The sequence below is a fragment of the Rhopalosiphum padi genome, chromosome 2 (assembly GCF_020882245.1).
Source record: "Rhopalosiphum padi isolate XX-2018 chromosome 2, ASM2088224v1, whole genome shotgun sequence".
Classification (NCBI taxonomy): Eukaryota; Metazoa; Arthropoda; class Insecta; order Hemiptera; family Aphididae; genus Rhopalosiphum; species Rhopalosiphum padi.
Window position 1 is genome coordinate 70939427 of NC_083598.1, and position 576716 is coordinate 71516142.

The 576716-nt window shown below is 27.2% G+C and overlaps 22 protein-coding genes and 2 long non-coding RNA genes across 38 annotated transcripts; 13 read left to right on the forward strand and 11 right to left on the reverse strand.

Annotated features, from left to right (window-relative positions):
- Positions 1-1940: 1940 nt before the first annotated feature.
- On the forward strand, positions 1941-8826 carry LOC132921788 (uncharacterized). Of its 2 annotated transcripts, none has more exons than XR_009660952.1 (3): positions 1941-1993; positions 2358-2410; positions 8147-8826. It is a non-coding gene; the product is annotated as an uncharacterized LOC132921788 (long non-coding RNA). The 2 variants fall into 2 exon arrangements; XR_009660951.1 differs by lacking the exon at positions 1941-1993 and adding an exon at positions 2000-2202.
- Positions 8827-8893: 67 nt separating this feature from the next.
- On the reverse strand, positions 8894-14678 carry LOC132921787 (farnesol dehydrogenase-like). Of its 2 annotated transcripts, none has more exons than XM_060984991.1 (6): positions 14104-14678; positions 12752-12959; positions 11522-11648; positions 10962-11091; positions 9321-9486; positions 8894-9233 (listed from the first exon to the last, which is right to left on the reverse strand). In XM_060984991.1, exons 1-6 carry the CDS (start codon positions 14233-14235, stop codon positions 9157-9159), a joined length of 840 nt encoding a protein of 279 aa, XP_060840974.1. In that variant the 5' UTR covers positions 14236-14678; the 3' UTR covers positions 8894-9156. The 2 variants fall into 2 exon arrangements, with proteins under 2 accessions (XP_060840974.1, XP_060840975.1); XM_060984992.1 differs by having other exon boundaries at positions 9334-9486; positions 14104-14675.
- A 2062-nt stretch (positions 14679-16740) lies between these two features.
- On the forward strand, positions 16741-17481 carry LOC132922099 (uncharacterized). Its single transcript, XR_009660984.1, has 3 exons — positions 16741-16996; positions 17073-17215; positions 17330-17481. It is a non-coding gene; the product is annotated as an uncharacterized LOC132922099 (long non-coding RNA).
- LOC132922098 (protein ABHD13) lies at positions 17441-19819 on the reverse strand. The gene is made up of 6 exons (XM_060985434.1): positions 19371-19819; positions 18956-19172; positions 18648-18879; positions 18393-18586; positions 18163-18323; positions 17441-18099 (listed from the first exon to the last, which is right to left on the reverse strand). The coding sequence occupies exons 2-6, from the start codon at positions 19143-19145 to the stop codon at positions 17830-17832; spliced, it is 1047 nt and encodes a 348-aa protein (XP_060841417.1). The 5' UTR covers positions 19146-19172; positions 19371-19819; the 3' UTR covers positions 17441-17829.
- A 9543-nt stretch (positions 19820-29362) lies between these two features.
- Positions 29363-35890, reverse strand: LOC132920010 (tetraspanin-33-like). Of its 3 annotated transcripts, XM_060982003.1 has the most exons (8): positions 35442-35791; positions 35102-35279; positions 34794-34997; positions 31936-32109; positions 31733-31864; positions 31621-31668; positions 31425-31541; positions 29363-31360 (listed from the first exon to the last, which is right to left on the reverse strand). In XM_060982003.1, exons 2-8 carry the CDS (start codon positions 35195-35197, stop codon positions 31289-31291), a joined length of 843 nt encoding a protein of 280 aa, XP_060837986.1. In that variant the 5' UTR covers positions 35198-35279; positions 35442-35791; the 3' UTR covers positions 29363-31288. The 3 variants fall into 3 exon arrangements, with proteins under 3 accessions (XP_060837986.1, XP_060837985.1, XP_060837984.1); XM_060982002.1 differs by lacking the exons at positions 29363-31360; positions 31425-31541; positions 31621-31668; positions 31733-31864; positions 31936-32109 and adding an exon at positions 32992-34080 and having other exon boundaries at positions 35744-35890; XM_060982001.1 differs by lacking the exons at positions 29363-31360; positions 31425-31541; positions 31621-31668; positions 31733-31864; positions 31936-32109 and adding an exon at positions 32992-34080 and having other exon boundaries at positions 35442-35869.
- Positions 35891-36114: 224 nt separating this feature from the next.
- LOC132920011 (synaptosomal-associated protein 29) lies at positions 36115-39692 on the forward strand. The gene is made up of 5 exons (XM_060982004.1): positions 36115-36831; positions 36897-36998; positions 38459-38636; positions 38703-38813; positions 38936-39692. The coding sequence occupies exons 1-5, from the start codon at positions 36550-36552 to the stop codon at positions 39067-39069; spliced, it is 807 nt and encodes a 268-aa protein (XP_060837987.1). The 5' UTR covers positions 36115-36549; the 3' UTR covers positions 39070-39692.
- An 8324-nt stretch (positions 39693-48016) lies between these two features.
- Positions 48017-52084, forward strand: LOC132921514 (inositol oxygenase). Its single transcript, XM_060984576.1, has 7 exons — positions 48017-48153; positions 48344-48524; positions 50086-50294; positions 50603-50739; positions 50807-50941; positions 51059-51154; positions 51849-52084. Exons 1-7 carry the CDS (start codon positions 48151-48153, stop codon positions 51955-51957), a joined length of 870 nt encoding a protein of 289 aa, XP_060840559.1. The 5' UTR covers positions 48017-48150; the 3' UTR covers positions 51958-52084.
- LOC132921515 (vacuolar protein sorting-associated protein 37B) lies at positions 51995-55970 on the reverse strand. Its single transcript, XM_060984577.1, has 4 exons — positions 55645-55970; positions 55396-55567; positions 52490-52572; positions 51995-52422 (listed from the first exon to the last, which is right to left on the reverse strand). Exons 1-4 carry the CDS (start codon positions 55768-55770, stop codon positions 52123-52125), a joined length of 681 nt encoding a protein of 226 aa, XP_060840560.1. The 5' UTR covers positions 55771-55970; the 3' UTR covers positions 51995-52122.
- A 3172-nt stretch (positions 55971-59142) lies between these two features.
- Positions 59143-61011, forward strand: LOC132922581 (NAD-dependent protein deacylase Sirt4). Of its 3 annotated transcripts, XM_060986162.1 has the most exons (4): positions 59143-59180; positions 59635-59738; positions 59798-60243; positions 60625-61011. In XM_060986162.1, exons 1-4 carry the CDS (start codon positions 59158-59160, stop codon positions 60940-60942), a joined length of 891 nt encoding a protein of 296 aa, XP_060842145.1. In that variant the 5' UTR covers positions 59143-59157; the 3' UTR covers positions 60943-61011. The 3 variants fall into 3 exon arrangements, with proteins under 3 accessions (XP_060842145.1, XP_060842144.1, XP_060842146.1); XM_060986161.1 differs by lacking the exon at positions 59143-59180 and having other exon boundaries at positions 59228-59738; XM_060986163.1 differs by lacking the exon at positions 59143-59180 and adding an exon at positions 59230-59553 and having other exon boundaries at positions 59635-60243.
- Positions 61012-64606: 3595 nt separating this feature from the next.
- LOC132920102 (coronin-1C) lies at positions 64607-82368 on the forward strand. 2 transcript variants are annotated; one of them, XM_060982183.1, is made up of 9 exons: positions 64607-65130; positions 67344-67538; positions 78064-78218; positions 78296-78393; positions 78469-78647; positions 78708-78929; positions 79002-79208; positions 79275-79559; positions 79771-82368. In XM_060982183.1, the coding sequence occupies exons 2-9, from the start codon at positions 67344-67346 to the stop codon at positions 79993-79995; spliced, it is 1566 nt and encodes a 521-aa protein (XP_060838166.1). In that variant the 5' UTR covers positions 64607-65130; the 3' UTR covers positions 79996-82368. The 2 variants fall into 2 exon arrangements, with proteins under 2 accessions (XP_060838166.1, XP_060838167.1); XM_060982184.1 differs by lacking the exon at positions 64607-65130 and adding an exon at positions 66530-66552.
- A 14125-nt stretch (positions 82369-96493) lies between these two features.
- On the forward strand, positions 96494-115736 carry LOC132920038 (alpha-tocopherol transfer protein-like). Its single transcript, XM_060982071.1, has 7 exons — positions 96494-96653; positions 97789-97932; positions 101383-101539; positions 106716-106968; positions 109800-109910; positions 111831-111939; positions 115216-115736. Exons 1-7 carry the CDS (start codon positions 96614-96616, stop codon positions 115350-115352), a joined length of 951 nt encoding a protein of 316 aa, XP_060838054.1. The 5' UTR covers positions 96494-96613; the 3' UTR covers positions 115353-115736.
- Positions 115737-120036: 4300 nt separating this feature from the next.
- Positions 120037-124484, reverse strand: LOC132920039 (ubiquitin-conjugating enzyme E2 G1). 2 transcript variants are annotated; one of them, XR_009660687.1, is made up of 5 exons: positions 124192-124484; positions 123749-123851; positions 123117-123214; positions 120942-121262; positions 120037-120140 (listed from the first exon to the last, which is right to left on the reverse strand). XR_009660687.1 is itself a non-coding variant. In XM_060982072.1 (4 exons), exons 1-4 carry the CDS (start codon positions 124235-124237, stop codon positions 121006-121008), a joined length of 504 nt encoding a protein of 167 aa, XP_060838055.1. In that variant the 5' UTR covers positions 124238-124484; the 3' UTR covers positions 120579-121005. The 2 variants fall into 2 exon arrangements, 1 of the variants encoding a protein (XP_060838055.1); XM_060982072.1 differs by lacking the exon at positions 120037-120140 and having other exon boundaries at positions 120579-121262.
- Positions 124485-126267: 1783 nt separating this feature from the next.
- LOC132922906 (RNA polymerase II subunit A C-terminal domain phosphatase SSU72) lies at positions 126268-128953 on the forward strand. Of its 2 annotated transcripts, none has more exons than XM_060986651.1 (6): positions 126268-126490; positions 126602-126695; positions 127086-127229; positions 128284-128423; positions 128492-128610; positions 128668-128953. In XM_060986651.1, exons 2-6 carry the CDS (start codon positions 126616-126618, stop codon positions 128767-128769), a joined length of 585 nt encoding a protein of 194 aa, XP_060842634.1. In that variant the 5' UTR covers positions 126268-126490; positions 126602-126615; the 3' UTR covers positions 128770-128953. The 2 variants fall into 2 exon arrangements, with proteins under 2 accessions (XP_060842634.1, XP_060842633.1); XM_060986650.1 differs by having other exon boundaries at positions 126268-126431.
- Positions 128954-132771: 3818 nt separating this feature from the next.
- LOC132919057 (uncharacterized) lies at positions 132772-134420 on the forward strand. Its single transcript, XM_060980409.1, has 3 exons — positions 132772-132777; positions 132832-133410; positions 134271-134420. Exons 1-3 carry the CDS (start codon positions 132772-132774, stop codon positions 134418-134420), a joined length of 735 nt encoding a protein of 244 aa, XP_060836392.1.
- A 3936-nt stretch (positions 134421-138356) lies between these two features.
- On the reverse strand, positions 138357-313642 carry LOC132920134 (agrin-like). The gene is made up of 26 exons (XM_060982243.1): positions 313541-313642; positions 300530-300967; positions 240050-240088; positions 149956-150204; positions 149107-149322; positions 148293-148514; positions 146811-147023; positions 146584-146678; positions 143733-143847; positions 143475-143666; positions 143093-143362; positions 142857-143018; positions 142645-142767; positions 142435-142566; positions 142232-142378; positions 141752-141885; positions 141584-141692; positions 141168-141497; positions 140931-141108; positions 140610-140837; positions 140337-140509; positions 140064-140195; positions 139723-139972; positions 139298-139465; positions 138899-139140; positions 138357-138839 (listed from the first exon to the last, which is right to left on the reverse strand). Exons 2-26 carry the CDS (start codon positions 300939-300941, stop codon positions 138826-138828), a joined length of 4545 nt encoding a protein of 1514 aa, XP_060838226.1. The 5' UTR covers positions 300942-300967; positions 313541-313642; the 3' UTR covers positions 138357-138825.
- Positions 151173-152651, reverse strand: LOC132922392 (uncharacterized). Its single transcript, XM_060985882.1, has one exon. The coding sequence runs from the start codon at positions 152462-152464 to the stop codon at positions 151400-151402; it is 1065 nt and encodes a 354-aa protein (XP_060841865.1). The 5' UTR covers positions 152465-152651; the 3' UTR covers positions 151173-151399.
- A 15511-nt stretch (positions 313643-329153) lies between the features above and the next one.
- LOC132920631 (uncharacterized) lies at positions 329154-331596 on the reverse strand. Its single transcript, XM_060983148.1, has 2 exons — positions 331217-331596; positions 329154-330802 (listed from the first exon to the last, which is right to left on the reverse strand). The coding sequence occupies exons 1-2, from the start codon at positions 331271-331273 to the stop codon at positions 329519-329521; spliced, it is 1341 nt and encodes a 446-aa protein (XP_060839131.1). The 5' UTR covers positions 331274-331596; the 3' UTR covers positions 329154-329518.
- Positions 331597-341700: 10104 nt separating this feature from the next.
- Positions 341701-345367, forward strand: LOC132922586 (GTP-binding protein 10 homolog). Of its 2 annotated transcripts, XM_060986168.1 has the most exons (8): positions 341701-341852; positions 341942-342014; positions 342092-342236; positions 342598-342762; positions 343299-343517; positions 343574-343812; positions 343879-344002; positions 345006-345367. In XM_060986168.1, exons 2-8 carry the CDS (start codon positions 341943-341945, stop codon positions 345227-345229), a joined length of 1188 nt encoding a protein of 395 aa, XP_060842151.1. In that variant the 5' UTR covers positions 341701-341852; position 341942; the 3' UTR covers positions 345230-345367. The 2 variants fall into 2 exon arrangements, with proteins under 2 accessions (XP_060842151.1, XP_060842150.1); XM_060986167.1 differs by having other exon boundaries at positions 341701-342014.
- A 4759-nt stretch (positions 345368-350126) lies between these two features.
- Positions 350127-407019, forward strand: LOC132919572 (solute carrier family 2, facilitated glucose transporter member 1-like). 2 transcript variants are annotated; one of them, XM_060981277.1, is made up of 10 exons: positions 350127-350317; positions 354333-354576; positions 394593-394691; positions 397977-398196; positions 402554-402687; positions 402818-403031; positions 403813-404000; positions 404498-404710; positions 405344-405547; positions 406211-407019. In XM_060981277.1, exons 2-10 carry the CDS (start codon positions 354334-354336, stop codon positions 406352-406354), a joined length of 1659 nt encoding a protein of 552 aa, XP_060837260.1. In that variant the 5' UTR covers positions 350127-350317; position 354333; the 3' UTR covers positions 406355-407019. The 2 variants fall into 2 exon arrangements, with proteins under 2 accessions (XP_060837260.1, XP_060837261.1); XM_060981278.1 differs by lacking the exons at positions 350127-350317; positions 354333-354576 and adding an exon at positions 372124-372570.
- Positions 407020-414496: 7477 nt separating this feature from the next.
- Positions 414497-453962, reverse strand: LOC132920228 (neuropeptide SIFamide receptor-like). The gene is made up of 4 exons (XM_060982456.1): positions 453581-453962; positions 452537-453231; positions 427726-427825; positions 414497-416127 (listed from the first exon to the last, which is right to left on the reverse strand). Exons 2-4 carry the CDS (start codon positions 452997-452999, stop codon positions 415365-415367), a joined length of 1326 nt encoding a protein of 441 aa, XP_060838439.1. The 5' UTR covers positions 453000-453231; positions 453581-453962; the 3' UTR covers positions 414497-415364.
- On the forward strand, positions 421392-425385 carry LOC132920230 (uncharacterized). Its single transcript, XM_060982457.1, has 2 exons — positions 421392-421664; positions 424938-425385. The coding sequence occupies exons 1-2, from the start codon at positions 421407-421409 to the stop codon at positions 425199-425201; spliced, it is 522 nt and encodes a 173-aa protein (XP_060838440.1). The 5' UTR covers positions 421392-421406; the 3' UTR covers positions 425202-425385.
- Positions 453963-482469: 28507 nt separating the features above from the next.
- LOC132921047 (acyl-CoA Delta-9 desaturase-like) lies at positions 482470-505336 on the forward strand. 2 transcript variants are annotated; one of them, XM_060983866.1, is made up of 5 exons: positions 482470-482603; positions 495467-495794; positions 497013-497349; positions 501444-501629; positions 504611-505336. In XM_060983866.1, the coding sequence occupies exons 2-5, from the start codon at positions 495521-495523 to the stop codon at positions 504972-504974; spliced, it is 1161 nt and encodes a 386-aa protein (XP_060839849.1). In that variant the 5' UTR covers positions 482470-482603; positions 495467-495520; the 3' UTR covers positions 504975-505336. The 2 variants fall into 2 exon arrangements, with proteins under 2 accessions (XP_060839849.1, XP_060839850.1); XM_060983867.1 differs by lacking the exon at positions 482470-482603 and adding an exon at positions 485267-485498.
- A 4263-nt stretch (positions 505337-509599) lies between these two features.
- LOC132920882 (acyl-CoA Delta-9 desaturase-like) lies at positions 509600-520575 on the reverse strand. Of its 2 annotated transcripts, none has more exons than XM_060983605.1 (6): positions 520419-520575; positions 516837-517095; positions 513110-513240; positions 512252-512457; positions 510616-510801; positions 509600-510112 (listed from the first exon to the last, which is right to left on the reverse strand). In XM_060983605.1, exons 1-6 carry the CDS (start codon positions 520527-520529, stop codon positions 509827-509829), a joined length of 1179 nt encoding a protein of 392 aa, XP_060839588.1. In that variant the 5' UTR covers positions 520530-520575; the 3' UTR covers positions 509600-509826. The 2 variants fall into 2 exon arrangements, with proteins under 2 accessions (XP_060839588.1, XP_060839589.1); XM_060983606.1 differs by having other exon boundaries at positions 516837-517100; positions 520419-520558.
- A 36360-nt stretch (positions 520576-556935) lies between these two features.
- Positions 556936-573099, reverse strand: LOC132919751 (acyl-CoA Delta(11) desaturase-like). 2 transcript variants are annotated; one of them, XM_060981567.1, is made up of 6 exons: positions 572948-573099; positions 558316-558562; positions 557904-558034; positions 557601-557806; positions 557338-557523; positions 556936-557261 (listed from the first exon to the last, which is right to left on the reverse strand). In XM_060981567.1, exons 2-6 carry the CDS (start codon positions 558530-558532, stop codon positions 556997-556999), a joined length of 1005 nt encoding a protein of 334 aa, XP_060837550.1. In that variant the 5' UTR covers positions 558533-558562; positions 572948-573099; the 3' UTR covers positions 556936-556996. The 2 variants fall into 2 exon arrangements, with proteins under 2 accessions (XP_060837550.1, XP_060837549.1); XM_060981566.1 differs by having other exon boundaries at positions 572826-573046.
- Between the last annotated feature and the right edge of the window lie 3617 nt (positions 573100-576716).

A 576716-nucleotide genomic window follows, 5' to 3' on the forward strand; every position in this document is an offset into this window, starting at 1 on the left:
TACATTTTTATATTGTAGTTACTGAATAGGGGAGACGTGAAGTTTTGTAGGTAACTATTAATACAATATTCTTTGATTCGCCAATTGGATCTCAAAAAACTCCGACATTCATATTATATTATTATAGTTACCTACTTGGCTACTAAGCTACTTAAATAAATTAATATTTTTATATTTAAGTACGTAACTTATTAATTGTATGATTTATTTTTTTAAATACAATATACCTATACAACAAAAAGAACATTATTATTAATTGAAAAAAAAATATCTCTATTTTTAATAGATTATTATATTTTGACAACTACCTATATGTAGATAAGTATCTAATTATCTTTATTCGAGAGACAAAGTTTTAGTTTTCTCTGACTAGACGCCATTAATAAAATTTATTGCACTTTTATTGTAATTTAAATAGAGAATAGGTATCAATCAAATTTTAAGGGATATATTTACCAAGAAAAACTGCAATGTATACTAGTGTCTAGATTCCATGCTTTTAAAAAGTCGACTGCATCGCAGTCCACCATTATAATTAATACATATTATTAATTTTAGAAAAATATAATAATATTAATATATAGTTAATTTATAATAATTAATAGTATTATGGACTATATAATCTAATGATTTGATATTATGTAATATTATGTTTTACCTGTATTCTGTTGTTGGGCGATAAAACGCACGGACAGCTGACGAACCTCCGTCCATCATAACGAGCGACTTAGTTGTAAAGTTCAGTGGCGTGTCCAGAACTTTTTTTGTGTTAAGTTAAGTTCAGAATGGTTTTACCTCCCATATTATAATTTGATCTATTTAAGTTTTAGTATTTTTATTCTAAATGACTAATTTTTATATTTTTATAATAAATGGTAGCTTACTTTTTATTAAAACATAAACTCTTTAAATATTCAAATCTTACATTTTTATTGAAATACCTACTAGATACTAGAAAATTGTTCAGTGTTATCTTGTTACTTGATGGTAAACGTTAAAATGCCCACTCTAAAAATAGATTTTTATCTAACAAACATAGATTACAAAAAATTGTGTTCCATCTAATAAAAATTTTGTTATAAAAATTTTGTTTTTTTTTAATCATTAAGATTATTATGCATTTTTAAAAACATAAACAGCAATATTTTTAACTATACCGATATTAATGGAATTATATTTTCAATTCTAAGTCTGATAAATAGGAAAAAAATATCCTTCCACGTAATTAATGTAAGTATATTTAAAAATATTTAGGCTACAATTTACGTGAAAAATAATACGCAATTTACAGTGTCTTGAATCGATCTACTGTGGTTTCGATAGCTTTGTATAGTAACTTTGATAGTGTTTTGAATTCGACATAAACGCATTAGAAACTGGTTTAATAATCTGTGTTTCTACTTAAATAGTTAAATATATATATGGTCATATGGAACAAAAAAAAAACGAAACTGAAATAAAAATCTGGGCGAAATACACCGCTCAACGCGTTTAACAACACCTAGTAAACTCCATTATTGCATTTATTTCATCTGCAAATATATATACTATATTATAATTTTTAGTATCTATATTATATAGACAAAAACCGGTCAGTTCTTAACTAAAGTATATTATAAACAGCAATATCACAAGTATACTAGAAAATTAAAAAAAAAAATAATACTTACTGCTATACCTTGTTTATAACAAACTGTCAAACTACCTACCTACTATTTTTAAGTAACTTATATAATGCAATTTAATGTACAAATACAATTATTGTTTAGAGGAAAAAATATCGCATATATAAATATATTTTATGTATCACATTCTGTTTTCATGTCCTAAATATAATTTCAGAGGGAGAAATTATTTATGATAATGTATTTATGTTCATATACATTATATTGTAATATAATATCATATTTAGCATGTTTTGATTTAGTTCTCATATAACCCGCCAGTTGACTGCCAGATATCTGAAATGTTGTGGAACCAACTTAAAGTTTAAGTAATAACGAGAATATATATATAATATATTAAAATAATATAATAATATAATAATATAATTATTTATTATAATAATATTTTTTATTCATTAATTTATAAGTATTATTCTTATATTACTACAATATTGTGTATAATATTTATAATTAATGATTATAATAATTAAAAATATTCATTAACGTATTAATGATAAATGTAGTATTCTAGATAAAGGTAAGTGATATACACAATGTACATATATAGGCACACAAATATATAGTAAGATAATTCTAATAATTATAAATATTTTGCTACGACCCTGAATAAAATTAAACCTGTCTAAAATGAAAAAATGCCGATAATTTTCATATTGTATACTGGTTTTACAGGTTGTACTAGATATTTCTATGGACGTCTGCAGACAATGCCGTATTTAAAGCAGGTATGCCAAGATTTTTTTAAATGTATCTATTACTTGTGTAATGGCTTACATTTTAATATCACTAGAGTTTAAGATATCGTGAATTAACATTATCATTCAGTATCTATGCATTGTAGAAACAATCTTGTATATACATTTAGTAATTTACAAATAAATTAATATATTTGACTACACTAGAAAACATTGAAAAAATAATCATGATTATCGATCAAATATGTTGAAGTCTACACAAACTTCCATTTCTATTCAATTTTATATTTACGAATTTGTATACATAATTTCTTCTCTTTACGTCAATTGGCTGATTACGTTTTCTTGGACGTTCAGGTTCAGCATTACTGGTATTAATACAAATAAGTATAATAAACTATAGCGCCACAATAGGATTCCTTCTTTTTTCTAAGCCAGGATGCACTGCTTGACTACTTTATTCTCCTTACTTTCCTTACTGTCATTGCTCTATAAATTATAGTATAACTCCAAACAACTATAGTCTATAATACGATACTTCCTTAAGTTTAACAGTAGCTATCACAGTATCACCATCACAGTTATAATTATTTTAAAATTGTATATTTCTTATAAAAACTGTATAATTTCAAAAGATGATTTGTATTGAAACAATAAAAAATAATAAATAAAAAAAAACCAATATAGTTCACAATATATATTGATATAGTTTTAGATAATGAACACGGAGCGACAAATGTATTGGTTTAACAATGAATTTGCTTTTATGTCTATCATCTTTCATCACCTTTTGGAGCAGTAATAATACTAAAATCATAAACATTAAAGGTGGTTTCTGGAAGAAAATATGGATTTTGTTATTTTTTTAGGAAGGCAAAGGAAAATTTTTTCCATTTTTCTATTATTTTTAACATATCCTCTTCATTACAAAGCCCTAAATATATACATTATTATATATTATATGACTGGTATGGGCGTCATATATATAATAATGTACTTGCTATTAATTATTATACATACCTAATTAGCCAACTTGTTAAACCGTGTGGATAAAATGTCGATGGCGATGTTTCCCAATACATTATTTATAACTTTATAAGTAACGATTAAGAATATAAGTATCGTATAATTACATATCTTATACTATTGTATAAATCATTCAACAATATATTTTTTTAATATTTCCTTTAATTTTGTACACAATATTGCCGAGTATTTGTTTCAGTTATGATTGCAAAAAACGAGCATAACCGGAGCTCCAATATACGTACATATTTTCAGATAAAAAAATATTGCATAATAATGTTTATCTTTCACTATTTATTTTTAAATATTTTACCACAAAAGGCGTAAATAATTAAATAATTAAGGAATTAACGTATTAATGGCTTGTCATCAATAACGATATTTCTGATAAAATTAGACAGTGTTAGACATTAGAGCATTAGACTGTATACAATATTGACTAGAAAATAACGTTAATGTTGTTAACACTCATTATTTTCAGACAAGTAATAATGTTCACACTGGCATACTTCAGCCATAATTGAAAACATGTCATCGAATTTTCTTGTTGAATAAAAATCGTTTTTAGAAATTATCATTATTATTTTTTTTTTTTTAAGTAATAAGTTATACAATTTAATTAGTCAAATTAAAACATTAAAAGATCTCCTCTATTTTTGACAGAACATCTTGAGATTATTTTGCAAAACAATTATGTTTCTACGATCAACGAGGTCTAAGTAATATTAAAAGTATAAAAGTATATTTTTAGTTAAAAAGTTACAATTTTTAGATTATGCGAATTTGCTCATAGTTATCAAGCAGACAGCCAACGGCTGCTTTTATCTGTATGTTCTTTATGGTTTAACCTAACCTAACCTTTTATCTAGTCGTCATAAAATAGACAATAGCAGTTGTTCATAACATCACCATCCCACGCACAAAGTGGCCGTGCTTCACACCAGTACCGGTTTTCGTATCGCGGTTCTACGCAGTTTATATACCGAAATGTGTAATGCAATACAAATTTTTATTTTTATGTAATATTTATTTTGTTTTACATTTAGGATTATCTTAGTTTATATCACCATTAAATCATATTATACAAACAACGCTGAATCGAATCATGGAAATAAAAACATGAAAATAAAAAACCAATTTGTTTATTTCGTTACTGTGTAAAATATTATTAAATATTAATTATTCTAATTTACCAATTATAAATTTATATCAATAATCCAACTAATAATTATGTATGCTCATACTTGTATCACGAAATTAATAAATTAATTAAGTATAGAGCATAAAAATCAAAACAATTGTATAAAAGTATAAACAAATTATTTAATTGATTTTTTTAGTATATTCCGTATTTTTAATACTATAGTTTAGTATTCATTTAATTAAGACACCGCATCAGCATATATTATCTGAGAAAAATTAGCTCCAGAACACTTTGTGGTCTGCAGTTTAACTTTATTTATTGATTTCGTATTTTGAATTTTTGTTTTTTCAGTTCGATGCTTATGTGTAACTTTGAGTGTTGGGTTAGATTGTAGTATGGATCTGGATAGTGAAAAGAATTCTTTTTATTGAAATTCCCATGAATCCTAGGAAAAACTCTGATTGTTTCAAAAATATACATACACAACCATTACATGTTCATTTTTATTTGCCTTTATTTGATGTAATTATTTCCATAATTTATCACAAACGCTTTGAAAAATTAGAACTTAAAACTAAACTGAACTTAAGTAAACTAGTACAGTAACAGCACACTATAAAACAATTAAATTATGTATATCTATGTTTAATATATTATTATATTATTAATTATTCTAATACAAAATAAAACATTAGATAAATATAATTTTTATTACGATCATTATCAACCTAAATTTATAATTATAATTTAATAAAATGTACAAATTTTGTTTCTTATGGTTGTTTTTTGTCTATTCACTAGATCTGCTGATTGGGGTTTTGTTTTCCTGTGATCTAAAGTTTTAATTTATCTATTCTGTGTCTCATTTTTGATCCTCCGAAACATGGAAACAAGCCCGGGCACTGACCTGAAGATATACGTTTATTTAACAGAGTTAGCTAATTTTTTTTTTACATAGTTTCGCAAACATTTACTGTCATAGTGTTGAAGGTTACAATCACTTAGTTAAAAAAAAAACCATAGCCAAACTACACAGTGCTACACAATGTCATAGACCATAATATTATGTATTTTCGTATAGTTACCTATTAGCAATTGTAGTTTGTATAACATGTAAATTACGTGTATTAAAATTGGTACAAACCGGATAAAAATTATAATACTTGAATTATTTAAAATAATAATTATATTATTATTATATTTAATAGTTTTATTATTTTTTATTTATAAAGCATTATACATGTATAAATGTATAATACAACGAATTGTTTAAACTTTGTGCCAAACTTATGTATTTTTTTTATAAATATTAATTATCACATAGGTAATATTATAATAATTTTAGTAGCAATACACTTACATTCCTGTTTAATAGTTAATAATTATTAAAACAAATAAAATATTTTTTTATTTTAAAATCACGCAATTTATACAATGGTGATACAATAAATATGAATGGTAAACGAATAATAAAAGGACATGTACATTTGTTGAATAAACCATCCAGCGATAGCATTTCGGCTATTATAAGTTATAATATACTATAATGTTATTGTACTATATTAATGTACTATAATTGTTTGAAAATTCAGGACCAAATAATAGGTTCTTTACCATAATAATTTTACACTATAGGCTAACTTAACTTGATGAAGGCATTTGGACTTTAGAACTGCAGTAAATTGTAATATTTTTATGACCATTATGTGTAGTGTGCAGGAGTGTTAACTTAACATTTTGCGAGATATCCCTGTTCCATCGCAATTCGTCACACTACACCATTCATCTAAACTTTATATACTTATAAGTTAGGTTAGGTTATAACATATAACTTATAAGTATAAGTATAAGTATTAGTTAATTAATTAACTACTCGATTCTAATTCAATTTTTATAAACAGCAGTACTTCGTGAAATAATATTCTACTAATCTACTTCAAAATATCAGATTAAAATGCTTACTATATGTTGCTATTAAAAAAAAGTGAATAATTTAAAAAACAATAAAAAATAGTAAAAGCATAATTATAATAAAACATAAAATACTTATCATATTGAATAACAAATGTAAGCAATACAGTCATTTAAATAAAACATGATCAAGTGTAATAAAATATTATAATACTAGTTCCACAGATGAAGCCAGTAAGCCACCTTACCTAACTTTTCAATATATTTTTAAGCCTTTATGGATTTCTAAAAATTCATTCATTGCATGCCTATTGTGTATACACTATACATTATATAAAATACCTTTGTGCACAATTTCAAATTTCTAGACTCGTTGGTTTGGACTGTCGCCGAAGAAGTCAGTCTATATTATATTGTTGAGTAAATACTATTGTCTATAACTGTGAGTTAACAACTAGGTTTCTTAGTTTATCTGGGTTTAAAATAAATGAAACTTCGTATAATACTCTTTTATTATTTTATATAAGTACTCCCTCCCTAAAAATAAAATATAAGTGGAAAATTTTTTTTTTATTTGAAATCTGAACAAATAAAAAAAAATTAAATAATAATTAAAATTATAATATTATAAAAAATAATATTTAAAAATGTATTTTTCTAATTTCAATATTATTTGCTGTACTAGCTAAATCATATTTCGCTAGGACTTTATTAAAAACCCCTTGATAGTTGATACTACTATTTTTTTTCATGTGAATGTATTTTAAAACGTCTTTTTATTTTATTCAACTAACTACAGTTCAGGATCTACTTTAAGAATTTATTAGTTATCATTATCATCAAAGACGTATACTATACTTCACGTACCTACAATATTACAACAATTACAGTATCATAACCCTTATGGTATTAATTAAAAATATAAAACATACGATTTAAATCCATACCTATGAATATGTAAGTTAACACGGGCTAGAAAATTAATAAAAATTAAAAATATTTTAGTATATTTAGAATGTATTTTTTATTTTTTACTAAGTATGTACATTTCCAAATATTATTTCTCCTATTTTAACCGTAGTTTGACCATGAATAATGTAATTTTGAAACAAATTAAACTATTGAAAATAACGTCGTTTCAAACATACCGTTTTAATTTTTTTTTTTTTTATTTAATAAAAACACTAAACACATAAAAAATTATTCTTTAATTAACAAAATTGATAAACCATGGGATACCAAGGTCGTAAGCTTATATATACAAATTGGATATTGAGTTTTATAGCCAGAGGACATATTTACGTTATACATTTTAATATTTTATACACATTTAAATCCCAACAAGTATAACAATTTACTAAGAATAATTTATAAACACATCTATACAACTTAACCCAAACATTTATTATGTAATATATTAAACGAGGTACCTACTACCGTTGATTATATAATCAATGCTACTACCTACAATTTTTTTCATGTTTGAAACCGACGGCGTTGTGGGAACTGCTTTCGCATTACTTCCATCACGGCGCCGAATTCTACTACCAACTAACTTCCCGTTTATAATACACTTATTATTATTAATTATATATTAACAATCGATTTCTTTACTATTCTTTTATAGTTACTTTATCGACAATATTTGAAAAATATTAATATATTTATAAAATGATACTTTCTAGCGAGCGTCATGCGAGACCTCCGCGGTGGCTTGTCGAGCGTCCGGTCGCTTCATCCAATAGTGACAACTTAAATAGGGCAAGTGTCAAATATTGACACTTTTACAGTAATGGCGACTCTTTACACTTTACAGTGATGAAAACTGCGCAAAAGGTGAGTGATAGAGTTATCGATACGAATGTCAGAAGCGCCAGGATTGAAGATTACTCAGTTTCTGCAGGTGATATGCGACCACAAAGCCTTTGAGGCTATAAAACAATTATAGAGACACCAAGATGAAGGTGTGTTGCGGCGTGAACCGCTGACTTTTTTTTCATATCACAACAATCCCACATGGGCCGCATGCTGAGCTACGCCATCGGTTGCCGCATTTTCCTCAATACCTACCACCACCTGAGTTATCGTTATGGTCAATTTATAATTGACTATAAAGGGCAAATCCCACACTCACGTTTTTTGTGGTTTACTAAAATGTATGTGATAATAAGGAAAATAATAACAAAGCTTAGGCCCTGCTAAATTGTTTACGTTTAGTAAAAACAAATATTGGTTTTAACATAGATATCTGATATTTATAAAATGAACGTCCTATGGACGCATGTGTGATATTTTGGTGTTGTGTGTATAGAAATTAAAAAGTGTTATAACTTATAAGTAACTTTTAAGATTCATGACTTTCAGACATAGGTGGATAACTCTATATGGAACTCGAATATTTGAGTATCTGGTGTTATTATGTATATCAAACATTTTAAGTTAAATTTTTAATTTTAAAACTTGTTATACAATATTATTATTAACTAACAATTGTTATTATTTCTAGTTATTTCATATTTATAATATTACGTACAATATATTATATAAACATATTTATTATTCAGTGTGCACTCTTCGAGTAAGAAATACACATCTTTCATTTTGAGTGGAATCTAATATAAACTAAGTTGACATGAATTAACCCCTATATGGCTGTATAGATTGGCTAGGTTGACTTTAGAGTTGTAATTATTTATCAGATAAATTTACTGGGCGAGGATTTCCGTGAGATTGTATGGTTGAACCGGTAGGAATGACTATCAGTTCTGCTATCTGCAAAAAATTTACAAACATATATAATACAGGCTCACTAACATTTCGAGTATTGAATATTCATATGACATAATTGTAACTTATAACTTATAAGACAAACTTCAACACGAGGAGGCGTCTCCAACGTAGTAATCACCATGGCTGCTACATCTTCCGGTGTCAAAGCTGGTCTTGAACTTACAACCTGAGAAGAAGGTTTGAATTTAGCGGTGTTGAAAATTTCCGTATTATCCACGCTTCCTGGGCTGATGCTCTAAAACACGATTTTTCAAACCATCTATACTATTTATACATATGTATTTACATACCCTGTCTAACGTACAAAATATTATACAAGTATACTCGTATTGTATAATATCATATAAAATATATATGTAGTTAGTGATCAAGAATTCCGAGAAATAAAATTATTATTAATATTGTTATAAAACTGGAGTAATATAGTACCACTCGAACTAGTTGAACCTAATATAACAAGATAGGTATCATAGTTAGGTTAGGTTATAAATATATATAGGTAGTAATGAATAACTTGAATGAGATTGATGGTTAGTAAGGAAGTGAAAATGAAGAATCGTTATTTGACTAAGAGAAAAGTATAAGGAAGGGACCGGAGAACGTGTAAGGTGGGAATAGGAACATTACAATTGAGATTGTTTGATATTTTAGGACAATAGAATAATTATTTTAAAACAAAGTTGTGTTTTCTACTGTAATTTAATTTTTCGGCTATTCTTAAAAATCTAAAACGTTACTGACGAGGTAGATAACAAGTATTAGGTACTATATTTATTTAACTTTTCCACACAGTTTTCGTAAACAATTTATGCCATTTGTCTATTAGTGTAAATGATATAATTCCAGTATAAAGTGATGTAAGATGCCAATTTCTTTGAGATAAAATGTAACTGAAAATTAGCTAGCGGGTGGTTTTTATTTTAGTTATAGCTATTCTTATATGGGCTAATCAAACTTTTACTCAAAAATTGAAATGTGTCACTAAGGTGTACTAAAAAACGAATAGAAAATTCAAATTAATAAAGTTAATTAGAAAAAAAGTTGAAATTTTCTAATTGAACGGCATCAAGACGTATGTTCCTATTTATAACCAAAAAGGTTAATGTTAAAAAACATAATGGGTAATTATGGGTAATAATTATCTTACAAAAATTTATTTTAATTTGTCTACAATAATAATAATAACTTTACTATTATTGTTCTGTGTTATAGACATTTATTGTCCGATTATTTTAAAATATTGGTTTGCTTGTCAGTTGTCTGGTATTTCAAATATGTATACAATAATTGTATTTAATTAATAAATACATTGAAATAACCGTAAGAAAATCAATTTTATCTAATAAATTAAATAATTTGTGTTTTATTATTTTAGTGCGAAAATATAATAGATTTACAAGAAATTGTATACACAACTATTTTATAGACACTGTCTAGAGCTATAATTAAAGCTTTATATATTTTTACGCTCAGCTCAAAAGTTTTTGAATTAAATTGGAAATACCTTAGAAATAACCCTCTTTAACCAATTTCCATCCCTCTTGTGGCATGGGAAAGAAGTAAGTCATCAGAACAAAATTCACCACAAACTACTTTCTCATAACACTTAAAAAATGGGGGGGGTCCTGTATCAAAAATTTTCAACTTAAAAAATTAGGACCGCCCTAGTGTACATAGCTGAAGTCTGCTGTAAATAACTGAAGAACTCACCGATACTTTAATCTTTGAATTGACGAGACTTAGTTCGTGCCGAAGACCTTCGCACAGCACCGTGATGGCCGTTTTAGAAGCATTGTACATTTTATGAGCGTAATACGGTGTGATGGAATGACCGCCAATACTATGAATTTAATATATATATATATATATATTGATATATTATTGTATAACGTATAAGTATAATTAAACCTATATAAACATAATAATTCGCTTTATAGTTTATTGTTGTATATACGATATATCATACCTATATCATATTATACATAGTGATAATGCGAACAAACTCGCATACATTATTAATTGTTCAATAGTTATTAGTATGCTTGTACTGTAGTTAGTTAGTTAGTAATTTGGTATAGCTATTTTATAAGCTGTTACGATCATAATATTATTATGATTATAATGAATTATATAATAATTATTACTTCTATACAAGAATAATGCCACATATCATATTATGGGAGTACCCACGTAATAATATTTATATATTATACTCACGATTCACCACGTGATTACTGTTTAATGATTATATAATAATATTTATTATTTACCTGTTAATTTGAATGATGTGCCCATTAATATTGTTCTTAGACATCGATCGGTACGCTTCTCTCGAACATACGCATTGCGCCAATACGTTGATATTCATGAAAAACTTCCAGTCTTTCAACGTACCGTCTGTAGAGTCCGGTATATATTATAGCAAAAACATAAAATTATTTTAAATACAATTTAAGATCATACGTAATGTAATATAGCTGTGTTTATAAATATTAGTATAATTAGTAGTTATCTACTATACCTAACTGTTGTCTGTTATAATGGCGAAAGTACGCAACTAACATCAGTAGATGATATATATTCGACATCCGTGAAGGCATGAAGTTGACCCCCCCCATCACTTTAACATACATACCCCAGATTTTTGCATGATTTTGATATATTTTGATATGTAATTTTATATATTTATAGTTATAGATTTTTCACAATATTTAAGAATAGTATCATGTGGCGGCTCACGATACCAACTTTAGTTTTTCAAATGAGAACATATATGTTGTAAGCAAAATGTGAATAGGGTAATTTTTCTGAAAATGTATTGTAATTTTTAATCGAAATTTTGAGCGAAAACTTTCGGAATTATTCTACTTTAAATATTAAGGAATACATCACTGTATATTATGTATTAACCTAACCTAACCTATCGTATGTAGGTATCTGAAACCTGGAGTATGTAGAATACAGATAAAGTATATACATTATAATATGTATACTTAAATACTTAACATGGTTATATTATTATTATATTTTATGGACTAATATAGTGTAAACTGCTAATGCGTTATATATACCTGGATTTATTTGGTTATTAGCTAACCTAAAGTAAGTAAGTTTGAGGGAAAAATACTAAATTTTTTATTTTCTTAGGTTATTTATTTTCTAAATTTATCTGTCTTCTTATCCTTAAGACATTTATTTAGTTAATTAGTTTTGAAGATCATTTAGTTAATTTAGAGAAATATTTTAAATATATACAATTGTTTGAAAATCTATTTTTTTCCACAGAAATAATGTTAAACGCATTAAATACATCGTTATTCTACATTTTAATATATTATAATATTCTATAATCTATTTTGTTTCATCAGTTTTATCTTTTATAAATATCATACCAATAACAACAACATTAAGTTGATTTAAATTCGATAGTTTGGCCAATGACCGCCGACCGGGTACATAAACACGCTACACGCCTATATATATTATAATATGGTACTCGCCCAACAGACTGCTCCGCATTATGATACCAGCGTTGTTGACCAACACGCTGACACCACCGAGCTCAGCGTTCACCCAGTCAAACACATCCTGTACTGCTTGTTCGTCGGTAATGTCACAGGTCTTAGGATAGAAAATCCCTCGCTGACTGCTGCCTTCTGGAGTCGACGTAGCATTTTTCGTGTTATCTTTTAACGAATTTGCTAGTTCCTATGTGGATATAACCAATATAATGTATATTATATTAAATATTAATATTATTTACTAGCTAATTATACATAAAAATATTGCTATAATATTATAATAACTAATTAATTAATAAGTCCATATAAATATTTATATAAATGAACCTTGTGGTTATTTATTTATTTATTATATGATTACATTTATTAAAAATTTATCGGATTTTCCGATTTCGGGATTTATCTTTCAATGAATCATCTGTGCAGACAGCAGACTTGAAAGTTGAAGGTGTGACTAACCTAGTCTAACACTATATCGGGGGTGGCAAACCTTTTGAACACTACTTTTTTTTCGAGCGTGCCACGAAAAATATTATGTATATATTATTATTCAATATTGTAAAAAAAAATATTGTAATTTTATTGTATGATTAATGTATTAATATAAAAAAGTTCAGTTTAGATACATACTATTATAATAATAATTAATATATTACTTTATTAATCATTTATTTTATTTCTTGATGTGATTTAAAATAACAATAGCCTATTTATAAAGTAAAAATATTTTAATTTTTCGCGTGTCATAGATTTACCATCCCTGCACTATATCATGAGCTATTTAGATATTTACCTAAATAATTATTATATAGGTAAATATATATTAATATCTAAATTAATATAGCTCAACGATTACAACTATATGTACCTATAAAAAAATAAAAACAAGAATGGTTGTTAAAAATAATATAGCATAAAAAGATACAACTGAAAACGTAATTAGGTACATTAAGATCAAATTAAGAATCTGGCAAATTCGAAATACATTAATAACAATATAGGTCTAGATGAGTGAGGATGTGGATTCATGAACATGGATTGGAGCGATTGGCAAGTTTATAAACCCTTGTTTTTTATTTATTGAAAATAAATAAAAATAGAGAATTTACTCGTTGGTGTTTATCTATACTCTTGAGTCTTGTTCCTCTTATCGGTATTATAACCACAACACTTTTTTTAAATATACCTATCAATAATATTATAGTACCTAATATAATATATAAATACGCCACTATTCCTTAAAATGTTTATATGGCTACAGCCTACAACACAAAAAAAATTTAACGTTGACTATATTGTGTACAGTATACAAGATTACTGATACAACCTACCTCGAGCTTTGCCGACTGAACGTCCAATCCAATTACATTTACGCCGTGTCGGAGCAACTCAACTGTCGTGGCAGCTCCTATGCCCGAACCCGCGCCTGTGACGATCGCGTTTCCACGTTTCCACTGGTCCATTATGTAAATATTTTGCAGTAGATACGGGTGGTCGTAATATTAGTCGTATATTGGGTAGGTACAGGATGAGTTAGAGCGGTATTGTAAGCGACCAAACTTTTTATAAGATGAGTAACGAGTTTTTTATTTTTTTGCTTGATTCGCGTAACGACTGTACTTACGTCAATTTAAACGCGAGAAGCGATAATAATATTATTGGAGGTGGTCGATAAATAAATACTTACGGTGTCTTATCGACAAACTGGTAGATAGGTAATATTATGACAAAAACGGCAAATTTTTAATTAATTATAAGCTATTTTATTTGATCGAAAATCGTCCCTCTAATTTATATAGAAGCTCAGAACGGTAATAATAAATTGTGTAAATTTGTGGTTTCGACATTATTTCATACTTCAGTGTTTAAGTAGTTTACGCATTACGCTAAACAACGATAAAGCTTTAACTATTCATACAATAATATGTAGTAATACTAAAGAATAGATTAAATTTAATCTATTCTGTGGTATTACATATTATCATAATTCATAAGCATATGCCTATACACAGTGATTTTTAAAAATCATATATTGCAGGATGCCAGGATGTAGTGAGTTTGACATTACGGTTAAGATAGATCGAAAATCATTTTGATTTCATAGTTAATACTTATTATTATATTTGGTAATAATATTTCATTTCAATATCTAGATACTAAACATCACCATAACTCTGTAAGTAACTATTTAATCGTTTACTGCCCTCTTGTGCGAGCAATCTACTTTTAGAATATTCAATGTTTCAATTATTTGTATATAAGTACCTATTCAAAATGTAGTTACTTTTTCGACTAGATATGGTTTATGTAACAATTTCTATTATTTTTTTTTATATATATAATGCAATTTAAACTCCATAATTTACCTATCCATGAACACAATTTGACTCTTAGCCCGCAGTTTTAGGTAATGTCGGTAATGAGTAGTCCGAGTAAATAATAACGGTGCTTATCGGTTAAAATAACTAATCAATAATCAAAATTGTGAGTAATAACAAATGAATCGCTCTGTGATTTACATGGCTTTTAACTAGCGGCTTCAAAGTCAAACCAATTGCCAAGAAGATTAAAGAGATAAGCTAATCTAGCCCCCACCACCACAATTATTGAAAAACGTCCAGAGACTTTCTTCTAGAGACCTACTTCAGTCATAGCGTGCCAACGTGATATTGTGATAAGTAGGTAAGTATATAATTTAGCCAGTTGGTACCGTGTATCATAAATTCTGAACTCATAACAATTTAGGAACTATAGTCTATACTTTATTATCTTGAGTTTTTGGAAAAAATTTTAATAGTGAGTTATGACTTTATGAGTTTATGATATATGCTGTCATTCATTCTTTGTTATGCACAGAACTCTGAAGTTGTTATAGTATTAAAAAAAGTACATATTTTGCGCTTTAATATATACTCAGAAAAACGAAAAATAAACGTAAAAATAGCACTAAAAACTGATATATAACCAAAATAAAATTGTCAACAAAAACTTTTTTTTATATAAAGAAATTTTTAGATTTTTTTAATAATTGGTACAAAGTTTATAATTTTTTTTAGTTTATGGTATTAGGTAGGTATTTAGGAATTATTGTTCAGCTCGCTGGAACGTAAATAACGACATACCCTATAGGCTATAATTGCAGTACAATGTATCTGACATATATTTTAAAAATAACCAAACTATCGAAAATGAATAAAATAAATTGACCAATGTTATCGGTTAACTACCTATAACGTTCCTACTATTTAAAAATCAAAATACATATTTTCGTTCACGTATTTGTATATTTAAGTAGGTACTTACTTTACTGGAATTAAATTGTTTATATTTTTTACTATTTAAAAATATGCCTAAAAATAGCACTAGAAATCGTAAATATGTATAAATTACTAAAAAAAATCTTATATACATCAGTAAGTGTGAAACAAATTTATAACTTACTCTCGATATTCTATGACTTACTAAAAATAATATGTATTTGTTGCTTTGTTAGAATTTCTTAGCCCCAGTTATGAATATCCTATTGCTATAAAATATAAATGAACTTAATTGAATAATTTATTATAATTTTACTAACATCACATTTATTACTGAACTTCCTAATCCTTACCTATCTATAGGAAGTTTAAAGTTGTAGTGAATTTTGCATTGTTTGTATCAAGTGTACAAACTAACATAATATGTAAAATTCTGTTGGAAATATCTTTTTTGTGCGAGACTAAAACAAATATAATTACCTGAGTTATGACTTATTGTTGTTTAAATGCTTATAACTCGCTTTAAAATTAAAATATTGAAAGGGTGACCTAGGGTGGGGGACCTTTTTAGATCATGTGCAAAATGTTAAAAATGTTGTAATCAGTCTTGAAAAAATTCAAGTGCCAATAATTTATGTTCCTACATACAATATAAAATATTAAAAAAATATTATTTATATTATTAACAATATAAAATTTTTTCTCAGGATTTGGGGTCTTAAAAATGTTTAGCAAACTTATTTCAAAATTAGATGTGTATTTAATTAGTCTTGGATATTTTTATGAAAAACAAGTAGCGTTAGTTTCGTTCAATAATGTATTATTCCTCTGTTTTAATTTGAAATAGTTCATTTTGAAAAATAAACTTTCACATAATATTATATATACTGATGCAAAAATTGAGTTTATTTGGAATGAACCTATTTTTTCAAAGTAAACAATATCATACCTGGAAACAGTGGAAATAGTAAGTTTCAAATTATTTTAATTGATTATATTTTTTTAGAAATAATAAATAATTTTGTTCACTTTTGTTTCATAAGTGCAAGTAGTGCAACATTAAATAATGAAAAAAAAATATTTTTGTATATCATGGGAATATGGCCAATATGCACACGTACCATAGATTCACCATCCCTGAGCCCTGATCTAGACACTACTAGTAGGCAGTAGTAATTTAACTAAGGTAAATTTTTTGGAGCAATGTGTTTTGTAAAGTGTAAACTGATTAAATTGGAAAAACCAATTAATATAATTTAATTTAATTATATATAAAATTACATAAATTAATTTTATTTAGAATATAAAAATATAAGAAGAAACTCTGCCCATAACAGTTATAACAAATGGCATAACTAAAATTATTATTGTTCAGCTGATGTAATACAAGACAATCAAGTAAGTTACTATATTATACTGAAAGTAAAAAATGATTCAATTTTATTAAATACAAATTCCAGCATTGATAATACATAATATAAAAGCATTAAAAGTTATTTTTTGGTGTAATGTAAAACAGTAAACTAATACTTAAATAAATATTAAATTTAAAAATAATAAATATATTAAGTATGACAAATAAGTAGAGAAACTTCAATAAATATATTTATAAGTGTTTTTAAAAAAATTTCAGGCGTTTAGTAATAATATACAATTACAAATGTTTTTAAAAATTATGTGCATTTATGTAAAAATTAATATTGAAAAAATTATTTGATACTATTTTTTTTCAATAATCTACTCTTCTGTATAAACTATACCATTGTTTTTAATCATGTTTAGGAACTAATACAATTAATGTCAAACAATTTTGATGACACAATGGAGATCTTCAGCAGAAGGCCTGTGTTTTGCTGTGATTTTTAAAAATTTTCTAATTTTCCTGTAATAACCAGGACAGTTCCATGTGGTATTATGTGAACCTCTTCTAAACCTGACAATCTGTTTTAAAGGTCCACAATAAGCATCAAATAAATTGGTCATCATTGATGGAGGAACTAATGTATCTTCTTCGCCGGAAACAAATAATATTGGTACTTGCAGTTTGCCCATTTTCCAATTGGACATATACTAAGATGAAGAGAAAAAAAACATTAAAAATTAGATAATTGTTTTACATTTTATTAAAATTACCTTATTTTTGTACAAAAATAAAGGGATGTATTTCAAAAGTTCAGAAGACATAAGTTCTATTGCCATATCTGGTATACATGTAAATGTATTCTCAACAATCACACACCAGATTTTTTGGGCATATTCTAATCGAGCAGCTAAATCAATGGCAACTGCACCACCTATAAAACAATATACTTGATTAAATATTTGACAATAATTGAAAAAATACTCATAGAAAAATGTATTACCTAACGAACGTCCAAATACTATGATTCGACCAAGATTTAGATCATTACGAGTTAAAATAAAATCTATTGCTGCACTTGCATCCATGTAGAAACCTCTTTCTGAAGGTGAACCTTGTGACAACCCATACCCACGATATTCTAGCATTACAATGTTGCATCTCAGTTCATTATAGAAGCCCACTACATTGGTTAATCTACAAAGATATTTTTAAATATTTTTAAAACCAAAATACTACAGTAAAATATTTCTCATACCTATGACCCATGTTTCCTGCATTTCCATGCAAGAATAAAATGGTTGGTACCATCTTAGAAAAATCTCCTGGTTGTTTTATCAAAAATAAGTGTAATCGTGTGCCATCTAAACTTTTGATGAATAAGTTTTCATATGGCAAACCATACATTGATGGCTGTGGTACAAAAATACGAGAGTGATCAGGCAGGTCTGGATAATATAATAAGTAGTCTTCCGAGTGGTAAATAAACCCTAATGATAAAATAAAATATTTAATTAGAACCAATAATGTTGCACGATAGAACCATAGGATGAATAATTTACTTACCGACAATACTCATGAGCAGAAAAGATAGTGCTAATAATCCACCACAGAACCAGTATATCAAAAAAAATGAGATGACTGTGGCTCCAGCACTGAGGGCACTGAACGCCATGTAACATTTTGTTGACATAGTCCGCCAAAGGGGCAGACACAGTTTGTCTTCGCGGACAAACCATGTTTGCAATCGTTCCATCACGGGACAAGTTCAACTATTGAAATGCTACAACGAAACAGACCATAGAATATTAAAGCAAATGAAGAAGAATACTGTTACCAAGCCCGTATTCTTTGAGACCGTACAAGGGGTTACAAAACCCAAACATATTTGACCTATGTACGGATGGAAGATTATGGGTCTTTCGCTCATAAATGGTTAATTTTTATTGTTATTTATTTACCATTGTAATCAAGGTCTTACCTGTGAATTAAACGTCGTTTTTTTTCCTTTTCGTTTTCTGTCCGCGTACCATTTTACATTGACCAATGACACCACGAAGGGTGCGATTCAGGAAGATCGAAACACTATAGTCCAAAAATATAATCAGAAAGTAAAACAAATATTAAATAATACTTCAGTTCGTGAGCCCAACTAAAAAAATAAATTTAGTGAAAAAAACGATCTTCGGCCACAATAATCGCTATCAGAATGATATATTAATATCACGATGCATATTCATAATTGTTATCTGCATTTTAAAAATGAAAATCAAGATAATAATTCGAACTGAAACGATCAAAACGAATTTCGGTACAGTACAACAGTAAAATACAGCCGTTGTTGACGGTTTGTCGTTGCTCTATTAATTATTAATATGATTTTAACTAAAATATAACATTATAACAACAAAGTACCCAACAATCAACATATTATATTAAATGTACTGTTATCAGGTCGAGATATCAGTGAGTTTATCGTTCGTGCAAACATGCTATAGCCTACAGATATAATACCCCGACAACCACCCAAGGTTCATTGATAATACTAATAATAGTACCTATCAGTCCTTATTTTTGTGTGCAGTAGCAAATGACAAGTAGACGAAAAAAAGTTTTTGTTTACTAGTTACAACCCTTGAAAGATGTTTGTCTAGATATGCTAAAAAAAAAAAAATGGCTAAATGTGTTGTAGCAAAGTTTACAAAAATAGGGACTGGTATTTACTATTTAATATTATAACCATATAATGATATAAACTATTTAGACTACCACGGCTTAAAATATTTTAGATCGAGCTGATCTAGGCGGTAACTGAAAAAAAATTCGGGCGTCCAACATTTTTTTTAAATATAGATACTGAAATTGTATAGTCAATAAATTATATTTACCACTAAAATATTTCTACTTTTATAAATTTTGGGGAATCCGGACCCCTAGAGACCTGGACCGAGTGGGGCAGTGGACCCTCCCCCCTAGTTACGGTCTTGGAGCTGACCATAGATATCAGATAATAGAGAGCTACAAAAGCTATAAACGCTACACACTATAAATCCTTGGTACTAGGGGCTGGTGTAACTCAATCCTGATGAAAATTATTTTACCGGAAATACGTTATAATTGCCATGTTTGAGAGTTTATCAATCAGTTATCATCCGATGTAAAAGTTTGTCCAACGCTTGTCTGGTGCTTTTTTGTAAATGAAAAAATAAATGCATACCGAAAAAATGGCAATTGCGAATATCTATAGCAACGGCGGATTGTCATACCTCCTGGCTCCTTCCGTTGAAAATCTGATGCTGTATTGTAGGAGAATAAGTTAAAGTCGAATATCGTTACCGTGTATAATGTATATCAATCACACCATGCTACAGATACCCCGACTACCACCAAAGTGTCCAAAGTTTATGGATAATAGCATCTATTAATTATTTTATATTATATTATCCATGACGTATAAACCTTGGAATACCAATGCGGCACAGCTTAAAATATTTTGACCAGATAGATGTGAGATGTCAGATATTTATAATACATAAGTATTTAAAGTATTATATTATATTTGTGACCTTGACGAAATAAACTATATTTGGCTCAAAAATGTTTTTTTATAAGCAAATTTAAACTTAAATTGTTATAAAGTTTACCAAAATCACAACAATGATAAACTAGTATTTTGTAGAAAAAATTTATAAAATCTTCAATTTTTAAAGCTTAGGTTTAAAAATGAAGTGTTATATTCCTCTTAAGTAGTTCCAACTGGAAACTAAATAATTTAAAAATATATAAAAAAAATATTTTTTATAGACATTTAAGGATCAAAGTTGAAGGAAATTGCATATTTTAACGATGTTCATTGTTTTGTTTTAATTTAAAAATATTATTCGGGGGGACTTAAAAACATTTAAAACATTAGCCATAAAGTTTACATTTTCAAAAATATTAGCATTGATTATAAATACTACTACTTATAATCAATATCGATATTAGTAAGATATTTTCAAAATACGTAGGTAAGGCTGCATGCTAACTCTAACGGCGGCCACTGGATGGAGACGCGGCCGATGAGATGTAAGAGGAAATCCACGGAGATTTTTCATACTATACTGCAATCCCGCCGGCCCAGTATCGCCACCGATCACCGCAGCATCGACATTCGACACTATTCACTCGTTCCGTGTTTCGGTTGCCGACGTCAGTCGCTAGAATCGTCATCTACAATTAATTACAATGTCATCGTTGCGCTTGACATCACGCACTAGCTCCATCGCCGTAAACCGTTCTTTCCGCGGCCGAAGCATTTTGAGCTTCGCCTCCCGTAGTGGTCAATGCATCAAATTCCCGGCCAAACGCGCCCACAACACTTATCGTTTACCCGCAGGACCGGTTGCGAGAATGTTGCAAAGGTGTACAGTGGCCTACAACTTGCGATATCTTGCACCAACTAAACATTCTCGTATCCTTCCTTTCTTACTTTTTTCTTATTTATACATGAACATGATTTTTTGTTTTTTGTTATTTTTAAAATAAGCCACTTGCTTATAACTTTTTTCTAAACACATTATGTTTTTTTTTATGCTGAATTTTGTACCACTTTTTGAGCCACTTGATTTTTTCATTCATATGATTATTCTGAAATTTAAAATGTATTTTTCTGTTCGTCACTAAGCTAGGGTTTTTTTTATTTGTTAAAAATGTCAATAAAATTTTTTTGTGTATAAAAAAATTATTATTATTTTTTTTGGGAGGGGGGGGTTGTTGATGAATAATGATAATCGAAAATTATATTGAAATAACTTTATCTAATTAACGAAATAATGAATAATAAAATCGTTAATATATAATATAATAATATTTATCATTTATGTACTAGGTATGTATAGACTTCGTTTGTACATCATGAACTCGTGCGTGAACATGTTCATCGTCGATGCATCGACCTGAATGGGATATAAATACTAAATGTCTAAATAGGTACATATTATAAAATGTTATAAGAAATAATTAAAACATCGTAGGCATGTATATTAAACTAATAAACGCTGTGAATTGTAAATACAACACCGACAGGTACCATAAGGAATCTTGAGAAGGATATAGGTATATAAATTATAAACTAGGTATAAGGATTCCAAATATATGTATGTCATATGTGGGACATGAATGCCATTAATCAAATATTACACGTTACAGAATATAATTAATTAACAAATTCAAAATTATATTTTACATATACAGTTAATATAACTTATAACAATACAATTATAATAACCTGGCTGTAAAGCAGACGATTAGATTATATCAGAATAAATAAGATCATTACGATTGTATATTATATATTTTTCTCCAAATTTCACAAAATTGAATACAATTATATTAAATATATTTAAAATTTAATATTATATAATAAATTAAAATAAAATATTGATAATAATAAATTTATAATATAACAATATAAATATTGTGATATATGGTTTAGGTATTATTAAAACCAATAACAGTATAATATTAATAATATTATAATTATATAATTATAATATTATATTTTGTTTCACCAAGTGGATGGTCATTTGATGAAAAATTTACACGATATGAAATTTTTAATTATTTTACTGAGTGGGAAAAAACGGTTTCCATTTCATGAAAAGTTATCCAGTTCACGAAATGGAAATCGTTTTCCATTTGATTCCATCAATAGCATGCGATATCTATATATATATATATAATTTATTATACATACTAAACCGTATAAAACCATTTTTATTTCATACTAGCTGTAGCATTAGCCAATTAGGTGCTAAGTGTTGTCCGGAGATAATTGAAATCAAGATAGATAATCCATCTACGGTAGAATTTTTGGCCGAATACGTGGGCGCAGTGCAGACTCGTGGTCCGGAACGCGCAGCAATAGTACGGCAGGTAGAACACGGACAGCGTGCCAACAATTTGGAACATTGCGAAGAAAGTATTGTTCCGCTGCACAGCTTGTAGGCCATCGTCGTGGACAGCAAAAACCGGAGTCACTTCGAATACCACCGACGCTATGCGCTGCGTCGGTGACTGTGTAGGTACCTACTGATGAGCGTTCATGAACGATGTGAACACCTGCCAACTGTAATGCCGACGTTTTATTACGCAGTTATATTATAATTTATAATTTTAATTTTGTCTAAGACATTTTTGATTTATAAATTGATGAATCAATGAACAATGAATCAATCAATAAAAATACATTAAACAATGTTATATTTTATAATAATGTATATATACGTTTTCGTTTTGTAAAAAATACTAAAATAGTTATTAATAATCGTTTAAAAAATCTCTGATCAATCAAAAATATTAGAATTCATAGTACAAACTACAAAGTCTATGGATTTATCGTATTTTTCTGTCCCCGAAGAAAGCTGTTTCTATACGGCGGTGAATGGCGATGACTGATGATGTACTGCACTAATACATCTGGACTCATAATATATTATACTAGTTGCCCGAACTTCCTCAGGAAAAAATTATTTTTTATAATTTAATTTAAAAACATATGACTATTTTTTGGTTATACAAATAATATAATATAATTACATAGGTACCTATATTGTAGTTTTTTATTAGTTGTTATTGCTAATTTCTGAAAATTATATATCCTACATTTTGAATTCAAAATTTTATTCTTTTTATTATAGAATAGAGATAAAGTAGAAAAAATGTAACAATAAATTATTTGTTTAATGAATAATATATATTTTGAATGGAAAAATGCAAGTACAAACAAATAAATAATTAATAATAATAATAATAAAAATAATAAATAAACAAACAAATAAAATATTTAGTTTGAATTTCAATAAATTACACAAGATAATATAGACAATAATAAAATTAATAAATAATAATCAATGTCTTATTGTCTTCTACTAATAATTCTATTTTTTACTGCTTGACATTTGAGATTTCTGATTTCTGATTTCTCACTCTTTTTGAAATATTTCAATAAAATATTGAAAAATATTTTTCTTCTTTTAAACATGATCGGTTATAGTTGATTAGAAATAATATATTGATTAAACACAGAAAATATTCATAGAAAATATGCAAAATATGCACTATAAATTTTTGATATTTTTTTAATTTATCACTTGTATTATTAATTGGATCCTTATTCGTTATTAATTATTATTATTATCATTATTTATTATACATAATTTCTTTGTTTCACACAATAAACCAACTTTTGAAAATTTTCACTTGCAAGTTGACGTGATTATAAACTTTAAGATATAATAATTTATATTTTATTTTTCATTGCAATGAAATATTTCATGAAAATTTCATGAAATTTTAAAACCCTAATATATATATAATAATTATTATTATTATGAGAGGAAGCGATAAGGTCAGAGACGTTCAAAACCGGTTTCCTTCGTCTCCAAAATCAAGTTAGATTCTTATTTATATATATATGTTTACGTAAATATGTTTTCAGGCACGGCGCCAAGGGGAGGGGGGTGGCAAGGTGGGGATCTAGCCCCCCAAAAAACAATTCAGCCCCCCACTGAAAGATATGTACGATTTATAATAAAATCATAAAACATTATAAATTTCGAAATGAATTGAATTTATTATAAATTATTATAATAATTGAATTAATGAAGTTTTAATAAATAACATCTTTGGTTTTTTTTATTATAGATTAACCTACTAGTATTGTCTAATAAGGAAAAAATCTTTTATTTTTTTATTATTACCTTTATTGAGTACTAATTACTGGATGAAAATAAACAAACAAATGTATCCCAAATCATTGCATTAAAGTTGAGTCAAACAAATTCATCTGTTCATTACTAAACACAATTACTTTAATTTATATTTATGAAATGTAAGTAAAAAAAGATAATCATGCATTCACAAAGGTATGTAATATTAAAGTAATAAAGAAATTATCATTTTTGTACATCATTGTTAACATAGATTATAGTTGTTGAAGGTATGTGATTAAAAATTTTCTTACATAAGGTACATAAAAAATATTTGACATTATTCTTAAAACATTTTTAACTATTCAATAGTTTATACTATGTATTATACAGCTAATAGCTATATTATGTTATGTTATATGATATGAAAATATTTATATTTTATTTCAAACCTTAGCCCATGTAAAAAAAATATTGCCTCACTCTGCCCCCCCCCTGAAAAATAATTCTAGTGCCGTACTGCCGTGCTTGTTTGTTTTTCTATTAATTTTGGCCTTAAATTTACATTCTAGACTTTAAATAATTATTAATTTCCCATAAAAATCTGCTATAATAGCGTATAAGTATAGCTATGATACACAAATTATCCTGTACCTATGTCCTATATATAAGATACTTGATGTACTTGATATTGTTTTTGTATTTGCACATATTACAAAAACTTCCCACATGCCAAATTGACAAATAATTTAATCATTTTTCATTCAATCGACGTTGAGCATTCATATTTTATTATTTAATATATTATATAGACGCACAATGCTCAATTATATTAATATATTATGATATATAATATAAACGTATATGGTATACAATAACAATAACGTATACAATACAGTGAATATCATTCGTGAGAAAATTTTTATAAATAACAAATAAGAACAGTAATCAAAGGAATATAAATATTATTTATGACTGAAAATGTTTGGAAAAATGTTTTTTGGATGAAAATAAAAAAATAAAAACAAGGATTATAAATAAAGAAATAAACAGTTTAATAGGTATATATAGTATAGTTTATTAGTTTCTTATATTATAATTAATTATAACTAAAAGAAAATTAATAAAAAACAATATTTATTTTAGTCAGCATATTATTTTATTAGTATTTATTATAAATTATAATATAAAAAATTGATATTGTATAGCAACTATCTATCTGTATTTAAAGCTAAATTAATGATCAAATAAATCTAAGTATAATAATAATAATAATACATTATGACGCGTATGTTCGCATTAGTCGGCTTATCCGGCGCATTGTACAGACAATTTGACTACATCTATGCGTAGAGCGACATATTAATAATAATAATGTTCTTTTTTGTTTTAAGATTATAATCGTTTAAAAATTTTTGAAAATATTAATGATATACATAATTAAAAATTAGTAAGTGTTGACTGAGTTACGAGTGTATAAGGTTAAAACCATGTATCGTTTTGGTACGTAAAATGTATAACCACCCGACGATTCACCATCATTCGTTTTGGTATGTAATTTGCATTACCCATCACACTTGTATACCGTTCGTTTGTGCGTCGACCTCGTGTATTATCGGTGGCACATCAGTTTCGTAGTGAATACCTACGCCTCGTTTAATTCACTATTATTCCGGACGACGCGTCACACAGAAATCGCGCGTTCACGTCGACCGGTCCCGTTGTAAATATTATTAATTATTATTGTTATCAATGACATATTAATAATATCATAATCGTATATTATATGTATAGTATTGTCAATCGGTGGCCGGTATATATTAATATTGTTATGACTCGTCTTTGGTATCGGTGCAGGCCATATTGATAGCGTATAGATAGGGACGCCATTTGGGGGTATCGCAGGGTATACATTGGTGGCCCTATTTTTTCCTATAACATATTGGCCTGCCTTAATTTTATACTGCGCCGGTACAGCTAAAATGTAATAAATAAACTATTATAATAATTTTTGAAAAATATTTTATATAAATAATATAATAATATATTTTATAAATTATTAAAAATTTGTAAAAATCAATCTTACGTTATTCATTTTGCTAATTATTTATAAGCTCTTAATTTCAAACTTCAAATAATTTAATGATTCAAATAACTGCATATTAATATCTTACATTGATTTTTTTTATAATATATTGCTTACAGCTTTATTTGTATAATCAAAAATTTTATTTGAATGATAATACTATAATAGTCATAATTATTCATTATAAATTGAGGTGCTTAAGTTAAATGTATGAATTATATTTATAGATAATGTCAGTATAATCAAGATTCAAAATGAGAGTGTGTAGGCTGGTTCTAAGACTTTTACAAATAGGCTAAAATGTATGCATAATGTCGCGCGCCCTATCTTTTAAGACAGTAATAAATTTCAAAATGTTTACTATGCTCTGATATGGTGGACAAATTTGGCCTGCTTAATAATTTGGCAGCCCTATTTTAAAACTGAATTGGCGCCCATGTGTATAGATATAATATATACACAGCATTCCGAACAGCCGATGATGTCGATGCAAATTAATGTGCTTCGTTTGGTCCATGACACGATGTCACGATGTCATTGATGTCACCACAGTATTTTGATATATAATAAATATATACACACACACATATATATATATATATATATATATATATATCGTCACCACAGCCACAGCTGTCAGGATATATAACAATATAATATATACATAATATATGGATGTCGTTCAGTACCGTCGTACTATATAGACATTGTCACTGCATTCAAACACATCATGTTGACCATTAGTATTGTGTGTTCCCGTAATCCCATATCAAACGATATTTGTTTTTTTTTTTTATTTTATATTTGTTTTTACTTTTACAATATCTTGTTGAGACGTCCCCGACACCGACATTGTAGCTTTGCACGATCGCAAAATAGTAAATACCATTTGCGCGATTTGGATCGGCAGCTTTATCGGTGGCCGTATTATTTTTATGCGTCCCCGATTCCGTTCGTCAGCCTCCGCCCGTGTTGCGCGTGCTTAAACGTGGTACATCGAGACGTTTTTACTTCAACGTGATGCGTCCGAGTGTGCCACATGCCCACATTAGACGCTTTAGTACGTTTTTAATGTATTTATCATTGTTGCCCGGCTGTTCCATCGCTGCCCGCCAACTTTTCTACCCACCTTTGTCGTTACTTTTGTACGTACAATGCAGTACAGAGTACAGACCACAGTGTCGCTCTAACTTTACCGTTATCGGCGTTATCTATGACGTTTCGTGGTCATCAAGCCTATGCGGTCGCATTGTTACGTAACGATTAATTGCCGAGCTCTCGTAAATTATAGTAACGATTGCCATAACTGCTATTGGTGCCGTTAAGACAACGTCGTTGTCCACTCCGGTGTCATCGAGTCACCGTCGGCGCCGGGTCGCGCGATTGTAAAAATCTGGTGCCGTTTGACTGGCAGAGGAGGTCTAACGCGTCTATATAACCGCGAACTCATCAGTCATCACACCACGGGGTGTCGGAGAACGTGCGTTGGTGACGTAGGTATCGTCCGACTCCGCGCATCCTCTTACTCGTACCCCCGATCCCGCGTCGCTGTCGTCCTATATCCATCGGCTTCGGCTAAAAACCACAATCTTACGTACGTCGTCGGTTCGTCAACTATACTGCATCTTCAATCCACGAAATCATCATATTATCGATAATGATAATATTATTAACGATGACATAATTAATAATATAACAGCGAGACAATGAATTCGTTTTCATTGATATTGGCTAATTCGTATAGTCTGCAGACATAATATTATAATAAATTATTCTTGTATATTGTTTGCATTACAAACGAACTAAATTCGAGTTTCGTCCAATGCTGCTGTGCCACCCAGATGACGAGTACAACGTTGTTTATTACTACAGCTAGGTACGTTCATCAATCTTATCGTCCAGCGTTAGATTGTAGTGATTGTACGCAAGACATGTAATAAAAATGTATAAGTAAATGTACATTCTTCCACAAGCGATCCAGTGAACAAAATGTACACAAAATTGTACAGCCAAAACTTCATTCATTAATAAAATTAAAATAAATATAAATTAAATACTAGGTCCGTGTAGTCGTTAGTAATGCCAAATTGTGATTTATAACAATAACTAATTATATAATTTTATAATTGTTCTGACATTGGGGTAGGACATATGAGAAAAAAAAATTTTGTTTTTAAATAATTAACGCCCAACAGGTAGTGTTAAAAATATATTTTTAATTGTTTATATATTATCTTTGGTAATCTAAACAGTAAAAAAAATTAATAAAAATGTATCACACTTAATTAGTAGGTATTATTAACTTTACTATAATACACACATACTATGTATAAACACTTATTACAATATTATATAAAAATACATTAGATTATATTTTTAAATTACTTTTTAAAGGAGCATGCTATACAAAAAAATTAGTTTTTTTTTGTTTAAAAGTGTATTCAATTATAAGAAAAATGGAATAGGTTTCACATTTTTACTCAAATTATTCAATACGTTATGAATTGCGAGGAATTTATAAAAGCCACATGATGTCATGGACCGGGTTTGACGTAATTATCTATTTAACACATACAATTTATTTACTTCACACAATAAATTAAGTATATCTTAAAACTATATTCTTGAATTTTTATTTCAAGTATTATGTGTTTAGACAATGGCAATTGAATCAACATTTTTATTAAGTAGTATTTTTTAAATATTTAAAATCCTAAGAGTAATTTTTGTTAAACACATACACTTGTTACAACAGCAACATTCATTCATTGTGACACTACAAAGAAACACCGGCTTATACCTACCTTAAATATTTTAAATGTTTAAAGAATACTAAACACTGTATTGAAATTTTAATTCTTTTGTTTGTCTTTGACATACAAATCATACATTCAGAAATCAAACATCCAAAATATAACTTTTGAGTATGTAAATTAATATAACAACATGTGAAGCAAGCAACTTTTATATGTGTAAGATGGGCAATTACCGAGCTTACTTAAGATGACATCAGGCAGATAATCTAAATATCTTAATATTTTTAAAATAAAATTATTTTTTAGAATGTATTTTTACCAAACTGTTTTTAATAGATAGAACACTACAAATTAACATATATAATAATTTGAAGAGAAAATTGTTTTGTATTGTATGCTCCTTTAAGTATTTAAAAATAATTATAAAAATAATTTTGTAAAATAATAAACAAATCATAAATTAATTATCATGTAATTAACAATAAAAATAAATAAAATAATAAAGTGTGATGTTGGTATAAAATATGCAGGGGATTTGAAATTCGCTTTACAAAAATAGTAGGTATTTTATATAATAATCATGAAAGTACCCACTATTTTAGTTACATAATATTCTAAATATGCAATGCATAATTATATTTTTCATTTGTTTTTAATATGTATTAATGATAATATGTTTAAATCAATATAACATAGTGAATTATGATTCAATTTAAATAATAAATTACAAAATAATATAGGAATTACATAGTATTCATTAACAAACTAACAATGAATGAGCAACAAATAAATTGTAAAATACTAAATGTGAAGTAAGAGATTATAATTGGCATTTTAAATAAAAGTATAAACTATAGATAAACTTATTTTATATTAAGCAACTTAATCAATATAATTGTTATAAAATAATGGACATTTTAGAACAGACTAAAAGACAAAATATTATATAATTTTTATTACATTTCTCAGATAGTTGAGCCCATTATCACAGGGCGATTTCAAACTTAATTAATATATTATTTACAACCTTAATTTTGAATTGACTAAGTTAAAAAAATTGAAATATATTTAAGTGATGAAAAAAAAAAATTGTCAGAATTAAAAATTATAAACATATAAATTGTATATATATATATATAAAAAAAAAACAAGTAAAAAATAGTTTAAATGGTATTAATTACAAATTGATAAAATATAAACAAAATTTAAATAATTAAAATATAGTTTTTTTTTTTTTATAAAACACCACTTATGTAATAATTTAGATTTTTAAAAAATTGTTGTAGTAACTAAATACAATATTATTTTTATACTATAAAATAATATTATGAAAACATTATCTTGTTTCCCAAACCTTAATTATTTTTCAAGAAGCCCATCTGGATTTTTGTAAGTCAATTTGCCCTTCTAAGGTTTTGGCTAAGTTGATAATAAGGAGCTACAACACAAAAAATTTACAATAAATTGTTAATTTAATTAAATATAATTGTAGTTATAGTTACCTGCGATAAAGCAACACCTAATGCTACTCCTGCAATTGTATATAAATTTCTTTCAGCCCATATACGGATAACTTCAATACACCCACTAGTCCAAACTCTTTTACTAGCTTCAGCAACCTGATATATATGTATATATTATAAAATATGAGTCTTATAAATGCATATGACACATTATATTTATGTATTGAATACTTACAGAACTATCTTGAGCACCATAACCACACATGACATTTACTAGTCCTTTCTACAAAATAATAGATTTCCATAAATATTAAGAATATAGTATTACAATAAAAAGTTATACATACTGAAATATCTGTTGCATTGATACAACATGAATAAGGCACCCCACACTTCTCAACACTTGGCGATGTGCAGTTAAAATATTCATTTTTGGACCAATCAATATATCCTTCTGAACTAAGTCCACAACATTGAAACTATAATATAATATAAAAATAAAATAAAATTTTTAAAATTAGGCTATTATTTCTATCCAAGATATTTTTACTTCTTTCTGAGCAAAATCTATGAGGTTTTGTAAATCTGGATCATCACGGTAAGTATGAATAATTTTATCAGTGAATGACTCTTCCAGAGTAGCTTGCATATTGTGTGGAAATACAAATCCAATAATTGCAATTCCCATTTCAAGTAGAAAGAATATTAAAAGACACAATGAGTACTGAAAAAAAAATGTATTTTATTAAATTATCTAATTATATTATATTTACTCATGCAGTTATATACTTAAAATTTAACTTCAAAAATAAATATATTTTGATAAGTGAGAATCGAGGCACATCTTATACTTCTTATAATGTATGATTGTTCACTTTGAAATTTGACTATCATATTCACAAAAAACTAATTAAAACCAAGGTAGTTGTTAATATTTGTTTAGATCTATCTTTATTAATTTAATGTTAACATATAACAGCAATAAAAATTATTATAAGATTTCCAAACAGTATTTAAAACTATATTGGAGTTAATTCCAAAATAATAAATATATAAACAAATCAAAAAAATTGTTTGGTTTTCAAAGATTGGATGACTGTTAAAAATACAAGTTCAATGACTAAGTAAGTAGCTGTCTATCAAATTTATATGCTTATAAATAAAGTAAGTTTTAAATTTATCAACAAGGTGTACATTTTATAATGTTATATCAACATTCAAATTTACTAACAACTGCAACATTATTATTAAAAGTATTGTAGCATATTAAAGAATTAGTCATTGTATATTAAATCCAGAAGTTAGTATGAAGAAAGTCATGCTCTCCATCAATAAGTTATTTTATAAGTAAACCCGTTTACGCCCCAAATACACTTTCTACAGTTCAGTTATTACATTTCATTTTGAGATGAAAATTATAACTAACAAAGAATGAGAATCTCCCAATTAAAAATAATCACTGGATGTTAAGATATTACAATTTTTTTCCTGCACATATTAGAAAATACAAAAATCTAGATAAATTAGCCTATTTATAACTAATAGCAATAAAACACTAAAATTTAAGGTGTAATAAATCATAAGATAAAGTTTAAGAAAAAAAATATTTAAATTGCAAATAAAAAATTATTCAGTATAATATATTTGTAAAATTAAATTGAAAATCCTTAAAATATTTTATTTATATAATAAAACATTTACATTGTCACATAAAACATCTTGTATTTGCTAAAAAGTTAAAAAAATAAGTTAAAAATTAAGAATTAACTTTTGTTATTTCAGGAAGGTAGTAATTAAAATAAAAAAATTCCATTTTCCTGACTAATTTTTCAAGAAATAGATTGTCTCTCTTAATAGTAACAGTTATGCAATCAGCTTTTGTGCAAACAAATAAATCACATTCCTCCATCCCAGTACAGTACATTTGAATTTGACACTGTGTAAAATAGTTGTGATTTTGTTTTAAATCAATAGTATTTTTTTCTTTGTTGTATTTCAAGTATGGAACTCTAAGGTTTCCATTTTCTTCATCAATCAATAAGGTATCTTTGCAAGTGTAAGGACACTTTATTTCCAACAACTTAATTAATTTATTGTTATGAATAACTAAACCATCTGGACTTGCGCAAATCCAAGGTTGTTTTTGATGTATTACTAGGCCACACTTTATAACATGCACATTATGCACAAGTGAATACTTTTTAAAAGCAAAATCTTCCATTCTAGTTCCATATTCCACATATTTTAAACCTTTTCCAACAATTTTTTTATCTTTTACAAAACGTTCAGCTAAGTCCTCGTTTCTATTACGTCTTGTATGTATCTGGTGAGCTTTAGAACTTGCCGAGAGTCTTGTTTGCCTATATAATCTCCAAGCACTATTGTTTGCTTGTTCTATAGTACTATACATTAGATTAAATATTTGATTTCTATCAATAAAAACATATTTTTCATAAAAATTCAGTTGGCTGTCATTCATTGGTTTTAAACTATTAGTGTATGTTGGATATTTGTTTTGGATATTAAGTAATTCGTCATAACAATCAAGTTGTTTAAAAATAACTTCATCATTATTCTTGGGCTTTGACTTCTTTGATTTATCAGTATATTTTTTACTATAATTTGGTGTCTGTACAACTTTTAGATTACTGACAAATAAATTTTTAATCTGAGCAGCAATATTTTTGAAAGGTAACTGAAATTAAAGGGAATAGTATTAAAGTTTAAGTCCGATATATTTTAAACAAACCTAATTTTAATTAAAAATTAACAAAAAAATAAAATTAACTTACTATCTTTAAAGTTTTAAAAATCATTTTTAAAATATTACTTTTTTTTTTATTAACACTAATTAAATTCATAAAACAAAATAATAAAAACTATGTAAGTACTAGCCTACCTGATTATCAATGAAAAAACACGAGTTTTTAATTAAAATAATTCACATTTTTCCATTACTTAACATTTATTAAGTAAATAATTATAATCAGAATTCCGTGGAAACAGATTTTCAAAAAAGTTTGTATTTGTAGTTGGCCAAATTTTAAACAAATACATGAAATCTCTTTATACATTGTACAGGATACTTTTAATCCCTAAAATTTTGTAGTGTGTTCTCAAACTTCAACTACTAATTGTACATGTCTGTTTGGGATTAATTTATACAATAATTAGTAATGTGATAATAACTTTTAGTTAAATAATAAAATGGCTTTTCTTAAGAGCATTTCATTATTTGATTGTCCATGAACTATCAATTTCATATTTATTTATCTATACAAATAGGAAACAGTATTATATATTTGAACACATACAAATATAATTTTCTTTTGATAATACGCCAGTGGCAATAGATAATTTATAATTTAAATATTATAAAACATAAATACTGAATAAGTATATACTCACAAATTTAAGAAGTGTTGTATTTTCACGTAGAGCACCAATACATCCGGCAAAACTAACAATGAATATGATCTGTCCAGCTATAATCAGAACTAGTGATATATTAAGTATGACGTCTGAGAATGTGTTCAACTTGATGGAACCCATAGTATTCCATTTTTCGTAAAACGCAAATGTACCGGCTGCCACCAACAAACCGCCAAACAACTAAATTAACAATTATAGGGATAAATTGTAAAGATTGGATTAAAAAAATAGCTAATGCTAATACAATTACAAACAAACAGAGCATATAAATGACAAACACATACCCAAAACAGAAAGTTCAGCAAAAATATCATATACTTGACGCATGGACTGACGTATGTGAAATTGCTCACACGTCTCCGATTCATTGCCACAGGCATGTTTACGTTCGATCTACACTAATCAAGTAACAGTGACTGCTGTATTACATACCAGAAGCAATCAAACGACGTGTGAGACTTGCTGTAAAAAAAAATATTTTTACTATCAACAAACACAATTAAAAACAATATTCAGAAACAATAATAATGGCACGACGGAATCAATACGTTAATGATCTCGACATCACACGAGACAACGATCTGATGTATGAAACATTGAAACAAACATTATTGTTATTATTACCGTTTCTTTTGTTTACAGTTGTGAAATTAAATTTATGCTTTGTGTACGGCCGTGGACAATATAATGGCACACGCCCAGAGTGTCTGGAGATTATTAGTGACGTTCTCGGAACGTAATAATATCACAGAACCCGACTCGGACATGATAATATTTAATCGTCAAAAAAGTGTTGTCCACAATAAATTATTGTGGGACGTGGTTGAGATCCACTGAGATCAGTAGCAGTGTCACGGTAATATAGTACCCACCACTGGCCAGTGGTAACTATAACTAAAAAGTAATAACTATAACTCACTACTCACCACTCGATAGTAGCGGTAGTAGTCGTCGAACAAAGAGAGCAACGAGTACGGTTGTAGTTGTATTTGAGTAAACATAAAATTGATGTGTGAGTGCGACTTATAGGATATGGACTACAACGACCTCACTCGTCATTCGCCAACTATATAAAAACATTAAAAACAATAAAAACTTTACGGGTAATCACAACTCAACTATTGTTAGGATTCAGTGATAACAACACGCAAAGAAGTTCGAAACTCAATATTCATATCACAAAGTAATTGGTAATTAAAAAAAAAAAATACTAAAAATACTATAAATAAATTTTATTTATTTTGTGATACTATCATCTATAAACATTTGTTTCGCATAGACAATTTGTCACCTTAAAAATGTATACATTGTAATCGCTCTGAACTTCGGCCACCGTTGTAAGCGGAGAGGGGATATTAGAACATCAGTAAGTCGTGGCATTCGCCATTCAGTTTTCAATTTTTTCCATAGTAGACGTGCATTTTCTCGTTGAGCAAAGTATAGGTACCACAGGTACTATTGATTTGCTACTAAGATAAGCGAATCCTACGTCATCATACATCTTTAAAAAATAATATTTTTTAAATCTAGGTATGGTATTATGCAATATTGCAATTAGTATTTGGTAATATTTACAATAAATTACAAATTATATTTTTCATTACGTACTTGCCTCGAGACGTCGTATTGTTTTTCAAGTGATTTTCAAATTTTTTTATTTTAATACAAATTATTAATACTAGGTATCTAGGTATTTTTTTTTTTTTTGCATTTTTTTATTGTATTTTGCAAAATGTCGAATAACCGATACGTAAGCAATTCATCGCGAGGAATATTTGATGACGATGACGATGTAGATGACAATGAATTTTTGTCCCGTGTTCGACCCAACGTTGACTATAGAAATGACCGTATGGGCAACAATTTTGGCAATCAAGAATTAGAAAATGCTCATAGACAAAAACAACAAGTTATTGAAACAACAAGAGATGTAGAACAAAGAACTTTACAGTCTACAGAAAGAACATTACGTTTACTCAGAGAGTCTGAAAATATTGGTACTGCTACCGCTGAAGTAAATAATTTTAAGTAAATATATTTAAACAAATGATAATAATATTTTTTATTTGACTATTTTAGGAATTGGTCAGACAAAGAGAACAGCTACAAAATACTGATAAACGGCTTGATGAAATTAATTCTAATTTACGTGTCAGCCAAAAGCATATACAAGGAATTAAAGTAAATGAATAATAAATAATTTATATGAAAAATTGTGTATACATCTACACCATAAGTGAATAATAATAACATCAATAACCTATGAAGACATCATATCCGCAAAAATTGTCTCCATCTTACTAAAGCATACCATACCAAAGTTCAGCAGTTCCAATTTTGTGTGTTTTTCTTAAGTATCATCAAACTTATAGGTAAAAAAATGATCTATGTTTTTTATGGTATTTTAATTTCAAAGCGAGTTACAAGTATATAAAATAATAATATTTAAAAATGCTTGTCAATCACAATAAAATTATAATATCATAAAAAATTTACAAGAGAATTTAGTTAATGTTCATATCTTTAAGTTGATATTACAACTCATTTTACACTAATATTTAAATTAAACAGACACAATTGGAATTGCTGATTGTATATTTAGGTATGGTATGCGTTAGTAAGACTGAGACAACACATGCTGTTAAAACATCCTTTTAATTATAAATTGTCAGTGTATTATTGACTTTCTCTCTCAAACTAGAAAAACCTTAGATAACCTAACCTTGGCACAACATTCAAATTTGTGTTAACCAATCTTGTGTTATTTAATTTAATATTAAAGTGAATTGATCTCGTAATAAACCTCAAGCAAAAAACATAACCTATGTTTAATGTTAGCTTATTTTTAATAACATTTCTATTTTTCGACAAAATATAAGCATTTTTAATTATTTAAAAAACCACATTTTATCATAAATTACGTTCCTAATTTTGATAATAGGTGGGTCAATACACTTTTTTGATATTAGCTTACATCACAATATTGAATATACTGAACACAAGTTTGCTAAGTTGAATGTTGGTAGAAAATAAAAAATAAATAGTCTACTGACATCTTCTTAATGGTTATTGGTAAAATTTTCAATTGTCTTAGCCTGTACTATACATTGGTTCATCTTCATCTAATATTATTTAAACGAATACTACACCAATATTTGTTTTTTTCTATCCTACATAATAAAGGAACAAAGATATTCCATATTTCCATAATTACGATTCTCTGGTTCAGTGTAATGCAAAGGCACCTATTATATATTTTGTAAAAAAGAATATTTCCTGTGTATTAACCAGATAGCTATTTAATATTTACATTTTTTATAAATATAAACATGTTATAATTTAAAATAATTTTGATTATTTTTAACCATTAATAACTTATTCAATATAATAAATCTATCTGGTCAAAGGAAATATTCTTCTTTATAAAATATATAATAGGTGCCTTTGCCCTAAACTGAACCAGAAATTCATAATCGTGGTAATGCGGAATATCTTTGTTCCTATATTATGTGAGAGATAGACAGAGAAAACAAATTTATGTGTAGCGGATCCTTAACTTTTTAAATTAGGTAATATAATTAATAAAACATTCTTAAATATAAATATTATTTTTACTTTTTTGAACCAATTGTATTTTGTAGAGTATTTTTGGAAGTTTTAAAAATATGCTCAGTGGTAAATCAAACTTACCACCACGTAGTGCATCAACTGAAGTCGAGCCAACAGGGTCTCCATTAACAAATGAAGTGCGTAGAAGTACATTAAGTGAAACCTTAACGCAAGCAAATTCTAATATTAGCTCTATGGATCAACATCCTGGTAATATAATCTTAATTTTTTTTTCATAAGTTATGTAGATAATATAATATTGAAATTTATAACTAGGTTTAAGAATCAGAGGATTGGTAGATAACGAACCAACTACACCAACTGATGTACAATCTAGTTTAGATAACAATTTGGATGAAATTCTTGGATCAGTAACGCGATTAAAAGGTTTATAAATAAATATAAATAATTTAAACTAATTTATACTCAAATAAAATTCAAAATTTTTTTAACAAAAATAGAATTATAATTATATATTGACTTTTTAATATTTATTACTGTATTTATAGGTTTAGCATTGGGACTTGGTGGAGAAATTGATTCTCAAAACGATTTAGTTGAAAACATCCTTGGTAAAGCAGACAAAGCTGACATAAATATGGAACGTCAAAACAAAGAGATAAATCGTATTTTAAAAAAATAATCTATTATATCGAGCAACATTCCTATCACATTAGTTATAATTTTAGAATAAGACTCCTATTATAATTAATGATAATATTTATACATTTATTATGGATCTTCTCTATTATGCTTATATATTACCAATTTTTCATGTTAGCTATGAAGTATTAGAATCATTGAAGTATCATAATATGTGTCAATTACATTAATGAAGTAAAAATTTTGTATCAATTATATTATATACTCATTAGTCATTTGTATACTAATTAATAATGTATTTGCACAATAATTATGTGGTGTTTATATCTTTCATATCTATAATTATAATTTGTATTATATACAATTTTAAAAGTATATGTTCTAAATTATATGATTTATAAGTTTATAACTACTATACAAATTAAAAATACATGTTATTTACTCTTAGGTCTTGAAATAATTAAACTAATTAAATAATTACAAGTATCGCAACATACATAATAATAAAAAATTATCTTAAACCTGGTTGTATTAATAGTTACTAATCATTTAATAAATCAATAGTGAGTTAATGATCCTCTTAAACATGATTTAGTGACAATGATTGGTCTATTCAACTTAAATTAACAATTAAAGTAATATATGCAACCTTTTATAAACACATTTTTTTATTTATTTTTTAACAAAAATGGGATGCAAGGATATTCAGTTACATTCCATAGATGTTCTTATTATATTTTAAAAATTTGTTATTGAAATTTATAAATGCTTTTTTAACTTCATTTATCACATTTTGATAGTTTTCTATTAATATATAGATACATTTATTGAAGATTTAAATAGGTATTTAAATAATAATTATCTTTTGAATTTTTTTATTCTTAAACAATTTAAATAAAAATAAATATTAATAATTTTAACATTACATATTATGTACCTACTTGTTTTAATTTGTATCAAAGAAAAGTGTTTCATTATTTATATTTCAAAATATTAATTAAATTTTAAAGCTTTAGGTTCCTATTTTAAGAATGGGTCTAATTATAATTTATAGTTAGATATTTATAAATTTGTGTTCTATGAAAGATTCTGAAATAATTAATATTTTAATGTTTTAATGAATAAAAAAAATTAAACAAACAATTACATAACTAAAGGAAAAATAAAATCTTAATGCTATAACTAGTTACAATTTTCATGTCATAAGCTTTTCATTATATATTACTAATATTCTAGTTATAAAAAACCATTATTTATAGCACCTATATAGGCTAAATATGAATACACATTTAAATCGTTTATGAATTACCTATGACCTACCATATAAAAGTAGTCACTTTAAAATTAGATTTCTCAATTTCTGATTTGTATACCTATTGACTGATTAATTTAAACAGTAACTCATATTCTGCGAAGGTGTACTTAGATGATTAATTGTACCACAATTATATTAATATAATTATTTGATAAAATGTCAACAGTCAACATGTTTAAATTTTGTTAAATGGAAGGTTTTTTTTACAAAATATAGGTATTTTACACATTTTTGAACTTTTCAATGATGCATTCTAATTTCTAGGTTGATACCGAGTTGCGGTCATAATTAAAACATTCAAAACAAGTAAAAAACAAAATCTGAGTTAGGTACGGTGAAGCCCGGATTAAGGATCAATTGGGCCACATGACACCATAAACTTAGTGGGCTCCCTTAAAACTTAAATACCTACTTAAACTTCAAAAAAATTGTAACACTAAATTTGAATGACTATATTATTGTATAATTGTTTATACAATACAAAAAATATATATCATATATAGCTACCTAGGTATATAATTATTTATTATACCCATTATGTATACTGTGTGCTCAATTTTAATGATAACGGGAAATATTTCGAACGCATGACTTGTTTGAGTTTTTGATAAATACTAGTTTTTATCTATTTTTATTTATGCATGCCCACTAAAATAAAAACTTCTTAAATAGGAACCACTATTTTTGATACTGGATTTAGATTGATTTGTTTTTTTTTCAGAGCAACTTTGAATTTTGATCTTTACAGTTTTTTGATATCTTCAAAATTGACATTTTTAGGACAGTCGAAAGTTTTAAATTAGGTAATTTGTAATTATCGTATTTTTCAATGCTTTATTTAATCACACATTTATATGTAGATACCTATAATTTATCGATCCAATGACATTTTTTTAAAAATTCGATGTCATAAATAATAATAAATACACCTTGTAGTTTTATTCAAAATAAATTATTATAATAAACACCTATAATTAAATTTCCGATCAAGTGTAGCTTATTTTATAAGAGATATTAGTAGGTATCTACGTCTATTTATCATTAATATTTTATATTTTTATTATAATTTATAGATTATAGATATACAATATTCAAATAATATTGATATACGATGTACGCTTGCCGCTTATATAAAAACATTTTTCATTGTGAAACCAATCTATTGGTTTCCTCTCGAAGTCTCGACTCTCAGAATCTCAAAACGACAATATATAACTGAATAACTGATACCTGACGTCATGTAATACATTTATATTACATCCTATTGACGTCAATATAAAATTCCATAAACATCATGCAATAGCTGCATTATAAACCATAGCCCATAGTGGTATGGTTATAAATATTTTAATCTACTCATAATAAACATTTTAAATAACAATAATTAATTCAAAAGTAAAAAATAATATAATACATTTATATATATATTTCAAAATGTCAACCCTTTCGGTACGCTTAAGCGCAGTATATAACTTCCTTTTATTTTTAAATAGAAACACATAATGAAACACGGACACCATTTATTCTATATAAATTTGCGTAGAGTATTATTTTTAAAACAATTTTTATATAAAAGTTTTTTTCTAATTAACAAAATTGGCTAGGTAATGAAATTTAATATTTACGAGCAATCAATTTTGATCAAATACCTATATCTACCTATATATTCAACTTATACTAAAAACCGAAATAATATTTGGATATTGTTAAATATTTGTCTGTAGACAGATAATACAAAAATAAACACTTATGATTTGTTTTCGTAATTTTGAGTAAATTAATTTAAATATTAATAAGAAATAATTAACTAAAAATTACAGTATTTAGCATTATTTACACTAATACGTCACACACCACGAATTCAAAATTAAGATTTATTTCTAACTTCGAATTCAGTTAGGTTAGATCATCTGGTCTTGTAACTATACTCAAAATATATAAATGATCTAGATAATGTCCATTATATGTATTTGAAAAGGATTTATTACCACTGATTATGTATCTAATATACATTTATCACTACTCATCAGTCACGTATCCAGGATGGGTTGAAGGGTCTGGATATCCACCCCTAAATTTGTCGTACCAGCATAGTATAATTTTTATTAATTTATTATTATAGGTTCTTCATAATATATAAGTTTATAATATAGATAGCAGGTACATACCTCTATCTACATACTTGTACGTGTCTATGTTAGTTGATAGTATAATATATTTTTTGTTTTTAATTTTTTTTTTTTAATATACAATTTTTTAGAAATACAGGTCTGTGTAGGGGGCGCGGGCCCCTGATTCACAGTTTAGTCACTTTGTGGAGAAAATATACATTCTCATTTTGATCGTCATCGATTTGCAGAACCTCTACCACCAGTACCACCGGTTCAGAGAAACTTAAGTTTTTGGTTTTTATACATTAAATTTTTGTCTTGAAGAAAAAAACGAAGAAGATAGATTCTGTTGTCCCAAAAGGCCATAAATAGTGTTTAACTATGTCCTCTCGGAAGACTTCCGGTATCTACGAACCGAACGCATTGTAAGGCAAATTGGAAAGTTATTGTAGGTAACTCTAGTTTGTGGTAATAGTTTGTATTTTATTTTTTATAAATAGTTAATAACCGATTTATAATATTATATTTTATTATTTTATGGTTTAAAGGCATGCTTTTATAGCTTTTGGATACATTAGTGTAGATTTTTTAGTGTTTCTAAGGCTATAAACAGCCTAACTCTAGTAAAAAAAAAAAAACTGCTCTAAATATTTGTATATTTTACAATAATTACTGATTTCTCAAACAATATTAATTTTAATTATTTAATAATAGATTATATTAATAAAAACTTTTTTTCTTCGGTTAACAAGTTTGAAAATTTAATAAATATAATAAGTACTATAACATCGTCTATTTATGTACTTACGTTAAACATTTATTTTTATCGTATCATTCGTACCTATAGGGCTATGTGGCTGTATTGTTTTAGAATCTTAACGGAGCAATGAATGTAGGTACCTATTGATTTTATAATGATTTGTTTTTTTTGGTGATGTATGTAATTGTATGTAATAAAATGCTTTAATTATTTACAAAAATGAAAATGATTTTAGATATCATATAAGATTTATCTTGTACTTTAGAGAGGTCATATTAAAAAAATGTCAGTACTTATTTTTGTAATCAGAAAAAACAAACAAAAATTAAGGAAAAACAATAATGTATACTCAAATCAAGTTTTCTACAATTTCGATGTGATTGTTTTTACTCGAAAACCGTAAACACTTGAAATTTTCATCAAATGTTTATATTATCAGTTTTTGTTTACAATAAAATTTTCAAAATATTTTAGCTATTTATATAGTCATAAGACATCAGTTTTTTTTTAACGTTGATAAAAATTATTGGCTTTATAGAAATTCTTGAAAATGTTGTACAAAGCTATATTATAAGTTGTTAATATCTCAATTAAAATATATCAAAAATGTTTAGTTACAATATTTGTTTAAAACATTTAAAGTTAGAATTTTGACAATTTTTAATTTTTATACCCAATATTTAAAAAATGAATAGAAGATCCTTTATAAGTTTTTCATGTATGCTGATTAAAAATTATTCACCTAGTAAAAATTCTTCTAATACGTGATTTCACAAAAGTCAATCTTATAAGTGTATAAAAAAATTTAAAAATATATAGACAACAATTACTACTAGGTATATAATATAATAAATGTAATATTTTCGGAAAAAATTATATCAACCTACTATAATACTAAAATTAAAATTATTGACTTTTTTTTTATTGTTATATGCACCATCTGTACCTCATAGGTACAATAAGAGTATTAGCTAAAATATAAAAAACTAAATATATGAATAATCTTGATAAAAGTAACCACCCAATGATGACACTTTTAAACGAATAAAATAAATTACTTTAAATATTGTAATAGTTATATTAAAAAAACATAGTTATCACCTGGTGATATAGGCTGATAGATGATAGATCGTTTCTGCTCAGGATTATTTTTTGTATACAAATATACAATGATATAGTATATTAATATGATATATTGATATATCATTGAATTAAAATTTAAGACTCCTATAAATTATAATGGTGACCTACTGGCTACTGGATACCAAATGTAGTAAAAGTAATGTATTATAGCAAGTAAGCGGTTTTCATTTACCTACCTACCTTTTGTTTTAATGATTATTTTGAAATAGGTACCTACTTGAAAATAGTTATAACTTATAAATAAGGTTTTGTTGTACACATAGGTACCTATATATTATTTTTTTTAATAAGCTATATGTTAAACCATAAAGTACTATAGGTTTATTAATTAGGTACTAAGAATTATATTATATGGATTTTTAACTTGATGTGATAACTTCAAAGTTCAAATGACCTTTTTGTGTTGATATTCTGTGTATTAGTGTGTAATACTCTGTGGTGTGTTCGTAACATTTGAACCTTATAGTAATTTATAATGTATAGTGGCCGTATAAGCATTGTATTATAGGTAATTAGCTATTGTATATTTTAATTAATATAACCACAATACCTCAGAAAATAGGTAATAAGAATAGTATTTTCAACCTTTTGACATTTATCCATGATACACGTTTATATATATATAAAGATACTTACACAATTACACTTATTATATAAATAAAATAATTACATCGCATGTACAAAATAATTAGTGATGACTTGGTATAATTTATAAATTATAATATACATATAACATTAAAATATAGTAATAATATGTATATTTAGCAAGTTAAAACTTTAATAATAAATATGCGAATTATGAGAATGTAGAAATGCTTTGTTGCTAACACCTAATCGGTTTATTTTTTTTATCTAGACAACTAGTGAATTATATTAATAAGTTTTTAAAAATTCATTGCACTAAGTAAAATGTATTATTTTGTATTGGGTTGATAAAGGTATGCTTAAGTATATATAGCCATATAGGATAAAGTGTTTATATTACCAATTTAATAATTGGTTAATTTGTTATTTGTCCATAATTTTATACTCGCACATTTATTCTTATTAGCTAAATTAAATAGAAACTTATAAGTATATATAATAATAATAATAATAATACATTAACCAGAAATAAATAATATCATTCCTGTGTATAATATTTACATAATATTTACATTTCAAATTTAAGAAAAAAACAAATTGCCTTTAAAACGAAAGTTAGGTATTATAGTTTGATCATTTATAAAATAAAGAAAATAATAATTAATTGATAGCCCTTTTGTTTACTGAGCTTATGAGCTCACGTTGGCCTACAATACCATATATAGTACCTATTTCTATAAAAATTGATAGTATATCTATATATATATTGTTACAATATTATAGACGATTATGGGGGCACCACGAGCAGAATGCTTGGAGTATAGGTACATGCAGAGGCTCGTTGAAATTTATTTGTAATTTTTGAAATTTTATATTAAACTTTTTTTATGATAATTTACATAAATACAGAGTGACTATTGTATCATTGAACACTCATTATTTCAAAATCTATTAATGTTTTTGAAAATATATATCTTACATAATTTCCAGCCGAAATGAAATACAATTTTTTTAAATATTTTATCGCTATATTTTTTTTAAGCTTTTTTAGTGATTATATACATTTTTAATTTTATATTCTGAAACAGAATATTTTTCGGAATATAACGACACATAAAAAAAGAATTTCAGATAAGTTGTTTTTAAGTTATAACTTGCACAAAAAACTGGAGGAACCGGAAAAATGTGCTTGCTGTGGTGAAAACCACACTGCCAATTATAAAGGATGCCAAACCTTTAAAAAAAATATTAAGCCGCATTAAATCCAAAACCGGAACAACAAAAAGAGGAAATCAGCACATTCAAACTTATGCCATGACATTCTGCACCTCGCAGGAGTGACCATGACGCGCTAAGATCAAATCCAAAAGAAAAATCCTCGTATGCCGAAGCTACAGCGAACACACCACCATCCAATCAACGTCTGATACTTATCACCAATTTCCTTACAGAGTTAAAATTAATCCTTAACCTCCTCCTAGCTGCTCTAACATCCCTAATAACAAAATCACTCCCCATCACTCTCACTCCTTAATAAATTAACACACGCATCACGTATCTTCTGATTATCCATACCATAAATAATATATATTATACATAAATAAATTCTTAATTGTAATAACATGTAATATGTTGACACATTTAAAATATAATAAATGGAAAAAAAAAGTTATACCTAACTTATTAGTATTTAAAAATGTATAAGTGAACGGAATAATAGACTAACATTTTATGGAGTATTCCCGTACTACTTCACTTCTCCAGCCAAACTTTAAATACTTTTAACTTATAAACTTTAAGACTTTATTAGCTTTTAAACTACTTGTCTGAATTTCACTTTTTATGTATCAAAATACTCAAAAACACTTTCTATGTTAGGATATAACGTATTTAAAAATGTATGGTTGTAATTCCAAAAAATAAAATACTTGAAAAATCATAAAGATAACAATATAATTTTTAAATAAAATGGTGTTCAATTTTAACTGTATATACTATATTATATCAACAAAATATTTTCAAAAATGTTGATAGATTTTGTACATGTTTTGTACCTATACAATATTATTATATGTCTTATAATTTTATTACCTGGGCATTGAGCCAAAAAAATATATATAAATATATAACATTTTTAAAAGGTACCAGTATATGGGCCACAGATTTACTGCGTAATATTATTCATAACAAGATTGAGTCATCATCGACTGACTTGCTGGCGTCATATCGGCAGACCGATAATCGTACCTTAAGGATGTATAAAATTTAAAAATTTAAATAATAAATAATAATAATATAGGTATAGTTATGTACTACTAATTGCTATATTCAGTATTATATATTTATAAATACTAGCAGCTATGCAATTATAATTATTAACTAAAATCAACATTTTACATACAAAAAAATTAAGTCCCATAAAACATTATTCCCTAAGTAATTTTTATGAATAATTATACAGATCAATAACAATTGTTTTACATTTATGATTATTTTCCATACGCATACCTATACAAATGGATAAAACAAATGAAAATGTTGATGTGTATATATTATGTAATATATTATAGATTTATGATATTACTATATCATTTGCCAAACAGTTAAATAATAGATAGATTAGAAAAAATGTGTAAATGCCTATATGGCCTACGCCATATTAACGTAATATTAATTATTGGTCACTAGACATAATATTATTATAAACTACCTATATAAATGTATAACAAACAATGAATCGCTTAATCAATTAATTATATTATATAGGTACAGATAGGTATATTATGCTAAATGGTGTTCAACCTATCGAGTACGTACCTATATAGTTCATTAATGAATAATAATTTACTTATTGATGTAGGTACAATTAAATATATATTATTATAATATCGATATAAATTGTAAATCAGTTGTTTCTCCAATAAAATATTACCTATTTAATATTTTTATTTTATTTATAATTACTATCTATAGGTGGCTAGATATGCAGTTCCTATCTTACGATCGCTTATGCTAATGACGTGATTACTGATTAGTACCAAAGTACAAATAATAAAGGTGTTAAAATAATAATTATTGGGAAGTATATAAGTTAAAAACTCGGTACTTATTTAGCCATTCGCATTAGCTGTAACGCGCAAAACATTTATTAATCGGTGGCCACCTTATTGGCTATATTGTCAAAATTTGTATATCAACTAAAATATAATGGTATAATTTTTTTCTTTCTTTTACTACACGACTACATTTTTATTATGTACCTTTGAATTTTATGTTTATAATTTGTTATATTTTCTACATATACATATATATTAAATCATAACATATTATTCATATTAATAAAATATACTTAGCAGGTATTTACTATTATAATTAAATATCAATAAAAATTCAATTTTAGGTTAAAAGTAGAATCGCTATGCTTGATGTATCGGAACTAATGAGACCAGAGCCGACATTTGCTTCCAAACCTATTGGACGATACAGGGATTATAACATAGACCACGAAGATCCTATTAAAGAAAGAGTGAGGATCACATATACAGAGATGCATACGAATCAAACAATAGATTATGTAAAAAGTAAGTAAACAAATTATTGGTCTAACGTCACCTTTTAGATAACCGAGTAAAAAAATTCAATCTCAAATATATAATATATAAGTTTTTTTTTTATATTAAATTCTATTTAATCAGTAAAAAATTCCAATAGCTTTCAAAACTATGGAATTATAACGGGAATATTTACTCAATAATTTCAACAATTAAAGTTTGAACTTTTAGTTTAAAAGTGTGAGGAACATGTATACCCTTAAGCCATAAGTTATTTTTACAAAGATTTAAACATATATTTTTCTATAGACATTTTAGTTCAAATTTTGATGAAATTTGATACATGTAATTTCGTTGAAATATAATAATTTATTATTTGATAATTTATAATTCAAAAAATATTAATCTTAGGGATTTACAACTTGTCGACATTACTATATATATTATTATTTACTGTACGTCTATACTACGTCTATTATATTTTTATTATAGCTAGGTACGTCACATCATCAATTGTCATTTTTAAATTATTGGAACTAATTTTAAGCAATCTAAGTAGGTACTTACTATACCGTCTATAGGTACCATAATATTATTCATCAAATTATACATCAACCCATCAACGTATCTACTTATTCGTCAGTATTGATTATTGAATATTAATAAATATTAAATAACAATTAACAATAATACATAATAATAATATAATTATCGTTGTAAAAGTATAATAGTATATCGTATATGCGATGTATTTGATAAAAATGTATACCCCTGCATTCTAATTTCTAATAGTATTATTAAAAATAGAAGCAAACCATTAAACCATCGTTTCAACTCAGGATTTTTTTTTGTATAAATTACTATTTATCACTGAATTCAAAATTTAATACACCCATTATAGTGACCTACTCAATGGTGAGGTCGTACACTCAATACCTACAGCTAGGTAAAGACGCACAGCGATTTCTCTGGTTTTTTAATTTAAAAACGTGAATATTCTGCTTGAATATTTTATTTTTCTAATTTTCTGACTATAAAAAGGCTTAGTGATTTGAATAATTTAATGTGTAGTACTGTAGTTCAATAAAATGTTTAATATAATAATTGTCATGACTGTTTACACTTGTCATTTTTAAAGTATAATAATTTATTGTCAACTGCATAAGTACCTATGTCCTATAATATATTTATTGATATCAAATATGTATCATAACTTATGTAATATTTCCATTGAACCTAATATATAGAATGTAATACAGGGCATGCGAACGTTTATTAATTTGTTGTATTTAAAACTTATCTAATTATTATAATAATTATTATAAATACGCATAGGCGTATCATCTACGCATAACTGCGTAAATGTACAATTTTTACAAAATATTACCTATATTGGTAAAATGAACCTTGTTTGTCAAATTTATAAAGTGGATATATTGTATATAGGAAATAATATAATATAACGATTGCATTTATGATTTATATACAATAATAGATTACCTATTGGAATAGTTGAATAATATACTGTAGTCAATACTCGGCTCAATAAAAATTAATAATTGTTTTATTTTCCGACACATTTGTAACGAAGAAAAGATGGCTGAATGGTTGTCTTTCGATAAATTTGAGGCTACTATTATGGAAACATTGGAATCCCTCAACGATTTAGTGGATGAAAGCGATCCTGACGTAGATATTCCTAATATTGTTCACGCATTTCAAACTGCTGAACGAATACGCGCCATTCACCCAAACCATGATTGGTTTCATTTGGTTGGTTTGATACACGATTTAGGAAAAGTGAGTATATCTACATAGCAACTATATAGGTGCCTTTAAACAATTATAACGCATTTTGACGTGTATTTAAATAATAAATTATTTTATCATCGATAAAATAAAATAAAATCCATAGTAAATAATATGTGAATATTCAAAATGATAAAATAGAGGACTAATAAAGTAATAATACATATTTTATAATAGGTACCTAGCTAAAAATGCAAATAACGCTACCCATTTTAGATACCCTACATTAATTCTTATTTGGATAATTTTTTATTGCTCACAATTCACAAACATATATTTTTGGTTTCCCTTGTACCTAGGTGATGGCTTTCAAAGGTGAACCTCAATGGAGTGTGGTTGGTGATACATTTCCTGTTGGATGTGCATGGGCAAATTCTATAGTTTACAGAGACACCACATTTAACAGGAACCCTGACACCTATGACCCGAGATACAAGTATTTTAATATTTAATTTATTAAAATGAATGGAGTACCAAATTAATATATACTATTATATTTTCAGTACAACATTAGGTATTTATTCGAAAAATTGTGGACTAGACAATATTTTGATGTCTTGGGGACATGATGAATATTTGTACAGAGTCTTAGTACATAACAAAACAACAATACCTAAAGAAGGACTTAATATGATTAGGTAATTAAGTTGATTAATTATTTTCGGTACTTATGTATCTATTACATATCTTACTTATTCTAGGAATAGGTATTAATTTTTTTTTTATAATTAATAATAATATTCAATGGGTTATAGATTCCATTCATTTTACCCATGGCACTCAGGTGGTGACTATGATTTTTTATGTTCTGAAGACGATTTGGAAATGAAAAAATGGGTTTTAGAATTTAAGTAAGTATATATTTAGATGAGACTTAAATATTTTATTAATAAGATTTTCATCAATTATCAAAAATTTTAATTTTTTTTATTTTAATACATGTTAAATACATTGAATAAGTATTTAATATCTAATATTTATTCTATGCTAAAGATAATAATAAATTACTATAATCATTATTTTGAACATTTGTTTAAAAAAATAGGTACTTTATATTTATTAATTCTAACTAACTTGATTTACTAAAAGTAAATATGACTCCAAAACATGGGTATGAACTGGGGAAAATTCCCCATAACTATTTATGTGTGGGTGGGTGATAATAAAAAAATAGTTTGTTATGTAGTATTTTGTATATAGTTAGAAATAAATAAAGTACTATTCGAACATAACTAACTACACATTTTTTCCCCATAACATGAAATATAGATCGGCGCCATTGCATGTGTAGGTACATAAGTACATTAACACATAAAATATAGTACACCTATTACCTACTAATATTTTTGAACCAGTAAAATGTTAGTATGAAAAAAAAATATATTTAAAGGAAAATAAGTATTTTTTTTTATTATGTAATGGTCATATTGTGATCATTTTGAAAAAATTAATTTATAGCTTTTAGTTTCAAATTATTTGCTATTCTGAATTTATAAAAAAAATGAATAAATTTATATATTATGTTTATTATTTTATTTTTTTTAGTAAGTTTGATTTGTATACTAAAGGAGGTGTTATACCAGATATAAAAGAATTGAAGCCATATTATCAATCATTGATTGATAAATACATTCCAGGATTAATTAAGTGGTAAAGGTAAAAAAAGGTGTATAAAAGTTTATGAATAATAATAACATTCTAATAATTGTATTTTGTTCTATATACATAATTCAAATTTATAAATGTATATTTTAATAATAAAAATAATAAATGTAACATTATTGTTTTGTATATAATTATTTATTTAATATATAGTGTTTTAAAATTGTCTGTTTATAAATTGATTGCCTGGCATAGGCATATTGATGGGTACATTTGGATATGGCATTGAAGTAGGTTGAAAATAAAATGAATTGGGGTATCCAGGTTGTGGATATCCTGCTGTTGTTTGTTGAATGTTATTTATTGGTGATCTGTAGGAATTATTACGTCTACTAAGCAATTCAGCCATTTTATCTGTTTTAGCTTTACGCATATGCATATCCTTACGTCGCTTCAGGAACTCTTCTAAAAAGCCTTCTAAGTCAATATTACCACTTAAAAATTGTTCAGCCAATTTCTGAAATCATAAAAAAAAGATGTTTTTAAGTATTTTTTTATTATTATTCAGTGTAATTAATACTTACATCTGATTCTTCTTCAGTTTCACATGATTTAGTTTGCAACAATGCTAATATAGTCTCTGAACTCATACTACCTTTGTGTTGTTCTAAAAAAATATTTTTAATATCTTATTATAGGATATTCAGCAAAAATAATTATATAAATAGTTTAATATTTAATTATTTAAGTAGAAATAGATTTCAATTTCAAAAGAAGATAAATAGGTACTTAAAAAAAGATGCATTTATTTATTAATTTATTTTTAGCTCTTAAATATACTGAATATTTTAAGATTTTAACTTAAGGTTACTATTATTTTGTTAGACTGGATAAAAATATGTATATTTAAATTTGCAATATTCAGTATTTAATAAACTAAATAGATAACTTATTAATTGGTTAATAATATAAGTAATTAGGTTTGTATACACTTCTTTTTCAATTATTTCCACGTTTAAGAGGACACCATACCCGCAGCATGTGTTGTCTCTGTCTTACAAACGTACATCATGACAAATTTGCGTTCAGCAGAACACATTTTGTGATGTTAGCTTTAATATTAGAGTAAATTTACCTATTATCAAAATTTAAAAATAAGAATATTATCTAGGCAATGACATGTTATGTTTTTATTGATATTATCATTTTAAAGTGAGTTATGAACATTTTAAAGTTGTAATATTTTACATAGCTATAACTCACTTTCAATTTGATAATAGGTAAATTTACTCTAATATTAAAGCTAATATCACAAAATTGTTATAATGTACGTTGGTAAGACATACAGCACATGGGGGTATGGCGTCCTCTTAAGGTATGGGGGAGGGGGACTATAAACTACAAAAAAAAATAGTATATAATAACATATAATTTAGCATTACAATTTTTTTTTCTAAATGCAATTAAAAATATGGATTTTTTAATACTTATGAATGTTGAGCAATAAAAATTACAGTATTTTCTTCATTTATTGACTAGTACCTACTATAATAAGATTTTTAACCCTGCATAAGTCACGAACCTTAATAGAACGCCGGTAGTCGCATGGATTACAATTGTAATATATATATAATACAAATTAATCTAAACATTATATTTTGTAGTAGAATATTATATCGAGTAATACTTGTGTTTATGTTATTATTTATAGTTTATTATACTGGAAGTAAAATTAAATTTAAGTTACTTATTCTATAAATTTAAATATTTTTTTTATAAATTATAGTGTTTTTAAAGTTTAAAGAACCTTAAATTAAGTTTTGTGGTTTTATGCTATATAACATATATTTGAATCGCTCTTTTTTATAGAAGTCTTACTTACATATTATATAAGTTAATTAACACTACAAGATAAAAAAAAATATAAAGGTAACACTCTAAATTAACATTTTATTTGGATAAATTGTACTTAATTAAAATTAATTTAATTGGAATTTTTAATTACCTATATATTATTTTCTTTAAAGTAAAAGTATCAGAGATTAACCTAATAATCTATTGCAACAAGAAGTTATGTCCTATGTGTTACATTATTGTAATTATAATTTATAGGTATATTAAACATGTTTGGTACGTTTTGTATATGATATACTTTGGAATTTAAAATGTTTACTTAAAACTTTAAAAATCAAAATTATAAGTAATTTGATAAGTTTTTTAAGTTTATCATAAAAGAGTATCTTTCTTTATACCTTTTTGTATTTATAAAGTAAAATTAAACATTTGTTTTACGTTTACAGTAAAGACAGTGATACAACTGTTACTCATAATTCATAACCTTGCATTATTGCATATATGTACAAATTTATCCTAGATTATCTATTATAAAAATCAACTAAATTGAAACAAAAAAATATAGTAAAAAAATTAAATATTTAATAAATTACTTAACAAATTGTGTATCAAATTGTAAATAACAGAAATTGGTATATTGCCGTACTACAAAACGAAATAACACCTAGGTTACCTATAAGTTTGTTACTGAGATTATATTAATAATTAATGGTTAACTATTGAGATTATTCATTGCAATTAAAAACAAACAATTGACATTTTATCCAGGAAAAAAAATATAAACTTCATAAATCAATTCATTATTCATTCATTATATCTTAAGCAAGTTAGGGAATTATTGTTTTCTATTCTCTATCTTTTTTTTTTTTATTAATATTTTTTTATACAACTCGTTGTTAATCTTGTTTGCCATTTGGTATTTAATGTAATAATATACAATACTTGAAATTAAAGTGCTCAACTAATCACATAACAACTTTGCATCAAATTTTGTTATTATTTAGTGCATTTTGAAAAAATTGTATGTTTGAATTTTAATAAAATAAATACACCTAACAAAAAAAATGTTTGTAAATAATATAAAATGTTATGCAGAATAGAATTAAAATAATAAAACAATTAACAATGGAAATTACATTTCACTTTATTAAAAAAAAAAACTTGTTTAAATCAAACTTGATTCAGAAATAATACATTACTATTGAACTGAAATTTAATGTTATTTTCTAATTATTTAAATTTGATTGTTATGTAGAAATCAAGAAAAATAATCATTTAAAATACTGAGGGGTTAGGCATGGCTAATATGAATAACTCTAGAAAGAATGAAAAGTCCTATCTAATATTTACTAGGGACTAAATGTTCATCATATTTTAACGAGACTACCTAGATTTTATATTAATACATAATAATAAAATATTTAAAAACACAAAATAAAATTTATCCCTAGTAGAAATATATATGAAATTCACAAAATTAATTTTATAGTTAAATGGGAAATAACTATGTATTACTGTGCGGTATGGTTAATTTTCCCTAATTTTGTTTAAAAAAAAATGTAAGAATTGTATGTTAGTTGTTGTGTTATACTTATATTTATTATGTTTATCTTAGTGTTAAGATAATTATACTTACTTAAAGTATTTACTTTTTCTGTAACACTTTTATATAGTTTTTCCGCTTCTTCATACATTTCACATAATCTTTCTTTGCCACTAACTAAATCTGGTTCTTTAGTAAGATTAAATTCAGCCAAAGATTGATTACTTACTATTAACATTTCTTTTTCAGTATCTTTTTCATTGTTCTAAAAATTTATGATTTTTTAAATATTAATCAACTTTAAATTACTGTAGGTAATTAATCTCAATTATAATTACTTACCGGTTTTAGTTCTTTAGCGTAAATTTCAAATTTACTATCATCATTTAGTATTTCTTTGAGATCAGAAGCAGTCAAATGTGACATTAGCCCCATTACTGAACTTACAGCTGTTGAACTATTATACATGATTTACTGAGACATTCAAGTATAAAATATAAATATTAATAGATTTTAAATAATGTAAACAAATGTGTAAGAATGAAAATAAGACAAGAATAATCCTAGGAATGAATAAAACTGTTTTTAATAATAAATTATAAAAGTAAATCTAAAATCATTTAAAAATGATTTCAATGAACAAAAAAGTATTGAAGACTGAAGTAGTGAACTAGTGAATTTGATAACATGATAACAAACTACAGTAGTACAGTCAACAAAGTAAAAAAAAAAAATAACATCTATATCACTATATTCAGTTGAAGCCAATTAGATACGTCATGTACATTATCTATGCGATTAGACGATTACAGTATTATAAAAAAAAGTGTTTTTATCAAGGATTAGTAAAACTCAAAATGTGCGTAGTATGTAGTTTTATTATTTTAGCCAATAAAAATAGATTTGTTTAACTACAAAAAAAAATTCTACCTTTGGACTGTGAGACATAAAATAGAAATCATAGTTCATACTTCATTTCATAGGTTCTAAATTAATAACAAATTAACGGTGTTAATGTGTTATAATTGGTTTTTGTAATGGGTTTGTGACTCATTAACAGATACCTTTATTATCTATCAAAGATTACCTTAGGGCTTAGATTATAAATATTATAATATTCAGTGGCGTGCCCAGGCTTTTCCGATAGGGAGGGAAAGATATATGTTATAAGAAAAGACCGAATTTAATTGCATTAAAAACACACAAGAATTGTGTATTAAAATTGTATAATACACTAAAAATACATAAAAATTATTGCATAATAAATTGCACTGTAAAAATGAAAATGTCATATGAAAAACTTTAAATTTTAAATTAATAAAAAAATTGATGAATACGGGGTGATTCGTTATAAATGCAGTTTAGTTCCCACTCGATTTTTTCGATTTTTTTTCTTTCCAAAATGTGTGTTTTAAAGCACTGAATACAAAAGTCTAATTCAAAAATGCTTGCAAATCATTAATTTGGAAGTTCTTTCTTTCCAAAGTTTACGATTTTACGCATTTATACGCATCGTGCATGTGCGCGAAACGCTGTATACTTTGCTCTCCTACGTTTTCGTAATATCTTATTAATATTAATGATTATTAATACATATTTTAGTTTTTACCTTGTGACCTACATGAGGTGGTTATGCATAACAAGTCGAGGGATATTTTCGATTTCCGGAGCGTAGCGACGAGTGCCGATACGGCGATACACGCGTAGTTACTGCATGCCTAGGGATATTACAGTGGCGTACCTAGGATTTTTTTCGGGGAGGACTGATCAACTTTTGTAAGTACAATCTAAGATTTTTGTAGCAATTATTTTCATAGACCATTACAAATTAAAATAATTTTTAAATTTTCTTGATATTTCGGAGGGGGAGCTGCAGTCTCCTCAGTACTCCCACTAGCTACGGCGCTACGCCACTGGGATATTGTGATATCGAGTTGTGATATTGTGTTAATTTGTTTTATTATTATAAAAAATATTTAAAAATATAATTTTTTTTAAAAAAAACGTTGATTTTTTAACAACTTGAAACAATGTAAAAAAATATTTTCAAAAACTTGAATACTTTTTGAAATAATGAGTGGTTTCATGGGCGTCGGGTTTTATAATTTTCATGGGGTGCCATAAATCACAAAATTATTTAACTTATAAGCAAAATGAAAAAAAAATTCAACAAAGCATGCATTACATTAAAATAATAATTTATATTTATATTTATATATTCTTTACATGTATATAATATTAACGTATTGAATATGTGTATGTTTTATTTATTTCATATAATGGGGATGCTCAAGCACCGCAGCATCGGTTACCGTACCCCGTAACCGTCATACAACGGTATGAGCGTCGGTGCCCATGAGTGGTTCATGATAAAAGAATACTCTGTATACCTACTACTTTTTTTAATTAAAATTGATAATTAAATATATTATGTAATTATGTTCAATGTTCATTAAAATTAAATCTTTTATCACTTAAACTACGTTTGTACATAGAAAAAATACGTTCTACTTCTACACTAGTTTTTGCAGGTGCATGTTTAAAAAAATGAAATAAGTTAGGCATCATTATATTGTCTATATAGTATATAAACATCTGTTTTACCTGACTCCTGCATGACTTCATAGTAAGACAATAGTATTTTTTCAATTATATAGTAATTATACATATATATACATTTATTTTTAGTTTTTTTTCCATTTGGACCAGAAGTATTTGTTAAAATATCTTCAATTTTTCTAAACATTTTCATTCTTTTAAGTATAGCCACTATTCTATTCTTCCAAGTTTGTAAGATTAATGGTTAACTCAGATAAGTGTAATTTTATGAATGCTGTATAAAACACATTTGACTGCATTGTTTTGTACAAGCTGTTTCAGCTTATCCACACTGATAGGGATTAACATCGTTTTTTAAATTTTTAATCACAATTAAAAAATTTTCAAAATTATTTGCATAGAAAAGTGCAGCATTTAACTATGTTCCCCACCTTGTAATAATTGGTTTGGGAGGTAAAGACTAAAGATATACCCGGTATTTCTTTTCTGTATTTATTTATTCTCGATGGTACTTTTAGAAAAGTTTTTTTCCTAAAATTAACGAAATATAAGTTACCAATATATATACCAATATATATGTATTTAGATTTTATTTATTAAATTAATTATAATTGTTAAAAAATCTATTTATTTATAATAATAAATTTAGTTTAGTTAAGTAGGTAGTTGGTTCATTAAAACACACATCATTTAAAAGAAACGTGGAAAATTGCAAAAAATTGCATTTTAAAATTAAATAGGCATAGAATAAGAGAACATATAAAGTATATATAGACTATATATTTTATCAGATTTAATTTTTCTTAACTGCAAAACATTTGCATTAGCAATTAAATTCAATAAATCCGTTTTTAGTTATAACTTATAAGTTATAAGGTATTTAAATTAATTTATTATATGGTGATCCAAAGATACAAATAGGGAGCTTTATGGCTTATGGCAGGCACGTAAACAAAATAAAATTTCTGGGGGGGGGCTTACAAAATTTAGCAATACAAATTGAGTCGAAATATAATAAAACAATTTTTTCCTCGTTACTCGAAAATATTTCGGGTGGGGGAGGGTTTACCTGTATACGTGCCTGGCTTATGGGTCTATAAATTATAAGCACTAACTTAATCAAAAGTAATGACTTTATAAAAATTCTAATATCTAAATTCTAAATATTTGTTTTCTGAAAGTCATAAAAAAAAGGCAATGGGGGAATATAACCACGCCCACCTGGTCAGGCCACTGATAATATTATTAAACGTCATGAAGATTAGAGATAATCTTTAAAGATAATCTCTAATCTTCATGTTAAACGTAGATGATCTAAGGTATTCATAGACATATTCATGAACATTGTTGATGTTGCATATGTTCATGGGACATATTATAATATGTTTATGAACGAATTACATAATAGATAACCAAGGTTTATAGATTATAATATAATCTATAAAGCTTGATAGATAACCTATTTTGTGATATTAATTCTACTGATCTTTATTTATATAAATAGTAAATAAGTACTATATTTACTACAGTAGTAAAGTAAAATTAAATATTATTAATTTTTAAAGTTTGAACTTAGTATTTTTATTTTGTTGGCTAATTAATAATCTGAAATTTAAAATATTTCATTCGAAAATCAAGTGATAACTCAAAATCTATTAAAATATATATCTATACCATATTGTTACTTATACTGTAAAATTTTAATTTTAATAAAATGATTTTTAAAACATGTAGTGAAGTGATTTTAAATTCAAGTAAAAATTTAATTTTTAGATTCAACTCTAATTTTGTACCAAAACATAAGCCTGTGCAATCATCAGATGCAAATACTCTTAATCGGTTTATTAAAGAACACAAAAAAATTCTTGTATTAACTGGTAGAGTGTATCATAAATGGATGATTTAGTTATTGTAATATTATATTTGTTTAACACAGGTGCAGGAATATCAACTGAAAGTGGTATACCTGATTATCGTTCTGCTGATGTTGGATTGTATGCGACAAGTAAAAATCGCCCAGTAATATATCAACAATTTGTTAAAGATCCAAAAGTTCGTATACGTTATTGGGCTAGAAATTACGTGGGATGGCCTAGATTTTCATCAATGTCACCTAATTATGCACATAAGTTTTTAAAGAAATTGGAAGATAAAAATAAAATTGTTCATATTATTACTCAAAATGTTGATAACTTGCATACAAAAGCAGGAAGTAAGAATGTTCTTGAATTGCATGGTACTGCTTATGTTGTACATTGTTTAAAATGTGGTTATAAAATTGATAGACATCGATTTCAAGATGTTTTGTCAAGTTTAAATCCCCAAGTTTCCATTAAAGAATTGTACAGTATCAGGCCTGATGGTGATGTTGAACTCACTCCAGTAAGGAAATTTTTTTTTAAATATTCTATATTTGTATTTTTACTTTCTAATTACATGCATTACACTATTTTTTCTTTTAGAACATAATAAAATGTCATATTGTACTCATATTTAACAATTTGATTATTTTAAACTATATGATTAACTTGTGATATAGGAATGTTCAATTACATTGCATTTAGATTTTCTAAATAGTTGATAATTTTTATAGAAAATAATGAATACAAAAATTAAATTTATAACAATTTAAAATAAATTTCTTTACTGTACAGTATAAAAATATCCCCTATTACTATTATAATTTAAAAGGTATATTAAAAAATGGATTATAGATTATAACCTCTGTTATAATACATATTTTTATTATTTATGATTCAATAGGAAGAAATTAGCGGATTCAAGGTTCCAGAATGTCCAAAATGTGAAGGAAATTTATTAATTCCACGCATTGTTTTTTTTGGAGACAATATTCCAAAAAAACGCGTGCAGAGGGTGAATGATTTTGTGGAAGAATGTGATTCACTCTTAGTTATGGGTTCATCTCTATTTGTATATTCCGGCTATAGAATAGTTTTGGAAACAAAATCTGCTAATAAACCTGTTGCTGTAGTAAATATAGGACAAACTAGAGCTGATGACTGTGTAAATTTTAAAATTGAAGCTAAATTTGGTGAAATATTACCATTATTAAATTTTTGATCTACCTTTAAGATTTTATTATTGTTTTATTTTATATTTTAAATTAAAAAAAAATGTTTTGTTTTTTTACTTTTGTCTACCATTCTTTACCACTAATTTGAAGAAAAGTGGATCCAAAATATAAATATGTGTGTGAGTTAGGTATAATTTGGATTCAAATATCATTTTGAGTACTCAACTTAATTTTTCACTTATAAACATTATTTAAATAGGTACTTAATAAATTAAAAAAATAATTAATGCACTTTATTATTTAATCATTTCTCTTTTTAATTGTAACTTGAGTATTGAAGTGTTAAAAAAATGACATTTTTAGGTCAACTTACAATCAACAAATATAAATTAAAAAACAAATTTATATTTTATAAAATTATTCATAATATTATAGGCATAAAATGTATGACTTTAGTAAGGGTACCTATGCAGTATGTCAGTATGCCTATGAATAAACAGTTTTTCACATTTTTTCTTTATATGTTTCTAAATTTATTTTGTCTGATATTTAAATTTATACTTAGTACCTCTTTAATTAATGGCACTTTCCGTTTGTTTTGAAATCCACATTTATAAATTTTATTTTTAGACTGAATTCTATTTTAAATCTATTTACCTACCCAAATTCATTTTCAAAAATAATTTGCTCTCTCCACTTCCAAAAAATATTCTTATCCCTCTGCAACATGGTTTTTGCAGTAAAAAATTTATCTTCGCTAATTTAATATTTTATAAATAGTGCATTTTAAAATTTTAAATGCTTTCACAAAAAATCAACAGAGTACAGACAGAGCAGGGCAATATTTTATATTGACTTTTGAAAAAGCTTTCGATATAATTGATTATATATATATAAGAGGACGTTTTGTCAGCATGTGTTGTTTCCGTTGTACGAACGCTAAACAGCAAATTTGCGTTCAACGGAAATTGCGGAATCAATTTTTTACTGTTAGCTTTAATATTAAAGTCAATTTAGTTATTATAAAACTTAAAGGTAATAATAATACCTAGGGCATCTAATAGACTTTCAATTTTCATTGTTTTATTGATATTTTAATTTTAAAGTGAGTTACGAGCATTTTAAAAATTTAATATTTTACATAACTATAACTCACTTAAAAATTAAAATCCAAGTTATAACCCAATAACCCTTATTTTTTGATTTTATAAATGCAGATTAAACATATTCTATACTTTATGCGGTCTTCAATAGTCTTCATGATTTTTGGTAAAACTGCAATAGTAGGATTGTAGTATTGTACTATTGTAAACTTTAAGGACTAGGGATAACAATACACTTTGATATGAATATATATATAAATACCTAACCTAACCTATAGTATGATGGAAAAACAGTGGTAGTTGGGACTTGGGGGCTAATTCTTCTATGAACAATAAACAATAAACATTAAACATATCACTGATTTAAGATGACACGACGCCATACCCGCATGCGTTGTCTCTGTCTTACTAACGTATTACATCATCGAGGTTTATAGATTATAGATTTATAATCTATAAAATTTGTATTCAACCAGCTAAACTTTGATATTGGTTAGAAAAAGCAATAGCCAATAGGCCACTAGGTATTTAGATATAATGTTTTTATTGGCAAAATATTAGTCACACGTTTATAAACGGTATTAGACTTATTGTCATGTAATGCCTATTAAATAATTATTAATTCAGTAGTAATATCAAATATGTAAGTATATTGATATCTTTTTTTTTTTATTAGGTAGGTACTTACTTTAATAGTTCAGGGGATTATCGATTAAGTCTTAAGAGGTACCTATATATTAGTTTATTATTTTTGGGAAAACCGTTAACTTTTCTTTTCTTTTTCTACATATATAAAAATGTTGTAATAACGTTGTATATAAAACTTCATTTTTGAAAAGGTTGAAGGTTCCGAGGCGTTTTGTGGGGGAGGGTTGTAACCACGTTAGCCACCCTCATAAATACACCCCTGATTTATTCCATTTTCGACGGGTTACCAGTTGTGTAATACTGTTTTTAACTATGCATTTATTTCCGACTGAATATTGTCATATTAATTTTAGATAGATCAACAGAATATCTAATAGGCATTATTGTAAATTAAAAATGTATGAATCGCTTAACACATTTGATTTTGTACAAATATTTTAATTCAGTGTTACCTATTGGCTATTATAAATCATCATAATACGATGTCACCACAAAATATAAAAAAATAATAAAATACAATTTTAAAATACTGTTTAGTGATGACATCATACATGAAGTCACGAAGATGTACAATTTGTATACAGTGTTGTCATGTTAATAAATAACTATAATGTGGTATAATATAATATAAATATAAATGTACAATAACGCTCATTGTATATAATTATCGTGTATTTAATTCAAAACTTAAAACAAATTATGAAATATTTATTTTTAAAACTATGAATAAATTCTTTTTGTATTTTTGTAATATACAATCTATACCCTTGGGTCTTGGGGCACAATAAGTATATGATAAATTAAATTTAATAATGTTTTAAGAAAATAATACGTTTTTTATTTTGACAATTGATTAATAACAATTATTAGCAGGTACCTACTTTAAATAAGCATTTATTAATTGGGTGCCTTTGAATATGTTTGAGGGACTGCTCCCTCAACCGACAACTATTACCTATTTATTATATATATAAATATATAATGTATTATTAATATGAGATATAATTATGAGGTTGTGACCTTGTGGGGTCAGAGCTCTAGTGGATCTTATTTGGTTAATATTATGGATGTTTAGTGGGGTTCAAGCACTTTTCCTCAAAGGATTATACTTTATAAGCATTAGGCTAACTGTGGCACTGAAGACGAAGCGAGGAACTTTTATTTGTCTGTAAAGAATTAAACCGTATTGACTGTATTTAATAATTATTGCAACAAATAACAATTATAAAATGTCTCGGTGCTGCTGTACTATAAAATGTAATTTTTTGACAAGAATTCATATAGCAACATATTATAATAATAATAGTAGGTGCTTATGTCATAACTCATAACTTAAACTCGTGATAGCCATAATAACACTATACGTCTATAAATTCATCATCGAACTACGAGTATTAATAAATAAATAATAATATCGTTTGACTTTCGACGCTGTATAATATTGTAATACGTCGTATCTTGTTGATGATAAAATAATGTGTAATAATAATATTATTGCACTAATGCGTGTGCGGTGTGCAAGATTTCACGACACGACATGAATAAGAAATGCGTGTCAGCGAATGGTAGAATTAATAATAAATAATTATATAATTTTTTTTTGTCAAGTCTAGCGTTGTTCAATAGTCGCGTATTTACGAGTGGCAAGCATCGATACGTCTGAACTCTGAATGGCGAGTCGTGCGATATACCGTATAAATACATTTTACGTGTCCGACGTGTATAGCGGCGACGATGAGCGACACTATTTACACTAATATAAATATATAATACTATGTAGTCTGTGGTACAAGTCTGGTACTAAATACTAATAGTACTATACATAAAGGATACAATAAATACAACGGCGTCGACTGCCGCGGCACCGCTCGCGTGGGGGTTCCGTGACGTTGGCAGCACTGCGACTATGGTGCTCGGTGTCGCACTGCCCCGTGCGTCGTTGATTGTAAATAAACCGGCGGACCGCGGACGACCCCCGGCCATCCATCCATCGCACCGATTCAGTAGCCAGCCGTCGCGTTTCCATTCGCAAACGCCAAATATGGTAGAGTGATTCAGTGATATTAGACGGCGACCTTTTTTTCCCTCCGATTCACGGCCAGTTCGCCGCGCCGTTCAGCCGTTGTCCGCGTTTAATATCGCCTTCTCCCCCCGCGCCACGCCGTCGAACGACGTTCCGGTTATCTTGTCCGTCTATTTATTTACTTCATTTTTTTTTCGTCAATATACTCAATACATTATTGTAATAATTGTGTGATTCGGCTGATCGACGAAATCGCGAACTTTGGAATACTATTCGAATTCTCATCCGCTTTACACTTACGTCGCCGTCGCACGCACACACTCACGGTTACCGCAATATATATATATATATATATTTGGCTGGACCGCCGTTGCTCCGTTAGCTGTATCCGAGATAACGTCGGAAAAAATCAAATATACAGATTATACTCAAGAGAAATTCCCGTTGCATGAGTCACCGAGGTGAGCACACGTTAAGCAATTTATTTATTTTATAATATATTAGTACATCGAATTGAATTCTTAATTCGACTCGATAGGTAACATCTAAACTTTTGCCTCGGGGCATAAGTTTTATTTTACTATTACCCAAGTTTTTATAAGCTCCTCTGTAAGATGTTTTTATTTTTTTTCATTTAAATTATTCATGTAGGTACTTGAATGATAATCACCAAATTTTTGTTTGTTGGTTTCTCTGTTATACGCCCATTTTTTTTTGAATCTGACAATCTTGATGAATGTTAGTCAATGACAAAATTGTAGAGGACATTTGTCTATTAGATATATTAAATTTTTTTGGCATAAGGACTGAAACTTTTGTTTTAATTAGGACATTAATCAATTTGGATTTGAAGATGTTAGGAATTAAGTTAATTAATATTGATTTTATTTTTTGAACATTTGAAGAATGTTTTAATTTTAAACATATTTATTAGTTTATTACTTATTTCTTTATTGTTATTTATATTTCTTATTTTTACTGATCTTGTGAGGATAAATATAATTCATAGGCATCTAAAGTACTTACCTAAGTATATATGACCTTATTTATTGATAAAGTTCTAATGTATGACAAAAACAGAATAATATGTACCTATCTTAAATTTTAATTTTATTCATATTGCTATGAAAAAATATTAAATTTATAAGTTCCTTAGTTTTAATTATATATTTACATTTTTCACTGTATGTATTTGATTTATTTAAACAAATTTCTGAAAATCAAATATTATCTGATCACATTTTATTTATTTTTTTTTTAAACCAACTGCATGTTGTTGATTATTATTATGCTAGTCTTTTTTATTAACTAGCTAGAAAAATAGCTCCCACCTGTATTAGAATTTAAAAATGTTCACTAGAAAATCAAAACTTCTCTAGAAATACAATGTAAAATTGTGATACATAGGTAGGTAGATTAAACTTGGATATTTCCATAACAGTATTATTCTAAGTTAATTCTAAATATTTTTATAATAAGATTTTAAATTTGAATCTAGTTTTATTTAAGATTTTGTTAATAAAGTAGAAAACATAATATTGATTTAAAGAAAAATAAATTCAGTGTTAACAAATTATTCACATGTATTTATTCAAAAATAAATACAATTGTATAAAAAAAAAATAATGATACCAATGCATTATCCATGTAATGAAGAATTTTATTAAAACTACCTATTTTTTTTTTTTTATCAAATTGAAGTTGTTTGATGTTACTTGAATATTTTACATATATGAGTAAGTTTTCACCTTCATATTTGTTTTAGGTAATAGTAATTGTGTGCTTCTATTTTTTTGGGGGAATTTACCTATAGTAACCATGGATTAATGTCCAAGGATGGTATTCAACTTTCTTGAATATGCCTTTCAGAGGAGAACTGGGAGGTAAGCGGATCTATCCAAGCTACAAAAGTGTTTCAAGTACTCAGTGTTCTAACCACAAAATTTTTTGGTGCATTTTTTCATTTTAGTGGATTTTATACTTTTTGGGGCATTCTTTGATGTTTTTAATACATTTTTCAATTTTTGACCTATTTCTTGTATTATGACTAAACAAATTGACTTCATTGAAATATAAGTACTACATAGTACTAGGTAATATAAATTATTTTCATTTTGAACTCAACATCAACTAATTCAGTTTTCAATTAGATAATGCTGAAATTGTAAATTGCTCTTATTGTAGTTTAATGCAGATGTTATTTAATTGTTTACTCGTTTTTTTTTTGTATACATTTTTTTTTATAATAATTTGAATTTATTTAATAAATCATGCATTTTTGGTATTTTTAAGGGCATATCCAAGTCCTACTTATAACTAATGAGTAATATTGTTAAATGTTCAGCAGCCCTTTATATTATAGTCTCTCTTTGACAATTTTAATTGTCCTACTGTGCTGCAGCACTCAAGTACGCCTTAGCCAATCTGCCCCTAATACCTTTCTTTAATATACATAGGTATATTACTATAAAATAGGCACATAATACATATTCTTGTTTTGTACAATTTATTAGACCAATATTGAATATTTAGTACATTTATTTAGTATATTTGAGGAAATAATAGATATTTATTAACTGTATTGCATATAAAATAATTTATATAAATATGTTGGCTTATCCCTGTGCAACTAACTTTGTATAATTAAATTTTTAATAATTTTATTTATTTATAGATGTCTTTTAAAGTAAGAAGTAGTAAGTTTCGTCATGTTTATGGTACAGCTTTAAAACGTGAATATTGCTATGACAATATTCGAGTATCCAAATCTTCGTGGGATTCCACTTTTTGTGCGGTGAATCCAAAATTTGTGGCCTGCATTGTTGAATCAGCTGGTGGAGGCGCTTTTATTGTTCTACCTCTTTCAAAGGTAAGTTATTTAAAATTATTTTTTTTTGTAAATAATATATTATATTAAATAATAACTTATTAAACATAAGTATGATATATTTTTGTTAATTAAATATATTTAACTGAATTGCTTTTGAGGAAATCTATATGTTGTGTCATGTTAAATTGTTTAAAATTAAAATTTGGTTTCTCATTGCTATAGAACCAATAAATAATATTTTTCTTATAGAGTTATTTATTTATACATTTTTTTCATAAGTTATTAAAAATCTAATATTTCCATTATAATAATATTAAATAATATTTATCAACAATTTTACTAATTTTACTAGGTATTTATAGGAAAAGTAAAGACAATTATAAGTTTTCCATTAAAATAAATTGGCATAGGTACTAATATACCTTATATATATTGTAGTTTGGATATGACAGTTATTGATATATTTTTTTTAACCACAAATAAGAAATAAAGGATTAAATATAAACTTATCTTTTTAGTAACAAGATAGTTTACACTATAGATATCATGTCATCATTAAATTAGGTACTGTTACATTAAGTATTGAAATTTAAGTAGTAGATTGAATAATGTTTAGCTATTCCTATGTGAACACTATCATTGACATCAAATATGTAATGTAATGTGATGATTTGTATAACTATTGTAATTAAATATGATGTAGTATAGTAGCTAAATAAGTAACAAGTTCATAAGAAATTAATAATATTATCAATAAATGTATTAATATCATTTTTTATTGTTAGAATATATTGTATTCGAGATTATTTTATAATCATTTTTAGATATGCTTTATCTATTTTTAGAAACAAATAAAAAATATATACTTAAATACATATATGATATATATATAGATATAGTTTTTTCCTGCTAACAACTTTTATTCTAATTTATTCATTTGTTTTTTTTTTTAATTTTTCCATACTATACTATACTAAACTATATTAGAAAACTTAAAATATTAATACATTAATACTAAAAATGTTTTGGTATTTTAAATAAAAACAATTATTTTCATATTTTAAAAATATTTAAAAATATAGTTTGGGTTTAAATATGAAACTAAGTATAGGTTAGGTTAGATATAACTAAGTATAACTTATACTTAAGCCGTGGAATTAATCTGAAAGCGGTTTCCATGATGTTGTTGGTTATAAATTTAAAAAAAGTATAATTTATACTTATATTTTGTTTTAAAAATTTGAAAATTCCATGTATAATTAACATAAAATTGTTTTATTATAATTATATTATGTGATTTAGCAATCTTATTATTATTATTTATTTAATTCAATTCATCGAAAATTATGGTTTTTGTTAGGCGAGCTCATAAAAAATTATTAAAAATGAATACATTAATTGTGGACTGTAGTTATTGATTTACAACTAGATAAAAAAAAAAATGAACCACAAATCGATACAGTAGCTCATGATTGCACCATTTTTATTTATTATTACAAATAATTGATATACAACAAACAATGGTAGTAATTGTATATACAATATACTATATTATGTATATTAATTTTTAAAACTAAGTTCCTAGCCATATTTTTCAAGAATAGAACAACAATAAATATTGTAATTAAGAGATCTGTATGGTGCTGTGTTTTTATTTTGTTTCGTCTATTTTCTGTGGTCAGCAACACGACATAATCAGGGCAACCCCACTTAGTGACGTACGCCTAAAATAATTTATATATAATAACTGTTCATCGTGATTTCTATATTTAAAGTTCTCCCAGGAGATTAAAATCATCAAAAATACATTTGAACAGTTGCCGTGTGCAAAATGCCAATTTTTCCTCGCCAGCGCAATTTGTTATACATTTCAATATCGATATTTTTAGTTAAGATAATTGTATTAATTTGAGATATTAATATAACATTCTTTTAAAGATTTAAGAGGCCGTCCCAGTAGAAAAAAATCGACCGAAAAACATGCTTTCGTACTTCCAATAGTACTCAGGCCTCGTTGATCGTAGAAACATGATTTTGGTATCAAAATAATCACGAGAAGTTGTACTAAATATTCTTGGAACAGAATTTTAAAATTTTTTTTCGTTCCAATTTTATATGTGTTTGAAATTTGTAAAATTTTTCTTTTTTTTAAAAAATCATATAAAATCGGCAAATTTAGATATCAAAAATCTGTTCCAAGAATATTTAGTACAACTTCTCGTGATTATTTTGATACCAAAATCATGTTTCTACGATCAACGAGGCCTGAGTACTATTGGAAGTACGAAAGCATGTTTTTGGCAAAAAAATTACGAATTTGCCGTCGTCATGTGCTGCTAAAGCGATTACAGCGGCAGCGTTCTGAAATAGTACTTCTTCCACCACCCCGCTTGCATATGCAGCCGTACCGCACCATAGGTCAAAACTGGTTATTTATCGCAGCCGCGCACTGGTTATAAATAGCCAAGTACGTCAATACAAAAATAATAATTTTATCAATAAATAATATTATTTTATTTTTCGATGTTATAATTCGTAATTTTATTTACTATCGTATTTTACGCAAAATGGAACTACGACATAATACTATATCGTAAAATTTTCACAAATCGGCTAGAAAACGTACGATTTAAACAATTTTTTTTTCAATTATAGACAATTGTTCTATAAAATTAGCGTATTGACATTCAAGACGAAATTTTTTAAATTTAAATTAGTATAACTGTATAAGTAAAAAAAAGTAGGCAAGTGGGTGGCGATCTGCTTTACAGTAGGTTACAAGTGAGTCACTATATACTTACTGGATTATTGTGTTAAATTTGAATTCAATGATATAATATCATTGTATAAGAAAAAGGAATCTTATCGAAGACGGAGAGTCAGCTTTGATATATTATAATATATATTTTTAACTACAAAATAATTTAAAATTTGACAAATTTTTTCAAAATTCAAACTTAAAATGCTTATAAAAAAAATTGTACCCATTTATTTTTAATATTTTTCAAATGCTATTGTAACGTTTTATCTACATGAGCCTTGTATTAAATTTTCACGCTTCTTGACCCAACAAATTTAATAACTAATTTATTAATAACTATGGAATAAAAAATTGAAAAAATTGAAAATGTCCGTAAAGAGTGAAAATGTTTTGAAAATTTTATCAAGTATAGCAATTGATAAAATAGACATATAGTGTAAATTATTTAAAATATCTAGATACAGTTATTTGTTTTTTTAATTACAACAAAATAAGAAAATCGCTAGGTACATGATAAATCGAGTGAATACCAATGTTGTAAAAATTTGAACTTTTCAAACACTCATAAAAATTCTAATTTAGTTTCTGGTAGAAATAATTTTTTTTTTAAATTAGACAAACTTACGAGGAATCTTGTATTAAATTTTTAAATTTTAGATTTAAAAAGAAAAATTTTTATGAATTTTTAACAAAATAATTTGCACATTTTCTTCATTTGTTTGTATTTTATATTTTGTCAAAATTCGAACTTTAAATGCTTATAAAAAAAAATGTGATTACTGACTATGTATAAAATGTATTATTAATATTTTTCAATTATTATAATTTATATAAGACGCCTCGTCCTTAATTTTTAAGTTTTTATTACCCAACAAATAACATTTGATTAACATTCATAGAAAAAAAACTAAAAAAATTGGAAACTTAAAAAGTAAATAGTTAAAAATAATTTAAGTATTTTAATTCCAGTCAAGTGCCACTAGTGGGTGACTTTTTACTCACGTACTCATGTATTATTGTAACCCTTATCAAATATGCTAATTGTGCAAAATTGTACATATTGGAAAAAAAAAATAATTTTAAAAATGTTATCGTGCTTAGAAAATTCTATAATATAAACAATTAAACAAACAGTTAAAATGTCTTGTATCTACGGTAATTTGTTTTAGAGTTACACCAAAAACCAAAATTGATTTTGTGATTTTGTCAAAAACCGATTTTGCGTGAAAATGTCTGTTTTTCCCTGCTCTTTAGAAAATTACTAGGAATTTTTAATATATACCTTCCCAAATGCACCAACTTGTTTTCGTGTATGTCATCACGTTTTGAAGGAGTAGAAATAATGCTTTAATTTTTAACTTCAGCCCCTCTTTGAAATGGAAAATGAATCTAAATGATACTTTGGTGAGTTAAAATTTCCAGTAGTTTCAAAAACGTCAAATAAAAACCTAAAAAAGGAACGGAAAAACGGGCATTTTTAAGCATAATCAATTTTTGAAAATATCGATTTTTTTATTTTGCTGTAACACAAAAAATCATTTTAAATACTTGAAATTTTCACCAAGTCTAAATATTTTGACTTTTTAAAGCTATTTATTGACAATTGAAAATTTCGATGTATCTATATCTAAGTTTTTTTGTTTGAAATACCAATAAAAAAAATTTTTAAAATAGATATAATACTGCAAGGTTTATAATAAGTTGCACTTAGCGTAGTAAAAAAAAATTCAAAAATTGTTAGTCATAATTGTTGTTTATAAGCTAAGCATGTAAAGTTCAAATGTTTACTAAATATGTCAAAATCGCGAAAATTTGCAAGGAATTTTTAAGTTGAAAATTCATAATGTTTTAGTGATTTATATCTAAAACCCAATACAGGGTTCTCTATAACATTTTCTTCAAATCATCACTGTAAAAAAAAAACTCCAGCGACAATGTAGAAAAAAATGTACGAGCGTATGAAATTAAATATTTTACGAAATTGCGTAAAATAATAACGATATGTCAATATATTACAATTTAAATATAGGTAGCTAATAATATAATATAATCCTAGACTGACAAATTATCTCCATCATCATTCAGAATTGATTTCGTATACAATAATGATACCTGTCATTGCATTCAAATTTAACACATCCATTATAGTGACCTACTCTCCATCACTACTATACAGCAGAGCGATACTCGCTTTTCCACCCTTTTTAAATTTAAATACGGAAATTGTCTTACAAAGTTACAAATTTTAATTATTTAAAATAGTAAATATGTTAACGGCAAATCAACGTTAATATATTTTCAATATTTTTGTTTTGTTGTTGTTTTTGATTTTCAATAACTCAAGTTAAAATTATTTAGCCCCCCCCCCCACCATAAAAAACCCCTGGCTACGCCTCTACATTAAAATTTTGATAACTCGAAATATTTGAAGTTAGTTGAATTATTTTTTTCCCCGTGAACTTTGAGTTACCGAGAGTACACTGTAATATTGTATTATCATTTTCTATACACGATAAAATTTTCAAAATATTTTAATTTGTTTTGAACTGTTTACAGATATATAGGTACTCTGCAGTTTCCAACTTTTTAGGTTTTTTTTCTATAAATGTCAATAAAATGTTATTTGTTGATTTGTTGTGTATAAAAGCTTAAAAATTTAATAGAAGGCTCCTAACAGTAGTTGAAAAATATTAATAATACATAGTCACATTTTTTTTTATAAGCATTTAAATTCTAATTTACAAAATATAAAATACATAAAATTGAAAAAAATGAGCAAATTATTTTATATTAAAAATTCTTAAAAAATTTTCTTTTTAAATCTATGATTTGAAAATTTAATCAAGATTCCTCGTAAGTTCGTCTAATTTTTTATAAAAAAAAATCTCTATTCGAAATTCAAATTGAATTTTTATGAGCGTTCGAAATCAAATTTTTACGACATTGGATATTCACTCATCATTTCTCATGTAACGATTTTCTTATTTTATTGAAATTCAAAAACGAATAACTGAAAATACTTGAAAATTTAACTAAATGTTTATATTCTTATTTTCTATACACAATAATATTCTTAAAATATTTTGACTCGTTTTGAGCTATTTACGGACAATTTCAAATTTCAATTTTTTTAGTTTTTTTGTTTATAAATGTCAATAAAATTGTATTCGTTGGGTCGAAAATCTTGCAAATGTAATACAAGGCTCCTTATATATATTGTTAGAATATCAGTTAAAAAATATTAAAAATACAGTGTCTATTTTTTTATTAGCATTTAGAGTTCTATTTTTTACAAAAGACGTAAAAATAACGAAAATGTGAAAATTATTTCGAATTAGAAATTCATGAAAATTTAATAAAAGATTCCTCATATAAGTTTGTTTATTTTTATCAAAAACAAAAATCTCTACCGGAAAGTCAAATTAAATTTTTATGAGCGTTTGAAGTTGAAATTTTTACGACATTAGATATATTCACTTGATTTAAAAAACGAATAACCTTAGACACTTGGAATGTTTATCATATGTATATTTATCAATTACTATACTTGATAAAATTTCCAAAATATTTTGACTTGTTTCTAGTTGATTACGAACATTTAAAATTTTTAGATTCTGAGCGAAGCAAGAATTAATGTATTGGTTTTACAATGATGTGTTTTTTTTATATACCTATATTTTTTTTTTTTGGGAGGTCAAAATTTTAATTTCCCAATAGTTTTTAAAAGCGCCCAAAAAAACAAAATAAAAATTAAGAAAAACAAGAATTTTTACGCAAAATCGGTTTTTGACAAAATCGATTTTGGTTTTTGGTGTAACTCTAAAACAAATGATCGTAAACATATGAAATTTTCACTAAATGTTTATGTTTATACTAGCCTTTTCTATACATGAAAAAATTTTCAAAATATTTTGATCTGTTATAGTATAAAAATCCAGTCACTTTTTTTTTTTATAAGCATTTAAAGTTAAAAATTAAAATATTAACAAAATACGTAAAAATGAAAATAATTTACAAATTATTTTGAGTTATAAATTCATAAAAATATTTCTTTTTAAATCGGAGATTTAAAAATGTAATACAAGATTCCTTATCAGTTTGTCTACCTTTATCAAAAAAAAAAAAATGTTTACAAAAAAGTCACATTAAGTTTTTATTCGGCCTCTCATGTAGCGATTTTCTTATTTTGTTGCAATTCAAAAACGAATAACTGTAAATACAAGACATTTTCACTGAATGTTTATATTAGAATTTTCTATACATGAAAAAAATTTCAAAAAATTTTGATTTGTTTTGAGTTGTGTACGGATATACTCAGTTACAAACTTTTTAGGTTATTTTCTATAAATGTCAATAAAATTTTTGAAATTAATTTTTTTATGATTTTTAAAACAATAAATTCACAGCCCTGATTATAACATTTTTTATACTTATTTTATGTAGGTATTATATGTTTAAAATTAAAATAAGTAAATACACCAATATTTATTAATCAAAACTATTTAAAATTTTGTTAATATTTATTTAGGAGATTAAATTATCGTACAAAAATTGCTTCATGTCACTTATAAGTTACAACGTAAAATACGCAATACTTTTACCAAAAAATCTATTTAATCGTAATGAAATTATTATTTTACATGTATTTTAAAAAGTAATTGGGTTAGAAATATAAATCGAGTTCTGGTGTATAATAATTTGTATGCTTAATTTATTGGTTAATGTTTTTAAGCAAACAGGAGCTTTAATTAAAAAATAGGTTTGCGAATTGCGAGCTAGTAGCGAGCCAGCGCACCGTATAGAATTCACGGGCGACAATTTACGTAACGGCCTGTAATGACGTTTGATGCGAAACGTTCAGCACGACCGTCCGTGAAATAATAATGTACCTCTCCCGCGATTACAACACGCGGACCCCGTCGCGTACACGATGGGCGTGGTTACGGCCTACCGCGACGGCGGCGAGATGGAATTCAACGCCATCTCTTGAGCGTTGTATACGTAACACTTTTACCACGACGGCCTCTTAATAGTTGATATTTAGTTGATTAAAATATTTAGTTTTCTTAATTAGAAAGTAAATTAATACAAATTAAAGACTTGAAAAATATGTTTAAAAATATTTCATATAGGTATTTACATTATATTATATACTATAGTATTATTATAATTTATAAATTATATATTTATAATAATATTAAATATATTAATAAACACGTATAAAATAACAGTATGTTATAACTTATAACAATATTTGTATTCTTCATAACAAAATTACGCTATACAAGTCATTTAATTTCATTCAGTCCATGTTCAATGTATTTATCTTAGCGGAATGACGTCATAATTAATATTCATGGTCCATACAAACATATTGCCAAGAAATAAGAAGGTATGCGGATAGAATAAAAATGATGGACCCCCTACTTAGATAATTTGAACAATGCTAGCCTATGTTTTGTTATTTAAACTATTCGTTTATATTTCATTCAATGATTTTAATGACATTCTACAAAATAATTATAGTATAATATCTTATCTTTTATTTATTTTTTTTTATTTAAAAAAAATTGTATTCGTGCAATAGAATATTAGTTTTTAAAATTTAATTTATTTTTATTCTTTTTAACGTTATATCGAGGAATAATGTTATATATTTATATGAGTCATAACTCATAGGTACTATGTGTCTATATTACATTTTTCACAAATATAATAATTATGTATTAAGAACAAAACAAAATCATTATTATCGTACGAGGTACGAAAGTATTTATTTTATTTATATACAATTGTCTATGGTACATTTATACTAACTATTTAGTAAGTAGTGACTCACATTACTTAGATATGTATGTGTGTACAACGTAAAAAGAACTAAGTTCTAAACAATAGTTTACAGTTTATAGTTTTCCTTATTGTTTTTTTTCGTATCATTAGTTATTTTGTAATAGGTGGTTGGATACTTTATAAATCATAGTACCATAACGTCCATAACAGGTGTGTTTTCTTTGTTCGAATTGCGCGAGTTAATGTACATTTATTTATAAACTCGAAGTACTTTATACATTTTTGATTCTGAGTGTAGCAAAGTATCATTTGTTTTTAATTGACTTTTTTATTTGGAAATAAACTACTTTCTTTTATTAATATACATAAATAAATTTTGATGTATGTAGTTTGAAAAAAAAATTACGAATGCAGAAAATGTTTGCAAATCATGTATATCTATATACATAAAGACAATTTTTTTACATTTAATAGACTGTTAAATAGTTATATTAGTTATATTTGAATTTAGAGAACTGAATACAAGATTAACTTTGTTTTAGTTCAGGTAGCCAAAAATAACTCATTAATATTTTAACTACATAGTTATGTATATTATACAGTGAAACCTTTAAATACCGGACACCCTCGGTCGCTGAAATTTTGTCTGCTATTTGAAGGTGTCCGATATTTAGAGGGAGAAATATAATAGGGAAATAAAAAATTGATATTATAATAAAAAAATTTATTTATTATTTATACATATACACATAGGTACATAATAAATTTAATTTATTTTAATGTATTTTTAAAAATTCTAAGGTAAAAAGATAAAAAATTGATAATATAAAAATTTAAATTAACATATATTAAAAAAAAGCCGTTACTTTAAGGGACGTGTACACGAGGTTAACCTAACGATTGTTTCGTATTTTGACGCGAAGTAATTTCGTATGTTAATGCATTTTCTATTTCAATTAAGTTACGATAGAAATGATAAAAATCAAAAGTTAAAATACCATAAAAGTGTCCGTTATTTAGAGTGTTCGGTATTTAGAGGTGTCTGTTAAGGAGGTTTCACTGTATATAAATAATCTTGAGAAATTATTATTTTTTGAGATTTATTTTTATTAAATTCTTGATTTTAGATAAAATAATTTTAATTCAAGGTTATTTTTATGTACATATTATATTCATTTTTTATTTATCATATTATTGTATATATATATATATATACATATTAACATATTCAGAAATATTTAAAAATTGTAATTATTAATTATCTTTTTTAGAAACTTCTTATTAAGTAAAAACAGATTTTAAAACTTAATAGAATAGGCATTTTAGAAAAATGATCTTCCAGTATCATGATTTCGAATGCAATAATTTATTGCAACATGATATTTTTATTATTAAATTGTTTAAGATTTTCACGGAAAATATTTTTATTGAAACTATCAATATGACAGCGATCAGTGGTTTTTATTTTTATAGTTATTAAATATTTTGTAGATAATTCTATTTTATATTTGAATTAATTTTGGAAAAATAAAAATGATTTATTTTTAACTTCAATGATATTGTATCTGAAAATTAGTTTTAAGTTTATAGTGGATTTTAGACTAATTATTTATAGAAATCGCGTGTAGGATTTTTTTTTCAATGTACCAATACAATGTTACCGTAAAATTTGGCTGGATCTATAAAACAATTTAAAGAAGATTACTCATTCCTTAAAAAGCTTATTTTTTATTCAAAATTAAACTTAATTTATAAATAAACTCGGGGATAAACTCCTTACTTAAATACTTGTTTTCTCTAGAAGACCGAGAATGGATATCCCCACCTATGGCTATATATATATATATTATATATATACAATCAATAAATTTTTACCTAAATCTGAGCTATTTTTAATCACGCATTTGTTAATTAGAAATAAAACTAAAAATAGATAAAAAAAAATCAATATTAATTTTAATAATTGTTTGTGATTTTGGGATAATATTAACTTTGTGATAAATGCTTTTTTAGACTGGTCGATTACCTGCTGATCAACCTGTAGTTGGAGGTCATAAGGGTCCAGTATTGGATATTGCATGGTGTCCGCATAATGATAATGTAATTGCTAGCGGTTCTGAAGATTGTGTGGTAAAAGTTTGGCAAATTCCCGATGGTGGTATTTCACGGTATGTGTGTACATTAATTTTTTTTTATTTGAACTAATTTTATTTTATGTTTTAAATCAAATTTGTTTTTTTTTTAGAACATTAACTGAGTCAGTAGTAGATTTAATTTATCACCAAAGGAGAGTTGGTCTGGTATTATGGCATCCAACCGCTCGAAATATTTTGTTATCTGCCGGTAATTTTTATTTGTACTTTAACGTTTTAGTTAATTATTTTAATATGTAATATGTAATATTTGTTTTATTTATAGGATCTGATAATCAAGTAGTAATCTGGAATGTTGGTGTTGGTGAACCACTTATCCATATAGATTGTCATCCAGATATCGTGTTTAGTGCTTCATGGAATTTTGATGGATCACAATTATTGACAACGTGTAAAGATAAAAAGCTGAGGCTAATTAATCCTAGAAGTGGAGAAATTGAGCAGGTATGTATTTTAGGTAATTAATTAATTTGTAATATTTATATTTATTCATTATTATTGCAGGAAGTAATATGTCATGAAGGAAGCAAAGCATCCCGAGGTATATTTTTAAAAGGAGGCCTTATATTTACAACTGGTTTTAGTAAACTTTCTGAAAGACAGTATTCTTTGAGATCTCCCGAAAAACTAGATGATCCCATTGTTATGGTTGAATTAGATACAAGCAATGGCGTTATGTTTCCTCTGTATGATCCTGATACTAGTATGATTTACCTGTGTGGAAAGGTAATATATTGTTTTTAATGATGTTCTATCATTTTATTAATATGCATATAATTAAACATTATGTACTTTTAGGGGGATAGTGTAATTCGATATTTTGAAATTACCGCGGAACATCCATTTGTTCATTACATCAATACGTTCCAAACACCAGACCCTCAACGAGGAATTGGCATGATGCCGAAACGTGGTTGTGATGTATCTATTTGTGAAATATCAAAGTTTTATCGCTTGAATAATTCTGGACTCTGTCAAGCAATTAGCATGACGGTTCCAAGAAAGGTAACTTATTTTCAAAAAAAATTTTAATTATAAATTAAAAAATTTTAATTATTTTTATATTTTTAGTCAGAGTTATTTCAAGAAGATTTATATCCGGATACTATTGGAGATATTCCTGCAATAGATGCCGAAGATTGGTTTAATGGTCAAGATGCTGAACCTATCCTGATATCATTAAAAGATTATCATCAGCCAACACGATTGCCTACGGCTTCTGAAATGAAGGTGGCTAAAAAGCCAAATATACTGGATAAACCATCAGCAAATAAAACAGTCAAGTCCAGCCCAAACAATACAACCGCACCTCCTGTAGCTAAACCACAATTTACTCAGCCACAGCAGTCAATTCCAGTTAGTAAAAACAAAACATTTATGCTCGGTTGCATAAAAAATTGATAAACTTAATAGTTAACTTAAATTGAATGTCTCATCATGAGCCACTAACTCATGGCTTAAGTACTATTAGCTCACCATTAAATCATTAAATGCAACCTAGCATAGCAAAATATCTTTTATGTATATTTTAAACAGAGTTTGTAAACTAAATCTTATTTATTTTTAGGATGATATCATCAAAGAATTTAAAGAGGAAATTCGAAAGTTGAAAGCCATGATCGTAAAACATGAAAATCGTATTAGAGCCTTAGAAGCTCGAGCAGCTGAGGATACTACTGATACAGCCAAAGATAGTGGTGATTCTCTTGTTCTTAAGAATAGTGACCAGAATGATGTGGAAACCAAAGACAATGATACAGAACATGTGGATACTAATGACGACGATGACTAAATTCTATGGTACAATAATTTTTTTTAAACAATTTTTAAGAACTTTGAGATAAACTTGGTAATTCTGGTTTTATTTGCTATATTTATGACAACACATTATTTAATTACAAAATAACATGCTCAAAGTGGTTACAATTCTACTTTTCTCTAGTCTTCAGTGTGTGTTTTTAAAATTTTTATTATCGATAATATATTAAGTCATGTTCCTCTTTTTCCCTCGATTTGTAATTGTCCTTTAATTTATAATGAGTTATATTATTATTTGTATTCTTTCAGCACTTTTTATTAACACACAGAGTTACTTTGTTAAATTCATATTCAATAGATTGAATAATTATACCAAACTAAAAATAATATTTTATTTACTATTTGTTTGGTTGAATTGGTCAGTTATAAGTAATATCAATCACAATATAGAATCTTTTAATTAAAAATGTGCTTCCAAACAAATTTAACTACTCCATGAATCTCTAGTCCTTTATTGAGCATTACAATAAATATTTGAAACAATATTTTATTGCATATAAATAAATGCTGGTATGAATACAAAGTGTTTCATGAAACTAACAATGTTTTGTGCTGATAGAATTTAAAATGATCTATGTAACTTTGATAATAGAGACAATTTTGACTGTAAATTATAAACATTGATTAATTAAAAAAAAAAAAATTATTTATAAGATAATGTAACTAAGTGCTTGTGTTGAAAACAAATTCTCAAAAACTTGCATTCAATATTAAATATGATAAACTTATTAATTGTTTTTAATTAGCATTTTTGATTACATTAATATATATATTTTACATTTAACAACGAACTTTAGTTATTTTGCTATAGCTCATAGTAAATTTGTTAATTATAAGATAGTAACCCAATTATTATTTTAGTTTTAATTCTGTCAGTAATATAATATCAAATACAATAATTTAAAAATTATTGATATGGATGTTCCAATTATAAATTCTTTAAATATAATTTATTTATTAAAATATCTAACATAACTCATTTCTATGATTCATTGCAGTTAAAAACTGTAGTCAATGTAACCTATTAAAATGTTTTCATTTTATTTTGTAAAAAATAACAAAAGAAACATTATCATAAAGTTAAAACAATATATTGTAATAATCTTGTATTGATTTACATTTTTTATCGTCCTATTATGCATTTAATATTTTTAATTTTATAAATTGCATTATTAATAAGTATCTAACAACAATAAGACAATATGGACATGTGGTACAATTGTAATTTGTTGCATACTATTATCATGGGAAGTTTTAACAAAATTTCACTTGTTATTTAAAGCATTAAAACAATTCTGTGTTGTGTTCTTTTTTTATATATATAATAGAGTGTAATAATTGCCAAATCATTTATTAATATTCCTTCAACAAAAAGCTATTTAAATGTATTAAAAAAAAAAAACAGTACAATTTTTTTTATAATGAACAGGGTGCTTATGCGAATTTTAATATAAATAAAATTATAAACTATTTATAAAAAAAATACTCAAGTGCCAATATCATAATAACTTAATCTTCACTTTGTCATATTTTATGATAACCAGTTGTTTAATACAAATGCTCAAAATTTTATGATTCCCAAAAATACCATGAAAATGCAATTGATACTTAGTAACTTTATCCCATTATATCTTCTATGACCATACATGAGCATCACATTATTGTGTTAAGATAAATTCAGAGTTAATGCATTAGAAATTAAACTGTAGCTACTGTCATTTATAATTTTTTTAATTCATATGTAAATATATTATACTTTTTAATACATTTGTTATCTATTTTTATACATTTCTGTAATACGTTTGTCATATGAATGTATTATTATTATTATTATTATTATTATTATTATTAAAACTATTAGTTAATGGCTATTTAAACATGCAACATTATATACGAGTACATCCAAACGAGGATATTACGCTTTTTTTAATCCAAATATTTTAACCATTATTTCTTCCCTTACGTCTTACCTATTGTCAACTGATTGAATTTAAAATACTTTAAAGATAGTCGAAAAAATTGTATTTTGTTATGATAATAATATGCATTGTATTTTGTACTCTTTTCTTATGTATAACATATATATGTAATATGTATTATATATTATACACACGTCTGTATAATATTAGATTAAATAATTGTGTGTATGTGTGTATGTGTGTGATCAGATATCGAACAGAGTGTATTAAACTTTTTGAAAACAAATTGTAAAACGGTTTGAATTTTTATCATTTATTTATTTGTATGTATTGTTTTGTTGAATATATAAATATGTTCAGTGATGTGCCATTTACACACAGTAGTTGTGTATTCGCTAGATAAATAACAAATGATAATTTGTAATTAACCTATATTTATTTTATTATTTTTCACCCATAAATTTTATTTATTTTTGGTATAGACCAGCGTTTCCCAAATAGTGGGTCCCGACCCACTACCGGGTCACAGAATTTAATAAAATTCTCATATTAAATTTTATTATTTATTATTTCGTTTGATAATATGATATAATTAGTAACTATATTTTAATTATTACATTTTTGTTACAAATTATCGCTTCAATTTTATTATAAAATTCTTTGTGAACATTCAAATGTGTTTTATTTTGCCTTTTTTTTACACAATGATAAATGTAAAATATTTTGGTGGGTCACAAAGGGAAAAAATACTTTTTTAAGCCAGTTCAAATAAAAATTAGGGAAATGCTGGTGTTGTAGACATTTGATGGCCATACAAAAAATTTTTCTCACTTAACAAGTATACCTACTGTATTCTCTTGGTAAATCTTATGAAATATTTTCTATTCTCATATTTTTTTAACTGTGCATTAAACAAGAACTTTGATAGTTTAGTGTTTTAGTGATTATGATAATAAAACTTGATACGTGACTTGGCCACATTTGTCTAAGGTTATCAACTGAATTTAGTTATCAATACCTAGTGTCCTAGTTATATTAAATTGAGACGTAATAATATGTTATTATATTATTATCAACATCAAATTTGACCATTTATTGAACAAGTGTTCATTAGATACTGGATTAGTTTGAATAAAATCATTAAACACAATAAAGATTATTCATAATAAATAAATTATACCCAAGAGACTATTTGAAGAATAGTACAATTTATGGTGTTTGTTTATGTTGATACATGACTTATTAATTAAAATATGAAATCACCCAAATTAAACTCTATTTAATTAAGGCCTGTAGTATGATACCATAAGTATATCTAATTAATTTGTTAATGTTGAAACTTGAAAGTATTAATATAGTTTACCAAAACCTTAACTTATAGTAAGTTAAATCAATTACTATAGGTTTATAAAAAAAAATTGTATCCTGTGTAAGTATTTGAAATATGTAAATTTTTATTTGCACAAATGAATGCTACTTGTCATTTGTTCCTTAAAATCATTGTAATAAACAATAACCACCACCAGTGAATTATTAAATAATATTTTATGAAAATATGAAAAAATAACTAATTATTTTGTACCATAATTATAATATTTATATATTTTATTATTTTCAATTTAAATTATTATAATAACTTAATCAAATAAATAAAACAACACTAGATATATAGTCTGTAAAGTATAAATTAATACCTATTGAAATGGTAAATATCTAGGTATAAATTAAATAACACCAAATTGTTGATTGATCAATGGTATGGGCGTATGATTCAAGAGGTTTCAACCTTCTATAGCTAGTGGCTAATTTACACATTTATAGAAATAATTATGGCTGTTAAAAGAAAAAAAATATTTTTTATAACAAGTGTAACATAATATTATTTTGTGTTTTAATGTATAAGTTATTACATTAAATACTAATATATAATGATGATGATTATGTCACTTATAATTATTGAATATTGAATAATTGTTTATATTATATCTTCAATAAGGAAAGAGAGTCTTCATCCCTGACTGACCCACCTTGGTTCGGTAACGCGTTTTTTATCTGCACAGTTAACAATTAATAGTAGATAGATGGTTCTTGGAAGGTACCGTGTACCGTGTACAGTAAGTTGACGATGGAAATGGTTGAGATACAAAAGTTAAAATATGGATAAGGTAATAATTTAAAGAAGGACTCCAATAATCAATGACCATTCAGACTTATAGCCAATGTCTCTTTTATATTCACATATCATATGTATTGTAAGAAATTGTCGTTTGCAAAATAAAAAAAAAAAATAAATATGGTTCAGTGAATTTACATTAAATTTGCATATAACCCAGTGGAGGGGTGGCAAACTATTTTAACACTACGTGCCAAAAATTATCTTTTTTTTTTCGAGTGTGCTATGAAAATATTATATTCAATATTGTGAAAAAAAAATTCTCGTAATTTTATTGTATAATTAATGTATTAATATAAAAGATTAGTTTAGGCACATATTATAATAACATTACTTTGTTAATTATTTTCTTAGTGTGATTTTTTTTGTTTAATACTTGATGCCATTATTTAGTTTATATAAATATTTTAATTTTTCGCGTGCTACACCTCGGGCACGCGTGTTTGGGCTTTGCCATCCCTGACCTAGTGCATTAAGTTTTCCATCCTTTTACGGTTATGAGTATGCTCAGTTTTCCAATTTGAAATGTTACGTATATTTATTTGTATTATTTGCGTATTGTCTGAATCCCATATAATTATAGATGATTGTATCGCCTTTTAATATATATAATATATATAAAAATTAGTATAGGTAAAAAAGTTTAGCAGAAATGTATCGATTGTATCGTATAACAACTATTTATTGTATCATACAAATAGTTATTTTCTACATAGGTACTCTATAAGCCTGTATCTGAATGTGGATTGTTGCCTGTTGGATACTAGTCATAATTCATCACCCTATTTTTCATAAAAATTCGTTCTACATATTTTTAACGTATCTACATTGATATGATACAGAGCTGTGTGAGAAAAAGCTTCCCATTTACATCACTTCCACATGAATATTAAATATCAATATACATAGTATTAGTATAGTATTCCTTCTTTCTTAATTTTACAACGGAATATCTGGAATTTAGAGTTTTTTAATCGAGCGTTTGATTTAACATCACTATTAATTTATGATAATTGTTTCACAGCTATAATTTCTGAAAACTATATGGCCTTCGCCCGAAAAAATAAAGATCTCTTCCATGCTTTCACGTTTTTCGGCCTGGTAGGCCAAACGGTTTTAGTGGTATCTACCTTAATTGCTATTTGCTACCCATCACTTCATTCTGGTTAGATCTATTGCTATTAATGATTAGCTGATGATTCCACCTTCGCAATATTCGATCGATTTAGTTGGTTTCAAAATATCGTTGTCGTTTCACCTAAGCTTACTTAATAGCAGATCTTTCACTAGATGATGAAATTGTCCTCTTTTCTACTACACGAAAATGAATCTAGCTTTTATGTGCTCCCTTAAATTTTTTGATCTATGGTAGTGGGGGATGCAAGGGGGTCCCTCTTGACAGTTTTATTTAACGTCAAATCCTAAGTATTGTGTTTTAAAAATGTGTGGGCAACTTAATGCTATTAGAGGGTCAACTTATGAATGTGAAAATCTTGTGGGCTAGTAAAAACAAATAAAACGTCAATAAAATTTACAATCGACATTTAAAATTCAATGTTCGATAAGAATTCATATCTACGTTTTACTTTTAACATTATATCGATTTTATAAATAAAATAAGAAAAATCCTAACATTTTATATTTTTATAAAGTAATTTGAAATGTTCACGGACCAGTTAAAAATGGTACGCGGGCCGTTAGTTACCCATCCTTGATATATAATATGAACAATTTTGGGCCCTCATTAATTGAAAATTGACGTAAATCCAATATTGTTATGGTTAATTTTTCGTCTTTATGTGTTGGTTCATGAAATATATGTTTAGAATTAAGAAAGCCAATCATAATTGATAATCTTAAAAGTAGGAAGATACCCCCCCCCCACCAATCATTGTAATATTGTGTTCATATTTCAATATTTGTTTTTTTTAAATATATTATTTTTATAAAAATTATTGTATGTATGCCATATTTCCACTTATTATGTAATAGTATTATAATATACAACCAATAGCAATACCATTTAATTAAATAAAACAATATTCGATTTTCGTAACTAAATTCACGTGAGACGCCCCATAGTAACCTATATAGAGTATAGAGGTTAAAAAAATAAGTTATAATTACCGGCTTAGTCTCAATGATCAACATTGGGTTTATAGTAGACAGAGAAAGAAATTTTAATTTGTATATTATTTAAATATATGTGTAGATTACTTGAATTATATTATATATTCTTGTACATCATCGTAAAATTTTATAACGACGTTAATAATAAATATAAATAATAACATTCAAGTTTAATTTTTTAAGACAACTGAATGAAAAAAAATAAATATTGTTAATTCCATAGACCATTATCTAAAGGTATACAAATAGTACCTACATTAATATTATCAACTATGATATAAGGTTTACACTGTTTACAGTTTATTTTAATTTGGTTTGTTTTGTATCAACAGAGTTCGAATTGACATAAAATAGTTATTATTTCAACTATTAAAAATAAAAAATAAAAAACGGACGCTGATGTTATAATATTTTTCACTATTATTCACAAGTTGACAAAAAAATTAAAATGTCTTCATGTATATTATAATGCACGTCTTTTTTCTCAAAAACAACCTCGAACGCCTTTCACTTTCAACCACAACTCTTTCTCGCCATCATAGTTATAAGCATAATATCATACATTCGCACTTTTATCTCCGAAAAATGTACAGATCAAGGACTACATTATGCTGAATGATCAGGTATGTACGCGACGTAAATATCTTTAGCAAAAAGTTGGTAATAGATTACATATTATGATGATATCAGATGACAGATATATATATTTAATACCCGATATCCTTCTTATACCTACACAATATCTAAATATAGTTTAAAATCCGCTATAACATATTGATATTATATATATTGTTTACGAAAAAAAAAGTTATTACAAAATTTAAAAATTAATATAATAATTAGGTACCTACACCAATAATGTACCGGCGTGGATTATTATTGAAAATACCGAAAAATGGCTAGAAAATAAAGCTATACCTTCCATTTCCTTTGGAATCTAACACAACGGCTTGTGGGATATTGAATACCTAACTATATAATATAGTGAAACAAAAGGTAAGTAATATAAACCTAAATACTATCTAGTAAACATTATTTTTAAATTTTATTTTATCGCATATTCTTATACATTTATATAATAATTAATAACCGTTGATTATAGATAGTATCTATATTGACTATATCTAATCAAATCCGATGTGCAATTTAAAATAATTTAAAAATATACCTAGAATTTAGAAATATTGGCACATCGTAGATACGCGCGTGGCGTGTGAAAATTGCCTATACATAATTATATGTACTTACTATGGAGTATGGGTCCATAGGTATAATATTATTTAAAAAGCCCAAAAACGCTTGCCTTGGGCATTCACCGTATTCGCAATTGATAAGGTAGTTCCTACACAGCTATAATTATTATGATACTCTAAAATCCCACATATTTCTGAATTATATGAATACCTACTGCAGAGGCCAAGTAGGTAGAGAAATTAAATAATATAATTTAATATCTTTGTAATTAACGCTTAAAGATATAATTTTGTATATTAGTTCGTTAAGAAAATCATGTAACTGTTTTGTTTATAATATGTAAATACTAAATGTAGACAATATAGTTCATAATAAGTACCTTCCATCTAAAAAGAAATTAAAATATAAATAGTGTGATTATGATTTAAGGTAAGTATATAACATTAAATATTTTGACTAGGTATTCGACAAATTTGATTCAGATTTTTTTATTTCAAAGGACGTCATACCTATAATATTACAGTTAATAGTTATTTTTGAAAAATTCAAGTTTTTTAACCTTTTAAATTTTAATGATATCCAACCAACTACCTAACACCTTAATTATTGCTAGTTCTAATCTTGAACGACTTGATCACACTGTATGTATTTAGCTATAAACCTATATTAATTAGTGAATAGTAATACACCTACTAATTTAATATTTATTATTATTGCTGACATGCTATGATATCTGATAAATAATATAATATATATTAGGTAGTTCATTTCAATTTATATTAAAATATATAGGTATATCTATATATTTTAATATTGCAGGTTTTACTAGTTTTACTCATCTCGTGTTTTTTTTGTTTTGGGGCAGTAAAAATGCTTCAATCTTTAAGTTCGAGGGTGGTTCTAGGTAGCAAATTGGGGGGCTAAATACAAATACAGCGGGACTAAGCCCCTTAGACCCTCCCTAGTTACGCCGATGGGTATAGGTAATTATATATTTATCGTATAGTTACAATTTTGTAAATTGTAATAGGTAGGTACGTGTAAATCGTATAATATCATGTTCGCACGAGTATATATTATACTATATAGGTACTTATTTGATAAGATAATTTATTATTCAATAAATAGGTACTTTTACCAAGTTGAGTAGAGTATAATGTATAGTCAATGTTGAATGTAGGTTACCTATGATAATCAATACCTAATCATTTGTTAGTTGTTAGTAATTAGTAAATACTAAATTGTATAATCAATGATAGTTAACATTGCAGACAAGATTTTTATTATTACATCTTCTGAAATATACTTTGAACTGAATTTATCTTGGTAAGGTAGTGCAATAATGTATAAGTATATTATATAAGCTTGACGTGAAAATTGTTTGCTTATTGATTTTAACAATATTTTTATGAAGAGTACATTAAACCCGCAAGCGTTGACTCCGTGTCACTAACATAACACCTGCGTAACAAGGAAAATTTTATGTTGAAAAATCTATTTTACTCAATGTTTTTTTGAAAATTAGAGTAAAAAAATGGCCTACTGTAAAATCTAAAACTAAAATTATTATTTTACATAAGTTTTTTTGACATTTTAATTTTGAAACAATTTATGGTCATTTTAAAATTGTATATGCGCGATACGCTCTTAAATAATACAATTATAGAGAAAATTGATTTATTATAAAACTTAAATGTAAGAAAATTATCTTTAAGTAATTATTCAACGCTGTTTCGTATGAAAATTAATTTTTTTAATTAGTTATAACTTTATCAGTATGTAAAATAATACAATTTAAAGATACTTATAACTTAATTAAAAATTGAAATATAGTAATAATTCTACATATAAACACAGATAGTGATATTCTTACCTTTTAGTTTTATAATAATTACTAAGTTAATTTATTCTAATAGTAAAACTAACAACACAAAATTGGTTTTGCTAAAAGCAAATTTGCTATATGTTGCACGTTTATGACATGTAGACATCACTGTGCCTATAATATGCATATGACGTGACCTACTAATTGCTATACTCTTAAGGTTTTGAGATATAATTTAAAATCAAGCTAAAAGAATTAAAAATTAACATAATTTTTAACATTTTATAAATACTTTGATTGAGTTACATCTTAATAACAATTTTGCCAATAAGAATTTTTAAAATTACAAAATGTTCACAGTGCGTGTTTTGTGTAATGATTGTCGCTATTAATTTTTGCGTACTTAATAATTAATAATTTAGCCATCTAGATACAAATGGATACTACTTCTTATATAGAAATAAAGTTGTAAAACTATATAATCGTATTTAAATATTTTATTTACCTTCGTGTTAGTTATCAATTCATATAATATTTTTATTATTTTTATATGAAAAAAAAAAATATTAGTAATTTAAAGTATAAAAATAAAAAAATACATTGCTGCAGCAATACAGCATTATAATAATAATTATAACTTTCCTTTAAATTGTAGGAAAACATACTTATCTTTGTATAGACAAGTACCTATTATAATAGCTTAAGTCATAAAAAAATTACAGTAGTAAGTTTAAAAACAAAAATTGGATATAGTATTATACCTAATGAGTAATGACGAATTAATGATTTACATAGCGGCTTATGATTACATGACTTTGTAATTTATGTTGCGTACTTTTTATTTAATTTTATTATACAACATTTATTATTTGCGGCAATTTTATTATAATTATTATTCATTTATTCAGAAAGTAATTTATAAAATACTGGATTTTAATTAACTAACCTATATATTATAATTTTTAATTTTTTATATTAGGTATATTATATCAGTGGCATACCCTGAAATTTGTTATGTGTGGGACGCGATGAGAGATGGGATTCATTAAATACTCAAAAATTATTTAGCCTCTTTTGTATTTGATCTTTACGCATACGTTAATATTGTTTCCATTTCACCCGTTTTGATGGTACTTAAATAATAATTTTTAAAAGTAAATTATAACACTACAGTTTTTTTTATAATATATATATGCTACGCTCTATTATAAATAAATATTATGACTATTAACTATATTAATTTGTTTGAAGCAGCTCGTAAATCGTAATACCCCGTATGTGTTGTTTCTGTCTTATGTATAGGGACTATAATACATTTTGGTTTTACTGGTTTTAGAATAATCTATTTTACATAGTTATTTTAAAGAATCATATTTTTTGTTAATATTAGAGACCTAAAATAGTAAATGTGCATTATAATATATAAATTATTAGTTATTAATTTTAAATAATATTATTTAATGTAGGTTAGTATATTTACATAGTGTTTTTATTAGACTAAATTTGAATGATATGAAAACATTTTTAAATGTTGACATTTTATTGGGAGTATAGGAATCCCGAACCGACATTTAGAAGTATTCACAATTAATAATAATAATTCAACATTTCAACTACTAAATTACAAAAATATAATAGTTGGTATTATATTTTAGTATAGTTAATAACACCAGAACAATTTTTTAAATGAGCCCTTGACATTGAATCTGCATTGTACGAGTTGATAATGATCGCATAAAAATATGTGTAATAATAAACTTGTTAGTTATTACCTACTCGAGAGGGTAAAGCAGGTTAGTAACGTATAGGTATTATAGCCGAGTATATAGTTAGTTTTGTAACGGTTATATTGTAATTTCAAGGATATAATATACAAATTTACAAGATAGTCGTTTTAAGTGTGGATAAACTCATAATTTTAAAATGTTGTAATCTTTTTTGAAAATATTATTTTTATATAATCGAATGTAATTACAAAACAAAATGTTTGAAAAAAATATATTTTAAATTTATATTCCTATTCCACAGAATATTTTTTTAGAGTATTTTGATACATAAAGATCGATTTTTTAACGTGTGAATAATAAAGTAGTTATAACTTATAAGCAGTGGTGTCGTCGTGTCGAATTCTATGTTTGGCTATATAGATCATAGAAGAATTATTAAAATTAATAGGAATAGCATTACAAATTATTTATTAATATTGCTCATTGAGAATTTGGTTCGAAAAAATAGTGAAATCAAATCAAAAATAAAACAATAAAATAAAAACAGGTGGCAAATTGTTTATGATATAGGTTTCAAATTTGATTAGTGGGTTGGGTTATGGTGGAAGTTTATAGGTGGTTGTTGAAGATCCATATTGCCATACATTTCATTTTGTACTTCCGGTGCCACTGCTTACAACATTACAAGTATTTAAAGTTTGGATGAATGGAGTAGAGTTGTAAAAGATTAACTACAATGTTAATCCACTTACTCACCGATAATCTATACTGTAAATACTTATAGAAAGTCTGAAAATTATTTTACTTTAAATTATGAAATTAAAAATGTATGATATAATCATTAAAAAAATTTAAAAAAAAACAATACAAATTGTAGAAATAACATTTTTTTTTTAAATAAATATTTTTTATAGTGATACAATATAATATAAAAAAAATAATTTCAAAAACAGTTACATTTCAAAATAATGATTATAACTACACATTTAAAATATAGATCCCTTCGTATATTATACTCGTACTGCAGACTTTCGTACATACTTTCGTATATATTATATACTATATAGTAAAGCTGTTTAGGTCATGACTGAAGTACCTACCTATAATATAGTGTTTATTATACTATTATAGTAGACACATTTTTGTTCAAATAATAAATGCGAGACGATGAGTTCATGAAAGTATGAAACCTACAGGTGTTAATTAAGTAAGTATTTAAATTAACCATTTTTATTTGTATACTCGCGTTCGAAGATAACCTTTTTTTATACGTTTTACTCTATTGTAGTCATTGTACACAAACAAAAGTAATAAAAACGAATGTTTCAAACTTAGGTTTATGCTTTCTACATAAATATTTCAATTTACTTGTTGACTTAGGCGTTTTTATCTCTGTCAAAATGAAGTTATGATTAGTTTTTCTCTCTTGTATGTAACAGAGAAAGCATTCATATTATAATAATATAAATTTAAGTAGATATATATTGTATTGTCGTGTACTACAGACATTTTTAAATGTTTTATAAAATATAAATATTTTTTATAGGTACTAATTCCGGATCTTATAAATAATCATTTAACATTTAATAAATTAATAGTGGGCTAATCAACTGACGGTCCCTTTAACTTAATTTATTGACCAATGATTAGTACATTAGCCATTACTCATTAGGTATACATTTTATTATTTTATCGAACACCATTAAACTTAAAATGAACTAATAGTTTATACAATCCGTTATAAGTATTACATTTTAGCAATTTAGCTAAAAAATGGCCAAGTATATCAAGCATATCAATGAAGCGATTGTACTGCAATTATAAGATTATAATATGCAGACCATTATGGTAATAAAATGCTTTACTGGTAGACATGTTTGTGACATGTGTGGATAATAGTGATGATTGGAACATAGACCAGAGTATTTTTACTGTATTTGTTTTATTTCAAAAAAAGGTTTTCGTGTTTATTTACCGTTTATTTAGTTTAATTTAATACCTTACTATACTAACCTAACCTGGAAAAGATAAACCAATGGTCGTGTTGAGGTTTGAAGGAAATAGTGAAGTAATTTAGTCATATCTTAAAAACTTAACTTAGACTAGTAACTTTATAATTTTTAGATTTTCATGTGTGGGTAGGAGTATATCATAGAAAAGCGCATGCACATTAGTAGGTACAACTGTACAAGGAGAAGGTACAGTGTCTGAAAATATATTCAGTTCACTGATGTTACATAGTTATATATATAGATATATCTCAAATGTTTATAAATTTCACATTGAAATAATTTCAAAAATGTCATATTTGTATATCAAAATAAATTTCAACTAAATTAAATTGTATTACTCTTTTCCTTGTATTATTATTTTTTTGCAATGTTAAATTTGATAAATACTTATAAATAGTTATGTGTAGGTAAGATATTTACTTGGGTTGTACATTTATGGAAAATAAATTATTTTTATCTTATTGTAAATATTTATAGCTTCATTAATACAAAGTTGGAATTTTTTCTATTAAAATCCAAATTTAAAACTTATATTTTGCAATGGTTTACATTTTGTGACATTTTATTATTATTTTTTTTTTATGTTTTTAATAATTTTCTTCAATTAAAACGTTTGTACATATTTTATGAATTATTTTATTTATTCTTGCCTTATATAAATATTTTAAAAGTTGTGTATTTACGTCGTATTTAATTAATATAATAGCTTTAATTTAAAATATTTTACATTTGATAGATATTTATATTTTTTAAATTATGATACTTAAAGTATAACTTACAATACAATGTATACTATATTTAAAAAAAACAAAGTGCATTTTTAAGGTTTTTACATTAAATTCAGAATATCCTAAAAATTACATTATGTGCATAGGTACATTGACATTGTACAATATACCTATTATTAGGTATAATTTAATACAGCTTTATAATAATTATATATGAGTACTAAGCATACTAAAATATTTTCTGGTTTTGATATTTTTTGCTTACATAAATTAATTTAAATTCTTAAGAGTTATGCATGAAAATTTAAAGATTTTTAGTAAAAATGTGTTTTTAATTTTATGTTTTCATTATAGATATAGTTACCTAGTAGTAGTATACTCATGTAGGTAGTACAATAGCACTTACTTATAGACTACCTAAAGTAATCAGTTAAATGTTTGTACACATTCTCATAGATTGTATTATCGTCTAACATTTTAGTTTTACTCTATTTTTGTTTAAAATACCAATTATTTTTATTAAACTAGGTAACTAGGTGAAAACTGAAAAGTTAATTTGGGTTTTACCAAAGGTAAATAAAATAATGGTTGTAAAAAGTAAAAACGAATTTTTACAAAAACTGAGATGGTTTATTATTATAGGCTCTAGTTAGATTTAAATTTCGGATAGTAAATTATATAGTTCTATAGTTTATTTTTGTTAGTATTGCAATATCCAAATATTATATATTATATCGTGTAATTATTACTTCTAAATAGCTAATATGTTATTATGTACCATCTCATTAACCAAATAGAAAATGTATAGACTAGACTCTATATTATTAATATAATATACATCATAGGTAGAATCTTTACGTAAATAATATATTATTTATTATAATAAATAGTTAGTACTTATAGTTAAATCTACAAACATTCAAAGAAATAATAAAATATTATAGTTAATACCGTTTAAAATTTTAATTATATTTTTACTTGCTAATAAATAATAATTAACTTATAATACAGAATTAACTAGAGAAACTGTCTAACTATAATTATACCTACTGCTGTTGCCACTGATCAGCATTGATGCAAAGTCAAAACCAGTCAGGTAGTATTGCAGTTTTCAACGGTAAGGTCAGTAGCAATGATGTAACAATTACTAAGTACATTTTGAATTAAATACTGAAGAATTTTTATTACATATTTAGTTATCTAAATAATATACCTATATTATTTATAACTCAATTAAGCATCAAATATTTTGTTAAGTGACTTACGTCTATTAGAAAATAAAAATATATTCTTTGCTATTTGGCGAATGAAATTATATATGATGATATATGAATTAAACATATTTACGTATTATAAACATACTCAAATGTTTAAGACATAACAAGTAAACAGTAAACCAATTTCGCATTTTAAAAACTTAGATTTCTTAGTTTAAGTTTTATAGTCTTTACAATATTTACAATAAATAACATAATATATGTATTCATATAATTTTACTCTATTCGTTTATAATTTAATGAAATTGATAAACCAGCTTTTAAGTAGAAACATAAGATTCATATTATTATTTTATAACAACTTGCAATGTGAATCATAATTTTTGAAACATATTACATATATAATATATTTTCCCATATAATTATTATTTAATGGAAAATATAGTATAGCATTAGTATTGAAGTGATAACTTCAAGGTACCTATATAGTTTTTGATGTTATATTTTTCTAGCTTTTTACGTCTAAATTTATACAAATTAAATATAATTTAACACTGAAGGTTAAAATTTAATTGTGAGTATTTCAAGTTAACAAATAAGTTAAAAAATTATTTTTTTGTACACATAGGTATTATACATTAACATAATGTATGATACAAGGTATAGTTTATTCTATTTATCAAGCAAGTTATGCTGGATGTTCAGTGAATTTATTACTTAAATATTATATACACTATGCTATTGCCTGAAGTACATTACATTATTTTAATTTTTAAATATTTTATAATGTCGACTGTAAATGTATAAAATTTTGTATACAATATATTATGTCACATTTTTCTATGGTTAAGTCCATAAGGACCAATGGGAGATAGGAAAAGGTGTATTATTAGAAACAAATCGTACAAAACCATTATTGCTAATTGATTGCAAAATACGGTTTATATCTTATTTATTTAAGCTTTTTTTATATGATTTTTAAACTGTTAATAAATCATAAAAATATTATATTGCTTATTTATTTTTTTAATTAGGTAAGTAAAAAAGTATGACAAGTCAATAAATAGTTTTAAGATTTTTATTATGCATATTATTCAACACTTATACTTAGTTAGATTTCAAACGATTATGCAGACGATGTAGAGTGCGTAGACACAAATAATATTCAAGTCCTCGTAGTTTTAAAACAAATACGAAACATATGTCGTATTTTATAATAACAATGGTTAAATGCAACTGCTATAGTTTATTATTATTATTATTTTTTGTTTTTCTAGAATTTTATTATAGTTCCTTCCGTATACAAACAGTGTAAACTATAAGAGACGTTTTGGGAATAGTTCTGGGATTAACAATAATAGGAAAACAAATTGTTTTCTTCACATTATTCGCCATAAGATGTACATACGCGTACGCGAATCGTAACATTAAACTGGTATGCCTAAATACTCGACGACCTTGCCACCACTTTTCGCTATGTTTATTTAAAATAGATGTTTATCCGTTCCCCTCCATATCTAATAAATTATTGTTACGGGAGCAAATGAAGGAAACGTGCATCTCGTATTCGAATAAACATAACGATTTGATCGCCGACGGTCAATGAGTCTATACCTATTGTGCTCGAATAGAAAACTAACGGTCTCGTTTTTCAAAAATATTTAATCATGCCTTTAATAGACGATGAATCTGGAATCGTTCTCAAGGGTAAGCTTATACGCATTACGTTTTATATAATAATAAAAAAAAAACGATATGAAATTTTTTGAGTTTCTCTCAAGGACCAGCCTTTCATAAATAAAACCTAACCTATACTGGCTTTCTCATCGGTTACAGAGTCATTATGCACCCTCAATAACTTATTTTTAGTTTCTCACCTTATATATTTTAAATAATGCTTTTTTACACTACGTAACTACCTTTGATTCGTGCGATTTTTGATCTCTTGTTTCCTTGGTTGGCCAATCACTCTTTTAATTCCACTTATTTTTAAGCATATATAATAATATCCCTAACTTTTATATTAAATACTCAAACCGATCTATAACTTTCAAATATTTAATCTTGATTTGCATTTTCTTACTCCACTGGAAATTATTTCATTTTTCAAGCGTCATTTAGGCCATTTCAATATTAAAGTTTCTCTCAATGTTATAGATTCCAAATCATAATTGTTTATATAAAATTAAAAGTCCTATATCTGACATCTGATTTTTTTATTATTATTTGTTCTTCCAAATTTTGAATTACCTAGATTAGTTAAAAAAAACATGACAATAATGACGATTCACATAAATAAATAATGCGAGCTATAAGTTAATTGACGATTGGCGAAAATAAGAAAAGAGGATTCGGTAAAAATTACAGATAAACTAGTTGATGTTGGAGACTAATTAATATATTTTTTTATTAGATTAAGGTTTAAAATACAGTGTTTATCAACTTATTAAAATCATCGTTTTTGTTAATTGACTTTATATGGCATGTTAAAAATTATATAAAACCATCTTAAGGATATCGCTGATTTATGATAATTGATATAAAATAATATATTTTGATTTCTGATGTTCCTTGTGTTCTTTGGTTGATTTATTTATTTTCCAAATATTATTATTTTAGAGTATCCTTTGGCCTTTTTCTAAAAAAATTAAAGTGGTATTCATGGTTTGCAAAAAGCTAATTATTTTAAATTAAACTTTTAAAATATTTTTTATTCAAATTATCTTTTTAAATGATTATTATTGACTTTGTTTTATACTTAAAATAATTTGATCTATGAAAAATTATCGATAGGATATTTTTACAATTAAATTAATCTTGACGGTGTATTTGTATTTTTTAGAATCCATAAAAATTAAAGAAAAATCAATTGTGCCGATAACAGCAGACGAAGAATATGCAAAAAATCCAGAAATATCCAAAGAAAATATAGAAGATTTAAGAAAATGGATTGCAACACAACCACATTTACCACAAAATATTCCAGGTAAGTCGTTTTTTAGAAATAAAACACTATCAATATTTTAGATATATAGTTTATATAATTGATGTACCTTAATTTGTTAATATGTGAAAAGTGTAGGCAAGTATTATATTATTATTTATATAATTTATTTTATTTATATATTATATCTATCGCACGTACAAACAATTATAAAATTATAATAGAATTCGTGTTTTAAAAAGATGATTGCCATGAACTCAACTTTTTAATTAATTTAATATGGATTGGTATGTTTAAAATTATGATTTTTAAATGTATATTAAATACAATTTAACTGAATAATCTATAAATATTCAATGTGGATATCTTAGGTACCAATCTATTTCATAAAGTTAAATGTCTATGCATTTGAAAACACATAAAGTTTATGTAAATGTTTTTATTTCTTAACTTGGATTTATTGATGCAATTTTAAAGTAACCTAGATTATTTTATAAACAATAGACATAGGTAATAATTTTAGTTATAAGGTTTAGCCGGTTTAGGTATTAATATGAAGGTGTTACAATGATAGCATATTTACAATACGTAGCTACATAGGCATATATTATAAACTATAATATAGCAATAAATATTACTATATTAGGTCCTTATATTTATGCGCGTTGATATTTTATAAATTATGTATTATATTACTGTACCTTTTTTTTTTTTTGAATGAAATATGTAGTATAATTCTCGAGAAAGTATTTTCTAGTATTTATAACTAATATTGGTCTGTGTTTAATTAATACTTAGATTTTCTTCAGATTATTTTAAGATACTAAAGTATTATTATATTATATAGGTAATGATAATATAGTCTTTGTTAACTTTTTACGATATTATAACTATCTTTAATATATTTAAATGTCATTATAATTTAATTCCTCCACAGACTATTAATTATTATAATTATGCTGTTAATAAACATTCATTTGAATTATGATAATACATTTGTGATTTTATTTATTAAATAGTTACCTAATACTGTCAACAAGCAATAAAATTAATTATAATGTCGTATACGCCGATAACATAAAATATAACTTACAATTTTAAGTAACTAAATAATATTTATTTTTATTAAATACATTTTAAACACAAACATGATAAAGATATATTTATTAATTGTTAAACATTAAAAAATTGGATAGGTAATTTATAAATTAATACTTATAATATTCATGAGTCACGAGTCACTCTTAATAACTAATTAGCTCTATGTTTTTAAATGTAATCGTTGATTGTTTTAGCTTATGGTTACCTGTTTATAGTTATTTAAAATTTGTGTTAAATAATATATTAAGTAGAATAATTGTTGTTAAAATCGTTAGTTTTATTATCTTAGTTCCCATTAATACTAGTAATTAATAGTAGTTAATATTTTATAATTTTTACATAATAGTTATAATTTGATTTAAACTTTAACTGACATTAAAATGAAAGCAATATAATATATATAATATATAATACAGCTAATTATATATTTGTAAACAATTTTTGAGTTCAATAAGTTAAATATATTTTCAAATTTTTAATTCTAACCATATAGGTAATATTTATACTTAAATTAATTATTGTTCATGTAATAAAATAAATATTAGATTTAGCATATTTAAATTAACATAGTTTGTATTATGTCGTTTACCTTCAAGTTTTCGTTAAAACAAATACATTTATGTTACATCAAGGTTTTTTTTTTAAGATTTTGCTGAATTAATGATCTTATTTTATTACGATTTACAGAATTTTTTATATACATATACATGAACAAGTAGATTATAGAGATACATTTTTAATTAGTAAGCATTTTTATATTTATTGTATTATGTCTTGTGTATTTTATTTATAAGTAAAAATTGCTAACCATTTAATTTATGTTGAAATATGTTACGAGAAGTCTAATGAAAACAAATTTGTAACTAACAATATGATATAATAAGTTAAATATTATTGTATGGTATATTAATTGTAAATTTTTAATAATTTCAAGTTACATAAATATAGGTCTAGGGTAGATATAGAGTTGTCTCAATACTCTCATTCCAATGAAAATAAAAGCCTGTATATAATACGAACAAGTTAGCATCAAAAAGTATAAAAATATTTTTTAATAATGATAATTAATATATTGATGTGATTTGGAGCAGTTAGGGTTGACACTTATTTCAAGTTAATACCTATTTGGTGTTATTTCGTACATTAAAGTAGCTTACAACAACCTAGGTATATAACTAATATATACCTTGTATATAATTGATTGCAATCTCAAAGTAAATATGTGGTGAAGTTGAACAATTGTTATTACATCATATAAGTTTGTAAACTACAGATAATTAAATATATTTAAATATTTGATATTGAGAAGTGTATAAATAAACTAAAGTTAATTTAATTATGATGTGAGTATAAAGATGGGATAATTAGATAATACTTAATGTCAAAGTAGATGTATTTTGGTGGTATTAATTTAAGTCTAAAAGCTCAGTATGATGCAAACAATTATGTGGAAATGAATATAGGTATATTCAAGATGAGTTGATCCTTATTAGCGAGGTAAGGGTGCCAAACGACAACTCGTCGTATTCAATAATGGATTGAACAAAAGCAAAGTATAAAGATCAAAAACAGTAACCCGAAGTGAAGAGTTTGGTATTCTGTTTAATAAAATCTATAAAAGAGCTCTACCGGTTAATATTTAAATACATTTTTACTACAGATAATATTGCGGTACGCCTGTTTTAAAGTATTGAACACCTATTAGACTACAACTTGGCTAATTCTTGGATAAATATATTATTATTCATCAGTATAGTATTAGATAACTTATTTTATACAATCATAATTCAATAATTGGTCATGAAAATAGAAAATACTTGTACCTATCACCTATGTATATAAGTTATCATTTGTTTATTAGGTTTATTAACCTTTTAATATTTATCAACAAAGTAAAACAAACATTTTTCAAAGCATAAATATATTGTGACATTGTCATTGTGTATAACAAGCATATTCCAAAGCAAATAATACGGAAATATGCAATTATTTTGTTTATTTTTTTATTTCTATAATTCATAAACAGAATTATTGAAGTATTAATTACCTACATTTATAGTTTCTACTTTTTTTAGCAAATTAAATACTTTGAAATATTAATTGTACAGGCATAGATAATAATTGTGGGTTATAGGAAAAAAATATACACCAATTTTACTTTAAAAATAGCTTCCTATTAGAACTATCAAATTAGAAATTTAAATAATATATTAGTTTAAATTTAAGCAGTGAACATAAACTTACCTATCTAATATATAGAGGATTATAAATATTAGTATAATATATGCTTTTATAAGACGTATTTATGTATAGGTATAATTGCTTGTATAATATATAAATGTTATAAATAGTATAATAAATATTTGAATTAATCACTGCTTTATTTTTCAGAGGAAATGCTGATACTTTTTTACCACAGTTGCTTTTTTGATATGGAACAAACCAGAAATTGCATAGAAATTTACTATACACTTAAAACAGAAACTCCAGAATTTTTTGCAAATCGTGATATTTCCAGGCCAGAACTCGTCAATGCCTTGAACATTTTGTAAGTAAACTTATTCCATTTTCTTCTTTTGTGGTTATTATTACTACGATTATCCAATATATCTAAACTTTTGAAGGATATTTAATGTTGGGTTACTAAGTTGTTCCTTGTAAAACTTGTTGTAAGAACATGTATAATAAAGAGTTTCATTAGTAAGTACCTATATAGTATATATTGAGTCTTAATAACTAGGTACCTACAAAGGTATATTATTTTATTTAGTGTACTAAAAAACCGGTTTATTCGAATTTATCATACATAAACCGTGAACCGTGACTTATTGATTTATAATTTTTAAATATGTATGTTCTAATTTTTGTTTTTAACTTTAATTTGAGTTTACCTTGCTTGTAATAAATAATTTAACATTTAACAACCGAAATAAAAAATATGTAGTATTCTGTATTCTCTTTGTCTATATAGTTCAGTAATAACTTATTACTTCAAACATTACACTAAAGTCTACATGTTAAGGAAGGTGGGCGTTTCATTGCAGTCGGTAGGTATGTAAATATGTTCTCATTGTAATAATGCTCTAATATACCTGTAATATGTTTTACACAATAATAAATTGTTAATTAAGTGGTCCAAGTTGCAGGACACTTTGAATATTGACAAGGCTTGGTATTACATATTAATAAATAGGAAGTGTCTGAATTAATGTTTAAAAAAACAGTTTACACATACAACATACGTATACCTATATAATACATAAATTTAAATCTCCTAAAGGAATATTATAAATGTACATGTAACTTTAGTACGTCATATTGACTGCTAAATAAAATTATTAATTGCAATAATATTTAGCTTTTGTTTGTTAAATATTTTTGATCTTAACCTGATTCAAATTTTATTTTATTTATATTTATTTAGGTACAATATATAAAAGTGTATTAAATGTGTGTATATTATAAACACAATATACCTATTCGTTAGTAAAAATAAAAATATACCATGTGTAAATGTATATAATATAGGATTTATATATGTTATTAAAGGTTATGAATAATTAATTTTAATAATTGAATCACAATATTTGAAGTATTCAAGTACAGATTGTTAACTGGTTTTATGCAATATTTCGAATTTTGAAACTTTATATTATAAATAAAACAATAATGGAAAATGTAAATTATTGTTGATTAAATTTTTCTTAAACTTTATACTGATTACTAGATAATCCTTTTTTCTGAAATCAATAAATAGAAATAGAAAGATAAATAAATCTTTATATCAAAAACTATTTACGTTTTTGAAAAAATATTTTTTTTATATAACTTTATTAATTTAAATTGAACCTTGAATGAGTAGTTTATTAATAAAATATGTAATGTTTTGATGGGAAGAGTAGAGTGACAAACAAAATCGTGTAGCGGAATAGGAAATCAAAAATACATGGAGTCATTCAAAAAATTAAAAACTTAATAAATAATAACGATAAGTAAAGAGTACTTTTGTAATAATTTCATATAATTTAAAACAAATATTTGCAAAGACATTTATAGTTTATGTCGTTTATGATGTAATCACCCTGTATAGGTGATTATAAAATAAAGTTCTCGACAGGAAACCACTGAACTATAGGTTATTTTTTTCGTCATACAAATGTAAATTACAGGTCTAATTTCACGAGAGGTCAAAATCCATCATATATTTTTATTGTCTACTGTAAAAACAGAAATATTATAACAACAGCAGAGTCACAAATGACAATAAAAACTGATAGCTCAACCTTCAAGTATTTCGATATAGTTTAGTATATAAAATAATTACATGTTAGAACATTTTGGCTAAGGTTAATATAATAATCAATAATCTCGTAGGTATATAACACAAAATATGATTGGATTATTATGAAATTAATGTAATATTTTCTCCTGATATGTGTAAATCTGTAAATGATTTTAGTATGGTTTTCAAATAATGAACAAATTAATTAAATCCTTGGAAATAGGTAGCTAAAAACTAATAAGTTGAAAAAATGGTGATATAATATATATTATATTTTTTATCGTTACTCATAGAAATATTTTTAATCGTAATAACTTATTTATACATATAAGTATAAAACATTTAATTATTAATTTAATTACCTAGTATACTTGTATAGTTAATTCACTAATTACACTACTATAGATTCAATCCAATGATTTTGTTATTTAAATGTCTTGTCTTATTTTAAATATACCTATTTGGAAAATTACCATTATAAAACCTATAATTATGTTAACCAGGAAATAGTAAGTAACAAAAATAACAATTAAAAACATTTACACTATTTATGTTGAAATATTTATCATTATAATAAATTAACTTTAATACAGGTTTAAGGAAATATAAAAGAATACTTAACTACTTATCAGATATCAAAAATCTCATAAATAATAAGTAATAACTAATGTGCAGTAATAATAATATAATAATTAAAAAATAGTTAAATAATTTATCAATATATAGTTTATTTTCTGAGTGATATTTTGGTTAGGGTTTCGACGCCAACGGTTCCTGAATTAAAAAGATACTTCATCTACACATGACACTTCGTCTTACAAACGTACGACATATTAATTTTGAGTTCAGCGGTTCCAATTTTGTATGATAATCTTTAATAATATTCTTAGTAAAGATAATTGACTTATTATCAACATTTAAAATTTAAAAGTAAAAACATTATTTGTATTATTTTTTTGTGTGTTTTACGATATTTCAATGTTTAAGCAAGCTATAATTAGGTAGGTATTTAAATATTACAATTTAAAAACTCATGTATTTCATAATTAGCCTAAAAATTAAAATATCGTAAAAGACCTAAGAGAAAATACAGATAATCTTATCTTTAAATTATATAATAGATAAATCCACTCATTGTTAAAATTTACTACACAAAATTGAAGCTACTAAACACAAATTTGTCCTTTTAACTTACATTGATAAAAACAAATTTAAAAATAGTTTAAAAGCATAATTAACCTGGGAATATTATTGTATTTTATTCGTATTAGAGAGATAAAAAAAAAATATAGTACTTAACAAAACTAAAAAATTGAAATACATTGTAAACATTTTTTTAAATTTTAAATTATTGTACATACAGTGTTATAACTATTTACTACTCAAACACATTCCCAGTTTACAAAATAAACGCTTACACGTCATTTTTTTTTGCATTATCCGCGTTTTTTCCATTTTTCTGTAAAATTCTTTAGTAAGTATTTACAACGTTAAAATACGAATTTATATTAGACCAGAATTATAGAGGTAGTTAAATATTAACGGATCTCTTAATCGATAACAATATTTTCTTTTATTGTGAAATAATAACACATAATAATTTCAAATACGTAAGATGATAATATTATTTTAACATCTTATAAAATGTATACCTACAATTTACATCATTAAACGTTTTACAAAATCATTATTTCGTACTTTCGTAGTGTCTAGTAAATGATTACGTTTAATATTAATTTATAATAGAATATTGTAATAAATATTCAGTACGCTATGTAATTGTATAATATACATCATGCAATATTTATATGTATAGGTACCTGATTATTGAAGGTCGCTTTAATTTGTATTATTGGTAACGAGTAATAACATTTTAATACGTGTAAAATTGAAAATACGATTTAAAACATTGTTTTAATCGCTTCTAGCTAGGATAAGTTTGCATATAAATTTTTGAATTTTGACACACACACACACACACACCACACAGTGTTTACTATTAAACTTAGATAATGCTTAAGTATCCTGGTAATCGGTATGCACAAATGTCTAATAGAATTTAAATATGACTTTAACTAAGTGCCATATTTTTTGTCAACAAATTAAGAAAAATGTATAAAAGAATTACCTAAATGATGTTTTGTAATTTACTGTATTGTAGGTAGGTATGTTAAATTCTTAAAACATAATACTATCTTATGTGTAGGTTTGGACGATGAAGATGTTTTCATTTAAGATTTAATATTAAACATGGAAACAACTATATAGATGTTTGTATAACTAATAATGTTTGAATCAATATATATATATAATAATAATATACTTATCCTAAAGTCGACATGTTAGTTGTTACCTAGATAACTATATATTTTTATTTTATTTTATCTTTCACACTTTTTCGATAGATAAAAATAATCTGAATAATTTAAATTTAAAATATTTTGAAAAACAATGATCGTTTTTCATAGAAATAAGGATGTATAAAGTCAAATATTAGATATAATTATTTGTTTAATGTGTGTAATATACTAATATATACTACTTAGTTATAAACTTTTTAAAGCTGATTTCGTTTAATTTGGATTTTTGGTGATCCGGAAGGGTTCCAACAAGTCCGGATTAATGAGACTCTACTATACATTCTTATTCATAGATATTATTATGTACCCATATATATATATAAGTAGGTACGTAGAATGTAAAAGTACTTACTGGTATACTGCACAGTCATTAAACTAATTAAACTAAACAAATTTATCAACACTATATTTTTTTTGTAACTTAATGAAAAATATCCAAATAAAAACATTTGTATGGTGTTATAATTATTTGATAATATTTTATCATTATCATACAATTTAGTATACAAAAATTATTTAAAGTGAAAAGTTGTCATCCTTCATACAATCATCCTTGAGTAGATTATTTACTGTTTTGTGATATTTAAGTATTGAATTTAAAAGTGTTCACTAATTTAGAGTGGAACTCTATTTACTATATTATTATTATCTATGCTTTTGATTAATGTATTCAGCTTATATTAAAAATGCTTGTCAAATAAACGCAGTTCTATATTTTTGAAATATACTTTGAATGAATAATAATAAATTATAATTGTAAGATGGTTTTAAGTCTTTATAAATGTAAAATTAAAATTTTTATGAAATTAAATATACTAAAAACTAAAAAACAAATATGAAATGAAACTATTTTGGTGCTTATTTGTAAGTACTATAACTTATATTAGCTATAGTTACATACCACCCTCAAAAACTGAATTATTGTAAAATCAAAAACATAAATTTTCCAGATCCACTTATAGAATCTAAACCATTATAAGATATTTGTATAATTATCTATGGCCAATAGCGTTACAACAAAATTTTTATTTTTTAAATAAAATGATTTAATTACACTGCTTAATCCCATTGTGTATTTGCAGAGATTACGGATGTTTGCCGATTCGCAGCCCAAATGACTACCAAATCATCTACCACAAACTACGAATTTTCGAGGCCAATAAATATGTGTTCAACGATGGTGTAAAGTTGTTGATTATGGCAATGGATGCGTGTTTCAAGGTGGACGGTACTTGTCCCGGGTATATATTCTTATTTGACATGCGCGGTGTCCGATTGGGTCATCTCACCAGACTGAGCATATCTTCACTCAGAAAATTCTTCACTTTTATACAAGTATTTACACAATAAAGCATTTTATTATAGGCACTTATATAATTTATAATATGTAAAAGTGGATTTTTTCACTATAGATTGTAGGTGTTGAATAAAAACAATAAATGTTTTTTCATATTAAATAAGTACCTACTTTTTATTACTATAATTGATTTACTGGCAAGGTTAGGCCAGTAGGCTGCATCAAAGGTGGTTTGTAGTTTAATCAGAAAGTCATCATGTTCGAGAAAAATGTAATAGTTGGATCAAAAATATATATCGCCTATATTTTTTTATTGGGATAATCACGTAATATACATAGGTACGGACTTTTGTACAATTATTTCAGCACAAAAACAATTAAACAAAATAAAACTAGGTAATTGTTTTACCAATTACCGGTATACTTAACTATTTAAGTATTTTAATAACATATTTTCAATAAATGCACTACTCACTATTATTGGCCACATTTCAGTTGTTTACTTTTTTTCTGGTTTTGCGAATGGGTCAAATAATTAGATCAAGGTTGACAAGAATATACAAACGTGATGTACCTACTCACCTAGTATTGGATACATTATAAACGTACCTCTTTTATTTTAATTAAGTAATGTTGACATGTTGTACCTTAATGTTTAACTGTTTGAAGTGCATACGCAATTGTGAATATTGTAATAAATTTAAAATTAAATAAACTAATAATTTATGTCGAATCGCAGCTTACGGTGAACTATATTTTTTCTCTGACTTAAGCACAACAGCAAACTTGCTTTCAACAGAATCAATTTCGTGTTATTATAGCTTTAATATTAGAGTTAATTAGCCTAATATATAACTTAAAGTTGATATAATCATAATTTTATCTTTTTTTTTCTTTACCAAAAACAAGGAACGGGTGGCAACTGTTTACCACATTACTAAATAATAATTTTGTAATTTTAATTTTCAATTAATCCATAAAAACTTTCATATTTAGTCATAAATCGATTTAAAATTAAAATATCAATAATAAAAATTAATAATAAAGAGCAATAAGATAATATTTTCATTTTTAAGTTTTATAGTGCGTCAATTCACTATTTAAGTAATATTTAATTAAAGCTAACACCACAAAATTGGTTCTTCTTAGTGCAAATTTGTTTAGTAACGCGTGAGCTAGAGTTAAACAACAATTAACATATACCTAACTTGCTTTTAAGAAAATTTAGATACTAAAATTAAGACTAGAATAAGTTTAATAAAATTAGTTTCGTATCGCCGCAGCTTTTTAATTCGCGGAAAAGCGGAATTCTAAACTTACAATTTAGTAATCAAAACATTTTTTTTTTAATATTGTATACAGGGACTTATTACTTATTTGAATGATTTATATTTCGATGATAATATTATTTATAATAATATTGTTTAACCGCATCTATTATACCATTACAACTAATAACTAACATTGTTCATTTTATAAAAATACGAATATTTGATATTTTTTTAATGCGATAAAAAGATCACTCGCCATTGTTGAGTAGTACCTAATTATTGACATTAACATAAATAATCAACTAAATCTTTTATTATTATATCAATGCATTTTTTCCTTTTTAATTTATTTCGCATTGAAGCCAAAATAATAACGTGTTGTTTAAAACTTATATATAAGTACGTGTTTACTGGGCGTTATAGACATGCCAATTTGTATAATATATTAATATATGATTAGGTATTGAATTTAATTAAAAATTAATTATTGGTTATATTTATCAAATAAGAAGTTAAATGACATGCTGGTAAAATATGATTTTTCTTACTTGAAAGACCGATGTATATAGCTTATAACTACTATTATAACTGAAATCAAAATATTCACAATAAAATACAATGGTAAAGAAAGTTAAATATTACTCATGTGAAGTAAAATATTTCATTAATACTTAGCCAATAAGTGTATCTTTTATGTATTTTATCTTTTAATTAAAATACAAATTCACATTTATTTTTTGTATCGTAAAATGATAATTGTTCATTTGATATAACCTGCAATAGCCCATATATGAAAATGCACTTGCAGCTAATTAGTAATAATTACTATGCATACTACAAAAAAAAAAAAAAAAATCAAATGTGTAGAATTCGATATTTTCATATTTTTTCATATTTTGCATTGGAAAAGGGAACAGAGTGTCTATAATTTGTGTGTTCGTTATTTTTTGTCATCTGCTTTTTCAGTCCAATACAGTATATAGAATACATTTCAGATTAAAAACTAATAAATTTATTGTTTTGTTAGTTTGCGTAACCATAAAGTGCAAGAATGGTATTTCGCATATTTAGAAAATATCCTCATATACTCAACTAATATTATAGGAAAAATTTAACTTTTACTATTGATAATATATCTACTAATAGTTCTATTGCTAATATGTAAAAGTTTGTTGCACGACCTTGGCCTATAGACCATAGTAGTTTTGTTAAATATCGTAGTGTAATGAACTATGTGATATATTAAGTATTAATACTAGGCAAGATACCTATTATTATATAACGATGCGCTTATTCTAATAAATTAATAAAAATATTTGGTAATAAGTAATAACTTGTTTTTACGATGAACACTTAATTATTGTATGCTTATTTTTGTAAAATACCAATACATTATTTATTATAACTCTTTGTTTCAACATAGATAAAAACTTGAATCCCATTAAATATATTAAAATAAAATAAAATCCAGGAGTAGGTAAGATTAGGTATTAATTTTTTAATTAATTAGTTGTTTAAATATTACATTCATTTACATATTTAAAATATGGTTTTTAAAGTAAAAATTAATTTTGTTTGTTATTACATTATGACTTTAGGAAGGTTTACCTGTTCGTCTAAAGGGTATACACGTCCTGAACACGCAGTCAATTGTTGACAAAATTATGATGCTGTTAAAACCTTTCATGAAAAAGGAGCTGTTGAGTATGGTAAATATAAATTATAATTAATTATTTTTAGTTATCGCTTTTTTAGTGTCTGCTGATATTATGTAAACTAAAATAAAATATATTAATTGATTTTTTTGGACCTTTGTGTCAGTATAAAACAAAAAATTTCTTTCAAATTACATGACGAAAATACGAATGTATCGAAATACGAGTATATCTAGGTGTATTTCTGAACATACCGCTAGCTTCTAGCTTTAACTATAGCCCGTGGTCCACATATAGTCATATAGAGACATATACCATATAGTGTTTACTGTCTACTATACACTTTATATATACTATACAATCAGAATGACTACCTATTTTTTTTTCTTATATAGTTTTACTTGTTTAATCTGTTATGGGTTTAAAATGTTATTGATATTGTTTTATTTACTATTTATTTTAAATAGCACACATATACATTTAACAATTATTTTTTGTATACCTATTACTTATACACTCCCTCAAAATTTCACCTGACACATAACGTAACTTTGAGTCAAACTTTCCATTACTATAAATCACTACAGTAAACATTGTGCTATAAATATATATACTGCTAGAGTCTAACTCGCCGAATATAACCATTCAATTAACCATTTAATACCTATAGTAATACCTACTGTTGAGAAAACTAATACACTACGGTCTCAGTTGTTTTGAATTAAATCTCAAGTCTCAACCATTTATACAGTACCCACCGTGCAAAGAACTGTTACAAATGTTCCAGGAATATAAACTTTTAAGTTCCCTGGTAACATAACAATGTAATATTCTAAAACTATTACAGGAAGGTTTTCGCGAAACATATATTTTTAAAAATTGTTTGTATTTCGAAATACAATTATAAAAGGAAAAACTTCCATGTAACGGTCACCGAATAAGGGACCAGAAATAATGACCGTTATTTAGAGTTCCCGCTATATAGATGACAGATGTATTAATGTATTTTCGCATAACACTTTACGGGATCAAAAAAATGACCGTTATATAGAGGTGACCGTTAACTGAAGTTTTACTCTAGGTATTTATTTAATAAATTTATAGCTATGATACATTATATTAGCATATTGGAGTATTATTTAACAATATCTAGTGTAGCGATAACTGCAGATTAGCTCCTAAATTTTTCATATTTATTACCGAAGTCACCAGTTTCATAGGATAACACTACTTGCCTTCATTTCAGCCACGGCTGAGCTACGCATGCCACATCTCGTTTACATTATAGTGTTGTTAGGCGGTGACAAGATAATATATCCAAACCAATTTGTCATTTATCAGACTATATAGACGCTTTTTATAAAATGCCAAAAATAATATCTAATGATGTATAATATGTTATACAACGTAAAAGACTAAACTAAGCGATTAATGCGCGAGTAAGTGAAATACCTACGACGACATCTCACTGATTGATGGGCGTACGCCGTCGCTCCAGGCAAAATACTAAAGTCCTAATATCCAAATGAGTAAACCATTTAACATTATTATGACGTAGGTAATCATATGGATTGTATAATACGCTTGTGCGTGTATAATTAATATATAAATATGAACATGATGTGTCGTTATTAAAATGCAGCTATACGCATATTATGTTACTTTATTAAATTAAAAAAACTGATTTAATTCGTAAAATAATAAAAATAATAATTTTTGTAAGATATACTTAAGTATATAGCAATATAGGTTATTATATATTATTATAATAATATGGTGTGTGACGAGTTATCGATCTAAGTTCTAAGTATATCATGACGACATCATGTGAAGCTACCTTATAATAGTATGCAAAACGAAATCGTTATGTATACGAATCGCTATAGATCTACCATCTGTAATCTGCATATTTATATAATATTTTTTAACGACGAAATTCGATTTAATCGTTGTCGTCGGGCGGCTTTGTTACAGGTGCATTTCTACACGGAAAGGGACGTGGAGAAAATTTACGGAGCGGTGCCGAAACAGTGTCTGCCCGAAGACTACGGTGGTCTGGCGCAATCCAGCGAGAAAACGCACGGTACGCATAATAATATATACAACTGTTACAACTTTATATATTCTTATACAATATAACATGTAATATGTAAGTCCCGTGTACATTATAAGTCACAATATTATAATATTATGCAGCCGCGCGTATCCATCACACACGCATGCGTGCAAACAATATATTCGTCCTCATCCAAAGTATATAGCTATATAGGTAACGATTAACGATCAAATAGGCATACAAGAATGTGTGTCGTGCACGACCTATGTGTACGGTTGTGCATACTAGCTATTATACAGAGCGATTTCAATTTTCTTTTTCTACCGTCGCGACAATGCGAAAGCCCGTGGTATCTGATATAAATATGTATAATAATATCATAAGTATACGGTTTTTATTTAATTCCATACAATTATAACGGGAAAAGTGTATTATACGCCATATTATGTGCGCTGTATAATATAAAAATAAAATAAAATATATTCATGTTTATAATATTAGTCTATATATTATAATATGTGTCTCGTATCGATCGGTACCTTAATAGAGTAAGGTCGCCGAGTTATATAGGTAGATAGGTACAGATGACTTCTTAAATAGACTGTGTATATGATGTACAGTATATAAATAGGGCCTATATTGCAATAATATTATGTGTAGGGTTAACTAGTTACGTGCACGACTCGCACGACAAAAAGCACGCGCACACAAATGTAGCAGGCGTATAGTAATATTGTTTATGCAAAATTGCAAAAATATTTATTATTTTTTATGCAGTCGTCCGGACGCACTATCCTAATTATGATGATTACTACTACGAACGCAACTGATATATATATATATATAATATATAGGTTAGGCTATACATACATATTACGTTTATATAGGTAAGTAGGTTCTCAAGGTCCGCCACGGTTGCATAATAATATAATATTGGTGTGTACGGAAATTTTGTGGTGGGGGTGATGCGAGAGTATTGTGTCTTCGTACAGGTATATATGAAATATAATGGAATATTAAAATATATTCATACGAATGCATAATGTTATTATCACATATACATGTGATATTAGGTCGGTGTTATCGTGATTGCAATTTATCATATCATTTACGGGTATACCGCAGGGGTTAAATCGCGCGTTTTGACCCGACCAGCGGATGCGTGCGATTTTAATTTAAGCCCCTCTTTGATCTTTCCATTATCGTTGCTACTTTTTAAACATGTGAGATTTTTATTTTTATTATTTATACATATTAAATTGCCTATCGCTATACGTGTCACGAGTATTGTACCTATACACATTGATAATTAGGTCGTCGTCACGTTAACGACAGTAACGCGTAAACGTGTTTTTTACTTATTCACATATTATGAATTAAAATAATTTATGAATGGAAGACACTCGTAACTTTTGTGTTTTTGGACGATTTTTTCTGGCTGTCCACCATGTCCATCCTTTCTCGCTATACACATTCTGATATCCACCAATCCATGTATACTCTGCTATTTGAATAGTTTGTAATAGAAATTATTATAATAATGTAATTGATAGGATATTAACATATACACGCGATATTACCTTACCTGATACTTACCTCAATACATTGGAAACCTCAGAAGGGAACATCATATTAGTTATATGTATTTTTAATTTAAGTTTATGCATGAACTATGAAGTAGTAATTCACCAAAATCTTATTTAAAAATTATTGATTGGAAATTGCACGCCGAGATACCTTGATTATAGTGTATAATGACATTTTGTAGGTATACCAAATAAGTATCAATTATAAATCTGCTATTACCTATATTAATCAATATCACTAATCTATTCAGAATTTCAGCACATTATATACCTACACGGGTTGTTGTAACTTCTTACATTGCAATTTTCTTTAAATCTTAAAATTTTGTCTTTATAGAAATTTAAAACTATTAAATAGGTTTCTGCATTTGTTAATTGAAAGTTTATACCTATATTGTTATTTGTTTTCGTAAAACGAGATAAAATCATTAAATACACGAAATTGGTTAAAATGTAATTAATAATTTAAAAAGAAAAACTAGATTAGTACTAATTTATTATGAATGTTTGCTGGGATAAGAAGGTTTAAAAAGTATGGCTCACCACGGTGAGTGCAAGAAGAAAATCACACTCCATATAGCAGTGCAACACGATTGCGCACCTTTTACCTTTTTTCTTTGAGTAAATACAAATATTTAAATAAATATTAATTCAAAAATTTACCAACATTAATAATAACGTAGAACGTAGTCAAAAAAAGTAAAAATAAAAATAATAAGTACATCACAGTAATTTATTATTACACATAAAAAAAAAATATTACAAAAATCAAGTTCTTATAACTTTTTAACACAAATATGTGGTCCTATAATATCAGAAAATAATTTTTTTAAGATATCTCATCATTTTTATATTTTTTTTCCAAGTATATTTACTAGGAATGCAATATTTTCTTCTTGCTCTTTACGAGGCTTTTTAATATTTTGTTGTTTTGTACTATATATATTTTTTTAATAAGATTTACTTTGAATAAAATAAAATATGTATAACTTGGTAAATAGATGGATGAAATGTATAGAACTAAGCGTTATTGTGGCTATGGAAAGATTCTGGCCTATTGGTTGTTCATGCTTCTGTTGAAGGTTTAGTTTCCCATAAAATCGATGGAAAAGCGGTATCAGATGATGTATAATTGTAATCTAACCTAAGACTACGTTTTTGTGCTTAAAAGTTAAAAGAACTTGATTTTTTTTTTTTGACTTGTAATAATACATTACTGTGATGTATTATTTTTAATTATTGATTGATTACACCGTATTACGTTATTAATTATTATTATTATCGTCTTTACACGAGTACATCTTGATTCTTTATTTTTATAAACGAACATCGGTATATTATTCCTTTTTTTGACACATCATTACTGTGATGTATTATACGATTTTTTTTACTGTACGTATTACGTTATTATTAATGTTGGTAATTTGAATTGTTTTGACTTAGTATTTATTTAAATATTTGCGTTTGCTCAAAGAAAAAAGGTAAAAGATGCGCAATCGTGTTGTATTTTCTCAAATATAAAAAGATAAAAAGTGCGCATTGCGCAATCGTGTTATGCCCCCATATAATAGGTACCTATATTATTATAATTGTACCTAAGCAATAATAATATGTATACGAATAATTCGGATAGTTTTTCTTTTTGATTTAGTCAGTTTAGATAAAAGAAAAAGGAATAATAAAAACACCAATTGGTAATTGCATTTTGATTTTACAGCTCAATTTATCGAATGGATGAAATTAATGAAGCCTTTATTAGAAAACGACTATCAATACAAAGTCGATGAATCAAAGAGGCCAAAAAAGAGTAAGAAGTCCGTATCAACTGCATTTAAATCGTTGGAAATCGACTGATGTTACAAACACTATTACAAATTACAATGTTTTAATGTTGCTCACATATATACATATATTTATATCAATTATCGAAAGATGAAAAGAACCGTAATTTATAACGACATATTCATGGATCGGGTAAAAATAAGGTTATTTATAAATATTTATTTAACTTATTTTGTTAAAAAAAATACTTAACTCTGATATTTTGGTAAATGTAATTTTTTTTTTATTATTATAATCATAGGAAATTACGTTAACTATATTATGTTCATGAAACTGTACACAAACTGCACAAGTATATATAGATATAAGTATTTAGGTATTAAGCTATAATATTACATTATGGCTTTATGTGTATATAATATATATATAAATAAATAGTTTATTATAAAACAATAATACATTTTTGGTAATTACTTGACAATCTCCGTTGTTTGCGCCAATTCAATCGTTATCCGTCGGTCAATCGGTTTGTTTGTCCATTGTATTTACTACATAGATAATATCCATCTTCGTATACAGGTTAGTATTATTGCTCTATCATAGGTATATACTTCATCCGTTACAACTTTACAAGTAACGTCATTATAATAAATTACATTTATGTACCCGAATTTGCTAATGTTACTATTGTTACTGTAACTTAAATCTTAATAATACGTCCTGCGTAAATAGTATAATATACTTATATACCTATATATAATATATATAGTAGGCAGTTATAAAGTTTTTAAATATACAATATAAAAACTATTAGTTTTTTTAGGTAGATAGAAAAAATTAAGTTAGTAAATTGAATTAGTTTTTTAAATTATATTTACTATTTATTAGTTATTTATTTTCAAGAACAGCCAAAAATGTTTTTATAATTTTATCCGTTAATTTACAAAAAAATAGCTAGTTATGAGATAAGGTCAGTTGTATATAAACATCACGTAATTTGTTTTTAAATAGCAATGTTTGTTCTACAAAGGGACATTGGTTCTTAATTTTTTTTTACAATTTTAAACTACTAACTTGTTTGTGTGGGGGGGGGGGGGTACAATAAAACTAGATGGTGTTGAGCATCTCTAGGACCTGTGCCCGAGTAGCGCTAATGTTGGATTTATTTTTATCACTATTGAATATTTAAAAACACTTTTTTAAACATTATTTTTGATTTAATATTTTGCGTGAAAAAAATTCACATCTGACAAGAAATAGTAGAACATTTGAAAATAATATAATAAATTATTTTTTTGAAAATTCTATTCTAAAATCCAGTTAATTTAATTTTAGCATAGGTAATTACCTAAATTAAATTATATTGGCCAGAATCATATAGTAAGTTATTATCTTTTATTCTTGGCATTATAATTTTAATTATTAAATTATTTGTAATCATTATTTTTAAAGTGAAAATCTAGTGGGCAAGGGATGAAGAGAACATAGAAAGCAAAAACAAAAAAAGGTCAATTTAATTTACAATTGACATTTATAGTTCAATACTAGATAAGAATTTATGTTTACGTTTTATAAATATAATAAAATAAAATACAAAAAATCATAATATTTTATATTTATATAAAGCAATTATTTGAAATTTAGCACGGGCCACTGCAAGGCTAGTTGCCTATCCCTGCTATAAATATACATTCCACTTTTAAGGTGTTTGATATAGGCAATTTGTATTACATTTTTCAATAAATTGAAATGTTTGCTCTAACGAGTCTTACAGTTCTCACTAACTCGTGCAATGGTGCAATAGATAATTTGACCACCCATAATGTGCAATCAAATAATAATAGTTTCTCAAATCTTAAATTGTAAATCTTTTTAGCCATTTTTAAAACTCAAGACCACATAATTGACCCATCAAACACTCGCAACATTACTGAATTCAGTTACGATTACGAGTAATAATATACAAATAATCCTTTATTTTATTGTTGGCTAAGTACGAGATTATGTATAAAAACTATTACGCATGAAAAAACGCGTAGTAGTCATAGATGTCCGCATATGTCTTGATTCTCTCATCGTCGAAAAACTTCTTTATGCTGATCATGCCTAACTCATTGGTATAACCACCAACAAGCATTTAATAACCTATGTATTTCATTTTCTTAAATAACTTTTGCTACATTGTTTATTTGTACATTATAAAAATAAAATGATCGTTTAAAAAAAATCATAATTGCTGTTAAACCTTTTATTAGTATATATATCACTTGGTTATCTATCACTGTAAAATACAAAACTAGCTTTTTTTAAATCGTAGCATTATTACCCATGAAACTAGTCGTAGGAGTAATAACCTTATTAGTTAATGTATCTATTAGGTAAAAAAATATTTAAATTTGAAGTCGTAATTTCAGATTTTATATTAGTTATATAGTATATTATACTAAAACTTTTATCTAAACGTAAACATTTAATTATATTGAGGGTACATGATTGCAAGTGTATTTATTGAAAGTACCTATGTTTACAGTTGATAAAATGTTATTAAGAAATTATTATTTAATTGTTATATAATATGGTTGTTGACTTATTTCTTACTACCTGAGGATGGTGCAAATTACACATGTTGTATATATTTTGGGGCAAATTGAGTACAGCCGTTGACTATACGTGGATGCATGTTTTTCCTAGTAACACTCAAGTATCGCCGATTGATTTTATTTAGGCATAGATAATTGGTCACGGGGCAAAAAAGGATCGATTCATATTACACGGTTATATGGGTACAGACTATACCTAGGCAGCACGCCTATGTATTTAATGTGTTTAATACAAAAATTAATAAAAATATTTTAACCATATTAAGTGTTCAAAATCAACCAGGGCCTATCCAATGGACACGCTTTTAGTGGTATTTTAGGGGCACAATTTTTTTTGTTAATATAATTATAATAAAATAGTATTTTTTTGTTTTAGTGATTGAAATATAAAAAAAAATGATAGAAAAATGAAGGAGCGATTAATAGACAATGACACAAATCATAGCAGTATAACACCATAACCACATGTAATCCAGAGATACTTAAATGTGTAAATAAGCACTTTTTATTTGTTACTTCATAAAAATAAGACTTTTTTCTTTCAATCAGTCTTTATATTTGTATGTTAAATTGGAACATAAATAGATAAAAAATTTAGTTAAGAGTACGCTTCACCCGCCTGTGTTTTCTTTGTTTTACTTATGTACATGGTAAATTTTCGCTCAGTAGAACCTATTTTGTGTGTTTTGCTTAAATAAGTGAATAAATGTTCTATTATCACACCTAAGGTTAGAAAATTATCTATTTCTTTTGTCGGGTATTCACGGTATTTTAATTTTTAAACGAGTTATGAGTATGTAAACTATTAATATTTGAAAATATTCGTAATTTATGTAAAAATTAAAGATCCGTAAAAAACCGAGGAAATACAGATAATGTTCTTATCTGTAAGTGATATTAGGTCATTTTTTTTTAATATTTAAGTTTAACACATAAAATTGGTTCTACTGAAGAAGAATTTGCCATGTTGCACTTTTGTAAGACGGAGATAACACGCGCAGGTGTGATGTCTTATAGAATTATTCTGAAATAATATTGTGCAGAATAAGTTTACACCAGCAATAAAGCTTTGATTCAATTACATTAAAAGAATCTGAGATTAGTGGATGTAATACTCAAAAGTTCTTGTGCAAGTTATTTCAATTCTATTTAATTATGATTATTCTAACTAGTTTTTAATTATCTACCCACATCATTAAACTAAATAAATTATTTATATTAAATTTGATGTAGAACTAAAATGGAATATTAGATGTTATCATCATAATAGGTATACTATTTTTTTTTTTTATTATAAATGATGAAAAATCTAAAATATGTGTACAATAATGAGTAACTGTTATCATACAGATAATTATTATTTTAAGGAATAAAACAATAAAGACGGAATAATATTTTGTAAAATTAGTAAAAATAATTGATCTATAATATCCTAAAATGTAGTTATTACAAATAATAATATTAATAAAAATAAAAATAAAAATTTGTTAAAAAATTGTCCAAGAGGACCCTACATCTAAAAAAAAAAAAAAACATGAAATTCGTATGCATAAATTCTTATAACAGATGAACATTGGAACATAGGTTAGTACTATACACATAATACAAATTTAAAAAATGGCGGTTTAACTTTGGATAATAATATAATAAGTGCCATAATATGACATGATTACTATTATGTATTTCAGTATATAACTGTACATTTAGGTATTTAATTGTTTTTAAAAAATATATCTAGACACATATTAACTTTTATTTTATAAAATATCATTAAAATTAAGTTTTTATTTACATTAAACAAGTATGACCCAACATAGTAATTGAGAACAATCATTAGGTTAGGCAATACTTAAACCGTCGATGAATGCAACTATATTACAATTATTACATTGTAATGAAATTAATTTAAGCTAAAATTGTTTGAAGTTTGAAAGAATACACTTTAAGAATGAAAAGTAAACACAAATTTGTAGAAAATAAAAGCATACTTTTTTTGTTAAAGTATATTATTTATTTTTTATTATTTAATTTTAAACACGTGATTAAATTCAAGGATTTCACAAAGTATTTTCTATTTATTTTGTTCAAGATAACATCCTAATATAATATTTTATTGTACTAAGTACGGTTTTCAGGATATTTTTAAGATAAAAATATTTAAAAGATAGTATATCATATTTTATTAATGTTTTGAAAAAAAAAACTTACATTTACAAATCACATTATATAAAATGTTGTCGATTGCTCTACATTTTGATACCTGAAACATAGATTAATTATTATTAAACTCAATATTATTTGTGTTATAGAATCATGATTAAATGTTAAGACCTTAAGTCATTAATAAATTATGTTCAGTAAATTTTATTTTTTATTTTAAATAACAATACTTACTCAGTGTTTAAATTTTAGTAACAATTATAATAGTTCTTACTATTGCAAACAAATTGACAAGCTAATTTTTATGTTTAGTTCTTGGTGATCATGTAATGAGCACGCATTAGTAAATAATAATGACCAAATAATTTAAATAATTAAACCGTTGAATTTGATTTTTCAACTAACTCTGCAATAATTATAAGTAGTGCATAATTAATTGCTTTCAACTAAAATGTGTATAGGTGCATTAAATTAATTAAAACCATAACTACCTATATTATGAACTTTAATTAATATTCATAAAATAACAATTATAAGCTAAGGTCAAATTGACTTTTATTAGAAAAATAATGTATAAATTTGTGTTTAAAAAACAATTTATTACCTACATAGTATATATAGTTTAGTTAAATACAGAAAATGAAGTTAGTAATTTAAAAACATAGTAATAAAAAGATTGTAAATTTGTACGAATAATTGGATGTTTGATTTCACTTTATCCATGAATATAGGAAATACAAATGATGTTCTTTTACTATTGTCTAATAACATAACTGTGAATAAGTAAGTCTTTAATGTTTTTTTTAAGTTCAAATGATTTTAATATATTGATGACAAACACAATGTAGATAAATATAAATAAATATACACATTATAAGGTAAAATGAACTATATTGTTTACCCTGGCATCAATAATTGATTTATACGTTGGTAACATGTGTATAGAGCAACTGGCAAATTTGTTATTAGATATCCTCTTGACTCTTACGCACGCAACGCGCGACCTTGCGTTTAAATTCTGGATAATTGTCACGCCAATCTTTAGCTGCATCTACATTAGCTGGACTTTCATCATTTGGATCAGCTAACATTGAAATTACTGATATCAATATAGTTTCAACAGTATGCACTGGTAGCCAACGTTCACTTGCTTTTTCATAACCCCACTTATCATCACCGGGTTCATGAAGTATTGATATACAAACATCACCACTTTTATCAACTAAAAATGAAAAATAAGCATGAATACATTTTATAAATACAAAAGATTTTTTGAATAAAATAATTCAGAAAATTTTTTCTTTGAGTTAAACAGTAAGCTCAGATAACAAATTTTAATATAAGATCTAAGGGACAAAGTTAATAAACATATCAAAATAAGAAAAGAGAGATTGTAACAGCTTTTTACAAGGTTATTTGGCATTAGTAATTTTCAGAACTTTTTCAACCTTAGATTTAGTAAAAAATACAAATACCAAAACATCAACAATAAGAAGACAAACACAATAATTCATGAATTATTAATGTAGTATATAATAAATAATATTTAAATAAATACAGATTATAAATAACAGTTAGAAAGTTATAAAAAACAATTCTATTTTTACTTAATTTAATTTGCATTTTCTTAATCTAAAACCTGGAATAAAATATAGTCTTAGAGGGTTAAAAATATACAAATTTACATTTTAGTGATTATAAGTTTAAATAATCTTTAAGCCACCAACAACTAAAAACAATTTAATTTATAACTTTTTTTGAATAAAAAAATAAATGTACAGAATTATTGTTTATTTATTAATATAATCTAAGGCCTAAACACTATATATTTATTTGGATTGAATTTATAGTAGATGAATAGATAATTTTGTTCTTAGCCCAGGATTGAATTTTTTTTAATACTTCAAATCCATACATTATCGTTATTTATGAAATTATAGTTTTTGTTGTAGATTCTGAGTAAACTAAGAAATATACTGGAGATAGTACACATTTTAGTGTAGTAATGTTTCTGTTTCAATTAGATATTATAATGTTACATTAACAATTTACCAATATTGAAATAGAATCAGGTAGGCATAGGCTTACCTAACTAGCTTTTCAAATAAAAGAATAAAATTTAAAAATATTCAGTGGTATCACTATCATCTATTGAAAATATTTTATTATACATTATTTGTATACAATTTATCACCCTATCACTATTCTTTAATTTAAGATTTCAATATTGATGATTAGTATTTCTATTATGTCTTACATGTAGGTTAGTTAAGTATATGATTTATTCACAGAAAAAGAATGAATACTTCTTATAATATTTGTTTATATTAAAATTATATTAGTAGGTTGTTAGCTTGTAGCTATATTGTAAATGTAATTTAAAGTGCATACTTGTACCTTACAAACATCATTAGTTTATTTTAAAATATTGTTAAAAATTAATTTAAACAAGTTATATACTTATAACTTCAATATTTATTATAATTTATAATACATATTTCAAATAAATAAAATGTATGCCATTTAAGGATCATTAGAAAAACAGCTAATTTTTATCATGTGTAATATTAAAATTATTAATTAAGCCAATATAAATTGTAGAAATTTTATTACTATTATTTCCTTGTATTTTAAATTTGTTTAATAATAAACAAAAAATATAGAAAAAAAAATTGTCAACCAGAAACATAATGATGTATATTTTTATATTGTGCAGTGTCTGTATACCAATAAGTACTTTTGATTATTAATATTTTCAAAAGGTAATCCTAATAATTATTTAAATGCATTATATCTAAATGAAAAAAGGTTCATTGCGATCAAATTTAAGGTCTAAGAGTCTAAGAGCTAGTGTAAGATAATTAAGAAGCAGTTTGGAAATTTTCTCTTTTGAGAAAATGAAATTTTAGGTAAGATACACTACTAATCAGCGTAAAAGATGAATATAAGGAGCTTTTTTTTTTTAAAACTATTAGTTATAATTTAAGATCTATATATATTTAGTTCTTTTGTTTTCATCAGTAGAATACAATAATAATAAAAAAAAAATACAGTGCTTAAAGTTTAAAATACTTACTATTAGGATGCCAAATTTCAGTTACAAATTTCATTTTTGGTGGCCTTAATGGATACTCTTTTGGAAAATTAAGATGAGCCTTGAAAAATCCTCCTTCACTGTAACATATTTAAGCTGGATTATTCTTTAATATCTATAATTAATAATTAATCCTTAGAAAGGCCAAGATTAAATGATTTGTAAATCCATTACCATTTATTTAAAAAAAAAAAAATTAATTAACCAAAATATTATATGGAAAAAAGACATTTCTTGAATAAATCCTACAAGAGTATAAAAGATATTATGCTTACCCATGATTAGCTAAACCACCAAGACCTAATTCTAAAATTAAAAATTAGATAATTTACCTATCTTATCATTTAAAAGTAATAACAACTAATATTAGTCATTAATCAATTGGAAATTTACCTAATAGTCAAAAAATAAAGCACACTAATTAATAAAATACTCAATAATTTGGTGAAAAATGTAACAATTAGGCCAGATATATTGTAATAGACAAAGTTGATCAATGACCACTGATCGAAACTACTAGGTAGTATAGAACTTGTTTTCTAATAAATTAAGTAAAATACATAATATAGATAAATAATACATAGGATGGATGATGCTATTCAATAGGTACTTACTACAAGGTGTCTGGAGGTCCAATGATGAGCACTTCCCATTTGTAAATATCATTATCATCTATGAGACCAGCAGAGAACCCTTCAACTGGGTTCTTGTGCAATTCTAAATAAATAAAATATCATCAATGTATACAGTCAACTAATTGATATTATCTCAAAATATCGGTTAATTTTCAAGTAATAAGTTGTGGTTGTTGTAGAACTTTCTCTCACTCCGCGAAAAATGACCATCGTATAGAGTAAATTTTAAAACATTAAACGAGGAAAAACGGAAATTAAGTAATAATTAGGACACATGTTGGGCCAGACGGAATCAAGACACGTGAAAGTATTTCGGGTGTCCGTCGGGATCAGATACGTATTACGACGGCCATGAACATCAAAAAGTTTCGATCATGATATCGGTGAACAAAAACGGACGGATCGGTGCGATAGATACTTACCAGTCAGTTGTTTTTTTAATAATAGCGCCGACTGTAGTTCTGACATTAAAATTGATTTCGTCACCCAAAAGTGGTGTAGATTAAAAAAATGTTATACTATTGGGGGACAGATGCCGAGTGCTGGAGTACTGGAGAGCTTGAGTGCTAAGCGTTAAGTAATTGTGCGGGATACCCGTGTTCCAGCGAATAGAAAATAAAGGAACACAGAAGAAAGAATAATAATAATAATAAAAACTGTAATATGTATCAAACAGCAGCACGGGCGCACGGCAGTGCGGCTTATTGGAAATAAATTATCGGAACGGGTCGACGGTCGTCGTGCGTCTGCGCCACTGTCGGCGTGACAGTATGACCGCGAATGCGATACTAAGCGGACGTGTTCTCTCGATCGTTGCACTGTAGCCATAACTGGTCAGCCAGCCGCGGGAACCAAACGCCACTACGGCAGACAGGCAGACGGCACGGATCATGACAAAATATTTATAATAATTAATAATTATTAATTATAATATTTTGTCATGGTACGGATTATGTCCTACGTCAGACGACACCAGTCACCAATTATTATTCATTGATGATTTTTCCGTAAGCCGTAAGGGCTGATAAGACTTTCCGGCTCTCGTGTTAATATAACAGATTTATATTGTAAGTTTAATTTTAACGTTTTTGATCACGATCACGAAATGAGATGTTCGTGAAACTATGAGTTGCGAGTTGTGACCACCATAAGTTAAAATTTAGAGACTACCTATGGAATTAGACGAATTAGTCATGAAATCCACGGGCGTAACTAGGATTTAATAGTTATAGTAGTTACAGAGGCTAGTCCTAGAAAACCAAAGTTTAAAATAATTCGTGGGGGGTAAAGCCCCCCACCCCTCTGTAAGCATCACTAGCATTTAGTAATCAAAATTAAAAATAAACCATAGAATCAAATTATAACCTAGTCAATAAAAACAAATTTACATTATAATTTATAACTGTATACGCCTATATTTTGATGAAAATACTTTTAAAATATCATCATCGTTTATCAGTGAATAAAATTTCGTGTATGACATCAGAGAAGTGTGAAATATATTTGTATCTTACTTTGGAGGTTCTAGGACGAACCAAGAAAAATATGCATTTGATAGAACTTCCGAGCCCTGGTCATTAGTATTGATTGACTCAATACAATAAAATTTCTTCCGCGATAACTATAACCAATTACTTATAAATTTGTTTTTGGTACATCCACAATAAAACAATATCAATTATATATATATAAAATATTTATTAATTATGAGTTATTTTAAACATTCTTATTCTTATTTTTTGGATTTGGGTTTTAGCTACAGGCTCGAGTTGAGACCTGAGGCTAAAATGTACAACCTTATAGGGGGCTAAGCCCCCCTAGTTACGCCGATGATGAAGTCTTGAAGTTAGGGATGAGGCCCAGGATCCCCTTAGAACAGTCGTTCTGGACACTGGACAGTGAGTCTCTGTCTCTCGGACTTAATGCCTTACAGCGTTATAGCTTGACGTCGTCACTTTATTATTATATTTATTTATTTGATCTCTTTTTCGAAAGTAAATAATTGTTAATCGTGCTGGAAGATTTTATTATGTGCTGTTTTTGTAGAAATGACAATATCCATATTTTTGTCAAAATATAATAGGTATAGTGAACAAAAATTATATTTAATTTGAATTTTTGAATTGAAAGTATCTACTTAATAAAGAATGTTTTCATATAGCATTATGTTTGATTTTATACATTAATCAATACTAAATCCTTTAAACCGATGAATAAAATTTAATTATAAATTATAATATACTAGTTCTTATCCAATTTAACCAATATATTGTTATAAACTTAAAAACTAGTTATACTAATAATTTGCAGACTATATAACAAAGGTTCAGTTGAGCATTTATGTATATTTTATTACAATAACTGGTCGAAAAAGCGGTTGCAGACGCAGAGCTACTTTCATAACAACTTTGTTATTTTAGTCCACGGATCTTATCTAATTATTATTTAATATTTACCTACTACATGAGCTCTTATCATTTTGGTTATTTTATCACGAATTTTCAAAATACAATTTTTTATAATATGTTTTTATAATAATTGTTCTAGTTTGAATTTTTTACTTTTATTATTTAATTTCTTCTTTTGTTTTTACTCATATCCGGTTAAATATCTCACTTGTGCATTTTATATTTTATGTATATATGAAGGAATATATTGAAAAGTATGTGCCATTTAATAATTTTCTATATTATTTAAAAATATTCAGTGTATAATTAAAAGGTACTCATAATACCTAATACTTTTGCCATTTTATAACTATATAGCTGTTTATATAAAATAAAAATAAAATTATTTTTTGATAACATAAACCATTTTTGTATTCGTTGAAAGTTGAAACTGAAACTATGGCAATCAGTGATTTTACAATAGCTGTGGTTTGTTCAAGTAACATGAATCGAAGTATGGAAGCACATGCGTTTTTAAGGTAGACAATGCAAAGTTTTATGAATACTCTATTTATTATTTGTCACTATTACAATTTGTAAATATTGTCTTAAAAATATTTTTATTTTTTATTCTCATTAGATGGTAATTCCAACACAAATATTTTTAGAAATGTTATTGCCAATTAAAATAACATTTTTGAATGAAACATTTTTTTTTAAAATCTATTTAACTATAAAATTAGGATCTTGACATTTTGACTTTTTAATATACTTAACTCATAAGCTTAAAATATAAGAAATTGTATTTGACTGGTTTAGCACTACCATATTTAAAATCTGAATGTGCTAATAATATTATAAAAACTTACTTTGTATATACCTTATCATGGTATGAAATGTTTTTAATTAATTTATGTTTATGATTATAGTAAAAAAGGTTTTAATGTTCGATCATTTGGAACTGGAGACAAGGTGAAGTTACCCGGAACAGCACCAGACAAGCCAAATATTTATGATTTTGGATGTTCTTATGATGAAATTTATAGAGATCTATACAATAAAGATAAAACATTGTATCCTTTTAATATAAAATAAATTTAATAGTTTTATAATTCTTTGCATTTTATAAAATTAGTATTTATTAAGCTATTATTTAAAGTAATGCAGACATTAATCTTTTTTGTTTTATGTATTTTTAATTATTATTTAGTGATTAACAATGATTTAGAATACGTAATTGAATTGATTTCAATTGATAATTTTAAGTACCTACATAATTAAATAATGTTATTTTATCATGAATAAATGTATACTAGGAATATGTTACTGAAATTTTCTGGTCAAACTTGACACTGTGATGAAGTTACACATTATTATCAAATGATCTTTTTTAAATATTATTTTAACCTTTTTAATTATAATTACAGTTAATATTTTATATTTATACTATACAATTTAAAAAGTTGATACATTTAAAAAAACATAACAAGTTGCTTAGCCTTATAGTATTTTTGTTATTTTATGTTTCCTCATTATATTTTAGTTGATTGTAAAGGATATATTAAATTAAAATTTAGTGATCAATCATTATATACAAAAAAGAGCGAGCTTGTTTTTAAAATCTAATACAAGTATTTATAACATTGAATGAAGATGTAGTTAATTGTTTATATACTATTATACTAATTATTATTTAGTTAATGTACTGAAAATATCTAACCTGGCTATGCAATAGTTATGTTACATTAATAATTTAAATAGAATCAAGTTTTAAAGTTAAATTTAAATTTTGAACCATTAGACTATTTTTCAGAACTGTACTAAATATATTTTAATAAATTATATTTTCTTCTGAAAATGTATAAGGAAAATTTCACAGGAATTTATTTAAACATTTTATAACAAATAACATTTTCAGTTGCTTTTAATTTTTGATTATTTAATGTTTTATTTATTGTAAAAATAATAATATTTTTTATAACACAATTGAAATCAATTATTAATTTAAGTACCTATATACATTTATACCTATCTTATTTTGATATTATTTATCAAAAATATTATGGATTTGTCAACAAATTCTTTACTATTTATATCAATATTTTCTTAACTTATTTTTGTATTTAGTTATACGCAAAATGGTTTGTTAAATATGTTAGATAGAAATCGGCGGATAAAGCAACATCCAGAAAGATTTCAACTAAGCAATGAACAATTTACTGTAGTCATTACGTGTGAAGAGAGAGTATATGATCAAGTACTTGAATGTAAGTTTAAATTGAAATGTCATAATTTATTATAAAAATTATAATCAAAATTATATTTATATGTTTAGATTTTGAAACTATTCAAAGTTTTGGAAATAAGCCAGTTCATGTAATCAACATTAATATTCAAGATAATCATGAAGAAGCAACGCTTGGAGCATTTCTAATTTGTGAATTTGTGAATTTGGTAAGATTATTTTATTAATATCTGTTAAATATTAACGTAAATTTATTTCTATTTTAGTTGTCCAGAACTGAAGATCTTGACAATGATATCGATCAACTAGTTGTTAAATATGAAGAAAAATGTCAAAGACCACTACTCAATTGTGTACTTTTCTATTAAGTATTAAGTGATTAAATAAAAAATTGTGAATATTATTAATTCTTTAACTAAGTGATGGCATTATTTGAATCAATAGTTTGTTATGTCATATTTTGCAAATACAATTTGTATCATAAATTATTATTTATAATGTATACTACTTTATTTTATTGATAAAGCAATAAATGAGCTTAGTTGATGTTTATTAATATTAGTTTTGATGCAGAGTGATGGAAAGATGTATTAGACATATAAAGATGTGTGTTTTTATACATTTTAACAGCATTAAGCTTAGTTTTAAGCATTTATGCTTAAATTTTCAATAATGAGGATGGTTTCTGATAGCAAATTTGATCTAATTGGTACTTAGGGGGTGGGGGTCAAAAGTAAAAAATTCCATAATTTTTTCATAATGGGGAATGACAAAAATAAAAAAATTTATAAAAGTAAAATGGTAATTTTTATGAAAATCCAATTTTTGAGAATTGATTTTGATTTTTTGGTTAACTTCAAAACATACAGGGTGTATTACGAAATTTTAAATCTTAAAAATTTGATCATAAATAGAAAATAATAATATAAATTATTGGTGAAAATTTAAAGTATCTAAGATTATACAGCGTATAACTAAGTTCTGACAAATTAAATATCTTGTTCTAATCAATATTTTAAAAAAAAATTTTTATATAACTTATAGACACTTGTACTACACATACATTATAAACTTATTTATTTTTATTTTTTTTTTACAGAAAATAAAAATTAAAGTTTGATTCAATTTTTTTGGAAAAAAATCAAAATAGCGAATTTATAAACATATTATATGGTTTTATAATGTAAGATTCCAAAAATAGTTTTAACGTTTACAGTACCTATTTAATTTGAGTAATTCCATTTACGTGTTTTGAAAGTTTAAATAGTTGTTCAACTTTCTGCTGTTGGATATTTAATAAAAACCAAAAGTAAAAAGAGTAGTAGTCAAATCGAAATTGTTTTATGGAGTTCACGATAACCATATCCAAAGATTGATAATAATAGGTACAATTTAGATAGAGTCGTGGTGGTAAAAGGACAGAAAGGTCATGGATATTAAAGAATTTAGATATCGTACCTATTTGTTTGGACTACTGGTTTTTACTTTTAGTTTTGATTAAATACCCAGTACTTATAGCAGAAAGTTGAACGAATATTTTTAAACGTTTATAAGTACACAAATTAAATACAATATCTAATCAACATTTTTTGTATTGACAATTTTGATAATGTCTATTAAATTTATATTTATAAAAAAAAATTAAAAAGTATTGATTAGAACACAAGTTTATTAATTTGTCAGAATTTTCTGATGTACTGTATAATCGTAGATACCTACTTAAAATTTAAAATGTTCGCTAATTTTTTAGTTTATTTTCTATTTTTATAAATGTTGATTGAAAATTATTCGATGGTTATAAATGCTTAGAAATTTAATTCAAAACTTTTGATTCATTTTTAATGTCAATTCAAAATTATTAAAAAAAACTTCATTAGCGTTTATTTATTGTTATTAAAATTCCAACTAAGTTTGCAAGATCTCAAAAATATACGAATTATTTTGTAGTTAGAAATTAATAAAAAATTTTATTTTTAAACATTATGTTTGAAAATTGAATACAATGGGTTCTTTATTAGTTTTTCAACTTTTATATAATTAAAGAAAATTCTACTGGAAAACTGAATTAATTTTTTGTAAGCATTTGAAGTTTAAATATTTATGACGTTTGATATTCACCCGTAAAATAATTATTTCACATTTAACAATTTTTGACATTTTGTTGCATTTCCAAAAAATAATAATAGATATTTTAAATTTTCACCAAATGTATCATTTTCATTAAGTATATGATAAAAATTTTAAAAGCTTATACATTTTTTTAAACTATTATTAGGCTTGATTTATTTTCAATTACTTTTAGTAATTAATGTCTTTCATAATAGTCAACAAAAGTTGTTTTTATGTCTGTATACAAATATTAAAAATACACATGCATAATTTTATTTTATATATTATATATTTAAAGTTAGAATATTGTCAATTTTTTTTTATATTTAAATTTATAAAAACTTGGTTAATACTTCGTTTTATATCTAAATTAAGAAAATTTAATACAAGAATTTTCATAAATAATTCATGCTAAAATTATAAAATATAAAAATATAGTAAGAATTTTTTCATAGACATTTTAAGTTGAAATTTGGACGAAATTATTTATTTATAAGATAAAAGAAAGATTTTGTTATATTTTAAAATTATTTTTTTTTAAAACTTTATAAACTTTATATTATATTTTTTATTATTCTGAATTTTACTATATGCAATGACATTTTTAATTTATTTTAAAATGTTATTAAATATAATTATATAAGTTGATATAGGTAATAAAAGGTAATTAAATGTTTAATCTAATATTAACAATTTAATAAATGTAATATAATCGGGAAAAATTATATCAACCCATCGTTATAATAGGTAGGTACTCTAAAAATGAAATAAATGATTTTGATCAACTGTATTAACAAAAACATATTAAGAAATATATTTGATGATGTAGACTTAAAGACCATTTCACAATCGTTTTTCGTATATAACGAAACGTATTCTAACTATAAAACGTTGAATTCAAATGTAACATTTCCATATCAGTGATCCACTTGACACCAAGTACAGCATAGTGGTATACGGTATACCCTTGCCTACTTTTTTAATTTTTTTTATTTATGCATGTTATTAGAAATGTTTGATAATTTAATACAACGTTTATCGTAGTTTGTTCATAACATCGTAATTAAAAAAAATATAGAATATACATGGTTACAACTTTTTAATTAAATGTTTAGATTTTTAAGACATAGAAACTTAAAAGTAAAAATAAACTGAAAGCTAATTATTATCATTCATCAATATATATAGAATAATAAACTTTCATAAATACATCTAACAACATGTTTTGCACTAAAATTAGAGATAGCTGATAGTCTAGAAATATGGCTTACATTATTATTTGATAAACAAATATTTTTTTTTTATAATGCAAACTTTTTTCCTCACTACTTATTTTTAGTTGGATATTTTAAATTAATTTTCTTGAAAATGTTGAAAAAATTACTTAAGCTTCGCGGAACCCTGGGGTTCCGCGGAACACAGTTTAAGAAACGCTGGTTTAGGTAACCGGTAACCGTCTTCTATTATATATAATTATATAAAGTAGGATTTTTGTACATTGCCGTCAGTACGTCACGTATAAAACATCGAAGATTTTGAAGAAGAGTTAATACAATTTAAAAGCACTGTAAAAAATGTTTCATCAGAAGGAAAATTACCATTTCCTTCATTGTATAAATTAATTATTACATCGTCGTTAGCAACATCGTTTCCAAATATAGAATTATTTGTTCTCTCCCTTCTTCACTTGCATTTGCAAGTGGTAAAAGATCGTTTTCTGTATTAAAACGTGTAAAAAATTATTTTTATCATCTTAAATCCATGAAGAAATGTCAAATTTGTCAATATTATGTATTGAATCTGAATATGTGATATGGTTGAAGATATGAAGTGGGAAGAATTAATACATACATTATCTACAACAAAATCCAGAAAAAAAGATATTTAAATATCTAAGAAATAATTTTTTTTCAATTATTATAAATCATAAGACAATATTATAAACGATTTTGACTATATTTTAAATCTACATTATTTTAACACGTTGAGCGCCAAAGGTGCTTCTACCAAGTTACTCAATTTGGCCATGAGACACATAATTGGGTCTCAATAAAGTACAATAAAACATCTTGTGAGACCCATATATGGGTCTCATTATATCATTGTATTTATTAAGCGATTACCAGAAATAGGTCTCATTTATCGGAATTATTTCATTGGATTTTAATTCTACAGTGTTGCCACATCATTTTGGTGTTTGTAGCAACGGGATATCTTGTTTTTTTTTTTTTTTATGAATTGTTTTCTATTCTGTAACATCGATGTCTGTAATGCATAATATTCCGCGGTAACCATGTTATTGCATCAATATCAATGATAAGAACTGGTATTCAAGTGTAGAACTGGCAGAATTACTACAATCAAAAAATACATATTTAGTTGGAACATTAAGGTGCAATAGAAAGTCTAATCCGAAAGAAGTAACTAAAAAAAAATTGAAAAGAGGGGAAATTGTGTCTCAGAGAAGCTCATCTAATGTGTTGGTGCTGAAGTGGAGGGACAAACGGGATTTAGTTATGGTTTCTTCTAAACATGATAGTGCTCTTACAAATTTGAAAATAAGAGGAAAAATAGTACAAAAACCAACAGTAGTTGTTGATTATAATATTGGAAAAACTTCAATTGACCTCTCAGATCAGATGACTTCCTACTCCAACCCTCTTCGTCGCAGTCAAAAGTGGTACAGAAAAGTTGCTCTAGATGCATTATTAAACATAAGTGTTGTTAATGCTCTAGTTTTATTCCAGAAAGTTACATCTTCAAAAATGTCTATTACAGTATTCAGATCTACACTTGTAGAACAGTTAATAAATAAAGAAACTATCACAGAAATTATATCACAAAAACATGTTTTAGAAAAAGCAAACAGAAGTAGATGTGTTGGCTGTTACTCTAAGGCAGTAAAAAAAAAAGGCAGAAAATATGCACAATGCAATACAAAAAAAATTAATACTAAATGTTTTTTATGTGATAAACATTTTTGTCTTGATTGTTTTTTTGAGGAACATAAAATTGTAAAGAAGTAAAGTTTTTATTGATTTGTTATGTTTTATAATTTATAAAATAAAGTTGTTATTTTTATTTAACTAGATTGAAAAAAAATATGTTTCAAGTTTTTATTGATTTGTTTTGTTTTATAATTTTTAAAATAAAGTTACAATTACCATTATGTATTACTATTGTTATTCAATGAAGTAGACTGAAATTTTTTTAAGTTTTTTGTTTTTCTATAAGAATATTGAACATAAGCAATGTTATTTTTTATATGTTAATAAAATTAATTACATACAATTGACTGCATGTTATTATTGGTTTACTCTACATTTACCAATAACATTTATAATTGGTTATGTCAATCTATGATTACCTATTTTATAAAATAGTTGAGGGTCAAATATGAGTCTCAAAATATCATTTAAATAATATATTTTTGATGGGTGACTCCGTTTGGCCATGAGACCTATTTTAGGGTCTCGCTCCAAATCAGTTAAAAAATATTATTAATCCCTTATGTTAGCCATAATAATAGTATGTGTAAAATTTCAAACCATTTGGGCAATTTTTTTTTCAATTTTTTTTTTGAGTAAACCATACCAAAAATTATGTGGCGGTTTGATCGAAGATAAGTGAGACCCAAATTTGTGTCTCATGGCGCTCAACGTGTTAATTATTTAACTTATTAACGTTTAGTTGTATTATATTTTCAATTAGAGTCAAATCTCTTTTTAAAAATTGTTTGTATTTGTGTATTTATGGATAGGTAAAATATACTACCAAACATTTTTTTCTGGATATGAAAAGAGGGGAAAAAGTGGCAAAAATTGTTTGCTCCATGGTGGTATTGGACATTAACCTGGCTCTGCGGCTGAACCCCTACATTTTTTATCTGCAACGAGACATGAGCCTATAATGATCAGTGATAATCTTTGATAAAGAGCCTTTATAACTTTATAAGAAAGGTTTATATAAAGGGCTCACTAGTCTGTGCTGTCGACGACGATTTATGATTTTCTGTCAACTGTCTATGAGAAAGATAATGATAGCGCCATATTATACAGTATTTCAAAGTATTTCGAGCAATAAAAAAGAATATATAAAAATAATTACTGTCATAAAACTATCACCAATAAGAGTTAAATAGTCTTACACAATGTAACTTAATTATTACCTATGTGAAGTTCACATTATGAACTGTGAACGCAATTACTTTAGGTTTTATAGGCTAAACTGCTAAAGCATATAATAGGTATAGCTGATTAAACAAATTTACACGTCAATATAATTGGCGCTAAATAACAATTTCAAAAACTGATGTACTTACCAATTAGATAATATATTTATAATCCGTTTTTAGTCAATAAGAGGAGCTTTTAGAGATGGAAAAGTTAATAATTGTATATCTTTGATTTATTTTAAAATTATGTAAATATGTTGCTTCCTTTAAAAAAACACATTAATTAACTGCCTTAACACGCTGTTTTAACTGTTATAACTTATAAGTAACTATAGGTGTAAGTAAGTAGTACCTAATACCAGCTATTGTGGATTGCCTATACTTACTTAAATTTTCAATTAAGCAAAACAATATCAGATCGGTGGTAAGTAAATCACATACCTAGTTACATCATTAGTCATATACTTTTTTATATCGTTGTTTTGAGGTATTTATTGTCGAATTATACTTTCACTCATTAAGTTTGTTGAAATTGATGATTACAGCATTAGCCCATCTGCACTGACTTGGCTCAAGTGTTGAAGGTGGGTGGGTAAAGTATGTGAAAAGAACCACATGCGCTGTACAGTTTGGTAGCGTACTCATGATTTCTATTACGTGTGTAAGTACAGTCGTTTTTTTTTAAAGTATAGGTACCCACGTCGTAAAAGTACTATCATCCATATAACATTTTCCTGATTAACAATATATTTAAATGCGGTTTTTTACTGTACTTAAAATTCTAATTGAATGGCAAATCTCAACAGTTTTGAAAATTTTAAGAATAATTTTTATGTAATTTAGTTTTGAAAATTTTCAAGATGGTATTTGGTTATAATTTTTAAGACAGTTAAAAAAATATTAAAACTAAAAGAAAATAGATTACTGTAAATCATGTAGATATTAGTTAGCGTGTGATTTTAAAAACAACGAGTTCAGTGGTGGCGCTACAATTTTAATACCAGGTGGGCCAGGCTGAGGCCCAAATTGTTGACTTGATATATTTATATATATAAAAACAATAGTGATGACAGGCATTTGCGCAGAGGGGGGGGGGGTCAACTTCAAATTTTCAATTTCAAAGCTTCAATTTTTTTTACACTTCATTGTGTAAACTTACTAAAACAATGATTTGTAAACATGTATAAATAAAAAAAAAAATATTATATTAAAAATATAATAGTTAATAATATATTTTGTTAGGAAATAATATATTATATTCATGTAAACACTTTTTAATTTTTATACTCCCTAACCCAAAATTACACCATCAGCTATCAATTGTAGTACAATTGAGTTCCTATAACTATAAAAACATAACTACGAATATTTTAAACTGACAATAAACATACATTATATTATATTGTAAATTCAAATAAACATTTCAATGAACATATTTTATTATAAAATAAAAACAATATAAATATAATTATATCATAATTGGTTAATAATCTAAACTCGTAGTTCATGGGAGTTTCAACAAAATTATTAATAACATTGATTAATATTTAATAATAACTAATAAGTATAACTTATTATTTTCATATTCAGCCGCTGGAAAATACACGTTATGAGGCTTGAAAGCATAAAGTGCATAATTTCAACCCATTCAAAATGTTGTTCACGCCATCTATTATGACTTAATATTTTCATATTTTAATAAATCATGATTTATTCATGAGATATTTTTTCAGTATTCTTATATGATTAAATTTAATTTTTGGGGTGGGCCACAGGGGGGCCCGGGCCCACCCTGGCCCACCCCTGGCGCCGCAACTGAATGAGTTATTTCTTTGATTTACAATTAATATTGCCGTCAAATTTCACAGTTTGTCTTTTTCATTGCTTTAACAAATTTGTTGTCTGTCCAATTTCTAATAGGTTGAATATTTGAATATACCTATATTATACCAACACAAAATATTTGAAGCAATCGGTTTTTTCCTTTAATATAATATACGGTTTCTCTCGGAAAACAATTTTTTAGGCAATACAATTATATAGATATTAAGTAGTATATACGTATACTGTATAAATTACTAGTAAGTATTATTAAATTGATCGGAAATTAGAAATGAACCTGTATAAATGCCTTAACAATGGAGAAACCGTTTCCTAGGAAATTTAGGAGAGCTTCACCATTTTTTTTTATTAAATATTATTTAATGAGTTAGTAATTAAATTATGTGTAAAAACATGAAAAATCCAGAATTGATGTACCTACGAGTACAAACGAGTGACAAATATACCGCGACCATAAATTGGAAATAAAAATACATCACTATATCCTGAGCCAACTCGAGCGAAGCGAAGCATCACTGAACAGTTTTATACTGCTAATGAAGTGAGAAATGTATCATCTTATATAATATTGGATTTACAATATTAATATTATTATAGATTTATAGGTATAGGTGGGTATTGTTTTTCTTTCAAAATGTTTTTCTAAACATGCTAAATATCGTTGCATGTAATACATTTAAATAGGGAGTCGGAGTCTGTACAAAAACTTTAAATATTTTCTAATTGTTAAATTCATAAATGTATTAAAATAAAAGTTAATAACAATTTGTTTGTTACCACGCGAGCGAAAAATACTATACTAATAATAATTATAGTACGGCACGTAAAGTATTACCTATAGGATGTATATACATTTAGAATTAAGAGTGGTAATAAATCAAATCTGAGAATAACCCTCGGGAACAATATAAAAGCCTATATTATATACTTAGTTGGAGATTGTGTGAGCATAGTTTTCGAAAAGCTCTTATAGTTGTTTATATTATTAAAGTGAGTATACGAGTATACTGTATAGGTATATTATATACGTATATAATATAAATAAATAAATATACAGCCACATGAATGTTTCTGTTTTCGTGGTAATTATGAACGGTTTTCTTTATTAGTTTTGGGTTTCCATTATTACCACAGCCGCAGGAGATTGCTTTATTAAAATATAATTTTACCTCTAAATTGTTAATTTCTAGGTTGTTAAGTACATATATATCCGGGCTGCAACAGTGATATATACCAAAAATCGAGTAAAAGTAAAACGTAATATATTATTATATTTATTGTACCGCATTTGAATGTTTAAACACGTGATTTTTCAATGGTGTAAGACTGTAAGTTATTGTGCTGGTCATGTACGATGATTCGTAAACAATGGATATTAGTGCGGTGCTATAGGTAATTTGAGATAAGTAACTAAGACGAATGATTGCAAATAAAATACAATATTACATAGTACTGTTGTTGTATACCATAATCATTTGTTACGAGTACATAACGAAGTTTGATTAATATGTTTATATTATAAAGCTGTTGCTATTATCATTAGACTTCATACACTCACACTCTGAATGGATGATCGCAAATAATATAACAATTTTTTTTTTTTTAAATAAAATGTAGATATTGAATGATTTGCAGGTAAAGTTTATAACAGTCTTTTTTTTTACTGAAGTCAATAAATGTTGTACTTATCTAACAAAGCAGCAGGTAATAAATTATTTAATGATTTTGAATAAACATATAGCGTTATATATGTTTCGTATACACAATTACGGTTCTTATTTTATTTTTCATGACTACATTATGTTAATTAATAATCAATAATAATAATAATAACAATAGGTAGTAATCATTTATTTTATACATAACATTCATTATTATTAACACAAATTATTATGTTGGTTTTCCATAAGCCACGGATAACAATAGGTTTGATATAGGCTTAGTCATGATTTTATACACAAATTAAAAGTATTTATTTATTTGTTTTACAAGTATAAACGATTACATAAAATAGTCTCAATACTAAAATTAATTGTTCAATTAATGTACACATTATCTATATATGTCTTAAACTTATGGTTGAGTATAAAAAAAAACATTTCTAGGAACTTAATTGCATAGAAATTAATAACGGTTCTAAAATAAATTCTAAAGAAAATACAAACTTGAATCGAAGAGGTTCTTTGAGCTCCAACGAATAGTCTTTTCTCTTTATGTACAATATTTATTTACCAGGAATCGATTATATTGAGCTCAGCGGGTAGCTTCGTAGAAAAAAAGCTTCTTTCCGGAATGGCGATTATGATTTATATGCTACGGAATTAATTGTTATTGCAAATTGTTATAATAAAAAAGAATTAAAATATACTTACTGTGTTCGCACAACGGACCGAAGTGTTGTGGACCACAATGGCATAAAAATCTAGAAAGAACCGGAAAACAAGTGCCGCCGTTCAGACACGGCGCGTAACCACAAGGTGCACCGTGATAGGGCACCACCTCCTGGTTAAGACCAGAAGATAGGTTACACGCTTTTTCGTTGAGTATTACCCTCTGAATGATGCCGTTGAATGGTTTGTCGGCAATCGAATCTTGATTCAGCAGAACGGTTAGACTGAAAAATACACAATACACCATAATTAGTTGCATATCCTACCGTATTAAAATTGTGCCTCTTTCCATGTAATATAGTATATACTATATTTTATAATATATACTATATAGTGTAGATATTATTGAAAAATAATAGTTATAGTGTTTGTCAGACTTACGGTACACCACCAATGTACAACGGTAGTTCTAAGTTCAACTCGACAAGTGGGGAACTGGAGCTGATAGTGGTAACATTGCCGTTGTTAAGCTGAATGGAAGCTTGGTTGTCGAATCTTTTGATTTTTAGTAAATTCCATTGAGGTAGAAAAACAATCTTCTCATCGGTACTAGAATTTAACGTTGTCGTTATATAATAATTGTAGGTGATATAATAGTGAAGCCCAGATAATATTATTTATTCAATGGACGCAAAAATGATCCCTTATTGAGTTATTATATGCGTATATGCTTATTAATAAACTTTATATTTTTATGTGGAAAAATCTTAGTAGGTGAATTAGGCATTAGCATACACTACCCAATCCTTTAATAATATGAACAGTACAGGTTTCATTATCGTAATATTGTCGGCACTAAGTCTTACGTGATATTCGTCTTTCCGTTGCCCAAATCGTAAACGAGTTTCACCCGGCCGTCAGACAAGTAAACAGAAATGAAATCCCCTTGTCCTGTGTACGATTGACCACTATACAATAATAAGCCACTGTCGGATTTCGTTCCAAACCACAGCTCTAGGCGAGTGGTCCTACGAAGGTCTTCGGTCAGCGGTATGGTAAGAAATGAGTTCTTACCGTTGAATTCCGGTGAAAAGTATTTGGTCAGACCGTACTCGACTGCAAATCAAACGATTATTGTATCAAACATCAATGGAAATAATGATTTTTGATATACGTTCAGTGAAATCTATACAATAAGAATGTTTACATTTATCACAGTTTGCGCCAGTCAATCCTGGTAGACAAAAACATGCGTATCGACCTCCCGGCAAGGACTCGCAAGTAGATCCGAAGCTACAGGGCTCTGATGAACAGGCCATGTCGTCGTAGCACGAATTACCTTAACATTGTTATAATAATAATAATAATAATAATAATAATAATAATAATTCAAGCAAAATAGTTTTTTTTTAGAAATGGTTTTAATGTTTTTTTAAACATTTTTTTAATCAATTATTTTCCACGGATATGTGATTTTTACCTGTGCAAGCGCAGGTGCCATTTGAACAACTCTTTTGACATTCCGTTACGCCTTCAGAATTCGTTACCAAATCACTATCTTCGAATCCCAGCAAGTTCACCGAGTAACGTCCTATTTTTATACTATGAATGCATCCGATCAGTCCTGACTTTACACCAATGTTTTCGAATATCCTGTGGGAAATACAATACTCGATTATTTTTGTGTTGGTTTTTTTTTGTCGTTTCCCGCGGGTGCTGACGAGTCGCCCTATGTAGGTATAATGTATATTACTTTTGGTGCACAATCGGTACGTATCCGATGTACGCATTGTCGTTCAAGTCCAGTGACCTCAGCGAACCCATGGACACTGATCGAACCGGCTCGAAGTTTTCGAATTGCAACAGGCCGTCTTTTTGATATCTTTTGGCTATGATCTTGTGCCGAGTGCCAATTGTAATTGGATGTACAGACGTCAAGACTACGGCTCCGTTGCCCAGATTATATTTGAATTCGACAAACCTGAAAATAAATAAAAAGATATAATAAATAAATATAACTATTGTAATTTTCCGGTGACATATTATATATTAGTTACGGAAATGTAAGAATTACTTATTGACTATTGCTATCGATATGAAATCTCCAGACCCGTCTGGTTGTTGTTGGTCGTATAACAGAATTCCATCGTCCGAAAAGCTTTTAAATTCCATTTCTAAACTAAACCTGTGGTATGCTTTTAATTTTTTTAACTGAACGTATGAATGTCCGTTGAATGCAGCTGATTTGTGTTCTGAAAATATTAGTACGTCGAGAAAACTATCGTTCAAACTTTTGTGTGTTGCGGTTTACCTTTAACCTCCTCAGGATTGGAACAAACGGTGCCACTGTACGATGTAGGGCAATGGCACTGGAAACCACCGGAATCTAGTCCCTCGCATTCTCCGCCGTTTTGGCATGGATTCGGATTACAGAGTGATATTTCCCGATCGGTAGATTCCGATGTCGTTCTTCCGGTTAGGTCTTGGACTTCAGGTATGATATCAACTTCGTAGCCACCAGACGTGTTGTAAGTGAAATTTGGCAGTTCAGAAAATAATAAATGTCGCGTTGACTTTGATATGATTATGTCCTGGGGCTCAGTGAATTTTGGTCCTTCCGTTCCAGGTATGAGATTTTCGTCTACGCAACCAATAAAATCATTAATGAAAAAACCGATTCGTTGAACTTTTTGAAGTACTGTACAGCTGGTTTTAGTGGTTACTAACCTTTACATGATGTATGTGACTTGACAACAATGTCTTTTTGATAGCGACACGCATATAATTTTAGTTGACACTCGGAACTATACGTTTGCCCATCACTACCACACACCAACTAAATATTGGATTTAGATGAAAATGTATTCTATTGTAATATATTTATAATATACTTACAGTAGTACGTATTGCGTCTTCAGCACACGTTGCCCGACATACGCATGACGGTTTTTCGTTGTTCATCTCACACACACCACCATAATAACAAACAAGTTGACTACAAGACGTTAAATTTTGCATTGCCATGTCAGCTAGAAATTGAAATGTTTATCGATAGAATAACAATAGATATAATCAAACAATCGTTTTAATAATAAAATAGCACGCATTTTACAATACCATAAAATACGTTTTAATATAACTACCTAGATATATTAATATGAGGTATTAAACATATACATTTATATATACGTTAAATTCATATATAATAAAATACAAATTATTGCATAATGTATTAACGCATAATTTATGGGTACATTTTTTATTCGAAATTATTTTTTTTTAATTATGTTTTACTTAAATATTGTATTTAATTAGTAACTCGTCAAGCTTAAAATATATTTGGCATTTGATTAGAATTAACAGTGGCATACATACGTGAAACACATCCAGCAGGATTTAAAATTTTAGAACTATCTTCACATTTATTGCACTTTGGTCCTATAGCTCCTGGCTTACAAACACAACGCCCGGTCATTTGTTCACAGTCGTCTCGAACTGAACCCAGTAGAGAACAACCACAAGCTGAAATAATTTTATATTCATTAAACATTCCATTATCCTATTTAAAAACTACTTACGCATGCACCCTTGATGATTTGATGATATCTTTGGTAATCCCCAATACCCGGGTTCACACCGATCGCACTTCTCTCCGCCAACTCCTGATTTGCACAAGCATTTTTTATCGACACATTCTTCTGATATCGACCCTAAAATAAATATTAACATTATTTAGGTTCTATAATTATATAAATATATTATTATAATTTTTAAATTGTAATGTTTACCTAATTTATTGCAATTGCATGACAAAGGACAACCTAGGTTTTTTGGTCCTTTCGCCGGAGTTTTTTTATCAGGACAACAGCCGTAAGACGAATTTTGACAATTATCGGAAACTATTGTTGTATCTAAATAATTATTGAACAGTCCGAATAATATATTTATTCATTACATTACGATAAACTTCTATAATATAAATAGAATTTTGATGTATTACCACGATCAGATTTATTACAGCATTTAGCAAACCTAGAGGTTTGATGACAATAACTACCCGATGGGCAATCTTGCCTGTCAGGACCGTGGCCGCAGTCTAATTCTCTCCCATTTACATGGTTCATCAAGGGTTTCTTACCGTTACAAGGTTTTACTTCCATACCTTTAAGACGGTTACGTAAATACTAGATTTATACAAATATATGATAATATAGTTGTGTTAACGACATAATATACCTTGGCACAATTCCATGGGCCTTAATCGGAGTTCTTGTTGTCTTTGACACCCTTCCATTTTCATTAGACATAGTGAATTGTAAGTACGAACATCAGAGGCACAGACAGGTGAAGCTTCATTCGAACAGTTAAATATGCACGAACATCTAGGAAATCCGTCGGGTCCGACTTCGCACGTGGCATCATAGTCACATTTAATATCTTTACATACGTCGTTGTTGTTACTGTAAACGCTATTTTCTACTGATCCGTGAGGTTTTAAAATTTTACCTGAAAATATAAAATTTCATAAAACGTTAGTATTATATTATGACACATTCACACACACATATTATCAGTACGCGTGAACTCGTGGCCACAGTCGGTGGATATTATCGATTACCTATGGATGAAGATTCTTTACAATCCCCGTAGAACAAAATCGTTAAATTTTGTGTCCCGTTTTTTACGCACGACTGTTGAAGAAGCTCGCATTCGCTGTTGTAAGTGATCAAGTCGGATCCGCAAACGGGTTCTTTTGATTTTGTGTCCACACATGTTTCGGGACAGTTACATTTCTGATCGTGACACGACCCTAAAATCATTTAATGCATGTGATTTTGAGGTAAACATTTGAAAACCAGTGAATTAATCACCATACCGCATTCACCCGCGTAGGCAGCGAATATTTTCTTCCTTGTTGCACAACTAGCGTTTTGTAGATGACAAAGGTCTGTGTACGTAATACCGTCGGTACCGCAAACTTTACCGCTTGCCTGAGTACATAAATTAGAGTTCGTCCTAATTAACTGGCGGAGGTTTCAAATGGTTTTAGAAAATAAATTCGAAAACCATTGTTACTTTATATACTGGTTTAATGCTTTTTGGTAGTATGTAACTCTAGGTCTAGTCACCCTACTTTTAACAATCAATTATTTCCACAATCTCACCATTTATCAACTAGCTGTTTCTTATCCACACACATACGTACATGTCTGGTTACACTCGATGAGATTAATTTATTTTCAAAAACATTTTATTAAACATCGCGATTTTTGTAATAATAATATTTGATAAAACATTACGGTATGTAAAAAATAAATGCAGAACTATTTTTTTTCAAATAACGGAGTAATGCAACCAGCAAAGTATAATTGAAATACTATGTAATAATTTATTATTTGTTTTAGATTTGTAACTACCAACTTCTATAATAGAAATATTAAAATGTATTATACATAATATTATAAAGGCCAAAGAGACTATAATATATAGAATGCATACATATGGCCAATTGGACATGCATGTTTAAAATTGTAATATCTTTCATAATAAAAGGATATTATATTTAATTGAAAATAAATGTGATAAAAGTTTTAACAATTACTTTAATAAATTCAATAATAATAAATTGTATAACATATTAAAATATTAAAATATGATAAGTAATGTAAATGGTAAAATAAAGTAATAATGATTCATGTTTATGAAATAAAAATAACACACTTAGTAAATTAACTATAGAAAAAATAAAAAATTAAAAGTATAGTGCGATATTAAGCATTAGATAAATACGCACTTAAAGAAAGTTTTAAAAATGATTTATATTAATCTAAAAACTTATATATTAATTTTTTTCCCATAGAAATGTGACCAATTATTAAGGATATATAATGTAAGGTTTGTCATTTTTACTACATTATTATCAGTGGGGGATCTAGGATTTTTTTTATGGGAGGGGGAAACATTTTGTAAATTATTATATTCATATCATATATAATTTTGTAAACACAATATTTAGGATTTGATTTCAGGCCTTATACATAATTTAATTGTCAAGAGGTGGCTCTTATATTATGATTATGTTCTTTATGGGCCCCCCACCCCCTTTGAATCTGCCACTGCACACAACGATATTGGAGGGCAGTAGTTAATAAGTTATCAGTGAAAGTTGTAAGTACAATAGATAAAGTCTTATAGCACAAGGGTTAAGAAATCTAACGTTCACATGTTTATTTAGAAATATTGAATGAAAATTAATGTAACTCGGGCAAAATCATACATGGATAGACGATTGTATCACAGTTTATTTAGACGTGGTCCTTGATTTTAGTGCGGGCTGAGCCACTGAACGTTTGGTCACATTGACCCAAAAGCCAACACGTTTAGGTACAAATAGACACAACGTTTGGGCATATAAAATAAAATAAAATTTTCGTTTTTACCTGGTAAATTAGAGAAAGTTTGGGTACACACAGTGGCGTAGCTAGGAATTTTAGTTAGGGGGGGGGGGCAAAATTTCAAAATTGTTCATAATCAGGGCTCGGGACTTGTAGCACTTAAAATCATTAAAATAAGCGCTTAAAACATCATTATAAGCACTCAAATAAGCATTTACAAAACTTAAATTTGAGCAAAAATATTTAATCAAAAAACATAATTTGTAATAGTGCTAAAAATAATATAATTAAGTATTACAAAAATTATTGAAACAAAATGATTAGAAAAAGTTTCTAACTAAAAAATTAAAAAAAAAATCTTTATATTATAAAAAATCAAACTTCACTTTCGAGATATTTTGACTTATTGCCTATAGATTTTTTGAGGGATCTTCTGAAAAAACTACAAAAAATAGAAAAACTGGTCAAAAAAGCAAAAATAATCAAAAAAACTGGAAATAAGCATCTTTTTAAAAAATCGTTGAAAAAAGCAAAAAAAAAAACACTTTCAAATTGTATAATTGAACGTGTTGCAACATGACATACACTTCATAGTACTCTGCTACATTTGAAGTCAATCCATAGAAATAAGCAAATGCTTTAAGTCCCGAGCCTTGTTCATAATAATCATGGATTATATAAAGTCAAATACACAATTATATAGGTAGTAATTAGTAATTCAATTTCAGTAAATGAAAATAATAAAATAAATGATAGAATATAGAACTTAATACTATAGAACTTCTTACATATTTTATTTAAAAAAAAAGTATTATTTTTATATAAACACTAAAATGTACTGTGGTAAATTGTTTTACAAACTTACAAAATTACTCTTAACAATAATAATTATATATATGTATTTATTTATCAATTCAACAACATTATCAATCATTTTAGTTCACAGACAGAGATAATTTGAAGGTATTTTTTTTCAAAAGATTCAGTTAAAAATTATACTTGTAAAATTCTTCTGTTGACAGGAAATAAAACAAAAAATAAGATATTCGATCACAGATATAATACAATATGTAATTATTATGTATGTTACGTTACCCTACACATTTAACACGTGAAGCAAAATAATTGTAAAAATAATACCCAGGTAATCAGCTAATCTAGCTGGTACTTGTGTTTGTGAAACACTGCCCAATGCCTATGGAGTATTTTTTTGATATATTAAATATATTGATATTTATAATTTGATACTATACTTAGCATTAAGTATGTATATGTATATTAAAACTATTACTAATATTTAAATAAATATATATTATATAGTTGAATTCTTACGTTTGCACATTTGAACGTTGGACAGACACATTTTGCTTCTCTTCCATTGCTTTCGCAAACCGAGTGAAATTGACAATTCATTTTTGTACAATCGTCTGAAAAGTATAACATTGTTAGAATTATATATATATCAACGAGCGGTGGGTGGGTACTGTGATATACAATAAATTAATGTGTATGTGAATGATATTATATGTATTGGTTTAATAATATATCAACTAGCTTACTACATGCTCCGACGTGGGACACTTCGATTATTTGCTTCTGCTGACAGCTGTGATACTTCAATTTGCACTCGTTACTATACGTGTTGCCGTCAGAGCCGCACACGGGCTCGTGGTGTTCGGAACACAAAGGGCATTCGCAGACTGCTTTTCCGTCTCTCACTTTACAAGTTGCTCCAGAGTTGCACAAGTACCCGTTGCACGGATTCGCATCCCCTGTTAGAAATATAAGAAATATCGGTATATACGTATATATGAGACTGAAATTGAAATAATGTGGGTGATAGAGATAACGAAAAGTGAAGCAGCGCCCTTAAAATTAATCTATATCAACCCTACACAACGAGTAATCTTTTTATGTTGTCATAATATAGTTATGTTAGGATACGTTAGGTTAGGGTGACTCAGATAATACTAAACAACATTGGCGTAGGTAGGAAATATTTTCGGAGGAGGTTTTTGTCCAAATCTATATTAATGTTATAGAATTATGAATAATTTATTTGTATGTATTAAATAATACAATTGTTTTATTTAATCTCGGGGGGGTGTTTGAACACCCCCCCTTACCCACGCACATGTTAAAGAACTATATAAATTACAGTTTATTTATTATTGTGTTTAAGATTAGAATGCACAATAGATTTTATTTTGGGTGATCACTACGGAACAATATTTTAAAACTGATTAATATGATTCAATGTATGAATGAAAGAATTTCATCATAGATAGCTGCATTTCATTGGTTTTCGACAAAACATTAACAATTACAAATATTTTTTTTAGTTATCTAAGCCTCATATCCGTGTTAATTGTCTACATTTTAATAGTTATAGGCGTATAACCTGTAGGCCATTATCTATTGTAAATCGTAATGTGTAGTTTTTATTGTATACATTTTATCAATTACTTGTAGTGGATAGAGAATTATGTAATCTACACTGATTTCCTTTTTCAATGTTTGTGATTTTGAAAAAAATGTACTTTTTAATTATTTTACTTTTTTTTAAATGGTCACGCATTATTAATTATATGATGTATATTATATTCTATAGTATACAACTTTTTAAATATAATATTGATGTATAAACAATAAATTAATATAGAATATCGATGAATATTTAAAATTGTTTTGTTATTAATAAGCGATGAAAGTTTATACGAGTAAAGTAATTATTAATGTATCATACAATTTTGTAAGTTAAACCACCATTTTTTTCTTTTATTTAAACATTAAATGTTTGTAAATGGAAAACTATTGTTTTGATGTTAAATATTTTACGTCTTTATTTTCGTTAACATATTCTGTTTCAGAATACATAACAAATAATAATTTCCCATAATATATTAAAAAGTCTAATAAATCACCACAATAAAGAATTAAAAAAATCAATTTTTTTATTGCTAATATTTATTGTTACAAGTGATATTTCAAACAAATCGACCTGAAAATGTTTACAGAAACGACCACATGCGTATTCTTACCACAATGTCCGTCGTATGCCACAGTGACGCCAGACCTCTTGCTACAACTCATCCGTTCCAAAAAGCATTTGGACTCGTAAGTATAACCGTCTGTGCCGCAAACCGGTCGCACTGATGTTTCGCACAGTGTGGGTTCCTGACAATGGCACTCAGCAATGCCCAGACGGTCGATAGCGCAACGTGATCCTTCCCAACACGTGAAGTTTAGACAGGGATTTACACCTGGAACAAAGGACATCATGTGTTATTATTGTTTATTTTATTATTTTAATGAAAAAATTTCATTATATGCATCTCTGGCAGGGAAACGTGGTTTTCTAAATCTTCTTGAAAATAATATTAGTAGGAAAGGGGGTTAGAGTGGAAGGTTTTGAACGTAATACACGTAGATATAAGATTATTATATATAATGTTATTGTGCCGTAGTCAAAGTATTTCGTTACAAAATCGATTGTCACATATTTCGTGACATAATTGCATTCACGGTTTTGAAATATTATTGTATACGTACCGAGAATTATGTTTTTTAATACCCTGAACCGATAATCATAGTATGGACTTGTTTTATAGTGTTTTTTTTTTTTTTTTTTTTGAACCATGATATAAATTATAAAACTTTAGTATAGCGCGTGTCCTTAAAAGTAAAAATGTAAATTATTGTGTGAATGAAGAAATTGCCGTTCTTGCAATATGTAAAAACATACAAGCGATATGAAATCAAAGGTTCAGGGATCTGTCGGACAAGGATACATTGCATGATATACGATGTTAACTACAGGCATTAGTTTTTACTGTTTATAGTTGTTTTATTCACCCTGGTCGCATTGGCCTTGGAAAACGATTCTTAGGCTTGGCATCATTCGACACGCCTGTCGCCGTAGAAAGCATTCGTTTGTGTACGTTCGACCGTCGGATCCACACACTGGAAGGAAGTCTTCGCCACAAAATTCTGAGCAAATGCATCTGGCACGTCTCTCGTAGTCCAAACGACATACTTGGGGTTCTTCACACGATATATAGTCACACGGATCTGTAGAATGATATAGACGGTGACGGTTTATTCCGTATGAGATAAGAAAAAAAAAAAAGAAAAACTACACAATACAGTATAGGAATTTAAAATATTATTTGAACATTAGCTACACATTTAATATATATTTTATGAAGAAAAGAATTTGTAGTTTGTTTAACTATACGTGTATTTCAGGAGCTTTAGACTAAATGAAGCTGTGAGTATTTATAGAGTTCGACTATTCTCTATAGCCCTATAGGTGTATAATATAAAATTGTACGCAATTTCACCAGTAGCTCGTCTCGGCATGGGCCACCGACATGTAAACACAATACAACACTCTAAACGACTCGCATGTCTGCACCCGTCGTTACACTGGTGCAGTGTCGAGACTGTTAAAAGCGATTGCCTTTGTACTATTTTTCGATTGTCTACATTCTTAATACCATTAATTATTATTATCCTTCCTTTTAGTGATGCAGTTGACATAACGTGTAAAGCATAAATCTTTCGTGTACAATAGGGATAACTATAAGTATTGTGCAATATTTATCGTTGATGATTTTTTTAAATAGCTTGAACCCAATTGGCAAACGTTCGTAGTATGCAAAATAAATAATTCTAATATCATATTATCGTCATTTTACGTACCACACAGCCCTCTGTATTTAACCGCTATGTTTAGGCCCGATGCACACGATGCTTTTCTGACGTGACACGCGCTCGGGTAGTCCTTCCAGTCGTTGCCGCACACCGGTCCACCGGCACCGTCACCGCTATCGTCACCTTGGCATGTTGTGTCCTCGGTACACACACAGTGCGCTTGCGCACTCACTTTGTCCACGATGCACCGCTGACCATGCAAACATTTCACCAACCGACAAGGGTCAGACCTTCCCACTATAATAAACAAAAACAAAATAGTTGAATATTATATAATTGAAGGTATACAATATTATGTAGGATGTATTTGGAGAATTTGATCATTTTACACTAAAATGTAAGACTTGTTATATATTTCAAAAATATTACGTGTCTGTAAATTGTAGCTGCTTGTTGCAGCGCGCTCAATATGATTATTACAATATAGTTATATAATAGGAATATAGGATAAATCTTGGAAAATATACGAGAAATGCAAAAAAATAAATGAAATAAAAAACGATATTTATAATATAAACATTAAACGAGTATATACGAAGGAAATGATAAATATACACGCAATTTATGAAAACACTATAAAATATAATGTACAAGGAAAGAATTGCAGAAATCGCTTCTAATATTTATGAGAATTTGAGTACCTACAACATTGATATAGTAACTAAACTTTATTTTTCAATTTCAATTGACAACAGTGGAGGATTTGTGTGAACATTACCACCTCAAAGTGACTAAATTTAGAAGGCTTATAAGTCACTATTCGATTGATATTTTTTGACCCCAAAAGTATGAACTAGATATTAAATTTGCTATCAGAACTCACTCTCAAAGTTGAATATTTAAGTAAATTATCTACTCCAAAATTTAATGATAGAAAAAAAACAAATTTTTTATTTCAAATATATATTATTAGGTGTTAAACAATATTTTTTATTTATTTTATTTAATAAATCTATCATAATAGTTATCTAAACATAAGTTTATTGAAAAATGTGAATATATACTGCAAAGTAGGCAAAACAATGGTGGATAAATCTAAATAAAGTTTTAGTTTTTGGATAGGTAGAAAAATTTATGGGAATAAATTGAGTTAATAGTTAGGAAAAATTGTAGTTAAATTAGTTAGGAATTCGACAAACGCATAACCTTTTTAAATTTCTAAATGGCTAATTTTAAAGCGAAAGAATGAAATAATTAAAATAGAGTTAAAATTGTATTTATAATTTTATTAAATTGGAATATATTTAGTTATAAACATTATGAGAAGAATATAATTATATTGTATTACGTTAACTAATTATATACGAGTTTAAGTGTTTATAAATAACTGTCAAGTAATTTAAACTACAAAATCTTAAAAATAATAGTAAATAATATTATATAATATTAAATATTAAAAAGAAAATATAGTCGTAATGATGATTGTCCCATTTTATGAGGACTGTGGGACCTTAGAAGAATCAGGTTTTTCATGCAGTTTTGTATATTTTTCAAGTTGGAATAGCTTAGTCCACTGCGATTCGGCCAACGTGTGTACGGGTAAGTTCAAAAACAAAAAGTTCATTTGTATATAATTTGTGGCATAAATTCTACTCAAAACTTCATTGTCCAGTGCATCGATACCATTTGCATCTATTTGCTTATCGATATTTATATTTCCTTTAATTTTGTTTATTAAATCAATGTCAATTATATCGGTTAAGTCTCTCAGGGTTTCAGTGATTAGTGAGCGGTGGGCCTTTAGATCTTCAATCCTTTTGATTTTATTTAAATCGGTGACCAACGCGCTGTAATGGCCTTCTTCTTCTACGGGCTTGACACATATATTGTTGATTTCTGTAAACATTTCCAAGCCAATATCTTTAAGGACTTGAGTACTCAGATTATCTGTCTTATTCTCTAATAACAAAATATAAAGATCAACGAGGTGCTTGCGCATATGGTTGATTAATACCAGCGAATAGTCCAGTGCCGTCAACTTGTCGATGGACACATGGATCATGTCCACCAGCCACTTAAAAAATAAAACCTTCTCCTCGGGTGGTATTGTTTGGCTATATTTTTCCATTAGTTGGTGGAGCACAAGTCCCTCCAACGAAATGTGCTTAAGCACTGAACACGCCATTGCGGTCTTCAATACGTTCATCGTAAACCGTACGTCCGTTCCGGTTAAAACATTGGACTGCAACAGAGTCGTAATGTTTTCCAACGCCAACACCTCTACATCCTCCATGTTTCCATCGGGTGCGTTTATTGCATACGGATCGAAGTACTTCACTGTTGGCCGTTTAACACGCACCTTCTCGTTGAGTATCGGCCACCAAAGGTAGTCTACCTCCATCATCGCCTGTAAGAACTTAACACTGTCATGGTGAGATTTCGTCGCCTTTTCTACTTTGGCCAGGTACTGGAGCGTTTCGTTCGGATATTGCAACTCACACGTGACCACCACGAACGCCAACGATATTAACACAACGTAGTGCGTAATGAACGACATGACAACTATCCTATTACGATATTATTTCGGTATCTTACAACGACGACACCGAACAGCGATAAAGTATTGTAAGAAATGTATGTACGTTGTATGCACGACGCCAATTATCGTTCGAAGTACTTAATCGAGTCGCTACAGGTATCTCGGCTTGAGGTGCACAACTGCCGTTGCTGTACATGTTCCATTTGTGTAAACTCATACGCGCCCGCTACTGTTGTTTTCCGACTAAAAAAAAATTACACTCCGCTATGGCGTTGTGTATATCGTTGTGCAGTTGACATATTGTTATTATTATTATTATTATGTGGCGTGAAACTTAACACTTTATGCGCCACACCACTCGCTAACTCAGTCGATTTTCGTGTTTTTGAAAAAAAAAAAGCAGTTTTTAAGTTATATTGTTTACATGTAGTTTAAATATTATTACACACCACAATACCATTTAAGTTGTTTCCGTTCGGATGTACATTCAATCACACTGATATTTAGACATTTAACCAAACGTTATTTTCTAAACAAAATATTCTTAATTTTTAATAACAAGATTGTTTATAGTTGGTTAACTTTTTTAAAATATAGTAGTTTTAAAAAAATATAAATAATCTATTTTGTTTAGAAATTAATGATCATTTAATATTTAAAAAACAAATTATGAAAAGCTAATCAAATTATTAAAGTAAAGACATAAAGAGGTTTCCAAGCACTAAGACTATATCTTACTATCAAATTTTGCTCGATATAAAATTATAGTCTTTAATATAATTTTTCAAAAATATGTAATTTTTTTTTATTCTTTATCATAGGGATTTAGTGTTTCACTATTTTAGCTCAGATATAAAAAAATTATAATATTATTTACTTGTTTTGAATTTATTTATACTTTATAGTTTCTACTAGTAATATTGATTTATAGGTTGGTATGAGAAAATCAGTTCCTATTAAAATTCATTTTTAGATTCTGAGTGGTTTTACAACAAAGCATTTACTTTCAGGTAATCTTTTTGAGACAGTTAAAAAAAGTTTTAAAAGTACCTATAATATTATCAAAATCTATTTATATACTGAACATTGTATACAAATCGCACTTTAAAAGGTACTTCTGTAAGCTAGTTGATTTACTATTACTTTTAAATATAAAGACGCACAACCTTGTGCCCAAGCCCTATATCTTATTTTAACTTTTGAACTTTACTAGTTCTTTACAGATTTTTTCTGATAATGCGTTCTATTTTAACAATGAAAATAATATTATCAGAAAATCTAGTTATCAAACTTATATTAACAGCGATTTATCTCATATCTTATATGGTCTGATAATGATATGTACTTAAATAATATTACTAATAGTATTAATACTAATACGTGGTCCATCAAATACAGAAAATTGTATTTATGTTTTTTTGAATATTATTATCATTCTATAAAACAATACATTTGATAATTTTATATAAGGTACATTAAAACTACCTTATAACATTGTGACATTAATTATACTAATGCGTTTTGAGTAAAATTGAGTTGTACTATATAAAAAATCTCGTATTATATCTTTCATCTTACCTAATTTTATAATCTTTAGGTTTCTGCAGTTATTTGTAGATTCATAGATAAAGATTATAATATTAATAATTTTGAAATTATTATTATAAAAGAATTCTACTATTTACAATATATATTTTTCTTAGTAATATCTACAAACAACATAAAAAAAGTATTCATTTGAGTTGACTAAATGTTTTTTTTCTTAGGAATTCTACATGCACGATGTACATATATGGTATATACATACATTCAAGCACCCTGGTGGTTGAAACTGTATTGTGGATTTAATTATTTCTACTTTTTTTATTTCTCAGTATAAATGTTGTTTACAACAGCATGGAAAAGAAAAAAAATTACATTTTGGTATTTCAGTTTTATGTTCAACTGAAATTTGCCGAGAACAGTAATAGAAAATGAGTATAAACTTCACTTGACCCTTCTTTGTAATGCTCCGAAAATCTTAGCTATAAACAGATTAAACATTTTATTGCTCCGTAGTATATACAAAAGGGTCAGTGATGGTTTCTATAGTTGTCTTTAAAATCAACTGTATGGTTAATGGTGAAATTGAGTTATCCGTCGGAGTGGAAGGGTACATATGTATATGCATATATGTGTGTGTGTGTGTATATATAAAAAAATCTTAAATATTGTTTTTTTTTGAAGTGTTATTAGTTCAGAACTAGACATGATCGTGACTTGTGGTTTCAAGTAGCTTGAAACAACTCTTCATTGTAGCACGGAATTTATAATTACTAGATTGTTTTTTTTAATATTTTATTTACCTATGATTTTTATAATAAATGTGTATTATACTTGTATTTGGTTGTTATTATTTTTTTTTTTTGTAGATTATATGATTAAAACGCAATGATATGTAATTTTTAACAATAGGGAATTTAGTTTGAATATTTAATAATTTATTCTGGTTTTGATTATTGTGTACACATAAAAAGAATCGTAAAACTCAAAAACCTATTTTTATTTTCTCATTTTATTAGTTTAAAAAAGCCATCTTTAAATTATCGTTCTAAATAGTTATTTTTGTATGGGGTAGAGAGAATTTATAGCCGAGTATTGGTGTTAATACATTATTTTTGTGTATTTTCATTAAGTGTAACGTTGATTGATATCTCGAAAATATAATATAATACTTTTGATTTGAGATTATTGAAAGATTATAAAAAACAAAACAAATAGGGGTTCATACGATTTTTTAAAATTTTAATTGCTAATATAATTAATGAGTAAATATTTCTAAAATTAATTATTATGAAACTGATGAACAAAACAATTTTTTGACATGTCGTACGTGTGAAATACGGAGCAACACACGCGGATACTATATCCTCTTAAAAAGATTCTAAAAATATTACCTAATCATAAAAATATATGAATTCATAACTTCAAAAAAAAATATCAAACAAAAAAAATTATAGATTAGTATAGCTATTTTTCATTATAAAATTTTTATTTTACTGGTCAAATATTAATATTATAGAATTAAGTTGTATGATAAATATTTTTCCAACTCATTATAACATTAAATAATATGATGTTTATACGCGTATCACTTTAATAACAATTATCAGGATTCAGGGCGCCGATGAACTTGTCCTGTAGAATGAATTCAGTTTATTCAAAACTTGTTTTATATTACCTATTACTAGTACATATACGGAATTTTTTTATTAAATATCCTGCACATCTAAGATAATATTAATAGTAGGTAATACATTTTATGTTTAAGTCTATAATGTTGAACCGAAACATTTAAATGATTAAACCCAAAACTTTGTTCACCGATGTTTATATTATTATTGGTTATATTACTCTGCACTGCAAGTTAGTATTATTAATTATATATTATTATTATATATTTATAGCTAATATAATATAATAAATGGTTTTACGGTATTACTATATTTTACTATTTCAAAAAATATTATGATTGAAGAATAAAAGAAGTACGCGAGTCACATAGTCGACATGACATATTATTATGTTAAAAAAAGAATATTGAAACGCGTATTATTTGATGTTCGTTATTATATACAACACACCAACAGATAGTAAATTATGTATTTTAATATTGTAATTTATAACACCGGTAACAATACTATAAACTAGTTTTTTGTTTACAAGATCGGAAAAATAAGCCAACAAAATTGGTTGTTGACACGTATCTTTAATAGCTGCTTATCCAGAGCGATCTCACTTGTACGATTGAAATATGGCATCAAACAAAAAATATTATTAATAATTACATTTTCCTAATTACAATATAGGCATCAAAAATTGCACGAAAAAAGTCTAAGTATAAATGTTATTTGTCAATCGTCAATCTACTTTTAAAGTTGAATTTATTTACATGATATAATCTGCTATTACTGATTTGGTAATCGAATAATCTCTCTGTTATATTCAACACAAAAAAAGCGTCTATACAAATATAATATAGTATCTATACATATTATACTAGCTGTATCGTCATTAACATCGTAAACGTCTCACTTATTATGCCAATATTTTGGCAAAAGTTTTAAAAGATTAGTTTTTAATGACCTTATAGATAATATTATGTTATATTATATTATATTATGCCACCATGCACAACCGCAACACTTAGTTTCACTGATACTCACCGCGACACTAATTTGACTAATTTGAGTAACAAAAAATAATAAATAAATGGGGTATCTTTCGATCGCTTTGGTACTCGCCCATTTTAATCTTTAACAGTTGAGGGATAGCTTTATAATGCGGTATACCGTAATACTTTCCGTACATGCATTGAAAATCGGGTTCAATTGCATTTTTTACATTTAAGATTGCGTTAATTTAAATGAGTTAAAGTCTAATTGTTAGACTACCAAAATTACCGTGCTTTCTTTAGTTTTTATCATTGTAATTATTTTCATTTTTTAATTTGGCACGAGTCGGCCAAATAATTTGACTGTTGATCAAATTTAAATTTCAACCGACAGCAGTCATTGCGGTAGTTTCAATATAGTTTTACGACCGCAACTCATAAAATGTTATATCATTATTTCCACTAAGGCGTTATCCGACTAATCCGTTCATACGAATACAATATTTATATTTACTTATAATATTATTAAATCGTAAATACATTTCGTACGGAAAGAGCCATAAAATGAAGGATATAATATTGTGAATGAAGAGCCATTTAAAAATTTTGTTACCGCTTTTCACGCTATTTCCACGTCCTATAAACGCGCCTGTTGGTTTTACGAGTTAATTTTTACGGTATGTCGAAAACGAAACACGAGAAACCAAAATCATCGCTGCTGGTTTTTTTTTCTGTCACTTATACAAAGCAAAACCTAACAAATATGTCTGCATTATAAAATACTGATGGTAAAAACAATAATATTAATAAAAGAACATTTTAAATAAAACGTTTAACGTTGTTGAGATTTTTACGGAGCTTGTATAACTGTGTCTAGTTAATTGAATTAATAATAGTATAGTCAAACTCTTGTTTCTGTAAATAATTAAACGGCCAAGAAATTTTGAATTTAACATTTAAAATACGAACAACTTTCACGTTAATAGAATTTAACTTTGAAACATGAAATTTGTTCTAGTAGCATGCATTTGTGTGTACTGATTTTATTTTCATTCATTTACGTGGTAATAAAATTTTATTAAAAAAATCAAAATTTATCATGTAATATTTTCGGGACAACACACAGTATATTTTCGTTAATTTACACTGTACAAAATTTAATTTTAATTTTCAAGATATATATAAGAACAATTTGATGGAATAAGAATATAAAATGTTTTGTATACAGTAAATGCGTGGTAAATTGGTTATAAAATTGCCAGACACTGATATTCATAGAATATTACTAGATAAATTTCCATTTTTTTTAGTAGGTAAGTACGTATTATCTGTTAAACGAGATGTTGTTATCGCTGGTAAATTTGAATAAATAAAGTTACCTATTTCTTAAAATAATAAAATAATCATTTTTTAGTTATTTGGATTTTGTTGCAATACAAAATAAGTATTAGGTGTTTACAAAACAACTTAAGAGGTCAATGGATCTTGAATCAAACTTTTTTCAATTCTCATATTTTTATTTTTATTCTGAACAATATTTGCTGTAAAGATCCACCTTAAAAATATTTACTGACGCTAAGTAATAGATTTCGGATGACTGTATGAGATAACTGTATTAAATAGTTCATAATACATCACTATTTTGGGACAATCTCGGAATAAGGTTCTCATGTATGCGATTCCTATTTTTGATTATAAATGGGTTCACACTCACCTAAAATATACTCCTACCTACCCCTCACACCTATACACAAATATTCGCTTATTTGAACAATATACAGATTACAAGAACTAAATATAGACCAGAGCTTTTGTTCATGTCAAAGTGAATAGATCTGATTTTTGGATAGGATATCTGAAAGAGCACAACAAAACAAACAACATGTACAGAGACTACAACCCCAACGGAATTCAAACATATTATGGATATATTTTTAAAAGTACACTCAAGTTGTATGTACAGTGTACACAGTACCTAGAGCTTATAATTTTACTACTCTACGTTCCCCACCAGACCGTGACTGAGTTGATATTCCGAAAGCGCACCACCCTTGCACAACGTATGCTTTTGTGTACTGTAGAAAGTTAATTAAACTTCGCAAAACAAGTAGAATAACAGGAGCAGAAAAGCTTCTTACAACAAATAATAAAACAAACTGGCGAGGCGGCGGTGACGACGGCGGAGGTTTGCCGTATCCGAAAATACGTTTATAATCTTCATAGTCGTTTCTCTCACGTTTCTCTTGACATCAGGGCTAGGATGGTTTTGAACGCTCTGATCTATAATAGTACTCTGACAGGATAATTTAATACTGTTGTCGACACACACGCAGAGAAATCAACATAGATTTAATAATAAAATAACTGATTGAAAACCGTCTTTGTTATTAATGTGTGTAGTATAATTGTGTTCGAATGCAAACGAATATAAATATCTATTATTATAGGTACATATTCCGTCAAATGAAGCGTTATTAACTATGCAGCGGTATTTTACATATTTTAATAATATAAATTGATTTAATCGTTTTTAATTTATCAGATGGACGAGTAATTACTAATTAAAAGTTATTTAAGGTAAACTAAAATATCAGTATTAAATTCAAATGAAAAATCCAAAAATGTACAATTAAAGTGACAGTCAGAAGATAAAAAATATGCATCGATACATTTTTGTAATCGAATAATGGTATACACAGTCAGAGAAAAACTCCTGATAGCAACGATTAATCAGCTGAATATACTACTTGAAAGCAACAGCAGATATGCACGTAGTAAAGTGCTACGATCACAAAGTGGTTTTTTCATTGGGAATATTTTACCAATGATGAAAAACCCCAAATACATGGATTATTGTATGCTACTCGGTGACGAATTTGAATTTAATAAATTTTCACGGTATCAATCAATTTTTCAACTTTAATACAAAAATTTTGATCAATACACAAGTAAATAAAACTTATGTGTTATTATGAAAATATGCTTTGTTTTTATTAATGTTATTTTCACGTAATTTATGAATTTAATGACAATGAAATTGAAAAGTGTATCTTACGATTTAGAAGGTTAATAAGCAGTGTACTATTATTATACTCGTATATTTAACTAAGAATTTGTGGTTTGTTTTATAAATTAATTACTTAAAAATAATCAAGTTTTCAATTTTTATTATTGTTTCAATTGACTATAGGTTAGATTAGGTGTAAACGTAAGTACACCTAATGTTTTTTTAAGTTATCAAGTTTTTTTTTTTTTTTAATATTATTGATTCAATAATTTATAAAAACATAATGATAAATAATTTAAGGTATCAGACAAGGTTAAATTAAAAAAAAAAAAGGATTTACGTAAATAAAATAAACTATTTATTTTTCCTTTATTATAGATCGATATATTAGTATATTATTCATATATCACACTTGTTTCTTCTATTAAAATTATTGAATAAATGGTTACATCAAATAAAGTTTTTTTTTAGTTTAATGTACTGATAAATTTTAAATATAACCCCAAAAGAGTTATTTCTGTGATGGACATTTTTTCACGTAAGTTTATAAAGCATATCTTATATTTTTATTTTTTAAATTGAACAATGTCTACGTGTAAGTGCGTTGCTTTTTTTAGTAGGATGCGAATAATTATTCCTAGCCCCCTTTACATGCAATGACCCTTAAGAAAACTATGGGCACATAATAAAACAAAACTATTGTTAGCATTTCTAACGAATGTCATTCCTAATTGAGTGCAGACTGAAAAAAGTATATATATATAATATTAGAGTTTCATATTTTGAACGTCGTACCGTTAAGATGTAGGTACTGAAAAATGTATCGTTGCTTCTTAAATTGGTACTTAAATCCAATTGTTCAAGATTAAACCTAGTTAATATATTATACCTTAAATATTAAATTATCAATATGATGCCGAAAAATTATTGTATAATATTCTAATGCAATCTTTATTGTTGTTACAGACCATAGATATTTTTGAAAATTAAATTAACAAATAATTTATCAAGAGCTTTGCAATTTTTGTTTTTTTTTTTTAATTAAAATTTTTTTATACTCTAGATATTTCTTATTAAATACATTTTTTTATGAAGTACAGAAGTGGGTTTTGTTTTACGTGATACGCGAAAGATATTAGAAAGTGACAGAAAGACGTGTAGGATTAGCGTCATCCTAATTCACAGGAAAAGTTGTATTTGTGTGTGTAGGCGAGTGTATTTTTGTTTATTTTCATTAATATTCTCGGTAATATTATGTACAGTATTTAATTGAGTGTGTTAAAATATGTATAGTAATTTAAATCTTTGATTCTTTTTTTTTTATATAAAACCGAGTTCGGTCCCGAAAGTAGCTTTACTCTGTTAACCATTTTATTGTTTCTGGTATATATGTAATATATATAATGTAGGTATATATTATATAAATATATAAAAATATATTGTATAATATATGATTGTATAGTCTATTGTTGCAATCAGATGTGGTATGATTTAGATACCCAGAGATTTACATAATATTTTACCTTTATTTTACTCGTGAGAACGAATTGTATGCTCCAGGGCAGACCGACCGAAGTGTTTATATGAGCAGAAATATTGTATTAAATTATTGCATGGCTGGATAAGGGATACACCCTATTAAATAGCACATAAAATAATATTGCGGTGGTCCAATGTTCGGTATAAATCGAATTCCAAAATATTACCACATTTCTTATATTAGCGTGGAAATTCTGCAATTAAAGCCAAATTAGTAATAACATAATATTAAAAGATAAAAAGATTATACCACTCTTTTTATTTAAACTAGATTTAATCGTTTTGTCGCTAATTATCAACGTAAGCATATTTTATTATTTATACAATATTACTTTTAAGAGACCTTTCTTGAAAGACTTATAGCTTTGTATAATCCCTACTGTTTTTATTGGCTATAAAATAAACAATTTTAATTTAGTTATTATTATTATCGTCATAAAATTGATACAACTAATTAAATAACATCAAGGTAGATTCAATCATCAAGGTAAGACTAAATATATCCATTATAGTTATATATAAATACCATTATAAATCTATAAATAATTTAAATTTATTCACAATTTAAATAAAATATGCTAATGAATAAATTATTGATCTGCATATCATTATATTAAATACCTAATATATTTTTATTTAAATTAGTTGATAAGATATCATATTTTATCTCAATGAGTCCGTTTTCTGGCATCTCATGAATCATGATCATATAATACTATCATATTATAATATATATTTTTATAAACTTCGTATTATTAAATTTATTCATAATATTATGGGTTAATTTTTCAGATATTTCATTTTATCATGACATATTTTTTAAACACGACAAAAGTAATATGATCTATTTATATTCTTCATAATGTAACTATTATAGCTAGATTTATTAGATTGTTTTGAAACATAGGATTTACAATATAATTCAGGTGTTTTACAACCAACGGAATAAAAACGAGTTAAATTGTACGTGTATTGTTTGAGTGTTTAAATAAATATGTTTTTAAAATGACGCATTTGGTTTGTTTGTATACATATGACGATGGCGGCAAATGTTTCAAGTGGCGAAAAAATGAGGCCGCAAAGTCTTTTTTTTTTAAGTTGTACCAAGAAATATATTGTAAAATGAAGAGAGGATTTCAATTTGTTTGGTCTAAAAACAGTCTAAAAGTTTTCGTGTAAAAAATGAAAAATTGCCAACTTTTAGATGAACGGTGAACAGTAATAAAATATGATTTATACACTTTGTAAAAGTTATTCTTATAAATACGACCTTCTTTGTACAATATCCGTCTTAACCATACATCATATTTACATTTTTTTTCTGTATTTTTATCTATGCTTTACTATCTGTGTTATCTACATTTGTTAATATAAATAATATGTTCTTATTTTTCAACTAAGAAAAAAAAATTCTTTCTGAAATAATATTTTACAAAATATTTATTCAACCTGTTCTGTGATACATATTAGTATGTCGATAGTAAGAATTATTATTATTTTATTGTTTTCCAAAACACAAAATATTAATTAAATACTATAAATTATAGTAAACAAATTTGTTCATACGACTTTTCACGCCTGAGCCATTCATATTTCTTTTTAGCATAAATTTTAATTCCGAGTAAATGTTTTGTACGTTAATTCATATAGTAGTTAAATTAGAATGTTCACTTGGGCGTTAGGTTAAAAGCCCAAGTGTGACTTTTAGCTTACTCCAGAGAATTTGTTCAAAAGATTTATGAGTGCACCATTATATACGACAAACCGTTAGTATAGGTATAGTATATTAGTACTATAGTAAGTGCATTAACGATTGTTGCACTAAGTTGGTTGGAAATTATTAAACAAAAATCGAATTTCTAACCGAGATAACTAGACAAATAACATAGCAACAGTGGAATACGATTATAATAATATATAAAACCTTTTAAAATAACTATCAGTTCTACAGACAAAACCTATTGTAATCAACGGGGTTTTTAAGAAAGCAGCAATATTAAGTTTAACTAATTTTGGATTTGAATCCTTTTTGGATTGCAATCTTGACACGGAGGATTAAAAATGACATCCAGTTGGTCACTTTAACCGCCCATTGAAGATTATATCCTTCAAGCAGTAAATATACGATTATTACTACAAGTTTGTAAATGTTTACGCAATCCTTGAATCCTAAGAATTTCGGAATCACGAAATCCCAGTAACTTAATTATAAAGCCTATTTGTGGGAAATAATGCAGTAAAAATACCACCCTAATATATTATAATTCCTATACAAGTATATAACTTATATATTACGTATAGTTTAAAAATATTCTTGTCTTGATTTTAAGTTAGTGAAGTATTCTACAATATTTTTGAACACATTTTCTCAGATGATTTGTACAGTTATTTTTATATTCAAATACTTATTGTTGAGCAAAAGAATTTGAAATAGAGATGATAAATAAATAGAGTCACAGTCAAACTGGAAATAAAGAACGAGCGGAATGAATATTATTTAAACTAAGAATCAACGTCGCCCAAAGAACTTTTACTCCAAAAAAATATATATATTTATAATTTATATATTCTATGAGTGGGTGATGCAGCGTATTTATATACATAATAGGTATATAATATTATATAATATAATATGTAATCGTAATATCATATATCTGTATCAAAACGAAATTTACAGTAGGAATTATGTTACTATTGGACGATTGAGCTTGTTAAAAATTTATGAACGGTGAATTATTACTTTTTTTTCTTTTCGTTTTCTAAAATTATGATTATTCTGACCGGATTATAAATAGGCATGGCAATGCGGGTGGGTGGACAAAAGAACCGCGGGAATTAAGTGTGCCGCCGGTGAAATTAATTACAACGGGTCGGGCGGCGTGTTCGGTTTTATATGAAGGTATAATATACTATATAGGAACATTTATGGGAATCCATAATAAAAGGTCGCGTTTCGTTAATTAAATATTCCCAGCGGTCCAGCGCGCGGTGGCTTGTTGGCTTCCGCGGCGTATATACGTAATATTGCGGCATCGGAGAATGAAAACTGCTCCGCCGACTAGGGCGGCCCGCAAACTAGGCATGCGCAAGCGCGCGCACACAAGCCGAATATTATAATATTGTAATATAGTGTATCGGTTATTTATGAACAATTACGGAGCAAGTCTCGTGTGTCTTGTACGTATGTCGTACACATATATGTGCATGTGTAAATATATATAGAAAAAGAAAGAGGCGAAAGAGGAGATAAGTCGAACGAGAGATAGAAAGAGAGACAGAGAGTGAGAAACAGACACACAGACACACACACACACACACACACATTCTGCGTTTCCGCGGACCGAAAATGCAATATTATTAATGTGTATAATAATAATAATAATATGGTCTCTATATTATTATATGTATGCTGTAATATAATACCTGTGGTGGAGTATTTCGCAGGACGTATCGAGTTACCGCGGTAAATCCCTAACTTCATCCCAACCACCATCATGCCACGTGACCTACAGTCGGGGGGGTTTGTTTTTCCGACGTTCTTGTCCATGTTTACTCGTGTAGGTGTATTAATACTAATATTAGTAACTATTATTAATATCAACAATATTGTAGTGGTCGTGGGGACCGTGGTGTGCGGTATGCAAGTAGTATATAATACACTATTGGTAGGTAGGTATATCGTATACAAATATATCATTACAATAGTAATATACGAGGTCTAACGGGCGTACAGCAGCATGTGATATGCACCAAATATTCAAACATGTAAAATACCAAACGAAAGTGCATCACATTAAGTTGATAATCGATATATGTATAGACGTATAGTACATATTATATGTGTAAAAAGATTCTTCTATTCCGTCTAGGTTTGCGTGGGCAACGACAAGAAACAAAGACAATATTTAATCGAAGAATTCACGATTAGGTGACGTGTTGTTTAACACCATAACATTTTCATATAGATACCAGAATTCTTTACCTATATTGAAAATACTTATGTGTCTGTATAATATATAAATATTAAAAAAAGTGTGGGCTTTTCTTAGAATACTTTTTAGAAATTCCAATGAAAATTATTAAAAGAGCATTTGTTCAATTATTTTAAAAATCATATTTCACGCAGAATTGTTTAAATTATTAAAAACCAAACTTCCTAGAACCAATTTTATCGTTAGAAGTGAAGTTCAAAAATAAATTAAATAAGCTCGCACTATAGTCAAAAGTATTGTCAAATTTAATGTCGTAAAGTTTAAGTTGATTGACTTTATTTTGTATTTGAATCTATTTGGGTACACGCTGATTTAAGTAACGTATATATTTTGTCGTGACAAAAGTCGTTATTATTGGATTATCGTACTATATCATTATGTACAAACATAACAAAATAATTTGTTAGAGACACATGTATACTATAATATAATCGTATACACACAACACAGTAGCAAAATTCGAAATTTTTAAGGATTGGGAATAGTGTTTTATTTCATAATATGCCATTGATACATGGTAATGATATTATATTATTGACATTGATTTCGTTTTTCGAACGCAACGTTTGGTTTTCAAACAATTAAGAATAATACTCAAATGATATACGTTATGCTGAATTATTATATTTTTTCATTATCCATCTTATAAAAGCTGATAAAAAGAGAATTTCATTACCTAGAGAGCAAGAGTACCAACCAACTTTTTTGTCGTTGATAATTTCGACGGGCAAATCTATTTAGTTGCAGGAATTCAACAATATACCTAATGTTTGATCCTTATACAGTAGTAAGGATAAATTAATTAGTATAGTTCAGTAACTACGATGGAATAACTTTGGAATAACTATTATCTATGATTCCGCGGACAGTTTATGTAATAATTATTATACTATCAATATTAAAGATCTTTTTGACATAAATAATGCATTTTGTCCCTAAAAATGTTTACGTTGAATTCATATGACAAATAATTATAAAATCATACATAACAAACAACTAGTAATCACGCAAAAATTATATGATCCTTCTAATTTGTCTCTAACAAGTAATTTTTAAGAATTAAGTTATCCTAAAATTTATTTAATAATCAATAATAGTACCTATGCTAGTACTTAGTAGTTATGATAAAGTTATTGACTTACAATAATAATTATAATTTTTTAACAACCAGACAACATTTTATCGAAATTTATGAAAAAAATTGTATCATATTTAAATACAAATTTGTATTAGTCTTACAGATAATATAAAATGTTAACACTACAGAAAACAAAAAATCTAAATTAAAATATTTTGAAAAATTAAAAAAAATTCCAAAATATGATATGACACTGGAAAGTAGGTAATCGTTCGATATATAGTAGATGTAGACGTAGTGTATACCTCATTGAATAAGTCACCTTTATTTATGTATTAAATATTTAAATATGAATTAAATATGATATATCATTCATATAATTACACACAAAAAACGATTTTGATGAGCAAAGTCAGTCTAGCTGCTTATATTATTTAGTATATTTTATTTTATTATATATTTATATTGCTTTTATAGTAATTTATTTTACTATTACCTAGTACTATAGTAATTTAATTGAATTAATTTTTGCGAATATGCCTTTATGAATTATTTATATTTAATTATTTTAAGAGTATCTATGTGTTTCTATCATATTATTTTTAAAATGGGGTTTGAAAAAATGTACATAAATATCATACTATTCATTTGTAGGACAGGTAATTTATTTTTTGTTCCTGATATTTCGGAGAGAGTTTAAACACCCAAAATCCCCCCCGCGTTAGCGCCTGGTCTTTGGTATAAAAAAACAATAATATACTAATATTAGTCTAAACTATTTTAAAATGGCATTATGTTTATAAATAAAATATAATAATATGCGTAAAAGTTTGAAATATCCACGATAAATATTTTGAATTATAACAAAATAAGTAAAATTGTTATTCTGTATTTAAGTATATATTTTCGTTTGAAATTAAAATTGAAATTAAAACGTCTAAAAAAAAAATTGTGTTTTTATATTATTTTGACTTTTTGATTCCAGTATAAACTCCTAACGATAAACCTTAAATTATTTATATTACATTTAAAGTTTTTTGACCAAGTGAACATTTTTGAATCGACATTACAATATTAAAAATACAAGTATTTATTGATGTTGTAATAACTTTTGACATCATTTGAAATAAAAATAGTGTTGCATAATGCAATTTTTAATTTTTAATTAAGAAAATCAATAGAGTTAATACGCAGTAGTAATACAATTATTTATATTTTACTCTGTTGAGTTTGTGTTATACTTTCTATGCTTTCAACATTTTTTCCAGCTAATTTTTTATTTAAAATAGCCAATTATTTTTACTTCAATGAACATTCTACATTAACTTTACTTTTTTTTATAAGTAATTCGACATTATATCAGACAATTTTTTAAAATTAAGATAACTTATTTTCTTTTTTATTATAATTTACTGCTGAGTTATTTTCATTTAAAATGCAGACACGGAGTATCTAGGTTATTATGTTTCTTTTTCTCAGTAAAGTATTTATTATTATTTTTGTTACATTTCGCTCGTAGTTTAATAAATAAATGTGTTAAATTTATTATTCGAGTGTAATATTTCATTTATATATGACTATATTTGTTTCTCAAGTCTTGATACTATTTTTAATTTATACAATGACTTATTGATATAATATTTACTATAGTATTGCATTATGTACCTATAATATTACTTTAATTGTTATCCTTATCAGTATTGACAAAATAATAGAATAATTATTAGTATTTTTATACTTATCACTATGTCTAACATGCATATTATAGGCTTTTAATTAGTTTCATACTTATTCCTAGAGCTGTTATTATTTTTTATTTCAATATTTAACTAAAACCAATTAATTTATTTGTTTAGTCGAAATGATTGTATTTATCATAATGGATTTTTGTACTTTTATTTTCATTGAAAGAAAACGAAAATAAAACAAACAACGTTAGCCAAATATAGTGACGACTGACGGCGTATAACAGCCGCGTGCTCAACAGGTTTTGGACACGATGTAAAAGATTTTGTAAGTATGTAATGTACGAGCTTTAAAATTAATTAATAGCCGGAAGAACAAAAAGATGGATTGCACGAATCACACCAAGTAAGTTTTCAGATCAACCATTGTTTATATTAATGGCAGAGAGCTTCAGTCGCCGATCGTACATTCGGAAGAATTCAACATAAAAAAAAATGTCAATTGGACTGGCAGGGGCAGAGGGATCGGTATCCGACGAGTGAGGAAATCCGCGCGAAATTAGCGTATAAGAATGTTGCGGGCCAGTAACTCGTAAATCCGGCAATCCGAGAAAGGCATTCGAATGCGGTGTGGTAGTGGCGCAGTGGTGGTCGACGTTTGTGTGTCATTGACAACGGATGCAGCGGTGTGTGGGGAGTATAGCGGTAGGTTTTTTGGTGGCGGGGCGGGTTGGTAGAAATTATCGTAATTCCCCGAGGGTTGAAATTACATTTTAAGTCAGGCGCGGCGCGGAATAATAGAGGCGGTGGCGGCGGTTTTAACGAGTATCGAATTAATATTATGAGAATAGCTGCGGCGGTAGACGACAAATGCAAAATCGATGTAAACCAGGCGCAAAAACCGGAACCCGTTCGCGGTGCCTATGATTTACGAATGTACAATGTACATACCATTCATTATTTCCATTATTATAACTATAACACAGTATATATAGCTGCTGCTACTATTATTATTTTTTTATTATAATTAATATTAGCGCGTGGCATAAAAACACGCCACGTCATAATATATGTTGAGTTGTTACTTTAGGCGATACATCCGAAAATGCGAAAAATAAAACTTGCGATGTTTACGCGTAAATTCATTGGGATTATACACCGTTGTTATAATATGCTAATTACGGCGACGGTGTAGCAGGCCATGTTGTCGGCATACGATGATTTGTTGTCGATAAAATGCATATTTAGGTACGTACGTCTCACTCCGTGCGGGAATAATTTATAATTATATAGGCAGTGCAGGTACTCTGCAACGACGGAAATAAATATGATTTATTCATTTTTTGTTAATTGTGTATAAAGGATAAAGCCGATTGATAGGCACGTTAATGTTTTGTCATTATATATGAACGAGTAAATCAATCGATAATTATTTATTATTATTTATATTAAACGAATATTTCGTCATTTTTTTAATTTTTTTTTTAACAGCGTATAAAATTAAAAAAAAGTTTTATCATATTTTTCCACATCATTTTTAATCAGAACTGTAATATTATGAAAAAAAGTAAAATAATAAAAATATAAAAAGTCTATGTAAACTTTTAAGACAAGAACCTAATCTGACATAATATTAGTGCTTTACTTTAAAAAAAAAAAGAACAACGGACTTGTTTTACAGTGGAAAACACAGTTTATCATGAAATAAACTTTGTGAAATATTGCACGTAGCACATCTATGAATTGTACATTGAATGTGGTTATTTAACAGTAATTTTTGTAACTTTTTGTCATTACCTATTTGTTAAAAACAGAAAAATGAAAAATATATTGTTGGACAGCTCTAGATTTTAACATAATAACATGTATATTCTATATAGCAACACCGAATTACAGTCAAAACCATAATTGAAATCCAATTATTATAATTATTGTTGTGTTCAAATTAAAAGTAAAATAATAAGCCATGATCCTTTTTTCGACGTAGTTTTTTTATTATTATTTTTTCATAACATCAGTAAATAATTATATCGTTGTTCATTATTGATATTTAATTGTACAAGAAAATAATATTTCTTTTAAAAGCCAAAATCAATAACTCATATAAAATATTTAGTTTTATATAATTAATATTATAACAATATAATAATAAAATAGTTATTTTTAGCTTTATATTGTGAAAGTATAATGAAACATGGTTTTAAATAAATAAAATGTGTGCAAACAACAAAAATTAATCCGGTACCGTTTTTTCAAATCTTAATAATTTTAAATGATAATAAATATCCACGATAGCAGTATTTTTAATTGAATAAGACGAAAGACAATATCTACAAAATATTAGATGGTTCTATTTTAAGATGTATAATATTAAATATGTTAATACAAGGATTACTATTAATTGTTTGAGATACTGCATTAGATTTTTAATTTAAAAATAATAAATATGAATACGGTTCTACTATAAATGCTTATTTTAATTCACAATACATATTCAAGGAATATTGCCAATTGGTATTTATTTGCATTTTCCATTTATTTTAGACATTCGTTCTACAATGATATTGCAGATTTTCTTGAATGTATTTTATTTTCAATTTCACTGCAGTTCAATTGTTTTATAATAATATAACCCCTCACAATACAATTTAAAATATAAAAAATGTAACTGTTGTTTAGTTAGTCACTTGAAAATTGAAATAGAATGAAGTTTAAACTATTTTTATAAAAATGTAATTTTACACAAAAAGTATTTATTTATTGTTTTATGATTATCTTTTCAAAATCTAAGCTGTATCGTAATTATTAAATTTAATTAAAAAAATGAGTGACCTTTTCTGAAAGAGAATCCTACTTTCCAAGTAAAAAAAAATATTATGCAAGTTTAAAAATGTTATTTTAAAAATAATAATAATAAACACGATAGAGGTACGTCGTGTTGAAATGTATAATTACACTAAACCGACCTAAAGTCACAAGGCTTATATAAAACTATAATTTAATATATAAAATGACGAATGACGATTATAGGGCTTTCTCGTCATAATTATTTTATCTAAGCTCTAGAGTTGCAAGTTATTGCATGAAACGTTTTAAAAATCTGAATGTAGTATATTTATTTTTATTTAATAAATAATTTTCTTAATAATATTATATTATTCGTATGTTTATAGATTTTATAGAGTGTTTTGAGTAATATTAATGTAAGTACAGAGTCAAATCCATTGGGCTGTCGTCGAAAAAACGTGATGTAGACCTGGTGGAGGCGGTGGAGGGTGAACGTAAAAAATACCCACAAAATTCAACTATGTGAGTGCACGCAAAGAGTCTTTCGCCCCACGAAACAACATTAACGTACGGCGGTGTTTTGATTGGCGGGGATGGTTGGGACTGTTGGGAGGTTGAGATTTAGCCGTGAAAAGAACTAGTACACGCACACACTTGCACGCATACCTATCATAATATAATCCATTATATACACATAGGTATTATTATATAATATAATATAAATTAAATACAAAATAGGTACATATAAATCGTTATATTGTGTGTGTTGTAGGTAGAACCACCACCGCAATCATAATCTATTCATGATGGTTATTATTAATGCGGACGTGATGGCGGCGAGACCCCCGCAGGTAGGTCCAATTAGACCGATAGCTTTCGGTGCTAATTTTCAGTCTATATATTTATAATACATGAAGCGCGTTGACTGCGGGTTTTGGATTTATTATCCATCGTGCGGGCGTGGAGGCAGGAAATCCATTGCCGACACACGTCATATTCGTTTATTCGGATGTGCGTGCTTGTGTGTCCGAGCTTTAGTATAGACACGAGGATGGTGGAGTTTTGGCTGGAAGAGAGTACGGGGTTAGTGGCTATTTATGCCTGTAGTATACATTGTATATAATACTAGTTGCTCGCTGTTGGAGCGTGTTGATTGTTCGACCCAAAAATTCTGCACGAGCAAAAACGATCGGTTATATGTACAATACCTGCCAATTATACATATATATATATATATATTGTAGGTGTCCGGGATGGCTACGACTACGATGGTCCATTTTCACAAATATTTTTTCGTTTATCGAAAATTGTATTTTATTTCCCCCCACACACATATAATGTGTACGCGTACGCAACGGCTGAAGGCCGTCTTATTCGAAGAGAAAAGTAAGATTTCCGTTTTTTTTTTGCGAAAAATGAATTGTCTATTAGATATATTTATCTATATGCGATTTAATTTTCTCAATTTATATTTATATATTATGTTTAAGATTTATATGAATAATGCATAACGACGATGATATTGCACAAAAACATCATACCTATGTCTTAGGTTTATTTTACTTAGATTTTCCAAACAAATAAAATATAGGTGCATTATACACATATATTGTATGTAAATAGAATAAATTCTAAATAAGCGTAATAGGTGAACGATGTGTATCCTACCTTAAACTTGCAATCCTCAGGAAACAGGTGGCATCGGAAATGATACGGAGGCTCGTTCTAAAGTCATTTTTCCAAAATGTTGTCACGCTGTATATATCACTATAAAAGTACTTGTAGATAATGGCGACGCGAAAACGGTTCGATCGAAAAACGGACAACTGCAACTTGAGATTTCTCATTAGTTTACGTGAATGTGCTTAAATAAGGCGAGTTTCTACTAAACACGTTCGCGCGTATGCACCAAAAAATTCTTTGCTGTGATTGGTTGGCATTCATAGTAAAGTTAGATTCACAGCTACGTGACACCTATCGTTACGTATCCAAAAGTCGAGGTCGGCCAAACTCGTTGTTGATAATGGTTAGTAAATGATATCATGATTACAGCGGTCAATCAGAATACGAACAAGGAACACGACATGACGGAAGACGTAACTATATGGACCGGGTTTAAGATTTTGGAATAGGTACCACTGTACCAGAGTAGTTATACACGATTAACCACGTTACCGTGTTGTTAAAATTGTTCGCGTTTACGGTATAAGTATTTTAAGTAGTTATAACCATAATTACCTAATTTAACCATTGTGAAACGTTTGGAGGACCGTTTATCAAAAACACGTATAACACCATGGTCGAGTGTGTATAATGAAAACCCGCTTTAATGTTAAAGACCATTTTCTGTGATTGGTTGTCATCCGTGGTATAAGAACTTAGCATACCAGTGTGTTTAAGGCGGGTTTCCGCAACATACGACGCGTACGTGCATTAAAACACTTTTCTATAATTGGTTGGTATACATGGTAAGTTTTTGATATACCAAAGAGTTTATACATTCTTACCACACGTATAACCACGATACCGTGAAGTTGGATCTAGTTCAACTATTTCCGTCCAAACGGTCTTATTTGGATAATAGCAGAAATAAATTTTTTTTTTATCTATCCGGAAGACGGGTTTGAAACGATAATATTAACTGTGCTTACTGGAGTATTTTTCAAGAAGGGCGTATGTGTACAACCGTACGAAGTACGTACGTGCGTGTACAATAAACGTGCACGTACAAGCGAACAGTCCAGTAGAAACCCACATTTATGCTTTATTATCTCACGTTAAACTACGGTGTTAATGGACAGAGATATGCGTATATCTATTATATCTTAAATACGTAAATCGTAGATCTAGCTCAACAATTTCGTGTACGTAGTCATATAAAGTTGATAGCAAAAGACGTAAGTATACTGAATAATATTGATTATAATATAGTTTATATATTTTATAATTATTATTTGTTTAATTGGGAACCCGTATTACTGGTGTGGACCAATATGAAACGTGTGCGTTTAAGGCGAACGTGCGCGATCACCATTCACGAAAAAATGAATGTATGTAGTAGAAACATATAGATCTTAATAACGAGCACAATTAGGAGATTTGATAGCGGTGAACATTTAGAACGTTTTGTAATGGATAAATTCGGTCTGCCTGTTGACTGTTTGCTAAACGGTGAAGTAAATGTTTTCAAGTATCGTAAATGCCATAATCTAGCGTTTGATCTGTTTATTTCCAATAACCAAAACTGTGGTCGATTTTTTTTATATTTTTGCTGCCATAATAATAAGTGGATTACTACCATGGAGGGCCAACATATAGAACAACTCTTTATGTCGTATACCATGGTTAGCTTATATACTGCACCTATCGCTTATGAATTTCGATTTAAGAAACGTCCAAACATCGATGTTTAATACTTAAAACGTTTACTACTATTGAATATGGTCGGCAGTCACCTCTTATGAGCTTACCACGGTTGTTGGTGTACTGTGAACCATGGGTGTATAGAATATTAATAATCTTATCAACGTGTTTGTATAGTTACCTGAGTTACCTACCGCGAAAATTTTTAATTTGTTTTGTTGCCAATGTCACATAAGTATAATTGTTGCATAAGTGTTTTTCATATAGGCGCGCACCCCATTCAAATAATTCAACGGCGAGCTGAGTAAATAGACGAGATTAATAAATAAATATCATATTTTTATACACGTACGTCTTATAATTATATTGTGATATTTTCTAATTGTATTCTAATACTTAATTGCGGGGTCGTCGTTGTTGTAATTAATTTTGTTTCATATAGTTTTAACTATTGTAACGATGTTTATAGAAATTAAGCACTTATTCAAATGTATTTATACAAAACAAAGTAAGGCATTTACTATTGAGTACTAATCAAGTATTAATTGTAAGTATTTTGCAAATTTTGTCCAAATAAATAACTAAAATAAATTTGAATTCATTCATAAAATACAAATCTGCAAATTAAAATATATTATTTGATAACTTTGTATTTATCATTTCACATATATATTCAGTTCGTATTCAGTGCTAATCGATAATGTTATTTACGCTTTTTACATTTATACTAAGTTACTAGATGTGACCGCATTGGTGGCCATAACTCAGAATATGGTTTGGTAATTTTTCAGTAAAATTTAATCTCATTTAACAAAATTATAAACATAATTTTAAACGCATTATTTTTAACGCATCGTGACTTTAGTTTTTGAATCGAAAATTAATGGCTTATTGAACAGTTTTAAAAGCATATTTACGCGTTTATTATATTAATAATAATTGTAATCAAAGTATGTAAACATAAATAAATTACGTACATTTTATTATTAGTTAGAACTAAATTAATGTTTTTTTTTATTAAAATATATTAATATATAAGATTTATTTTTATTTTATTTTGTAATGTTACTAATTTTTCTACGTTATTTTCTTATGTAAGGTTTGTATAGGATAATAATATGAATGTATAAGCATATTGTATTATTGTTTATTGAGTTTTATCATACTTTATACATTTTTGTTTAAGAAATTATTCAAAAGACTTTTTGTAGGTAAATAGTACTTAATGATTTTTGAGTGGAATAAAAAATAAATTTTATTTGATATTCACAATCATACTAACCCTTGTGAGTCGTTTCAAACTTTTAACTTCCAATAGTGGTTGTAGTTTTCTTTAACAGTTGTATTTGAGTAATAGAAGTTGAGAATAATATTATGATAACGAATGATCCGCTTTTGGATTATAACTGCACTAAAACTTTGTAAAGGCTTTATCAACTATTTGTCTTTGTTGAATATTTAGGAGTCCCAAAACGTGTCGATGAACTGTTTACCTAGAACTGTTAGACAAAAGTTTTAAATTCACATGAAGGCGATACTATAACAGACTACTATAATTATTAAAAAATGTGTTCATTAAATACACCTATTTGCTAAAAAATTGTTTTTAATAATTTTATGTTTAAATTGTTTTATTACATTAATGAAGTAGAATATACTCGTCATATCAAATTAGATAAGACTTAAGACTTTATTGTTCGTAGAACTATATTAGCAGGTTAATCAAAGTTCAATAATTTAACCAGATATCTGGATTTGACACTTTGGTTAAATAACTTAATTGAATACTGTTGTTAAACTACCTGATAACCTATACTTGTTTTATAAAAATATTATCTGTACCTATTTTATAAATTAACAAATATCAAAATAATACTTTTAAAACACTATTTTGTATTATAGTTTTAACTGTTACTATGGTGGTTTTTTTTTGTTTTTATTATCTAACTGATTTCAAATTATTTGCATACCTTGACAATATGATAGTAAATTGTTATTTAATGACTTTTAAACTGCAGCTATTCTTTTTTTCTCTGTAATGATCATTACTAAGTGACTTTATGTGACATTCAAAAATATATATAATAGAAATCTCTCTGTTCAGTATCTGATCCACATAATGATTAAATTGTATTGAAAAAGTCTTCCGATATTTTATGGGTTTTTCATGTTAAAACGACATGATTGACTGAAAAAAATGGAATGGTGATTTTTAATTTCGTTCAAAAGGTAAAGTACGCAAAAGCAAACTTTTCCACGGTTTTATCAAGGACCTTTGGTGTTACGAGTGTCTGAGGACCCGATAAATAGAAAAAAAAACTCAAGAGAATGAAATAAAAAAAAAGTTTCGTAAATTGTTATCAAAAGAATATTTACTTGAGTTTTAGTGGGATTTAATAAAATATAGCATTTATGAAGAACGAAAAGAATATTTCTGTATTATTTCATTGTTGGTGTATCACTCCAATAATATAATATTTATAACGTATAGATTTATCAACTTCGCTCGACATGTTATGAACATAAAATATGTCCACATCCTTTGTGGCGTAATAACATACGCAATGTGTGTTAACTTATTTTGTCCAATATATGTTATTAATAATTGCAGTCTCCAGTAATTGCTGCAAAATATAATTTTAATTCTTTTATAGATTATATTTAGTCTTTTATTAGAAAATTTTATTCAACCATACTTAAATATTTTAATGTACCAAATAAAACTTCCCCTTTCCTCTTTTATAACAGAAAAAATGTAAAATAAATATATTATTTTCTTTAAATAGTTTTTTCTGCTAATTTTGTCATTAATACCAGCCCAAATTAATGATAACATAGTGGCTCTTTGTGATAAGCTCTAGGCTCCTCTCTCAAATCCGAGTTTTATTAAACTTAACTAAATACTTATTGTTTACTGCTTAGGTATATTATGATATAATTTGAAAGGAGTCTGAATAAGGTTTTGATTGAAGGTATGTGTTTTACAAGAGTAAAAAATACTCTCATTTTCGATAATAAACTTTTTTTAGAAATTCCGTTTATAAATTAGATATTTCTTGAATAAATGAGTGATGTCTACTTATCAATTTGACTTAAATCGCAGCTGTAAAGATTAATTGCTGATAATAAATTAGTTTATATAAACACATTATTTTCGTTGTATCATAATTTTGAAAGCATTTATCATTTTGAATTTAGTAATTTTTGTATATAAGTATAGTGATCGTACATTATGGTATATTATATTATAACTGCAATGTGCAGTTATCATACTTGACACTTGAAATAATTTTGACTTAAGTAGTACCTACTTTATAATAGGCACTATAATATTATAGTATGATATTTGGTTATGTTTTTCTTATATAATCATCAGAAAATCAATAGATTTCTTCCAATCAACAACTGGTGCAGTATTTAAATGATTTTAAAATGGTTAATTGTGGTTTCATTCTATGCCGTGATTCAAATATTATAGACAATTAGAAACGTAGTAACCGTCATAAAACAATAATATACAAAATTAATTTTAAATTTATAACGTCGTTTTTGGTTTGAGCCTCGTTCGCTCGCTGTTTTTTCAACTATATTATGGTCGATAAAGAGAACCATACAATATACAACACAGCATCCCTAAAAATAAAATTTCATGCGTGGTCGAACAATAATCATTATACTCGACGATTAGCTACGGTATAACTACCATATAAACATATATATTCGGTGTTTCACCAAACATTTTTCTTCCTTGATTGTTTCTAATACAATGAAATAAATACATTTATTCAATTTTTAGGTTTAAATATTTGAAGACTATCTTTTAGTACTAATAGTACTAAAAAATATTTTTACAAATTATAAATATATTATTTATAGAATTATACGCATATATATACCCAAGCCCGGATTAAGGATCGATTGGGCCCCATGACACCATAAACTTAGCGGACCCCCTTCAATTTTAACTTCAAAAAAATTGTATCACTACATTTAAAAAACTATATTATATTATGATATAATTTTGTACAATACAACAAAAATATATATAAGGCTATATAAATTAATAATTATGTAATAATTTATTCTACACGTATTATATATATATTATATAACTATAGATAAAAAAAACTGTGTTTGTTACGAAAGAATACTTTTTCTTTTGAAAATTGTTATATAGTTTCATTTAAATTGAACAATTGCAAAATATCGTTTTCTAAGTATAATATCATTAATGACGTTAAATTTTTTTGAGTCTGTCTTGTTCTATATTTATTTTTTATTATTATTAACTTGGAAAATGTTCTTTCGACCGAAAAAATTGGCCCCCAGGATACTAAAATATAATCTAAGAGCAAATAAAATATTGGAGAATATTTCCTGTAATGATATTTTTTAAACCATTTTGTTATTATATAATATGTGGGTACCTTATGCGAATAGAATAGATCAAGAATACCTAATATAAATTATTATCACGCATACGCTATCAATTATTAGAGTAAAAGTTTAATATTTGTTATTATTTAGTAATTCTTCATGGTATAAAATTAAAAACATTATTATTTTATAACTATTAATTAACTACTATACCCACTAAAATAATTTTTTTTTAACTATTGTAAACGTATTAAAAAATATATTTTGGAGATAAAGGTGGGCGCACAAAATCAATGGGCCCCGCGGCCGTGCCGCCTGGTCTTCCTTTATCCGGGCTTGTATATACCTATACAAACCTAATTTAAAATTCTATACATTTGGTTTAAAATGTTTAAATAAATAAGAAGAACGGGGTTTAGTATGCGTTTTTAATTACCCGGTATAGAAATATATACAACTTACATATTTGTTTATAGTTTCCTATGGTGAGATCGTCGGATCTTGTTTTCGGTAAGCAGGTCGTGGTGTTCCGCATGACAGTGGTTGTCGACAAACCATAAGTGCGATTTCCAGGATATGAATTAATGTCTGTTCAACTATTATTATTAATTCGACTTAAAACATAAAGGCAGGTGGCTTGCCGACATTTATTAGTGTAATATCTATGATATTATTATACTCTGTGTCCGGTGAATGGTTATATTTGTCGTTCGAAAAACAACACTGGTAGCTTCTATACTATTATAAAATTTTCTTTTGACCGTTCACCGTTTTGTTGTTATAGAAATAATTATTAAATGTATGTGCCATAGCTGGATTCATATGATATACTCAGATATACTACTATGGACCCCCACACGAACATGTTCAGTGGGACCCCCATTATTTTCTTGAAGAATAAAAAAAAATACTCGGGTATATAATAATCTATAGCAACTATATTATACATTCTATATTAACACTTGTTATACTCAACTCGAAATGAATTTAATAATAATATTTTTGACGCTCAAATTCCAATAATTATGCATTTATGGTCATCTTTAGATAATACTTTCTCTTTATGCTTACAGTGTCATCAGCCAAGCCTGGTACAATTATTTTTTTGTGAAAAAAATACCTTGTATTCGCTTTTGCTATAGTAGTTTTCAAGTGTATCTTACCTGACTGAGTAGATCACTTAATTATATCTAATAAATGTATTAAATTCAATGATAAATCATTAACCATTGTACCTATAAGAAAAAACGGTTTTTAACATAGAAGATGAGTATTTATAAGTATAGCTTATATTATTGAATTAATTACCTAATAATGTTTTTTAATATGATAGGTTGAATTAATTTTAACCAAAATATTGTTTAATTTAACTTACCATGTAGAATGGTGTAAAAGGTTCATATAAGTTTAAGTCTATTCGAAATATTTTCATAGAGTATAGAAAATAATACTCGTAATATTCGTAATGATATAAAAATGTTCATTATTCTATAATTTATATTTTTTAAATTAAAGCAAAATAACTCAAATAGATTGAGGAAAAATCGTCATATTATATTAAGATATACAATTTCGTAAACATTTGAACTTCAATAAAATGTGATAAAAAAAACATATTAAAATAAAAACTATAGCCATTGTAAGACCTATACATTTTTTGCTCGGATCAGAATGATATTAAAACACACATCATGGTTTTATCATGATGTGTGTTTTAATCACATCGCTTAATATCTAAAATATTTTTGACTTTAAATCTTATATTTCTTTACTCATTTTTTTATTATTATTATTAAGGATAATTTTTAAATTAATTTAAATATTTTACATTATAAAGCAAAATATATATGTATTGCACATATTAAACAAGTATTTATGTATAAACATTAAATATTAAATTATTGATAATATATTAATATAAGAGAAGTTAGGATACTAAAAATTAATAAATTATGATAAAAATCTGAATTTTTGCAAAATGACAAAAAATGTTTAAGTAATTATATATCGTAGGTTACATAGATCATACATCATACACTCTATATAAATATAATTGCCATGCTAGTAATAAACCTCAGTATATATATAAATATAATTTACATTAAACGTAACGTAAAATATTTAACCAAACTGAACAGTTTTATGGGTGTGACACGGTTGTTTTTTCGAAGCGCATTTTTTCTCGACATGTTTGTTTTAACGTTCAAAAAACATAATTAACAATCAGGATGATTTAATGTTTTACATCTTTTTTATGCTTTTTTACGCTTCCTCGTTGAAAGCGAAGTAAATAACGTTTAACGAACGTGACGTTTCAGTTTGACGATTTAACTTTTATCTGTAGATGAACATAACCATATATTATATTTTATTTTTAATTATTCATAATTCCAGCAAAAAAAAAAGCAATATTATATATTTTGTGTAAGGAGACGAAATTATCATCTAAAATTTTCTCGGCATAAATAAGATATGGGTAGTAAGAAAATAAGAATTTTGAAGTTCTATCTGCATAATAAGTAAATGTTTTTATTTATTTACTTACGCAAACATACCGAAAAATCCAAGTTTATTATATTATTATTTAAAAGTAAATTTATAAAAAATATACAAGGTTTTATGATAAATAGCTTTTTAAATTATCAATTTTGTTATTATTTTCTTATACTTGAATTATTATGTATTACATATTTTTCTCTATGCATATTATAAAATGTAGTAATTTAGTAATTATTTTCTTTCCTTTTTGATTTATGCACATTTAAATTTTGGTGGTTAATTAACAAAATCGTCCATTAACATATTATTGTTCTGTGTTATTTTATTACACTAGTTTAAACATAATATAAAATAGTTAGAGTATAACATGATATATATACAATAGATGTTAAATATTTCAATAAAGATGTAATATACCGAGAACAATATTTAACGTCAATAGAGACCACTAGTGCAATATACGTCATAATATTATCTAGCAGCCGTACTGGACACGGTGAGGTTTGAAATTTGTTGGCGAACGATGATATCCGAGGGATATGTGCATCGGAATACTGAGATATATTCTATTTTCAATTATTTGCAGAGTCCTAAAGCTGAATGCCACGAGATCGACAAAGTTTCGAAAATGTAATTCAGTATGCTACGTTACGTTCCCCTGAATCTCTCATCCATACTTACGACTAACTCCAAGAGTCTACAACGTCAGAGTATGGATTAATTTTCTAGTTTTAATAATATACGATTGTAACGGACAAGTGTTTTGGAAAAGTTAGGAATTGTTTTGCTCGCCTTTAATCGCCAAGCACCTTTAAAAAAAAAAATGTTTATACATTTGCAAAGAAAAATCAAATATTATGAATTCATTATTTGTTTTATTGGTTTGGCAAATGGTACAGAATACACACATTGTTTGATTTTAAAAATCATTAATTTGAAACATATTCTATCAAAATATATACATGTAAATGTAAAATTTGAGTTCGTACTACTTAAAACTCATTATTAATTTGCGGAGTCAAGAAACCTGTTTTTGTGTATTTTTATTTATTATTTTTTATTTCAGTAACTATTTTTTAGACTTGAACAAGGAGAGATTATTATGCTTATATTAATATACTTATGTTTGAGATCAAGTTGAGTTTTTTAAAATTATATTTAAGTTTAAAGTAATGGATGAACACTTTTGAGTATTAGTTTTTCGAGTGGTTATGAGAGGGACTATAAGAAACTAATGGAATAATTAAAAAAAAATTGAGTCAGGTGGTTTGTAAGGTTTTTGAATTAAATTATTATAATATAGTTTTATCACACAAGAGGAGTATTGACCAAGGATAGATTGAGAATAAAGGTTGTTATGAGCGAATTTTAGATCACAAATTCAACGTAGTTAATGAAAAATTGAGAACTACCGGCATATAATAATCTAGGTATCGAGTATCGACTATATTTTTATCTCTAACACAGGCGAACGACATATTATGAGTTACAGGTACTTTTTTTAAGCGGGATCCGTTACGATATTATGTTCGAATACTTTTTGTCCAATTTTATAACACTCGTTGTTATTAACAACATCGTTAAGCCTATCTGGAGTGCTTTGTATTTCTTTTTAGTTAGATTGGTTTGGTGTTTCAGCGGTTTTATTGGTATGAAATTATTATACTTGGCCAGTATTTATAGTATATTGCCAGCCCATTCATTTCTTTGTATTGATTCTTTAGTTTATGTTATTTGTTATAATGAAAATAAATTATTGCATTAATACATTGTTATTTTATATATCACAATTTTTCAGTGAGTTAACTGAGTTAGTTAAACATTTTATATAGTATTAAATATTAATAACTGTTAGTGTAATATTTACAAAGAAGACTTTTCAAGGAACAAGGAACATCGTTATAGTATATTCTGGAATGGCACTTCCTTAAATAAATTATACATTTAGAACATATTGTTAAACATTAATCATTACTTTGATTGCTTATGAGTAGTGTATCATCAACATGCAACAGTAAATCGTTTATCTTAAAATGAATATAAATTTAGTATTTACCGAATGTAATATATTATCATGGTAATATATTAAAGTTAATATTTGTAATTATTTTGACAGACTTTTCTATACATCTCAAGTAATTAAGTAATTATCTAATATAAAGTGAATAAACGCAAAAATAACAATAAAAATAGAAAAAAATAATTTATTTAATGTTTTATTTATATAAACTTTTACAGTGACATATTAAAGTTAAAATAAAAATCATAATGTTTTCAAAAGGAATATATTATATTATTAAGGCATAAATTCACCATACATTGAATCAGAAATTGTAACCGTAGTTTTATTAATATTATTTATGAATTGTTCTCAAATAACTATATATATTTAACTAACACTTGAGGATAACATGCATGTGTGAGAACATAGATAATTATATTTAGTTGTTAAAAATTAATATAATAATAAATACCTTTAAATACAATTTAATATTTTTTTCAACGTAAATTTGAATTATAATCCCTTATTTATAAATTGTATTAATACATATTCATAAGTAGACTGCAGTTATCATAATAATTGATAATATTAGTTGATTAAATCATATCAAATAATTTTTATAATTTTTCTTAAATTAATATTTGTTTTGTTAGGCTCGGTTTTAATCATGATTTGATAATTCATTATAGATTTAAGTGAATTAAATAGAAGAAATTAATTTTATATGGGTATATTGTTTTCTTTGACGACTCAATCAGAGTCCGGTTTATGATTGGATAACGACTATTATAATTTTATTCTTATAACCGATTCTTTTTTATTATATTTTTTAGTTTTTTTCTAAGTTTTATCCCGTGTTGACTTTATTCGCTTTTTTATGACATCATTAAAGTTTACGCTGTTTGCGGCAAAAACGAATCGTGTAAAGTGGACCGACTTCTTCTCTACCTACACATACACACATACACTCAACCACATGTACATCTATACGTATTTGTTTTACCATCGTAATAAAAGATAAGCATTGCAGTGGGGTGGTCATGGAAAAAAAAACAACTTGATAGAAACTTTCACAATTATCTTGTACAGTACTTTTCCACGCTTTTCTGTAGATTTGACTGAAAACCAACGGATTTTATTCGTATATAAAAAATAAATACAAAACTTTTCACACTAATGAAAAAGTATCAGACCAATATAATAGTAAAACCTTACTAATAATATTACTTTGGTGGTACCTACTAGTATGTTATAATTTCAGCATGAGAGATAAAACTGTTTGATTTTCATATTAAATTTATTCCAATTGTGTAATACCGGTTATAGTAATATAGATATGCATACGAGTGCAACTTACAATTATACATGATCAAAAATATTTGATTTTAAAATGTTGTCGATATTTTGTTTGATATTTTTAAAATGTTGTTTTATATCCCTGAAGTGTATTTTAAGTATGTTACTTTAATTAGATTTGTATAATTAAAGTATAGATTTAAATAGGTAACTTACATAATTTATTGCCATTCTTGTTGAATTAAAAGAAAAATATTAAACAATTAAATTAATTTCTAATTATTGGTAATATTAAATTTGCCATGATAGAATAGGGTTTTATATACTCGTATTGTATGAGAAATAATACTTTGCAAAATAGAATACATGCGATCACACGTTTTTAATTATAAGTTAAGTATGTAAACATGTAATACGTCCAAAAGTTTATAACTGTTCGGGAATGTATTGTTGATTTTTAATGTTAGCTTTTGAACTAATTCGTAGTATTGAAAGTAATTGTTTATTTCGTAAGCTAATAAAATAATCATGTGTTACGTAAAATGTAAAAATAAATTAATAAAAATAAAATATCTAAACATAATTTATCATCTTATATAATATTATACATTAAAAATAATACCTATGTAGATTAATCGAGAAAATTAATATTAATTATTAGCAGATCGATCAAACGAAATGTTTTAAAATTATAGAAATGCAACGTTTTGTCCACAACCAAAAACTTTAATGTTTTATATATTATTTGTATTGAGCACACTTTGAAAATAAGGCTGCAAACGTTAATTGGCAAAAAATCTTTTATAATGAGTTTATACATATATCGGACGTCGAAAAACGACAGTTAGTTGAAATTCATTAATTTTTCGCTTTGTAATAGTTTTAAAGTGTCTAAAATGTTTTATTTATACGAAATCGAGTTAATATTATTTGACCTTATATTCTTATTCATACAGAAAATTAAAATTTATCAACTTGTTGAATGTGAATGGTGCATATTCAAAATATTCTTGTTTACTAAATACTTATAACAATTTAAAAATAGTATTATTTATAATATATTATATTAATTATACAGCGAATACGCATATTATAATATGAAGAGTATAATTTTCTTATACATTAATTGCGTTTATTTTAGTAAATTAAAAAAAAATACAATATTATTGATTGATATTAGAGATACAATTTTTTTTTTTGGAAATTAGGTATCTTGACAAGTAAATAGATCTTCATAGTTTAATATTAATTTTAAATGTTTTAATATTGTCGTGGTCTAGCTTACATTTCTGATCACGTTTGCATACGTCGAATAACTACGAACCATCATCGTGTGATAAGTACACTTGTGCCTAAGTGTCATGCGTGGTTAAAAGCCTGCGAATTGGTAGCACGTGATCAAGTCAATGTTATATAGTCTCATAATCACTTTAGACACTGATTTTAAACCATTGCTCTATCTACTGCATAAAGTACACTGAGCTGTCACGTTGTTTAATCCCATTTAGTCCGTTCTTTATTCCGTTTCAGCGGCTGAGCTTGTTTTTTTTTGTGTAATATGATTCTGTGATTTTTTTACTTCTAACATTGAAAAAATGTTATTTATATAAAAGTAAAATTATATACTTTATTATTATTATTATTATACAATAATATATAAACATGGAAGTTTGAATACATTCGTAAATATATATTATTATTATCATTATTATTAAATAATTATTTGAACAATGAAAATAATTAAAATACTATTAGATAAAAAAATGTCAAATAATACTTTCCATGCTTTTCATAAGTTAAAATGACTTGCCTGATATGTTTTCATTTTAGTAAATAATATTCAGTTATTCATAATGTTATATTATTATTATTTCTATATTTTCATGTAAAAATTTATATCGAACATTTTGATAATCATTTTGACTCTTATTAATAAATTTTAAGATTGTTTTTATTTCGGTTTGTGATGGAAATAGCGAATAAATACTAATGCACGTCGAATGGCGTGATAGATAGGCAATTTAGCTACACGAATGCGTGCAAAACCATATTATAATCGTTAGGTATATTGATCTTTTGAAGTCTTATATTTTATTGTGTATGTTAAAGGACTTTTTACCACATCGAGTCACAAATTCATAAAATAATAATTAACAAAAAAACAAAAAAACCCCGAACGAAATAAGTCACATATACAATTTATATACGAGTAGTATTATTTAAATTATTTTTATTTGTAGTAGGTATACATGTATACATTATAGTTATTATAGTAAGAACGATTTGCTGTATAATAGATTTCGAGTTCACCTCGTCATTGATTTGGTCACTATAACAGTGAAACGGATCTATTAAATTTTAATTCAAGGATAAATCATGATATACAAAAAACCATTCTGAGTAGATACCGGTTTCTATTCTTAAGGATATTATTTATTTTAAATTATACTTTTATACTATGTTGAATTCAGTTTTTTCAAAAATATTGAAAAATATTATTAATTATTATAATATTGTATTATATTTGTATTAACTTAAAGGTCAATACTAAGTACCGTAGATAATTGTTAATAGGTTCACGGTATTATAAAGGTTTAACATTTGTCTAAATAATATAATGAAAATCTCATTTTGTATAGAACATAATAATATATGTACTTAATGACAAAATATTTTAATTACAACAGAATAAACTTAATCCTTTAGTGGATAATCGTTGTTTTTCGTTTAAACTGTTAAAAAAAAAAATAAACTGTTAGGTAAATAATTATGTAACGTCGTAAAAAATTAGTTTCAAATATTTACAAAAAAATGAATGTGGCTTTAAAAAAAAAACTTTTTTTTTTATTTTAGTAAAAAAAAATATTAGACATTTTGTATTTAATTTGCAAGTTTTGGATAAAATTAAAATGTTCTAAAATCTTGACTACAAAATACTTTCATCGTTTTTATAGTTTTGACAAAAAAGTAAAAAAAAAAAATACTTGTATTATGTCTAGAAAATATAATTTTCTCCTTAAGGCGATGTCAGGAACAAAACTAAAAAAATAAAAACACATTGAAGTATCAATTAACATACATTTATTCTTCTACAAAAAAACTTAAAATTAGATAAGAAAAATGCATTTCTAATATAATTGCATAGTAATTTATAATAGGCATTGATGATCAACCCTTTTAATTAATATATAGTTTTAATTACTATAGCCTTGTAAAAATGTTATTCAGTATTTTATAATTTCATAAAGTTGAAATATACTTTGCTTTTGACGATATAGTACAATTTGTTTTATTAAAATAATTTTCGTAGATGTTAAAACAAAAATAATTATTTAATATTATTTATATAATTTTTGTCAATTATTTAGGGGAAAAAAATATAATATATAGCTCCGGTCAATTAAATTTAAATTAGATTTTTAAAATAGTTTTATTTTTTATACCAAATCATCGTTCAAGAAAAACAAAAAATGTTAAGCCATGTTTTTTTTTTTAATTACCCCTACATTAATTTAAAAACTTGTTCAGCCGTATTGATTCTACAATAAAACTTCAATAGTGTTTGGTAACAATAAGTAAAATTATAATAGAGGTTTAGTGTAAAGAACCCCATTGCCAAATATTCGGAACTGTAGCTTTGATTATTTTAATTATTATTTTTACAGTTATGGCCATTATCGTCTGGAACATTGTTCAACAATTTATATTTATGGCTTGGCAGATCGCATTTGGGTATCATTACACAATAGTAAATTCACAGCAATTATTTTGTATTGAGAACCTCCCATAATCATTTTTTTTAATACGTAAAAAAAACCAATAAACTTTAAATAAAAAAAGAAACTTACACCTTTTTTGCATATAATTATAAGAAAAAAAGATATAATCTTACCAAAACGGATACTTTATCATCAAGTCACTTCAAATTATTTTAGAGATTATAATTTACTGAAATAATTTATCAGAAATTTAAAAGTGAAGTCATGTCATTAATTATATTTTCCGTAGAGTTAAAATGTTAGCTGTACACTATTTTTATTAATTTTTATCAGTTTATTAATATAATCAAAAATTAATTTTTATTTATATATTAATGTGACACTACTATTCTAGAAACACACAACGCGCGATAACAATCATTTTTTTAACAGCTAGATTATTATACATTTCATTATGACTTTAATTAAATCATCACGTTTTAAAGGTTTAAAATATATCAACAAAATATTCTAATGGAAGTTTACCTTGTAGAACTTTAATTCAGTTTTATATTTTACTTATGAAAGTACATTAATGGTTCAATCCAATACCTAGTCCTGGTTGAAATGCATTAACCCTAACCGAAAAATAGTTTGTATTAACGTTCGGCCGACAATAAGTATTTAGATTTTGTTGGATTTACGCCAACATCCTTTTTGTCCTAAACAGTTAAAACATGTTCTACAATACCTCAGTATCAGTTTATTAGTTTAATTTATTGCATCAACAACATGAGCCAAATACGATAAAGGGAAGTAATTTATGATCTATTGATTTAATGAGGGGATACATAGGATAAATTATTTGTTTTTAATGTCTGAATATTAATTTAGCTTAATAATACTAACTATCTAGGTTATAGTGTACTATAATAATAATACTAACAACGACATTATGGAATAGAAAATTAACGAAAAATGAATTGTTTGGGTTATCCAAGTATAATGTTAAATCTCTAGTACATAATTACATTGTTAGAATTTTAAAAAGAGTATTTTTTGTATGTGCTATTAAAAAATGTTGAAAGATAAAAAGGAATTTACTGATTAAGATTTAATTGACTTTGACAATGATTTTTTATAAATTTTAACCATTCAAGTATTCTCAAAATTTACTCATACCTGAAATGCAACTTTTTTTTTTGTCATTACATTTAGTGTAATATCCTGTATACTGTAATATGATTGTTTAATTTTGTTTATGACATATATCAGGGAAAATATTGATCATTAGTCAATAGCATTGTGGACTTTTTTAAAACTTTTTTCCATATGCTGTTCTATATTTTTTCATAGTTTTATACTAACTGTATACAATTTCGATAATCAAATGACAATCTTCGATATTCCATTACATAAATAATACATTTGGTATTAACAAAATGTAGATGATTCTTTTAATTACGAGTATATTAATGGTAACCATAACTAATTATTATTTTTAAAAGTATTATAGTTTTTAAAATATTATTTTTCACATAATATCAAGCTATTACAAAATATTTTTTTATATTTAATAAGTTGGTACTTGGTAGTTTGATGGCAATTTTAACTTGAATTTCAAAAATATTGAGAACGTGATAATAATCCTCAAATTAAATTTTTTCACTGATGAAGTCATGAATTCGACCGTTACATTTATTTTATAATAATATATAATTTTGTGGTGCACAAAATTTTTTTCCTGGGTCTTTTTGATTTGCGCTGATAAATGTAACATGTAATCGTGACAAAAGAAAATTCTAATGCCTTTTCAAGTTTTTTCATTGTTATGCTATCAATTTACCATTATCTATTTTGACGGCATATTATAGGTTATGTTGTACTATACATGATAATAATAAATGTGTGTATTCAATATGGAAGATTATAAACTATAATACTACGTTAGATCCATATTGAATAATAAAACTACTGTCGATACACTAGAGTGAGAGAGGAAGCGATATTGTACGTGTTTGTTTTGATAATAAGTTTATTTTGGCATCGACTTTTTAACAAAATATATTTATTTAATGCCATTGAATTATTTTTGTTTTAAGTTTTTTTCGGGAAAATTTATTGGGGACTAAGTGAGGCAATATTTTTCAAAGTGTTTGGGTGGTTTGTGAGTGAGTTATGATTGCAAGTAAGTGACAATGTTATATGCCTGCACAGTGTTTTCAATGAGTTAATATACATATATTATCATAAGACAAAAAATCTAGTACTTATTGGATGTTTTACTCGTAGTTTTATTTTATTTTTTTTGGATCCTCGGAATTGCACGTTTTTGATATATTATGTACATAAGGGTAGTCGTATTTTTGGAATATATTATGATAATTATAATAAATATAATGTTATAATATGTTATAAAATATAGGTATATAATATATATTATATTACGTTATAGTATTATAAGAATAATACCATGTTAAATAATATTGTTTGAGGTTAAGTATATGCTTATGAGCACATTATTGCAAATTGGTAAAAAAGTGGTACTTTTAAAGAGAATTACAAATCCCATGAACTATGAAGTTTTTTTTAAATGCAATGACCTCATTCAGAGCTTTTTGTTTTACAGCTTTTCAAAAGACCACCGAGAATTCGGTTTCATTAAGCCGTTAACCCGAATTCCCGAAACAACCCTATCATAAATCATGGACTCCGTTCCATCGATTTGCCATCACCGTCAATGGCGTTGGTGGCATGGATATGATCTGAATGGAAAACTATATTTTTAATGAAGAAAGAAAAAAAGTAATATAATACAAATTAGTGAAAAACAAAACACGACGAAATGAGATGTCCAACTAGAATTGTGTAAAGCAGCATATTTTAACATTTTTTTTTATTTAATTTTAGTCGATCAAAAATGTTAGCAGACAAGGGTTCAAGAGAAATCTGTAACAGTTGGTGTTGACTAGATTCAGATTCAGATTAAAACAGAATGGTTCACGGTTAGGAGATAAATTATGTGGACAGGTTGGAAATTGAATGCTCTCGCCGGGGTCGAACCAAACGAATTGGTCAGCATCTGTTCAATTGGCGGACAGCAAGGGTGAAAAGCATAATATTATTACAGGAAGTCATTGTCACCGGAAACGGACACGTTTAATTGCGAAACGGTCACGAAAAGGGACCTTTTGATGGGACAACAATTTATCAAGTGGAAAGCGTTTAAAGGAAGTTTCTTTTTGATATTTGACTCCATTATTATAATTACTTATGTCCCTCTTTGATACTTTTATAAACTGCTCAAATTACACATTTCACGTCAATTATTAACACATTAGACGCATATTTATAACAGAACTATACTTATTGTGTAAATACTTTGATATAGTACAAAAATGTCGATGGTTTTCGCGTAGAACCCATAATACATTTGACCATAGAACATAGTATGTTATATTATAATACTTCAACTTATAATGTACAATTTAACATTACAGGTACTGCTTGTCCGTCATATCTATATATATATATAAAAAATATTTGCTCGTCTGTATATTATCTAGAATGTCATAATGTTAGCCGGTCCATGAATAACGAGCAATAGTATATAATGTAGTATGTTATAAAAAATCGAGTAACAAAAAAAAGTATCTGATTTTACTGCATACAATTAAAAGGGTTTGAGGAATTTGAGTATAATATAATATATTCAATGCATTAACGTAATAACCTATAAACATATATAGGTACACAATATTGTTATAAAAACTTAATATATTATATTATTATATTGTATGACTTAAAAGTTTTCCGTCGGACATTGAGCAAACAATTTCAAAACTCGTCGAAAGAAAAGAGAAAAAAAAGAATATAGTTTTACCTTTCTATTTATCCACCGGAATACATGTGACCTCAATTAGCTGCTTTCCGCTATATATAAATATACATGCAGGCGTACTCACACACACACATACACACATCGATAATTTAATTTTATCGGCGAAAGAAATGGAAAAAGACGAATACACACACACACACCTCCCATCATACCCGTATACGCGGATAGAAAGAGGGTCTACGGCGAAGAGATACGTACAAAGAGTCTCCGGCCACACTGTTCGATTTCAATCAAAAGTTAGACGCGGCAAACAGTGTATGTATGCACTGTGTGTATATATATATATATATACATATACGTATATCGTCGAACTTGGTCCGGCCGCAGCCCGATTTAATGGAAAGCTCACCGTGCGTTCGATTATCCCACTGCCCCGCACTTCCGACTACCGTACACTGCACGGACGTTATGGCGTTCCGTTTTAATATTATACGTATATATATATATATATATACGTATTGTACAATAGTAATGCTGTGTGAAGCTCCGCTGATTAACTGCCCGAAGTCCTGAGTCACCGCCGTTGTTTACGGGACGCGACCTTTCACCGCGATCGACTATATTATATTCGATTCGCTCGTACATCATAATAATATTATAATATATTCTCACGCGTTATACGTTTATGCGTATGTAAAAATATATGCATGACGGACAAACCACGCCGTTGGGCCGTCGGCACGCGGTATACATTGTGTACGAAAAAAAAGCGATTTATTTTTATTTATGCTCACCATCGGTTATTCCCCTCCCCCCCATAGTATTCCTCTGTACGCGTATAATACCTATGCATATAACAGTCTCTTATTGTGATCCGCTATACTCGCGAGAACAATATAATGATACAATCTGCGCCAATAAACATTATGAACACAACAACAATAATAATAGAAAACTGCAATACTATGATGGCTATTGTGTAGCCGGTTATATATATATATATATTTACACTAGTGTCATCGTAGACGAAACTTTGGTATGGGACGGGTAAGATATGGTCTAATACACATAGTTTTGATTCAAAAGTTTGAAGAAACAATAACGGTGTTAGGTTAAAAACATATAAATTCATTTTTCAACATTGACATTAAGCGTCGAAAATAATAACTGTCCAAACTTTGATCGTCAAATGCTTCCGGTCGTATAATGACGATTTAATGTTAGTTGTTGTTAGTTGTTATCATATTATTATATGAAGCAACAATTTAGCAAATCAAATGAATGTATATAAATAATTAAATAATTTGAAAATTTATTTAACTATCGGCTGTATAACGCATATACTATTTAATAATTTGTAATAGTGTATTCTTTTCTTTTGTACGCGAGTAATATATTGTAAGTGAAGAGTGTTGAGAACACAAATTCTTTTTTAATATTCTTCCGGTAACCTAATCACATCATAAAGTTTCTCCTTAAATTTTATAAATACCATGAAACGTTATTTATATTGTATATAAAAGAGCTAGGAATCACTATGATACGATATTATATGCGTGTTGCAATATTTTCTAGATAAAATTCCCATTGTATTATAGTTACACTAATCAGATTTATCTAAATTATGAGGTAGCAGTAGACCATTCTATAATAAATATATTTTTTGCGATAACATTTTAAGCAGTGGCTTTGATCTCGTGCATTTTGTTGGTATTTTTGTTTGTTTTTTTACTTAAGTATTTAAAACGTAAACTCGATTATAAAAAAAGAAAAAAATGAAAATGTTAATCAAATATGGAATATTATATTTTACTAAACTATGTCTCAGGAGAAAAATAATCAACAAACATTATTTTATATGCCCACATTGTACCTTGTTGTGCAAATTCAATTAAAAAGTGACATAAAAGTTAGAATCGAGTAGTTCAAAAATCATTAAATACTTTATGACCTGTAAATATTTAATATATAAACGTTATTCAAGTTTGGATTTCTCCCTTCGAATAAATTAACATTAGACGAAGGAATGGAGAGTTCAAATAATACAGGTGCCTATACATAATATATATTTATTTATAGATATAATAGGTACACTAAATAAATTGTCGGAAAATAAAAAATAGCGTTTAGTAACACGACTGGTGGTGGGTGTGGTGGTAGCGTTTCTTTATGTTTCATCGATTGCACACAAGCGAAACGTATATAATCGTTAATATAAACAAATATAAATAACTTATACTTTGTTCATGCCTAACGCGTAACGAGCTTATACCAACGTGATAATATATAATCCCATTACCTCCAGGACGCATTTAAGGTGACTATCATGATGGATTCGATTAAGATTTCGTAATTTAGGGGTTAGAAATTGTTATTATTAATGTAATTTATATGAATATATATTATTTTAATATTGATTTTTATATTTTTATTTCAAATTTGAACCTTTTCCTGAACCACTCAAAAAATTTAGGTGCCACTGACGGAATTTCTGTATGGTATTGTTGATTGTTGGGCTGCCGCCGTCGCTGTAATCTATATAGGAAACTTGATGTGTAAGGCGGCCGCCTCACGTGTCTGTGGCCTGTGTTTAATATCATTGCTGAACACACGTGCGTATTGTGCCCAGCATTGCTAATACAATAATAATAAAGTGGTAGGTGTTCCGGATAATTTATCGTCACCGGAGAAAAAAAGACGCGGAATATAAATTGAAACTCGGAGAAATTCAAAATGGCTCGGATGGGAGCTTAGTTACACAAAAAGAGCGTAAGAGTATGTACGGAATGAAAAAATAAGATAGGTGAAGTGTAAGAGAGATGGGAAAAAACACGTTATATTCTCTATGTCAGGTCTCGGTTCGTTTTGGGATTACTTTGTCAACCCGTCTCTTGGCGGCACCAAGGAATTTTATGGTTACCGCCGACTGGAAAATTTTTTAAATAAAATAAAAAATGAGGAGAACATATTATTATTAATATACACGTGTTTAATATATATGCACGTGTGTATGTTATAATTACGTGACTAAAACTACATTATTTTAAATGTACGTGAGTCGGTTTATAAATTTAAAAAAAAAAAATATTATGTAAATAATAAATCATTCGTCTTATTAAAATTAAATTTCCTTTTTAATAACAAGAAAAATATATTTTAGTTAAACATAATTGCCATTCAAAAAATTAATTTATTTTGTTTAATGATTAACAATATGGTTAATAGTTAAAAATAGTTAAATTACCTAGGTTAGGCCAAAAAATTATTTTAAAAGTAGATTTCATTATTATTAATATATTAAATTACATTATTTATATAGATTTCAATAAGTTTCATGTACGGCAGAACTATATAATGTGGTAAAAATAAAAATGGTTTTCAAGTGAAACGATTATGATAACTTTGTTAGGAAAATAAATTACTTTTATCAACAAAATCTTAGGTAATTTTAAATCTGGATTATGTAATTTAGTTTGTTTTAAAATATATAGTAATAATTAATAAATAAAATAGAAGTTAATTGTTAACTAAATGTTAACTAATGTTAATTATTAACAGTATTTCTATTTCAAAAGCTAATCAAGCACTTTATATTTTAACCTGTTAAGACCATTCTATTGTAGTTCAGAGAAAAATAATTGCATAAATATTATTTATATGATGAAATGATGAATATCGTCTCATTTAATTTAATAATACAATCAAAAAGTGATTAAGTCTCTTTACATATTATATTCAATAAAATTGTGATAAATTGAACAATGAATTTCATTAAAATGTATAAATAAATAATATTATTTTAGTCGATGTATGTATATAGTATAATGTATAATAATATATTAATAATTAATACTGTAAGTATTTTTTAAAAGTATAAATCCATTCATTATAATAATATTTGAGATGTCATTTTGAAATATTTTTATGGTATTTATATTTATTTATTTCCGTCTGTTATTTCTGTTTGACATTTTTTTCTTAAAAGCTATTCAGTTAAAATCCTTCTTAAATTTATCATTAGAAATTTTTACAATGCACTTGCACTTAGTTTACAAATACAGTTATTATTACCATTTTCATATTTTTTCTCTTACATAATAAAATTTCGTTTGATGATTTAAAGAAATTAAAATTAAATAAACTATATTGAAAATAGAATTGTTAAAATGTGTGTCCTATTCAAAAGTTCTGAATATATTAACTTATTAAAATGTGTATGTAAGAACAAGAGCAAATCGGGTAAAAGTTTTTCTGTTCCATAAATAATGATTATAGAATTAAATTTAACTGAATTTTGTTGAAAAGTGGTAGAACAGGTTATTTGAAGTTCTGAAAAAGTTGAAAGTGTTCAAGATCAAGTTTTTTTGTAACATAAATCAAAGATCTGTATTGGTATAATATAATATAATATATAAGCACATGTAGCTTTAAAAGAATAAATCTCTTGATTATTTCCATAATAATTTCTAAGATAATATTAAATTTGTTGTTAAGTTGATTGATGTATGTATATACATAATATTAATTAGAAATATGTGACAAAAATACAAATATTATACCAAATTGTTAAAAAGTGCTTAAAAAAATACAGTTCAATGAAAGCTATGGTATTAATATCTGGTTACATTTGTATATATATATTTATATAATATATTATATATTACTAAAATAATTTATACATTAACAAATTGTGTTAAAAAATAATAATAAACGTATTTTTATAATACTAAAAATAGCTTTCAACACAATGAAGTATTAATTTTGAAAATGCATTAAAGATACATATGTGTGTATGATAAAATACTTTTCGTAGTTTCAATAAAAAGTAATTGAACGTTAGCTCTTATTCCTAAATATCGTAGACCCCAATCCATTCATATAGCGTATGAGGTACTACCGAATAGTGAAACTTATAAATTGAATTCACCGTCAAACAACAAATAGATCCTATTACCATATAGCGATTGGGTTACACTTCTCATTACTTTTTTCTGATATCACGCACGTCCGTGAGTCGACATTGTTTGGCGTGTGTAGAAGTTTTGCAGTAAAAGAGGTCAAAAGTTTTTATTTGAAAATATCTCGGTGCGTAAAGATCACTCCGAACATTGACATGTGAATAAATATAAGGAAGAAGAGAAAGTATGGTGGGTGAATAATGAGAAAGTAAACGGACAAAAAAAAAAAGAAAAGAAAATAGTTTTAGGGGGTTTTGGAGTTTTATAATATTATGAGTCTAAAATTTTTTTTTCCGTTGTCATAAAGTTCCAGTGTATTCTTCTCCAAACTCATTATCATATTGGTATCGCATATTGAGCTGCTTTATAAAGCACCAGATGCAAAGGAGACCCGTTCGTTTCAAATTATTTCACACAATAACACTAAACAATTGGAAAACTTTCTTTTCAAAACAAAGCTTGATCTACAGAGGCACATGTTGTACAGAAATTTTTTTACACATATACTACACAAAATAATATATTACTGTATATACTTTCATATTTTTGTCTCTATTTTTATTATTTTACCACAAAAGTCGGCTTACGTATTCCAAACTCACGTTAAAAATGTATGTAAACAAAAGCATTAAAAGCTCTAGTTATGGTTAGTTTTTTTTTTTTTATTTCAAAAGCATAAAATACCATTTAAAACCACAAATATTAGGGTTTATCTATCCTGGCTTATACAATAATCTGTGGTTAAACCAGGGATAAAAGTGCACTTAGAATACTAATGGAAACAAATTGAAATTTAAAATGAAAATCGGAGATATAATATAATCGGCTATGTTATTTTTTAAATCTACGTTATTTTCGAATTTTATTACTTGTTTCTTAGTTATATACTATTTAGTAATAAAACGCACTAAACATTTGTGAAATTAGTTTTGACTTTAGTTACACGATTAAAGCTGCAAATAAATTATAATATAGTTGTTAGCTCTAGTCTCAAGGTATATTTTATCGTCAATGCACAAAGTTGTGAAGAAACTTAATAAGTTAATAAAAACAAAGTGGAGATTAAAAATGTTTTATTAAAAATAATATTTTAAGTCATTTGAAGCCTTTATAAGACTTAAAACTGTAGTAGTTGTTTCGTTGAAAAAATAATTAACAAAATAATATATGAAGTTTAGGTACGTTTATTCCATTCAGTGAAAAATTAATATGTTTGCTACATTTTTAATTATTTAATTGATTTAAATTATGGTTAAGAAATAAATAAACCAACTACTTTAAAACTAGGATTATATAAAACTTAAGTTATGGTTTTGAAGAACTTTTTTGGTGCCTCAACTTTACATTATTTGAGAATAGTTTTCTGAGTTTTACACTTCATATATATATGTATAGATTGTATTAGTATTGAATCCATGATTTTTCTAGCGCATAATTTATTAGTAACATTTTTATTATAAATGTCCTGAACACTATGAATAGGAAATATTCTATTTATTTTATTTATTTTCTTACTATTACCAACTATCGCAAGTTGTTTAAAAATTAGGTCAATCACTCATTTATTGTGGGGTCTAATAAATTACCGTCTTGCGCGAGAGACAATGGAAAATGCTTCCCAACGGATAGCCATGGGAATGTTTATTGAATGTACCTACGACAGACTCCAGAGATACAGAGAGATGAAAAAGGAAAAGCGAGAATTTACGGTAAAATATAATTTTAATAGTGGCTAATTTCTAAAAATATAATCTATTGAATCTTAAAGAATTCCATAATATTAATCATTTTACATTATAATATTATAATAATATATCCATTATAATAAACATATATTATATAGATCTTTAGAATTTTGTTCTGTTTTAATTATTTTTTTTTAATTAATATAATATCAGTATTTAATGATTTATTGACACTAAAGTACGCGTAGCACTTAGATAAAAGTTACAACAGTTGAAGTTTATATTTATGTATCATAGTTTTACAATAATTGATTGGTTATTGCCTTTACACGTGTCATGCTTTAAGAATAATTACCAATAATTATTAACAATAGCCATCATAATTTACGTGATTTCTCATGCGATATATATAGAAGTTTTTTGTTTTATTGTGTATGGTTTATGAAATATTAAGTATCTTATTTATACTTTAAATACGATATTTATTATTTATCGTGTATTCCGAGATTGATGGCACAAATCAATACCTACATGATTGTCTTTACAATTGTAAGGTTTTAAAGCGGCAATAAAACGTTACACACGCTGTATGACCTATGGGTTCATCTTTTTAAATAAATATTATTTATTATTTTTTCTCTATGAATTAAATTATAAATAATGTGGTTTAATTTTCTAAGAGTTAAAATTCACAGGTAAGAAAAAAAAGGATGAAAATGAATAAACCATGCTTTGTTTTAGCTTGCTAAAATATCACGAAACATCTTTTCACACTATCGTAACTCTAAATAAAATATATTAAATTATTACGGTTTTGAATTATTTACAGCGTATCTACTGACTTAAGCACAGGCATATAATGATTAGTTAAATAATTCCTGGAATTGGCATGTTTATTTTTTCTTAGTTTCAAATGTCGCGTAATAACGAACAAATTTGTACGACAATTTTATCATCTAATAACATTTTATTGTGGTGGTAAAAGTTTTACACCATATTGCCCAAACTAAATAAATAGTACAGTGGACATTATACGATAATTGTTCTGCTACATAGCTTTAGTCTTAGAACGAATATTATTGGCGTTGAATTAACAGACGATTTCGGTAGCACAAAGGGAAAAAGTTTCAAAATAGTCTTTGGAAAAAAAATGTATAGGTGTATAATATAACTTTAAATAAAGTCTGAAGAATCGCAAAAAAGCGGAAACTTAGGAAACTATTTCGAATGCCATGGCCTATATTATACAACACCGTTATTCCACCGGTATCGTTTTCTGGAATACATTAGTATTTGATTAAACCTCACTTTTCAAATTGAGATAGAAATTTAATAATTGAAAAAAAAAGTTCAGAAAATACGTATAATATATATATCCAGTAATTCAATTTTAATACCAATCGCAGAAGGTCAAAACGCATCTTTGAAATATTTTGATATTCACGATAAGAATACTGGTAAAATCATTTTTAACGACCGTCAATAGCAGATTGGTAAGTAGAACCATTTGTCACATCCAAATGGTAAATGAAAACTTACAATAAAATGATTAGATAACGTTTAATACATTGAATATTGTACAAAAGAATAATTTGTTTTACGGAAATGTTATGTTATTTTAATCTTATTAAGATTTTGAGCGTTTTTAATTCATTTGTTCATTTTTTTTTTGCACTGTAAATTATGTAATGTTTCGAAACGATTCTGGACCATTCAAATGCACAGCAGCGCAAACACAATATAATGTAATTCATAAATATTGCTATTTAACAATCGGCAGATTTGATTAATTGCGAAAATATTGCAGCCCTTCTCGGAACGCCATTTATTTTATTACATTTAGCGACGAATGCTCTGCAATATTTAAAACTCGTATGTATTTTATCAATTTATATAAATATGTATAAATATGTACTTAACCTAAACCATATATATATATAAATGTATACAGTATACACGTATTTATCGAATAATCTGACATTAGCATTCCTGTTCATTCATCATATTTTGGCTAATGGGTTTAAAAAAAAAAAAAAAAAAAAAAAAAAAAAAAAAATCAAGTATAAATAACGTAAATTTGGTGTATTATAGGTAATGAAATAATAACAATAGTAATTGTAATAATAACATTAGACAAATTATCAACAATATTTTTAATTGAATTCTAAATAAAACGTTGCACCTTCATCGACAAGTTTGATTAAATATTTATACTATTTATTTAGATTTCAAATAAAAATTATTAAAACTACTTTTCTGACAATTTTGTTTAAGCGCTTAATTTTGCAAACTGTTCTTGTAATGTTGCTGTAAATATTGTATGTTGCTTACAATAAAAAAAAAAAAATTAGCTAAAAACAAATTTACTAAACGCGTTATATTTATTTATTTATATTATTTGTTCTCTTCGAAAATATATAAGCCAGCCCGGTTTTTTGAAAAATAAAATATGTTTTTTATGTTGCATTAACTCCAGACGTTTTGTGAGACTATTATCGGTGTATGTAACTTTAGTTTTAGTGGTGTGGACGTGGTATATACGTATATAGTTACACACGTCGTACACACGTCGTACACACTTAACACATACATACATATATTCATACCTATATATATATATTTAATACATTACTTCCGGTTACCGACTGGATCGTTTGGGCAAACGTTTGAAATCGTTCGAATTGCATTATTTATCAGTATTTCTCTCTATCCCAGCATCGTATATACCCACAATACATATCGGCAGTTCGCAGTAAAGGTACAGTAAAAACCTTCACATATGTATAGGTATTAGGTACATATATATATATTATATATATGTATGTATAATATATACACATACCACCAGCGACATGGTGAGGTGGTCGGTTGGGTTAGGTGCGCTAAATATCGGTTATCGATCGTCGTCGTCGTTGTCGTTAAACACACGTCCACATATTATACCGGAACAGTCGAAAAGTTTCCACCTCAGACACCTTCCACCGGTCATCCAGTAACCCTCACCCCTCATCCTTCCAACTAGTAGAGGTCGTATAAGTGCACGCGCATACACCACACCAAACACACAATGACATAATTACACTGACCGTCGTAATTCAAAAATATAACCCTAACAAGTAGTGATACATCGGACGGTCGTAGGTAGCGGTGGACAGAGGGAAGGTATCTGTAGTAAAGTTAGTAACGGTTAGTCGAGAATTCTTATACCGGATGTTTGCCACCCCGATCCACGACCATCCTACAGCAAAACTGATATCCGTTTAGAACAAACGAATGGGATAAACAACAACGTACCATTTGCCGGTGGCGGCCGTCGCACGACACAGTCAACGGAATCGAAGGATTTACCGACACATTTTCAGACCTTCCGGTATACATATTGGCTATTTGTACAAACATTTTCTTGATACTATTACGATAAAGATAAAATATATATTATATCGCCATTCCCCCGCATACATATATATATAAAATGTGTGTGTGTGTAAAGGTAGTTTCGACGACAACTGTGACCACGATGGAGGAAATGCTATACGATGGTGTCTATTTTATTTTTTTCGTTTGCCTAACCCTTTTGACAATCCAAACGATTTGAATCGCGTCCCCACGAGACACACACTGGCACATCTACACACATATTCGCGTAGTGTTGGTTTGGTGGTTTTTCCCTCCCCCCCCCGTTAAACCGATTTCATAATTTTTCATTTTTTTCACCCTCTCCTGAAAGATACAAATAACACGTTGGCATTGGTTGTCGTTCATGGTTGATAGTGAGCGGGAAAACAAAATAAATGTACTCGTGTTTTATGCACATACTCACGGTTTTCTTCACTTCCAGTTTTCGAGATAAATTTTTATTATAAATAATAATAATAATAATATACATTCAGCGTTTTAAATCACACAGCAAAATATCGTGGTGTAATAGTTGTCTATAATATTTAATTGATATATAGAAAAAAAATCAACGAAATGTTTAAATTTTTTTAATATATACCATTAAACACATTGTAAGCATAATATAACGTGCGCATTCTTTACGACCAACGTAATCATTAACCGGCTTCTAACAATATTTAATTAAAAACATACACGATCATTTTATGGTTCACCTATTCGCTAGTTATCACCAATTAGTATACTATTTTGTTTTAAACTTCGACGCCGCTGAAAGTTATATACATATACCTATATTTTTTTTTCAGAGAGAGTTATTAATGTTACGCATTGTATAACGAATAAAGTTCTTGCATGTGCGATCAATCTCAGTACATATGACCTGGTTTTTATATGCTACCTACTAATCCAATAATATACATATATTTTATTATAAAGTACTTATCAAAGATACAAAAAAAAAAATCATTGATATAGTGTTTTTGCTTAATAAGTTCTGTAATAAGTAAATAATTTTGTAAAGTCATGTATTTAGTTTTATTAATATTGTGTGTTTTAGTTGGATCATGGATTACAACATATTGTTTTAGCTACAGTGGCGTTGTAGGGGATTTATAAATTACATTTTGCTCGTTTAGAATGTTATTGTAACTAAATAATGTCATTTTATGTAATAACAAAGATAAATTACATCATATAATATATTATTATTTGATAGCAAACCGTCCTTAGTAACAACAATAATACAAAAATAAAATGAAATTTCATAGCTGATCAACTAAGAATTACTGAAAAAATATATTATAGAAAAATACTTTAGTATTTGTTATTATTATTTTTTTGTTTAAATTATACATAATAAATTGTGAGAGAATTGACGTCCTAATCACATTACTTAAAAAATAAATTGTATTATAATTAATTTTGGATTTATAATTATAAAATTTAATGCAAGCAAACTGTAAAAAGGTGATTTAAGGGGTTTAAATTTTAAAATTATAACGGCTTAATGATTTCACTTACCACGGTAAATTTCCTATTATTTAATTTTTTTCCAACAACTGAATGATTATTCGAGAACAATTGGAATTACTAGTTAAGACGATGCACTAAAATGTTGTAGTCTTTTTATATTTTAATACGTGTATACTGTATATTTACCTAAGATGTTAATAAAGTTTTAGTTGATGGTATGTATAATAATAAAATATGTCTCAATAAATACAGTATAGGATAAAAAAAAAACTTCAGGTAAGAATAGATAAGTCCCGTACACTTAGATTATATTCTTATGGTTTATATTACAGATTACGATTTTAAAACAATGACTGTGTGTATTTTATATTTTTTGTTTGACACAGTAAAAATGTTTTGATTAACAATTGGTAGGGAAATAGTGGTGGTTTATGGTGGAAAATTGAATCTTATTGGTGATTAAAAATAAACATTCTTAGTACTTTTTAAAATACGAGTAACAGCCAACAGGGAACAATACAAATATAAATTTTAAAAAAAACAAGAATTTTCAAACAAAAATCGATATTTAACAAAATTGATTTTTCTTAAAATGTTTATATTATTATTTTAAATACATGATAAAATTGGAAAATTATTTTCCTTTTTTAGAGATATTTAACATTTACATTTTCAATTGTTTTTCGTATTTTTTTTTATATCAATTTCAATAGATTGTTTTTTGTTGGGTCAAAAAAAGTTTGAAAATATACTACAAGTTCCTCGTGAGTTGTTATGATTACTTTATTTAAGGTATACGTAGTTAAGATTTATATTTATAACGATTTAAAGTTCAACTTTTGGGGACAGTTTTCAAAATCACGAATATTTGTAAATAATGTTTTAAAAATTTTTTTAACTACAAAAAGAAAATATAATATCAGGTTTTTTATGAATGGTTCATCCTGTAACTAAAAATTTTTAAAATATACAATAACACTCATTTTTTTTTTCATAGACATTTTAAGTTTGTACGTAATAAAATATATAGAAAATGAATACCGATTTTAGTTATTTTGTTGTTATTTCAAAATATTGTTCGTGAGTATAAGTATTTAAAATTGTTGACATATATTAGTATATTCTCTGTATAGTAGAGTATCTACTTTTATATATTTAAATATTGATGGAAATAATAAAAAAAAAACAAAACAGAAATTGTGCGACAATATCTTAAACATATTATAATGAATGATCTGAAGTGATAATCGTTTAGTGTTATTGCTTTAGCGATCTATTATCCAGTTTTTGTTTACCAAAATAATAGATATAAAAAAATAATTCTATAGTATGAATGTCTAAAATAAATATTATGAAGTGATTAAGAGAACATAGTATAACGTATTTATGTATTTCTACGTGTTTAATGTGTAGAGATTCAAGATGGTCCGTCTTGGACATCGTAGATGAATTAATGTTTAATTTATAATGACAATCAGTTTACGTTGTGCAGCCGCCTCTTGAGAGACAATATGTACTTACATTGAACACTAGTCTCCTTTATTAATTTTAAATTCAAAGTATGGTAAAATGTATGTTTACCGTCTTGACTCGATTTATCAGCCATAGTAGATTAGCTTGGGACTACCCAGGTGAGACGTTGTTTGTTTATTAATTATTTCACTCGTTGCATGTGTAGAATGTACTGTTGTATGTCTCAGAGATGAACACGGAGCTATAGGTGGCTAAGCAAAATATATCCTAATGAACATCAGGAAATTCTTTAATAGTTGTTGAGGCTTAATATGCTTCATTAAAAAGCTTATTAAGCTTCGTTTGCTTTACGATGAGCCAAATTTTAAGTGAATTTAATGTCATACATTATAAGTGTAATTGCGTTTCTACAAAAATATTATTATATTGAATATTCTCGAATATTTTCTCTTTTTTTCTGTTTAAACAAGATAAAACATAGTATAGTATAGAGTTTAACAAAAATAATTAAAAAATCGCATTTTATAAAATTATTTTTAAGAATAAGTATACCTACAAAACATTGTTTAATATTTAATAATTATAATATATCATATTAATATTACCTTATGTATTATATAATTATACTAATTATAACATATTTATTTTGTATATTTATATAATATATATACATTATTTTCTTCACTTTTTAGTTATTTAATCGCAGCACAGTCGATAAAAATAATATAAATTTATAATACATTTAAGTACAATATATAAGTATCAAATGGAGATAAATGTTTTTAATGTTGAATTGTTATTTATACTAACATTTTTTTAGTTAGTGTACATTCAGTATCTTTTCATTTGATTTATTTAAAAATAATTATTTATCAAATTTATATTTTTTGTATTATAAAAATAAAAAATATGGTTTAAATATATTAGTATCCTACTGCAGCAAGTTGTATTACCTAATTATTGTAAATGGCATAACATTTGGTAACACGGCGATATAGATAGACAAATCATGTACACTATGGAAGAGTATTAATTTTCTGGTACCTACTTCATTACAATACATTCAAATGTATTATAATAGGTATTATTTTATTATTTATTATAACATTTCAATACATCTATTCATACACTGTATTTTATACATCAATGTACAATCCAAATTATAATTTCAATTACATTTATAGATAAATTATTAATTTTATAGCCATTTTATTTTTTTGTATTTAGTTCTATAATAAAATTGAGTTTATAATATATTAATACATATAAATTATTTAAGAATTTTATTTTTTTATACACACAATATTACGTTTGATTTTTTTTTAAACATTTAATGATTTAATAAACTTTAAAGAAATGATAATATGTAGTATATTCAATGTTTAATGGAAACACACTCCAGATTATAGACCATCCGAACGACTATTTTATGTTTTATTAGTAAATTATTCAGGGGACGCATCCAGCCTGTGTAATTTAGTTGTAGTAGTATTGAAAAATGTGTTCCGGCGTAAACTTATTCCGAACGCATTCTAGTTTTGTTTCTTTCCCAACTAGGTACTGAAATTTACGATTTTCAATCGTTAAACGTTTTTAATAATTTAATACAAGACCAAACGGCGGCAGCAGTATACTATCGGTATATCCTATCCGTTTTTTTTCTTTTCGTATTTTCTGATATATAAAACTAAGATGGGTTTTTAATAAACGGGTACAGGTCATGTGCGATGAGCACTGGTAAAAAGCATACGACCGCCAACGTCATTCGACCTAACACTAACAGGCGCATGGTGGATATACCGCATTTCCCGCTACCAAAAATGACCACGGATTGGGAATCCCGTTAAAAGGCTGGGCAGAAACTAATTGCCTGAGATGTGGGTCATACGGGCTTTAGTAAAAACCACCAAATAGAGGTCCCCAAGGCTACTCGCCGTTTCTATACTGATTCTTCGCGACCGTCACGATGGTCTTTTTTTCGTCTCTAGATTCATCCATAATGATATCGTTGCTATTCCTTGGTTTCGTCCAGATCGTTCCCGACAATGTTACACGGAATCGGTCAACAAAGTTGAATAACCACACGAGTAAAACAATTCGATAAAGTTAGAACCACAAACATAACAGACGTATATTAAATGTATCCAACAAATTTGTTGTTAACTTGTTAGACAGTGCTCTAGACTTTAGTGAATTTTATTTTTACTGAACAGCACAACTTTATGGTAGCGAAATTTTCTCCGAGTGAAAAATTTAACACCCGCTTTGCAGCACAAAAGTTAAAGAAGCGTTCCTAAAAAAGTATAATCCGAATAAAGTCTAGGAATAATTCAACACTGTTCAACAAGTTTTACCAAATTTTTTGCTGGATACGTATTTTGTTATGGATGTGTTGTTAACTTTATGAATATGAATACAGTACCAGCGTAAACGAGCTAAATTCATTATATTGTCAAAACTACAATAACACTTGTGTGACCTGTTTCTGGGGCTTGAATAAAAACCGTTATAGCTGACAACATTCGTTAGTTTATCGCCGTACTGAGATTAATTTTTTTTTTGTCACTAAATATATAGTGTTGTACACAGGCCGACATTTTTCTCATGCCTATGATGATATGAGTTCACATATCGTCGTGCGTACTCTGTTCAGTTTATAGAGCCACTACGGTATCGTTATACTATCATTGTTGTGTGTCCGTAGTGTGGCACCATAAATTATTATTATGAATATACATTGTCGCTATAAACGACTGTTTCGACGGCATACCATGTATATGAATCATTGTTGTTTTTTTACGATTTGTCAATTTATGCGTTGTTGCTTAATTTTTCCGATTATTTTCATTCCATTATAAACACTTTCAAATATGGCCAAATTATAAAAGCAATATTTTATATCCATTCCGTTAGTATTTTAATTTTTTAGTTTTAGTATGCGCTGCAAATTTCGTTCTAAATAACCGATTATTATTGGATATTAATCATATATATTATCCCTAGTGTGGTCTTCGGGTTTCACCTAGAAACCACCCAAGCAGATATTGTTGTATACAATCGTTTTGTGAAAAATCTTAAAAAGACGACACCGCCATAACCTGATTAAGGTGGTTTGTGTAGTTATTACAATAAGACGCGCGGAAGACACGGGGAAAAAAATAGTCAAGCCTCACCCCTCTTAACCAGTCATTGTCGTAAAAACTCGAGCGCTGAAATACAAACGATTCTCGACTGTTGTCATAAAATTAAATAATAACGGTTATTAAACAAAAGTTGTTGACATTCTATGTGTAATTATTATTATAGCGACGAAAATGACATAATGAGTCTCAATCGTCTTCCATTGCGAGGGTTGATTGTATAGTTTTCTAGGTAACGTAAAAGGGTGGTTGAATGACCAAATAATTCTTTTGCTTATAAACATTCAAAAATACGTAACGTAACAAAACAAATTCGATCGGTTTATCGTTACAATTGTGTAATACAATGAAAATATAATATTAACTAACTATATAGATTAATAATTTTATCATAATAATCATCATCGTAATATTTAGTTAAGCATTTTAAGGTATTTACGCTCATAAAAAGTTGGACGTAAATAGTATCCAATTGCTTGTACAGTTGTAATTTAAAATATAATAATATGGTGTTTAATGATTAAATTACTGTTTAAACTTTAAAACTACTACTCATTATAATACGGTATTGTAAACTAAATGTACTGCATATAATTGCATACACAAATAAATAGGTAATATATTTAAAATTAATTCATTTTTATCACACCTATTTTAATTAAAATAAATTAATGTTACAGAGACTTAACATTTTAATTAAATATTTAAACTTTTAAGTGTCCCTCAAAGCATATTTATCTTATGCATAATGCATACGTTTAATTGATAAATTGTACAATTAAAAAAAAAACTAATATACTAAAATACCTCGTTAAAATGTATAAGTAAATAAGACTACAAATTCACTGATATTATGTTAAAATAATTCATCAATCATTTTCACGTTAGATTTTTAATCGTGTTATAATAATATTTTATTCACGTTTTATTCGAGACAACAGGCATCATTGTGAGTTTGTTGTAATTATATTTTATGAGTAAAAAAAATGTAAAAAGATTAATCTATAAAGACGAAATTCGAAATTATACTAATTTTTTTTATACAACAGTTTTACTGTTTTATTGAACATAGTATAATTTATTATTGTAAGCTTATTTATAACATGAGAAATAATTTTAAAATTGTAATAATTTAATCATATTCTAAGTATATTTTATACCAGAATTATTTTTTTATTTAAAAAAATTACATTATAAAGGTATAACTGATTAAACAAATTGTTATTATTAAATGTTTCTCCCCAAATAAGGACGTTGTTTTTCTATATTTTATCAAGTTGACTTTAATGTTCCAATCGTATTAAGATCGTCGTAAAATCTATTTGTGCACCAGTTGGTTAATTTAGTTTTCTCGGTCATCTTGTAGTTTGTTGTTCAAAACTAATTTCCATAATGACTCGCATACGAACTTAGTTAATTAGACGTAAAATATGTTTTCCGTTGTAACTCTATTTCAGCAAACGAGTCATTCCGTTATGGTAGGTAGTATAGCTGATTGCATTTGAGCTCTTTCATTAAACTATTAGTTAATAAAGTTATAAAACATCCACATCAATGGACTTTTTTGATTCTAACCATGAATAATTTAAGTTTAATGTCTTGACTGTTATTAACAAATAACAATAAATAAAATGTATTTATTTGTATTTTTTTAATATTAAAAATTTGTTTTAGTATTTAGTATTTCATAATATATAGTTAATTCAAATATTGTGATGTCATGTATATCTATCTGTCTTTGTGACTGATGGCCGATGTATTAAAACCATAATATTATATTCAAAAGGATTCTGTCCGTTAAATTTATAAATAAGAAAAACAATGTATAAAAACAATTACCATAGAATTTACTTAGGTTGACTGGATTTATGTAGTATTTAAAACATCTCGGGTTGACGAGTTAGAAATTTATTTTCCTAGTCGATGCAGTGCATAGTAATTAGTTGGTTCATCGCACTAGTGCTGTTCAAAAAATATGCGTAATTATATATATAAAAATGTATTCTTATGAAACAAGAACATGTTACGCTACACTGGTTTATGTAACCTATAATCGTGGCAGATTTATGTTTCAGACACTCTAGACACTCTATATAAGAGAAGAACATGATACTTGCGTTAGCTGGTCATTACAAAAATAATGAATGAATAAACGTTTCCTAAAATCGTTATGAATGAACGTATTTTTTTTTGACAAAATATGGACCTTAATTTTGAACTCCATCAATATTAGGTTTTTATTATTGTTCACTTTTTGAACATAAACTATATCCAGTACGTTATTTAAAACTTATTTAATAATTTTTAACATTAATAGTGCATTTATAACGTATTCAATATTATATACAAATTGAATTTAAATAATAGATAACAATATGATAAAAGTACAACTTTTGGATTTTTATTAATTGATTAATGACCTTAATACAATGTATTTTATCTAGGTTTATTAATAGCCAATAGCAATCACTTCGTATAATGCAATGAGCATTTAGAGAATCGTAAGACCTTCACTCACCACATTTAAATGTTTATTTATAGTTACTGAGGATGACTGATGATTAATTGATTATGTTCAATTGATTAATGGCAATTTGTTCAACTGGTTTATTTGTCTGAACTCTGCATATTTAAAAACAATTTAATCTCAATAAACAATCATTTTTGTATTTCAAATTATTGTTATTTATAAATTTATAATAATGTGACTTTATTATTGGTTTTCCGTTGTAATATGTTTTCTATTAAACTTTTTCGGACGTTTTTCAATTTCAATGGTTTTCTTTATCATTTTTTTTCACATAATATGTACGGGGGTTGGTTTTTTTTTTTATCAAAGATCTTGAAGTTGTTAAATTGAATTTACCGTGACGTACTTTACTGTATGTCCGCTTTAGCCAACTATTTTCTCCATATTATCATTTATGTATTCTGTAAAATAATTTTTTAGTGACAGGTCTGCTTGTCCAATATATAATTTCTCATAATATGAATGGAATTTCATATACACTGTATGCTTGAAGTGTTCTAAAGATAGTTTCAAATCTCTTAGTTAATAAATAAAATGTTCTTTATATTATTTTGACTCACAATACAATCTAAGTGTACTGACAATCATTCTCTCAAAACATAACAATTGAGGTTTACTTCAGTAACGTTCCTCTGTCGAATTCGATAAAGAGTGGATACAGCAAGTGATTCAACCAATATTTAGTATTAATTTTAAACTTACAAACTATAATAAATGATAAAACAAATTTATAATGACTTACACTGTCACAAATTATTATGAACAATAGTTATAAATTTCTTTGTAATGACTCTTATTAGAATATACTAATTTACGTACTTTGTTTCAATTCATGGGGTGGACAAATCGAAAAAATATATATTAACAACATAAATAAAATTATCCTAACCGAAGAATAGAATTAAACAAAGCGTACAACTTTATTGTGTTGTTAAAAAAATATGAAAAGTTAAGTAAAGGTTGTGTAAAAAAAAAAAAAGCCAATAACATGAGTCGAATTATTTATACATCACGACAACATGACTTGATGTAGGTACATTAAACTGTGTAATTAAAAATAACTGTCGAAAATTCCGAAATCGTGTAGAAATTGAGGGCCACTCGGATGAACAATAATCTCTGGCACATGGTCCGATGACATTTATTTTTGTAGCATTTTAATTACAGCCCTGTTTCTAGATGTGAGTGCGTGATAATATTAAAGTAATGTTTTAAGCTGCTAAGCCCAAAAATATTATCTTATTATTTCCAGTTGGTGAATTATTTACCGGTTTATATCAAAATGCAGAGTGGACTACTTTATGCACGAGAAGATAAACAAAACGAGTTTATGATTATGTACGTCTGGTCGGATGTGTTTAAATTTTAGGATCACACTAGTTAGAATATGTGCTATAACCAAACACATGACTGGATGTAGAGCGATATGTTTAGGACATTCAATTTAAAAAACAATGTCTAGTTTGGTATGTTTTACAATATTAAATCCAGTTTATGATTGTATAATGTTTATACATAAAAATCTTGTCTAAATGTTTAAATATATTTAAATTTCAACGTATAGACTTACAAATTACAACTAAAAACATTTGAATTCTTTCACAACTGGACATTGTACATATTATAAATATATTTATAATTATATTTTCAATATACATTTTTAATATTATATTTGATTTGTTCCATTCGGAACAAAAAGACTGTTTATAAATTACAAATAAGGCATTTTAAAATGGAAATGAGCTTGGAAGAGAGAAAGATCTGATAATATTGTTGAGCTATGTAGTATTAAATGTACTTTTAAAATCATTTACTTTTATAGAAATGTATGGTATTTAATCAATGATAAGTAATACAACTAATATAAACAGAGATTTTACGAATAATATATTGTATTATTTGACTGTTGGTTAAGCTCATTATGTCTATCTATATATTTTCATAAGAAATTTAACACAGTTGAAGTTATGTATCAATGATATGATTTACGATTTACCTATAGTTTCAAGATTTATACTTATCTTTATTTTTAATGCTGTAAGCTTATTACAGAATAGGTATAATTGGTGTAGATATGCTACATAATATACTATTATAGCATATTTATCTGAAATTCAAATATACGTTATGGATATTATAAAAATGTTCTCATTATCAAGATGAAAAAATAAAAAAAATAATTTAATTTTAAATATAAATATACTTTATAACGCGTGTGCACACGGAGTAAATATGTTTGAATAGTTTAAATTATGTATACCACAAAATACAAATTATAATATTAATGATGAAATAATTCCTATAGAGTATAGACTAATAATTTAGGGAACGTGATGCATATACAAACGTAAACAAAACGTATTATTAACTCATAATAATTATAAATCATATCTACTAATTATTACTATATTATGGTTTTGAAAATGATTCGAATATAGCGTGATAAAAGTCATTGTTCATACCAACAGCACATCGATAGCTAAAGAGACGTTATACAAATGGAAACATTTTCTGGTTGTAGAATAAAATATATATCTTAACTCGGGTGTATGGTTATTATAAACTGATAATAATCAATTCGTTATTTTCATTACGATATAATGAAACGAAACATTTTCAATTTAAATTCAACATAAATAAGTATTTACTGAGTCAGACAATTTTGTTTGGTAGAAATTACATTAACCGTTTATTACCCTACAATACTATTTATATATTCATACTAATTACAAATAAAAACAATAGCTGGTTTATGAATATCTAAAAAATAAAAAAAATAAACTTTATGTAATTATCAGAATTTAAATGTATTTTAATCATCCCATTAAACAATATATTAAAGTCAAAAAGGCTTTTTTGGCTTAATTAGAAAAAAATGGTTAATCCATTACTTTACTTTGTTTAGCATAAGCAAATGAGTAATATTTTTTTTTCAGAAGCATCGTAATGCGAGTATTATAATAAACGTATAATGTATAATATGCAATAACACCATTTTTTAAAAGCAAAAAAAAATATTTTTACTTGATTAAAAATTATTCATTATTATTTTTTAATTCTTTGAAATTACAGTCCAAAAAAAATATAAACCTAAACATATTATAGATGAAAAATTATGTAATATCGTATATAATGTTAATATGTATGGCTATATGTGCATAGATAAAGTCATTCGTCAATATCTCTTTGTCGACTGTGGAAGGATATAATTCGTACGAGAACGACGGCCAGTCATAAACTATTCAAAAACCCTTCGTCCAACAACCCGAAATTCGACGCGCACACACTGAAAAATCGAGGTCGTATGTATTATTTTAGTTTTTATTTCGATTTTATTTTCATCGTATTTATTTAAATGTTTGCTCGCAGGTGGCGTGTGAACCTCCTTCAGGCGGGCACACGGGTACCTGGCCAAAACGTTTTATACGCGCCTATAGGTGAAACTTGATGTTTTGCCACATTTCCAATTTTTTTCTATATAAATCATAACCATTCGCCCACCAGTCAAGTCGACATAATATATCGGCCGATATCGATCCACTTTAACCACCACACGAGCACCGTTGTTAAATAATAAATTACCAAGTCAGTTATATAATATATTATATTATTAATTATTATACACCTAGTATCTAATAATATTATATTACTATCGAGATGGATGGAAATATCATGCATAGCAATTTCCAGTGCGATCCGAGCATAGTTTGTCGGCGGCAACAGCATTAATTTGATTTTCTCATATGAACTTACGTAATACGTATTCATTACCTACTTATAAAACTTGTGTATCGAACGTAATGGTATAATATTAACACAATTGGGTCACGAAAACCTAACCTTAATGTCTGATCAGATATCGACAAGCACAACGAATGCTCATATTATTATGTGTATATACAAGACAACATGTTATATATTTTTACGTAGCCCTGAAATACGACGAAGGAAAAAAATATTTTACAAAAATAGTTAACTATATTAATCTATAAATATTAATTCAATAGTATGTACGAGTATATTAAAATATGTTATTCTATTATTGAATCAACGGTTATGGTTATGAGTGAATATGATTTGAGATAGAAAAATATTTTTGTGTATAGTTATCAATGTTATCATTATAAAATTATTTATTTATTCGTGAGAAATGAAGAATCCATTACAGCCGATACAGAAAATGTTCCCGAAAAGTAATGATTTTGACGTATAATTTTTATTATTTCCTGTTTACCGTCAATTTGATATCATAAAATAATTTACGCCGACTCGCAGATCTACCGCCGCTAAACACACGCGAGGAAATTCATGTAAAACTCGTCATTGAGTATTTAAACATTTTACTGCGGAATCACGTCAAAACAGTGTTTTTTTATCGTTTGTGTACACGCGGGGCGCGGAAACAACGGACGAGCGCACGGACGACGATGATGGGTCCCCGAGTCTCGGGACGGGGGGTGACTGGGGTTGATTTGGGTCGGCGCATGCATACATTATTATCATTATAAATACTCGGCCATAAGTCGAAGACGTATATATGTACCTAATATCGTGTGTGTGCTCGTATATAATATGATGGCAGTATATACGGTTATAGACGGACCCGAAACCGCACGCACGTGCCCCTGGAATGATGCGATACGACTGCGGCCGAGGCAATCCATCAGCGGCCCGTAATCATTTAGCCGCAACAATCCACTGTTGTGCTCACGGGTGTATATAATAACAGACTGTGTATATACGAGTGTGTGCGTGTGTGTGTATGTGTGTGGGTGTGCGGATGAACGGGCGTGAGCGTGTCTATATAATGCCGCCGTAGGTAGGTGAGCAAACGGACGCGTTTTGCGAGCGATGAATTTATGGTAGCGAATTTATCGTCGTCCAAAAATTCTCTCTCATCGCGTCGTACGTGTTTGTGACGTTATGCGTGTATGTATAGGTGTGCGTGCGTGTGTGCAAATACAATGCGCGGCGCGTTTTTCATCATTTTTTATGCACGGCGAGAAAATCCCACCGAAAACATGAACGCAAACCGTTTCGTTCGATTAAACCGCTTCCGAGCGACCTGTTATGCGCGCGTATATGTTTTTTAATAATATCATTTATACGTATAATATACATACCCACCCAGTCCACGTGGCGGTTGAGGCGTGATGACGTTTAAGATATTGGTTTCCACACACCACCACCGTCGTTTTAATATTTTAAGGAGATGAGGCATGACCGCACACGTAGGTGGTCGGTCTTTTAAAAATTCACCTCTCCCCCTCCCCCTGTTCGCCCGTACCAAACATAATATATGTACTATCGATTATATTCATAGTCCATAGGATGTGTTTATTTTTAACGACAAACTGTTGTTGTTTTTATTTTATAATTTTTCTGCAAACTTCAAAACAATCAATAATTAAATAAAATCGTTTCATTATTTTAAATTTCGTGGTGTGGTGTGGACGTATACTACTACTCGTACGTAAAAGGTTTTGATATAATTTAATAAAAAATCACCGTTTTTCATTGTAGCGAATAACCATAACTCCATAAGAATATTTGTTTACATCTATTTCACGTATTGGTTTTTATATTAAAATATCCTTGAGGATTTGTTTACCTATAATTTCACGTACTTATTGGCTTTCATATTCCGTCCGGTTAAATTACCGTAATATTTACATTCTTTTCATTTTTTTTTTTGTTGTTGTAATTTTACAAATATATTTCTTTATGTATAAAATAAATTAATAAATCAATAATCGTTATGTTGTTGTTCGGTGAAAACAGAAATGGTGCTTTTCATTGCGAAACAAAAATATCGTGTGACTCTAAAGGGTGTTTGGTCGGTGAAATAATTGTATTCAAACATTTTTTTTTTTTTTTTGATTATGAACGTTATTATTTTACAAGAAAACACAGATATTGTAATATAATAATTGTAAACGTTGTCTGCAATTTGTTCAACGAAAAATACGCATACGAAAAAAATGTACACTACCATTGCCATTTGTTTGTAAACGAATAATTAAAACTTATTAATTATTATCATCCTACAATGTTTTCCCAGAAGTACTCAAAATAATACGTGTATATATGTATGTATAATAATGTAGTGTGGTAAATTTCAACAAGTTTTACCTAATTAATTTCATTAAAATGTTTGTACATAATTGTCTGTTGTTAGTTCACAGCTCTACAAATTACTCGAAATATTTTATAGTGGTCTGTTTTCACCCATGTGGTGTTTCTATTTTTTTTAAATCAATTTGAATTCAAGCTCAAAGTGACCCACAAGTTGATATATATATATATATATATATATTCTATATTTGTATATAATCAAGTTACATAAATATATTAATTACTATTACAAAACGATTTATGTTTCCAAGAGTTGATAAGATCAAATGATGACACTCTAAGCGAACACAAATACGTGTAAAATGGTAGGTGTGGAATATAACACCACATTATGCACGGCACATGTTCAAGTAGGTACTGACAGTATGGCTTAAGGCTTTTGAGGTTTTAAAAGAGGTTGGTATGAATAGAATAACGAAAAGAATTTTTTATTTGATAGGGATTTGTTGACGTTACAAATGTCATTCAGAGGTCAAGTACCATTTTTCATATTTAAATAGGAAACCCTTTTCAAAAATAATTTATCAAAAGCCGTGTAGAAACTTATGGTTACCTAATCTTTATCTCGTTATGTATGAATAGCTTTGATCAAGTTTGTCATAAAATATGTTTAAAAAGATGCAAAGACCTTTTACGTTTGCTTTTTTGAAATTCCAAATATTTTATCTACCTAAACATTTTGAAATATTAAACGCAATCTCTACAATAATATAAGAAGGTTGAAAATATCGTGATTATATATATATATATTTAAATATTGTGTATTACTATTACTATGTCGTCTGCACTAAAACCACCGTATTTAAAATTCAGAAATATTTGTTTTTTGAACTACGGAAACCAACAATACAGACGATTAATCTTTACACGATGACCACCTGTTGGTTCATTGCTCAGCCTTTGATGTACTTCAATAATACACGTATTGTTCAGTCGCAAGAGCTTTAATAAATTCCGGTTCGATTCTCTAGAACCTCGGTATTTGATATATCGAAGACGTACTGGGTAACTTATGACCACTGCCGACTTTTGTGCCTTTTGAATTATAAAGGAGAATTATTTTCACTCTCCATCTCTATAGCCTTCTATTTTCTTATCCTCCATTCCATTTCAATGGACCGGAAAAATGACCACAGACAGTAAAATAGACGGCCGAGAAAGGAAGTTATATCCAAGAAAAACTTCGGTAATACCATCAACTAAATAATTTCTGTGCAGTACTGGAATGGTCGGTTCGCAAAACTTACTCGTGAATGTCTATTACGATTTTTTCATTTACCCCAATAGTTTAAAACCATTACAATACTTAATATTTATTCTCTCGATATAATTTAACCGCTATGGATTTTGTTTATTTAAATTTGGTCACACGACTAGTCATCAAATAGCCCAAATTTGATATTCATTTGCCGGGAACCACTAGAATAATGGGCTAGGGTATATTATTACAATATATATATATATACAACAGATTTATATAATTCGATTCCAATCCATCGCATCATTTGTCACAAGTAACGTCTAGACATAAACAATATCAATTGATCAATAGTCTTCAAAATTTACCAGAAATCCACTAGGTGTTATGTAATATTCTAAAAACATTTTAATACAATACTATAAGCATTGATTGAGATTAATTGTATAATTATTTACTAAATTAAAAAAAGTGTATGTTGTAAGATTATATGTAAAAAAAAGGAACTTAAAAAAAAATACAAAACGGAAAATGTTGTGCAAAATTGTATTAATATTATTTAGAATTTATTATATTATGAAACATATTGGATATATAGGTATTTATGATTCAAATCATAAAAATTATACTATATAATATATATTATTATTCCTGAGGCAAACTACAACTGCACGTTTATATCAAGCAATTTATATACATTTTTTTTTTATGTTTTAGTTTATTTGGTGCCTTAGGCCACATCACGTTTTATGTGTTTTCAATAAATATTCGTATTTTAGTATTTTAGCACATAGATAAAAATGAATACAGAAGTAATAGTAATTGTATAAACAGTAATAAATCATTGTTTACTCTTTTATATATATATATATAGTTACTACATAACATTGCTTTCCGATAAATCTTTACAGGAAATCGATTTCTTGGCTCAAAATTTCAAAAAAACATCCTTGTGATTTCGCTTAAATATAAATGATTTATCCTCAAAATAGATGAAAATCATGTCATTTATGCATCTTCCCTTCACAAATAGGTAATTTCCTTATTGGATTTTTTAATTGCAAAGAACTACATCCAATATCAGACATTCTAAGCAATAGAAAATTTAGTGATCGGTTATTCCAACGTTTACTATATGTATTCTGTATATAACGTTACTTTTTTAACATTTCAATGAACAAAAACGTTTTACAAAGAATATATTTCTCTAACGTAAGTGTTGTATGTATAGATGTATATACTTTTTAAGGTTATTCGTATTATTTTATTTTCTTTTATAAATTGTGCATTCTTTCTTTTGAAAGGTCGAATTTCCGACCGATTCGCACGAATAGACATAAGTAAACTTAATATATTATATATAGTATATATTTATAAGGTATATAAATACTTTACCTATAGGCGTATATATAGGCGGATAAAAAAAAATAAATATTATGCAAAATGATTAATTTTTTTTTTAACGTTATTTCATTAAAATAATCAACACGGTTGAAATAAATATGTAGCTAATTTTAAAAATGCGATACAATATCATTATACAAATATCTATTTAATTATGCCTATTCATAAAATTAGTTTCATGAAAAACGTTGACGTTATTATTTATTTACCTAATTTTTTTTATTAGACACCCGCAGTAAATAATATCAGTATATGAGAATATGTACTGTACAATATTTTAACAGAAATAATTAAGAAAATAAAGCGATTTTCAAAATTGTTTGCTGAAATAACTACATATAAATATGTGTGAAATAAGATTTATTTATTTATTTTATTTATTCAAATAATTTTTAATTAAAAAATTTGATTAATTTTACTGGTTGGTTATTTTATCGAACAATATTCATTATTTAAAAATTTATTAACGTTTTTGAAAATATTTTTTGAATATAATTTCTAGTCGAAATAAAATAAAACATTTTTTTAAACTAATTTTTTTTTTTAATATTTTTTTGTTACCGTTATATTTTTTTAAGTTTTTACTTTGTTTAATGATTACATAAATTTTAATTTTATATTATTAAGTAGAATATTTTCAGGATTATTTTGATACATAAAAATCGAAATTCGAACGAGTATTTTATACATTGTAAGTATTTAATGTGTTTGTGAGCAGACAGGAGTGCGGTACGGGGATACCTCACAAAATGTTGGTCTACTACTCCATTAACCTAAACTTTAAATACTTATAACTTATAAGCTACTCTTCCGAATTTAGTTTTTATACATCGAAAGATTCCAAAAAAATATTCTGCTTTGAAATTTGAAATAAAAATGTATATGTTTCCATTAAAAAAAAAAAAAAAAACTATAACGATAATAATGATAATTTTTTTAAATGTATTATTTTATTTTCACTGTGGATCATGTAAAAAGATATTTTGAAAAAAATTAATATTTTTTGAAATAATGAGTGCTGTTTAATAAAATAATGGCCTTGTATAATTATTACTTTTTTGATTGAAATTGGAAGAAAAATGTAAGTTTACATCAACAATGATTTAAATTGTTGAATCGGACTATTTTGAAATGTATACATGTATAATAGAGGAAAGACCATAACAATTATAAACTGTTTCACATAATATAGTACCAAGTTCTACACATGATAAGTTTCTTTGTTAAAAGTTTCATATTATGAAAAATAAAAATACATGTGGATATATAACTTAAATGCACTTTTGCACTTGAAATATTATCACATTGTTCTTCTACGACATGTAAACATAATAGTAAATAATACTCTTGTGTATGTAAGCGTTACGCATTAAAGTGCTTTGTTCTAGTTATAATTATTATCATTTTAAAAACAAATAGTTTGTTTTTAACTCTATATATTATGTCTTATGATATAACGTGTTTCGTTAGCTGAAGTGATATCGTAATAACTATCGACAGAGAAAAATGAGTATTTCACTGCGATTTTTAGACAGACTAACGAAAACATTATTTTATTGTTTTGTATGGGAGCAAGGGACTGAATTCTAATAAATAACAACGTTTGCCAATTGCGTGGTGGAAATCGATAACATATTTTGAAATAAGTGGTCGTTTTGTATTGAAAGCGAAATGTGATAGTACATTGTATATACATTTTTAATAAAATTTCTTTCATTTATCTTTATTGGGATAATATTATTTCACTCACAAATGCTGGTAACATTGAATTTAAATTTTTATACATATATTGATATACACGCAAGTTGATTACGAATTTCTTCTCCACGACAATCTGAATTGTATAATAAATAAATTGAGTTATTACATATTTATGCGTTTCGTTATTATTATTTTCTTTTTAATATTCTGAGTGGGAACGTAAAGGACCGGTAGGTATCTATCAATTGATTTTGTCTATACAACTATGCCAATTAAATATAATATGTATTAAATATATACCATTTGAAGAATTTAAAAATTATTCATAAAAACGTCTCATTATTATGTGGTTGTTCTTTACATATCGATTTGAATATTATGCATTAAAGTTATTATTTTATAAGCAGACCGGAAAATAACAGACGTTAAGTCCCAATACCTAAAGCGTATCAAATAAGATATTTAAATATGAAATAACAAAATAAAATAAATGTTTTGAACAATTATACATTACAACTTAAGTTATACAGAACAACAACAAGTTCTAATTAAACGAAATGTCAAATGCATTCAACCTGTGTTCATTAAACAATGCGCCGGATAAATTATTTCACTTGCCATCGCAAAAACTATAATTCTTCAACGCGAATTGTTATTATTCACGTATTTCGTATACGCTCGAAAGCTGGACGGTCTGCAATATAAAAGATTTATCATCTTCATAGTACCGAAACCTTCTTAATTCTGACATCGAGCCGGTAATTTATCTTCTACTCCTGTTGTTTCACATCGATCAATTCCATCAAACTATATAATTCAAACTCGTAAAACGATAATCAGCTACGCTTATTGTTAGCTCGTTATCCGAAGTTCGCTTTACATGCACACAATAATAATAATATGATATTATAATTTATAGGTATCCGACGAATCGTTTTTATATAAGCGTCGCGTTTGAGCACGAAAATTCCATATCGTTATGACTATAATGATGACTATCGTCATCGCCATCAAGTTAGTACCTAAAATGTGTAAATAATAAGCCGTACAACGATCGTTAGTATATTATATTTTGTAATATGTATTCGATCTGAATGTCGATGATTATAGTATAGTAACTCTCACGCCACTGCTGCACTGTGAGTAATATTTATTCCTATTGCGACACGGCGTAAAGAAATATGTAATTATAATAATTGTCATGCGTTTGCGAAGAAAACCAGGTAATAAGAGCTCGTAGTTGTATGTATATAATTTATAGAACGCGTCGAGTACGTTATTTTATGCGTTGTTAACTAGTCAGCTCAGCGTAGACTGCATAGTTGTCGCCTGTCGGGCGACTGATGATGTACGTAAATTGATTTATGTTACAGAAAAATCTGGTCTATTGCGGACGAATGGGAGGTAATTATGTCATAAATATTTTATACACAACACTTTAGTGGAAGTGGCTTAATGGCCATATTGTTAACCGGCATGAAAACCAACTAACATGGAAATAAATGTCGACTGTAATATAAGAAGGAAGGGTCATATTTTTTTTTCTGTAGGATTAGTTTGAATTGTAGTTAACCCCTTGGAGATGAAATACATATTTTGATTGTCACGTTCATCCGACGCACTCAACAAAATGTGCATGTTATTTCAATAAAGATTCAAATTGGTTTGACAGAATATTTATTGTTATGCGGTTAATAAAATTTGTTTATACAGAAATAGACAATTAAATTCATGAATATTTAAAATAATTAAATGCTTTGTTGATTTTACGATATCAATAATTAATCAGTTGATCGAGACTTCATAAAATAAACTTATATTTTTTTATATGCAATTTTATATTGTTAAACCCATAATCTATAATATTAATGTAAATATATGTTAAGTCAAAAAATATTCTTGTTAAATCTAGCAAAAAAAAAAAAATATTTTTGACAATGGGATTTTGTTATTGTCGTGGATTATATTAGTTAATAATAATAATAATAATAATAAAAAAAAAATGATTTAATTAAAGAGTGGGTGTGGTGGAATATTAGTAGGTAGAAGGGTAAAACTAACTTATACGATTTAAAATCATAAATACAAATGTTTAATATAATCCCTAACAACAATAAAAAAATATGAATATAGATTATTACTCTAAACAAGTCTAATAATATTCATCATTAATAATTAATTATATTATATGAATAATGCTTAAAATTATATTTTTTATCCACTCTATCACTACGACTGCTGCATTAAATGTGCGTATGGCGTTATATAAGCTTTAACGTTACGATGTACAAGACGTGGACAAAAGAAGATGTGGTACTGTCGCATAGTTTATGGATCAGTTAATCCCAAAGGATAAGTATTCTATAGAAGAGCGTTCTTTAAATACGTTAAAGGTAATACTAAAAACATCTGCAGGGACAAACTAGGCCAGTAGGCCAGATCCGGAGAATCGCCATGGTTTCAATGACAGTTACATTTGGAGGGTATTTTCAAGGAATAATTATAAATTTCACATGAAGGAAGCAGATTATAAGGCCGGTCTTTGAAGCGACCAACGAGCAACACACGTTGTTCTCGAAGATTAAGTAAGTGATATATTATAATGTTGAATTTTGAAATGTGTTTTATTACTGTCTGTTCATCATAATTTTTTTTTACGGTCCCTTTTGGCATTTTAATATTTTGACAAAATTTTTTTGATCAACATTAATAGTGCCGAATTTAAGTTTTGAGTATATATTATTATATATTTATTATATATTGAAGGACCAAAAAAAAAAAAAACTAGAGTTGTCTAAATGGCTAAATGTAACAGATTTAGATGTTGTCACATACCTTGTCAGATAAAAAAAGTGTTGTATTTAGTATATATATATTTATTTCCATTTTGTCCGCCTAAAATTATCATATCTCCAAACTGTGTACGTCCCTCTGTTTGATCACAATTACTTGGTTATTGTTCTGGGCATTCGTGTTTATGCTTTTAGTTATATACGACGGGCGACTAAAAATTAAAAATGTTTGTAGTTGATACCTACTATATATTTATATTGAGTCTTTCACTGTGCGTGATAGTCTGTGACTACCGTCCAGAGCCAAGTTCTCAGAACCATAACCAAGTTGGACACGAACTATAAAGTTATACAATAAATATAAAAATATTTATAAATATACGAATTATATTATGAATTATGTTTTGATTTTACATAGGTTCATTTTACATTTTTAATTTATAATATTATATTTTACTGTGCGAGTCATTAAACGTACACTATTAATAAACATAATAAAATTTTTCAATAATTTACTGAAATGTAAAAATAAGTTTTCATATCTGAACCTACTATCTTCGATATAAAAATTAAACAAATACATATTTAACTTTATCGTAACGCCTGCAATTTAATGCTTTATTTTACCCATTACAATCTAAAATTAGCATTAACTAATATTTAACAATGCGAATATGCCAATATAGTCATTCTGCTGTATAATATAATATATAAAATATAATACATATATGGTATATGGCAAAAGGCACCTACCTCACCACTGTTATTAATCACATATTGAACTGCTTAATACATGACGTAACTTTGAATAGAGATTATCTATTTTATCACACGAAATATACGTATGGTTTACTGAGAATAAAAACGAAGAAAAATACAAGGAAATTAGAGAAAAGGTCTTAATAATATACTTAAGTGTATTTCATACGATTGAAGAGTGTAAAACAAACAATGTATATAATATAGTTTCAGCGTTTGACGAAGTTACGCGTTACGACGAATCTCGTGATAAAAAGGCGATAAACAACGAATTCGTTTCGCTAAACGCTGTTTTATTTGCAGAAAAGCCAATTTTCGGTGTCCATAAAATAACCGTTGGAAGGTCACTGCGAGCCGTTACCGCACATCCGGCGGGCGTAACCTTTTAAACGGGCCAAACTCGCCGCCGTGCAACCGTTTTATTAGACGCGTTGCACATAACCGCGGTCGGCGTGTTATTGTTGCCAACGGCCAAAGTGTCTCTCGAGCTAATATCGCCAAGGCGTATTTACCTACCGTTACCGTAGCGGACGATTTGAGCACATGTCTGGGGGTCGAGGGTAAGATAGAGTTAGTGGCCAGTTGTGTGTGGGCGCGCGCGTCGTTATAGGCAATATGGTATTTATACCTTAAAGGAGTTGAATGAAAGTTCAGCAAATCCCACGAGGACAAACCAGTGCACTGCGGTTAAAGTTGACCTTATGCGCGTGTGCGTGTGTGCGCGTGTGTGCTGCGTGTTTCACAGGAGAGAAATGCACTTTAAAAGTGAGGTGAGAACGTGGCAGGAAAAGTGAAACACAACGTCTGTGAGTGGAAAATAATAATAATAATAATAATAATAAAAAAGTTTCCCTCTCCGAATGCAACAATAGCGTGGCGCTTTTGAATAGAATTCTCATCTCAACGATTATTTCCGAGTGTTCGTACGGAATTGTGTGCAAGAATTTACAAAATAAATAATAATATATACTACAGCGAGAATACATTTTTTCTACCTCAATGTTTTTTATTTTTATAAAAAAAGAAAAATATATCCTCATTCGGTTAATTTGTTTGTTTGCCCTCGGTTTGGCTGAGTGTTAATACATATATTATTATTTGACAATATTTGCATAATTTATTAACACTAGAATTAATAATAATAACTTTCTTAATTGCATAGATATCAACACATAAAAATAAGTTGTATGCTTATTGTTTAGTTTGTTTACTCCCAACGTCGACAAGACGTACAATAATGTGCATTATTTTAATACATACATGATCAGATGTTTAATATTGCATAACAATTAAAAATAAATATGGAATAATTTAATTCAAGATTATTTATATATTTTTCTTAGTCGTAGAAAGATGTTTAGAAATTCGTCAATTTTTATACTTAAGCTTTCGAAAATAAAATAATAACAAAATTCAATAGTTTTATGAATTTTCAAAAAATATGCTAGTTATTTTGCCGTTATTAAAAAAAAATAAAAAAATATATTTATTTATACAATACATTTATTGTATAAAAAATATCAATAATATAATACAATATAGGGAAAATGTTTTTTTTTTAGTTCAAATATTTAATAAAATTCATTAAAAAAATAGTAAATTATTTTTATTTAAAAATGCCCAGCTTTTTAAAAACACTTAAGTCTTTACATTGAATTCTAATATTTTTTTTGTTAAAATAAATATTACATAACCTTCTACATATAATTCTAAAAATGTTGTTCAGATAATTTCATGCCATGTTTTGGATAGTTATAGAACAGTTATGTATTTTTTTTTTTTTTTTTTTTTTTTAATTGTATAACTATTACAATTATTTGTACAAATATATGGATTTTTCATCATTTTTAATATCATAAAAATATTATGTAACAGATCATGAATATTAATAGTTTCAGTATATATAACTAACAGTCTATGATACACAACAGTATGATAGTCTTATGATAGAATTAAGAATCGTTTGTTTCAACTAAAAATCATTTTAATGTTAAAAAAAAAAAAACTATTTTTATGCAGTGATTTGTATAAAAAATATAACTAAAGGTTTTATATTATGAATTATAATTATTATTATTTTGTATGTTGTTAATATAATTTTATTTTAACTTTGCCACATCAATATGTAATTTAATTAACTCATTGTTTTCGTGTTGAAAATCCATTTTTATAATGTACGAAGTTTATATAATTTTAATATTTTAGGGTTTAAGATTCTCAGGAAATGAGAATATCTAATTAAAAATGTTAATTTAGAGTTACTCAAATTGTTAAAGTTAAAAAAATGGATGCTTTGCCCCCTTTTAATCACCATTTTTTTTAATACGAATATTAAAATACTCATTTTACAGTTTTAATTAATGGTTTTGCATGTATAAAATATGATGCATCTAAAATAAAAGTCATTTCAATACAAACTTTTTATTATTTATAGAAATTAAAAATACACATTCGAATTATGTTTCCAAAACACTGTGTTGTGAATAAAATAACTGACCATTTATTGTTAAAGTTTTCCAAACTCTACAGCGAGGTGTGACTTGGGATACTGACGAAATAAAAATATGTATTCTCGCATAAAATACTTAATGGGCGAAATCCTTTGAAAACGTGACATAATTAATTAAATATGTAAATTGTTATTTAAACTTGCCAATAAGACGAGTAGTTTTTCAAGAAACCGGTATTTTGCAATTTTTTCTAAAGCATATAACAAGTTTTTAGCTGACATCTGGGGGTAAAAAATAAAATTTTTTTAAATGTCTTAACAGTCCATTACATGTTTTTTTCACTTCTGCAGATACGTAAATGCGAAGTGTACGTCTCAAGGAAATTGTATAATACGTACAAACATAATATTACTGTGTATGTATTTATATAACCGAGATACGTTTTATGAAGTGTACAAAAATATTAATAAAATCGATTTAATAATTTTGTGCGTTAAGCGCGATGTTATTTCCACTAACGGCTTTTTGTAAACGCGTTTAATACGTATTTTTATTTTTTTTTACTCAGCATTAAGCGAAACGAAATGGCTGATGTATTTATGTGTGTATGTGTCTCAGACACGTCTTACACATATATATTTAATAATAACCACGTGTTTTGTACATCTAAAGTATACCAGCACTCCGTGGTTGTCATCGGGACCCGGCGACCGCCACTCGTGAAAAATGAGTTCATTTCGGGCAGCAGTGTTCTCAATCATCGTTTTCCGGCGCGATGGTCGGAAGGCGGAAGGGCGGGTGGGCGGGCGGTCCCCAAGGCCATTTATCACCGGAGAGGCAGATTAGCGGCTGTCAACGGGCAGGAAGCTTTTGGAAGGCGAGTAGTGAAAAAAGGAAAAAAACCCGTCCTCCGTTGTCTAACAAATTGATTAAAAGCTACCCAAACCGACGCGCCGAAAACTTGACACACTCGTCTGGCTTACGGGGTGAAATTTTTCGACGAGAAAGATGCGGTGGGTGGCGGCGAAAAAAAGTAGGTAACGATAGAGGCCGAGGTGGTTTTGACGTGGGAAAAACAGAAAGTGGAGGTCTCGGCCATAACAAGCGACAATAATGGAGGTGATTAATAAAATGAGGGGCGTTGATATAAAACTTCCGAAACAATAGACCATTTCGGGCCCGGCACATAGAACCTGGGATTTTCGAAATGACCTCGTATACATATTATATATACTTTACACAGCTCGAGTAGACAACGCGGGATTTTTTTTTTTGTTTCTGTTGAAAACATTGGTTTTTGCCAGCCGTTAAGCCGTTAGAATAAAACATATATAATATAATATTATATATTATATAAAAGGCGATTATATCAAGCGGCAAAAAAAAAAAACCGTAAACCGCCGGAGTAGTTTTTCAACATAGTATAAAAATGCTAATAGTATACGTTTACAGAACGCACGGTGTATATACAGGACGATTCGCCAAACATGTCCATTCCCTTTTTTCTTGAATACCTAACCTAACATAGTTATAATCAAAATCTGATTTTTGGAATTTTTAAGTATATTTTAATATGCAGTACTTTAGAATACTTGATAATTTTTAGATCATCTAAAGAGTTCATTGAAACGATACAAACTTTTACTTTTCAAATGAGAACCTTCATTTCCATGTTAGATTAGGTATTTTTTAAATAATTTTTATGTATATAAATCAAAATTTAATCGAGTAATATCCGAGTTATTACACATGTTTTAATGATTATAGGTTTAGAAAATATGGAGACTATGATTATTGATACATATTATATTGATTTATATTGATCTATAAATATTATATAATTTGTAAAATTTAATAATACATTATACTTTTTTAAAACCGGTTTTAAGGACTATTATCCTAGGTACGAGTATACACATTTTAATTACTCAGAAATTACTCATTTTACTTTTGATTTAAATACATCAACATTTTCAAAAAACTATCTACTGAATCATTTAAAGTGGAAAAAGGTGGTCCTTATTTGAAAAAAAAAGTTACTAAAATATTGCTACAGAATATTTATAAGTGGTACATAAAAAACAGACTATTATATCATACTCAAGAACAGTCATACTGCAGTTATTACTGACGACCACCACGCATGAGATGACACAGTGCACTGAATTTTAATAATGCCGGTCGAAAGTGAAGTTTACGGGGAGCAAGTAAGTAAAATAAAATAAACTTAATAACAATAAAACTTCCTATCATTGTTTTTCACAAAAGAAAATTAAATTTGTAGCTACTATTACGTCTAAAACATCTCAAATAACAAACTACACTTTTATGTTTTTTGGTAATCGTATAAAACAAAAAATTTCTGGATTTCATTATTTGTGTAGTTATTATTAATGTGTACAGTGGTTCATGTCATATTGACTAGTGCATCTGAATTATAAAATACAAACTTAATATTATAAGCTACCAAACAAGAAAATTGTACTTACATAATAAGTTTATCTTAAAAATATTATTGAACAGTTGTCATCTATTTATAAAATAAGATTTTTTTTACGGGTAAAATACGTAAATTATTCCAAACGTGAATTGATATACATTAATTAGTTATGAATACACGTTATAAGTGGGTGAAGTGCGATGTTTTTATTTGCGAAGTTGATTATTTTATCAGTATTATTTATTTTCTTTTTTAAACTTTTAGTCAGTGACTATAATAGCTCAGGTTATCAGTGTTTTAACTTTCTATTTTATTATTTTCTACTGTTTTGTAAAACAATGTGTACACGAACAGAAAATAAAAACGGATAAACGCTGTCATATTAAATCATAATTATTTTTTCATTTTTTTAATGCCATAATTTTTATATTAAAACACACGTACGCATAAAGCTGCATTGTGATGTGCGGATTTCTTTTTATGAGACATAAACGATTTCTACTTATTTTACTTTTTTTATGGAAATTCTCTCGATTGTAAGTAACGACAAAGCTACACGTCCGCTTTATATAATAGCTTCATTCATCCAAACATTAAACCATAATATTCGGTACACTTTTTTCAAGATAACTATAAATATCTTTATCTTAGACTCTGAGCGTTTACCGTAATGTTTTTTACGCTTGAAAAACTTCAAAATTTAAAAAACATATATTATATGGTATACACTTAAGGTACTTAAAATGTATCACTTCTAACCTAAATGCTAACCTAATATTAACACTCGTCGTCGTGGTTGTATAATATATAACATAATGTTCCATTTTCTGTTGACAAAAGGGGCGTTGGAAGAAGGTAAAACCGTCTTTTGCAGTCTAAGTATTTTACGAACGCCGTTCGACCTTTAGACAATCCCAAAAGGGGCGGGTTGAATGTTCTGGATGCGCCAAACTTGTTATTTAACAATCTTGTTGCAATTGTCTCTAAATAGCTATTCCTGTGTAGTTACACTAGGATTCTTCTCTTGTTCATCAGTCTTTGTTTCTGCCGAGTAATACGAAATTGATACTTGTAATGTATCACTATTGACTTAAGTAGTTAGTCGATATGCACAGTACAATAAATTGACGATATAAAATAATTTATATAAATGTTAATTGATTGTAAGCCGTGCATGACAATTGTTTTATTGTATAATATACAATTATATAACAGGAGGGTTATAGTTAAATATTAGTTATTATACGATTGTTTGCATTCATTTTAGCCTTTTGTGTACGATTTCCGAAATAATCAACATCAAAAAAGTTAATTAAATTTAAGTAATTTGTAGTCATGTATTCATGAAGTATTATTAAATATTTCGTTAGAAATCCAAGTTACTGGAAATATTTTACATTCGTGTTTGTTCGAGTATAGATATTTACGTGTTGAATTAATTCAACCAGATATTCTAACAGAATTAATTAACGTTTGGTTTTTATTTAATGATTTATATGTTTATTTGTTACAAACATTCAACAAATATGTGATGCTTATGCCGAATATCTACTTTCATATCATAAAGCACGTAATGTTATTTAAGTTTGAAATGATAATTTATACGATATCTTAAATAAATAATATTAAGTCATGGTTATGTAAATTCAGAAAATATAAAATACTTATGTTTACCAAACTGAGTAAGTACCATAAATCATATTGCGTTTATTGAACTAATTCAGAACATAATATATAATAAGTGTTTAAATTCATATTTGGAAATAATATGTTATAATTAATTTAAGATTGTTAAATAAGATGTTATCTATTCTTCAGCGTGTAAAATTATTTTGACGGTAACATTAAATAAATTACTATTTACAATTTATTCGACTAATAGCTTGAATTCTTTTTGAACCTACAGTGTTATAAAATAACTTTTTCAATTATCATAAGCATGAATTATGTATGGTTAGTTAAATGTTGGTTAAACATTCGAAGTCCGATGGCTTTGTGGTAGCAAACGTTCATAACGACCAATAAAAAAAAACCGTTTTCATTCGACGGTAAACATCGTAAATACAATTTACTAATTTTCATTAACATTTCTTGTAAGAATTCCTTCTTTTATTTAAGTAATAAGTTTGCTCTGAAAACTCCTAATAATATACAATACTGTTTCAAAATGTGTTATAAAACTTTTGCAAGCGTAAATCATCATATTAAATTAAAATGTTAATGGTTTAAAAATCAAAATAATATGAGATATACTCTTAATTATAAAAGGTAAACATAAATATAATATTATTTCTACAAACTGTTTGCTTTGAAAAAAGTTGAACTTTCGGAGTACCTATAAAGAAAAACAATTATTTTCCTAACTCGGTAAACAGAATTTTAAACTTTTTGTTAAAACTAAATTCGTTTGGCGTTAACAGTGTATGATTATAATATTTATATATTATAATGTTATAGGTTTTTAGTCACATTTGACGCATTTTAAAAACTTAAAAATATTTCCCATTAAATTTATTTCATTTTTTATTATTTAAAATTAATAAAATTAAGGTAGGTATAAACGAAATAAAGTAAAAAAAGCTGCATCACCTAATTATTATTTTATTTGGTCATTACTTACAGAAACTTAAATTGCGTTTAACTTGTACCACACCGTAAACATTAAAATATTATGATTTATAACAAACAATTTAGTATAACAATAATAGGCAATATAAATATTGTAATGTATTATACATGTGGTTAATTAGGTATAACTTAATATCAAAAAAACATGCGTTTCTTTGTTAAATATATTTTAGGTATATGTGTATATCAAATGTTGCTTTAATTAATATAATCATAAAATAATCGACAAGTTTTTAATTGCCTTGAAACATTGATCTTGCGATAACTACAATAATTCGACGTGATCAAACAAAAGGTTTACACAGCACTGGATATATTTTTTTTATTTTTGCCAATTTACTAACGATTGAATTGTGTGAGTACTGAGTATTGAAGAAAACGACAAACGTTTATATAATAATGCTGACCAGATCCCATAGTTGTATCAGACAATGAAATTGTATTGGGTATTTTCTTATTTAGTAAACGGGCAAAATGATAAACGAACAAGTAATGAAGTTTTTTTTCCATTTCCATTCATCGAAAAATTATTTCAGAGTTATCATATTTTTCAGTAATCACATTTTTACTGACTGTGTTTTCAACGATTAATATTTTTGTTTTATTATAATAATATATTCGTAATATGTAATATTATGTTTTAGCTTAACAAACATTTAGCACTTTCAATAAATTAAAAGTAATGATATCAAGTATTAATTATAAAATATTTAAACAAGTTAAATATATAATTAAATTAGAGGAGCATAAATTTAATATTGACATTTAAAAATCAATTTATTTATAACACGGCTGATGGTTTTATAAATATGCATTAGGTATATTAAAATATTATTAAATTAATTTACATCTTATATTATATTGATAATTTGATTACTAAACAATAACACATAAATATTTTTTTAAATATTATGTTCTAAATATAAACACAGATTATTAAAATGGTTTAATAATACATATATACATATATACAATATTATATATATGTATATAACCTATATACATAGAAGTAATCAATAAAATAGTATGGTTTCCTCAACAAAAAGTGATTTTTTTTTAAATTGATTATGATCCAAGTTTTAAGATAAAATAACATGAATAAAGTTATTCTGAAATTAATAAACATTGTTTGTTTTTATTTTGATTTGAAACTAAACTACACTAAGTAAAATAATGTTCCTTAAAAGGAAAAAATAATCGTCAAACATTTTGATGAAAATTTTAACTTTAAAAAATTACAAAAACAATGCATAGTTTTATTTTAAATTATGAACAACTATTATTATAAAATAAAATATTACCACTTATGATAATTTGAATTGTATAATTTACTTGGTTCATTTTTAGAAATGTGTTATGGCTTGTTGAATTACTTTGGATGACGTCTGAAGCTTATTCTAATAATAATATTAAGAAATATTTTGTTTGTTTGACCAGATCTTATTTTCGAATACGAAATATCAACAAAAAAGTAACTCAGAAGAATTAAAGTGCTCGTACTTAAAATAGTACATGATACATTTGAAATGGTAAAAGATAAAAAAGTTCGAAAAGATATACATTTGAAGAACAATTTAAAGTCAATTATTTTAGTGAATATTATAATTATTATTGGTTTGTAAAACAATGAATAAACAAAATTATTTATGAGCTGTACTATAATTTAATCGACTCTAAAATATTAAACACTTCTTTTTTCAGTTTTGTACGTAATCAGTTATTCAACTAGAAGTGTTGCCAAAGTGTTCTTACAGAATTTTATTGATTGAAAATTTGTTACAAATGGTTTTTTAAGAAATTAATTTTTTTAGTTGATCGATAATCTTCGATAAAAAGAAAATTGCATTATCAAAGATCTTAGTATAGTTTTTTTTTATTAGAAAGTAACTTTTTGTATAATTTTTAACTTGTTTCTAACTATTATTTTCATTTTAAGCTCCTTTATATTTTAAACCTTCGAAGTTTGTTTAAGAATTATGGTACTACCTACATATTTTTTTTTAAATATTTAATATTATTTCAAAAATCTATATTCATATTATTTTTTTATTTTTTTGTGTAATGAATTTTAGAATTAAGGAGCAACATTTTAATTTTATTCAATTAATTATAATGTTATTGTTTTAAATATATTATACAAAATCTGTGATCGTGGATTATTAAATGTCATCATATTATATCCATTTGAACAATAATGTTATAATATCATAAAAATATTTACTATTCATTTTTTTCAAATTAACGTTCAAAACAATTTATAAAAACTTTTCTTTTACACCATAAAGTATATTAGGAAGTTCTACTCAAAATCGGTAGTAATAATGTAATAATTAAAAATGTAAATATACAAAATATATGTTGTATACATTTAATTATCAAGAACTCACCATCTCACTGATCTCAGTATATAAATTATAATAATTGTATAATGAAATGGATTAAATTTAAGATCTGTACTTGTTTGTTTAAATGAGAAACAAAACGTGAAATGTTTGTTTAGTTTTTCGTTTTCTTGTATATTCGATATCTTGTAAAAATACTGTTATATTATAATACCCATACAACGTCTAAAAGTATACAGCGGAGTAGCGATATTGCATATCGAACACGCCGTCAGTACCAATAATTTGCATAAATAAACATTTTTTGTATGCCAATACATTTTACAATAATGGGTATTTGGGAACAAAATTTGTCGATAAAACTCCGATTTGTATTTATTATTTATTATTTATTATTTTTTTTTTTGTGGTAGTCGATCGTAGAGAAAAAAAATATGTGCATAATAATATATATTTCTGAGTAGAAACAAAAAGTACATATTGTTGAGATTCATGTTAGATTATGAATATGAATAACAACATTACAACTAGGTCGTTGTATCAGATAATATTAAATTTTTTACAGCACTCTTTTGTTCATTACAGTTTTATATAAGTCGTTTACGTATTATAAAAAAAGATATAATAAGAAAAAGACGAAATATATAAATTTATAAATTTATCATCTTTATAAACTAAAATAATGTAAGTTACTATATGGTTATAGTTTTAAACATAACGAAGGATTTTTGTTTTTATAAAATTTTGTTGAAATCCCAATAATATATTATTATACTTTAGAGAAGTTTTTCCACTTTAAGGTATTTTCTCAGACTTTAAAATATTATTTAAAAATAACTAAATTTTGAAATTCCTAAAATATGCTTGATTGTGGTTTTTTGAAGGATTTTTAACATTTTGGTTTACGAACCAAATATCATACAATATTATATTATAACGAAAAAATTAAGCTCACCGTTTGCTCTTTATTTTATTAAATTGTTGCGAATAAAATGCAGATGTAATCATAAATGTACAATTCTTACGTCAATACCGAAAAACAGTTTGCGTTGTCAGTAAAAGTTTTCTGGATATAAAAATTTCTATTTTAGTGAGGATTATTATAGTTATATGCAGCCTGATTAAATCTCGTTAGAATTACGTAATTATGCAGATATGGATCTAGAAGTATTTAATGTAGAAAGGGCTACTACACCTCTTTATATGTAATATGACTCTTTTTAGATATGAAAAATATAATTTAAATACGTTTTAGATGATACATTTTTTATAATAAAATTAAAGGCAATTATTTAGTTTTTTTTTTTTTTTTTTGACTAATTTCTATTATGCATTTTTCATTGCTATTGTTTTGGAAATCTATCGATTTCCTTTTTGTAAGTACCCCCAAAAAGGAGGAATAAAGCCCCTTAGCTCCCCCGAGTTCACCCCTGTATATTTGTTATTGTTTACACACTAATAAACCATAATTCATCGTGAAAATATTATAAATTACATGTAATAAATTTTAACGATTAATTTAACCCTGTAAAATATAATATTAAATCTCTACATCGTAATTACATAGAGTTTATGGTATTACAAAGAAAGAAAATAGAACTGTAGGATTTAAGATAACTACGACTAGACAATAATTTTGTTATTGTGTATACAACGTGTATATTATACGTATATTTGTATTCAGTAACATAACTTAAGTAAAATACAGTTTAATAACACAAAAACAAGTATTTGGTTTTTACTCGTATGTTTAGAACAACATTCTCTTGGTTTGTTCGGACATTTTTCACTTTTTAGAACAAAAAAAAAAAATATAGAGATAAAAAGAAAAAGAGGAATGTCTTGCGGTCGACACTTTAACTGGTCCGTAACATATTTTTCGTGGGTCCGATATATTGCCCGCTTTTTATTTTATTTTTAAAGGCCGTGTGGAAAAGAAAAAAAGGAAAAATTAAATGCTATAAATCTTAGCGGGATAAAAATTTACGCCGCCTGATTCCGCGACATAACCTCGATAAGAATTTTTGCTGCCATATACACACACTCGCGGTATTTTCATATAAATAACAATAATAACAATGAAATAAAGTATATAAACGTAGAGAAAACGGTACGCAACACAGTGAAAATCTCGGATGAGGTCATAAAAGTGATAAATGTCAGTGAAACTTGTAATTTGATTTCTTGTTGTTTCCCAAAGGACCCGAAGAATTTACCGAATTGCTAAAATATAGGTCCAGAAATAATCGAGAAGCAAAAAAAAAAATACTCAACGAGGCGATCACCTGCAAAAGTCTAGAAATAAACGTACTACTTATTGCATCAGAGCCGTTGGGTTGATTATTATTGATTTGTGTGATTAGTTAATTAAATTAATATTTTTACCAAAATGTATAATATACACAATTTCAACATCATTGAAAATATTTTGAATTCTTTTTATCAAAAACAATATTTGTTATTTTTCCAATTGTTTCATAATTGACATAATTTATAAAATAATTATATAGTGTTTAATTATTTGTAGTACATTTTTTTCTCTCGTTGTTGTCGTGAAACTATAAACTACCAACAATTCCGAGATGAAATATGATTTCGTGGTAAAAAATAATAGGTAAGGATTTCTGTATTCATCTTAATTTACATTTTTATACATTTAATATCTTTCAATATGAATGGCTGAATTTCCGACATGATATGTTTACCATTACAGCTTTTCTGTTGCACGGAAATGGTATTGTGTACGGTGACTATATAACAAGGTTTGTTGTAAAAAATGAAGTTTACGAAATTACTAGACTTGACAATAATATAGCTACCCATAATATAATATATACCCATAGGTACACTATATCACGTTTAACATTTATCACTTAAGGTTTTTTGATCGGTTTCAAAATTTCAGGAATAATATTTTGCTATTATACAAGTTAAAATGTACAAGATACTAAATGCTAAGTATAAATTATTAAAATTCATCAATGAATACAGAAACTAATCTGTTGGATGTATACTTAAATAATTACTTTGTTGAAATGTAAAATTTAATACTATGTTTGTTTAATATAAAATTTGATAAGTGGTTGTATTTTAAAAATAATAACATAAAAAGATTAATGTTTTAAATAAAAATTTCAAAAAACAATGTTAATATTATTTGAAATTTTTTAAAAATCTCATCTCAATTTTTTTGTTTTGGAGTGTCATAATTTATAAAAACGTTATTTATTTATTAGTTAATGAACTTCACTTTATTTGGATGAATTTATTACCTATTCAACTTTTTTAATTTTAAAAAACTTTATAATTTTAAAACAACAAAACTTAACTAAGTTATGTATTTCAAAATGTATAAAAAGTTGCCTATGCTTCACAGATAAGTTTACAAATATTTAATGATTACAATTTTATTAAGTGTAAAACTATGAATGTGATTATCTTTCCAAGGAATAATATATTTTTTTGTTTTATCATGTAATTTAATTATATATCGTAATATGATAATAACACCAGAACTAACTTTTTTTTAAATTTACTAATACACCGAAACTTCAAAACTTGTAAAAGTGTGAATTTGGTTTCTTATTAAAATTTAATACTAAACTTCGGTTCGAATTATCCTGTAATGTTGCTTATATTTTCTAATAACAACGTATATTTTAATATATTTAATAAGATTGTAATTAATATTATATAATATCATACAAAATAACTAAATAATCAAAGTTAAATAATTTTAATTTAATCATTTCTCTGGTTCACGTCCATTTTTTTATGATTTCGTGAAGTACACGAATAAAAATATTTTAGCAAAAATATCCTAATTTAAACACGTATGTGTTAGCATATTTATTAAAACTTTAAGTTACAGTAACGTTCACTAGAAAACAGTGATGTTTAGACTTCAAATCTGTTAGATTATAAGCAACTATAACTCACTTAATCAGTTTAAAAGAAGTTTAACGAGAACTACAAGTTTTATAACAAAATTTGAACATATCTCATTCGAATTTTCCTTGTCGTCAGTATTTTGTAAATAATAAACGCATTTTGTCATTAATATATTATTTACCTTTTTTCTTCTTTACTTTTATCTGAGTGAGAAAAAAGTCTTTTACTTACTTACTGTAAGAGTTTTGGAAATAATCTGTACACTGATCATTTTTCACGGCCGTAACAAAAGTTAAAAGGGTTCTTTTGACTCTCTTTGGGTGTCAGAGTGTGAATATAATTAAAACTAGAACAATGGGCCAATCTCTTTAGTGAGAACCTCAACAAATATGAACGGGAAAAAACTGACATTAAAGTTATTCATTTTATTTTCCTTTTTTTTTGTCTTTTCACCTAGTAAATCTATAAAGTTTGTTAAGAAGAATCGCGTACAGCTTAATGGCTATATACCAGCACGTTATATTGCGGTGGTAAATTTTAAAATATGCAAAATACAATTTATGACTACTGAGCTACGCTGTGGGACCAGGAAACATGCTGTACAGACATTATCAACGACCCTTTCATGTTTACGATTTCAATAGTACTTTTTAATAAAGACTAAGTATATTATAAATACATGTCATTTTCAGATTTAAAATTTTAACATTCGTTGTATAGGTAATATAAAAATAATTAGAAACATCGCTATTAATTCATATTATATTTTAAATAAAATAAAACGAACTTCTTATAACTTCTAATAATATGTATACATTTTTTTTAAGTGCCATTAAAGGAATCATTTACATATAGAATAACTATTAATATTCCTCATTATTATTTTTAAATTCAATTTTATTTATAGATTTTTACGCAATAGAATAGTTTTTATTTTGTAATTAAACGTTTATAAAAATATAAATAAACAATTACTGAACAAATTATAGTTCCAATACTTTTAATGTGAAAAATACATTTTAAAATGTTTGTAATAATGATTGATTTGTCTTGCAGTTTATCATTCAATAATACTGTTTTTTTCATTTAAATTCCACACACTATACAGGTAGTGATATAATTAATAGTGAGTAATACAATTTACATTTTGATTTAAAAATACTTTGCTAGCAATTGACATTATGCCGAACCAATAGGCTTAGTTAAATCATTATTAATTATTCATTGCAAATTAAGATATGATTACAATTTAATAATATATGTATAGAAACAATATTGCATGACTATTTTTAATGGGATAAATACACTAAATGATAAAAATGTTAAAGTAATATTTTCACTAATTACAACTTTATATAAATACGACCCGTGACAGTTGATGAATGATCGTTTAATTAAAAAAAAAAACTGCCCACTATAAAATTTATAAAAAATGTATCGAACGCAAATTAGTTTATATCTAACTATAAATCAATATACACTGGATAGAGAAAAACTAAAATAACAGTTAATTCAAAGTTTTCAGACATTCAAACGATAACATTTTATGCCGTCACGTAAATATAATAACACTCGAACTACTAGATATTTCAAAAAGAGAAGTACAATCGATTTTATTTGACGGCAAATTGGTTTACCGATTCTTCTGAAAACCCAATACAAAGTAGGCACCTTGCCCAATATCCACAGCGGCATTTGCATAATTATATATATATATTAAGAACAAAACAAACCAATCCAATCGTATAAAAACGTATTTGACGTTAAACGCACATACATAATATATATACTCGTTTTTATTATATTAATGGCAGAACGTACAGGTTAATATCGAATTAAAAATTATTGTATATTATTAGTATTATAATGATATTAATTAAAGTCTTACCTTGTAGAGCCACAGTCTTCGGAGACCAATTTAAAACATCTGAAAAATATGAATTATGAAATCAATTTTGAATTAAGCACTTGGTAATTTATAATAAACAGATTTTTAAAAAACCATAAATAACAATATATAATAATATATATGTGTGTGTTAGTACACGTACCAATAATATTATCGATAAATTTAGATAATTGTTAAAAATAATATACTGATATTTTTTACACCACAAATTAAATAAAAGCAAAATCTTACCAATTTATTAACTTTAATACAATATTATACATCGAAATTAAAGGATATCTTCTTTTGCTTCATGTATATGGATATACATCTCGACATAGATGTCCACTATTTTATTAACGAATTAGGAGATGTCAGAACGTAAATCGCTTAACTGCAATACCCTAGAGTAGAGGTTTCCAAATTGTATGAAGCGAACAATTTTCAAAAAGTAATTTTGTTTTAAATTAAAAAATATATACAGATACAGGAACAAACATAATAACTCGTGTCGGTAACAGAAAATGCAATATTTATGAGTGAATTTTGTTAAATATTCAGTTCATAAATATATTTTTATTTATTTTTATTACACCAGCACCGAGATACAGATGTAAAATGATTCTAAGGTATAGAACCTATTTAAATAAAATTATACTTTTTTTATAAAAAATAAAAACTTATGTATAATATACACTTTACTCTTAGTTATCTAAAACCGAATTTAGTCACTTTAATTGTATAAACTTTTTTCACATCGCGTAGTATTGTATATCTTAATCACCTAAATCGCTTTTCATTGATACATAATTCTGTATAACATAATTTTTACTAGAAATTAGATCGAATGGTGTACCACCATTATATATAGTACCTATAACAGTAGAATAAATAAAAAGAAGTCGCGTTTAATGTGTTTGACGATTACACTAATGTTCTAATGTAATAACATAGAAACATAAACACCACTTTCAAACTAGATATATAACTATATTTTGAGTAAATAAAATAAAAAAAACGGTATTTTAAGATAACGTGGACTTAAAAACTTTTTGATTCTTTGCTGAGAACGTTTACATTACCAATTTTTTTTTTTTATGTTAAATTGCACGTATTTAGGGCATACCACCAATCTCAAGACTTAAAGCTAAGATATGTTATCAATTTATAATATTTTTAATTTTAATGTTTTGAGAAAAATTAAAAATTATTTATTAACAAAATAAGATATTACATTTTAATTTTTAAAATTGCTCTCCAGAAAAAAATTGTATATTTTAAAATAGCACTTTTGAACTCATGATATTGTGACGTTGGATATTATCCGTTCCTATATATTTCTAAAGACATAATTAAAACCCACGTGCTGATTAAAATGATGTCTACATTCAAAACAACAACGAAACATCTGGCAATGACGTGGGTTGAGATCAATGTTTTCAATTAAAATCCATCGAAGCTTGTTTTATATTTTGCCGCTATCAAAATGTTCAAATTTTTTTTCTTTATTTTTGTACGCGTCAGGCTTTTGGTAGAAAAGAAACATTTTTTTTTTCACTACTCAATATAATATATTTATTATTTATACAACCAACGAAATCCACGGAAGGTATGTGTTTTTGACGTGTATTTCTCGCAAAGAGAACTCAATTATAACACACGCGTATTTTTATGGCATATACGAAGCACGGACAGCGATATTCGCACAAAAATTCGTGCTTTCTCATACACCAGCCTTCCGGCAACACCATATTATGTTTGGTCGATAAAGGAAAAAAAAATCGTATCGTAAAAATACATACAATACTATTTTTGAACTATCGAATGTTAGCTATAGCAAAGGTTTGAGGCGTTTTAAAATATCATGTCGGCAAGGAAAATAAAAATAAGCAATAACACAGTCTTTTGAACGTATTTCAATTACATAAATCGTCCAATATCACTGACAGTACCCACATTACCGGCACGGCACATGCACGCGACGGAATTTTTACATGAGTGGCATTGTACCAAATAGAGTGTAAAGACAATATATTGCACAACTATAAATAATCGGCACAAGATAAAGTCCGTCTTTAAATTATTAAAATCTACTTAATGTTAAATTTGAATATCCAAATATGGCAATAGTTTTTAAACAAATTTGTAATTTTCGAATAACAGAAAATATGTATTGGTATTATTTGACAATTTCAAGTCAAGTTTAAACATGCAGTTTATTCACATGATTATGCAAATCATGTGAATAAAATACTCTGTTTAAAGTGCACCGAAAACTTTAATTTCATACAATTATACAACTATTCCGATTGACTTTTAATAGTCCCATAAAAAGTTAAACTATTATTTGGAACAAAAAATAAATAAGTATATAATAATATAATTGTTTAATTGTGCAAAATTACACATGATAATATTACGATCATCTACATTATAATTTATAATCATCTTGGAAGTTGTATTAACGAAAAACGATATAATTTTAACCTTCGGCCGCCTCTTGATAATAACACAATATTATCGTTGAAATACTTCAACGTTATTTTAATTACAAAGAAGGAACTGTGCATCTTATTGTTTTAATAAATGTATATTGAATGATATAGTTTTAAAGGAATGAAATAATTCGATAACGACATTAAACAAACTTAAAACTTTTTAACTCAAAATAATATTCGTCTTCCGGTACCTACGCAAAGATAACAATGATAATACATAATTTATTTCTTTTCTTTGTACGGGGAGTTTTAATTTTCACTTCAAAGAGTATACATTTAATATCTATTAGTTATTAGTAATAACTTATTACACTTACAAACGCGCGCGCGTGTATAATATTTGTATAAGATTTACTGCGGAAAACGAGGGGACGTTAACACCGTTATCGCTATTTTAATATCAATATGTGTGGCGGTGTACAGAAGAGATGCAAACCAGATATTATAATAATATAGAAGTATACATCGTTTACTGTGGCTGTCTGTGGGGAGGGGGAGGAGTGTGAGAAATGATTAACAAAACAAAATAAACGAATTTATTATGCACGATATACGAAAAGAGCTTTTTAAAAAGTGAAATGTTATTCAGGTGACTTAAATATATGTGTATAATATTATATGTATATACAGTGTAGTGATTTATAACATAATGGTTTTTTCGCCATTCAAATTATTCATAAAATTCATATAACTCAATACACCCCACGCAAACACTGTAGATAGGCATGTAAAATATAGGTATATGACTATACACGGTTGAATTTTTATATACCACCCGCGATTTTACAATACAATTTGTTGACATTTTCAATTACAAACGATGTTAATACAACATTTGAATGTTGACTAACAAAAACGATATATATTTTTTTTTGCATTATTATTATTGATATTTGAAACGAATCAAAAACTCACTGCTACCGTTCTAGTATGAAATGGAAATTGTTGAAAAGGCTTTTGTTACATTGATCTGATTCTCTGTTAATTGCACAATAATAATAATATTGTAGTTGTAATACAACTAGTACATTTTTTTTTCAAAAAACAATATGGATTTGTTTAAATTATAAAAAACGCAGTTTTAAAATATAGAATACATATAACTATTTATTTTACACCTCCGAAAACTAATAACCTATAGATTATTAATAACTTATATTTTAAATACAGTTAATTAAAAAATATATATACACTCGAGTTTTTAAAAATAACTATTTTATTGTTGGAAATTTGCAGTTTTAGCTTAAAAATATTGAAGACATTTAAAATACGCATAATTCGTAAAGTCAGCTCAAATAACTTAGACGGTTTTAAATTTTATTTTTAAATTGACTTAGTTATATCGCATTCGATGATAATAAGTGCATAACAATAATGCACAACTAACTTTTGGGGGGTTAACAAATCGATGTTAGTGTTGAACGCCCGCGCTATTTGTATATCATTTCCGGATTTCTTTTTGTTCGTTGTAACGCAAAAATGATTAATGAACATTTTTTTGATCTTATCAACATATTTCTAACTATAATTGTCTAATGAAAATGAATATTAGGTGATGGCTGATTTAATTCACATTAATTGTCATTTCCTAGGGAATGATATTACAAAAATCATCATGGAATCCCCAAAGATAAATACGGTACATAGTGATATGTGATTTTCAAAATAAATTTTTATAAACAACGTATTGCTGGTATGGTATGCATTTAAACATATATTATTTTATGATTGCACAAAAAAAAAATGTGACTATCCGATTTGTTTTTCGATTTTAAAGTATAATGAAAAAAACATCGACGGGTTTAAACGCCGTTCGAAATGTTTTCTTTTAAATTATCCGGTATGTGCATGTAATCCAACGCATTTGCACGACTGATAAGTATATTGACGACGAAGAAAGTATACGTATCGGAGGAAAAGCTTCGTTCAGATGGGGTTGGTGGTGATTGTGGATGGGTGAGTTTTATAAAGGACCAGCAGCCTGTAAGATTACGTATAGAGTTTCCCTGTTACGGAAGTAATACCGTTAAATAGGATATTGTGTAGGATTTACTTATCGACATGTTTAGACGATGACCGATTGACGGTGTAATTTCTCTGCAGACTCCACCGCCATTTTTCTCCATCCCGCACACTGCGCGTTGCATTCCCACTCCACCAATTTCGAAAATCCAATTATTTTTAACAGATGAACAAATAATAAACTCGCATACGCGTTTGTTACTGTACAATTTGTGTATTTGTTTTTTCGCAAAATAATACTTGCTGTGTAAACTCTATAGGTATATGTACTGGATTCATAGATAAATATATTTATTATTACACATTTAATTTGTATTATTTTTTTAAGGTCTCTAAACAAATGAAAACCCCTCGATCAAATAAAAAGGCAAATTTAATTTACACTATTACGATCGAACGTATTTAAATGATTCGTGAAACTTTCGTTATGTTACAAATTTCGAATTCATCTAACTGTAATTAACGAATAATCATGTGATTCCGTGGTATAAGTCACTTTAATAGTTGGAATCTTTGATGTGAGAATGGCAGTATAAAGACACCAAAAAAAAAATAATAATAATAATAAAAATTATTTGAAAAAAATCGGTAAACCTACACGTAATATTAATAGTTTAATAACTTGTTATTATTTTTTATATTAACAATAACGTTTATAAATACTGTTATTACAAATCAGGAAAATAGATTTCTAAGTGTATATTTCTTGTTTACAGTTTGACAAGTGTATTAGTACGAAGGTTAGATGTTTATTGAAATAACCTTGTCAGGTTAAATATTATAGTATTATTATACTCGTAGAGGGCTTTTAGTATTATACTTTATATTGTTATACGGTATTAAATTATATATTTTATTTTTATACCGATTTTATTGCCGATTTTTGAAAATGCCGTAGAATAGTGCACGCCATATTATATAAATACAGGTTGTTTTTATGATTAAAAACAATAACAAGAAGACAGCTGCAGTTCAGAGGCACAGCAACTCGGTCAAGCATAGAAAAATATAGTAAAAATAGATTTTTATGAAGTTTGTATCTTTTTTATAGGAATACTCACAGTGGTTTACCGATGGGGGGAGCGAGTGAACTCTTGCTCGTCGACCTGGAATCATGATTCGTCTAAATTATATAACCAAGAGCACATCTTGCCCATCCCTGGATTATATAAAACGCTGGAACCCTTAGGACATCAAGGTTTAGGTCTAGATTGTAATCCAACAGTGTTTTATTGTGTTTTGGTTATATGCAGTGGAAGAAGTCCGTGTCCGGCGAAAAGTCGCGCTTCGTAATTATTTATGGTACTATAAAACATTTGCTTATGAAATAAGAATATATAAACTTTATTTTCGCAGGAACTCTGTATACTCGTAAAATACACGAAAGTTCAGTTGTTTTTTTTTTTTTTTTTTTTGTTAACGTCCCGAATACCCTCAGTGACGCGTTATAAACGTAGGTTACGCCGATGAAATATAACATTGTTAACTTTGTTATTAAAAACAGCGTACCTAGGTATACAAGAAACAGTTATTCATTTGAGACTAACGTTCGTTTTTTTTTTTTTTTTTTTTATTGTATAACACGCGTATATTATTATTATTATTATTTTATGTTTATATAATAATATTAAAATATCATAGTAGCTTGCACTGTGATTGTTTTATTTTTTTTTAAATTTAATAAACTGAAATGAGGGTTTACGTTGTTCCGAAAACCTTACATAAAAAATAATTTAAAATAGTCAAATCCGGAGATTGTCCGGGATAAGTTACGCTACTGCCATATTACGCTACGCGTATATCGATTTTTGAAAATCTACTCAAACATATAATCAAATTTAATAACATTACAATATGAAAGAATTCGCGTAATAAAATACATAGTTATCGACTAACAAGAATACCTACATATTAACATTGTGAACATATCTAATATCTATACTCGAATACATACCACGGGGCGGTGGTAGTGAAGTTTCAATAGTGCGGCAGAATACCTCTCCGGTATTCACAATAAATTAAAATCGTTTAAAATGTTATTTACCGTAGTAACGTCATATACGTTCTTAAGGTGACAGCAACCTGGCCGCGTTATTTAAACGTACATCCGGACAGTACCTATAGACATTTTCCGGTCGATAGTACCTATATAATATGTTTTATCTTATCTCGTCGTGTGTATCGTGTATTAGCGTGGCATATAATAGGTAAATATCTACGACTATTATTGGTCGGATCACCGCTGGGAATATTCCGAACAGATTATCAGTTAAACTAATGCAGTGCCGAACTGATATAAATAAATATATCTAACGCAAATGTATTATACCGATACGATTTATAGGTACATTGTAGTAAACTCTACAATGCGGCATTGCTATAATAACATTTTACTCGCGATACATCGAATTGAAATTATTTTCGTTGACAAATTCAAGGCTTTGGTGTGTATTAATTTCATTCGTTTCGGTTTGTTCTAGCTATATAACACACAGATTAGTAGCAGCACACACAAATGTGTACTCGCTATGCCGATTGGATTTTATAATATTATTTTTAAATTATGAAATATTATTCGTACTGGAACAATGAAACCGTCTGTTGTGTTTTAAAAAATAATATCGTACGTTGCATGTAATCATGCAATTCCATAAACGGGTTTACTATTACATGTCAACATAAGTTGATAAAATATGAGTGTCTTCGAAAAAAAGCTGATGTCAGTTATACTTGACATGAGGACTATATTATTATCAAATATGGTTCCATGACGCTTTGTTTTTTGTAGTAACAATAAACGAATTCTATGTTGTTTTTTTTTTAAATTTTTGAATTCTATTTTATTTATTCAACAGTTTGTGTGAAAATGTATGTGTAGAAATTGTCTTCGCGTATAGTGTGTATATTATACATAGTAGGCACATGAAAATTTTGTATATACAACGTTTGTTTGATCATTCAATCACGTAACGAAAATTATGATACGTAATTAATGTACACATTAAAATCGAGCACATTTCTATGATTAGGGTTGTTATATTGGATATAATATTTAACATTCATATTATATACTATACTATAGATATACGCCGTAGACTTAAAGCGAATCGGCAAATAGCAATCTCTAATTAATACAAAATATAAACTATAGCAAAACTCCTCTTTATATTTCTAGTTTTGAATAAATGCATAAAGCTCAAACATTACTCATGTCACACAAATCACCAGTAAAATGTTAATCTGTCTCTATCCTAGACCTATTTTATAGTTCATAAGACGCCTCGCCTTGATAATTTTTGTAATATTTAAGATTATTTATCTAATTTAAACGATTTTGCTGTACATTTTGTATTTTTAAAATAGGTTTTACAATAATGATGACGAGTGTGTGTAAAATATTTTACGTTTACATCCTCTTAACTCGATTCAAACTCGTCTAGCGAAATTCTCGTGTACAATTTACGGCCTTAAACGGGTGGTCAGGTGGTTTCGCGGAGCTAACAAGACATAAGGCGGGATAAGAGGGATAATATATTATATAATATACGTCCGAGAATAGTATTTTATTATGGAAGAACTTTTATACACCAGCATACAGGCATCATTGCGAAAAATATGAACTTTTACAGACGCTGTTTTATATTACCTATTTATTTATATTATCTAGTATTTGCGGACTTAGAGTGTAAGAGACTTCGGCTTCTGAACACGGAAATCATCTTCAAGCTTCATCCCACCCCCGGACTACGTAATTTTTCAGCCAAAACTGTTCACATTTTAGCTGATAACTATAGGAAAAATGTAAGCCAACTACACCGTAATATACGGAAAGTACATATTATTATAATGATAAAATATTGTACGAGACTTAAGACATTTCAATAAGTGCAAACCTTTAGCCTAAACCAATTTTTTTGTCAGAACATTAATGATCGTATTAAAATGGGTGGTAAAAATAAAGCAATATCGATAAACACTGCAATAATACATGTTCGCGTCGTCCGAAAATTGTTCGTGCGTATCCTGCACATGACGTTGTCTCGCTCGATTACGCACATAAAATCAATTAACTCTCTACCAATATTGTATACACTATTGTCGTATACATCCTTATAAACATTTTATAAATATAACGCGTAAGTCGGACGTTAATTTTTCCTTTCAATTATGAAGTAAACTTCTTCTTTTTTTTTTTTTTTTGCTTCAACACATTACGTAAACGTACGATAATATATTTTTTCTAAATAGTATTTCGTTGTATTTCGCTTTTTGTGGTTGATCATTAAATTGACTATTAGCTACTATTTGAATTGTGAAAACTCATAAGCACATATTACTCTTTACAGGGTTTTTTTTTATTTTCGATTTAGGAAATAAAACAAAGATACGCGTCGTTTGTTTATATCGGTATAGTGTATACTAAATTAAAAGTCACACACCCATTTAGGTATGTATGCTTTATTTATAGTTTCTCAATGAACACACAATGTCAAAAAACAAATTATTTTATCGTTATCATTTTTTAAAAGCTTTTTATACTTTTAAACATTTTTAATTTAATGTTCTGAAGCGAAATAGTTTTTTAGTTCTTCGATTCACACAAATAAATTAAATTTCAAACGAGTAGTTAATTGATTATAACTAAGTATATGAAATACTAACATAATATTAAGTTTTGATTAACAGCGTGAAGTGGCAAGTACTTACCCGACTAAATATTAGGCAACTACTCCACTCATTTAAACTTTAAGTATAATTATAAACAAAATTCTGAAATATGATTTTTATATACCGAAATATTCCGATAAAAATCCTACATGATGATATAATAGAAATTAAAAACATACATTATCATTTGAAACATTAAATTATTCAAAAAATAATAACGATAAAAATACAAAATAATATTTTATAACAATGAAATAACGTAAGTAATATTTTTGATACCATAAGTTTTTTTTATTAAGATAATCACCCTGTATAATATATTATACACGTGGTTGTTTTAAGTGTTCAAATAAACGCTTTAAGTAAAATAATATTATAGTGAATGGTTTCAGACGGATTGTTGACTTACACGCTGTCGTCAATATGGCCACTGACCAGAGTTGTGACATTTGCAATCCGAATAACAGGAAACTGTTCATAAAGCAATAACCCCAAGGGATAGTTGTAGAGTCAAACCAAAAGCAAAAAAATGTCGTTATCAAAATTGAACCGAGAAAAAATACACTCACACAGGCCAGTGTTTGCACTCCACTGATCCTTTAGATAAAAGACAATTTTTCCGAGTACGTGCTTATCTTTTTCGTCCTTTTTTGGCTTTACCTCATGCACTTCATCTTCTACATAATATATATTATATTTATTTTTTTGTTCAACTAAAAATAGATATTATGTATGATAATAAAGAAAAAAAAATGGCATCGCAGAAGAATTATAATGACATTTATTCTATTACTAGATTGATACTCAAGGTAATTTTTTTCAGTTAACTATAAAAATATAATAATCTTTTTACATTAACCATAAACGAAATATTGCAAATATTGAAATATTACAGACATGTGATTGATTTCCAATAATATTTTTAAATAATATGATACATTAAGTAGTTTTGGATATGCGATTTTAATAGATGTATATTACTTTCAATTACTTATCGTTACTTAAACTGACAAAGTTAACCAATCATTGTATTTTATTTTCATCTTAATATAAAGAATTATACATTAACCCTAAAAACAATAATGGTTTGGTTACATATTTGTATGTTTAGTTTCTAATTGTGAAACAATAAATACGTCCACAATTTCCAAGTCTTAACAAATTAAATAATTCATATACCTATTATAAACAAAAAATATTTTTTTTTAATATATCATTTTCAAATAACATCAAAGAAAAAATTGGAAAAATTAATAGTTCTCTAAAACAAAGTCACAATGTATCACTACTGTAAGATATACTATGTCTTAAAATAACTTATTTTAAAATCTGATTTATAATAATAGAATAACATTTACATTTGCATATAAACTAAACACTTTATTAAGGTCTTACTGTACGGGCTTATATTCGGTGCAATTTTGCTGCTTGTCAAAAAACGTCTCTCTATTTATGGCGCTTTATTATCCTGGCTGCAGCTGTTTTAAATGTATCATGTCATTTACTAAATTTAATAATTATAATATACAACGGCAATAATTTAAACTGAAAGTCCCGTCGACTAAAATATGTGTTCTTTTGAAAAATCGATTTAACATAAATTTATTATTATTTGATTCGAATTCATTTTTTTTTCTAATTCCAAAAATGTAAATACGAGTTTTACCAATAGTATTTAAAACGGGACAAAATGCAAACAAATTATATAGAAATAAAGGTTTAATGACCAGAATTTGGATCCGGGATGTTGAGATACTCGTCTCGCTTCGTTCACTACAAATAAGAATATTAGTGTGTAGTGATGGTGCATTTGAAAGCAATAATACTCGTAAATTATCAAGTTTGGAAAACTATTTATAGGTAAGGAAGATTAAACCGAGTCTGTTGACATTATGTTGACTTTTTAGACTGCTGTTTGTAGTGTTTTTTATGCCAAAAGAAACTACGTACCTACAAAGAAGTTAAAAAAAATACTTCTTTATAGAGGTTATCATCTAGATAAGATGGTGAACTATAACGATGCTTCGTGGAGACTTTTTATTAAATAATAAAGTCTAAAAATCCCTCCACAAAAATAACAAATTTAAAAGAATAAAATTCATTGTAAAACCAATGAGTAAAGTTCCTTCGCTGACAATTTAAAAATAACCACCTTATAAGTCGTTACATTAAAATTAATTCTAGAATTAAAAATATTTTTAATACAAATATATAAGCACAGAATCATCATTTTTTTTTTTCACTAAAAATAACTAGAAATATAATATATTATTTTATAATTATTAATATTATTATGATATTATACATTATAATAAATTAAGAATTTATGTTTTTAATACTACATAATAATAATGTATAATATTATAGTGAATACTTTGTGTGTATATGATCGGTAATGTTATAATAATCTTAATTATTTCTCAAACTATTTAGTATTTTACTTTAAACAAAATCAATATTGAAAATATTCTACCAGAAACTGAAAAATAAATATTTTCTAATTCAACTTAATTAATTAATCAAAAACAATAAAAAATATATAAATCATAAATTTAATTTATTTATTTAAGTCAGTACAGCAAATAAAATTCGATTCTACACTAATGGTGATTTGTTTGATCTTCCATGCAAACAAGCAGATTGAAATGATTACATAAAATTCTTTGATTTATAAATACTTAACTATTTCAGTACTTTTATTTAAAACAAACTGGAAAATGTTTATTTTATTTTATTTTTTTGATGACTTCATTAAGAATTTAAAAATTTGTTACTTTCCATTGAACAATTGATATTATAACAAAAATGCCAATTTAAAAATGCTATTTTCATTTGAATATTAATTTATTTTACCTGTATATCCATGTTTAATGATGATATTTACTTAATTTCTATTATAACTTTAATTTGTATATTAAAGTAACCTTAAACCCAATTTCATATTATTATTAATGAATGCGTCTTCTTAAATGTATATTTACTTGTATATATTAGATAGTAATATAATATTAAAGTCATAAATATTAAATTTTTGACATACAAATTATTTTAAAATAAAATTAATCTAGTTAGATTTATTTTAAAACATCGGTATACTACAATACGAAAAATAAATACTTTTGGAATAGAAAATGTATCGAAGTCATCCTTAGTAACTGTAGTGACAAATGTTAGAAAAGTTTTCTAGAACTAAAAGTTTATAGCAAAAACGTTCATAAGTTTTAACACGTGTTTCAAAGTATTTCATTTGATTTCCAATAGACTTTTTTTTCTTTAAATACAACATTAAATTGTTAAAGTTTAATTAAAAATAAATAAAATACCTAATACAATATCTACCTCAATAATTACAAATAAAGCAGTTAAATCACCATTAAATACACGCATTAAAAGAAATATAAAATGTATACAAATATAAAATATCTTAAGAAATAATTAAAATTGTAATTTTTAATGGAAAAAGGTTTATATTTTATTTTATATGTTTATTTTTAATACTTGGAATTTACGAGTTTAATACTTGAAAATATTTTATAAATCATTCACGTATTATATGTTATAATGTGTAGGTTCCAAGCGTTAAATGTGTATATACCTATATTATATTTAATGTAATGTAGGTACTCCTTTGCTGTTTATCAATGACTAATTAACAGAACAGAATTTTAATAAATATGTTGCAGCAACAATATAAGTTTTATTATTGGATTAAATATTTTGAGTATATCAAGTGGTTATGTTCAATTGTACTCTTTCTGTGAAAACCTTTATCTATAATTCTGAAATTATAAAATTAAATTGATTTCGGTATCTTAACAATATAATATTGAAGTTTATAAAATTGAAAATGATTGAATACTTATTTAACATTTTATCTATGTGTTACAATGAAGCTAAAATACATTTTTACTTGGATAATTGTTTTTTTTTATATAAAAACTAAATAAAAATGTTTTTTAATTAAAATCAATTAATTCGAAAGTATTTATTTACAATATAAAATAAACTATTAGTATATAATATTATTTATTTGTATATTGAGTATATATAAAAAAATTACTGAAAAATACAGTTGTCAATTCTTATGGTCTTATATGCACTTAAAAATGATCATTGTTAAATGTCTACAAATTAAATGAACTTTGGATGGTTAACAAATTAATTTGTCTAAATTGTTTGTGTAATGCGTTCATTCGAGTAAAACCTCTGATACTCGTAAAAGTAAATTACAACTTACGTACATTCTAACCGATAAAAAAATTGATTGGAAAAAATATGTTTACAGAGCTACAAGAGCTTGGAAAAAAAATAATTAAATGAATCGAATTGTATTTTAATTTTAGTTTGCATTTCTTTGAAAAACTTTTTCCGGGAATGTCAAATTTGCCAGACGAACCTTATTACTTGTTACTGTCATGGACTTTGATTTTAGGTACAGTCATATTATAGTAGCCATTTATAGTCAGTATAACGACAATATAATAATAATATTCGCTCTTTGAGCTCCCTTTTAACTCTAGAACCTATTCAATCCTCCAAACGATAATGTACAGAGAATTTATAATGTTATTTTTCATGATGTCTATAAAACGATCGAATTTTTGTTTATACGCATAACTACTACACATCCATATTATGATATACTAAAAATAATATGTTTATATAATATACACTGCTGAAATAGCTTGTGAACTAATATCAATCAATAACAATAACCAAAGAAGTTAAAACAAACTATTAATAAATGGCATAATTCACCTTTTAGTTGTTATTACCATACCACACAAGTGGCACACAAAACGTCACCCGTATATAATATACCTGATACACATAATGTACAAAAACACTCTTCTGTAGTCGATGTGACGAATCGTTTATAATAAAACACATCGTCTTACGTTATCCATTATTCTCTATCTCTCAAGACACGTACTAATCAACTCGTCCGGCGGTCATCCACGGTAATACGCGATTGACATAACGCTTTTTTTTTCAAAAACATCGAAATTATTCGTTCAAAAATATAGTAATGATATATATTATACATAATATAGGTGTATGTAATTAACCGAAAAAAATGCACACCCATTATAATGCTACCAAAACTAACCAGTTAACTATATAATTAATGCTAATACAAATGTTGGTTAATGACCCAGTTGCGGGAGCCTTTATTCTTGGTAAAAAAAAAAAAAATTATAATTGTTATAATAATCCTACCTATAATTACATCGCAGTCGCGGTGGTTGGCGAAACCACACACCTACAATGGCATTTACTCGGTCGCAATACGCGTAGAGAGGCGACGTACACGAACACAGCGAACTGCAGTGTACCTACGCGTATCGTCGACGTGGTCTGACCCATCCGCCGCCGCCGCTGTGTTAATACGCGCATATTATTATGTATACGATGATAATATCGTGTACGGCTGCTGACCACCCGGAGTAATGAACCACGAACGGTCAAACGTACATAATATTAATATATACATACTGCACAAATAGTACTCTACTACATTGCATATTATACAACAATATACCGTGTATTATATATAATAATATGTGGTGATATATATTAATATTATAATACGATCACGTCATATCGTATGATAATGATATGATGTTTGTACCGATTATTCGGGCACGCCGGTGGTATGGTGCGGTTTAATTCGCCAGAACGCGGGCGAGACACTTTATAATATTATATAGAGTTGATCCTTTATGCACCGCGGCGAGTGCACCTATATAGTATCGTATCGTCGTCTCTTCGTTACCGCACAGAGCAGCAGACTTATCGAAAAGCGCCATCGACCCGTACGATATATAATAATATTCAGCGAGTAATCCGCTGTATTATACAGATCCAGAGCAGTCTAATCGTCGGTTTCGATGATGCACCACCACCTGCAGCACTACCATCATCAAAATAATCGTAACGTCTTTCCGTCATTACAATATTATTATTATTATTATTATTGTGTTAGTTTAGGCGGAGCGATAAACGATATGCGATATATGCGCACAACTGGTATCGCGGAAAGATGAATTTATACTATATAAATAATAATCGCTCGATTCGCCATAATTTCGTAATGGTATTTTATTCGGCAAATTTTCGTATAATAATTAATTCGAACACGCCCGTATCTCACTCTAAAGCAATTTTAAGCAAAGTTAACTGCTAATTATTTTAAAACACGATTGCGACGGTAAAGTTATAAGATGTGTACATTTGGCAGACCGTTCAATAAGTGTGTGACGCTCGTTTTGTTTGTCGGAGTTGAAAATCTAACCGGCCGACCAAAACAGTGACTCAAAAAGTATTTATGGCTAAAATTCGTGCTTTGGAAAATGGCCAAGTACAATTTCCCAGTTTGGTTCGCCTTCAAATAATATTGGTCCAATCAAATGATTACATACGATTTAAGCGAAAAAATAATTATTTTCGTAAATAAAACTGGTCGTTGGCAAAGTATAGACACGAATATTAGTCGTTGAAAATTTGCAATTAAAATCACTACCCAATTAATTTATGAAACATGCAATGGACGTTGTCAGCAATGCACTTAATCAAATCTCAGGTTTTGAATAAAAACAGTTTAAGACAAATAAGTACCTATTAATACTACAACTATATTCTATATATTCTATTATTTTTAGGCATATGATTTGATAAAATAAGTAAAAAATATATTACATTTGTACATCGTTCACGTAAAGTGGACAGTGAATGACTATAAAAATCAAAAATACATAAAACACATAAAACACATATATTATACACACATAAAAAACAATTATTAAGTCGTCAAATAAGGTACCTATATCTTGATTTTGCAGAATTCTCGAAATTTAAATTTTTTATCGTGGTATAAATTATTGATGCTCGTAGATGCATAGAAGATTATATTACATAAAATGTTCTAACATCGATTTGAAAAATTGAAATTTACACATTATATAAATTACAAAAATAAATAAATTATTAAATTTAACACGAGAACGAATTCCAAATTATTTTTTAAATATTAATGTCATAACGTAGATCCATACATCAGTCCTCGATGGACCGTCGCAATAGCATCTTCAGATATTATTCATGAGAGATAGGATAGTTTCAGAAAATATTCATATTATGATATTATATCAGTAATAAGTTATTATATTTATAAGGGATTTGTATTATGTATAATTCTATGCTGACAAACACGTCTGGTTTATAATAATATTGCAACTATAAAGAAATTATAAAGAAAAAAATTACGTTAAAAAAACACAACCCAAGAGAGAAGGCGATTTTCTTATCCTCCATAAGACGTTCATAGTTTACTGGCCAATTAAACCAGCATGGCCCCTCGAACAATATTTTATGATCTTAAACTGTGTATTCAATTAGAAAAATATTATTAAATTATTTCATTTCAAACACGTGTACCACACAGATTACTTTTGGATAATAGAAATAACAATAATATTTATTAATTGCGTTTTATCACTATTATTTATGAACATAATAATTATAATAAAATGTGCTTACGGTGTATAATCTCGACTTGATCTCTCCTATCGCTCAGTGCCATAGTTTTAGCCACATCGTCCTACATAGTTCGCGAAAATCCCGCAACGATCAGTTTAAATTTCTCCTTTTAACAGCCCATTTGTCAGATGTACGCGAAATACGTCTTCATCATTTCTTTATTCGTTTAAACATTAATAACAACGAACGGCTTTTTGATTTATGCTATCCAAAAGTCACATTATGTATTTCTATTCAGACATATCTTAGGCTTAATTCTTTAAATGATCATAAATCACAAATTCAAGAATAAATGCGCACCATTGTGTCGTTTTACATAAATATTTACTATATTATAATACATGAAAAAAATAATTATATTATTTTTAGTACTTGACATATTTTAATAATTATATTTATAGGTCAGATATTTTCCGTTTTAGTTAAAATACTATAAATGTTTATTTAAATATTGTAGGTACAACGGTCAAAATTGTTATTATTACTTACATAATATAAATTAAAGTTTCATTTTATGTCCATATCATTAAAATATTTTTAATAAAACTCTTGTAATATAAATATTGATTTTGTAGGCACGGAAAAAGATGTATATAGAGAGAGTTTTAATAGGTACCCATTTTAACCTACCTTTTTAATATTTTACTATTCGTACATGGAAATTTGAACAATTTATTAGAGAATACTATTCACGTTGTGAATTTTATTATAATAAAACGATCTGGATATTGTGTTTGACATTGATACTGAACGATCAAAATTCATTAGCTATATAAATAGACGAGATTTCATTTTTTTTTTTTTTACAATAATGATTCTGGGTACCTGGTAATATATGGGTAAAAAAAAATTAATATTATCGTGCAAAAGTTGTATGTTTATAGCTTTTTTAATTCCGTGCAAACAATTTCAGTATTTTATACGATACACATATCGACATAATATCACAATATTATTATACTTGTATACATTATGTCTACCTTTAACAGCCAGTGGATTTTTTTTAATTATTATTATTAATAAATTCCATTTTAATATTTGTTAGTATGAATCATATTTAATTTTGAACAAGACATCACTGAGATATAAAATTACATTTGTCTTGTTTTCGAAATAATTAAAAGTAATTTAGCTGAAAGACAAATGCTGACAGAATTGTAAAATTTTCTAACTTCCAATTACATCGCTATCATCGTACTTGACGATTATAAGTTGACGTTGACAACACTTGATGGTGACTAAATACATTTAATTTGCGTACCAGAAACTAACTAATAAGTAATAGCAGCTAAACAGTGAAGAGGTACCAAAATGGTCGCCTTGATACGTGTCTAATTAAATTTTAATTTAATACGATACATAACTGATATACTCGTCTCATAAATATAGTGTGAAACTAAGTCACTTCTATCATGTTAAACAACCAACGTGTTTGGAAATATTTTATAGAGAAACGATTTGTCAATATTATTGTCTATAAGTTCTGTATCCATACCGCCATTTTATAACAGCTTAAACACATTATACGTGTTTAAAGCATACTATCTGAAATTAATTTAATACGCATTTATACTAATATTTCTTTTGCATCTATTGCCTGAATAATTACACTCCATATAATTTTTAAAATATTTCTAAAACAGCTGTCATTTCCTTTGACAAGTAGTATAATTGATATGCCCCTAGAATATTATGTAGTTTATACATTATACATATAATATCTAGCCACGGTTATAATGTTATGCTGTACTTACTTAAAAATGTAATTCAATAATATATACAACAGTTGATGCTTTAGCCAAAAGTGTGTAATTTTGAAATCCAACAAGCGTATTAACAAAGCCTCGAGTGTCTTTACTTGAGTAATTCTGCTATCCCTGTTGAATATTATTATCAAAGCGAGAAACAGGGATGAGTTAAGGAGAGAACGAGACGGAGATAAAGAGCACAACGTTAACAAACACAATGCCGAACGATTTTCGAGAAGTTGTGTAAGCGCTTTTGGCGTTCTCATTAAATCCTTCGAAATATTTGAATACATTTAAATAACACGGGTGCCGGATAATACTCACTGGATATGCATAACCGACTAGGACATAAAAAGTTTGTTCTATCGGTGATATCCGATAGTACAGGTGTCCGAATTCATTAAAGCACGAACAAAAATCAGCAATTTAGTAAAAATATTTATGTTATTTTCATATTTTTCACACCACAACCACGTGTTCACAGGTCATATACAAATATTATTGTATAAAAAGAGAAAATATTTTGTATGAATTGGAATGTAATCGTAAATACAATCAATGCACATTTTTGGTACCGAATCTGTAAGGATTTTATTGATTTTACTAAAAACAAATTATTAGCACTTTAGTATAATAATTGGTCTATTTATTTTATGTTATTAGCAAAGTTAAAATATATTAAATAACATTCTACAAGTATTAATCATGATGCTAAATGAAATATAATATAAGATAATATACTATAGCAGCTATTTGTAGCATTAAATTAAAATAATTAAAAAAATGTGTTATTTATATTACTTGAAAGTTTTAAGCATAGCATTATGCATATATTTTAAATTATTAACTTAAAAACAAATAATTTGTTAATTAAAATAATTCTAAATAAACAATGTCAAACTGGCATAACATTTGTAAATAGTATAGCATGCATACTATATATAAGAATACAAATAGTTATAACTGATACCTGAAATGTCTAAAAATATGTTAAGTAAATCAGCTATTGACCCGTAGAATATTTTAAAATGTTCAAAATGATGGTATATTAAATTTTTCTAATCAAATAGAGTTTTTAATGTGCTTCAAAGTATACATTCAAAATTAAAATAAACAAGAAATATAAAACAATTTATCGTTGAAAATACTCAAAATACTTCAATATAGTTTTATTCAAAGAATATATTAAAACAAAACGCAAATATTACTAAACGCATTCACTATATTTTTGTCTAAATCGATATACAGAAGCTACACATGAACGCCCAAGTGCGTTTAACGATGAAATTATGATCTCAAAGTTTCTCAGAATTAAACTGAGGTCCAAAAACTAACCAAATTCTTATACCATAAATCCTATACATGGGTTAAAATGATGTTCGAATATCAAAACTAAAATGCGAAATGAGCGTTTCTATTACAATATAAGTATAAATTGTATGTGTTGTACGAATTGTAAAATATTTTTGAAGTATTAATTTTTAAGAACGAAAACTGACACTAAAAAATAAAAACTAATACGTGACAGCCAAAATTACATAAAGTTTTGTAGATTTATTTCTAAAGATAACAATAATAATGGTGGAAGTGGCTTTAAGCTTAATTTAAATTTAGTTGTTATATGAGCTACTCGAATTACGTTTTTAAATCTACCTAAATATAGCCGAGCTTTTAAAACGACTCAACAGTCGACATGTTAACGATTAAATTTCAAGAATATAAAACGTTGACATTATTATATACGTTCATTTACATAAAAACGTCGTAATTATCGTCGTACGAAATCTAGTTATGGCAACTGCGGAATAATTTATAAAATCGTTTTGTCAAAATAGCATATAATAATACTCTTGTGGTTTCGACAAACCACACAATATACCAGGACTAGCTGTATGACCGCGATGGTAATAAACGTGGTATTCGTCGACAGCTTTGCACCATTTGTTAAAAATGTTGACTTAACATCGTACATAGGATACCTTGGTAACCGGCGAAATTCATTACATACCACACATTTTAAATAAAATCAGTATTCTTAGTACTCGATAAAAATATAATTTTTTTTTCATATTAGAGGTATTGTTAGCTGACTTGGCATTTTCCTTGACTGACTGCATTCACTACGTCATCACACAGTACCTATGACCTTTGAAATACTGAATAAAATGAACACAGAATAATCGAAGCTCATTTTCCGCGTGTAATGTCTACGGACATAAACTATTTAAGTATTTATTCTATACAGAAACTACGTACTGTTTATAATACATCCATGTCTATTATTTGCTAATCTGGAAAATAGCGGTACAAGACTTATATTACAACACCAGTTTATCTTATCCAATTTAGTTATAGAAATACTTCAAATACTTATGTGGCGCACACACGCCCGCATGACTATTATTATGAAAGTGCATCGAAGTGGAGATGATAGGACAGCGTTCGGTTAGTTTTTGATGCGCATAAGGGCTGTGGTTACCTATTGGTTTGAATCGCACGCCAGACAAACTTTTATCGTCTAATTCCTTATACGTATTGCCATCTGGATAACTTATAGCGGTGGTCCGTGTTGGTGACCTCGTCAGCGCTTTGCATATACGTCGCCAGACTTTTATCCTGCCCGAAAAACACGGCTACGAAAAATACAACCTATGTGTACTCTCATCAATCCGTAAAAGTATTTTTTTTCAACTTAATAATATATTATATATGGTTTTCGGACGACCACTGTTGTTTTTTTTTTTTTTTAAAGCCAAGATGAACTGGACGAGTGTATATTTTCAAGGTAAAGAGTTCAGCTTTGATCGTGCGCTTTATTTACATATAATACACAAGGCCGAAGAATATTTTAAGGTAAATAATATATATACTCGTTTTAAAGGGGGACGAGTCGGAATCGATTGAACAAAATAAGCTCTAAAGCCGATACGCCGTGAACGAAAATCGTCATCGATACCTATTCGAAAACCGTATGATTGTTTTTCATCGCGTAGTATATTATATATAGGTGCGCCGATAGAAATGATGAGAAACGCCGTATAAGTCATCATATCGACGAAGGTCGCGTCGACTCCGCGAAAACCGATTTAAACCGAAAGTAATCGCACGAAAACGCTTTTACGGTTATAATATATTATTTTTGTCATTGGCGCTGCAGTATTCGGGTCAGATATAATATGTTCAGCCGAACGCGTTGTCTGCGTCGTTTTCGTCCGTCTCGTGTGTAGTCGTACTACGTATACGCGCTTATCGACTATAATATACGCCGTTATAATAAGTGTATATTGGGCCTCGCAGCAATGACGTCGCGACCATAACAATATACGCCGCCGCAGACGACGAAGAAAATTAAACGGAAAGAACGAAAACGATAACCGTAAAAATATAATATAATCTCCGAACCTCAGCTTCGGCCTCGGCGGCATGTATTCCTGCACACACACACACACACACACACACACACATATATATATAATAATATCATACCACTCCGACCGGGGCCGCTATACTATATAATATGGTTATTATTATATTTCGCGCACGTTGTACCCATAATATATACACACACACACACACACACACACACACACGAAGATCGATATATATATACTCGTATATATTGTATAATGGTAATATATAAAACGTGTTATCCCGCCGACCTTATAATATACGCGTCGTCGCGCATACGGCACACATCACGTCCCGCCTCGTGTCTTGCCGATTAGGTACAACGTTTTTAAACCCACTGTATGGGTGCGCTTCCACAGGTTAGGGCCCTGAATAAAATATTGGGAATTTTCGAATCGAAATCATTTCAACCTGTTTGAATGGACTCTAATCCGCCGACGGTTTGCGACGATATATTATAGGTATTGTGCGGATATGCATATTTTATATAATAAAATATTAGCGTTTTATTTTCTGACGAAGAAACTACAAGACATATTCTAAAGACAGCTTTATCCATTTCTTCCGTATGTTTGTGATATTTTATTATAATATTTATAATATATAAAATTATTATTATTATTTTTTTTTTTGCATTAAAAAATGAATATTATACATAAGATATATATATATATATATATATATATATATATATATATATGTACACGATTTCAAAAAATATGTTTGCATTACAATTTATTATTCTACTCTGTTGCGATTACAGTGAAGGTTTTGTGACAATGCTGCATTAAGCACTTGTTTGACACTTTCAGTAAAAAAAAACTAAATCAAACAGATTATTGGAAAAGGTTATTGAGACTTGGATTTTAGTAAAAAACACGCAGACAAGAATCCTAAAATATTGACAAATAATAATAATAAAAATAATACGTCAATAATGCACATTGATATTGATAGTTTGTTTTTAATTAGAGTACGCACTTATAAGTTATCGTGAATACTTTTGTTAAAGAGTGAAATTTATCCTTCATTAGGTCCTAGATCAGCAGCCAGCATTGTTATTTGTTGTAAGTGAAAGCAAGTTAAAATATTTTTTTAGACAGTATCAGAGAACTTTTACCGATAATTTTTATACAGATAATAAAATATTTTTAAAATGAAATATGAGCATAATAAAATACCAATTAATATTATATTAAATTTAATTCGGTAGAAATTTAGATTCCTCGGAATAAAAGATTTTAGTAATAAGTACCTCACCAAAATCAAAAACAATTTAACAACAATGGTGTCTTTGTAAAAGTTGTGTTAAAATAGTATTAAAACCTTTCAGAGAAATATTGTTTGAATAACTCAGATTTTTTTTTGCCTGGGATAACAATAAATATAACTTAAATTTTTTGTGTAAGACGAGATTTGAGATTTATATTGAAATGCTTATTACTCTTCTTCTCCAAATACTAACGTAGTTTTTAGTGAAATTCATAAATAACATTAAAAATATTCTTCTTTGTATTTCAAAAGTAATTTTATTTAAGCGAGTTTGATAAATTATTATTAACGTATTTACGTAAGGCACTGGAAATGAGTGTATTATCAAAGTATTAAATCTTTTGTTACATTTATAAAGTGTCAGAGCAATATAATATAATATGCATTTGTTTTAGTATTTTCAATATTTCTGTAACCAGTCAAACATGTTTTATTGAAATAACTTAGAACAACATAATACATCTAAATTTTGATTTTCCGATTTCATATTATAAAACAATTTCACAGTAAGTACTACAAAAACGTGATTTAAAATACATACTATAGGTTATCATTGACAAATGTAATAACATAACGTTATATCTACGTAATTATTTAATAAACAGTTGAACATATTATATAATACAATATAAGAACAATATTATTATTATTATTATTATTGCATTCTTTAAAATGTATTTTTTTATCATAAATTATAAGTAGCTAATTAACTATGATTATTATTTAAAGCACAGTTTAATTTTTTATTTTATGTTCAACAAAATCTCTTTATAAGTCGTAAAATAGTCGAATTAATTTAAGTTAAAATTTAATTGCGTATATTTTTATATTTTAGATAGTTAAACTTAACCAAAGTAAATAAATTGTATTTAATTTAATTCAAACACTTAACTTGTAAAAATAAAAATGTAATCACAATTAATAACGTAACATACTTGAAAAGGGAAAATCATGAAATACAAAATAAAATAAGAATCGAATATTTTAAACGATTTGGGTGGTCAGGTGGATATAATACGTATTTTATTATATTTACTGATTAAATATTGTACTAGCTGTACATGTAAGTATATAGCCGAATACTGTACATCATTTGAGTATTATTTTCTAAACTTCAAAAACAAAGGAATACAAGGTTTAATAAAATCTATCTGACTTTATATTAAATAATTAGCCAATTTAGTAAACTTAAATCATAAAGTATATTTAAATTGATTGAAATGCATATAATTAATTAGTGTATAATACATTTAAATCTTATTTAAAATATACTCATCACTTACAGTATTCAGTTTAATTTCCGTGGTTATTTAAGATTATACTATTATCTGACAAAGAAAAATCTTGAAAATGTACATTCAAATTTGAAATATAATTTTCATGAGCACAAACATAAATAAAATCTGTCATCTAAGTCTAAACCAAAATAAAACTGATGCAATTTTGCTTATTTAAATACATACAGGTATTAAAATACCTGTTCTTGAGTACAAACATAAATAAAATATTTTATCCAAGTCTAAACCAAAATAAAACTGATGCTATTTAGTTTATTTAAATATATACAAGTATTAAAGGGTTTTTTAAACAGATAAATTAAACGTTCCATCATCGCTATTATAAGAATATAATAAAAAATATATTAACTATTATATGGAATAATTTATTTATTTATTCGGATAAAAATGATTAGGTAACAACTGATAATTATACTATTGTAAATAATACGTAATTTTAAATGTACTACATATTGTGTAAAATATTTACACGCCTTTGGTTCGATAATTAAATTAATATTCATACAATGTATAACATGCATATTTTTAAGAATAGTAATTGTGTTCTTTTAATATCTATTGATTGTAAGTATTTTATTTAATAATGAATACTGGTGTTAGGGGTGTATGAGCTGTAACTACAAGAATATAAATATAATTATATTCCTAACTTAGTTATATAAATAATTATATGTTTGACTAACTTAACAATAAACGGTTATTTATTTTTATTTTTTCACTACGGCAATTCGACTAAATAATTATAGTTATGCAGAAGTTAACTATTTATTCAATTTACCTATTCATTTTTTTTCTGCAATAGAACGTCGATTAACAAATTTATGTATGTTTTGAGTTTAGTTTATTTTCTTATTTTCTACTTAAAATGTTTTAATTTAAATATCTATTTTTATGGTAATTGCATCTAGTTGACACGAATTTATTTTTAATGTATAGTGTGTACCAATGACATGGTTTATTTTATAATAATATTGTTTTAGTATATTTTTCGCTTCGGCTTGAGTTAGATTGAATAGTTTTAATATTTAAAATTACATTATTATTAAGTCCATATTTAAATATTTTGTAAGCAGTTGGTACATATTTAAAAATGTTTTTTTATAAAATGCAGTGTTTATATTGTATTATTTTGATAAATAAAGATGCTATTTCTGAAATGTCAACGTAAATTTGAACACGCATAATTATATAATATAACATTTTGTATGTAATATTATGTTAATTATTTATAACTTTAAACTCGTAAGTTATGTATTGCTTAAGAATCAGAAGGATAGCATTCTTATAAAAATTCCTGTATGATTGTTTGTATTTAATTTTTATCATTAAAAACAAAAACAACGGAATGTTTACATTTTGCGATTTGAAAAGTTTTTTATTAAATAAAATATTAGTATAATGCCATTCCGTATTTCTCATACGTGCTTTTATATTTCAAATGCATGTTTTTGGAAACAAAAAACGGCCAATTTAACAAATGTCTTCTTTTTGACTTTAAATATGTTTATTTATATGATTGCGTGTTCTTTGTTTACGTTTTTTATTTTAATTTTTATTTTAAAGAACTTTATCATTTTATAAAATATATAATATTTTTTGTTCAATGCACAAATTACATTAACTATCCTAGAAAATATAATTTAATATCACAATAAGCAAATGTACCCATATAGGATAATAATAATATGGACTCATGTCATTGTTATTTTAGAAATGAAAACGGATTCAATTTCACTGTATTTCAAATACAGTAATCACCTAGGACTTAGTTGAAATGTCATTTTCTACTTGTTCTATCGATCAGTGTAAAGCCATGCATGGATATCGATGCGTGTGAAAGAAGTCTCATACATAGGTTTATTCAGTTATTCTGATACTTCGAGGTCACAATGAGGTTAATTTTGATTAAAAAAAATTATTTAAATATTCTGTTAAATCACAACAATATTGTATACGTATAATATAATATTAATATTATACAATTTAAAATGTTAGTATAAATTGAATCAATATGCTGTATTATTATAGGTAGTATATTATAGTGTATACTATTTAAATTATTTCTTGCTAAAATTGTGGATTATTAGTATACATTTGTAATTATATATATTTTTTAATATTTTTAGTATTTTTTAATCAGTTACATCAGTTTTAATTTAAAATAAAAATAATTAAATATTATAATATGTAATTCGAACACTTCTATCAACAAAAACATTGAAGACCATCAACCATAGCAACGAAATCTAAGAACAAACGGAATAGTATACCTGTTAAAATTTGTTTGTATTTATGTATTCAGTTACAATAGTTATTTTAATATAAAAACATCAAATATTAAAAAAATATAATTATAATACTTAATTAAGTAACAATATAAATAATATGCAATTCAAATACTACCAAAAAAAGTATTATAATCCATTAACTATGGTAACGAAATCTAAAAACGAACGAAATATGAAGTAAAAGTGCCTATATATAACAATTTTTAAAATAATAAATAAGAATTATTACATATTTATTATCAACTAAGTAATAATAATGTTTCTTACTTTATAGCTATACTTGCTAAAAAAAACCGCTAACAGGTTAAAATCTGAGTTTATTTTGGAAGTAATATCAAAAATGTTAGACATAAATTTTGAAGTTGTTGAGATATATATATTTGAATCGATTGAATACAATTCATTTTTAATTGAATATTCTAGAATAATACCTCAAATGACTTATTTATAAAACGAATAATATAACAATTTACTTATAGTATTTTAATTATACAATTAATGTTAATGTTATATACTATAAATACAACTTATTTAAATAATTAAAAATAAAAGTGTTCCTAGGTAATAAATTTAAATTTCAATAATATTTAATTATTAGCTTATATTATGAAGTTTAGAAAATGATAGTAGTTGATCGCTAGAAATCAAATAATAATTTATCAACGAATAAAAATCACTTAATTATAGGTATGATACTGCACATGAATTCACCACCAAAATTGTTCAAAATTACCTCAGTTTAACTATAACCTTTTCATAAGTTATTCATTATGACTTATTAGTATAAAACTATACAATATTACACATTTTGTGTACTATAATTTAGAACTTTTAGAAATTAAATTATTTTTAAAATAATGAAGGCAAAATTAAACTTAAAGTTTTGATTCTTCGTTCTGCATTATATTAACATAAGCTACGAGTGACGAGGCTACGTTAAAATCAAAAACATATAACATACTCTTTTAGACATAATATAATATATATATTAATGTGATATGTAAACTCTGAAGTATAAATAACAAATAAGCGTTCATAAACAAATCATACTACCAAAATTAATGTTCTACGTACAATTTCATCAATACACGTTTACCGTAAACATTATGTATGCAACTTAACTCTCTACTATATCTCTTCGCCGATTTATGTGGAAATATTATATTAATATTACCTCATAATATGCTCGCGAACGATAAAATATGTAAAATTTATAGACTGGTAGAGATATATAACACGCACTTTAACACTAAAACGACCGAAATCATATACCCCTATGCATATACTCGACCCGCAATATCAAATAATTTTATCAAAAACGCTTAGGAAGTATAAACCTTTTGTAAGGGCGGGCTCAAGCCTATAAATAGTGAGTAATAAAAAACGTTCAACACAGTTACAATATGCAATGGAATTTATAGCATTAACCTTATCTATAAGAACTTGTTTAAAAATATTATATTAAATGAGACAATTAAAATATACATTTATTTTATCATAAAAATGCAAAGAGGTAATGTTACTTAAATCGAGAAGCGAATATATTTTAAATTTGAAAGCAATAATAGATATCTAGATATAAGTTTTGATTTATTTTTGTGTTTTTATCAAAAAATAACAAAACATTTTAAAACTGTTTTCAATACTTTAAATAAAACTTTATCAAACTTTTGTGAGAATTATATAACTTTATTATAGAATTAATTATTCATAATTTCTAAAGAAACTAAACTAAAAATGTCTTTCACTATATAGTGAAATATTTTTTATTCCTCAAATTAGAACGTGAACAATTAATTTCAATATAATTTGCTAATATATTTAGTTTAAAGTAATCTAAGTATAATAAACATATTTTAGTTTTAATAAAAACAAGTATAATTTTTTATTATTTTTAGAAATTTGCGTCATAATATAGCATTAAGTGAAATTTATAGTTCATGTTATTGTATACATTAATTAAATAGAAAAATATAGGGAAATTTAAAATTAAAACTGGTACTTAAGCCTCTTACTCGACACAATATTTTTAAAATATGCGAATCGGTTCAATATAATGTAATTTATATAAATATATATGTATACATATGTTCTTTTTTCACAGTACCGTAAGAATCTGCCGATTTATTTTTTCTGATAAAATAGACATATTACATAGTTTATCTAACAATGATGAGGTATTTTCGATGTGCTCGTTATTCTTATGTGTAAATTGTTATAGCTAAAGTTTACAATTTAATATTATAGCTAAGAAAATCCGACAAGAAAAAATATTAACTATTATTATTACGGTTATCAATCGTTTTGTTCTTCCGGAAGAACACGTTTTGTTCTCGGAAGACCGATTATTACACACATATCGTTTTGACTTTGAGTAATGACACGTCGTGCGTTGTTGCTAAGAAATATTATGAAAGTAAAACAAAAATATATTGGACATAAATTGCCATATTGGCGTTTCAGGATTAAACCCGAAATGTACATACTGAAGAGGATGTTATAGAGTATACATTGTACAATATGCGCGAATAAATTAAAAAGATATGTAACTCAATGAGGAAACAGTCGTGCAAATATGAGAAGGTATCCTGTGAACGATAACACTGTGGCGTTATTGAAATCCTCTCTTGCGCGTTTTACTTTATCTTAATATCTGAATTGGATTGTCTGTTTTAAATATAATCATTTCATATTTAAAATTGTTCACAAAATGTTGAAACTTACAAAACGTAAATTGCATCTCGAATTAATTTATGTTGTGACAGTAAATAGTTACACCAACTATAGGTTATATAATTAATCTGTACACGGTATTTGCTTATGGGGATATTTTAATTAAAATCACGCTGTATTAATATCGATAAATACATATAATTTACACACATTATTTATAAAAGAAAAAAAATCATTGGATTGTTTTTTAGTCGTTTGCAGGAAAACATTTATAAGCTGTGTTTGTTTAATTTAAAATAAATATTCAATAATATTAACATTTAGCTATACTACCTGCAGATAGCTGTATCATAATTTAAAATCTCATTTATTAGAAGTTCACGGATTTTAGTTTAAAAACAAATAGAGTTTTTTATTTTATACATTGTGTATTTTAGTAATTTAAATATAGAATCATAAACAATTGTTTATCTGATTACATTCATAATAAAAAAAAACACATTCGATTAAATTAATATTTCCAATCTATTTATTCTTATTAATATAAAAACTGTAAATAAATATTTTTAAACAAATCTCAAATTTAATAATTATTATTTGTGTTAATTTTCGTTTTTAATAACTGATCCAGAATGTAATTGTAAAAATCGAAATTATTATTTATTTTAATAAATTATGTTAATTTTATGTTTATATTATGTGATGTTGTATGAAAATGTTTTTAATTTCACAATAACGGTAAATTATAGGTAAATCGATAATTTTATAAGACTTATTATTATTTCTATTTATTCTAAACACAATAATTATTATTAATCATAAGCGACAATATTTCTAGTAATTATCTAAATAACTGTGATATAATTTTAACTTAAAAAATTAAAACGGTATAATAATATACTTATATTGTGCAAGTTAAAGAATATTTAATCGAATGCTATTGAAACAGCTTTATTATAAATTTCATTTTTAAATAAAATGTTATTTAGATAATTATACAAATATCTACTTTTTTTATGTCATCTTAAGTTTTTCAATAAAATCAAGTTAAGATATTTTGTCGAATTACGTTATAATATTATTATAGAATATTAAAATTAAAATGTATGTTTATATTCAAATGGAATAAACACAACTCAGATTTTATTGAATTCAATGTTGCCATAGGGTTTTTGCATCAATAGAATTAAGTTTATTTGATTGTTTTAATGATTATTGTAGTCCAATTGGTTGGATGTATTATTTTGATGTTTTTTTTTTTCATAACTACAACTATGTCAACAAAACGGTAATAATATTGAATTAGAACTATTAGAAATATTAATACAAACAACAATTAAAACTTTTTTTTTACAATTTGTTCTAATTGTCTACCAATGTATCTTACGTTTATTTATCATGTTTTTTTTTAAGATTCAATCTTAATGTTAAGTACAATATTTATCGAATTCCATTTTAATTATATTAAATTTGAATTATTAAAATATTGAAAAAAATAGACGATTGATTATTGAAAACACAATTATTACATTTTTTAAGTAATACCTACTATTAAGATTTGATTTTAACATATTATATTATAAAAATAAAAATTAATATAATGTTAAAAAAAAAAAAGATTAGTCAATATTAGTTTAATTAAGTCTGTTTAAAAAAAAATAAGTGAACTTCTAAAATACTAAAAATATAGTCAACATAATATGATGCCTATAGGTTACACTTAAATGTAAGAACATAATGAATATTTTTTTTTTTTATATAAATTATCTAATGTAAAAAGGTAGAAAGTTGAGTACCGCACTGTTAAATGTTTGGTAATTTATTGGTATTGAGTTGATCACTCAGATACCCTCATAGATGTGTTCAATTTAAATACAATGATACATAATTGTATACGAAAAACGGAGACAGTCTTTACAAGATTTTTGATATTGGTATTAAGTAAAATCATTTATTTTACTATTAGTTATACTAGAATTAATTTTTCCCGAAAACATTGTGTTTACAAATATTGTTGAGTGTATAAAACATATTAATATATGTAAAAGTTGTAAGACCTTGAATAATGTTTTGACGTTTTTAAAATAATGAATATCGTCGTTCTTAGTTTAAATATTTAATCTGGTCCAAATTTAAACTTAAAATTTTTATAAAAAATTGCACTACATTTTTAAGCCTAAGCTATACAAATTGCGCATTTTTAAATTTTAAATTTCAAATTTTCGTATTATTGACTAATTTTTTTATTTGAATTTCCAATGCTTATAAAAATAAATTTTGCATATATATTTTAATATCCTCACATATCTATAAAAATAACATATAAGGGATCTAGTGTTGAATTTTCAAGCATTTTTACCCATGAGTAATTTTTTTATAGACAGCTATTAAAAAACTAAAAATAAAATTAAAAATATCAAATGTCTATAAATAACTCAAAAGAATCGATATGTTTTGAAAATGTTATCATAATATATAGAACATGATCAAATTAGCATTTAGTGAAAAATTAAATTATTTATTTACGTTTATTCTAATGATGATCATTTTATTTACACAAAAAAATAATGATAATAAAAATCAATTTTATCAATCTGGAATTGCGTAAAAATTTCTGTTTTTTTTAATTTTTTATTTGTTTTTCCGATTTTATTGAAAAATTCTGATGATTTTTTTTGTTCAATGTTCAAAATATATTCAATTTTCTGCTTGAAACCATATTTAAAATTGAAAATAAAATCATTTTTTATAAAAAAAAAAAAAAAATAGTTATTGTGTATACAGATACAATAAAAACAAAAAACAATACATAATTTAAAATTAATACATTCATTGCTTCGTTCAAAATCTAAACATCATTATACAAATATAATATGTACTTCAATAATAATAAACAAACAAATAATATTGTAACTACAAATTGTTTTGAAACACTGAAAATAAATATCTTTATTTCGTTCGATAATCAATGATTTTTAAGTTTGATATTTTTTACATGTTAAAAGATTGTCAAACAACAATTACTTTACGATGAACGATGAATATATTAATCAGTTTACTTTTTTTACGTAATATATTTTTACGGAGCTTGATGTTTTTACATTAAATTGTACAGGAATGACCCTTTTTTTAAAGTGTGATCCCATTTTCTCGACAGCTCTCTTGGGAATATGAAAACTTCCAGATTTTTTTTTTAAAAAAAAGGTATACCAGATTAATCAATGTCCTTTTATTAATGTTATGGTAAAATTAGAAACAATATTATTTTTTAAATCTTTGATGAATAGAAAATGAAATGTAACGAAATTTACTAGAAAACTTTAATTATAAACGAATAACAATAATAACAATAATTATAGAGTCTTGTTTATAAGACATACTATAAATCTATTTTTATAAATGTTGTGATCTAGTTTATAGTAAACATTGTAATTTAACGGTCATTATATCAAATTTAATTTTATCTTGATTTGCATTATTATATCATTTATTGAAATAAATGTATTCAAAAATCACTATAATAATATTGAAGTTTAGTTTACTTTCTAAAAATAAAGTTAATAATAATAAAAAAAAACACCCACAGTATGGATTTTTATCTCATCATTCAGCCCTGTCGATCAGCTAACTCAGAGACACGGCGTCGATATTATTTTCTTATTAACTTTACTTTAGTGCCACATAAAATTTCACTCGGGGTAAACAGATTTTTTTTGCGCCTTTCCCTTTCTCTTATTTTGTGTTTCTCACTTTTCTCGCACAAAATCCTGTTTTTTCTTTTTTGTTCTTCTTTATCCTATCTATGCATTTCTTTGCTTTCTTCCCTTCGCCTCACACCAAAAACCATGGACCCACGCCAAGGGATAAAATGTTTTATCCGAAATTGTTTAGGCTACCTGCCAAAGGACTCCGAAACGAGCACAAAATAGAGTGAAGGGGTGGTAATTTGAAAATGTCAACGCGCAGTGCATTAAGATATATCTCGTACACTGACTTACTTCGCTTCATTACTCGTTGCCGTATTTCATTCCGAAATTCACATCGACGTGGCAAATAGAATGAGCAAACACGTGCGAAAGAATTTTTTTCTATTTCAAAAATAACTTTTTACCGTAACAGTCAAATAATATACATCGATAAAAGAAAAATTGTTATTAGAATTTCTTTTAATAAAACGTGTGATTAAAATTAATGTTTAATATTAGATGTTTTCTTATAAACAATTTCCTATATTACATAATATTAAAATATTCATAGTCCGTCTAATGTAATTACTAAATCATTAAAGCTCACACCGATCAATTGAAAACAGTACAACTATTTAAAATATGTGTTAAAACATTTTATTTTATTTGTGTTTACAGTACTCCCATTACATACTATTATTGTTTTCAATTTAGTTGTTAGTTTTCGTTTCAAACTTTTTTTTTATCTATTTATAACTTAACTAATTGTATCTATGTATTGAAAATTTAATTGTATTATACTTGTAGTTAACATGCGTTTTAGGATTATATTATTAGGTACGCGTATTAACGTCATAATATTAATACGCAAATTACTGACGTGTTGTTGTTTAGATTTTGATACCAATCAAAGGAAAACTAGGTCAACAACAAATCGTCAGATTTTCCATCTACTTTATACAAACTTAAATAAAAATGTCTACACTTGAACAAGTCATTCAATTACTTTGTAACAACTACTATAATGTTCACCAAGCAAAGATACTTCAGGTTAATTAAGTGTGTGTGTTATTCAACAATAAGTAAATATATGTAAATAATTAAAAATTAACATACATTTTCCATAACATTCAATGATTTGCAATTATGTGAGATGTAAGAAAATGTGTTTTGTGAAAAATAGGGTCATTTAAAACTAATATGTTATTTATTTTTTATGACAAACGATAAAAGTGTACATCGTATTCCTATAATATTTTGTAATATTTTTACAAATTGTTCTACAACATTCTCTATGCGCAATAGAATAGTTCTATCAATGAATGCCATAACATGTACTTTCAATGAATCATGTTTTATATGAAAGTCACAATAATTTTGTTCTAAAATCTATCATCCTGAAAAGAGTATTTGTAGTTCTATTTATACATTGATACAAATCGCAATAAGGTCACAGTAAATACAAATTATTTTTATTAGGTTAAAAGGTTATTTCGAAGAAAAATAAACATGTAAAAAAATGATTTTTACTGTAGAAAAAAATCGAAAAAAACCAATAAGTCTATGACTTCTGAGAAGCTTAAATATTTGTTTTGCATTTATTATTATAATATGAAGTTAAAACACATTGTATTGATATGTAAAAAAAAAAAATATTAGTACCATTCTCTCACATTTTGGAATAATACTGTGGACAATGGTAACACGACATGGTTGTCAAGGCAATTAATTATAGTTTAGTTATTGTTCATATGCAAATAGCTTTTCTCATAGTCTTAGTACATTGTTTATTATTTATTTAATAATTATTATGGAAATATTGTAAAACAATATATCCATAAAACTTCATCTTTTAACTTTCTTACTACTATTCCCACTAACTCCTTTACTAAATCTCTTCCCCGGCAATCTTTATGGTGGATTGAGGAGTTTCAGTTAAAATGTTTGTCCATAAATAATTTAATATTATAAGCTGCACAGTAAAAACTGTAAATATTAATAAATCATAATTTAGTGACTAAAATTACTTGTATTACATGTACTCATAAATATATTTATAACTTTTTATATTGGATTATTACTCAATTCTCTATCAACCGGGTTCGAATGTACTGTTCAGGAAAATCATTTGAAATAATATTAAATAATAATTATTAAATTTAAATGAGAAATAAAACATCGGAACATTGCCTTTTTCAATCGAAACCATTTTCTATTGTTATTGATTACTATTAACAAGAAACCACACAGACACGGCAGTTTGTTTAAGTCGATATTTTATGACCTGAATAGAGTAAATACAATTTGTACGGTAAAAAAAATAACAGAATTTGTAATTGACAGACTCTTAATAATCTGTATGGCACAATGCATCAACTACACTTTATAAATTAATTTAGTCTAAGTTTCAATTAGAAGAAAGCAAAATATCCAAAGTTGATATAAATAAAGTTGAATAAACCACTAACACTATAATAGTAAACTCGAGTTTATTTCTTTTTTGTTAAATACAACTTAAGTATTTAACCAACTACGATTAAAAAATACATGGTTTAATTTTAGTGAAAATAACGCTATTAAATTCAATGATTCAGATTAAAAGTATGCTTGTAAGATAAATATTACTTATATATAATAAAATAATACAGTTTACATAATATTTTAAAAGCTTGCAAGACTTATTAGAAATTAAGCACGCGAACAATAAATTAGATTATACATTTATATATTATTTTTTTATGTTTTATTATTATTTATAATTAATATGAATAATTTAAAAGAAATTTCTATTCGTCCTTCATTGTTGATGTCAATATAGTATCAAGACAAAAGAATAAAACCAAAATACATTACCTCCTTTATCAACTAACATTGCTCTATAGTTAACAAATTTCCTATCAGATTTTAAATCTTTAATTAATCCTCTTCTTTTTCAACACACGACACTATTTTCATAGCTGATAGCTAATGAAGAAAAATAATTACATATTTATTTCAAAATCATTCTTCATAATATTCCCGAAAAATTAGCGGCTGAAACTATGCCCGAAATCCACCACATCATCTTAAATGACGCAGGTGTTGTTAGATATTTTAAACTAATAACAAAATATTATAATTTCTCCTCCCTGTTAAAAGTTGAGTTGATGAGTGCCTTCTTTCCCGTGTAACTTTAAGTCAACATTACTCTCAACATAATATACTTATTGTATATTATAATTACATAATAACCCATATAAGATTATTCAAAAATTATTCATCCGATTTAAAATGTTAATATCTTTTTAGGGCTTAAATTTAAATTATTATAATAAAAGAATAATATTTAAAATATATTTAATGGTACCAATAAATGCTCTATGTGGTTTCATTTAATTACATAAATAACATCTAGTTAAAATTAAAATTTATTGCATGCATATTGCATAACCATAATGATGGTTGGTATACAGTATCGTTAACATCTTTCAAAAAGAAGTAGTTAAATATTCACATGACTTAGAATGAGGTGACCTAAGAAGCCAAATGCAAAACATAGGACAATGCATTTTGAAAAGTCCTATATTGTGTATACATTTGAATAATAAAAGAAATATATATTTCAATAAAGTAATGTAAAGATACCTACTACCTACACAAATAATGCAAATATAATTATATTGATATACATACCTATAATTTCATAGTTAGTTATCAAAGTCAAAAACAAAAACAAATTTTCAATCTTTAAAATAGACATTTTTAATTTTCATCTGTTATAAAATATTAGCGTTTCAATAAAACTATACTTGAAACTATTTAACGTTATATGTATTAATTAAAAAAATATTACAAGTGTTTTATGTTAGTTTTAATGTCCCTATCTAGATATTTAATCTAAAATTCTAGGTGTCCAACAAACACAAAGGCAACTGTTTTTATTATACACACGTTGTTTATTTAAATTTTTTAAGTAATTTGAGAACAATTTCAAATAATATTACACTGAAGCTAATTTAATCAAATTAATAATAAACTTGTTAATATTATGGCATTGTGGTTGTATAATTAGGTAGGTATATTTTCAAATGTTGAAAACATATTTGTATGACAAATGTATACATATAACATATAACATATTGTATCTCATAATTTAAACTAAAAAAATAAATGATTTATAAGTAGGTAATAATATTATACTTGCAATACATTATCAGACATATTTTTATTTGAATAAAAACCTGATCGAAATAATAATACCAAATACGATATATTTTGTCATTATAATAATCTCGAGATAGAATTTTTAAAACCGAAAAATATTTTTAAGAATATCATGTAAAGTACATGAGAGAATGTGTAATCAAATAGGCCACACAAAAGAATCCCGATGTGAGACCTTTTCCGCCTTCTTTCTTTTTTGTTAGGTAGCAAATTGAGACTTATTTCATCCTTCCCATGTACGGATTTCAAGTAACTGTAACGCGATGCAAAACAGAGGGAAATCCTGAGGCTTTTTTTACTTCATTTCAAAAGGAAACGCTTGGTGAATAAATTGAAAAAGGTGCTATTGAGGTCTCTAACTTTTTTGTCACTAATGTGAACAAATATCTCAATTCATTTATCGTTGCCATCTTGTCCTTGACAAAGAAATTTTCTTCTAAAAAATTACGGAAATTATTTTATCATAACGAATATGTGATTTGCATTTATATAAATTGAAAACCAGTAATTATAAGAAAAAATTAAACTGAAGTCTAAAATATATATTATTGATTAGGTATATTTTAAGTAAAAATATACGTGTTTTTTAATAAATTCAAGTAAGACAATTTTTTTATTTACTTTTTAAAGATCTATGTTAATTTTAACTTCATCTCAAAATTACAAGATATACATTTTAATAGACACATACTGTCTCATTTAAATTAGTAATAAGTAAAAAGTTGCAATATTTTAGTACTTTACAAAGGATTTCACAAATTTTATACTATTAAATACGCCATAAAATTCATTTTATGTGAAAATATGTTATTTTAAATATTGCATAGTATTAATAATTATTGATGTTATGTAAGTAATCGATTTATTTTTTATTTTATAGTTTTTACTATATAATGTAATATAATCTTGCATTAGTTGTTTGTAGTATTTTTACCAAATACGTCAAATCGTTCATTAAAAATATATTAATATGTTTCAAACTTATAAAAAAAACTATATATATATTTTCATTCAGATGATTTAGATTATTTTGAATATGATTTAATCCTGATCAATTTATAGTGGTCATAATTTTAAATATCATTCACATATGACATATCAGTACTCAACTTTCATCCAAGACTTATTAATCATTAATACAGACTATATTGTTCCTATTACCTATAATTATTTTACAAATGTACAATAATAATAAATTATTTTATTATTTTATTATTTACATAATTTTAAATTTTATGAAATCACATAGGTAACTGTATTAAAAAACGTTAAAATATTTTTCATAAAATCTATGATATTTATTATATCGATAAGGATAAAAATAGTAATTAAAATAAAAAGTTTTACATGACAGAGTAAGAATCAAAACATCAAGATAAATATGTCCGAGGGGGCATAATGATATTTTAATTTAGATGTATTATTCTCTTGAGATGTAAACAAAATTTGTTTATAGTAACAAGATGGTTAGTCTTATATTCAACAACTGGTATTCGATTTCTTCATCAATTATAATTAAATTCCGATTATATACAAAATCTAAACAAAAATGATTTGTATTTTAAATAAGTATAATTAATTAATTATATGATTAAACTATTAAATCGTATTCAAACGTATTTATACATATATTATTAATTATATATAAATATACAACTATACAAAATTAATTGAATATATGAATATGCCGTGTACATTAAAAAAAATAAATAAATACTTTTCCAGTGATACTGTGCAAAACATTACAAAAATCCTCGATTATTGTTATTAAAAATAATTTTAGCTTAATTAATATTAATGTGTAAATATTTTACCGATTATTATAGTTAGTATATTATTGACAGTCCTATATCAATGTATTATTATTTGTTTTGTCAATAATTATGGTGCAATGGTGCCTTTTTTATACATAAAATAAAATAGTTCGATAAAAATATTATAATTCGTTTAATTTACCAGTTTTATAATTATTTTGTTCTATATTCGATCATTTGGCACTTTTAAAAATCTCTCACACAAACACACATACTATAACAACTATAACACTCACTATCATACACTATAAGGATACACTAAAAAAAAAAAAAAATTGTATGTTATATTTTAGAACTACAATTGTAAAATGTAATCTATTGACTACTACTTACTAGTAGTAAATGCGTATGATTCCGCAACTTCTGATAAAAGATACGGAAAACTTGAGAAAATATGGTCCAAAAACTATGACAAGCTTTTTGTCAAACTGTTGACATTCAAAACCCCATCCAGGAAACCTCTCCATCAACACTGACAACTTCACTTCCAAGGGACTTAACATGATGAAATGTAATAGGTATCTAGTAGTGTTATATAGAAAACATATGATGTGCACAGTCCTACTTTGACTTTTATTTACCCTACGACATATATTTATCGCTAAATAAATCATCACAATAGTACCTTGTCTTGTTTTAATCGAGTTTAATGACTACATTTATTTATAACAAACAATGTGAATATATATTTTGGTTTTTGTGATAATAACTAAACTAATCGCTATTTTTCTATTAATCTATAAAACCAACTGATTAGAAGCACTGACTTAAATAATATTTTTCGATAGTATTCATAATACCATTAATTCCATTAATATTATAAGTTATCATAAATCTAATATTTTCTTAATAAAAGAAGCAAATTAAATACATTTTATTAATTTGTATAATATATATTATTAAATTTGCGTCTCCAACTTAGCTAGTTTCATAATTGAACCCTTATGGTATCTAGATCAAATATCGCATATATAAATATATAAAGTATATTCTATTAACTAAATTAAATAATTAATCAAATATATGCATTTTAGCAATTATACTATTGTCTTTAGCTTGATTTACCATTACATAGTACTACTTACGTATAAGTATTTCGAGAGTATAATTATTTTTAATAAGTGAGTGACCTAAAAAATGTGAATAAAGAAAATTAAAAAGTATTTTCAATCTTTTGTGCAAATATATTTATTACAATGGTTTATAAAATTAATACAAATATAAAATATAATAGTCATTAGTAAATTAGACAATTGATGTGTAAACATTTTGTACGGCCCATGTTTATATTATAATATTACTTTCAATAGACATCTACAGTTGATTGTCAATGAAAGTTAACCAAAAACATGTCATATAAGAGAAACGATTTCAAAAGGCTCCAAAAAAATTAAAGACTAGGTACCCATGAATAATACAAGTATAATTTAAGTATCCTTCAATCGACTATATAAAGTACCAAGTACGTGCAATTTTTAAACAAGCGTTTAATATTCTAGTTATAATATTTATATACTAACCTGCTAGTTTATATACTAAAATACCAAATAATAATGGCATTTTCACTACTTGAATAATGGCTGTATATTTTTTATGGTCGTTAAAAAGGTTAACGAGCATGATATTCACAGAAACCCATAGAAAATAGTAACGTGAAACAAGAAACATCATGTTTTATTCTTGAGTATTTCCCGTGGGTTAAAAAGAAACCAATTTTAATATAAAGAACATCTATTAATATTTGTATAAATAATTTCAATCATAAGTGTAGTCAATAAAAATAAAACACAAGGAAAAAATCTGTAAATCAAATTAAACCTTATTGCAAAGTTTACAAAGTATAAATAAATAATTTTAATGAAAAATAACATATTTTCAATATAATTTAATTTCATAAAATAAACTTTAAATATATAAACATATTATATTTATATATTAAAAACGTAAACATTAAAAAAAAATATATATATAGGTATTTTAAATGTCGGTGAAATATTTTATAACTGTGTTAATCAATAAATCGATTTATTTAATTGCTTTGCGTTACTAATAAAATAATATCAAATGAAAAACCGTAACTTGTAATAAATGGTTTTGTAGCTATGTATTAATTACATTCACCAGCACACAACATACTTAATTTGCATTTTGTTAATAACACTGTTCATAACTCTTCTAATTTAAAATTTCCATTTCTATTGTCATAATATATTTGTACATTATAATCGTATTTTCTATTACCATATTCTGAATAAAACCTACTAGCCTAGAAATTATATTAGTATTTTTGAATCAAGGAGGTAATTATCAATCATTTAAATTTTAAATTAAATTTATGTATTTGTATATAATTAAATTGTTGTTATAATTAAATTAATTTATCACTTTTTTAAAAATATGTCTACCTGAAGACTGCATTAAGTAATAAATATAAATATCCAAAATAATCTAAGATAATAATATATGGACAATGTACACATATGAAATTATAAGAAACAAATATTGTAATTTATCTAATATGAGCGTTAGCAGAATAATTTCAATAGTCTATATAGGTAACATATTTTACTTTTTATGGTACAAAATTTAATATTTTATCATCCATAATGAACAATATGGAAATATAGGCAGTTATATTTTTAAATAGCAATTTATTTTAAAAATAATTGGAAATTATCGGTATTTTCGGTGGTAATTAGCAGTACTTATAGAAACAAATATAAGTATAGACTTAATAAAAATATCTGCTTATGTCAATATGAAAATTAAAAATAAGAAGTAATTTAAATATCTAAATTACTATAGTATAAAATATATGATGAATTTAAATGATATTTTTAAAGCGTTTTCAGTTATTAAGTTCATAATTATTAATTAAAAATAATTTAATCAGTATTTCAACTTTTTTTTCCATGGACTTGTGTAAAAGATTTTTGATATAGGATAGATTTGACGTCAAAAAATAAGACTTGTATTTACAACCTAATTCACCTTAGTATCTATTGATAAGTCAAATAAATATCGAATACAAAATTGGTAATATTTCTTAAAAGCTTTATAAATAAATGTATCCAATATTTTTGTTTGTAAATGCACAAAAAAAACATAATGTATACATACCAACAAAATAATGATGATGTATAATATATGATATTACACTATTATAGATATACATGCATCATGTTGTATAAAATATTATATATTATTATTATATTAATAAATTGAAAAGCATACAGATAATATGACATTGTAGAATAATAAATAATAAATGAGATTTAAAGTAACGAAAATATTTCCTGGCTTCGATACATTTTTAGAGTATTTAATAAATCATCTATTATATTCTCAAACAGTGAATATAGTAAATAGAATTTAGATTAACGTATTTTAAAACAAATTCTGCTACAGAAATTTGTTCTAAATTTATTACTTAATTTTCAAATTAAAGTTTGTAATCGAGAAAGCACTTATACTAAACAATTAGTAAAGTTACACGTGGAAAAAGAATGTCATAACTCGGCCCCCTCACTTGGTCCACAAATTTGGGTAAGTTACAACTTCGAAATAGTTTTCCTTAAAGAAGGTTACATTCCAAGTTCTATAACCAGTGGTTTTCACGAACATAAATTACACCCTCGGTATTCAGTTAATTTTAGCAATTCAATTTATGTTCACGATATTATTTAATAGTTCTGGAACGCCTGCCTGGGAGTTGCCTAGCACAATAACCTATCCTAGATCTTTTCGTATTTATACCTTGAATTTACAACTATAATTGCAATTGTCGACGCTAAATGACAAACATAGACTCATATAAGTACCTCTTTCCTGCAACCATACGCACTATTAATGCAATTAAGGTTTAGCGTAGTTTCTTAACAACCTATATGTTAGTATATACAAGAAATCTAAAACGTTCTGAAATAGTGTATACATACAGAAAGTGAAATGGTAGAAATTACAGTTAATTTTATACTCAAGAAACTCCCAATTAACTGTTTTGTAGATCTTTGAATCCCTTATATTGTTTTACGTTATACGTATTATATATTATTGTAGCAATAATCGTATTCCAGTTGAAAATGATAATATTTAAATAGTAAATGCTCATCTAAAAAGATAGAATAGAATATTTCAAATGTATGAATTTTATTGGAATTTTTATCATCGAATAAAAGGCTCATCATTATTATTTTTTATTAAGAATTTTAAATTTTAAATGCCTTAATTATATAGAAAAAAACACAAACATTCTTTTTAAGTAACTTTAACTTTTAAAGTTTTACTCTATCTAAAAAATTGATTTATTTATATGTTAAAGTTTTGATTTGTGAAATTCATATATATGTATAAAAATATTTATTCCATCATCTTACCTTTAGGATAAAGAATTGTAACTCGATTTAATTAATATGCAAAATAATTACAAAACATGAAGATTTATTAGCGCTAGTGAATGAATATTATAAAAGTAATGAGGAGTGACAGAAAGTTATGCTAAAATCATAATCATTCTTCATAAAGACAGAACAGTTTTTAATTGAAATTGACGCAAGTTTGATGTTACAACAATAGTTGAACTCGTAAATATGATAACCAAAACTTTTAAAGAGTCAAAAGTACTTAGGTACCAAAATTAATTTAAAAATCTGGTATATAATATGATACGATACGTTTAGAGCCTATAAAAATTGAGTAAGATGTTAGAAAATATTCAATATAAATGCATATAAATGTTAAACCATAACCGAATGAATGTATAATAATTATTAATTAGGTAATATATAAATTATTTATCAAAAATGGTCCAATCATGTGTAAATATTTGTAAAAATCGTTTAAATATTTTAAAGAAATGTCTATTATATTAATTATTTAAACCATGTTAGAAAGTGTAACTGTTTTAAGTTATAAGTTTTATAAGCCATTTGTGGTATCAGATGTGTTATGGCTAAATGTTCGGGGTACTTTATAATGACCCGTTGGCGATGTATCCGACCCTTATTTTAGTACCCAGCCAATATAATCAATTTATGACTAATTAACTAGGCACCCAGAAAATTACTCGACAAGAGTATAAAACTGATTAGTATACTAAATTGTGATAAAACATATGGTAATATTTAACCTTACAAGTTACAACTTGAATTAAGAAAATTGAAATGTTAAGATAATGAACCTCGGTTATTATTAAAATCTATATCATGAACATAAATTAAAATAAAAAAACTTATATGCCAAAAATATCAAGAAATAGTAATTTAATACTAATAATCTATAGCGAACAATTCTTATATAAATTAAAAATGTAATATTATTAAAAATCCACCAAGGTAAGTTAACTTTTATTTCGCCATCGTATACAAATCTTATTTAATTATATTGTTGTGTCAACGTAAAAATAAACTGTAAATAACTTTTTCATTAAATTGATAATTAACAGTTTTAATTACAATTTTTAAATCGTAATGAATGGATGTTTATTATTAAGATATTATACGGCAAACGGCTTAATTTACTATTTTATGCACACGATTATTATACGACTGTTAATTGAAAAGTATATGTATATAATATATTCTGTATATTTTATCACTATGTACTCAGTATGGTTTATTATAATTCAGTTTTATAGAATTAGTATATATTAATGAAATTACTGTAAACCGACCTAAGATTGATGATTACATTGTTGTGATAAGAAATATAGCGGGACATTGTTTACGAGATACATATCAACTGGATAACAGCTCTTTTGGAGAGTACTGTGGATGTGCATCCACAATAATGATTTTGCACGGATGGCCGGCAACCGAGAGAGGTTTAACGGATCGCTGCTCTCGGTTATCCTAAGTAAATGGAATCATCATCATCATCATACCCATCTCTTTGGCCGTTAGCTAACACGCGGATTTGACAAGGGTTGTGCGGCGACGAGGAGCGATGGGAGGGCAAAAGGTAAAAGGATAGACCCGGTAAAATATCGGTTTCAACAATACTCCTGGCGACAGAGATTTATAATGTTTTATCGAACACGAGCGTTTCGAATATATCAGAAACCATTTCCAGGTATACCTATATAAAGCCCGGGCTTTTAGAATTATGCATAATTTATGATAACGAGATAAGCTATATATTATGTATAAGTAATAAAGTGGCGTCAGCCTGGATAATATTCGAGGACGAACAGACACCCTCACACACACACACACACATAGACACGAGCGCGCGCACTCACTGCCATGCGGGTACCCGCGGATAAAAATGATGTGGTGAAAAAAAGTAAAAACAGGAACGTCACGTAGAGGCTTATAACCTTTTCCCCTCTAACTTTTTGAGTACAATATAATTTCATTACACTCTGTATTTTTTTTATTTTATTTTTTTATATATGTATGTGTATTTTTTTCGGTCAGCGTTATATTATAGTATATCTTCACACACCACAAAATGTATAATGTTATGTATATATTTATTAGAATATTTCACATTTGTTTTGTACAACGTTATCTGAAAACGTGTTAACTTTATTCTTAAATACAAAAAGCTGGAAATACGATCAATCGTAACCCACTTAATAATTATATGAATTAATAATACAAAATATTTATCATAGTTTATTTATGATCGTATTCTATAGTACTGTGTTTTTTTATCAAGTACGTATAGTAACAATGAAATAAGTAAATTAATATAGCGGATTATAAATACAAGATACATTTCGATTTTAATTATTATTATTTTAATGCTTTGATATTAATATTTTTTTGAGTTTAGTATAAGTTAATATTTTTAATAATTAATAATTTACAATAATGTAGTAAGGTAAAAAACTAAAAATAAAGATAACATGAATAGTTATAAACTCGATGTTCGACAGTTAGTAGACTACAGTCATCACCAGTCACCATATCATATAGTTATGGATTTACGATAAGACGACTTCACTCACTAATCTAAAGTTTAAGTAAATTTATTATTGTATTTTTTAGGTATTGTTTAATGTGCATTTATGTTGGTCAATAATTTGTATACTCTTTGAAATTAAATCATAGAGCAAAAACATAAAGATATTTAAAAAAAAATGTTACATAAACATAATTATACAAATATAAATTTGTAATTTATCAAACGACCCACTGACCAGTTGTCATAATTACTAAATACTTACATTAAATTAATGGCATTATATACTTGGTAATTATGTACCTAATTAAATGTAAATATAGTAATTTTATGTTGACACTGGTACTTGATGCATTAATATCATGAATATTTGTGTTAAAAAAAAAATCAATGTCTTGTTTTTGTGAAATATTTCATGACATGAAACATTTCATACTTCGAGTTCTAGGAAATTTTAGGGTGGAAAATCATTTAAATGTTTTTTTTTTTTTATTGCGCATATTCTGGCCTCCAGGACACGTAAATTGGTAAATAATGTCTGACAGCAGACGAAATATTGAATGAAACGAAAACAATATTATTTTTATTACTACTATCATTGTATTACTAATTCATAATAGTTACCTAATAATATACTAATATCATAGCTACCTACTAGTTATGTATTATGTAATGATAGCAATACTAATATAAGCTAATAACGCATAAATAAACGTATCATATGAATAGATGTTATTAGATTGTATGGTAATTTAGCAGGTAATCATAACTATTTCTGCATAATTTAAACCATGTGGTTGATTTCAAAAGAGACAAATTAGAAAAAATATAGTTTTATACTTATTATTCATTTAAACGAACGATGTATTATAATACATATGTATTACTGTATATTATAATATGGTCAGGTCATCAATATTTATACACACTCTACCTACAAAAAGCTATTATAATTAAAATTTTAACTTAATTAAAAATGTAATTATATGTTTTTTAATGTACATTTTCAGTATTTAGGGTACATTTACACACTATCCGACCATATAATATAATATTGCGTACAATGTGTAGGAAGGCGGTAATATTGTAATATTTTCACCAAAGTATAACATGCGAGGTTTTTGAACAATGTATCCTTAAATTAAATTTTAGAGAAAGATAAATTAATATTAAAGATAATTAATTAAGTATGTATAAAGAAAAAACCAAAGGATTACGCAAAACTTAAATAATATGTTTACTGACGCGTATGTTTAGTTTTGGTAGTTAGAAAACTCAGTCATGTAAATATTATGTTATAACATCACAAATAGCTAAAAACACGTATAGTTCTAAAACTACGTTTTAAGAATAGCAGCCGATGGTATAATTATAATAAATCACAACCACTGTTTGTGCGATTGATTTGTTTTCGTTGTTGTACTAAACAAACTGGATCCGTATAAACAGTTTTCGTGACCATGATATTATGTACGTACATACGCGCCATCGCAACCCGCCAACTTTTAGGGTGGTCTACACGTATTAATATATAATACCTAGCCAATTTTTTACCACACGCAAAAGGTCACGGGCCACCACTACTGGCTCATCAGAAATTTACCACTATAGTCATTCACGTTTGATATATATAATTTGATGAACGTTATTATTTTTGTTGATCGTTTCATACCGAATCCGTAAAATACGATACAATACATCATAACTAATTCTAGAATAATATATTTAAAAAAAAAAAAAACATTGAATAATACATAATGCAGAAAAAAATCAATACCTGTAACTATTATCATTATAAAGGTAATTACACCTATCTATATGCTCACAAACAGTTATTATATTAATAGATACCTGTTAGTAAAGGTAATCTCTACGACCTAGCCGTTTGATTTATTAAGGATATTACGATAATCCTTTCTATCCTCTCACCAATCTCAGGCTCATTAACCGCCGAAAAAAATATGTAAATAATAAAAAGTGGACCACATGAACTTGTCTTTATATGCCGTCATCAAAAATCAATAATAATTTAAGCCCAAAACTTTTTCACTCTTTTTGACAATATTAATATTGTTAATATTTAAAGCTCTGTGGATATATTTAAAAATTAAATTTCAGTGAATTGAAACTGATGATACATTAAACTGACACAACAATAATAAGCTCGTTGATTGTAATTACTATTTATTACGACACGAATTATATCAGTTTACTCGCGTTAATTGTGTCTAATAGCAAATGGGTTTACGTTCAGTATACATATATTTTTAGATGTTCAATTTTTTTTAACCATTGATTTATGCATAGGTCGGCGATTATATAATTTATATGACATGGAAATTAAACCACTCAATCATTTTACGTCATTTTCGATTGGAAATTTGTCGTGTTTCAAATAAAATTATTGTGCGCCAGAGAACCTTTTCGCAGCCATACGATAACAACAACAATAATGGTAATAGCACATTGCCGAGGGAGTTTTTGAAATTAACGGTACGCACCGGCAATTAATACCTTTGGTGTTTTCCGATGGGAGGAGAATACGTTTTGGAATTTCTGTTGGCCAAAACAAACGGTTTGACGATTGCGATCGATTTTTAAACTTGTTCGTCGCCCCTCGACCCCCCCCCCCCCTTTGTCACCACACCACAACCGCTTTTCAGATCACCACACCCTTCTTACCCCTTCCCCTAGACCAGTTAACTACCTCCTCTCATCCATATTTCGAACAACCCTCCTACCTCCCCCCACTGAACGTACACCGTTGCACGATTTACATCCGGCTACCACTTTTCGGGTCATGGCTGCCGCCGTATATAATATTATATATATATACATATATCGAAATAATATAATATATCATTATAAGCGACGTTTCCACAGAGGCAACACGCGCCCGTTGCTCCCGACAGCACGTCAAATGAATATACTCGTATAATAAATTTGCAGTCGGCCAAACACCTCCGACGCAACCGCCAAATCGGTAGCACACACCCCCTTGAACGCTTACCCCGCGCCGCAATAACACACACACAAATTTCGTGGCTATCCGTCGCAGAACCGATATCGTTTTAATAGTTTGTATTATATTATGATTTTTATTATCGTTCACCTTTGTTATACGTGCAGGACAGCTATATGTATTGTCGTAATAATAAGTCGAGTGGTATAGATGATATAATATTTTGTACGAAAAAATATATATATATTTCCGAGGTACGTAATTGGTTTTATCGGGATTTCGATTATAAAACCTGTCGATACACATTCGAAAAACTATATTGCCCCGATATTAATTATTAACGCGCATGAAATATAATTAAAAAGAGTTCTATGTTTTACCAAAAGATTAGTTTTTAGTTAAAAATGTGAAACTAAAAATTACATAAATACACTTTAATGTCAATATACAAAAATAATGCGTCATATGACATTTTATTAGATTAATTAAGTTATTATTCATAACAAGATACATTTATTAAATCAATAAATTATTATTTCGTAATTTAGTAATAATACCATTGCATGTTGGTGTTTTCAAATTGTATGAATATTTTAATGTTTATTATTTATTCACGATAAATATATTTAGCATTTAAAATAAAAGAAACAATAATAATCGAATATTTTATATTATAATTTATAATTAAGTTGTGTTCTGTTAAAGAATAGTAAGCAAAACTTTAACTTTTGATTTCTGTTATATGAATATTAATATTGAAATTAAATGAACCGTGCACTTGAAACTTTTTAAAATGAATTCTTATTTTTGCGTGATAAAACTTTGTATTGTCGTTGTGATCCATAGTTTTAAATATATATTATTTATTATATTTATTAAGATAATAATAACAAATTCAGAATGTACAACTTTAAAACTACTTTTTGATTTTACTATCATATCAGAACACTAAAAAAAAAATATTCCAATTTATAGTATAGTTTGTAAAAAATATATAATAAAGCTATATGTATGTTAATACTATTCAGTCAAAGGCAATGGATAAAAATATATCCACAAATTAATGATGTCACTAGGCAGAATATAAGATATTACGATGGAATTTATAAAATATGTATGGAATTGAACTAATTGAAGTCAAGATATTATCATTATAACATTTCAAATACAAATTGTATAACCAACAACATAAAATATATAAATCCAAATAGTACTTAAGTCCCTGTAATATAAACATTAAACATCGACAATTTAATATTTTAAGTATGTTATTTTTAACGATACATACATAAAAACATATACATATATACATACATACATATTTTAAGGTTTCCTGTATTTTTAATATAAGTGTAATTCAGATGCAAATGGTTTTTAAATATTATTACCAGAATAATTTCCTTAAATACTTCATACCAGTAAAACTATTAAATTAAATTATCTTATTGAATATTATTCGAAGCATTACGAGAAATTATTATGAATGCAGACTTTACATTTTTATAAAGTCGACTACCTTTAAATTAAGATAGAAAGATAAAAATGGGTGATTTCGTGATTTTAAAATATTCCTTGACAATCTAGAGCATTCGGACAGGTCTTTCATGACAAAAACATGAATTGCATAAATTAAACTTATTCATTACAAAATATAATGAGATTTTTAAACTAAAAAAAAGGTAAAAGGTATTTCTACTACCATTTATCGTTATAAATTATTTATGTATGTATAACTTGGTATTCTTTTTAATATTATAGTTTCATGAAATAAATCTATTGATCCACTCTAGTGAATTGAATAAACATTATTTAAATAATTTTATGAATAATAATAAATTAAATCTCAATAACATCTATTCAATTATCAAGTAATTTACTAACATTTTATTACACGGTGGATTAACATGGTAAAATAGTAAAATAAACAGAATTTACATGATATTCGTTGATATATCTTAGTTTTGAATAAATAACAACTTATTAAAATATACATAATACAATAATAAGAGCATGGTTAAAATATAAAATATAATAAGAAGAAACCGATTTAAATAGGTAGAAATTGCATCATTTATATTATGTGCTTCAAGCACGTTATACACATATTAACTGGGACAAGTATAACTACATAATAATTTTAAATAAATATAATGTATAATTATTAATGTACTAGTATTGTCACAGTCAATCCTATCAATTAAAAATAAGACTCAATTATTTTATATCGCATTGCAATAATAGTTATATAAAAAATTACTTTATACTATTATATTAAATTGGACTCATTATTTGAAAATGTATTCTTAGTAAAATTGTTTTCAATAGCTGTTTGTATATTTGTTTTGTTTATGTTTTATTGAGTTAACTTTAAAAATAATAATCTAAAATATTACAATGAATACAGTTCACTGGTTCTAGAATTTGTGAAGTCTTTAATAGTACAAATATGTATATAATTTAAAAACTAAATTGAATTTGAAATATATAAGTACACACTGTTGTCACGTGGTTTGTTTTCCGGGCGTCTTATATTATAACGCATGATCATTTATCGGTTTTTATAGTATAATATTGTTAAAATAATGAAAAAAAGCTATCGGATAATATAATATGTTAAACCGGCGTGTTGTATAGGCAAACTAGCTACACCACATTATTAATAATATAATATTATTGCATTATTTTCATTATAATAATATTAATATTATTATGGTGCCTAATTATTTATTTAAAAATAATAATAATAATATTAATTTGCGATCCTTCAATTAGCGTCAGGATTTTGTCACAATGAACGGTAATGGATGGGGTAGTGATGAAGGGAGTGACGCGGAAGCTACCGACGCAGACTTCGTCTTTTCGTAGGCGGCGTACACACACAGTGTGGTGGTAACAATAAAAAAATATAATAATAACGCATAATGTAATTATAACGGTGATAATAATCTACGTCCCCGTTGGGTTTCCGAGATAAAACCGCGTGCCAGATAATCGATGGACGGCCACCGTACATACTTCCTTCACATCTGTATACCGTCGTACGCCGGGTACGGCTGCTGCGCGATCTCGTTTTTTTTTTTCCAGGGATTTTATACGCGATACGTGACTGACGTTTTTTCTACGCCACATTTCTATATATATATTACAATAATGATATAATATATAGACACTCGGGCTCTAAGTATAAATAATAGATATCGTACAAAATGCGTATTGATGAAAACTGACGGGCACGTGTATCATAATGTATAAAATATATAATATATATATATATACATATCAATACATATGATATTATATTTAGACGTTCGTTTTTGCGATAGACAAATATTTATGATATCATAATATATGCACGTAAACGTTCCGTCGTATATCCGGCAATCCTACTACACACGTTGTATGTTATTGTACAACAATATAATGTAATAAAGAAGAATATAGGCAGAGCTCACTGTTCAATATGTGCCACTGCGCTAACCGTTTGGTAGAAGATGCGTTTAAATTTTTCCAACTCGCTATACAATAGAAGCGTCATAATATCACTATTTGTATATTATTATTATATTATCATATAATATTATAATATGTATATATATATTTTTTCCATCTTTTATTTGAGAATTTACTCAACAGCAATGGCTATTGATAGTCATTCACAAATATTGGTTTTTATATAGATGATACCTTCGCATAATGCATACACATTAATACGTGACATTATTATAATAAATTAATAATAAATATAATATATTATATGATATTATTCCATAGGTATAACTGCCGTATCCAAGAGTAGTGTTTTTATTTTTTTTTTTTTTTATTTAGAAATGTTTAACGTGAATCTCGTGTGTGACTCAATATATATATATATATATATATATATGTTTTATATTACTTATAACTTTAAGTATTCTTAACGTTAATTACTTTAAATTATAATATTATTCAAGGGTTAAGCATATAATTTTTTAATAATTTTTCTTTTAATTGAATCATTTATTTTTATACATATATGTTTATACAATTTTTTGATGAAATATTTATCAGTGTTAAACATATTTTCAATAGAAATTTCTATTCAAAAAAAAAGATCAATAAGGTAGTATAGTGTAGTATAATTTTCCATTAGTCCTCTTCAGCTAAATTCCACTTATCTCAATTTTATTATCATAAGTATAGATACTTCAAACCATTTAAAAATATATACATATATGTATTTTTTTTTAACGCAATAAATTGCCCAGATGATGAGCTTGAACTATTTAAAGAATCACTTTATGTATGATTAATAATATACGTATATATTATAGGTGATGTGTTTAATTTAATAAAAAAAAACAATACTGAATAGATAATTTAATGCTATTTTAGTAATTGATCATGCTATTGCAACTCCAATAAATCGTATTTTTTTTAAATAATCTATTTAAGTATAATATGGCTAATATAAAATATAAATTTAAAAAAATTTACTTAAGTCTATCTCTTTTTCTGGTCCCGAAAATAGTTCCAGGAACTACATCCCGAAGTACAACAACCAGCCCTACACTCACAGTAAACATCGCGAGAGTCTACTTCGTACGATATTATGATTATGATTATTATAAAAATTCCACGTATTATTACTCACATGTATCTATAGTATTCAAAAATAGTCACAAAACTTAGCTTCTTAAACCGTATCAATCGTTGTACGTGGAAAAATTTAATATATTTAAGCGTCGTACTATAATGTACACTAACAATACGTATTTACATAAGAATATTCATACTATGAAGAATCATATTAATTAAACGAAAACACTTAATATACCTATATTTTTAATTTGTTAATATCTGTATTTACTGTTAATTTTTAATAATTTAGTATTTTATGTTCAAGTCCAAGAAAGTTCACAACCACATATTAAATCAAAAGTATAAAGTATATTATTATAATAGTGTTGGTCGGTAATATCGTTTTTGTATAATATTTTAATCAGTTAACAGGTTCTAAGTAAAAAGCTCTTTGAAGGTCCCATATATTTATAATCTGTTAGGCGATGTAGTAGTAACAGTAGCGATTAAAGTAAAAATGATTTAAAAATGATAAGTGATTAAACTTCTCCATTCACTTACTGTTACACGTACTGACAGGAATAAAAATGTAATGGAAAACGTACGAGTACGTGATATCTGGTTTTTTCGCCGTAGAGATAGAAAAATAATATGTACACAACGCGTTAGCTTTTATAGTATGAAAAATGTTGGAAAACGACATATTTTCTACAGCTAATTGTCTCGTAAAATAATGTATAACTAGAATCAATCATAGTTATGGCCCAATACTAAACATTAATAGAATACATTATTAAGTATAAATTAATATGTATGTGTTATTTTTTATGTACTACGTATGTGCGTGTACTACAAGTAATAAATTATATATAATGTTAAATGTATAACGCAATAACGGTGTGTATGGAGGTTGGAGTTCGGGAGAAAATAAACCGACGAGATTTCTGTATTCGGACGGTCGAAATAACACAGTTTGGACGCGTCGCAAGAGATGAGAAACGTATTCCACCAAATTCGTTCAGACACCTCTACGATATAATATTTTCACGTATAAGATATTTCTAGTCTATTATCCACCTTTACAATATCAGTGGTAGAATAATAAACGGCATTTTTATCTATACCGGAAACATTTTTATTATCATAATTATAAATTATAATATTCTCTCGCTGTAAAAAAAAAAAAAATGTAATACGTGTAATGTACATGATTTCATATTGGACCTATTATATTATTTTTATTTTTATCGTTATAATAATATATTATTTTCTCGATTATTTACTTTTAATTAACGAACGTTGCATTACTTTTGAAAAACATTACTATTATTATGATGGTGGGTATGTCTAAAAAAAATCAAAACAAATAATTATATTGTCTACTCTCCGCTCAGATAATTTATTATTCGAGATAATATTATCAACATTAAATAAAAAAAGAAACAACCAAGATATAAAACCCAAGGGTTTTTATTATAGAAATTGTTAAACGCGCTCAACATCTATCCATATACATTCCTCTTTGATTGCGTTTACCTAACCTATATTTTAAACGGTAGACTGTAATTTGGAAAAAATGTTTTGTGCGTTTTATACGAAAAGATTCCTGTCAATTCGGTAAAATCTTTAATAATTTCCAATTAGACATTATACGATCAGCATCAATTATCTAGTCGACACCTTTAGAGAGGCGTTTAGGCCAAAACTATGCCAATCAGACGATTTGACAGCGCCCTTTATGCTTTCCCGCATACGAAAGAACCATCGTGGCCTCGTAATCGTCGGTGATATGGTTTGGTTTCACGTTTCACGGGGGCCATTAATATTAATCCCTCACACTTTATAACATGTGACTTACGTATAACCCACATGCTGAAAACGATAATTATCGTATAGCGCCGTCGGTACCTTGACAGTAACACGACGCTTGTCCATCGTCTTACATGTAATGTTATGTAATGGTTAAACGTAGAACAAGAAAAAACATTTTACAAAATTAATTGTGTTCGACGTCGATTTCTTATTCCGCGAGAAATACTTTTATACCATTCAAGCGTTTATAATATATTCCCAGACGTAATCGTTTTAGAAATATATTGACTAAATCGACTACGGGTTCGACCTAAACCGGTTCAAGATCAAATAATTCAATTTGAAAATATATTTTAGTGACACCTGCTACGAAGCCTTTCTTCGACGATTTACTTTAAAACTAAAGAGCAACATAATTTTTCTTTACGCCATCATTTTTCTCGAAGAACACGTCAACGTGTATTAAACTAGTGATCGCCCCTCTCGTAGTACAACATTTTGGCGCTCTTAGACAAACATCTACTTTGCGCCTTTTATCATATACGAGTGTATGTACACATTAATCTATGCCCGGGTTCGGTGCCAACTCAATGTCAAAACTATATGTACCAGAATAATAATCTCCCGAGGCGCCATGACCCTCCTTACAACCCTCAGCCATTACCAATGGTTGTGTGTGGTGAGAGGGGGGTAGTGAATACTTTCGTGTACGAAAGATGCATGTATACGGTGGGGTGGTATGTGCTGTCCCCAAATCCGTATTAATTATTATAATATACGAGACGAGTGTTAGTTTGGATTTGCGCTTTGAAGACTTCAGACAGCGGCGGGTGTGTATTATTATATACGTATACTATATTATGTAAATATAACTCCGATCGGCTGCTGTAGTCCGCCTAAAGTTTCTGTCATGTTTCAATTTGGACTTGAACACTTATAATATAAAATAAAATTTACAAACTATTGTTGTAATGTCGTTGTTTATTGTTTTAATAGCTATCATATAGTTCAACGCAGACTATCAGCATTCCAAACTTCCAAACTTTGTCGCATCGTTAGTCCCCTGTCGCCGAATATCCCGCGTATTGTGGAAAAACATAAATATTATGAGGTCTATATAGTATATTTTTATTGCTCGTGGAAATATCGTAAAACAGTGAATGCATTTTATGGGTGAACCCGCTTACACCTGAAATATGGCTACGTGACACGACAACCCGATGAAATGACTATTCCTATAATAATACCTGTAATGTTCACGATTGATCATTAAATAAAAAAAAAAAACTTAATTTCGTTTTTAAAACATAAAATTATTAGTGAAATATTATTCAAACAATTGCTTAAAACACTTATGATTATTGTATAGTACGTCTTATTCAAAATTATTTATTTAAGCGTATCTATACGTTATCGCCGAAAATGTTGATAGCTAATTATTACTACTATCTTTGTCTCTTCTTGGTTGTAGAGTAAATTAAAAACAACGATGTCGGACAAAGTAACACATTAGTATTAAGTGGATGCTAAATAAATAATAAAATGTTTTTTGTGAATATTTCATACATATATGAATGGTAATATCAATAATAAGCTATTAAAAGAGACGATAAAAATAAAAATGATCGCAATAGAAAGTGGGTATAGTGTATAATCAAAAATAATTAGGTTATAGTAAATATTTTTTGTTACATTACAAAATTATGTTTTATAAATCGTTTTTGTTTTTTTTAACAATATGAAAAATAATATGAATTGCAATTGAACACATAATTAGTAGGGTGTGCAGGTAGTAATTATATTTTATTTTTGTTTCTAATGACTCATAAAACTATTATAGCTTTAAACAGAAATTCAATAATTTCACAGGAATACGTATGCCACTTATATACAAACATAGATTTAATTTCGATAAATTTCCACATGATGCAAAATAGTATTTTCAAACTGGATTATAACCAGAAAAAAATATCCAAAAATCAAAATATATTAAATATTGGTAAAAACCTATTCTAATTACACGGTATAAGTAGGTACCTACTATATAGAAATATGATAACAAATCGAGTTACTCCACTCGAAACACTCGTATTATATTATATAATTTACAGTCATGCCTTCATTTATAACCGTGTTTGTAATGCCATAATATGCCACACTGCAGGACAGATATCTTTGGATGACCGCAGTTATACGTCTGTATATTTTCGTATATAGAATGATTTTTTTTTAAAAACATCGTTCATCATTCACCCCGTCAATTGTGATACAATTTCATATTATAATACATACATAACAAGGTACTTGACACTATATTTTTAGTACGGTGATTTTTCAGACTTCCCAATTTAAGTCCGGGCAAGAAGCTAAAAAGTAAAACGTAGAACAAAAATACAATTTCAAATTGTATTTAATCCACATTTCATATTTAAGCTAATACATAAAAAAAAATATATAGGGATGATTAAAAATAAAAATAAATGTGGATGTTGGTAAATATCCTACATAAAATGCATAAAAATTATATTATGTACAAACAACCTAATTTTTAAGAGCTAATGGCGTCAGAAAAAAAATTCTCGAAAACAAAAAGTACCTAAGATAATGGTAATGTTCTGCGTAAAAATAATCACCTTGGAAACAGGAAACTTCTATTAGTAATTATTGAAAGTTGTTGAAGCGAAGGGGCTAACTTAACACACACTATATATATTGTCATCGTTATATAACATAAACGCAGCGCGTAAAACAGATAATATTTCCGAAAAATGTTATTGTTTTTATTTCCGGTGATAAATCTCTTTTGACTTTCCCCCCATCACTCTCTATCGATACACATAATATACACCTACCATTGGTATCATCACCGGTCGTAACTCATCGCATTCTCTCTTGGTTTGTCTTATTGGTTTTTATATAAGTACCTACCTAATAAAATTGATATGTTCACTGTTCACTTATTAAGTACACAATGTCTAACAGTACGGACATGATATGGACATACGTTGTAAATATAATATATAAATAGTATATTTAGCATACATCAATATAATATTATTATGTATCATGATTACCAGTTTATGTGCTATATATTATAGCATATACGAGTATGTCGTATATATCATATGTCGTACCCACTTGATGAAATTGTCTATTTTATGAACTGCATAACTTTTCATGAAATGGATACTAAAATTGCATATCGTGTAATTGTTTTCATCAAATAGTCATACACTTGGTGAGGCTAAACATAATATTATACAATTATATAATTATATGATTATAATATTATACTGCCATTGGTTGGAATAATATATAAATCATATATCACCATAATATGTCAATATTTACATTATTATTATCAATATTATATAATAATATCAATATTGCGATATATGGTTTATGTATTATTGCAACCAATAACAGTATAATATTATAATTTATTATATAGTTATATAATTGTATATTACATTTTATTAATATTATTATATTTTGTTTCACCGAGTGGATGGTCATTTGATGAAAAAAAATTACACGATATGAAATTTTATTATCCATTTTGTGAAAAAATATCCACTTTGTGAAATTTTTAATTATTTCACTAAGTGGAAAAAAACGGTTTCTATTATTTCATAAACTGGATAACTTTTCATGAAATGGACAATTTCATCAAGTGGATGCGACATAATATATATATAATATAGCACATAAACTGGTAATCACGTATACATATACATCGTGAAATCTATATCTATTGGCTATTATAATTTCGATAGTAAATAATATACTCTCGGGACTCTGATACAAGTTTATTTTATAATAATTATTGAGCATATATTTTAATTGCAATTCGACGAATTTTCTTTTCTCTTTTTCTTTTTCCGTCCACCAGTGACCAGCGTAGCGTATAGTAAATTATTTAACATATTAAATGACGAGTATTCATAATATAACATACATTTTTGAATAAATCAACACTAAAATTAGATTATTTTATATTGTACTTTATAGACACTACGTTTTATAATTTAATTAGGTCCCTAAAAGCTATCAAAAATAACATTTTCAACGCAATGATGCCCTTAAAAAGTGCCAAACATCTTTTTATAGACACGCAACCACGCAAATGATAGGAAAACGACGGTTTAACTCTTCTTTATTTTAGCTAATTTAACAACGATATAAAAATCGTATGCCAAACTTGGGCACGTGTATACTAAATAAACAGGAGTAAGACATCACGTCCGCTAATCGTTGGACGTAGATATATAGACGTTACCACATTCGTATATCGAACGATTGACATCTGATATGGATAAAAAATAAGTACCTGTCTAAAAAAATATTGAATCAAATATTATAAAAACAAATTTACTCTAAAAGTTCGTACGACATACCAATACGCGCACTAAAAATTAATAAAATGACCTAAAAAGGTTAAGAAAAAAATTCCAAAACAAAAGTTTCGCCTTTGAAGTATCAATTACACGCAACGAATCGCGTACTAGGAACACATGCGTTCACAGTCCTAGATACTCGAGAGTATCAAAAAAATAATACACTTTACATTGAAAAGCCGCGGTCACCAATTATTACTATAATGAAACTCTATATACTGCTCGTACTATATACGCGTACGTACTGCACATTATCATACAAAGCGTAGTTTGTCCCGCCGCCGCCGCCGAGACGGACGAGTTTTTTCGGAATATTTTTTTAAAAAAGCAAATATCATCTCGCACGAAAACGTACCACACGGGCGTGGGTCGTTGCAACTCGATATCATTATGTCGTCAAGTGTGTCCGACGTCCTAATGGCCGACCCGCACAAAACGATGCGCGTCCCCGTCGTATTTATAAAATATATTATTATGTATAATATGATGGAACGCGGTCCGCAGCGCAAACACATCAGCGCATACACATATCGCTCCGGTGGTTTGCAGGACGGCGGACGGACTTTGCTAAAACTTCAATCCCTGCGGAACGACGGCGACCGCACATCACGACCCGCCGACGACCTCCGAAGTCACAGTACACTCTTATAAATTGATAAATTGCGTTCGGGACTTTGGAAGTCGATTTCATAATAATAATAATAATAATAATATGATCGTTTTACTCACAGTTGTAGTAGATGAAAACGACGCACGTGACGCAAAACATCGTGGCCAGCAAGGCGCTGATGGTGGCCAGCGTGGTGGTCCGACACCAGAACGACCGGCGGTGTCGGTGCTGACCGCCGCCGACACCTCCGCCGGCACCGGTACCGCCGCCACGCGCAGAGTCGTACGGCTGCTGCTGGTGCGGGTGATCGCCATTGTACCGTCCGTTGACGGTTTCCACGATGACGGAACCGCCACCGACACCACCGCCGCCGCCACCGACACCGCCGCCGCTACCGTTGGCCTGGCTCCGCACGCACGAGCCGTCCGGTTTCGAGAGCACCACCACTTGGTGATACAGATCGGTGTCGTCGGCGTGCGCGTAAACGTCACCGCCGCAACTGCCGTTACCGTACACGCCGTACGCGGCCATCGCCTGTATACCGCCGCCGATCACACCTGTAACGCGAAAACGATGCGGACATTTGCAGATTATTATAATATAACGTACGCGTCATGATTATTATTTAGAGATAGCATTTTTAATATTGCTTTTGCGACTTTTTTCACAGAACATATAATGATATGTAGCCATTTATGTGACTGCGTATAGGTATATAATAATATAGGTATTAATGAACATTTGTTTGTTCGTCCTCCGTCGACTCAAACGCTGCCGGGCCGTTTTCGACAAAAATTATATAAATAATAGATTCATCATTGAGACTCGAGGAGGGTTTGTAACTTCGTTTTTAAGCCCCTCGGCTTTCTATTATAGGTCGGTTCACGCATGAATTTAGTTTTGTTAAAATCGAATATGTTATAATAAACACATTCATTTTATATTGCAATTTCGTATGTTTTATGTATTTAAAGTTTAAATGAATAAAATATTTTGTTTAATAATTGTATAATATAAAAAGGCTATATTGACTACTATATGTATATATAGTAAGATATTATTAGCAGGTAATTTGAGGTCGTAACATAAAGTCGTCATTAAGATGACATTTATTCTTATCTTTCCACAATTTGTCAGGTATTTATCGTAAATCGTTCATAGAATATATGATTGTCTCCTAAATAATATTTTACTGATGCAACTTTACCACAGAACCTATATTATTCCAAGATGGAAAACTTGGATAAATGCTGCATTTTCTATTCAAATGATATTGACGAATTTAAAAACATGGTTTAAAGTTTAAAATACGACGTCCTTTGTATTAAAACGTTGAAATAACTTGTACAAAATAATAATGTGGTTTACATATATAAAATTACAGTTTTCCAATATGAATCTTATACATTTTAAAGAATCTAACAGTGTCTAACATGAACTACTGGAAAATATAAATATGATTAATAAAATTGAAGTTATTAATATTTAGTTAATATTGTGGGTATAAACAAATGGAAAAAAATTAAAGATAAATGTATGTATGTTATTGAAAAAATGAATGATATAAAACCTGTTAAATCTTACAATGATATAATGCATGGGCGGAACCAAAAGTGTGCAGGATACGCGGTAATATACCCCCAAATAAAAAAAAGTCCTTTACATATGACACTTTAAGATTTTGAGTGGAGCGTGTCATTGTGTTTAATATATGATACAGACAGCATGACAGTATATTATATTATAATAATAATATTCTTTTTATGGAGAGTGTTAAAATTTCTAGAAATATTTGTACCCCTGAATATGAAAGTTGTCCTTGTTAAGTAAATAAAGAGCACTTTAATTTAGATATAATACCTACCTTATTAAATTATTTTAAATAGTATAAGACTACATAATTTGAAATTTTAATTTTAAAAAACCATTATTTTTTTTATTTTTTATTGATTTTATTGTATTAGAGAAATAACCTTTTTGTAAAATTTACATTTTTATAATAAAAGGTTTACGTATTTTGATGTGAAATTATACAATCCATGTTAATTTCAATTTTAATGGGTTATTAATGCAATTGAATCCATTCTTTAATTATAATATTGTATATGTGGAATTAAATAGCACTGAAGTCATCATCAAACATGACAGACCGTAACGAATTTCATCTGGACCGCAGACAGGAAATTTATTTTTAAATTATTTTTTTTGTGATAAATTTAACGAAGCTTTCATTAGTTTTGATTTTTACTTCGCCATTTTTGGTTAAATATTATGTTGATTGAATTTCAATGACCTTTAAAAACTTCCTGAACTCATAATGTGGCCCTACAAAAATATTAATCGGTGATCCCCGGTAAAGCACGTTATGATGACGGTTTTATTGTCGTTCGTACGCGCACTGCCATTGTTGCGCCGGACCTATGTGATGGTAATGACGGAGAGTCGTATTACGATGGTTTATAGACCTGTATACGTTAACAATAATGGTGGTGGAATAAAAAAAAAATCGTCCGAATAATATGGTTAAAAAACGGTCACGGAATGTTATAGGTAAAACAAAATGGCTGACGTGTTTTATTTTATCACCAAACCGTTTTATACAGCAGCTGTTTAATATTGAAATACTTCTATAAAATTTAGTAATAATTACAATCGATTTAAAGTAAGTAAAAGTCATACATTATTCCGGCCAGTTAAAAGAGACTAGAAATTCGTGAAAACGGAAGAAAAACACTATTTTTTATTGGAAAAAGCCTCATTCTTACATTTTAAATTATTGAAAACAAAATGCGTAGTAGATGTGAATTGACAATAAATCTATCTAAAAATATCAAATTTATGATTTTTTGAAAAATAGACCTTACACTGAATTTTGTGCTAATTTTATAGTTAGATAAAATACAATATTAAGAATATTTACAATATTTAAATTCATAGATAACATTAGGAACACATAAAAACAATTCAGTGTGGTTTTTTATCAAAAAATAAATAAAATTACAAATTAAATGTTGGTTATCTTTGCATTTGATTACCAGATAAGTAGTTTAAGAATAACTGCAGAACTGTATTTTTTTTAAATTAATCCTGGATTCATGAGAACGCCGTGATCACAATATAAATAATTTCCCGCAAGCAGGACGTGTTTCAACAGTTTGACACTTGAAAAAATCGAAAATCTTCATGAATCGTATTATAATTCGAATAGAATAATCATAAATCTCTGTATCATATTAAATAATAATCCTATGTAAATAGTTTGAGTTAAAATTTAATACGTAACAACTAATTTTTATTTATAAGAATATAAATAATTAATAATTATACATTAGGCACGGTTATTTGAAATATTAACGATTTAATACTATTTTTATACTAGTTTTTTTTTACTGAATAAAATACAGCTGGTTATCTAATTCAAAACTTTGGCTCGAAGCGAGTATATATAAGCTATTAAAAACCCTTCGTAAAATCCGACGCTATAGTATATAATATATACATATTAAACCATAAAATATTGTCAATACTCGTGAATACTTTTAATAACATGAATACATCATGGAGAGCTTTTGCAAAGGCACAACGTGCTTCCGTTAACGACTTTCGAAAACTTTCCAGTGTTTCTGAAATTTGTTTAACGTCAAGTATATGTTACATTAGTAAACGATAGTTGATAGGTGCCTATTAACTACCTATATAACAAATTATATTATTAAAAAGTAGTGCCTAAGTGACTTTAATATTATATTGCATACTTATTATGTAAACAACTACTATACAATTATATAGTCGTAATACGCTGTCGAAATTTTTTTCAAGTTCAAGAATTGCAAAATAAAAAAAAAAATAAAAATAATTTTGTTCTTGATTAAGTGTTTTTAAATATTTAGATTTTAAAAACACCGTACTAATACCTTGAACGGGTGAGATGACAATATATTATAAAACGCGCTTTCTGCTAAGACTTTGCAGGGTATTGTATAATATAGGTAGTAACCGTTTTTTCTGTGTGACAGATATCTTCCAGCGCAAAATAGTTTTTCAAAAATTGTATAAATATTTTAATGAAAACATGAATTATTGATAAATCCAAATACGAAACAAAACTGAAAATTATAAATATATCATAAAAGTAGGTAGTAATAACCAGTACGGCGATTTAAAGCGATAAACAAACGTGATGTGTAATATTAATGTCATAGATTACACTAATATAATTTATTATATTACTATTAATATTAATATTACACCTATTGTCTCAGAAAACTGGATTAAGAAATGATTCTTATGGAAACCGTTTCAAAGAGAAAATTATGATGATGACAACAGAAATGAGAATTAATACGTAACATGCACTCACAAACCCATATATGTCGAGCATAAACAGACGTCAGTCATATATGTACGTAATATAACGTACATTGTACACAATAATATATAGTATGTACATGTGATAATTAATTTTAATTATCGTAGTGTTCATTGACACTAGTCTATTATGTATGATATGATTTTTTTAACGACGAACATTCATTATTTGAGAATTGGGACAATCTTAATATTTTTTACATAATTTGAAGTACTTTTGAAAAAAAATCTATTTTTTAGGAGTTTTATTTTTTTTTAATGATGATTACTGTTATATTTATAATTTATAATGTTATAATATTTGAATAATAACATTTTTTTTAAATATTTTAATTTCCCTATTATTTACAATTTTATTTAATTTAAATTTTAGTAGTTCAGTTTTTTCATTTTTAAGAATTTTAAGTTTAAGTGATAATAGGTGATTGTAAGCTAGCAAGATTATATTGCACTCGTCTAAACTTTAAAAGTTAATTATTTTTTTAATTTTTTGTTTAGTAAGTATATGAATATTAGAAACAATATAAAACCAAAATTGTTAGAATAATATGTAAATAATTAGTTACAATTTAAATAAAATTGTATAAAACATTTTACAATTTGTATTATATACTTAATAAATAAATACATATTTAGGTGAATACAATTCATCGCTATAACCATCAAAATTCGACTGAGGAAAGTGTAGTCAATAGTATAAATCACATAACACATGTTATGTGGTATGTACCACATTATAACATTTATAATATAATTAGTGAAATACCATAGAGAAGAAATAAAATAATACGAAAACACGTTCCAGATGTAGTTTTCCGTTTGACGTCGGTCGGGGATGATACTGTGTCATGATATCACTTCGCCGTGATAGTTTTACGTGTGCGTGTGTATGTGTATGTTTTTGGGTCGAAGTAGTAATCCAAGGACGGGAAAAAGAACAGAAAAAAAATAAACAAAAACAAAAGATCCACACCGCGTTTGCCCCATATCCGCTGCATTCGAGGCGAATGGCTGCCACCCCCGGTGGCGTTTCCTTGATGGATAACCCTTTTATGTACACACTTTTTCGTTTTCTAATGTAAAGCCCAAAATGTGCAAACCAAATTTATTATACCCGCTTTATACGTATATAAGTCCGGATCCATTTCATTGCGTTGCGCATACTGCGCTCGACAATAAAAGTTACATTAAATACAAATACATAATATATATAATTGTATTTAAATAAAGTGACAATAACGGTGATACCAGTAATACTAGTTGAAACGCATTTACGTGTCCATGGTACAGAAAAATAAAAATTAAATAATTTGTTTCCTACTGTTTTAGACTAGTGGAGTTTAAAAAAAATATATTTATGTTATATTAAATTTACATTATAATATAATATATTAAACTAAATATTAATTTTCACAAAACTAACCACATGATGTATTTGAATTAATTAATTAATATGATTTTTATATTATTCATATACGATATGAATCATAAGTGTGTGTATATAAATTTTATAAATATATGTTAGATATAATAGAATCAACACAAACTAATAGTCACTAATCATTACACTTTTATTCAAAACAAATTGAAAACAAAACATTTTAAATTCATAAAAAAATGAATAGCAATTTTTTTTACTAATAAATTTAACATTAGAGAGACTATAATTATTATCGAAAAAAAAACTCGGGTAACAATTTTTTGTAATAAAACAGTCTATATACTATATAGAAGACGTACGAAGAATTTGTTTGTTGTGAATGTTGTCAAGTTATGAAAAAAAACATAACAAATCATTAAAAAAAACAATTTTTTTAAATTTTTATAAAAAATCAATATGGTTTTCTATCGAAAGAGAAAAAAATATGATATTTTTTTTTTTGTAATACTATTTACTTTGTTTATAGCATTAAAAATGTACCTAACCTTTAGTTTTTAAATATATTTATAGTTATCAAATAAAAAAGAATAAAAATAAAAATTATTATATATGAAGCATTGCATGATGATAATATTTAACTCCACTAACAATAAATATCAAAATGTCAATTATAATATAATCATTTCTTCGTAACCAAAGTGCAATTAGCGATATATTATATTTAAATTTTAAATACTTAAAATTAATTACGATTGTATATTATTTTAAAAAATAAATTAAAAATATTGAATTCATATTATTATGTAGTAAATAATGCGCGTTTTAATAATTAAAAACTGGATTAAAAACATATTGTTTATTTATATTTAAATTGAACAAGTATAATATGCTTTAATAAATATAATAATAAGACATTTAAAGCTTAAGCCCAAAAGAAATAATATTCATATTATTTATATTAGACATATAGTCAAAAATCTTAGGGTATTTGTTTGACTGTCATCCGTAATTTACCTATATAACCTATACGGATATATAATATATATTTCTTCTAATATATTAAAATGTATAAATGCATATCATGATATATAATAGGTATGGTTCATTCTAATGTAAGCAATAAGCATACACTGAGTAGTGTGGGTTCGCATGGATCATTGAATTTTTATTCTCGTATTACGTGCATATACGTCGTCTTCTATAGTACAGAATATATTTATAAAGTGGGTGTACTCTATATAATGACTAACACATTTTTAATTTTATTTCTATTTTTAGAGAAGTATTGGAAGTTTCAAGTTTAACAGTAATATATTTCATCTAGCAAATAAAAAACGAAAATGCCTATATACGATTTGTATTTTTTCTTTTATTATCTTATTACATATAATATATTTGTTAATTCTATTATTTAGTTACACATTTATTGTAAATTGTCCGTTAAATTCCCTAGTGGTTTCAAATATAAAACTTTGATAAACTAAAAACAATTAAGCTCCTATTAAACTAAACACATATAGTCAATTGCATACTCTTTGTTAAAATAAAGAATATCATGTGTACCAAGACACCAGGTAAGTGATTTATTTTACGTAAAACCCACATTCTTTCAAATACCATTAAAAAAATATTATTTTTTTGGAATTTCATATTCCAAAGCTAAATATTACTAGAAATATTTAATTATATTAAGAATTTTGAACGATTAATTAATTGATTCGTATAATATTTAAAGTTTAAATGAGAGGAACAGTGAACCAATGTTTTGCAGGATACCCTCTTTTTCACTCCACTCATCTAATCGTTGAATACTTATAATTTATAACTCACAAACTACTCTTTCAAAATTAAATATTTAAAAATCAAAGTACATTTAAAAATTATATTCTGCTTTTGAATAAGGAATTAAAAATATTTATTTTCATTAAAAAAGTAAAAAAATTAAATTGTGTAAAAAATATATTTTTAAAGACAATAGATTTTCTTAAAAGTAGTTGTTTAATAATAACAATAATAGAAAAATCATCCGTTATAAATACTATCTATAATTAAAGTAATGGTGTAACTAACATTTCCTATGTTATTGCTTATCTTTTTATTATAAAATTAATTTAATCACGAAGTATGAATAGCATAAATATAGCTCAACATGTATCTTTTGAAAATAAAAAACTAGAACTAACTACTAAAAACTGTATCCTATACTTGTTTTATACATTAAAGCAGTCTTCAACTTTTTTTGCTGCGAGTCACTTATATATATTTTTTTTTAATCTCGCTGGCTGAAATCGTAATAAAAATATAACATATTAAATTATTAAAAATGTATTAAAAAATACATGTTATGCTTAAAATATGTTTGTGTTTCTCAAATAAATAGACAAAGTGAGCTGCCAATTGAGTACCCATACATTAAAGCTTTACTGAATTATAGAAATAACAATTATTAATAATTAGACAATAGTATTTAATCTTAACCATACCTATTCGAAAAAAAATAGTTCCTATATTTCGATATAAATATGCAATAATATAATTTATTATATTAATATCTTATTCTAACTTAAAAGTTGTTATTAAAAAATCTATACTTTAAGATCACAAAAAAATATAATTTATCGAGTCCATTGTACATAAATTAAATATGTATGTATAATATATTATGGTTTCAAGTACTTAATGAATAAGACCAATAGCATGAACATGGTGATAAAATACGTATATATTACTTGAACAAATAAGTAGTTATATATGCTTATCTACTACCCCTTTACTTTGTAGTTTCTACATGTTCATTAAAATGGTCTTGCACTTTTGTTTTACAACATGTTCAGTTATTTTGCAAATAATCATTCATCGAATTATCATTATTATCCACACAATATTCCCCAAGACATTGCTGCCTATAGAATTCCAAGACTAATGGACCTCGTTTAATGATTGGACATTTCCAATTCTAAGTAATTGTGTTGGTTAAAACTGTGAGGTGAATGAAAACAGACAAAATTAAACTTGTTGAGTTGTTTCATTAGCGAGCAACCTCCGATTTTAACGAGATAGCACTCAAAGTTGTCTGGAAAATCAGTAGACACCTATTATAAATGTTTTCTAACAAACATGAAATTAAAATAATTTTAATAACAGAATAGAATAAGATTATTGTATTCCGTGTTATCAAAGGATAATGGTGAACATAGGTATTATCTCGTACGGGTAACAATGTTATTTACTGATTTTTATGTGTTTTTTTATCGTACAAATATAACTTTCTAGAAACCTTTTTGTCCTAAAAAATAATTTCAGTTTACAATTAATATCATTGAGACTACTTAGCTTTGGTGTTAAATATACATTTACGCGTTCACTATAACCTTTACATTGGTGTATTCGTGCAGAATATTATATGTTATTATAGAATAGTTCGTGTGTTCTACTTTTTGTTAAAGTGGAAATTATAAATAATAAATGTTCCTACATTTTTAATACAACAGTAAGAGTTATTGGTTTTTAAATAATTTGTTTATTGTACTCATAGTATACTCAGTTTTTTTCTAATAATTATAAAATTTCAAATTTATTTCGTATCATAATGAAATTTGCGAATACCTCATACATAATTTGTTTGCATTTTATTTAACTAAGTTCAAATCATGAATAATAAATATATCGAAAAATCGAAGTTTTAAACTGCTTAAATAATAAATATATAATAATTAGCGATCGATGTATGCGTGGTTTACGAACGTTTTAATCTTCTAAAAATAAATCGATAATATTATAGAACTAATCTAAAATGTATTATTCAAACAATAATATCAAAATACGAACATGTTTTTAAACTATAAAATATTATTATATTATATTACTTATAATTTTCGTAGGGTTAATCAATAACAACTATTATTTCCATAAAGTATTGTTAGTAATATAGTATACAAAGTATTATAATATGATATTGATATATTTATATATATTTAATACAAGAAGATTCACTAAGCATGCAAACACCATTTTTTTATTTTAATAATGCATTTATTTAAATTTTGATTTTTAGAATTTTCAAGTACAGGTATACTAAAATACCATATTTTCAATTACTTACATGTATATACTATATTTAAGTAGTGGCGATATACATTTTGTTTATCAAATAAGAACCACATTTTATACTGTAAATTATTTAGCAGTCAATATTTTTGAGAAATTGTATGTATCTGAGTTAAAATTCGAAGTAAAAGTTTCTGAGTATTCACTAAGGATAATAGTTTATGACAATGGGTTTAAATATATACATGGGGAAGGTAATAATATGAAAATTATAATAATTACCACTAAAATACTTACATTTTGCAATTTTTTTTAAATTGTCCTAGTATAGTTAGAACTAGATTAATATATTTCATATATTTAATCTTATATTATAAAACCATTAAGCACCATCTTCATTAGTTTGTATAAAGATTTAAGTACATTAATATTAATTTCAATAAAATAACAAATTAAAAATGTATTTAAAAAAAGAAAGTTCAGATTTAAAAAACAGAAATTTATATTACCACACTCCTAATTTGATATTAAAATCTTAGTATCTAAAAATATTTATGCTTGAAAACAATCAGAACTTGAATAAAAAGATTATTGAAAAATGGAGGGAATGGTTGTAGATTTTAAATTATTTTTACAAATATGAAATCTTAATTAATAGCTAATTTATAATTATTTATATCCTTTGCGTAAGATATTAGAAAAATCATTATTTGATATATTCATATTTGAAATAAGACAACATTTAAAAATTTTTTAATATTATAGATAGGTATATTATTATTTATTTGTTTTCAAAAGTTTTGTATAAGTATTTGAGATAATTTAATTTTTGTACTTTGAGTTAACAGATAATATTTTAATCAGAGACTCTTTCATTGAGTACAAGAATTACAATTTTCCTGCATTATTTATATTTTATCACGCAACTAACTTCAACTTGGTGTTAACCATTACGATTAAAAATTTAAAAAACTAACAACAAATCTTAATAAGGCGACTTGCGTGCTCCGCATGGCAAATGCATAAATCGAGAATACTAATTAACTTCAAAATGTACGTAGGTACATAAATTCCCAAACTTGCAGAAAGTTGCACTTAGATACTATATAGTTCTTTTTCCCCCATTAATGGTTACACTTTAAATGTTACTATAGTCAACTATAAACTATTCATTCACACGCGTTTAACATTAGCTAAATACTGGAGATAAACACAACGGTTCAAACAATAAATTCAATAATTTATTATTTCCATCATATTAATTGTAAAATAAACATTATTATTTATTGTTAAAAACTACGAATTTAAAACGACCTTCAAAATAAGTTTTACCATAATAAATTATTAACATTTTAACATATTTTCTTTCGTAGATAAAATAAACTATATAAATCAATATTACATGCTTTGTGAAATAAAATATAAAAAGTATATTTTTTCAGTAAATATGATAAAATAAAGTTATGTTTAATCATAAATTAAGAATTACAAATTAAGGGTACAAAACGTTAAAAGTTTTTCTAAATTAGAACAATTTTATTCACTTTATTCCACACTTGCAATGAAACTTTTAGATTTTGTATCTTTTTTTACTTGACAATTAATTGTTTGAGTATTATACAGAGAAGGGTGTTTTATATCTCATTAAAATATTACTTTTAAAATGATAAATTGTGGGCTATCAAAAATAATGTCTTCCTTTTTAACCATTTAAAACAAACACAAAAAAAGAAAGTTTTTAATACTAATTTTTCAGTGTTAACGTTTATATGTCAAAATATTAATTTATTTTGTTAATATAAATACAATATTTTTATAAAAAAAAAATAAATGTAGTACTATAAATCTTTAAAATTACTTCGTACCTCATAAACAATATTATAATCATATTAAACTTGCTATGTATTATGATATATTATATTTAAAAAATGCAAATACAAATTTTTTTAAATGAAATTAAACATTTTTATGAAAATATTATAAAACTGTATACCTACTATGAATAATTATACAACGTAAATAAGTATGTAGCTACTTACAACGTAAATATTATTGTATTTTACTAATCAAAAATGATATAGGTACAATGTAAAATTATAGATAAAGAAATTTACTAGCTAAAAAAAATTAAAGAGAAATCTATCTTACAAGATTATTTGAATTAAATTCCGTAACAAAAGGAATTATATTTTCAAAGTATAAAGTATTATACATTACTATTAAAATCAAGAGATCATGACCTAAATTCTTAACATATTTTTACCGAAAACGGAATTTTTTTAAATAAAAATTAATTATACGTTTTTTACCTTTTTAGTTAGGTATTATTAATCATAAAAAAATAGTAATTTAATAATGGGGATTTCTAAATTAAAAAATAAATATCATATGCAATCACAATTTAAAAAAAATAATATTATGTGAAATTCAAAATGACTGTCATCTTAATTAAAATTACCTAAATGTATTTCTAAGCCCTAGTGGAGCAATAAATGCTATAGAATATGCTAATGGAAACTTATGCAAATATTTTTCAGTTAACATACTTACACTTTTCTCAATATTTCACATAATTATTCAACAGTTTCGTTCAATAAAATATTAGTTATCGATTTTTTGCAAGGTTAAAGTACTGTTTAACCTTAAACTATTATTACATTTTTTTAAATTCCAATAAAATTTAATCGTAGGTAGTATTATTTAGTCTAGACGGTTCGTTTGAAAGACGACTAATTGTGGCAAAAAATACTGTCGTTGTGCATCGACAACATAACACTATTATTTGCAATCGAATAATATACGTATAATATGATATTTCAGTCCGATCGTATTACAGGAGTGTACACAATAGTAATAAAATAACGATGTTCCCTCCGATCAACGGTTCAGGTTAACATTTATTTAATATTATACATTTTTTTTTACTTCCATCAACCTCGTCGGTGGTGCACATTAGTTGATTATATTAGGAACATAATGTATAATATGTAACATAATAATATTAAAAATATATTATTATAATTAATTTTAATCATAATATACTACGCACAATTCAGTTGCAATTTAAATGGATAGTAAATGATACAGAAAGCTAACTGAAGTCAAAAACCAAACGAAACACGCGATCACAAATTAATGATTACTATCGTTCGCACATTGTCTTACGATTTTTTTTTATCCATAAAAACTTGAATCGTCATAATAATGTACATCATTGCTATGTTATAATATAATGTTGTGCAGCAGCAGTAGGATTATCATTATATTATATAAATATGCATAACATCGTGAGGGTCTACTTCGCATAAGGCACATTGTGATATTATATACTTACCACGGATTGTCGTAGGTTAAGGAGCGATACGATTGAGGCACGTGGGTTGCATTTCGTCGGATCGTCAGACGTGCGTGCATCTACCGGAGGTTACCGCGAACGACTGCCGATAGTGGTCACTGGTCGTGGCGTTGCGGCGTAACCACCGCAGGTGCGTCTTCTAATGCGCGCATGTCCGACATCCTGCCTAACGTCGTCGTCGTCCATGTGGAGACATAAACGCGACTCGAGAGAAAGAAAGATATCACTGCCGATGACAATAATAACCATTATAATAAACCTAACTACCTAACATATAAAATATTGTATAAATTCACGTAGGCGTCGATAATCTAGATAATATGAAAATTACTAAGACAATAATAATACTCGTACATATTATCAATGGTGTAATATTGTAATATTACGGATAACAGAAGGGATAAAGCTTTATATTCAATAAGACGAATCTTTTTTTTATTTTATATTCTAATACTCATACAAATACAAGTATAAGGTGCAATAATTACAGAATAATAAATTTATAATATTATTTAAAAGATAAAAATTTTGAACACCGTTTGACAAGGTTTCACCAAGCAGTCAATGAAGGTATCAACATTTAACCGTCTTTGAAAATAAAACTAAAAATCTAAATTTTCCCCTAACTGATATTCTTAATTATATGATATTATTATACATATATACGTGCGTAAAATAGTAGGTTCATCACGTTATTAATTAAGCAGATTTAATGTTTACCTGCAGCAATGTAACATACTAATACGATTTGTATGTAGGTATAAGAAGCGTTACGTCTTTTGTTATAAGTAGCCAAGTATACATGTACAAATGTATTTTAAGACAATGCAATTTTGATTAATGATTCTGTATTACCTACCGTAGAGCAATACCATTGATTATACAAAGTGATTCACCAAGCATGCTCAAACCCAATTTATCCATTAATAATGAATTTATTCAAATTGTGATTTTTGGAATTTTCAAGTACTGCGACAATACAAAGTTTTTTTTTTAATGAGTACCGATACCTCTTTTTTGAATATAAAGAACCAATTATATAATTTTTATTAAAATATTGACTATTAAAATCAAAATTCAATCAAGTAATTCTAATAGTTTTTATACTTTATAATATACCTATGAGTACTAAGGATGTTATAATAATGATTTTATATAAAATAAAAGTTGGTATAAGTAATATCTATTATAGAATTTATTAGACTCTAGTAATTAACACAAATTACATATTATTAATTAAATTATTATAATCAATTCATTATTACTTAATTACTTGCCTTTATTAGAATACAATATATTAAATTATTTGCTAACAGCTAATTATTATTATGATACTTATTTTGTCATCTAAAAAATTAATAGGTATAGGTGTAGTAATTAATAATTTAATTTAGTTATTAACAATACAGATATTGTAAAAATTATTCACAAAAAGGTAAGCAAGTTGGTGTTACTTTGCAGTACAATAGATGTTGAGTGAATCGCTCTAATGGATGTGTTAAATTTGAATTCAATGATATATCATTCTTTACAAAATCCGTTTCTGAGTAGAAAAGATCTCTTAACCTACTCGTATATCACTAAGTATATTTCATTATTTGTTGTTTGATAATGCTAAGTAATTTTGTAACTATTAGAGCTATAATAGGTTCATTTAAAATCTTTAGCAAAAACATTATATGTAATATATTATTAATATTTAATTGCACAAATAGTACATATTTATACCATATTATATCATTATTATTAACCTCTGGGCCAATGCCTACCATCTAACCCACTTTAAAACAGTGTGATTATGTTCATGCCGTTCATGATATAAATTGGTGATGGATTAAAATTAATCTACATATTTTGAAAATATTTCGTGTAGAAAATTCATAATATACATACAAGTTAAGTCCTCTAGAATAATGTTTTTGAATTACAATAAAATAACTAACATCATTATTCTTGGTTTAAATATGTAATTTAGTCAACATTTCCATTTCAAATGTTTATAAAAAGAAATTATTTATATAATATATTTTAGATTTTTAGGTTTCAGTATGAATTGTTATTTGTTAACGTGGTTACGTTTTAAAGTCTTAGCTATACAAAATCAACTTTTGATAAATTGTTAACTACAAAATATTTTATACATATTTGCAATTTTATCGAGATTCATTAAGATTTAAACGCCAGCTTATAAAAATATATTATAACTATGTATTTTGGGTATTTTTTAATTATAATATAAACAACTTATAAGGAACCTTATATTACATTTTCAATGACCTAATAAAAAAAACATTTATCAATATGAATTAAAAAAATTAAAATATCTAAATCTTTTTATGCCTATGGCAAGGGCCCAGGAGCGTCAAAATATTTTAAATATAATTTTAAATTTCATCATGTATATACAATTCTGATATAAACATTTACTGTACTTATCAAGTATCTACAGTTATTAATTTATGAGTCACGTTAAAATAAAAAAATTCAATTTTGTCAAATACTGATTTTATGGAAAAATCCCTGTTTTTTTTTTTAAATATTCCCCCCCCCCCACACGAAGAATAAGAAGTTTAAGGACTTAGCCATCACATAACTATATATTATCAAGGTTTTATTTAAACTTTACAAACCTAGACTAGGAGTGAATTAAAAGTTTTCATTAATTTTGATTTTGCTTTACTTTCTTTGGATAAATATGTAAATCAAGTTACTTTTATGGCTACCGAAAACTCCAGGAATTCCTAAATTAGCTCTATAAAAATGTTAATTGGTGATCCCTACGATATACCTGTACGATATACATAATACACACCACACACACCACATAAAATAAGAAACAATAAAAAATTTTAAATAACAGTTGTAGAAGCGTCTTACTATGAAGAAAATGTGAATAATATGCATAATATAGGTGCGTGAGGTGACTGATGTGCGTTTTATACCATGATACCACCCTTTGCGCGTAATCCTCGAGAAACGGGAGACGTGTTTCGTCAGACCGGAAGTGATGAAGACGTATTATACAAGACTCGTTTCTCTGGAATTTCACCAGCTGTCGACTACTCGTACTGCATACCATTTGTCGTACTCACTATAACTATCATTGATAATCGACTGGTTCTTCGAACATGAAGAAAGCGGTTAATAACTACAATTTTCCTCGAGGACTGAACTACGGTAAAATTCGTGGTTTTCCCATTCATATTTAATATATAAATAAAAAAAATTAGTTAAGTGTGTACTGTGTAGCTCTGCTATACATAAGGTTTCGAGCGAGTCATAATTATAGGTCTGTTAAATTTTAATTCAAAAAAATTTATAATATATCATTGCTTAAGAAAAACAAATATGAGCGGAAATAACCGTCTATCAGCCTATATCACCAAGTGGTAATAAGTGATGTTTTTTTGATACAGCTGTAAAAATTATTCATTTTAGTTTTAGTATTATAGAATATTGATATATTTTTTTCCAAAAATACTGCATTTATTATATTATGTATATTTAATTAATATAATATGTATTTATACCGTATTATACCAACTTTAACGTATAATTCAAAATAATTTATCTGTAAATATCATAAAATATAAAACAAAATATATTATATAATAATATTTTAAAATAAATCAAAACTGTTAAAGCATAATATTATAGTAAAATTCATAATAATATAATAATTTACGTAAAAGTTTTAAATTCCCATGAATAATATTTTTTTATTATAATAAAATAATTAATTTCATCCATATTGAAATTTAAAATATCTATAAAAAAAATTGGCCAAATACATTTTTAGATGTTATGTCTTAGTACTCTTAGTAGGAACCACTTAGGAAGAATCTTATTGTATTAAATGTTTATCTTAGGTATAAAAACACACATTTTCAATAATTCTCAACAACAAAATGATTTACTAAATTTTGCAATGTTTATGAATTTTGTCAAAATTCTTATTTTAAATGCTTGTAAAAAATATTGTGACTATGTTCAATATTTTTTAGTTGAGAAACAAACAAAATACTCATTTAAGCATTTCTTGTCAGCAAATATGGGAAAATATAGTATGACAGCTCCAGAAACTCGTTGGTACATTGTTAAGAGTGTAGTATGTTACATAAATGTAATAATAATTTCTAAAATTTAAATTTAAATTAATGAAAAACTTTTTTTTTATTTGGAATATTTAATATTTTGACATGCGAGTTTTAAAAATGTACATGTGTAAATAGGCCTTATTTTAGTAAAAAAAAGTGAAAAAAAAAATCTTTTTTACTATTATAAAATAGCCCAATTACATGTTTTTCACTACAATTTTTCAATTTACTTTCTTTTAAGTGTGAAGGAATAAGTATAAAAGTTTAAAAAACACAATTGGAGTTTTTTGCAAAAAAAAAATTTCCATAGTTTGAAAATTTTATCCTAAATAAAAACTATAATATAATCATCAGTTTTTAAAAATTTCAAGTATCTGTGGTTATTTGTTTTTGAATTACATCAAAACAACAAAACCGGCAGTTTTTCCTTAATTTTTTGCTTATTTTTCTTGACTATAAAAATAAGTATTAGTAATTTTTAAGTTTGAGTAGTTTGACCTCTCTGAAATACAAACAATCCAATTGAATATCCAAAACAAGCAAAGCCCACCTCCATTTTTAAAAATCGAAGCATTTTATCGTTCACATATTGTGTAGTATCTACAAAAAAAAAACATCATTATAAAATCTATACATTCATCGCTCCATTCAAAATCTAAAATTCGGGTCAAGTTAGTTAAAATTGATAAACGTGTTTTAATTTTTAAAGAAATGTCACCTAGATGAACAACTTCTCCTCCTCGTCCTCTAAAACCACCACTAGTGGGCGATTTTAACTAAAACTTAACTTAGCTATAATTTTTCAATCAAAAAATGTAATGTTAATACTATAATATTGCCTTCATCTAAATCATTAATTATACTCTATGAAATTATATTGATAAGTAAAAATAATAATTTAGTTTAGTCGGTAATGTGCGTGTATTTTTTTGCACGATTACAACACTTATTATAATATCTAATATTTTTATTGCAGTAAACAATAAATACAATAGTAAAATAATATTATAAACTTAATACTACGAAATAATGTAAAACTGTACCTTTTGCGCCATCTATGCATGTATCGTTTACTTATAATGTTATGTTAAAGATAATACATTAATACACAACAGTAAAGTTACATTAATAGCTTTTTGTGTTCAAGTAATTTAATTGTCTCTGTTACTCTTAGTCTCAAATAGTAAATGTAATAGGTACAATAATTTAATAATATTATTAATTATTATAAAAAAATTGTTAAATACTGTTTTTATTAAAACAAAAAAAATGGTTAGGTAAATAACTTTTATGACTTTTATACGTTTAATTCAAAAAATATTTAAAACCAATTAACTCCTAATCATTTCTATAAAAAATTGAAAGTTATTAATTTTTATTTAAATTTTCCAAATAATAAATAATAACTAATATTTTAGACTTAAATACAAACAGTTTGTAAATGCATGTAAAAAAAAATTATTCTCATTGTTTTATTTATAATGTTTTAAAATAAATCGTTTAATCATTAAATTTGTTCTGTGTAAAAACGGAAACGAGAGTTATCCGAGTTGATTACAAACCGGAAAATGTAATCTGATTTTATCTGGTGTGTATGAGAAATGAGAATAGATTTCGGGGTGAAAACGGAAAGGTTGATTTTGGGCGAAATCCGGTCGTGTTCGACGGGTACAACGATAGGCGATAGGTGTAGAAAGCAGTTAAACAACAGCATGATGTCCGTTCTCTACAACGTATCATGATCACGGGGTGCATATATTTCATATTGTTTAAATGGTTAAATATTATATATGTTTGAAATTAATAATAATATTATGATGATGAAAAGTGATCGATTTTAAAACTGAAAATCGTCATGAACCGAGCCTAACAATAAATTCATAATAATTTTATACTGCGCGCAATAATCAATACTAGTTACTTGTTAGTTATAATTTTGTTCCGCGTTACTATAAGTTAGTATTTACCTATATTTTATAACGATTTATAATTTGTTATACTTTATAACTATAGTCTTTATCTTGTTAGACAATTCAAAATAAACTACAAACTGGGCAAGTCCTCAAGGCAGACAGAGTAAAAGGAACAGTCGCTCTCCCATACCTTATAGTTTTTTTGAAACGTTTATTATAGTTTTTTTTCTTTAGCTGAAATGTTTATGTATGCCTGTATATAGTATGCAATTTTGTATGAATTATTAATGTATACACATTTATATTATATTTTACATTCCAAGTAGAGTAATCAAAATACTTTGATATTCAATTTGCCAGGTGGCTTCTAACAGAAAAGTGTAATTGGTAATTTTAGAGCCCTGTGAAGTTGGCCGCCCAATAGGGGATAAATATTACATATATAATATTAATCCCATTATGACAATTTTTTTAAATAATCAGGAAAAAATAGGATAAAATGGAAATTTTTAATATTTATATTAGATCAGTGTTCAATAAAATCAAAGGGAGCTTTAAATAATATTCTTATGTTTAAACTTTAAACTTAATAATTTAAATCAGAAATAGTCTATTAACTATGATATTAAATATAACAGTAAAATGGATTATTTTGAACGTAAAACTAAAGTTACATATAAAAGTATACATTATTTAATAAGCTATTTAAAATTATAAAAATATAATGAGTTAAAACCTATTATTCCTCCCTAACACCCTCCACACAACAAATAGGTCTAGACTCTAGAGAATCCAGTCACCACTAACACAGAGTACGGTTTTTCTAATTACGTGGGTGACCTTTTATGTGTTCATCGTAGGTAGCCATCACAAAATCAAAATTTAGCTGCACCACATGAGTTCAACTGTTTTATCCGTATGTGTCGGACAATGGATCCGGTTGCTATAAGTATACTATATACGTCGGCGTATTCTGTTTGCGATCTGCGCACTTTTCAGTTCCTCGCCGTACACACTAAACATAAACTAACCGTATGTTTAATATTTAAAGCACATCTAAAGCAAAATTGTTTAAATATTTTTATATTTATTTTTAGTAATATTGGTAATACATCGTCACACAACACATCACGCATTTGTATGAATATTGTGATGTACGGTGTCGTACCATTTGTGATTAGTCACCAGTCCAAACATATCATAAGTCGTTGAGGTCAAATGCCATATTTTTGGTTTTTAATGCATAATGTATACAATATACATTGTACATGGATAAATATTTAAGATTTAACGCCCCAAATGCACAGCACTGTTCATAAGCTTTAATATAAATAATTACAAATGTTAAATACATCGCCACAATTTTTTTTTTTTATGTGTGATACTCTTTGGAAAATAATTCACTGTGTAGTAAACCACATTCCGACAAAGAAACGACTACCAATGTTCTACCATTGACCCATTTAAACATTTTGAACTCGTAACAATATAACAAAAGCTAAAGTCAACTTAAAATTCGATGCTCTTTGTGTTTGGGACGGGAGGAGAGAATCAGGTGTCCCAAATGCTAAGAACACAGAAAGAAAACATTTTTACACACTTCAAACTATTATAAAGGATATAATACGAATAAGCCCCGTCCATTGATTTAGTTGGTTTTTGGGGGACTACTTGACCGGCTTCTAGTTGTTTCACTGGCCTCTTATTTGCTGTACAGTTGATTTTATTAATATGCAATCCCATCATGATCCATTTCTCATGCAAATGATCGCAGTGAAGGATTTATTTTTCAACTCTGAAACTTTACACGCATCGTAAGACGAGTGGCCGTAACAGTTTGCGCGCAAAAAAACACGAAATAATCGACATTTCTATTTTACATTACGGCCTGCCACGGCCCCTGTTCATTTTTCGTCGTTTTTCACCTAAAAAACTAAATATACGTAATTTTGAGATGGAAGCCTACCCGCGATCGGTGTAAAAACGTTGTAGCGTGCTTCAGGCACCTTCGGACTTCCTTTCTATATCAAAAAAATCTCGAAATTCCAAATATTAACCACCTAAGTGCGGTAAAAAACCACTTTTTTGAAAAAAAGTAGTATGCAAGTTTTCGCGGTGAAGGATTTATTTTTCAACTCTGAAACTTTACACGCATCGTAAGACGAGTGGCCGTAACTGTTTTCGCGCAAACAAACACGAAATAATCGAGATTTCTATTTTACATTACGGCCTGCCACGGCCCCTGTTCATTTTTCGTTGTCGCCGTATATGTTTTCATCCTGCCAAATCATGATCGCATTATTCTGTGCGATTTTGTTGATGCGACTTTTGTTCTTCTATTGTCCACTATTTTTGTGAACGTCCGGTTTGGTATGTTTGTTGTCTGCAAATATATTTTATCGCGTTTGCCTTCGACGGTCCTGATGCTCGAGTTTGATTTCTGTATTGACTGTATTTGTCGAGCGCGTAACACGCAGTTCACGACAGGGCCGCGCACAGTTTGCCGTGTTTTCATATAAAGTAGAATTCGCTCAATTGGGACACATTGGATGGTGACCTACTTCTCCACATTATCGGACTGTCTCGATTAACCAAACAACTAATAAACCGATACGTTCGTTCGGGACTATGCAATCTGTCCCTATTATGCAGTTGTTCCTTTATGTAGTGTCCCAAATAAGTGGATTCTTCATCGTGTGGTGCTATCCGTCCTGGTCCTTATGATCTGAATTTTCTATACGCATTTTGGTTACCGAAATGATGCGTCCGTTTGTTTTTCTATTGTCCACTATTTGTGTTTACGCCGTGCTTGGTATGTTTGTGGTCAAATATATTTCGTCGTGTTTGCCTTTGACGTTCACGTTGCTCGAGTTCGATTTCTGTCTTATTTGTGCAATTCGCGATAGGTCCGCGCACAGTATGCCGTGTTTACATATACATATTATTATCTATGATACTAATTTATACATCGTGTGTTGCGATCTGTCCTGTCCTCCGCAGGGTTCCGTTCGACCACCACGTGTCTCTTACTAATCATTGTACTTTGTACAACACGCGTAAATGTTGTTACCATTGTACCGGTATAGTATTTCGACGCGTTCCGTCATCGTCGTCAGATAGAACACGTGGATTCTAACCCGTTGCGCGTATAAGGCGCGTTACTTTCGTGCCGTGTGTCTCCATCGGCGTACAGTATTATCGCCGCGATATGCGGCCGATCCGACAGGGTCGATCGATTTTCACTGTTTTCATTACCGTGCGCGCGTCCATCGTTATTGATGTGGTCACGAATTAAAAGCTGTCCACCAGACAGATTACCGATAATACCTGTGTGCTGTGTATCGGTTTACCGCTGTCGCCTGCGACCTGTCCCGTGTAATGTGAAGACTCGAAGTACATAATATAGTGAAAGTGCACCGTAGTCATGCAATCGCATTGCATTGATATAGTTCCTATTTTGTTGTGCAGTTGTGCTGCAGCATATTGTACATATTATATTCAATTATAAATTATTATTGTTTTGCGATTTCCTTCCATCTTAAATCACTCACGGACCACAATATTCATTTAGTATGAATTATAATAATTACTAAATGAATACCAGCTATATACTATTATAATCGAGGGCAAACAGGGTTGAAACTTTATTCATATATTTTATATTAATTTAATACATAATTTATAGTAAATTTACTGAAAATATAAATAATGTGCCCCTCCTTAAAAAATTTCTAGATCCGCCGCTGATTATAATATCGTATTATTCTGTGCTTTTTGTATTTTATGCCACTTCACCATTCGGTACCGTTTTTCTAGACTATTAAATTACTATTTATATTATATTTATTTCAAATACACTCTTATCAATGTTCTTTTGACGCAGATTTATAATATACTCAAATTAATTATGGCAGCTATCATTATGTATTCTTTTTAAACTGTTTATGTTTTCGATTTGTATGGTACAGATGTCCAGCATTACCAGCATTTTTTAATATTACACCATTCGGTCGCGCATCACGTATTTAGGTAGGTACATAATATATAAATTATGGTGTCATAATATTTTTTACTATTGTCTTCCAGTCGTCATTCCTAACATTTTGCTAGTCATCGAGGTCATCTCGTATAGAAGAAGCCCGACTGCGCTAACAGTTATAGTGAAACATATTTTTACAAACTTTTGTCATAAATAAAATTTATAAATATCAATTAATTTATACCTTTTATTTATACTTTGTAAGTACTCCCTTTACCTTAATGATCGTTAATTTATTAAATAAATAAATAAAAATCTAATTTTACTATTGATAACAATATAATATACTTTATTGACATATAAAATATATTCGTATCCATCTAACTTTTTTCAGTCTCAAAAGCACATAATAATAAATAATTATTATTATTATAGTATGACACAATAATTTACACAATTCTTATAACGTAAATTTGTCGTAAATAATATATTTATATATAGATACATCATGCAAAATATTACGACCCATATCAAGATCACCACAGCATCGATACAAACCCTTTCTAATGAATCACCAAATGTTAAATTTACGAAAGTTTTAGAAAGTCGCGAACTGCCGTGTTTAATAATTAAGCCTTATTAAAGTTGTATGATAAACATCAACATATTTGTGTTATTACAATTTACTCAACAAATTTATTTTATGATGCTGTACACAGGTGCGTGATGGTGGTATAAGTGTATAATAACAATAAGTTTCTTTAATCTTTTAGATCCTAAACGGAATGTATTTATTTTACAATGATGTGTGTTTTTTTTTTTTTGTGTCTGTCATCACGTTTTGGAGTAGTAATAATGTTTCTATTTTAGACATCAGCCCCTCTTTGAAAAGAAAAATTCATCTAGTTAGTACTTTGGGGGGTCAAAAGTAAAAAATTTCTAGTAGTTTTCAAAAGTGTCGGGAAAAACCCTGAAAAAATAACGGAAAAACGGGAATTTTTATGCATAACCACTTTTCGACAAAATCGATTTTTTGATTTTATTGTAACTCAAAAACGAATCGTTGTAAATACTTGAAATTTTTACCAAATGTTTATATTATGGTTATCTATTTACGATTAAATTTTCAAAAATATTTTGACCTTTTTTAAGCTACTTATAGACAATTGAAATTTTCGACTTTTTTAAGTTTTTTTTCTTAAAATGCCGATAAAAAAAATTTGGCTATCAAAAAAATCTTTAAATTTTAATACAAGGTTTATTATAAGTTGTACTTATTGTAGTAAAAAAAAAATCAAAAATTGTTAGTCACAATTTTTGTTTATAAACATTTAAAGTTCAAATGTTCACGAAATATGTATGTCAAAACCGCGAAAATCATTGACTGACAAATCATCTCCGTTCAGAATCGTTTTTCGTATACAATGATGCCTATCATTGCATTCAAATTTAACACATCCATTATAATGACCAGTGACCTACTTTCCATCTCTACTATACAGCAGAGCGATACCCACTTTTTTAATTATAATATTGTGTACAAAATTATATGGTTTTTCAAGTAGGTAGATATTATAGATTTTTATATAGCAAAATATGTATCATGTATATAGATATTAAAATATATTTTGTATACAAAATTAAATTAGGTGTCTTGGTAATGTAATGAATATAATGCTACAATTTTATTTTAATTGGAGTTTTTACAATATTTATGACATTACTTATATTTTGTAATTATATTCTTATTCTTAAATTCTATAATAATAAATTATTATTCTTTTTTCTTTTTCATGTAAAATAATATTGTATTACATATACGAGGTATCATGATTAATGTACTTATATGTTATTTTAAAAATTCAATTTTTCATGCTTATTAGGAAGTAAATAATAAGATGGAAATGTTTAAGATTTAATGTATTATGTATATTTATATTTTAAATTCTATATCTAATATATTAGTCTACTTATTTACAAATATATTTAACATGATATAAAATGTTTAATTTTATTACATAGTAAGGTTAGTTTCAATTATAAATAATTAAAATGCACATAATATGTACAGTTGATTAGTAATATTTAAAATTAAATTGCCTTGTTTTTAAAACAATACATTTTTTGATTTAAAAATGTTCCAATTTAATGTATGATTATAAACTTCTTCATAATATGATTTATCTTTATACTCAGATAATTGTGCGATATTATGTTTAATAAATGTATTTTAAAATTAATTTTTATAATCTGTACAAGCACTGGCATTACATTTTCCTCTTATCATATAAATATTGTTATTAGAGTTCAACGGTTTTATATTATTTTAAGCTATAAAAAACAGTTGTATCAAAAATCTAGAAACTACTTAGGGTTTTAGTCAATAAAATAAAATAAAATACATAAAACAATAAAGTAGGTAAAAAAAAATTCAGAAAAATTAAAACAAAACCATATTATAGTCATATACACTGCGTATTAGAAATAACACACAATTAGCTAATCGAAGTTCTGGCTGTTTATTTAGGATATTAAGTATGATACACTAAAAATTTCCCCATAACCTGATAGGATACTAGCAACAAGTTTCGCTCTTGATTCTTTAATGATTAAATAGATAGTTCGTTGGTAAGCGAAAAGTGTTATCCTTTATGTATATATAATATTCATAACTTGTGAATTGAGCTTAATTGTGTATCGATTTTTGCCACCGATCTTTTTTTGAATCGATCTTTTCATTCCGATTTAAATCGATTCACTTCCAAAAATCATCCATCACTATAGACCAAATTCATACGGCCGCCCGCGTGAAAAAACGTACCGAAATGAGTCGTACGAACGGGCTATAGAGCTAGATGGCGCTGCGTAAGCTAAGGTTGCTACTTTAATCCACGTAGTATGCTTATATTTTACAAAAAAACGCAAAAAAACATGAATAATCCCTATACTACGCAGATTAAAGTAACAACCTTAGCTTATGCAACGCCACCTATAGCCGTTTAATCGTGCTATTCATTTCGGACATTATCAGAAGTGGAGTTTGGTCTCCTTATTCTAATATCTTCATGGACGGGACAATAGTTGAATAGTCTGTTTGCCATCTTAAATAACGAGTCTGGTTAGTCACCGTCACAGTTATCAACCACCATATACATAATCTAGTTAAATGTTTGTTATTGTATTACAGTGGTGTAATTACGGGGGGGGGGGATTTGGATGTAGTATCCCCCATGACCATTTTTTTTTTAATATTGATTAACTACATTTATTTACTGATTTAACAATAAATATTATTGTATATTATTGAATATTATGATAAATACAAATTTTTGAAGGAAGGGGTAGGGGGGTCAAAGGTAAAATGTAAATAATTTCATCCCCTACAAACATGACCAAATGAGGTATAGCACTGTTATATTATATTGATTTATTTTATCCAGTAAAAACTATATATATTCTATAATATTCTAATATCAACCATAACTAAATAGATCTATATAAATAACAAAAAAGCACACACGCTAAGCGCTTAAAAATCTCTTCAACTTGTTGGAATATCAGTGGATCAATGTATATAACAAAAATGTAAAATTATTTTTGTCTGGTCACACTAATTTTCTAATGTTTCCTATGTTTGTACCACGGACTACTATATACAGACTACCTATACAGTTGTAATGTAGTAATCCGTGATTTGTACTAAGGTATATCGTATATTATATTCTTAATCAATGGTTTACATACATTTTTTGGAAACAATTTTAACAAACGTCATTCATGTATCATATGTTATCGCGTTCCTTCGAATATTTGGAATACATTCTCGTTAGAAAAATAGAATAATAGGGAATATCTTTCTACCGCCAACACCGATATTCCAACAAGTGTTGTAAATCTGTGCACCATAAGAACCCGTGTTTAACTTAAAAGGTGTCCCATCTGGTTATTCAGTGGCTATACCATTCCTCATCGTGATAGACAAACGCCACTATACTATCTGTTCCAAATAAGATGACTTGTGCGCAATTACGTTCGGTTTACGTCGGAGTAGATAGTCTACCAGCCTACCAACCTTGGCGTACGGCTCGTTAGCCACGCCTACCGTGCGCGAACGCAAATTATCTTATTTGGAATAGAGTATAATATGTATACAGGTGATCAAAGGTGTAACTAGTGGAGGGGGATTGGATAGGCTTCAGTCCCTAAAAAAAATGTTGATAAATGTATGTGCTTATAAACATATTAATATTAACTTTATTTTTGCATACTATGTAAAAAAAATATATAATGTTTCGTTTAAACTAATAATAATTCAAAAGTCAGTTGTAAACACCAATAGAAACAATAAATAATTATCTAATTAAAAAAAAATAAAACCTTTTTAGGACTCAAACTATACAGTTACTTTTTTTGTATTTTCTACATTTTTATACTTGTTAGGTATTGTTATGTACCAAACACAAAGTCTTACGCTCACGTACATTTTATGGCTATAATACGATTGAGAACGTTCGACCTTTTTTTAGCTTACGATTGAGAACGTTCGAAATGGAACAATGAAATAACCGCTGATCCCAAAAAACAGTACGATTGAGAACAAAATTATGTACAACGTTGCCGATATAGTTATATTCAAGTCAAAATAAAATAATTAAACATTAAATAAAATAACTCATAAATTAGCAAAATATGTCAAATAATAAAAAATTCATTGTCAATATAATAATATAACCTACAAAAATTTAAAAATGAGTTAAATTTTAATTCCCCGATATATATTTCCTAGATATGATAAATATTTTATTAGTTCTTCGGAAGACTTATTTTGTCAATATTTATTATATGATATTATTGTTTTTGAAATTTTTTCTTGTTCTATTTTTGATGCTTTTTGAATAGTGCCCTGTTGAATGTCATTAAGTTTTAAAGCTGTTTCTTCCTGAGTTTCTAGTAATGTTTTTATCACAGCGTATACAGGTGGATGCGTCGAATAAAATTGCCTATTAAAAGTGCGATGGAAACTTTCTACGGCATTAGTAATCCTAAAAAAGAATTTATTTTAATAGATTTATTTTCACCGATATTTTCAATTAACAAACTTGCTGCGCATTTGTTGGTGCATGTCCACTTTTCAATATTGTCCTTCCTCAGTCTAATCAAACGATATTTGTGCGAGTTAAAAACAATTAAATTTCCACCACGCTCAGATGATATAAGTCTTACGTTTTCCATTTTATTTAAGTATAAATGATTTATACAACACATAACACAGGAAACCACGTACTGAGTAATATGAGAACACATATATTGATAATTCGTTGCAAACAATTCGCTATCGTTGTACTTATATAGGTTATTTCAAAAAACAATAGAATCATAAAATTCGATTGCGATGTATAAAACGTTTAATTATGGTTAATATATGGTTGGATTTTCAGATGGCTAAGTTTGGCAACGTAGCGCGGAATTATAAAAACTGAGCGTTCTCAATCGTAATAGTCAAAAAGGTCTAAAAAAGGTATCAACGATAATGACCGTTCTCAATCGTATTTCTGCCCATTTTATTTAGGTACAATTATTATTAAAACATTTAAAAACAAATATCAAATTACCAATACATTTAATAAAATGAATACAATTGATTAGTAAATAATTATTATGGTCATGTTTAAAAAATAATTGAAAATGTCATGATTATAAAAATAATAAATACTTACAGAACAATATTAAAATAGTCATGTTTCTTTATATGAAAAAAACAATTGAAATCTGAATCTGAATCAGACAAAGTCTCAAACGTAGTAGTATAATATTATAATAAATATTTGCCATATTGATTTAATAGTGTATAATGTATATCATTAATATAACAATTATCATGAATATTATTATTTATTTACAAAGATATTATAATTTTAAAAATACGTTATTTACTATTTTCTGAGTCTGAAGTCTCTCCTGTCGTTACTTAACAATATGATGTCGAATTTAATTTCTCCAAAATCTCATCGGAAATGAAGTCTACTTGCCAAAATGTATCCTCTTCTTTTAAAGTATGGGAAATACAATCAGACCATTTTTCAGGTGTCACTCGTTCTATACCATCATTTAATAATTTCCTAAAGTCATTTAAATTATAAATCGTGTTATTTTCTTCAACATGTGATTTTACTAGCGACAACGCTGAATTTATAGGGTTGAGTTCGTTATGGTACTGAGGTAAACGCAGTACAATTTTATTATACTTTTTGGCTTCTTCATCTACAATTAACTTCTCATATTGTTGTTTTATCTGTTGAACTTTTTGTAATAACTCAAATTTTACCATGCCGGATTCGGTAATTACTACACCTTTAGATTCCAGCCATTCAAGTATTGCATCCTTTTTCCAAGAAATGATAGGGGCCTGTTCTTTTTTCATTGAATTGTGTGGTGTATTATCCATAACTATCACCGCGTCGTCTTTTAATAAAGGTAATATGCTACAGTACCATTCGAAAAATGTATTGCCATTTATTTCGTTGTGATTGTCAACCGTGTTTTCCTTGGATTCAAAACACAGAAGACCGCCAGCGACAAACCCCTCGAACGACCCTATGTGAGCAACGATGAGTCGCTTACCTTTACATCTAGGATTACGTGACCCCGTAGTCCAACCTTTCAGGAATTTATCGTTGTTCGATTTAAGATACTTGTTGACTCGCATTTTAGACGAACTTTCTTTAACATTGACCCAAGTCTCACCCAAATAGTATATTGTTCTTCCTTCTTGACGATAACGTCGTATGGTGGAAATATATTTACGCCGACATAAGACAAGGTCATCCCTTTCAATAAGAGCACTGTTTATACTGCTTGTTTTTGAGTATTCAAATTGCATATCATTTAATAACCTCTGAAACGAAGTACGTGATATATTTGGAAGATCAGGGTCATTTTTAATTACTTGAATTATTTTTCGTAACGATGGAGTTTTTTTACTGAACCAAAATTCGTATATTTTTTTACGAATTTTATTTTTGCTATAATCATCCACTTTTTCGATTACTGTTAATCGTTTTTTATTATTTATTGGCAAGGATATTGTGCCAGAAGACTTATACTCACTCAACGTCTTCATAATTGTTTTAATTCCGATTCCACTTCCTTCAGACAATTTATCTATTAAATCTATATACTTAATATCAGGTTCTTTCTGCTTGATATCCGTGTATAAACAAATAATATTTTTTTTTTGTTCTATTTGAACAACCTAAACAGAAAATATAGTAAACTGTGTTAGTATTATTAAAGTATTATTAATTGTTGATCGGCTTTTTACCATTTATAAAAAAACAAAATTTATATTGGTACTTAATATTAAAAAACTAATAATTCGTATTTTAAAGATATGTTTTGTTGTAAAATTAATTTGGAGAAATAAACTATTCTATATACCTGCTAACTCATTTATTAAATCTTTTTTGTTTTAGGTATATTACAGAATAAATAAGTATTTTGTAACTATATGATAATGATTATCAAATATTTTTTTTTTTAATTAAAATAATATTATTTTTTAGATAAATGTCACAATAATATACATTTAATTTTAAACCAGAATATAGAATATTAATAACTATTGCAATATTATTAATAAAATAAAAAATCATTTTAATATTCTTACCTTTCCACTAGGATTCTTTTTAACGGGCGTTACTCCATCTTGATTGTCCTTGTCCATAGTGAATATTGATTTGAACAATATAACAACAGCACAATAATACAACGTAAAAGAAAAAGTCAATAATGTACATCAAAATCACAAACAAATCGCATCAAAATATAACGTTCTAATATCTAATGAGTATGTAGTCGGTACGTTGTTACATAATGTGTGAATACAACAATGACAATACACTGTAATACTGTATGAATATAATATACACACTGCTGTTTGCCCACAGTTATGTATAATAATTATTGTACGTTATCTGTCTGTATCACTGCTATCTGCTAACTGCTTAAACTGCTAACGCGTACACACCATAGAGTATTACCCTAGAACAATATAGAAACGAAACTCGATCAGCTGATCGCTGAATTGGTTCCCTATGATCTGAAGTCTGAACAAGGAATTGGTTCCGTAAACCAACATGATGTTAGACACAATGTTACCGATATTATGAAAATGGTTCCAAGACGTAGGCGGGGTATCTGCGCGGGGTTGGGTTGGTTCCCGTCACGGCGTCACCGTAAATTGTAACATCGCCACACCGGTACGCAATTTTTTTATTGTTTTACAAACCGACTAAGTTTTGTTTTACAAATTTTGTGTTTGATTTTCACTTCAAAATGGTTGTAAAGTGTCTAGTGTGTTCGAATAAGTATGGATCCTTATCAAATGTTACTTTTCATAGATTTCCAAAGGATAGCGAAAGGTAAATATTATAATTAATTAAATATTAATAATTTATTAATCTAACAATTTTGTTATATATAATTGTATAATGTTTTAGATTTTATAAGTGGGTTGAACTTTGCCGTCGTCCTGATCTAACAGAAAAGAGTCCAAACATTTGTAAACCTACTTATAGACTATGCTCAGAGCACTTTGTCAAAACAGATTTCAACAGTAATGGTCGGTTGAATAATAACGCTGTGCCTTCTGTATTTAGCTGGTCTGATGTGGAGTTGAAACAAACTGATTGTTTAGAAACAATCCCTGAGGAGTCCATTCCTAGTACTTCAGGAACAATGGCCTATTCTGACAAAGAAATTGTTTACATGTTTGACCCACCTCATTTATTAAAGGCAACTAGAAATAACTTTTTCAATTACCGTTTCAAATCTCAAAACAAAATAGCAGAAAAAATTCATCTTACAAATTTTTATGATTTTGATAAAAGTAAACAACATCAATTGGCACCTAAATTAACAGATGTTCATTTAAATCCTAATAGTTTTCAAAAAATGAAAGTCAAATTTGCATGTCATGTTTTTAGTCATACAGTGGTTGCAGGGATGACTACCCTAGTTTCTTGTAATGAATTGCCACATAGTGCTTTCGATACAATTGATTTCATAGATTCCATGGATAAACTGTTTGATATATTTAATTCCCGCCCCAATTCTACCGAAGTTTCTAATCATGATGGATCAAAACGTTATTCATTGCCATTTTCAAACTCTTCTTATCAGAAAGATTTTTTAAATTTAATGTTTAATTATTTTGAAAATTTAGAAATTCAAAAATTTGATGCTGTAAAAAATGAGTGGGTCAATATAGCTAGACACTATAATATAAAATTTATTAATGGCTGGTTAATATCAATCGCTGGATTAAATCGTCTTCATCAAAATTTAACTAATAGCAGTGATTCTGAAATAGATTCAATATGTACTAATAGGTTAAATCAGGACAAATTAGAAAATTTTTTTGGAACTGTAAGAATTCAAAATGGAAATTGCATAAATCCTACATGTATTCAGTTTAAAAGAACTTTTAAAAAACTTTTTTGTCTTGATTATTTTGAGCACTCTGAAGGTGCTAACTGTATTCAAGATTTAGATGATGTCTTACTCACTCTTGAAAAAACTCCTATAAGTGAAATTAAAGTACTTTTCCCTGAAAAAAATCCTATTCAAATTCCATTACCTATTGCAAACATTAATAATTACAAACAAATTAATATACCTGAACAGAATGCTTTGACATATATTTGTGGTTACTTAATTGGGCAATGTTTAAAAGTTCATCAATGTACAACTTGTTTAAGTTTTGCACAAGCAACTACTTCGTTATCCAGTGAAACATTTTATTCCCATTTTAAATCATATGAAGCAAATCCTTCTTTATTATTTGGTAATTTAATGATGCCCGATTCTACTTTTTATCAGTATATTTTTCAAATTAATCAAGTTTTTGATAGACATTTCATTTCATTAGCTCCTCAGCCCAACGTGGGTAAGACTCTTAAAGATTTAATTTTAAATACAATTTTTTTCTATCATCCGTGTGATAATTTTCCTAAAGACTTCTTAATTAACTTATTCTTAAGATTTCGAATATATAACTCATTAAATAGAACCAACAAGAAATCTCAAGCATTACGTACTGGTAAAATGAACAGAAAAGTTCAAATTCTTTCAAATTTATAAATACTGAATTTAAAAAAAAAAAACCAGCTGTTGATATTAATTCATTTTTGTTTATGCCTATAATGATTCATAACCAACGAATGTGTAACAAATTAATAGTAATTTCAGTATTATTAGCCAAATACATTTCACTAAAATTGTTCTTTTTAGGACTAACCTCTGGTCATGTAACAAATAGTAAAATTGAATAGTCTTTTATTATATTGATTCAGAAAGCGAATACTTTACTTAACCAGTTCTTTTTAGGACTAACCTCTGGTCATGTAACAAATAATAAAATTGAATAGTCTTTTATTATATTGATTCAGAAAGCGAATACTTTACTTAACCAGTTCTTTTTAGGACTTAAACAGTTCTTTTTAGGACTTAAACAGTTCTTTTTAGGACTAACCTCTGGTCATGTAACAAATAATAAAATTGAATAGTCTTTTATTATATTGATTCAGAAAGCGAATACTTTACTTAAACAGTTCTTTTTAGGACTAACAACTGTGATCATATGAAAAATAATAAAATCGATGTATTCTTTTATTACAGCGAGCCATTTAGTATTGTTATAATAAAATGTATGTATTCTTTTAATGTAATATATTATTTTTCATTGAATAAATTAAATATATTCTTACGAAATTTCCAATGTGTTTGTTCTTTAAGCCTAGTATTTTATTCCAAATCCAATTACCTATTATTACACTAGTCATTAATTTAAGTATTGTAATATTTTTTCATTAGAGTAAATTTTAAATCTTAATACATAAACATAAATCTTGGTAAAATTAATAAACAATATTGTCGTATTCGTATTGTACAAAAACTACAAAATGGTACAAATGATATTGTGATATTGATATGATATATTTAATTGATAACGTATGCCACGCCCATCTGGAGACCGTGTTCAAGGTCACAACTGCCTGATTCGGCCAACGCACGGAGTTTCGTACCCCTGGTATTACTCTATACACTAGACGAGTGTCGGCCGTCGGGCGTCGGCTATCAAACGATCGCAACCGACCGGCTTCCGACAGATGGGCCGCAGTATGGTGGGGGAACCAATGCGCAGCGACGTACACGTTTTTAGGGACATTTTTTCGTGAGCCGTAGTACGTACTACGTGTAAACTGCAGTGTATCAGCGCAACAGTTGGTACCAACGCTCTAGAACGAGTTTGCATTGATCGTATGATTTTTTTTTTCCTTTATAGAATTGTATATTTGAAACGGCTGCGTAAATAACGTCTTTTTAACAAAAGTCTACTGCACAGTATAATCATAGGCGTCATAATATGTGTGCATGGCCGGCGAGCTATCGCGTTATTAAGCGCGGTGGGCTGCAAGATTATTATGATACATGGGCCGCTTGCTAAAATATCTAGCTAAATTAACTGGGCCGGTAAAATTATTGTGCTCGATAAGTTTCTGGGTCCCAATCCGGCACTGTATGTGTGGCCACAGTGGTCAGAGTTTTAATGTTTAATTTATATTTACTTTGGTCGTTATTGACTATATATTGACTGTATGCGGATAAATGTTATATAGTCATTACTCATTGGGTATATCAAATTACCGAGAATATTAATAATCTAACAATAATATCAAATTGGTTATGCTGTAATGATTACGATACGTGATACAGTTCTCAGATTTTGAGGTAAAATAAAAATAAATCACGTGTACATAAATATTTGCACCAAACCAATAAAATAGAAAAAAATTATTTTATTTTTATGATGCAGAATTATAAAATGATTTTAATTATTTCAGTTTGTGTTATTTTTTGTTTAGTGATATCCTGATAAATAATAATGTATTGTCGTATACAACGATTACACGAAGTACCTACGCACTAGCTAAACACAAAATTGAAGTATAATGCTAAAATAATGTTTTATTCAATTTTATTTTATTAAATAATCATTCCTAAAAAAATAGCCTATGTCTACTCCCATCTCTTATGTATTTATATTTTATATACCTTAAGTCATTATTCCTTAACCTAGTTTCTATTTTGCTAAATTTGGTTTTTAGTCTACTAAAACTTATTGGCTAAAAATTAACGCTATATGCTGAGGCTGACATGCTATTATAATATATTACATAAATATTTTCTTATAGTTGAATAATTTTAACTATATTAATATTTATAATATTATATTGCATCAGCTAACAACAAATATTATGTACCCTGATTTCATACATACAATAATAATATATATATTAAGTCCCTTAAGTAAACTGTAAACCCATAAAATGGTTAGGGCATCGTATATTTTTAAAATTATTATTTTATAGTTAGATATGTAATTTAAATTTAAATGATATGGATTTGGTACATACAAATTCACATTGATGTTGTTATGTGGTCTATCAAACATGATATTGTGTATTGTTCTTCTTTCAAATAAGTGGTTATTGAACAGGAGATGAAAACAAATGGAAGAATTTATCTTCTTATTTATGAAATATATTATATCAAATTATGTTTACATTTTGTATAATATAAGTATAAATATTGTAATCCTCATACAATTATTAATTTTAAACCTCTCGTGCTCTATTTGTTTTGTTATTTCATCACAACCATTAAATCATGTACAGTTTATCATATTCATGGTTAGAAAGAATACCCAAACGTTCGAAACAAATACAAACATAATTGTTAATTGGTAAGAAATTAACCATAAAACCTGCAAAGTTTAATTTAAGATAATGATATATTATGTAAAGTATTTACTACCTATACATGATAAAAAAAAGCCAATATCTTTCATTAGAAATTCAATTTTACAGTGTTTACAGTATTTATATACGCAAATAATAAAAATTAGATAAAGATACAAAATAAAAAAAGTACATTCCAAAGTATATGTTATACCATATAATATAACACTTATAAATGTGTAATCATAAAAATTCGTTTATAAACCTACAATTTAAATATTTAATAATAGATTGACAATCAACTCATATTGAAATAAAATAATAGATGTATTGCAAAAATTCCAAAAACAAAAAATAATAATGTTTTATATATTTTCAATCAATATTTGTTAGATTTTTGATATGACAAAAATAAGATGAAAACAAAAAAAAAGTGGGCAAGTGGGTATCGCTCTGCTGTATATTAGAGATGTGTTAAATTTGAATGCAATGATTGCAATGACAGGTCACAGGTATCAATGTATACGAAAAACGATTCTGAACGGAGATGATTTGTCAGTCAATGATTTTCGCGGTTTTGATATATTTCGTAAACATTTGAACTTTAAATGTTTATAAACAAAAATTGTGAATAACGATTTTTGATATTTTTTTACTACAATAAGTACAACTTATAATAAACCTTGTATTAAAATTTAAAGATTTTTTGGAGAGCCAAATTTTTTTTATCGGCATTTTAAGAAAAAAAAACTTAAAAAAGTCGAAAATTTCAATTGTCTATAACTAGCTTAAAAAAGATCAACATATTTTTGAAAATTTAATCGTTAATAGATAACTATAATATAAACATTTGGTGAAAATTTCAAGTATTTACAATGATTCGTTTTTGAGTTACAGCAAAATCAAAAAATCGATTTTGTCAAAAAGTGGTTATGCGTAAAAATTCCCGTTTTTCCGTTATTTTTCCAGGGTTTTTCCCGACGCTTTTAAAAAATTTTTTACTTTTGACCCCTCAAAATACCAACTAGATGAATTTTCCTTTTCAAAATGGGGCTAAAGTCTATCATTGAAGCATTATTACTACTCCAAACGGCAAACCGTGATGAAAGACACAAAAATAAAAAAAAACACACATCATTATAAAATCAATACATATCACTCCGTTCAGAATCTAAAAATGAAGCATATAAAATAAATATTACCAGAATTTAGTTAATATTATAATAGAATTATTATGGTGAAACTGAATTGAAAGTGTTCACTAAATACAAGTATATTTATGAGTTAAAAACTTATATAAATTAATAAATTAACTTATATACATTTATAAAAGATTAATATAACTTGGCACTTGTTTAGATAGAATTAAAACGCATATAGTTATAAATTATAACTTAATTAACATTGTTCATAATAAAAAATGAACGATGACAGATATATTTCAATATTAAAATGAATATTATAGAATTGTTCCATTTAAATTTACAATTCAAGATGTAACATCATTATTTTTTCTATTTTCTAACTTGCTTATATTTTTTCATCGACTGTTCATGATTATTGTATACCTATAATTTATCTTAAGCTTTTATGTTCTAATACTTTATTTATAATTTATATACTTGAATCACATTATTTACTTATATTGCAATATGTACTCTAGACCTAGATCTTAAAGATTGTTAATTTTCAATAATTAAAAAGAAAAATGCTTACCTTGAAAAAATTTAAAAAAAGAATATTGAAAAAAATTTTTATGTTTGACTTAACACATATATGTACGAATGTACGATGATGTACTTCAAAACGTACGTATACTAAAAATACGAAATAATATAATCCCTAGGAATACATGAATGTGTTTACTCAGATTATAGTGTTCACACACACAAACTCAAAATAATATCATATTCAAACACAGAATTAGGAAACGTAAAGTAAAATAATATCTTATTGTACCACCTACTACATTACCTACTACCTACACAGTACGTACACATTTCAGTTCAAAATATCGTATAAAAAAAATCTAGTATTTATACGGGACATTATACGTCATACATTTAAATTCGGAATATCGTGTACTCTATACTGTATAGTGTATACTGTATTATAATTACACGTAAATCCATACGTGTTAGTATAAACTAGTGTCGGGACATTTATTCAGATTTCGAATACTCGAATATTTATAGTATTCAGATTTCTGTATTTTCAATGTTTTTCAAGTAGGTAGATATTTATTTTTACTGTGACTCGTGATATAAATTTTATGAGACTCCGGGATTTACGCATTGCAATATCTGAATAGTAGATATTATATCCGAATGGCGAATATTATCAAATACTATTATGGAATATTCGAATATATTATATTCGGATTACGGATATACAAATTAATTTTTATTCAGATTTTAAAATATAAGAGTATCCGGATATAACTCCAACAATATAATGTAGTATATTATAGTAAAAACTGAAAATCTATCGTGTAAACATCCATCGAGTTAAAATATCGTGATTTTAACTTAACACGTACACACACTTGTCGTACACGGTAACGAACACTATTTGACACTATTACTATACATTCGCAAATTGCTTTCTACGTACACACTACGCACATTCACTGTAATAAGTTTATACATTTAAAATATTACTGTTTAGTTTTCAGTTTTGCAGTGACCACATCAAGCGATCACTGCCGAAGAATCAATAATTAATCACACATATATTACACATTAATATTGTTAATTATTATTTAATTTACGCATTACGACCGTTCTGTTTTCGTCGTGTCACCGATTTTTTTTTTTATATCATCGTTACGATTACGTTTGTCACCACGCGGTTGCTGCACATATAGCGACACGTCGTCAGCTTTTAGCCACACGGCGTTCGCAGCCCAACATTTTATCGGCACACTCCGTCTGCTTTCATTTATCTGCAGCTTGTGAAGCGTCTCGTCATCGCCATATTATATGCTGTAGGTAACGCCACCGAATCGCGATCGCATATTCGCATTATATATGATCTGAATTTTCTATACGCGTTTTGGTTACCGCAATGATGCGTCCGTTTGTTTTTCTATTGTCCACCATTTGTGTTTACGCCGTGCTTGGCATGTTTGTGGTCAAATATATTTCGTCGTGTTTGCCTTTGACGTTCACGTTGCTCGAGTTCGATTTCTGTCTTATTTGTGCAATTCGCGATAGGTCCGCGCACAGCAGTATGCCGTGTTTACATATACATATTATTATCTATGATACTAATTTATACATCGTGTGTTGCGATCTGTCCTGTCCTCCGCAGGGTTCCGTTCTACCACCACTGGTATCCTACCAATCATTGCACTTTGTACGACACGCGTAAATTTCGTTACCATTGTACCGGTATAGTATTTCGACGCGTTCCGTCATCGTCGCCAGATATAACGCGTGATGGATTCTAACCCGTTGCGCGTATAAGGCGCGTTACTTCCGTGCCGTGTGTCTCCATCGGCGTACAGTATTATCGCCGCGATATGCCGATCCCACTTGGTCGATCGGTTTTCAGTACCGTGAGCGCGTCAATCGTTATTGATGCGGTCGCGAATTAAAATCTGTCCACCAGACAGATTACCGATATAATACCTGTGTGCTGTGTGTCGGTATATCGCTGTCGCCTGCGACCTGTCCCGTTAAGACTCAAAATAGGTACCTAGTCAAAGTGCATCGTATATCATATTATACCATCGCATTGATATAGTTTTTATTTTGTTGCACTGAATATTGTACACGTACAATAATGAATATGCTATATGCATATTCAATTATAAATTATTATTGTTTTTCTATATCCTTCCGTCTTAAATCACTCACAGACCACAGTATTCATTTACTATAATTATAATAATTACTAAATACTAAATAAACATCTATAATCTATATAATACTACGAGTATATACCTGTATTATAGTTGGACGCAGTCACCGTTGAAACTTTATTCATATATTTTAAATTAATTTAATACATGATTTATAGTAAATTTACTGAAAATATAAATAATATGTGCATTTCTTTAAAAAAATTATGGATCCTCCGCTGACTATAATGTATTGTGTTATTATGTGCTTTTTGTATTTTATACCACTTCACCATTCGGTACCGTTTCTCTGGTTTATTGAATTGCTATTTATAATATATTGTTACATTTCAAAAGCACTCTTATCAATGTTCTTTTGACGCTGATTTACAATATATTCAAATTATTTATGGCATCTATCATTATGTATTTTTTTTAAACTGTTTATGTTTTTGATTTGTATATAGATATCCAGCAGTCCCAGCATTTTATTAATTTTGATACTGCACCATGCGTTCGCCCATCACGGCATCACGTATTTAGATACATATATATATATATATAATAATTATGGTGTCACAACAGTGCCGTGTTTTAGTGCCCCACTACGCAAACAGTTAGTCGTTAATGACACGTATTTTTATAGACTTTTGTCATTAATATGATTTATAAATATCAATTAATTTATACCTTTTCTTTTACTGGACTTTTTAAAGCAAGGCTCCCCGTCACGGATAAACATCAACAATATAATTACATTTTAACATCAATGAAATATGATATAGTTACATAGAAAATATTTTATCATAATATCTATTTTAATTTATAGGTACCTACATAAATTATACCCACCTATCTTCTTTTTGTATTATAAATGTGTTTTTATTTCATAGTGATTTTATAATATAAAATATTGTATATTATAAGAAAAATATATTAATATTTCAAAACTTAACGCAACTATTGCAATCCATCAAATATATAATTACCACTCACTGTTTGGGAAATGCTCTAAACTAATATTATATTATGCGAGTATACAGTATCAGTATACACGTATATTATACTACTATTTAATTCATTTGAATACTAATTCAAGCTCCATAAAATATCAGGACTTATATTATTAGTTAATCAAATTTTATATTAAAATCCTACGTATTTTTTTTTAAACTAAATCCAAATACTTTATTTAGAATATTCGCTAATTCTTAAATTGTTTACTGTGATTTTGTGATATCTACTATTTTTCTGTTTTATTTTACTGTCTATTGCCATCTGCAGTACCGGCTATAATTTAATCATACTATTCATACTCACGGACTAAGTGACTTAGAATAACAAATCGAACAAATTGTTGAGTGCTCTCTAGTCCCTTTTGGTTATTCTGTGATCATACTTTCACTCGAATTTGATAAGAATTTTGGTATATGATACCTTATCATTTTTTTAATATGATTGTATCTATTATCAACTTACTATCTACCAGTAAATAAAAAATACAGATTAGTGATTACGATATTTCTCATGCCGAACAGCCGAACACGCTCGGCATTACTACCTAATGGTTAATTGTTTTTTTCGTTAAAAATTTTTTATTAAATAATTCATAATTCCAACAGTAACTATCATAATATCGTACAAAAAGAATAAATTAGGTACTTATTAAAGTATTAATTCACCCGGTGATTACTTATCGTGTATCCATATAACATGCATTCTAAATTGTAAATCATACAATTTTCAGGATGTTTTGTTTTCATAAAAATTTGTTTATAACAATTGTTCGTCAATACAGTTCGTCGAAAAAAGATGCAAAGGTAAAATATTTGACAAGTGTTTACTAAAATTATTAATAACATAAATAGTATTTATTATTTTTTTTTTTTTTTTGCAGCCCATACGAAATTATTTAAAACAAAATTCCAAATTTTTAGATTCATTAAGAATACATGTAAAATCTGGAACTGGTGGTTTTGGTTTTCCCCGGTATGGTGGTGAGGGTGGTAAAGGAGGTGATGTTTGTTTTGTAGCGACAGAAGGTATGTATTATAATATGAACTTAATATCGAAATAATATACTTACATAATACTTTTATCTTGGTAAACTTTTTTCTATTTTATGCACAATACTTGTTAAGCTTTTAAGTTTGATTGATCTAATGTTTTATTTTCAAATCATTATTTAATTAAATGAATTAATTGTGTCAACAAACTCAATGTTTTTACAATGTTTCAATACAAATAATACATCTTCTTTATTGAAGAATTGAAATATTCTTTGCATAAATGATTTTTAAAATCAGTTAAATTTGAAAACTAAATAATCTAACATAATTTATGAGTGTATTTGGCATTTTGGTTGACTTAAATAATATTTGATAAATAATTTTTTATTTAAAGGTATGACACTGAAGGATTTTTTGAAAAAATGTCCACTAAAAAAAATACGAGCAGAAATGGGTGGTAATAGTCATTCTAGACGTATACTTGGTCAAAACGGCGAAGATAAAAAAGTAAATGTACCTACTGGTATCACTGTTTATGATGATAAAAATGTGTTAATTGGTAAGCAGTTACAATTTTTTAAATTTACAATTTTGTTTCATATAATTCATGTTTTTTTTGTTAGGGTAAAAATATATATTTTATGATAATTTAAATAACTTAATTTCTCAAATCAGATAACAGATCTTGATACTAGTCGGGATATTAGTATACTATAATGATTTATAGATAGCAGTCAAGTATGTTATGCAATAATGCAATCCCTTCACTTTTATTTTAAAGTTATTGGTTCTATACCTCCTAAGTAGAATCAACACTAAATTTTTCTTTAAAATAATATTTTACTTATTGTATATAATATGATTATGATAAAAATATTAATTTATTAAAATATAATTTTATTTAAGCCTTCAAGTTATTTTATCACTATATAATACTTTTTATTTATGTTTAATTTGACATATCTTGTAAAATATGTATGTATGTTTGTAAAATAATTGTTTAACAATAAGATTTTTGTCATTTTAATAAATTTCATGTTACTTACTATTTAATATAATAATATTTTGTATGTATATTTGTATCTTATGTTATAGGTGAGTTAAACGAGCCAGATTCTGAATTAATAGTTGTCAAAGGTGGAGAAGGAGGCAACAAAACAAATGGATATTGTGGTTTAAGAGGAGAAAGCAAATCTATTAAACTTGAACTTAAATTAATTGCTGATATTGGTCTAGTTGGCTTTCCAAATGCTGGAAAATCTACGTTGCTAAAAGCTATTTCTAATGCCAAACCAAAAATTGCTTCTTACCCATGTAAGTAAAATATTTAAAAAAAAAAATTAAATATAATACGCTTTTTATATTTACAGTTACAACTATAAGACCTAATATTGGTATTATGACTTATGATGACTTGCGACAAATATCAATGGCAGACTTGCCAGGACTTATAGAAGGAGCTCATTGTAATATTGGAATGGGACATAGATTTCTTAGACATGTAGAGAGGACAAAATTACTTCTTCTTGTTGTTGATATAAATGGTTTTCAATTAAATCCCAAACATAAATTTCGATCATGTTTGGATACAGTAGTTTTATTAAATAAAGTTTGTATTTTAATCTTATTGTACTCAACTTTTAACTTATTACTTAAATAATTATTTTCTTTACAGGAACTTGAGTTGTATAAAGAAGAACTACTAGATAAACCTGCTATATTAGTAATTAACAAAATGGACACTGAAGGTTCCAAAGAGAAATATTTAGAGATTAAAAATCAATTAGAAAATTTAGATGGTAGGTACTTGTAAGGATATATTGGAATGTATATGGAAGTATACGGAGTATAATTATAACAATTACAACAATATTAAGAGAACGTTGCACCCGCATGTGTTGTTTCTGTCTTACATACGTAGGTCATAGTAAATTTTCTTTTCACCAGTTTCAATAGTGTGCTTTTAGTTTTAATATTATATTTTTGACCTATTATCAAACTTTTAAGCAAGAATATTATCTGTGTTCTCTCGTTGGTTTTTTACAATATTTTAAGTGAACTATGATCATTTTCAAATATTTAATATTTTTCATATCCATTACTCTCCTAAAATTTAAAATATAGTAAAACAGAGAACAGAGATAATGTTCTTACCTAAAAGTTTGACAATAGGTCAATTTACTCTAATATTAAAACTAAAAGCACATTATTGAAACTGGTAAACAAAAATTTACTATGTCCTACGTGTGTAAGACGGAGACAACACATGCGGGTGAGATGTCCTCTTAATAAAAAAATGTATATATATATATGGAAACAATATTGATTTTGTTAGCATACATAATACAATGGGTCTATGGTAAAAGGTGGACAATACGTACATTGTTTTATTTGCTTAATTCTGATTTCTGTTTTAAACTAATTTTTTTGGTTATCTGTGACCACTTAACTGACTGAGAACACCATATAATGTTATCAGTAATATAGCTGATGTGCAAATACATTTTCTTTTGAAAATATTTATTGTGGATAAAAATACATTTATATTATGTTTCACAAATAGGGATAATTAATTTTTTTTTTTTTTAATGACACAATATTTAAAAACTAAGGGACAAGCAACAAAAGTATGTATTTTGGCTAATTTTCTATCGCAAGTAGAACATATTTTTGAGATACATTTTTGAAAATATGGCATATACTTAAAATATAATTTACCAATACATCTCTGGTTATTTGTCTTTTTATCATTATCGTAGTTTAATTTTCAAAGTATAATTAATGTACAATTAATTGTTTCAGATGCTATTTTATCATATCCTGATGAAATTAAACCATCTAAAGCTATTAAATTTGATAAAATTTTAAAAATATCAGCTAAAGATCAGCCAGATGATGTGCAGCGAGTAAAATCAACAGTTCGTGAACTCTTAGATGTCAATGAAGAATTAAATAATAATATAGAATATAAATCTTTAAAAAGTATCAAAGAACAGTTAAGAGAACGTGGTCCTGTCCTAGTATAAATTAATGTACATTATTTATTTTTGATACCAGAATATGTTTTGTTATTATTTTAATTTAATTTTTATTATTATTATTATTCTTGATAAAGACTGTTGATTTAAATAATTAAATATTTTATTCAATTTTTTAATTCAAAATATTGTTTAAAATATTTTGCATTTCTTCCTAAGTTCTAATAATTTACAAAATTGAATTTTATACAGGCAAAACTCAATAATTGTAGTTAAAAAATATACAAACTTGAAAAAACATCAAGTTTATAGAAAGAAAAAAGTAAATAATGGTTATTTTAATTATCTATAGGCATGATATATTTGCTATGCATACAGTATAATTTAGTATATTCTCTCCAGCGAAAGAACATGCTGAAGTCCAACAAAAATAAGTTCTTATACACATCTTCATGCCACTTCCTGCCATATTGAAACAAGTCTAGAAGGTTGGGTGTCGTAAAAACGCACAGAATCAGTATATTTTCTCGGACAGAGTATAAGTAAACACGAAAGAAGAAAATACTTATGAGTCTATTTATGAGATTAATATTTTGAGAAATATATATTCTTTATTTGATTTAGTAAAATTGTCTTCTCTGTTATAAATATATAATAAGTAGAAAGTATAAAATAAATATTTTTATTCATACAATTTTCAAATTAAGTATGTTCAAATTAGAATATGAACCGTATCAACTGATTAAATTTTAATTTAATTATATGATAACTGTTGTTAAACGCATTTATTAATTATTACCATTTAAATTTTTGTAGTAAAAAAAAACAGACAACATTGAAATATTAAATAGATCCATTAGGTATACTTATATTCTCATAATTGATAATCTAAATTAGGTCTGTGGGTTGTTAATAAATCAATAATAAAATATTTATAAAAAAATAGTTTTTTAAATATAGTAGTAACCGCTATCCTACAAATAATTATAATTAAATAAATTGAGAAAAATATCAACAATTATTATTTTCATATGTTACAGTCTAGACGTTTTAATCTCTGACAACAACAAAATACTACCTCAGCTAATTATACCTAAAGCAATTAGTTTATTATCATATTATTTATTTATTGCCACCATATGGTAGGTAAACAACATATATCTACTTTAAGTATTAAAAACTTATTTAAAAATTAAATTTACCGAGTGATGTACCTACATAATTGCACCAGATAAATAATTTTAGCACAATTCTATGGAAATTGAGATGGGTAATGTTTAAATTGTATTGAATTTATCTTACACATTTAAACAGTATTCGGAAAATAGCCCCTAATAACATTCATCGGAAAAAAAGCCCTGTACTAACTAAATACATTATTCGTTATTTTATTATGATTTACATAATTTATTAGATATAATCATTACATTTATCTATATGTAACACTTCTTTAACATACCTATCTAAAAGTATAGTTGCAGTCTGCATTTAACATTGTCGATAATTTCCATTTATCATTTGTACCTACTTACATAATTTAAAAGGATAAAAATTTAAAATAATTGTTATTTGTATATAATTTAAATAACATATTATTAATAGGTAATCATTTTTTAATTTTATAATACAAATGATAAATGACAATTATTTAAAAATTTTTTAAATTATGTAGATAGTAGGTACACATGACAATTATTGACAATGTTAAATGCAGATTGCAGCTATATACCTACTTATAGATATGCTAAAGAAGTGCTACATAGATAAATGTAATGACTAATGGTTATAATTAATTATGTAAATCATAATAAAATAACGAATAATGTATTTAGCTGGTACGGGGCTTTATTTCCGATGATTGTTGTTAGGGTTTTTTTCTGGGGCTTTTTTTTCCGTGGATTTTTTTCCTAGGTTCTATTTAAACATACTACATATTTAAAACGAATATTTTTTACACATAAATAATATATTTTTTGACCCAATTAACCTTGATGTATTTTAGAGCACCTAGGTTTTAATGGGTAATATTGTATTTTTTTATATATTAAATTAAATGAGGAATATAAAATTAAATTTTTATTATGTATAGGTATATAAATGTATAATAACAGAAATATAGATAATATTAAGTACAAATTAGATTTTAGTTAAATTTGTATTTTAAAACCTAATGTATAAGTAGATAGATACTTACACTAAAGTAGGTATAGGTATAATTTAAGGGTTATTTTGCTGGCTGACAAAGTAGCTGACTTGGTCCCGCAAGGCCACAAATACTTTTGGTCATCGAAGTTGAGTCCCACCAATATTGTTAGGTTGTACGAGCCTATTATTGATATATATATATATTGATTGCTTACTGTTTTTAATAATAATAATAATAATAATGTTTTTAAAATAATAATAATGATTATGTGTAATATAATAAAATAATGTTAATAATTAAATAGTGGCTGGTAAAAATTTAAATGATACCTACAGATTTTAAAAAGTCAAATCTCCAAATTTGCTTATTTATATATTTGTTTATCTGCTCCCGTAAAAATTTTTCTCTTTCTAATGTTTCTTTGTATGGTCTTTTTACTTTGCTTTTTAATTTTATTTATATATCAGACTGTATTCCTTGAAGAGTGTCCACAAGAATACAAATGTTTGGTTGTCCCGAATGAAAAAAAGCATTTAATTTTGAGTGAATTTTACTGTGTAGGTTCTACTGGTATTAGGTAGTTACGTATAACAGTTTATCTATACGGACTCAATTCAAACACATGAAAGTAGCATAGACTCAATTCAATATCACCGTTAGAATTTACCTAAATTGGAAATATAATTATTAGGTATTTGTTTGTAATATCTATAGGTAGGTACCGACTCTGATATAACGTATAATTACCTAATGTTTAACATTTGAATATTTTAAAACTATAAGAATTGTTTTGAGTTTTTAAGAACGTATTACCAAATAAACATTTTTATTCTTTTACATTATAGCAATGCAATAGAATTATTCATATTGTTCAAATATAACTAGGTACCTAGATATGCTTAGCAACAAAAATTACTGTATTATAGGTACAAGATTATTATAAGGATATGATAGCAATGGCGTATTTGAGTTGAGACCATTAGGGGGACGAAATTAATTTTTCTTCTATACAAACTAAAAATAATTTAGGTACAGTTGATTACCTAAATAGGCATACAATTCTTATTGTGTTTAGTATGATCCTATCATGATTTACAATCTTTTTTAAATAAATTATTAATTAATGAATTATAATATAGAAAAAAATACGAGTGATGGGGAGGCGAATATCCACTTCGCCCCCTCAAATACGCCCTTGTATGATAGTCATAGGGAGTTACGATTATAAGACGCGTACCTCCTTAGCCAACTATGTTCACTTAGTAGTTAGTATGATATATTATGCTATAATCTATATTATTTACCTAAGTATAAACAATACAAGTGATTATTTATTTTAGGTTCTGAGCGGAGTGATGAATTGATTTAACCATAACGAGGGGGGTTTTTTATTCTCCTTGGTTTTTATAAAATTTAGTATCTTTTATTGGCTTTACTTTTTTTTAACCTATGTGTTAGGTACCTATCTAATATTTGGCACATTGTTGAAATTAGTGTTGAGTGTTGACATTCAAAATGCGCGTGCAAACCTTATGACATTTTTCCGCCTACGTAAAAATTGTTATTGTCATTAATTTTATTTTTATCGTTGTTTGTGTATCTATCTATAAGGCTATACAATCATTATTGTTCTATTTTAAAACGTATGTAATGTGTATTTGACATGCACATTTTATCGTGCCCTGCAATTAGAAAAATGCTACCATATCTTTGAATTTACAATTTGTTTTTTAAAAAAAATAAAGCATAATAACTTCAAAATGTATAGTAAACCTTTAGAATATCGTAGACACAGCAGAGGTAGAACATAGAATTTTAAAAATAGACATTTGTTCTTAGCCAAAAAATTATTGACCGTAAGATCACGTTAAATACAAGGTGACTAAAAATACTGCGTCAAAATCGTTTCCACCCAACTCACGAATTAAGTAGGCGCCATTTGTTATTTTGTACTTATTGATAATTGCGCAAACTAGACGTCCTATTCATATTTGTAAATAGAACACATTCATTTCTTAAAAACAAGATATCTGCGGAAATTATAAATACATTCAACATTGTATTAAATATTAAAATTTTAGTGAATAGACGATCACATGGCGAGCTTAACAAAAATATATCTATACCTACGACTAAACATATAATATTATTTGCTTAATAATATATTTATCTTTGTGTGTACCTACAGTAAATTTTGTGTCTAAAATGACGTACTTACACTTTTTACTTTAGATTTTTCAATGTATGTCATCCTTCCAAACTTATCATGTTTGTTTTCATTGACAATTTGGTGTTAACCATCATAATGACATAGAGGTAATCATCGCAACCTAATAATGTGGGGTTTCTGTTGTCAATTACAATTTCAGGCCGACGCACGACGTATACAGGGCATTTAATTTGACAACAGTGGTGTGAACATTAAAAAATTTAAAAAAAATGAAATCAAAACAATAATATTAAACGTAATTTTATGAAATGCATATAATCTGTTAAAAATATAGAATACCTATGTTAACATTGTTTGTTTATACTTGATAAGGTAAAATTAAACGCGTTTTTTGTGTGATTTACTACGTTTTGAGCTTTTACACAGCCCTGTATAACAAAATTTATGGCTTCAAGAGGTTGTCCAAACATATTTTCCTACTCTAATTTTGTCCCTCAGTGACCGCCATGTGGTCCCTTCTGGTCCATTGCCAGTTCTAGATGGGAATCCGCGGACTGATTGTCATATTCATTTTCTTGTGACAAAATCGTTTTCATTTTATAAGTTATAACAAAACTCCTTAGTTTGTTGTTTTGACTTTTGACTAAGCAATATTCGCGAGCTTTTTTTTATCGTATTTTAGTTTATTATTTGTTGTTTTATTCGACTGCTTTATATCACGTAATAGATTATTTTTATAACCATGTTTTCTAATGATTCGTGATGCGAAGTTCTAGTTGGATTGATCTATAACAATTTTGAAGGTCGAGGATAAAATACTGTGAGTACACAATTTTGTATTACAAGTAAATTTGTAAATTGATATTGAATCCAACACAAGACATTTTTAATCATTTAAATGATTCTTTACGATAGATATTGTAAATACATACCTAATAAATTATTTTATCTTAAAAACTTAAAAAAATAGGCCGGATATTCAATGTATCAACTACCATATCTTGGCATAATGATGTCCATGTTTATAACCACTATGAAACCTTATAATAATTAATAAGTACCTTGTAATTATTGTAAAATTATCTCTGGTATCTACTATAATAGTAGACATATTATATCATTAATTATAAATACTAGTATTTCAAACTATATATTTTTTTTAAACTTGTTAAGTAGGTAGAAAAGTAGTACATCAAATATTTTGTCATTTTTTAATTTGCATCATTTTTTTTTATTACAATTTATTTACAAATCTCACGTAGGTATACGTATATTCAAATTAAATTAAGGTGTACATGCTGTACGCAATTAAAAAATAGTCTTACACCGAGATTAAAGATTTCTAGATATCCAAGGGGTCATACAAGACTACTGATATCTTTAGGTTGTACGATTTTTTTTATATAAATATTATTGATAAGATTAGACTATACAGTCTAAAAATGAAAATAATTATCAATTAAATATAATAATTATACATGGTTATAAATAAATAATCGTAAGTACCTATTTAGCAATTAAATTGATAATCAGTAATATTAAATCATATTCGTAGTTCCTAGATGTAATACTAGTTACTAGTATGACGTACAAGTTACAACCTGATATTTGTTATAGGGTCAAAACTCATAATAATTATAAATTGTTTTTAATTTTGGAAAAATATTTGATATTGTGTATACAAATTGAGTTTTGAAAGAGTAGTTAATTAGTTATATATAGATTTTAAAGTTTAGATGAACACAGTAGTCGTATACTCGTATATCAACATTTTAGTAGCACACCTATAATTTTAATTATTAAAAATTACTTAAAGATTATAAACTTATAATTAACATACTACTCGTTTGAGATTTTATTTTTATACATTGAAATTATTAGAAAAATATTCTGTTTAGGAATATGAAATAAAAAAATGACATAATATCATTTAAAAAGTAAATGTATAAAATACTATAACAATAAAATAGCAATAAAAATATATTTTTATTTTTCAAAAAATACATTATGATATTCAGATTTGTTTCACCATATTATTATATATAATGTTTTTATAATAGGGTATTGATTAAATAACGCATAGAAAACTTACATTTATTTTGCTTTTCAGGACGTGAAAAATATATTTAATTTATTTTTTTTAATATATTTTAGATTTTATATTCGATATTATTTGATAATTAATAAAACTTTCTAGACGATAGTAAGTCTTTTAAATAATCATAATAATTGAATTTTTTTCGTGTGAATATTTTTCACTATAAAACATCAATAATATTTTTTTTTTATATAGCTTATATTTAATTCTTTAGTTAGGGGACAATTAAACTAGTAGACAAATTATTATTTTATTAAATTTAAATTATTTTTTATTTCTTCAATTTGTATTGATTTTTAGGCATGATTTATTATCCCAGGGTTAAAGTTCTTCTACTTTATTCCCTCAGCTGTACATAAACATTTTCAACAGAATTTCTCTTTAATAAATGCACATGAAAAGTATAAAGAATAGCTTATTTAATATGTTTAAAAAAATGTTAAAATATCTTCTACCCCAGCTCATTTTCGAATATAGTTATTTGTGATTATTCGTTTATTGTTCTTACAATGTTTAAAAAGAAACAACATGTATATTTTATAGGCAATTTAAAAATATGTATCTATACACATAAATAAAAAAATATATGATGTTTACGCATCATACAGCCTATAATTTTGGTAACTAATCGAAAAGATAATTTTTATTTAAATTAGTGAAGTTGTTCTGCTGTATTGTAGATTTTGAGTATACCTTAATAATTATTATTGACTAGGTTATTAAAATGAATGTGTTGATGATGTTTGTATACATTTTCCAAAAAATAACGTCAGATGCGATAAAAAGAAAACACATAATTTTAAAGCCAATATATATTCATTGCTTAGAAATATATATATTATGTAAAAAACAAATCTTCTTGGTTGTTTATTGGAAATATAAACTGTCCGGTTATTATATACAGCGTAGATGATAGGCATTAAGTATAGGTGCAATTTCAATAAAAAAAAAAAACTAAAGGTACTTAAGCTCTAAATTTTTTGGGTATAGCGTTAAATTGCTGCTGAATGTGATATTATAAAAAAGTATTTGAAGGTGCTAATTTTAAAATTAAGGATGCTAAGCAGCTAAGCCCTCCCCTAATTACGCCTATAGCATTACGGTTAGACAATTAGTATTTGTTCTATAATATTTACCATGCTCTTTTTCTCCTAACTTCAACAGAATATAAATATTGTTGATTGTCCATTATATTAAACTGAAGTATTATAAGTACGTATATTAAGGTGGTTCTAGACAGTCATATTCTAAGGAATGTTGTATAGGCAATACATAATACTTTTGCGATAGGACTTGTTAGTGCGTGAAAAGTAAAATTATATTTCGAAAAACGCTTCGATCAAAATCTAGAAAATATGTCGGGAAACCTTGAGATTTTAACAAAATAAAAATCGGACCAACCAAAATCTCACAGTTTTGTTATAACCAAAGGTCTAAAAGCGATATTTTTCAACCGACTAGAACCACCTTAACACATTATGCGTTATACACAGATTTTATTTAACAATTTTTAAGATGATATTACACATTATACAATCTTAATCATAGTTTGATATAATTATGTACACGATATTTTCATATTATTCTTTATTATTATAATTAACCAAAGATGTTGATAAATTAATATTTTTTTTATCAGGTGTTATTGGAATATTATTACTATGTAAATTAGCAACTGTAATCCATAAGCGAAAAAATAAATATTCCATAGACTATAAATTTAAAAAAATTACCTTTTTAACAATTCATAAGTTGAAGTAAATTTTACAAAAATAAAGTGTATTTTATCAAAATTGTATAGTTATTAATTCAGCTTTTACAGTAATACTAAAATTAGTTTAAAAAAAATGACATATTTTTAGTAGTCCAATCTGGAAATTTTTTTTATGTACAAGTTTCATGTTTTATATTTTAGTTGTCAAGTTGACCTTAACAAATATCATTTGATATAAGTTTATACTGTATAATATATGGTATAGTTATTTTAAATCATAGGTTCTCAAACTTATTTCATCCATCGCCCACTTTGAGAATCAAACATTTTCTAGTCCCCAAAATGTTTTAAACTTACCATCTGTAGTGTATCTTAAAATCAGTAGCTTTTGAGTCTTATACTTCCTCCTGGAGATTATTATTTATTAATGCCCACAGGAGGGGGAGAGCTATCACCCATTTTGAGAACAAATGCCTTAAATTATTATCAACCGTCACCGTAATTTGTTACAGTAAAATACAGTACGATAATTTTAATACTAAAATTTAATTGATTTCGTTCACTGTTGCTCTTGAAATATAAAAATAAATATAATAAGCATCAAATTTTAAATTGAAACTTCTAGTGTAAAGTGTACAATATTGTATCTATCAAATTGTAAACAATTTATTTTTGCGCATTTATCCCACTATTAAGATACAAAAGTATATAACAAATTTGCGCTTTTGGTCCATCGAAAAAATTAACGATTTGCGTTTTCGGGTTTCACCAAAATTTGCTTTTTTGACTTTTTAAAAAAAAAACTATTAACATGATATTGTTACGGACTCTACTAATCTAGTGTATACTTAATTTAACATCGTTAGATAATATATTTTATAATAATAAATTAATTAAATTTTAAAATGCATTTTCATTTTTTATTTTTGTTAATGGCCTTTCAACGGCATTAAAATCGCAATACAAGTATTGTTATAATTTGTTAATTTTAACGGCCAGTGTGATTGGTTTTGTATGTATTAGAATGCCGCGGCCTGCAATGCTGTATTACGACGATGAAGACGGGGAAGGATCCCCTGACAGCGTGGGCTTTATTGAGGAGGATCATCCACTGCAATTGCATGGCAACAGGGAATTGGCGGCGCAGGCTGTCAAGCTGCTCCAAGTGCCAAGCAGGCCGGGCGATGCATCATTTGCTTCGTCTACCACCGATATGGACGTACCCATTTATGTGAGAGGACCTTCCTCCAGAAACCTAGGAAATCGGGTTAGTGTATATTTTTGTATTTGGTTCATGTTAGTTCACGCAAAATTATGTATTTATTAGATAATTAAATGAATTTCTAACCTTCTCTCCAAATTTAGTACGAAAAACGACTATAATACCCATCCTATAAATTTAATGAATATAATAACATTATTGTTTTGTTATTATAGTTATACGACCTTATACTACACATTGTCATACTGTCGTTTTAAATTAATTTCGAATAAGTCAAAAAGTATGTGTATTCATTTTGAAAACAATCACTTGAACCGATATTAAAACTATTGAATTTCTAAGACTAAGCTATAAGAAATGTGGTCAAACTAAATGTTCAAGTATTATAGTTAAGTAAATATTTAAGTATAAAATATAATAAATTGTATATAATATATATCATATTCTAATATGGTCATAATATGCTGATTTATTATAAATCTACTGAGTTCAACGATAGTTATAAACATGACGTATGACTTCTTGCATATATATTATTATTAACACTACCTAGTATTAGTAAACAAAAAAAAAAAAAAAATTAATTCTACATAAAGCATAGGCAAATTTTAAAGCTACATTATTACTATTCATGTGATGATTAACAATCAATAAAAAGGTTATAGACTTATACAGGCACGTATACAAAAAAAATATTTTGGGGGGTTTACAAAATTTAGCAATACAAATTGTGCCGCAAAATAATAAAACAATTTTTCCTCGTTACTTGAAATTATTTCGGGGGGAGGGGAGAGGGTTGAACCCCCCTATATACGTGCCTGGCCTTTAGGTTAACAACAATGATATATTTTGTGTTCGAATTTGTTCGAATTTTATTTTTATGTTTATACAAATTGACAATTAAAATAGTTTATACATTTTAATAAATAACCAACAATTTACCATATAATTATTTGGCAGATGCGATCAATCAGTAATCACATAATCAATCAATGTTCATTATGTACGTTTTTTTTGGTTCAATAAACAGAATAATTACTAAAAGAAAATAAATAAAAATGTGATAATTTAAATTAATTATACTAATTATCTTTTATTTGCTGAATAAGTTCTTGTGGGGATCTGAATTAACAATTCGTAATACAATGTATGTTAACTATATTAAGTATAATTTGTATACAAATTGTATTTCAAGTACAATATTATATTACTTCTTAAGTTATACATTTTTAATATGTAGCCAATGGTAATTCCATAAGGTTATTATACACATTGCTATACGTATACAATATTTCCCGATTTTCATTATTTTTACAAACGTTTGACATAACATATTTTGATTTAAACACATTTACATGTATTGTACATTGTACATACTAATATGGTATTTATGTGTGATACTCGACAAAGTTCTATACTATGACTGATGATAACTATGCTCATGTGAATTTACTCATAATTAACTAGTTGATCAAGCTACAAAGAAAGGATAAAAAATACTTTAAACATATTTATATAATATTATAAGTAGGTATTTATGTTGATTTTTGTGTCAATGCTGATCTTATGATAATTATATACTACAGACATTTTTATTAATTACACTGTCAAATATAATTTTAAAATATTAAAAGTGTATTGTGTGTAAACATTGTAAATTTTCTAAAGAATGTGCTGCGCAACAAAATAAAATACTTAATTTTTACTCAACCTATCCAAAATGTAAACATGCTTAATGACTTGGCAGCGAGATATAATAGGACTTATATTTATGATTATGATTTTATTTTATATTTATATATAGGTACTTTAAGAATGAATACCTTTGATGTAATATTTTTTAACAACAACAACAAAAACAAAACTTCAGTACCTAAATCTAACTAAATATAGATTGAGCGTCAATTATTGTAAATTGGTTTATTTTTTATTTTATCCAAAGTTTCAATAACCACGGTTATTAGCTGTTTAGAATAATTATTTATATTATTTTTTTGTATACCTGAATCAATTGTTATAGATCTGTTCATTATGGAAAATTATTATTTTATTAAAAAATATAGAAATATTAATATTAAATATATTAAACTATTTTTAATTTTGATAATTTCAATAATATTATTGCATACAGTAAAACTAATTTTGATTGTATCAATGCATTTTGATTTAAAATAATAATGCAATTTATTATTTGATAATATTCCTTGTAGTTGAAATTATATATTATTATTATTATTAACTAGTTAATAAAAGGTGTGTTTATTTTCTAAACTTATACTTATTACTTTCGCACAAAAAGTCATAGTTATTTGTTCTTGATAGTTAACCTGTAAAAATAAACAATAGTTATATTAAAAGATTTGACTTAATTTATAACACTCGGAACCTATTAGGAATTATATAATTCCTTTATTTTATCATAAATGTGAAATTTATAAAGTTTGTAGTATCTAAGTATAATGTATTAAAAAACATTGCTTAATACTTTATTGTAGTTTGTACTGTATAAAAATTAACTTCATCATTTATATTACAAAATATTAATTTAAAACATTAGGTTCAAAAATTGGAATATATTTTTATATTTATACTCTCAAACAACGATTTCACTTAAATTATTACTTAATAAATTCTCGCTCAGATTTTGGTAAGATAATGTATTAATGGTGTTATTGTTTTTATATTGTACTTATGTAAATGTAGTTATAGGAGTGATATCATTGATAATTTTTCTACTCATATGTTCTTCGTATCATTTTTTTCTCTTTCTATCAAATTTACTTAAATAAACTAATTCATATTCATTAAATTTAATTCAAGAAGTTTTAATCAACCAATTTATCAATCAGAAGTATTTAATTTTCGATAAACATTATAATTATTTATAATAGTCGTACAAGTAAATCAGTAATAATAAAAACTACTAATTTTTATTGCCTAACCTATACGCCTTATTTTTGTCTGAGTTTTAATATGGTAATATAATGCTTTTAGAAACAAATAATGCAACACGCGTCCTTCATTCAAACATCATAACTATGAATCAGAACAAACTTCGAAAAAATCAATATTACTGGCCCTTTCATAATTCTACCAATATCAAGTAATCTGATGAAATATTCAATAATATATCAGATTCCTAAAATAATATGTTTCTTATTTAATTAAAAACTCTCGCTTCTTCTAATAAACAATTGATTAGATATTAAATATTCAAACTCAATAGATAGAGTTTATCTCATTTTAATAATTAATATTGATGTATTATTATATATTAAAAATATATAAGGATATTATTAGAACTTACATACTATTATGAAATAAAAACTTTTCTTATTCACAAAAAGGGAAATTAAATTTTTTTCAAACCTTAAACACGCCATTTAAATTTTTTAATATTAATGCAAGTCGTTATGCATTGATAAATAAATATATTTTATATTGATTAATTTATTTTTTGAATACAATTATTATTATTCAAATAAATGTTTAAATTATCTTAAAAATAAATGAAATAATTTTGTTTTTTAACTTTGAACTTAAAAAATTTTTATAAATTTAATGTATGTATAATAATTAATTACGTTTGATATCAATATTACAGATTGTTTCTAATTACAATAATACTATACAAAATTATATTACTTATGGAAATTATAGTAATATAATATAATATTGTTAATTTTTTTTCAAAGAAAATGAGTTACCATTTAAAAAAAAATATTTACTATATACAGTACAGTAAGCACAAATAGTACAATTTATTTATAATTACCTATATTAAATGTAAACTATATTGAAATTTCATTTTTCATTGGATATAATATTGGTTTTGTGTATGTTTTAACTGTTTTAAGTATTTAAGTTTTATAGTTTTAACATCAACAAATCAGAGCTTTATCGGAAGGAAAGGTTTATGTGTAATGAGTTATGACCCTATAATATATTATTAAGACATAAAAATTATATTTAATTAATAACGAAGTTAAAATAAAAAAACACGTTAACCTTTCTCTTATCTAAAACAACACTGCTATAAAAAGTAGTGTAAAAATTTAGTTAATACTATAATATCATTATCTATGAATTATCAAACCAATAAAGTAAACTTTCATATCTTCAAGTGGATTAATCAAAAAAGGTATTCCTTAATACGTCATACATAAACTGCAGTTATTATTTTTTAGTTTAAAGAAATATTATACTTTTAAAATGCAATTTTGTGAGTTACAAAATATATTATATTATTTTAAAACTATTTTTTATAGTATGCATTAACAGTCAGTTTATTCCGGTTATTGATGTTATAAAATTATATATAATTACACAATTTAAATAAGATATAAAATTAAGACGATTAGAAAACTTTTATTACCTAGTCAAATATTTTTGTTGGTTTGAACATTTTAAATTTTAATACGAATTTTGTTAAGTATTTAAACGGAGAAATTGTATGTGTTAAGTAGTATAATATCCAAGATTAACATTCTACTAGAAATTATCATAGGACATGAGAAATATTGAGCTCGTATAATCAACTCGGATTGATTGGTATATTGTATCAGTAAAAAGGTGTGTAACTAAAATACGAATGGACGAATGGTTGCGTTAAAATAATATGGCTACAATAAGGGATTGTATTATTTGCCTTATATTTTTTATTCTAATTATTTTTTCGGTAAAATCTTAGAATTTTTAACTTCTAAGTATTTTAATTACAAATATTGATTTTTAACAGCATTGTGATAAATATAAATAAAAAATATGTTGATGCTTTGCTTAAAATGTTATGGATAACACCTGTAATACGCAAACTATGTTTTTTAATTTGAACTTGTGATAAAAAATTCAAATTTTTACATCTAAAAAACAATAAGGATTTTATCAATTTTATTGTTTTTATTTTTTTATAACAAAAGAAAAATATTAGCCATGTATTTAACAAAATAATAATATCTGGACGTGTAAAATAAGTGTATTATTATCAAAAAGATTAAAATTATTTGTATATAAATTTAAATAATAAATTAATAGATAGTCAAAATATTTCTCATTATCTTTAAATTTATGATCAAATTAAAAATTTTGAAAAAATATATTATAATAATCAAGGTATAAATAGAATTCAACATATAAATGCATATGTTATTTAGTTAATAATAAATCTATGAATTTGTATTTTAAAATTTAAGTAATCAAAACATTCAAAACCAATTTTTTCATATTTAAAATGGTTATTCCTAAAATTAGTAAAATATTTATAATAATATAGGTATAATTAACACAATATTTATATATTATCAATTTTTCAAAGAATTAATAAGATACAACAATAAAGACTATCCAAGTATAAATTCGTAAATATATAGAAATGATATAACAAATTCTGATACCGCACGTTTTTATGGTTCATTCGTACTAATATAAAAATAACTATTAATTTTATATTGACTAACATGTAATGACTAATTCAAAATTCATGTTATATTCATACTATAATCATGTATGTACTTAAAATGTATACATACATACATATTGCATACTATATACATTAAATATATACTATAATTGTACATACACTACACGCATATATACATTTTAAATCATTAAAAACTATAAAAGTTTATTAGAATTTGACTAAAATTAAATTTTTAAATATTTTGTGAATTAATTAGTTTCCTTACCATTATTATAAATATTATTCAATGTTTTATAAGTATCTGTCAGAATAAAATAAGAGAAATTTTTTATTTTACTGGTAGAAGTATTATTTATTCTAAAAACAATAAGTTTTTTAATTATTTTGTAAGATAGGTTATGTATAGGTTCATATTTCATTAATTCAAAACATATTACTTTATTAGTATATAGTTAGAAAACGTACAAATAGGGTACATTGCTATTTCCTACAATTCAATTAGAAATTTATTTCAATAATTGTATTTAAATGCTCCCGAGTAAAATATATTTGTAAGTATATTTTTATAAAAATATTTGGTATTTAAAAATGTTTTACTTGCTAATACCATATATTATATATAACATATTATACTATTATATTATGTATTTCAATGATGAAAAAATCAATATTGTTTCCACATAATAATTTATATCTGTGTCCTATTTTTATATATCGGGTAAATTATTATAAAAATAATCTATACACACTAAGTTGGTTGTTTTAAAAAAATTCCTATGTACATCACAGTTTTTATGTAATAATTTATACTTCAATTTATACCGTTTAAAAATTAAAACAGACAGATAGCCGTTGAAAACATAAAACATTAATATTTTATAACGTAGTTGGTAGTTGACCAAACAATACTGGAAGCTAATTTGAATCACGTAGCACACTTGAAGTAGCGTGTACTTGTATTTAATTCGTTCGAAAAAAAATGTAAATAAACTGACACGATGTACATATACGTATATATACCGAATACCTATGTATACATATATTTTACATGAAATAATATTGTAATTGTGTAGTTTTTCATTTCTCTGCTTTCAGATATTATTCGTCTACTAATTTAATGTGCACTATTTGTTTTATGGAATTATCACCAGTGCTTGGTTGATTTGCGCGTATTTGGTTTTTTACCTTGGACTTAATTCTCACCGTACATTTCACACAAATGTTATACGACACGTTATATTTTGTCAATTTATCAGTGAAAAAATACTATATTTTCGAAAATATCATATTATCACGTGGGCGTGTTATTACGATACAATAATATATTATATTTAACGAGGCGCCCGATATATCAATAAAGCATTGAATGTCAAACCGATGAAATGGCTGTAATATCGAAATGCGCAAGACGCGTTATCATTTTGTATTCACGTATATAATATATAATATTTAATGTTATATCTATATCGAAAGTCTTTTCGGTATTAATATAACGATCATTATAACTCAAAAGTAAACTCAGCAGCACACACAAAACATAATCCATATGTACATTATATTATTACGATATACAGTAGGTAAGTATATAATATAGTATAGATACCTACCTGTTTTACAGTGTAGTTTCACTGACCGCATTGTGGCTATATATTCGTCACGTAAACGTGTAATCATCAGTGCACGATATAATATATTTGGAGCTGTTTTGGATAATATACATAAGTGCAACTCTATAAATCCTTTAGTGGTTTGTGATTGACGTGGACTATTACGATATTACAATAATACATTGTAATGGTGTGCACTTGTATATAATATTATACATATGTATGCTTAAAAAAAAATATATCACGTTCCGTTGAAGTGTAAAATATAGTTAATGTGAAAATCAAAATCTATCGGAACTTTGTAAAAACGCAATAACTTTTAATCTTTAAGGTTTTCATATTATACCCGGGTACTTGTACGCATAATAATCGACACCCAATTCAAATATTATAGTATAATATTTAAATTATATTTTGATTTAAATTAATAATTACTATTTGAACCATCTATTGAAGATATTATTGTGTTTTTTTAAAACGGTTGAAATTGAATTAACCTTTTTTTTAATATGATAATTTACAATTTGAACAGTAAACAATGCATACAATAAGCAAATTATAATCTCTCATTGTCAATGTTAAATCTTTTTTGGTGAAGTTTTTTTACTAATATTAATTTGATAAAAACGTTAAAGCAATATTTAAGATTGTACTTAATTATAACGATTATTTATATCAATAACGATGTGATTTAATGTAAGTACCTATACATTAAAATATAATTTATTTTCCATGATACACCAATGTTCCGCTTCAAATAGGAAAGGTATAAAACTTAATTTTATTAATAACTAAATGTAATAAATATCATACTACATTAACTGTATATTTTGTTTCCAATATTGATTTTAATTGAATTATTTCCAAACAATCACTTTCACCGAACAATTTAAACAATTTTTCGGCTCGTGATATTTGGGCAATGATTAAAAATTTAGAGTGATATATGAAAGATTACCATGACCTACTATTTTAATATATTATACTTTTGTTGGATATTAATTTATTGATATAAATATTTTAATGCAAAATGGTTGTTGATACTATCACTATACTGCTTTATTTATGACCGTGTAGAATTTTTAAAAGGTTCTACTTAAGTAATTTATGTATTAACTACCAATTACCATTTGTTAAAAAATATATAGTGTTGATGTATTATGGTATATATCGTATAGAAGGTAAATTATACCTAGAGCCGCTATAGACTAAAGAGAACTTTGTTTTAATTATATTACCTATAGTCTTAATAGAAATAAATTTCTTTAAACATCTATTAGTTTTTTTTAGTGACACATTGATACCAAATTTGTTTTGATTTCAGTTGGTTTATAATTTTAATTATCATACATTCAAAGATTTACTTGGCTAAAGTTTTTATTAACGTACTTGAGTACAATAAATTAATACTTGCTTGATTATATAAATATTATATTTTCATTTTTCAGCCAAGATTATAAAATATCATTAATAAATAAATATGAGTGTGAGATGATCTTATGATAATATATAGAAATATATAAAATAAATATTACTAAATAATAAGACTATTACGTACCTACCGGTAGAGTTGTTAAGGATGCCTATTTTATAGAATGGAAGGCAAAATAAAATTTTGAAATAAAATTTGATGTGACACGTGTATATTTTAAATTAATTTATAATATAAGTATTCAATAATAGGTAACAATAATATTTAAATCTCATATTATTTATCATGTTAGATAATTTAATAACTAATGCAGTAGGATTAATTTTTTTTTTTTTTTTAATTGTTTTCATTAAGTTGAAAAATCAAATATAAAAGACTGATTAAATGGATAAAAACAATTATGTATAATCTATTATATGTTCCTATGTTAATATTATACTTATTAACTAAAAATTAGAGAGGGTAATTTTTTTCTCAATCAATTATAATAAACCTTTCACTTATCAGTAATAGAAACCAATATTGATTCAAACTATTATGTATTTGCTAATAAGTTATCTTAACAATTTTTTTAAAATAATTATTAGGTAAATAGATTGTCAGTTTATTTTACTTGTATTTTTGTACTTTTCTTTCATCTCCATATTCATACTATAGTTTAAAAATAAAAGTTCCTTCGTTAATATTACTGCCACTTGTTAGTAACTATCAAGAAATATTATTCAAAAACGAAATTAATTTTAATTTGATTTATTAAATAAAAAAATTGCAATCAATAAATGCTAATGGATTGGATTTAATTTAAAAAAAAACCAAAAAATATAAACGTTTTGGGAATATTATCCATCGCAAATGATATTATTTAGCCAACTTAAATTTTGACGAAATTATCGACGAGTTTTCAAGATAGAAATTGAGAAAAGTTTGTGAATGATTTTTAATCAATTTATGATTCAACTACAATATTAAACTCTAAATATTTTTCAAATTGTTGTGGAAAATTTTTACATAGTACCTATTGAGTTTAACGAAGATGAATAATTAGGGGCTCGTATTTTAAATTTCACTATGTTCAAAATAATTAATTTTTAATTTTGTACAAAATGTTATTGGAATAACTTTTTACTTATTAAAAGATAATGTATCACTGTTTATAATTTATTATAGGTAGCTGCTATTATAGTTATGTCATTTTTATAACACGTTTGATTTTATTCTTAACGACTTAATAGTTTTTTCCACCCAAATATTAGTCACAAACAAATAATTGGTAAGTTACAAAAAATAATAAGAAAGTTGATGAAAAGGAAGGGAGAATGTGCAAATCATGCAACTTATTTTGTCTGCTCATTTTTGTGACCGTTTGTTAGTATCACAATGGATGTTAACTATGAAATACACTCATCATTGATATCTAAGTATGAGTATGTAAAAATTTTATACGTATAGGTTAGGTTAGGTACTCGTATATAATAAATCATAATAAGATAAAATATTTGTCCTATAATATAAAAATTATTTTCTACTGCGCTGTTTCAAAAATAATGAGAAATTTTAATCTGAATTATTGGACGAGACAAATAAATTATTAGGGTTGTTTATTTGAGCTTAGATTTCGATAGACGAGTATTTATTATTTTTGTTTCAGAACTACCAACGTTTATTATTTTACAAATTTGTTTTATGTATTGTTAATAATCAATTATTAATAATTAATATATATATATTTAGAAGTATATTCAAGTATATTTACTATAATTTAAATATTTAATTTGATTATTTTTCCATTATTACATTTTATACACTAAAAATATAATTTTTACCATTTATTTTAAGATTTTATAATTGAGATTTCTGGAGATATTTTAATAATTGATAAAAACATACATTTTCCTAATATTATGTTATTGCAATTACTAAATACAGTATAAAATAAATATAAGTTAACAATTGGTTTAATGATACTTATCTATGATCTAAAATTATGAGTTATAATATTTTAGATTTGATTTCGTTATTATTCCTACTTTATAATATTACATACAATAGTATAATATCACCTTATATTTTATTGAAGATTGTTCAATAATTACTTTTGGTTTGAATACATTTTAAGTCACAACATTTTCACTAAAACTATTCCATATTCAGAAGAAAAGTACTTACGGTTTTTTTTTTTGAACATACATTTAATAATAGACAAAATAATTTGGATTTTTTTTTTAAAGATGATGAACCTTGTGGGGATTCATCTTGTTTATCCCTTTAGAGTGGATAACATTTAAATAGGTAACATGAACTTTTTATAGCCTGAAATATCTTAAAGATTACATTATTATATTGAAGGTGTAAATCTTTAGACTAGTGGATGTTTATCATATTCATATTCATACAAGTGAACAAAATTTTTATTGTTTTAATTCTTATCAACCAATTTATATTTTTCTATACTTATACTATTTTAAAGAAAAAAAATATAACTGTATATAGTCATAATGTTCTATGTTCTTATACTCTTATAACAATTATCATGTAATCAAAATTCGTTATCAATTATAAATACATATAATTACATATTATATATAATAATAAATTAATCCGATTATTATATATTAGTTAAAAAAAACTATTGAAACAAAATTCAATAAATAAAATGCGAAATAAATTTATTTGTATTAAGCTTATTTGTAATATTATTTTGTATACGGTTTAATGAAATTGCGTTTGTCTAGACTCTAGACATATTATTCGTCTACCTGTAGTGTCCTGTACGATGGCTAATGCATTTTTAACGATCTTGGAAACCAATTAATTAATTTATATCGTTAATCGTAAGGATATATTAAGGTACGTATTTCTCATGTTTAATGTGAATATAAGTATGATATAAAGATACTATTATTTTTGAATTAATAAAAACTACGAATCTGCTATAGAGTCAAAACAATATATACCTATTGATAATGGTTAACTTACACCTTAATGGCTTAATATTTATTACCAGATTGAATTATTGTATTTATATATTTTATGTATACTATTTAAAATACTATCAACATGTCTAGATTGTATTTAATTATGTTTTACTGTTATGACATTTACTATTTGCATAAAAATTATTCACCGATAATAGTACTGATACAATTTAAACATAATTTCTTACACAATAGGGCATTATATTTAAATTGGAAGATTTTACTTCATTTTATTATCGATAAATGTTTTCAATCTGCATTATGTATAATATATTAATATGTATAATATAAATATATGCAATAGTTAGAAACATTAGATAGTTAACATATATTATTATTTTAAAATAACTATAGTTATTTATTTGAGTCGTCCAATGCTTGTATATATTGTTATTTTCAGTATGAATTTAATAAAAACTAATTAACATATTATATCAATCATGTATCATAATATAATATTTGTCTTATTGAATATTTGACTTAAAAATGTTGCACAATTGGTCGAACAATGGATATTATATAATAATAATGTTTACACTGAAGGAAATATGATATTAATAGGTACTCGGCAATCTGACCAATAGTCCGATAAATTAATGATGTTTACCATAATAGTTGGTGTTTATAATTTTTTCTTTGCGATGAATTGAATTAAATTTTAGAGTTATAACTTATAAATAAATTTATACATAGTTTAAGATGTTTAAGTACGTATTATATATACTAACGTTCACGTTGTATCTATCTCTATTCACTATCTAAGTTTAAATTTCAAATGTGCATCCAACTAAATAAAATAGGTGAAATCATTAATACATCTACCTATTTGGCTACTTGAAGTATGTTTATTTGCTCAGATTAACGTACACTAATAATAATACCATACAGGGAGGAACAAAGCAAAACAATTCTAAAACGTAGGAAAACTTCCTTATTATGATGCTTTTAAAGGCTTACTAATTTGTATACGTCTTTTAAATCGTTACTTAAATTTTATTTTTTTTTTAAATATTTTGAATATTATTAACACGCAATTCAAATTTCAACCCGAAATCTCATTAAAATTGCTCCTAATATCATGCCTTTCACTTCGCCGTTTTGCTATAAACCATCAGGCGTGCATACGGTTACCACTGGTTTTATCCCTTCCAATTTTTATTTTAAATGGCTCAATGCAAATTTATTTTTGACCTAAATTTTAAATTTCATTCAATTATTTCTTTCTTAATATTCGTTGCTGGTGCACAATAAAAATTCAAAAGAAAATAGTGTATACCTATATTTTTTGTTCACTTAAAATTATATTGGTATCTATATTTATACTATATAATTATATTATTATAATATATCAAAAAATTATTAATATCTTAGCACATACCACGTCAGATAGATATCTTTAAACAGTTATTAGAATAATTGTATCGATGATAGTGTTTATGTGTATGATTAACTTCATTGAGTGGGATTTGTTGTCATAGTTTCATACGATTTCATACATTACCATCGTTTTTTTTTTTATATAAATATTAACTAAAATATTGTGATATAATTTCCATCCGAGATCCGTGGCATATAAGTATATAACGGCAGTTATATACTTATATCATAACCATATATAGCATTATCCGTTTATTTAAATAAGCATATGATATATTATTGTTTTAATTAAAACGTCGTCACAGATATATATGCGATGTTGTGGCGTGTGTTGAAACTATTAGATTAAAACTAATTATGAGTATTAAACTTTAAAATTCGTTTAGATGAAACAGATTATAAGCGTAATTACTAATACGGATTAAATTGCTTTGAGATGATGTTAAATTACGTATATTGTTGATTATGTATATTATATTATTGATGGTAAAAAATTTTAAACTTCAATGCATATTATAGTCCATAATACAAAACATATTGATATAATGGATAGTGAATACATGAATATACTAAACAGTTATGTGGATTTATTTGCAAGATACCTGTTTGTATGCATATATTATTATTGCTATTAAATTATAGCTAAGGTATACATTTGTAATTTCTTATTATTTACGCATATGGGTTAAATATACAGCATAATATTATAAAAAGTGAAATAAATTCACTTTTAATAAAGTTTAATTAGGATTTGTTTATAATTGTAATTATAATGTTTTTAAACTGTAGTTGAATATGAATAATATAATATATCAATACAATTATTTTTGGATATTCCTATTGGCTATTCATACTCAATATGTATATATTTTTTTAAATGAGTAAATAATATTAATATCTGAATAAAATATGTAGGTACTTATAATGATAATAAATTAAAAGTGATAATGTCTAATCAACTGCATTAATTAATATGACATAACATTAAGCTATAGTCTTAACTTTTTAGTATAAAATTACCAAATCACAAACATTTTAAAATTGATAAATTTTTTTTTTTTTAAATAGTTAATATAATATTCTACGATTAAAAAGTTAATACTAGGTACTATATGTTTAAAAATTTGCCTATTGAGATATCACTGTTAAATAATTGTTAGAATTTTTTGGTAGGTAATAAAAAAAATGTATATAGTATCATATACCTACGTATACAATATATATATATATATATTTAATCAGGTGGGTACTCAAAAATCGTAACTAATTTAATGGTTAGATTCAGATAACAATTCTTAATCGTCACCAAATCCAAAAAAAGTAATTTAAAAATATATTTCGACCGTTAATCGAGTAATCGGCTTGATTATTATTTATCAAAAAGATGCTATTTTGCTATTAAGTATATAGGAATGTAAAAAACAAAATGTTAACATTATCATTTATTATTAATTAATAGGTAACTATTGAAGTTTATTTCTGGGAAAATTTATTGTCTTGAAAAACTTTATCTATCCAAATTAAACTAAAAAAAAAATTAAAAAGTATAAATCCTTGTATGCTATATAACTTTTACCTAAATAATATCTAGGACAGGTATTTATATAATTTCACATCTTTATATTTTTTTCGTGGGAAAAAATACCTATTTTATACTAAATTGTGGTTCAAGATCAATGATTCTGTATTTAAATATTGTTTTTTTGTGTATTTTGTATTTGAGTATTTTTATACATACAGCTATACTAAAGTACTCTTTTTTATAACTCGATAAATTCTGAAAAAAATAATAATAAATAGGTTATTAAAAGCATTGAGTTTTGAGTTGTATTGAATTGTTTAAAGACAAGGTTAAGAAGTTATATTGAATATTAATGAATTTAAGGTAAACAAGGTAAAGCATTTTTTTTTTCTAAAAATGAAAGTTTTCATATTATAACAATAATTTCAAAAACACTAAAATGTACAATTTGTTCTGGAAATATTTTGATAGTATGATATAAATGTATAACTTCAACTGCATGTAAATTAAAAATAAATTAATATGGTTTAAAATTCTCTGTATTTATAATAATAATTAATAATATTTTAATTGTAACATTAAAATTCCATGCATTTGCTTAATTCTATATCACTTACAATCAGGGCTTGAAATCGATTTTAAACATCGATGAAAAGCGTTAAGAACCTCTATGAAAAAGTATCAACATTTTTATAGTGATATTTAATATTTAGATTAAAATTGAAAAAAATTAAAATTTATCATTTATTTTAAAATAATAATCGTTATAATTTGTGTATTTAATACGATCTACAATCGACTTCTGCAAATCTAAAATAAATTAATAACACAATTCTAATTTAAAATTTAAAATAGTTAATGGGTCAATAATATTAATGTATCAATAAGTAATTTAATTTTTAGCTTCATCATCGTTTCATAATAACGAAGTACATATTATATGGAACGCGAAAACGATGATCTTTACACAGGTGTGGCTCATATTCGAGATAAGAAAAAAAATTAAAATAGAAAATTTAAGAGTGATATCTAAAATTGGAAAAAAAAAATCAAGTTTAAAATTTAACTAAAATTCAGAAATAGATGTAATTGGTATTATCGCACAATAAAAATAACTATAAAATTATAAAATCAATATATTATTTTAAATTAAAATCAGTAAAATCTAATGTCGCTATGCAAAATTGAAATTTGTCATCCCTAATGAATTATTACCTCGATAAAATAAAAACATATGGTCCAATAATCAATATAATATACACACAATAATGATCAAAATACATTTTTTAATCAATAAAATTAAAGCTAAACAAAATTAGTCATGGATAATGAATGAAATGTTTATCATCGTGTAACTATGATTAATTTTACTAACTGATTTTTTCCATTGTCAAATTATATCTGTTTTAACATCAATTTACATCATTCACAATCCATTTGAATAATGAAAAATTCAAAAAATATTTATTTATTTAAAAAATTAAATGAAATATTTTTAAACGTTATGTACACGAAAATTTTTATTCAACATTTAAAACCAACAAAATATAAAACAATAATTATATAGAAAATATTTTTTATTTAATTTAATTTTAATTTATACATTGATAGTTGATACCTATTTATGTATAAATTATAAATAATTTGTTATATTAGGTACTTACACTTATAACACATCATTATACATGGCGTGATAATGTGCACCTTTATACATTAAGTACGCCTAACGTCTAAAATATATTTATAATGTTAAAAAAGTTTCTATAGGTGATACTGTGTACTATATGTTATTATAATGAGGTAACTAAAAAAATATAGTCTTGATTATTTTTTATTGTTTTTAAGACACTGGAGTTTATAGTTTACAAAGACATTGAGTTCAACAGCCGTTATGATATCCACAATCCACATACACGTTCAATTTCTACAATATTATGCACATTTACACTTTTTAATAAATATAATTAGGTATATTAGGTGCCTATATTTAAAAGTATAGCATAATAAACAAGTTTTTGTTTCATTTCTAAACCGGAAGTGTTTTATATTTTCAATATTACACAAATTAATTACTGCAATACTTGTTTTATCCGTACACGTTTTATTTGTACGTACAACTGGTATATGATAAGTACTTTTAGCACTTGAGTCGAACAGTGGTCTAGACAAGTTTTTTTTTTTTAATAAATAGGACAAATAGGCACCTATACTTAAAGTTTTTATTGCCTACACTTTTATTACAATTTTGTATAGTGCTATATGACTTGTGTTCATTATTTGTATTACAGAGTACTTTTAAATTTTATATTATCATATATTTTAAACAGATTTAAATAGAAAATATCAAAGAAAGACCAAATTGATACATACAGCATACATAATATTATGATTTTGGATATTTTAATTTTCTTTTTTTTTTTATCGTAATTTATTTAAAATTGATAAAAGTCAAAAAAATTTGATTCGGACGTTATTATACTACTTAAATATTATCCAATCTTACAGTTATTTGTGTCGGAGAAGCTCGGCAGCTGTTGCGCAAATATAAAATCGTTATGTATCACGTGAGAAATGTAGTGTTTTAAAATATATGTGTTTACACCTAAGGGGTTTTTCTCGATCAGGAAAATTTTTTTCTAAATACAACTTCGAAAATTACACATTTACGCAATAAGGCTTTATGATGTGGAATTAATACGAAATTGAATATGTTAAATTTTTTTTGTTTCCATAAAATTGACCAAATCAATATGTCTATCATAAATGACGTATTTTCCTTGCGTATTGCGTATAATCAACTGATTTGGAACATCGACAGTGCGAAACTTTCGTTTTTGCGCAAATTTTAGAAATTAAAAGAAAAAAACCTTGAACAAACGCACGAATCTTGGTTGGTCTGCGGTAGGAGGTAGAAGATAGAATCGAGTCGTCTTCGACGGGGATGATGATAATATTTAAAAAAAATTATAATATAATAAATAATAATGCATGCGCTTAAAAAACATTACGCCGCGCGATGATGACAGTAACAATAATAATACCGCCGTGAGCACGCAGGTAACGCTATTGGTAGTTTACTTAGGTATTATACGTACCTATACAGTATTTTTTACGAGTACAACACGACTGAACGCGCACCACCCAGCCGCCCGCGTTGATCCGGTGCGAGCGCGCGCGTGTGGGTGCGTCGGGTGGGGATGCGGCGCTCGGCGGAGGGAAGGATGACGGGCCGGTGCGTCGCCGCTACCGGCGCTCGGGAGCGCTCCCGTCGTCACAACGCGTTTGGCCGTGTGCAGGACGAGGAGGACGCAGCCGGGGAGCGCTCGATATCGTATTATTGTATCGTATTTTATATACACGTACCAAGTCGTCGACGATTTTTCACACGCGCGCGCGCGCCGCAAAGCGTTTATATAGACCCTTTGCGCGGCCGGTCGCACCCTCAGTCGTCCCTTGTACGCGGCTAGGCGTGTAGCAGCCATCACACAGGTATACACCTCGCCGATTGTCGATATTTGAGAGAGTAAGCGAGTGACGGTCACACGGCGTGTCATAATATTATCTGTCTTATTGTCGGGATTCCGGTGTAGAAGACCGATAGTATTGTACATCGTCACGCAGTACATCAACTGTGTGCGGAGTAGATTATGAGCGAAAAAAAAATGGTCAGAGACGCAGAGAAACAGGCGCCCACGCCTCAAAACCAGGTAAGACGAAGGATCGATTTTTTCGATTGTTATTACTATTATTATTATTATTATTATTATTATTGTTGTTGTCATTGCCTACCAATCGCAGAGAGCAATCCCTGTTTCCCTCGTATGTCGCGTCTCCCCACGCTATAATAATTAATGTATTTACATCGCGCGCTTTCCACCCGGTGTTCAGAATCCAGGTGTCCCCATCTATGAAAAGTTATTTGCCGTTAGATTAGTCTAGAGAATAGATAGTATTTTTATTTTTTCTAATCCACCGCATAAGAGTTATTACTACTTCTATAGCATTGGGTGATTCGTTTCTTATTTTTAATATTATATACATTTACCTTTACAAAATTATTTGTACTTAACCTGAGAAAATATACTTTTTTTCAATTTTCCCAATTGCCTATATCTCCAATAGTCATAACGTGTTGGTATTATGACTATCGATTTTTTATTAGTCTCTGCAAGAAAATATCCGAAAAGTGTCTTTACTAAATACAATTATTGTAATACCTATAATATTTTTTTCATTGTAGAAGTCAATTTATGTCTTATGTATATTTATCAATGGGTTTATTGATTCTTAGTACATTCTACAATTCTACACGTTAGATAATTAATTAATTTTTTTTTTGTATTTTAAATGAAAAACGTTTATTATCTAATCCTAATAAGTTAGACACATTGAAAAACCTTACGAGAAAAAGTTGTATTATCTAATCACGAATACGCATAATAATCTATAGTAATAATACCTATATAAAAAAAAAAACTGTAATAATTATTATGTATAGGTACATATATTGAATATAGTCACAACACTATAATTTTGGCTTTGCTTATTTTATTAGCCAACAAAATGTTGATCTAATGTATTTAATATGAAACTAACACGTCTTATTTATGTATTTCGAAATTGTATAACTAAAAGTGAATATTCATCTTAAACAAGTGAAAAACTCAAAAACATAATGTCTATGTAGGTATTATGATACAGTATATAGGCTGTATATATAAGACACATTTGAATATTTTCTCATAGATAATAATATATAGCCTGTGATGTATATGAATGCATGTAAGTTTTAAACACAGTTCTGTTAAATGCTCTATCAACATAGTTTTTTTTTTTTTAATGAGATTTTTGACGTTTAGTTGAAATAGTCCAGTGTAGACGAATAAATTAATTTTAATTAAATTCAATAACCATCAAAAGTCGGCTTGTCGGATGGTATTATTGTCATGTATATCAAAGATATATTGGTAAATTGAGAGTAATGAATATATTTACTGGGACGTGATAATTATAAGGTCACATAATGTGACATATTATATGCGCGAATGAATATTCAACGACTATATTTAAACTTTAAAGCTTTGAACCCGATTGAGTATTAATAATCGAAAATGATTTTGTGTAAAGATAATTCGATAGAAACAATGTTTTGAATTCATTATTATGTTATACAATTATTTTTCGACAACGGTCATTCATCTTTTAAATTCATATTATATTAAACATGCGAGTAATATCAAATGGGTTTACGTGTGCGACGCCTATATAACTAGTTATTACTACATAATATTATCGTAATATATAGATTATTAATTATTATTTTATAGCTAATAAAGATATAATAAAATTATATTGTGTTCAACGGCAAACAATGTAATATTAGGGATATGCAAATAAATTATAAAATTAATTTCTGTTACTTAATATTTAGATAGTATTTAAGAAAAAACATGGAATCTTTTGTTCAATTGTTCAATTTAAGTGTATATTTTGGTTTTTGAATAGTTTATCTAATCAGTTAACTTTTGATTGAAACCTAATTTGTTTTTATTGAGGAAAAAATTGTATCCGTATTATCGTTGTTTTGAAGAGGTTTACATAATTTCATAGTTTTATTAAATTGTTATATATTGATATTTAAGTGCGATTTACTCGTATTGCGTAATATATTATTTTAAGTATTTATTATTACTAACTATTTTCTATTAAGTACTATATTATGTAGGTACTAGGCCTGTAAGAAAAACAAATTATAAAAATAATTTTTCTGACGTTATATTATACCATTTAATTTTTAGATAATATTTCTTCCTATAAACACTTATAATATACGAGTATTAAAAATAGCCGATGACCAAGCCATAAATATATAATAAATCTAGGATAAAATAAGAAAAAAAACAAAAAAAATATTTTTTTTCGAGACAAGACGAGGTTTGAGGATAGAAGTAATCTGTTTTAATACAAACAAATTTTTTATAAAAAAATCTATTACATTTATATTTTAGATAGATTAATAAATAGATAAATGTACTCATAAAATAAGTTATTCAAATTTTATTTAAATTTTAAAATTAAAAGAAAAAACATGTTAAATTTAAAAAAAAAAACAGTATTTAATTGTTTTTATTAAATAAAATTGAATTTAAATTAGTCAAATGTGAATAGTTATTATGCAACACAAGCTGCCATTCTATGAGAACTATTTTGATTTGAAGAAAAGATATATATTATTAACCAAGTACCTATTGAAGTATCAAATAAACGGTATTCATTACAATTTATAACGTTGAAATATTGGTGCAATAAATTACTTAATATACACCTTCTTTATTCTTAGCCTTGTGTAAAATTTGTCGCAAATAACATATCAAAATCTATACAATCTGCTGTGATGCAAAATTTATACAATACAGTATAATATGTATTTTGGTGTTAATTATAAGCTTTCAAATTTTTCCCAATTATTCCTAATTCTTCATAGTTAGTTTTTTCATACACACCTTACACTTTCTGACTAATCCACTGGTATTCACCGTTTTATTCTGTTCCCTTTCCCCTTAAATACTATAAAATCGTCTTTATACTACTATAAATGACAAACACACTATAAACGATAACATTATGCGAGTTTATGTTATATGATAGGTTTACAAGTAATATTAATGTAAATTGTAGTATAATAATATAATAATCAGTCGTAGTCAGCAATTTATTATCACCATCTATTTAATTGCCATTACTTCTAATTGCATCGGACATTTGGACTTATATTAAAATAATTAAATGAACGAGCCGCACGTCTTTGCATACTATTAAATGATAATCAATAACTGGTAACGTACAACGTCGAATTGCATAAAAAAAAAAAAGAAAAATTATTACTATCAATAATATTATCCAGTAACAAAGTATTTTTATAAATTTTCAGTTGAATGTCGCGTTGGTGTATGCAACGCTAAGTTAGTTTCAGCAGTGGTATACACCGGAAGTAATTATCCAAAACGATTTATAATGCACTCTGACTACAATATTAGACCTATGAAATATTTTATTGTTTCCAGATACGTTCATTAGCATCTGCATACGGTCTTGTATATTTTTTCGTTTCAAAACGAGTTAATTGTTTCCATGCGGATCTTTTACGTATAAATAAGTGAAATAAAAAATCTAAAAAGCATGACGTATACATTCGAGAAATACTAACGAAAAATCGGAAAATTTAATTCTAAACGTCTCCGTTGAAACGAATGCGATTATTATAATAAGCCAGGACGCGTCAAGGAAAATAAGGTAAAAATTGCCGTTTTGACTTCAGTTCTGGTAGTCCATTAGAATCTGATTTGTGAATTATAATCGTTGCGTACATTTATTAATTACTCTCGTACACGTATCACAACAGCAGTCTACCGGATACGCGTATATTACATTGTGTATAACCACAATGCGTGGCTAGGTATGTACCTGTAATATGTCTTGTGTTTCCGCGTTGGTGCCTAGAAAAACATAAACACATATTTTATAATAAATGCATACTCTATGTTACGGAGTTCACAATTTTCACATAAATTTAGTTATAATTGATTTGTAAATAAAATTACATTAATATCGTGCTAGTTGAGATGCCGCTCAATATTTGTGTCTAAAATCGGAAATCTAATGCTAACATTTTAATTTTCAGTATTTTATTGTTGTATTACATATTTGCATTATACTTGCAATAGTCGATTAGTAGACATTTTATTTTTGTAGTGAAATATATAAGCATATTAAAATCAAAAGATATTAGTTATTGACTTGAATATAAAACTTAAATTAGGTACTTGTCACGTGAGTTTGTCAAAAATGTTAATCAGATTTGTAAATATTATTAATAATTCATCTCTAATTTACAATGTCGTATTAGTGTTCTTCTTATATACATCTATTATATCGAAATATCTTTATTTAAGTACTATTTCTTCTAATTGGTTGTATATTAACTGATTGAAAATTATAAAATTGATGGTCTAAGTTAAAATCATGTCATAAAAGATTGTGCTGACAACAAGCCGCTAAATAATTTTGTCAAAAGAAGCGGGTTAAGAGTTATATTTGAATTATTGTTTGAAGTATTCTCCATCTGGCCAATTGGATACCAAATGCATTTTCAATCACTCGGCAAGCTTTTAGAGGTGATAATTAAATATTTTATTAAATTATACTTGTTATTAGATAAGAGATTAGAAACTATATGATAAACGTAAAATTACATGGCATGGCATTTGTGTTATAAAAATGTAACACGTCTTATTACGACGTGACATGATAGAACGTGATAACACGTTACGTGATAATAGTGCGTTCCTACCTTTCGTTTTTACTACTTGCATACAATACTATTATTTTTTACGTCAATATTTTCATAGGTTTGAATATTAATTTTTGTATCGGATAGATTTTGATGACTTTTTAATGTATTACCTAATAGTTTAACGAAATAATTTTGGTTAAACATTCTATAATTTTTTATTAATAATTAGTGTGATTGTAGCATTTGTTTAATATTACCGATTAGTTTCATTTTCATAATTGAATTAATGATTATTATAAAATAAGTGTAATTATGAATCATTTAATAATAGAGATTTACTAGTTACTAATTTAGTAAAATTATAAATTAATAATTTACGATGGTGTTAATATGTGCCTTCAATAAATATTTTACCTAAAGTCTGTACTACTTTCATTTTCTTTTACATTATTTCTGAAAAAAAAAATAAAATGTATTTACAGCATTTTATCTAGGTACATATATTATCATACGTGTATATTTTTAATGTATATTTTCGACGAACAGTATAGCTGTTTTCAATTAATATTTGTAATGTGTATATTATGTGCATATATTATTATATTTTAACTTATAAGCGCATGACCTATATGCAATTAAAATATTTTAACAGACCACTTTTAATGGGTTCATTAATATTGTCCATCGTGACTTATGATTATTATTGAAATTTAACTTTTTATGTTGCCAACGGGTTAAGAATAACTACTGCGGGAATAGAACCAAGTTCTACAAACATATTGCCCACTGTATATCATGATATTATATATATAATTAAAATCGATATATAGTTAAAATTGATATTCAAAGACGTTTGTGACATTTTCCGTTATTTAAAATACATAAGTCGTATTGATTATTTCCACTTACATTATCTATCCGTTTATATATTATATTACTCTATGTAATATGTAAACGTTTAGCGGTCACTTATACTCGTAATGTGATAACATCGAATAATAATCGCGGTCGGATAAATCATAAGTGTAGAGAGTAAGAGTGCGCGAAGGTTAAAGTTTATCGAACTCTGTACATACATTTATTTCGACGGGCTCTTATTAATATTAATTTCTGCTTCAGATTAGATAATAAAATAACTCGTCCTGTACCGCGGGCGAGGCGGTTTCCAACTCTTATTTTCTACTTCCATCCGCAGTTATAGCTATATAGTTATCATAGGGCACCGAAATTTTGCTACACTACGGAGTGTTTTTGTAATAACGTTAAACTCTGGTATAGCAATAATATGATAGGTACATAATTTCTGTGATCGTCGAAATATTATAATATATTTTTATGTGTACCATTGGAGTCTCTAATAAGTTACGTTTATAATATTATATATGTTATTCACAAATTAAACTTCATGCGTCTATTATATTATACTAATTATAGTGAAACCGATTTTCACCAATACAATAGGTACATCAATATTTTCGCGATAGCCGACCGAAATTGTTCACCACGAACGACGGTTGTAAGCGTGTTTACCTAAAAACTCGTATCATACAATATAGGTCAAAATTATTAACGTCTTCTGTTGTATCGTGTTGAAATCTTTATTATACGAGTATCATTTTTGTGGTTGATTAACGTACATTTCATAACTATGCAGTAATATATAGATGGCCGAATTCGTATAGTGTGCTATATTTATTAAATTCGCACGCGTTTATGTGGTCAATCGTTGTATGTCGTACGATGTTTGGAGTGCATTTTAGTTTTCCAACTTGGAATACAAATGTTTAAAAACGTAATTTGACGTACGTGTTATCGAATGTTTGGCAAAACGATTAAAATTGTTACAGATATACCTATATTTTACAGTACGGTATATCAAGAATTTTCAGTAGCCGTCTGAAATTCCATGTGAATGCCCTTTATCTTTCTTTTTGTTATTTTAAATCTCAACTATATCGTGGTCTGTGTATAGACATGAGTACATGACTTTATGTATTGTATATATTTGTGTTACCCAAATAAAATAAGTATTATAATTATTATTATGTCACGTCAGAGGAATTTTTGTACTATAGATATACCTTGATTGTAACATAGAAATACAGTTTCAATATTTTTCGGTATTATATGTATGTGTGTACATTTATGATATTTACATAGTTTTTTTTTTTAAAACTTATATAAAATAACATTTTTTAATAGGATTTTGTTATTTTTCAAAAACAAATCAAACTATCTACTAAACAAGATAACATATATTATAAATATTGTCTTAAACATAATTATTCTATAAACACGAGAATTTAGAGAATTTACTGGGCATAATATGATTATCACCCATTAATAAAAATCCATCAATATAAGAAAAATAATGAACTAGGTACTATAAATACCTAGTACCTACTATTTTAGTATTACGATTGCGTGTCAAATGAACATATAACTAATATAAATGTATACTGTTCTATTATGATATGTTATAAGTCATTATTATTTTCCTGCAACTTTAGATTGGTTAACGCTCGAAATCAAAACTCAGAATTTATACTATTATTTAATTTATATCTATATAACTATATAAGTATATTATGTCCTTTAAAGTAATATAGTATAACAAATTTTATAGCAATAGATTGGGAAATAAAACAAAACACCCGAGGAGGATAATATTCCCTGACTATTTCTTTCTAGTTCTCGTCAATTTTCTATAATGTACTCTAAAGGAGTATTCCACATTTGACCGAACACTGAACAGACAACTATAAAATATGCAATTTTCTGATTGCAGGATACATCTATTTTATTCGTAAATTGCGTGTGTAATAACACTATTAACGTTGTAACGTGAATAAATTTAAAAAAAAGAAAAAAAATCGCTCACATTTATCGATATAAATCGGTCAACGCGTGTGCACTACGAGTATTGTATATAAGTATATTATTATTTACACACATGGGTATGCTTATTACCATCGTCCGTGGGGCACGTGAGCCGTCGCGGTGATGGAAATCACTGAACCGAGGATGTTTCATCACAAAGCTCGGCACGTCACACGAGATCCGAAAATTGTATTCCATGTTTAGGTTATTATATCGCGATCCATATGTTTATATATAAACCTAACGTACAGGGTACATAACACTGTATATATATAATATATATATAGGTACAATAGACGCAAAAGAGATCGCGGACGATCCAAACTACCGTTGCGTGAACACGCCGGGCACACAACCTTGACGGACACTGTACGATGATTTTATGTACATATATTTTTCGTTGGCGTCACACACGCACTCAGACATCAAACACACACACACACACACACCTACACTTGTGGACGTACCTTGTGGCCTAACCTTGGACGCCATTATAACACAATATTATTGTATACATGGTATATACCTAGGTATGTTCCATGTTCGTAATATTATTATGCATGTGCGTGTATGTATAGAATAAATGCCACATAATATTATTTCCGTTACAATATTATACCACTCCTCGTGTGTGCACTGCGGAATATTATTATTTGCCCTAATCCGGTTGCCAACGGAAGGACTGGTTGGACCCCAAACCCTGCAGCACCCCTATTTAGTTGTATACATAACTTTGTATATGTATGTGTGTGTGTCTGGTGTATACTTAATACTTATGACAAGGGTGAGTCGATAAATAAATGTAAAGGTGGGTTTGTATGATTTCGAATATATACCTACAAAAGATCGTTCAACTACAATATAAACCTATGTTCGTATAATATTACGATCCATAACATAATTTTTTTTTCAAAGATTTTCAAAAATAAAATTAAACACATGGTCTGGGCCTCTGGGAAAGTTTGATACACAAACACGTACGTATATGCTCGAGAGTTTAATGAGATTTAAATATCAACGTTAATACAAAACTCTTGTATATAAGACACAAGTATAATTCAACAAACCGAGCAAGCAATGTTTTAATACGATATGGTAGGCACTCTTAATTGCAGGTACAACAATTGTTTTTGATTCACTCGGAACAACATTATTACAGACGATTAGATTAAATATGTTAATTATTGTAATATCGACTCTTGACATTTAAAATATACTTAACTGAGCGATATTAATTATCGGCCATTAATATCGATTGTTTAATCCGTGTTGTAATAAGTATATTTTGATAATATGATTTTTACAATTGTTCGAAAATGTATTTGTTTTATATAGTTTTGTCAGATCTACCAATACAGTTTACAAATTACCAAGCATTTTGATCCCGAAGCGTGATAATATAAATATTTAAAATAATAATATTATATAATATACCGTATAAGAATAGATTTAGGTATATGCGTGCAACTATATCGATTTCCAATATTATTATCTTTATACAAAACTTACGTTTTCGTCGTCCGAGCAAAACATACGTCAACAACAACTTTTCCTGATAATAATGTGAATATTTTAATATAATTATTATGTATGTTGAATCATATTATATGATAGTTGACGTAAAATATCATTGTATACGATCGATTAATTTTATAATTCAAACCAATTGAGATATGAAAAGCATTCATAACGTTTCACCTTGTAACTGTTATATACGAGTAATAACTATAGGCATTTTTTTAATCCATACTCGATGTATAACACGGTTTAACGATATTCAATTTTATATTATGCATAATAATACATAATATAACATTACAGCGTTATAAAAGAATCGCAAGCTAGTACGATCTTTACGCAACAAGTGTGCACGTTCTAAATTGTGTGTTTGTCGCGTTTTTTTCAATCCATCCGTCCTCACCTATAATATCCTGCACATACATACGCACACACTGCACTGCACATACGGACGTTGGGACGTTGTCAATGTGTGTATTATATAAACAGTTTAATATGTACCTTTACTATATATTATAGGTATGCCACGTTGGCGTGATTCGGGTGTGTTTACTGTCGGAAGATGCACTTGCAACAAAAAAATGATATTTAAGGCGTGGCCAAAATAGTTTATGTACCTACTGCGCTTTGAACCACCAAAAAATTGAAAACACGTGCATAGTGCGTGTATGGCATTAACATTATTAATAATTTGAATATTCATAAAACTGTATAGACGAATAGTGTATATTTATGACTTATTAGATGGTTTTATTTATTATTTTATCGAGTAATAAATAAGTCAAATTAATACAATGAAGGAGAATATTTTTTTTTAACAATTAAATATTCAATATCAGTTCTGATTAATTATTTTGAAAATCTATATGATATTTGAAAAAAAAATGTTATTGATTAATATTTTTATAGTGTCTAAAAGATCTATAAACATGTATTATATATTTGAGGAAAACGTTAATTTTCGGTTACTTATTCATTTTAAATTACAAAAAAAAACCAATTTTGACAAAAATTGGTATTGTGTGAGTATTCTTGTTTTTGTTAGTTTTCAACGATTAAATTTCTAAAATTTTTAATTTTGTTTTACCAAAGTTTCAACTAGATCTAATCAGAAACTGTAATTAAACACAGATGTTAAATATTGAAGAACTTTTACTACCACAATTATAGGTAATGACTCAGAATCAAAAGATAATGTTATTGCTTTTACATTTTATGATATATGAATTCACTCTAATATTAAAATTTATAAAAATGATTGTGAGCTATGCTTTGTGAGATATAGACTATAAAATAATATGTATACCATGCCAATATTTGTCATAATTTTAATTTGCTTTCAATTATCAATCAATATTATGCCAAGTCAGTATTTCTAGACATAGATATTTTTAGAAAATGTCATTAAACACCGTGGTCAGATTGCACCAAACGAACCACACATATTTAAAATAGAAAATTGTTTTTTAAAAACCTTGATAGCCCATTTATTGTAATCTATTTCGAAATGATTTTTATTTATTTTGTATACTTTTTTAATATCATATATGAAAATGTCGCACTTAACTTTAAAACATAGTATAATTCGTCTATTGGAATGAAAAATAATTGCAATAAGTCGACCAAATCGAAGTATTGAAAAACAACAATAAATTGCTATAAACATGTTCTGGATATTCTAAATAATTTATATGTTATTATTGAACTAAGTCCTCGAAACGACAACTTACTGATAACCGCGCATATGGGTATAATATAATATTATGATATTATTCAATTTAATATTATATAATATTATGTACGCCTGTACGCGTATTTTTTATCTGCGGTACATGTTTATTGTCGGTTCCGTGGAAAATATTCGACGTTTAGCTTTTTCGTAACATTATTGACCGTGAAAACATGCAGATGCTACTCCATCGTATAAACTTATATGTAGTGTATACGAATCAATTACCAACCATTCATATACCTTTAACACGACAAAAAAGGTAAACGTTGTAAATTTTTACGATAATCTTGTATACGTCGTATTCGTAGTGTAGGACTCGTTTGACGAATTGTATTCCCCAAAAGATAATAAATCACTTTTTATTGGCCAGAAATATTTTAAATTTCAGTCTCAGCATTTGACCATTTATTCTTTAATTTTCAAGAAGTAATGTTTCCACACACCGCACAATACGCCCGATCAGCTGCTGTAGTTATTAAAATAATGTATTGGCTATAAACAGACCGAACACTTCAACCATATTAAATACAATAATTTAGTAAATCGACTCGGTGCGGTTAGGTTAAAATCAATCTATAAATCACATTTCTGACACGCTTTAGTATAATATATATATGATGGGTGCAATGTGTTTCGTGTCGATTGAAAACCGCTGTGTACGTGCCTATATGTTTCGAATGAGTTAAATTTAAAAATTTTCTTTTTAGCTTTTAAACCATCATAATGATATTATTATGCATTGGCAATGGTCGAGCATCGTCGAAAATGCATCATCTGCAGAAGCGACGTGCACGTCAGATAATGTTATTGTTACCATCTTAACCAGGCGCCATCTGAATTCTGAACAAGTCTCGCCGCAGGTCTAGCCGTCATAGTAGGATAATTTAATTTTCTAGTCTGATAACGTTTTGTTAAAATAAGCAGCGTAGAGTAGATATCAAATGCGTAATTTCTGGTCACCGAATATCGTTATTGTAGTACCTATACATACTATACCTACCTACCTATGTTTAACGTTACTAATCGAGAAAAGAAACGTTCACTTTTATGATATACCTATCCAGTAATTATTGTACGGTATATACAGAGACGTGTGTAATAAATATTATTTATTATGTTATTTTAATTTGTATTGTATTATTTTTTTTTGACAACGAGGGCGTTGTACGAATAGACGCCGCCGGTAACCTACCTATATTTGTTCAAACAATATTAACACAGAGCGTGGCGTATTGAGGGTAATATGTAATTTAAAGTACACGGAGATAAAAAAAAAGTTTAAAAATAATAAATTATTATTATATAATAATACGAGATATATCTATGAATATATTATACTCTTATTTTATTAGCTCTAAAAACGAAAAAAGTTTAGTTAATATAATAAAATAACATTACGTATTATAATATAGTACATAATATTCGGTGTTTAATACTGTTTGTACCTACACTATTACATGCGCGCACACAATTATTACACACGTATAAACACCTATATAATATACGAAGTGATCAACTTAACCAGCTACATTCATTTTCTCAGTGATATCGAAAACTAGATATTTTTGTTTATAATATATTATTTTAAAGAATTCATTTCATTAAATTTTTTAAATTTTACCCTTTTTTTTAAAAATTTGTAATGTTAAATTTGGTTTCAGATTATAGCATAAAGTATTGTTTCTAAAATTTTCACGTCTTACATACGGTTCTTTATAAACATACTTCAAATTTTAGACGATCAGCATAGAGCATTAAACATTTTGCGGAACATTTTCCACTTTACTCATATCGACCAAACTTAAAAAAAAAATGTGCATACTCAGATAAATCGATCTCTCTGTATACGTAATGCGTACATAATGTGTGCTCTGTAGGTATACTACCTAGATGAAAATTGCAAGCCGCTCCGGGTCATATACCATTATATTATTACGTGTGATCATATAAAACATAAGTATGTACTCGTATATTACTATAATAATATGGTCGTTCATCCTATATCCCGCCGAATATTTTCTATTGTACGCAATACCCGCAGTCTGCGTGACAATGCTGGAATTTAATTGTATCCATGTATAATTATACAAATAATAATTATTGAAGGGCTTTTTCTACTTTATAAATAACAAAATGCCAGCTTCGGTGACGTACAATAGTCGTTTGGGCGAAGCTTCGCGATGGTTATATGGCGCGAGGTTCATAATCGATTTGGTACAACACTTATTATTACCGTCATCATCATCATCATCATTATTATTATTATTATTATTATTATTATCATCATAATACAATGGATCATAATATGTGCAGTTGCTGCTTTTTGTATTTTTTCCCAACATGTCACATGCTTTGATTCTGTATTTCGTCCAAACCGAGTACACCGCATATTACGATAATATATTATAACGCACGTCGTTTCCGGGAAATTTTTGCACCGGTTCCACATAGTTCGCTTGTTGATTTTTAAATGTTGTCATTTTTAATACCATCTATGCAACAGTTTCTAACTGAAAAAACACTACGCTGATCGAGGAAATATGATTAAAAATTAAAACTAATAATAACTAAAATATATCCCTGGCATACCTGCATAATAATATTATCTTTTATAAGGATTCTTTATGTTGCGATGTGTGTAACCGATACATTTTTAAAATTATAAATAATATATTATGTGGAGTTTCTAATATAGTTTTCATCAATTAGTGATTGATATAGACATGACGAAACGCTCTGTATGCGTTATACTATAGGTACTATACTCGACGTAGAAGTACTTTACTTTATACGATTTAACTCGTATTAACTTCGTAATTTAAATTGTAAGGCTATAATTTTTTTTAACGTGTTTATCTTATCACTAATCCCAAAACATTAATCTCAATCATTATATTATGCATATTGTATACAGGTATATCTGTGTATAATACATGTATTCATATAAACTTGGTTCAATTGAAAAAAATGTGATAACGTAAGAAACCCAAGGTTAGTTATAACGAAATTAAGAAAAATACACATTAAAAAAAAAACACTGCAGTTCATGTTGTCATTATAATATCTGTACAACAGGAAAACAAATTATTTGTTTTGATAAATTTTATTGCGTGTATATAGTATATATTATTAATTATATTTTTGTTTATTGATATATCAGTTTTTCAACCGCTATGATGCGGCATATACACAACCTTTATATATAATATACTGTATAGTCATATTTAATTTTTTCCATGGTATATTTTGTCGACTGAACTTTGGATCAATACTATATAATATTTTATAAAGAGGAGAAAGAAATTGGATTGAAGAAAATAAAACTATTTTTAATAAGTATAGTATATCGATTACTATGGAGAGGATAATTTGACCCTTGTAATATATATTATATATAAGTATTTTTTTGTAAGCTTCGCCCTTACATCTATACGATTTATTACGATTATAACACTTGCACTCTAACCTTCAACTTTTTACGCTACCTAATATTCATCTAGCGGAAAGATAAAAGTATCAATTTCTACATATTATAATAAAAGCTGATTTTAATATAGTTACAATACGTAGAGAAATAATATAAATAACTTGTATTTTGTAACAAAAAAAAAAAAAAAATGGTAAAATACTACATATTTGTATTGAGTACCAACAGTATTATTAATAAACATTTTATTAAGTATATACGTAAGGTCATACTTGATGTTTTAATTTTTTTTTCAAAGTCATCGTTATAATTTATTATTATACATATTACATACATATACAAGAGATTACATTTAAATGTCTATATTAATTATTTTAAATGATTTTAACTTTACTTAAATTTTTGATAAACGGAATAAAGTTTTGCTGGGATAGCTCACATAATGTTGGTTCATTACTCCGATAAATTAAACTTTTAATACCTATAAGTAATAAACTATTAACTAATAAATCACTCGTTTAAAATTCAATTTGTATGTATCAAACTATCAAAGTACCTAATCCGAAAAAATATTTTATTTTGGAATTTGAAATTCATATTGAATATAAATGCCATTCAAACAACTTAAAAATAATAGCAATACAAATAAATTGTAAAAAATTTAAGTATTTTTAAAAAATATTGTTTTGCAGTGATATTGAATTATATAACAATAATATAGTAAAAATAGTAAATAATTTTAGACACTTAAATAGATCACATTGTATACAATACATTATTATAACGGACTACCTGAGGTTAATAATAAAAGTTAATTCAAATATTCAAATAAAATATAAACTACCAAATTACTGTATACCTATTATAGCTTATATGATATTAAAACTTGAAAACAAAACTTTATAATACGATTTATACAATGCGCGTAAAAATCAATAAAGCATTTCAATAATTTCTATTTTATTTTGTTCATACTATAGTCTTTGGATTCGGTCGTTATTATATAAACTCTTTCAAGTTTCAACTGTTAGTATAACATTTTGTTATAACTTATAATAAATGGATTTTTATTCACATAATAAGCATATTTGTATATAATAGTATAACAAATGGAAACGTTTGCTGATCAACGGAGACCAGTTATAAAATAATTGTATATCATGAATAAGACATGAATATTACTCATTCTATATAATCTAAACATACATATCGTTTGAGTATAGACGTCATAATGATGTCGATTCAATTAAAATTTGTCTTGGTAGCATCGAATTCATCGCTACACGTGTAACATTAAGATCAAACGCGGTACTCCATCTTCGACACATTATTCATATCACACCAAATATTATAATATGCACAACATACAATATATCCGTGCGAATGCATTTTAAAAAAATGTCGCTTATATCTATATGTAACCATTTATGTTTTATGAATATGTCATGATTTCATGAACTATAATACATCATTCGCCGATGAACGGATTGAATTGATTGTTAAGTGATGACGCGTAATAATCGTCAGCACTGTATAATAAACTATTTATAATATGTAATGTTTTGTTTTAAATTTTAATGGCCGGTAATTGATAATAATCAAAAGACATTCGGTGCGGGCGATTGGTTTAACCTTCAAAATGCCGCGTGTCTTTTTAGGTGTGCACTCGCGTGGTTAAGTAGCTATGATTTCTAACAAAAACACCGCCGTGACGCACATCGGACATAATAATATATATTTTATTCTAAACATCAGCTACGATTATTTTTTATGGTCTGAAGGATTTCTGAACAGGCAGGGACACTACAGCGGATAGACATTTTGTTACCCAACCAATGTAAACAATTGCTTAGAAACAAAATATTACATCAAATACGCGCGTGCCGTAATAATTTTCGTTTTTAAAAACGATGGTCGCTTCAGATTCAGTCAATGACGCGATTGAATTCGAAATAAATAACATCGGACGGAAATCTATCTTGTCCGCGACACAATTATACGTATCAAACGATGCGATTAAAATAAAAAATTGGAATATTCATTGTGCGCCATTAGAATAATAATAAAAAGCAATAAAATAACGATGTGCGGGCACACGAATGACGTATATTATACATTATGGGAGATCGTTTTTCTGCCGAAAAATCCTTTATCTGAGTTTAATTTATTATTCAATGCGTCCGTTCGCCGAAAGAGATTCGCCTGTAAAAACCGGTGGCTGATAGCGTATAGTTCGATGGCTGTAATGGCGTGTCACTTCGATTTTTGTTCGCAGCAATCATGAATTTATTATTATTTTTTTCTAAACGATTTAATAACTGTTTGATAATTCTGGGTACGTAATTATATAATATAATATACGACATATGAATAATAATACTTGAATGGTGCGCTGGCAAAAGTGAACAAATCAAAAACCGTTACTTCTATAGAAACCGGAAAACGTCTCATTTCCATATTGGCTATAATAGTAATTTCACTCTTTACACAGATTATTTATATTTTGGTAATAATAAATACGTAAGGCATTGTTTTCCACAGGATGACTTAATAACCGGAAACAGCAAAAAGCTGACATATTATTAGTTACTGCAACCCGTGTGGTGACCACATAATCTTCGTTGATTTTTTTTTTCGTCTACCGTCAATCTGCAACGGTCATTATTATTTTAGACAGGCTACATATTACTGTAAGTCATATGTTCGTGACTTCGTGATGCTCGTTTGGATTTTATTTTTTCAATCGCAATGTCTTCTGCCGTTATTTCTTTTATATATATAATAGGACATAAGTATTCGCCCTTAATCAATTTGTCGTCTAATTGAATTTAAAAAAAACATTCGTAATTTATTATTCAATATAATTATAAAAATATACTCGGATAGTCTATGAACATTTTTGTAGGGCTTAGTTCCACTTTCCCCTCGCCCAAAAGACACCGCATAGTTGCACCGTCTGCGGTCTGAATATCACACGTGCGTGTATAACACAATACTGCGTACACAGTAATATATTATGATATTATCATGAATCATGATGTGTACGATGGTTGTCGACGTCAATATAATTTAAGACAATGGAGTTAAATTGCCGAGACTAAAATATTCGAAGTCTTGTTCGTGTCGGACAATTTTCGTTTGACGTGTGCACCCAAAACAAACTAATTATGTCGGTCTCCGAGCTCATTTATTACAACATTTTTAAATTAAATAATATATTATTATATTATACTTAGGGGCAGCAGTGTGATTGTTTATCTTATTTTATTTCACCGTAAATGATACGTATATAGATCATGCTAGTGTGTATACATGTGTACAGGGTAGCTCACCATGTATTTTCGTTGTCTAATTTATTGTTTTCAAACAAGGGAAAACGACAAATCACAATGAACTACTCTGTACATAAGGAAAAGGAAATATATGTATTATATATTCCATGGATAACTTGACAAAATAACGTCTGTAAAATTTGGAATTTAAACGAATATTTAATACGTCTCTACTATTATATTTTTCCCTCCGATTCGTACCATATGATATTATTTTTATTGTATAATATCTAATGGTGAAGTATGGAATAAATAACACGTTTAATGTTGTTGTAGTTAAACGAGAAAAAAATCGTTTATTTAATGTAACATCAACACCGATAAACATATCATTGACTAATAGAGAGGTACTCATTTAATAAATAAACGTATCGTGCAATAATATTGCGGTAATAAGCAAATCACGTTTAAGAATGTTTACTTTACGATGTATAGAAAAATACGATACTTGTGGTCATCGAACAAACAACAACGAAAAACAACGCAACCGTATGCTCAAACGTAAAATAAATCGGTTGGCCCATATATAATAATATAGTTTAATGGTCGTATATAAAAAAGAGCGTTGACATAACATTTACATTCTTACTTAACGTAGGTACGTCTTATTATAATATCTATTATACATTTATATACGTGTATGTCGTATGTGTGACCCAATTTGGTGTCATTTAAGTTTTAGTATAAAAGTGATTTTTTTTTAAAAATATTTTTACCTCGTGTTATTTCCTCTCGAATAAAAATAAACAAATGAACAATTATGCAAAATATTAAGTGATTATTAAAGAAAATAGAATTAATTTGTACAAATATATTCAAATTGTTATTGAATGGTATTAATTAAAACCATCTTCTGAATTAAGTATTCAAGTATATCTATTTACAATAATAATAAGACTATTCCGATACGCATTGTCAGATGTTGTGTATGAAGCAACTCATACCATTATACACATCGCATAATTTTATATAATTAAAAGCACCTTGACATTAACCTTACGATTGGTCCTTATTAGTCATATATTTTTATACACCTTAATTAAATAAAAATTCAAGTTTTGGCGTGAACATGAATTTAATTAGTTAGTTCCTATAATATGAGTAATATGACAGTAAAAACGCATAATATAATTTGTATTAGGTATAGTCTATTATAGGTAGATTACCTAAATGCTTTACGCTTCTACGGGTTTATTGGTTAAATAACAGAAAATGTATATCATGTTCATTCTTCGATTTCCGGCAAACCTGATAATACGAGTAACAAACTATATTTTTCACTAATAAAAATGTAAGCATTATAATTTGTAATATAATTAAGTCTTATCTCAAAGTTATAATATTTATAATACACCCATTTTACGAAGTAGTATAAGTATTTCATGTGGGTATTTAGTTAACATTTTCAGAAAAAAATTAAATTTGTTTTAACAACAATAAATTTATTAATTAATTAAAAGTTTATTCTACGCGAATTAATAATATTAATTATTTAATCTTATATAATTATTGTATAATAATTTTCTAATTGTCCAAAATGATAAGTAGCTAGGTAATTAAAAAACATCAAATAATTTTGTAAATGAATTTATAAAACTAATAGGATAGGTACTAAAGTTTATCAACATGTTAATATAATGAAATGATAATAGTTATATGCTATTAGATCATTACTTATTAGTTGAGTCTTCTCTAAACAGTTTCTAAACTTTTAAAAACAACCAATTAGTTAATTGAGATCCATGTAACATTGAAATATTGAATCTTTGTACCTAACCTGCATTTACAATATTCGATAATTATACATTATTTTAATTGCGCACATTAGATTGGAAAGTGTTTAATTCGATCATTTTATTTTTCAAATATTTCAATGAGACTTAGCAGGTGAATAGTATGATTTCACTTTCAGGTTTGAGTATGACATTTTTTTTGTGGGGGGAAGAATATTTTTTATTTGTTTACTTCGCGGTGATTCTTGTCATGACGTATGAGCGGAGGAATATATAATAAACGAGTGGATTCAAAACGAGATGGAACTATAAAAATGCACTCTCGATGCGCCATAGGGGCCGTCATAAGGCCAAGTAAACTTCATCTAACAAACCTGTATTTGTGTATGTGTTGGTAACTGGTTTTTATTTGCATTTTACCAATCCAAATAAATTATTTAACTTTATGTGGTTTGACACTCTGGTGTGAATGCATTTACGAGATATGGGAATTTTTTTATTTTTTTTTTTAAATAAACTGATGAGTTATTTTAAATTTTAAGAGTTGTATATATTTTTTTATACACGACTATTTCACAAAAATCGTAAATGATTTTAGTTAATTTACGTTAGAAAAAATTTGTTTGCACCCACTCTATAGATATATCATAATTCATAGTAATTTATAACCATATACCTATATAACATATTTGAATGATTTATTATTATTTGTAATATTATACCCATATCTAATGAGTAATAGATAATAATATTACAAAAATCATAGTATTAAACATTAATGTATGAATATTCAAAGTAATTTGAAAATATGATAGTTCATAGACAATTAAATTAACTTATTTAATAAACTTTACATTTTCCGTAACTAAATTATATTATTTTTAGTCCGATGATCACGATGTCATTAACAATTATTGGCTCATTTTGATTTATATATAAAATAGTTAATACAAATAAATAAATTTAAAATTTGGTTAAAGAATAACACATTTCAAATGACATTATAATATTCTAAAACGATTATAAGACAAGTACATGCCATGTGCATTTTTAATGAAACTTTATATTTATACTGATTTTTACTTTTTATTATATAAGATTAAATTAACATTTTAGCTGAATGTACGTTTATATTTTTATACTATTATAACGATTTATGTGTAATAAGTTAATTATTTTTTATGTATTAATTTATTTATTCTCAAGTGTTTGATATATGAATATTTTGTTGTTCAATTTTATTTTATTGAAGTAATTCTATTTTCATTGTTTATAAAAATATTTTTATTTGGCATAAATTTGAAAAATCGTATTATTTTATCGTATATCTCATAGTCGATTAACCATATGACCAAACTAACTTAAACTTGATTTAAGTTGTATACATAAATTGCCCAAGTCAAAACCGGGTTTAATATCCTCAGTATATGCAACTGAGTAGGACTAAGTATAATGTTCATATAACGTTTAAAATAATATTATGTCGCAACTTGTTTGAAATGTAAATAATATGTATATTTCAGTAACTAGTATTAATCGACGTCATTACAATACGATTTATAGTCCAGTTTTTCTTGAATAAAATAATAGGCACATTTCTTTTTTATAAATCACACTACTTCTTTTACTCATTGGAATACAAATAATTAAAGTATTATAATATACCTACTTACATACTTTTTATCAACAGATATATTATGAAATAATTAAAAGAGAAAGTCAAGAAAAGTATAACAATTTAAATGATTTAACGTATACATCATTTGTATACAATAAACATAGGTAATACTGCATATGTATATTATATACATATAACATATTATATATTTATACATATATTGTATTTAATATTTATTTTTAATTTAAAAACGCGTATAACAAAGTTTGAGGAACTCATAGAACGTTTAATCATTAAACAACATAATATTATGTATATATCTTCACGTTTGTGATAAAATAATCAATTCACACAATAATTATACAATTAGACAAAAATAAATAATAAAAATTTTAAATATTTGATATGTCACATATAGATGATGATAATATTTTTATCGTAATTAACCGTTAGAATCGTTATTATTACCGATTAATCGACAAAATTGGATAATGACAATTTAATAAACATTTTATCGTATAGGTACACACAAATGATATTGCCATGATAAGTTTCTATTGTGTTTTTTCGAGCTCTGTCCAACCAGTTAGATCCCGATCGTTTACGGTCGTAACAATAATTACCTTTTATAATATTCGCGATAAGAATCGACTGAGATCGACAGCAATAACCTGTATGTATACCTAAATATTAATAGCAAGTATAATAAAGGCACACTATACTATCGTCAATTTCCGTTCGTCACAGATTTCAGACTTTAGTGCTGATCGGACGGTCGTCTGTATAGAATATAATAATATATTATTATCATACGTGTCATAGATTTGCAGCGTTTTACGAAATTCCTGAACGATATTGTCGCGCGATCGTCGAGACTATTAATAAAACATAAAAAACAACAATAATAATAATAAAATATTGATTATTTTTTATTATTTTTATTATTATCATTATATACCTAATTGTTAAAATTTTCGCGAACATAATTCGAGAAAAAAATGCGCAAACTCCGAGACACTAAGACCGCGGGCCTTTGTTGTTGCGTCACGATACGCGCTTTTTCGCCCACCACGTGTGACGACGAAACGTCAGGCCGCGAGGGTTGTTATTCCATTTCCGACGAACGGACGGAAACCGTCACCACAATCCCATTACAATCTGAACAAAGACCAACCGATTTTCCTTCTTTGTTGCAGAGCCTTAACGGAAGACTGTTGTTCGCCATCATAGCATCGGCTTTCGGTTCAGCATTCCAACATGGGTACAACACTGGTGTGGTGAACGCTCCCCAAACGGTAAGTACTTAAAATTTTATAATATATACCCACTAACAGTGTTAACTACTTATTTAGGCATTTAGCTAGATCTTGTGTGTACGTGCAGACGTATAAATTATATACCCATCTGCTACATGTTACATGTGGTATGGTGAACTTAATAAATATCAGTTTCAACAAGTGGCAACCTCATCTTCTCTCTTGGACAGTCATGACGCGTAATATAAGTCGGAGTCCCAAAACATTACCTCAGTCAGACTCTCTGGATCACAAGAGCACGACCTTATCTTAACATTTCGGAGTAGGCCGCCTTTCGAATACCCTTTTGCCGTACACATATACGTAAATCATCGAGAGTTTGGTACTATTATATTCATATATTATAGAGGTTGCCGCATATAAGAACGCAGCTGGATGATGATATTTTTTATATTCTACTAAGGGGGAAAGGGGTAGGAATTAAAATTCCTTTAAAAAAAAAATAAATAAATAATAGGGTCTGGATTTTTGATCCGAATCGTACCGTCTATTATACCTAAACAGATTTACGATTATAATAACATTATTATTATCGTAAATCATGTAGTCGTCTGCTCGTGTACTACCTATTACCCGTGTAGTATGTTCCAAGGGGTTGATCTTGTTCACAGGCACAATTGGTTTTTCGTGTAGTTTTTTTTTTTTGTTACCCAATTCCGGTTTGGCGGGTAGGCACAGCTAATGGTGCCGTCAACATTCCGACATGGGTACGATATCGGCGTGGTGAACCATGCGAGCGGTAAGCACCTCGTCCATACTTACACACATACGCACACATACGATATTTTATGACAAGTAATATAATATATTAAGCCCATACGGTTGCGTCCGACCGCTAAGCTATGATTTTTTTTTTATGTTTATAATCCGTTCGATAGGCCAGAGATGGAAAATATTTTTTAAAAAAAATACCAAAGCACCGTATACGGTCATAAGATTTGGATTCCTGACCCGATACACGTTTCGTGGTACCCGCATTCTTTCGATAATTTAATAGTATTCTATAAAAATATATAATATCGTTACGTCGAGACATACACACACACAAGGGGTTGGTTTTTTTCGAAGGCACTGTCGGTTTTCACCAGTACATTTTCATTTTCTTTTTTTTTTTTAACCCGAATTTAGATAATATTATTATGTATGTTGATTGTTAGCATCATATCACAGAGACGCACAAATACGCAGAATACGTATAATAACTGAACGGAATATCACAGTACGCAAATAGACGTCGAACGTTGAACCGACACAATCTTATTATCTGTACAGACATTTAAGTTTAGATAAATAAGTGGAGTTGTGCGGGATTTCCCGCGAATTACGAATCGCCTAAATTTTAAATGTTTATAATTATTTGTGACAATTATTGTTCAGACTTGTATAGATAGTGATAAACATTTTCATATCACAAATTATTCGAATAACATATTATGTGGATTGTTGTATAGTACTTAAAAGTGAGATCGCTGTTCGTTAGCATTATAGGTATGCGTGGGCTGTGGGTGGTACGATAATACCACGAACGACACAAAAATATGCATTTATCAAAAATTCGAAAATCACCGAAGTAGTAAGTGTAAAATAAACCGACTCGTATACGAAGTCTTATAATTTTATGAGGTGGCGGCTGGTACGGGCGATTACGGACACACGTGTTCGAACCGCTCGACGGGCGCGCGCGCGAGGTTCACCTTCAATTATCGATTTCGAGAGACGTGTATATATATATATACACATTTATACTCTCCACGTTAAATTAATTGTGTTGTTTCTTCTCTACCAAATATATTCAAAATAAATCCCCAAACAAACATTAACGGCCCACTCACACACACACACACACACACACCGGACGCAGGAATGCATCTATATGATATGATATAGGAATATCTGTCCGTGGACGACGGCTATAAAACGCGTTCGGGATACTTATATATATATATATATTATGATATTATATTATGCTTATGTAGAAAATAAAATATACAAAATAAATCCCGGGGAACCGTTTTTGTGAGCACCTCCTATGATTTTGTGTCGGCATCCAACGACTGCGGCGGAGCACTGTCGTCGGACAACATGTTTCCCACTGATATAAATCTCGTTTTAATTTTCAACACAACAGAGAGCATAGGATTTTTTTTTTCGAAACCACGTCTTTGGAATGCATTCCCGTGTTTGTGTTGAATTACAAAATATATATTTTTTTTCTCTAGATTCTAATGCACTATGCGCGCCTATTAGTATATAGTTGTAGACTTGTAGTGGTGTGCACGCGAAGCATTACTACATAATATTATATTCCACAAAGGAAACGAGAAGTAGAAAACGCGGTAATTTGATATTTTTTCAACCACTATATGTATAGGTATAATGATACTTTACAGCCAACTATCCGAGCATATTTTTTTAATTAGTTACTCTCGTTTCTTCGTATCGTCCATGTCATAGATATGTAATTAAGCCCGGTCCAGCGCCAACGTTTCGCAAAAATTAAAAATTCGTTCATTTAACAGGTTCGTCGAATATCATTGACGTGCATATTATGATTAGATAGTAATGCCAAACCGTTTACTTTTAAAAATAATTTTTATTTTATTTTTATAATTAGCTTCAAATATATTGTACCGCTTTACAAGTGCAAAATAAACTGTCGTCACTGTTTGGCCAATTCATTATTTGGATATTATACATGTCATTACGTCACTGAAATTGATTTTTTTTTCGCAAAAGGAAATTCATTCTACCGGTAGACAAGCCGTGATATTAATGTATAGAATTTGATGCCCCGCTGCCACGCGGTAGCTTATACAATAATCCTCTAGAAATCCCTCAGCCCGTTAATTGACGTGTCGCGTGGTAGAATTGTTATTGTTGTGTTTAAAAATTCGTTAGCCTCGGTCAATTTGTTATGGATCTAAATAACGTCGGTCTCATACAAATATCAGAAAATGTTAAGAAAAAGAGGGGTTCACAAATCTCCAGGGTTGAAAAAATATAGTTAACTTTTTTTATTCGAATCAAAAACATACGAGTACTTTAAGCATTATAACTACACTATTTCCTGAGTGAAAATAATAATATGATCATAATACAAATCTCGTCTATCGTTTATCATTATCATTATATAAAATTCATAACCACGTTAATAAAATGTGTTTTAACTTATGCATAATTTACATTATTTATACCGTAAAGCACCCACCATTGTAGAACTATATATTTGACTTTGCGGTGTTTGATTTTTCCATATCGTTACAGTTGATCGAAACATGGATTGGCAGCGTGATTTCGGACAGAAACGGTGGTAAGGCAGCAGATCAATCGCAAGTGACATTGATATGGGCCGTTGCAGTGGCCATATTCTGTTTCGGTGGTATGATTGGCGGTCTGAGTACCGGAATCGTGGCCGATAAGTTTGGTCGCAAGGGTGGTTTACTTGTATCCAATGCACTTGTCGTCGTGTCAGCTGCACTTCAAGGTAAGCAAAATACACAAACGATAGTTAAAGTATAATAATATTAGGGCAGATGGTTTTTTACTTTTTAATATTTCCTATATTCGTACACACTAAAACATTTATCGAGTAGGCCAGATTATATAATAATATTATTATATATTATTACACGGACATTTGTGATAGAGTCTAAAATTTTTTAATTCTACTAGAAAATATTTAATAAAATAGTAACTATTTTTTTTTTATATTTTTTTTTTAAGTATTTCCAAAAGTTAATACATACTTTCCAACTTCTGTTAAATTAACATCAATGTGATTGATATACACACAAATATATATTTTTTATAAATTTGTCATTAGTTTAGATAATTATATTAATTATACGCATTGATAGCCTATGCCCATCTACAAAACTATATAAAGTTACAACGTTCTTAACTAATGAATAAAACATCAACACTAGTTCACCGTTTAAAATTTTAATCTAATGGTAATTTATTCAAATACAATTTCTAATTTCTTTACGATTTATAATTTATTATTTCGTATCCCACTAAATCCCGTGACGTCCGTACTCTGTACCAAAGTCGGGGTCGACCGGTGTTAATATACGTAGGTTGTTATAGGCACGTGTTATATCCACCAAGAGTACATCATGAAATATCATATAGTTTACCAAACACGTTTTTAGTACAAGATAGTCACAGACGAAAATTAATTATTATTCTAAATGTTCAAAAATAATACTTTGACTTTGTAGTTTGTACATTGAATTACTATAATATTATGTATTTAAAACAAATCTCAAAAAGTTTATTTTCGATTTAACCGAAAAGCTCTATTATGCGTAATTATAATGCATCAAGTAATTTTTAAAACTAACTTTTAATTAATCTTTTGTACATTAACTTTAAAAATATTTTTTGTGAAAACTTCGATAAATTAAGTTAAATAAAAAATGTTGTATATATTAAAAAAAATATTTTTCTTAAACTTGAATATTCGTGAATACTTGTCAAGTATACTGCAGAATTTAAGATTTTTATTTTGAATAGTTTATATATTAACATTTTTACATGATGGAAGTTTTACCCCCGATAATCGTACGGAAAATCGTGTATTAAACAATTTCACTTTAGTGTAAGTGTCTTTGTGTTATATCAGCTGAACCGAGTTTATTAAAAAAAAAAAAAAATATGAATATTCTATAGTAACTATAGGTACGAGTGTATTAACTTTTAACCTTAATGTTAACTCAGCCGTCGTATAATAATAATATTGTCGTCGTGTTATAATCATTTAAATTTAATACTGGATATAATATTTGTATTGTCTATCGTATTGATACGAAAAAAAATTAAAAAAAAAAAATATTAACATAAATGTACATAACGAATAAAACGATTGCGTTGAGCTATCTTGGATTAACCATGTTGTTGGGCTTATACCGGAAGAGATGGTTGCTCGTCCTGTATGATCGCATCAATACATTATAATATATTTATTGTAATTACGTTAACGTTTTGGAATGGCACCAGTCGTCTAAACAACAACCAATTTGTAGATTTAAATCTAGTCGCGCTCGTTTAACGTAAATACCAATGCAGATATCTGTATTCACAGTGACACTATAAACTGTCAAAGTTTGATTGAAAAAGAAAATTCGGCGTTCGTAACGAAGTGTTATTTATTTAACGATTAACAACTGCTCGTCAAGCGAGCGTATACGTATAGTATGATTATGGTTATTATTATTATTATTATTATAATGTAGTCAATGGCGTACAACATCTAATATATTATATTTAATATATAGCAAGTTGACGTTTATACATCGTCCAATTGAAGTTAATTGGGTTCGTTTGCTGAGGGATTTCCTCCTGCCTCTTTATGAAATACTTTTTCTTATTACTTCATAATAAGCGTGATGAAGTTTAAGAAATTGATTATATGCATTAACCGTCTTTTTATTATTCAAAACGTCATATGCTATATCATTACACTCCATACCATTATCATACAATAGAATTATATTATTTTTTCATTTAACAAATATGGTTACAAGAGAAAACGTGCTGTCACAGCTGCAGATAATATATAACAGTATTTACGGGAGGATTATTTAAATATGCACTTGGTATTGTCTGTTATTTTTTGTGTTTTTTGAAACAAAAAAAAAAGTTTTTTATATAATATTGTAAATCATGTATAAGTACATTCTACACTTCCGTTATAATTTTGCAAATTAAATTATGTATTTTTTTTAAATAAAATAAATACAACGTAATTTGCTTTTATTTAATAATAATAATTATAAAAAAAATTGTTTATAATACTATGCTATAACCAATAAAATCATAACCATAAGTTATACTGTCTAAATATTTTATCATTTTTTCTTTCTTGAAAATATCGCAGTACGTATTGTTATGTCTTGTCGATTATAATATGATTCGGAAATCATAGAATTCACACGTGTCATAAATATAATGGTCGATGATTTCACATGTGTACGTCTATATCAGTTTCCCAACCTATTCTTATTCATGTTATCCTATTATATTAAATATTTAATTAACAACTAATAGATGATAATAGTATATAGTGTATGTTTATATGTATATTTATTAATTTGTTATTAATAATAGTAAAACAATATTGAATTAATATTAAAATAAAAAGAGATTGAACTTTACAATATTGTAGCATTAAAAATACTTACAGTATATCTTTCATAAAATTATTGTTTCTTAAAAATTGTGAAAAATAGGGTATGATCGCTTTTTAAAATTTAAATAATTTTTTAGTATGCTTAATCCAAGTTTGTGGCACCTGAGTAGTAAACAGCTGGTCTATATGATTCAAATAATAATTTTTAGTTTAAAAATATATTATCTCGAATTAAAATTTAAAAAATACCAAACGTCGCTCATGAATTATTTATTTGTATGGAGGATATACGGCACGTAAATACTATTGTGAATTTTTTTTCAGAGCGTTTTTACATTTTATTATGCTCATTGAATACATTCATTTTTAGATAATTTTTATACTATATATATTATGGTTATTATTATTATTATTATAATATTTTATATTTCTGCACATTTAATGAAAATGTTCGCAAGCCAACTGACAACGACTACGTCTACTGAGACGAGACCAGTGTATTAAATTTTCTTTTTGTGAAATGTGGTACATGTGTGTTTGTTTTCATTTTGTATGCATAGGTATGAAAATAAATTACTGTTTATATATATAAAAAAAAAACATTATGTGTTTCTACATAAACAAATAAATATTTCAGTAATATTAAGTCTATTTGAACAAAATAATTCATCAATTTCAGTACTTAAGTATAGTTATATTTACTCTCATAATATTTTCATAGATCAAGACGTTGCTTTTATTTCTCTAGAGTCCAGGTAGAGAGGGTTAAACTCTTCAAGTCCAATATATTGGTTGCATCTACAAATACCAAAATAGATCTTTTTTGGTTCACTCGACTTTTACTCGACGTGCGTGTATTACTACGATTCGCACGCATTAATATGCTCATTCGATATTATCAGATTCGTGCAAATAGTTACTGTCTACTAGCTGTCTATGGCATAGACTCTATGCAATAATTTGTGCAGTATTACTTATAAAAAACACGTGCACGTGTGTGTATTTGTTTTTTTTTTGTCTACACTCAATTCACGTGCGTATATACTTTCACCATCCGTGTTGACTATTTGCCAACATTTTTCGCCACTTAAGGCGAGGTGCCCTTTAACACGAAGCACACGATTGCATCTGCAAGGGAACGGTTGACGTTCTTAAGTGCTTTTTTATTCAAATTTTATCAAATATGAATCGATACATTTCCATATTCCATATATTCTACTGTTGTGCAAATTGTATGAATTTGAATTCAACGCATTTATTCTGCAATAATTATTACTTATTATTATGTACGAAATAAATGAAATTGTCCTGCAGCAACATTATGTTCGTACCTACCTACAAATTATTATGTATTATACCTATATTATGTACGTGAAAAAATTGTTTGTTTGCTTTTCCTATAATACCTATAATAAAATCAATTATTTCAAAACCCATACAAGTTTTATCATAACGATATAATATTGTTACGTATTTTAATTTTGCGATTGGTGATTTTTTATTCTGAGTTGAAGGTAATGTTCTTCAACAGCACATAATATATTTCTTTTAAACGAATAAAATTTATTAAAATCTAAATTTATACGCTTAATATGATAGAGAAAAGTAATACATTATGTGTACCTATTGAATATTAAGTTCTATGTATAATTTATATATAATAGTTGACAGACATAAATTAATTTTGTTGAATTTGTGTTATGTTAAGGTGTTTCAAAGATGTATTCGTCGTACGAACTTATCATCATCGGACGGTTTATTATCGGTATTAACTCCGGACTTAACGCAGGATTGACTCCTATGTACTTGGCTGAAATCTCTCCCATGAATTTACGTGGATCCGTAAGTATAATATTTTTGGGAACAATAATGCTTTTTGTAAATACGTAGACATTTTGTATGTATATTCTCTCTCTATATATACATAATTCATCATCTAGGCATTAAAATATGTTTTGCTTTGTACATACAGGTCGGAACCGTTTATCAATTAGTTGTTACTATTTCGATATTGATTTCCCAAATATTGGGTTTGGACTACATTTTGGGCACAGCCGAGCGTTGGCCAATATTATTGGCCTTAATTATCATTCCGGGTATATTCATGTTCATCACGTTGCCATTCTGCCCGGAATCACCAAAGTACACACTGATCAATAAGAAAAAAGATATCGAAGCCGAGAGAGGTAAATATATATACATTCATACCTATAACATACACTCAGTGTTGTAAAAAATTATTTTTGAAAGTACCATAATACTTTTTTTTAAAGCTTAACTGTATTACAATTAACGATAAATTTTTCTGATACATAGCACAATATAGTTTATTTAATATTATAGGATTTAAAATTGTGGTATAATAATTATTTTAAAAATTATTAATCCCCTGAAATTTTGTTTAATGTACACCTCATATGATTATAAAAGTTAGTAAAATAAATACTTAAACCATAAATTCATATTCACGTGGTATAATTATACAGTTATAACTTATACGGTACTGATATTTTATCATGGTAATTACCGACATACAAAAAATTATTGCAGTCCATAATTCAATGAAATATAAATTTAAAACATATTATAAAAAATTAACAATGAAACAACTTTCCAGAGTATTTTGTTTCAAATGCTATTTAAGTATAGTTATTAGATGGGTTTTGGTTAAAATGCTCGCTCAACAAGGACATGTGGTTTATTCATTTATTGTGCGTTTTTGAGTTTTGTGAGCTTGTTAAATTAAATTACGTGTACATTTTTTGACTTATAACAACAAACATTTCTAAAAGAGCGCGAGATTTTATTTTACCTAAATTAATATCCTAAATAGAAATTTAATAAATTATTTGATTTCTAATCTGCCTTGGATTACAGCTGCGACTACGATCGCATACATAAGCTTAAACCTACTATCACTTTTTGTAAAATGACGTTTTCATAAATGCATTTTAACGTTTCGTATAGGACTTCAGTGGCTTAGAGGAACAATCGAAGTGCACGATGAGATGGATGAAATGAGAGCCGAAAACGAAGCAATGAAGGTTATCCCACGCGTAACTCTTCGCGAGATGTTGTCGAACCCAATGTTGAAAACTCCACTCGGTATATCTGTGATGATCATGTTGTGCCAACAATTGTCCGGTATTAACGCCGTAAGTATATATACCCATAACTTCTATTGACGACTATGTGTATATATTAATTTATTATACATAGATACACATGCATTCTCATATAAATATTAATTAATACAAATATTATATAATAATAATTATATTATTATTTAAAATTCGCAAAATTATTTATATTTTTTCTAATATTATGAATATATTGTGTATAACGTTTTTGTCTATATTTGTTCATATCTTTTACGAAAAATTGTCTAAGAGTATTTGATTTAAATTTTCGACAAGTTATTATTATGCAGCAACTGTATTAATACAAAAAGTTACTACCATAATACCATCGCTTCAAACATAAAATTATCGATCAGTCATTGAAAGAATTTTTATTTCATTATTTATTTACAACAATCGAATGTATAATGCGTAGTCAATTTAATATGATTCAGTGACTCAGGAATTATGTCCTACTGCTGATCAATTGAATCATAATAATATTATTATTATTAACCTTTTATTTTTTTCAGGTCATGTTCTTCTCCACGAAAATTTTCAATATGGCTGGTATGAGTGATGACGGAGCCAAGTACGCCACGCTCGGCATGGGCACACTCAACGTGATAATGACGCTGATCTCTCTGTTCTTGGTCGAACTAACCGGCCGTAAAACTCTGTTAATGATTGGATTCTCGTCCATGTTCGTCATCACCGTTATGCTTACCATCTCTTTGATGTTTGTTGTAAGTGCATATTTATGACATTTAGGGTTCGGCCATAAAACTATAATTTAATGTTCTATCGTCCTGTCAAAGCGGTTTGCAATAAGGTATTTGCCTATATTATGGTTGTTTGCACATTATACGAGTAAAATGAATGAAATTTGAGTAGTAGTATATGTATATGGATACAAATTCATAAATACGCAAATGCGAGACTGTCGTTAGAATTTTATCGTTTTATAATTTGGTTAATTCTTTATTTTTTTTAAATTAATTTTGAAATCTATAATAAAATAATACGATATTATTATGATTTTCTATGCTAATAAACTGAACACGACTATTAATGCGGGTGTGTAATCATTAAATACTAAAGTTTTGTTAACAAAATTAAAAATTAAAAATGTCTAAAAGTAGTTTTCACATTTTACCAACTTTATAGATATTTTAAATTATTGGTATACCACGTAACGAATCACGTCATGTTTACTAAAGTGTAATAACAAAAATATTGAAAAACATCAATTCATAATTTACTCGTATAATTATTAAGAAGATTTGTCCGCAATAAATGTAAAAATCTCGCCACCGATGCGTATAATACAATATTATTACCTATACATTAATATATATCGTTTCGTTTTGTTTTTGCAGGTCGGTAATACTATTGTGTCTTATTTGGCTATCGTACTCGTCATGGCATTTGTCATCGCGTTCGCTGTTGGTCCAGGATCCATACCGTGGTTCTTAGTGGCTGAACTTTTCAACTCGGCTGCTCGACCACTAGCCACCAGCATAGCTGTCGGAGTCAACTGGACGGCTAACTTTGTCGTTGGCCTGGGTTTCCTACCTCTGCAGGTAATGACGATTGCACTTATCCGATATGAATTGTTTAAACAATATTTCATATAATAGAGTAGGCTAAGTATAAACAACCATAGTAGATATCCGCAATGGCGGTGAGGTTAAACTTAAAATATATATATATAAATTTACATTTATGTAACAAATTATATATTTTAGATATTTTCTATCTATGAGAAATCTATTATTTAATTTTTGAGCTTTACTCACAGTCAACAATTTTATCTTAAATAAATTGAAAATAAACTAAAAATAGAAAGTGTAAAATATCTATAAATAACACAAAGAGAGAATAAATATTTTGTAAGTTATATAATGTCTGGTAAAAACTAAAATTCATATCTAATGAACAATTATAAACAATAATATTATTAATTTAAATTACATTAAAAAATCAAAATTTCCATTTTTCTACTTACTTAGATCTGAAAATTGTTTACATTAAACCACACATATTATCAACTAGATTTAATTTGCTAGCAGATACCACCTTCAAAATTTAAAATTAAATCATTTTTACAGCGTCTAAAGGTTATCGAATAAAAAAAAAAAAAACCTATATTTTTATAACCATTACATCCATCATCGTTTCCGTTCAGAATCTAAACATTATAAATCACCCATTTGTTAATTTATATATTTATTTGTTCAATATAGGGATTGTTGGGCTCAAACGTGTTCCTCATATTCGTCGTGTTGCTCGCGCTATTCGTGTTATACGTATACAAAAAAGTTCCAGAAACCAAGAACAAAACGTTGGAAGAGATTCAAATGTTGTTCAGACAGGAATCGTACAAATAATCAGGCGTGTCCTGTGTTACAAAATAGTAATAATAATAATACTATGACACCACCGAGAAAAAGATTCCTCAGTCGGAAGCTATATATAATACAAATACATATATTATATATATATCAATATCTATATATATATATATTATATATATTATACGCGAGTACCTTTTTCATAACAATATAAAATATATTTATTTGGTAAAATAAAAAAATTTAAATCATTATATACAGTTGTAATTTAGATAAAATAAATCCCCTCCCTGCCCGATATTATTATGTTAATAATTGTACATGTTGCGTGTTGCACCGAAAACACCCGCATGAAATGATACTATTTTATACCGCGTCTGTTAATTTTGCTCCGGCCACAATAAGATAGTGTTCATCAACCGAATTCGAACCTCAAAAAATCTTCCATTTCAGTAACTATCGTTGTTTTTACATAAAATAAGATGTTATTTTATTCTTGAAGAGATAATAAACATTATTAATATGCATATTATTATAGATTTTTTTTTTTTTGTTCTCAGTTAAAATCATAAACATTTTTGTCAATAGTTTTAATACTCGTAATATTGTATTTTATCACGGGTTATGATAATATTTTAATTTATTTTATAATATATTTTTTGTGTATTTTTTATGAATTAATAAAAATGTAATTAATTTTATCATTGCATCATAATACTATTATCCTGCCTACTATAATTGATCCCTCAGTGAATACCAATAAATCGTACCACTTTACTTAGTGGAGATCGATCAAAATATATATCAACTATATACCTGTTTACCTATAATTTTAAAAGAGAATAATGTTTGATTGTAATTCAAATAGACTAATTGCTAATGTGTTATTTGCATAATTATTTTTTTAACTGACACATTATTTTTATATACGTATTATGTAATTCATAAGTTTTCAGATAGAGTGTGATGTCACTACTGATTTAATAGTCAATTGATGATAATAATTACATGTTAGATAAAATATATTTAATATACCAATAGATAATTTGAAAAAAGGTTGCATTTAACGTTTAACGTATCATTTGTATAGAACATTATTATTACTATTTTTTAACTATTTATTTTGTAAATTTTAATTTATCATAATAAATCTATTATATTATATATCATTAGATAATAATATTATAATAATGCCATTTTTAATAGATATATTCAAACTGAAAATCTTGAAATGAATTCAATTATGTTCCAGAGTAAATTATTGTTGTTATTTTTTTTTAATTATTAATTAGATAAAAATAAATAAACACCTTTGAACTAGTATGAAGTAAGAAAAAAATTATGATAAGATTATAAAAATGTTATAATTTTTTTTTTTTTTGGTTATACTACAATGTATAATAGATAATAAAAAATGAATTTCAGACGTTAAATTTAATTTCAGTAACTAACATATTATTAAAATTTAAGTATACACACTAATGGTACTCTACTTATATAATAATATATACAATATACATGTATATTTATATTGCATATTATTAATTATTATAAACAATCCTTTTTAGAAAAATATTAATTTACAGCTATAGTTTAATTTAAATTTAATTTTATATTAATTAACATATTGGATTTATAATTAGAATATATATTAAAGCCATACGATATTTTTAATTTTGTATGTATATTAATTATTAGCCATCCATTTTAAGACAAAACGTTTTATATGAGTGATCAATTGTATATAATTACATTTTTCAGTACTTACCTATCAATAATATGAAGTTTTAATAAACTCATTTAACACATTAATAGATTTCTACCAAAAATTAAAAACTATAAGCATTCAGTAAACCAATAAAACAAAACTATGGTATTGTATCATTTACAATCCTAATATTATTAAACATAAATATTTAATTGATGTATGAAAACTGTTATTGTAACGCACATAATATGTTAATTACTTAGTACAAATACCAACGCCTAAGTAGTTATATATCATTTAAAATGAAAGAAAATATGATACTATTTTGAATACAATAAAAATTTAAAAATCATATTTATCTTAAATTTCATATTTTATGACTATTCTAGTTGAGCGATTTTTTTTCATAACGAACCAATACAATTCAGAAATTATATTTATTTATTGCGTTTATTTATTCTAATACTGAGTTAGAAACAAAAATTATATTAAATACTTGCGTGTGAAAACTATTTCTAATAACCTATAGAATAATAATATTTGGGTATGGGAAAATTACTTATATTTATGTGTGAATATTATTAATTAGTTGCATATTAATAACAACTTAATTTAATCACTAAGTATAGCTGCTAGTTGCAGGTAATGAAGTAAAAATACGTATTTCATTATGCCATATGATAACCAATGAATGAATTTGACATTTCAGTGTCTTTTATGAATTACAGTAAACAATCCATTAGATTGAACATTGATTAATCATAAGTCTTAAAACTGCTGGTGGAAATATTTGGACTGAATTGATTAAGTTAATCACGATTTTCATAAAAAAATTACAATCAGATTTTCAGTTGGAAAATGCTGTATTCAATCATCATTTGAACCACGGTTTTATCAAAAAGACAATGATCATATTATGTCTAATTAAATTTAAAATTTCACAAAATCTAAGTTATTTTTTATCTCAAAAGTTTGTATTTTTGTTGTACTTATTAAACGAATCGTATTGAAATATTGAATTTGTATGTTATATACATTTAATATACATACCAGCTAAACATTATACACATTGAAATGTATGAAATTATAAAAATTATATTTCATAGATAACTATAATCTATAATGTTATTAAGTGTGTATATGATAATATGTTAATATCAAATTTTATTTAATTATAATTATATTATATAAACAAATATTTTGTATTGATAAAATTAACCTATTTGACTAGTGTGGATTATAATAACAGAGTATTAATGATAGAAAAACGTTTAAAATTGATGTGTATACACATAATACTTATTACTACGAAATGATTATAAAAAATATATTAAAATTTAAAAAAAAAATTAATATTAATGGTGAACAATAATAGTATTATGACTGTTAATTTTTTCGAATGTATTTTTATAAGTGTTATTGATTATACATTTTACAAATGATCTATTTACATAGCTATACTATACGAAAATAATATTATATATAATAATATAACTATTAAACTTTAACTATATTAACGAAGACAATAAAACTCATGTGTATAATATATTGATAATAATAAATAATTATATATTTATATATTATAAGGTAAACTATTAACGACAACTTAGTGAATTAAACACAACATTTATTCAGAATGATGTTCAATAAAAAAATATCATATTATTGATTATTGTTTTTCATTTATTTTGTAATACCTATCCTACTATACACATATATTATAAAAGTAATAATAATCTTATGAAAGACAAAAGTCAGTTGAATTTAAATTATTTTTCGTTGCACACATTTTTTTTTCTTTTTAATTCTAAAATTTTTTTTGTGACTCCAAACAAATACTAATTAATTTGGATCAATGTGTGAACACGATAATATTGACTCTGTGAAATGGTAAAAAAATCAGTGATAAAACGTACATACCGGATACATTAGCGTAAATACGAACATATTTGCATGTACTGAAAGTGCTCTGCTACATAAAATTCTCGATGGCGCATAGTTTGAATTCCAAAACGTCCAAGTCCAAACAAATCCTCAGGGCTATATAAACTAGGAATCGTTTTTACTAAACAATACAGTAGGCGACGTTTGACGCTTACCATTTACCAGCATTAACCACATAATAATATGATAATTTTTATTTTTTTGAAAGAAGTGTTATTACAATTTACAATAATGCGCTCATACATTTACCTTTAAGCATAGGGATAAAATTATAAATATTGGGCGGCGCATCGAATAGGCAATTCATGGTCATCATAATATATTATTTTATTATAGTAATCAGTGACGTAACCTAACGTACAGTGGATGAGGATTTGGGTGTCGTATCTCACAATGACTTTTTTTTTAGACTGATTAACTAAATTTATTTGCTGATTTAACAATAACAATTAATTATTATTAATATTTTGTATGGCCCGGATCTCTACATTTTACATTTATTGCTCTGAAATGAGATGTTTATGACAAATACAATACTTATTTTTTTTGAAGAGGGGATTATAGGTAAAATTAAAAAACATTTCATACCCCTCTCTCTCCTCATCACAAAGATGGCCAAATTACGCTATTGATTATAATCATGACAACATTATTCGTGCATATATTATAATATTGTACATAAACTATTATTGTTGTTTGTATAAGTATAAACAAATGTTTTATATTTATATTTTTATATTAAATTATATATTATATTTTAATATAATAATTATACCTCGAACATACATAATGCTCAAACCATGTGTCTTGTACTATGCAAGGCATCAGCTGAACAATTATTTATGAATTATTATTCAAGTAAAATGCCTGTGAGTTACAATGTGAGGTTATACAAATTATCGTTTAATTTTCGATAGTATTTTTTATCAAAAATAGTGTAATATTAATGAAAATAATATCTGTGCACAATAATAATATATTTTACTATTATTGTAATATTACGCCATCTTACATTGCAGTCTGCAGTTGTGTTTCGTGTATCAATTTATATGATCATAATAAGAAATTAATAGTAAACAAATACGGACATCAATAAACAAACAACGATTTTTTCATAATTAATACGTGTATTTTGTAGATGTGTTCACATTTGCTCACTCATTCGACATACAAAAAAAAAAAAAAATACAGTTGAAAATAATAATATTAGGTTCTAATATTGAATTTGACGACGTTACACTATATTTTGTCAATGACAGTTTGATCAAAATACGCGTACAGTATCATCGATTTGTTGGCATGATTTATATAATATATTGTGTATATTTGATTTTTTTTCTTAATGATTATTACATTCAAATCAAACTAAATAATTACACACACTACTAAATACGTGATATTATTAATATTAAAACTACGGGAAAAAAACGCTGGCATTAAAATATTATTTTGGTCTTGAGGTGTACATGTGTACAATGAAAAATTACAATACTGTTGAAATAATTAAAATACGGTTCACACGAATCCGGTGTTTAAAAAAAGAACATCGCATAGGGACATGTTAAAAACTCATATACAAATATAGTCATAGAAAACACATTTGTCAGAATACAAATAAAAATAAAAAGACCCATCTTTTAAATTTAAAATTATAATATATATATTAAATGATTTGTGTTAAACTCGCTTTAGTATACAATAAATATAATAATTAACCAGCGCCTTATTTATTCCACTATCGTGTTATGATTACACGAAATATAAAGCGATCTACTGTTTTAAGTACAACACAATGTATTAGTTATATATATAACGATAAAAAATTATTTGCACAGTGTTTATTGGAAAAGAAAAAAAAACTTATTTCTCTTATCCATATTGACAAGACAAACAGATTTTTACTCTTATTTTTCATCGCCAAAGATATTTCTGTTACAAAATAAAAAAAAAAAATATGACGAAATAATATGAAAAATCATTTCAGAAGATTTTTTTAAATAGTTGTATATAATTTCAGTATTAATTTATGCTTCATTTACCGTAGCATTTCTAAAGAACAAAACACATACTCGTATTTAAATCTATAATAGGTTATTTAGTTATCTAAATTCATACTTCACACAGTTATGTTGTTATGTATAATTATATTATTAATTATTACCATTTTTTTTAAAAATTTTTATACGAAACATGCTTAAAAAACACTTATATATTATTTTTTGATTAAACATCGCGTTGTATAATTTCCATTTAATATTATATTTTCTAGGATTCTGAGTATCTATACTTAATTTATATGTTATAATATAAACGAATATATTGATATATAATATCATAACTGTTTGGTATTTGATAGTCACTTCTATTGTATAATTGATAAATATGATATAAATGTAATACCTTGGTTAAATCACTTAAATCTAAATCAAACATTTTCATATTGGATTTAACACGTATTGTTTATATTATAGTTTAAGTCTAATATTTATTTGCATTGCATTCGCTGTATTATCATTAAAATTAAGTAAGACAATATTTATCGATAGATGTAATGTATATGCCTCAGAACTTAATATAATAATTATTATTGTATTTTTATTATTATTAGTATGAATTATCGTATACATATATTTTGGGCACGTTAAACATGAATACAAAAATTAGTTTAGCTGTCGATATATACGTACATGTGTGTTGAATTTAAAATGTATAAATTTTAATTTATACTAATCGTACTAATTGTTTGCTATCCAAACTTTTGAAAGTTAAACTCTCTTAATTATACAAATCTATATATCATGCCTGTGTAACAAAGGTAAATTTATTTTCATTATATTTTTAGTATCGATTAAAAAAAAATATAATATATATATTTATTTATTTATTTGACCGTTTTGGAGAATCGGTGAATTCTGTCAATTTTCTCAAAAACAAACATAAACCTACTATATTTTAAAACACGTTAAAAGTTTATTCACATAAATGTAGTAATTAGTAGTTATTTAATAATTACATCGTACGTGTAGCTATAGAGTGTAGAGCACATATAACGTATGTATATTATTGCGATGATTAATATTTTAAATTTTATGTTAATTTTGTTTTACCTACTGAATCACGTAAACATGTTGCGTAATCATTTCAAATTGAGTAGATACGTAAATTCAATTGTTGGTTGCAAGCGTGATCGTTATTATTATTATACAAAATGCGATGTATAGATCATTGCGAGCGCTCTAAAGCGCGGTGGAATATAATATAATAATATGTTATCACTTATCATGATTCGATAACAATAATATTGTATTTCTCGTGTTCTCGTCGTTTGTATAAACAGTTAGAATGTTATTACATCGTGTAATATTGCCAGGTAAACCTGCGCCAAATCACTTCTCTAGGGTTGTCGTCGTCGTCATCAAAATCATCTTTTCGCCTTTTCTTTCATCCGTACCACGCGCACAGTAATTAAATACAACATACGTCGTGATCTAAACGTGTATCAATCGATTTCCGGTATCGCTGGTGGAAATACAATATTATATTATATATAATTATAATACGATATCATTATTCTACTACAAATAATGTGCAGTGTGGGGGATGTGAAATTAAAGTGTACGTCATTATCGAATAGACTGCCGAATTTAGGATTTTTAATGAATTGGAAACATGCGTTTGGGCTGTAAACGAGAGAATGGGTAGTGCGTCGAAAGAGGCGACGTTGGAAATGGGTACGTACAGACGACTCTTACAAAATCTCCCGAGTAGGGATGAGTATAATGTTCAAATGTGATAACTGACACTGGTACTGGACATTCTGCGCTTTGCTTGACATGTTTTAATATATAGACAAGTCATATATGAAGTTATAGGTAATATAATATTATCATTTATTATAATATATATGGTCTTGTAGTTGTGAATTGACATTTCCGTTTGTTGACTATTAAAATTAAAATTATCATGGTCGTTTGGCTGTTGAGATATTATTATTAATATTTGTCGAGAGATGAGTCATACAAACGAAATCACAACAACAACAGTAACAGCTGATGAATAGGACATAATATAATAATACGAAGTTTATAGATATCATATTTATTGGTAATCCTCTCAGATCCGAATTCGAAAATTCTTGAAACTAAATAAAACAACCATTTCGACCATTCGCTACTTGTTTGTAACGGTCCATAAATATATTCACATATTATACATATTATACTAGAACTCGCGACATTCGGAAACATTCAGCTGGGGACTCGAACTGTAGAAAAGTTCGTAAGTAATATTCCGATAAAATTATACGATCTCTAAGCGATTATCGAAAGTCGCTCGAGCCGCGCGCATCGAATGCCCAGTATCTCCCCACGTCGACCATAACATTATACATGGTAACTGGTCTCGCATGCTGTGGTCGGGGGGTAAGTTGAAGGTGGGTAGATGGACGGGATGGGGTGGTGTAAAATAGGGAAGCTGTGAAAGTGTATTGAATATACACCCTCTAATAATATTATATATTGTGTATGTACAGCGTGCAAATCGACGATTGTACGTAATAATATATTATTATAATATTATTACGTACTCGTAACTTTTTATTTTTAATACACTCTATGTATACGTATACAAATATATATATATATACCTATGTACGAGTGTATGTGTCGTATTATATAATAATTATTACATATTTCGATGGACTACGTTATAATATTGTTTTTTTTTTTTATCATTATCATAATAATATCGATATAATATTATTGTTTAGGTGTGAAAATTGCGCATGATTTCGCGTTTTCGAATTTCGCCTAAAACGATTACGTCATTGTTATATTATTATAATATTTAGATGGCGACGTGTTACATTTATTATTATATTATTATTATAAATCATAACATATACACGTACAGTGTGCATCGGCAGTACAATATACGTATAGGTAGTACGTGGTATGTGTGCGATTATTATATATAAAATTGTATTATCGATAATGTATGGATGTTTGGCGGCGGGAAACCCTCGACACATCATAATATTATACCGCTGTATATTATATTACGCGTATGACCGTATGAGGGGCACAGGTAAAGTATACAACAGAGCGTCCCGCCGCCGGACCTGAAAACACTTCCGACGTCATTGAAGGAGGTTTTTCTTTCGAATTATTATTACATATTATTGTGATTATTATTGTTGATCATTATACCGTCGATACAATAATATAATTATTATCATTTTTATTAATATTATTATTATTATTATTATTATTATTATATATTGTGACGACGACAGAGCAACAACTACTGCGATGACGATATGGACGGCATACGCATCGTAATGAATTATTATCGTTCGCGTGGTGCGCGGGGAGCGGCGTGGTGTCGCGGGTGCGTTCAGACGTTGAATATGTACGACACGTTCGTCTCCTGGCTGGACTGCCGTTTCGTGTACGCGTGGTGGTTGGTGATGTAGTACGAGGACGCCTTGCCGCCGCCGTTGCCGCTGGCCGACGCCGAGTGCTGGAGGTTCTCGTTGTACCGGAGCGTGCCGCAGCACCGGCGGCTCTGCAGCACCGCGGTGAACCCGCGCCGGAACTTGCGGTTGAAGAACGCGTACAGCACCGGGTTGATGCAGCTGTTGGACGCGCCCAGCCACTGCGCGATCGGCGTGGCCACCGGCAGGAAGTCCTCCTCCCACGGCACCAGCCGGCCGCCGAGCTTGATCCGGGCGAATATCGCGTACAGCGGAAGCCAGGACGCGACGAACAGCACCACCACCATGGCCAACATCTTCACCACCTTCACCTTGCTCTGTTGCTGGATGCGCTCCATGCGCGCGCACTTGTTGTCCGTGGGTATGGTCCGCCGCCACACCTTCACCCAGATCATTGCGTAGCACAGCGATATGGCCACCGTGGGCACTACGTAGCACAGGCCCAGGTTGCCGAGCAGGAAGTACAGGTTGCCGTCCAGGTAGTCCGGCCACACCTCCAGGCACAGTTCCAGGCTGGGCGCGTCTTTGAATATGGCCACCATGTCGAAGAACAGCGCCCACGGTATGGTGATGGTGGTCGACGCCAGCCAGATGATGCCGATGATGTACCGAGCGCGACGCGTGGTGATCTGACACTTCAGCGGGTACCAGATGGCCAGGAACCTGACAACAGAACAAGCGCCGTGTCAAAATTATGTATAAGTCATAATATTAGGGACCGGATTTAAAATGCACTTAAATCCGTACAAATATGATCTAAAATATAGTCATGAATGCCATTAAAAATGCCATGTATTATATTTTTTTTTATACGATTTGGTATTTTAATTGGAATTTATAAATAAATTAGTATAATTATTATTTATGTAAAATTCTATGCAAGCCTATTTTACTTACTAAATTGTGAGAATTATATTGAATATAATATATTATTTAATACGTGCAAACATTTAGGATATTCTATTATCCGAAATAGTTTGTATAGTATATTGAACGAACATGCATTAAAAACCAACAAAATGACCCAATAATGCTAAAAATTCTTTAAACATAAAAAAACGTTATATGCAAAATAACATTTTTATCTTTGAAACACTCGTTACATACAATTAATTATGTAATTGGAAAGTATTGTCTAAGATCAACCAAAAAAAATATGCACTTTGCATTGAAATCGGGACCTTAGTCATAATAATATACTTTATAGTTTATAATGCGCGTTTGATGAATTTAAAAGATAATTTTATAAAATTTAACTATGAGTGAACAAAGTATTTTCTCGGCAAATACAATTATTGTATAATATTATTTTATTCATAGGAAATACGCTTATCTGATATTATCGCAAAAAGTATAATTTGTTTTAGTTTTATCTGTCCCGTAAACCTACTTATAGTTTTACCTTATTCGTTTGGATTATAGTTTACTATAAATATTTGAGGCTTATAATCTTTGTTATAGCCCTTGGCGGCGTTATAGAACGTTGTTAATTCCATTTCGGTTTGATAGACACACCAAAATATGTTATGGTTATACCCCGTCCAATCAACAACGGTAACAACAACAACAACATCAACAACCCAATATTGAAAATCACATAAATGACGAGGTACCCGAATAAATTAATTATAATGTCCAGTTTGTAAGGAGACGCATGATTTTGCCATTGACGTTTCTAAGGAAGGCCTACATTATAATAAACACGCATCGACGCGCACGAGAATCTATGACATCATATTTACGGTTCAAAAGTAAGGGCGGTCGCATTTAAAGACAATTTACCTTTATACAATATACTCTAGTATTGAGACTATTACAATAGTACTATACAGACAAGTATGACAATAAACCGATACAGTCAAATAATAGTAACTTTTGAAATAAAAACTCGTGTTTTTGAGCGCAATACTTTTTGAACTGACAAATGGGGCTCGTGTATAACATATATTATACAACTAAAATTAAAAAAAATACAGTGGAAGAATGCGTGTGCAATGTGCGTCTGCGGTCTGCTGTTATAAAACTTCAAGAAAAAAATTACACATAACAATATATTATGTAATAATAGTGCTGATCCAAACGGCGATCCACAACTACATATAATATTATTATGAAAGTGTGACCAAACGTATATGGCCTATTCGATCGAACATCGCCATCTTTGAAATATGTTGCCCAGTACTGTATAAGATAATACGAAAAATACTCAGCCCGATGCCGCCTAAAACGGAAAATATATAACTAATATAGTAAATATAGTATATTATGTATACTTTTATAAAGACAGTGTACAATATTTGAGTTAGGCATTATTTTTTTATATTCGTCTTCATAGCTACAGCTATGTTTGATTATACAGCTGTTCGGTATAATCGGCATATAGCGAATATTATTAAATGTGCACTTTTAAACGAATTTTTTTCCAGATACAATTTTTTCTTTATCACAACTCGTACTTTCATATTTCATCTCGTTAAAAATTATAATTAAACTGACATTCAATTGGAAAGAAAAAAAATTCTGTACAAATTTATACTATTTTATAGTTTTCATTTAAATAATATTAAAACAATCTACTATATTATTCCTGGCAAACAAGCTGATAAAGCATAAAAATATATTAATACGGTTACCTAAATAACAACTATATATTTTTAAAATAACTAATAAACTTAGAAAATTTGAAATATTATACAGTGTTGAATTAAAGCAAAAATAATAGTAATCCTTCGTCTTTAAAATAGTATGTAAGCATCTATTATACTACCAATTGATACAATATTTTAATTTTATGAACGTTACTACCTCAAAAATATTCAACCAGATTATAAACGAAATGTGTCATTGTTACAACTTTTAAATATATACTAATATTACGAATAATTTATCAAAGAAAAACGATAATTTAGAATAATTTTAAATAATATACTAGACAGTCATTTAAATAAATTTAAACAGACATCGTGTTATTATCATCTGCTAAATACTACACATTTATTTCAAATCTTCTGACGCATTATTTCTATTTTTTATCTTACGGCACACTGAATTATACGGTTTTGATATTCCATTACTGGACTTCTAACGTTAATTATGGATTTGTAGAAGGTTTATTATAATTATTATTGGTTTAAACCAAGAAAAAAATATGAATATAAAATAAAATAAATGAATATTAATTAATAAATTAAATAACGTAAATGTTACAATATTATATTCAGAATTATTATTTTATTATATTCTAAAACTAATATATAATCACTTTTTTCACTTAAATATTATACCACTTACGAAAGTAATATTAATTAAAATATATAATGTGGTTTACAATTATTTATAAAAATCTATTAGTCACATTAAACACGTAATTTAAGCATAAAATCCAATAATATTTTTATCACTACAGTACTTCATTATCAGAGATTAATGAATACTATTCATCGATATAAAACCAAAAATATTGCAAAATAATTGTTTTAAAACATTAGTGATTACATAGTATTCATTAAAATTTTGAGTAAATAACAACATGTTCAATTTATTAACCCAGTGAATGATGCTGACGATGATAATACATTATGATAACCAAGATTCGACGTTTTTGTTCATATAATTATTCGAACATAAAATGCCAAATCAGATTTAAACTTTAAAATGAATCCAAGGATTAAAACCTTTTTTTTATTTATTCTATTACAACTCATTTCTTTCTCGATATACGGCTTTCAATTATATTTTATTTATCATGAATAAATAATTATTATGCTCGATTATGTTTTTCTCATTCAGATGTTGTGTAATAACTAATAAGTTATTCGCTACTATTACTCGTATGTAAAATCAATCATAACAATTATTTCAAAGGCTTGATGTAATATTACTATGAAATGCTAAGGCTTTTTCATTTCCACTACCATTACAGTGGATGAGTGGAATATCAATTCTCGTTTTTACACAAACGTATAAATGTAAAAATAGAAAAATTTAAGTATGATTTTTGTTTCTTAAATAAATCATATTTTGTTTGAGAACAGCTATTGTTTTAAATGGCTGCTGCACAAACAAATGAAAATATGAAATATACCTTCCTATTGTTTCTATACATTATTCCGGCTAGGGTGATGGTAAGGACAAAAAAAAATAATCCATTGACCTTCTTGTCTTCTAAGATATTGTTGCACGAAAATATAAAATCAATAGTTTATCGTGATCACTGAAAACCCTTAAGTAATTGTGGCACCGTAGGTATATTAATAATACAAATATTACAAACTATATCAGATTGTTTAGTTAATTATACACGCCATCATATTATATTTGTTTAGTTTTACACAAATATTTACGTATTTAAAAATTAAACAAACTATTAAATATACTTTAATTGATATTTTTATTGCAAAATATGTTAAAAATATAACTCTAAGAAATTGTATGAAAATACAGGTTATTTTAGGTCACGATTCGAGTATTTGTTTAAAGTTTTACTTATCTCTCGTTTTATACAATACGCATGATAAGCAGATTTCGAGCTTTCTAACTTTTAGCTAATTCAACCACTTTAAAACAAAAATAATATTCTTGTGGAAAAATGCCATTTTATATAGAAAATATTGCTGACCTTATCAAAATTATATTACCACAATAATTAGGTTATGAAATTGTGTAAATATATATTGGTACAAACAATTAAAATAATACATCCAGTTTTAGAAAAGTAAATTAACCAAACAAAGTTTTAAATCTTTGACTTCGGCTAGTTTGATATTACGAGTATTATATTATCATTCAAGTGCAAACTTAATGCACAAACACACATACACATATATATGCGCATATGGTGCAATGTTTATTTATAAAAAAATATGAGAAAACTTAACGTATTTGCAGAGTTTACGTTCGTGTCAAAATGTTCTTCATCGGCGGATCGCTCAAACAAATTAATGACATAAGTTTATCTGTAAACAGTTAGCAGCACTAACCATAATATGTTTACGGTTAAGATCATAATATATAATATATACGCACACAATAAGATAACCCATGAGAGACTTAAATAAATTATAAGCTTTGTTCTTTTGAAATTATAATATATAATTCGTCGGATGACAAAAGTGTGCATAGAACACAATGCTCTGTGTCCACAATATAGGTGTATTCTGGAAGTGAAAAGATGGGCAGTTTCCCTATAACACTTTATAATCAAGGAAATATTTAATTTTACTCCCTCCCCCACTGTTTTTTTTTAAAATTATTACAACACATCATTTAAAAAAAAAAAAACATTACGCTTGAACTTGAATATTAATTTTTTGTATGGGTTTTATGTAATTACTAACTTATAGTTAAAATATTAATATTGTAATAGTTTTAAAGTTTTGCTAGAAATAAGTACTAATAAGTTGATATATTTTCATTAATTTAACAATTCTACAAACATTCAAAGACAATATTTGGTTATAATATGATATTTATATGCCGTGCCATATTTAGTCGTATTATCGGTGAATTGTGTGAGAGATATAAGAGTGTCAGCTATATTTTTGGACGGCATTTTTTAAAACTATTTATTGCGTTTTTTCCTTACTAAAAAAAAAAAAATTCTCCAAGTTATACTGGTCCAATTCGATACATTCATGTGCATCTACAGCTCAAGTGTGCACACAATGCTATTATATTGTTAATCAGGTGTTGTATCGCCGTTGTCGTTGTTTTTGTTGTTGTTATTGTCGTCGTCGTCGTACAATTTGCGGCTGGGCCAAGGTGGTTTACGGCGATCGTGGGGCACTGGGGCGACGACGACGACGACGATGGAAAAACGCCGTCGAACGACTGGCAAAAATGGTAACGGTTGCGCCAGTGTCCGGTTTGGTATAGACGACGGGGAAACAAATTCCGACGCCAGTTTCCACGTACACGAGTACGCACGGCGGTGGTGATGTCACATGGCCGCGCACTTGTATTTCGCACCACTAACGGGTCAAGTTCGGCGGGACGGCCGTAAATGGTTGCAAGTTCGGCGGCCAAATTTGGGCCGCGGAGGTGAACTCGACGGCAGCGGCGCGTGTATAAAAACCCGGGACAGACGTGGTCAGGACACAGTACTGTTTCTTTTCGTGTTCAACAACGACAAGTTGAAAATCCCAACGACACACAACAAGTCTCTGCAGCGGACTCTTCCAATCATCACCATGAAGTTAACGGTAAGCGACACGACACGCAGCGGTTCGCGAAATAACACTTATATTTATGATATTAATATATAGTGCTAGTTTTTAATCGCCGATCGTGTTTATTATTATTATTAATATTACTCTTTGAATGCATGATTGAAAATTCAGATATAATAATATGTAAACGTCGGAACATCCACTTCATAACAAATTGCGGTTGTTATAGGATAGTATAGGATAGTACGGTCCCGATTAGACAACTTTCACTTGCAGCGTGTCTCTTATTATTATAATTATTATTGTCGACTGTCTTCTCTCGGAGTCAATATCTTCTTTTTAATTTATTCATTTCAATTTTCACACGAGTTTGATATGCATATGGTATTGTACTATGTTCTTCTGAATAACTCGAGGAGTATTGCGAGTATACGAGTTAAATACATAAGCTAAATGTTAAAATGTACAATTGTTTAACAATGTAACCAAATCAATGTCATTACTGATATTATATAAAACGAATAAACATAATATCGTATTAGATTTGTAATATTATTTTAATCGTTAATATTATTATTATCATAATAGTATTGTATCATCTGATCATTTTTATATTTTCTTATTTTTTTACGATTTGGATTATGTGAAATATTTCAGTATAATGAATAGTTGTAAATTTATAATTTAATTATGAAATCACGTTATTTCAGTACCATTTCGGAGACCATACCATGTTTAGGGCTGAAAAATAAGATTCAGTATGAGATATAAATGTTTGCAGATCTTGTACAGAACATTGAGCACTGCCCTAGGCCGATGAAAATATATCTCATTAATGTACGACTATTATGCCTGCAGACCGAATGCCAGTGGCGCCATAAGGAGAGGGACTGGTCGCGGGTTATTGTGCACGATGTGCATTCACTACCCTATTTTTTTGGACGTTTTACTCTACTATTATATGGAGCATTATCGTAAATAACACGTTTTCACCGATGGGATTTTACGGGCTCACTGCTGTTTTCTGTTTATAATCAAGTGCCAAAACAGCCGTTTCCGTCTTTTTCTGGTCTTGACGGTCGCCGCGGGTCCGGGACGATGTCCGACAAAACCGTGATAGCTGTGCGGCTAAAGTGCTATAGGGTCGTTCAAACATGTCTGCTTTGTAATAATATTATCCTATTAAAACGCTCGGACGCCTAACCAGTAACCACTGCAGTAGTCGTAGTTGTAGCGGTCATTAGAGACGTCGTAATAATGTCACGCAACAACAATGATATATTATTATATTATTATTTGCTGTGTTGTATAGTCATCGTCATAGCGGTTCACACACACCCACATTTATATATATTATGTATATATAAATTATTATGGTCATATATATATATAAATATATAGCTAGTTTTGTCATCAGGGTCGGCGGCGGCGGTTGCTACGGTATAAAACAACCACGGTCGCGTAAATCATTATGCCGTCGAGTTGACAAACAATCAATTTCAGTAACGAAACGCACACGGCACACACACACACACACACACACACACACACACACACACATATACTTTACCACTGCAGTTATACGCGTGCACAAGCGCCGGTGTGTTTAAATATTACGTATATATATATACTATGTATTCATGTAGTAGCACTTATATGTAATATAAAAACATTGCAATAAAGGATATGGAGTTTATGGGTTGAGGAGAAAAAAAATGCAATTGCAACCCTACCTATATATACGAGCATATATTATATCTGTGTGTGTGTGTGCGTGTGGGTTATAGAGGTATATATATATACCTGTGCTGTAGATTTTTTGTGCTTATCTTTGTACACGTGCGCGGTATTACAATACAGGTACACGTATTAAAAAAAAAAGTTAGCGTGTATTTATAATGCTCGTGAAAAGGTCAAGATGCACTACCACGACAATGACTATAAAATTGTGATGAATTTTTTTTTACACTCGACAGTAATATACTCGCCACACTTCAATGTCAGTACGGAACATATTATATTATTAAATATTTCTTTGGAAACTCGACGATGAAATAATTTTAGGCGTGTGTCTATCAGATGAAACATTTTAACCCGTAGTAAAATGTCCAAACGTGGTGTTGTGTTAATATGCGTGTTGTAGTGGCAATCGCTCAATACCCACTGTAAGGTGATTTTTTTTTTTTTTAGTTCTATCCTCGAAAATTAGGAAAAAGTATTTTAAATTGCATTACAAGCACTGCAGACTTGGACCGCGGTTAGGTCAAGATTCCAGGTGATGGTTCACAGAGGTATATTATGGTATAATTATCTTATATTTTATTAAATTTTAACATGCAGTTTCTGCATTTATTTTATCCTTAGCACTTAAAGGAGAACTCGTGATTTTGCAGTATGACAATAAACGTTTTTAGAAATTAATCCGCTGTACGGTAAAACCAGTATTCAATTGAAAATCATGACACGTGAATAGTATTGAATGCACGTTTTTATTCTAGTTCTTAAATTGCATTTTCGGAACTTAATATTACGCGAATGGTTACCCAGAAAATTTATCAATAGATGTCTCTTTCGAAATTTATGTCAAACCCCGTTGGGAATATACAATTTTGACCTTTTTGTATTATAGTGCCACATGTGTCCTTTTTTTCAATCAATAACGGCAACGACTGTTTTATGCTACTTTATAGTACTTTTCTATCTTGAACAATTTTTACCAAAAACACGTGAATTTCAAAACATTATACGTAAGTTATAACTTTAAAAGTTTAAACTAACATTTTTCAGCTGTTTAGTTATCACAACAACTACAGATCAAAACAAACAAAGCTATTAGTGGGTTTTCACGCGTATAGAGGCTTATAATGATTCTTTGTATTTTTTTAAGTACCCATTATATTTTAGTTCCCATTAGTATTTTCACCGCTCGATCTTTTTTTAGTAAAACGTAATTTTTATGAATATATTATTCAGTCATAGGCGTAATCTCAGGGGCGCAAGACTGTGCAATGGTATAATTTTTTTACAACGTCGTACCCGAAGTTTTTTTTCATTAGGGACGGTAGTTAGTAAATTTTTAATTTAACACGAATCGGCATATACTACAACCATTCCTTGGTAAGCTGGTTAGTCTCAATAATTACAGTTTTATTGTTCAATTTAAATTGAATTAAATGCCTACTTAATAGTAGACGAATAATTTACAAGCTCACGGTAAACGGAACTTTTTCTTTTAAGTTTTGTTACAGCTGGAATTCGACAAAGTCACTAATGATTTATTCAATATATTTTTTTTTCTTTTTCTAGATCGCATTAGTCCTGTGTTTGGTTGCCGTTGCCACCGCAGCACCGTACGTGCCCGTCGTACCGGTCATTCCCGCAGTCGTACACCATCCGGCTTCCGTTGTACGCTCGTCGACCGTCATCCAATCGCACCCGTCGCCCGTGGCCACCCACGTGGTTGCCGTACCCGCCGCCGTCGCTCATCCGGTTGCCGTCCACCCGGCGGTGTCCGTTCATCCGGTTGCCATCCACCCTGTATTGCCCGTCCACACAGTCGTGCATTACTGATGTTCTACTTTGGTTAACGTAATTTATTATTTTGCACACACACAGTAGTGCACAGATCTTCTTCATCTATACTATTATTGTCATACATTATGCTATTTCAAAAAATTAACCGAAAAATGTTTTTTTCGATCAAAATACAATTATATTGATATAATATAATAATGATAATGGTCATAACATTGTATATTTTGCGTTTTTATTTATTTCTATCCAAATACCGTTCGATAACTTGTACAAGATTATATTACCTGCCATAGTAAAAATGAAAAGAATAATAACAGAAAATATACTGCCCTTATGAAAAAATGTAATAACCAATAAACATGCGAGGAAAAATAAATCGGTTTAATACAAAAGCTTAAGTTTATAGAATGGACAGAAATGTCAATATATGATGGTATTTAAATTAAGAAGAGGAGAGCTTACATTTTCATGGACCAGAAAATTCTTGAACAATTGTGGTGGGGGGATTTTCAATCACATATCCTACTGTGGTGGACCATTTAAAAACAGTAGTTAAGATTTGATCGGATTGTTGCTAGATACTAGATAGTTCCCTGCACACGCGTGTGTTTCTGAATTGTGAGAAGAGGCCTTTGCACTGTTATGAACTTTCATGGTGCCTATTTTATCGATCGCATGCAAGTTTGTAGTACGACTACTCTTCTAAATGTATTTATATATATATATTGTTGATATTTATTACAGTATTATTGTTACAACGGATTTTCCATGCTATATTTATACAAATATCTGAATTTGCAATTATCTGATGTAATTATTATCAATTTAGTACCGAAATAATTTGTTTATATTATAACAGAACACGAAAATAAAAACATCACGTGAATAGTATAACATAATATATTATATTATATTTAAGTTTAATTTCAGTACATTTTTAATATAAAACAAAAAGTACTACAAATTACAATATTTGTTTTACAGCGTATATTTTACACTCTTTTTTTAATCAGAGTAGTGTGATATACATTTTTTAAACTTATTAGTAAAGTTCAAACGTATTATTTCAATTTTAAAACCACGATTGAGCGCGCTATTGTCTTTTTAAAGTTTAAGTCGTTTAAGTAGTGGTACATAAAACGAAATATACATAATATAATGTATAATAATTCAATAACATACAAACTTCGAAGAAAACAAAAAATTGCATTTTTTTTCAGTTGTATTTAAATATTTGAAACTAAAAAATATATTCAGTCGTTTTTTTATTTAATTACCACTTATAGTCACTTAGTCGAATAAGATAATCAGATCATTGATTCATTGTCGCATAATAACAGTAATCTTTTACTATGACTATAAGCTACATAATATATAAATAGTCTATTATACTAAGAATCTAAAAACTTGGTTTACCTCGGTCCCTCTCCACATTTAATATGCCTAAACCAATTCAGGCCTACGGTGAACCGTTCATAATATATTGAACACATCACACACAACATTCCTGTTAATATTAATATGTTTATTCTATAAGTACAATCTAGTTAATTTTATGTTTTAATGTATAATTAAAGCCTAAACCATTTTTAAAAAAAATATATTATACTAATAACACCAGAAACTACATTAAATTATCAGAGTAATGGTTTTTAACCGATGTCATGTAACGAAGCACTTAAATAATATTGTTATCGTGTATGTTTAGTAGACTATATCTATACGCCTCGTGATCAAAAGTATATGATGAATATTCTCCCTTAATATTTATTTTCTGTGTATATTTTCAATATACAATATTGTACAATTTTTTAATATAATCTCTACAAACTCATTTTAGAATATTTATAGTAGAGCACAGTAAATTTAAATCAAAGCAATCTCAATATAGGATTCTGTTTACGTAAGTCAATCGATTGTATAATATATTCTATGCTACAATGCTACTCATCGAACTTATTACAATGTATGTAATTGTATACGTCATGCTTGATTTGAATAGATATTACAACTCTAATATATATGTGCAGACCAGATTTCATTATTGAACATTTTAATGACCAAATTTCTATTAACAAACAGAGAAAAACTTTATTTGCAAAATTATTTCAACGGCGTAAATCGATTTGATAGTGGAAATCACAACACTACACTGAAAATAATGTGCTCCAATACGTGATGATATAATATTATAATATTATTTTCAAAAATGTAGGTATAATATATAAGTACTTTTTTTATTGAACGGTATTATAGTTAGTGCAAAACAGTTTATGAAAACAGTATATCAAATGTGCGTTGGTAAAGCGATTATAATAATAATATAGCACCACATTGACACGGAACCACACCTGTAAATTATTATTTTTTAAATATATTTTAACTAATAAATTAACAACGGAATGTTTTAATTCGTTGTAATTTGTACCACATTAAAACCCGTGAGTCAATTAACGTCCATTTAAAATACAACAACTACAACACAACATGCATCGATGGTATCAGTTAAACTCTAATTATTAAGTGTTTTTTTTTTTTTTAAAACCATTTGTATACCAACCTGTCTACTGAAACGGCGATCAAACTGTACACAGACGCTGCCACTGAAACTCCTTGGACATACGGCACGATCTTACACATCCACGATCCCAAGATCCACGCTAAAAACAAGAAGAAACAATATAAGATATTTTATCGACAGATTAAATTTTCACAGGATATATTATATCATTATTATTATTATTATTTATATATATAAAAAGACCGCAACTGTAGTAGGTATCCTATTATGATCAAGTCGTCAAAAAATCACGTTTCTGTACTTCATCATCGTCAAGACGTCTCGTTAAACAATTGTAGATTGTAGAACATAATTTTTTTTTATTGCTGTTGCTATTGTCAGAAAGAATATAACTTTATCCATATACGCGCTTAGCGAGAACCTTTTTACTTACTTACTTGTATGTAAATTATTTTGAATAGAAATGTGATCGTTTTTATTTTTCTAAAGCATAATATATTATATGCAATGTAAAACACGTAAAAAGAAAACCCGCTAGGATAAACTCCAGAAAAAAAGTAATCTTCTTTGTAACAAATAGAAATTGATCTACGACCATTCCGAGTCATGGTCAATGAATCGAATACAAAAAGGTCTTCCCGGTGAAATAGTATGTAAGTAAGACAATAATAATGTATTAAAATGTCTTTTAATTCTTTAGTTTTTATTTCCGTTGTTATTTTGTCCAATAACCTTAAAATTCGTTAGCACTTTGTCGAAAAGTAGTACCTAATACCAATGGTCGTAATACAAAAAAAAACTTTTTCATGTGTTCATTGATTGTACATTAAACACAGAAAATAATGTACGACATGTATTATTCTATTAAATTTCAAATAGTCTTAATGACAATTTTCTCTATTAGAGAAAATATAAAAACAATAAAAACGAAAAATGTACGACATTTCAATGGATTTATGGATACATGATAAAATATGATAATTAATACTTTAACCGTAGTTTTTTTTCTAACAAAAATATAGTTATTATATATCTAGGTAATTACAGTTAAGCACACGCAAATTTTTAACTGAATTTACATAATATATGCAAATAATTTCTTAATCTCGCAGTTATTCTATATGGAGTACTATATATTTGATATAAAGTTATTGTTTTATTGTAACTCAATAATACGAAAATCCACTTAACTCAGATTTTTTTTTTGATGTACTGAAATCCAGAAAAAGGAAAAGACAAATTACCCTAGTTGCCTAGGCTATATAACGTTTACGAAATGTACCATCAAATATATTACCAAAAACTATGTATGTTTTGCAAACATTACGTTATTTATCGAGTCAAAATATTTTTAAAACTATATATTAGATTAAAGATGCATGTTTGAGAACAAAAGTAATAATGACGGATGAGAAATTATTTTTGTTTTGTCTGATGTAAGTACCGGTACGAAACATCATAGCGTATAATAAAAATATAAAATATTGATGGCTTTTTTTCCTTTGTTTTTAATGTCGAATACCGATCTCTGCATATCATATTGTATGTAGCGCGTGGACCGTTATATTTAATGTTTATTGTTTTATTTTCTCACACATATACACATATAGATATTATATTACACAGCATAATATAATACTCTCGAGCGATTCGATGAGGTGTTTTTTTTTTTTTTTTTTTTAATTTCAGTAGATCGACAACAGCATTTTCTTTATAAATAATCATCATAGATTTTATTAGTATGCTTACGAAGTTTATGTATTTTCAAAGTAAAATAGTATAATATATTAAATATGGCGAGCTGCGATATTATGTAAAACGTGAATATAAGGTGTCGACCAACCGTCAAGATGAAATGGGCAAGTTGCGCTATGCTGCGACATGTCTTATTTGCAACAATAAAGTTTATCCGGGGGAAAAAGACCATCTCGTATTTGTGTCGTTCTGTCGTTCAGCGTTGTATACGTATTTACACAATGCCATCAGACTCGTGTATAGTCGCGTTTGATTGTGACCCTATTGTAGGGTAGACACGGCTATGATGTGAATGTCTGATAAGTAGTGTTGCTTTTTAATATTTTAAAGATGGGAAATTTTATGAAATACAATTATATGTGGAATCAAAATAATCCCAAACTTAATTTCAACCCTATATGCATGTACTTACTATATTGTAAAACCCACAGTTATTAAATTGATATTATTGGATTTTAAGGATTTTAAGGAATTTTTGTTTTTTTTTTTTTAAGAAAAAAATGTGTATAGTTGATAATAGGTAACGTAATTTTGTTAATATAAAAATTATTATGTTAATAATTGTTCTGCGTTTATAAATTGTATATTGATATTGAAGAATTGTTTTTAATATTTGTAAGACAGTTTCTTGTATAGTTTGTCAAAGGTATATAATATAATGTATAATGTATAATATATTATGTACAAGGTACAAAAAAAAAGTAGATGCTTTGATTATACTTATTGATCTATCCAGAAATATAGATAACATAAATAGTTGATGCATCTCTAACTGGTGTAAATATTCAATTATCTTATGGTATGAAATTGTTAGTTTTACCAAATCCAATTTCATAAGAGGAAATCAATATTGCTTTTTCCATGACAAATAGACAAAACGACGGGACGCAAAAAATATATGTTGAATAAGTATATAAAACAGCATGATCATTGAGAACAATATTTTTATACTTAATATTTCTGATGATAAGTAAACTTCAATTTTAGAGAATGATAAAAATTATTTTTTTATTTACTAACGATTCGACTGACGTTATTTTGTACACATAATATGCGAGTAAATTGCAATATCACGACTACAAAGGAAGTTGAGAAATTTAATTAGATCTAAAGGACATGCGCCGTAATGATTTGTTATATTTAACTAAAACCGTCTGCGTTTATATAATATTATAGAAGTTTTGAAAAATAATCTAAAATGTGATTACACGTAATTTGAATTTTATTCTTGCAGCGAGCACGTTTCGCCAGCGTTCCAACAATTTCAGCACGCCAATAACGAATTACGCCTTATATTCATATAACGACGATATTTTTTATTTTAACACATGTATGAACAGCTGTAACCTACCTATAAAATATATTATAAATATGAGTACAAGGGACGACACACGGTCGACACAAACACCAAAATAAAAGCATATTGTGCAAGGTGATTTTATAAAGACAGTACTTCGAAAAGTGTTTATCCACTTTCTAACTTCACTCATAGAAACTTATAATACTTATAAATAATTAACTAGGTGTACTCGCTCAAAATTAATTTTTATACGTATATTGAAATTTTAAGGAAATTTTCCTGGTAAGGAAAATAAATTAAAAATGTATGTTGCATTAAAAAAAAAAATAATAAAAATTATGAAGAATAGTAAACATTTATATCATGAATGCTTCTTTTGCAACAACTTGAAATTATGTAAACGATTAATACCATCCGAAAAAATCGCTTAAAATAAGGATCACTGTGTTTTTATACTACTAGAAATATATATAGTATTACTATAGTAGAATAATATTACCTAATACCGACGAATTGTATGCTTATTAGTTATTACTTAGCCCCCGCCAAATCACAACAATAATGACGTATTCGCATGTTATTAATTAGGTAAGATATATTATATGGCATATTGAAGATCGATTTTGAAATAATGGTTTACGGTGTAATATTACTGTTATTTATTATAATAAGTGCTTAGCCGAACGTTTACCTCACTGATTCTGTACCGTAGCACAAGATCTACGAAATTTCGTGTTCCAAAACCAGCGAATATCGTATCAGATCGTAACGAAATTCTCGCAAGTCTTGTGACACTGATTTTCAATGACTCTACAGTGTATAATATTATTTTTTGCGTTTTTTAGAAATCTATGTTGAGCTACAGCCCGGCAAATGCGTCAGAACAGTATATTACATAGACATTTCTTATTATGTAAAGGTATTATTTTGAGATTTTTTTAAACTGATTTTTGAAAGTAAAAAACTAAATCGATAGCAACAACATTGTAATAAAAATAGTAATAACTATAATAGGTAACTTTTTTGGATATTACCGAGCACTAATATTTGGGCAAAATTATATAGGTACCTATTATTATTATTATTATACTATGATCATATTGTATAACATGGGTTTTAAATGTAGGTTTACCTCGCGTGGTATTCCATAATAATCATAATCATAATAATAATTTTGATAACCACGCTAGACGCAATAATAATAATAATGTTGATTTTATTTTGGTCAACCGTCTACTAACCTATATGGTGGTAACTGTGGTAAGCCATTGCGGTTTCCTGCACAATTTTCCGACTTCAAATCTAATAATACAATAATATCGTGAGATGTGAGGAAAAAAAATCGTACTTCATCTTCGGATCATCGGCGGTGGTGTTGGTATATAAAATATAATACGCTATAATATAATAAAGGTACTCGTGAAAAAGGAAGATAACCGAACGGACATTGGCGAGGTTTGTGATTTGTAGTTTGATTTACAGTGTTATACGCAAATCGTTTCCCATCCATTTTATTTAAGGAGAATATCATATTTTTTTCGCGTGCATTTCATTTTTATCCATTATATATTATTAACTATGCTAATTTGATTTACTACCTATATATTAACCTATATGCAGGGTGGTTGACCGTAATGCAGATTGTCCGCCATAGCTTTACGGAACAACCGCGCCCTATATATTTAAAATTAAAATATTCTTTTCGAAATTCGATATTGTGCTGTTGTAAAAAATAATATATATTTTTTCAGACGATACAAAATTATGATGAATACATTTATATATATAAAAAATAATATAGCTTCGTTTCAAAGTTCTCCAAATCATGGTAAAAAACGGAAATCGTTTCGCGGGAATGTTAAATCATGTATCGTTATTAAATATGTATTTAAATAATGCAATACGTCACTATAATATTATGTTATTTTTATTCCGTTCATTCGTACATTTATTGTTGGATTTGTCAAGCGTAATATTTCAATAGAATATCATGTTAAAGTTTAATACACATAAATGTTTGTATACATATTATATGATATACGTATTCTAATAAAAAAAAAGTTGTATATTGAATTTGGGTTATTAATAAAATATTTAATTTTGTGTATTCTGGATTCTCATAAAATACGAGTTATTTGATAAAAATCGCCTGGTTTAAGGTTTGGCGAAATCGACCGATTTTTATAGGCCGGTTCGGCAAACAGCCCTTTGGGGAGGGCGTACGCCTTGCCACGTGTACGGGTGAACGAGGTCACCGGGTCAAACTCAACAATTCAGCCGAGTCCAAAGTATTAACTCCGGAAACTCAAAGTGTGATTTTTTCATGTTAACTATGTGTTTACCAGTGTAATCAAAAGTCTAAAATTACGTTAAACACGGAAACAAACAAACAACAATTATTAAAACTGTACACAAATGTTATAACCAAAATACGTACAATATGTATAATACCTACACTTCAACATTTCTGCATGGTTATTATGTAACCAACTTAATGTAAATTAATTAATTTGTTTTATTAATAATATAAATATAGCTTAAAAATATTTACTGTATTTATTATTTATAACACAATCCATACGTTTCTCGGTTTTTACATATCGTCAAGGAATCAAAAATAAAATTATCTAAAGTACCTATTGAACTTATGGACAATTATAATTTACAATAATATACACTGTATTTCGATTTATTAGATTTCTAATCAATATTGAAAAATAAAATATACAACATATTATAATACGTCCCATTAACTAAAATTATAATATGAACTATTTATTGTTTTTATCATTGAAGATAATATGTAAGTAATTTATTTAATTACCACACGGTAACTTTAATTTACACTGTACCTACTTCAAATTGTTGATAGATCGAAAAAATTGTTATTTTTTTTAAACCACCCTAAAATGTCATACTTATCTATTAAATGTATTATTCTTTCAACGCAGACTTTCCGAAAGTTGACCTGTGTATTGTTATTTATAATATTACACTACGGAGATCGTTTATCTCGTTTCATTATAATCTGTATTATACCGATTTTTATTTAGACAAATTATTGAAGAAGAATCTTTTAAACAAAAAACGAAACTTATAAATTGATGAAAAATTGCCTTACTTTAACAATGGGGTTTTCGTAAAAAAAAAAAAAAAACTAAAGCAGCAAACTTATTGTTATTATTTAATTAAATAATATTCTATGCCTCTATGGTATTATATTATTAAAACTATTTGTGACGTTATCTAAGTAAACATTTTATAAAACAATTTTTGTGGGGTATAGAACATTTACGTATGATTTAAGTTTTTATGGTACCTAAATTCCAACGAGTTGCATATTTTTTGAATTCACCAACTAATTTATTATACGTAATTGAATGTTAAACTTGTATCAGTGCTTTTCAAATCTCTACCGCGGGCATCACCGCATTTAAATTTCGGGGCAACGAGGTTATATGTAGTAATTATAATATCGTGAAGTATGCGCAAACTTACTATTGATGTATATTTTTCGATATGAGTTTGTAATTTACTGACGAACAAATCCGTGATTTTAATCTATTCTCAAGCAATAGCTGGAAACGCGTTAAGTATTAAAATAATATAAAAATAAATAATTTCATTACATACGCGCTTGCCGCATGTGTGGTCGTAGTTCACTATACCTATCTACGAATGATATGGTTAACAATATGGTAAATATGTATTTTTTTAAATGTCTGAATAATTGTGACCGGACTGGACAGCTGATGAATAATAGAAAAATAATATGGTATGTCATAAACACCGATTCGAGTAGGTGGTACGCATCATTGCACTCATAGATAAAGAATTATTAGATACATACATATTATATTATAATATTCATATGATATAATATTATTATTACTGCGGCGCACACGCATTATTATTATTAGGCACATTATAATATTATCATGTTTGGCCGGATTTGCCCGTTTAACGATAATCAAAAAATAATCGCGGGCTGGATTGACAATTTATTAATGATACGTTTCCGGCGCAAACACGCAATACCGCGAACGATTGCAAACACCGGTAAAATAAAAAAAAAAAACAAAATAATTATTACAGCCGACATTTTTTACCGACGTTTTTAATGACTATTGATGACAAACATTGGAATGGCAATAATAACGATTTGTTACCATACGGATATCAATAGAATTAAACCAATAATAATTGGTCGACCGTACACACATTGTGCATCATAACATATTCATATAATATTGTATACACAAAACGCGTATATGTGTGCATATTTTATAATAAACGGCCGTGTACAATACATAATACTATTATGTAGGCCGCTACGGTTTTAAAAGTTCGTCACGCAAGCGCCGTGCACGAATCACGTCCGCGCCAAACGCGGAATAAACCAAAAACACAACCAATTCGTTTGATTTACCTTTTTTTTTTCCTGTTCTGGCGAAGAAAAACGTCAAACTTGCAAACAATATTAAAACGACGCATTTAATTTAGGCGGTTTGGGTCGGTGTGGGATATGACGTGTTCGAGGTGGACTGCTATTATAAGTGTATTATATTATATTTGTTATATCATTTTCATCGTTGTAATTAAAACCAACACTGATACTTGGAATCGTGCAGTATGCCGATGATACCTACGCTGTTATATTATCGATAACCCATAAGTTTTAACAATAATAAAAGAGCATTGAATACGTGGGTTAGGTTTGGTAACAATAACCGTACAAACACATTTATAAGCAGCACTTTACTACATTTTTTAAAACCAGCAGAAACGATGAAAAATGGCTAATAAAAAAAAAAGCACTAAAAAATATCATAATACCCGTTGTAATACATTCTAGAGTAAAATTATTAAACGCGTTAAAAAAATTCTCGGAAAATTAATAAAAAAAGATTTGAATTTTTTAAATGAATATCAGCGGGTATTGCTATAATTTGAATTTGAAAATTATTATATAAATGGAATTTTTTACAGAATAAACACGATACAATACCTATTGTATTGTATTGTATTGTATTGCATAATCTAATAATTTGTGACCATATATACGTACGCCTTGCTTAACGTAGAATACGTAGATAAATCAAGGAAAATAATTATTACTCTGCTTACTGTCATATTGATGTAAAAGTCCGTTATCGGTGAAGTGAAATGTGCAAGTATTTATCGAATGAGATATTTCAAAATATCCGACGTCCACCACACGGCAGAGATGGCTTTAGACTTTCGCAATCGTGAAGCGTTCATAAGCAGATGTTTCGATAGATTATTATGTTACAACACGAAAAAAATATAAACAATATTTGGTAATTGTCTTGTTATTCTCGAAACATAACGAATTTGAACAAATCGTATTTATAATACTGAGAATCGAAGAACATGCAAAAATAAAGGACGTAATTATAGAAAATATTTTTGAAAACATATGTTATGTTATTTCTTCAGATTTCTGCTAAAGTTTACGCTTAAATGTGTTTCAGATTTAGAGCGGCCAAGTGTTTGCTAGGTTAGCAATAGATTAGGTTATCTGGTTATGTAATTTTATTAATTATTTTTAACAGTTCACATTCGTAGTAGGTATTGAAAATATAATCATACTATAACGCGATGTATATAAAAATTAAATCTTGCCAGTGTAGGTATTTTATATACATTGTATAACGTGTATCATATGAAAATTATACAGAATGTGCAGGTTGCAGTCTTAACCCTTTTACCTTTTTTTTTCACGGGATCATCATTTTTGGTGTATGTTTTTTCTCAATTTTCATTTATTCATATTTGTATTGAGATTTTTTATGCCAACAAAATTGTCCAATATTTTCGGATGACCCTCTACAGGCTCCCCCACAATAATACATTCTCCCGGAAATTTCACGAACCCCACATAGTACGATAGGATCAAAACAGTCGCGTTTCCGGTTACAAAATGAAGATCGCGATGTCGCGACAGTGAGAGAGAGAGGGAGTAAGACAACCGTCGTGGTGTGGGGTTGTGGTACCACCCCGCACGCACTTCCGGTCAATAAACTCTGATGCGGACAGAACGCTGAAAATAGGAAGCAAATGCGGCGGAAGTTGTATACAAAATACACAATATATACATAGTATATTTATATTACATTCATAGGTATCTAGAGTGACGTGAGCCGAGGAAATGTCTGTACGGCGGAAACGCTCGATAATGGCCCGGCGCTGGAGTTGTAGTAAAAATAAATCGACGATCCTGCTGGATGTATAATAATATATTCTTATATTTATATAAGGACGACAAAGGAATAGAGAATATCGAAAGAAAATCGACCGGCTATAATAATATAGTAATGACGACAACAACCGCGTAATATATTACTATATTATTATGTCGTGTTTGCGGAGAAAACCTGCTGAAACTCAATCGCCAATCGCAACAGTCAGCTGTGCCCGACTACTCCCCAACCAACATCAAACAGGAAAAGGCTCCAGACCATCATCATCATCATCATCACGACGGCGGCGGCGCATCGTTATGTTATTATTAAAACGGCGCCCCAACGGCTTTTCGATAAATTTCCTACAAGTTTTATTGTCGTCGCCGCATTTTGCGTTTTTACACCGATTTTTCATCACCGCGCGTATACAGTTTAATATGTGTATATGTATATTGCGATATTATTATCGTTGTTTCCTATGGTTTGTTTTATGGACGATATCTCCATGCAATAATATTTGTTATACTTTATCGCATATATATATATATATATATATACATATACCAATTTCGAAAGACGATAATATTCTTTTTTACAGTGCCTAAAATCACGTTTGGCCACCACTGACAGAGTTAGTTTCCTGTATGTGTGCCATAAAAACAAAACAAAAAAAAAAATCAGAAAAAAAGAACCAACAAAATGCTCAATAATATTTTCATATTGATTATTGTATTAAAGTGTGCGTTCATATATGGAAATTAAATCCCCTACGTATATATATAAACTGGACGGCAAAATGTCAAACTGCTCCTCGGCCATATAAACGGGGGCCGGTTTACGACCTTTCCAGAGGACCTTACCATAAAAAGGTCTACTCGACGGGTTGTTTTCTGGTTAATCTAAATCCGCGTATATAACGTCATTATTTCCCGATCGTATTATATTATAGTAGCGATTACGTGAGCACGTTTTTATCGATCGGCGGAGAGTAAAATAATTATTACCAACGTTTTAGATTTTAATGCATAACCCATTGGCTCGTGTTGAAAGCGATTCTGGTGTTGCGGAACACGCGCAGTGTTTGAAAAAATCGCATTCTTGAAATTATACTAAATTATTTTAATTTTAATAAACGTATCATAAAAATTTAGTTGGCGCACATTCATAAACGTATCAGCAGTTCGTTGAAAATGTATATTAAATATCAACGTATTAATGTTTTATGTAACAGAATAAAACACATCCGGTATTATTTCAAAATTTGAAATTCAAACGATTATAGAAAGTAATGTGACCATTTTCAGTACTTATGAATTGCTGTAAGAAAACTTCCGTGAACAATTTTGCATTGAATTTACAAGCATTTTTATTCGCATTTCACAGACAAAATCTTATCATTTATTATTTTAATAAAGTCTAAAATTCAAAAATTTAAAATGTTTTAAATAGCTCAAAAAAGTCATAATATTTTTAAATTATATCTTACACAGAAAATGAATTTCCTGTCATCCCAGTTTTTTTTTAAATTACTGTAAACTTTCTATTTTCCCTCTTATCTCCCAACAAAGAACTAAGATAAAATACTATTTTATAAAATAAAATCACAAAGATAATAAATTTAAGTTAAAATTTTAAATCCTTAAAAATCGATTTAAATCACGTCTAAGAATAGTTGAACTTTTTCGTAAAATAGTTGTGGTTAAAAATATTTAAATAGGTAGGTACATATAACACAATTTCTTAAGTTTATAGTCTCAGAGATAAAATATTTATTTTGTGAAGAAGAACAAAATAATAATTAAACATGATATTTTGTTCGAAACTAATTTGGTATGACAACAATTTTGTTGTTTGTTAGAAACTTTGAGACATTTCTTCAAATACTACTGCAGTAGAATTCCAAAAATGACTCCCAAAGGAACTTCCGTATTCAATTTATAACCGATAAAATGCCTATATAAAAGTTATAGAGGGGTTTCTTTTTTCAAAACATGTATTCCAATCTAATAAAATAATCGCATATTATAAAAAAAAAAAAAAAAATTCCCCATTGTATTATCGGTTAAGAAAATAAGATTCTCGCATTTTGTACACTATATTTACACATATTATTATTATATACATAAAACGTGCATGCAATTTATATTATCCTTACGGTATGAAATATAATAATATTATGTGATGAAATCCTTATAAAATAGCGTTATAAAAGAAAGAAATATTCCTACGTCTGACAATAATAATTTATAGCCAATATATCCATTACGCAATAAAATTCGAACGATTTATTTTTTTTTTCAAATTCGAGTAAACACCCAAACGGGGCACGTTTCGAGACATGCTATGGTAACCTCGGTTGCCGCTCGATCGGCTGACATGTGAGAAAACTATTGCAGTTACAAACGTCAGGCTAACCGCGGCGAGAACGTCTCGAGACGTTTACTTTTTCGATCGTATCATTTCACGTGTTACACAACCCTGGGCAGCATTATATACGTGTTTCTATAATCTGTACAACGGTATTAAACGGTATTTCTATAATCTGCATTTTCAGTCGTCAACCAAAAACAAAACGCGCATCGAAATTATGCACAACAAGTTTTTTGTACGCGATCATAAAGATTATAAGAATATCCGAATCAAACACGGCGGCGGACGAGCAATTGCGTAACATAATATTTTTAATGAGATACCGGAATGTCAGTGCAAAACCATATTGAATAATGATCGATGGGATGTGTGTATAATATAATAATAATATGATCTTTGCGCTTTGGGTCATAATCTGACCTGTATAACAGTACCTATGCCCATTCGTAGAATCCCATAACCATCACAACATGTCTATATTATGTAGTAGTAGTTACATACTTATAATAGATAATTGAGCTCCTCTATTGTAATACATACCGTACACACGCGTACAAATTATACATAAACCTACAGGTCGATCCATTAAACCATCTACACGGATTTTATGGATGAACCTTTATGGTTATGAAAAAAACATATTTGAAGAATTTATAACATGTCATATTTTCAAATAAAATTAAGCCTAATTTCACAGTTTTTTGTTATAAAGACTTTTAAGTTTTTACTTTATTTTTTTTTTTTAATAATTACCTATAATTTACATTTAATAACTTAGAAAATAACGCTTTAAAAAAAAAAAATAATAATAAATGTAAATATAAAATGTAGCAGTAATGTCGTGGAGGGGCGGTAGTGGTGATGCTCCTCCTTGGAACTTGGTTAAATCCTTGTAATATTATGTGTACATTATATACATTTTAAATATTAAAAAATAATAATTTATGGCAATATTAACAATAAATATTATAAAAGTTTTGAAATACAGCAAGAATAAAACCTAAGTTTACTCGGGCAGTTTTCGGCGCATGAGGATGAAAACATTTTTTTTGCACATTACTTGTGCCATGGAACTGAATTTCCACCCACTTCTTATTTATAACTTGTAAGCGTTTAAAGTTTAAATGACCAGAGTAGTGCCGCTGCCGCATCGTTCTCACTCAATAAATACAGTTATTTTTATACAGTATAATAATATGATATCAAGTTGGACCACTCTGTACAGAATAATACTATGGACGGCGTAAATAGAATATTATTTGACCTCAATACCTCATAGAGTTGTAGTATAGAAACTCATAATCGTGCAGTGGTGTGTGTGTATATGATATAATAATATAGTTGAAGTCATATACCGATATTACGCAAATGTGCAGCGCAAGTATAATGGTCCTTCGCAATACTATGCAGTCCAAAGTGCCTATATTTACAGGAACGTATAATGAAAAAATAAAATATTAAAACTATAGGGAAATATTATTAGGTGTATAAATATGCACCAGCAATTAACAAGAGATTAGATTTGCACGACGATACAAAGACCAAAACTTTAAACACTAATAATATACGCACGTTAATATCGTAATAATATATTATAGACGTAAATGTGACGTCGAAGTTTATTAAGTGTCTACATGTATATACGGACATCATCTATAATGATTGATAATCTCTTTATTATTAGGTATAATAACTAATAAACAGTAATAATATTCCGAACGCAATGGAAACAAAATCGAATAAAACACGTCATACTAAAACAAGTTGCCAAAGCTGTCGTGAATAATACAGACGAAACAAGAAAATTATTATCATAATATTTTGAAATGTCGTACGACGAATCGAACGAGGACATATTGACGGACCTTAAATTAAGTGGTCGAGTATCGTATATTAACGCGATTTTATAACCGATGTACATGCACAAGAAACGGTGGTTACTCGCATGTATTTTGTATACGTTTTCCGGTAACGAAAATGAAAACTGTGCAGCACACGGTTAATCTCGAACGACATAGCCACGCGGGCGATAAATCTACTCGAGACCCGCCGAATTAAAACGTCACGATCTCGAACGCAAAGAGTTATTTATTTTGTTATATTCAATTAGATATTTGTAGCTATAACGCCCCCGAAGACAAATTTACGCGTTTACGCATTTGCGCTGCGTTGGACGAGCTTTTTTCGGTACGCGTGCACGTCGGGTGACAGAAACATTTTTGCGCCGATCCGCCTACCTGTCGGAGCCAAGACAGAGTTTCAACATTAAATAATATTATTATTGTATTAGTTATATCAGTCGGTGTACAGTGTACAATGATATTATTATAATACTTTACTTGTATTATATGCGCGAGTGTGTAAATGTGGTCGATACGTATGTTATATTGTGTAACTATAATATGAAGGGCTACGGGGAAAAACGATAATAGTCAATATTCCTAAAATAATCCTATAATATTATTATAAAGTGCATAAAATTATATTATCGTATCGATGATTATCCAAATATTTCGTGGTTTCAATATTACTATAATAATTAGGGCTAGGATCTCCATACTCTGAGAAACCGCATGTATTTATGCCTTTAAAAATTATCATATAATATGCTCTAAAAATATACGAAAGTGCTAAATTATGATATTGAAAATATTTTATTTTTTGTTAAAAACTCAAAAATTACAAATGTATTTATTATTAAATAAGGAATTTTTCTTTTGGCGTTTTTAATATCATTTTTATAAAAAAAAAGCAGCTGTAAGTTGTAACTAGTTTAGAATATTATATTTACTATATTAATGCAAGACGAAAACATGTATGATACGATCAGACGAATTGACATCAACTGATCGTATCCGGCGTATTTTTATCGACCGATTTTATGTTTTTCACAACACACAAATAATTGGGAATACGCACAGCAAATCTATTATTAGAATAATTTATATTTAATCATTTTAATCTATTTTTTCCAATTTCTAGAAAATTAATATTAAATAATAAATAACGTATATGTAAAATATTATTCTTCACGACATGTATTATTTAAAATTTTTATATATTATTTACTGTGTAGTATATAATAGTATATATTATGTACTTAAAATACAAATATAATAAATATGCACTAATGGAAAAAAGAGGTAAATACACAAAATAAAAATTATTGTTTAAAATGTCTAGTACCATGAAACAAATGTCTATATTACTTAATTATGTTTTGGATGATTATTGAAAAAAAACTCCTATAAACACTAATAATAATAAAATGATACTATAATATTGTGCATAATATACTGTGGATGATTTCTTTTTTTACCTGATTAAAAATCGTATAAGTTACCGACGATCGAGTTATAAAAATTAAAATAAATAGTATACACATCTCAGATATATTATTATGTATTAACTACTAATAATTAGTATATTATAATATATACTAATATTACTGATATTAATTAGTAATAATATTATATTATAATACTAAATCAATCGGTGGTAAAATCAAAATCAAAAAAATTAATAAATAAAATGATACACCTGTATTACTAAGTCTATGGCTTGCAATTTTAGTAAACTTAGAATAATATTTTCTTGAGTGTTTTAAACAATGCGTTCAAAGTGGAATTTTACTGTTTCGGAGTAATTTTTTTCTTTCTATATTATAATATTTATTTGAAGTAGCAGTGAATATATTTTTTTTATTTTTTATTATTTTTTTTTGAGGTACTTTGTATTATTCATACCCGTTGAGGATATAATAGCTCTCTGTATTAAATTTCAAATTATAATAAACTTAATACCACCTCTTTCAGAACAGTCTGTCACGTTACAAGAAAAATACAATTAGAGAAAAACGAAGATAATATGACAATGAAATGTTTTTCAAATAATTTCTTTAAAGCACATCCATATTTTACAATTTCAGAAATTTTCATAATAACAATCAAGACTTTTGAAAGTTCACAGTGATATTCTAGGAATCAAAAGCAATATTGAATCTAATGTATATATTATTAATAACAAAATATAATTTCTTAACTATATGTCAGGTATCAATATTCTATTAACTATCATTTTTATCGAACAATATAAGAAAGATCCATCAGTGTCGGCTTCATCAATCAAAAACTTTTGGATTTTCCTGACTATTTTGATAATTTGGAGGTGGGGCGGATCCAACCTAATAAATCACGAAGGTGTTTGTCGAGAAACGGGTGTGGTTAAATGGTGTGTACTGTGTACTATAATATTTTACTAAAAACAGTCAAAAACACAATAATTTCCCACACATACGTATACTATAAAATAACAGTTTTATGACAAGTATTTTTTTCTTAGATACTCAAGTGTTGTCAGAGAGCTATTGGTTTTGAAATGATGCATTGGAAAATTGACGTATAAGTTTTTACGGTGTTTTTTCAAATACACTTTTGGGAGCAGTAAAAAAACTTAAAAACTTTTCGTTATATCGGAGATTGAACACAGATGGTTGACACTTTAGAAAGGTAATTTTTTGAACTTGCCGGTGCCTTGGTATTTTTGAGAGAGAACCGTGAAAACTGGCGGAACACGTTAAATAACACGTTGAACAAATATTCTTTTTAGACAAATTATAACGATATTATTTTTCAAATGCAATAACTCATCGTCGCTTTCTAATATTTTGAGCGTAGCGCTTTCGATGACCAACTCGATTCTCCACAGTATTACATTTTAATACTCACAATATTTGCTTCTATTAGCACGGCATTGGTATCCAAAACGACATTATAATTCGCAGATTGGTATCGGCGCACCGACTGTAAACGATGGAAGTAAATATTATTTAATAGTGCAAAATATGTTGAAAATAAAACTTACGGGGCATACAATCAACGTCCGTTTCACGTCGAATAATAATTAAGCTACCTATTGCAGAATACCGTGTACATTGTACAGTAATGTTCTTCAAAGCCGTGAATAATGTGTTTCCAAATAAAAAAAAAAAAAGGACAAAATGAAATGATAAATCGTGTCGTAGATCAACAATAGAGTAGTTTAATACATTATCCGTCATTTGCTGGGGTATACTAGCACATGGAAATTTGGCAACGTAACAGTTATGCGAAGACCCACCGCAATAAATCATCCCTTGTTCTCTTCCCCAAACCTAACCTAAACACACACCGCTCACTGCTGTATTATGTAGACGTCAAATCTGTTCCTATATAATTTAACGTGTTGAACTCTGTTGAATATTCATATAAGGTGTGGGATTCATATATTCTATGGTACGTTTCTTTAATTTTTAATAAAATATATTAGATTGACAGCTTATTTTACGCTCATAGTTAATTCCATGACGCCGCTATTATTTTAATTTACGGGTTTTGTGTTTATGTGATTCTTTTGAAACTGCCATACTGTAGTAATAACATTATTATGCACCGCTCTAAACATGACCATAAACTCATAATTACAAAATTCGCTTTAGTGCACGAAAATAAAATTTATCAGCCCGCCGTGTTAAAAATAAACACGTCAAATTTCAGCAGAAATTATTGGTGTTTAGATGTCTTGAGGGGTTTTCAACACGTATTTTATTGAAACCCGTACGCCACGGAGGTGTTATTTCTGAATAATATAATACACCATTTATTATTTCTGTTTCGTGCCGTTCTATAATATTTTCGTTTATTAATACCCACCTAAAATTCTGTGTTTGTTGTTTTCGTATTAAAATAATTTATAGTACCCAGGTAACCTGCTCCTTCTATCCGCTTATATATAGCGTTGTGAACGTCTAGCGCTGTGTGTTCCTATTGCATAATCTCTCTGCCGATCCCGAATAAATTTCTCCCCGTCCCCCTCGGCGCTCCGCGGCAAACACGAGTCGGGCACTTTACAACGGCGAAAACTCTGCAGCGCCCGCCCACCCCGCGATTTCATCTGGCCGCCGTCGCCGTTGTACATATCCACGAGAACTGCAATAACACATAATCGCATTACAATAATATTATATCGCTGCACAACACGCGAGCCCATAACGACGTGTACGGCCAGCTGTAGATCGTGTGTGCACCCCGTGCAAGGCTACCGCAGTTATTATACCAGTCAGAAGTTCGCGTTTCGACCGATCGCCGTGGCGCTATCCCCTCGGGCCGGACGCAACACGGAGAGACGTGTCACACTCAGCAGTGGCGTGTGTAAACGGACGTGGCGTTCCTCTGCGGCAGACACACGCCGACACGTGACTATTCGGCGGCGTCCAGTTTTCGGGCGACCGCGATAACACGCCAAGTCACGCGGCAAGTCTGTGTTTTGGCCGTGGCCTTTGATAAACCGTACGACTTTGTTATTATAGAGCGGTCGTGCCAAAACATTTGTTTTATAGAATATTATTACGTTAATATGTCACGGCAGTGTTTACCCTATAGCTGCGCTATGACCGGAGAAAACCAACGCGTACGACGCTACTGCATATGTATCGAAACCCGTACAATTCGTTTGAATGAAAACTAATTAACGATATTGCCGACTCCGTTCAATTCGGTTAATAGGATTTCACACCCGTGAAAAACTTTTGACATTTCTAACTGTTTGCCCATCCGATATTATTTGGGATGTAATAATTTGTGGTTTTAATGATGAAACTATATAGTCACCGGGGACGATCTGCCATACTCTTGTTAAATTATATAAAGTTGTTAAATATTTGTAACCGTTGTAATCGTAATTTAATTTAGTACCGTCGATAAAATATTATGCTGTATGATCGTCCAGATATTTTATTTATTTAGGCTCTTTTACACAAACTGTGTTCTGCTGTAACGAAAATAAAATATTACAAACATTTGTATTAGGGCCAACACATACTAATATACTATAAAGACCTCGGTAAAAGCTGCATTAAGATTATAAAATTATTTACAACGACTGCAATCTACTTATTACACACGTCTAAACCTTTAATGTAGAATATATATCTTATATAAATCCTGTATAATATGTTTTGTGTACCAATTACATCGCAATTTATAAATTCCATCTATTTGTATAACATAATATATTAGTATTCTATACCAATCCTATATTGTACATCAGTAAATCACATTTATTAAAATAAATACTTTTGATTTTTTTACTATCATAATTCCTGGAACAAAAAGCATTTATTTAATATTTTTTAAATAACTTGAATACATACTTCAAAATGTAGTACTTATAACGTTAATAAAACAAACTGTCGTTATATTAAATATTTTCGAGATATTTTATATATAGTTATAATATGGTAATATAAATAGAGTATTATATTTTCAAGTCTTTTAAAAGTTATGAAATTGCAAAATTACACATTTTATCATAAGAAAAAAAAAACTAACAATATCGCCATAATTCGTGATATTAATTAATTTTATGATTTGAAACTGATTTTTTAATTTTAATTATAATATTCTCGTATTCAGTTTTCAGGTCTTCAAAATTTAAATTGCAAATTGTATAAATGTTGTATAACAAACATTTAAAATAATTTATTTGGATAAGAAAAATCAATATCTTATTAAATTTATATGGTATTAAAATGAAAAAATAATAATGAATGTTTCAGTCTGAAATATATTTTTTCTCGTGGATTTTTAGTTATTATTTTTAATCTCTTTATAAACTACTGGAATATAATCATTAAGAAATAACTATTGTAAAACTAGGTGCATACTATACAAAAATAAATGTAATAACATAAAGTTGACAAATCCTTACATTCCTCGGATTTATAAATTAATTTGTTGACAGAAAAGTAAAACAGCGATTGTCGTAAAATTGTGTAAAAGAAAAATGTAAAGAATATTGTGCTTTCCGTTGCTTTATTAAAATAATTTTTTCTATATGTATGGTGTTTTCATATATCCTACTAAATTCACAAGAAACTAAAAATCGTTAGTACGAACTACGAATTGATAATTTATTATTAATTATATTGTGTAGTGGTATACAATGTTCAATCACTCACCAAATAGTATAAATATACAATGTATAACAATATTCTACAATGGTTTTGAAATGCTTATGCTCGTATTTATACAAGCATCATTCACAACAATGAATCAATAATAGAATTTTAACAGTGACATTATGGATCACAATGTGAAAATGCACAGACAATAATAATTATTATTATCTGATCAGAAATTCTCAACGATGCATTGAACTCTATGACATGAAGGCTTTCATAAAAATATTGCAGTAACGTACTTATTTTTCTTTTCCGTGTATCCTGTGCAGACAGAATACATAGGATGTTGATTTATGAGTCAATATTAATAAATTTAACTTTTAGCTCAGCAAATTCTTATTGTATTCACTGAACAGATATTAATTTAATTATAGTTAAATTTCAACAATAATTGTACAATATCAAACAATAAGTAAACTAATATGTAATTATAATTTACATCTAACAAATAACAATGAAACGTAAATTTAGAGTATTTTGTCAATTGACTAAAGAGTAATACCTACTCAAGTGTTTAACTTCTCCTGTTAAACGTTAAAGAATAATAATAATAATGGCTAATAAATCGATAGTTTTGAAAGGGATTACACAAAGTATTTTCGTACATGATCATATTTGACATAACTAAAAAAAAACACATTTAAGATGATTGATGGCCACTAATGAAAGAGGATTATTATTTGTATTTTTTTAATGAGGTATTTCATTATACTATGGTGTTTGTATATGGTTGGCTAACAAATTTAAAACAATGTAAATAAATTATTTAAATATCGTTACAAAGAAGATGCATTTTTATATTTCAACGAAACACAATGAAAAACTTATTCCATATTAAATATTCCGACAAGTTTAAAAGTTAAATAATAACAGTGTCTTCTTCATAAACTTTGTTGGTGTAGCGGGGAACGTTGGTTTTTGTTATTACATTTCGATTGGGCTACATTTTGAAACGAGCAACTATTCAGGTCATGGTTTTTTTTAAAAAAAAATTATACATTTTTTTAAAGACAAGGCATGTACACATATACATTGAACGTCACTTGAATTCGTATCCACGAAACTGTGCAATGTGGTTAGGGAGTTTTACAAGATATTCTCTGTGACGTCGTGCGGTGTAGAGGTACTAAAAAAGAAAAAGAAAAACTCCGATAATATTATTATGCTGAAAATTATTAAGTATACTCAACCTCCTCACGATTTATATAAATGCATAGTGTCGCACCAAAATAAGTCTGTCACTATTATATTATATTAAACGATGTAACGGATGATATGGCTTTGGCGGTGTTATAAACGGATGGCACAGTTATGCAAAGGTTTAGCGCGAACCATTAACACAGGTAATATCTCTGCAACGTGCCACAAGACAGACAGTTTATAGCGATAAAATCGTGTATATCGGTTTAAGTAAAAAATATTATGCATAATTCGTTTTATGGAAAGGGGGGAGGAGTTAAAACAGTTGAACACGTCCGCTGTTTACCGCAACAGTGTTTAGACTAATCGGTCACAAGACAACATATAAATATATATAATAGGAATACATAGGGATCGATTTCCAAGAAAAATAATTAATTCGTGAACTGCAATAATGGCCGCACATTATGGCCGGTAAAACAGTGTCGTAAAGAAGACAATCTTATCGTTTATATGACCAGTAAAAACAACGAGAGTCCACATAAATATAATAATATAGACATTACTCCTGTAAAATAGTTCTTAGGCTATCAATATATAACACGTTTGGAAAAATATCAACTTCGTCGATAATTGGAGACGATTTGGACAATAAACAAAATCTCATTGATTATCCATTGATCTACATAAAATAATTTTTAATCCGACTAATTATATTATAGTATTTAATTAAATCGTGATATATACATGGTTATTAAGTCATGGATATCCATTAAGTCTTCCATGTAAATAATAAGAAAAATATATTTTTAAAAATAAAATAATAGGTACTTATCATTATTATTATATTATGACTGCACTGAATACAAGACTGACCAATCGAAATTCCATAGTAGAACAGATCTACTAATAAAATATAAATACGTTCAAATTTATTGTAATTTAAAAATATATTATTATTATGTAAATTCACATACTATAACTATAAATATTATACAATTAGGTTTACTTCATTCATTTATTATAGTAGAAAAAATTCAACAAAAATATGAATAATAAATAATAATAATTATTAAATTAAAATATTGAGATAACATCTATAATTAAGATTGAAATATTTTTATGAATTTAAATTGCATTAAAATTTATGATACACCATTATAATGTATATTATGTTATTAAAAAAAAAGACACTAACTAACTTCAAAGATAATATCACTTTTATTCTCGTCCTCTTAGCTGGTGTTAAAAAAAAAAAAAATTAAAGATTTTAATTAAGAATTATGTTCAAAACCACGTTATAATTTGTGACACAGGTGCAATTTGGACTACCTACTTTGAATATTTTAGCATTGTGCTTTATGTACGTCTTTAATAACGCGTATTTTACCAAACATTTGTTAGATTATAACTTTATAATAATCACAGTAATAAACTGTAACGAGTAACCATAAATATGATACGTAGGACGTAGGTACACAACGGCAGACCGGTCAGGTGATTCATAAAATATGTATAATAATGATAATAAGAGTAATATTAGGTAGGTTTGTCAATTTCAGTAGATTGGCAGTTATTATAGCGATCAATAGAAATTTAGATTATAAGCAGACTATAAAGCAGGCGGACAGCAAGATCATTACAAATAATTGTACATGATTGAATGTGGGTTATTTTTTACGACTGAAAGTAAAAATTTAAACACGTAGACAGATTAAAAAATAACTATTTGCAAATGGATCACATTAAGAAATCAAACTTGATTACGTTAAAACAGAAAAATAAAATAAATAATAATAGTGTAGTTATCAAAAACAAATTGTCGGAAACCCAGTTTACGCGGCAGGTTAGTTAGGAAATTCTATTACCGAGCTTTAATGAGTCGACAATAATGGATCGCATGCAAACGTTTATATAATAATAACAGATTTGTAAAAATTACTATTTACAGTTTGAATTTTTAAAGGCCAAAAGAAACACTTTGCTCGGTCCAAATGACGCTACTGTCGCCGAACACGTAGTCCTTGAGGTGACTGTAAATATGTTATACTTTAAATCGCTATATTAACTTATAACTTATTAATTAATCAAACTGTGCTCGGTCTACTTATATTTAAATTTCATTATGGAACAGTAATAATGAAATAATATGCCGAAGGACAGCGATGTCTGACGAGAACAAAAGACAATATTTTGTAACAATATACGGACATAATATATTATTGTGAATTCGTATAATTGGAATTTAATTAAAAACTAATCAACTGAGAAAACTTTAAACTCGTCCAATGTAAAAAAATTATAAATCAAAAAAAAATTTATACACTAATAAAAGAAACAAAGTTTTTATTTTATTTGTTTACGATAAAATATATTAGATACACTGAATAGTTGTTTTGGATTATCAAATTTCATTATTAATTGTTTTTAGTTAATGTTCACGATCGTTTTCACACGTTGTGAAAATTGGTTTTATTAATAAATAATTTTAACAAAGGCGAAAAATATAATAGGTATCAGTCAGTTCACAGTTGTCAGTTGTCCAGTATAATAAATTACTTATTTTAGTTAAAGTAATAATACTGTAAAAGCAAATTAAATTTACTTGATAATTAGTAATTACTAACGGACGAGTGCCAACATCATCATTTATTTTCACATACGTATTTATATATATAGAAGTAGAGATTTTAAATTAACGACGTGTACGCAAAGATAGAGTTTACTAAAATTAATTAGGACCGTTCTACTCGTAATTACGTGTGCTTAAAACACCCAAGTTCCACACACACATATTAATCAATTACGTTGTCCTTTAATTAGTAGGCGATCGTATTTAAAGCCATATTAACGCTTTTCCGACCATTCTAGACATTGTTTTTACTGCTAAAATTTATATTAATCATATTCGTACAAAATTCACTATGTGCTTTTTTGTCTATACGCTATATTGACACGGTTTGGTGTAACTTATAAGGCCTCGCGTAACTCAATCACTCTTTCTCCTAACTACTCACACAATAAAAAATGTAATTAGCTTGATCAAGTCCGGTGAACTACAGATAATATAAAATTGTTAAGTGTAAAGTTTATGTCAACATATCATGATAACAGTAGGTGTTAAAAACATTAGTTGTAAAATAATAGTCGACTAAATATTATTACTTTTTTTTTTACTATAATTAAATTTTTTTAAGTATAAATTATGCGTATTGAGCCTAATATTTGAGTATTCTGATTTTCGTAGATAAGCCTTAACTTTTTATTTATTTTCCAGACTTTGTGGGTAATTTTATTTTATTTAAAAATATAAATCTATAACAACATCGAAGAATAAATGCATTATAACATCAATAAAATCATTAACGGTACTGTTATTTTGTCAATTTCCTTTAATGTTTCCTATCGTTAACCTTCAATCTCCTTGTTTATTTCAAACAAATCGTAAGTAAAATTTCCATTTTTATTGGTTAATTTTGTCGGTATATTCTATTGAAAATTGTATATGATTTTTGTAACTTACCAACTTTTATTTAAAATATACTATTATTGGGCGTATCGAATACTCTAGTTTCGTTTATGTATTACGTTTCGAGACAATTTTGTCGTATTACATATATTATTGTAATATAAAAATATAATAATCATATTTTAAATACTTCGTATGTCGTCGTTACTTTGCATATACGATTAATGGTAATGTGTTTGTTTTTTTAAATTTAAGATTAGATATTCTAATATTTTGTGGGGTTATCGAATAATATTGGTCTGTGAATTTAAATAAATACAATTATAATATAGTTAGCCCTTAATGCTAAACCTCATCTCTTGTTCACACGTTATACCGCATGACCGGGTAAAGGATTTAGTCGAGTAGAAGTTAATACGAGACACTCGCGTCTGCTGTTTTCCGAGCACGTCGTCGCTGGTCTTAAGCACATAGTACGCAGTGCACTAAGTGTCTACACACGTAATACCACATACGTGTTTACGACGCGCGCGAAATAATAAAATTACTATATAAAATACGAAACAAAACGCGCAAGTCGGATTGTGTTTAGCAAACGGAAAAGGACTCACGGACATAGATGTTGGACAAGAGCGTGGCGGGCAGACAGAAGACGAGCACCAGTATGTCGGCCACGGCCAGGTTGACGATGAAGTAGTTGGTGACGTTGCGCATCCTGGGCGATCGGCAGACGACGGACACCACCAGCAGGTTGCCGACCAACCCGACCAGGAATACCATGGTGTACGCGAAGCAGTAGACGGCCGTCATGGCGGGGCTGTGCCTGTACCAGAGCTCGCCGGGGCCGATGCCACCGGAACCGCCGGCCCCGGAACCGCCGCCCATTCCGCTGCCGTCGTCTTCGTCGTCGTCCACGGCCGTCCCGGAACCGTCGACGCGACCACCGGAACCGTCGCCGGATCCGTGCGCCGACACTGTGGACGCCACGGCCGACGACTCGGTGGACGACACTGGCGCCAGCATGTCGAACAGCGAGTTGCCCAACATGTCCATCAGGCCCGGTTCGATGACCATCCTGCTACTGCTCGTCCTGTGCTCGTCCTGTGAATCCTATACCCACTGTTTCCGATCCTTTTCCTCCGCGCTGCGGTGGTATATTATTATTATTATTATTGACTCGATTGACGAGCGTTAATAACAATATCAAACCGGACACCGGTGATGATGCAGCGTTACCCGACTGCCGACGACGATATCATCGTCCGTCCGGATAAGTTGTACAGGAACAACACTGCAGGCAGCGTACCTATACGTAGAGTATTATACATTTTATAAAATACAGCGTACCAATTTGGGGGGGGAGGTGATATGTCAGATCGGATTAGCGCTCACGTCATGCATATTATATTCCCAAATGATACGTGGCCGTAATATTAGGTATACAGGTGTGTACACCTATATTTCCATCCGCGCGCGAGTTCCCGCGATCACGTTGATACCGACAACCGTTGGGTCGTCACACTGCGATGCGGGAACGCGGCGTGGATGTTCATGGCGGTTATGCCATATAATATATGATAATAGAGCAGCGAAGTATATATATTACATAAGAATACAGTTGTTATTTTTTTGCAATCTACTCAACAATTACTTACCAAGGATATATTTTCGGACAGATACCTGTTGCTGAATCTCGGGACAACACCGTGATACAACACTCAATCGTCACTGTATGCGTCGACAGCTCGAAATGTGCACAATACAACACATAATATATTTAAAAAAATATATATTATAGTGTGCACGGGCGCATATATTATCGTTACGATTAATATCAAGAGGTGTAAATACGACGTGGAGGGTGAACGTCCGGTTAGGCGGATAAAACGTCCGTACGGCGTGGCGCTCGGCGACCGTGTGGCGTGCGTACGTTTTCGGTTTTGCGGAACTCCCGGGCGGTTCCGCTGCCGTATATCCACCGCCGCTCCGACCCCCGGTACCCTTCAACCAACCCCTAACAGGCCGTCGCTCTACCACTCCCGGCCCGCGTGAAGACGAGCGGACGACACCTCCACCACTACCGCCGTCCCCTTTATTTTTTACACGCTACATCACAATGTAATATATCTATACGTATATAATATGTATATGTGTACATAGGCAGCTTGAGAGGCGGCCATATAGCGTTACCGTACCGTGCGCGATAATCTCGCTCGGAATCGTTTTTTATTCTTATAGTTTTTTCTTGTTTTTTTTTTTTTTTTTTTTTTATCTTCTTTTTAACCGAAGAGATGCATATTCCATCGGCTTTACTGCGATGATGCGTGTGTGTTTTGTTTTCGTTATTATTGTTATTGTTATTGTCTCTTAATCTCTGCGTTGAACGCTTTCTGCGTCGTCGCTTGAAAAGTTTCATGCACAACCTCCGTGCGGATCGGAAATGTCTAAGCCTGAGCTAAATTGTGGATTTTTAGGTCCATAATAATGTATTATCAAAATTAAGCATGTGGTTAAATGTTTCACCCCATTACTTCCTTGAAAACAGCACCCTGCCGATTGAAAATTATTAAGTAATCCTATAGGTAAACCGTAAACATCTATTAAATTATAGCAAAAATATAATCTAACTGTTTTCCTGTCCCCATAAAATGCAAGTGGTACTTCACGTTACTGACCTAGACGCATTACACGCACACGTTGAAGATGTTATGTACTCGTACGGTCGTAGTTTCGTGTAATGAATAGCTACTGAGAATCGTTGAAAAATGTCGAAGAAACGCCAGTAATCTCGATGAAATTATTTGTAAAACCAATTTACATTCCTCGTCGATTCACTCGCAGTCCAAGACACGACCACAATAAGCCTATACACCCAAGAATACATCACTGACAGCTGCACGCAATAAACAAACTTATCGTGTATCATTTTATGGGAATAGTTCTAAGTAGTTTGCGCGTAGAGTTATGCAGTATAATGTGTATAATATATTGATGTGTACAGCTATTATATATATCATAGGACTCTATTGCAAAAATAGTATTCGAATAAGGCTTAATTTCACACGATCTGAATTGTACTGTCTACAGCAATGGTTGGTAACTTTTTTTTAACCATATGTGGGTTTTTTATTTCAACTTTTCATTATAGGTCAGATTAATACTTGGAAATACTCAGAAATACTCGCCCGTGTGCAAATGGCGATCACATTTTAGGAAAAATCACATACCTATATTTTTTTAATTATTTATTGATATTTTATGTATTATACTTTATAACTATAATATATTAATATAATATAACTAAAAAATAGTCTAATTAAAATATCACAAAAACGTTACATATTTTTGTGAGCCACACAAATTTACATCACAGCAGCGGATTGCAGATTCCTGGTGTACAGAATACTATATGTATTGATATAAAATAAAATTATCAAGTATGTTACAACATGTAATAATAAATCCTTTGATACTACAATGAAATGTTACAATTTTTTTATGAGAGCAATCATCCACGTATCATCCAAAGCATAAACTAAAATGATTTTTTTCATAAAGCTCGGTATAGTAGAAATAACTAGGTTGGTGTTTAAAAGGATGTAGGAAGACTTCCGTTCAGTAAAACACTATTTTAAGCGAGACTCGAAACCAAAGATGTTACGGTTGATTTGATTATGTACAACGTAAAACCTATTTTATTAAATTGTTTATTAAAAATAAATATCCACTAGTACATCGTTTATTAAAATATCTATTACATCATAATATTAGGCGGAATAGTTTTCAAAACTTACTGGGCGTATTGTTTAAAATGATTAGTTTTAAAAATATAAAACTATTTAATTTATATATTTAATAAAAAAAACTAAAATTCATAAATTAAGGACGGAGTAGAGTTTTTATTGTTTCATATTTTATCACTAAAAACAATAATTTAAATAATATGAAATATTCTGAACATGTTTTACTAATATATTTTTTTTTTTTATAACAAACTAGTAATTGTATTTTAGTTCATTTTTCCATAATATATATGTATTTTATATCACGACACAAATATTATGCAATTTTTAAACAAATTGTAATGAATTATAACAATTATTACTCTAACATTAGATGATTATTTTCATAACGGCGTAACTTAAAATTAACCTACGTAGACTTAAAGGCATATTTTGTTTTCGTGATTTATAAAAGCATGTACAAGCAAACCGTAAAATAATATTCTAAATGTTATTTAATCTACTTAAATCTAAGTATCAATCACAATATAAATCTACATTATTTGTTTGATGTGACTAGATCAGCGGAGTCAAATGATTCAGTTAAATTTGTAATAGGTGTGAAGTGGTCAGTCTTTCGAACTAAAAGCCTCAAGGGAAAACCGGTTTTAATCATTAGGCAATCAATGAACTTGCACAAGTGGTGTAGCTAAATAGCCTATTCAGGACGCCGTGTAAGTATAATTGTTTAATTTGAATACATACAAAAAACCTTACAAGACACTAAAGAACTGACCTAATGTAGGTAAAGATAACTAGAGTACTAGACACACATAAAATTAAAGTTAAATTTAAGGATCATATCCTTGTATAATCTTTAAAAATTATGCTTCAGTAAATTTAGTTTAGAGTTATTTCAAATAAAATGTTTATTAGTTATTCTGATTCAATATGATCAACAACACTGCAGATTTTTTTCGTAACTAAAACTTTTTATTAAATTATATCCTATTTTATTAACGTTTTAAAAATTCGCGATATTTACAATAGTGCAACATACATTACACCTACCAATAATACTTAAATAATAATAATAATAATAAAGACATATACTATATACATTATAATATTACATATTCGAAATAAGAAGTATTGTAAATCAAACATTATGTTATTATAATGATATATAACTACAATATGTAAATTTTATACTTATCACCCATCTGATATGTCTGACTAGAGCCATGAAATATTCTAGTATGCCTCACGCTAGATATTCTATACCGCACTACGAACAAGTACAAATTGAACAAATTGAAAAAGTATATGATACGAGGCGTTTAACACGTTTAAACGTTTTTAATAGACATTGATGTTTGATAATATGTTACATATTATTCAGTCTTAATCTAACTTCTTATAAATAAAAACAGAACCAAAATTAAGCGATTAAAACATTCAGATGGTGCATGAATATTAAAAAATATAATATGTATTATAAAAGCAATATAATGTAATTATTAGTAAATATTTTTATTTATTAATATTTTTTATATTGGGGCACCTAATACACATTATATATTCTTAATGTGAATTTTAACAGAAATAAACATTATATCTTTTTTGTACTCACATTATTATTAATATGAATGACCAGTCGTTTTAAAAGTATGAAAACATCTTTGGTTACAACGAACCAAAACGAGAGAACTTATCATAAAAGTAAATCCAAGTACAAAACAGTTGAATTGTTTTTAGAACAGCTACTCTGGACTTTTTATGACTTTTGCAGGGGTAGAAAATATTTTTATTTGTACTGACTACCAACAAAAATATCTTTTCCATAATAATTAAAATAATTTGCTTATAAGAAATATTATTATACTAATATTATAATAAAACATTTTAAACTTTTATTATTTTGTTATAATTGTTGTATGTAGGTACCTATGTTAAAAATATAAGTATAAACAAATTAAATAACTGTTATAAAAAATAATTAATTAATATATTAACTATATTTTATTAAATTAACGCTAAATTAGTTTAGGTTTGTTTTTATTTTTGGATGGACAATATAAAATAAAATATTGAGTGTCATCAACTTAAAATTATCGAGTATCTATACCCCGGAGAATAATAATATTAATGGTTCATAATATATTATATATATAATATGTGCTATATACGCGCTTATTGGTATTGAAAAATCGTTTTAAATACAATTTAGTAAATCCATAAAAATATAAAATATATTAATTGCCAGAATATGTTATTACTATTACACGAATAGCATATTACATAATAACTATCAGTAAACGATTTAAAATCAATAACGGGAAACAGTGATAATATGAAAAATAATTTATTACGTTATTACGTGTCCGCGCATTTAAGATATAAGTCATCTGCGTTAAAAGTGTATTCGACCTAGAAATGTGACTTTTTTAAAAATTTAAATTTATCATATTGTTGTTCCATAACAGTCTTGTAACAATAAACTCTACATTATAGACTAACACACACTTTACTTTCTTTTAAAATAAAAGGATCTAAAATCTTTAGTGCTATCTGAAAAGCATGAAAAAAAAGTTTTATTGTAAATAAAAGTTTTGGACACCGAAACGGAAACAAGTGAATTGCCTATTTAGAACGCCGTAAGAATTGCATCACGTAACAAAGCAAAATACGATTAGATTTTAGTTTTTTTTCATCTTTTAAGTCTTGACAAACTGACTATGGGACTTGTTTCAAACTTGAAACAAACAGAGTTTTTTATATTATATCCATGTATTTTAAATCATAAATGAATGATTAATGTTGCAACGTTAAGTTATAAATATATTACATAATTATTATGTTTTTATGCTTAATTTTATTTTCAGATAAATTTTAAAGACTACATATTTTGTACACGAATAATTGTCGAGTTATACTATTAATTAGTATTATAATAAATAATAATATTTAATTATTCAATATGTGTTAATTTCTCAATGATTAATGCAGTTTGTTGGTTTATGTACAAAATATATCAAATAATATGTAATGTTAAGTAATATAGTAAATCTAGTTTATAGGATCACATATAAAAGCTAAGTATTGTATGAATGATTATTTTTTTATGTATAGTTAATGTCGTTAATACTTTAACAGATGCTCTATTTGAAATAATTTTTAAAATGTTTTATTTATTATTGTTTTTTTTTCAAGTTCTAAATGATGCTAAAACACTATATCAAGTAACTGCGTTGTCTGTCTGAAATAATGACCTACTCAACATTCAAATAATATCCGTTAAGTTTTTTGCTTGTATTTTATATTGTTTAATTTTTTAGAACTACCTTTAAAGTGGATTTACTCTGGGTTTATTGCCATACGGCATACGTACTATATTATAATATAAATTATTATTACTTCAGTAATGTTTATGTATTTTACTTTTATAGCAAGTTTCCTAGGCAGATATGCAATATGCAAATGCTTATAGCTAGTAATGTTAAGAATTGATAGGATAAAAATAAATAAAATGTGTCTAAAGTTATATGCTTTTGCGAGAAACATCATTATAATAAACCATTTAATTTTAAGTAAAAAACTGTACAATATTCAGTTAAATTAATTTGAGAGTAACCTACTATACCTACATTGTCTTATTTTTATTTTTTTAATTTATATTTGTTTAAAATAATTTTTCTAGTAAAGATTTTTTGAATTCAGCTTCTATAAAATAAAGTTAAAACTTGATACGATTTCTGTATAGAACTATAAAAGTTTCAAGTCTTATTACCTGAACTATCAATTGTATATTAAATAATTTTACAGACCATAGAGAAGCTAAATAAAACTTTTAGAGCAGACACTAAAATATGTCCTTAAATATGAGCACAAACAAAACAATCAAATAAGATATATAATTGTAAAATCAATATAACTCTAATCAATATTTAAAAGTAAATATTAAAAACGATTCAATGATATGATTTAAAAATAATTAAATCTAAAAAAAATATTGTAACAAAATATTAATGACTTTATTTATTTTATAATTGTGTTATGTCGGGTTAATGAGGTTTGTAAGAACTTTAGGTTACTAAGGTAGTGGGGAAGTTAATGCTCACCCGGTTCCTATTCACGCAGCGGATTAAATCGGGGAAAAAAATTACTAAGGTACACTTTTTTTTTTTACAATAATAATGAAATTCAATTTTAGATTTTGCATATTTGATTGAAAATAATCAATAAATTATTCCTATATAGGATTTACTAATACCAATTTAAATTCAGTACATATAAATGTCTCGATAAAAATAGGTGTATTCAGACAAGTAATAGTAATACACAATTGTATGTTTTCCGAAATGTAAAAATAAATGTAATCAATTTTGTATATACTACAAGGAACACACGATTTAAAATAAATAATAATATTAAAAAGAAAAAATGTAGTGTACCAATAATACCAATACTGCAATACCTACATCCAGTGTTACAAAGTATAATATTATTATTATACCTATGACTCTCAGAAAATTATTGAAAAAATGAAAAAGTCAGAAAAGCGCAGCCAGAAGCGGTTAATAAAATTCATTTAAATTAATAAACTGATTAACTGCCAAATAGCGTGCCACCATTATAGATTTAAAGTCGATTTACAACGTTAATCAGTTAATTATAGACATCGATAGTGAAATATTTGTAAACGCGTCGTTTAACAAATTCACGTTTAAGCGGGTTCCCAAGATACGCGCTGCGGTTAGCCAGGAGCGTCGGCGATGAGTGAAATATCGAATCTGTCACGATTTTACTACTGCGTGAAATCCATTTCGCACCCGTCACACTATCGCTTAGTTCACACATATCATATTTTCATATCGAATAAAACCAGAATAGTAAATTCTGTGAGTATTTATATCCGCATAAGTATATATAAAGTATCCAAATTATTAAGTGTATAGGTATCGCTTAACGTAATATTGTTTCTAGGCGCGATCGTTGGGGGGGGGGCGTGGTTGGGTGTTTAAATCCCCTCCGAAAAAATCGGGAACAAAAAATAAACTACCTGACCAATACAAATGAATAGTATGACGTTTATGAACATTTTTTCAACCCCCCCCCCCTTCACCAGAAATATTTTCCTGCGTTCACGCCTGATTGTTTTCAATTACCTACGCACTGAACTTAAGAGTATTTAACTCGTACGCGCGATGCGTAAAATGTCTGCGTACACGCAGCATGGGCGCAACTAGGGGGGGAGCTTGGGAGTGCTTAGCACTCCCAAATTTTCTATACTGTTTTTTTACAATATTTGTAAAATTTCTGTTTTGATAATTAATAATTTACGAGTATTGACCAGTAAAATTGGTAATTTATGAAAATATTATAATTGGAAACTTCAATTGCGTTTATTATTGTAGGCTGTAAGGCATACAGTATACACAAATACGTAGAATCAGTAGGTTTTATTTTTAAAAGGACGTAGTACCCGCATGTGTTGTCTCCGTCTTACACACGTACGACATGGCAAATTTTCGTTCACCTGTTTCAGTGTTGTACTGTTAATTTTGATATTAGAGTGAATTTACCTATTATAAAATTTAAAGTTAGGATTATAATTCAGGGCCGCACGTAGCTTTTTAATGATATTATTATTTTTAAGTAAGTTATGATCTTTTTGAAACTGGCTTCTAACAAGCATGCAACAAAATCGTTTTAAAATCTAGCTTTAATATGTATTGAAAGAGAAATTACCAATAACATAAATACTGAAAACATTTTTAATAAGTTTGCATTAATTAATAACAGAAAAATTAATTTATTATAACAATAGACGAGTATTATGATATTATATGCTATAGTATATTAATTTTTTTTTTCTGTATAATAATTTTGCTTATCATAAATAATGGGGGGGGGCTCTCATGTTGTACTATATGTTGTAGCACTCCCATACATTTTACCCTAGTTGCGCCCACGATATGCAGTACAGGCATCGTCGTTAACCATTCAAAATCGGTTGCGCTTATTATTTTTTATGTTTTTCAAAAAAAAAAAAAAGCCGTACGACACTACAACTCGGTCGCGATATTTCCAATCGACCTTTATTTTTTTTTATTCCGTCGCGACGGCGGAGGCGCGCGATATGGATTTTTTCACGCACGTACCATACGGTAATAGTAAAATACATAATATTATAACGAGAGACCGCGTGGCGGGAACGGTCGGTCGCTGGTGGAGGTGGCGAGTGCGGTGTGACCGAGAAGAGGAGAGAAACAATTATCGCCGTCATCGTCGTCGTCGTCGTCGATGCCGATGTCGATGCGGCGGCCGCCGCCGCCGCTAGCGATGACCGGGTGACCCAGTCTGCCCAGGTAAAACGATCGAAAACAGGCCTACGGCGGCGGCGGCGGCGGCCACGAATGTCCCGAGCTCCGTCGATCCGACGGCGTTGTCGGCAGTCGGATGGGTTTTCACAGGGGCAGGGGTGGGGTGGGGGGTCTGCAGTGGTGCGACGGCGGCCGATCGATTTGCTTACTATGTATACACACTGCACACATATATATATCGCGCGGCGTACTACGTCGCGTACTACGGATGGTGGTGGCCATGCCCGACGGTCGGGTTGGCGCGGTGTCAGCATTATATTATATATATATAGTATATTATACACCATATATATAAAATATACATATGGGTGTGTGTGTGTACGCGCGACGTAGACTACGATGACGACGGCGGCGGCGGAATACGCGATTTACGCGGACGACTGGCAAAGCGCGATGCGTGGTGAACGTTTTCAGGTGCGCGGCCGCCGCAGTCCACTGCACCCGCAGGTAACGTCCACCCGTCCGCCGGCTCTCCGCCTACGCTTCCGCAGCCACCTGCTGACCTAGTACGCTAGCGGCGCGCACACACACACACACACACACACACATCCGCTCGGTCGACTGCACGCGCACACACACTGCACGATCGCGCGCGCGTACACCACCGCGTTGAGTTACGCCCACGCTCGTGACCCCTCTTCGCCGTCGCGCAGACTCCCCCCCCGACCAAAGCCTTCCCCGGCACTTCCGACCGGTAGTATTCGCGTAAATTCCCGGGAACTTGCGTACGCCGTCGTCACAAACGACGACGTTCGTCTCTCTCACTCACCCACTCCCTCAAACACTCTCGATCCAACTTACTATAATATCACTGTCCCTCTCACTCGTCCCCGTCGTCTGCCAGGGTAGCGTGGTGTCTGCTCCTAGTTTTGCGCACGTCTCCCTCCCCCTGCCGACTCCTACGTCGGTATTTGCTAAAATAATAATAATAATCAACGCTGTTTTTTTTTTTTTGTTATGATGGTGATAATAATAATGATAACTCACTCTGATGTAAGTAAGACGTCCCGAAAAAAAAATATATATATTATTCGGATACCCCTGAGGATCGAGACGCGTAAGACCGGATAGTACAGTGATAGAAATACAATCCTTTTTTTTATCATTACTATTATTTATTTCCCTAGTTCCCATATTATAGCAAAGACGATCAGTGTACAATCGACATGTACATAGAATTTATAATAAAAATAATAATATGGAAAACTGAAAAACCAATGCTTGCAGAAATAATAACGATTTATTTTATTGTTATTGTTATTATTATACGACCTTACCAAACTGACAAACGTCAATATTTAGTTTCAATCTTAAAGTCATAAAAAGTTCAACATACAATTGTACTAAATGTTATGATATTATAAATATTCAAATAGTCACCGATTTTGGACAATTTTTTTTTTAAATATAAAATATTTAAATTCTCTATATGATTTAAATGTAGCCAAAGTCTTTTGAAAATTATTTTAAATATAAAATTCCATATGACTACAAGAAATTGTATATTTAACTAAGTGAATATTAATTAGTATTTGGTTGATAGCAGTTCTTCTTTATTTTCCTGAAGGCGCTAATGAAAACTTCCAAATTTAACTGGTAAAATAATGTTTTGTAACATGTTTAATATACATTGAAACTATATTTTAAAGTACCTTTACCTGAAAAAGTATTTATGGACAAGCCAAACAAATAGATTCAAATTTTCAAAATGCAAACGTTATTTATTAATAATAAACATACACTTCGTATATATATATATAGATAATTATATAGGTATGAGCATAATATCATTGATTATAATATGATAAAACTAACATTAAGTCTATATAGACTTTAAAATACTCTGGTGAATAGTCCCAGCTAGACATAATTGGTTCATTTTATTTTGTTAAAAACATTTCAGAAATAATTAAATTATGTATTTTTTCATAATTATATCTATTCACTTAGGTAACATTTAAAAATTATAAAAATGTTATTAATTTTATTTAGTAATAACATCGTTCAACTTGAGGGATTTTATTTTCATTTTTATGTTATTATTATGAATTATGATCATTATTTTTAATATTTAATACATCATTATGTTGTATTTTGTTTTTGTCTATTTTTAGCCACGTAAACTTACACAATTTTACCTTTTATTACTGGGAATCATAAATAATCTGCCTGACTAATTGTAGTAGTTATCATTTTATTTACGTGTTTCGGGTTTTTTTAATTGTTTACTTCTTTGTTACAAAACCACAGATTTACATGAATTTTTTCTGTACAAAAAATCTACTACTTTTTTATTTTAGTGATTCTTGTGTAATAAAATTATAATATTTTAAAATACATTTTGTTTTTACAATATTTAGATAAATACGTCTTATTGTTTATCACGTTCAAACAGGTTTCCCGTGTAGACTATGTAGCGTTATTTTAAAACTACCATATTTATATAAATTTTAATTAATAAATATAATAATTATTAAATAAATTAAATATAATAGGTAAGTGTAGTGTTAGCGTAAGTGTATTGTTTGTTATGTTTCTTGTTTAGCAAATATTAATAAATAAAAATAGTGTAGGCCTCAAATCAGAAATTGAAATACCAAAAAAACTATGACCTACTTTATTAAATTCTAAAGTGTTCGAAAACTCGTATGGGAAAATAGTTGAATGCCCGTCGCGTTTTTAAACGTTTTTATAAATGAGTATGTTACTCCATCTCTTACTGTTGTTAAAAATGAATTTAATTGAGTTCACACATTACGCGTCGTTAATTATAATTATATATATTTCATAAATCATTTAATGTATATATTTAAAATTAACATTTCATTAATTACGTACACTGGTGTTGTACACAGCTACCAAATAGATGCAAGGGCTTTTTGATTTTGGCCTGAACTTATTTCACACGAAGATGATCTTCATCTAAACTGAACCATGTATTTTAAATTTAATGTATTTATTATTATTGAAAATTATTCTGTCACCTGGCCTGATATTTTTAGAATCTCAACTATAATATTTAAGAATACCAATTTTTTTTAACTATATACTCGTAGGTACGCGTTCTATCAAATTGGTATTTTTATTTATTAATATTAAGTATTATATTTATAATTTTGGGTATTTAATTATTTATTTTCATATCAATATTTGTCTTGTGCAATTATTTATTAATCAAATTATTTAGCTGTGGTTGAATTATTCTGATCATAGTTAGTGTCAAATATATCTTGACTAATTATTAAATAATTAAGTTGTTCACATTTAAAAAAAAAATGTAGGTGAGTTTATGGTAAAATATTGTACTGAACATTAATGACAATGTTTGTACGTTAAAGTTTATTTTTATGCAACTATATATAGGCATATTATTTGTATAAAACTATATCATATGGTTTAAAAGGTATTCCTTAATTTTTTTTTTTTTTGAGAATTTTACAGCTCGTACAACATGGACCAATACAAAAGATGATCTCACCTCATACTAATCCAATAAGAACTCTGGCTCCACTCAGAAATTATAAAATATATTATTCATAAACCGTTAGCCAATATTTTTTGTGAACCACAACAGTAAATGTATTTTATCATCAGATTAAATTAGAAGAAATATTTATCGCAATCTCAAAATGGTTCTAAGAATAATGCAGATTTTTTTAATTTTAAAGAAAAATTAATTTATTGGAAACCTGAATACTATTAATGTATATATTATATATGTGTGTGTAGACATATATATATGTATGTGTGTGTATTATAAAATCTTACATAATAATTTTTTATAAAGTGCTATTATAAATATTTAATTGAAAATTCAAGATCAAATAATTGTATTTTGATTTTATTTAGAATAACATCCGGAGAAAAGAAAAAATATCATGATAATATTTTATTTATGATAAAAATTCTACAGAAAACGTTGTTTTTAGCGATTATTTTTTGAAGTTTTTCAACTTTAATTATGATATGTATTACTAACTTGTATATTTGAGTGAAATGGACCATGACAGTTGTGGAGCAAGATTTTTGATACTCATTGTATTGTATTTGAATATTTCGAATCCATTGAAAACATACATTTTTTTTTTTTTTATTTTATAAACGAAAATCTACATTCATTATATACTATGTTTGATTGAATAAGTAATATTATGTATTTATGTAGTTTGAAGAAATCAAAAATAATCGTTTTTAAAACTAACATTGTAAAATAAAAAATACTAATTTCTGTAGCATAATGTCCCAACATAAATACCATGAATTACATCAATGAGCAAAAATATTCTATTATGAATTATTTTTAATCGTTTATTAATTATTATTATTATTTGTTGTTGTTGTTGTTTATGTCCTTCAAAATGTATAGAATAATGGTGACGTTGGCTTTCGATTTTATTTGACTAAATTTAATTTGTGGGAAATTTGCAAAAACCATAAGAATAATACATTATTTTATAAAGTATCAACAATTTAATCATATTATTTTTTTTGTTTCGTTAAATAATTTTAAAACGATAACTAAAGTAATTCGTATAATTCACTATTATTCATAAAACATTTATACAATAAAATATCCTAATATATTATAGTACACATCATTATACAATAATATATTTTATAAACACGAAATATTCAAGATTATTTCTAAAAGTTATGAAAATAAGGAAATTCTGTAACTAAATCGTTTTGAACTTAATTCGTTACAGTATAAATATATATTCAATTAAACCCTTCTAAGATATTAGACCTATTCCAGATTTGATAACTCTGATAATATAAATTGTTAATTTTTACTAAATTTATTCACAAAATCCTAAAATGTCATATAAGATATACAGAAAGTTCCAATAACTTAATTGGTTTCATAATAAACAAATTTTAAATTATTAACATACAATTTAGAAGAAAAAAATTAAACTCTACAGCTGTTTAAATATTTAGTTTCATTTCGAATAATTATCTCAGATGAAAAATAAATTATGTAAAATTGCGTATTTAAATAAAATATTAGACCCCAAATTTTAAACTATTTTTTGTAACAATATTATTATATAATTTACCTTCTTTTTATAAATTAAATATGGTATTAGTATTATTTGAACAAATAGGTACTCGTGATATGTTATTAAATTATAAATGATGTTTAATTGAATTAACAAAGTCGATATTTTCATGTAAACTTAATCATTCAAAATCAATTAATTATAAAAGTTTAGTTTAAATTATATAGTAAACGTTCTTCAAAATGTACAAACATTTTATATTTCATATATTTCTCTTAAAAAATAAAAAAGCTATTTGACCAAGCAAAAATGCAATAAACTAATAACTGTTGATTATTGAAAATATAAATAGTTTTACTTAAAACTGTATGTATGTGCTGTATAGATCGAATACAAATTTATTTTGGTTAAAAAATTAAAAGTCTACCAATTAAAAACATTTTTGTTTAATAGAAATTAAAAAAAAAACTCACAATATTTATTTATCATGTAAACTTATATTCGAAAAAATATATTCAATCACTTATATCAAATTTCTATTCAAATACTTTACTGTAATACTTGTCGTTTTTTTTTTTTTTTACTTGGTTTTACGAAAACTTGAGACTTATAATTGATTAACTTAATAAACTATTTTCAGTTTTCACACTTTACCAATCATTTAATTTGTAATCGTAATTATTTTTAGATTCAAATTTCTTTTATTTAATAAGAACTATACATATCTGCAAATGCCAATTTATTTTATCATTAGTTGTCGGGAAAAAACATTACATACAAAACTTTACTAAATTTGGTTGATACAAAGATATATTTTATAAAAGTCATAGAACGTGTTAAATATTAGAATAGTTATCAATAATATTCAATGATTTAAAATAATAATTTTAAAAATCTCATTAAAAAAATGTGTGTTCTATTTTTATTGTAATTATCAACTACAGAGACAAGGTTAGAAATTTTTTATTTTTTCCTATTTAATTGAATATATTTATATCATGATGTAAATATATGAATAAATTAATTATAGGTGTATTAAACATAGGTATATGTGTTTAACTTACAAGTATTTATTAATTAGTCTAAACTAAATTTACTTAAAAATCTAATACAAACATTGTACATGCTTAATTCGTTTAAACCCTTCAAAAGCTTAATTAATAAATTATTGATTTCCATTAAGTATTCATATGGTTATATATATATTAAAATTTTAGTAAGAAATATGGGTAAAACTGTTTTAAATATTATTTTAATATTGTATGTAATTTATTATTGGTGGGCTTGAGTGTTCGAGGACAAATATAGCTAAACAATCTGTTTGTAATATTTGCAAAAAAAATCTTATGAAATTTAAAATAATTAAAATGTATAGATAACTATTGGGCAGCATGATGATGATGTAGCTGTACCTTCTTATTTAAAAAAAACCCACTACCTATCCCACTCAAATCCAGTTTCCCACTTTTTTATGAAGATCTATTCAATATTGGCCATTGACACAATGACACACAATCCCAAATAATTCAAGTAGGTACTTAGAATTTTTTTATGATCTAAGTTGCTCATCCATTTATTACTAATCTTAAAAGTAGTAACCAACCATTAAACATGTATATTATTCGAATAATGTATTAAATTGTACAGTTTAAATAGTGATTATTATCAAAATAAATAAAAATAACATCATAAGGTAATCTATATATTTTTCCATGATTAAAAAAAAAATCATTGTAATTAAACTAAAAAAGTGTTAAATAAGTTGATTCTTTATAAAACAAATAACTCTGTTCTTGTTGTAAATATTCAAGTCTTAAAAAAAAAAACAACAAATAATTGCAAGGGAAAAATTTAATAATCATAATAATATATAACATTAATTAATTGGAATGTAATACGCACATAAGTAATTTAAATAAATATTCACAAACGTCATAGGTATTATATTTAAAAAATATCAGTTTTGGATTTGAGCCATCTTAAATTAATAAGTAATATAAATCTCTTAAAAATAAAATAATAATAATAATATGTAATAAGTAGGGCTGGGATTTGTATGTAAATACATATTTTTACTAAAACATGATAATTAATTAAGTATTTAAAATAATATATTTATTTCAAGCGATTTGCAATAAAATAAAACATATTTTATTTTACATGTTTTTACATATTTTGTCATAAATACATATTTTAACATTATTTGTAAAATTTCTAATTTTTTTTTTTTATATATCTCTTAAATGTTGACAATTTCGGTAAACTTTTCAGAAAACTTGCGTTTTTGTGATTGTGAAAATATCCTTATATTTTATATTTTTTAAATTAAATTGATCAGAAATCAAAAATAATTAATTGTATATTATTCAAAAATTATTTAGAATTTAATTTTAATTTTATACGTTAACATGATTTAAAATTTTTCTTATTACATATTTTTTATTTTATTCTACATGTTTTGGCCATTTTAATTACATATATATTATGTACATATTTTTGGTTCCCAGCCATAGTAATAAAAAATAAAAAATAAATAAACACCTAGAGAAATTAATATCTTATAAATAAATCGAAATTCAATAAGTTATACGAATTTCATAATCATTAATTAGCAATATGTAACACATTTTGGTAGTTTGATAATTGAAATTATGATGAGTGAAAATAATTGATAATGTTTGATTATTCATTGAATATTAATTAATTAATTATATTATACTTACCCATACAAAAATCTCCACCAACATAATTTCGTAATAAATCTATCTGATAAATATGGAAAAATATAATAATGATAAAATTGCATTAATAATTCATAAAAAACCTAGTTATGGCCATTAACAATCTAATTTAAACCATCAATAATTTTCAAAATTTTGATTGCTAGTATATATAATATTACTAATATAACTTCAAATTAATTTTTAGAAATACATATCACAATATTAAATTAACAAAATACACATCAATACCACACCCGAAAAAATTAATATTATACACGAAATAAGTAAATCTCAAATTAACTTAATCAATATTTCGAACAGATTTTAGCTCACCGTGTGTTTTTATAAATTGATTTAATTGTACTTAGATCGAAATTGTTCGTAAATAATTTTTAGGATGAAGTAAAATATCATTCTTTCAATAAATGTTATGATGAATATATTTTGAGTATCTGTTATATTGGCCTTGGAAAAAATATTCGACTAGTGTCCAAATCAACTACAAAAAAAAATTTTATTTATTTAAATAGTATGACGTTTTCAAAGCATTCTTTGTACTTGTTCCGAGTGTATAATATTAAAATAAAACGTCCAACACAGTATAATATATAGTAGTCACTTAAGTCTTAGACGGTCGTCGTATAAAAAATGTACAATTATTTCTAAAATATCTAAGTATGTACATCGAATATGTATACGTCATCAATCACCGCTGTATTACCATTTATATTAGGGAGTGTATTATATATATTATATTTTATTACACTCGTATGTATATCGTTTACTGAGCGAATTCCGCAACAGTTATATGGACCGCTCTCGTTCTCTGTTGACGCGAAAAACGTTTCGAACGGTCTCCCAAACGCATAATTTATGGACAGAATCTTTGGCCCGCGATATGTAAACCGTTCGTGTATGACGCATAATCTATTGTCAACTGTACATCACGTACTATGTTTTATAAAATGTTGTGTGCGCGTTTCTGCGACTCCGCCGAGCAGAAGTTTTCGCGACGATTTCGTCGCAGGGAGTCGCGATAGAACGATAAAATCTCTGAATCCCCTCCCGGCCGTCTGCGTGTCGTCCATCGTAATGTTTCGATTAACGCGTAACATTGCCGAAAACATTTTGTTATACACGTACGCGTGCCCCGTCTCTTTCAACCCCCGTTAAACACATTGGAATTTTCAAAACATTTTTTCTTTAAATATTTAATATGTAATTAGCATGTACCTGTTTGCGTGCTAACTTTGGAAATTTGCATGTATTTAGTTTATGTGCTAAATATTGGCATAGGAAAAACCGACGAATTCATATTATTTCGAGTTTGGGCAGAGCTGCAATAAACGTATATGGAAATTAAAACAATATAGTTTTAGAGAACGAGCGGATAAAGATAGAATTTAAGAACATGTTATTGCGAATTCCTACTATTATAGTTTTTTTTTTTTTTTTTTTTTATTAATGGTAATAAAAATGAAAAATTAGGTTTTCCTAGTGTCGGCTATCTACAACTACGAATATACGGGTATTTACAATTGCGCGTTTTTTAATTATTTGAATATGATAATAAGAAAAATGAAATGATATGATAGTAGCTATCTACAATAAAACGTATGTTACTTACGTAAAGTGATATAAACCAATTATTAGTGATGTAATAATAAGTTATAAAAATGTAGTTATTAAAAATAATATATTGTTTATTGTTTAAAAACCATAAAAAGAAACATTTACAAGTCTAAATAGATGTAACAGATAAGCATAATATTGTTTGTATAGATAACTAAGGTCACGCGAACGATCACGCTTTAATCTACGTCGAGGCGGATGTACCTACGTCATGAAGAACGTAATAGAGTGAGCTAAACGAGTTGATCGGTCAGCAGTGAGCTAAAGAAGTTTTTGGATAGAGTTTTGATGAAGTCTTGGATTTCTTGGATTTAGAGGTGTTTATGTAAGTTTACATTCCTTATAAACTATAAGGAGCATCTACTCGTAGCATTTTGTTTTGGAGGATTTTAATTTTGTCGAGGTAAGAAGTCGCACTTTTATCCCAGACGAGACAAGCGTAAGTTAGTAGTGGATATAGGATTTGTTTATATATATATATATATAAGAAGATAGCATTTTTTTGTTCTTTAGATTTTTTTTATTAAAAATAGGGTATACCGTAAAAAGAAGCGTTTAGATAAAATATGGAGCTTCCATGTTAGCCACTTGTCCAGTGATAAGCCGAGGTATTTTACTGATGGTTTCCATGGTATATTTTCAAATACTATAGTTACGTACTATATATTTACATTTGATTTTGGTTTTGTGGGAATGAATGTGATATCTGCAAGCACATACTAATTACATGTTAAATATTTGGTGAAAATATTTTTGAAAATTTAATTGTGGTGTTGGGGACTAATGTCACGTACCTTTTGTCGGAATTGTTACGAGAATTCCGCAAAATTTGAAAACAAGCGATATCATCACGCAAACTATCCGCTAAATATTTGTACGTTCTTACGGTTACGGTTAAAGACGAATTTTTAATTTTTCACATACCGCCTAGCTAAAGTGTTCACTGCTTTATCACCCTAGTCTGTGTAAATATTTCGTCCCCAAAATGATATCTCATGAAATTTCCGCTACATGTTTAGGACCAGAAATCCACAAACGTGCACCCTGACGATTTCGTTCATAATGTTTTTTTAAATACATCTCGTACTCGTCTGTAATAGAATACAGAATACAATAGGTCCGTGGTGACGAGATGTATTATTATTGATTTGACATTGATTTTATTTAATTTAGGTATGTTAATATGACGTATTATCTCATATCATGACTATATTAGTTACTTGCCACTTTAAACCGGACAGACGCGTATAACAGTAACGTCAATAACCTGAAAAATGCAAGGATATAGTATTATTGTTTTAGTAATATACTGGAAATCTAAGTAAATTCTTAAACCAGTTGACCATTATATGTACAGTTTTTTCGTCATCTGAACGACCTTCTATGCACATTCTTGTAACCGCCCCTATTTTACTATCCGGAAAGTTGGGGAAATAACATTAGCACGCCTATAGATACGAAATTGTATTTTCCCTGATTAACTTTTGATGTCCGTGAAGTTGAAAATCGCCAATTTTTATCGTCAAACCCACTAGGCGTTATTCAATCTATCGTGATATATTTAAAACAGTTTTCAAACATTTTTGAACAACGTAACACGAATTTTAAATATTATTCATTATTGCCTAATTAAAAAGTAACAAACCAAAAAATTGTATACCTACCTATTTCATAGAATGCTAACATAGACTATTAGCTAAAATACAACAAATACCTAATTCAATGATACTACTTTATTATTATTGTATACAAATTTATTATTTTATGCATAACATTGTTAGTTTTTATTGAAACTCGAAAATGATAAATAATATTTTGAGTTGTTATACATTTAGTTTGGCAAGTAAAAAAAAAAAATAAAACAAAATCCTTGACCCAAACCCTTGAATTTTCTATTATGAACCACGGGAAATAGTTTCCACATTACTTTCCCGGTACATAGCAGTACGGTCCAAAGACTCCTTGCTTGCTATAAGACTAGAAACCCTTTGAACTCTTTCTTTTATCATTTTTTGCTATTATTATATTATATTTTTATTACTATTCAATTATTCATGTATCTTGCATGAATCTTGTATTTTTTTAATTTTAGATTTCATGAATAGGATTTGTATTTTATTTTAATTTTTACAAGAATGGTTAACATACTTATATAAAATACCGTTGTACTAATAACGTATATAACATTATACAAAAACGAAAAGGTGTATAAATTTAATAAAAATAAAACTTACACTCGAAATATTGTTAAAAAAACAAACAATAACAACAATACAATAGATTATTAACTTTCAAACTACTTGGTTATCTTCTGATTATCTTCCATTTTCTGTTATTAAATATTACCGTACCTAACCCATTTTAATTAATTAATTTTGTTTTAATATCTTCTGTAACTATTTTATTTCTAAAAATTACGAACTTAATCAAACTACTTAATTGTAAATCAATATACTTTACTAGCTATCGTATTTATAACCATAGAAAAAAGCCAATACATTAATACACACAATATATATTATCATTTTTCCAAACATTTAGTTAACGTTTTAAAATTGCAATGTACTTTTTTTTGTTAGGTAAATATAATAATTAGGTATTTGCAATAATTAGCTAAACTTATTATGCACATTAGCATTACTTATAACAATACGTATATAGAACTATAGATAATTTATAAAATATTACTATTCCAATTACTATAAATATAGTTTATAGTATTAAATATAGTTTAACATCGATAGTTTATAATTTTATGAGAATTTTGTATAACTATGTCAAATTTCCAGTCTCGAAGTTATTAAAATATCAATATATCGATTTAAGATGGTTATGACTCATCGATTGCATAATGTTATTAATAATTAATCATTTATTTTAATTACAATTTAACAACTGTTTATGATCGATACGTTTCAATCAAATATATTACTGCAGTGCCGTTGAATACTATTATACTACTATTGATATTTATGTATATATAGTATATACATTATACATATATGTATGTGTGTGTACATTTTAGTTAAGATTAATTGCAAGTTTAATTCGAGTAATAATTGTTAGAATATACCTGCTACCAGTTCAGTCCGGTTTTACATTTATATCGGTCAAACACAGATGATAATTATTACTATCGTTATATTATGCTTAGATCGTTAACCGCAAAACCACTATTTACTATGTAATTCGCACAAAAATTAAAATTTCGTAACTCTAATATTACTGATAAAATAATACAATGATAAATACATATCCGGCTCGATTTCATTTCTATTATATTTATTTATTTTTTTTTTTTACTGCTACTATTACTGCTACTATTACTTAATAATGTACCTTACCTATCTGCGCACCATATCACCCGTGTTATCTTATTCCTTTAGTAAAACACAGAAATTCAGTAAATTAAATGACTATGATCAGTAGTGGAACGTTATTATATCACTTTAAAATGTTTTTAAGGTCGAAAAATTAACGTTATTCTTATTTCAAGCTGATTTGCCGAAACTTTTGCAGTTTTCGCAATTCGTGTGCGATAACTTCTCTACAATTACCACAAATTTAGCTTAATACTATTTTTACAGTTGGTACTTATATTTACTGTTTGAATAGTATTTTCTCAATATAAAATTATATCAATCATAACATTGTAAAACCAATATCTCTCTCATATCGGATAGAACTTAAAATTTAATATTCATTACATTATCGGTATTTTATTTATAAATATATTTTTTAAACTAAGCTTACATCTATAAAATAACATTAAAATAATTAATCTAACACAGATATACATATTTTTTAGCAAGTTGGACTATTTTATTATTATTTTATACTCCTTTTTTAAAATATTAACTATTCATAATTTCCTGCTTAAAAATATTAGTACTAAAAAAATCAATTAAAAAAAATTAAACTTTATTATTTATTATATATAACAGTTAGGTATTCCTGATTTTTGGTGTTTTGTAATGAACGTGGTTTAATTATACTACGATCTAGATAAAATATATTATGGTCAGTGTTTAGCCTTCAATATACTTCAACTTTGCAGTTCAGAACATGTTTTGCGTAATTTATGAAATTTGTATTTGAAGGGCATTGTATTAAATTGTAGATGTATATAAAATGTTTAACGTAATTTTATGTTGTAACTATTTATCGAAATAATATCATATGAAAGCATATGTGCAATTTGTTTTTATAAAATAAAATAGTTTATCAAATTTATATTAAAATTTCGTCACCTAATATTTTTCTTGGAGATACGTGTATATCATTAATTAAACATGAAAAAAATGTATGGACAACTACGGTGGTGTGTCCAACTTATAAATATATACCAAAACGTCCATAACCAATAGTTTAAATCAAAATAACATTGTTATGATGTCTTTTCGTATTTATTTTTAGAATAAGACATTCGTAACTTTCGAGCTTATTTATATTATTATTCAGTTTTGTGTTTATATTTTATAGACGTTGTTAGTTACCATAATTATTTTTATAACATCATTAATATATTTCATACATAAATATTGAGTAAGTAATTAAAATAGTTTGGATGTATCTAATAGAATTTTTAACACACCATGATGTTGTATACGTGCTTATCAAAAACCTATTTGTATAATATACATATAATATACAATATACAATAGAAAGTAAGAGAGTGCACTAAAATTACTATAGGTACAGTATTCTACCTATTCGTCATACGTCCGAAACAAATTCGTGGTAATAACTCGTACAATTTACAGTTTCAAAAACTTTTATTGCTATTGTGACTTATAATATAACAGCGAATAAATGCAAGTATCTATACACTATAGATAACGATAGATTATGATTGCATTATATTATTAGGACACTCTTACAATAAAATATTTAATATTTAACTCATGTAAAATAAGGAGTCTTGTACTAAAATATGCATAATGTAAAGACATTACAGTATAATATTAGTAACTATTCGTGATTCATACCAATAATGCGACATGCATAGTACATATTATTACAATATTCAACAATAATTGTAGTTTCATTAAAATAGTGTATGATATAATACAATATTACAGAAATAACTGACGGTGGTCGAGGATTTTTAAAAGATATCAGCAAACGTGGTTTATTAGTTTTGTTCAGAATATTTTATTTTTATTGTAAATTTAAATTAATTATCCACAACACAACATACTGACTTCTCTGTACTAAGATAGTTGAAACGTAACAAATCCATTATCTGTAATCCTATATCTCATCTAACACAATTTAAATACTCGAGCTTTGCAATACACAACTTATATAAATATTACAATAACTTTTAAAATTCATACAAAGTGCCTATTAATACGGTAGATAACGTGTATTTAAAGATTAGATCATCGCTTAGGTCTTTAAGAGCGAGTTTTTTTGTTTATAAGTATTACGAAATTGATATATTAAGTCTATTATTATAGTAAATCATATTTTAAACTTTTGTTTTAATTTTATTTTTAGCACAAAAATTAAACGAACCGATATGTGATTAAATTATATTATTATAATCATTATAATATAATTATAATTTTTTAAGCCGTTAGTAGGCTTAATAAGCCAATAGGCCAATAAGCACAAAATAACGAAACCACTTACTTCAAAGAAAATCTAACTACAAACGTGAACGAGTTTTTAGAAGTATTATGGGTTAGCTCTATAAGAACACAAGTTTAAATTCATTTCGAATATCCGCGTTCGTTTTCTGTACTTGTAATAAAGTTGTATTTAACACATTTACACAAACCTACCAATATATTTGTTAAGCTCCAGCGTTGTGTATAAAATACGGTAAAATTTCGTTATTTCGGAAATAAGTATATTGTATTCAAATAAATTAAATTATATTTTTTTTTATGTAAATTATATTTCATTTTTGTTTTAAAATTACTGCATGCATATAGTTAAAACGAAAATAATTAATTTAAACTATAATAAAATATATAATACTTATCAGAAAAACAACATTATTAGACTTAGCTTAATTTTTTCTACCAAGTTTTTGATACTTCTAAAAATAAATAACATCTGGAAAAAAATGCTATTAGTTATTATACATTTCATTAAACGAAACGTTTCCTTCTCGTAAAGTTATTACCGTACCAATTATTATATATACATTAAACTTTTAACTATATGTATTATGTAAGCAACATTTTTAAAAGTTCCGTAAGTTTTCTAAATAAGTGGTTCGACCTAGTTTTTTAGTTTTGAATTAACTACTCGTGTAATATTCGTACAAGTTACCCGTGTACAATGTACATACTATGTGCAATACGTATGAACAAGTTTAACCAATGCTGAATTTAAGTATATCAATTATCAACATTTTGAAACGCGTCGACTCAAATTACAAATATACTCTTTAAATTTTTAAGTGTTAAATTCTAAGTAGAATAATTATTTACAAGCAATGAGTAAATCGACTGGTAAGTGTGTAAAGAAAATCGATCAGTGCATATTTTAAATGAAGCTTAAATCTAAAATCATAGTCAATATTGTTTGTTAAAAGTATTTTAAATATTAGTATATAGTTCTTAATAACAGTTATATAACCTATCGTAATGATTTTTCAATTACTATTTTTTTCAAATAAAAAATTCAATAATTAAATCATAAGGTAGCTTACACAGTAAGCATAGTTCCTACGCCTCAATACTCATAAAGGTATCTAAAGAAAAATTAGTACATTTATAGGTACAATCACAAACACACAGCTTATGCATATTATCCAGACCTACTTAAATATTTATCATGACTCTTTTGCAGTATAATATAATAATATGTAATCTAAATCTAATGGTAAAGTTATTTTTGATCAAAATTGCAAGTTTATAGGGAAATAAACTGGAAAACAATATTGGACACACGGCTGTCTTATCGATTTTCAATAAACCAGTCGTGCTAAATTGTTAACGATTGACTGTGTAATTGCTGTGTCCACTGAAAATAATATACGTCAAGCGATCTACTTATGTATAAATATATTATAGGTAGGTATATGCTGTTGCGTTGTACCGAAAACAAAAGCAAAAGAAAAAATCCAATATTTATGCGCCGGATACGATTATGTTCCGCTGCTGGTCCGCCGAAAAGTTAATAATCAAACAATGAAACGTCGCGATATCGTGTAACCCTTAGGCGAGTACATATAATATATAATAGTTAGCTATACGGTTTCCCAAGAGCGCGTATGATGGGCACACACTTAAGGATACATACACGCTCTCCTCCAGAAGCAGTTCCGGACGAATTTATGGAATTCCACCATCATTCCTGCAGCAGCGCAGCGCGTACCTGTATAACATAATATTATATATTATTAATCGTGTAGGTATACAAAGAACATGCGTGTAACCCAAGTGCATACATCACGTCACGTATATCGAATTTTTCGATATTTTTCACCAAAAGACCATAAGGATCGACGCATCACGTTTGGACGATGGTTAGACCGCTCACCAATCATTCAACGGTCTAGCCTACATAACCGTATCGTCGTAGTCTTTCAAACGTTATAACAATAACGATGATAATAATATTGTATATTGTCATAATGTAGAACGGGCCATCCTTTGTTCGGTCGACTCGCGTACAAATTTTCTCTTTATACGATCGCTATATATTTATCGGTAGCGCCGTCTGGCAACGCCCCCGACGCATTTTCCGTGCAACCATTGTTTTTACTCGAGTACGGTTCGGCCTTTTCCGCTTTCATATTATACATAATATGTAGGTATACTCTACGGTACAGGTACTTGGGCTTAAACAAGATGATTTTTTTGTTCATGTCATGCGTCTTTTGCCAAGGTTTAACGACCGTCTCTATAAGCCGCATGGCAGTCATCGTGAAATAAAAAAAACATTTTATAAATCGAAAACTTTCACATCGCTGCAACATAACTTGGTCGTGTAACATGTTACACGTACGCACAACGAAATCAGTATTACTACTACACTGCTGTTGCATTATTTCTTCCGTGGTCCATCGAAAAAAAATTATTTCGTCGTAACTAATAATTACGCCCTAGTTGGCCTGGAGCGCGTATTCATACACGCCAATTTTGTGTACAAGCCACAAGGTGATATTTTTTTAACGCAACACACAGGCATTATTTTTATAAAATTATGTCAAAGTACGAACACCGAATGTCATACCAGCTGGTCGTAACTCATAAACTAAACGATTTAATTAACTGTAGTTATTTGTAAGCATTTAAATTATAAATAAGTTTAATTTACGACAATTTTGAGGAGCATCACCTCACTACATTACACTCTGCTTGTATAAACTTAAAATATCTATAAATATAAATTCTTTAGTCTGAAATTTGATTGTTGATTTCCAATTAAGTAATTAATTAATTAACTACAAACATTTATATTTTATTTTATTTTTTAATAAACTAAAATAATATTTAAAAAATAAAATAAAATCGAACATGCTAAATATTTTAAATATTAACATTATAAAATTGTATGTAATTGTATGAAAACATTTATGTATGTACTCATATCATACAACATAATGACACCAACATATGAGCTCACTATTATTCACACATAGAAAAAATGTCTAATTATACATTTATAAAAAAATAGTATTGCCTACAACAATAATAAATAAATAGGTAACTATACCTATTATTACACTTTGTCTACTTAAGATTGTTAGACTCAGGGATGGGAAAGACACTAAATAAAGTATCTTGATACAAGATACATTTCTAAATACATACATTTTTTACTTCTAGATGCAAGATACATTATTTAACATTTTCTAAAATATACTAGATACTTGTTTTGTGTTTAGATATTAGATACTAATTTTACTGAATCTATATACATTTTATCTAATAATTATTGTACGAGGGATGCGCAATGTACTTGAAAAAAATAATCATTATATTATAAATTACTACTGATCTAACTATTAGTCAGAAATATGATTAACTTAACATTATAATAAATATAATTTATATAAAAACTTATAGTATGGTCGATTTTAAAGTAAGTTTTTATCTAATGGAATCAAAGATCCATTACATATATTTGGGAAAATAATTCATTATTATGATTGAAAAAATATATCAATATTTATATTATCTATTAATATATATTAATACATTACACCACACACACCATTATCTGCGTTCAATGATACGAATTTATTTTTCAATTTCGTAAATGATTTGTATCATACACTGGATATGATAAAAATGAATACATTATGGAATTGGCATAGCTATTATATTTCAGCTGCTTTCAAAAAAAAAAAAAAAAAAATAGTTTAATGAATCTCCATTTGTATTTAGTATCTTTACACACAAAAAAAAGATACAAGAAGCAAAATACAAATTTATTTAAGATACGTATCTTAGATACTATATCTATTCTTGGGTACAGTAAATTTTATAATTGTATACAAATATACAAGTATATAGTAATTACTACGGGAGAACTGCGATGTTTTTTCATTTAACGCACACACTAAATCATATATGATAAGAATTTCACTAATTTCTTATCAAATCGTTATTTTGATATTAATAAATAAAAGAAGTGTTAACATGTTCAATTCAATGAAACCAAATATTAAAATAATGACCTAAGTAGTGAGTACATCTATAATCATCACGACGCGATACAAAAAAAATTTCAGACGCAAAAAACCTGAATTTAACATTCAAGGATAAAGTTACAAAATATATCATTTTGAACGATTTGGTTAACTTACTGAGACTGAGAAGTATACCTGTATACCTATTACTATCACCAGTGAATGTATTAGCAATGTATATTCACTTTCATTTTAATACCATTACATTCGACGCTTAATTATTTTTCACGTCGAATACAAATTGCGTTGAGCGTTTTCATATGAGGTTTTTCTTAAGACTACAATATTTTCAGGAAATTGCATAATTATTACGTTTAATGAAAATATAATCTAATTTTAAAATGTACATGTTCAATATAATATTAATATGCGTGTTAAATGTTAATCATTAAAATACGATTGATTCATATTATTGGTAGGTATAATATACAGAGTGTAACAGGACTATTTAACAATTATAGAAACATTTGTAATGGAAGTTTGTTAAATAGTCTTGTTACACCTTACTTATGTATATATATTTTAAGGATAGCCTACAGGTTACAGCCTACAAGTAGGTACGTAATTTATAATATATCTATTCTCAATGAAATTCAATTATTATTATTATTTTAATGACGTATTGTTTCATGTAAGTATGTCGTATGTTCGATGTTGTGAAAAACATCGTTAATATTATAATGTTTAAAATCGTTCTTATAGTTTTAATGATTTTAATAAACAAAAAAAAAAAATAATGATAATAAAAGCATTATTATTACCTATCTGTTGATTAAACGTTAGAATGATTCGTGCCACAAAATAAAAAAAAAACAAAACAAAATACGAAAATACTCGTATGCGAATTCTCACCACAGTGCAGATAAAATGCTCTTCATTTATACAATGTTGTGTAGCTCACGCAAAAGATTTCTCGTTTTATAGTTATCTCCTTCGACGTCCTAGTTTAAATCACAGTCTATGCTTTCCTTTAAAAATTCACAATACATCGTTATTTCAACCACGGTTAGTTTTTTTTCTACCATGCTGGATTTTAAAATGTTATTGTTTTCCATGAATTAATCAAATCGATAGTTACGTATTCATTTTTCGATACCAGAAATATATTATTATTGTCGAGAATAATATTCGTGGTTTTCGCCAAGTCTAATAAAATAAAAATATATCATAAAGGCATACTATATTATACAGCTTAGGTACCTTTACACACTCTGAGTTGATCTACGTTGCACGGTCTAGGAAGAAATAATACGTCTATACAACGGCCGTTTTATGGTTATTTCAGGTATCTGATAATATTATACTATAATACGTAACACAAGTGCAGATGTGTGTTTTAATTTCGCATAAACGTAGGCACGCGCTCGAGTGTAACGAATTTTTAGGGAGGGCATGAGAAGGAGAATACCTATAATATGTATTGACAAATTATTTTCGACGCACTGTGTGCACGTAGTCGCGAATACTTTTACTCCGCGCTTTTAATCCATGCCGCATAGTGTTCGTATCACTTAACCGTTCGTCGCCTACGCGTGGACTGCTGCTGCTGTTTTCGTAAGTACCCACAATATATTTTATATTATAACCGAAGCGATCATTTTATCAATCGACGGTCATATTTTCTCGGTAAATCTACGCGTCTTTTGAAAAATAAAACACATTTTTTACTATATTCATTTTATCGTCGTCATTTTTTATTAAAATATAACAAAATACAAAAGCTCTGTGCGACCATGAGTGCGACTAAAATTATTTTTGCGATACCTACGCCAGTACCAATTTACTCCGCTCGTTTGCACTGAGTGCATACAACTAATTTTTACTACTGAATCGAAATACCTACACTATAATATGTTGTCATTTAAAAAAGTAAAAGTGGAAAATTCAAAATTATAACAAAAAAATATCGAATGTAATGACTTTAAGTTATGTAAAAAATAAAATGGTTTCACAAGTAAATAAATTTATCAAGAAAATAGCTATACCTAGTGATGAAAGAAATGAGAATCGGCGTATTGAATATATATTGTGTTATTATATTATTTTATCTGTCGTAATATTTCGTTGCAGCCACGATCACCGACGAAAATCGTGTTCGTTGAAATTGCAATGCGAACCCTTTTCCACGATTCGTTATTAATTAGCGTACCGTTTAAAAAGTATAGTATACACCATCGCTTATGCCATTATTAGTTTTTGGTGTACGTTTTTGCGTTTCTTCCGTAGGCGGTAGGCGAGGTATTATATACACCACTCGGTGTCGTACATGGTTTATAAACTACGGATTGGGGTTCATCTACATGCATTTGATGTATATTGTGTTATAATAATATACTAGGTAATAACAATATCTTCACATTTTTCGTTTGCAGGGACATCTCCACGAAACATTAGACTGATATTTGATTTTGTTAAGTGTACCTATACGTGAATCATTACTATCTGTATTCGATATTATACATAATGATAATATATCGGCGAGTTAGCTCCCATTTGTACAATAGGTAGTTATTATTGTATTTGTTTTAAAAAATATTGTTTACAATAATTTTGCGATAAAATTTATTTTTACTTTTTAATTTAACAATTAGTGTTTGGCTTACATAATAGTGTTGTCGTAATGTACCTATATCACTTATAAAAATTTAGAGATTTATTATCGATTATAAGTAGATACTATAGAACAACGTTCCGCAAATTGTAAATCTTAGGGTTCCTCCTGATATATGTGATAATTGAGAAAATTATTTATTTTATATTATACTTGGATTATTAATATTATTAAAAAATATTCTTTTATATTATTTTAAAAAAGGGGGTTCCACGAACTACAAACTATTTCTCAAGGGTGCCGTGGTCGTAAAAGATTGGAAACCTCTGCTATAGAATATAGATTGCTCACAAGTCAATTTTTTGATAACGTAAACAAACATTTGTGGTTAATCGACAAACTATATTATTAAATTCATATTTTATTTCGCAGCATTCGTAATATTGCCGAGTATGGGCAATTTTTCAGTAGACCAGGCATGGAGATAGTTTTTCTATTTCAATAATTTGTCTATAATTTACAATATTATTATTGTTTAAATTATTTGTATTTATTTATAAAATATTATCATTACGAAATGTGGCGGTCTAGCTATAATCAAATTATAATCAAAACATATTTTAATAAGTACATGTACATTTTAAAAAACAAAATCCATTAAATTGCACACTATATGTTCAAATCAAAATTATAGAACAATATGCTCTCCCACATCCCCACCACTACTACACAAATATTATCATTTTTCTAGATTACTCTATAACTGCAAAATATAATCGATATTATTGGAATAATATTAGTAAAGCCATCGGTTATTATTGGCTATAAGTAAATAAGCATTGAATAGCTTTTACTGATAGGTATTTAATACTATTTATTATCAATAGATTTAGTCATACTTATAAATTATAATGCATACAAATAAAATATTTCTATGATAATTATTATTATAACTAATAATGTTTTAAATAGTAGTACAATATTTTTATTGTTTATAGCCACGATATAGAAAACATAAAAGAGGAAAAATAACTTTATTTTAATTGAGTTAAGTACATATTTTTGTCATCACGACTTATTTTTTTTTACTTATTTTTTAAAAAAATTTTTGATTAGTCTGAAATCCATATTATGATTTAGTTCAATTGAATTTTAAATTAAATAATTGTTTTCGTCAACTCTATAGTGTTGTAATTTTCATGCGCTGATAATAGACATTCTATACTTCTAATTTTGGTCTGCATATATTAAATAATTATTGTTAATAATTTTTCCAAAGTTCCCATTTATATTTATAATAATATTATAAATAGATCACTCGCGTCATCGTCTTTTTCTGAATTTCGCCAGCAAAAATGGTATTTTTATAACGAATTCCGATCGTTCTACAACATGACCAAGTAGTGTAAATTATCTACTAAATAAAATGCAGAATAGTTTAGTGTATGAGAGGTACAGACATCGCCGCCGCCGATACCGCCACTGGTTGGTCGGTCACCTGTGCGGCGGTGACGGTAAAAACTATTACACCTGAAAATAATAATAAATTATTATAATAGAATATTCGTGTAAAATAAATATCGGAAATTTCGATGCGGCGCCTTGTATGTTCCCTTTCTTTTACGTCGACCCTGAGTACTCTCCCTCCGCGTCGCGTTTTCTAGACTTTTCTCTGTGCTGTACGCCATTGGGTTTTGCCTTGTGAAGAAAGGTCCGTCGAACGAGTGACGATGACCGCACAATAATTCTGTATCTATCACACTATATAGTATATAATATAATATCATAATACCGTGTGCGTTAAATAACACTCCGACCGTTTTATGCGCCAACAGTTTTTTTTTCCTAAACCCGACATAATATTCGCGACACTCTTTGAATATATATCATATAACCAGGTAATAATATTACTATTTTACAATATTTTTTTTTTATATTAAGTATTATTAAAGCTTTTATTATAGGTAACACTTTGGTTTTTATATACAGTTTTTTTTAAAATTAATAAACGCATATTTAGTCAAATCGCATCGATCATTTCCGATTTAATTCCGGTGAATGTTTAGCTGTATAATATCCATGAAACGATTTCGAAAAATACGTCCATCGATAATATTGTCGTAGTTTGTAAGACGTTATAACTTATAAGTGTTACGTATACTATTTTATTTGTTCTACTGCTGTAAATCTCACACAGGTACGATTTTATTATTTATACTATTAAATAATTAATTTAATTTTTAAGTCATTTTAATTTTACAATTGTATTATATAATTGCCAATTTTTAATAGGTACACTGCACACATTTATTGTCAAAATGTAAAGTATTTAATGGGAATTATGATGTTGTTTTTAAAAAATACATTTAGTTAGGATTTCTGATTTTGGGTATTATATCTATTCATTTTCCCAACACATTTAAACATTTAATCATGCTATTATACATTATATTAATACATAAATGTAAATACAAATTGTTTTGGTATTACGTTAACATTATTTAAAGTAATTACAAGAATAATATTAAAATAATATAAAATATATAAATGAAACTATAGTTTTATATAATATGATATAAAAAATGATAACTATACATCTTTAGAATAATTATTGATATTCAAATATATAATATTATACAAAACAAACTTATTCATTATTTAGTTTTTTATTCAAATTTCATAATATACACAGTATTAGTATATTATTATACACAACAAAATTAAATTTATGTTAAAAATCCAAAAATAAAATAAAATTAAAAACTATAATTATTGTAATATAGTTTAACCTATAGTTCTTATTATTATCATAAAATAACATTTTATTGTTTGTCTTTTCGTTATTTATTATAACCTAAACTACAAAAAATATAATAATAAAACAAAACGTTTCGCATATTAAATTGATATGATAGATATTAGAAACATTATTATTGTGAACAGCAAAAAAATATTAATATTTTCAATTATCGTCATAAAAAAAAAACCCAGAAATAAATATTTCATGACCTATTCGTTGGGTTTTCATATCTGTGCTCTAGTAAAAGTATATTTATAGTGTCTATCTAAATACCAATAGAGTTGGAAAACTATAATGTTATATAAAGTGGTTAGGTAACTAATAAACTATAAAAATGTAATTAATTTGTATAATATAAATCTTACCGCAGGAAATATGCATCAGTTAAATAGCATATTATATGTTATTATTTATTAGTGTGTTTTTAATGTGTTTGTCTACAATAATTGTGTTTAACTTATATTTATTATACATTTAAAAATGCATGGAATTGAATTTACCAAATATATTCATGAATTATAGACATTTTATTTACCCAACAACATAATATTTGCAATTTTTTTTATAAAAAAAAGATAATAATATTACCTAATAAACGTGCATATTGTAGTAGTACTACAAAATTACTATGGAATTTAAATGCATAATAAATTTATCATTAATTAAGCATTAATTAATTAGTAGTATTAATTAAGGTATTAAACAATTCAAGTATGATCTATTTAAATGATAAAAATTCAACGTAGAAGTACGCATTGTATTTAGATAACAAGTCAACGAATATCTCAAATTGTAAATTTTAGATTGGATTTAATCATTTTTGTAATGCATATAAATATAATATTATATCTCTATGGATATATCACGGAAAGAACGCAACTACAAATAAATTATTACGAAATAGTGTCAAGACTCAAGGAACAAACAAAAATGTTACACCAAATGATAATTTTGTAAATACAATTATTTTTTAATTCTGACCAGGGTAAATATGTTGTCACATGATAAACTAAATATTTAAAATCGTTTAGGGCTCTTTATTATTATTACAAAAGTATTAATGTCTTAATAATTTTAGTTGAATGACACACAAAAAAGAAAATAAATCGTATTGCATAATATCGAAAACATATTAGTACCTAGTACCTTCATACGATAGTTTAAACGGACAATATTAGAATATTTGAACTGTTATATCATAGCCTAACCTACGCGATTTGTTGTCGAGGACTCTTTTATGGTAAGACACTGTTTCGTTATAAGAAATGATATACTATTCTTCGGTAATTGACTTTAAAACGAATGTCGTCCAAGGTGTAAATAGATGATAAATTAATGCCATCATTACCGATATCATAATATCGTTATATAGCGTTTAAACCATTTACAGTTACTGTCGTTGAACGCTAGTGAAAAACCTAATCTAACGGTTGTCAAACTGTATCGATGTTTAATATTAATAGTTAATACTATCTGCTGCATTGTTATAAAATAGTTCAATGGGAAATAATTTATAATGTTAGTTGGTGGCCGATAATGAAATTTTGCGAAAAAAAGTCAAATTTTCTATCATAACTCGCGTAAGAATAAAAATTTAACAACGACAACACGAAACAATTTTTAGGACCACGGCCCTAATAAACATCTCAAAAAACGTAGCTAATTATATTTAAATGGTTAAAGTATAATTAATTTCTATTTTTCCTTTAACTATCTACTTCAAATATTGTGTTAAAATCGATCGATTTATATTATAATACATTTTATTGTATGAATAAATGGGTTAGTAATGATGGGAATAATTAATAATTATTAATTATTATAAAATATGAATCTGTAAAATAGGTTTTTACTCTTTAAATTAATACAATTTTTAGTGAAATGTAAACAATGTGAATTTATTAATAATAATTGAGTTAGATTTTATAGTATATATGTAGATATCTTCAAATGGACTATCTACTAGGTAATAAAGAAAATAAATTTAACCTTATGGATAAACACAAAATGAGAAGTACAAAATAAAAACAATAAACGCGTTTTAAAGCGATGCAATAAATTGAAATTCGATAATGTAGCGTATCGTTTAATATTAAACAAAACCATTCATTTATATTGATATATTTTTTAATTCAAATTTTACGATTGAACTATAGAACTACAACAGAAAATTAATTTGTGTACGATTTAATGCCATTTTATATTATATGCACAATAATAACTTGATCATGATACGTGACAACGTAATTTTTAAATCCCATGCGTGAATTTGTAATAAGATTTTTTTATTATTTTGTACTTACGAAATATCATCGTTTTTATTGTAAGCAACTAACTAGTCACAAAATTATGGTAAAATTGAAAATCGTAAAATAATCCAACACATAATTGCACAATATTGGTATTTTATTTCATTTATTGTTTTAATATAATGCAAGTTGTGTGTGGTGGACACTCTTTGTATCAAATACTTTACTACTGTTTTATTCGTTTTTAATCAAATTAACGTCATAAATACAATACTCTTCAAATCATTACTAAATTATTTATAATCATAAATGCGGTTATAGTATATAATATTACTATACAAATAATATACACACGTTTGTGTACTGTGTTTACTAAATCATAATATATACTATATTATAATTAATAATTAATTACTACTTTCTTTTTATTTTGCAATAGTTTCAAAATTTGCTCGTGTCTCATTAGGTATACATTTAAAATAATACCCATTGGAGCTCTATATAATTTGTGATCAAGTATTATGCGTGTGTGTTTTTGCCAAGGTTTCGTTAAAGTTTAATGGATCAACTATTTTATTTTAAGCTTGCATAATATTGTGTTTGATGACACTTATACACTTGTGACAATGATTTTTGACAGTTCAATAGTTTATAAAATCCCACATTCTCGGCCTCGTTCACGATTCTCGAAATCACAATATTATGTAATGTCATAGTATGAAATTATATTTTAATTTTTTTAAATTTATAATTTTATCTAATTGGTAAAAAATAATATACGTACATCTTTATAATTTTATGTAGGCATATTATATTTTTTTATTTTTAATCAAAGCACTACAAAATCAATAAATTTCCTAGCGAAACAAAAGGATTAACAAGATAAATAATTATGTGTATTACCGAAGTGTGAAAATCGAACAGGTTACCTACAGAAATTCGTTTTTCTTATTTCAACGCGAGATGGTTTTTTGCTTCTGTCTTACTATATTTAAGTAATAAATTATACATGGGGATATAAACATTATTATTAAACTCTCTCAAATTATTTGTATATTTTTTTTAATTGTTGTATATTCCATAAGTAATTTTGGACACCTCCACATCTGTACTTTCTTTGATATCGATAATAATATTATTTCTAATCAGTCTTTGAATTCATCTAAAGTCCAAAATGCCACTGTTTTTTCGTAAAAACAAAAAATATACTAAGATGACTAAATAGTACCAATAATACTACATGAAGTGATTTTTTTCAATCGTCCTAATGAAGTCTTTATGAAACTTTTGGAATATTTTAACCGACCCAAAAAAACATTCAGTCGTAAAAAGCTACATCATTGTAGTCAGTTATGGTATTTGGTACCTAGTAATATGCTTAATTCGTAATGTAACTCTATAAAGTTTGTAAATACACAATTTTCAATTTACGGACTAACAAATAATTTAGTTAATAATTACTTTAGCCCAGTACAATAAATTATAATAAAATTACTATAGATTAAGTTAATTTTATTGAAATTTTTATATTAAATATCAAATAAAATTAATCATTAAAATCGTATATTAAAAATCAAGTATTTTATTCCCTCCCTTTTTTTTTTGTAGCAGTCAGATGCTAAACATAAAACATGTACCTATAACATCGAATAATTTTTTTATTTTTCATCACGTCTGTCTACGTTAGGTGTTATGAAATTGGAACGCAATAACACTGAACTACATATTTTATTACTTATTACGGAGTTTTTCTCTTCCGACAGAAAATCAACTTAGATTTTTATACCACGAATACAAAATTCAAAATATAAAAAATGCATAGATACATAATATATTTTATTCTCATTATTATTATATTTTTTTTTAATGTTTATTTAAGCTGATTTTAGGCAATTAGTTTTAAGTACAAGATTTTCAGAAAAATTAACTTAAAAACTAAAGGAAAAAATCTTGTTAAAATACTGGTACATATATTCTTAAACCACTGTATACCTGGGATAGTTGCATTACTCTAGTATACATCCAACTCTTTATGTAATAATAATATTTTATTTTAAATACCTATTACTGAATTGTAAGTTTGTAATTATTTAGACAATTCTTAATCAACGGTGCGATAAAAATACAAGACCAAACAAAATCGACATGTTCAAAATGTCAAATTATGTTTATCTATAAAAACTATTTTAAGTACTCATTTAATATATTTAATTAGTATTATTTTCGAAAAAAACACTTTATTTTATTTTTGATCCATCAGCTATTTATAAAAAAAATATATAATTGTTTGCACTAAAATAACAATTAAGTCTTATTTAAACTATAATTATAATATCCACTAATTTTATGATAGTTGTTGAATATTCTAAAGTTGATTTTATAGATCTGTATCAATACATTGATTTACCACCTCTGCATTATTGTTTATATATATTATATATATCCTGCTTACATTTTAAATATTCTCACTAGACGAATACATTTATTTATAATATAATCATGACATTTTAAAATAATTATATTCAAATAACTAAGTCACTGTATAGCATGTATATAATATATTATTATAATCTTGTTTTGGAAGTTTTATTTTGGTTCGAACGAAATAATGATTATAAAATAGATCTTACGATGACTGTTTATTCAACTATCTACAAAAACACCTTTTATTATTATTTTTTAATTAATATTTGTATGTATTGTTAGATAGTTCAACGAATACAAACACTTTAATATACAATTAATTTAAATTAAAACGGATGCACGGATAAATGGAAAACTTTTTTTTTTTAATTTAACGTTAGATGTTATAATAAAAGTTTAATATTTTCATCAAATAATTGAAATGTTATATATAGCCATAGACACAAATAGATCGATTCAAAACCGATAGGTACATACTATGTACACCGTTTATACTACATGTTTCAATGAGATATAAATCAAATTAAAGATGTGCGGCATTGACCCTTTTTCTAATCCTAGTCTTGAATGGTAATTGTATAACATGTCTTAAATCAGGTTTTTACTTTTACCAATACTTTGTGTATGTAATATATCACAATACGATCTACGATAGACGTATTCGATCGCCGCGTAAGTTGGACCGGATTATTGGCATCGATAAAATCTCGGAGGGCCGGCAAATGTGCAGTCGGCTCAAAAAATCTTAGTGAACTATCTATTTTCCCAATATACTGATATAATAAAGCCGTACACTTGACGTGTTAACAAAACATAACACTGATATTAAATTATCATAAAAATAACATACATACAATTCAGATGTGTATCGTAAAAAATATTTCTTTCTCAGTGATTTTATAGTTTGACGGTTATTCGCAAAAATTAGGTAGATAAAACGTTGACGAAACTTAATTTGTTTACGACTGTACTAATTTTTAACTTTTAAGTACTGAAACTACATTATAATTTTGTCTCTATCTTAGTACGTACACACACTAGATATTAATTAAATTAAATATTTAAATATACTTAAAAGTTTTTAATATTTTTATAAGTATATTCCGTAATATTTAACACTGTTGACATAGGCATAGTTGATTAATATGTTAATGTTCTAGCTGTTGTTGGTACACACGCGCCGCTTAATATGGTTAAGGTAGTATTATAAAAGTAGACTTTGATATTATGTTATATATCATGTCAACAGAAATAGTAAATTTCACAACAATGTAAAAATAACAAAATCAGATTTATAATTAAATGATTTAAAAAAATAATATTTTAATCAAAGTAAACTAAAATAAAATGTTAATACTTACATAAATTTATAATTTTTTATAATTTATACATTTATTTTAATCACTTGTTATAAACTATTGGGTATTTATAAACTATATCCGTAAATGACATAAAAGTATTGAACTATTTAATCAAATAAATAAACTACACACAATATATACATTGTATATTTATTTCATGCTAATAATTTGTAACGCATGACTTTTAAATTGTACTAAAAATGTAAATAATAATTTACTTTCTTATATTACATTCGAAAGGAAGGTCTTGAAATTGAATTGACATTTTTTATAAATGGGCAATGATTAATATTTCCGTTAATATAAAATATTATGTAGTCAATAAATAATTTTACAATGATTTTTGATAAATAAAATCAAAATAATTTTAATAATCCTGCAATAGAATAAAGTACATTACTTATTAGTTATTACTTAAACATCAAAAATAATATGAATTAAAGAAAAACCAAACTTAAAAGTTATTTCAATGTATAATAATAATAGTGTGATGTTTTGTTGAATAATCAATGTCATTTTACATCCCAAACGCATTATATTTGAATACGTTACGAGCCCGGCTTTATCGTGATGATGATGTCACTCAAACTGCGCCCGAGGACGTTCATCGTCTTCGTTGTAATTAAAAACAAAATAATAACTCCATCGAACATTACATTACTATATACGATTTTGTATTTAAATTTTTATTATGGCACATTCAAATCATATACCAGTAAGTTGCTCGTAATACACTACCTACACTTGCGTAGTACGTAAACCGTATATACCAGCGGTTCCCAAACTTGTTTAGTTCACGCCACTCTAAAAATTAAAAAAAAAATAATTGCGCCTCCCATAAAAAATTAAATTACAAATTTATAGTAATTAAATATACAAACATTTTTATTTTTATGACAATATAAGTTAACAGTAAATATTTACCACGCGGCTCGCGGCTCTCAAGGGAGGCCTCACAGTTTGGGAACCGCTGGTATATACTATGGAACCCGCCGCCTGTTACAAATGTATTTTCAATTCGGTTACAAAAATGTATAATTTGTACAATTTAGAAGATTTACGGTGTCACTAATCTGTAAAAATACTTTGGTATACGAAATTAACCCCTTCCCTTCCCTTACCTTAGTATAATAAATCTAAAGTATAAGTGCAAATAATATATAGTGAATTAATCGTAAATAATTGTAAATTACTTTTTGGAATTTGAAAATCATGTACAAAGCTACAAAATTTTTACGTTCAGGGAAGATTAATTCACGAGAAGCCTCTCCTTTCAAATTGTTGTCAAAACCATTCAGAACTAATGGCAACACTTACCAAATCAATTGCAAATAGTTACAAATCACTTTTTGATTAAAATTTTTTTTAAATTAAATTTGTCATTTAGGCCAAAATTTAACTTTAGTCGGCTCTTCGAATTATTCTTATTTCTTTGTAAATTATTTGCAGTAATTACTAATAACTGTGGCCCTCACAAACAATGATTTATCAAATAATCTGCACAACTTTTGATCATATTATACTTACTATAGTATGATACTAACCTCACTAGCGTCTGTCAATTGAATCTTTTCAAAGTCAACTCGTACCGATGATGTATTGTCTGCTTTTGAAAAAATACATATTTATTAATTATAGAGTAAGCGTAGAAGTTTTAATACCTGCAAAGTTGAATAGTTTAAATTAATATTTAGGAATAAATTAAAGCGCGGAACTTTTGCTTTCACGCCACAGATGAGATAATATAAAATATTTTCTTAAGCGCATTTAAAAAACAAAAGCAAGTTCAATGACTTTATACTCGAACGAACGCATCGATAATATTAATATTGTCTGGGGACTATAATAAATAATAATTATAGGTATTATAATATTAATATAATATGTGTACATAATACAGAAGATAGCTGCATAGTAAATAAGTTAATATTATATTTTTATATGTCATAAATCGTACGATTTTGATACTAAATATACAATAAATGAAAAAAAAAAATACATAACAATATAATACGTATAAAACTAGCAAACTACGTCATCGAAATTCGAAACTTTATATTGTCAACTTTTGTTGCTTAAAATTATAATAAGCTATTTAAACAATACTATTTTAGTGTCTTTTAATTCTCAAACTGTTAAAAACAGTTTATAGAAAAATTGGAAAACGTATACAATACATATTAGGTTTTTCCTGGTACTTACATATAATTATTGTTAATTATAATAGAAAATAGTCATAGTTCCACAGTTCAGTGACATAATATGAAATACATAAATTGATTTATTAATAATCTATTATACGCGTACACTGACTAAAATGAAAAACGTTTATTTGGTCTTGGTGTTTAAATTTAATTTTAGTTACTAAAATTTACTACAAATTTACTACATTTAAATATGAATACGCATGCGTTACTGACACCGGCGACACCCATACCTTTAATTAATAAAAATTATAACTGATTCATTAATAGTAAAAAATATCACAATTTATTTATTCCTATTGTTTAATATTAATATTCAATTTTATAATAAGACAGATATTAACTTTAAACTGGCAGTTCTTCTTTTAGCTTATGTTGAGACTAACTTAAAATAACGTTGAACTGCCTATAAACAATAACAACCCGATAAACGTTAATTTCAATATTTTTATTTAAATGAAAATGTTTATGAGATGTTGACACAGATTTAAACAATTATTGTGAATTTTAGAAACTGTTAGATATAGCCGCGAATAATTACTAAAATATGGCGATTATTATGTGAACGACATACATAATATGCGCAGTGATTGATGTGTTCTTTCTAGCGCGTCAGTTTATCACATTCTTAGGTATATATCACGTAGGTAAATCATACACGTTGTCAGGGTAGACGCGTAAAACGTAATGTCTAATACTACTGTTAGGTGTTGTTAGATATTAGAATATTATATTAGAAAACCTAACCCAACCAGTAACCTATATTATATACCTACATGCACAGTGTCTGCTACATTTTTTTACCTTCGAGACCGTCTTGTTTTTCAGCTTCCACTTTTATAATATTATTTTATATATTATACTGCGACCGATCCAGACCCGATGGCCACGTCGTCATCGTTCGCGCAAATATGGTCGGGCGTGCAAGTCGAGTACGGCGAGGGCAAACGTACGAATGACGCACCCCACTCGCCGCCCACGCCGTTAGTCCGCCGGCCGTCGAAGCCAAAGACGACTTACACACATCAGGAGGCGGAGTACAAATGGCAAATCGTGTGGCGCAACGTGATCGGCTTCATCGTATTACACTCGCTCGCTGTCACTGGATTGTATATAGTTTTATGCGGACAAGTCCAATTTAAAACCATACTGTTCAGTAAGTATACATAATAATATACAACCACACTGACTGCAACAATCGATAATGTTATAACAATAACAATATGACATGTAGTAGCCAGTAATACGGGGGAGAGGGATCATTTAAAGTTATTTTGGACGACTGGGGAGTATATGTTGTAATAGCGCATGCTGTCGTACGTATCAGTGCATATTTGGAGATGGCTCGCCAAAAATAACTATAATAAGTGTCCAGATTGCATACCTCGACCAAGTGGTCAATTTTTTTCATATACTACATTTTTATTCATAATATTCTAATAATTCTTTAGTCATTATTTTTGTTTATAAGCATTTAAAGTTCAAATGTTTACGAAATATATCAAAATTGCGAAAATTTGCAAGAAATTTTGAAGTTGAAAATTCGTAAAATTTTTGTGATTATACCTTAGGTTAAAAAATCCAATTCAAAATTATCCAAGTTTTCCTTCAAGTACTGTAAAAAAAAATTCTAGCGTCAAAATAGAAAAAATTTTATGAATGTATGAAATTTAATTTTTACGAAATCGCGTAAAATAACGATATATTACTATTTAAATATAGGTAATAATATAATATATCCTACTAATTATCATAGACTGACAAATCAGCTCCATTCAGAATCGTTTTTCGTATACAATGATACCTGTCATTGCATTCAAATTTAATACATCCATTATAGTGACCTACTCTCTATCTATACTATACAATAGAGCGATACTCACTTGCCTAACTTTTTCAATTTTGTTTTTACTTTAAGGGTACAAAATAAATACAACTTTTAAAAGTCAAAATACAATACCTGAAACTTATCAACCGATACCAGACCTGTACCAGAGATGACATAGGAATCGAACGATTTATTCTTGGCATGTAATTTGGGTGTGATCATATTATGTGTACCATTAATATGGGAGGCGGGGGAGTTTCTAGAACCATTTGTTTCACTAAAAAAAAAAAAAAAAATACTTAAAAAAATCACAAAAAAATCTCTTTCAACCTAAATAAATGTCTTACTATCGTGAAGTAAAACATTAAAATATTTCACATTTTGAGATTAGACCACGGAGACTTGATAGATACCACCAACGAGTATCTAAATATGGTTGCCGATAATTTACGTTATCACCATTATGTTTTTTTGACAATATCAAAAAGATATCACAATATTATTATCGTTATTATATTAGCGCTTATTCTTGTGGTGTGATTACAGTGATGTTTCTGGGTGCATGTAGCGCTCTGGGCATAACGGTCGGTGCCCATCGGCTATGGGCTCACCGGTGCTACAACGCACGTCTGCCGATGCGAGTGTTGCTGGCCGTGTTCCAAACGCTGGCGTTCCAGAACCATATATACGAATGGGTCCGAGACCACCGGGTTCACCACAAGTTCACCGACACGGACGCGGATCCACACAATTCGTCTCGAGGATTTTTCTTCTCACACATGGGCTGGCTGATGGTCCGCAAACACCCAGACGTGTCCGCCAAGGGTTGTGCGGTCGATATGAAAGACCTGGAAGCTGACCCGGTGGTCATGTGGCAAAAAAAGTAAGACTAACAATATTTTATTAAGTCATAAATATTTTACTATTATTATCTTAAATATTCGATTTTTTAACGGTACCACGCTTTGATAATATACTTACTGCAGTATAGAGATGCATTTTTTTATTACCTAGCTCTTATTTCGGGAATTTTTCGATAATGTTATTTTTATTATTTTTGTGACTACTTCATATAGAGTTGGTAAAAAAAATTCCCAAATCGTAAATCAAACATATATTTGGCACTTGACGATCGGCCTTCGATTTTCCCAGTGGTTTCGTAACTACAGAAGGGTGAGATTTTTAGCCGCAATGATTTATCATTATACTGTCAATTGTTATACTACTACAGTACTACACCAAATATATTATATTTTTCACAGTATGTCCTGTATTTATGTTAGCAATATTTTCATTACTTTTATTACATATCAAACGCAAAAAAAAATTGCAAACGAGTTCAAATCGCAAACGATTTGATCGTTAAACTTATTATCCGTTATTTTAATTTATTACATTCAACAAATAGAATTAAAAACTTATATTTTTTTTCGAGAATAATGTTTAATATATTATACGATGACAGCAACATTTTTTTTCAGTCAGGTCAAAATGACGTCGAAGGCTGTGCTTGACACAGGCTTATATTGTTTTACGTTACTAATCATCGCTCTGTACTCTGACGTAATCATTTTATAAAATAAAAAAAAAACCCTTAGTCTAACTTCAGAGTTTAACTAATGGTATGGTTAAGTTGCCTCAACCCGACCGACGATCGATGTATTAATATATTATTATATTGTGTAATTAATATTTTCATTCATGAATTTGATGGTATTTCTAAATATTATTTTATACTGGCCTTTTTTTTCCTACCCATCAAAATCAATTATATAATTTATACTCAAAACGACATTTGATGACATGCCACAGAACACCGAATATCAGATGTGGTTTTGAATGATTTTTTAAACACAACTGCGTACAAACACTACAAACAAATATTTTGATTACTAATATAATATCTTCTCATCAACTGAACGATGGTGAACTTTTTAATGTACAATATTAATACACTCAAACGGTTTCAATTATTATAAGCGACTACACGAAAACACGTGTGTGTATGTCTATTTAATATAATACATAATAATATGTTACCAATCAAATCAAGTATTTTGTCTATTCTGGTGTTAGTTATTCACAGTCGCGTAGCAATGTGGCATTGTATTTTCGCTGCAGTGAACGGTACATTACCAATATTAAAATAATAATTATATTGTCAGCACCATCATTCAACGAAACCTTGTAAAATGGGGGGGGGGTTACATCCCAGGTTGGGTTAAATTCTCATAAACACTTATCGGGACCCGAGGCACTTGCTTCCCTGGAAAAAATGATAAGATTTTATAATTTAATAAATATTACAAATTACATTATAAATATTTGAGAATTTTTTTTATTTTGTCTCCCTTTCTCCTAAAATATCCATGGGCTTCAACTTACTTGTGTGCGTTAAGCTTGTTGAGTAATACACTGCAGTATATGCATAATAGTCGTGACGGTTTAACATGCATGTCATACCGTTTCCGCAGACCCAATAAAATATAAATATGCAACAATTTTTTTTTCGCAATATTCATACAAAAATGTACTTATTCTAATAATTGCATTTACTACGGATCACCTGTCGAATTCAATCAATAAGTCATAATATTATAAATTTACTGCAGTGCGTGTTACTTACGCAACAACGTTCTAGTTCCATATTATAGCGTCTACCTATGTACCTACGTATTGTATTATATGCATTAACACGTCATTAATTCGCACATATGTGTGTTAAATGCACGCAGACGAAATTACACTGTTCACCATTCAATTACTAATTTAAGTGTAAAAAGGTTTAGTATAAATGCATAATAAACGCATAACAATATTTGCATATAGGTTAGGTTAGGTACCTAAAGATGTATACCAATAGCACCTTCCATATAATAATATTATAATATGTGGGTGGACTATAGGAGTGCCTATTATAACATGACCCTCGAATTCAAAATTAGAACCCACCACAAAATATGTTTATACAATGTTATATTCCTTGTTTTTTTTTCCGTTTTCTTTTATCTTAATAAAACATTTTTAATATGCAGTTTACCCAGATACGATATCCAGAAAAATCGCAGTGTTATTATTTATTAACATTATCGACTAGTACAATATATTTTAATCTAGTTACATCTACTGTAGGTATTATAGTGATTGTTGTAAATCACACCAGAAATTACAGCTACTAATAATATTGTCATCGTTATAACGTTTGGCCTTCGACTGAAAATAATGTATAATATTAAGATTCGTAATTCCGGCGGTCGTGTACCTACCATATTATCTGAAAATATTTCACTTACTATGTAGACGATATGAAATACTAGTTAAATTGTTAACTCGTAATAAACTCATGCAGAGATTACAATTGTTTTTTTGAAAATACTTAAATATGACATGCTATCGGCTGTATTATTAACTATAATACACTGAGAAGTATTTTTAATTTATAAGGTCTAAGGCCCGTTTCACAGTCACACGTATGATATGCTGCGTGCCTGCATCCATACGCGTGACTGTGAAATGGGTCTAATATAATTCAAATGTTTGGAAATTACATGTATAATTAAATATTATGCTAATGAATAAAAGGTATCATACTAAATTATGCTTAAAATTCATATTAGTAGATTATTTGACTATTAGAAGTCTAATCGACCTTAGTGTACTACAAATCAAACCCATAGTAAGATATTTGTCTCTTTAATATCAAAAAAATAGCTTGTTTCAATTAGCTTATAAATTTAGTTTTTATTAAATTGAATATTCTTCAACATACTAACTCGTAAACTATATTCCAGAAACTCAAATTAAGTTCAGACTAAACTCTTAAACCGATAGGATTTATACTATATACTATATAGTATACAGTGGTATTAATATTATATTATATTCCCTACAGACATTTATTTTCATTCCAAATAATTAAATATGTTATGCTTTGTAGTAGATTTTATAGTTTTACAATGGCTGTTTTCTCAAATTAATAAATTTAATTCACCAACAATAATTTTTTTAATAGTAAAAACATTACTTCATTACGTAAATATTTTTTAAGCTAATCATAATTGTGTGTAAAAATAATGTGTATATTATAATATCTAAACACTTTAGAAAGTTATTTTGGTACCGTTGTCTAATTTTTATGACTGTAAATGTGATGAAGCTGTTTATTCATGTATACAGTTTACTTACATCAATGTATAATTTGAGGTTAAAACTATAGAATTTTGAACCTTCTTAAGTAAATAAAAAATAATAATGAAATACTTTATTTTTAAATTATTTTATTTTATACGATACTATACTATTATAGTACTAAATCATAACGAAGTAGATCCACAAACACAATCTTTGAGACAATAATATTATTGTATTCATAATGTTATTGATAACATGCATTTTAGAATATTGACCGAAAACGTTAAGTTATCCTTTTTAATTTTTTAGAAGAAAATAAAATGTATAAATGATTTTACAATACTTAGAATAAAATAGATTCGAATAAATATAATATCATTCAACGTTACGATGTGCACGGCATAATTAAATGATTCGCAAGAAATTAATTAAACGATTTTTTTTTACTACTACACAGATAAACTCGTTTTACATAATATGTATTATCTTATTATTATGGCTAGTTAAGTTGATTGAACGTCGTGTTATAATAAGACTGCCCTTTCGAATCTGCTTTAGTTTTATACACACCGCACCGGACCAAAGCAAATACAATATTCATAGCTCTCGTCCATGTATTATGTATTCGTTGTAATTTACAACATAATTATACATCGTGTAAACATTAGTTTACACGAAATCGTTTAAAAACGAGAACTACGTAGCTCGTTTTGACCTGACCCAATCGAGTAACGTTTACGAATAACAGCTGCTGAGAGTGTGCATACGATATGCATTAATTAATAATATTATAATATTTTCGTCGGTTTTATAATTTATTATATACTTTGAATGTTTTTTTTTCAGATATTATTTATGGCTAGTTCCCGTGGTAACGTTCCTGATACCGTCTTACATTCCATACTGGTTGTGGCAAGAACGTTTTTGGTATTCGTTCGTCGTAGTCGGCGTCTTTCGTTACATGATATCGTTACACTTCACGTGGCTGGTCAACAGCGCCGCTCATATATGGGGCACAAAACCATATGATAAGTTAGTATGATTAATTATTAATTCGATAAACGAGTTGGCGCCAATTACTACCCCGCTATTGTCGGTAGTAATTTATACATATTTTATGAATTTTATTTGTAATTAGTCGGTACGCTGTTTAAACATTAATACAACAACCAATATAATATCGAAATGGTATAATACCTACTCGTACAGCTAGCTAAAAAACGACAATAAATAGCATACATTTTTGACATAAAAGGTTCGCTTTTGGCTTAGCCACAGTCTTACGTAACGGATGCAAAAAAAACGAACAGAAAACAATAATAACCCTCTCCGAATCGATGTATAATAGTTATACCAACCTCGGGTGTTCTACAAGGTGAACATCTCTCTCCTTTAATTTTTAATGATGTTAGTGAAAGCTAACAATTTTTTTTTTTTGTAGATTCCTCCCACTAGTCGATGACTTAATACTTTAATATTGTGCCTCTACATTGGTCGATTGTCGTAATCTTCAATGCGGTTTAACACGTTTTAGCGTTTACGACAATATTTGGATTAGTTCTTAACCTTAAGAAATGTAACACTAACATTTTCGCGGTCTCAAACACCGCTTAGCTTTCAATACGCTCTACATATAAATATTGTCAATAAAATTATCATATAAAATGGTGGCAATTATTTTTCGACCTAGCGTCCCAAGATGTGTGTGGTGAAGATTTTAAATCGTAAACTTACCAAGCCTAAATAGACTACGTCTTATTCGAAACACAACAGGGTTAGGCGATTCCCTGGTCCCGAAATCCATGTTCAGAAAGGAATTTAGAGAATATATTTTTCAGTTAACACTTAACAAAGCGTACTTGCATCAAACCTTAAGGTCATTTTAACGTCAGATAACAACGTCCATATACGGTTTCGTGTATTATACCGAACTAAGGCCCTAATTCGAGTTTTCGATTACAACATAAATACTTTTTTACCAATCGCTCGTCATCAATTAATGACGACTACGTATGGAATAGATTATGTATGATATGCAATCTTTTAATAAGTCACGCTATGCATATAATTAATTCAATTAATGTCAATTTGATAATTTATGAAGAATTACAGACTCAACGTAGGTAATATACAATATTGTAATAGATAATTACACACTTATTTACAAGTATTGTTTTGGTTACTCTGACTGTACTGGCGTCCTTGAGTTTTTAATTCATTAAATACATACACTTTATATGAACCAAAACTAATAATATATCCAAACATTACTCTACAAAATATTATACATTCTTTGTCGTAATTTCTAACGTGGTATTTAAAACGGCCAAACTTTGCGATGGTTAGATACCAGAATTAGCCATTTAAAATGCTAAGTCCGTTAAAACAACACACACGAACGTATAATATACGTTTCGCTCAACGATGCGTGGTTTTATTTTCGAAAATTTGTTGTTGAAACCTGAAAAGCTCTACCTACGTATAATTGTTATGGTGTAATTCACTAGGGATCATCGTATTCATTACGCCGTGATGGCTATAGGCTATGGAAATTCTATTATTAGATATCAGTTTACAGTATAACACAATAATTCACTAATCGTTTAAAACGGTGAGTCAATGAGATATGCACGTTTACACCGGATCGCTTTCATTTCGTACGTCCTCGCGGGATATCCTATACAATTAGACTAATTTTCAATGAATATCGGTGTATAATCCCCGCAGCGAAGATCCAAATCATACATGTTTAAATACATTATAAACTTACCTACCATGTGTGCCTATCGGAGAGTACACAGCCTGCGGACCCAGCGTTGTATCGTTATTCGTTGTGACTTGTGACGCGTTCAAACGATATCAATTATTAACTATATTAACTAATGAATATTATTTAGTGTAATTTTAGTGTATGCATATCTGTATTGATATACTTCTATAAGTGAATATTATAACGATTTTAAACATTTACTAGATACGTGTACAGAGTTACACAACAAACATATAAATATAATGTTATTATCTACAAGTTGACTTATCTATATTATATAAAATATTATAATGTAGTTTTATTAATTGTTTTTGTTATTATTCTTTCCCTTCTTGTACTTGGATGCACTCATTGCTTGCGCACAAACTATTCATCATAACACTCCATCAATCAGCTTATTATCTCCCAAATAATATTATTAAGACGTATTTATTATTTAAAATTTAAAGTATAGTAAATGGGCAAATCCAATAACAACTATCTAATAATTATAGACCAAATTCGAATAATGAAAAAAAAAAATAACAAAAATTTTAAAATAAAATATTAACGAATAATTATTTAATTATTTGTTTTATATTAATATATTTTTTTATAATTCTCAACGGAAAGCATTTTGATATTCATTTATGAATTAAGTAATCAATAATTATGATCTTACGTGAAATGTATACATTTGTTATACGTGATTGTATATTTTTCTTAAATAAATATTAATATTTAATGCTTAAGCCGCTTAAGGCATAGCTGATTTTTAGACACGTTATCTCACATCTGAACAATATATCGATTTGATATGTTAGTATATAGAACGTATAGGTAATGATCTTAAACGGCGACTATGGTAACATTATAATAACTTAACTTCTTTTCAAAAGTCAGCGAATGTAACACAATAAACGAGTCACGTCTTAGATACACTTGACGAATGACCACCATCGTGATGAGGGCTAAGGTATATCGATATAAAAAAAAAGTGTGTAATTATATATTTGAGGATGGTTTTAACCTCGCTTGTCCCCCCAGAAAATTGGTGAGGTCAGATTGGGAGGTGAGTTGTAATTATGTATACATTTACGAATACTAGCAGTTTTTAGTCGGCCGGGCCACTGCAGAATTTTAACGATGTGGGTACGTATTTTGTGTGGGTCCCTATAGAGCGGTCAACGTGTTATCACAATATAAAAAGGTACTTATAGATGCGTTATACTCACTAATGCGGTGATCATCTGTCTGTCCTCAGAAACATCACACCCACCGAGAACCCTACTGTGGCGCTATTGGCGTTTGGCGAGGGATGGCATAACTATCATCACGCGTTCCCGTGGGACTACAAGGCGGCCGAGCTAGGCAATTACCGACTAAACTTCAGCACGGCGTTCATCGACGGGTGCGCCCGGCTCGGTCTGGCGTACAACTTGAAGACGGCCAACGCCAGTCTGGTGGAGAAACGGTCACGCAGGACGGGCGACGGCACCAAGCACCACGATCACCAGCACGACGATCACCAACACCACAATCACCACCACATGGAAGGCAGCGTCTGGGGATGGGGTGACGAAGATATGGCCGAAGACGAGAAACAAATCGTGCAAGTGATCGACTGACCGCAGTGGACTTCCGGTCGATGAGACCAATATTATTATATATTTTAATTGTATATATATATTATATATACGTGCACATTCCTCCGAAATCGCGTGTACACCTATCGATATATTATATAATATTTACGTGTAGAGGTATATCGTATCAATCATACCCTTCGAGATAACGTCCTCCTAGTTATTACGGTTTGATTTAATCTTTTTTTTTTTGATTATTTACTAGACGCATATACAACACATAAACTAGCGTTATTGTATTTGTATTATTATTATTATTGTTTTTTTTTTTTATTATTATTATTATTATTTGTATACAGATTTTAAAAAATCTCTGAAATAAAGTTTTTTTTTTTTTATTCTCATTTATTTATTTTATGTATAATTTCAAAGCACTGAATGTTGTAATATTTATATTTTTACATAAACCACAAAATTCATGCATGTATAATATCAGTTGTGCTGATTAAACATTTAACATTAGGTACACTATAGTTGCATTACCTAAACCAAAGATATTCGAAATTCCATTCACTTGTTTCGTGAACGCACTTTTTTCAATCAAGTATTGCCTATTAAATATTCATAATTATGAACTGTATAAGAAATACCAACAGTATAAGTGCCTTTTCGTTATTGTAATCCATTATTATTCAATGAAATCCAAAATAAATCAAAACGAAACAATAGTAAAGTTAACATTTATTTCTATACTAAATAACTAGACACCTAAATTATCAAAACGAATATTCAATATACTATCATTTATGTGTGCGACAACATGCTTTATAACTAAACTTGGCGTTCTTGATTGATTTTGCATCTTTATTTTACAATGAGTTATGACCAATGAAAATTATGTTTTTTGTGAAACTGGTAAACGGTAAAACAATGTACATTTAAAAAACTTTATTAATACAAATGAATCGGCATTTAGAGGGAATATTTATTATTTGTATTTGGTTTTTTTTACAATGATTCGAATTTCGAACACTAATTACGTTTTGTTAATTAATTTGGTTTTTATTTTTTACTAAGCGATTTAATGTAATATAACTATTATAACGGTATATTGTTAATTTAATATTGTTATACATTTGACATTTGAAATAGCTGGACAACGTTAAAGTGCCGAAACGTAGACTGACGACAACGACAGCTCGGTTCGGTAGCGCCGACCATAGTCGCCTTTGTTTTACTTAGGTACTTTATATAATTATAATTATTTTTAAACTTATAAAATATCATATTCAACAACAAAGTTATTTTAAATAAATATTCACATCAGTAAAAATACCGATTTTACATACCAATAATGATAATAATAATTTAATTACAATTCGTTGATAAAATGTATACCTATTCTATATTATGGAAATATAAACTTCTCTATTTATATAGGTTAACTATAAACAATTCTATATAATTTTAATAATAATAACTAATATTACAAAAAATGCATGTAATATGGTATGTAAAATAGCATATACACGTCATTTTTTGTAGGTATTTCTATTTTTATAATCTCGAAATAAGATTGCAGAGAATTTTGCATTTTATGATAAGTATTTTTTTTATCGTGTCCATTATAATATGTTTATTTCATCACGTGGCATATTATTATAACTCCTAGTTTAAGCACCTACTATTTTGTTTTATCTGCAGACATTTATAATCTTATATTTTGTTATAGTGGTCCAAATTCTAGCAATGGATACAACAATTATACACGTCCCTGATGTATTCTACCCATCGAATCTGTGAATACAGTGGATTCGGCCTTTAGTACATTGAACTCGCATCAGTAGCATATAGTATTGGAATTAATCGGTATAGAGGCTGTGTACGATGAAATGGCGTGTAATAATTATTATGTTCACCGTCAGCTACCAGTGTATAGCAAATACACTAATAATGCATTTAAATCTACACACACACACACACACATTATATTTTTCGGTAAAACTCGTCGTTTTTATTTTATTGGCTTACTGCTTACACGATCGAGAGCGGCGTAACTTAATCATTACATTAGAGTCTCATGCAATCGATATTTTCACCGAGTTATTCGCGTTATAATTATTATTGTCTCTGATTATTGGAATCCGCGCCCTATAGGCGAACATGCCAATTAATTAACTCCCACTGCGTAGGTACCTATAAAGATATCGACTGATTTAGTTTTAGCGCTATAGACTTGGCATTTTACTTCGGTTCTAAATTCCAATAAACGTTAAATAACTCGAATTTATCCTCAGTCTATTCTGTTGAAGCGCAGGTTTTCTACCCTATATGTATAGTAACCGTATTATATGTACGAGAGTGGTGTCTATACATTTTTTCTTGACATTTTAATGACGGCAATTTATAACATATCCGCGTTTTATTTGTTTGGCTTACGTATTATACTCAAACACATACACACGATCTATCCGCATTTAAGTGTATACTCTTATTACACATAGTATGACGTTATTTTTCTATTTATTCGACATGATAAATCATATTTAATTACCATGCGAATGAAAGTATTGTACACAAATCGGAATTATAAAGAAATTTTGTTCAACATATTATATTATACAAATACGTATTGTAAATATGTATAAATTATTTTTAAAATATAAATAAAACAACCGTCAATGTGAGTTAGAACTGTTATAAAACCTAATATTTTCATAACGTTTTTTCCGTGGGTCTTTAATATATTGTACTTTTTTCCACTTGACATGTAGCTCACCTCGACGCAAAAACAATGGCGCATCACTATTATTATAGAATCGAAATATATAGAAAAAAAAACACTGACTTATAGTAACTGAGTGATTCCGTTTCACAAACTTACATAATATTAAACGATTCGTGTTTCAAATATTATAGTTATGGGTTATTGATTGATATTGCAATCAACTTTCATGTAACTGTTTGAAAAAAAAATTGCAAATAAAATAAACCGTGAAGTGAACTGTATCAAATACCAACCTTCATTATAAATTATAATTATCATAATTTCAAAATTGAAATCCTTAAAAAATTTGAATAATTCAGATCTTAGTTATTGAGATGTTTGAATTTATAGATAAAATATCTTAACAATAATATTATCCCCTGTTCCAAATTTCATGACCTTATAAATGATAAAATTTCACATAATTTAAATTGTGTATTTAAAATTTACGTGATTTGTACACTTCTTATTTTTTCATTAGTAAATTTAACTAACAGATCCTAAAATTTAAAAACAGTTATGAATTTACAAAAAATGTTTCAAAAATACAACAATATAAGTATCATACTTCTTTAAATATATTTTTTAGTTGTTATATTTTTCATTATGCAACTTTTTACACTTATTCTGTTAAATAATTCATCTGTAAATGAAAAATTTAACTCGTATATTTAAATATTTTAAAATAAAATTGTGATTGACCAAACCAAACTATTATTTTCATTTTCAACATAATCCTAAATCCTAATTCTTCTACTCAAAAATATGTTCATTGTATACCATTGTTAAAAGTTATTAATAAGAAAACACAATTATATATAGTAAATACTCAATTCGGGTACAACCAAATTACGATTCAGTAATGTTAAATGAAATATATAATAAATATATAATATTTACGAAAAATATTAAAATTACTACACAAAATGGGAATTACCATATTATTATAAAAGAATTTGGAGACTGCTTGTGATAAATTTTCTCGAAAAAAAAATGCAGTACATTTATACCTATTCAATTGTCTTGTTTTAATTAATTTCATGTATAATACAACAACATATTAATTCAACATTGCTTTAACTATATTATGTTTTAAATAATCGATCGATGTTTTTTTTTTTACTTTTATAATAATAAGTACATAAATTATATAATAGACAAATGTACAAGAATCATTAAATGAAATAAAGATACTTAAACATAAAAAAGTAACAAATTCATTGGGCAAAACAATCTCGGATTATGCATTTATAGTGACTATATATTATGACTTAGTCACTTACTTACTACTAATTACTTTATTTTGAATTTTCTTTTAAAACAAATTGTTAACACAATAAAAATGATTATTTTTTAAACGTTCAACCGCTTGTGTCGTATATGCGCATTACTGCAATGCATACAACACTGTGTAGTGCATAACAATAAAATATTATAATAATAAACAATATAAGGTAAACGAACGAAAGCGTTCTTATTAAGTTCATATAAGACTATCACGCGCTTATATCGTGTAATGTTATTCTGCAGACATTGTATTGCAACCGATTATTCGTAAGTACAACCTAAACGATAATATAAAGGTCAGGCGGGTCAACATTGGACTGTTTGTTCTGGCGCATATTTGAATATATAATATGCAGCAGTCGATCAGTCAATCTACCGCAAGTATACGACGGGTTTATGGACCATCGTATAGCCGTTTGTGTTTTGTCTTTTTGGACTTCCGCGAGACTACGAGAAGTAAACGAAACAAATTAATAACGATAGTATACGCGATACCCATTGAATATAATCTAAAATAATTACAATAATTATAATAATGGTATTCTAGAAGATGTTCTGATGTTTCATAGGTATTATTATTATTTCGTAACACATAATATAATACACGTACACATATTATATCAAACAGGTGCCTATATTATAATAAAATAATATAACATAATATATTATACGTAAATATACAATACGTTAAATTCGACATTTAACACATACAAACACACACACACACATACACACATACACGCACATACAACACGCGTGTTAAATAATAATAATAATAATAATAATAATAATCGAAACGTTTATATTATAACGTAATGATGTATTGCAATAAATTAGTGTTCATGAAGTCTTATAGTCCCGCGTGTGCGCTGTTTCCGGTACCTCTCGCCAGCTTCCGTCGCCGTGGTTGACGGCCACCTGCTGGACGAGCTGTTTGGACGGCGCCTTGAGATCGTACGCCCATCCGATGCTGGAGAACATGTCTAACCACAGAGTGGTCGTGTTCAACAGGTATCCGCCGATCTCGGCTGCCCTGTAGTCCCACGGGAACACGTGATGATAGTTGTGCCAGCCCTCGCCCATAGCCACAATGGACACAATCGCGTTCTGAGCTGGTTGAATGCGCCTGTAAAATAGGTAAAAACGAAGACGGTAAGATTTGGTCAATCGAGCTGGCGTATGTTTATAATATTTCAATGCGTATTTTATTAATTGTATTCTTCCGTAAAGAGATACTTAAACACGACGTTATCGCAGTAAGCGTTTAGCATACGTTTGGCGAAATAGTTAAGCTTGTCAAAAACTCGGATAACGTTCAGTCTTAATCGGTAATTTATTTTAAACGTAATACGATACTGTGTATCGCGATAAATTGTTGTTTTTAATTAAAATAAATACGTTTTCGCGTATAATTGGAAGTAACGTTTTTTAAAACAAGAAAATCAACATAAAAAAGTAATTTGTCAACAACTTTTGCAGGGAGGTCAGGCTCGAGAGCCAATTTAGCCCTGTACTTTCTTTTTTTTTTCACCAAAATATACCCCCCAGAAGAGGACGCACATCCATATAGTGTACTATATACGAGTATACGCTTGTATATAGGGAGCACGATGGTTCCGTTTTATTTACTTGTCATACGGCTTGCTTCCCCAGATATGAGCCACGCTGTTGACGGACCACGTGAAGTTCAAGTTCAACACATATCGGACAATGGCCAGTGAACTGATGGCTTCCGTCCAGTTTTCATTCCACGCGTAAACCGGCACCAAAACGGGTATGATGAAACAGAACAACAACTTTAACAGTAAAAAGTGTCTGAAACAATAAAAATATAATAGATGAATTATTGTCACCGTCGTGTTTCTGTGATTGTACTGGTCGTAGTTGTAATATCATAACGTATCGTTGGCACTGTTTTGGCGTCATGGTCAGAAAATGCATTAATATAGAAAATTTAATACACTTTCGTCATATAAAACGTTCGTCTTGTGACAAATGTTTTAAATGTAATTTATCGCGTCGAACACTGATCGGCAATGAATTTTAATAATACAACACTTATAACATTACATCACCAATAATCTGCATTAGTAAATGAGTGTCTACCAGTCGATTACAAGATATTTTATTACACGTGTTGTGTTACACGCGTAGAGTACGGGTTCCACACCCGGTGATCGTTCCAGTATTAAAACATGTAAAGTATTTAAGAAAGTACCAATGTCTCATACGTTAGTGACCGCGTATTACCAAAACAATGTGTATGACACATATAACCGAAAGCTATCGATTTTTAAATTTAAATAATAATAAATATGTATTTTTACGCAGTACTTAATTTTAAATCAAAATCGTAAAATAGTTTTTTCGTTATTTTATAAATAACTGGCAATTTTAATATTCAGCGTTGGATTTGGTAAACTTAAGCAATATTTGGGTCCTTTCCAAAAACTCTTATTATGACACACTCCTCTTAAAGACGCGTATGAAACATAAAAATTCGATTAAATTATAAAAGGAACTTAATAAATGTATGATATGATAATAATAATTACGATAGTTGTACGAATCATAAAAAAAAATAAAAAGACTAAGCAATATACATTGTTATATCTTTAAATAAATAAAAAAGAAATAGTTGGAAAACAATTTATATGGAAACCCGAGTCCAAAACTACGAAAACAAAAACATTTGTACCTCGATAAAGAGAATTGTTTAGAAACACCGAAGGTAGTTTAATATTACAGTGTTAGGCAGCAGCAATCATACAGACGTCCAAAATACGCGTTACGGCAGACGTATTGTTCAACACGCGTTCTTGAACAAACACAAATATTTTATTTGTTATAAACCTTTTTTTAAAAAAGGGACAATCACACCGCTGCGTACTACGATCGGGAATAAACTCCGCGTGCATTTTTTGTGCATTGACTTGCGCAACTGTGGACCATTGTCAGACGTTTTATTGTCTTACGCACTTGGAAAACCAATACTTATCATTATTACTATTATTATTATTATTACTGTGCGATACAGACGACAGTCGGATGTCAAATAGGACGTACACGATGTGCATCCACTACCCGCAACTATTAATTTTATAATTTTATATATTATAAAATCAATGCGACGACTGAACGATATTATACGTAATAATATATGGCGTATCCGTCGTATCTACCGTCGTCTGCGTAAAACGTGCCGCCGGAGAAACACTGTCTTAAACACTCGTCTCCTAATAATATCAATACATCGAGTACGCACTTGGTGTGAAACTGCACGAGTGGATCGTTATCGATGTCGGACATGTCGATGGTCTTGCCCCGTCTGTACACTTCGGGGTGTTTGCGTTGCATCAGCCAGCCGACGTGTGAAAAGAAAAAACCCCTGTTGGCGTTGTGTGGATCGGCGTCGGTCTCGCTGAACTTGTGATGCACCCGGTGATCGCGAACCCAATCCGGTATGTCGTTCTGCGGGCAAAGAAGATTTTATTAAATTCGAGAATGTACAATACATAGACGTACCTACATTTGCAGCATTGCAGTGTTATACGTTAATTATAATGAGTCATGATATGTTATATAATTTAACCCGTTGTGGGTGCATTTGATCGTCGAGGTCAGTAAACAGTAGTGTGGTGACATTTCAAGGCATATTGTGCGTTTTTTATCCGTTTCCCACTGGTAAAATCGTATTAGGTACCTATTCGTTAATATTATTATTATGCTTAAAATCTATAGGATGGGAAAATCACTACACGCAGGAACCGCGCGTCAAACGAGAATTAATTATAAGAAATTATTTTCTTCGGAGAAAACCATAAAAATATTATTATAAAACGGAAATTATTATGGTTTCGATTTGAGTTTGGACCGTTTGATTTTGTAAAACCTAATTCTCTGCGAGTCGATTTGGTTTGAATATATTTAATAATCTTTTTGGTGAATTGAAGTCGATTCTGAGTAACTAAATTCACATTTCAATGTTGAATAAAACACATTTGATTAGTATAAGCTATAAACTATTTAGCTGGCAAACGTGTAAAGACGAATAAACGATCATTAAACACTTGACAATTTCAATGTTTAACTAATGTATAACATTAATGTCAGTATAGCATACCTGTCCCGATACTGTGTAACACAATATGAGTATTAGTTGCAGTGGTAATTTCGCTTTGAACGATCTATGAGTGAAATATCGATGTGCGCCGCCGGTAACTCCAAATCCACCAATACCTCCGACTATAAAAGCTGCGCCACAAATAAGAATTAAACAATGAAAGTTGAAAAATGTCATCACTCGGAAAAAATCGATTTTCCGCTTGTTTGGGGACAATGTATAATATATAATTTGTAGGTATATAAGATATTTTATCTGCATTATATCTAATAAAATTTAATCTTATGTAAATGTCATAAATGTATTCACTAAATAACTAATGGGCGGATGCCCATAAATTGTTTGTTCAAAATCGTATCCTGAGGTAAGAATCACAGTTTTGTTGAAAAATCAAATTTGCGCAATAAAAGTAAAATACCTTTGACTGTGTAACATCCAATTTTAGTTTGTTGTTATTTTAAAGTTTTAATTTTATTTAAATCAGTATTATTTCAATTTTTTTTTAGGATTTTTTTAACAAATTGCCTATAGCAAACCCCTTAATGAGTAACTTTTTAAATAAACCGTGCTTCATGGAAACAATTTCTTTCGTTTTAGGCAACATTTAAATAAAACTTTATTAATACATTTACATTCAAATTCATCTCTTAAATTTTTAACATCATTAATATTTTCCTTTAAAATTACTTTTATACTTTATCCCATTTCCTATATATAGCTACGACCAGATTAGACCCCACTCTCTGTCACTAAAGCAATATGAAACAAATAAAACATTTCAGTTTTTGTCACGAATAAAAACGTTCTTCTTCTCATATTATTAAACCCAAGTATATCCCATATTGACAGTCGTGTTTATTAAAAAGTGAACCCGAATGCATACACCAGCTAGCTAAGTTATTAAATAATATAATATATTAAATCCAGATACAAACGCAATCGTCGGATAAAAACAAGCAAGTCAGTAAGAATTAAAGTACCAGAAACATTTAAGTTATACTTTTTAAAGTTTTAATCTTAGCTTTTTTTTCAATAGATATTTCAAAATAAAATTGTTTTGTTATTAATACAACATTTTTAAATATATTTTAATATTATTTCGTATTTAATTCAAATTTTAGTTAATTATATGAACAATTTATTTACGGTTTAAAATTTAAAAAAATATGAAGATAAATACGTAAAAATAAAATATTCTTAATACTTATATTATATCTAATCTTTACACTTAAAAATGTATCATAACATTTACATAGAATATATTATATGCTTCAAACAAACTATACACATTTGTTCGATTTCGATTGATCAAACATTTTACAAAACCATTATTTAAAATGCAATTATACTTTGTGAAGAAATCTTATTGAATATCTAAACTCTAAAAGATATTGAATTGTATGCGCCTAATTAATCATTCCATTTTTTTTTGGCTTGGATTCGATTTTAAAATTAATGATTATTATTAAAATTATTTTAGATTTGAAAAACAATTTAATTATTGAAATACATGCCAATTGAACTAAACAAAACTAACAAAAAGAAAATAACGATAACCTAACATTTAATATTAGTACCTATACATTACAATCTATAGGCTTAGAAGTTAAAACTGTTTATTTTCTATAGTGTTAACTTGTTTAGTGTTTACATAAATGCATCATTTTAGATTTGGTTAGGTTACATCGTTAATGTATGAATACTATGAACATTATAATTATATCATTTATATTTTAACACGTCTTTAAAATTGAACGCTTATGCTGCTCACTGCACGTGACAATTATTATTCTGCGTACGGTATGTTCGAAACATACACTAAGTAGTATTTGATAAGTTATCTGGCTAAAACAACTATATCTCTTTATCTCATCTCAATTAATAAACTAATTTTCTAAAAATGTATAATTACATCTCATTTTGATTAATTTATTTAAGTGTTCCCGAATATAACATTTATATATAATGTAGGGAGAAATTGAATGTAAATAATAAAATAATATAGAGAGTAATATATTGTAGCGTGCCAATAATCTCTGTGGATTCGACTGATTCAAGTCGTGGACTCGTAATGGTTAATGGTAAGTCAATTGCAATTTAAAATAGTTCGTTTATTTAATTTGACTCAAGTATAACAGGTGTATGTAAAAGCGTGAGGTGTGAAGGTTACAAAATCATTGATAAACGAATATTTGGTAGTAATTTGCTCATGATTAGTAAGGAATGTTCTGGAGGAAATAATGAAATGCAATTATACTAAGCTCACATAAATCATATAGTATGCACCTTACACACGCACGCGCACACACACACACAAACACGAGTGTACGTACTACATATGCCTAAATATCATTTTGCGCATTTTAGTTTTCAAATCTGTCTGCCGTACCGTACATAGTATATTGTAGTACATATAGAAAATTACGACAATATGTAAATTCTGAAAGAAAAGTACTTAATTTTTTGGTTTTGCAATATTATTATTTCCAATAGAACAACCAGAGTCTAGAAAAAAGCTTGTTTTCATTATAATGTTAATCGGCTTGACGAAACAGTTATGTTCCGGAAAGCACATTAACAAAATCATATTTAAATTGTTTGTTTAAACTAATAGTAATAAAGAAACAAAAATACAATAATTAAGAAATATATTGATTTGTATGCGTTTAAAATAAAAAACAAAAAATTTAAAATATCTATCATATTATAATTTAAATAGAAACTTTTTTTGTCTTAGTCTAGATAAAATACAAATTTTATTCTCATTTATTTCTATATAATTTTCTATAAAAATATCATTAGATTAAAATTATTATATTTTTTTGTGGGCTCACATCGAATGGTCTGAACGTGCATGTTTTTTAACCTACGCTGCCTATTGATTTGAAATGCAAATACACGAATTGTGACAAATATATAATAAATCTAAAGGGCCATTAAAAACAAATAATTCAAATTTATTTCATTGACCTCATGGAAAATTTATCTTTAAATTAAGTATTGTATAATACCTAATTATTACTGCTAATACCGTAATATTTTTGTATAAATAGTTTTTAAATAAATAAATGTTTATGAGTTATGATTTTGACATACCATATATGCAACTGTAAACAAAATATTTCCACCAGTAAACTGAACAATGCAACAGGAATTTATAATACTACCACAGGTGTTAGGTATAAACATTAAGACCACATAAGGTATACCACATATATTATAATATCACATGAACAAAATTATTATTTTGAATAACACTTGACTTCTTATAATGTGAACCTTTATTTTAGACGATATTATATATTGAACCGAAAATGTAACTATTTAATTAGCCCAATTTAAAATAATCCAGTCTAATCAGTATTCTAAATATAGGTCAATTTTTCTCGGGAGTAATCTAATTAAGTATAATATACGCTTGAAGATAAACCACACAGAGAAGTGTATCGTATATAGAAGAAATCAAGACCTTCAAATCTACCCGGGCAAATTATATCGCAGTTTTGACCGGGCTCGGGACGGAATTGACTTTCTAAGACACATGACTGTCAAATTCAGTATCACAACGCGCCGCTTTAGAATACGCCGAGGTCCGGGGCGAAGCGAAACGAGTGCATATACACAGACATTCTCTGCACTCGTTGTCTCTGTCACCCGTCCAACATTTTTATTTTACATAATTTACTCTCTCGCGTGATTATATTAAATCATTGTAGGTTGTACTCACCCCATAAGTAAGTCTGAGATTTCGTCGTGAAGAAGTAGTTGCAAAAACAATAGACGGACGCGACGTGTAACAAAGTGATGAACACGACGTTTGTCCATATGATCTCCTGTTTGCTAACAGGTGACTGTGACTGTTCTTCGTCGTAACTGGTCGTCTTCTGTTCTTTTCGCACGTTTTTCAACAGGTCCATTTCCTGTTGTAACATATCGGACTCTGTTATGGTCGTCGTCTTCGCGCCCATCTGGACCATGGTGGAAATCTGCCCTGAATAAAATATAATAATAATAAAAAAACATTTATTTCGGCCATTGTCTATATATGTATCTAATAAATATTATAAACAACACATATTCTTATTATTATATTATAATATAGGTTGGTGTACATGTTTTTTCTTCTCTTTTTTCGCTATTTCGCCGCGTTACGTGCGCATGCCTCCATATACATAATAGAGAGAAATTACGCGAAAAAAAAGTGCCACTACAAAAGAGAAATACAAAATGGACACATAGTACGCAATAAATATAATGTATAACAATATTCGTTCATTATGAAACGCTTTTCTATGCCGCGCTACGTCATAGACTGCGATATAATTATAATATTATAACGGTCGTTCCACAATACGATGCAGTACAACAATACTTATGTAATAAAATAATATATATATATATATATATACATAATAATAGAAGTAATAGGTATATTATATGTTGACGCAATCGTATACGCTCAACACGACACGAAACTCGAACGCCGATTTTTTTTTTCTTTTTCGCTATCGCTCAGTTTTTCTGGCGAAACGACGACGGTGGCTGCGGCTAATAAATCCGATTCTTAACGCTTGTGAAATTAATTTTTCTGAATGGACCGGCACGAGACGCGAAAGCGGCGGCGACTGCGTTTCGCGAAAATCAAATGGTACCTAACGCTGAGCGTAACGCAATACGAATTCGAATGCGACGCGCTATAATGGCACTGTGCATACACGGGATTCCGCAACAATAACAATATACGTATCGTTTTTGCGAATTCTATTGACTTTTCGCGTTTCTCGAGTTTTTGTTTGTATAAACACGCGGCCGTCCGATCTATCGGCCGTCGTCTTTTCTCGGGACTCGCGCGCCCGAGTTGATGTTTTAAAGGTTTACGCGTATCATAATCGTTCGTCCTCAACTGTGGTATGCGTGCGCGTGCGGTGGTATTATATGTGTATGGAATTTCGACGTTTCTGTCCGTCGCAATAATATTAATAATAATATAATCGTATCGATGCGTTTGCTTAATTTTTATTATTTTTTTTTTCATAATTATACCTATGTATATTGCGAGTACTGATCCAATAATTAACTCTGCGTACGACTTAGCCAATAACACTGAGGACGATTTCCGACGTTTCAATACATTTGAATATTGTGTTTATTACACAACGTTGTGCATTATAGCCGTAAAAATAAATAATAATGATGCAATTTTTTTTTTCAACATAAATTCTTTACTACCTCAGCAATTTTAGTAGCTAAAATCCTGTCTAAACGACTCGACAAGGAAAACGAAAAAAAAAAAAATCGCTATTCAATTAGATTGTTGTCGACTATTAACGACTGAATATCACACTGCAGCGTGACACAAATATTGCACTGAATTATTAAACTATTTTTTTTTTTTTTTATCTCGTGTTGATATTAACACAGTTAATCAGAAATCTAAAATTCCTTTTTAATCTGAAGTATTCGTAAAAATATTAACTATAAAACCAAGATTTTTTTTTTTTATGAACATGCCTATTGTAATATTAAAACACAAATTAGATCACTGACGATAATTAAACAAATTATAAGAATTTATGAGCATTTAATATATCGCTGACTAAAACTAATTAGGTATTTCAGTCATATAACTATATAGGTATAATTAATTCATTAAGCAGAGCAAACGCGTACTAAAAAACAATAATATTACAAGTTACTCGTTCGTACTAAGGAATTTAACATATGAGACAATTCCTATGTTTATTAATTAGTTAAAAAAGACGAGATATTTTTTAAGCGGTTATATTGATAAATCAATATTGATATCCAAATGGTGAAATAGAAATATGACATTATATACACCGATAATTTTCTCATACATAGTTTATTATAAATTTAATATCATAAGTAAGCTATACATAACAATAATATTAGCAAGCTACAGTTTTCTGGGCATTTAGCGCTGCAAGAAAACTGCTGGAGTATAATAAATAATTATTTTTTATTTTATTTGTAAAAAAATTGTCCATAAATCAGTTAGGCAGAGGGGAAACGTTTGTGATGAATTTTATTCTAAAATACAAAAAACCAAACTTAACAATAGTATTTAAAATAAAAATTAGGTATCACTTTAATCTGCACTAGTACTAAGACTTATGTTATAATATGCAGTATAAAATAGTCAATAAAACGTATAATACAAATATCACGTACAATGAAATCACCAATAATTTCCAAAACTATATTCATTAAGTCAAAATAAAGCAATATTTAAGTTTTGAAATAAATTGAGTGAAAAATCTGTTACTTTCCATGTAGATAAGCTGTTTAATCATTTTTATTTTTCTTACTCTCAAATTAATGTATAGCATTTTTAATAGATTTAAAATTTTTTCGCCATAAATTGACTATAGTCGAAATTATTAAAGTTTGGAATTGAAATCATCAGAGTAATATTATGTCGCATATCTACCTACATTACTTCCTTTTAAATTTACCAGAAACATGAATTTTTCGTTTTAATAAATATTTAAAACATGCAGTAATATGCATACGGTATACTTAAATAAAAATATATATTTAATTTATTCAATATAATGTAGGTAATACATTTATCCGATAACTGAACATGGCTACCTAATTTTGTAAAAGACAAGGTAAAAAACATATAAATGCATATAAATCCTATCTCTATTTTATTCTATCCTATATTATCCTTTTCAAAAACACTTTTTTATCAGAGTAGATAATGCTGAAAATTTAAAAATAACTAATGCAAATGTCGAAAGATTTTATATAACCTCATGTCCTTATTTAATTGTGTGTAAGTGTAACCTTTATGTAACCTTTATTTCTTGTAGAATTATGTATGCTAAACGTACCATCGAACAAATTTTTAATACTTAGTAAGTTGTACAACGTTGGGCATAGATCAAAATAGTCAAAATAGTCAATGTAACAAAAATGTTTGTTTAAATTAATAATAGAAAATAATTTCCAATAACATTTCGTTGATAAATGAAGCTTTAGGTTGCATCTAAATAAATAAAAATTATATTTTAGAAAAAATTTAAGTGAATTACTACAAAATTGACTATTTGGCGAGTAAAAACTCAAATATTAAAGACAGCACCCAATTCATTGTTGATGAAATCATTTTTAAATTTGTCTACAACTCGTGTTTTAATTTTTAATTACATTTGACACAAGTCTAAAGTAATTTTAATAATAAAATATTAATTATTATAATAATAAAATGATTGTTATAAATATTTTATATTATAATATGCAATAATATATACGACAATAAATCGTTATGTTTGTTACTTACCCAAGCAACAAATGCCAAAACGATAATAATATGAAATATGGTGTGACGTATGTAGACTACCACCGTAGTCTCTTCGTCGGTGACTCCTGCAGCAACTACGCGATTTTTCATTGAATTTTCGGTGAGCTAGCTAGTCGTGGTTAACTCAGCCCCACTACAATGCGTCATGTTCGATGAAGAAGAAATGCTATTTAACAAGCAAACACCTAGGACCTAATTCCAAATGTAAACAGACAATTCAAAACACTTATAGTATAGTCGTACGAATGGTATTATTACTACATAAATTATTATTATTATTTCGAAAGTTAAATAATATGTGTACGGGCAATTGCGCGTATAGCTTTTAATGTTTATAATCGACGATCGGAGTAATATTGGTCGAACTAAAAATAAATATATGAGCTGTTTATATCGTGATATATTATTATGTTTACCTACCTGTTCACAAAACTTAACAAAAACGAGTAAAACATAATTGTTATAAAACGATCTAGATTTGTGACAATGGACTATTACAGTCGTATGTTATATAATGTAACATTCTGGTCACAAAAATATTAACGTATTTTTATCGTTTTAAGTTATTAGAAACGGTTCTGGAAAAAATGTATATTGATATTATATTAGTCCAATATAAAGAACGTTAATAATTATAATTTTAAGAGACGTGTACATACTAATTCGTGGTAATTTAATTATTCATTCTCCAAATAATGCATTGTTACGATTTGTTTTGTCAGTATCCACACATTATACATAATTAACTCGGCTATAATATAAAAACTACATCACAAAAATAATCTAGACAAGCTTATAATTAAACATTTAAAATGTTTACAACTGAATAAATTCAAAGAGAAAAAATATACATGTTCTTATACAGTATTTCATATGAAAACTCTAACAGATTTTGTTTCCAATGTAATATAGAAATGTCTCCGGTTACTTCTAAGAAACTTTAAGTTTCCATAATTTTCCGTCACCACAGCCACAGGAGAACGTTAATTTTTAACATTATGGCATAGAACCTATTTAAGAAATACTAATAGATAAATCAAACTTAATAATATATTACTTAATAATATTACTCAGTAATAAATATTTACTTCGACATTACAATAGCTTCTGATAATATTATTATCAATGGAGTTAAAAAAAAAAAGATTTGCATTACGTTTTTAAAAATTTAAATAATATAAATTGATTAATTTTTAAAGTGTAAACTTTTATTTTTAAATAATTCATTATTTCTATAAATAGGTGATAACAGTTTTAAATGACATAATGTTTATAATAATTTATAATTTGCATAGAAATTTTAATTATATTTAAAAAAAACCCATGTACTAGTAATTCTTATTATTTAACAATACTACACAAAAAATTGGATGATAACGATGATTGGCACTCTCAAATAATTTTATAGAATCCAAATCAAAATAAATTATTTACACACAGCAGTCAACAGGTGATTTAAACAAACTATGATTCAAAAAACTTAATTAGACTGCGCTGGCAACGTAAGTTTAAAATGTATTAAGTAATAACAATTTAAGGACTTATTTACATTTAACATAAATAGTGTTTCCCATTCTAAAATAAACTATAGTTAAAAAGAATATAATAATGATAAAAGTATCCTAAAGTAAAATATATAGATTTCCAAAAAAATTTACTTAGAAACTTTCGAATGAACTTACAAAAATGTAATTAATGCACCTATAAAGGATTTAATTAAATTATAGAAGAACAAAAAGTTATCCAACACAGAATTGTAAGTGACTAAGAGAACAAATACAAAAATTGAATATGAATCATATTAAATTCGTGAGACCGAATTAGATATTATAAGCATAAACGCGGTACAATTATGAAGTATTATTAATTATCATACATTTGCATAAAATCAAAATCACTGCATAAAAATAAGATTCAGAGCAGAGCTCTAATAGTGTATAGTATACGATTTATGGAACTATCTAGAACGTTTAAATAATTACTTAAAATAATAGATCATTAATGGTTAGGAGCTTTGAACTTTGTTATAAAATAAATTATAGTTAATAATATTATCATATGGTCTGATGGTCAGTGTTATGATTAATGACAATTTTAAATGAAAATAACTGATTTCGTTAAAAATATGGATGCTTTGTAAATGTAACCATTTGTTAGTAATTTATTATCTCCAAAATTTGGAGAAACTACCGACAAAAACAAAAAATAGAGAACTCGCTTTACTGTATGATAGGTTTTGTATGCGCCTAGTCGTTGAGTTTAGGTTGTACTATTGTGGACGATATATTAAATTAAAAATTAAATGATAAATATATATAAGTCAATTTAAATACGAAAAAACACTCTGAGTGGATTTGTAGTGTGTCTCTATAATCTCTATACTATTTCTAACGATATTTTATAATATATTTACATAAGTATGAGTAATTTTATTTTTATTTGAAACATTTGAAACTGATAAAACTCAATTCCTCGAAAGTTTTTAAAATTGTTTTCTTTTCATAATTTAAAGTCATTATAAAATAACCTTTTTCAATTAAAATATATTTTTTATTGTTATCTTTTTTAAATTTATTATTATTTGACAACATAATATATTTTTAATCTTATATTCTAAAAGGAATTGTTTTTCTAAGAATTTTTATGTATAAAAATTAAATTTTTAATCAATACCAAGTTAAGTCATATTTATTTAATAATGTTTTGATCAGTAAAGTGGCATATGGGTACCCCACAAGGTGTTGGACCACTACTCCGCTCATTTAAACTTATGACTAATTATAAATACTCATTCGAGTATGAATGTTTACTTTTTAATAAAAATCACCCAATAAAAAATAATAATATATGCAACGGCAACAAATTTTAAGTCTATGATTAATATATTTTTTTTTAATTTCGATAAAAAGTAAAATACTCGTTTTATCTCGCACTTTAAAAATGGTACTTCAATGTTTGTTATTAAAATGTCGATCAAGTACTTAATATTCAACCGATAAGTCGTTAATGCAGACACTCGCACAATTATACTTAAGACATTTTAATGGCAACAGATACTTTATTAAGTATTTACTAACATGTAGTGCGGACGTGCAGTAGTCTATTGTTAGCGGCATCCGTCAAACTGGTTATGTATGCTTTTGAATCGACAATAAGTACTAAAAGTTATAGAAATAATATTGCATAGTTAGATTATAAATTATATCATTGTAGGTTTGTTTGTATTTCCCTCCATCAGAAAGCCTAACTTCAAACAGTAGTGTACAATGAGAAAACGACCTTGACGTTTTCGAGAGCGATTGCCCAAGTACTCCCAATATTATATATTATAATAGGTACCTAAACCTCTAGACTTTTTTTTAATTGTTATTAAATTAATTTCAAATCCGAGACAATATTTTTTTAGCGAGAACATTTCCAGTAGAGTTATTATACCAAGTTCAATATAATGTTCTTATCTAAGTGAATTTTTATTTTGTATACATACTGATCGACCACAATCACCGCATGAGACAGATGATCAATAAGATCGCTGCTAAACTAACCGACTGCACCGCTTATAGAACCATGTTAAAACAGAACTTCACAACAATTAAACCTCGGTAACAAATTAGGCTCTCATTCGCCTATCTCCAATCACTCACAAACTCTCAACTACCCTCCCAATAACTTCCAGAAAGCTATAAATTAATTTTTAATAGACATTTTTAAATATATTTTTATTATCATCATCATATGATAATAATATAGTCTTAAACGTTTCTATATTTTTATTGAAATCATTTACGTACTTAATTTATTTTAGATTTTTAGCTGAACGATAAATATATTGATTTCACAATGATACTAATATGTGTGTATGTGCGTGTGTTTTTCTGTTATCGCTTTTTGAGGCAACAAAAATGATTTGATTCTCAATTATGAGGAAAATTTCTGGTAGTAAATTATTTCTAGTTGGTACTTTAGGGGTCAAAATAAAAAAAACTATAGTTATTTATTTTCTTAGTAATCGGAAAAAACAAAAACAAACGCAAATCCAGTTTTTGATAAAATCAATTTTGTTTGTTAGTGTAACTTACAAACAAATTTCTGTAGACACTTACAATTTTTAAAAAATGTTAATATTGCCATTTTCTATATATAGTATGATTTTCAAAGATTTCGATTACTGTTTTAGCTATTTATAAACAATTCAAATTTTCAATATTTTTTTTTGTGGTTTTTTTCTTATTGTCAGTAAAAATATTTTTACTTAGTCAAATTATTTGAAAATTAAGTACAAGGTTTCTAATAAGCTACTATTAATAGAAATAAAAATATATAAAATTAATTAATACTTAGTGATATAGGCTAATAAATTGTCTCCGCTCTGAATCGTTTTTCATATACAATGGTATATCATTAAATTCAAATTTAACACATTCATTAAAGTGGCCCACTTGACACATACTATACAGCAGAGTGATATCCACTTGACCACCTTTTTTTCCATATATGTGTACTATCGTTAATATTTTAAAGTTTATAACTATTTGTTTAATTATGTAGTATGCTTATCCCAATTTGATTCTTAAATTATGCATTTATTCAAATACTGACTTCTGAAATTATTACGTAGGCTCAGTAACCATCATAGCTACTATAATATGCATAATATTTTCAAATTCTTTGATTTTAATGACAATATAATAAGCTTATTTTCAAAAGAATACCTCCCTATTTTTTCTACTAATTATCAATCATTTGAATATTTAGAAAATATCGATATAAAAAATCGAATTTTGAACCTGCAATAATTTCTAATTTATTCTTTGCTTTCGTAAGAATAAAAAATATCAAATAATAAAATATATTATTCACATTCAATATTTTAATATGTCAAAATGATATTATAAATATGTATAATTTTAGAACATATGTGTACTAATGTTTTGCATAAAACTTAATTAGAGTAGTATCATTTATTATATGTTTTATGTATAATACGTTACTAATAACTCAAAAGTAATTAGATTTTAAATTATAATTTCAATAAATAGGATAAACTAAGAACTAAAATGGATTGAGCATGATTAAAAAATCGCAAAAATTGCAAATCCTATACCAATATAATTATTAATTCATAACTATTCAATTCAAATTTGTATAATAAAATTAATCAATAAAAATATATCAAAAAGTACCACAATATTTCATTAAATTATCAGAAATAATTTGCTTTCGTATACATCGTTATATAAAACTAAAAAAATTAAATTGTAACAGTTATAACTTGATAAAATAATAATAATAATGAAGGTTATGTTAAATAATTAAATGAATTATAATCACGATTAGATGAAAACATTATGTAGGTGTATTGTTTACTTTTATCGATGACTGTGCACCCGAAAAAATCCTGAATATAACTATAATAAATAACAACCTTGTAGCAAAACATCAAATCTTAAACAAATATAAATAGCTGGTAGTTCCTGTGGTTGCAAAGTGGGTTTAAAATACTTATTAACAAAAATTAAATTTACGAGCAACAATTAAAGAGACTTCAACTATATTACTCGTATAATTAGAAAATGAGAATAATATATTACAGAAATAATTAAATTAAATACTTAAATCTTAGTATAAAAATTGTACAAACTTAAAAAGCCAATAACGACTTTACAAAATTATGTATCAATTATATTTATAAAACAAATTTCAAAATGTCGATATAATACGTTCTTAATTAAAATATATTTTACATATTATTATTTCCAAATGACAACAAAATAGGTAACCAAAATAGATTTTGTTAAAAATATCAAATTTTTGATATTCGTCAATACTCACTTTTCTTTACGCAAGGGAATTTCTACTCTAATATAATCCCAACCTTGAGGTTCCTACAATATACCAACGTATTTATCTTTAACCACTATACTATGTAGTTAGATATATATTTATATATTTCAGATATTAAAATTATTAAAATTATTATTAATGTGATAAATTGTATTTATTATTTTTTATTCATGTGATACGTTTTTAACTATTTCCTATTTATGATAAAATCATGTGTAATAACGCAAAAATAAAATAAAATGTTTGATAGTAAATATTAAAGTTGGTGAAAAAAAAATTGAACTTAAGTAAAAACGAACGTGTGTGTATATTAAATTTAATGTGAGACAAATACAAGGGATACAAATCTTGAATAAATGTCGGGCATCTATGGAACTCTACCGTTATTTATTTTATGGAATAATTAAACAATATACAATCATGATATGTAAGCATATCATTACACATGTGTAATAACAATATTATATTGTGTATAAAAATGTATATATACATATATATGTGTGTGTGTGTCTGTGTATGTGTAATAGCAGTGTAAATGTTTCCAAAAAAACTATACCTAACTTTTATATTTAGAAAAACATTTTTTATAGTGTAAAAGCTGTAAAATTTCAAAATCACAAAAATATTATACGTTTCAGCCGTGTGAACTAAGTATTTGCTAAGTATGTCCAAATGAACAATACTATAAGTATGATTGTAGTTAAATTTGTTTTAATATCAACGGCCATCAATATGCACACAATAACACTGTTTTCAATGTACAATTTTTAATTGTAAAAGGTACCTACTATAAAGGTAGTGCGAGGTCATCTGCAACTTACAATACATATGCTCATAAGCTATTTTGACAATCTACTTCCTTTCTCTCTGTAGAAACATTTTACTGATCCACTTAAGCTCTTCGAGACGATTAATATCCAATACCCATATAAAAGATCTCTACTCATATAAACTATTTACATTTTTTATTTTTTAATATGAAAATATTTTTTTTTTAATAATTAAAACAATAAACTCTTGATGTACTTATTCATAAGTAATATTTTTATCAGTGATATCATATGATATTTTTGTAGATCCACGAATACGTCTTCTATACAGCAGCGGCACTGCCATAGTTAGTAATAGTAACCAATTGCTCAGATCCAGCAGCCGGCTGACAGTATTGCAAATTGGTACAATCATAAAATTCAGAATTATTAATAAATGGTTATATTTCATTGTTATTATTCATAGTTTAACGTTGTAAACAAATTCATTTTTATTATTCATTGTCATCACATTGCTTTTTAGTTTTTACCATTACAAAATCAATATTGACCACCACTATCTTATCGACACCACTTTAACTCAATTCCATTTACCCTTGAAGCTGACATAATTCATTTTTCTTTTGAATATAAAATAAATTATTCACCTAATATTTTAAACATAAATATCAATATTATTTTAAGAAAATGATTTAATATCAGAATTTTAAAATGAAAGTAAAGATAAATGAAAAACAAGCAAAGAAAAGGCTAGATAAAATGTTTACAACATTATTTAAAATATAGTACTTTTCATATTTTACCAGCTTCTATACTCAAGGAAGTAATATTAAGGAAACGTGACGCTTTAACACTCAATAGCTAAAATATACACTCATACATTGTACACACTTTTTAATTCAAACAGTATTTTATTCTCCTGTTAAGTTTTGTCGGAACGATTAACGTGTCTATATAATATATATATATACACACACACACATATTGTATACTATTCATCATGGACCATGGTTGACATTGTACTGCGAACAAAATATCGAAGATTAAAATTTAACCTTAAGTGTAAAAAAATAAATACACATTAGTGTACAATGTGAAATGTAGCCGATTTGTTATGCGGTGACTTTTTAAACTGTAGTAGAATAAAAGTTTAAATAGAATGAAAAGCGCGCACGAATGCACGATTGAGAGTTGAGACGACCAATTATTTTCTTCATAATTGTATTACACTTCAATAAATTTAGTGACGAATCATTGTTATCGACATAGAATATATACACAAACCATATGTAAATATGTATATACTGACAGATAATCACAGGGACATGATCAATACAACTTTGTATAACACTGTCCGTGTGACCGTGTCAGTGGTAAAACATGAAAGTAATTATAATCCCTTTATAGAATAAGTTTAAAAAATACTGGAGTTTTTAATTTAATGATAGGTAATATTTTTTTCATCGAGATAACGGCTAACTAAAGAACGCCATTAATAAACAAAATTTTAGGTAATGACCACAAGTCAATCTTAATAGTTTTTTCCATTTTGTTATTGATGCTCACTGCAATTGGATAATTATCGAAATGACTATGGGAATACTGACTATTTAATAAGTCATATGTACAACAAGTATAGGTGTATTGCCTAGTGAATACGTGTCCATGAGTAACTTGAATTATCATTGATGGTATAACCTATATAATATTATGTTTGTGAATTGTGCACGTTAACGTAATGTATTTATTTTATTTTAGTAACATAAACGAGCATGATGGATTTTTGAAAAACAGATTTATACTTTTACTTCAAATTAGCAAACCATAACGTATACAACATTATATAATAATAATTTAAATAATTGAACAGCAGAAAAGGGTTAAGTAAGAGATAATTATCAAAAATCTATCTAGCCTCTTTAGATTTTAAGCGGAACGATGAATGTAAGCATTAATTTTACAATGATGTAAGGATTTATTTTTTTTTCGTGTGTTATCAGTCAGCTCCTTTAAAAAAAGTAAAAATGCTTTGATTTTCCACTTACCGTTATATAAATGAAAAGTAAGACATTTGTCCATTTAAAACTATAATTACAAACGTATATTATTTTTAGAGTGTATATTTAAGATATCATTTAAATTAATATTGTCTGAAGTATGTTTTTGAATATTTAATATTGCCAGGGATGAAAAACGGCCTTGTGTCATAGAGTATATGAAGGGACTTAGTAACAGGTATCGCACTGGAAAACTTTTAAATTAATAACATAAAGTAAGGTAGATAATTTCATTTTACTATATAATAAATTATTTAAAAACTTAACACTAACACACGTCTACGCTCAGTCAACGATCAATCATAAGGCCCTCAGTTACAAGACTATTATTGTTGAGTGATAGATAAGAATATTTAGTGCGAGTCCAACGAATCATAAAAATGTACGTTGTTCAAGTATAGTGTCTCGTTATGTAAGCAATGAGGATCTCATTCGACAGAACCATACCTATTCAATAATGCGAAGCACTGTGACACTAATTGTACAATATAGAACGCTGAGAGTATTATCAGCTTTTCTTTTCCAAATTCATAACAGCAAGGCTAAATCATTGGACTTTGTAGTCGGGTGGCGTGACTATTGAGGTTACTGTAATATTATATCCACAAGAGTTCTCACATCGATTTAATTATATTATGTGTATCGTTCAATAATATAATAATTATTATGATCATAAATTATTCTACTAATAAAATTGTGATTCAACGAAAAAAAATGCATAAAATGTTTAAATATATTTTAAGTATTCATACAATTTGTATAAAGTATAAGCAAGTACCCATGATTCTATATGAAATTCTATCGTCGACAACAACGTTTATTCCCGAGACTTGAGTTATTCCAAGGAAAGATTATAATTTTGAAGTTCCAGTAATGGTTTCCCAATAAATCCTCCTGCAATATAAATCTTTTGCACTAATATTCGAATTGATAACGGTACTTGGTAACACTTTAATACTGCGTATCGGAAACGCTGAATGAATTATATAAATGCTGTAATATTAAATTTTTTAAATAGACATTGTTTATTCGCGGGGTTCAGGTACAATTTGCTAATCTGTTTTTCTTTCTATTTTTTTTTTTTTACAACTACTCAATATTTAATACCTATGAAGTCTGATGAAGTTTAACGCTAATACTGGTTTTGATCGGCATTGGAATTTATTGTATTCGAGCTCATCATTGCAGGATCCTTTTTTATCTCTTTCATTAAAATTGCGTGTAAATATGGCAAAAATATTACGAACACGATATCGTGTTGACGTGCCGGAGAGCACGCGCCGTCGTGTTTCAAATGGTTTTTTTTTATTCTACTACTGTACTGCACTACTGCCTATACTATGTGAGGGAAACCGGTTATAAAAATAACAGTAAATACAGTCAGCAGATAAAACTACAATTTATCAAACGTCACTGACTATCAATATCAAAAACAATAAATCAATATTATATTAATATCATACATACAACCATAAATTATAGTATAATAATATAGCCTATAGGCCTACAACTGTCATCACACAAGTGAAAATTCTACTACATATTGATCGATAAAATATTTATTAATATTTAATACGATTATAAGAAATAATTTTCAACTATGTTTTGTATATAAATTTTAAAAATCAATATTGAACATCGAAAATAACAGTTCAATCTATGAGCATCGTATTTAGATAATTTATAACTATAGTTATTACTGCATAATATATATCAGTGACGGATTAAGCAATTTTCCACCTACAAGCAGGACATATTATAAATACATTTTATTTTTCAAGTGCAGAAAATTTGCCGCTCCAATCAGTTGATTATTTTGCCTGTAGGGTAACTCGACGCTAATAAATATATAATTTTAAAAAACGTTGATGCACTCGTGTGTCGATCCTCTCCCTCCATAAAGAGAGATGGCCGACGAGCTCCAAGCTTACTCCTGGTTTTCTTTTAATAATACATTTATTTTAATTCTAGTTCTTAATTTTTTTTTTTTGCATACTTAAGGATTATAATTAGATTTTTTATACCATTTAACTATTTAAGGAGTATCCTGTTGCAATGCAAACTTAATTTTTTCTCATAATCTCATCTCGCTATTTGGAATGGTATTAACCATTCATCATAATCGATAATATTACGTACCTAATTAAGAAATAAAATTAAAGTTAATTTTCGCGCTCAAATTGGGTTGATTAAATTGTATCTCTTATATTATATTCTCCATTTTATCTTATTTCGAATAATTTTGTATTAATGACATCACTGTTGAATTAAATTTAAAAGAAGCAAAAATTGTGATATTAAAAATGTCAGTATATATAGTGTATCAAAAGTATTCATCCGATGACAAATTTATATAGCTCGGCAATCGTTAGCCGCAGGTAAACGACCCATATACTAGTGGAAAGATAAGAATTATTATATTGCATAGTATTATAGTAGACAAAATATAATACCATCTATACCAACTGGTTAATGGTGTATATAATGACTGGAATGAATATTTGAAACATGCTCTAGAAATATACCAGACGTGTATTACGTGTTGCGACACACGTACATTATACGTTAGTACGTCATATACTTATAAATTTGAATATATAAATATCAATTAGAGGATTTAATTATTTAAAAACCAGTTTACTGGGTAAACCACATAAAAATTGTCCAGGGTTCAATATATTTATATAGATTTTTGATATAAGCCCATAAATATGGTAGAGCAGTGGTTTTAAGAAAGAAATACTCCATTTACAATAACAATTTAACTTATAGAAAATATGTATTTAAAAAAGATCTTCTTTAAACCGTGAGAAATCTGATTTTTAGATAAATATTTAGAGGAAGACCCCCCCCCCCTTAGAATCATTCCTGTTCGAACCAGTTCCGTCGTTTTTATTCGGCCAGATTTATCGCGTTCATTTTATAAATCAGCTGCGGTAAAAACAGTAATCACAATCCGTCAATCATACTAATTTTACCAGTGGAATTTGAAAAAAAGATATCCTTGGTAATTATAAATATTGCTATATAGGTACAAAAAAGCTGTTAGTAAACTTATAAAAGCAACACATTTGTAAATTATATTAGTCAGCTTGTATAATAGATTAATTTTTAACAAGTATTATAAGCAAACATATTTGTATACAAATTAAATAACTATTTATAAATCATAAACCCTATAACCTTAGCCCTATTTAACTAAAATTAACTAAAATTAAAACTATAAGATTGAGACTCAATCATTAAATAATTTAATCATATCATACAATTCAAACATTTTGTATTTTTTATATTTTACTTTCCATATTAAAACAACTGAAAAAGTAACACTAAAACGTTTTCTTTTTATAATAAATATCATGACCCACTTGGAATTATTAGAAGCTACCAAAATCCATTTTAAAAAAAAATGTAAAATTTCACACCACAGCAATTTCGGGAAAAAAACTGTCGTAAGCTTAAGAGGAGATGGTGTTGTGACCTCCTTCGTTGTTGTATATATGCGTAATTATGTTGATTTTGTAAATAACTATAAGATGACATCTTAGACCGTGCAAATTAGACCTGTTAAAAACAAATGACAGATCAATTATTATAATTAATGTGTATTGTACGTATAATATATGGTTTGTGCCTTAATTTAAAATTAAAAAATAAATGTCTAAACGTAAACAAATATTTATGAATGTTGGATACGAAGTGTTTTCTAAAATGGCTATTGTATAATATATGAGCCAATAATTCACGTAGTCCAACTGCAGATGAAAACATTGATGATTCTGATAATTTAGTATAATTATTTATAGAACCTATTATATCTATACATTGTACAGTGGTGTAGTCGTAAATATATATTATGCTAAATTATTAGCTGTATGTGATACGGAGGCTCTGTCTCCCAGTCTCCGCCGCCCATTCAAATCAACGAAAGATAAACAACAACTAAAAACTTATTATTTTGTTAGAAGTTTTGAAATTAGTTATTTTTTTTTTTTTTTAATATTCAAAACAATGTTATTATAATACGTAACTATCAATATATTATAATATTTTACAGTATTTTCCATAAACTCTATTTCTTCTTTTTTTCGATCTGATGGTATTGGCTCAGCTCTTCTAGATCTCGCATGATCAGCTGGTCTGTGGTTATTTGCTAACCAGCCTTTCGTGTACGATTCAGAGTGGTATTTATCAAGTGGTGGTCCATTTATATTTATGTTCGTTATATTATTTATAAAACTTTATTATTTACATCAAACTTTAAAATACTGTGATAAATTATTTATAACCATAAATTTGAAAACTAGTAAACTGGTAATTTATTTTTAGTTATAGAAGCTAAAAGGAGGAGAGGATAAATTTATTTACTTTTCTTCTTGGATTTTTCATTGATTTTTCGGGTCATCACTTATTGATTAGGTTATCAAACTATAGACAATTGATTATCCATATGGCTAGGGACTATACGACCGTTTTACCTCGTATTTACTTTTATTTTATCCCTATACGCAGTATTATAAATTTGGGGAGTTCGTATACGCCGTATACATACGTCTACTACCTTCTTCTACACCGCTGATTGTGTATAAATTCATAGATACTGGTACTACGTCGTCTATAAACGCATAAAGTTAAGAGCACAAATATTCTCGTCAATGTTATGTACACTATTTTGTTACGATATGAAAAATCGATGTTCGTTTAAAATGATAAATTATTGATTATACCTATTATACGATTACAATACATAATCACCTATTTAATTAAAACTGTTTTTACTATACGTATACAACTCGCGTTGACCACTAATTACTAAAGCTAAAAATCGTATATACTATAAAATATAATTACTAATATAGTAAATGACCTAGATGAGAATGTGTGTAAAAATCAATTACTAAAAAGTATCTAAAGTATCTATGTGTAAATATAAATGATTATCTATTTATTGTTATCGTTTAGTTGTAATTATAAGTTAATGTTATTTAGAGAAGTAAAATTTATCATTCTCAATTGTATAAGACACGTCACGACATTTTATTTTATTATATTATATAAGTAATATGTATAGGAACTCCGTATACCAGAAACGAGCTTGCTCAGTTGGTATACGTATCAGCTCTTATCACTATTGTAATTTGATTTGATTACTATAGTAAAATATAATGTCAAACAATAATCCATTACAATATATTTAGAGTGGTGGCCTAATATTTTTATTTTATTTTTATATTTTTTAATGTCATTTTAAAAACGCCGTCTTATGCTAACATCGATAGTCTTCGGAATATTTTACTCTACATCATCAAATGCTTCACGTGAAAAATTGCATTTTTTTTTTCATTTTGATTCGAACAGTTAGAGAACTATGATCTTTAAAGGCGCATAATATTAAATATATGAATAAGACATTAACAGTTTGACTAAAACTTTCGGATCTTTTGAAATATCCTTTTGAAAATATAATTTATGTAAACGATGTGAGACTCGCGAGTCGCGGGATGCAATTGCTTCGCGCCGGTACAATTATGTTTCCGCGTTTGGGGAGGCGCGAATCAAACTGTTTTGAAACGGCTGTGGTCTGTACGGTAGTAAAATATCGACCATACATTATATCGCATACACATCTGTCCGCTTACCGACACCACATCATAATTTTATTATTACACTGTGCCTACAGCGGCCGAGCACAATGGTTTTTGGACTCGACGCGCAACCATACGCGTTACCTACTATATATATATATACACTACATACCTCATCGTTTATTATGATGTATGTTATAGTAATATACCTATACGTTATTATCAAGCGTATTTCGAGTGCGTTAAAATCGTGTGACGTGCTGTTTGTTATTCGTGTAATATACCGATCGTAAATGAGCAAACACCGTGTTTTCTCATAGTCATCGCCATCATCATAGTCCGCACATACGTTTTTCTATCAATATTGACAGATCACGTCGGCAAACGAAACAGCATTTCGATTTGTCCCGGGCCAAGGCCGAAACACAGTCCTCTAATGCGCTCACACATATAAAAAATATAATGCTTTATGCCTACACCCTCGTATTAAATGTATATCCGGATATCCCTCGTATAGTGATATAATAAACAATATACTATTAAATATATATTATTTTTATTATTAGCTGTAATACTTGTATTAAATATATTTTATGTTATTTTCTTTCGATATTGTATTATTATGTAGTAACTACATTGTAGTTTGTACATTCATAAGTATATGAACATGTAATCATCTTTGTAATACCATATACTGATGTACAGCAAGCATTCTAATAAAAGTATAAATTATATGTTCAGTGCTCGAGCCACACGGGCGTTTAAATAAATAAATAAATATTTATATATGATTATCGAATTGGTGGGGAGGGATGCAAGTAGCTCATTGTGTATTCCATGATCATATTATGACCAACTGAAAAACAGTACACTCCAGTTTTTTCAACATATTATACAATTTATTATACTTTGTAGTTGTAGTTAATATTATATAGCGTAGGTACGCCATACAGAAACAGAGTTGACACGGTTTGAGCGCAAACATCATTCGTAGGCGTGATTTTTCGTTGACGACGTTTACGATTATGATTTTACCATACTTAAATAATATAATACATAGTTTTAGATTTTTATGATTGTGTAATTAATATTACGATTAAACATGTCTATATTATACGAGTGTATCGTATAGTGTTATGTTCTATAAATAGGAATAACGGTTATTAGGCTAAAACGCCTAAAACAAACGATCCTGCAAAAATCCTAACGATCTAACTATATATTATATTAAAATCGTGAGAGATTTTATGGCCACCGTGATCGGTTGTCGATGTCGATCTATTACGGTTTTTTTTGGTAGTCAATTCGTACAACCGTCCATTCTTATATGACCGTGGTACGGTAAGATATACCTAGGCGCACAAAATATTAAATTATTTAAATTGCTATTATTATAACTCAAAGATCGATAGCGAGTGGAACCAGGTAAATTTTTTTCTAACTATATGCTCGAAATATTTTAGTTATTACTAACACTTCAGCTCTTCTCGAGATGAACAGCATACTCTTAAATCTCAAATTGGAAAAGTTTTTTTTTAATACCTGCTTAAATGTAATGGATAATTCCACTTCAGAAAATTAAAATATACGCAGTTGTATTTTAAACCAAATTACAAATATATTATTATATAAAGAGAAAAACACCTAAGCTTATTCTTACCTTATTTTCTACCTTATTCAAACATCAGGTATAAATGTTAACCTAAACCGACAATCTGCATTCGTCTGTATAACTAATAACTAGGTAATAAGTTAAACAGAGTTTGACAAACGCTTTCTAATACAACAAACAACAATGTCGGTGCGCGACTCAAGTGTGGAGTTCATCTACAATTATGTAATAATATTTTAAAAAAACAAATTATTATTGTTGTTAATATTTGTAAATCGGTAAAACTTAATACCTATACTTATTATACTAATATTCGAACAGAGAACTATAACGCCATTAAGACATCACACAACAGAATCCTTCGCACTGACCTTCCATTCAAATAGGATCTGCGATTTCCATTAATTTGCCTAATGCCATAAATTACTTAATTACGTGTAAACATTGCTCCATTATACAAAAACGGTTATTTATTTTAGATAGGTAGACAGTTAAGTAATATTTTTAACCAGTTAAATACCCTATGAATAAAATAAATGTTATTTATTTAAAAGCGAGTATGTGATAAAGTTACATGGATCAAATCATAATAATATATCGGTTTATATTGTTATTATGTTTACCAGGTTAAAACATTCTTTTTTTAATATGCAGCGCAGTTAGGTAATATTCATATTTTTGTAATTTTTTTAATACATTCAACTGTTTAATAATATTGACATTAGGTATTGAAAAATATATTGGCATAAGTAATTGAACAAATTCTAAAGAAGTATTTACTTAAACTAATGTTTTAAATGAGAATGAAATAAAAAGATTTTTCATCACTCATTGGTAAAATCTATTAGTATTACTTAATGTAAATATTATGTATGGCCGTATGGTTAAATTTAAAACAAAATGATTCTGCTGAAAAAAATAATTAATTTAAAAAGAACATGTAAGTACCTACTTATAATAATTGTAACACGTTTTAATTTAATTAAAATTTGACTATGCAATATTATCAGAGAAGGGGAGTATAAGATGCATTACTGTAATAATTGATTGAATTAATTGACATAACAAGGTAAGCAAAGTAAAAATTGACATTTTTATTGATTATTTTTGTAATAAGATGATAATAGTGGAAAATCACCTAAAAACGATAATTATAATAAGCTAGTAGATTATACTATTATACTTATGTATAATATTACTCTGTAATAATAACATAATATAGAGGGACAAGCCGAACAAGGGGTAAAACTGATATTGCTTATGACACATTATTCGATGGATGAAAATGATCAGTCTTAAATTTATATCAAGGTGGATATATATATCCATCTTGATTTATATCATTTTTTATCACGAAACATGTTGTTAACATTGCTAACATCAACTGCAACGTTTTGGTTTGAATTATTATTTAATAACGAAAATGTTTATGGTAATTAATAATTATTATTATGTTTATAAATTTAAGTTTTAACTATTTAACTATACTACAAGTATCATACACATCTAGTATGAAGCTGCAACTTGTAAAGATTGTTCTGTACTAACTAAACTGTCTAAACTATATTTATCTACAATTTATAAAACCTTTTATACTATAATATTACAATAAAATAGTTATTTATAAATACTTGGTTTTGTAAGTTCTTTTGAAAAAAACTTGATATATTTTTTTAATAATTATTTTTACAATTTCACCTAATCCATTATACTTTATGGCTTATACCGTGCATCGATATTTCCCCATTACAAATCGATATTGCAAATAGATTAAGTGCATCTTAAGATCCTGAATAATTATGAAGATGTTCATTTTTCCAGTCGGTTTTGCTCCGTGTTTCTCAAACTACTGTAACAGTAATAATAAGAAACGCCAATTTAATAAATTATTTTTAAATATAATGATGATAGTTGACAGCTGTATAACAGTTTATCTCGTAATTTCAGATTTCAATAACACTGAATTTGTTATTTATTTTTTTTGATTACACAATAACTTCGGCATAGCGTATGTGAGAAATAATCCATTAGTAGCAAAAATATTATTATTTCGCTTTAGGTATTAGCCATTAAGTATAAACCATCTACGCTAAAATAAAAAAGATACTATTTAAAATAGTCTATTTTCCAATCACTCAATTTTACCAAATTTACACGTATAGTACAGTAATTTTACATGATCATAATAATAATCAATTAAATATATATTTTTTAACGTATTATTTTTAATAATTATTGTAATATACAATTACAATGCAGATTTTTAAAAAATTACAGTAAATTAATAGTTTTTTCTTTCTCGAACACATTTTTTTCAAATAATACAAATATACAATGATTGGCAATAATACATATTATTTGAAAATAATAGTCAAACATATACATTTTTATTTTCAATAACAATAAGTAGGTACACATTTTTACTTCAAATAATTATCAATCACACTTTTTTTTTTTCAAAAAGACCTATTATTTATTATAGTTAAATGTGACTATTTTTACATATTCATAATGCGTTAATTTTTATATTTATAGTTATCAATTGCTTTTAAAGTAAAAGCTTTTTTTTAATATGATTTTAATTTGGGAATTTTTTTGTTGACGCACTTCAGGTGAGCCTGAAAAGATTCAGTTATTGTGGTTTTAGATAAATTCGTATTATAACTATTATAATATTAACAATATATAAATTAAATTAATTATTATTATTACTATGAAAATTACTACACAACATAGGTAAATTTTGCATAAATGGGAGATCGAAAAAACGAACCTTTCTTATTTTGGTGTAGATAGATATATCAAAATGAATTATTTTTTTTTTGCAAATGGGCGATGCTCCTTATTAAACTATAATATATTACAGACTATTACATATTTTGATTATATTACATTACATTATCGCACATTTAAATAAGTACAAATTATGAACATAAATATATTAAAGTATAACATATTAAAAAATATATGCATAATAAGTATTTTCAAAAAACTCATCGAATTCCATATATCAAGCGATCACCTTCTGAATGCTCTATACAGTCCATTTGACTAAATTAATAACAATTTTTTAAACATGTAAGAACATTTCTTAAAAAAAATACTATAAATAAAGCTATGTGATTTATTGTAGCTATGTTTAATGATTTATTCTTAAATTATAAATACATTTACAACATTTTTTTTTACAAATTAGCATATTTCGTCACGTTTTAATCCACATTTTAAGATTATTTCTAAATAATTTCAAAGCTCTTATTTAATAATCACATAAATCGTGAGTAGATATTAATTTATAAGATAAGATATAATAATATTGTTATGAAATTCTTCAAAATGTCTAATAATTTAAATTCTGTTGTTGCAACGTAGTATTAGAGAAGTCCAGAGATATTTTCATTTAATGATCTGGTGCGACGATAGTGTCAAACACGTCCAATAATACACAAATAATTACAACGTCTGTGTATTTTTTTTATGTTATTCCTTGAATTTAAAAACTTAAAAAAAGAATCAAACGTATTACAAGGTAAATAAATAAATATTATAATTTGCAAATTATTTTCTAATAAAAGGATTAAATAGATTACAAATGAATATCAACAAAAATAATCATTTATTGGGTAGCCGGTAGGTATTTAATATAATTGTCGAACAGTTTTAATGTCCACACTAATGTGTCTGAAAAATAAATGAATTGTAAGTTATCGTACTTCGTATAATCGTTTATAAAACGTTAAAATACCTAGGTTCTAAATGAAAAATTCTAATCGATACTTCTACAATTTATATGGCTAGGTATTACTTATCAATTTTAGTGCCCAATCTATTTTACCGAGACTTTAAACGTTACTACAACAAATCCATTTTTATATTTTTTAATTATAATTATAATACATTGTACTGTTAAATCTATTAAATTATCAAAGTACAACATTCATACTATGTGTGTGTGGTAAATGATTTTATAATAGTGTAACATAAAAATAGATAGCAAATATTTCATAAAAATAATGTAAGAATATACTTGAATAATAACTATGAAAATATCACAAATCACAAGTGTTTCTGATTATTTTTACTACCTCTATAAAATAGATTATATATTAGGAATAACTGATAAGTGCCGAATTACTTAGTGTTTAAATTTAAGAAAAAAAGTCTGTGTACTTACATCTTAAGCTATTCCATATTTTGGATTTTGAATTTAAGAAATTTATAATATCCAACAATATTATAGTATTGTGCATTAAAATATATTTTAAGATACGTATATATCATGATTATTATGTACCTAATTTAATTTTGTATTTTATCGACTAAAACAACTGATAAGAATTAAATTTTTTATACTTTTTTAAAATTTATATTAGAAATTATTTTCCAATTATAATAATAAATATTTGTATAAAATTAAATATGTTTTAAGGGCAGTTAATGAAGACTTTTCTATTAACATTTACACAATCATTCGACAATCGTTGTCTAATTTCTGATTAAATAATAATTCACATTAATTCTATAACATATAATTTATTATTAATAAATAATTTAAAAAATAAAATAAAATAATTTTGATTGAAGTTACAACAAGCATATTGATAAGTCAATATTAACTGGTATATTTTAAAGGGAAAAAAAATCATGAAAATAAAATATTACGTTCAATTTGCCTGGAGTACACAACAGTCACGATTTTAAGGGGTTACATATAGGCAATCTTTACAAAACTTTAAAGATAACGAAAAGGTTGAAAAACTAAAAAAAAAAAAAAACGTTTTAGCATGTAAAAACTTTTAAGGAATCTTGTTCGAAAACGTGTTTTCGTTGACAAATATATATTTCATCGGTTATAAATTTGTGACATAAAAGGAAATATTACAGATCAAAATATTTATAGATTTTTGTCCAAAAGTATAGAATAATCGTATATTGTAGTTTTCAAATGTATTTTTTTTATATGTAACATTCAATATCACAAACTGTGGTTCAAATAAAAATGATTAATTTACGTTTAAAAAATCAAAATTATCTCATTTTGTAAAATAATTGTCCGTTTCAACGTAATTATTGTGAAAATATATTAATATGCTTTTTACAAAACATGAGTTTAGTTAATTTATTTATATAATAAAAACCAAACAACATAATACTTCGTGGCCATTATATAAATCGCGATACGTTAGTTTAAATACAACTCAATATCTGTGCATCATTGTAGAAGATCGATGAAGACGTGTATTAACACTATAATGTATTATATTAACTCGTTTACTAATGAGAAATTATTGTAATGACTGGTAACATTTATAGCTAGTCAGCTCTGCGAACAAAACTCGCGAAGAGATAAATACATAAGTGTTTCTTATTTTGAGTTATTTTTTTAATATTATGGTTTTATACTGTCTTTTGTGTTTCAGTAACTGTGAGATGATAAAAGAATAATAATATTATTATTAAAACAAACGCGTGTACGTTTTTGTATTTACAAAAAGATACGTTATAAAGAAAAATTAATTTAAAACACAACACAATACAATTATATACTAAGATATTATTTTTTTCTCCTAACATAATGAATAGAGTACCTACACTAAATATTGTATTAGTTAACCTTGTAATAATATGCCTATAGACGGTATGAAAAACAAAATAATTTACCATAACATTACATTTTTGTTTATATATTATATTATAGACGAAACCAGACTGTGTGTAGTGAAATATCATACTGTTTTATTAATAGTATATCCTACTAACGTTAATGAGTACAAAAACAACATTTTTATACATCAACAATTATTTTATACCTATTTAATATTTTTGTTTTCGATCAAGGTCTTGAACACAATTCGTTAAATATGAGAATTTAACGGAGAACGTGCAAAAGTTCGAACTGCATCTTAAATCGAAATAAATGACAGTACTGTTGACTCTGCAATGCACATTTTAATACATATGAGTATAGTGGTGTTTAATCACACTCGGCGACTATTGACAACTAATGAACAAAATAAACTATTAAATAATGATGTACCAAAATAGAAAACAAAATCGATTAGTGAACTAACACTTGTAACACTAATATTCAAACTAATGACTAATAATAGCATTATTAATACAAATACAACTCGAATAAAAAAATTATGTAACAAATCATGGACAAATGTCATTAACGTCTTGGGTTTTTATTAGGAAGACCAACAAAAGTCGATGGAAACCATAACAATTTCTTGTTCATCGAACTTGAGTAACACTAAAAATTTTAATTATTTCTAATAAATTACACCACTATTTGCCAAAAAAAAAAAAAAATAATAATAATAATAATAATAAACTAAATGACGGGAAACAATAGTTCAAAACTTTAAATTAATTGTATGCCCTTCGAACACGCAGAGAAAGTAACTATTGGCAAAAAGAACACAAGCCAATAATGACTTTATAGTATTATACTCATTTAAAATTATTTCAAAAAATTAAGATTTAGTTTGTTATTTACTATTTATTAAATACACGTACAATAATAATGACGTATGTATAATATTAAGTATTAATTTATTTATTTTTAATTATTTTTCCATCACTGTATTGTATTTTCCATTATTTTTAAGTCTGCATTAACCATTTCCAGGGTGAATTGTTTATACTCTAACTTAAATTAATATTAATCATTTAATATTTACTTGAAATTATTTCGGAAATGACTTGATAAGATAGGTTGATATTATGCTGATCAATAGTGACCCTAACCCTCTTAATAAAATCCAGTGTATTCCATTCCGTCATCCCGTTTTCCCAAAGTAAGTCGTTATAAAATTGTATTAGCATTATTTAAATATTTTGAAATTTTGCATAACAATAAATTCTCGTTGAATGTACTTTTCGAGTTTTGTTACAATTTAAAATTGTTTAAGGCGTAATACATACGGAACTTAACAAACACCAATGCATGATCATTTATATCTAACTATTCTTGTCGGATATATAAAAATATTTTATAATACATTAATATATACTACAGAAATCATTAAAAAATAATAATAGTTTTATGAGGTGTATAACATATTTATTGTACAATTGTACTTTTGTCAACTACTATTATTATATTTGTTTTTGCTAACGTGTAAAATATATGTCGATAAAATGTATTACCTATGTGCCTATTTTAAAAACCAATATTGAATAACTGATTGTGACACAATAATTTAAGATTTCTCTTGATGGGTACGAAATTCCAATTTTATTCCTTTTTGTTGTTTTTATGTCCCAAATTAATAGTACGTCTGTGGTGTTGTAGTCAATATTATGTAGGTATGTAGAACAAGACGTATAATATTATGAAATACGAATACCACTATATAATAACAAGATCAGAATACATTCAAAATGATCGTGCAAATCTACATTATAATCCTCCAAATTAATAAACAATTTGTATACTTTCCGAGTAAAAATGTCGTTTTGTAATGACTTCAAATGATATAAACATTAATTATAATTAGGGAACGGATTTAAATGCAAATTGAATTTTTCCGAAAACATGACTTTTCAAGCGGAAAGTTCATTTCATATATAATATATCAAGGAATTAAAAAATGTAACTTTTATTTTGCATGTTTTGACATTTTTAATACATTTTTTATGTTTTTAAGTTATTTTTACATAGAAATGGATAAAATTCGATACAAATTAAACAGCGCCTGATTATACAATGCTATTATGAAACACAAGGTAAAAGTAAAACGAATGAATCTACCTAAATTGTAAATTAATTTTTTTTAAAGTAATAAGAAGATAGGAAAACTTACTAGAAGATGATGAAAATTATACGAATAATTAATACCTAAGAATAAAAAATTATATAATTAAACAAATTTTTTCAATGTTAAAAATAATTTTTAGATCATTTTTTAAAACGAAATTCTGTTACGAATGCATTAAATCGTATTTTTGTAATGCATTTTTCTTGTTTTTAAAGCATTTAAATCCGTTGCCTAATTATAAAATATAGTTTTTCAAAATAACGATTTGAGGTAGGCATCTCTTGATATCTTACAATATCGACGGAAGAAAAATCACTCTGTATAAACAGCGTATGTAGGTGCAATATAATATAGCGATGAAATTATATCTATTCGCACGGTATTCAGTACCTATTCAGATAAAAGTCGAGAGGAAAAATAATTCCACCGTAGACGAGCTACTCTACCGCAAACTCTTTGGTGTACGATAGCAATAATAAATTGGTTTTACATCACAACGAACGCGTTTTCCGGCTTTGTTCGTTCACTTGTTGTCAAGCGAACACGTGCGTGTATCGAATGAAAAAAAAAAATACCTACCTACCGTTTTGACCGCCGCTGTATGTTCAATACCTATATGTTGGTCTGTGTACCTATCGAGTATTGAACATTTCACAGCGTGCACACACGGCCTATCCTAAAAACCGAAAACCCCTCGCGGCGTGACAATAGTGTTTAATAATAATGATGATAATATTATGGCAAATAGAAAGAAAAAAAAACTAAAATTCGACAACGTTTGTCACCTGTATACGTGTACCTACTACGTGTGCGTCTGCAGCGTAATATATATATATTATAATAAATAATTTGCAAACAGATCATTGACCCCGATTCTATATTATAGTCACATACAGAGGCACCTATATCATAATACATAATATAAAATAATTATGTACAGTATGTGTTTCGCACGTGCATTTGCGCACGTCGTCGGCTTTTTTTTCGCATTTGAATCGTGTTTCCATAACAGTTATACCGTATCGCTCAAAAATCGTATACATAGTCTACTCGACCACCACCGCGGTGATCTATACTACACGATGATAAATCATAATTCATTTTTTCGCCGCTCAAAAATTTAAAATACCCCAACTTTCAAAAAAATGTATTAATCTTGAAAATTATGTTTACGCTATATGTATGACATTTGTTTACCATCACGAGCAATAATTGTCTACATGAGGAAAATTCATAATTTCTTGTATGTCAGTTGTTTAAAAGTAAAACAATGTATTATGTGGACCTTAAAAAAAATTTACTTTAACGCACCAGTTGTCGAAATAAACAGTGTGCCAATTTATTAATCGGAATATCTGTAAGCGTTAATAAAATATTTTTAAAACGTGGAAAAAAATTTCAAATATAAACACATTTTTTTTTAAATCCTACAATATAAAAGGAACCTTTGTCTTTTGAATAAAATTATTCATGTATTGCATTGAGAAAACTCCGTATTAAAATATTCGCACGGAATCCCATGAATTATAGGGTTAACGACTTTCCAATCAATAAACAATATTATTATACAGTATACAATATTATATTATTATTAATTTCTACCATAAGTTTATACACTATCGTTTAAGCTGATGTGCGGGTAACATAGTGTAATACCTTAAAACATTATACTGTAATACCTATTATTATTATATTATAGTCGTAGTCGTACTGGAAAAAACATCATTGGTTAAATTTATTATGCATATAGACAGAATGACGAAGTGACCCAACCAACCATACTCATCGTTGTTTTACTTCGATGTTGTAATTATATAAATTCGAAAATTGGAATTTTTTAATATATATACTTACTACTTTAAGACCATATTTTTAAATTTTTAGTTTTTTTTATAGATTGTTTTCTTTATTTTAAATAAATTTCCGGAAAATATTAACGTAACAAAATTAAAGTTCTAACGAGTAGTTTTTGAGTTATTTAACTTTGTATACTAAGAGGATTATTATAGGATCATTTTAATGGTTTTAGGCGACACGGAAGCTAAAATGAATTTAAAATATTATTATTTAATATTAATCCATCAACATTTTTAATTTTTAAAAATTGTCGAAGTATAATAAAAACTAGATCCAATATTATATGGTATATTTTTTATTTTTGTAAAACTATTTATAAGGAATTAAGAACTATTATCCCTAGTGTGAATACTTGAACAACTGAGAAACTTCGTTCTAGTTTCGAATTCGGTCGTATATCGGTAGTTTACAGTGAAAAAAGGCGTTCTCATGAAAAACAGAAGTATCACAGATTCACAAGGGCTACAGGTCACTTCCAATAAATAGTACAAAAAAATCTTAAGAATTTTAAAATATAATCTTTAAAGTTAAAAATAATTAAAAATTCCAAAAATTAGAATTTAAATAAATCGGGGGTAAGCATGTTTGGTGAATCACCCTATATTTATATAGGTAAAAGAGCACTCTAAGAGTAGACCTCACTGCAGTAGCCCCGAACGCAAAATCTCGAATGACTAAACATACAAAACGCATACTTAGTATGGCACGTTCTTATATTATTAAATATATTATATTTATTATAATATGCATAATCAGACCTAGTGTACATTTCACAAACAATAACAATCATGATATTATTATGTAGTGAACATTTTTTTTTCTTCTTGTCGTACGGGCACTTAAAAATGGTTTTTAATTTGTTGTTGACGGACGCGACGCGCAATGCGCATCACATAACGTAATACATAATGGTATACGCTTATAGTTCCATAGTCTAAACAAAAACCAGCTAAATTTTTTTTATCATATTTTTATATGTATACGCGTTTATTAATAAATTGTTATACTCGAATTTATTTTTTATGGTTTACTATTATAGATTGTAGTAGGTTTGGGATAGTGATTGTTCAAGACCAAAAGGATGTCGCCGAGTTCACTTTTTAAGACCGACTAAAATGTTTTTTTTCAGTTATAATAGTACTCCGTATTGATTAAAAACCGATCGTTTTGCATTTGATCGTATAATATTCGTTCGGACGCCGTCTAGAGAATAATAATGACATTAAATTACATGCTCACGTATAGATAATGCATGCGACATAATATTGTGATAAAACAACAATGTTACTGTAAGAAATTATAAAAACACATTTTCTGCATATAAAAAAACAACGTCTGGTGTTATTTATTTATTAATATTATATTACCTATATAGTCTGTAAGAGCTTATAGGTACAATAGTCTGAAATGCATTTGTTGTGTAAACGTTTTCGTTGACGCATGGGTATTATTATACCTATACAGTACAACATATATTATAGTGTCGTGGTGATATAATATAATATGTAATCCATTTTATGCTCGACCTCTTATTATTTCTTAGTGCGCATAGTTAAATAACTTATAAACTACTCTTTGAATTTCGATTTGGGAATATCGTGTAACAAAAAAGTCGTCTATTTAACGATTTGCAGTGAAAAAGGTGATTCTTTTTCGAAAAAAAAATAAGTTTGTCACATCATGCGCCACTCCTTGGGCGATATAAAAATATAAGTATATGAAAATATGGTCCTTTTGAGTATGTAGATACTTAAAATATTATAATTTGAATAAAAACATTTTAATAAAGAGGTAATTGTAGAGATAGAGCATGCTTAGAAAGTCGCACTGCATGTATCGTTATCATAATATTACATATTCAGGTATTACTATATAATGACTATTGAACTATTTATATACATAATATGATGTACGTTTTAAAGTAAAATAATTCTGTAGGTAACCTACCTAATTGGCTAGTACATTATATTATGTTCTAACATATAAATTATAGGTATCTGGTATATATCTATATAGGTACGTTTCCTTTTTTTTTTCCGTTCATGTGTAACGAGTAAAAATATTTTTTTGTACGACACCATTGAATTCACGTTAAATAATTTCAATTATTATTCTAGAGCATGGTTGTTATTGAAATCGCGTGATTTATTTTCTTTTACCTCTCATTAATTATTTATTGCCGAGTAGGTTATATATTTATAGATTATGATATAGACTGTAGAATTTTGTTGTATGCATACGGTATACCTATTATGCGAGGCCACGAAGACGAGTTTGAGGGAAAAATTGAATAAAATATTATCGATATACAATAGTATAATAATACTATCAATAGAACAAGTAGAACAACTCACAAATTTGCAATGTATAATCCATAATATCGTTATATTGGTTCCGTTCTGGTTACCCAGTCAATCGGTGTAAATTCAATAGTTGTTACGTGTTACGATGCTTATTGCAATCAATTAAATTCGGTTTTGAGCGCAATACTACCCGACCGTAGGTCTGGAATATTATTTAGTGTAGCTATACTTATTATTTTACATAACACCACGCCTATACTAAATTTAGCGTAAATTATTGCACATTAATCGTGTTATACAGGTGTATAGGCGTCCCTATAGCGCGTTGTCATCCACTACGACAATTCACAACCTACAAGGATATTTTCTGGGTCCCCTTCGGCTCTCGTTAAACCGCAGGTGTTTGAGCATTCTTTACTTTTATCTTACGTTTATTTCTATCATACCTAGGCGTATATAGTTTGATGCATAAGAATCCTGGATAATAATTGACAGGCAATAGAAGCGGGGCCAGATTTGACGGAAAGCATTTAAGGACAACTCCTCTGGGCCTGATCTTGCCTAATTAGTTTATAGGCGTTTCTTTACTGATAGATTTCAATAATTCAATATAGGTATTCAAATTATTTTAAAATATAATATATTACAATATTGCAATGTAATAGAAAAAAAACCAATAACTAAATTTATTTACAAAAAAACAATATGAAGATGTGATTTTTAATATATTTTATTATAACATGAAGACAATTTAAAGGTATACAAGGAAGAAATTACAGCGTAGTATTATGTGAGTTATAAATAGCAATCTTTAGCCAATATAGTAAAAAATATACAGAGCTCATTAAGTCATAAATCAACGAAATCACTTTTATTGATATGGTTCACATTGAATTATTATTTCGGTCAAGTGCAATAAAATTTAATAACACTACTCATTATAGTTCATGAAAAATATTCATAGTTGAACATTATACTGATATAAATCAATATTATTTTATTTATTTTAGGGTCATAAAAATATAAACATTAACCCTTACATATTTTTAAGTACCTTTATTCACCTATTCTACCTACTAAAATTATTTATATTTACCAGAGAAGGAATACAATGTGCTTAAGTGTGCTTTACGTGACATGGTTATATTTTATAAATATTTATTATGTATTTTATTGTATTTGTTCTTTTAAGTTTTGTGTAACACCCTGTATACTGAAATTACGCCATAGTTACAACTATAACTATACAAACGGTTTATAACGATTAATAACCTCATATTGTGTATGTGTTCAGCATTTTGAAATGAGCGGAAATGAATTTTGATATTGACGTGTAGATAAATATAATTTAATATATTTATCATTTAATGATTAAAATAACGTAAGAAAAAGCTAACGATTATAATGTAAATGTTACTGAGATTGATTTTTAATCGTACGAGCAGGTATATGATACACACACACACATATATATGATGATAAATAAAATATGATAACATAATGTTGTATACTTAGATATGGCTTTTGAAAAACTTTACTAGGTTGGTACATCGTACATGAGAGGTGTTAATTTCTTTAAAGAAAAACATGTATAATATTTGATGATCCATTGATTTGAATCATTAAAATTTAACCGATTAAAACTAAAATATATACTTTGACGTTTTACAAGAAAAACATAAATTAAACATTTTTAACGAAAATCACTATATAAAAACATAAATAACGTACCTATTGGCAATAATATTTAAATTAATAATAATTTAAATGAAATATTAAACGGTGCTTGGGGAAAATGTAGTGAAAAGGATTAAGTACCCAAGTCAAAAACGACTACTTATTTATATATAGATATGTAGTATTGTAGTAGTAGTATCTATAATGAAATAGTTAGATACATGCGTTACAAATGTTACAATACAATTTTTATTCGGTTTACGCCGAGGAGGATGCAATCCATACTGTGACTGCATAATATTGTGTTGAGATACATTACACAATACGTGACTGCGCGAGTATGGCAATTATTGGTACCTAATCGATAAAATTATATTATTTTATATAATATCATTGCAGAATCACCTGAATAAAGCTATCGACCAAAACAGAATACAAAAACATAAAAATGTATTTGGTTTTGCCGAGACGATTCGTGACTCTTACGGCGTAATTCACACGTTGCACCTTTTTGTTCCATATTCGTATTTTTTAAATAGTTATATCATTTCTTAGAAAATTTTAAATCACCGTTTTTTCCGATGGAGGCCACCGGTCGGCCGTCACGCGACGTCATCATCATTATTAATTAGTTACGGAAATACGAAGAGTTCAACGGTGTCCAAAGCGAAAACCTACTCCACGACCTCCTTCCACTTGCAGAGGTCATGCGTTTCCGCCGCTATGCCGCACGTGACTTTTTATATTATAAGTTTAAAGTTCTTGATATATATATATATCGCATAGTAATTACTTGTATTTTATAATATCTAAAAACACTATGGGCATGATGATACAACTTTGAACTCATATATAGTGATAAGGCGAAGAAGCCTGCAGAGATGTCAAATGTTGGAATAGGTGGTAGGTACCTATATACTTATATGAGAGATGGCTTCTGACTCTCTCGTAATAAGAAGTTATAGGGTTAGTTAGGTAAGGAAATGAAAGGGGTTAAAACGCTTTAAGCCCTCATTCGTATACTAATAAAGAAAAACCATGTTTCTAGAGTGAAACGTATTTCAGTGGCGTATTTACGGGGGAACATTAGGGAGATATATCTCCCCCCTTGACCCACCTTTTTTTAGCTATTTTTATATGGTTACAATTTGTTTTTTCTATATTTATCACTATCAGTAAGCAATACAATTTTAATTATATCTCCTCCCTTAAAGAAATCCTAAATACGCCACTGACGCACTTATGTCAAATTTGTATATTACCTACCTATTGTTTCCTAATGATAGTTCATTTCGTTTCGTTAAAAAAAAAGTAAATTTTTATTCATTTCTAACATTCAAGGCAACTATTAGTCATTGAATCAAAATCAAATGTGGCGTGTTTTCCGGTCTATTGTATAGTGGTTGTATACAAATATACAATATACATCATTTCCTCGATGGTTGTAATCCACAGCCCGCAAGAACATTTCTTTGATAACATAATATAATATATACCTATGAGATAGGTATTAATAGGTATTAAGGTAATACGCCTACTCGTGGATCAAATTAGGTGATTTGAAAAAAAATGAATGAAACATAAAAAATAAGTAAGTAGATAACTATTATGTTATAATATTTATATATAAGTACCTAATCATATTAATATATATATGTTTAGAAAAAATGTTTTTAATATAAATTCGCAAGTCACAGCCATAAGAATTTTACTCAGTGCGATGAATAATTAATCAGTTGGCATATTACATGTATAAATTTACTTATTCATTCGTCGTTTAAGACACATGCACTTTCGTATACTTACATATATTATTTTTATTTTTTTTTATGTACTATTAACATGTATTTAAATTGTTTTGCAGAAAGTACATATAAAAAGTAGGTACAAAAGCAGATAGTGTGTACACTGTACATGTACATTACGCACCCGAGTAATGACGTGAACTACACTACTCGTGCTAACTGAATAAAGTAAAAATATAGTATATTATTATAAAAAACATTTATTTTGTACATTAACCGTGTAATTTATACATTATCTACTGCTGAGTGTGTAAATTAATTAATGAAAACTCAGTAATGTATTTATAATAGAATCAAGATATCATGATGTATTCGCAAAAATTAAAAATGTGAAATTAACAGGGAAAACAACAAATAAATATCACACAACATTTCAAAGAGATCCGAGTATCCGACGTTATAACTAATGGTGATGACGATGAAGAAGACAATTGATTAATATTTCCAATGTCGGAGGGTACGTTTATATAAATTATGAACGACCACGTTTATGACTTGCTACAATAATGGTACACTGTTTTATGACTCAAAATGCCACAAAAATTCCAATTTGTTTCAATAAGTAATTTAGCAATACTGCCAATACTATTAATTATCTAATAATTTTTTCGAATTTATACGATTTGGTTTTTTCTACTAGAATAACTGACCAACTGGCTGTTATTTAATAAATAATATATTTTAGTAAATACAATTAATTATATTAAAATTGTTTGGTTCTTTTATACGACTATACATATATTTTTTTGATATCAATGACATTATCGGATTACGATTAGAGTAGGTACCATCTATATAGGTATTTACGACTTCACGAAAAGCAAATGTACGCGTACTCAGACTTCATACCTACTTTATTCACAGCACACGGAGTAACGAGTACATTAGCTGTACAGATAATGTGTACAGATAAGGTTTACACTGCCCTAGTGTATAATATGTACACACTACTACGTCGTCCCCTCTTCACCTGTCGCTATGGTTCAACGTGTTTCCTGTGGCGAAACTGTATAATGTTTATTCTCGGGGACTCGGCCACCCCTGCGATGTGTAACATTATCGCTAGAGATCAGGGTTACCTTATTAAAGTAAAGTACTTAGGTACTCGATTTTTGATATATAAATATATTATATCAACGCATACAGATACATCGTACACCTGTTGATAAAAAAAATTCAGAGACTGAATTTAATGTACATAAAGAATACGAGGGTTGTCGATCTGGGTGTGTCGTCACTCGTCGACGTGCCGTGTGGGCGTTTGACGATGGCCGTACTGTCGGTTCGTGAGTCTTCTCCGCTGTCGTATTTTTGTTCGTGTCGCACACACCCGTCGTTATACATACCTGCACGATGACACGTGCTGGAAAACCTTAAGTCGGCCGTCGGCCCCGCTCGCCATTCCTCCTCAGACTTAGCACATTTAGTACATTAGTCGTACCCTACACCTGAAGAGCGGTGTAAGATTTCGATAGATGACAATCGTTGCTCTACCCGTAACACATATAGGTTATACATATAGGTATACTATATCAGCGGTTCTTAACGTTTTGTAGAATACGGACCCCCGATGAAAGAGTTTTAGAAATCGCGGACCCCTACCAATTTTTTGTCGATTACCTACTTTTTTTTTTTAACATCTGATGTTATATCATAACCAAAATTATAATAATTATTTTTATTAAACTTAATTTTTCATAAAACTATAATATAAATTATTTTATTTTTAATATTCTTAAAGCCGCCGTGGACCCCCAACATGAGTATCGCGGACCTTCAGGGGGTCGCGGACCGCAGGCTAAGAACCGCTGTACTATATCAATCTGTACGGTTGTAAATATGGGTATACATGTATAGATGTCTATAATTTTTTTTACGAAATTTTAATATTTATAATAGGTACTGGTAGGTATACTATTCGATTAGTGTCCAATTATTCAAACACGTTCAATTTGTAAATGACACAAACACATTAGTACGTTGTTTGAATGTTTACTCCTTTTTGATTTTCCGCTAAATGTGACAATGAAATATAGGTAGGTGCATACTACGCACTACGCGAGTCACGTTTAAGGAATAATAAATCAGTTTATTTATAAACATATATAGGTAGGTATACTGTATACAGTGTAGGTACTATAGGCAATAGGCATAAACGAAAATCGGGGTACTATTATTGAGTAAGAGGCTTGAACTGCTTAAAATTCAATATAAAAATATTTCTCGCTTTGATCAAACCACCTTTATTTTAATTATAAATCGTGAGATTACAGAATTCATTACTTAGTTTTTTCTTATAGCGAGCGAAAATCCCGAAAATTTAAAACTATATTGTATTTAGAACTTCATTCCATTTCCAATTTTAACATCACATAAAGGTTAAAAGAAAAAAATGTGAATTTATGTGATGTAATAAGCCCTTCCAAAATAGTACTTACAGAAATTTAAAAATATTAAGATATCTTCACAATTTTATTTGATGAACGTTTTAAATTCAAATTGCCCGTCTCATTCACTTAGAATTATTTTTCGTAAACCTAATAGAACGATCTATTAAATTTATTGTATTCAAACAAGACTAGACTAAGCAGCAGAAGCAAACTCGTAGGTTTTTAATTTTTTTATCATTTATCCTTAAATTAATGACAATCTGTTGCCGTTTACACAAAGCACTTCAAAGAAAATAAACTATTTTCACTATTGTTTTGCTTTCGTCCAGCGAATAATGATAACTTGACACAAGTACGTGTGGCGCCATCAATTACTATAGTATGCTATTCCTTAAACGGCGTCGGCGTGCCTACGAATCAATGACTGGTATACTAATGAAATGTACCTATCTACTGATAGCCTAATCAAGCTATGGTCTATTTATAGTACTCAGCTGATTTTTTTACCTTATAGGCTTTAGCCGATGTTTATAACATTGTTATTAGTTTATTACATTCTCTTCGACTAAATGTTTAGATTTTATTCCAATAAACAAGTAAGTATACTCAAAAAAATATTTACAAATACGAATAACTAAGTCGTTCGACAAATAACAGTTGCACGCGTTATAAATAACGAACTGCCATCTAGTGCACCTAATGGGTGAGGGGGAGGGAAACTTGGATTAAACGTTTTTACTGCAAATTATTTAACTACTTTTCACATCAATCACATCAAATTTTTTTCACAAGGTCACTTCGAGCAGGTAAGAGATGATCTTTCAATAACTTATTTATCGACCTGAGTTTTTCAAAACAAAAACAAACGAAATGTAAAACACATTTTTAATGTTAACACTAATATTTTTATTAAGTAAATAAGTATCAAAATAAATTATGCTTGTACGTTTTGAACTTTTTAGGTAGGTAGGTGCAAGTTTTCAAGAGGACGACTTGTGGTCTATAGTTTTAGAGCTTAGTATTACAGACTAAAACTCTGATGATAGCATAAGATTATAAGATCAAATATGTTAACACTAAAATCTCAACAAAACATTTTAACTACTATATTGACTATTTAATTAAACTATACAATCAATGAAGCTCTAACTACATTTTTATTTAATAGTAAAGTATCGATTGAATCACTTGATTCCACTTCACTTTAATTATGATACTAAAAAATATTATGCCTATGTCAATAAAATATTAAAATGTATTAAAACTTTAATAATATGACTTTATGTACAATTCCATTAAGAAAAGGGTTGAGGCATTTGCATTTTTGGGCAATATTTACGACTTATAAAAATATTAAGAACCAAATAGAATACCAAACGGTGATGATGATTTTATGGTCCACATTTCCAACCATTCATAAAATAATATGAAATTTGATTTTATTATAATTTGAGAACAGTATAACAACATTGGTCAGGCTAACCGATTTATTTAAATTTAATATTCTATTGTAGTTTAAAATGTATAGCAGAATATTAGACTACTAAATAGTGTTTCTATAAATAACAATTTTATAAGCTCACTTAATCGTTTACTTAAAACATCATATATCTCATTCTTTAAGAAAAGCTAAATCTACCAGCCCTTTGTTTGTAATATAATTAGATTACATTAAAAAGTTACTATACCAGTATAATATCGATTGGAAACTATTAAAAAATATTTTACCAGTACTTGTTCATAATATGTTCGTTATAAAACAATGTGTTTATTTATACTGTTATTATTTTAAATAAAGTTTTGTTTTCAGTTCTTCATTTTACTTATAATATTATTAATAATATTCATAACCATGAGAAAATAATAGAAATCACAAATAAAATTTCCTACACCTACACTAATTAAGGACCTAACATCATGTGTACATGTATGTGCATGTATTAATGTGATAACAATTTTGGTGATCGGTACGTATGTGTGTATATATATACACCATATACCATATTATAAATATTCAGTAGGACTAAAATATATTATATAGTATAATAATCATCTAGCTATGTCTATTTTTCCAACATGTATTTGTCAATCTGTGTAAATGGCATGAAACCAATCAATAATGATATATCTAAAATAAACAATCATCATATGATGGTAACCTGAACATTCAAGTGAAAAAAAAGTGAAATATCTCACAAATTTCCATGTATCTTTAGACATTACATTATCATATCTACAACTTTCATCCATACATATATACACGCTTCTATTCATTGTAATATTACTTAATTTTGAATTCATAAGCTCAATAGGAATTGATCCATCATTAGACAGCTGCAACCGATTTACCAAATGTTTATAATAAATCATTTTATTCAATACTTATCTAAGATTTGGACAATATAACACGATTGGGTACTAATATTTGAGCATTATTAGCACAATATGCTATTTTGTTTCAATGACCACCATATACATATTTATTTAAATATTTTAAAATTTAATTATAATGGTTAATAATCCGTTTTTTTTTTATGTGCAAGACGTAACAGAAATGTAGCCAAAATTGACTGTACTATATACACTAGTAGTATGTGTATGTATACATAAATATGTGTCAAGTACTCAAGTTATACTAATATGTTGTTACCCAATCGTATTGCTAATATTCACAAAAAAAAAAATCTATAAAATTACACCAAAATTTAAAGTAAAACCAAAAACTATCGAAATACTGAATGCCATTGCAGTTATTATCATTTCAGGTGTACAACATAAATGTATTCTAGTCTTCATAATTTTAGATATTAAATAACATTCTATGAAGGCATTTAAAAGTTTATGAAGTCTTATATAATTATTTAGAAAAATGCATTAGTGTTGATAATAATCTATTTGCATTCAGCTGGTACTTCACTCCAACTTCCATCTCCGTGCTTGTTAGCCACTTGTCTGACGAGATCTGCTGATGGTGTCTTGCAGTCATAAGCCCATCCAATTTTGGCAAACATATCCAATAACATAGTAGTTGGGTTAGTCATGTTTCCACCATATTCCTCTGCTCTATAGTCCCATGGGAATGCGTGGTGATAGTTATGCCAGCCTTCACCAGTAGTTAATATAGCCAAAGCCATGTTCTGTACAGGTCTTATGCGCCTATAAAATACATTTTAATATATAAGAAAAATATTAAAAACAATATAAAAAAACAAGAGATAAATAAGTCAATTACGTGTCATATGGTTTTGTTCCCCAAAAGTGAGCCAAGCTATTGATTGAAAATGTCATATTGGTGAAAATCACAAATCGCAATACTCCACTAATTCCAATGGCTTCCATCCAGCTTTCATTCCAACAAAATATTGGTACAAGTACAGGTAATATAAAACAAAAGGTAATTTTGAAAAACCAGTAATATCTACAAAAAAAAATAAAAAATAATAAGAATAAAAAAGTAATCTATTTGTCTTAAAAAATGTATAATATAAAATGTACTTTGTATGAAACTGCACTAAGGGATCATTATTTATATCAGTCATATCAATGGTTTTGCTACGACGGAATACTTCTGGGTGTCCACGTTGCATCAACCAACCAATATGAGAGAAGAACAATCCTCGGTTAGCATTATGGGGATCACCATCAGTGTCACTAAACTTATGATGCAATCTGTGGTCATGAACCCAATCTGTTACTCTGTACTATAATACAAATAAAATAATATAATTGCATTGAATACGTATATATAAATATATATATATATATATATTGTTTATAATTAATATATTATTTAAATACCTGTCCTGCAACTGAATAGCAAGCCAGAAGGATGATTTGCAAAGGAACCTTGGCTTTGTACGATCTGTGAGTGTAAAATCTGTGCACACCAGCTGTTACGCCAAATTGTCCAATGAATCCAACAAGGAGACCTAATAATAATAATAAAAAAAAATTATTTAAGAATAATATAAAAAAAACAAAAAAACATATTATTAAATTTAATAAAAAAATATTGTAATAATTTTTTTTTTATAAGTATTAAGGAAATATTAGTTATACAAGGAAATAAACGATACCACAGAATCTATCTTACCTGATTCTATGTTTTTAGATTAGGCGTAGTGCTAAATATTAAGCCATTAACTAAATTATAGTAAACTATATATATATAAAAAAAAAATATTATCATAATATTGCACTCTGCACTCACTCCATAAGATGGTAGCCATTTTGACATTCTTCCAGTAAAGTATCGTACAGATAACAGCTAACACGTGCCAAGTGGTTAAATATATAGCTGTGGCCCACAATATTTCACGTTTTTGTGGAGGTTGTGGCTTCAGGGGTTCTTCCACGCTTTCCTTGTTGTTATTTTCGATCAGAGGCTCAGCCGTCTCTTCGGTCTTGGTTCTCATTTGTACTCCCATTTTAATAATGTATGAGATTCAATATAGGACCTGAAAAATTAGAAAATATAAAAAATATTACAACAATTATAAAACTAATATCTTTCCATAAAATATTATGTAAACATTGTAAATGTAACATAATAATATATATCCAATATATTAGGTGCTAGTTTTATAACTCACATACGGCATAACTAATTACGTAAATATGAGTTCATATAATTCTTATAAGTAGGTACATGGTTATTTACTACATTCTAGTCTTACGAATTTATTTTAATCAAATAGTGAAAATCTATTTGAAATGAATGTTAATAGGGGATTTTAACTGGAATGATAATAATTTGTGTTATTATTTTTGTTGTGGTACTAATTATTTTGTAAATAAAAATGAGAGCAATCACTTTTTTACACTAGAAATTATATACATATAACTGAATAAAACATTAAAACTAGTCAAGAAAAAAACTGTTTTAACATAATAAAAGGTACTATGAATAAAAATTTGATTTTATCTTTGTCTTGTAATCAACAGTTGTTATTTCACGCTAAAGCGCAAATGTCACACGGACAAAGCAAAATGTTATACTAATAATCATAGACACCAAATGTTCTGGATTTCAATTTTCAGGGTCATTTTAGTAATGGTTCAATAGAGTTCATTTTATTATAAAAAATGTTTATGAATCTATTATGTTATAGAATGTGCAGTTAAATGATGTATTCAATCAATTGCATAGACATTAATTGTTTAAAATACAAAAATAATAAAATAGTTTGAGAAATTGTTGTCTATCTAGAAATAAAAGATCGATCATTAAACAAAATGCCTGTTATAAATACTTAATATAACATATTTTGAATAATACGTTATTTCTATGAATGTTTCTTTATTTTTATTAGTATCAAACAACCATAATATGTTTATAAATATAAATTTAAAATACAATTACTTAATTTAAGTTTTAGTATGATTCCATTATACATAGTAAAAAAGATTTATTGAATTAGATATTATTATGAAAAATATCAATAATATAATATTTTACAACGAAAAATATTCGTAAAAAATAAGCGAGAATTTATAAAATGCACACAAGGCACAATATACAAATTGAATGCAATATTCCTTTAATAAATATATCGGATGTTAATGTATCTGCCATATACTGTCGTTCAGCAAGATAATATTATGTACTACCTGCTGAAATCTGTTCTATCCTCAGCAGCATAGATAGAAATAGAAGTTACTAGTTAAATGTACTAAGTGTGTATACAATATGTTTATATTAGTTAAAAATTTTAGAATTTTATTTTATTATAACGATATTATTTAATTTATGGCCAAATCGACTAAAACAGCTTTTTTATTTTAATAAGAAATTAGCCAGATCTCATTTTTCTTGAATAACATAAAATGTTCTCATTATTAATAAAATTTAAAACCTCTTATTACATGAATGAAATAAAAACAGAAAAAATAAACCAGTAAGTCGAGTTTATCTACAATGAACAAACACGTGTAAATTTTCAAACCGCCTAATTATCACGCGTTTCTTGATATAGCTTTCCGATAACGCGTAAAATCATCAGAGCACCAATAAAATGTTTCATTTTATCAAACGACCTACGACCACAGTATAATATTACACCAAAAAGTCCAAATTACATAAGTGGTAGAGATAAACCATCCAGTAAAATTGAATCATTAATACAATAAAAACAAAAAATGAAATTTAAATAAAATATAAATCCAATATGAAACTAGATGATCATTAAACTATGAATATTACTCACAAACCACCATCTACCTCACCTGAACATTGAGTAAAAAAATATCCATAACTTGGAAGAAATCCAAAATATTTGAATTACTTTAAGAAGTCTAAAAAGAAACAAGCAGCATAGCTATAGAAATAGCATTGCCCAAGAAGTTAAATATGTGATTATTGCGTATATTATTCTTGTAAATTATATAAGATTTGATCCTATTATCCTAATTGTATATAAATATTGTTCAATATATTGCTTTTATATTTATGCAGTACAACGTTTACTTTTAACAGAAGCTAAATACATATTTTCTTAAATTATGTTTTCTACTATACTTATTTGTTTGTACTTAGTACTGTACTTTTAAGGCGTTCAATATTTTCAAAGTTACGCTTCAACTAAGTTCCAAGTACGTACGTATTATTATAACACAAATAATCGCTGTCAATAAAAATATTACTAATTAATAATCAGTTATCACATAACAAAAATATTTAATTTTATTGCAATACGAATAGACATTACAATTCATGTCAATATGTCATTAATCATTATCATTATTATAGTTATCAATCTTTACTAACACTTCACGGATCTGCAATGAACATAAATATTTTATGAGTAATTAACTTTTTATACAAATATACCTATCACAAACCAGATTTTTATTAAAATTAAAATGTTGTATCTTGTTTTTATTTAGAGAAAATAAAAAAGTGTCCTTGTTATATAAGTTAATAATTTATAGATTGATTCTTGTCCACCAACTAATTAACACCTCAATTTTAATGCATGTGATTTGAATCAGAATTTATTAATATATCACTAAGTCGAATTGCATTTAAATCTTTCAATGTGAATATATTAATCGATATTTATATTACAGCAAAAATTAATCACATAAATCAATTTGGGATTAGGAATAAGTTACACTACAAGACTGTTTTACGAAAAATGTCAACCAACAAATAAATAAAATTACAAAAAACAAATTTTAATTGTTTCAAAAAATAAAAATACTAATACACAATTATCAACAATTTAGCTATAAAACAATTCTCAAATACAAACATAATCACTATAGAATGTATTATACAAATAATAAATCAATCATACCTTGTAAGAATAATGCGGTCAAATTCTAAAAAAAATTAATAGGCCGTTAATGAAATTTGTTAAGCACAGTAGTATAGTAATGGTAAATAGTAGTTAAATATGATTCCTATATTACTACTGTAAACATAAACAAGTAAAGGAACAAGTTTAAGATTTCGAAGTAATACATGACCAATAACAAAAAACGAACACCATGATATGAGAAGTCGACACATTCCTTTTCACTCAACAACAACCTCCAATATAGTTGTAAATTGCAACTGCCAAACAATATAAAATAAGAAACTATATATACTTTATTATAAACAAACTAAAGAATACATTCCCAATAGATATAGTAAATTCCAGGAATCTAAACAAAATGTACTCAGCTAACGCAATCATATACATTATACAATTTATTCTATGAAATTATTATCAAAAAAGTATCCTTTTGAAAGTCGATATTATTAATTATTATACGTGTAGGTAGGTACAAAAGATAAAATACAAGTACGCATTATAAGACGTATTACCTATAAAATACGTACAACAATGGACATTATGGCCAACGACCTATGATAGCAGAAGCTTTTAATAGAAAATAAAATGATAAAAAAATAAAACCAATTTACACATATTACATCACATGAGCACATACAGCATGTAAAAAATACAAATAACGGGTAAATAACGGATGGCGATGACCAGCTATCGAACCTATATAATCTCTACGTATGCCGTAAATACGTGTCCAATTTTTTAATCATTGCCATAGAACAACCATTCAAACGAGTTTGGTAGCAATATCATGGTAGTTACAAACTTATGTATCTACGTGCTTCCTTTAGTTAGACAGATTAAGCTAGACGTTCATCGCCATTTATTGTCTCATAAATGGTAACTTGTCCACGCAACAACGCACAATCACATCAATGGCACAAAGTGATCCATTTAAATGTGTTCAGATGGTTTTATTTTCAGTAAATTCAGAACATTTTTTTATTTTTTATTTCTAAGGCATGCACATAATTAAGAGCGATCTCTAAAATAATATGTTATGTTTATGTAACCTTATATTTAAATTAAAATAATTATATATATATATATAACATAGTTTTTATGAAGTAATTTTGATGACTAGTAATCGACTATTTGAATTTTTAGTACAGAAGCATATTTGTAGCATAATAGAAAATAAAACCAATTGTATTTGCATTAGAATTCAAAATTATATTATAAACCACTTTCTCTTACACGATCTACATTTTTATGTAATAACGAAAAAAAACATTTCTATTTTGGTATTCCATCTAATCAAGCTTATAATTATCAATCACAACTTCTTGGCGCAATCATAATTTTTAAAATTATATTTAAATTTAAATTTATTTTATTGATATTCACTTTAATTTTAAATGTATGACAATAAAATCTAAAAATTTAATAAAAAAATAGGTATGTATTTAAATAGCACCAAATTTACATTTAAATAAAATGTGTCATGGCAGTATTATTTTAATACATTCAATAATATTTACTAATTACTAAAACTTAAGTTAGTAATACACTAATACTAATACATAATTATAATTGTAACATTTTAAATAATAAAATTAATATTAGTATCATGTTTTGAATTTTTTTTTTAAATAAAGGTAGGTACTTAACACCAATAAACGTCTACCTACTTATAAAAACGTCGACATTTCATTGTCAATTATTTTTTGAGTATATTTATTTTCTAATAATATTGTTCAATTGTGTATAGAATATAACATCATGATGGAAATGTGTGTAATTTTTCATTCATGAAATGATTGAATTTGTAATAATACCCACCAAAAAAATCTAGCTATATATTATTATTTAGTACGATTCACGCACAAAAAATATATTTAAAATATTATGAAATATGAAACACGCATATTAAAAATTAGGTTGACAGACGTTATAAGTTCAATGCATTTCGTCCAAATTTAATTTTAAGAGAAGTTAATAGTTAATACATAAATATTGTACCTATATACATTTTAGGTATAAATACATATTAAACCAACATTAGTTGGACATTTATTGGACCTAATGCAATTTGAACAGAAGGTTTTGGATAAAAATGGGTTTGAACTTAAAATAATAGATTTAGCTACTTGTACTCAAGAATTAAGATCCTTAAACCAAAAAAAAGTTTAATATTTTATTTCGAATCGATATGAAAAAAACAAATACTTACATACAAAATATCTCAATTTAAATAGAATTCTATGTAATATTATTATATAATTTCCACTGTTGAATTTTTTTTCCTCGGAACTTTAATTTATTATGATTCTTTACAATCGGTAAATAATTCTGTATAATTAATTTTCAGTACAAAAATGTCAGTAATATAATATAATTACCTAATAATCAAATAGAATAAAAAAACCAAACATAATTGTATTGACTAATATTGAAAAAATATATTATTGAGTAGAACTATTTGTAGAATTTTTGATATTGGGTGTGAAACTTGAAAAATATTTTAAATGGGCAAAAAATAATGATGTATTGTTAATTATTTTAGAGAATGTACTGTCCTATATGATAAAAATGTACAGATAGCTATTGGACATTGGCTATTTTGCTATTTGAATGTAGTCCAGAGATTAGTCTAAAAATACCAACCACGATGTCAAAGGCAAGTAACATTCCTATGTCCTTGACAGGTAAATGAAGGAAGACAGCAGGGACTCATTTAACAATATTCAATACAAACAAAATGATAAATATACAACCAATAATTAAAATCTAACCCATTGAACAAATGTATTTAATCTAGTCATCGCTATGAAACTTTGACGTTATGTTGTATCATAAATGCATAACATAAAAATTTGTTTAATAATATTAATTAAAATTAGGTCTAGTCACGTGTTAGTTTTATAATTATATCAACGTACGATTTACATAATAAATAAGTTCTAGTTAATGATTTATCAATCACTCTAGTTTGACAAAAATTATAAATATAAAATTTAATAATGTAGCAAAAATTGTATTTAAACATTAAAACGATTAAAATATTTATAATAACTAAGCAATTGTTAATAATAAAAATAACGCATATAAAACAAAATTTTAAATTATAGGTATAAAAAAAAAACTAATTAATTTGTGAAATAATGAATATGATGTTTGATATTGTATTTTAAGAATAACTATAAGTAGTTAAATTGTCATGATTGCAACAACAGTTTTAAAAATAAATACAACCAGTTAAGGTTAAGACTTTAAGTGTCACTACTATATAGTCATAGTCATAATTTCATAAAATGTTCATGTTTTACATTATCAATATTTTAAATACATGTATCGTTTTTATTAAATATGTGAAAATATTGTATTCACTTAAAATACACAAAATACTATAGTATAAACTTTAATTTAAAATCATATACAACTAGATAAATTCGTATATATTATGATAATGGATAAATATACAAGTATGATATTATGATGCGTTAACAAATTTAACATTCAAATAATTAATATTTAAAAAAGTCAGGTTAGGTAAAATAAATAATAATAAGTAATAACTTTCAAGTATCAAAATACTAAGACGATTTTAAGAAATCACAATTATTAAATTATTGTTTATTATTGTTATAGTAGCTATAATGATACCTAAATGCCAATGACGTTATCACAAGAAGTTAAATACGGAGAGGTTTTTACTATATTCTATATGCGTAAAACAAAAAAAAACAAATATTTTCGCTGATGCACCATTTTAATAAATTAAACATTATTTACGAGCCTTCTACCAAGACAAGACACACACCAAAAAAATATGACCCTGAAATTGTACCAAATTAAAATAACTTAACAACGATACAACTAAAGAATTAAAACGATACACGTAACTATTATAATTAAAAATTAAAAAATATCATTTGTTTAAAACAATAAAAAATATACTCAGTAGGTATACCTAATTAATACGTACCGTAAGTACGGAAATTATTTTTACATGATATATGATATTAAGTATGAATAATTAAATTATGTTATTGTTCAAACAAGTATATTTTTGCATAGGTACTTTGATAGATACAAATTAAAACTACATAACTACTAACTACACTTCATTATTCACATGTACTTCAGCTTTTTAAAATTTAATTTATAAAAGACAGTAATATTATACTAAAACAGTTTTCATGATGAATTTGCTGCAACCATTAAATAATCTACTTCAAAACCTGACTTAGACCTTGGATGTTAATAAAAAATTATATTCATATTCGCTCAAAGTGAATACATACAAATGTAACAAACTTAACGAAGTTATAATTTTTATACTTACTTAAATTATTTACTGACTGAGCATTAATATATATTAGTATAAATATCAAACTAGTTATTTAATATAGATATTTTAATAAAATTCAATAAACATACAAAAAATGTGAGTACTATTTTTTACATCTACGATATTTTCCCGATCATAACAGCTTATTAATATAAAAGAAGCTTATCAACTTGAAAGAAAATACCAAGAATGAATAAATAACAAGTATTACGTAGATTATTATTTATTAACATTATATTATCACGACAAAAATATGGATTTTAACTTTTAATCATCACGCGCAAAAATAAAGTAAAATGAACATTAAACTGAATTAAATAAAACATTCATACATTATTGATATTAAAATATCCTTTATTGTTTTTATTTAATTAAATTATGGTAGGTAATTGAGTAAATTATTTATTTCTGGGCGGTGATCGACATCCAATTATCTTTAATAACATTTAATAATTAACCATAAATACATAACAATTTATTTTATGTATTAATCTAATAAGACGATTTAAAATGACAAACAATCTAACCTACTTATATAATAGGTTAAATTTAAGCTCGTTAAGAATTTAAAAGATCAACTAAGTGCTAATCTCCGCTATTCAATATATTGATCATTTTTCTTTTTTTAGGTTTCAACGGCTTTCATTCAATGCCTTTGTGTCATCTTAAATTCTAAACGTTGAAGACAATTAATTTTCATTAAACTGTCTCACCTCAAATAGTTTATTTAATAAAATAAATATGAATTTACTTAATTCAGAATGGTATTAAAGGTATTATACAGGATTGCATTAAATAGAAAGAAAATTACATCTTACAAATCAAACATTACTATTGATTAGTTATTAACTCACAAACTTAATAATGACCTTTATAATCAATAAATAAAATATAACTGTTATTGAATATATTAAATATTAATTAAGTTATACATAGGATTCTCGTGATGTTTAGGTATTTAATTTAAAGCAATGCGGTAAAGGATATTGGATTTTTCAATCATAATCTAGCTAATCTAAATAATATATAATATGAAATGCATGGAGAAATATTCGTAAAAATGTTAAATATATACATCATACGTAGTATTATTAATTTGTGTGGTAGAAACTCTAGAAAGGTATAACAAGGGGAGTTAACACGAATTTACGAATAATTCAGGTAGAACATCCCCATCCACTTCCTTGTTATTCTTTGATTATTGACCCAAGACGACAACCTTATGTCGTGTTCAGCTACCGAAGATATTGCAAGAATATTTTACAGTGCCATAATAGATTAATCAGTTTACATTTTATTAAATAAATAATTAATTGTTTATAAATAATACAGAAGTATATTATATTATACTATATATGTATTTATATATATATTATATAAATATTCAAAAAAAACCTTAATATTATATAATATAATATATTTTGTTATTTATATTAACGGTTTCGTACTTTCATAATAATACCGCAGATAAAATTGTTGGAATAAAGATTGAGATACTCAATAAAAATAATACTATGGAAATTATTTGTTATATTCTGAGTTTTAAAAAGTTTTACAGATTTAATCTTGTATTTTATTTTTAATATTTAAATATACCCGTGAATATATTATGTACATAATTTACAAGATATAACGTTTAGGTACATAGTTAAGAGGACGTAGAACCCGCATGACGTGTTGTCTCCGTCTTATACATGTACGACATGGCAAATTTTCGTTCACCAGTTTCAATATTGTACTGTTAGTTTTGTTATTAGAATAAACTGACCTTTTATAAAATTTAAAGGTGAGATAATTATCCAGGACCCCACATAGACTTTTTATGATAATAATATTTTTAAGTAAGCTATTGTGTATGTGGCGTTTGTGAAATAAAAAAAAAGAAAAAAAAGTAAGCTATGATTATTTTAAAATGTACAGTTTCAAAAAGATCATAACTTGCTTAAAAATAATAATACCAAAAAAAAAATTTAATTCCATAATAGGTCAGTTTACTCTAATATCAAAACTAACAGCACAATATTGAAACCGGTGAACGAAAATTTGGTATGTTGCACATGTATAAGACGAAAACAACACATGCGGGTTCTACGTCCACTTAAAAGGTTTAAGATTTAAACATCTTGTTTTTAAATAAATATGTTGTGAATTAATCGTTCATAAATCAATTAAATTAGAATGATTATAATGAAAATATAGGTTCATAAATGCTAAATCTATCATTATGTAAATTTCATGACCAATTTTTAAATATTAAATAATTATAACAAATATCAATTTTTATGATGGTTTAGATTGTATATAAAACAATGACAGCTCAAACGCGATTTAAAATTAACGATCTAAACTTTGCACACATATAATAAACTATCATATATTATATACTATACTATCATATATATTAAAGCACCTATACATATACTATTAAACTATTTACATAGTTATAGGTGCTATCGTACTGATTATTTTTTAGTAGTATTATAAATCACTGCTCACTACAAAAAAGTAAACATACTTAAATAAGAACATTACTATGAAGTGCTTAACACTTTGTACATAAATTTAGCTACAATAAATAATATGTACATACCTACGCAAACAGTTAATGCAATAATTAAAATGCATTTGTTGTATAAATGACAATATAGCAATAACAACATATAAAAACGATTCTAAAATATGAATTATAATGAGGAATTTATAATGTAGAATTCTTTATAACATTGTAAGTATACCTACAGTATTAAGTAGTTTAAACAAAATTGTTCGCACATTTAATTAAAATTTAATACAATTCGTAAATCGCCTAAAGTTACAACAGTATTTAGATACGTAAATACAAAAAATGATAAAATATATATTTGATATACTTATTTATTAATTAATTTTTAAATGTAATATCTTTATCGCTAAATAAACAATACTAGTTATTCATTATTTTGTAATTTATTTTATATATGGAATATTGATTACAAAAACCGTATAAAACTGATAAAGAAGAACTATATAACTATATTAATCATTTTATTTCTAGTAACAAATTGATCTCTAATTCACATATTCACATAATATGCATCAAAAACCAGAGTTTTATTACAACATCATGTAAAAATAAAATACGTTATAATAAATAAATAGCGAAATATTAAATAAATGTATTCATCTAAAAAACATCAATAGTCGATAGAACAAGGAGGCTATTGATTTAATAGTGTTATTTATACCCGCATCGCTAAAAATTAACATGATCATTTATTTGGACAAAAATTCAAATTATTCACAAATTCGCTCTACATAATATTTATTATACACTGAACTAAGGTCCATTTCATTATATTATTTATTGAACTACAAGTATAACCAATAACTAATAATTGCGGAGAAAACTGATAAATGTATATAGTTGATTTGACCACTTTACGTTATTCGTGTAAAATTCATTATAAAACAAATTATTAAATAAAATATGCAAAATAAAAATAATGCAAGTTTCAACAACTTTCAAACTAAGTCAAAATATTTTTATTGTAATAATAATAATAATGTAATTTAGAAATTTTTCAAAATCTTAATTGAGGACGATCCATGAGCCACGATGTTTTTCAAAGTGCAACCATATTATTATCGTAAAATAAGAAAAATACATACTTTATTTCGGGTTTTATTTATTAAAAAAATTCAAATTTAAAACTGAAACTATACTACATAATATCTACATGTCTTAAGTATATACCTACAATTTTTTTTATATATTTTACATATTATTTTATTTTAAATTCTTTAATTTATTATTATAATTTATCAAAAATTACTAGGAAATTCTAAAAACAAATATGACCTCTGAGAATATAATATTAGGTATATGTCATAACTTAATTTTACTAGGATGCGTCTGTATACCTACAACACATCAGTGTAAAGCTAATAACTTTCGTTTCGCTCAAAATCCAAATTAAAATAATAAATCTAAAAATATATAAAATGTGTAGACTCTTAAAGTTATCTATTACTAATTCAAAAGAATTTGTACTAAGACCATTATTTATTTCGCTAGTTATACATTTTTAAAATAAAACTTAAAAAGGTCCAATCGATTTTTCTTCTTTCCTTGAATATAAAATACTTATACATAAAATATTATAATGACCAGAAAATATAACACAAATTATGATCTATAATATATACAATAATACGTTATTGTTGTTCAATACTTCAATAAGATCCTCATAAATCAAAAAATTAAATCTCTAACACATCAATTCTTTAATTATATATTTTTATGTACGATAAGTAATAATGCACTATTGCAATTTATAACAATATGAATATGAAATTAACAAATTCATTTACATTATTCTTGTATAATACATTATTCATCATTAAGCAAAAAGTATATTATCTCGTATATTATACTATATATCCCATTAAGAGTGATCTATCCAGGAGGTGGATTATTCCAACATAGAATTTCGATATTATATTATCCTAAGTGTGACAACGTTTTAATTACAGTAAACAATACATTTATAATTAATTAAAAAATTAAAATTATAAGCTACTTAAATACATCTATTGCCACTCAATCGCTTCAGAAAGAAGTTACGGATTTGCTTTAAGAGATAATTTTAATTACAGTAAGATATTTTTCCTTATTGTAGTGGTAATGAAAATTTATCATTTGTAATTTTGTACTAGTATAGAACACATTTTAAGTTGGGAGAACATTTTTAAATTTATAAATACAATTATTATCTGTATAATACTATAATTATGAAATATAATGTAACTGCTATAAGGAAATTAACTAAAAAAAATAAGGATAGCATAAAAAAGACTACACGGTAACAGATTAACTTCACAATATTTCTATTGACATTAATTCGATTTAATAAATTATATTAATAATAAATATATAGTTAATACGTTTTTAAACGTTTACCCCGAAATCATATACTACCTAATTATAAATGTATACAAAATAGATACAATAATATTGTAATGCTAGGTATTAGATATAATATAATAATATAAATAAATATAAAAGTACATATTTAATTTAAATAATTTTTGTTACAAGATCCCTTCTCTGTCTAATACTTATAAATTTATAATTATTATGAAATCCCGTATGTAGTATGTGGATTTTATTTTACCAAATCATAGGTATTGAAAAAGTTTCTTGTTCTAAATTTTTAATTTTCATTCTCATTACAATAGAAAAATATCGCTGCACTACCGAAATTACACCAATCATGTGACATGTTTCGGTATATTGGTAAATGTACCAAAGTTATCGGTCTGAGAAATTTAGTAAAATATACCATACAAAGTTATTAAATAATAAAAATAACGCTACTCGTGTTTACAATGAAAATTATGATTTTCTGGTCAACATGATGGAAAATTTAAAATACCAAATAATAAAAGCACTATTCGTGAATTAATAAAAATAAAGCATATCAAGTAAACTATTACCGGTTGTTGAGAAATATCATTAGGTCAACCCTAACGTGTTGTAAGTTGTAACCAAGATTTAGTTATACGTTGAGTGTTAATTATAATCAACAGAGTTGTGGCAATTCCACGGGGCACCTGATTATTGCCCCCAATCCGGCGGTATATCAGATTAACATGGTTTCACAGTGCAAAGGCCGTGCACGTTGCGTATTGAGTTACATTTCGCAGTATGCCAATTAACACATTTCCGTGTCGGACAGCGTTTGACCAACCTAAAATACCTAATTCTAAAGGTCACACGCACGCACACACACACACACACGTTACACGTTATATAGTAGTGGTCGGCCAAGGTGTGCGTGCGTGCGTGCGTGCTCGTGCAGTTACATTGCAAAACGGGGGGAATTGATTGGAAGTGGGAATAATAATGCGATAAAATTTTACATTAAAAATACTAGAAAAAACAATATTACGCGTATAAGACGGGAAAAAACCGCTGGGACCCGCTGCTATTTACGCGACGACGATATTTCGATTGTATCATGAAAAATTATAACCTATCTTCGCATCGTGATCATCGCGTGTTGAATTATCCCGCACGTCCGAACGGTCCCGCAAAACGTCCGGATCTCACTTCGGCGGCGAGGGGTTGGTGGGAGCGGGGAAATACGTTAAATACGTTACGGCTGCCGAAACCCGTTCCGACCGATTTAAACGTGTAACATCATCGTAGCGGTACGCTACAATTATTATGGTCGCATGACAATAGCGTACGGAGACGACGGCGATGGATAAAATTATCGTATCGGCGCGCGGCAGAGGTCACCGGCACCGGAGAGTTAGACGAGACGCGGTACAACGTCGGCGGCTCAGCTGCGGGGCGACGGGTGGTGGTAGTGGCGGCGGCGGCCACAGGAAACAAAGATTGGGTAGAGAGCGGCGGGAGGGGAGCGAGACGGAGGAATAAAAAACCCGTAGAGACGAGCGCGTACATAATAAAATAATATCGTTATGCCATTGCGTTCTACGCGAAATAAAAAAATCGCGTCGGACCGACGACGATATGCGTAGTTGGGCCGTGGGCGTGTAAAACAAATTCGCTGCCGAAACTCGTTGAAAGACAGCGCGAGATCGGGACTCGATCGACGAACCTCCTACACCCGTCGTTAACACGGCGGCATTGCGGTGGTCTGCCTAACCTAACCGTCTAGGACCCCACGACCGCAAAGACGTTTGCAATTGCAATACCGTCGTCGTTTTTGGCCGCGAAATGCGTATCGTTCGTGAATATCAGAACGCTACCTCGCGCGATCGTCGAAGGAGCGCGCGCGTGACGGGGCGGGGGCGGCAAGGGCTGCTATCGATTTACGACGTTTTCGCGTGCACGAGGGGCAAGCGCTAAGCGGTTTTCCCGACGGCGGCGACGGGACCCGAGCACCCGACTTCCGGCCGAAATGTGCTTTTGACGCGGTGGTATGGAAATGGACGAAAATAATAATAATCAAAAAAAACCTGCCCGCCGCGGTGGTAGCGCATGTAATAATTACATTGTACTCGGACGGCGTCAGTATTACGAATTCTTATATATAACTGATATTATGTAGGTATACTATTATTATAGGCAGTACTCACTTGAAATGGAATTCTTCGACGTTGCGCGAGCACGCGAGAGGAAAATATAACCTTATTTTTTATTAATAAACTAACTTATCCGAGTACGATATGACGTTTTTCATATACAATAATACAGTTACCTTATTATAAGATATAATGTGATATCCACACGGAGTGTGTACGGTGTACACGTACACGGTGGTGGTGCGCGTTCGGTTGACTGGGCCCGGTGCCTGCCGGTTTTCACTATTTAAGGCGGCGGCGACTCTAGCGGCGCACTGTACAAGTCGCGCATACAGGGTGATGCGTGCAGCGAGTGTACCGGTCGCCGCGCCGGTATTCTGACGAAATCATTGTACCGCTAGTCGCTACTACATAATATTAAATATTTATATTATTATATTTTAAGTAGGTGCCTACTTAAAATGTATATATTACAATAAGACTTTTTTTTACGTGTCGGTGTCGCATAATGTTATGGTTGTTGCGTGTATAACACTGTTGTTATTGTTAAATATTATGTCCGAGATCGGCGTCATTTCCCGTGACGACGAATACATTTCGGCAACAACTTATAATCGGCTCGCGTTCGATAATATTGTATACTATACATCGAAACGTAACCAGTAACCACTAATCCGTCTAGCGCATTATGAATTACTACTGTAATCTATACAGATTTCCTATAAAACCCAATAGTTCTTCAATTATTTGATTTATAATATTCGTTCAAATTCAACGCACAGATAAGGTACCTTCTGGCTTCTATTAGTACCCAAGTGATCAGCCACAAACGTGTCACATACACCGCTCGCGATTAACGTTTTAATTATGTATCGTGTATTCGTGACTCGTACAGCTATGTTAATACCGCTTAACTGCTTGCGGCTTACGTAATACGGCGAAATATATACCTACCAACTACACGGCATATATTAATAGAAAACGATTTAACGATTTCGTAATAATATTATAAATAATAAAACGATAGGTACGCGCAACAGTCGTTTTACAAGATTCGTTTAATTTCCGTGTAATTTGTTCGTGGCCGTCGCAGTGTATCGATTTATACGCGGCCGATGACGAGTAAAAACTGTAAAATATAACGGCAAATTACCCGAGAAATATTGAACAGAAAAAACATAAAAAAACTTTTCTAATCAGTGCGCTTTGTGGGTGTGTTCGGTGGGCAGCCTCGTTTGAAAAACATAACCGGCGATTGCCGCGTGCGCGAGACACACAATATGACCACCCTGTACAAGCCAATATATAATCCGTTAACGCCGTTCGTACATCGCACGCACAGCCGCCCCTTTTCGCCATACGATACGCCGGCTGTGCGACCGGCGAGTAGCGGCGGCGGCACGTTAATCATGTTCCAGACGACTGTGAACAGTCTAACCTCCTAGTCCCGTTTAGGTGCCTACACTGTTCGCCGTGTGTCCACGACGTACCAGTCTTTTCCACATCACGGTTGTCGGGACACGGGTCGATCGCCAGCCGCGATTAATGATGACGTCACAACTGACATGATTTAAGTTTCATGGCGGGAAACGGGAAACGGGAACAAACAACTGAATACTGAACAACTACTACAGCCCACAACCATTCATTTATTCTGTGCCCCAACTAAAGTTAATAAGTTTATTAATATTACTTTATGTTACAATACAATCAGTGGCATAGCAAGGGTATGGCGAAGAGTGCGCTTACGCCAAGGTTGCAAAATTCCGCTTTGAAAGAAGTATTTTTATCCTACCTTCAAAAACCACAATTTTTTCATTATACATTTAGAAATGTGTATGATTTTGATTATTTATACACACTACGTGTGAATTTAATGGTGAACATATGAAAATAGCATAAGGAAAATCTTAAATTGTTCCATTAATTATTGTTATTAACGCGTATATTGCGTACCTACATTTGTCAATTTTTTTAATTGGTTAAAGGGCGCTTTTTTCTAAGATTGCCAGGGACGCTAACGAGTCTTCCTATGCTACTAATTACAATCATTGTGTATGATACCTATCCATAATAGTATTGATATTCGTGTAAATATATAATAAATTGTTATGAACTTAAAATATTTAAATAGTAATTAGTGTTACATAATATATTATATTAGTCGTAATGTTTTATTTATTTCTTTCTTAAAAATAAAGTATGCAAAGTCTATTGTTATAGGCCATAATTAAGTAAAATATTACTAGTCAATAGACTAATAAGTTCGAATATTTATGAGGCTAAATTATTAAAAGCCAAGAAAAAGTATGGAACACCTATATAAATATAAATATTGATATGTATATATTATAGTATAATGTCTATCGTTATTAGTTATAACTATAAATTATTAAAAGTTGGATGTGAATAAATTATGATATATATTAGGGATTAAGGAAGGGGGGAAATTCCTAGTCTTAACTACATTTATTATATACCTAAAAGCCTATAATTATTTAGTGTACCTATATAATTTATTTATTTAGTGCACACTGACACACCACCAACTAAGCTTTTTTTTAACTGAAACTGTGGTCTAAGAGAGACACTAGACTTCTAACATTATAGATTCCTATATAATACTATATAAATTTATAATAATATATGTATACGTCACACTTTTATAAATCATTAAATAATCAATGACTCATCAAGTTACATAAAAAAATTTATTAAATTGTATTAACCAAAACAATAAACAATTGTAAACCATAAATCAGAGCAAAACTGAAAATAAGATTAAAAAATAATATAAAATTAAAAATTTGCTTAGCTAGAATAGCTAGATAATAAGTCAATAGGTATATTCATTTGATTTAATAAATACAATTTTTTTTAAAGTAGTATTATTAAGATTAACTACTTAGTAGGTAATACATTATTCATATATTTAAATAATAATTTTGCTCCTCAAGCAATATAGCAGCAGCCAAAAATTGTAGCATAGATTATATAAAAATATGTATCAACTATTAAGTATAATATCTGTGACTAAATTAACAGTTTCCTAAACATATAATAACACAATTTGAATTATATTTTATAAATAATATTATCTTGGTTCTTACTTCAAATTGCACTATAATAAAAAAAGTTCATGTCTTTTTTTATTAATAAATAATTAGAAATGAGTAATGACTATAAAATGTCCTATATAGTATATACAATGGTTGTTGAATATGGACAGTATAATGCTAATGCTACCTACTACATTATTATACAACCATGCAGGGTAATTCACTAATTGTGCTCACCCCTATTTTTTCCTTCAATAATGAATACATTCAAATTCTATTATTTTCTGATTACCTAACACAATCTTTAGAAATATTCATTCATATTACCTATATATTAATTTTGATACTTACGTGTTATCACGAATACCAAATTTTATTAAATCATAAAAAAAAGTATAAAATCGTATCTATAAAAAGATATTGTAATAATATACCATTATCTTCATAAAGAATAAAAATAATAAATATATAAATATTTATTTTTGTCCAATGTAAAAATTTAAAATTTAAATTTGGTCGTTTATTATTTATAGGCTAAAATGAAACAAAAATATTATAAATATATCTAGAATAAGTAGAATTAAAATAATATGAAAACTAATTATGTGTTTATTTATGTTTTATTTGTCTACAAACATTTAATAATAAAATTTGTAGATGTTATTTCAATTTTTCGAGTATATCAAGTTGAATATAGTTAAGATTTCATCAAAAAAAAAAAATGATTAGTAAATATTTAATTAAATTTGTCAATTTTATAAATTGAAAAAAAAATGTTTATACAAAAATTGTTTAATAAAACTTACTCTATCAAAATTCAAAAATACTATTTAAAATTATATAATATCCATTGCAATGTTTATACGTGTTTAAATAGAACTCTGAG

Bases quoted from the DNA above. Each gene is read 5' to 3' on its own strand.
- LOC132921787 (XM_060984991.1), bottom strand. From the start codon at position 14,235: ATGGACCAGTGGAAACGTGGAAACGCGATCGTCACAGGCGCGGGTTCG. The intron at 11,649-12,751 runs GCGAGTACCATA...CGGACTCTACAG, and splicing joins AATGCGGAGCAGTCTGTTGG to ACGGTACGTTGAAAGACTGG. The intron at 9,234-9,320 runs GTTATAAGTTAC...AATTTTTTGCAG, and splicing joins TGTTGAAGTTTGTCTTATAA to ATAGCAGAACTGATAGTCAT.
- LOC132922098 (XM_060985434.1), bottom strand. From the start codon at position 19,145: ATGGAACGATTGCAAACATGGTTTGTCCGCGAAGACAAACTGTGTCTG. The intron at 18,324-18,392 runs GTAATACATTTT...ATTGTTTTATAG, and splicing joins AGTATTTGGACGTTCGTTAG to GTGGTGCAGTTGCCATTGAT. The intron at 18,100-18,162 runs GTAATTTTAATA...TCTTCATCTTAG, and splicing joins TATTTTTGTACAAAAATAAG to TATATGTCCAATTGGAAAAT.
- LOC132920010 (XM_060982002.1), bottom strand. From the start codon at position 35,197: ATGCCTGTGGCAATGAATCGGAGACGTGTGAGCAATTTCACATACGTC. The intron at 34,998-35,101 runs GTATGTGTTTGT...TTGTTAATTTAG, and splicing joins TGCTGAACTTTCTGTTTTGG to TTGTTTGGCGGTTTGTTGGT. The intron at 34,081-34,793 runs GTGAGTATATAC...CTTTAATTTCAG, and splicing joins ATACAACACTTCTTAAATTT to TTACCTTTCAAAAATATTGC.
- LOC132920011 (XM_060982004.1), top strand. From the start codon at position 36,550: ATGTCGAATAACCGATACGTAAGCAATTCATCGCGAGGAATATTTGAT. The intron at 36,999-38,458 runs GTAAATGAATAA...TGTATTTTGTAG, and splicing joins AGCATATACAAGGAATTAAA to AGTATTTTTGGAAGTTTTAA. The intron at 38,637-38,702 runs GTAATATAATCT...ATTTATAACTAG, and splicing joins CTCTATGGATCAACATCCTG to GTTTAAGAATCAGAGGATTG.
- LOC132921514 (XM_060984576.1), top strand. The intron at 48,525-50,085 runs GTAAGTAAACAA...TTTGTAACGAAG, and splicing joins AACAATAGATTATGTAAAAA to AAAAGATGGCTGAATGGTTG. The intron at 51,155-51,848 runs GTAAGTATATAT...TATTTTTTTTAG, and splicing joins AAATGGGTTTTAGAATTTAA to TAAGTTTGATTTGTATACTA.
- LOC132921515 (XM_060984577.1), bottom strand. From the start codon at position 55,770: ATGTATAATAGTTCAACAGCTGTAAGTTCAGTAATGGGGCTAATGTCA. The intron at 55,568-55,644 runs GTAAGTAATTAT...ATAAATTTTTAG, and splicing joins ACGCTAAAGAACTAAAACCG to AACAATGAAAAAGATACTGA. The intron at 52,573-55,395 runs GTAAGTATAATT...ATATTTTTTTAG, and splicing joins AGAAAAAGTAAATACTTTAA to AACAACACAAAGGTAGTATG.
- LOC132922581 (XM_060986161.1), top strand. From the start codon at position 59,576: ATGATTTTTAAAACATGTAGTGAAGTGATTTTAAATTCAAGTAAAAAT. The intron at 59,739-59,797 runs GTAGAGTGTATC...TGTTTAACACAG, and splicing joins AAAAATTCTTGTATTAACTG to GTGCAGGAATATCAACTGAA. The intron at 60,244-60,624 runs GTAAGGAAATTT...ATGATTCAATAG, and splicing joins GTGATGTTGAACTCACTCCA to GAAGAAATTAGCGGATTCAA.
- LOC132920102 (XM_060982183.1), top strand. From the start codon at position 67,344: ATGTCTTTTAAAGTAAGAAGTAGTAAGTTTCGTCATGTTTATGGTACA. The intron at 78,394-78,468 runs GTAATTTTTATT...TTTTATTTATAG, and splicing joins AAATATTTTGTTATCTGCCG to GATCTGATAATCAAGTAGTA. The intron at 78,648-78,707 runs GTATGTATTTTA...TTATTATTGCAG, and splicing joins GAAGTGGAGAAATTGAGCAG to GAAGTAATATGTCATGAAGG.
- LOC132920038 (XM_060982071.1), top strand. From the start codon at position 96,614: ATGCCTTTAATAGACGATGAATCTGGAATCGTTCTCAAGG. The intron at 96,654-97,788 runs GTAAGCTTATAC...TGTATTTTTTAG, and splicing joins ATCTGGAATCGTTCTCAAGG to AATCCATAAAAATTAAAGAA. The intron at 111,940-115,215 runs GTACGCATAATA...TTGATTTTACAG, and splicing joins ATCCAGCGAGAAAACGCACG to CTCAATTTATCGAATGGATG.
- LOC132920039 (XM_060982072.1), bottom strand. From the start codon at position 124,237: ATGTCAGAACTACAGTCGGCGCTATTATTAAAAAAACAACTGACTG. The intron at 123,852-124,191 runs GTAAGTATCTAT...TTATTTATTTAG, and splicing joins ATTAAAAAAACAACTGACTG to AATTGCACAAGAACCCAGTT. The intron at 123,215-123,748 runs GTAAGTACCTAT...AATATGTTACAG, and splicing joins GGACCTCCAGACACCTTGTA to TGAAGGAGGATTTTTCAAGG.
- LOC132922906 (XM_060986651.1), top strand. From the start codon at position 126,616: ATGGCAATCAGTGATTTTACAATAGCTGTGGTTTGTTCAAGTAACATG. The intron at 126,696-127,085 runs GTAGACAATGCA...TTATGATTATAG, and splicing joins GAAGCACATGCGTTTTTAAG to TAAAAAAGGTTTTAATGTTC. The intron at 128,424-128,491 runs GTAAGTTTAAAT...TTATATGTTTAG, and splicing joins ATATGATCAAGTACTTGAAT to ATTTTGAAACTATTCAAAGT.
- LOC132919057 (XM_060980409.1), top strand. The intron at 133,411-134,270 runs GTAAAAAAAAAA...ATTTATGGATAG, and splicing joins TTGGCTGTTACTCTAAGGCA to GTAAAATATACTACCAAACA.
- LOC132922392 (XM_060985882.1), bottom strand. From the start codon at position 152,464: ATGTCGTTCATTACGCACTACGTTGTGTTAATATCGTTGGCGTTCGTG.
- LOC132920134 (XM_060982243.1), bottom strand. From the start codon at position 300,941: ATGGCCGCGTACGGCGTGTACGGTAACGGCAGTTGCGGCGGTGACGTT. The intron at 142,768-142,856 runs GTAATACATCAA...ATAATTATTTAG, and splicing joins CTGTAATAAATCTGATCGTG to ATACAACAATAGTTTCCGAT. The intron at 141,693-141,751 runs GTAAGTATATTA...TCCAATATTTAG, and splicing joins AAGACGCAATACGTACTACT to TTGGTGTGTGGTAGTGATGG.
- LOC132920631 (XM_060983148.1), bottom strand. From the start codon at position 331,273: ATGGACAAGGACAATCAAGATGGAGTAACGCCCGTTAAAAAGAATCCT. The intron at 330,803-331,216 runs GTAAGAATATTA...TTTTCTGTTTAG, and splicing joins AAAAGAATCCTAGTGGAAAG to GTTGTTCAAATAGAACAAAA.
- LOC132922586 (XM_060986167.1), top strand. From the start codon at position 341,943: ATGTTTTGTTTTCATAAAAATTTGTTTATAACAATTGTTCGTCAATAC. The intron at 342,763-343,298 runs GTAAGCAGTTAC...CTTATGTTATAG, and splicing joins TGATAAAAATGTGTTAATTG to GTGAGTTAAACGAGCCAGAT. The intron at 344,003-345,005 runs GTAGGTACTTGT...TAATTGTTTCAG, and splicing joins TCAATTAGAAAATTTAGATG to ATGCTATTTTATCATATCCT.
- LOC132919572 (XM_060981277.1), top strand. From the start codon at position 354,334: ATGCCGCGGCCTGCAATGCTGTATTACGACGATGAAGACGGGGAAGGA. The intron at 354,577-394,592 runs GTTAGTGTATAT...TCTTTGTTGCAG, and splicing joins CCAGAAACCTAGGAAATCGG to AGCCTTAACGGAAGACTGTT. The intron at 405,548-406,210 runs GTAATGACGATT...TGTTCAATATAG, and splicing joins TGGGTTTCCTACCTCTGCAG to GGATTGTTGGGCTCAAACGT.
- LOC132920230 (XM_060982457.1), top strand. From the start codon at position 421,407: ATGGCCGCGCACTTGTATTTCGCACCACTAACGGGTCAAGTTCGGCGG. The intron at 421,665-424,937 runs GTAAGCGACACG...TTCTTTTTCTAG, and splicing joins TCATCACCATGAAGTTAACG to ATCGCATTAGTCCTGTGTTT.
- LOC132920228 (XM_060982456.1), bottom strand. From the start codon at position 452,999: ATGGTCATCGAACCGGGCCTGATGGACATGTTGGGCAACTCGCTGTTC. The intron at 427,826-452,536 runs GTGAGTCCTTTT...TCTTGTTTTTAG, and splicing joins CTTGTCCAACATCTATGTCC to CGTGGATCTTGGGATCGTGG. The intron at 416,128-427,725 runs GTTGGTATACAA...TTCTGTTGTCAG, and splicing joins ATCGCCGTTTCAGTAGACAG to GTTCCTGGCCATCTGGTACC.
- LOC132921047 (XM_060983866.1), top strand. From the start codon at position 495,521: ATGGCCACGTCGTCATCGTTCGCGCAAATATGGTCGGGCGTGCAAGTC. The intron at 495,795-497,012 runs GTAAGTATACAT...GTGTGATTACAG, and splicing joins ATTTAAAACCATACTGTTCA to TGATGTTTCTGGGTGCATGT. The intron at 497,350-501,443 runs GTAAGACTAACA...TTTTTTTTTCAG, and splicing joins GTGGTCATGTGGCAAAAAAA to ATATTATTTATGGCTAGTTC.
- LOC132920882 (XM_060983605.1), bottom strand. From the start codon at position 520,529: ATGAAAAATCGCGTAGTTGCTGCAGGAGTCACCGACGAAGAGACTACG. The intron at 517,096-520,418 runs GTAAGTAACAAA...TATTCAGGGCAG, and splicing joins TTTTGGCATTTGTTGCTTGG to ATTTCCACCATGGTCCAGAT. The intron at 512,458-513,109 runs GTATGCTATACT...CTTTGCCCGCAG, and splicing joins GTTACACAGTATCGGGACAG to AACGACATACCGGATTGGGT.
- LOC132919751 (XM_060981567.1), bottom strand. From the start codon at position 558,532: ATGGGAGTACAAATGAGAACCAAGACCGAAGAGACGGCTGAGCCTCTG. The intron at 558,035-558,315 runs GTGAGTGCAGAG...TATTATTATTAG, and splicing joins AATGGCTACCATCTTATGGA to GTCTCCTTGTTGGATTCATT. The intron at 557,262-557,337 runs GTAATTGACTTA...TGTATTTTATAG, and splicing joins GGAACAAAACCATATGACAC to GCGCATAAGACCTGTACAGA.